Source organism: Ceratotherium simum, chromosome 17, assembly GCF_057802395.1.
Source record: "Ceratotherium simum simum isolate JZ-2026a chromosome 17, ASM5780239v1, whole genome shotgun sequence".
NCBI classification, from domain to species: Eukaryota; Metazoa; Chordata; class Mammalia; order Perissodactyla; family Rhinocerotidae; genus Ceratotherium; species Ceratotherium simum.
Window position 1 is genome coordinate 57,127,517 of NC_141916.1, and position 441,788 is coordinate 57,569,304.

General features: G+C 51.1%; 3 protein-coding genes across 13 annotated transcripts; 1 reads left to right on the plus strand and 2 right to left on the minus strand.

Moving 5' to 3' along the window:
• The first annotated feature begins 58,714 nt into the window (after positions 1-58,714).
• TSPAN11 (tetraspanin 11) lies at positions 58,715-134,931 on the plus strand. The gene is made up of 8 exons (XM_004438757.3): positions 58,715-58,824; positions 88,220-88,314; positions 102,536-102,727; positions 117,996-118,070; positions 118,963-119,067; positions 122,222-122,380; positions 122,731-122,817; positions 129,824-134,931. Exons 2-8 carry the CDS (start codon positions 88,231-88,233, stop codon positions 129,881-129,883), a joined length of 762 nt encoding a protein of 253 aa, XP_004438814.1. The 5' UTR covers positions 58,715-58,824; positions 88,220-88,230; the 3' UTR covers positions 129,884-134,931.
• A 5,461-nt stretch (positions 134,932-140,392) lies between these two features.
• On the minus strand, positions 140,393-342,526 carry TSPAN9 (tetraspanin 9). 7 transcript variants are annotated; one of them, XM_087442893.1, is made up of 10 exons: positions 341,479-341,662; positions 335,950-336,016; positions 248,323-248,365; positions 226,272-226,351; positions 148,528-148,719; positions 148,099-148,173; positions 146,753-146,854; positions 145,943-146,074; positions 145,440-145,523; positions 140,393-143,808 (listed from the first exon to the last, which is right to left on the minus strand). In XM_087442893.1, the coding sequence occupies exons 4-10, from the start codon at positions 226,332-226,334 to the stop codon at positions 143,737-143,739; spliced, it is 720 nt and encodes a 239-aa protein (XP_087299019.1). In that variant the 5' UTR covers positions 226,335-226,351; positions 248,323-248,365; positions 335,950-336,016; positions 341,479-341,662; the 3' UTR covers positions 140,393-143,736. The 7 variants fall into 7 exon arrangements, with proteins under 7 accessions (XP_087299019.1, XP_087299017.1, XP_087299021.1 ...); XM_087442891.1 differs by lacking the exon at positions 248,323-248,365 and adding an exon at positions 290,467-290,510; XM_087442895.1 differs by lacking the exons at positions 248,323-248,365; positions 341,479-341,662 and adding an exon at positions 342,433-342,526.
• A 19,811-nt stretch (positions 342,527-362,337) lies between these two features.
• TEAD4 (TEA domain transcription factor 4) lies at positions 362,338-432,944 on the minus strand. Of its 5 annotated transcripts, XM_087442897.1 has the most exons (13): positions 432,495-432,612; positions 406,291-406,545; positions 392,660-392,771; positions 392,499-392,563; positions 392,002-392,064; positions 388,162-388,290; positions 386,584-386,627; positions 386,018-386,073; positions 383,441-383,580; positions 382,145-382,318; positions 368,833-368,973; positions 367,826-367,978; positions 362,338-367,723 (listed from the first exon to the last, which is right to left on the minus strand). In XM_087442897.1, the coding sequence occupies exons 2-13, from the start codon at positions 406,405-406,407 to the stop codon at positions 367,610-367,612; spliced, it is 1,308 nt and encodes a 435-aa protein (XP_087299023.1). In that variant the 5' UTR covers positions 406,408-406,545; positions 432,495-432,612; the 3' UTR covers positions 362,338-367,609. The 5 variants fall into 5 exon arrangements, with proteins under 5 accessions (XP_087299023.1, XP_087299022.1, XP_004438817.1 ...); XM_087442896.1 differs by lacking the exon at positions 382,145-382,318 and having other exon boundaries at positions 432,495-432,944; XM_004438760.3 differs by lacking the exon at positions 392,660-392,771 and having other exon boundaries at positions 432,495-432,941.
• Between the last annotated feature and the right edge of the window lie 8,844 nt (positions 432,945-441,788).

A 441,788-nucleotide genomic window follows, 5' to 3' on the forward strand; every position in this document is an offset into this window, starting at 1 on the left:
TTGAGGGTTTCTGAGGCCTTCATTGTTGCCGTTCTCTCCACTCCCTTCCCCACTCTCTCCAGGCATGTTCTGCCCTGGTGGCCTGGTGCAGGTTTGGTTCTGGGCAGAACCCTGCTGAGTGAGCTCCACAGCTGTGGGAGTCCAGCTGGCCCTGGTGGCCACAGGGTGCTCTGTGGCAGCCTGGAGCCCTGTGGAGGGACTTTGTCCTGTTACAAATCTGCACTGTGTGTGAACTCAGGGGACACTGCAGTTTCATGGAGGAAGTACCTGACATGAGATCGGGTCTCACTCTCTGGATGTCAATGAGAGATGTGGAGTGTGCACAATACTTCGTGAGTTTCTTGATGTTAGGCAGAATTTTTCAGCTGGTGAAAGAAAGATTTTCTGTACAGGGAGACAAGAAACACACCATTAGCGGTTGGGACTAGTTCTAGTAAAATGTAAAGCTCGCATCCTGTTTCACCCTGTGATGGAAAAGGATGACGGAAAAGGAGTGCCCAATGCCCTGGACATGCCCAGCCCTGTGATCCAGTCCATCAGATGCTTCATAGCACACCAGCTGGCCCAAGAAGAACCTCAATGCTCAGACCAAGAAGAGCAGATGTCTGATACTTCCGAAAAGATCCAGGTTCTGAAAGAAGAAAGCAAATCCATTAGAATACCAGTGGAAGAAGCTAAAACGCGCTTAAAATTGTTACAGGCAATTGAAGAAAACCTCAGGAGCTCCCTAGCAATCTCTAGAACCTACTGGAAAGGCAGACTGAGCCCCCTCAGGCATGTTAGCTACAGACAAAAGAACCAGCAGCTTCCCCACCCCACCCCCGCACCCCCTACCCCACCCCTCACAGAAGAGACACAGGGATCCTCTGGAATTGGGAGGGGGGGACCACGTGGATGATCAGCCTCCTCTTCTTGGAGCCAGGAGGAAACTGGCCCATGTGGAAAGTCAAGTGCACATCTGAACACCATGGTGGAGAAAAAATCCATTCTATAGCAACGTTGCTGGAGACGAAGACAGAGAACTTGAAAGCAAGCTTCGAATAAGAGTGCAGATCAGAATTTTTTCGGGACAAAGTAAAGTGAGTGAACTTTGTCAAGGAAAAGAAATGGAGCTTCTTGGAATGTAATCTGCCAAGGCAGATCATGACTGGGAGCACACGGAGGAGCGTTCAGAAGCAAGTGACAAGACAAGCCGTGGGTGAAGAGCTGGAGACCTACAGAGAGCAATTAAAAGGCCTTGAAGAAAAGCTGGAAAGAAGCATTTCTTCTCAAAGCCAGATTATGTCCCTGGAGCTGAAAGCGCTTGATCATCGGTTGAGAGTTCGGGAGGCTCACAGAAACCACGTAGTCCCCAGACGGGAGGCTGCAGATCTGAGAGACAGAGTAACTGACACAGTGATCAAAGCCAAGCTTCTAGAAGTGGATCCTTGTGCATTTGATAACCCAGGCGGAGCATCTGACCGAGGACATTTGCTTCCCTGGGCATGGGGTGCTGCCTCCTCTGAGACAGGAAGGCCTCCCATCCCTCCCTGTAGAAGCCCCTCTTGGCTGCCAGGCTTTCCTGCTTTTCGCCTCCTCCTCCCCTCCCTTCATCCCCAAATCTTGCCTCCAGTGGATGCAAACAAGGAGCTCACGGCAAAAGGCGGTCCTGCCCTCCAGGAAGGCTGGGTGGACCCCGCCTCCGAAACCATTTTTGATTGCTTTCAGATTAATATTGGGTCCCAGAGTGTCACCTCCATCTTTGTTTCTCGTGTGAATCACTCTGAGTCAGATGGTAACAATAGGTGTTGTAGTGGGAAGTTACACCGTATTGAATTAGTGACTAATGACTAATGTAAGTTGTAGCAGCGGTGGTTGAGAATGTACTCTGTAACCGGGAACTAACAATGGAGTTCTATGCTAGGGAGTCAATCAGGAAAGACACTGGGATATAAGCTGAGAAAGGCTGAATCTAAGGCTTTAGAGAAACAAGCAAGTTATTAGAAGATAGGGCAGTTTTGGGGGTTTTTTTTAATCAATCACAGAATGATAGACAATACAGCCAGTTGTGTCAGTGATATCTCTCAAGCTTATACGAGGTGGGACAACAGGAATGAGGAGCAACATTCTACTGAGACCAGCGGCACCAGGAGAGGCAGGAGGGGAGAGAAACGACCTGGAACAATGACCGCCAAACATTGGGATTTTGTAGATAATGAAAATCCTAAAGGTTTGGGACTCTACATAGGATTGCCTATTTTTTAATCTACCCAGATAAGGACACAAAAACAAAAACGGAGGAAACCAATAAATTTAAGACATTAAAGTTCAAGTGAAGAAAGATCATACAAATTTGAGACAAAGTGTAAAATAGAGTTAGATTTGATTTCAGTGCTTTTATTTTCTAAATTGCAAACAGAATGGAAACAAATACATAAAACTGTAAACTACGCATTGAAAAGCATGAATCATAAAATTAAATGACAAGATGACAAATTGTGATATTTTTGCAAATATTTTCCTTAGAGGTTAATGTTTTTAAAATATAGAATGTCTTGCAAATCAATATGAAAAACATTAACACCTAGTAGAAATATGGGCAAAGTTCTTGAGCAGAAAAATCACGGAAATTAAAATATCATTGAAAATTAAATGCTTCCATTTGTCATAAAAGAAACGACCATCATTTTTAAAAGGACATTTTAACGCCAAAAAAGTTCTCTCTCAATCTCAAAGAGTAAGGAACAGTCCTTTAAATTGAATATGCTCAGCTTTATAAAAACTCACCACTCTGTTCTTTTCTCATTTTGCCATGAACCAGTGACTGAAACCAGTGTGTGGACCACTATTTGAACCACTGATCTGGAAAATTCTGAGTACAAAGATAAGCCTGTGCAAATTGGTGGAGGGGCCTAGTCTGCATAACCACCCAGGGATTTCTGGGATATCAAAGGAGGCTACCAGGGGCGCATTGGTCTGACGGCTCTGGAGCCTCTCTCTGGAGAGAAACAATGAGCCGACTCCAGAACTACCCGACCGGCCCCTGGAGCCTAGAGTGAAGAGGTTCTGCAAAAACACCACGTCAGCATCTTGGTTTGGGGCAGGGGTGGCAAAGGGAGCCAGCCTATGAATGCAGGTGCGGTAGGGAGAACTTTCTGCCTTGAGGCCTGATTTGTAAGATGTGAGGAGCTGACAACCAGACCCCATGTGTTCCTCTCAACAGGGGAGGCTGATGGCACAAGACTGGCTGTCTGGCATTTGCAAGCTATAATCACTGAGAATCGAGGCCATCTAGGTACATGACGACAACCCTTAAGGAGAACTGCCCGTGGATCCGGTTATTCACATAGGTGGTGGCAGTGGCCGCAGCAGCAGAAGGAGCCCACATGCCACGTGGTGGAGCTCAGGGTGTCTGGCGCTACGACTAAAGTGGAGAGGGTCCTTGCATGAGGACCTCGCATAAGAGCCCTCCACTTCTCTGAATACAACGCACCCACCAAGGGTGCCTAGGAACCCTCCAAAGTGTGCAGTTCACAGAGCAGAGGCAGGAGGCCCCCCTCCTTCCTGGAGCTGCCTTCCTCAGGCTCCACCCCTCAGAGGAGGCTGCGTCTTTATCTGCAGATATCGTAAGTTGGCATAAGCTGGCTCTGCATTTCTCCAATGACTTTCTCCTTAGAGCCCCAGAACCTGTAAGTTATAGCAATGAGAAATCTGGCAAGACAGAGGAAGACTTCCAAACACAGAGTGACCACTAATGTTTACTGCACACTCACAGGTGTCAACCCTTCTTAAGAAACACTTGGTGTGGGTCATCTCATTTGATCCTCACCACGTCACTTTGAGCTGTTTGCTGCCCCGTTTTGCAGCTGAAGACATTGAGGCTAGAGGAGCTTGGAGAACATCCCTACCATCACACAGTAAGTGGCAAAGCTGAGATTCAAACCCAGATCTGTCTGCTGCCAAAGCCCCCACTTTAGGCACACTACACTCCCAGAAAGAGCATCTGAGAGCAAAACCCAAATGTACATCAGAAGGTGAATGATTAAATGAATTGAGCAATACCCACAGTCTGTAATTGTATGCCGCTATTGAAAAGAAATGAGCTAGATTTATATGTATTAACCTAGAAACTTTCTATGCTATATGGTTATGTGGGAAAAAAAAAGAAAGTTGCAGAAAATATATATCGTATAATGCCATTTTTGTTTTGATAACATTGTCAAATAACATTGTCAACACTGTTTGATAACACATGTGAACATGCTTGTAGAAGCATAGAAAGCATATGGAGCATAGTGAAAACTCAACACTGGATATCTCAGGGAGGTGGGGTCAAAGGGGGAAGAGGGTGACCTTCCAACTTATCATTTGAATTGTTAGAACAAGAATATTTAATACTCACAATTTAAAAGAAGACCCTTGTCTGTGTGTACTTTGGGCACACAGTTGGAGTGGAGTAAATGTTTGCTGAATTGAGTCAAGCTGAACCAATTGAACCCTCCCCATCCACTGGACTCCCCACTAGCGAGGCAGGCCTCCCAGAGCAGGAATGTGGAGTCTATGCATCCAGAGATAAAGGCAAGGGCCCTGGTGGAGAAAAAGAGCAGGTTTGCCTGCTAAATTCATCTCTCCCATCATCCAGGCCTCCGTGCGCTTGGAGAGATGCTGCCATTGATGGGCTGGAAATAACTTCACCTTGATGTTTAACTGACTCATGCTTTTGCATTTCCAGCCAGCACAATCCTATTAGCAGCCCCATAACCCAATTATGGCCACACCCCCTGCTGAAACTTCTCAATGCAAAAGGGGGCAGCCAAGCCTGGTTGGCTGCATTACTGCCTCGTCTTAGAAAAATCACTTGCAGCATGAAATCTTTAGTCTATCAATAGAGATCTCCTGCACTCTGACAATAGCAGCTCATAAAAGGAGAAAATGGCTACCTGGATTCTGATGGATGAAACCGGAATTTTGTCACAGTAGCTCACCCCCTGACTTACTTGGGGCTGCTGGCACTGAAAAGGTGAAGAGTTTTTGCCTTTCAAAGGTATGAACTTGAAAGTTACCCAGTGTTCCTGTGGTGTCTGTATTAAAGGTGTTTTAAAAGCAAGTGAGTGTCAAAGATGAATGTGATGGATATGTGTGACAAGAGAAGCCAAGTATTTCTCCAGGACTTTGAGATGAACTAAGTACACAATTAGATCCTACCCATCTACACCAAGTCGTGGGGGCAACTTGACTTTTTTTATAAGTGGGTAAAGGGGGACCCAAGGGTCCCAGTAATCTTCATTCAGAGTCACAGGGCAGCCAAGGCCACACTTTCGACCAGCCTCACCACAGGTGGGACTCTTCCATCCTGGAAACGTACCATCCCCACCCCTCCTTCCAACAAACATCACTCCTCCTAAGATACAATCAACCGGATCTCGGGCCTCAGTTGCCCCACTGACATGTGGTGGTACCTGGACCTGTCCCCGGGTTTCCTACAGGTGAAATATAACAAGCTTAATCCCCCCTCTGCTGAGACTTGGAAAGGACCCACGAGTCTGTGAGGTTCTGAGAAAGTGCAGATGAAAACACGAGATGTTATCATAGGAAGGAAAAATCATTCTCTTTAGCCATAGAGCACTTTACGGTTTTGAAAGAATTTTGTGGGTTGAACCTCATGAACCTCATACTCCACGCCCCTCCCCTTGAGGGGTAGGCAGCACTGGCCTCATTACTCCTCTTCAATATATGAAGAGACTCTCCCACGGCTGGGAACAGGCAGAACCAAGACTAGGAACTCTTCTATTCCCCGGCCCAATGCTCTTTCTGCTATACTTAAAGAGCAAAGTGAAGAAAACCTCTCTAGACATGCCTCTACCTGTGACACCTGTGCCCCACCCCAGAGAGAGGAGCTCTAGCAGCCACAGCAATCCAGCACTGAATAGGGCACTTCCCCAAGGGCCTCCAGGGGGTCCCACCTCTTCATCATGGTTTCACGTAAACCCTCAGACCCTATGGGAATCTCAGCTGGAATGCGAGTTATAAAAAAAAAAAAGAAGATTCATCCATGTTCACCATCCCCTCCAACATCTACCCACACATACCAAGTCACACCTGAACACCTGCTTCTATACATCAGTGTCTGGAAACAACCCCTGCTATCAGCTAAATCTTCCGGACAGCTCCTTCTGTAACCTGATATATCAGCCATGTCCCATTGTGAGAGGGAAAAAATTGTGACACAACTGTAGAGAATCTGGAAGCAGTGCCATTTTATGATGTTATGGTGTGTGATTTTAAATAGCTTTTGCTCCCAAATTTCATGTTGCTTGGGGTTATGTTAAAATTAGTATGTCCAGGAAATAACAGTGAGAAAAGGTGGCCCAGAAACCTTTCTAGATAGCAAGAAGAACGTTGGCCTGCTTTTAATTTTGTTCATGTGGATAAACTACAAAGTCAATGGTAATTGACAAAATCTTCTTTTTCCCACTCTCTTTTCTTCTTGTGCCTAGGAGCCCTCAGCGAACAGGGTCAACGAGGGGGCTTCCCTGGGGCACCTCCGTGTCAGCCTTCTCCTTCCCAAGCTACGTTGTCCTTGGTTCCTCAACTGTCCCAAATGGGTTTTAATGGCAATGGTTTCCTTTTTAATGTCTGGACCTCAGGGTCACAGAGTTCTTCATGCTCTCTAGGTCAAGACAGATGGTTGTCATTGCTGTGTGCAAGGCCCCTCATTTTTCCTTCCATCCTCCCCTCCTCACTCCCACCTATGGGGACCCACTCAAAACTCCTTGGACACATATCCTTTCACTGAAGGATACCTAATATTTTTGGTGAATATATGTGTCTTTATTTTACAAAAGTAGCATCACGTTATGCATCTGACTTTTTCACTCAGCACTATGTTTTTACGATCTTGTCACTAATCTAGCATGTGGTTTCTGACTACCACAGAGTATTCCACTATATCTCCTGCCACATCCCAGGTCTTCCACTTACTAGCTGTGTAATCTTGGGCAAATTCCTTAACTGCTCTGTGCCTCAGGTTCCTAATACATAAAATGAGATACTAAGAGTACCTATATCACAAGATTATGAGGATTAAATGTTTTTGGTGGATCTGAAGAGCTTTGAAACATGCTTGGCACATAGTAAGTACTCAAAAAAAAAGCTAGCTAATAATATTATTATTTATTACTCCCCATTCCCCTGGTGAAGGGTGGGTTGATTAGACACTTCTCTGCTACCATAAACAATGCTTCAGTGGGCATCCTTCTCATGTTTCCTCCTAGAATTGTCCATGAATTTCTCTGGGAGCTATACCCAAGAGTGGGATTGCTGAATTATGGAGTATATAAATAATTTCACAAAGAAATGCCAGATGGCTCTCCAGGATGTCCAGTTTTACACTCCTACCAGCAGTGGGAGAGTTCTCATTCCCCACATCCTCTCCAATACTTGGTAGTATCTTACTTTCCAATGGTTGCTAATCTGATGGATGGGACGTGGTATCTTGTTTTGTTTTGTGTGTCTTTGATCACCTGTGAGGTTGGGCATCTCTTTGTATATTTGTTAGCCTCTAGAAATTCATACCCTTCACTTAATTTTCGTAAAAGTTTCCTATCTTTTCTTTCTTGATTTTGGGTAGTTCCTGGTATATTCTAGAAATGAATTCCTTGTCAGTTTTAAAAGTTGCAAATATCTTCAAGTCTATCACCATCTGTCACCTACGTCTATGGTGTCCTTTACTGAGTGGAAAATCCTAATGTGGTCACATTCATCAATGTTTTTCCCTTATGTTCTGTGTTATTTGAGTATTTCTTAAAAAATATTTTCCCACCCCTCAAGTCGCACACACACACAAAATCTCCCTCATCTTCTTAATATCGTAACTTGAACTTTCACATTTAGGTCTACAAATTATTTCCTCCCCATGGATCTATTAAGTCTACAATTCCATTGGAATTTGTTTTTGTAAATGGCAGAAGATAGAAATATGAATTATTTTTATCCATACACTAAGCCAGTTCTCCAAATGTCACCTATGTATAAGCCATCCTTTTTTTACAGATGATACTGCTGTGTATGCACCTCTCTCATATGGAGAATATGTATACATGTATTGACATGAGTTTATTTTTGTACTCTGTTCTGTTGCATGGACCTAATTCTCTGGTCTGGCACCAGAAACACACTCATTTATTACCATGGAATTTGTAGCATGTCTAAAGTAGATGGTAGGGTAAACAACCCTATTTTCTCCTTTTGATGGACCTTTATTATTTCCTACAAATTTTAAAATCAGATTTTTATTTCTCATTGGAATTGTATTGAATTTATGGATTAATTTGGGGAGAATTTACATTTTCATTATTAAGTCACAAACATGGCATATACCTCTCTATTTACCTAAGCCTTATAATAATCTTGAATAGAATTTAAATTTTTTATCTTCAAATGTCTTACCCATTCTTTGTTAGACATTTTCCTAGGTACTTCACAATTTTTATTGGTGTGAAAGTATCTTTTTTCCTATTCTATCTTCTAGTTGGTTACAAAAGGACACTATTGAGTTTTGTAAGTTGGCTTTGTATCCAATAACTTTGCTGACATCTCTTACTAGTTCTAATAGTTTGTCTCTGAATTCTGTTGGGTTTCACACATAAATTATCAGATCATCTGAAAATGACTTTTTGTCCCTTCCCTCTCTATCCTTATTCTTTTTATTCATTTTTCATGTATTATTACATTGGCCAGGACCTCTCCTAGTAAATTGAATGGTAACAACATTTTGTAGGCACCTTGTCTTGTTCCATATTTTCAAGCAATTAATAGTTTCTCTGTTAATATATATGTTTGCAATAAATTCTTGGTGTATAGCCTTTATCAAATTAAAGAAGTCCTATTCCTAGTTTTATGGCCATTTACTTGTATGGTTTTTATGATTTTTAGTGATCCTCGTATTTCTAGAGTCAATCTACTTGTCCATTATACATTTTTAAATACACTCCTGGATTCAGTGAGTTAATATTTAATTAGGAAATCCAAATGAAATAGGACTATAACTTTCTTTTATTTTACTGCCCATATCTGATCTTGGAGTCAAGGATATATACTAGCATCATAAAAATAAGTCAGGCAGAGTTCTCCCTTTTTCAGTTTTCTGAAACAACTCATATAAGGTAGAGATTCTTGGTTCTTTTAAAGTTTGGTAAAACTAGTGTAAAAAACTGCATATCAGGTCTTCTTTAAGGGTGATAGGGCATGATTTGGATTACCTTTCAATTCCTTCAGTGGCTACAGTTCTGTTCAAATTTTCTATTTCTTGTGTAAATGTATGCATATACATAGATATATATACATATATGCACATATAATTTACAACACATCCTGTTCACTTAGGTTTTCAAAATTTTGGCTTTCTAGTTCATAATATTCTTTTGATATTTTTAATCAATTACTTAAAGAGTTATTTTCCCTCTCTAAGCCTTCAATTTGTTTATATCATGTATTCTTAGTCATTTTTGACAGAGATTTGCTTTTCAGAGAACAAGTTTTAGTTTTGTTAATTACCTCTGTTGTTGCTGCTCTCTATTTCATTGATATATGTCCTCATCTTTATTATTTTATTTTATGTTACCTGCATCTTATAACTCTGTTTCTTTTTTCCTAAATGCCTGAGTTGAATGCTTGACTTATTTGTTTTCTGTCTTTTTGGTTGGGTAATAAAGCTATACGTTTTCCTCTAAATACTGCTTTAGCTATGTCAAATTTCAACTCACAGTGCTTTCATTACTGTTCACCACTATTTTGTAGTTTTTCATATGTATTCTTCTTTAAAGAGGGATTATTTCCAGATAGCTGGGAATTTTTTAAATCTACATCTTTATTAGTAATTATCAATTTTATGGCAGTATGATCAGAGGACAGAGTCCCTCCACATCCACCCAACCATGTTAGCATCCTCTACAGTTGTAGTATTGAATTACTATGGCTAGATCTCTATATTCTAAGTTCCTTTTAACACTTTGAAAATGTTACTCTGTTTTCTTCTTGAAAAGAAGAAATTCTTTTCTTCATCGTATTAAGATGGATGTCAATTTGATTCTTGTTCTTTTGTTATTTGTTTTTTCCTCTCTGAAAGTTTTTATGTTCTTAAATTTCACCATAGTTGTGTCTAGTGGTAATTTTTTAATTTTTATATTTTACCTATATTGTCCAGCGTTCTAAATAAATTGTCCAATTCTTCATGATTGCTTGTTTCTGCTTCAGGCTTACAACATCCTTTGGTGTTTCCTTGAAGAGATGTTTATTTTAAATTCTTGTTCACTTGATACATTAATTCTCCCATCCGGCATAGTGTGTTCAATTTGTTAAAACTTTTCTCTCTAATGATTATTCTCTATGGACATCCTGATAATTTTCCCTGGAAGTTAGTATTTCCTTAAGACTATCAACTATTTAGTCAAGTAATATAAACTTTGGAGAAGGAGTAGGACCCTGAGCTCTAGCTTGTGTTCCTGCTGGTGAACTGGAGGAAAGAGAGCCTTGCCTCAGGGCACAGAGCCTCAACAGGACAGTCTGGGCTCAGATTGCCCCTCCTCAATGCAGCCAGAAGACCCTGCCCCTCAAAGAGTCTCCCAGCTGGGCATTTCTTTCTCTCTCTCTTTTTTTTTTTTTTTTTCTTTTTGGTGAGGAAGGTTGGCCCTGAGCTAACACCTGTGCCAATATTCCTCTATTTTTTGTATGTAGGATGCTACCACAACATGGCTTTACAAGCAGTGTATAGGTCCAAGCCCAGGATCCGAACCCACGAACCCTGGGCCACCGCACAGAAGCAGGGTGCACAAACTTAACCACTACAGCACTGGGCCGGCCCTGGGCATTTCTCTTTTTAAGAGTTGCTTATCCCCTTGGCTGCTATTGCTCAGTCCTAGTGTTGGGGAAGGGAGGAGGCCACCCTCAGGGAGGATTTAACAATCACCTACCTGTACCTTTTACCTTCACTCCAGCCCAGCCTGGCTTACCCCTGTCCTAATGCTAACCTCCCTCCTCTGGCTGGCCCTGGGTGGGGTGGGCTGTTTTCTTGTCTTGTGGCAAAGCAGTAAGCAATGATCCAGCTAGGGCAACAACGAGGAAAGAATATGACTCGTCTGGAAAGTCTCTCCTTCCCTCAGCCCATTCCCCAGCAGCGTCTGGCTGACCTCCTTTCTAACCACCATCTCCCACCTCTCCCCAACTGAGAGCCAATTTTTTCTGTCCCCACCCCAAATCTCTTGGACCTACCACATCCCCCTGGCTTCTCCAGCATCTCCAAGTTGGTTTTGGGACAAGGGGACAACCTCTCTGCTGGTTGACCATTTCCTCTGGGAGTGGAATGGTTCCTTCCACCTGTTGATTCAGTGTTCCTGCTCCATCTTTGCTCCATCTCCATGCTTTCACCACCTTACTTCATGGCTGCATTGCTTTAAAAAAAAAAAAAGGAAGAATCCTTTCCTGGAGTTAGAGACCAATTAGAATTACACGAGCAAGCTCTAAAGATGAAAGCCTAGAATAGAAGGCCAAGTAGGCCCGAGTCCTGCAACTCTGTCAGAAGAGCCTGTCTCATCCTTTCTACTGATGCCATCCAGCTCCATCAGTCTCCTAAGCAGTCTCCCTCTCTCTAGCCCTTCCCGCCTAGGGCTGCCAGGTTTCTCTCTCAGTAATCTCAAGAGCTCTCCATTGCCTTGGGATTAGGTACAGATGCATGTCATCTCCTCTGCATTCTGACCCAATTTCTGTCTTTCCCCTGGACTGCACCATACATTGATTTGAGTGGTTATTTCAAACTCTTTCCATCCTGCACCAACAAGATGGTAAGATCCTTGAGCGCAGGTCTTAGTCTGCAGTCAGCCAATATGTTGGATGACAGAATTGCAGTCCAAAAACAAACATCTCAACAGGCTGGAGTGGTGATGGGCCAACTTTTGATTTCTTCAAAACAGAAAATGAAATCAAAGGAAAACCAGGAGCCCCATCTGGGAATAAGGCCTACCGTGAACAGCCCTGTCACCTCTACCACCACCATCATCTCCGCCACATTAGGCCTCCGCCCAAAGCTCCCTTTAACCTGGGCCTTCCACTTCAACCAAGGGCCTTCTGTGACACCCTGAGGATGTCACATCCCTTCATGACCCATGATAGGGACACTCACCCAAAGGTTACAAAGGAAGCTTCCACATTCTTTAAACTCTGCAGCCCATTCCAAACTCCTCTGTGCATATGTAAAAATCTCTGCTCCTTTAATGCCCACACTACCTGCCAAGAGCATTCTCTACCCCTCCCAGTTGCTGCCAGCCAGCAACCTCCTGCTCCATCTTATTTCTCCTAGTTGCTCCACAAGTGTATCAATACGCTCAAGCCTCCCTCCTCTGCCCCACCCCAGCTAGCTCCCCTGAGCACGGCCACAGGCCTCACTTTCTCTGGAGAAACAAGCAAATTTCTCCCTTGCTCACCTCCCATTCACTCCACAACCCTTGGCTCAGACTCTCCAGGGAAACGATTCTTGTCAATGTCACTGGTGACCTTGACTTTGATCATTTAAATAACATTTTTCAGCCCTGATCTTGCTTGACTTTTGATACTACAAACCTCTTCCTTCCAAAGGAAAGGTTGATCTTTCCTCTGTCTGTGGGACCATTTCCTAGTGGTTTTTAATCCTCTCCAGCCCATTCCCCTCTGCTAACCCTTGAATATGAGTGTTCCCCAAGTCCCAAACTTGGCTCTGCCCTCCTCTGATTCCTTCATCCTGTTCCCAGCTCCCCACCACCATGAATGACATCACCTGCCGCCCAGACTCAGACTCCTCTGCCTTCCAGAGGTCTTGGAGTCTTTGCTCTGCCCTACGCCCCACATTCAAATGCTCACCTAGAGGTAGCAATTCCACCTTCATGCCTTCTCTGAGGTTGGCCCCTCTCTCCATGCCAGCTGTCACTGCTTTGATCATCCTTTTCAAGCTGAACCACTGCTGTGACTTCCCAACTGGTCTCGCTGCCTCTAGTCTTGCTTTCTCCCAACCTGTACTCTGAAATGCAGGCAAAGGATATTTCTAGGACAAAAATCTATGTCAGTGCTCTGTTTAAGGCTACCTATTGACTTCAAAATCAAATCTTAATTTCTTAACATGGCATCCAAGGCCCTGCAGGATCTGGACATTCTTTGTCTCTAAGGCCTCAAGTCTCTAACTTATCTCACCCTTCAAGAGTCAGACGGCCCCATCCCCAGGACACTTTCCCTGTACCACCCCTGCTCCTGGCTAGGAGCTCCTCCCTCATACTCCAAGAGGCCATCTAGGCTCACCACTTTCTAGTACTTCTGATGCTGTGTTGGATTGTCTCCCTTACTAGGCTGTAAACTCCTTGTCTTCTGCTTCTGTGATTTTCAGTGCCTTTCACAGTGCCTGGGCCATAGCATTTGCTCTGGAAATGTTGGGTTGATGGATGGATGAATGTTCTACTCTCTGAGGGTCAAACCCTGCCTCAAGTATATTATATTATGGTTAGTTCTTGGTGCCAAACTGGAAAGGTCTAGATAATGTCAACCAGTGCAATGAAGTTACTTCAAACTATATCACTTGACAAATTTAAAAGAGGTGAGGAGTAGGGTAAGGGAAAGGGACCTAATGTCTATTGGATAGCTACTTATGGCTTCTTAGTGAGCATTTTTAAATGTTATCTCATTTAATCTTTATTAGAAAAGTCTGAAATCAATATTATCCTCATTTTATAGATTAATAATTGAGGCATAGAAAAATTAATTTGGAAAAGAAAAAAGAATTTTTAAAAAATGAGGACAGTTTAAGGGACCTCTGGGACAACATCAAGCTTATTAACATTCACATTATAGGGATTCCCAAAGAAGAAGACAGAGACAAAGGGGCAGAAAACTTATTTGAAGAAATAAGGGCTGAAAACTTCCCTAACCTGGGGAAGGAAACAGACATCCAAGTTCAGGAAGAACAGAGAGTCTCAAACAAGATGAACCCAAAGAGATTCACACCAAGACATGTTATAATTAAAATGACAAAAGTTAAAAAGAGAATCTTAAAGGCAGCAAGAGAAAAACAAGCCACGTACAAAGGAGTCTCCATAAGACTATCAGCTGACCTCTCAGCAAAAACTTTGCAGGCCAGAAAGGAGTGCAGGATATATTTAAAGTGCTGAATGGAAAATACTAACAACCAAGAGTACTCTCTCCAGCAAGATTATCATTCAGAATTGAAGGAGAGATAAAGAGTTTCCCAGACATGCAAAAACTAAACGAGTTAATCACCACTAAACTTGCCTTACAAGAAATGCCAAATGGTCTTCTTTAAAAGAAAAAGAAAAAGCCATAACTAGAAATAAGAAAATATATGAAAGAAAAAATCTTACTAGTAAAGGCAAATATCTAGTAAAGGCAATGGATCAGCCACTTAAAAATCTAGTGTGAAGGTTAAAAGCAAAAGTAGTAAAATCAACTATAACTAAAATAAGTAGTTAAGGGATACACAAAGTACAAAGAAGTAAAACATGACATCAAAAACATAAAATGTGGTGGGGGGAGTAAAAACGTAGTGCTTTTAGAATGCGTTCAAACTTGAGCAACTATCACCTTAAAATAAACTGCTATATCTATAGGTTGATATATATGAACCACATGGTAACCACAAACCAAAAACCTACAATAGATACACAAAAAAATAAAGAGAAAGGAACCCAAACATAACACTAAAGAAAACCATGAAACCACAAGGGAAGACACCAAGACAAGAAGAAAGGAACAGAGAAGAACTACAAAAACAACCAGAAAACAACTGACAAAATGGCAATAAGTACATATTTATCAATAATTACTTTGAATGTAAATGGACTAAATGCTCCAATCAAAAGACGTAGGGTAGCTGAATGGATTCAAAAAACAAGACCCATCTATATGCTGCCTACTAGCAACTCACTTCAGATCTAAAGACACACACACTGAAAGTGAAGGGGTGGAAAAAGATATTCCATGCAAATGGAAATGAAAAGAAAGTTGGAGTAGCAATATTCATATCAGACAAAATAGACTTTAAAACAATGACTGTAACAAAAGACAAAGAAGGGCACTACATAATGCTATAAGGGTCAACCCAAGAAGAGGATATAACACTCATAAATATTTATGCACCCAATATCGGAGCACCTAAATATATAAAGCAAATATTAACAGACATAAAGGGAGAAACTGACAGTAATGCAATAATAGTAGGGGACTTTAATAACCCATTTACATCAATGGATAAATCATCCAGACAGAAAATCAACAGGGAAACAATGGCCTTAAACGACACATTAGACCAGATGGACTTAACAGATATATACAGAACATTCCATCCAAAAACTGCAGAATACACATTATTCCAAGTGCACATAGAACATTCTCCAGGATAGATCATATATTAGGCCACAAAACAAGTCTCAATAAATTTAAGAAGATTGAAATCATATCAAGCATCTTTTCCAACTACAACAGTGTGAAACTAGAAATCAACTACAAGAAGAAAGCTGGAAAAGTCACAAATCTGTGGAGACTAAACAACATGCTACTGAACAACTATTGGATCAATGAAGAAATCAAAGGAAAAATCAAAAAATACCCAGATACAAATGAAAATGAAAGTACAATATAGCAAAATCTATGGGACACAGCGAAAGCGGTACTAAGAGGGAAGTTTATAGCAATACAAGCCTACCTTAAGAAACAAGAAAAATCTCAAATAAACAATTTAACATTATACACCTAAAGGGACTAGAAAAAGAAGAACAAAAGAAGCCCAAAGTCGGTACAAGGAAGGAAATAAAAATCAGAGAGGAAATAAATGAAATAAAGACTAAAATGACAACAAAAAGATCAATGAAACTAAGAGTTGGTTCTTTGCAAAGATAAACAAAATTGACAAACTTTTAGCTAGACTAAGAAAAGAAGAGAGAAGGGTCAAATAAATAAAATCAGAAATGAAACTAGACTTTTGGTGGTAAACGAGATGTAGTCTATACAGAAGCCGAATTATAATGATGTACACCTGAAATCTATATAATGTTATAAACCAATGTTACCTCAACTTAAAAAAAGGAAAAAAAAAATTAACTGGCCTAGGGCTACACAAGTAAGAGGCAAAGCCCAAATTTAAACACAGGTCTCTGTCTAATTCCAAAACCCACACACTTTCCACTGCATTTTGCCCAAGGACTGCCTGGGCAATGGTGAAGGTTGGAATACAGGGCAGGAAGCAGAGACCAGGGACCAAACTACTGTGATGGTCCTGGTAAGAGATACCAAAAATCTGAACTAGGACAGTGGCAGAGGGAATGCTGAGATGGACATGGGTTTTCTAGGCTCCTACGAGGGAGCATTACACAACTTGATGTCCAGTTGGATACGCAGATGAGAGCGGAAGAGTGGGTGTGAATCCTGGGCACTGGGTGGACGAAGATGTCTTTGCAAAGAGGATCTGTTTGCTGTGAACTTTAGGGGGATGTGACAGGGAGTCAGATTTCTGCTCTCTACAGGAAGGACTTTCTGGCTAGGATGAAAGGGATGGCAGAAGTGGAGGGCAACAGACACCAGCTCATTGCCCCTCAGGGATGGTGGACAGTGGGGTACGAGCATCAATAAGGTGGGTGACTGAACTGCAAGACCCCAACAGGCACGCCCTTCTCTGCAAGTCTGTGGTTCTGATTCACTCGAACAGGTGGGGAATGGGTAACAAAAACAATGCCTTTTCTTTAACTGTTCCTCAACCTGCACAAAGGTAAAAAGGAAGAGGGGTTTTTAGCGCAGTTTGAGAGGATGGATTTACAAGTTGAACTACCAGATTTCAGGCAAATATGCCATGACTTCCTTCCCCTTCACAGCCACTCTCTGTCTGCCACTAACAACATACTTTATATTGTCCGGCTTTTTGCTGGGAAGAAAACACATGAACTTTCATACTAACTTCCTTTAAATCCTATGGCACTCTGTATGTAATCAGATAAACTTATTTGGTTAAAATGGAATATTTTTGGAAGAGCTTCTAGGCTTTTTGTTTCTGCTCATTTCTTTTTTTTCTTTTTTTTAAGCAACCGAATTGCCCTCCTTGGCTGCCTTGCCCTTTGATGCTCTGATGTCTGGGATCCACAGACAGGGTAACTTGGTCCAGGTCCTCTCATTAATGTGGTCTTAGATAGTACCAGATCGCCAGTTAATTTCCAGGTAGGACAACCAGGGACCTGCTCCTCCAGCTGTCCTTGTTTATTACCAAGACAAACCCAGGCAGCCATTTCCCCTGAGGCAGTGGGACATTTGTCTAGTGATCCGTGGGGGACAGCAGCTTTTGCCCATTGTAATAGCTGATAAAGGAGAGAATGGCCGTGGCCCAAACCCCAGAACCACAGCCCAGCAGCCTGACACCTCAGAGGCTCATGGGAAATATAGACCAACCAAGGAAAAGCTCGAGTTAGAAATGAGCGTGACAATCTCTGAGTCTTTCTCCCTCCTTTTGCGGGTGAGGAAACCAAGGCCCAAAGAGCTAAACAGAGTGCTGGTGTTGGCTGCTCTGTAGCTCCAGGTGGACATGCACCACTCGCAGAGCCCCCACTCAGACCTCGTCTCCCCACAGCCCCACCCCACCCGCTGCCCCCAAAGAACCCGAAGGCTCCGTGCAGACTTTGAGAAAGCACTGAGGAGGGAAGCCACATTGCCACAAGCAAGTAGCTGGCCCACTGGCAGGCCAGCATTGGCTGCATTTCCCTGCAGAGGCAGGGAGAGATGGCGCAGACTCCCGTCAGCAGCAGCCTTGGCCTGGGTCCCCTTGGATGTTGCATTTAGTTCTTCGTGAGGTAAATGGCTCTGCTTTCACATAAATCTGCCTGACCACTTGCTCTGTCAAAACATAAAAAATAAAAAAACACTGTAATTAAGTACTGTCTTCAAAGTGCCTCTTTCCTAGAGATGGCAGTTCAGGGGGATGGGTGCTGGGGGTGGAGGCTCAATAGCACGTCCTTTCTGTCCCCAGGGGCATGTTTCAGGCTCTTGTGCCTGAATCTTTTCCAAAGTGGAGAAAACAACAGCACTTGAACACCAGGGGCACGAAACTGCAGCATCTTTTACATCCAGCCCAGACCACTTAACGTGAAAAACTGCAGAGAGCCGGGCCTCATGCTGGCCCTGGTGCCTGCTTTCTGAGGACCACGGAGCTCCACAAACAGATGTGAGTCCAGGCATCCTCCCTGCGGAGGGGGAGGCTGAGATGAAGTTAATCAGGGGGTGTCTCCAAAAGTGAAACCTTACCAGGCAGCTCAGAGCTTTCGACCCCTAGCGGAGGCCTAGACCCAGGCTGGCAGGGGTGTCTTCCAGCCCTCTGCACCTCCAGATAAAAAGGACACAAGAGGTTGCCAGAACTGGACTCTCTGTCCTGTGAGCCCTGGTGCAGAAAATAAACGTCTGCTCCCAGATGCCAACAGTCTACTGAAATGGACCTGTGCCTTTCTTCATTTTTTTTTTGAACAATTATGTTTTTAAGCTAAATTTGAGACATAGAGGAGGAGGAGGAGTGGGAGGGCTCTCTATTGGTAAGATAAGGAGAAGGTCTTACATTTTCCTTGTCCTATTCAAAGCATATTCACAATATCTCATCCCCACAGTGGAATGCCTGATATTGGATATGAGTTTGACCGTTATAATTTCAGCTTTTCCTAAAGCATGTGAACAGTACACACTATTATCCCAGACCCAGGCCCTCACTGCTCCCCCCTCCAAACTGAGATGCTCCAACTTCACTGAAGCAGCCCCTTCTAAATGTCTTGCTTTATCCCAGCCGTCCTGTGAAGCAGATGAGTTTTTGAGCTGACTCAGCTCCATCCACAGAAATTGGCCAACTGAAGAGCATGAATGAAATTCACTGGGAGAGGATCAAGCAGCTCCCAGAATTGACTAGAAGGCACAGAAGACCGGAACCAAGTTCACATCGCAAGGAGAGTCTGGTCTGGACACCCTGGAGACCACCTCCACTGTCATTGTCACTGCTACTCCACTGCCACTGCCGAAATGATTCTCAACTGTGCCTGTGTCTTTGCATTATTCTCAAGATGCAAAGACCGAGGCAGGAGCATCTCACTTCCTCACTGCCAGGGGTCAGTCACAGTGTATGGCTTTTTCAACTTCCCAGTGGGAAGCAGTACCTTCCCTCCCACAGAGGCTCACAGTAGAGGATTCCTCAAAATAGGAAGGTAGTTCATATGCTTTGCAGCCAAAAAAAAAAGACATCCATGCAGCAGGACAGCTATCATCCCCACTTCATAGATGAGGAAACCAAGGCTCACAGCCGCATTACATCAAGTGATGAGCTCAGTGTCACAGAGCCAGCAAGAAATGTCAAGCCTCTTAGGGTCACTGTGTTTTGCTCACCAAGGCAGGACATGCTGTCTGGAGAGAGAGGGCTTTGAGTCTGCAGTCTTGTTCTGATAGATCCTACTCACCTCTGAGCCTGATGACAGTGCTCTGTAGGCTGAGAATATCCCATATGCAGGGTACTTCCATGCTGGCAAATGGTTCAGTACAGCTGGGACCCTGGAGCCGGGACTCCAAGCCTTCTTCTATCTCTCCCTACCCGTTCCTGTGACATTTCTCTGTCTCCTTCTGCCCCCATCACCGAAGTACCCACAACATGATGAGCTCAGGGGACACAAGCTCATTCTGGAGAGATAGGCAGGGGCCTTGTGAAGGTGTTCAGTCTTTATCCTGAGGCAGTTGGGAGCCTTGGAAGGGTTTTTAGCAGGAGAGAAACCTGATCAAGTTTTAGGAAGGAGGGGAATGGATAGGAAAGAATAAAGAGCGGGTGTGAAGAGGCTAATTAGTAGGCTGATATGGTAGACAGGTGGTCAGAGTGGAGATGAAGAGGAGTGGAGGGATTCAAGAGATATTAAACAGATGGAACTAAAGGTCTCGGCAACTGATTAAACACAGGGTGGGTGGGGAGTGGGCAACCGGGAAAAGCCAAAGTGCTCAGGTAACTGGGTGGTCAGTGGAGTTGTTCTCCAAGAGAGAGAACACCGGCGGATGAGCAGGTATAAACAAGCCATGAGGCCCCAGGGGCTGGGGACCCAGGCAGGAGGTTTTGAAGATGAAAGGTCACATGCAGCCTCTGGGTTGGTCAATGTGGATCACGCCCCTTCCCACCTCTCTGGGCCTGTCTCTAAAGGCTATGCCCAGTCAGCGTCAGCACTCCTAGCTGGGCATTGAAAGGCAAGTTGACCAAGCAAAGTGAAAGTCACGATGCAAGGAGCCCTGGGATCTCCTGGAAGCTCTGCAGCAAACTAGTTTTCTGACCTTGAGCAAACCACTTGTCCTCCCTGGCTCTTGGTCTCTTGGCCATCACTAACACTCCAGGGGTTTATGGAGGAGGTGAAGTGCTATGTAAATGTTTACTGCTAATAAACCATCCACAAATCGTCTGCCCATCGCCTGGGCAACCCAACGGCTTTAAAAATCTTAAGTGGCTCTTGTTCTTCTGATTCATCACATTCTATGCATTTAACTTCCAGAACAAACTTAGCCCTCAAAATATCTTGGTACATTTTCTACCCACCCCTTAACATTTAAATCCTCCATCTTCCATGCCTCTTCACCATTTCTGCATCACCTGTTTCCCCAGCACACCTCACCCTTTTCCTCTTCAAGCAGGGAACCCAGCCCCACCCAGCCTCCCTCCAGAGGAGACAAAAGCCACCAGAGAAACTGCTTCGCTGGGCCTGCTCCAGCCCACTCCCAAGAGAGACACCAGCAGGGCATCAAAACAAACAGCAGCATGGCAGAGGAGGGCAGGGGAATTTAGGCCCAGTGAAGGGAGGGGCAAGGGAGTGAGATTCAAGCTTGACAATTAGAGTAATCGCCCCAAACACACACACCCCTACACACCCACACACACACCCACACCCCCACACACACCACACACACACACACACGCACAGTGAGCTTGAAGCCACAGGACCAGCGGAAGTTCTTGGCGGGATGCCAATTCAGCATCCATTTTGAGTCACTTTGGTCACTGGCTAAAAAGCTGGCATCAGCAGCAGTGGGGCTGGACCCGCCTGAGTTCCAGCCCATTCTGTTGCTCATTTGGACCAGAAGATCATTGAGAAACGACTAGAAGCAAGATTTGCACTGTTCTGTCAAAAGCATTTGCCTCAGTCACACTCAGTTCACGCCACCATTTTTTTAAGCAAATATTGCCTCTACAACACCCAGCAATGCCAAGATCTTAAACACAGGGTCGTAGAATGAGCCGCGGAGGGAGCTAGGAGAACAATGTGGTTCAACAGCCCCTCAGCTAACTGATGACCCAATCTGCTGTGCAAGATTTTGTTCCAAGGAAACTTCGCTTAAAAATACTTAGCCTGGGGGCCGGCCGGTAGCGTAGTAGTTAAGTGCACGAGCTCTGCTTCAGCGGCCCAGGGTTCACAGCTTCGGATCTCAGGCACACACCGACGCACCGCTTATCAAGCCATGCTGTAGCTGCGTCCCATATAAAATAGAGGAAGATGGGCACAGATGTTAGCCCAGGATCAGTCTTCCTCAGCAAAAAGAGGAGGATTGGCAACAGATGTTAGCTCAGAGCTAATCTTCCTCGCAAAGAAAATAATAATAATAATACTTAGCCTGGGGGCTGGCCCAGTGGCACTGTGGTTAAGTCCACATGCTCCACTTTGGCAGCCCGGGGTTCGCAGGTTTGGATCCCAGGCGTGGACCTATGCACCGTTCATCAAGCCATGCTGTGGTGGCATCCCATATACAAAACAGAGGAAGATGGGCACAGATGTTGGCTCAGGGACAATCTTCCTCACCAAAAAATAAAAAAATAAAATACTCAGCCTGGTTTCCCTTGTCCTGTGATCTATTGGTTCATTTGATTTTCCTTCCCTTTTCCGACTACTTACCCTATGTCCCCGTATTAGTTCTTCCATTACAAGGGCTGGAGGGCATTTCGAAGAGTCTGTGGCTGAGAAATGGAGAACACAGAAACATATGCCTCCTATCGCAGCCTCAGCCGCAGGTTCCTTCACACTTGGCTGGGACCTAGAAGGGAAGTTCCCTTAGAACAGCAGGTGTCACTAGGCTGAAAGCTAATAAGAATAACGATAGAAGTGTTTACTGAGCACTTACACGTGCCAGGAACCATTCTAAGTATCTTACATGCGTTAGCTCATTTGATCCTCACAACAACCCTATGAAGTAGATACTATTATCTTCATCTTACAGATGGGGAAATCAGAGCACAAAGAGGTTAAATAATGGCCCCAAGTTCCTCAGCTAGTAAGCATCAGAGCTGAGATTGGAAACCAGGCAGATGCCTTCAAATAGGGCCTCTCTGAAGACAAGGCACACCCAAGGCTACTCTCAAGGCTAAAGAAGTCAAGTAGGTGGAATTTTTATCTCCTGTTTCCACTTCTCCTCTCTCCAGGTGCTGCTCGAAGCCCCTTCAATGATGGGAAGAGGAATTCTGTAAGCCTCACTCGAGTAAAGTAGGGGTGACGAAATGGAATGAATGCCTGATGGTGAATTTCAAGCACTGTGGCTTCCGAGCGCAGGTCCTACTTTAAGCTGGGGTCAAATTATCAGCCCCCTTTAAATTATATTACACTACTTCAGCGATAGATAAAGTTCCTCCTGCCCTAGTTAGTGCCCTTCCCTCACCCTCCCCAAACAATTATATCACAAAATGAAACACTCTGGGTGCCCTCAAAAGCTACCTGCAAAACCCACAGAGACCTTATTTGTTTGTGAATAACGTGAGAACTGGATGCTCTTCTGCATTCCCAATAATCCCTTGAATTAGCTTATGTTGCATGGCTAGTTTTCTGAAAGTTAACTCCTTTGAGGCTAGCCTCTGAGAATCTATCAAAATTCCCCAGCCAAGGCAAAGACAAGATTCCCTCTCTCGCCCCATCCCTATGCTACGGTCTGACATTTGATTGTTACATCAGCTAATTCTAATATGATAGACTTCAAATCCTTTCTCCCAAATAAACCTCAGTACTGCAAAAGAAGAGACCCCAAAATGTATGAACTCCAGATCCCTCATTCAATTGTCCTTGCTTTATAAATCTCCTTGACTCCTCTTTCAATTACACGCCTCTGCTCAGGTACCTAAGGGAAGCCATCAAAAACCTGAACAGCTCTGGCTCAGATCAGTACAATAGCTCCCTTGAAAAGGCTCGCTCTGCAAAAGAACTGGAAGTACCCCTTCTCCCAAAACCCCAAACACATTGGCTTATCATTACGGCCACCAAAACTCTCACATACTGTTTGTCATCTGCCCAAACTCATATTCTAGTTCTTTGTTCCTGAGGCCAGCCCACTCTACACCTGAGAACACGTGTTCACACTGCAGGCGCCCAGTCTCGCTCCAGGCAGTTTCCCACCTCTCCAGAGCGGAATGCCCATTACCCCACTTCCTCTTTAAATTATCTTTACCTCAAACAGCACAACTCGTTCTTCTCCTTTCAATATCTAGTCCCCCCTGACTCGGGGACCTCTTACATCTTTCTGGAAGTGACATCAGAATCAAGAGAGAAAAGAAGAGCCAACAGAAAGCCTTTGACAGGCTCCAATAATGAGCTCTGTGCTGCCTGCCCCTCTCCCTGCTACTCTTCGAAATTCTTTGTCAGTTCCTTCTAGATCTGCCCCAGCCTCTCCTGAGCACATTTCTTTCAAACAGCTCACCCTTGAACCACGAGTATTTACTGCGTGCCCACCTCATGCAAGACACTGTCTTTTGTGCCAGGGAGGATGCCAGGATATGGAAGAATTGGTCCCTGCCTTCCAGGCCTTATAGTCTGAATAAGGGGACTTGACAAGTAGCAAAAAACAATGCAAGGCCTAGAGAATCCTTTCCAAGTGAGAGGCACAGACTCTACTAGCTGAAGAAGTTGAGGACTGGAGTTCAACCTGGAGAGGCAGGCAGGATCAGATTAGGAGAAGGGGAATGGAAAAGAGACTCTCGACAGTGGATCACGTGAGCAAAGACACAAACGTATTTGGAGACGGTAAGTCCACTACCGGCATGGATGACCAGAACAGGGTCGTGGGAGGTTAGAGGAGTTGTACAGAGGCCAAGAAATATGTCTTGTAGACAGTGCCATCCCCGTTGAAGCTAACCTGTCACCAATGAAATCGAAACAAAGCAAGAGGAAAGAGGACAGGGCCTCCCGCCAACAGCCATGGCCTTGTGATTCTCCTGCCTGAAGAGGGCCTGCTGAGCCTGGCTGACTTCATTGTCAGCCCAGCCCCGGGCTGTGGTCCCAGTCCTGCCGGGAGAACCACCTGTGACTCCACAGCCCACACTGACTCCACCAACTCCTCTGGAGAGAGCACTAGCCTGTCCAGGAGACCTAGCTCCTGACCAGTGTTGTCACTAACCAGGTGGCAGGCCATGTTGCTTCATGGGCCTCAGTTTCCTCGTCTGTACAATGAGGGGCTTAAATAAGATGAGCTAAATCCTTCCCAGCTTAGAAGTGCTGTTTTGCAATCTCTCTGTAGCCCCACCTTCCTTCCTCCACTATTCCATGGCTCTATTTTTCAGTCTCTGGGGTATCATCTTTTTCTCTAGATCTCTTCCTTCCTCTGCCTACTCTTGTCTGGCAATTGTCTTTCTCAAAAATAGCATTTTTTTTAATGTGAAAGAACTCATTTATTATCGAAAAATTGGAAAACACAGAAAAGCACAGAAACAATATGGAAATTATCTATAATCCAATCATCCAGAGAGAACCACCATTAACAAGTTGACCTATATCCCTCTGGTCTTTCTATACATATACATACATATTCACACGCTTTTATTTTTAACCAAGTTAGCACCATACAGCACATACTGTTTTGACATCTGCTTCTCTTTTTCACTTAAAAAAATATATCATTGAGAATTCCACTTCCAATATTGATTGACTGGATTGGGTTTGGACCAGCTCTCCCACTGGGAACTAGGAAAGCTGGACAGCAGATAACTAAATCTGTCTGAAGGCATCTGAAATATTATCAAGGCAGTGAAATTTTGTGGTGCTATAATCCAAAAGAGGAATGAAATCAAAAGAAATAAACCCAGAATTTGGGGCCTCTACCAATAGCTCGATTCCATAAGCAAAAGCAGTGACAGAGAGGCTGAGAAATCAGTGAGCTCTCAGCAGCCTTGTGGGGTCAGTGTAACCGGAATGCAGGGCAAGGTCCACTAGGCAGGAGGGGTCCTGGTAAACACTCCAGGCATTCAGATGGGACCCCAAAGGGTTATGCTCTGGTCACAAGACTAAGCTGGCTCTCACAAAAACTGAAGCCCAGTTTCAAATCATGTCAATTCCTGATGGAATCAAGTTGGCCTACCCCAGACTAGCTAACAGACAGCAGCAAGCCTACATCCTCTCTGGAGGAAGATAACATCACCCAGAACCTCAAATTATCTCTATAATTTTCAAAACACAATATATATAATATATTACAATACAATAATAAAAATATATATATGATAATGAGACCTAGAGGAGTACCGCTGCCTAATAGGGTGGAATAGCTGTGGCAGACCAATGCCCCATAGAGTGCAATTAGAAAAGTAGATAAAATGCAAATGTCTTGTTTAAAGGCATCAGAGAGCCTGTGGGCCAATGCAGACCAGACAGGACAAGATTCCAGGGAGGGGAGAACTGCAGAGAAGAAGCTAATGACCTGCAGCTTCTGCATCTCTGCGGGCCTTTGTCAATTCTGTGGACAGGAGAAAAAGCTGAGAACACTTTGCCCAGGCAGTGGGTCACTGCCAGGGGACTGAGAAACTGTCAGAGCCTCAGAAGTCTGATGGGGTGTAAGTGACAAAAACTGGAGACCTGAGGAGCCTCAAAAATATGCCATCTTTTTGCCTCAGTATATTTGCCAAATTCTGTAACTGGATAGGACAAGAGGCTAAAATTCCAAGCAGAGAATTTCTGGCAGTTTTATGGTGCCGAGGAGACAAAGATTAGAGTGTAGGACCTGCCAGGGAAAAGGGCCCCAGTGAACATTCCAGAGACTCAATTGAAAATCTTGAAGGTCTATGCCCCAGAGTCAGGAGCTAAGCAGAGGTAGACAGAGCCTCACAAACTTCTGACAGCCTTGACTCAGCCTCATCCCTGAGTGGACCAAGGTGACCAGCTCCCACGCTACCCACCTAAGAGAGGAAAGGACGAACCCTCTCTAATGTTGATAACAACTGGCGTCTCTAAAAAATCTTACACCTGATAGTCCAGAATTCAATGAAAAATTTTACGGCAAGTCAAGAAATAGGACTATAGGACCCAAAACCATGAATGAAAACAAATGAAAGAAACAGACCTACAGTTACCCAGATATTGAAGTTAACCAACAAGGACCATAAAAAAAGTATGATTAGTATCTTTAAGGAAACATAGGCAAAGATGGTGAAAATAAAAGAAAGGATAAAGAATTTCAACTGAGAACGAGAATCTATTTTTTCAAAGAATCAAATAGAAATTCCAGAACTGAAAAATACAATGTCTGTAATTATGACATGAAGAACTCAACAAACTTTAACAGCAATTTAGACACAGGAGAAGATTGAGGTAATGAACTGAAAGACACATCAATAGAAAATATCCAAACAAGATAATTTTTAAAATGGAAAATATGCAAAAGAGCATAAAAGACTGGGAGTTGTCAGAAGATTTAACATACATGAAAATGGAGTCCCACGAAGAAAAAAAGAAGAAACAATTTTTGAAAAGATAATGGCCAAGAATTTTCCAGAACTGATAAACTCACAGATTCATATATACTGCTGTGAATCCCAGCAGTATAAGTTAAATAAAATCATACCTAGGTGCACTGCAGGAAAACTACTGAAAACAAAAGAGAAAAAATCTTAAAAGCATTCAGAGAAAAGCAGACACATTACCTTCAAAGGAGCAACAACAAGACTTATATCTGACTTCCCACTGAGATGATGGAAGCCAGGAGACAATGGAACACTTGCTTTAAAGGCTAAAACAACGTAACTGCCAACCTAGAAATCTATACACACCAAACTAGTCCTCAAAAGTGAAGGCAATATAATAACATTTTCAGACAAACAAAAACAGAGAATTTGTTACCATCAAAACTGCCTTAAAAAGAAATATGACAGGAATTTATTCAGGCAAAAGAAAGATGATCCCAGGTGGAAATACAAAAATGTAAGAAGGAAAGAAGATTGACAGAAAAGGTAAAAATGTGGGAAAATATAAATGAACACTGACTTTACAAAACAAAATAACATGAACATATTATGGGGTTTAAAGCATATGCAGACTTAAAATGCATGAAAATAACACAAAAAGTAGGAAAGAGCAGATGAAGATAAAATATGCTAAGATCTAGCATTATTAGGGAAGTGGTGAAGACATGAGTTTGTATTAGACTGTAACAGTCAAGGATGCACATTTTCTAGAGAAATTGCTAAAAGAACGGTAAAAGAATGTGTAACCATCAAGTTAATACAGGAGAAAGAATGAAATAAAAATATTTACTTACTCAAAAAGATGACATGAAAGGTGAGAAAAAGGAATATAAAACAGGTAGGTCAAATAGAAAACAAACGTAGTAAATGGTAGATAAGAACCCAAATATCTCGGTAATTGCATTACACATAAATGGACAGAATATTAAATATAAATAGATTAAATGTAAATATAAATGTACTAAGGTTATAAAAATGGATTTTTAAAATCCCACTAGATGCTGCTTACAAGAAGCACCCTTTATAAGTACACAGAAAGGATGATAATACAAGAGTGGAAAAGATGTAAACACTAACCAAATGAAAGCTAGCGTAGCTATCTAATAGTAGAGAAAGTAGACTTTAAGGCAAAAGCATTACTAGACAAAGAAGGGCATTTCAAAATCATAAAGGGGTCAATTCACCAGAAAGCTATCACAATTCTAAATCTATATGCATGCAATAACATAGCCTTAAAATAGTTAAAGCAAAAATTGACAAAATTAAAAGGAGAAACAAATCCACACTCATAGTGAGAGAATTTAATACATCTCTCTCAATAGCTAACAGACAAAAAAAAATGAGTAAGAAAAGAGAAGATCTGAACAACACAATTAACAGATGAACTAATTGGCAAATATAGAACACTATGTTTCCTTTTATACAGTTCTTAAAAACAGGCAAAATGATGTTATTAGAAATCATGACAGTGGCTATTTGGGGAGAAAAAAAAGCATAGTTGTCGGAAATGGGCACGAGGGAGAGTTTCTGGGGTACTGATAATGCTATTTCTTGACCTGGGTGGTAATTAGATGTGTGTGTTCACCTAGAGATAACTCTTCAAATTGTCATAAATGAATTTAAAAAGTTTACTAAATATAGTCGTGTAGTTGGAATACTACATAAAGCAATACAAAACAATTTTATCTATATACATCTAAATGGGTAAATCTTGAAATTTGTGTTGAGGGGAAATAGCACATTATAGAAGGTTAAAATTTTTGTAAATTATAAAAAATTGCTCTATATTTTTTATGGAAATATACAGTAAAAGTATAATTTCTGGATGGGAAAAGTACATACCAATTTGAGAAAAATAGTTATCTCTGGGGAGGTAGGGAATCAAGAAGTCTAAGAGGCCTCAACAGTATCTGTAGGCTTTTATTTTGTAAAAAGTTCTTAAGTAAATATGGCAAAATGTCAACATTTGTTAAATTTGGTTGGAGGGTATATGGATATTTGTTATATTTGCTGTAATTTTCTATATAAAGTATTTCATAATTTTTTAAAGTTTTAAAAATTGTAAATATGTTCTCATGTCATCAAATATTCTGAAATAGCAATTTCTAAGGGCTATAGTTTTTTACTATTATAAACAGTACTACGATAAACATCCTTATGTTAAACACTTGTGGTATCTCCAATTTCTTTGGAGATATTCCTAGAGGTTAGACTGGTAGGTCAAAGGTCATGAGCATTTTTAAAGCCTTTAATGTTGATAGTCATCATAACACAGTCATCCATCAACCCTGACAGAAGAGTGGAAACCAAAAACATCCTTTCTGTCTGGGTCTGGAGTATAGTCAGAGATCCATTCTTGATCCAACTCACGTGCCACCTTAGGCTGTGTCCATCCCAAACCCTTTTAGCTAGTTTTCACAGTCTGAACCCATGATGAGGGTTCTACTGGTGGGCCTGCAAGGAGCAAATAAGCTAGCTAATCTCCAAAGTACACACATTGCACGTGGACAGCAAGACCCGACCCCCAGAGGACCTCCTGGGAGAAGGAGAGAGGAGATGCTATAGTGGCTGTCCCTAACGTTGGTGTGAGTGAGAGCACAATTCAAAAACTTGACTTTGACTGGACTCATCCAAGGACGTCATTTCAGGTAGAGTTCTGCTCCTCATTGGTTTTCTCTACCTGAGGTTCACGAAGTCCCTGGGGCCCAGCTCCCTTCTATCGTGGCATTTGAGTAACTACAGGCAAACCTGCTGTTTCTCAGCGGAGGACCACCGACCTTCCCTCCCTGAATGCAACTGAAAGGGACCCGGGAATTACTGGTGTAAGTTTCTCCCTCCACGCCCCCAAATTACTAGTTTCTTATTTAAACTCCCTGAACGCTTGATGCTGGGGTTGCTCTGAGCCACTCCATTCCTGCCCCTGCCCCAAGTCCCCCAGTCCCAACCTTGAAAGCTGTGTGCTCATCTGCGCGTGTGTTCTGTGGGTCCACAAAACCTAAGTATACGATCCAGGCACAGTTACAGACCATAACTCTAGGTCGAAAACACACTGGGAAGCTGTGCACAGGCCTGCTCCATAATGAAGCATCGAAAGTATGGCGGGGGAAGGCAAGGAGCTCTTCTGGTTAACCTGGAGGACTAAGTGCGAGGGAACAGGTGACAGGGTGGGACAGCCTGACAGTAGTGCAGAGTCAGGGCAGGAAGGTGGGAGCCTTGAGCTCCAGCCTGGGAACAATTCCCTCAAAGGAATGGCTGACCACTCTCAACTCCACAGGGACTTCCTTCTCCTCTTTAAAGGGCCTCCCAGAAAGCCGTCTCCGCACCACCAGCAGCACCCCTGCCACACAGTCAGAAGCCAGAAAGGCTTGATGCCTGACCTATCAGATGGCCGCCTTTGCATTCCTCCTCCTCAGGTGAGAAGAAGCCTCTGCTTCTCCCTCTAGAAGGAGCGCCTAAGCCACGTGACTAATCCCTTGCTTCAGGGCTAGATGGTAGTAGAGACAATGCAGGCCAGAGCAGGTCCTGTGGACTCTCCACCAGCCTCCTCCAGTACAGGAGAAAAAATTAAATAACCCGGGAGCCTCATGGCCAGTTGATCTTACTTAAGGGCAAGTGGGTTGGTGAGCAGCATGATCAAATCACAGCTGGTCCCGAGTAGAACACAGGCACCTACCGGAACACACCTGCGTAAACTGCTAACCCTTTCGCTGTGCAGAGTCACAGGGCTCCACGGAGGGGCTCCTTCCTTCTGTACACGACAGCTTCTCTACATAGAGAGTCTGCACAGCCTACAGTGCTGCATCGTGGCCGCGATGGGAGGCACCGCCTGCCCTTACACTATTCTCGGCACCGCCTGCTGCCTGCTTTGGCTGCAAGCCATCACTGAGTTAACAGCCAAAGCCTAATGGGCTGAATCCTGCCCCCCAAAATGGATGCACACACCTATAAAACCCTGCCATGGCTCCCCACCGCCTGCAGTACCAAATCCAAGCTCGTTAGCATGACGTGCAAGTCATTACATGACCCGGCCCCAGTCTGAATTCTGGCCCCCCATCCTGCTGCGCGCCTGCTCCCACCCTTTGCGCCTGCAACATTCGTCTCTTGGGTGTTTTCTCAATTCGCCCTCCACTTCCATGCCTCCAGACCTGTGCTCCTGCTCCTTCTCAGCCTGGGACACTTTTCCTCTCTCTCTATGGAAAGCCTTCTCATTCTTCTAGGTCTAGATTAAAAGGCACCCGCTCCATAAAACACCCCTGGCTCCTCAACTCAGAATGCGTTAGTCCTTTCTCTGGCCTCCATTGGCACAGAGCTTGTTTCCTTCGGTGTTGTATTTTTCTTGTGGTTATTCATTGGATAGGCACATACTGAAACATCTGCTATGTGCCAGGCACTGTGCTCAGCACCGGCAACACATACATGGGCCTGGCTTTGAGAACCTCACCGTCTAGAGGGGGCGATAGATATGCATGTAGCTACATTAGGGAATACCAAGGAAAGTCAGATTATGTCCCTCGTCTGCCCACATCCTCCAGTGGTTTCCCACCTCACTCAGAGTGAAAGGCAGGATCATCACTCTGACCTAAAAAACCTTACACAGCCTGACTCTAGTTACTTCTCTGAACTCTTCTCCCATCACTTGCCCCTCCCACTCCAGTGACTTCTGACCTTCCCATTGTTCCTTGAACACCCAGCATGGTTTTGGCCCAGGACATTTGCACCTGCTGTTCCCTCCGCCTGGAAAGCTCCTCCCTGTGGTATTTGCACTCCTTGCCTCCTTACTTACTTCCAATCTTCTTACTGGCCCCCTATCTAAAATTTTCACTCTCTTCCTGACACTTCATATTCCCCTTCCTAAGCATTGATTCCACTGTACATACTGTGTATTTTACCTATTTATTGTTTATCGTTTGTCTCCTCCAGTGGATCACAAGCTCCACGTGGGAAGGGATTTTTATCTGTCTTGTTCACTGCTCTGCCAGAAACAGTATCTGGCACATCATAGGTGGTTGTTAAATATCTGCTGAATCAATAAATAAATCAAAGAATAAGTGCCTGCTGTAGGAGATGAGAGTGAGGACAAAGAAAGGAACAGCTCTGGTAAATCTGCCCAGAGCCCAGGTAGCTCACCTACAGAGAAACCCAGACCCAGAGACAGGCCTGGGTCCACCGGCTTCCCCTGCTGGTATAATCAGCAAAACACAAAACATGTGACCTGATCCACAGTTATACATGGATTTATGCAGTGGTCTTTCTCACACTTAAATGGACCATTACCATATGTAATTGCACCAGTCACAGTGTGGTGCTGGCAAGCGGTCAGGGTCCTGGGCACCCTGGGATACAATCAAAGTAGAACTCCACAGTCTAGGGACCAGTGGACAAAAGCATAGTTTATTCACCACATTTAAGGTAATAGTCAGAGAAAGGTGAATTGAGAGGCATCAGACTTCAGCAAAAACAAGTGCTTAGGGAATAAAAGGAAGAGACTCAAGAGTTGAAATAAATTGTGTCTTACATGATCTAAAATACACTCTCTTGTCTTGCCTGGAGCAAAAGAGATGAGGTATCTACCTCCAGAGAGTACAGTGCGATAAGGAGTAAGAATAGAGGCAGCAGAGAAGCCAGACCGGGGTTGAAAGCCCAGCTCTGTCCCTCACTAGCAGTGGGGCCTTGAGCAAGTTCCTCTATCTCTCTAAGAGTCAGTTTCCTCGTTGTAACAATATGGGTAATAGTATCTCCCTGACACGGTTATTAGGCGAGTTTAAAAAGATAATGTACAATTCATAGCAACGAATGCTCAAACCACTGGATGAAAGACCGACGAGGGGATAGTCATACAACCTCAAAGTATTACCCTACAGATGACTTATTACTCACAAAGGAAAAGGTATCTCTGCAACAGAGAAATCAGACAAACACTACCTTAACCCAGTGACCAGGACATCCCCGATAACAGGACAAACTGACATTTGTGCCCCTGACATGATGAACTGAGTAGCACCCAGCACCACTTATGTAATTATTCTTGCCAATAATATTCACCCCGAATCTTTGCACGAAGAAACATCAAACAAATCCAAAACTGAGGGACATTTTGCAAAATAACTGGCTTGGACTCTTCAAAACTGTCAATGTCATGAAAGGAGAAAAAAGCCTGAGAAACTGTTCTAGATGAAAGGAGACTAGAGAAGTATGGCAAGTGAATGCAGTGTAATCCTGGATTAGATCCTGGATTGAAGGAAGGAGTGAAGGGAGGGAGGGAGGAAGGGAGGGAGGAAGGGAGGGAGGGAGGAGGGAGGAAGGATTATTAGGAAAGTTAGGAAAATTTGAATAATGACTGTATAATAGATAATGGAATTGTTTTAATGTTAAATTTCCTCAGTGCGAGAGTTGCATTTTAGTTATGTAGAAGAATGCTCTCATTCTGAGGATATATGCTGGAATATTTAGGAGTGAAGTGTCACAATGTCTGCATGTAACTCCCAAATGGTTGAAAAAAATAGAAAGAGAGAGAAATAAAGCAAAAATGTGAAACTAGGTATAAGAAACTAGGTGTAAGAAATAAAGCAATTAGTGAAAGGATGTTTCAATGTATATTCTTACTACATTTTGTAGGTTTGAAATTTTTTCAAAATAATGATTTTGGGGAAAGGATATTGCATATAAAGTTCTCAACACTTAAAAAGAGCTGAATAAATAGTAAATATGAGATGCTGGTGATGGTAATATCTTGATTTGATTGAAACTATTGAAATCTAAATATACCTCTTTTATCCCTACATCTCAGTTCCCGACTTGCCATGTGAGATGGCTCCAGCCACCAGGCCATTCTGGGGTTCAGTTTTCCCACCTGTAACGCAGGAAGGACCTCAGACCCGTATGTGGAACAACAAAGAGAGGAGGGATGCTGAAAGGGTGACAAAGATTGTACATATAAAGAAGGAATCAGTGCCTCTCAGGGGCTGGGACAAGTCAGTCCATGTTCCTGCCATCTTGATGGTGACTCTGATTATTTGTGTGAACTCTGTCCTGGTTTAGTTTTCTCTTTTTGCATCCTCTTTCAGACTCTGGGGAAACTATTGTCTCTCTATGCTTTTTAAATGTCCTATGAAACTTAAAAGGAGAAAAGAAATGCCTGTTTAAGAAGGCTTAAAGACAAGGCAGGCACTATTGGATGGATAATACAATTCTACAAACATTGACTGTCGTACCTCTGTGTCAGGCACTTGGCACAGAAAGAGCAATCAGACCCTTTCTTGATCCTGCTTGAAGGACTCAGCCTATCAGAGTAAAAACACACAATCAAGACACTAGATAAACCACATGAACTCTTTGTTGAACATTGTGTGGCATGTAAAACATAGTAGAGTCCTTGTCAGTAGGCATTTAATAAATCATTGCTGAATGAAAGAGTAGCTGAGTGGATGGATGGAAGGATGGATGGATGGATGGATGGATGGTTGGATGGATGGATGGATGGATGGATGGATGGATGGGTGGATAAATGAATGGATGAACAAGTAGACAAAAGAATGGAGAGGTTAGTGGTGAATAATTCTCAACATAGGCAAAGTAGAAATGCCCAAGAAATTGCCTCCTTAAGGGTATGCCTACACCAAAGCTGCTGGTGGCTGTTTTGGTTCCTGGAAGCCTTGCACAGGCAAAATAGCTTTACAAATAGCTTTTCTGGAATCACCGAAAAAATATAAGAGTAAAGAAAGCCAAAGTTTAGATAAGAAGTAATTGAAAACAGTACTTGACTGAGACAATTTATACTCATTGCCATTTTTTAATTTTGTCCTAATCATATCTTTTCTTAAAAACTGTAAACCCTAGGTTATAATTAAGACATAGCCTAATAGTTAAACTGTTGTTTTAATAAGGAGTTTTCTTTTTAGAAAAAGCAAAATAATATGGCTGAATCACGCTCTTCGTCTCTTACCCCTTCTCAGTCACACAGAACTAGAGTAAATTTATTCATCTTTCCTCTACATTTCTTCCAACTGGTAAGAAGATACTGAAATAGTGAGCACAATCTAAGAGGACTTGCCTGGCTTTTGCAGAATGTCTTGCTAATCCACCTAGAATAAATGACAGCAAAAGACAACAAAGGCTTATTTTCCTGGGGAAGTGGTATAGTGTAGCAGCTAATCATGCTGATTCTGGAATCAGACCTTGGGCAACTTCCTTAATCTTTCTAAGCCTCAATTTCCCAATCTATAAAATGGAGACAGTAAGCGTATCTATCTCATAAAGCTGTATAGAGATCAAAATGAAAAATGATATAAATCAGCACACTGTGTCTCATAGTAAGCACCCAATAAGTATTAGATATCACTGAGAGATGAGAAATAAAAGAAATTGCCTCCTTAAGGGTGTGTCTGCACCAACCAAAGCAGTAAGGGTGTGTCCACGCTCAGCTGAACCAGTCCTGGCTTGTTCACTCAGTGACTGACCTTGAGTAAATCACTTCGCCACACTGGGCTTCAGTGTCTTCATCCATAAAATGATTTTCATGATCTCCAAGGTCCCTTCCAGTCTAAGATGTTTACTATTAGAACAAGACCTCGGAGAGAAAAAGAAGTAAGCATGGTTAAGAACAAGCTGTCTCTCCCATTGCAGTCTCTCACCATATGGCCAGAGCTGGTGGGAAGTCTGGGCCATATTCCCACCTTGGAGGTACCTGATGGCAGAAAAAGTAAGTCCCACTGGATTTGGAGGCCCTGGGAGAGATGTTGGTGCCCCCCTGGACTCAATTATGTTTCTGGTTCCACTTAAAGATGCTTCTTCTCCTCCAATGGCTGACATTGTTGGCCATCTACTCAACTGGCATTTCCTCCTTCTTCTTTGAGATACTATAAGGTAAAAATGGGCCCAGCCCCTAGGAGAGAATCATGATTGATCTAAACCAATGGACGTCAATGAGAGGCGGTATTGTCCCCCAGGGGGTGTTTGAAAGAAGTTGTCACAGCGACTGGAGGGTTCCACTGGCACCTAATAAGTGAGGGCCAGAGATGCTAAATGTCCTGCAGTGAGCAGGACCGTCCTGCACAACAATAAATTGTCGTCCCAAACACCAAAAGCACCCTACTAAGAAATGCTGGATGGGGGCCGGCCCGATGGCGCAAGCGGTTAAGTGCGTGCGCTCCGCTTCAGTGGCCCGTGGTTCACTGGTTTGGATCCCGGGCGTGCACTGACGCACCACTTGGCAAGCCAGGCTGTGGCGGTGTCCCATATAAAGTGGAGGAAGATGGGCACAGATGTTAGCCCAGGGCCAATCTTCCTCAGCAAAAAAAAGAGGAGGATTGGCAGATGTTAGCTCAGGGCTGATCTTCCTCACAAAAGAAAAAAAAAAAAGAAATGCTGGATGAAACATTTCACAGGGTCCCACTCCCCTTTCCACTCCCTTTACCAGACTGGTTTACGGTTAGACATGGGCCTGTTTTGGCCACAAGACCTAAGAGCCTGTTGGTTTTCAGAGACAGATTTTCCTCATGATAAAATGAGGAGAGCATCCTCTACTTCCTACCTACCTTGTGACACTCAGAGCCTTGGTAGCCAACTTGCAACCCTGAGGGGAAAGTCAAGAGAACAGCAGAGAACACACAGAGCCCTGGTATCTCTGAGTTGCCCAACCTTGGAACCGTCAACTTTCAGGGGTCTTGTTCAGAGAAAGAATACATTTCTTTTTAACTTTATCAAATTTTGATCTGGTTTAATCTGTTATTTGCAGTCCAAAGCATCCTAAATTATACATTGTTTGGCCTAAAGAAAGTTAAAGAAGAAAAATCAGATGATCATATCAATTGATGCAGAAAAGCAATACTCATTCGTGATTTTTTTTTTTTAAAGAAACTCTCGGGAAAAAGAAGAATATAAAGAAACTTCCTCAACCTGGTGAATATCATCTACAAAAATATCTAGAGCTAACATTATACTTAGTGGTGAAAGACTGAATGCTTTCTCTCTGAGATCAGGAACAAGGCAAGGCTGTTCTCTCTCACCTCTCTTATTCACCATAATACTGAAAGTTCTACTCAGTGCAATAAGACAAGAACAGGAAATCAAAGCATGAAGTTGAACCCTTACCTAACACCATATACAAAAATTAACTCAAAATGGATGGAGGACTTAAATGTAAGACCTAAAAACATAAAACTCTTAGAAGAAAACATAAGACAAAATCTTCGCGACATTGGATTTGGCAATGATTTCCTGGATATGACACCAAAGATACAGGTAACAAAAGAAAAACTAGACAAATTATACTTCCTGAAAATATTAAAATTTTGTACATCAAAAGACACTATCCAAAGAGTAAAAAGGCAACCCACGGAATGGGAAAAAATATTTGTAAATCATGTATCTGATAAGAGATTAATATTCAGAATATAGAGAGAACTACTAAAACTCAACAACAAAAAAACAACCTGATTCAAAAATAGGCAAAGGACCTGAATAGAGATTTCCCAAGGGCCGGCCCCTTGGCTTAGCGGTTAAGCACGCGTGCTCCGCTACTGGTGGCCCAGGTTCGGATCCCGGGCATGCACCGACGCACTGCTTCTCCTGCCATGCTGAGGCCACGTCCCACATACAGCAACTAGAAGGACGTGCAACTATGACATACAACTATCTACTGGGGTTTTGGGGACAAAAAGGAGGAGGATTGGCAATAGATGTTAGCTCAGAGCTGGTCTTCCTCAGCAAAAAGAGGAGGATTAGCACGGATGTTAGCTCAGGGCTGATCTTCCTCACGAAAAAAAAAAAGAGAGAAAGAAAGGAAAGAAAGAAAAGAAAAAGAGATTTCCCGAAAGATATACAAATAGCTAATAAGAACACGGAAAGATGTTCAACATTACTAATCATCAGGGAAATGCAAATTGCAGCTATGAGATACCACCTCACACCCATGAGGATGGCTACTATCAAAAAAACAGAAAACAACAAGTGTTGGCGAGGATGTGGAGAAATTGCAACCCTCGCACACTGTTGGTGAGAATGTAAAATGGTACAGCTGCTGTGAGAAACATTATGGAGGTTCCTCAAAAAATTAAAAATAGAATTACCGAATGACACAGCAATTCCACTTCTGGGCATGTACTCAAAAGAATTGAAACCAGGGTCTGGATGAAATAGTTGTACACCCATGTTCATAGCAGCATTATTCACAATAGCTAAAATGTGAAAGCAACTCAAGGGTTCATCAACTAGATGAATGGATAAGCAAATGCAGTATATACATACAATGGAATATTATTCAGAAAGGAAATCCTGCAATATGCTACAACATGGATGAAACTTGAGGACATTATGTTAAGTGAAATAAGCCAGTCACAAAAGAACAAATACTGTATGATTCCATTTATGTGAGGTACTTAGAGTAGTCAAAATCATAGAAACAAAGTATAATGGTGGTTGCCAGGGGCTGGGGTGAGGAGGAATGGGGAATTTTTGTTTAATGGGTACAGAGTTTCAGTTTTATGAGATGAAAAGAGTTATGGGGATGGATGGTGGTGATGGCTGCACAACAATATGAATGTATTTAATACCACTGAACTGTCCACTGGTTCAGATGGTAAATCTTATGTTGTATGTATTTTAACACAATTTTAAAAAGAGGGAAAACATGCGTATAGATTGGAAAGAAGAAAATGAAACTCTCCCTATTGAATATGACATGATTTTCCATGTAGAAAATTCTAAAAAATCTACAAATGACTCCTAAAACTAGTAAATGTGTTGGGCAATGTTGCAAGACACAAAACAAACACACAAAAATCAATTATATTTCTATATACTAGCAATGAACACATAGACACCAAAATTAAAAATACACTACCATTTACAATCACTCAAAAAAACCAGAATTATTTGGGTTTAAATCTAACAAAACATGTACAGGACTTGTATGCTGAAAGCTACAAAACAGTTAAAAGAAATCAAAGATCTAAATAAATGTAGAGACATATTGTGTTCATGGTTTGGAAGACTCAACATAATAAATATGTCAATTATCCCTCAAATTTATATACAGGTTTAACACAATTCCTATCAAAATTCCAGCAAGATTTTTGTAGATATAGACAAGATTATTTTAAAATTTATATGGAAAGGCAAAGGATATAGAACAGCTAAAACAATGTTTGAAACAGAAGAATAAAGTGGAAGGAATCAGTCTACTCAATTTCAAGACATTATATCATAATACATAGCTATAGTAATCAAGACTGGATGGTACTGGTAGAGGGAGAGACACATGGATCACTGGAACAGAAGAAAGAACCCAGAAATAGACCTGCACAAACATGCCTGAGTGATTTTTGACAAAGGTACAAAAGCAACTCAATGGAGGAAAGATAGCCTTTTTAACGCTGGGCAACTGGACATTTACAGGCAAAAAAAGTACCTTGCCCTAAGTCCTACATGGCATACAAAAATCAACTCAAAATGCATCACAGACTTAGATGTAAAACTAGAAACCTTTTAGAAAAAAGCACAGGAGGAAATCTTTGGGATCTAGAATTAGGCAAAGAATTCTTAGACTTGACACAAAAAGCATGATCAATATAAGCAAAAACTGATGAACTGGACTTCATCAAAATTTAAAACTTTTGCTCTACAAAAGACCCTGTTAAGAGGATGAAAAAACAACCCACAAACAGGCAAAAAACATTTGCAAACCACGTATCCAACAAAAGACTATTATCTAAAATATATTAGAATTCTAAAACTCAACAGTAAAAGACAAACAATCCTAACTGAAATAGGCAAAAGATACAAACAAATATTTCAACTAAGAGGCTATAGAGATGGCAAACAAGCACATGAAAAGGCAGTCAACATCACTAGCAATTAGGGAAACACAAATCTAGTCACATTAAGATGTACACACCAGAACGACTACAATAAAAAGTAGTGGCAACATCAAATGCAGGTGAGGATGTAGAGAAACAATCCCTAAATACATTGCTGCTGGGCATGTAAAATGTACAATCACTCCGGAAAACAGTTTGGCAGTTTTTCAAAATACTAAATATGAAACTAACATATGACCCACAATTGCACTCCTGGGCATGTATCCCAGAGAAATGAGAACTCAGGTTCACACAAAAACCTGTACACAACTGTGCACAGCAGCTGTATTCACAGGAGCCAAAAACTGGAAGCAACCCAGACGTCCTTCAATGAACGAATGAGTCAACAAACCATGGAACATTGGTACCATGGAATACTACTCAGCAATAAAAAAGAACAATTGATACACACAACAACTTGGGTGAATCTCCAGGGAATTATGCTGAGTGAAACAAAAAAGCCAACCCCAGAAGGTTACATACTGTATGATTCCTTCTATACAGCTTTCTTGAAATGACAAAACTATGGAAATGCAGAACAGATTAGTGGTTGCCAAGGGTAAAGGAGGGGAGTCATGGGAGGGAGGGATGTGGGTGTGGCTATAAAAGCACATTAGAGATCCTTGTGAGGGAAATGTTCCATATCTTCAGTGTACCAACGTCAATATCCTGGTTGTGATATAGTACACATTGTATCCTGGTTGTGATATTGTTTTGCAAGATGTTACCATTGGGGAAACTGGGTCAAGGGTATATAGAATCTTTCTGTATTATTTCTTACAACTGCAGGTGAATCTACAATTAGCTCAAAATAAAAAGTTTAATTTTAAAAAATTGCACCAGCATGCAGGCAACAAATCTCTTGAGCCAGGAAGCCCACAGTAGTGTGGTGGGTATTTGGAAACAGAGACAAGAAAAGGCCTTGCAGATCAAGAGGAGGAAAAAGGCTGATAGCCCCACTTGGGGTCAAGATAAATGTGCACTGATATTTCACTTGCAGACAGAAGAAAGGAAAAGAATTACCATACAGGCTAACTTAGAAAAGAAACCTTTTTCAGCCTGAATCCCTCTGCAACCTGGCGCACATTCAGATAGGAAGTCCCCACCACTGGCGATGCCAAAGTCGGCCCTCCCACACAGGCCTGGGGATGGGATCCATTTATGCCGAGTCAGCAGTTTGGAAATGTGTTTGCAATCTAAGCCTTCCTGTGAAATAAGCAGACCCTGAACAACATTCCTTACGGGAACTTTTTGGTTTTGGATGCCAGGCCAGGCTGGAGTTGGACTGAAGTTGAGGTTGTGCACAAACAAGGGCTTTAAAGCAGGCTGGACTGTGTGGACCCTGGGGTGGGCGGGGGCGGGGCTGCTCTCAACCGGTTTTCTCAGGAGAAGACAGTTCTGCGTGACTCCCTCATGTTAGAGAAGAAACGCCCCGGCTGGACCTTTCCACTTCTGCACTCTTACCTCTGCTGAGAGCCAGAGGAAATGCACAAAGTGGCCGCCCCACCCCACCCCCACCCCCGCCCCCAGTTGTCCTCGTCCAGCCCTGAGAGAAATGCTAGCACGCAGGACCACACACGAAGCAAGGCTGCTGCCTCTCCTCCCCGCCGGCCCTCAGATGTCCACTGCGCCCGCGCACCCTGGCTTCTGCATGGGGTGTATTTTACATGAGCCGCTCCCAAAGGAACAATTCTCTTCCTAATGTGCTTCTTAGGCATGTCAAGTGATTCTGTACACCACACACTAAAAAATAATGTTCTAATGTGTTAGTTTGGCTGATATCCCATTTAATCTGCCCCTACTGTTCTCAGCTTATTTTACTGATCAGAGAACAGAGATCTGGAAAAGCCCATTCTTTTTCACTTTATACTGATATCCTTTCAACGATTTCTTTTCCTCATTCTGCTTCAGGAAACAAAAATCAGAGTCAGGAGGGAACGCTTCCTTAAGCTGCCATCACAAACTCTGCCTGTCTGTGACGGTTGAGGGAGACTCCTAAACCCTCGCCAGCCCTCTCCTCCGGCCCTTGGTCTCCAGGAGGCTGTCCTCAAAGGCGGGGTTCAAGAGGCAAGGAAAGGGACTGACTAATTTGCAAGAGGCTCTTGACCAGGCGTTCCTCTTCTGCAAACTTCTCACATATACTGGATGCCTGTTGGCTGATAGGAAATCAGCAGCGAGTCTGGGACAGTAGGAATGTGCAGTTCTTCCACATGTACATGGAGCTTTCTCACTTCCTATGCTTTTGTTCAGTAGAGGATGAGGAAGGGCACAGAGAAGGAAAGTGAGAAACAGTACAAGAAAATAAACTGCCCAAATGACTGAGAAACCTCCTGCCAGAATGGATGGTCGCTAAACGCCGAGGTCCTGGCTCCCAGCTCACAGGATCACATTTCGTGTCCTGGCAAGTTACAAGGCAGTGTCCTCCGCAGCATGGGGATGGGGGCAAGGGTGTGGCCTCGGAGCTGCTGATCCTCCGTCATGACTTGAAGGCCACGGATAAGGCAGGAAAAGCAATGGAAGGTCAGGTACGGGGTCAAGAACACTAGACTTGGGGTCCCTAAGCTTGGCTCGGCTCTCATTTACAACGTGTGCGTCTATATGCCCTGTAGTGCATCGCCCTTCCATGCCTCAGTTTCCTCATCAGTAAAATAGAGATATTCATACCCATCCCAGAAAGTGGTTGTGAGGGGTCAACATTAGGAGTGTGTTTTACTGAAGTAACGAAACCTGACAACTATGCCTAAAAGAATGAGGAGTTTGTTGTTGTCACATAAGTCTGGAGGTCAATATTCAGGGCTTGGACACCTGTTCAATTCTCATCTATTCTAAGACCCACCTTTTTTTTTTTTCACATTTTGACGTCGTGGGAATCTGGATGTGCCCTACAAACAAGTTGTAGTTTAACTAGCAGCATTTTGTCTTTCCTAATGGTATTTAAATAATGGTGTCTCACAGTATTGTGTGTGTCCCATGGAAGACGGAGTGTTTTCAGGGGCTGGACTCGGCCTGCTGCACTTTCATCCTCATGCCTAGTGTCGTGGTTGCAAGATGGCTGCTGCACCTTCGAGCATCACATCCATACTACAGCCTGGAGGAAGAGAGAAGTGGGAAGGAGACTAAGAGTTTTCTCTTCTTGAAACTTTGTCTTTTCAGTTGGGAAGGGATGCCTTCGCCAACATGCTTCCACTTACATATTATTGGGCAGAACAATGTCGCATGGCCATCTGTAGGGTGCTGGGAAGTTGAGTTTCAGATTTCCAGGCTCTATAAAAGAGGAAGGCAGGGGAAAAAGAAGGTAGTTGGGCACTGAGTGAACCAACCCTTTGTGTCTGCGCAGTATGTAAACACCTAGCCCAGTCTCCGGCCCGGGTGAAGGCTCCCCCAGTAGCAGCTCTTATCTCTACACACGACAGAACTGCGAGCGGTTCGTGTTGGGGAGGAGGTAAGCCAGCCCACCAAACAACTTCCTTTCTTGGAACATGCAATCAACACTCTCTAGGAATGCAAATGAGGTTTGCCCATGAAAGAGTGATAAACACACTTCTTTCCAATGCTGCAGAGCCATCTCCGTAGGCTTACATACCAGAAGTTTCTGGTGCAAAATAAATAATCAAGCTGTTTTGCTTTGCTCACAAATGAGTTTTTTTGGTTTTCCTTCACCAGGCTAAGCCCATCTCCCACTCTTGCTCTTCAGCAGTCACTGCCCTGCAGCCCCTGCTGGGCTCGGTGAGAACAAGGCTGGCCCCCGTAACCCAGGCCCTGGGCCATTCCTGTGAACGCACCCAAGATTTCTGAGTTAATGAGTGGGAAGGGAGCTGACCTCTGCTCAGTTCACATATATGAACTCCTGTAATCCTCACTGCAGATCTGCAAGCAGGGTATAGCGTTCCTATTTGCCAAAACTGCAGCTCAGAGAAATCAGGAAAATGTTTAAGGTCATCCAGCAGGTAAGCAAGGAGCTGAGACACAAACCCAGGTCTATCTAGTGCCAGTACCCTTCCCAGTACAACTCGTTGTCTCCAGAAATATTGCCTGCTGTTTCACTCTCAGTTTTAGGCCAAAAAAAGTCAGGCATCTCTTCCAACATCAGGAGCCCATGGAAAGGTTGTCACAGTGACAATGGAAAGTAGAGGTGTTGCAGCTGTGGCCACCCCAAGACCTCCACTCCTCAGGGAAGCTGGCCTCTGGCCGTGTGCTTGAAGGTGGTGCGCTGGAGTCACAGAGACTACAGAATGTGACCTCAGAGATCGCCCAGTCCGAGGCCGGCCCCATAGCTTAGCAGTTAAGTGCGCACGTTCCGCTACTGGCGGCCCGGGTTCAGATCCCGGGCACGCACCGACGCACCGCTTGTCCAGCCATGCTGAGGCCGCGTCCCATATACAGCAACTAGAAGGATGTGCAACTATGACATACAACTATCTACTGGGGCTTTGGGGAGAAAAAGGGAAAAAAAAGGAGGAGGATTGGCAATAGATGTTAGCTCAGGGCTGGTCTTCCTCAGCAAAAAGAGGAGGATTAGCACGGGTGTTAGCTCAGGGCTGATCTTCCTCACAAAAAAAAAAAAAAAGAGAGAGAGAGATCGCCCAGTCCAAGTCCCTCACAAGACAGTGAGGAAACAGAGACCCTGAGAGAGGGGCTATGGCAACAATAAGAAAGGGAACTAGGACTCAGGGCACTTAACTTCTAGGCCATCTGCTTTCTCCAGCATAACAGGCCCCTGTTGGTTTTCGAGCTCTCAGATGGACCCTCCTAGTTTATCTGCAGGCCAGGCTGGAAGCCACCACTAACAGGTCTACACTGTGGATTGCCATTCATTCATTTCTCAAACACCTCTAGAGCACTTACCACTGGCCTGGCATCATTCTAAGCAATGGAAATGCAGCAAAGAACAACAAAGATAACGACCCAGTTCTCGTGGAGCTTATATTCTAGTGGGGCAGACGGATAATAAGTAAATAAATGGAAACAAAAAAAAATCAGACAGTGATAAGTTCTGTGGAGAGACTAGACAGAGAGATGTTAGAGAGAGTGACCAGGGGGTGGACTTTAGAATTGGGGTCAGGGAAGAGCTCTCCTAGGGGGACATTTAAGCTAGGAACTTGATGATGAGAAGAAAACAGAAGATCCGGAGGAGGAAGAGTCTGGGTGGGGGACACAGCTGGTGCCAGGCGCCTGAGTGGAGGATGAGCTTGGCTACACGAGGCAGGGGAAGGAGACCACTGGGGCCTGAGTTCAGTGAGCAAGAAAGAAAGCAACGAGGTAGGAGAGGCAGGCCAAGGGCAGATCCTAGAGGGCCCTGGAGTCTCAGTACAACGAGAGTTAAGCACACGAGTGTCGTGCTCTCACTTAAGCTTTAAAAAGATCTTTCTGGCTGTCGTGGAAAGAACAGACAAGGGGCAAGAATCAGAACAGGGAGGTGAGGCGTCAAGCAATGCCAGCAGTTCTCTGGGTCACACTCCATTAAACCGGAACCCAGGGTTTTCACAAGGCTACTACTGCACACAGCTGTGCAGGCTGTGCACTGCCCAACTCCAGGGTGTCCTTTGCCTAAACTACGATATGAACGGCATCCTCTGAGGTTGTGCACAGTGGGCCTGGTTTTTTTAGTCCCTTATGATTCTCAAAGATGCTTACAACCCTCATATGCTCATGTCAAAGGAGCAAAATAAAAACCCCTGGGCCGGCCCGGTGGCTTGGTGGTTAAGTGCGCGCACTCCGCTACTGGCGGCCCGGGTTCGGATCCCGGGCGCGCACTGACGCACCGCTTCTCCAGCCATGCTGAGGCCGCGTCCCACATACAGCAACTAGAAGGATGTGCAGCTATGACATACAGCTATCTACTGGGGCTTTGGGGGCAAAAAAAAAAAAGGAGGAGGATTGGCAACAGATGTTAGCTCAGACCCAGCCTTCCTCAGCAAAAAGAGAGGAGGATTAGCATGGATGTTCACTCAGGGCTGATCTTCCTCACAAAAAAAAAAAAAAACTTTATTTTTCTACAAGAAAATAAGACAAACTATAAATCGCCATGTCTAGGACTGGATCATGAATTATGCAGTGAAGTAAATATGGGGAATAATAAAAATCTAAAATTATCTTGTACTTTTAATTAGCTCATGTCCATTGGAAAATATATTATCCCTTGGTTATCTGCCTCAGCACTTAGAAGAAGAATCATGGATGATCCACAAACTCACTTATATAATTTATTTTTGGTTTGAACATACACCTGATGAGGAATACTCACAGAGACAAGTTGCAGCTATTCGATGGTCGATGGCATGTTTGTTTATATCATTGTCCAAACTGAATCATGAATATTTAAAAAAACAAACAAATCTTCATTCACTGTCTCATCAAATACTTGTTAGGTGTGTGCTATGCACCAGGCACTGCTGGGCCCTGGAGCAAACAACCAGTGTGTGCCCTGCCTTGGTGGACCTGAACCTGTTCAGGTCTAATGGCCTAAACAGACATTAAACAAGAAAAAACAAACAAAGAAATGGGCAGTTACAAATTGTAATAGGGCTATCACAGGAAAGAACAGAGAAAATAATGGAGGGCGGGTGTCTCGTTTGGATCATGAAGGTCAGAGAAGGCCTCCCGATGAAGCCTTTAAGATGGCCAAGGGCCACCATGACCATTAATACACCTCCATTGCTCCCCCACCTCATTCTCCTTTGTCTCTCTCTCTCTCTCTTCAAATACTCGCCCAGGGACTCACTCTCTTACCCATTATCCCTCCCTCCTAACCCCCTGCCCTCCAAGCCCTGTGACCCCAAGTGCAAGCAGACAACCCTCAGAGCCAGCATCTCGGATCAAGGAAGACACGGGAGCCAGGGCACCAGACAGAGAACAGCATGGAACCCCTTGGTCTGGGTCTCACTCAGAGTCTCATTCCTTTTATGACCTTTGGACTTACTCCGTCTCTCCAGAAGTCTCAGTGTCCCCCATCTGTCAAGTAAAAGGAAGCACAAAGTCCCTGGAGTCCCCAGATGAGCCCCTAGAGATTGACCCTGCTGCCTAGACAGGGTCTGGGCCTTCCACACAGGCTGGAAGACTCCGCATGCCAGACTGGGAGCAGAGTGGCAGAGAGCATGATGAAAAGCTCTAACCCCTGCCAGATTCCCTATGGGCCCTGAGCCTGGGGCAGGGCCAGACCCCAAGCGGAGTCTGCCAGCTAGCCCCCCACAGTGCTCCTCTCAAGGCTTCAGAAACAAACATTTGAGACAGGATGAGGAATGTGGTAGGAATTATATGATTGGAGAATGTGTGTGGATTTTGTTTCTGGTGGCTGCCCTTGACCTAAAGCCAGATGTCAGTATGTCGCTCACCTACTACGCTTCTCCTTTGCCTGCCGTCCCCTCGCTCAGCGAACCTTCCCCTCACCCCCAGCCCCTATCCTGTGAGAGTCTGGCCAAAAGCACTCTATTAACACAAACCCAGCAGGGTCAACATGCTGTCTCCAGACAGAGGCCCAGGCTAGCCCTCAGCACTGCTAGAAGAGGAGAAGATGAACATGTTGCCCTTTCCTTTCCCTACCTCTCCTGGGGCTTGGCTCTGCTGCCTCTTAGAGTAGGATGAGGGAAGGCCAAGGAGAGCAGCCCAGGGAGGGGGTGGGGGAGGGACCTGCTCTGGGTCTGAACAGAAGGGGGAATAGAATGCATACGCATGACTTGCCTGGTGTCAGGTGTACAACATAATGATTTAATATTTGTATATATTGTGAAATGATCACCACAATAAGTTTAGTTAACATGCATCATTATACGTAATTACAAAAATTTTTTTCTTGTGATGAGAACTTTTAAGATCTACTCTCTTAGCAACTTTCAAATATGTAATACAGTACTATTAACCCTAGTCCCCATGCTGTACATTACATCCCCAGGATGTATTTATTTTATAACTGGAAGTTTGTACCTTTTGCCTGCCGTCACCCATTTTGCCCACCTCCCACCCCCTGCCTCTGGCAACCACCAATCTGTCCTCTGTATCTGTGAGCATTTTTTGTACGTGTGTTTTGGGAGTTTTTTGTTTGTTTTTTTTTTTAGATTCCACATATAAGTGAGATCATACAGTATTTGTCTTTCTCTGTCTGACTTATTTCACTTAGCAGAATGCTCTCAAGGTACACCCATGTTGTGGTGTATATGTATATACGCCACATTTTCTTTATCCATTCATCCATCGATGGACACTTAGGTTGTTTCCATGTCTTGGCTATTATGAATAACGCTGCAGTGAACATGGGGTGCATTATCCTTTCTAATTAGTGTTTTCATTTTCTTCAGATAAATACCCAGAAGTAGAATTGCTGGATCTATTTTTAATTTTTTGAGAAACCTCCATACTATTTTCCATAGTGGCTGCACCAGTTTATACTCCCACCAACAGGGCACAAGTGTTCCCTTTCCTCCACATCCTCTCCAATACTTATCTCTTGTCTTTTTGATAACAATCATTCTAGAGGTGTGAGGTGACATCTCACTGGGGTTTTGATTTGCATTTCCCTGATGATTAGTTATGTTAAGCATCTTTTCATATACCTGTTGGCCATCTGTATGTATTCTTTGGGAAAATGTCTATTTAGATCTTCTGCCTATTTTCAATTGAATTTTTTTTTTTTTTTTTTTTTTTTTGCTATTGAGTTGTATGAGTTCTTCATATATTTTGGACATTAACCCCTTATCAGTTATATGATTTGCAAATATTTTCTCGCACTCCATAGCTTGCCTTTTCGTTTGGTTGATGGTTTCCTTTGCTGTGCAGAGTTTTTTCATTTGATGCAGCCCTGCTTGTTTATTTTTGTTTTTGTTGCTTTGGAGGTAGTCTTGACCTGGGTTCTAGTTGCTGTTCTACCAACGCCTGACTGTGTGATATCACCTCCCTCTCTAGGTCTCTGTCTCCTGATTGCAAATGAGATTGAACTAGATGACCTCTAAACCATCTTCCAGCTCTAGGGTTTTGAAATTCTTAATGGTGCTCCTTTCTAAAGCTGTGCTCATCACATATGTGCTGTGTAGGAAGTGGGGCAGAGAGAGAGACTGCAGACTTTCCTGTTCGGTAAGAAGGAAGTGCATTGGTGCAGTAGCTCCCGGACTTCCTTTCAACGGCAGTACACTTGGAGAATGATGACTGAGAGCCTGACACACTCCCAGGGACTTTTGTGGACTTCAGCCAGATGTGAAGGATCCAGGGCTATGCACGATGCCTGGGGGCTGGGGCAGGGGCAGGGGGCAGCTGTAACTTTGCCACATCACCCCAGTGTATCCAACACATTAAAGAGCCACTGCCCCAGCAGATTTGGGAAATTTATGTTAACAATGCTTTAGACAAGGCCCAAATCATATTGCACACTATCAGCAGAGCCTCTTGATTGTTTTATAACGTATTCTACATTTATTAAGGTCTGTTATTGTCCAGTACTGTGATTAAGTGCTGGAGAAGTAAAGATGAATAGAATCCAGTTCTTGCTCTCCAGCACTTCCTGACTGATCTGCTGTAGCACCCTGGGGTATCCTGAGCCAGAGCACCCGTTAGTCCAAATGACACTTTTGCACAAATTAGGCAAAGGGACCCCTACCGGGCAGACGCAGTCTGCTGGGCACACAGTCTGGTAAGCAGATTACAGCTGGCCATTGGTCCCCCTTTGCCCTGTCAACTGAGCACCCTGGTCTAGGGAATAATCTGTGCAATTGTTCCTGGTGGTCAGGACGGGCTGCCGAATTTCAATCAGTGTCCAACATTTATTTTTGCTCTAATGGAATATGCATGTTAGCAATGTCTGTCAAATAGAACACAGGCCAGAAGTCACACGAGAGTGGAGAGTGGAGTAAACTGGCTATGAGAAGAGGTGAGAGAGATAAAATCTAGCCAACTTGGTGTTTATTGGAACATAACAAAATGTAACATGTAAAATATACAGGAGTACATATTCAGAAGAGCAAACTGGTATTGAAGGGAGACCACGTGGGAGTGTGGTAATGGTGGAAGCCTTTATAGTCGCTGTGAGACCCAGTTATACTGCAGCAGTAATTGTGTCGTAATTATTCTTGACTTGCTTAATGTGTTTTTAGTATTTTAATTCCTTCAACTGTGCCACGGACACAAAAAATTAGCAAACACACACACAAAAAGCGCCGGTCTAGTGGAAAAGAGGTGTATAATGAAAGAATTTCAGCTCCATGATTAAATTCTTAGTGGAGACATGAGATCAATAGGAGCAAGGCACTTAGTTCTACCTAGAGGAGTCAAGGAGGGCTTCCTAAAGGAGCTGATAACTAAAACAAATTTTGAAAATCGAGGACGAACTCATCAAGTAGACAGAGTGGGAGAGAGTTCCAAGTAATGGGGACTGCTTGTGCAAATGTGTGAAAGAAAGAACAAGTTTTATGTACTGAACTGCAAGCTGTGATATGGCTGGAGAGGGCAATATGAGTAAAAGAGTGTCAAGAGGTGGAGGCGGAGGTGAGGCCAGCTCACAAAAGAATACTGATGGATGTGGCCATACCGTGTTCCTGACATTCAAACCCCAACCCCACCCCTGCGGAAAAAGTAAGATTATTCTGAAGATACACAGGCTGAAGCTTTCTTTGGGGTCAGCAAAATGCCACAAGCCTTAATCTTTTAACTCGGGTGGAAAACGTATAACACTAGCTAACTATTTTGCAGAAACATCAAGGACCAGGCTTTGCTGAGTAGAAGCCTACATTCAGAATCAGTTACCTAGTTTGTGCAACCCAATGCAAAATGAAAATGTGGGGTCCTTGTTTGAAAATTATTAAGAACTTCAAGATAGCAACAGCAGAGCATTAAATGAAGTGCAAGCCCCTTTTAAGTATGGGGCCTTGTGTGACTACACAGGTTGCACATCCATAATGCCAGCCCTATAGTTGAGGGGGACCATGAGGCCTTATTAGGGCATTTTATCTGTATTGGAATTAGGTTGTTTTATTTGGGTAAGAGAGGAAGATGAGGTGGGGGCAGAGGGGGAGAGAGAGATTGAGAGGCCAATTCAAGGCAGTCAAAATCCTTCTTTTAGCTGAAGTTACAAAATTTTATCCTCAAAGTAGCCCTAATAACAAGAGGGATCTGGGGTATAGCAACCCTCCTCAACCATATAATTTGTTTGCAAGTTCCTATGTCATTGGAAAATGCATGCCTATTTTGCACTCTTCTTTGTTTATTTTAATTTAAAAAATGGTATCAGTAAGGTGACTGGTTATGAGACAAATATACAAAAAAATGACATCTGGCAATGGAATCAAGATGTCAGACAGACTGGATACCAGCTTCTACATCCCCGCCAACTCAAAGTCCCAGGAAAGAACAGAAATGATATTTTGAAAAAGAAATAGATCTATAATGTTGCTGGAAATCAAGGACAGGTGCTACCTACAGACTGGAAATACTGAGGATGACTTAAAAAATAAAAAAAGAATTGGATTGACGAAAAAACAAGAATTTAAAAAACCTCAAGCCAAATGTGAGTAGGATAAACTACTCAAGGTAAGACTAGTTCCCAGCTCAGAGTCATCAAATCCCTGAGGAGGAGAGAGCCTGGACCCTCTTCAGTGTTCTCAGCTGAAGAATCCAGAACTGCAGGGCCAGGCCCGACCCCTCCCAGTCCTCCACTAACAGGGAGCAGTATGCTGACAGGGCGCTTCTCCCCAGGGAAAAGGTGTCATCGATGATCTCTGACTCAACAAATCTTGGGAGCTGAGGGCAAAAGGCAGAGCAGGAGCTCAGGTAACTTGGGCTCTGAGAGGGATGGAGATTGCCCACCATTAGGGGCTCGCTACTCACAGACCCCGCGAGCACAGACACACCCCCACAGAGACTGGGGAGGGCAATGGCATTTGGAATAGGCAACAGGGATTTCCACTGGAGTTGTGAAAAAGCATTGTGGTTAGATATCAGCCTGTGTAAGAACTAGTTTTTAGACATTCTTCATGTGGCTACTAATTGATTAATTAGTAATTGACTAATTTACAAATCTTGAAAAGAATGTAAAATCTCTGAGAGGTCAAAATGCTCTCTTTATATATCTATCAGTCCATACTTATTAATTGTATTATTCAAATCCTCTTCAGGGCTGTCCAATAGAAATATAATTTGAGCCACATATGTTATTTTACATTTTCTAGTAGCCACGTTAAAATAAGTAAAAAGAAACTGGTGAGACTAAGTCTTTGAAATCTGATGTATGTTTTACATTTATAGCACATCTCCATTTGGACTAGCCATATTGTAGGTGTTCAATGGCCTAGTGACGACTATGTGACCAGTGGCTACCAAATTGGACAGTGCAGCTCTAAATCCTTGGTTATTTTTTGTCTACTTGAACTGCCATTTTTGCTTTATACATTTTAAAACTGTGCATGAGTGGACAAAAACAAAACAAAACAAAATCCTCTTCTTGAATCATTAATTCTTTTGGCTTTGAATTCCATTTTATCTTATGTTAATATTGGCACACCTATTTCTCAGTCTTAGCATTTTCTTGGTTAATACATCTTTTCCATTCCTTTATTTTACAACTTTTTGTGTCTTATATTTTTATGGGTCCCTTTTAAATAACATATAACTGAATTTTGTTTTGTTACCCAATTTAAGAGCTGCTATATTTAATGGAGAACCAAATCACATTAATTGTGAGCTTGGTATATTTGGACTTATTGTGACCCTATACTTTTACTTTCTATTTCCTGTGCTTTCTTGTTGTTTCTTTTCCTTTCACCATTCCTCACTTTTGTTGGATTGATCAAGGTTCTAGGTGTGCGTTTCCTCTGTTTTCCTGTGAGCACTTGATAGTTCATATATCCTATTTCTGTTCTTCCAGTATTTATTTACCTGTAATTTTTTTCGGCAGAAGAAAGCACAGTTTTATTTCCAGTGATGTGTGACTGTCGGATGATTACCTTATCTTGTCCCTTTTGTTACCTTTAATTGTAACTCATTTGAAGTTGCACAGTTATTTTCTCCTTGTGAAAAACTAAAACATTATAGATTTGGTCAAATCCCTCTTTGACTACATCCATCCCAATCCCAGTCCCCTCTAAGAGGTAATGATTATATTTAAGTTTGAAACATATTCTTCCAACTTTTTCTGTGCATTAGGTTTTTTTACAGAGATGTTATAGTACTCACTGATTCAGTAAAGCTTTAAACTTCCTCATATTTCATTTATTTTACTTTGTTTTAAAGTTCTCTCATGGTTTTTTTTTTTTTTTTGAGGAAGATTTGCCCTGTGCCAACATCTGTTGCCAATCTGCCTCTTTTTCTTTTCTTTCTCCCCAAAGCCCCAGTACATAGTTGTGTATCATAGTTGTAGAGTTGTAGCTCTTCTATGTGGGACGCCGCCTCAGCATGGCTTGATGAGCGGTGAGTAGGTCTGCACCCGGGATCTGACCCTGCACATCCCAGACCGCCGAAGCAGCGCACACGAACTTAACCACTACACCACCAGGCCGGCCCTAAGCATTATGTTATGTATATACATACATACATACATAACATACTCCTGTGTGTGTCCATCCACAAAAAAAAAAAAAAATGGTATTTTCTGCAGCTCCATTTCTAGAAATTTATCATGAAGAAACAGTTGAATAAGTAGGCAAAGACGTAAGTGAAAAAATGTTTCATAACCATATTGTAAAATTTTTTTTAATTGAAAACATCCTAAATATCCATCAATAGGGGATTAGTTAGGGGCCTGCCTGGTGGCATAGTGGTTAAATTCATGCACTCCACTTCAGCGGCCCAGGGTTCACAAGTTTGGAACCCCGGGCGCCAACCTGTGCACCGCTCATCAAGCCATGCTGTGGCAGGCATCCCGTATATAAAGTAGAGGAAGATGGGTACAGATGTTAGCCCAGGGCCAATCTTCCACAAGCAAAAAGAGGAGGATTGGCAACAGATGTTAGCTCAGGGCAAATCTTCCTCACCAAAACAAAAGCGGGGGGAGGGATTAGTTAAATAAACTGTGGTACATCCATATATTACATAAAAAACAATTAACATATTCTTAAATCCACTGACATAAAAAGATTACTAGAATATATTCTAAAATGAAATAAATCCGATTATAACCACACACACACAAGCAAACACACATGATTAAAAGGGTAGTCACCAAAATAATACACTGATTATCTCTGATAGCTAAGATTTCGGGTGATTTTACTTCTTCTTTAATCTTCTATATTGATTAAATTTTCTACAATGAGTATAGACAGATGTTATACTTTTGAAAATATTAAAAACGTTATCCCAAAAAATAAATCTTAAATAACATAGATACTCCAGGAAAATTCACTGTGTTTATCCAGAGGCTTATCTTCCTCCCTGGCATGTGACCTTGGACCCTTGGGAGAGCCTATGCAGAGTTATAGAAGCAGGCTCTAGAAAACTTCTTAGAGAAGATGAGAGAGGATTAGCAGTGTGTGCTACACACACCAAAAAATTCCAGCTGTAAATATTTGTGTCATTTTGCATGTTATTTATATATTTGCTCAGCTGTTTTATGTTTTCTGCACCCTAAATGTGTTTTTCTATGTTTTGCCTTAATGTTCTCCTGGGAAAGAACCAGACTGTAAAATCCTTCATGCAGAATGCCAAGAGAGCATGACAAGCAATTGGACATCTGAGCAATGCTTCTGACACTGTTAATGAAGATCAGTAATTTTTTCAAGCACTAATTAGTTCTTGGTGTCATTGGAAGTATGCCTCACAACAGTTGAAAAACTCCTACTGCTGGTGTAACATCTCTCTCATGGGAACTATACTGAGATTGTGGGGTTCGATGCCACCAGCATTTCTTTACCACCTCCTGTTAAGCACCAGGTATTGTTGCAAAAATGAACAGTCATTAAGTTCGTAGTGAAATGTAGGTTGAATTCCAGCCAATTTAAACTGATCAATAGTTCACACCAGGTCACTCCCAGTCCTTCCGGGACAGGGAAGGGTGCTGACCAGAGGCTATTTAGCTCTACTTTTCACGTGGATGAAGAAACCAAGGCCAGCTTCCCCTCTCTAAGAGGGTAGAACCTCAGAAGGAGTTACTCCCCATTTTAAAGATGGGGAAACAGGCTGAGTCAGACAAGCTGTGTGAGGTGTAAGCAGAGGGAATGCTTTCCACCTGGGTGTTTCTGCTTCCAAGAACATAGCTGGTTTTCTTGGGAGTGCCTCTCAGAGTCTATATAGAGTTCTTATCAGGGCAACTTAACGGAGCAGGACTGTCAGGGAGGCAGGAGTAGAGGTTGTCAAGGGAAGCTTCATTGCCTTGCAGCCCTCCTAGGTTGCGACTGGAAATTGTTTTGAAAGACAGGCTGGTGCTCCAAGTTTTACAATTCCTGACCTGTGAGGGTTTATGGTACAACGTGAATGCTAAGCTAATGTGCCATATATCCTGGAAACGCCAACACCACCAGATCATCCTCTTCAGTGTCATGGGGTGGGCGGGGGGCGGTGTAACCATCCACACATAAAAATGGTATTTTTGTGACTCCATTTCTAGGAATGAATATAGATACTATTGCTGGGAAGCAAGGATATCAGGCCCTGTGCTGGGGTGGAGGGAGTCCCACAAGATCTACCCTGTACCTCCAAGTAATAGATGTAGGCCATTTTAGAACAAAGGAAAGAAGTCGGTTACTGTTATTCTTTTTACATCTCTAAAGGCGTCTCTACAACTTGCATCACTCCAGCATCCCACGATGGATCCCTCCATCAGACGTAAGGCAGGCAGGTGGTGCCAGAGTGCGCACTGAGAGCAGAAGCTGCCGGCCCCCAGCCAGGGGCAGAAGACGTGCTACAGGCCTGGATGAGGAGCACAGGTCTGCAAATCTGGGACTAAAACTCCTTCATGGTAGCTTCATACCTGGGATTTCACCTGTCCCTCCCATTTTTTCCCCAAATAAGGGGCTATTCTCCCCATTTTGCAGATGCAGGAAATGAGGCCCGGACCTAGCAGCCACAGTCAAGTGTCTATTATTAAAGCCAGTGCTCAGGGCTCAAGGGAAACTGCCGACATGGGAGATGATCAACAAGAGCTGTCCTGTGCACTACCAGTTCAACCTCTGGAGGACCCAACTTGACAGAGAAACCCCAGCATTCCTCACGAGGACACAGAATAAGGATCAGAACGGAATACTTCCGACTCATGTCTCACTTTCCTCACTCCTCATCTAGTCCAACAGATGCTGGATTCTCACCCTTCTCCCTCATCTTCTTCAAGTGTGTCCTGTGAAATAAAATGGAACGGATCAGAATCTTGTTAGTGGAGCAGCACTTGATGGGGGGCAAGGGGTCCATTCTTTCACAGAAGGTGAGAACAAAACAAAGACCAAATCCACAAGTCTAGGAATTCTTATTCTCAACCTGTGTGGTGTGCCTCGGTAGCCACGGCCACATGTGGCTACTGAGCACCTGAGATGGGCTAAGTGCAACTGAACGACTAATTTTTTATTTCAATTAATTTTAAGGGACATAAACTTCAATTTAAAAATTGATCATTAGATTTTGTTATTGAAAAGCGTAAGTATATATGGAGCAACTTAGGTTTGTAAATCTACTTCTTCAACCATAAATGTTATGAAATCTAAATACAGATCAGGTATTTCCAATGAAAATTTAGTATCTGAACTCAGATGTGCTGTGAGTGTAAAATACACACCAGAGTTGGAAGACTTAGTAGGAAGAAAATGTAAAATATCTCAGAAATAATTTCTTATATTGATGTATGTTAAAATGATCATATTGTAGATATACTGTGTTAAATAAAATGTATCATTAAAATTAATTTCACCTTTTTCTTTTTTTACATTTTTTTTTTAAATTTGGCTACTGGGAAATTTTAGATTGCATATAATATTTCCATTGGTTTGCTACTGTAGATGTTTAATGTTACTAGAGATAGTGCTGGAGAGGGGATGTGCTGGTCCAGAGGTTCATTTATCACTTGCCCTCTCATATTGCTAGAAGGTCCCTCCAGAACATTTTCCAACCCTCTCTTTCCTAATTACTGTTTTAATATTGCTAACTTGAGTGAACAGGCACATCCCCACAACCTTACCCCACCTGGGCATTCTTCTCCCTCCTCAGGCCTGCTCTATCCTTCTCTCCTCTGCCTGTCTTTTGAAAACCCCTATTCTACTATGAATTATTCTCCTCTGGCTCCCCATTTCTCAGTCTTTTCTTTTAACACCACCTTCTCTGACTTTTTCTGACAATCTCTGTCTCTTAAAACTGCTTCATTAGAGGTCAAGGTCTTCATTAGAGGTCAAAGTCTTCATTAGACGTCTGGAAGAAGGTCAGAAGGAGAGGCCACCATATTCCGTGCTTGCGAGGCCTCTCTCCCACCATATTGCTTGGCCTTCACTCCCTAATGCTGGCCTTCTGTCTTTACCATCATCCCACATTTTCTCTGTCACTCTCCCTTTCTCATGGCCCTATGTCTAGGTGGAATTTCCAGGAATGCTCTCTGTGTGGAGACTGCATGTAGGAGGTCTGTTGGGAGGTCCTCTTGGGAACAACACCTGTGAGAGAGTGAGGCAATAGGATTGGGCAGAGAGTGAACTTGAACTGAGATGCAGTTTCCACAGAGGCCTCAGCTGATCCCTGGGGAAGCTCTGGAGCTGGGACAGCCCTCAGTGTCCTCCAGAATGGAAGCAAGGGGACGTGGCTTTGTATCTCTGCATCAACGGATTGGATCCAGATGCCCCCAAGGAGGAGCAATCTGGCTTATACTCCCCACCCCTGAAACAACTCTCCTAAGAGTCCCCAAAGATGTGCTCATTCCCAAGTCTCCCTCTGTTTTCCTGGGCACCCTCCTCTGGTGTCCCTGGAGCGTGGGCCCCTACTGAACATGCCCTCTTCTCCCTGATGCTGGCACCCTGCACTGTGCTGAGCCTCCTGGATGGTGTCAGTGTTCCCCCTTGGACCTGGGTTCTCTCCTCAGGCTGGCCCTCTGTACCTTGTCAACACTCTCCCTCCAGCTCATCTTCTCTCAGCTTCACATCCACTCCAGGTCCTCCTCCCACTTCTACACCCACAGCACCACCGTGGGCCTCTCTCTTGGGACCCCCTCTCCGCCCCTCCTTCTACAAGGCACACAGCAAGCTCTGTACATGCCCTCTGCTGCATCTTGGAGTTCACCCTCCATTTTGGGTCCTCCTCTCACAGGAACTACTGCATCACCACCTTCCGAGAGCCCCACCTTATGTGCCCTCTGCTAATTCTTTGTCAGCAGCCGCCAGGGATTTAGAAGGCTGTGCCTCCAGTGCCCTGCCTCTGTCAGCTTCCCTGCCTCCAATGGCTTCCCTGACCCAGCAGCCTGGTAAATGGGTAACCTGTCTCACCGCAGTCAAGTTTCAGAAGAACATAGTTGGACAAGCATAAGCCTGTGTTGCTTCGGGAAATAACACATAACGCATGGCCCGCAGTGAGAACACAGCCAGTTATAGGCAGCTTTGCACCTGTTCTCGGCCAGGACGTGCACAGATGGGCTCTGTCTGGGAAGAGATCTTGATTCTCCCCGGGCCCCGGAAATGTAAAGCTGATGGTCCACAGGACTCTCAGAGGGACAGGGCAGTGACGGGAGACTTCCTTGTGTACGTGGGGCGGGGACAGGGGGAGGGGAAGGAGAGGCTGTGATCACCCAGGACCCTGCGGATTTCCCCTCCACCAGGGAGGGGGCAACCTAGGGGTCAGGGAGACCGAGGGAGCGGGGAGAGGAGGCCACGGGCAGACGGGGAGGTTTGTAAGCCGCCCGGACCCCCAGTCCATCCCCCCTCCTCGCGAGGATCCCCCAGGCAACCTCACAGCTGCCCCTAACTCCCACTTAATTCGCTCTGTGTGCTCTGAATCGAAGAAAGGCAAACTCCCAGACAAAGACGCGGCCTGCACAGGCCGTCTGGGCGAGGCCGGCGCGCCAGGCTGGGAGAGCGCGGAGCCTGAGAATTGGAGGGGCGAGGAGGGAGGGTGGGCGGCCGGAGAAGGGGGCGGGGCGGAGGGCCGGGCGGCAGGAAGTGCCCGCGGGCGCGGGACTGGGTGCAGTCCAGCTTGCTCTGGCAGCCCGCACCCTGACCCCCTCCAGGTGGGAGGGCAGAGCGCGCCGTGCTGCGGGCAGTGGGCGGCCGGGCGGGCCTGCCAGCTGCCGCTCCGCCTCCCAGCCTCCGGTCCCCTCGCTGCGTCCGGAGCGCCGCGGCCCACGGCCGGGTAAGTAGGGGGGCGCGGAGAGCGCTCCAGGTCCGGGGGGCGCGGGAAGGAGGGGGTCCCAGCGAGGCGGGCTCTGTCGCGGCTTCCCCACCTCCCGTACCGCCCCCGCCCCCTCGTTTCCCTGAGCTGAGGGTGGTGGGGCCCTAGCGGACAGGGGCGAGCTGCCTCTGGATGAGGAGCGGGGCAGGAATCCTCCAGACACTCAGGATGGATGTGTGCCGGATGGAAGTCTGTATGGGGTCCGCGGCGTTTGTGTCCATAACCAGATCCCGATTTCCGCACTTGAGTGCTGGGACAGAGCTCTGGGCCTCTGAGTGTCTTGTGCAGTCCAGCGTGCTCTGTGCATGTTTGTCCCTCTCCAAAATGTCATTCTCTTTGTCCACTCTGAATTCCAGTAGCTGGCTCTTACGCATAAGCCCGAGGCGACAGGTCCAGAGCGATCCTGGCTAGAATTGTGCACTCCTTGGCTCCCTACCCCCTGCAAAACAGGGTTTGCTAAATGCTGGCAGCTGGTGTGTCTCATGCATGAATAGGACTGTTCTCAGCCGGTCTATCTGCCTGTGCAGGGTTGTCCACGAGTCCCATGGGCACATCTGTGTGTTTGTGGGAACATAGCTCTGCAGGCCCTGTCACCTGTGTTGGCCTGCCCATTCTCGCAGGTGCAGCTGGCTGGTTCAGTATGGAAAGAAGGAAGGTGTGGCAGTTTCTAAGGTGTATTGTTTTCACTGGCGATGTTTACAGTGTTCACATGCATGAATGTGCTGGAATATGAAAGGGAGGAGGGCTCAGTTGGGTTGGGCAGGAGAGCATCTCAGCTTGGGTCTGAGTTGCTGAGTGTGCAGGAACCTCTACAGAGATCTCCAGCACACGGCACACAGTGTGAGGCAGGGGTGCCGTAGAGAGAAGAGGCAGCTTCTGGACAAACTCCTAGGACACTCTTGGGCATAGGATGTGGGTGGAAGGGTGGGGGAGAGAATGAGGGTGGTATTAGGTCAGGTGGATAGTGTGTGTTTAATTTGTGGGCAGCTGGATTATGGTGGAAAGAAGCTGCAGTTGGAGTCTGGAGACCTGAGTTGGAATCGGGACTTAGTGGTTGTTGCTGTGTCAGTAGCAGTGTTCCCAGCACAGGTCACTCTGGGGCTCAGTTGCTTTGTATACAAAATGGGACTAATGATGGCTGTCCTGCCTACCTCATGAGGTGGCTGGAGGCTCAAATTGGCTAATGCCTGGGGAAGTGCTTTGACAGCAGTAAGAGCAAAGGGCAGATGCTGGGCCTGCAGTGCCCAGTCGGAGGTTTGGGGAACACTTGGGGGCCTGGAGCCGTTTTGTTTGTGGGAGTAGAGGGAGCCATTTGCATGCTGCTTCCGTGATAGTCAGCATATTAGGAGTGTCTGCCTGGAGCCCGGCTTTGGACTCCTGGTGTGTGAGATGTGTAAGGCCTGTGTGGTGCCGCAGTTTTTGTGTGAACACCTTCTGCAACATGAGAGGAAACCTGGCGTGGCTGGTCTTTAAATCGTAGCCCTGGAGCAGCTTGGCTTTCCAGAGAGCCTTCCTCCAGGTGAGCCAGGGGGCTTTATACCCGCCATCTTGCTGTCATCTTCACGCCACCAGCGGAAGCAGTAGGAGCACTTTCCACTGCTTGCGGCCAGGGAGATTGGAGAGGAGGAAGCTTTCCCAGCCGAGGTCACAGGTCACGGGTCTGGATGTCAACTCTAGGGTGCTGTCTTCTGGGTTGCAGAGCCCCCAGGCCGTGATGGCTGAGGAGGGCAAGGAGGGTGTCAAGAGTCGTGACAGCCAGCCTGAACACCAGGGCGTGGTTGGTGGTGGGTGGGCCCTTGGATGTCGCCTGTCACCGAGCCTTGTTTGCATGTAGTAAACACTGTGAAAGGAAAGAGCCCTGGCCAGGGAGCCTGGAAACCTTGGGTCAAGCATCAGCTTGGCTTCCTACCCGCTGTGTGACCTGGAAAAAGTTGTTTCACCTCTTTGGGTCTACTTTCTCATTGGTCAAAATCAGGGCATCAGGGCATCTTTCCAGATTATCGTTCTGCTCTGAGCTCATGTTTCACCTCCTCAGAGAGGCCTTTCCAGATCCCTATCTAAAGTAGCCCCTCCCGGCCACAGTCACATCTACCGCCCTGCTCTGACTCCTTCACAGCCCTCACACCGCCTGAACGTCTCCCTGCTCCGTCCGAGCACACTGGAGCTTCGGGACAGCAGGGCCTTCCCTTGTCCCGTGACCTGCTGGCTCACCAGCACCTGGGACATAGCAGGTGCTTAAGAAAGGCCGTGTTAGTGAGTGAGTGAAGAACTTCATAAGGGGGATGGCTGCCTCGTTTTCCCATCGTGCTCCCAGGAGCTTTTGAGGGAGGAGCAAGCCCATGGGCAGGGCCACAGGTCCCTCATATCAACAGCTTGGGGTTAACCTGAGTTATGGCTTGGCTTCCAGGTCAGATTTCCTTTGAAGAAAGGTCCCTCCCACTAAAATAAAACTAGAAAACCATTATGTCAGAAGACTCATAGGGGTCTTTTCAACTCCAAGTTGAAATAATAGTATGCAAGTAACTCACACTCGGCCCTCAAGAAGGACCAAAGGTAGTGATTCCAACACTCAAAGTGGTGATCCCACAAATCACTTTTGCTTGGCCATGGAATTCATCACATGCGTGTTTTTTTGCAACTGGTTTAATTTCCCGAATTTTTGGTCAAGGTTCATAAGAAACGATTTTGCACACCATACAACAACAAGGGGTATGGGGGAACTCTGAACTGTGTGTGACGAGCACCAGACCCAGGGCAGGGGTGGGGGGACGTTGAATATCTGCAAAGTGGACAGCCACATGCTGATATCTGAGAGCTGCCGCTTTAGGGCGACTGTGCCTGTCATCGTCCTCCCCCGGGGGTGTTTCCAGGCAGACTGCCCAGACGTGCCTGCTCCCTGGGAGAGGTCCACTTGGCGCCGCTGTTCTTGAGTCGGTTGTGGTGGAGAGGAGCCCATCTCTCAAGCGATTCCTGAGCCTAGAGGACGGCGACATGATGGCACATCCTGACCTCTGTTTACAGCAGCAGTGTCAGCTCCATGGAAAACATTCTTTCGTGTTGTCTCTTCCTGTAACTTCATTTGCACGTGGCATTGTGACTCCTCTGTGCCGGGGTTTTGGCGCATAATATATGTTTACCACCACCTTTACTAAACCCCATGGGAGTTTGTATACCACATGTAAGCTATAATCTATTCTATAATATACAAGATTATATATAATATACATTAATATATTAATAGTATGCCCACAATGGAGAAGGAGGGTTACTGGTTTCGCTGGGTTGTTTTAGGTGGTGGTTGAGGAGGGAGACTATGGAGAGAAGTGGAAAGAGGAGACGTGAGTACAGAACAGAACCCTCTGTTAATTCCTTTGGACCTTGGCCTTGCTTCTTGTACACGTCCCTGCTCTGGCTGACTCCTGTGGGTTCCCGAGTTGATAAGGTTTACACTTAGAAGACGGTGCACTGCAGAGCAGACAGAGTGGAGGGGAGAGTGAGGTGGGGAGGGCAGATCAATAGACACGGATTCCCCGAGTGCCTGCTGTGAGCCTGGACCCTCCAGGCCTGAGAAATATGTAGAGACCCCGCCCCTGGCTTACACACACCTAGCTGTTGAGGAGATTAAACTCGCTCCCAGGAAGAAAGGAGAAAACAGCAGAGTGCACACTGCGTGGCGTTCACCCGGGCCCCAGCTGGAGCTCAGGGAATGAAAGGGAAAAGGATGGGCCGCAGAGGGCAGAGAGCCCAGCCCTGGGGTCAGACGTCCAGCCTGGGATCTGGGATCTGCCCTGTCCTCCCCACGTGACCTCACTAAGCTTCAGTTTCCTCCTCTGTAAACCAAGGAAATGATCTCTAACTCCTAGCCTGGGTGCAGATGCCTGAATTCAGCCTGGAAAGCTCAACTTGGTAGAGGGGCACAGAGTACCCAGGCACCTGCTGACCACAGGGGAAAGGGTCTGTGGTGAGAAGGGGCCTGCCGGGTGGAGACTGCTGTGCAATTGCACAGGTCTAAACCCTGGCCTCCCTTGTCAGTGGTCGGGGCATGAGGCCTCCTGCTGGGCACGTCCTAGGCCAGCCAAGCACCCCTTTTCTCCTCTGGGTGCCTCTCCAACAGGGCCATTCCACCCCCACAGACGACTGTGGGGAGGAGGGCAGCTGTATCTCAACAGCTTCTCCTCTCGTTTGTCTTCACTGCCCCCTGTATAAGCATATGGCCCTTCTCAAGGCTTAAGGAGCTTTACTGTAAAATACCAAGAATTCAAGAACGAGGATGTTACCGAGGTTCAGGAAATGCTAAGGGAAATTGCCTGACGGTTCCCTGATCTGTTTGGAACTAGTAAACAGGCTTCCCTGACCCTCTTTGATGGTAGTGGGATAACCACAGTGGTTCCCACCTTTGTCCTGGTTTACCAAGTCTTCCTTTTTTTTTTTTAAACAGAGATTTCATGTTTTGAAAGATTTTTGTCAGCCAAACTTCAATATAGATGAATATTTGTTTCTCCATCTGAAAAAATTAATCAGAGACCATATAACTGATAGTGATTTCACCATCCGGTATCCACCTTTCTGTTTTATATCATTGACTTCTTTTTTTTTTTTTTTTGTGAGGAAGATCAGCCCTGAGCTAACATCCATACCAATCCTCTTCTTTTTGCTGAGGAAGACTGGCCCTGGGCTAACATCTATTGCAAATCTTTTTTTTTTTTTTTTTTTTTAGAGATTCAGATTCAGAGATCCAGATGGCACTCAGGAATTTGTGCTTTTTTTTTTTTTTTTGTGAGGAAGATCAGCCCTGAGCTAACATCTGCCAATCCTCCTCTTTTGCTGAGGAAGACTGGCGCTGGGCTAACATCCGGCCGATCTTCCTCCACTTTATGTGGGACGCCGCCACAGCATGGCCTGACACGCAGTGCACTGGTGCGCTCCGGGATCCGAACCCAGGCCACCAGCAGCGGAGCACGCGCACTTACCCGCTACACCACGGGGCCGGCCCTCTATTGCCAGTCTTCCTCCTTTTTTTTCCCCTTTTTCTCCCCAAAGCCCCAGTAGATAGTTGTATGTCATAGTTGCACATCCTTCTAGTTGCTGTATGTGGGACATGGCCTCAGCATGGCCCCACAAGCAGTGCCTCTGTGCGCGCCCGGGATCCGAATCCCGGACTGCCAGTAGCAGAGCGCGCACTCTTAACCACTAAGCCATGGGGCCGGCCCCCTCATTGACGTTTTTAAAAGATCAGTTTAGGTCATTTACTGACAGATTCTAGTGTGTTTAAAAGGCTCAGAAGAGAAAAGAACACAAGACAGGAGCGGGCTGGTGTTGTCAGTTTATCTGAGGTCTGGAACAGACTGCAAAGTTTTTTACAAAGCCTCACATATGCTGTGTGATCGTGCGGGTGTGGTGACATTCTGGGGCCTTTTGACAGGTAAAGATCCGAGTTTCTTGAAATATTGTAGAGATTTCTCTCTCAGAACCCCTTTTACAGACAAGTACTAGGCTTCTGACACTTGGAAAACAATGTCCTGTACCCTGGTTTCAGAATTATGTCCTCACCGTTACTTGAGGATAGAAGTCACGTTTGCTGACTTTTTATCCCTGGCAGCGCAGAGCTGAGCAAACAGCAGGAGCTTGGCGAATGTCCACTGAACAGATATTTCAGGGAGGAGCTCATCGGCCATCACCGAGACTGGCCTCAAGCAGAAGTCCCTCCACCAGGCTGGCTACATAATTTGTGGGACCCAGTGCAAAATGAAAATGTGAGCCCTGGTTCAAAAAACAGAAAAAAGTGTCATTAAAGGTACTAAATATAAAGTTTGTCCTTCCTTCCATGGTCTCTGTCTTGGCTCGTCATGATGGTTTTTGTTATTTAATGACACTCTCAGTAAAGAAAAATTAAAATTTTGAATTATTAGCATGAATTTTACCATTCATCTTTGTATTGTGCAATGCCAGTTTTAAATGGAAATAAACGAGCATTTACCTCGTGTATAGAATCCCCAGAATTATACAATTCATATTCCATAGCTCGTATTTTGGCCATACCAGAACAGAGGAAATGATGCCCAGAACTAAGTCAACTGGCTTTATCTCACTTCTTGGCACACGCACACTCTATCAACACGCTCTCCTTCGGGGTGATGGTAAAGGACGGACTGAAAGGAGAAGGAAGTGTGCACGACTCAGTCTTTTCTTCCTTCCTGTCACCATTTTCAGTGTAAGTGGTGACTAGTGCAGGAAGTAACACAAACAGGAAAGGACAAGATATTGTAGGGTTCCTTGGATACATTTCTTAGAATGCCTAGCAGCTCTCTTTCTGCATTTGAACCCAGCTCTTGTTCCCGCGGAGAGCCTGGCCTCCAGGGCTGTCAGCGCCTGCTTGCTCCCTCATAGACATAACACCTTACCTTGTACTCGCTTTGAGGCTCTCAGAGCTCCACAGGTTGAGGAGGCCCTGGAGTTCTGCGCTCGTGGGGCATCATGAACTCTAGATCAAAGGAGGCGGCGAGGAACCGTGGACACACATGCTCTGCCTATCTCCTCTGCTCACGTTCATGCCCGCCATCCCATGGGCCTTCACATACGGAACACACCTTCAAAGATAAAATTATGAAGAATTCCAAGATGCCTACAGCAGAGCATTAAACCAAATGCAGGATCCTTCTCAGCAAGGGGTGCTGTGGGACTGCACAGGTTGCTCGTCTGTGAAGCCAACCTGGGCCTCAACCCTTGACCTCCTGTTTTGGTCACATTTTTGGATAGTGGCCCAGTTAGGGCAGAACAAATCCTTTAAATGGGCGGGCCATTCAAATGCCTTTGGATTCCAATTAGTATTTATATCTTTGGAAAACGGCAGAGGCTTCCATTTCCTTATCCAGGTCTCCACCCTTCTGCATTAAATCACTTACATTTTTTAAAAGTCAGCTTAGGTAATTTACTGACAGATTGTAGAGTGTTTAAAAAGCTCCAAAGAAAAGAACAAAGGACGGGAGTGGAGGTGGGGATTGTCCATTTTGTCAGAGGTTTGGAACCCACTGAAAAGCAAAAAGCTTCTAGGAGCTCTGAGGGCTGTTCAAAGATACCCGCCAGCTGTTCTCTGCGTGATCACTTTTATACCAAAGCCAAGCAGAGAGTCTGGGATGGGGAAGGGAGTGGCTTAGTTACCAAGAGAGAGAGCACTCTTTGGGTCGGAGAGAAGAAAGGCCAAGGGAAGGGGCCTTGTGAAAGTGCCATGTGGCTCTACATTTGGTGTGCTTTTTGCACACACACAGGCTTAGGGGAGCCAGGCCTTCTAGAAGAAATGAACTCCTCTCTGTGGGGAGAGAGGGTGAGACAGGAAGTTAGGACTATAAGGACTGGGAGCGAATGAAATACTCGGAAGGCAGTTAACACTTTCTGAGAGCAATGAGCAGATAGCCAAGGGCTTTTAACTCAGCTGGAAACCCAGAGTTCCAAGCAAGTACGAGGAAGCGAGTACTACGACCTTGAACTGGAAAAGGAGGATAGAAAGAAGCCCCCTCCCTTCGTTTTAATGTAAAAAGGAGAACTGTTAGAAGAAGCAGTTATAAAAAACAGAGAAGCCACATTTGCAATGTACCTTTAATCCCTGGTCTACCTTGGTTTTAATTTATTGTATTGTAGGGGAAAGAGGGAGAATCTCCCTCCGCCCTTTCCCTTAAGGTTCTTATGGCTGGCCAAATAATTAACAAGACAGGTTAGCAGGAGAAAATAATACCAAGTTTAATAACATGTATACATGGGAGAAACTCGGAAATGAGCAACTCGTCCCTCTGTCTAAGCTGCTTGCTTAAGTATTGCAGCTAAAGGCCAGGAGCGTGTTGGGGGTGGGTAGTGGCCTGGGACTTCAGAGGGCAGGAGGACAATTCTTTTCGGGGTTATCTATAGATAATGTGGTCAGGGAGAGACAGAGTTTTTGATAAAAGAGGCTTGGTGCCTTTGCTATTGTAACCTCTATCCTACATTATCTTTACAGCCATCGTGATAGAAGATCTGTTCCAGGAAGGAGCCACCATGTCAAATTCTTTAGGCAGTTAGTGGGGGAGGTCAAATGTCCCTCAGAGAAAACAATCAAGGTAAAGAGATATATTTCAGGGTGGCCAAATCTTGATCTCCCACAGTATAAATAATGCTAATTGTGAGTAGCTATTTTCCTCATTAAATTTGATAGTTGCATGACTGGCTATTCTCCAAGGGTCTGCAAACTGGTTTTGTATGACCTGTGAGCTAAGATTGTATTTTTAAAAGGCTGAAACAAAGAAACAAACAACAAAGAAGAACGTGCAACAGAAACCATGTGGCCCGCAAAGCCTGAAATATTTACTGACTGGTCCTTTACAGAGACAGTTTGCTGAGCCCTAATCCATCAGGCATCAGCCTGTGACTATCAACACCTCGGGGACCCCACAGCACTGAACATGGGCACAGTGGCTAGAGGGAGGCTGAGCCTCTGAACCAGGGTCTCTCTGGGTGCCACCCTCTAAGATCCCGATTTAATTCACCTGGGGTGCAGCCTGGGAATCAGGATTGTTTTTAATTCCTCAGGTGGTTCTAGTGCAGCTAAGATTGAAAAGCACAGCCCTAAGGCGGTAGTTCTCAAAGTGAGGTCCAGGACCTACAGGGTCAATATTCCCCAGCGGGTTAGAAATGCAGAATCTGAGGCCCCACCCTGACCTGCTAACTTAGAAACTGGGGTGGGCCTAGCAATCTGTGTTGTAACAAGCGCTTCAGGGTTTGAGACCTCAAGGGGTTGCACCTCAAGTTTGAGAACACCGCTCCAAGGCTTGGTCTCTCAAACCTAAACCTGCTCCTTGAAGGCAAACGTCAGATGGGTTGGGTGGAGAGAGAGGAGGACAGGAGGAAGCTGGCAAGGGGAGGAGCAAGGCTTGGGGGGAGGCGGGGGGGAGGGGAACTCACTTTCCAGTCTAAGGCCAGAAATAACCGTTGTTGTTGTTTTACACACAACCTAGGCCCTGGGAGGTGAAGTGAGCTGCAGGAACCAGAACTTGGGACTAGAATCACACCACCAACAATAATGAACTCCTCCCTAATAAAAGTTGTCATTAATAATAATGTTAGCTTTGGGCTCTATTTTTCATCATTACGTATATATTTGTCTTTCAGTATATTAACTTACAGAAAGTACCCATTTGGTAAATGCAAGGATTTAAGCCCACTCTGAACTGTCTTGAAATAATTTAAATAAACATTGTATGTGCCTGGGAAGTAGGAAAGCTGTGTTGCTGACCTTCACCACATAACTGACAGGAAAATTCTATTCTCCCAGCCGCCCCCTCTAGGAACCACAGATTCCCACGGGGTACTTCACCCCTGTCGCCTGCCCTCCAACAATGTGGCATGTGGGGCATTTATAAGAATGTCATAGGATTGACGGCCTACTAGTGCCAGGCACTGTGTGAGGTTGTAACATACTTAATCTCCTACAATCATCACAGCCCTATAAAGTCAGTGCTATTATCCCCATTTTACAGTGGTGAATATTGAGGCACAGAGAGGTTAGAGAGCTTCCCAAAATCCCACAACTAACAAATAGCAGAACTGAGATTCAAACCCAGGGAGGTCAGGCCTCAAAATTGGTGGGGGTGGAGGTGGGGAAGCTTGCCCATGATCAGACATGATGTGGCATTTCAATAACTCTAAACTGGTTGAGCTTGAGAACATACGAAGCAATGATTCCCAGCTCTCCCAATTCTTGCCCTGTGTCCTGTGTGCCCTCTGTAGGGTGTGAGCCCACACTATCTGAAGGTTGGATTGCTGATGTGCCATCTTAGAAAGAATTCAAGCACCAGAGGCTCACAAGGCAACCAGAGATAAAGAGTCTATCCAAGTTGTCAAGAATGCAATTGCTACCCACAGAGCTGGCTGGGTCTTTAAATTCTTCCTTCCTCATTTTGGAAATTAGCAGACAGAGTGGTGTATAAATATTACATATTATCATCACCATCAATAACAATGAGGCATCCTTTTAGAGTCTTCACGTCTCCAAAGCACTGTAGGGTCGTTAGCTCCTGCTGTCTTGGTATTATTGGGCTCGGTTACAACCAGAGGCAGTGGGAGCTCAGAGGTCATGACCGTTGGCAGCACTGTGAGTCTGCAGTCTCCCCAAACCTGGAGCACTGGGCTGAGCACAGAGATACAGGTTTGAGTCCCAGCTCTCCTCAGACTTGCTCGGTGAGAATGGAGAAATGACATCCACCCTCGGGTCTCTGTGGCCAGCATATGGGAGTGGACTGATTTCTAATGTTCTTTCTCCATTTTCTAGTCCTGGGTCATGCTGGCAGCTTTCCAGAGCTTGGGGACAATGGGTAGTGGTGATCATGGTAATGATGTAATCAGTTAGGGAGCCAGTGTGGGCAGTGTCCAGGGAATTCTGATGCCAAGTCGCTTTCTATAACATCCTCTGTCTGCAACTCATGGAACTAAAGTTCTTTCTTTTTTGGAAAGAGTTAGGGTAACAGTGCAGGTTGTTGGTTAGTTGCCATGTGAGTGCATTATTTCTTTGCCCAGAAAAGTCAAGGATCTTTAAAAAGACAAGTATCTGTGTGCTTGGCTCTTCTGCAGGGAGAAGATTCTAATACTTTCCAAGGGGGTTTCTAAGTCCCTAGAAAATATGTTTTCACATATCTGAGATGAAGAAACATGGTTTATTTATCAGGGAGCTTAGCAGCTTCCAAACTCCCTTCAATAAATTACGTCATCTTCTGGACTTAAGACCTAACAGATTTACATCCAAGTCCCAAAGTGAAAATTAGAATTTAAATTTGGATGCATGAGTGTTCTTTCCCTTCCCTTTACACACACGTGCACAGATCTGTCAGTCGTGTGGTGGGGGGGGAGGCAAGCTGGACCTGGGTCTGGACACCCAGGATGCCTCTCCTGGCATCCCTGGGGCCCACTGGGTCTCTGAGCCTGTGCCTAAGACACACCCTTCTCTTGGGAATTGATAGTCCAGGCCCTATCTATACCTGCCTAAAAAAGGAATCCTCACCTTTTCATGGGGGGAGTCATAAACCTCTTTGGGGATCTGCTAAAACCTATGGAACCCAGCACATAAATGGTAAAACTGTTCATGCAGTGTCAGGGGCCTCCAGGTTAGAACTCCTGGAAGGAATGGTCTTTTCAGCTTATTGCTAAGCCCTGGTATCCTGCCCCCAAGACGAGACAGGTGCTGTTTTGAAAGCAAATAAACTGTACAAATCCTCCTCTCTGGGAAAGGAGATGAGTTTTCATTTCATTCAGGCACTTTTTTCCCTGCTGCCTGGAAGGGAGTGTCTATGCCTTTCTGATTCCAGTGAGCAGGTTGTGAATGTACTTAAGCACGAAGTAATGTGCACCATAATGAAGGTTTCTGCAGGAGCACCCCTCCTTCCACCCCGAGCCTCTCTCCTCCAGCCCAGCTGGTCCCTGCCAGAGCCACAGAGCATTCAAATACCCTCTTCTCCTTGATGGAGGCTGCTGCTGCTGCTGGTGTGATAGGGAGGGGGCAGGCTGCAGGGTCAACTGGTACTTACTGGCCTTCACAGTCACCCTCTCGGGGGTCCTTGCCTTTTTGTCCCCATAGGGCAGAGGAAGAAACAAGCTCATGTATGTTAGATGACCTACCCAAGGTCACACAGCTGGTAAGGGTGACATTCATTTTCCCTCCATGTGTGTGACAGCCCAAACCAGAGAACCAGGCTCATGGTTCCGTTCGCTCCCCAGCTCCCTCCTCCTAGACCAGGGATGGTAGAGGGGAGAAAGGCCCCCCTCCTCCCTGCACTCAGGATCATGCATAAGCCGCCCCACAAGGACCTCTTCCTGAAGCTTGTGGGTGTCCTGCAGGCTTAACCAGCATCCTTTCCAGCAGCTCTCAGAAGTTGTCAGGTCAAGCAAATAGTGGCTGCAGCTGTGGACCTGGAGAGGGGCTGCTCTGTGGAGTTTGCACTGAGCTGGGGAGCCACCCTGGGGAGGGGAGCAGTGTTGGTGGGGCCTCCATAGCTGAGGGCCTGGGTCCCCGGTCAAGCCCAGCGGTGAGTCCTTGTTGAGTCTGCGAGCTGGGGGCACTGTTGATTTGGGGCCCAGAGTGCCTCCCACATCCTCTAGACTCCTCTGAGGAGCCGTGTCTTACAGCCTTCCCTTCTCACATACATGGCAGTGAAGGCACACCCCGGCCCCTGAGAACAGATGCCCCGTGGGCCCCCAGCTCCAGGTGCAGGAGGTCCCCGGGGCCCTGCTCCTGCCTGGGTCACTGGGAGCCTGTGGGTGTTTGGGAGCTTTTCCCTGTGCTCTCAGGGTCGTGGTCAAGCAGCCCTCTGGCTTCCCTGGATTTCTGTAAGGCACTAGCGCCCCTGTTGGCTAGAGCACCCACGGGTGGATGGCGGGGTGACTGGGAAGCCATCCTGTAGATGCTTCCATCCCAACTCCAGACCCAGAGGAGAGGACATCACTGGCCGGCCTCCTCCCCTGGGCCTGTCTGCAGTTGGCAGCCTTGTTGCTTTGCCGTAGTCACCTGGCTCCAGACCCCGAGGACTGCGTGTAGCTTCAAAGACCCCACCCAGGCTCAGCTTCCCTGGCTGAGTATGGGATCCGGAAAGCTGTTGTAGGCAGTGTGTGTCCAAATGTGTTGGGGGCTGCCTTGGGGAGGGGAGAGGGAGCTGGGACCAGACCTCATATCCCGCTCTCTCTGGGGCCCTCGCTGAGGGCATAGAGCAGGGCTCAGCTGTGCCAGAAGCCTCCTGGGCAGAGGTGGTTCTCATCATCAGCTAGGAGCTGGACCCTAATCAGAGATGCCTGATGCAATGACAGAAACTGGAACGTGGCCCAGCCTTATGAAATGGCCTGGCAGGGACCAAACTAGGACATGTTCCTGGGAGGCAGGCACCAGGAGCCTAGGCAGGACATCTGCCAGACTGTCTTGAAGCCAGCAGAGGCTCCCCTAAAGCAGCACGGGGAGTGGAAGAGAGGGTGGCTTTGTATTTCAGACAAGGCTGCGTGTCCTGGGATAAGTTTCCTCATCTGTGAAGTGTGGCGCCTACCTCTTCATTATTGTGAGAACTACTAGAATAATTATATCATTATTATTATAATTATTCTCATCATTCGTGCAAGCTGCCAGTGAGCGAAGGCCTGGGAGACAGAAGCAGCGCTCCACGTGCTGATGTGCAGGGCCCTGCCATTCCCCAGGTGGGCTGGGGCCCACCTGCCCAGGGCAGACGCCATATTCAGAAAATGAGGTGAGGCTGTGGAAGACAGTCTGGCGGATCCTCAGCAAGTTAAACGTAGAGTTCCCATATGACCCAGCAGTTTCTAGGCATTACCCAGAGGAACTGAAAACAGGTGTCCAAACAAAATCTTGTGCATGAATGTTCATGGCAGCTCTGTTCACTAGAGCCAAAAGGTGGAAACAGCCCAGATGTCCGTCAGCAGGTGAGTGGATGAACAGAGGGTGGTACAGACTTACAGTGGACTATTATTGAGCCCTAACAGGAATGAAGTACTGAGACGTGCTAGAGTCCGAATGAACTTTGGAAAATTACGGTAAGTGAAAGATGCCAGACACAGAAAACCACATATTGTATGATTCCATTGATATGAAATATTCAGAATAGGCAAATCTGTAGAGACAGAAAGCGGATTAGTGGTTTCCAGGAGCTGAGGGGAGGGGGAGTGAGGAGTGACTGCTCAATGGGTACAGGGTTTCCATTTGGGGGGTGAAAAGTTCTGGAACTAGATAGTGGTGATGGTTGCACAACAGTGTGAATGTACTTAATGCCCCTGAATTGTACACTTTAAAATGGTTACAGTGGTAAATTTTATGTTATGTGTATTTTACCACAGTAAAAATAAGGGGAAAAAGTAAGGTGAGGTTGGGGCCAGGTGGGTGTCAGCAGAAGCCAAACCATCTATAAAATGAAGGGCTTCTCAGATGATCTTGGAGGTCATGTTCAGTTCTGAAAACATCTCGTGGGTCTGTAATCTGGTTCCAGCTCTCCCCTTGCTCATTTCAGTCATGGACAAGTGCGGGGCGACCGTGTGCAGGTGAGGAATAAGAGAGCCGATGCCTGCGTCTTGGTCTCACACAGTGCTAGAGCTGGGTTGCTCTGTGGCTCCAGCTTTAGGGTGAGTGGGGGAGGGGGAGACAGTGATCAGGTGAGGGGGCTTAGCACATCCCTTCAACTAGGGAAGCTATACTATCTGTTGTATAGGTTGAGGTTCTACATAAAAATTTACTTGAAAAAATGTACTGCTAGAACACCGACTTCCTCACTGTACATGTAAGGAAACTGAGGCCCAGAGACAGGCAGTGACTTGCCCAAGGTGCTGGCAAGTAAAGAGGGAAACCCTGAATTAGAACCCCAGACGCCGGGCCTCCGCCTGTCCCACCGTCTGCTGACACTTCTGTCAATACCTCACCCTGTCCACTGGCGGACTCCCTCAGCCTCACTTGGGCAGTTCCCCTTTCTTTGGGAATCATGGGAAGGACTGCCCTCAGTGCCTGTCCCTCTCCTGGGTTCCAGGAGCACACACTCTCCCCAACCCATTCCCCCTTATGCCGAGCACCAGCCTTCCCTGGGGTGATGACCAGGCAGCCCCCCTGGACAGGGCCTGGTGCACGTGTCTCCACGTGGTGATGAAAAGAGTAGCTCTTTCTTGGTGGAAATCATAGATCCATTCATTCAAGAAGATAGGGAAATTATAGTAGAGATCCATCTCTGAGTGTGGGAAAAATTATAGACTGTATTCTTCACTGTAATTAAGCTGGTTTTAGTGGGAGCAGTCAGTATGTTAGGCAATGCATTATTCTTTTTTAATGGTGTTTTTGAGACCCAGTGTGTCAAAATTAAAGCCCTATGCTCTTAGTTCAGAGAGGCGGGGATTTTTCTGGGTGCGTTGAGGGCTTCATCTCTCACGGTCAGCATCCTCTGCCCCCAGTTGGTGCACCCACGCATTGGGCAGCCTGGGCCAGCTGCTGTGGGCTGGCAGTGCACCAGGCTGGCCAGCCCTGGACTGTCCTAGACAACACGATTTCTGCCGTGGTCTTACAGAGCCACGGGAAATCCGTCAATCACATGCCTGGGTCTCCCTTCAGATACACAGGTTCCATGGGTGTTTTTAGAGTTCACTTAAATGAATGCTCATTCCCCACCCCCAGGCTCTGGTTTATAACCTGCTAAACCATTTGGGTTTTTTTAATTTAACCTCGTAAGTAGTGACTCTAATTCTTTCATTCCCTGGATCAGAAAGTCCAGTGGTGCTCCATTGCTTTCATAATAAAGTCCAAAATCTTGAGTGTGGCTTGTATAATCATGCACCGAACAATGACGTTTCAGTCAATGTCAGTCTACACATACAGCAGTGGTCCCATAAGATTAGTACCAGACAGCCTAGGTGTGTAGTAGGCTATACCATTAGGTTTGTGTAAGTACACGCTGTGATGTTCACACAATGTTGAAATAGCCTAACAATGCATTTCTCAGAACATGTCCTCGTCGCTAAGCGACAGATGGCTGTACCTGCTTTCTCACCTTCTTTGCCAAGTTCCCGCTCACCCTTGAACGCTCTCACCGGAAGTTCCCCTTCGGCACTACTGCATGCACTTTTCTCTGAACTTCACGCATTGTGTTGAAGTGACATTGATGTGTCTGTGTCGCCAGCTGGGAGCTCTTTGAGGTCAAGGACTGTTTCATTCCTTCTCTTCTCCTGAAACTCCAGCACATTATATGCCACAGAGTGAGACCTTGAACGTTCAGTGAATTAATAGATTTTAATTAGTTAATCTCCGAGGGGAAAACAGATACATGAACAAGCAAGCAGACCACTGCAAAAATAAATGAGGTGGGCCTACAGCAATAAGAGCAGAATGAGCGGATTCACGAGCGGTTCATTAAGGAGAGCTGCGGCAGGGGGACATCGTGGTGAAGTATTAAGTGTCGGGGTGGGAAGTAGTGACACTGAGAAAGAGGGAAGAGTTGAACATAATCCTGGAGGTTGTGCACTGGACAGCTAGATGGATGGGAGTGTCGCTGGGAACACAGCCTGGCTGGGCTGGTGGGGAAGGTTAGGGACCTGTAGCCACGTGAGTGAGCCTAGATCTCAGCAGGCCTTTGAGAGTCATCAGCTTGTTAGACGTAGACCGAGTCCAGCATGAATGAGGTTGAAAAAGGAGAGACAAGAGGCAAAGCACAAAGAATGGTCCCCACCTTACCCTGGAGGGAATGCCAGCCTTAAAGCAGTGAGCCCAGAAGAGGATCCAGTTGGTGGAATGAGAGAGAGAGGACAAAGTCTGAGACTTGGTAGCGTGATGTTCAGATCAATGCGAATTGGAGACACAGGAGAAGGATCAGGAGAGAGCTGGGCCGTGAAACCAGCTGTGGAGAGAGAGCTTCAAAAGGAAGGTGCAATCAGTGGTTTCAAATTCAGCAGAGGTGAAGCGGGATGAGGTTTGAAAAACCGCCTTATGCTTTGCCAATTAGAGATGACTTTGGATGAGAGGCATGGTGGAGGAGGCCAGACCGTGGTGGGCCACAGATGACTACACAAGGAAGTGAAGCTTCAGACCATGGTGGCGAAGAGGAGGAGGAGGATCTGGCAATAACTTGAGAGGGAGACAGGATCCGGGGAAATGTGGGGGACTTGGGAGACAGTATGCATTGCAATTAGATGGAGCTTGGGAATCTTACACCTGAGATGGTATCCTGGCTCTGTACTAGTCGGTTTAGGGACTAATTTGTTGCTTCTAGAGATGGAGCTAGAGTAGGATTTTTTTTTCTTTTTTTTTTTAAGTGAGACATTATACAGAGAAGACTCTGACTCCTGGAGATATGATTCAGTTAGAGACAAGTCTGAGCTGCGGTATTACAGATGCAACAGGACAGTGGCTAAAGAACAAAGAAGTTTCTTTTTCTCACATGTAACAGTCCAGGGTAGGCAAGTTGTTCTGCTCCAGGAAGTCGCACAGGGATCCAGTTTCCTGCCATCTTGTTTCTCTACCATCCCCAACGGCAGTGTGGTCTCAGAGTGTGGTCCCCAGACCAGCAGCATCAGTGTCCCCTGGAAACTTGTTGGAAATGCAAATTCTCAGGCACCACCCAGACCTAGTGAATCAGAATCTCTGGAGGTGGAGCCCAGCTACCTGTGTTGTAAAAGCCCTCCAGGTGATTCTAATGTGCCCCAAAGTTAGAGAACCATTGCTCTGAGGTGCCTTCCTTGTCTGCATGGGTGAAGCTAGATTTCGGGCACATCTCTGGTCCAGCTCTTGGGAAAGGGAAAGATTGTGGAGATGTGCAGGAGCAACATTTTAAGATCCAAGCCTGGAAGTGGCACTTCCACTCACACTCCATTGTCAAGAACTATTACACAGCCAGATCTAGACTCTTAGAGGGTTGGGAAGTGTAGCCACTAGTTAGGTGGCCAGGTACCCAGCTACAATTCCATTATAGTGGAAGGAGGGGAAAACAACTTTTGGTAGACCACTAGCAGTCTTGGCTGCATTATGAATCAAACTTAAGAACATTTTAGCTCACCTCTCATCCTCTAGAAGAAAGGGGAGGATATCTACCTGTAGGTCATAGTCAAGGCTCATGTGTTTACCAAGATCCATGCCGGGGGTTTCGTCAGGTGCACAGCCCCTAAAGGTCTGCCCCCCTCACTGGGCTTGGGCAGCCCAACCCTTAAACACCTGCCTTACCTGCTCACCCACTGTATGTTGTGCTGCCCAGTTCCTGCTTGGCAACTTCCAATAAAAGTCAGGATTTCACCCAGCCGGCCCCATCAGAAGGAGGGCACCCAGGGTGGGCAGGGGAGGATGGGTGATAAGGGTTCTGGTTTACTGGAAAGGAGAGAGGGAAGGAAGATAAGCAGCTTGTTCAATGAGCAGCTATGCACACCGCGTAGACTGTGCCCTGCACAATTCCAGGGGCAACCACTTACATGGACTCTGAGGTGTTCAGCTCCGCCAGGAGCTGGGTGATGTGGCCGCCTTGTATGTCTCATCCCCACATCCTGACCCTCTGCTGGACCTGACAGCCTGCTGCCGCTGCTCCTTGCCTAATCTGAATGGGCCACCTCTGGAACCTCCATCCTCACTACGAGAGGCTTCTCAGGAGGTGACTCAGTGCTCCAGGGACCAAGCCTGGACAGAGAAATCCACTCTGGTTGGAGGCGATTTTTCTCTCCTTAAAGCCTGCTAAGAGCCCAGACCTGAGAGGCCTTGACTTTGACTCAGCGACACTGCGGTTGATTCCTGCTCTGCCAGAGGAGCCCCAGCCTCCTCCTCTGTAGAGTGGAGGTGATAGCACCTGCCTCCTCAGTCACTGAGACAATTAGTTGAGACCCAGCCCAGGTGAGGGCCCACCACTCTTCACTGGCGGAAGCTGCAGGGCTGGGGTTTCAGCTGGAGAGTCTGGGGGAGGCGCTGGGGGCCAGAGGAGGTTTCTCAGGGCCCTAAAACACCTCATCTCCTTGACTAGGAAGGCATGCATTTCTGGAACAGAGGCAGAATGACCTGCCTCCGGCGTTTGTTTATTTAACGAGCCACTTTCAGGTCCAGCTCACGAACACACTTGTCTCTAGGAGCTCTGTCGCCCACGACGCTGAGCCTTCTGCAGGAGGAGGGGAAGGAAGCACTTGTGATTGTCGGCGCTGAAATCCCACTGGGGTGGCCTTCAGGGCTCTGGGCTTTCCCAGCCTCTGCTGAGCAGCCATCTTTAAGGGCTGGAGCAAAGGCAAGGAGAAGAGGTGTGGGGTTGGGAGAAGGGCTGCCTTAAGGTCCATTTCCATAGCTGTCAGAGCTGCCCCTCCTGCTGCGCGTTCTTCTGAGGGCTGCTGCCTCCGGGAAGCACCTGACTGTCCCCCGCGTGTCTCCCACCAGTGAAACTGTCCTACCCCCATTTGTGCCTCGTTTGGATCATTTCCTAAAGGATTTTCTCCTTTGACGTATCATGGATGTAGGTCTGTTCTTCTCACCTGAGGCTGGAATTGAAAGATGAGGGAGGGCCGGCCCCGTGACTTAGCGGTTAAGTGCACGCGCTCCGCTGTTGGCGGCCCAGGTTCGGATCCCGGCGTGCACCGACACACCGCTTCTCCGGCCATGCTGAGGCCGCGTCCCACATACAGCAACTAGAAGGATGTGCAGCTATGACATGACTATCTACTGGGGCTTTAGGGGAAAAAAATAAATAAAATTATAAAAAAAAAAAAAAGAAAGATGAGGGAAAAGAGGACCATGCGGAGAGGACAGAGAAAGGTCTGGGGAGAAAAAGACAAGAGAAACCCTGGGCTGGCGTGTGCAGGTCTTCCCGGGAGGCCCTGGTGGGAGAGCTGCTGACACCTGTGCTAAAACTGTCCACACAGAAATGTCCTCCACACTTACATGGGCTCAGGCTGTAGAAGGGATGGTGGGCATTTTTCTTCTCTCCTTTCCATCTTCTTTGACTTAGGTGTCCTGGGGAACTGGGTGAGAAACACCTATATAACTCTTCAAGAGTGCAGGACCTTCCACATGGCCCTTCACTGCATTTGTTCATCCGTTCATTCATTCGTTCAACACCCAGGGACACCCGTGTGTCAGGTGCCATGGTGGATGTTCAGGATACAGAACCAAGCTCAGATTTTAGCAAATAATGTAGTTAAGGGAGATGCCTACAGTACACACAGTTCTTACAAATTCTCCATCCCCTTTGATCCTCACGACCCTCCCTGCCAGGGAGACATATTAAGAGGGTTGGTGACCCTGGGTGTCAGAGCAGGAAGTGGGTTGGAGAAACCTAGAGCATGTGGAGGGGATGGGGCAGAAAGATTCCGAGGCTCGAGGAATATTGAGTATTGTTGACAGGCGATATAAGATAGTGGTGAAGAGCCAGGATTGAACATCCAAACCAGAATATTTTTTTAGTGATAAAGGGCACTACTAATGATCATGCCAAGACAATAGGTATAAACCAGGATTGTCGGCAAATTGGAACATCTGGTCCCCCTGCAAGGGGTCCACTTTGAAGCCAGGCTGCCTGACTCCTGCTAATTAACAGCGTGGCCCAGACAAGCTCTATACCCTCTGTCTCCCTTTCCTCATCCCACCCTCATAGCGTGGGGGTGATGCTCATGACTACTCATGTGGTTATTGTGAGGATTAGAAGAGGTGATACCTACAAAATGCTTATAAACACACCCGTTGCATGATACATGATCAATAAATATTAGCCATTGTTATTACTAGGCACATGATCATAATCACAGAGCCGTAGGTGATGCATAAATGGTGAAAAATGACAGGCCCACAGTAAGTCCTGGAATGGAGCCACATCTTTACCCATCCCAGTAAGGAGGATGGAGTCATTCCAGTTATAGGTGAGAGAAACTGAGGCCCAAAGTCACAGAGAAAATTATAAACAGCAGTGGGACCAGAACCCAGGTCCGGGTGCAAGCCCAGTCCCCCCTAAGTCACAGGCGGGGGGGGTGTGGCTGGTGAGAGGAGGGAATGGGTAGGGGTGGCATCGTCACCTTCTTGGCTCCACGACCTCATTAGTCCGCCCACAGGCCCCCAGCTGCAGCCCTGCCTTGAGCACTGTCTCCCTCCCACCGAGGGTGCTCCTTTTACAGCACCTTCCCTGCTGTGCTGAGAACAGAGATGAGGTGCTTAAAGTTCACGTGACCCTTGCCTTTTCCCCCTTCTTTTAAAATGAATTTCCTGTCTGAACCAATCTCCTTTGTAAGATCATGATTTTCCACAGGTCTGTTCTTCCGGGTCACCTGGGGACAGGGTCTTCTGCCTCGCCATGTAGGTGGAGCCCACTAGCGGGCGGGTGGGCTTGGGTGCAGAGGCCACAAGCCTGGACCCAGCTATCAGGTACACGGCCTCTGGCTGATGTGTTCTTAGAGTTACCCAGACGTTGTCCTTCATTCGAGACGCTCTTAGGGAGTCAGCTATAATAATTCCTTTACCCTTGTATGGCCCTTGGGCTGAAAATTACAGTACACATGGTTCTTGCAAATTCTCCACCCCATTTGATCCTCATGACCACCCTGCCAGAGAGACACAAAGCCAGACCAGCCTCAGCCCCACTTCACAGAGGAGGACACTGAGGCTTGAGATGCCACGTGGCTGCCCAGGGTCACACTGCTGTAGGTGACAGCTGGTGTTCACACCCAGGTCCTCTAACCTGCTGACTAGGACGGCTTTTGTTTGCTCATGATTCTTGTCATTAAGCACAAGGAGGTCTTCATTTCATGGGTCAGACTGCAATGAAAAATAAAAGGATTCAGGGGCCGGCCCCGTGGCATAGCGGTTAAGTTCGAGAATTCCGCTTCAGGAGCCCAGGGTTCGCTGGTTTGGATCCTGGGCGCGGACCTACTCACCACTCACGGAGCCATGCTGAGGCAGCGTCCCACGTAGAAGAGCTACAACTCTACAACTATGGTACACAATTATGTACTAGGGCTTTGGGGAGAAAAAAAAGAGGAAGATTGGCAACAGATGTTGGCAACAGATGGCATAGGGCCAATCTTCAAAAAAATGAAAGGACACGGGAAAAACACAGCAGAGGGTGATCCCCGTCTGCAAGCAGACCCTCTGAAGACTCTGTGTCTGTATAAATGTAGGGAACTGGGGAGAAGCCCAGCCGCTTGCCTAAGGTTGTGAGTGGAGCCCTGACTAATCCGTGTAGTGCACATTGGCACTTGCGATGAGGTGAAAAATAGTCATGTGCTTAGGAAAACATGTCTTTCAGGGCACAGGGACTAAGAATTCTCAGTGCTAGGATTTTAATTCACGTTCCACCCATGGCACCGTCCTCATGATGCTATGGTTAGCAAGGGAACCCTAAGGTTGGTCCAGAAGAGTTGCCTGCATTCATTTGCCTGCGCACACCCAAAATGATGATACATAGGAAAAAGCCGGTGGTCGCCACAGGCCCCAGGCCAGCGCATGTGTCACTGCAACTCTAGCAGCTGCTGGGTCCCCGGCCTCGATGGCAAGGACACAGAGAACCAGGGAGAAGAGTGTGGTCTCCCCAGAGAGTCCCCAATCAGTTGGTATCTTGGTGGTGAAGGCACCATGGTACCCTGACCCATGACCCTGCCAGGACCACAGAACACTGGCCTGGCCGCCTCCTGCAGCCCCCGACTGGGGCCTCTGCCCAGGGAAGGTGCCCTCATTCTAGGCCACCAAGCTGTAAGAAGTCCAAGAAGCCAAAACTAGAGCTGCCCAAAGAAAAGTAAGGCATGTGTACCTGCTCTGTCCGTATCTCTCCACTGTCTGGTTCTGTGCCTTGGTTTCCTCTCCTGCAAAAGGGTCATAATCCCCTCGTGGAATCATTTTAAGTATTACATGAATTACATGTACAGCCCTTAGCTCGGTGCCTAGCATGTCGTTAGTATTTAGTAAATGTTTGTTACTATTGTCATTATCATGATGTCAGCCAATCAGAATCTTATTGGTGGCCATGGAGACAAGAGACCAAGTCCCTGCCCTGCGGCTAATCTGCAGTGTGACTCTGGCCACAGTGTGGTCCCCCACCCACCCCGGGGCTAGCTTCCTCACTCTCAGAGGGACTGACTGAGCGAGCATGCCTTGGCTCCTTCCGACTGTCCCCTTAGAGGGCCTGAGGAAGCCCCACGTTTCTGACGGCTTCAGAGGGGCTGTCCACCTGCCAGGAACGGATCAGGCGAGTGGAAATGAGATAAGAGGGAGACAGGACAGAGAAGGACGAGGCTGTCTGCACAGGAAGGACACACCATGCGGGACTGCAGCGAGGTTTCGTCAGAAGCCTGCATTAAGTTATAAATTAAACCACTCAGACTGAAGTTGCCTGTCCAGCTGTTGGACCATAGTGCAGGCGTGGCCTCTTGCTGGCCCAGAACTGGGAGGTGGAAATTGGCACTTATTTCACTGAAGGAGTGGGGCTGGGTGGGGTCCCGTTTTTCCATAGCAAACGCACGCTGGTTTAGTTTTTATTTTAGGATCACCAAGCTCCCCAGGAGCCCCTCCCCCGCCCTGGTGTGGGGTGCTCTCCCCCTAGGGAATGGAGAGTCGGGGCACCCCGACCTGAGCTCTTGCTGGTGGGAGCAGACAGAGAATAAGAGGTTGGTGAGATCCCAGGAGTCGAGTGTGGGGAAGGGGAGGAGCCACAACTAAGTGCGGCCAGCCCCCAACCTGATTTTCTAGCCTTTTCTGCAGCCCAGACCACCGTGCCTGGTCTCTGCTCACACTGTCCCCTCTGCCTGAGCAGCCTTGCCTCCTTTTCTGCCTGCAGACACCCTGCCTGGCCTCAAGGACCAGATTAAATGCCCCTCTCCCCACTGTCCCAATCTAGCAGAATTAATGCCACTTTCTCTGTGCTGCTGTCAGGGTTTGGAGGTTACGTATATGCCTGGACCCCACCGCCGTGGTTATTGTGAGCTCCTTAGGGACTAACTGCAGAGGGTCTAAGTGCAGCCCCTGCACGGAGTGGGGACTCGTGCCTGTTTGTGGAGTGAGTGAAGGACGCCCCCGGGCTGACAGGGCCTCCTGTTTTGGTGCAGCTCATACAGTAGCTCCCCAGCACTCCCCCTGCTGCCCATCCCATCACATTACAGGACTCAGCTCTGCCCCCACCCCACCGCCCAGCCTGGTCTACTCTGCTCCTGGGCACCTGCCCTGGCCGAACCTCGCCCTGCTCACCGGCGGTTCCCACCTCTGGCCAGCCAGCTGGCCTTTCTACAGGTCCTTCATCTTCTCTGCACTTTGAGACTCATTCACCTAGGGGATAGCGGGCAGTAGGAGGGACAATAATCCCCCAGTCTCACGGCCCATGACTTTACATCTGGTCTGACGACAGTCCCCCAAATCCAACTTCACCATCACGGCGTTTGCGGTGGCTTTTCTGAGATGTCTTGTGGGTGGGTCCTGACCGAGCCATCAGCAGCCCCTGAATCCCAGCTTTGTCTGCAGGCAGAGCCTCGGCTGGAGGGCAGGCGCCCTCAGGCTGCATTTCCAGGCTGTCTGGGGAATCTCTGATGTCTCAACGGGCGCTGCCTCCTTGTGTGAGGGGACATGCCCACCCTGGTGCTCCCCCTGCCCCGCTCCACTCAGTTACGTCTGTTCAGGTGCAAAGGATAATTACAGTGCGGGGTCACAGACTCTCAGAACTGGAGGGGCTTTGATGAACACTGATTCAGAGTGAGCTTCCGAGGTCAGCGGGGGCAGCAGTGTCTGGGAGGAGGGTGATCAGCCATCCCAGTTCACCTGGGGCTGTCCAGCGTCAGCATTGAAAGTCTAGTGTTCTGAGAAATCCCGCAGTCCTGGGCAAATCGGGTCGTGCACCACCCTGCCAGGGAGCAAATTCTCCTGGATCCCACCCCAAACCTAATAAGTCAGAAACCTGGGGGGTGCAGCTGACAATCTGTGTTTTAACAAGCCCTCCAGATAATTCTGATGCTTGCTCAAGAGAACCACCGGCCCGCCCAATAGCTGGGGAAACAGACGCCCAGAGAAGGGGAGAACTTGCCTGAGCCCAGGCAGCAGTGAAGCAGCAGAGCCGGACCAGCGTCCTGTCTCCCCCACGCAGACGGCAGCCAGTGTGGTCAGCAGACTCAGAGCAGGTGCCCCAGAGTCGAATCAGCCAGCCTATTAGAAGGAAAAAGGTACCAAAAGGACCCAAACCAACTGCTGTCGTCAGTGGGCACCGCAGTCAGGCAGGGAAAGGGGGACAGCCACCATCGGACAGGATGGGCTCCTGTGAGCCTGGCATTTGGACCGGCAGGCAAGCTGGTACTTCAGGGTCCGGGCACAGCCCCAGCAGAGGCCCAGAGGAGGGGAGGGTGCAGCCGGTCTTTTCAGAGGCCAAGGAAGAGGTCAGCTCGGTGGAAGCGGGGGTCGAGAAGACACAGCCACCTCTTCTTTTATTCACACGCTTGTCCAAAACCCGGGAACAAATGTTGACTCCCACCCCTAGGGGAGGGGTCTCTGTCTTGTCTGCCCCCCCAACCCCTGTCTATTTGTGCCACTTGGGGACACTTCCTCCCATTGGTTCAGGAAATCCAACTCCCCATCCTCTGGACAGAAACACAACCCACTTAGGAAGGTCAGTCTGTTTCCCAGACACCAGGGCTCAGGGAAAATGGTCTCAGAAGGTTAGCGGAAGCCCTGGCTCCTCCAGTGGCTGGCAGGGGGCGATGAGACCTGTCAAGTGGCCCGTGTTTGCTTTTCTTCTCTCCAGGGGCTGCTGCGGCCCTTCCCACTCCCTCCGCCCCTCCCCTCCTATGTTACTCTAACCACAGGGAGGGCTGAGGATAACCGGGGGTGTGGGGGTTGGGGTGGGCGGCGGATGTAGACAAGTCCTGGAGAGGGAAGTACGTGAGGACAGCTGTCTGCCAGGGAACCGCCTGGGGGCATTGCTTTAAGGGGCAAGAAACAGGGCACTTCTTCCTCACCCTCCTTCACCCCACCCACCTGTCCGGTGTCACTTGGCAGTAGAGTAGGTGCCTGGGCTGTGGAATCTGTCTCAGTGAAATGAGCATGCGCAAGTCTCCCTTCTTTACAGCAAAAACGCTCCTGTGCCCCAGGCTTTCTTCAAGCTGCTTCCCTAGCCTTCTCATTTGAGAATACCTACCTCCGAGTATCCATTTCCTCCTGGATCCCTAACCCCCTGCCATCCTCCACTGATGCTCTGGCAATGGTGAGCCCTCGCTGGCCCTCCTGTGGCTGGGACCTCGGCAGCACGTGGCACTGTGGCCTGCCCCTCTCCCCTGGCTTCTGGGCATGGGCCCCAAAGTGGAGACAGACAATCTACATAGAATTCCTGTTCCTAATTATTTTTATCTTTAAAAAAAGTAATTAAGCTTTGATGGTATTTACTAAATAGGTTGACAATAGTACATGAATAAAAGTTATAAATGAATACACATATATATGGGGTGTGCTGAGAGCATGTTAGTGATGGAGTGTAAGGTTGAAAAGGCTGCATGGCCGCATCTTCACCTTCTGGTCTGACTGCCGCATCTGCAGTGCCCCTGCACACTATGCTCTCACGCACCTTTGTGCCCAGCGCTCCCTCTACCGTATCAAGGTGAAGTTAGCTGTGGGTAATAGAATATGCAAACACGCACCTTCAAGAAGCTACGAGTTTGTTGTTTTCTCATATAAACTAAGTCTGGAAGTGAGCAGCCCAGGGCTAGTATGGCAGCTGCAAAATCATCTGAGATCCAGGCTGTGTGAACTGATTGCTCTGCCCTTTTCAACCTATGATTTCTAGCTCATAGCTCAAAATGGCTGCTCGAGCTCTAGCCATTATGTCAGCATTCCAACCAACAAAAAGAAGGAAAGGGTGAAAAGAGACATGCCCCATCCTCACTTTAAGGATATTTTTGATTATTAGAGATAAAGAATGACATTTATCAATGATTTGGGATCGATCCACCAGCATGATGTTACAACTCTCAATCTGTACGTACTCCATAAAATAGTTGCAAAATATATGAAGCAAAAAATGAAAAGAATTAAAGGAAGGATAGACAAATTCATGGTCATAGTCGGAGTCTGTAATGTACCTTTTTCAATAGACAATAGAACAAGCAGACACAAAATCAGTAAGGATATAGTTGTGAAAAGTGCAGTTAACAAATTTGACCTAATTGACACATACAGAATTCTGCACCTCACAGTGACAGGATTCACAGTCTGTTCAAATGCTCGTGAAACATACACCAGACAAATGACGCCTCTGAGAAGTTGCAGACACCGCTTCTGCCTGTGGGCCGTTAGCCAGCAAGTAATGCGGGCTCCCCGCAGAGAAGTGCCAGCGGCTCCAGACGGCCAAGGACCCAGCTGAAACTGAGGCTTTCTGGCTCTAAAGCAGAAGGGGAGAAGGAGCCTTAGGGAAACCTCCCTCCCTTCCTTCCCCGGCAGCTCTGGTCCTGAGAGCCCTGCGCAGTGGTAAGAGCGTGGGCCGAGTCAGAAACTCCTCATAACATTCCGGCTTTGCCGCTTTCTTGCTCTGTGACTTTGGGCAGGTTATTGAATCTGTCTAAGCCTCAGATCGACAGTAGTACATGAATAAAATTTATATAACAACATATAAATTGCAAAATGGGAATAACCCTACTTCATAGGGCCACTGGGAAGATGGGACAAGATAATACATGTGAACCACTTAGTCCTTTGCCTGGCACACCATAAGTGCTCGATAAATGTGAGCTGCACGGAGAGGTTAAGTACTTGCCCAAGGTCACACAGCCGGTGAATGATAAGGCTAGCTTTCAGATCCAGGCATCTGGCTCCAAGCTGGTCCTGACACTTCTTTGGGACCTCTGCCACCCCCAGCACAGGGCCCCACATATGGTGGGGGCACAGTGGGGGAAGGACTGCTGAGCAGGGGGCATAGGAAACTGCTACCACTAGTTAGTCATGTGACATTAGAGAGGTCATTTAAAAACGTATGTCTTAACTCAGACGTATTAATTTCCTCCTTCCTTCTGCAGAAGGGTGAATTCAGTGAGCCCAGAGGTTCCCCTGACCCTGACGCTCTGTGGTGCTATCTTCTCTACCACTGATGTCTGAACTTTTACCATTAGGAATGTGTTTCTTTTTGTTAAATCCTGTCTTCTACCTGAACTCCTTTTTTAAAAATACGATTTTCCTTTAGAGGGTCCTGACCCCTTGGTTAGCAGGTCTAGAGGAGGTTCTGGGGCAGGGGTCCGGTGGACCCTGGTGGGGAGGGGAGGGCAGGCAGAGGGAGAAGAGAGTGAGACAGGAGAGCCTGGCCCCAGACAGTTCACAAATGGCCTGCGTGGCCCAGAGGGTCTCTCATCAGGGCCACCTGTGTGATGACCATGTAGTGGCTCCCGTTCCAGTCGCCTGGCTGACCTCATCTATCTCCAGCTTTTACACTTTTTTTACAGGCTTCCTTTTTTCTCCTTCTGTGTTTTTTTCCACCAACCTGCCTCTCAGACTAAATCGGAGAAAAATGGGTTTTGTCTTTTTTTAACAAGAAGACTAAAAGTCTTAAATTACCTTCTTCAAGGTCTGCAAATAGAAATCCCGAATAAGACAGCCCCTTCCCTTCTCTCTCTTCCTCTCTCCCTGTGTCAGGAGCCCATGGGCTCGGAATAATAGGCAGTGCAGTGGCTCGGGGAAGTCATCGGGGCTGGCCTGGCACCAGCCAGGAGACGGCGCAGCACCGAGGCGGGAGGGCCCGACCTGGGATGGGGAGTGAGGGAGAAGGAGACGGAAATGGGTAAGCCCATGCCTCATTGCTATGGTTCTGGAATAAAAGAGGCCCCTGAAAGGGGGACAGTTTCTTAAGGAGCAGCTGCTGTGAGTGAGGGAGTGTGTGCAGGTGCCTGGGACGCGGAGCCCGAGAAGAAGAGGAGCCCACAGGCTGTGGTCAGGCTCACAGAAGCGAACAGGATTACCTGGCGCAGGGGGCCTTCTCTATCTCCCTCACCCCATCCCTGTCACGGGTCCCAGAGGGCCCATCAGTGAGCATCAGGACAAGGGGAGGGAGCATGGTCCTGGGGCAAAGACCAGGAGTTTGAGGGCTGGAGTCCTGGGTTCTAGTCCCTGCTATGTGAAATAATCATAGCTAACGTTTACTGAGGACTTACTGTGTGCCAAGGACTGTGCTAAACGCTCACATAGATGATCCCATTAGTCTTCAGAACAGCCCCACGATGCAGCATCAGCCTTATCTCCATTCCAGGTGGGGACACTAAGGATGGGGGTTTACATAACCCACCCAGGTCTTCCAGATCTTGTGACACATCAGGGTTCGAACCCAGGGAGCCAGACTCCAGAGCTCTTGTACTTCTTCCGGCCAAACCATCTGGCCTGCATCCTGCCTCCTTATTTGGAAAGTCGAGGTGCAGGGACAATGGGGTGAACTGGGTTATCGTAGAGGTCGTTTCCAGCAGACCCTCTGAGTTGGGGCTCATGCCTCACCTGTGCGTGCAAAGGGCCTGTTCAGTGATGCAGAGTGCAGGATTCCAGTGCAAAGCAGGCATGCCTAGCATGTGTGTGTGTGCACACGTGTGTGGAGGACAGGTAGACTTTGTCCTGCGACCCTGATGAGACAGGAGAAGACAATAAGAACACCAGTGCAAAGTCTGTAGGAAGACTCAGAGGTTACACTTGTCAAAGGACAAAACCAGGATCCACAGGTCTAGAAAATTCTGCCCAGTTCACCTCCATTGCGAGTCCAGTAGCCTTTGCATTTCCCTGGTCTTTGCTCCTGGTTGCACACCCACGGCCTCAGACCCACCTGGCCAGACACGCACTAGTAGGTGCTTTGAAGGGAACCCTGTCGAGCAGCTCTGGCTCCGGGAGGGCAAGGTGGCTCCCGTAGACCCCAGCCCAGCACGTGTGTCTTCTTTGCAGGCCCAGCAGCCATGGCCCATTACAAGGCTGAGCAGGACGACTGGCTGATCGTCTACCTGAAGTATCTACTCTTTGTCTTTAACTTCTTCTTCTGGGTAAGTGAATTCTGCACACACCTCCCCTTCTGAGCATGGAATGAGTCAAGCCACCTTTGTTTTCTGTGAGTCACCACTCTGGGGTTGACTTCTTCCGAATCAAAGACCACCCATGGGCAAATTCTGCCTACTTTAGAGCAAATATGTACATGAGCTACTGAGGGGGAGGAACAGAATCCGGTCTGCAGGTTGGCGTGGCGTCCGTACCGCATGGGTCTGAATCGAGGAGGCAGAAACACGGCGGTGCGCTTTGTGTTCCAGCCACTGTGCGGAGGGTGCCACCTTTCTTCCTTGTTCCCTTTTTGCACCAGTGCCTTGTGGGAAATGTGGCTGCTGGAATAATTGCTTGTTTTCCACTGAAGCCCATTTGCCTTTCATGGCTACCATTCTCCGGGCCCAGGGCAGAGAAACAGAAGTCCTGGGGCCCAGGGCTGCCTTTGTGTGATGGGAATGGTCTCTGTAGTGACTCCCCTCGGAAACCGCCAGGGTGAGGTCTTCCAGGAGGGACGTCTGTCCACGTGAGGTGGTTATCAGGATAATTGGAAGCAGAATGCCATCAGTTCCCAAAAATAGACCCCGGACTGTGTGTATTTTGTATTGGAGTCTCAGTGAATTGGAGAGGCAGAAGAGTACCAGGAGTACAGGCTCTGCTGGTTACTAACGGGGTGGCCCTGGGTACATGGGCGGAGTCTGTTCCCCAGCTACAAACCGGGGGTCATCTCTATGCTCTTGGGGTTTGTTCACCATAAGACAACAGGCCCAAAATGGAGTCACATAGCCCCACGCCACCAAACTGAGACTTAATTAAATGATAGTTTCTGCTCTCCCAGAAATGGCATCTTAACCCAGTCAATCACAAATTGCCTGATGAGCACTGGTAAGTTCGTCTGCCTGCTGGACCCCTGCCATCCCTGAAGTACAGTGACCTTGTCATCACCAACCCGCTTCTTTCCTAGTATAGCTTCCTAGTTCCCACTCCTTCTCCCTATACAAGTCTTCCTTTTGTACAGCAACCAGACCTCCTTTCTGCCTGCTGGATGGGATGCTGCCGATTCGAATCAATTTTTGCTCAGATAAACTCTTAAAATTTTTAATATGCTTCAGTTTATCTGTTAACAGGTCGTTTCTCAGATGCCCTGAAATGGTATGTGTTAAGTGCCTAGCTCAGTCTCTGCATAGGAGGCGTTCGATAAATGCAACATTTTGGATGTATTAGATGTAGAAAGCCGGAGAGTACCACCAAGTCAACTGCTGCCCAGGCAGGGCCAGGCATCCTGCTGACCGTGGAGAGGGCTGGGCTCCCCTGGCAGAGTCTTAGAAGCATCTCAGAAGGGCAGACGAAGATGGGGTGTGTGTGCATTTCCAGGGTCTCTCATTAAGTTCATGAAATTCGTTAAGACTGGGAAAGTGGTAAGATGGAGAGGGATCATGATTCAGTAGTTCAGGACTGGGGACACAGCAAGGCAAGGGCTCCGAAGAGTCTTGGAGAGCAGGCAGTCATTTGATGCTATCTATTGAATAGTTGAACAATATGATGTTTGCTTAAATGTTTTTCACAAAGTTCCTGAAACGAACAATAAGCTTATTTTATTTGCAACTTTTGTCTTCCTGGGCACGAGTTTCCTGGAATGGTGAGGTTGTGTCGATGAGGACAGTGGAGTCATAAAGCCACGTCGATGTGATCAGTGAGCTGTGAATGCAGATGGTTTCGATTCGCAGAGAGAAATCCAATAGGGGGCTTAGGATTCTCGCTGAGTGAGGATTTCTTTTTAAGAATAAGTTTGTTTTTCCTGATCATAAAAGTCTTATGTATCCACTACAGATAATCTCTAAAATACTGAAAAGTATAAATAAGAAAATAAAAATTGCCCATATCTCACTGTAATAGGCTCCTGGAGTACTGTAACAAAGTACCATAAACTGGGCGGCTTTAAACAGTAGAAATTTGTTCTCTCAAGATCTGGAGGCTAGAAGTCCACAATCAGCATATCAGCGGGGCCATGCTCCCTCTAAGACTCTGGGTAGTCTTTTCCCTGCCCCTTCCAAGCCTCTGGTGGTGGCCGGCCGTTCTTGGCATGCTTTGGCTCGCAGCTGCATTATTCCAGTCTCTGCCTCTGTCATTGCACGCTGCTCTTCCCGTGTGTCTCTGTCTTCGTGGCATTTTCTTCTTCTTATAAGGACCCCACTCATATTGGATTAGAGCCGCCCCTAAAGACCTCATCGTAACTTGATTACATCCACAAAGATCCTATTTCCAAATAAGGGCACATTCATAGGTACTAGGGTAAGGACTTCGGCAAATCTTTTTGGGGACACAATTCAACCCATAATACTCACCACAGGAATGACCACTGTGGACCTTCCCTCTAGACTTTGCCCTGATCAGGACAAGAGATGGTGGTGACCTACACTATGGGAGTCACAATGGGGATGGAAATATTTGGAGAGAGTCAGGGATTTAGGAGGTAAAATTGACAAGATTAGGTTATTAATTGGATGGGGTGGAGAGGGAAGAAGTGTCTAGGATATGTAACTCTTGGGTGGATGGTGAAGCTCTTCATTGCAATGGGAGACCAGAAATTCAAGCAGTTTGGGATCGGGTGGCGAGGTCAGATGTAGACATGTAGGCATGGTGAGTCTGAGCTGCCAGGAGACGTCTGAGCAGAGACGCCCAGTAGGCAGTTAGCTCGTGGGTCTGGATCTCAGATGGGGCTCGTCCCCACGCAGAGGTGGTTGCAGCCATGGAAACAGGTGAGAAGCCCCAGGGAGAGCACAGAGACTGAGAAGAGAAGAGAGCCAAGAGTGAGAAGTGGAGCACCCCAATGGTCAGGGGTGAGTCTAGGGTCAACAGCGGCCCCCGTTTGCCCTGAACTGAGGGAGGCCTTGAGATGTGGGACTTTTAGTGCTAAAACCAGGAGGCCCCAGGCAAGCTGGGACGAGGGGTCACACTAGGGGAGTTGGAGGAGGAGCAGTCAGAGAGGGGGGAGGAAGACCAGGAGAAACAGTGTCACAGAAGCTGGAGATGGGGACAGGGGTGGGGTTGGGGTGATCGGTGGACCGTGTGAAAGGGAAGGGACACATCACGTATGTTAAGGCCTGGACAGTGGCTGCTGGGTTTGGCCACACAGTTCGTTGGCGGCTGTGGTGACAGCACTCTCAGGAGAGCAGTGGGGGCGGGGGCTGAGGAAGTGGGCACTCAGTATAGACAACACCTAGTGGGCACGAGGAGAAGGGGAAGGGCTCTTGTGAGGTGCTCGGCCCAAAATATCTGTGGAAGGGCCCTGACCTTGCCTGTCCTGCTGTGCCAGAGCCCCGGAGGAAGGAGCGGGCAGTAGACGCCGTGACACCGTCAGGGTCCCTCCCAGCCAGAGCAGCCTTGGAGTCCATCTGTTGGTGTCCGCATCCTTTTGGGAGCGGCGAGGAGAAGGGCGCGTGGGTGGCGGCGCAGGCAGATGGGCAGCAAGCATGTCACCAGAGAGCTGTCAGTGAGCGCAGCGCCCCCATAGACATCTCCCTGCTTCGAGTTAAAAATACCCCGCCTGGGGGCCTGGCTGGATGTGGACCAGCCTCCAGGGACCCATTCAGCTGAGCCTCATCCTCCTGTGGGGGATGGTCGGTTTTTGAAGGCTCAGGCCTCCGTCTCCAGTCTGGGGGTCCTGGCATCCATCCCCTAGACCTGCTGTGATCCCCTCAGAAGTAGAAATGGGGCAGACTGTGGGCCCATCTCCCCCCACGGCAGAGCACAACGTCACATATTTTGCAGAGCACAAAGTCCCTGGGAATTTACCAGAATTCCCCAGGGGGGGCCTTGTCAAAGAAGATCCCTCCCCCACAAGAGAAGGTTCCCTCCCACACGTGCACCCCAGAGTCCAGCTGCCGGTCCTCCACCTGAGCCCCTCTTATTAGACCCGGAGCAGTGCCAGTGTCTGCGCGAGTGGACGCTCCCCACCCTGCCGTGGTTCCTGCCTCCTCCGCCTTCCTCACAGAGTCCTAAAGCAGAGCGCAGGGAGGGTCCCTGGCCTGCCGCCAGTGCGGCTCCCTAGCGTCCCCTCCCCCACCGCCGCTGGGAGACACAGGATGGGAGCCTAGAGGGGAGCCTAGACGGCAGAGGCCATGCCCGGCCGGTGGGACTGGGTGGACACTCAAGCTTCCTTTCTCCCCTAGAACACTGTTCCTTCCCCAAATGTCACCTTGCCCCGTCTATCCAGGTCCACTCCAGAGACGGTAAGGAAGCCGGGTCTCCCTTGTGGTGGTGGTTATGCCTAGTATTCGTGAGGCACTGCTGGAGAAGGACCTTCCCTGGACTGTCTCCTGTGGTCCTCAGATCAATTCTGATGGTGGGTACCCCCATCATCCTCATTTTACAGGCAGGGTCAGAATCTTGCCCTAGGCCTTACAGTGGCTATGAGCAGAGCCAGCCCTGACACCAGGGATTCTGGTCGATAACAATGACAATTGAAAAATCCATCCCACAGTGTTTATTAAGCACCTACTAAGCGTCAAGCACTGTTCTGGGCGCCTGGAATGCGTCAGTGGAGAAAGTTCCCGGCGGCTGTGGTGCTTACTGGGTGGGCTTCCTCTGTGCCAGCCTCTCCACTTGCATCATCCTCTGTAATTCTCCCAGCACCGCCGAGGCTGTGAATAGCGCTGTTAGAGCCCCGGGTATGGAGTGAGGAGCCATTTGCCCAAAGTCCCAGAGCTCGAGTGCAGCTCTCTCTGACCCCCGAGCCCATGCGCTTGGCCACCAGGCTGTGTCACCTCCAGCTGTAGGTCCTGCACTTTCCCACAGTGTCTTTGGGGTGTACGGGGATTAGTGAGCCAGCAGAGCATGCGCGGAAGACTAGGGTCAAGTTTGGGCTCAGGCTCAAGTTTGGGCTCAGATACAGACCCCATTATTTATTTGCCATGGTACATTAGGTGCATTGGACTGAATTGTATCCCTTCACAATTCACGTGGTGAAGCCCTAGCCCGCAATGTGACTGTATTTGGAGATGGGGCTTTTAGGAGGTAATTAAGGTTAAATGAGGTTGTAAGGGTGGGGTCCTAATCCGATAAGATTGGTGACCTTACGAGAAGTGGAAGAGACAGAGAGCTCTCTCTCCATGAGCATGCACGGAGGGAAGGCCTTGTTCGGTCGGACACAGTGTGAAGGCCGCCTCTCTGAGCAAGGAAGAGGGTGCTCACCCACACAGAACCAGCCAGCACCTTGGTCTTGGGATTTCCTGCCTCCAGAACTGTGAGAAGTAACTTTCTGTTGTTTAGGCCCCCAGCTGTGGTATTTTATTAGGGCAGCCAGAGCAGACTGAGACATTAGGGAAATCACTTAACCTCACTGAGCCTCACTTTTTCACACATTAAATGGGAATGCCAATACCTGTAAGAATTAAAGATTAGTATTTAGAAAAACAATGGGCATGGTTTCTGGCACATACATGCTATTATGCATAGCTGTTATGATTAGACTAAGCTCTCTCTGTCCTTAGCACTGGCGTTAAGACTTTGGGGACTGTGACCCCTGTAGGAAATACATGGAAGCAGAAGAAATGCTTACGTGAAACATTCACAAAACTAAGCTCACCGTTACTGAGTGCGATGCACTCGGATGTTTTCCGTGTTGTTGTTTTAGTGCAGGTTACAGCTACCAATTTTATTTCACAGCCCTAATGTGTTACAGTCCGATGTTTGAAAGCCCCAGAGCAGCAGGATGGTGCTCGTGGTCCCCAGTGCCCCCCAACGTGGGCAGGACTCGGGTGCCTGTGATGATACACCAGGCCTGGTGGGCTTGATGAGACTTCACACCAAGTCTCTACCAGCTGCCGCTGAAGCACGATTTGAGGGTTATAAATCATCGAACACTCCAAATTGATTCTCACAACCACTCTGTTATTATCTTTGTTCTCGTTTTGTAGATGATAAAATTGAGGCCCAGATGATTAGCAGAGTTCTATGTCAATAGAACTGGGTTTTCTGACTCAAAGTCCAGTGCTCTTCTCATCTCCATAGATCACTGACTCATAATCACAGCCTTAGATCCACTCCACTGACGTAGAGTCCAGAATGTCCCCAAGGTTTAAGGTTGAAGTTGAATGAGGCTATCTGGATGGTATGGGCATCCAGACATGCAGAGGATGAAGAATACAAGCAAGCCTTAAACAGTGACACACGGACACCCACATCCTGTACCTAAGCCCACCCCACTCTGGACCCCTACCCTCAACCCTCAACCATCCCTGACCCCCATCCTTCACCATCACCCTGTCCCTGACTCCCACCCACCCACCTTGCATTTCCATTAACCCAGTGTCAATCGTGGTGACCTCTCTGAGCAGGGGAGCCTCCCTGGGATGTAGCTCTGGGTCAGGAACCAAATATGCCGACACTTTCGTGTCTCCTTCATGCCCCTAAGGAGACATTGTGACCCAGGCTTTCCTATGTGGCCACCCAGGAAGTTCTTTTCTTCCCCTCCCATTTGTTGCACGGCTCCCTATAGCTCCCATCACCCTTGCAATGTTGTTCTCTAATTTATTATTTTAATTAGCTGCTTGGCTGTGTTAATAATCAGAACTTTTCCAGCCTCCCAGAAGCTGTGCCAGGCTGTGGAAGAACTGGGGGAGCAACCGGCTCCCGTGACTGGAGCAGCTGCCTCTGTCCCAAAGCTCTGTCCTGCCCCTTGTCCTTCCCTTGGGGGCCAGTGGGGCTCAGCCTCCGGAGAATCCCTGGGGTCCCTTAAGGGGGACATGGGCCAAGGCAGGAGGCAGGGAAGACGGAGGACTCGAGCCCGGCCAGTGGAGTGAGGTGGCTTGAGAGCACGGGCAGCATCCCTCCAGGGTTCCCAGGGAGGACCTGGTGGGGAAGAGCCTCTGCTCACTCCTGCTGAGGAGAAAGCCCTTCACTTGGTACGTTATCATCCCAGTGAACTTGGCCCCTGCCCACCTCCCGGGGCATGTCATCTGAGAAAGAATGGGTGAGGGGCCTGGCAGTTGGTGTTTCTGCTGTGCCCCTTCTTGAGGTGCTGAAGTCACAGGACCCCCTATGTTTGGGGCATCTCTGCCCTATGTGCTGTCGGGTCTGCTGGGGGTCAGGCTCATACTTGAGGGGGATGCACATTTGGTCTGCCTGGGACCATGGTGGCTGAGACCAGTCAAGGATGACGCCTGCAGTGACAGCTCTGAGCTGCCCTGCTGGACTCAAGGACTCTAGGCCTGGCTGTGGCCCAGACACTGGGGGCTTGGTTCATGGACAGAGCAGCTTTGTGTGGGTCAGCAGCCCAGTTGGTAAAACGGGCACTAAACTGGACATTAGAGTGTTTGAATTCTAGTCCCCACTCTGCCCCCGGCTAGTTATGGGACCTTGGAAAAGTCACCTCTCTCTGGGCCTCAGTTTCTTCATCCAGAATATAAAAGGGGTTAGACTCGATTCCTCCATTCCTCCCTCCTTCCTTCCTTCCTCCTTCCACATGGAGTCACCGGGCATCTACCACGTGTAACTGCTGGGGATACTAAGATTAAGGAGATTTAACCAGGAGGCTAAAGGGGGGACAGACAGAGTAACGAATACAAAAATACGCCGAGATGAGTGTAACTATAGAAGCACATGCAGGGCGTGGGACAAGGAGGGAAGACAGAATGACTTGCTGGCAATGGGACAGGGACGGCACAAGGCAGGTTTCCTCCAGGTTTGAGAGATGAACAGGTGATCTGAAGCACCCTCCCGCCTCCTCTTATCATGAGGGTAGGTGGGATTGGGGGAGAGGGGGAAGTAGAGCTCTGATTTATTTTATCAAGGGCTCTTTAAAGCCCAAGAGCCAAGAAAAGAATGCCTTGAAGTGGAAACTGCCCTTTAGCATGACAAGCATATCCTTGAAGTTTCAACTCAAACAGAACCAGCAGCAGTGCCAAGGCCACAGGAACATGGGTGAGCTGGGCGAGCCAGCCTGGTGCTGGGGAGGTGTTGTCATTAATAAGGTGGAGAGCAGTCCTTGACGGAGGATCACCTGGGTCCTGCGGCAAGCTTGGAGGCCCAGGTGGGGGGTTGGTGGGGGTTGGAGTGCCGTCCATCCCGCACGCGTGTGGAGGGCTCAGCAGCGCTCCACACCGGCTGGGTTCAGCAGACTCTCCAGATTTGGGAATGGGAAGCCATTCTTTAAAAGTGACCCTGCCAGCCGCAAGGGACTGAGCCTTGCTCAGACCCTGTCTCCAGGCCTCTCCCTGAGCTCCCACCTCTCCTTCATATTGGGAATCACCCTTGTGATTACTTAGGCAGGGTCGTCCTACCCAGTCACCCGCAAGCATCCTGGGGCAGGGATGGTGTCAGGCCTGGGCCCCACCACTGGCATCGTGCCTGGTCATAGACACGCAATGGATGCCGGTTGATGGAGAGAGAGTGAGTGGTGAAGCGTTAGTCTGGCGTTAAGAACCCCTTGAGTGCTACCCCAGGCCATGCCAGGGGCTTCCTAATGACCTGGAGAAAAGTCCATTCCCTTCTAGGACTCAGACTGCCCCTCTAAAATTAAAAATTTCCAGAAAGCAGGGAAGAGAGATGCTAATGTTGCCCCGGGAATTCGGCAGACAGAGACAGCTGGAGCAGCAGGCGGCAGTGTTTTCCTGGCCCCTACGCCGGTCCCACACGCCAAGTCCCCCCCCCCACTGTGGTGGCTCCTGTGTGCCAGGCTCTGTGCTGGGCCCAGGGCTGCGGAGGGGAGTAAGGTGTGTTTCCCACTTCACACCGAGGGCCACGCCAGCGTGCAGGAGATGGAGGAAGCCCCCCCAAGGAAGGTCAGAGGTGGAAGAGGAAGGGCAGAGAAAACAGGGTGAGAAAGGCCGAGGAGCAGTGAGGGATGAGGAGTCTGAGGCCGGAGAAGCTCTGTAAGTGGTGCAGACTCACACAGCGAATGGAGGAGCCGGAGTGTGGACGCTGGCAGTGTGCCCCGAGCCCCACTCTTCACCACTGCCGTGGTTATTAGGCATCTGCAGTGTTTTCAAGAAGGCAACTACTCAGTTCATCGTGACTCAAGCCCAGGTGTGGAGGAGGGGAAGGAGGGAAGATGAAGCCAAAAGTCAGGCTAAGGCCAGAGGTTTGGGCTTGGTGCCCTGGGTGCTGGGGAGCGCGTGTGATTTTTTGGCGGGGTGCCAAGTGGGTCAGCATGTGAGTCTCAGCACGCCGGCCTCTGGGTCGAGCAAGGGCCGGGAGGCTGACCCAGGGGGCACAGGGGAGGGAAGCCAAAGCCAGGGCCGTGCGTGGGGTGGCACTGTGGAGCCGGCCTGAGAACAGACGGGCACACAGCTGTCCCTGAGATCAGGGGAAGGAGTCCACAGTGACCCCAGGGTTCTGGTCTGGTGCCGTGGTGGTGCTGCTGATGAGACAGACCAGGGGAGGAGGAGCGTAGGTGACAAGTGTGGTTCTGAATGGTGGACACATATTCAGCCCAAAACCGTTCCAGTCCAGTGTGGGGCTTGGCACCTAGGAGACCCAGCACACCCTTATGTAAGTGAACTGTGCTGCCACGTGCACGTTTCCTGCCTCCCCGGGCCATGCGCTCCCCTCCCACTGGAGGCAGAGAGAGCCTCCTGCCTGGGGGGTCCTTGTTGGGGGGTCCTGGCCCTGCTTCACCTGCCCGTCCTTCCCCCAGATCCCAGTGCAGAAACCCTTGGGTACCCTGACAAAGGAAAATCCTGCAATTACTTTTACACCCTCTGCCTGCTTTCCTTCAGGTCTGCTGCCTGAATTCTATCAGGCCTCAGGCATGTGCGGCTACTCAGGCTAATCCTTCTTCCCGTGAAGACATGAGCAACTTTTTGGCGATGTTTCTCTTCCATAAATAGGACGTTCCTAAAATTACGTGGCGTGGGTGACCTGCCCTGGCCCTCCTGGCCTGCTGTGTCCTGGTTGGAGAGAAGGCCAGCTTCACCCTCTGCAGGGTTTTCTGGCTAATCAGCTACAGGCTATCGCTTTGAAAAATGTTAATATTCCACAGAAAACCAGCCCAGTTTCTGTAAAGAGCAAATACTATTGAATCCACTCTATGCAAACGGCTGTTGGAATGGCTCACTGGGGTCAGATCTCTCCCAGCCCCAGTCAACCCTCCTCTCAGTTCCTGTCCCAGTGCTCTTCCTGCTGACCTGGGCGGTCTCCAGACAGCTTGAGTGAAAGCCGCGAGCCACTGGTCCAGAAGCATCTTGCTAGAGGTGTGTTGGCAGAAGGTTGTCTCCCTAGTACTAACAGGGATATTTTACCCACCAAGGGATAATTCTCATCCAGCACCCCCGCTTTACAGATGAAGAAACTGAGGCTTGTCCGGGGCACAGCCAGGGCTGGATCCCAGGCCTGCTGACTTCTGCTTTCCCCAGACACCCTCTGGTGACCCATTCCGACGTGTGGCAGCGTTCACTTTTCCTGTCCAGAGCAAGGATTGTTTTCTAAAGAGCTGGCGGAGTCCCAAGCAGGAGACCCCCTGAAGGACTTGAAACCCTCTTGCTCCTGACGGCACACCCCACGCAGTGTCCCCTGAGGACGCTAACTTCTCCTCCAGATGTGACACTCCAGGGAGGACTGGAGACTCCGTTGACTCAGACTCACCTCCTGATTTCTTCTGGACATCAGAATGAGTGTGGATTTGTTGTTTTCTAGACCTTCATCAGGGCAGTGTGTCCCCCTAGATCACTCCCAGACCTTCCCCTGTGGCCAGGGACTCTGCTGTCACCCTGGCTGACTTGCAGGATCTGGCTGCTTTTCAAGACTCCAGCCTTTCCGTGTGACGAGCTCTGGCAGAGAGCAGCCTCCAGGAGTGGGACCAACCCTGCTCCTCTCCTGGGGGTGTGTACCTGGTAGCCTCCACGCCTTCCCCTGGGAGGAGCATGTTTTCCTTTCTTGCATAATCTGATTTCCACCCCTTTGGACTAAAAATTCTACTCCTCATTACCCCACCTTCTACCCCAAAGCTCCTAGCAAAGCAAACACCCTCACCTAGACAGGGAAAGGACGGAGTTCAAATCCTGAACAAACGGCACGGGTGCTCCAGGCTGCCCCAGGGATGGGCCCAAACCCTCCAGGAGGTGTTCTGTGAGGTCCACACAGCGCCACCTCCTGGGGGGAGAGGGACAGGACACTTTGACCCCCATTAAACATGAAACCTACACAGTGGTTCTCACTGGAACCACCTGGGAACTTCATAAAATATTCACGCCTGGGTCCCACTCCCAGAAGCTTCTATTGGCCTGGGGTGTGGCCTGGCCTTTTCAGAGCTCCCTAGGTAACGGTGCAGCCAGGCTGAGAAGCGCTGCTGTAGAGGGCCATCAGGGTAGAGAGAGCCTCAGAGACCGCCTATACCAGGGCCCGGCACAAGGCTGGGCTTCAGCCCCAAGCCTGAAGGCATTGTCTTATGTGGATGACCATTTCTCTGGGCAAAACATCCAAAGCTTTTTATCAGATTCTCGGTAGGTTCCATGTCCCCCAACAGATTAATTGTCCCCAGTCCATCTAAACCCATCCCTTTGGAGATCCCAGATCCCACGCTCAGCCTGCACTCGGGATTGGGGAGCAGGGTTGACAGACCTAGTGGGTAATGGATGATGTGCATATTTCCTTAAAGAGACTACACCCATTACAAGCCAAGTTTCTCAGCTGTTTGCGAGTTAGATCAATGCAGTGTGGTCACAGTGACTGTTTCATGCTGCTCAGAATCTCTTATCTCTTCCTGGCACTATCATGTGCCTTTGATTAATAAAAAGTGAGAAATGAATTATTACTTAATTAATACTCTGTGTTTGCTAGGGAAAAGCCCTCAAAACATAAGGTGCATGGGAAAAAGTAATCAAAGGGGTCCGTGGTAGTTATAGGTTGGGAACCACTGGTCTAATACAACCCCCTTATTTGAGAGATGAAGAAACAGGCCCAGAGAGGTTAAGGGAGTATCTTTAAGTCACACAGCTAGTTATGCAAAGTTAGGACCCTCACCCAAGCCTTCCAGACATGCTCTAGGGGGCAGAAAGAACATGTGCAGGATATTTTGCTGGAAACCCTCACTTTACACAATTCCATTGACCCAGACTCAGGAAATTCCTCACTGGTCCTGGAGGTTGTGTGGGCCAGAGATAGCCACCACCCACGGAGATTTAGAAAACCCATTGTAGTCCAGGATTTCATAGCATCGAAGATACTATCAGTTGTCAGATCCACCATTGTTTTCTGTACCACTAAGAAAAAGTGCTGCCAAGTGTAATTGTAAGTTGCCATTAATCAGAGGATGCGTCTCAGTTTTAGAGATGTCAAAATGTGAGAAAGAGTGTGCACCGTGGGACTGAAGAAATGTGGCTCGTTAGCCTCTCCGTTCCTGTAGGAGCTGGACGGCGGGCGATGTTCTTCCACCTGGCTCTCTCACCTGCTGGAGGCGCTGAGTGGGATAAATGACACTGAAAAGAAAACAGATATATTTAAAAAGTGGAAGCGAGTAGTGGGGCAGAACCAGCCCTATCTGTGGGATCCAAGGACCAAGTCCTGGATTGGCCCTCAGAAGACTTGGGTTTGAACCTCAGTTCTGAAATTTCAGTGGTGTCATCTTGGGCACGTTCTTATTCTTTCCAAGCCTCAATTTCCTCATCCACAAAACAGAGATAATATGTGCCCTCCCACCCTGCCCCGTCCTCACAGAACTGTTGCAAAGCTCAGAAGAGAAAATGGTAAAATACATGTAAGTTGAGTGATGTAGGTGCCTAGCACGTTAATTGCTAAGCACCACCTTCCACCTGCTCTCTGTGACTGCCCATAACAGAGCACTGTGAAATGACAGAGTGGGTTATGCAGAGAGTCATTCTGGGCCAGATGGGGACAGCTTGTAGGGGCAAGTGTGCATGGATGGAGCCCAGCGGGGCTTCTCTAACTTTGTCACACTCAGGATCTCTTAAGGGAGCCTCCAGCACCCATCTGAGGAAGAGAGCTCATCCTTAAATGGGCAGAGAGACTAGGGGCCAGACAGAAGTCTGCCTTCCCAGGAGCAGGTGGCAGATGTGGTCAGAGATCCCAGGGGCCCTGCCCCTCTAAATCCTGGCCAGACACCCCTAATACTCCTCACCTGGCACCTTGAGGACACACACACATGCGTGTGCACACACACACACATCCCTACCCACCCCTACTTTTGCTGAGCCTAAGAGTCACAGAAAGGGTTATTCAGCCCCATTGCAGAAAGAACTAGGCAAGCAAGCCACCCAGCTGTATTTCCCAGGTCCCCTTTCTAAGGAGGCATCCCCCTGACCTGCCCATCAGCAGTGTCCTGTCCCTGCCCCCTTCTCAGGCCCGAAAGGGAATCAGACAGGTAGCAAAGAAGAAATTTCCTCTCCTCCTCCAGCTTGTGGAGCACACGTCCCTTCAATCGTGGAGGCAGCGGGGCTGAGCCAGCAGGCCCTGGGCTCTGAGCTCTCGTCCTGGGCCTGCCCCTAACTGCCACTAACTAGAGACAGGACCTCGGGCAATTGACCTTTCCTCTGTGGGCCTCAGTTTCTTCATCTGTAGAATGGGGATGAGCTCAGCCGTGCTTCCCCCAGGGGCACAGATGGTGATGGAACGGGCGGCTTGTGAAAGTGCCGGCCAGGGAACAGGGACAAGAGGGAAGGAGCACTGTGGGGGAGGGAGGGGGAGGGGAGGCTGGGAATCCGGAGGCAAAGGGACTTGGACGCACTGGCTGTCCCACAATTGCACTTGTCCCCTGTGCCCCCCGCCCCCGCCTCCCCCGTGTTGGGGACGCAATAGGCATCGTGGTAAGAGGCAGCACGGAATGGGGAGTCAGGCCTGGATGCAAGTCTCCTGACCTCTCCTTGGGCAAGCAAACCGTTCTCACAGGCTCTTTGAAGGGCTAAATGAGATGACGCGGTAAAAAGGGCCTCGCGGGCCGGCCCCGTGGCTTAGCGGTTAAGTGCGCGTGCTCCGCTACTGGCGGCCTGGGTTCAGATCCCGGGCGCGCACCGACGCACCGCTTGTCCGGCCATGCTGAGGCCGCGTCCCACATACAGCAACTAGAAAGATGTGCAACTCTGACATACAACTATCTACTGGGGCTTCAGGGAAAAAACGAAAAGGAGGAGGATTGGCAATAGATGTTAGCTCAGAGGCGGTCTTCCTCAGCAAAAAGAGGAGGATTAGCATGGATGTTAGCTCAGGGCTGATCTTGCTCACAAAAAAAAGGGGGGGGGGACCTCACGTGTCCTGCTCTGACCGGGTTTTCTGCAGGTGGGCGGGGCCGCCGTCATGGCGGTAGGCGTCTGGACCCTGGTGGAGAAGAGTGGCTACCTCAGCGTCCTGGCCTCCAGCACCTTCGCCACTTCCGCCTACATCCTCATCTTCGCGGGCGCTCTCGTCATGGTGACTGGCTTCCTGGGCTTCGGCGCCATCGTCCGGGAGGACAGGGGCTGCCTCTCCACGGTGAGTGCCCACCTCCCCCGCTCTGCCCGCCCTGGGGGTGGAGGGGGGGAACCTGCCCAGGGGCCTCAGAGAGCCAGGCCAGAGCCGCCTCACCACCCAGCCTGTCGCCCCAATCAGGCTCCTGTACTGAGACCCCCAGCGAGTGATAGCGCCCCAGCCCTGGAGTCTGAGGCCTCGGGACAGCTGCAGAGGGGCCAGCTGCCCGGGCCTGCTGTTTGCCCGAGTCTCTACAGGACCTCAGCCAGGAGGGCAGCCTCAGCCGTGCTGGCGCAGCTGCTCCTCCTTCCCTCCTTCTCCCACACACCCTACCTTCCACGTCCTTCCTCCTCCGCCTCCTCCTCTCCTCCCAGATTTCGTCATGGTGATTTTCAAAGATACACAGAAGTGAAAAGTGTCATAATGAAGCTCCATGTCCCATTACCCAGACTCCACAACTGTCATCTCAGAGACAGTCCTGTTCCATCTGGACCTCCAGACATCATGTCCCCTGTGGATGTCTCAGTGTGTACCTGAAAACTTAAGGATCCTTTTTAAGAAACCATAATGACACTACCTTTATCACCCCTAAAAACAGTTAACTGTCATTCCTTAATATCGTGAAATAACAAAGGAGTTTCAAATTTCCCCAAGTGACCCATAAACTGTTTTTTTTTTTAAGGTTGTTTGGATCAGAATCTAAATTAGGTCCATATGTTAAAACTGGTCCATTTGTCTCCTTAGTGTCTAAGCTACCCCATCAGTCCTTCTCCTTTCTCTTTTTCTTTGCAACTTATCTGTTGAAGGAACTGGGCCATTTGTCCTACAGTTTCTCTGGGTTTTCTGATTGCATCCCTGTGATGTTGTTTAACATGTTCTCCTGGTTGTTGGTTCTAGAAGCTTGATCAGACTCAGGGTTGATGGTTTGGCAAGAGTATTTCATGGGTGGTGGTGTGGGCAGCACAGGCTCCTTAACAGACTTCCACTTGGGGAGCTGGGGGACTTTCCATAGTGGCTTAGAGTGTCAGGAAAGGAGGCCTGGGTGGGACTGGCAGGGGGCAGAAGCCAGAGTCCTGCTCAGGACTCGCAAGACCTGACCCCCTAACTCCTGTGCACCTGTTGCCAAGGCAGGTACCCCTCCCCTTAACCTCCTCCTGAGAGCCCAGCCCGGTGTGGGCGGGGGAGGCTACAAACACCCGGACTTAGTGGGGAAGGGCTGGGGCCGGAAGTGGTCCAAGTCTCATCGAGAAATCAGGTTGAGCTGAAAGCAGTCAGGCGGGAAGAAGCCTTAACGGCTGTGCTCTCCCTGCCCTGCTTCCCCATGCCCCCGCTGACTGGGCAGCCTCGGCCCTTGCACATCCAACCAAGGGAGCAGGGGGCAGTCGAGGGGCCCCTGCAGCCTCGCTCACCAGCGGTGACCTAGGTTTTTAGCTCTGGATACAAAGCGCCTGTGTACAAGCTCAGCAGAATGGCTTTCCCCTGCCTAGAGAAATTCCTGAATTCTGCTCCCGGGGATAGCCCAGAGCCAAGGCGTGAGCTGCGTGATGGTGGCACATCCGCAGGGTGAAGTCCCCTGGGACCAGCTACCAACACGCAGGCTTTGATGTGTGCTGTCTTGCCAGTGGTGGGACAGGTGTGCCCTGAGCCAGCCCCGTCCCTGCCAGCCATCCCCCACGTGGCCTAGCATGAGTCCTTGCGAGCCTGTCGGACATCCTCGATCTGATCAGTGTTAGCTGGGTGAAGAGATGGGGGGTGACCTAGTGACTGGGCCTGTGGAGTGGCTGGGGGAGAGGTTCCAGCCTTTATGGGGCCTGAGGCTTACAGGGACCGGTGCTGCTGGGCCCAGAGAGAAAACCTGTCCCCTACATTATCAGTGACCCCACCTTTGCCCTGCTTAGCCCTAGTCCCTTAGGAAGAGGGGCCTTTGGCTTGGCCTCAGGTGTCAGGCTGAGTCCTCTGGCCCATGGAGACAGGCTGCTGAGCCGTGTGCTCGCTGGCTGCCCCTTCCTTCTACCACTACAGCCCAAGAAGGAAGGCAGAGGCCCTCACTCGGGAACCTTCCTTCTGGCTCAGAGCCATCTCTCTTGGTTCTAAAGGAACCCCCAAGACCAGTGGTCCCCTGCAGCACTGGGAAGCATCCCTGTGCTTTCCACCCAGGATGCAATTATAACACAAATGGGCACCGCTCTTTGAGAGCCCCTCCCTGTCTGCTTATAGTAGCAACCCTGCGAAGTCACAGTAATTGTGAGCTCTGGGTGCCCTGTGCTGTTCCAAACACTTGTGCTGTTAACTCCTTTAATCCTCACCCCAGCCCTGGAGGTGTTGATTCTTGTCGTGTGCATTTTACAGGTGAGGAAGCTGGGGACAGAGGGGTTAAGCAATTTCCTCAAGGTCACACTGCTAGTGAGTGGCCCTCAGTCTGGCTCCCAGGCCCATGCTCCAACCCTCCACACTGCACTGCCTCCAAAGGCATCATTCAGCCCACCACACAGATGAGAAAACTGGCCTGGAGGTGTGGAGCCAGTAAGTGCTGGAGCTGGACGTGAATTCCAGTCTGTGGGAATCCCCTGCAAGAATCCACATCGCCTGGGGAGGCCAAGCACGATGGAGGGCAGAGGGACACGCTGTTCTCCAAGTCTGTGGACATCAACGCAGAGCAGCTGCTCTCAGGTATCTGGGTGGGTGCAGAGAGGGCTCCCAGCAGGGAGCAGCCAGAACCCTAGGGCAGGAGACCAGGGCGATTGGGGCTGGACCCTAGAAGCTCCTTGCTCTCATTATAATATGGCAATAACAGGGCGCATGGTCAGAGCATGTCCAGTTTAGAAGGGAACTTGAGGATCATTGAGTCCAACACTCCATCCAAAGGTCCCAGGCTGAAGGACACTGGGTGGGTGAGAGTGTGGGTCACCCAGGCATTAATGGGGATACTCAGCATTGTTGGCCTTTTTGGAGAACAGGCTGATCATAAGAGCTCCTCCCCTTGGCAGTCTCAAAGACCAGAAGGAAAGCTTGAGGTTCGGTAACTGAGAGCACTCTGCCCTCCAGCCACTGATCACAGCCTCCCTTCTTCACTCCCTTCCTTCACGATCCATTTGGAAGACCTGTCCCACCATGCAGGCTGAGCCATTAGGAAAAGGGACGTCTCCAGCCTCCCCAGTCATAGCCTGGCTGTCACTTGGTCTGAGGCCTGCCTGGGGGGACCAAGCCCTGTGCCCAGGGCTGTGCAGGGAAGATGTGGAGACTTCTGGAACGCCAGGGCCTCGGGCCTACAGGCCTGGTGCACTCCTCTAGCCCCACCCTTCTGAGCTTCAACAGATGGAGAGGCCTGCTCATCCCTCTGGGCCTTGAGGCAGGGCGGGGGCACGGGGGCCGCTGGACAGGCTGGGGTGAGATGCCCTCCTTCTTCTCAGCTCCACTTTACCCCCCATCTACATTCACTTCCATCCCACACAGAACTGTTGATCTCTCTGGTCCAACACCACCCATCAGACGCATCAGGAGGCACCAGCTTGAAACTGAGGTCAGGAAAAAGTGCATGCACACACCACGCATGCACATACACACGCATGCGCGCACACCCACACCCACACACACACACACACACAGAGCCACCAGTCCAGGACTGGGGACTGGCATCTCCCCCCGGGGGGCTAACAAACAGCAAAGCTCAAAGCCTAGAATCTTCTTCCTTTGCTGTCCCCTGCCCCCGCTGAAGAAAACAAAGACAGCACCGGCCCAAGGACAGCCCACGAGGTGGGCAGCAGGTCCCAAGTAACCCACATCCCGGCCCCCAGCCCCAGAATTGCCGGGCACTTGATTGTTTAAACCGAGAAGGTGGCGGCGAGACCTCCCTTGGACTAACACAAGTAGGAGTTTTAAAACCCAGGCTCCCATTTGGAGGCAGTAGTGAGGCTAAGGCAGTTCAAGAGTGTTCTGTGGTTCCTGGAGGTTCCTTCCTGGTCTCATTTCATCTTTTCCCCTCCGTGTCTAACTTCCTTTTTAAATCTTTAATCAGCTGAAGGCTGAAGGAAACTCCAAAGGGGAAATGCAGTGGGTCCAGCTCTATGCAAACTGGTCCCCAAAGAGGAAAGGGAAAGATGAGAGAGCGTGCCTCTGAGTGCTGCGCATCCAGCTGAGACCTGGGGGAGGGAGAGGCCTGACATCACAGGTTCCCCGAGAACGGCCCGGAGAGGGCAGGCCACCCCGCCCAGGCCCAGCGTCTGTCTCCCTCAAGGCCTGCTCCAAGCTCATCTCAGCCCCTCAGAGTCACTTTCCCCAGGAGGAAATGTGCATCCGGGACAGGAATAGCACATTGTTGCTGGTGCTGAAATGACAGCCACTCAGCGTCGGAAGTCTGCGAGGGGGACAGGGAATGGGGCTTAAATTATTCACACCAGATCTTCTTTTTTAGCAAAGACTGCATGAGAGAGCCAGACAATTCAGGCCATCCAAGCCTAAGGCCGATGACCAGGACAGATGCCACCTTGATCAAAAGAAAGGGATATTTTTAGAGTTTTGAAGATGGGCTCTGAAAACTTTTATATCTTAAGCCAAATGAAGATTATGATGGATGGTTCAGGCTAAATTGGGCCTTTGTCAAGGGTTCTTTTATATTTAGGGGATGGATTTAAAAAGTAAGAAGTTCTAAAACCAATTTCCAAAAATGAGGGGACCCCAAATTGCAACGCTTCCACCAAACACATCCAGACTAGGTTAACCAGGGCAATGAGGCCTAGAATAAGGGCTGGGCTCAAAAGCAGGTTGTAGAGTGGCTTGCCCAACTTGCTCTGGGACCTCAGGGAAGTCACTCAGCCACTCCTGGCCACCTTGGGGTCCCCGTCTTTATATGGGGTGAGGTGTAAGAGAATGAGGAAGTATTTTAGGTCTTAGGAAACGAGTCAACACATTATATAAAGATCATAAAATGTGGCTATAATTATCATTTACATCACCATCACCATGACCAAGCTCCTCTGAGAAGGAACCTAAATAAATGGAGTTATTCTTAGGGCCATTACTCCCAAGCTGGGCCACTTCCTCTGTAGAAGGAAGGATGGAGGGTGCTGGGTGCCAGTGCCCAAGGTTTCGACTGTGTCTTCCCGTAGCTCATTTCCCACCTGCACATTCCTTTGTCAGTGTTCCACCCGCTGCCCAGCCAGGGTGGTCAGGGCCTCGTCTGTTGGGGGGCACTTTGACCTTTGAGTCAGCCACCCACATGCTTCAAAGGAGTGGATCCTGCAGTCTTTGAGAAGCCCACCTCCTCTCCATCGGAACGTGAGCCTTTCCTCAGCTGGCAGGGTTCGGTGCAGTGGAGGCAGGGAATGAACAAGATGACTCTCGCCAGGCTCTTTGGGAAGCAGGAGACAAAAATCTCCAAGAGCCGGCCTTGAGACGGCTGCACAGGGGACCATGCAGTCCCCCTGTGCTTTGCCTCTCCCAAGGAGAGGGGGCCTGGTGAGGTCATTCAGAAATGACTTGGGCTAAAATCGGCTCTGTTCCTGTGCCAGGCCAACCACACAGCTACCTGGTGGACTGTGGTCCCTCTTCCTTCCAAGAACCCCGGCACACCTTTCCCATCGGCCTCCTTCTCGTTGGCCTTACTTCATTCAGGGCCTACTCAGGAGGGACTGCTGGGTGCCTTACAGATGAACTCTCCACCCACCTCCTCAGCCACAGAGAGAAAGAGACCTGCCTAAGGTTACACAGCCAGGAGCTGGCAGAGCCTGGTCAACACCCAAGGTTTGGTTCAGGGCCTTTTCTGCTGTCCCAGGCTGGCTCTGTTCCCTCCTGCTGGAGGCCTCCAACACAGGGAATGGGCACTCCCTTTCTCGTGACTCAGGCCCCATGGTTTGCATTCTAGGTGAGAAATGAAGCACCGAGGTGAGAATTGGGGCTCGATTACCTGGCAGCCTGCCACCGGATCCTCTCAGAGGTGAAGGGCGAGCTTCAGGGTGCTGGCAGTACGGCAGAAATCAGCTCTATTAGTGCATCAGAGAAAGTGTTTTGGCCTCGTTGGAGAAAAGATCAACTCAGTTATATGTGGGTAGATGATGGCACCGTGGTGGGGGCTCTCTGTCTCCCCACCCCAAGCTGGGGCCCAGAGCAACTCGCAGAGCAGGGCTGACCAAGGAGGGTCAGAGTGTGTGTGTTGCAGGAGGGCAGGGGATGGTTGGTAAACAGCATCTGTTTGCATCCCAAATCCAAGAGTTTTGAGATTATACACTGCCTTTCCATCGTTTCCTTTCCAAAGGAAGCTTCCTGCCTCCTTTCCTTAGCAGATTCTGGCTCTGGCCACGTCACTGGCAGAGACGTGCTGCTGCCCCTCCCGCTAACCAGGCACGATCAGTGCCCTGAGAGCTGAGCCCCTTAGGGAGGGCAGCTCAGAACAGATGAGATGCACAGCAGAGAGTCCTTCAACAAGTTATTTGGAACCCCATGTGCACAGGCAGGTGTTTTTCCTTCCCAGTGACAATTTGCTCCCCTTGATGTTATAATGAATCTTCCTCCACAAGTGCCTGGAAGTGGGCTGGCAGTTGGGGAAAACTGATCTGGAATGGAGAATCTCCTCCTCCTGAGGCTCCACAGAGGGGGCTGTTGAGGTTGTTGAGAGCCGTGGGTATTACTCTTCTACATGGGTGGGGCTGTTGGAAGGAAATGGCTTATGGGGGCGTCAGGCAGTCAAAGAATCACTGCGTTTCCCCACTTTGTGTTGGCCTAGCAGAGGTGCTCTTCGCTCCTCACCAGGAGCGTGGGTTGGCTGCATCCCCTGCCAAGAGCTGTGGGCAGAGGCAGAGGGCAGGACCCGCCTTCCTTCCCCTCAGTGAGGTGCGGCGTCTGATCCAGTCATGGAGGCACTGGCACACCTCAGAGCTGCAGGCCCCCTACACCCTGGGACCGGGACGGCAGTGGTGGCTGGACAGCTGTCTGGACCTGCTCCTCACACGCCAGGTCCTGGCACTGGCTTTGGGAAGTCTGTGCCTCCATATTGACCCTCAGTGCCCTACTCCATCTCCCCATCCATCACACTGAGGCTTTAGGGGAGCTCAGAATCGATTGAAAAATAAGACCCAGGAGACAGAGAGCTGGTGGTCAAAGGTCATCTTTCCTACCAATGAAGTGACTGGAGTGTGTGGCTTTATGATTGCAGCCAGACGCCTTAGCAGCTCTTCAGCTCTGGTTGAGACAAGCTTACCTTCCTCTCCAAGAACTGCCTCACTAAACTCACTGCATGGCGGGGAACAGGGAGTGTGACCTCCTGAGCACAGGCTGGCCCTGAAGGGAGGGAGGAAGGTCCGCTTGCCAAATGGACAGGAGGAACAGTGGGTAAGGAAGGTGGGAGAAGCCGGGGTGTTCCTTCTAGATGTCCCTGCAGGGAAGTAGGAGGCCAGGACAGAGGAGGCTCGGTCCTGACACTGCACAGACCAATGGAGCTGCAGCACCAGGACATTCTTCCCGTCTAAGCCCCACATTTTGTGCAGATGGCCCAGAGAGGGTGAGTGAGTTAACCAGGATCACATAGCATTTTGTCACAGGGGCAAGCTGGGCCCAGACTCCCAGGCCAGGGCACCTCGTGTGACATCACTCTTTTCTCTGACCGGTACCATTCTGGGTTCAGGATCCCCCTTTCTCAGGCTGCAGTGGATGTAACTGATCACTGCCCACCTGTAGCAGCAAATTGTCTATATGGGGCAGTTTTTATGGCCAGTTCATTTCCACCACCTCCTCCCCTCCAATTTTCTGCAACTCATGCTCCGTGTTACATTGATGGGGCTGCCTAATTCATCGACCTCAACAAGCATTTCCAGCCTATTCCCAGAATTTCCTGCTCTGCTGGGCACAAGGTAGAGTAAGAAGAGGAGAAGACTGGGAGGGACTGAGACCCAGTTCTCAGGGTAGAGTCTGGTGAGGAATCGAGACACCTGTATGAAGAGACAGGACCGTGGGTGGATTAATTCCTGTTGGATTTGGTCAGAGCCTCTGACCCTTTGAGCCCCAGGACTCTCCCTAACCTCCGGGCTTGTGGGAATTTCTACTGCTCAGCCTTCCTGTCCCCCTGTAGCCAACCCTGTCCTAGAATTACCACCACTGGGGACCCTGTCACCAGTCCCATCCTGGGGTCCGGGGCACCACCCTTTGGCCCACCCTCGCTGGTGCAGTCCCTTCTGTTCCAGCATGCGCAGGAGTCCGCAGGCCGTGCCGCACGTCGCCCACAGCCTGTGAGGAGACGGCCAGTGGGGCTGGCAGGAGGCAGCAGACAGTTACTTCCCACTTCCACAGCCACCAGGCAGCGGCAACCCCGAGTTCCTGGGCCATGTCTCGCAGGGGAGTCTGGGCCTCATCCCTCCAGCCAGCAGGCCAGGCCCTGCTGTCCACTCTGGGTCCTGCTGTCTCGGCCCATTCCATCTGAACTCTTAGTAGTCCCGGCTTGAAATCCAGTGGACGCCTGTCTTTGCCTTGTAGTTCCGGAACTATGTTCTCCTCCCATGACCCCCCACCATGTGATCTTGGGACCCCCAACATTTTGGCTTGGACTTTGGACATCATTCTCTTGATGTGTCCCTTGAATGCCACCTCCTGCCTCCCTGTAGCCCAGTTTGCTTCCTTGCCTGCCCTCTTCCTCCCCTGCCCTCACTCAGTCGACCAGCTTTCATCACCCAGCCCTGATCCTCCTCTCTGCTCCCAGCCCCTTGGGCCAGAACTGGATATCAGCATCAGACATCAGCCAGAGCCCCCTTAGGTCCTCCTGTAGAGCGGCCCCCGGGTGGAGTGGCTGAGTCCTAGCGCCTGGCGTGGCTGTGGCTGGACGCCCCAGCTGGGAGCCCTGGGCCGGGGCCAGGATGGGTAGAGGTCACCGTCATCCTTCCAACAGTGACATCTCGTTACAGGAATGGCTTGAGGCTCCCAAGTCCACATCCTCTCTTTTCTGCAGGAACAGGCAGGCAGCTGCACCTCTGAGCCCTGATTGCCTCCAGCGGTGATTAACTGCCAGAAAATAATGTGCCCTGAGGTCGTTGCCGCTTAAACAGCTGGCTCCGTCTTTTCCTGTTTGGCCTGGTTGTTCTGAGCTCCCTGACCCTCCCACGGCCCGCCTGCAGCTGTAATCCTCTCACACGAAGCCCAGCTGGGAGCCCCGGCCAGGCTCTTCTCCCTGTGGCTCACCCTTGGCAGCATCTCGCTTCTCCTCTTCTCTTGTACTGTTGCCACGCTGCTCTGAGATAGGCTAGGACCTCTACCCCGTCCCCTCCTGCCTGGACACCGGGCCTCGATTTTCCGACTCTGTGCAGAATGGCGGAGGAGACAGAGGAGGAAAGCTTCCGCAAAGCTCCCTTCTTTGTGGCAGAATCAGTTCTCTGGAGAAATTCTGAAAGTCCGTTTGTATAAAGTTCTTCAAACTTCCTTTGAGGATGGCGCCAGTGGGTGCCGAGCTGCCCCACCTCGTGTGCACCAGTGAATCTGCCCCAGAAACTAGATCTGGGGCTCTCTTGCCCCCGCACAGTGTAAGTCCGTCTGAAGACTCAATTTCTACTTAATCACCATCATGTCACAATGAGAAATATTTCTGCAGGTTTCCTGCAGAGCCTCTCATTAAGGAAAGTATTGGTTTGGTTCAGAGAGTACTGTGCTGATCCAGCTTCATTTTGGATCTATAGTTTTAAAAAATATCCAACTTTGCTTCTAATTCAAACTGTTCCATTAAAAAATTAAAGAAAAAACAATTTGGTAGATGGGGTGGGAGGGAGACGAATGTTTGAGTCCTGTGCTGTGCTTACCAAACGGCTTCCTTCTCTGTTTTGGGTCCAGTTTGGCGTATTTGGAAATGGCACGGTTCTCACGGGGGGGATCTGGGGGCAGAAGCTACAAGAGCCTTCTTTGGAATTCCCATCACTGGTTTCTGTCACACCAAGACTCAGGTGGTCGCTTCTGGAAGGACTGGGGGCTGCCTGAGTGCAGGGGCAGGTCAGTCACAAAGGTGCGGGCTGGAGGCCTGGGAGGAGCTGGGGTGGGGTCGGGTCAGTTCACACCGAGATGCACAGGGACTGTGAAGACGGAACAAGACGCAGGTCAGAGCAGGAGGGCAAATGAGGTGCCAAGTAAACACCGGCCCCGGGATCGGGACAAGCGTGAGACCCGAGAGTCAGGTGAGGCTCAGAAAGAAGCACAGCAGTGAGGTCACGTCAGGCACTCCTGGCTCAGGGAGGGCTTTGTGGAGGCTCCGCCCGAGCCAAGACTTGATGGCTAACAGCTGCGCAACACCGCTGTGGTCGGGCAGTGACTCCTAGGCAGGGGCGCGGAGGGATCGAAGATGCGGGGCCTGAGGCTCCGCTGTGCACGCGGCACTGTGTGCACACACACGGGGAGGGTTGTGCAGACCGTTCCCGGACTCGGAGATAAGATTAGACTGAGTGAGTAAGGGGGGCGGCAGGGCAGACTAGGGGTTCACGACGCCGTGAACCAGCACAGGCATGGAGGGGCGGGGCGGAGAGGGGCAGGGTGAGCGGGCAGAAGCCACTGCTGCCCCGCTGCTAGCAGGGCCCTTACGGAGGAGGCAGCCTGCCCAGGAGAGGCCACCTGGAGCACACCTGGCCTGCCTGTTGGCACTGGGGGCTGGGGACTGAGTGGGGGCCAATAAGAGATTCTCAAGGGCCTGGAGAGGGGTTCCCTGGCTTTCTCTCTTGTCTCTCCATCAGCACCCTCTCATTCCTCTCCTGACACCCGTACCCTCCTAACCTGCTGAATCCACCCTGAGTGAGCATAGCAGGCCCATCCAGCTGCCATGGCTGTTCGGGGGGTCCATAGCGCTCGGCAGTCAGGGCAGGGCGTTCTGCAGCTGGAATCCCTGGGTTCAGTTCCGGGCTCAGCCACGTTCTTGCCATGGGACCTCGGACAAGCTGCTTAGCCTCTCCACGCACATGTGGTCATGGATACAGGGAGGACGACGCTGGCGCTCACATGGCAATGAGATGAGTAATGCTGTGCTCATCTCCAAGGGGCATGGGGGCAGTCATGGGACATGCTCACAAGAGTGGCTGGCACCGGGGGAGAGCTGACAAACATCGGCCCTTACCATCACAGACCGCCTGCTGTGTGTGCCTGGGACCTCTCAGGTGAATAAGGCACCGCCTCCCCCCAAGGGAGGGTTAATGTGTTTTTGGATGGAAGGGCTCCCTCTCCACTGCTCCCACTAGAGAAAAGCTGCATTTGCTCTGCTCTTGAGATGCCAGGCCAACACGCCTGAGGTGGGTGCTGGCCTCCTAAGCCATACACAGGAATTCTGGGGGCCCCTCCAGAGAATGGTGGGCTCTGTGGTAGAACATGCCCCAGCCCCGCATGGTTAGCCAGGAGAATCGGATAGCGTGGGGGCCAGTAAATACTGACTTATGTAGAAATATGACTCCTCAAATTACACACAGGGTATCGAAGAATTTTTACTGACTTTTGTTTAATAATTCAAAACCGACACCAAACCAAATTTAAAGAAGGCAAAAGGTAGCTCCAGAACCTTCTTCAGGCTTCCTAGAGTCCACCTGTTATACAAACAGGGAAGGCTTATGGAGGCCAGGATTAAGCTGGTGTTGGAGGACCGGCAGGCACTGGAATTCCAGGCAGGGAAACCATGAGGGCAAAGGCTGGGAGGCTGGGCCTCCATGTAGGGAGCTGTACGAGGAAAGGAAAGAACACTGCCCACATTTGCACAGCCAACGTGTCCCCCAGGAGTGCTGAGATGATTTGGCAGGACTGAGGGAGGCGAAGAAGGCTTGGCAAAGTGAAGGCAGAACGGCAGAGGTGAGGCATTTTTAGAGCTCATGGCCTCACGTGGCAATGCCCCGCTAGCCAGGCCCCGTTGCCCAGGATCCAGCCGGGCAGCTCCAGAGGCAGGGCTGCCAGGACCCTCAGTGCAGGAGGATCTCAGTGAGCATGACCTGCCTCCCAGGGCCTGTCACAGGAGCGTGACTCAGGGCCTCCCCCGCCCAGGTGAGTCACACACCTGCAGCCTTCCCTCTGCCAAAGCTGCTGCCTGGAGCCGTGCCCCGCCCCCCGCCCCCGCCGAGGACACAGCCCATCCGATCCCTGGCACCCCACCCTCGGTCCCCCCAAAGCCCCAGCCTGGCCCTGCTTCCTTCCCAGGGCATCCTTACAGCTGGAGTTCCTCGGCAGGACAGGCATCTCCACCCACTCCACGGCCTCTTCTCAGGGGTGCCTGCTTTTCCCACCCTCGAGACAACGCCATCAGGTTGGACAGCCTGTGTGATGCCTCGAACACTCTTGAGGGACTGGCATGTACTAATTTCGCCTGCCTTTAAATCAGGGGTGTGGTTCAGTTGCCCCCCCTTCCCATCATCCCTCGTCCCCAGCCCGGCTTCAGTAGCAACTGTAGCGGTGACTTCCTGGCGCAGCAGCAGGACACAGCCACGTCTTCAGGACTGCCATCTGTCCGTGCGTGACTCGCAGCTGACAGCAGTGGGAGAGCGAGAAGCTACTCCTGCCCCCACAGAAGAAAGGTGGCAAAGTCCTGCCTTCCTAGCTGGCAGTGGCCTGTGCCCTCCCATTCAGTGACAGGCACGCCTCACCTCTTCCTCCCATGCCACAGAGGGCGCACCGAGGGTTCCTGGGGAGGGAGCGGCAGTCCCTGCCCGCAGGGTCCTGTGGCAGGAGGAGAGCCGCCCTCAGAGCAGCACAGCGGGGCCGTGGCGCCAGCAAGAAGGGCAGCTGTGTCAGAGAGGAGCTGCCAGCCAGGCACATCCGCAGGGCCCTGTGGTGCATGTGTCAGGGAGGGACAGCCATGCACTGTCTGATGGCCGGGCAGCTCCCAGGAGGGCAGCCACCTGGCAGGGCGGCTGAGCCTGCCACCGGCTGACGAATCCCCTCACCCCCGTGAGCTCTGGGAGCAGGAGGCAGGCAGATGGCTAGGAGGCATGATGCTCCTCCCTTTGGGTCCTCTCAACCCCCCGGGGGGGCGGGGCAGGCGACGGTCCCTTATCCCCAGCCACTGGCTCGGCCCACAGGCGTGGCCACCGCCTTGTGTGTTGTGTCCTGCACAAGGGACAGGGAGGGCTGAAGTCCAGCTCGCCCAGCTTGCCAAGCCGCATCTTTCTTATTGGAGCGCATTTTTCTAATTCGCACCAAGGTGCCAGTGTCTGCCCATCCAGAGCCAAGAAGGGTCAGAGCCTGGCCTCGAACCAAGGTCGGCTGACGTTCCACCAGCGTTCTTCAGGTCTGAGGGCCCATCCACAGACCTCTTGTCAGCCTCCAGCCTCGGCTCACATACCGTTCAGTACCTTCCATAGACCCAGGCACCTGGGGCCTCGCCTGGGGCCCCACATGGCCCGCCTTCATCCAAACCCCTCCCCATGGCATGAAGGGTCCATGGGACCCAGGGATCTCGTGGAATCTGCAACTCCCTTCCCCACTTCTAGAGCTCATCCCAGGTGCCCAGGAGCTTGGAACGCCCTGTGCAGACAGCCCAAGCCTCCATCCAGAGCCTGCACAGCTGTCCTGAGGCTGGTGGGTGCCCCACACTCCACCACATCCAGCCCTCTTCTTGTCCAAGGGGTGAGGGGAGGAGAGAGCTTGGCCGTGCGGCTGGAGGCCTCTCCTGGTGCAGCACAGAGCCCGGGGTGGGAAGGGAAGGTGAGGAGCGGCACCTCCCTCTGTACTCTTTCTCAGGCCCCACAGTGATAGGGGCGGGCCTGCCACCATCATTCGGAGCCCGGGAAGCCTCCCTGCAGGCCTGGCAGTGTGGCCAGCTCCGATGCTGGGAGATGATAAAATGGCTGGGGAGGTGGGAGTAGGCGATTCACTCAACTTGAAAGGAAGCTTGGCTGTTGGGTGGGAAGCTCTTTCCCCATGAAAAGAACTGTCCTCTCCCCCTGTGTTTCTGAAGCTCTGCCCATGCCAGGCCCCTGCTGGGCTCCGTGAGATGATGGTCGGGCATGGCCTGCAGGCCTGGATCAGCATCGCCTCTGAACCGCCAATAGCCCCTGCCCTCCCTGCCAGCCCACTCGTCAGCCCTCCCGAGCCCCTGCCAGCTGTCTCCTTCCTGCTCACGTTCTTGCCCAGCTCGACGAGCACTGGAGAGTCTGGTTTCACCCGTAGGCTGGGCCTTCCCTGGAATCCAGAGAGCGAGTGGCATGGGCTGCTGCCCTGCTGTGGCCAGGTGGACAGTGCCTAGCGGGGAAGGAGGCTCACCCACCGGTGCTCCGAGCAGGGGCCGAGCTTCCCCAGAGGGGGCTAGTTTCAGGCAACAGCACCCCTCCTCCTTCCTCCTCTCCCTCTTTTCCCTCTTCCCTGTGAAGCCTGGAGCCTTCAGCTCCCTGGACCCTCCCAGCCACCTGGGTCTGACGTGCCTTTCTGACCTTTGGCTCCTGCAGGAGCACATGGGGTCAGCAGTGTCCTGGAGCTTCCTGACTGTAAAGCTGGAAAGATGTGGCTGGCGTGTGGGGGATGCAGGCTGCTCCTCCCTCTGGTCCCCACAGAGTGCACTGCCAGGACACCAGCCCCCAGCAGCAGGGCTGTGCGGTGTGCAGAGTGAGCCAGCAGGAGGCCAGGCAGGGGTGGGGGCGTTTAGAAGCCCCTGCAGGGCCATGAAGGGTGGAAGATGACACACCAGCTCCCTTGCCAGGTCTCCACCTTTGCTTTCTCTGAGCCTTGGTTGCCGCTGCCCAGGCGGACACCACACCCCAGCCACATGTACTCTCCCCACTCCCTGAACCCAAATGCACCGTGCTCTCTGCGCTCTCCGGTCTTCGCCTGTGCTCTCTCCTCTCCCTGGTATGCGCTTCCCTCCTTCTTCACCTGGCAAATGCCTACTCATCGTTAAGATGCCATGCAGGGGTCACCTCCTCCAGGAAGAATTCTCTGACTGCCCTCCCCCACTGGGAGCCTCCCACAGTTTATGGCGCTTGCCCTGTAGTAGCATTTATAATGCAGCACTGTAACCACTTACTTATCTGTCCACCTCCCCCTCCACTAACTTTGAGGGCAATTGCTGTCTTACTTACGATACTTGGCATGTAGTAGGTATTTCCTCAATATTGGGTGGGTGCATGGCTTAAGGAGCTGACAGCAGACCAGTGAGTGAAGGGGTAGTAGGGAACTCTGGGCCAGCAACCAGGAGACGGGGTACGCCCGGAGCAGCTGGGAAGAGGAGGAGGATGGTGTGGGTGATGAGGGTGCCTGACGGTTGCCCCCTCCCCCACCGCTTTGGGGAAACATTTGTCGTAGAGGTCCTGAAGCGCTGTCTGCCTCCCCAGGCCTGATCCCGGTGGTGACGGTCTTCTCTCCTTGCTCCTAGTATTTCTGCCTGTTGCTGGTGATCTTCCTCGTTGAGCTGGTGGCGGGGGTCCTGGCCCACATGTACTACCAGAGGGTGAGTGGAAGTGTCCTCCTTCTGCATGACCACCAGTGCCCCCAGGGGCAGCAGCATGGGGGCGGGGTAATAGTGAGGGCAGCTGAGGCAGCGACACAGGGGCAGTCCTGTCCCCCAGGCCCCAGGATCCTCGGCACATCTGGGTCCTGCTTCTTGTCCTGGGTCCCGCACTCTCTGCTCCATCTGTTGGTGCTGATGTCTTCACCGTGGGAGGCGGGGAGTGGGAGCTTCCCGTGGGAAGGGGGGTGGTCCCTCTCCCCTTCCAGGAAGAGGTGGAGGAGGAGTTTGGCTGTCCGGCCTCCCAGGAGAAAGGCTTGGGCCAGGCTACATGCCAGACCGTGAAGACAGCGCCGGGCCTTGCCTGCTGCACTGGACACGGACGAAGGCCAGTCAGTTCCCTTCCCACCGGTGCTCTGTGAATCAGGCGTTCGAGGTCATGAGCAGGCTGATATTCAGCTAGTAGAGACAGATGACCTTGAACCCCTGACCGTGCTGGTTGTTTCAAGCCAGCGCCCATACGACCAGTGTAACAATTGTAAATATTCCGAATATCACCTCATAATCAAAATGAAAATCAACAGATATTCGAAAGCCAGCCTGTGCCTGCCTCACTGTTGCCTTGCACCAGCTGTGAGCTGGCGCCCCCGCCTGTCTCTCAGCTGTGCCATCGCCTCTGCGCTGTGTCGGGCCCCAGCTTTTGCAGCATCCTCTCTGTGAACTCCGTGTCCTGTGCAGTCTCCTGCCGGCACTCCCGTTACACTGTTTGGGGGCCTCTGCCGCCACTCCACTTGCAAGTCCCTGGTGTTTGAGGGTCGCTGGTGCGGCTTGGGAGAGGCTGGGGCCGGGATCAGTAGGTGGTCTGCTGATGCCGCCTCCCTCTCACCCTCCTCAGCTGAGCGATGAACTGAAGCAGCACTTGACCCAGACTTTGTCTGAGAACTACGGGCAGCCCGGAGCTGCGGGGATCACAACTTCGGTGGACCGTCTACAGCAGGATGTAAGCCCCCGCCCTGGGGGCTTGAAGGCCACACAGACATGGGTTCAAATCCTGACTCTGTCCCTTCCTGTCTCTGTGACCCTGGGCAAGTTACTTACCTTCTCTGAGCTTCATTTGCCACATCTCTAAGGTGAAGCCTCATAGGCTGTGTGAAGCCCGCCCTCGGGGTCTAGTGGTTAAGATTCCGCACTCTCACCGCCGCAGCCTGGGCTCCTTTCCCTGTCAGGGAACCACACCACCCATCTATCAGTTGTCATACCGTGGTGGCTGCAGTGTTGCTGTGATGCTGAAAGCTATGCCACCGGTATTTGACATACCAGCAGGGTCACTCATGGTGACTCAGGTCTCCGTGGAGCTTCCACACTAAGACAGACTAGGAAGAAGGACCTGGCCACCCACTTCTGAAAAAATTAGCCATGAAAACCCTGTGAATAGCAGCAGAGCATTGTCTGATAAAGCACCGGGAGGTGAGAGGATGGTGCACAAAGACCGGGCAGGGCTCTGCTCTGCTGTTCACAGGGTCGCTAGATCAACTCTTTGGCACTAAGAGCAAGGATGTGTGAGCATTAGGTATGAGCACGTATGTATAAGGCCCCACCCACCGTGAAAAGTGCCTACTGACTCCTGGTTCTTTCCTTCCCCTCCTCTGCCCTCGCCTCCACCATGGGTCCCCCTGACTACCTCCTCCAAACCACCCCCCTGCGGCCTCCCCCCTGGGTCCCCCGTGGGCAGGCAGCTGGCTGCGCCAAGAGAAGAACTCCATCTCCTGGTGGAACCCGGGATCCGTCCATCAGCAGGGCTGCCTTCTTCCCCTTGGGGAGCTGACAGCCCAGGCCCCATGAGATGAACCCTAACAGGCAGAGGCATTTCAGTTAAGGCGCGGCAAGGACTTCCCGGTTGTGAGCCATCAGGCAGAATGCCAGGGGACAGAAAGGTGGTCTCCTTTCTAAGAGGAGAGTCAGCAGATTCCTCCAGTGAGGCCCGCAGTCCTGCAGAGGGCGGGGAGGGGCAAATGGACCTCAGACCTGCGCTATCTGATGTGGTAGCCACTAGCCACGTGTGGCTGTTTAGATCTAAACAAAACATAAAATTCCATTCCTCAGTCAGGCTAGCCACTGAAATGGCTAGTGGCCACCAAACTGGACAGCACAGCTATGGGGCATTTCCATCACTGCAGAGAGTGCTGTTGGACAGCACAGCTCCAGGATCCTGATGGTTCTCTGTCTGAAAACTTGAGGCAGCCCCACCTGCCCACTCTGGTGCCCCTTCTCCCTGCCACCACCACCCTGTGGGCTCTGCTCCATCCTGTATCTACAGAGCCCCCCGGGCCTGCGGCCTTGGTCTTGGAGTGGGAACACCAGGCAGGTAGATGGAGTAGAGGCTGGTGGGCTCTGACTTCTGGGGACAGCGCAGGTCAGCTGGGGAGACACCTTCCCCACCTCTCCAAGGCTGGCTCAGCTCCCAGTCAGCTCCGCACGGAGGGGTCTCTTGTCCTCTGATCCAGTGGCTGAGGGCACCCACGTACACGTGGTGCACACACTCACACCCACGTGCTTAGCCCACATGCACCCTGCTGGTCAGCCCTGTCCAAAGCTCAGTCCTGTCTTGTTGGGCCTCCCACGTGGGGAACTGTGCCCTCGGGCCTCACTCAGGAAGCCCGCCTCACAACAGGTGCTGCAGTCAGTGCTGGGCTGGGGGGCCCTCCGAGTGGAGAGCAGGGCTGGGGAGGCTGGACTCCCCTGGACTCCCCAGGACTGGAGGGGCCAAGGAGGAGGGTCTGGGTTTGCCTAGGTGGAGAGGATGGAAGGGGCGGGCCGGGAACAGGGAACAGCATGAGGAAGGGCACAGCTGGGAGCAAGTGCTGGGCCACTGCCACGGCCTCCATGGGCACCAGAGCACGTGGACACGGGCCCTCCCACATGCCAGGAACTGTTAGAACCAGAGGGGCATGAGGGACCTTGGGCCCAGGCCCACGTCTTAGGCATGAAGAAACCATGCCCCAGGAAGGCAGTGGCTTCAAGCCAGGCCAGCATCTGGGCTCCAGGCCACACCCCGCATACGTAAAGGACACCCATGTGCCCATGTCCACACAGTCCTGATAGCTGTAGCAGGTGTCTCTTACTAACCGCTTCCTCTGTGCTGGGCTCCCTTCTCAGTGCTTCCCGTGACTCGCCCCTCGCAATCCTCACAACAACCCGGTGTGGAGGGACTTTGTTGTCCCCATTTCACAAGTGACAAAACTGAGGCCCAGAGAGGCTAAATTACCTGTCCAGGTGACACACATGCGCAGAGACACAGACGCACAGTCCCATGTGACTCCTAGCACAGCCATGCTGTTCCCAGCTCTATGTGCTGTTCCGTTCTGCCTGACTCCCCGGGGCTGCTCCTCTTCCTTGTGGGACTCTTCCTGGCCCGGGAGCAGAGCCATCAGCCCCTTCCTTCTCTGTGCCCCATGCGAGCCCCTGTTGTCTCTACCAGATGACAGGAAATGAGAAGCTACGGAAGGGCAGGAACCACACTACTCACTTGAGCCCGGGGCCTGCCTCACTCCTGGCACAGCGCAGGTGCTCACAAACACTTGTTAACCGGACCGAGTGTACCTCTCGCACCCCTGCACCCCCGAGACAGCCTCAAAACGGCCTGTTCTGTGGCCCGGATAGGACCACAACTCAGAGGGGCAAGAAAGAACCACTCTCCTGTTGTGTTTGGCTCTCCTTAGACCTGGGCTGGCGCTTCTCTGCCCTGGAGCGGGGCCAGAGCCCCTGGGTCTGTTCAGCACTCACGCCGGCCCCTCTGGGCAACGTCGACCTGCCCGCACCATGGCCTCTGGGAGGCCACGCGAAGGACACACCCTCTGTGTCCCTGCAGGTCTGGGGCTCTGAGGGTGCCCCCAGGACACCAGCATAATCTCCCTAAAGGACTTGGGTGGATAGGAAGGGTAGCCAACAGGTGTCCTTCTGGCAACTTCTACCCCAGCCTGAAGAGAAGGGCCCCCAAGAGAGGAGCTCACTGCTCAGAACAGGGAAGGGGAGAATCACAGGGAGAAGGCAAGGGGTGGGGTGATATCTGAATAATGTGTCCTGCAGCCCGTAACCGAGGGGCTGCAGGAGCTCCGGGCACGCCCCCCACCTCCCTCCTCTGCCTCTCCCTCCAGTTCAAGTGCTGCGGAAGCAACAGCTCGGCCGACTGGCAGCACAGCGCGTACATCCTGTCGCGGGAGGCCGAGGGCCGCCGCGTGCCCGACAGCTGCTGCAAGACCGTGGTGGAGCGCTGTGGGCAGCGGGCCCACCCCTCCAACATCTACAAGGTGGAGGTGAGCGCCCGAGCTCCAGCTGGGGCATGCAGAGGGCCCAGCGGCCATCCAGGAGTCCTGTAAAGGCAGGCTCAGGCAATGGGCGGGGGATGCAGAACACACTTAACTCATTGGCCGTGAGATACCAGGATGGGGGGGGCCTTCAAAGGTCTCCACAAAGCCCTGGGACAAGCAGCTGCTATGAGGAGATTCTAGGACATCATGGCGTGTCCCCAGGTCACCCAAGAAGCCAGAGCCTTTACGTCTCTGGCCTTCCCTCAGCTAGCTGGATGCAGCCCACAGCCAGCCCGTCCCTCCCCATCCTTGCCTGCCTTCAGGCCAACGTGTGTGTGACCTGCGTTACCTTTCAGGGAGGCTGTCTCACCAAGCTGGAGCACTTCCTGGCTGACCACCTGCTGCTCATGGGGGCGGTGGGCATTGGGGTGGCCTGCCTGCAGGTGAGTTGGAGTGGGGGATTTGGGAGGGTTGTCTAGAAGAGCTCCGAACTCCTCTCCCCTTGGCTGAGATCTCAAATCACTGACCCTTTGCACACCCATGCCCGCCCCGCCCTCTCCTCCTGACTCCTCTCTCCTTCCCTTTGCAGCCAAGGGTGAGACGTGGTCCCTCTCTTCCCCAGAAAACATGAAGGAAAATGCCCGGGGGCCTGGGGGACAACTTGAACTTGTGAGAGACCTGGGAGGAGTATGGGTGTGGGCTCAGGTATGTGCATGCACCCTGTGTGTGCACGTGGGGGTGTGTGTGCACAACCTGCTGTGGTACGTGTGGGTCCATGGGTGTGTCTGCATGCATCTGGGTGTACGTGGTCAGGGTTGTGTGCATGTTTATGTGTTAGGTGTACTTGTGCATGTGTGTATACATGTGTGCACGGACGTGCACTCATTCCTCTGTGTGTATGTTGGTGTATGTGGCCTGTGGATGTGTGGTCCCCTGTTTCACCACTCCACCCCTCCCTCGGCCACCATCCAGGGAGTCTGCATTACTCTCAAGGTCGCTGTAATCAAAAGTTGAGAGGGGAGGAGGCAGGAGGGGCCCCCTCAGGGGCTGGGGCAGCTATGGTGAGTGAGGGCCCTGCGTGCCCACCTCGACCGGCACTCTGCACTCCTGCTCTGGCCCAGCAGGTTCTGCAGGCAGCTCCATCCTGCCCTGCCCTTCCCACTCCCTGTACTACAAGCACCCTCTAGGGAAGGGGTGTGAGCAGGGGCCTCAGCCTCAGAGGACCTGGGTCCAGTGCTGCCTCTACTCCTGTGCAACCTGGGGCAGTTCCTTCCCTGCCCCTCAACTACTTCATCCGCAAAATGTGCATCATTTCTCCAACCGCGTGAGGGCTACCTAAGACTAAGGTGACGCGGGTGGCATGTACGAAGGCCTCCCTGAGTGGAAGCTATCTGTAGACTTCAGGGTGGTGTCAGATGCTTTCTCATGGGGTCCCCACCACAACCCCGGCCGGGCCAGTAGTGGCGTTCTCCCCATTTTACAGATCAGGAAGCTGAGACCCAGAGACGTGACTCACTGAGGTCTCACATCTTGAACTGATGCCCAGGTGTCCCGGCCCTCGGTCCGTTGCTTTCCCAAACTCCCTCTCCCATCACAGAGTTCTGTGAAAAGAGAAGCAGGGGGCGTGGTGGCAGCTGGCTTGGGGACCCCTCCAGTGTAGGGTCCTTCCAGGTCACTGTGCTGCCCACCCACATCAGTTGTGCCCCATAGGACCCAGCTGCTGGCTGGCGCACTGGCCCTACCCTCAGGAGGGGGACTGGGCAACCTGGGGCTGGTTATTTCCTCTCCGAGGCTCAGTGCTTTGTTTGTAAAATGGGGCTAATTATACCTGGTTTGGTAACTTGTGAGGATTAGCAAGATAGATGTAAATCATTGGCTCATTGCTGAGCAGATCACAGGGGTTCAATAAACGGTGCCCGTCATTATTTTTATTTCTAGGCAGGCACATCGTCTCTCCAGAAAGCCCTAGTTGTTTCCTAGCCAGCCAGCTTGCCCCCTCCATCTGCATTCACGCACAGGCCCAGGAGCCCAGGAGCCCAGGAGGCATCGACATAGCCCCTCCCTTGCCCTTCCCCAGGGCACCTGCTGCCCGTATACTGAACCCCAGGGGAGTTGCCAGTGGGAACTGGGGAAGGGCTGCTCTGTGCTCTGGCTCCTAGCTCAACTGGGGTTTCCAGAAACCTGCCGTCTGCTTGGGGTGTTGAGGAGGCCTGCTCCGCATGGACACCGACCAGGCCTGGGCCACGTCTCCATCCATTGCCTCCTGACCTCTCTGGCCCTGAGAGCCTAAGGAAGCTGAGGACAAGGGCAGTGAGGCCAAGGGCCGGAGTGGGGCTACCAGCGCCCTGCGCCTGAGGTCCAGGTGGAACAACAAAGGCTGTAGGAGGAACGCCAAGGAGGCCAGGTCGTCAGGCGGGGCACCTGCAGGCCCCTGGACGCCTGCTCCCCGCTCACACCCACCATGGAAGTCTCAGTCCTCCGAAGCCCACTGGGGACTCGCTCCTCGTGTCCCTCAGAGAGAGCCTCACCGGCCTGGGCTGTGGACCCCAGTGCCCTGCCCAGTTTGTCCCCGCCAGTCCGTGAAGCCGGCCCTGCGGCAGCCAAGCCTCACGGTAGAGCGCCCTCTGCCGGCCAGTGCCGGAACTAATGCCCCAGTCCAGGCCGGCCGCCGGCGTTGAGGAAGAGAGGGCTCCCAGCAGGCCTGTGCCCAGGCTGGGTCGTCCTCTGACCCGGGCAGGCACCAGGCACCTCCCCCACACACGCTCAGCCTGGCGCTTCGAAGACCCCCACAGCTTAGGAGGTACAAGGCCAAGAGGGTGTCAGGTTTCCCTGGTCCCCATGAACTGCACAGAATCTTGTGCAAGTCAGAGGGCCCGGATTCTAGACACAGCCCCACATCTTCCTGTGTGATCTGAGCCTCAGTTTCCCTACCTGTAATGTGGAGGAGGTGGACATTTTCAAGCCTTTCTTTAAGCAGCAGCATTCTCTTATCAATGGAACTCTCACCCAGGAGCCCAGTATATTACCATGAAGGCCGAGCTGTTCTGACTGAAGCAGGAGTTGGGGCCTGGGACAAGCCTGGTGTGACAGGCCCCAGGAATCTTCTGGCTCTAAGGTTCTGTGGTTTTTTGGTGAGGATCTCGCCTCAGTGAGACTGATATGCTGTGAGACCCTGGAACATTAAAGCAGGTGTCCTGTGAAGACTCTGAACGCCAAGCAGAAAATGGGACAAACGTAACAAACCCTGACACCAGCCAGGTGTTTGGCAGCGTGCCCCTTGCTGCCTCGTGGACGCATGGACCAGGCACCAAGATGCTTAGGAGAGGTCGTGGTGGGCTGGATGACAAGACCTGCACAGGGCCTCCGGGGCGGTGGTCCTCAACCTTGGCCACGCGTTGGGGTCACTTGGCGAGCCTTAAAACTGCCCAAGGCCCAGGCTACCCCCCCAGCACAATTAGATGACGTGTCTGGGGCTGGCAGCACGCCTGTAAAGCTCCCGGTGGGTCCACGTGTGGCCAGGCTGAGGAACACTGGCCCCGGGAGCAAAGGAGCCACAGGGGCCTAAAAGTCAGAGGTGGGAGCGGCGAGGAGCTGGGAGAAGACTGCGCCATCGCCGTCATTGAACACCCACAGGCAGTCGTGGGGGGGGGGGACACTCCTGGGAGGAGCCAGAGGACAGACAGGAACAGCGGGTGGAATTCACAAGGAGACAGACTGGAGAACTTTTCCACAGTTGGAATTATCCCAGGTGGTCCTGGGGAGCACTGAGCTCTCTGTGGTGCAGGTGGAGCAGAGATGGGGGCTGCAGGGACGCCGAAGGGAGGAGTCCTGCGCCCCACGGCTGCAGTCCCTTCTGCCCTGCGGTCGGGCATGCTGGAGGTGCATCTGTTGCTTTCGGCAAGAGCCCTCAGGGCCCGTCCATCCCCCTTCATGTGTAACTCCCTACTCTGGAAGGGATCCCTGGGGTCTGGAGGTTCCCCCGATCATAAACTCTTAGACCTGGAGGGACCCACAGATTATCTGGGCTAGTGCTGTCGGTCCCGGCTGCCCCTTAGAGGCAGGTTTAACAAACACCGTTGCTCGGGCTCCCTCCGCATGGGCTGGCTCAGAGTATGTGGGATGAGGCCTGGGCATGGCTGTTTCTGAAAGCCCTCCAAGTGACTCAGATGTGCGCTCGGGGCTGAGAAGCACGGGGCCCACCCTGTGCACATGCGTCTGAGGACACCAGGCCCACAATGGAAAGTCACTTGCTAAAGGTCACACGGCCACGGGGCAGAGCCAGGTAGGACCCCACCTCCAGGTCTCTTTGCTCCACACCGGCATCCCTTCTTGTGGGTGGACTCTGGAGGCACTCCACTTTGGGGTAACTTTAGAAGCTAATTTCTAGACTATTCTGGCTGGGAAACTTCTATCTAAAGGATGCAGTGGCTCAGCTCCCTGTTCCTGTTGCCTTCCTCACCACAGAGTCTGGGAGCAGCCCACCAGACCTCCTGCAGAGGAGGCTGAAAGGCCAGTGCTCTGTGTCAGCTCTGTAGTGAGGGCTGCTGTGTGCCAGGCGCGGGCCGGGGGGGTGGGGGGCCACACCAGCAGGCAGGATGTGGTCCCTCCTCCCGGGAATGTTCACTCGGGGGAGGAGACACAGAACACGAGTCGTCACGTGCAGTCATAGGCACTGTGTTAGTGTGAGCCTGGGGTTGGGGAGCACATAGGAGGCCCTAACCTGTCATGGGCAGTCCAGGAAGGCTTCCTGGAGGAAGTGAGAGATAACTAAGCCTTGAAGGAGTTTGACAGGAAGAAGCAGGAGGGGGAAGAGTGCCAGGGTGAGGGAACAACACGTGCAAAGCCCTGGCTGGCCGATGGGGTGGGCTTTATCCTGAGGGCCCTGGGGAGCCACTCACGGTGCAGGAGGGGCTGTGTGCTGTAGTGTTGGCTCCTGTCATCCTAGATTTTAAGGACTCTCACCAGGGAAGGCTCTGGACCAGTGAAGACACTGGAGGTTTTCCTATTGATAGAGGAGGATCTGAGGCTCAGAGAGGGATGTAACTACAGCCAAGGTCACATAGCCCCAGGTAGAAGCTAGCCCACTCCCACCTGTCACTCCCACATTGTAGGATGGACACATGCTGCGGAGCCCAGAAAACTCACAAGACAGCCAAAATTGGATCTGCAGGTCATTGAAAGGAGAACCAAAAGATGGTTTTGAAATGGCTTCCTGGGACCTCCCTAGCCCTTCCTTGATGCTCTTGATGACAGCCAGGTGCTGGCTCAGAAACCTCAGAAGAGGGCAGCACGCTCTGTGCACCATGCCCCGTGCCCCGTGCCCCATGCAGGCTGGGCCCCAGCAGCCCTTCCCGACTCATCCTCTGCATCTCCTATTCCTGCAATCCACTTTTCCTGTGTTTGTCCTGAGGAGGGAGGAAGGGATTCTGCTTACCCTCATGCTGGCCGCTCAGAGCCATCTGTGCTGAGTTCTCCACATCCTCTGTCACAAAGGAGACGCTGGTTGTCACTCAGGGATCTGATAGCATCCATTACCCCTGTGCATGCGTCAGGTGGTGTGTGTGTGCACGTGTGTGTGCATCTGCACACACGTTGATGAGTGCATCCTTCACCCCTCTGCACCCGTCAGGTGGTGTGTGTGTGCACCTGTGTACATCTGCACGCATGTTGAGTGCGTCCTTCACCCCCTGCACATGTCAGGTGGTGTGTGTGCACGTGTGTGTACATCTGCACACACGATGAGTGCGTCCTTCACCCCTCTGCACGCATCAGGTGGTGTTTGTGGGTGTGGACACACTGATGAGATTCTGGCCCGCACACCTCCACCCTCACCGTGCCTTCCCTGGGAGGCGCCCTGGGAACCACATCTTACATGGAAGTGTGCGTGCTGGGCAGCTCAGCTCTCCCAGTCCTCCACTGGCATGAGCTGTAACTGTAGATGTGGCCACAAGTCTGTGCTGGTCCAACTGCTCGCTTCTGGCCTCCCCCTCAGCAAGGATCAGAAAGACCCAGATAACCCCACAGGATAAATCAAACCACGAGGTGGACATCTGGGTGGAATGGCTGTGATGGCCACCTGCTTCAAGCCAGTAGGAGATAAGATAACCTCTTAAGCCGCCTTTCAGTTTGTGGCTCTGAGTCCCCACGGTGGATTAGCCTGCTCTTAGCACTGAGTCTGAAAGCTGAAAGCTCTGCTCGCAGGGCCCCACTGCCCTCCCACGTGGTGACGGGGACGGAGAGGAGGGAGGAAGGGAAGAAGGGCGTCTCCCTCGCTGCCTTCTTAAGCTAGCATTGCAGAGAGACAGAGAGCCCGCCAGCTGTGCGTGCTGTGTCAGCCTGTCCTCCTCCACTGGTCAGAGCTCTGCGTGCGTGCGTATGTGCCCGGGCAAGAGCAGGTCAGCAGCGGCTACTGGAAAAGTTTGGGAAAGATGAGACATTGTTTCCTATCCTTGGGGAAACCCGCCTTCGCGGTTTGCGGGGGGACAGTCATGGGGCGGCCCACGCAGTGCCCTCTCTCCTGCGGGCGGGGGGTCGGGGTGCAACGGTGTCAGCACCATGATCGCAGTCATGGGCCTCCTTGGTCAGACACATCCTCATGTCCTTGTCTTCAGCGCGTCCTTGGGTGGGAAGATGGAGAGGAGGAGAGGAAGGATGGAGGAGGAGGGCAAATGAAGAGCAAGGGTCCTCTGCATTTAGAGAGGGGGAAGGGAGGCCCAGGGGTCAGTGGTTTCCCAGCACTGTCTGCCTGGGGCAGGAGGCTCCAGCCCCTTCTTGTCCAGCTAGTGGATGCGACCGAGGGGCTGTCAGGCAGACTCCTAGGGTCTGGTTTGGAGCACGTTCCAAGCTGATTTACAGGATGAGCTGGTGACAGCTCTGGGTGCTCCTTCCAGAGCCTCAGTTTCCCCAGTGGCCTCTGTACATCAGCCAGAGAATCCACTATGGACCTTCGTTTTGCTCTGGAGTCTGAGAGCAGCAAGATGCAGACTCTTTCCTAGAGAAGAGGACCACTTCAGACAGCAGTGAGGGAGTGGAAATATGACGGCTTGGGATCTAAGTAAATCGGGCCATCACTGGACAAGACCTAGGACCACAGACCAGCAGCGTCAACTGGGAGCCTGTTAGAAATGCAGAATCTCAGGTCCCCCCCCAGGCCTGCAGAATTGTAATCTGCTGAGTAACAAGGTCCCCGGTGATTCGTGCCCATTAAAGTGTAAGAAATACTGCTCTTGGATAGTAGTTCTCAGAGTGTGTTCCCCCTCCACCCCAGCATCACCTGGGAGCTTGTTAGAAATGCAGAGTCTCAGGCCCCACCCCAGACCGACTGAGTGGGAATCTGCCCTTTGTCGAGGTCCTGGGGGTGTCCGCAGTGTGAGAAGCCCTGCTCCAGGGCATGGCTGGGCCAGCAGCTTGATGCGCCCCTGATTTCTCTTTGCTCCTCTGCCCCTCCAGATCTGCGGGATGGCTCTCACCTGCTGCTTGCACCGGAGGCTCCAGCTGCATTTTTACTAATGGCCAGCCGTGTTCCCTCTGACTGCCGCCCACAAGGACAGGTGCCCAGATCCTACCTGCCAGGCCTGCGGCGTCAGCATCAGCTCACGTAGAAACTCCCCCTACTCTGTGCCCAGCCCCTCAGACCCACCAAGTGCCCAAGACCATGGCCCCTGTGGTTCCCAGCCACGCCAGGGACCCTGGGCCATCTCCCTCCACCCCTGGGCGCTCACTGCCGGAGTCCCAGGGCAGGGGACTGATCTGCCGGGAGACATCAGCCAGAGCCCCTTCCCAGGCCTGGGGCACCTGTGGGCTACAGGAGGGTGAGAGCTGGGCTCCCTGCTCCCTCCCAGCTCCTGAGCCTAGAAGGAAGGGCGGCCAACCTTGACCCCCTGGGACTCCTGCATTCGGCACGTGACCCCCACCGGTGCTGAGCACCCCTCCTCTCACCTCTGCCACAGGCTCTGGGTGCTCTCTCTCCCCTAGGGGAAGTGCGTCAGGGTTGGGCAGTGAGGGTTAGCTCTGCCCCTGGAAGACCCAGCCCTTTGATCGGCCCACCCCCACACCTCACCTGGAAGGGGGTGTCCTGGTGGCCTGGGTCCTTCCTGCAGGGCCTGGGAGGGAGAGAGCTAAGGTGAGGCAGCCGGGCACTGGGGTGGGCAGCGGTGGGGGGAGCTGCCAGGGCAGGGAGCAAGGCGGGGTAAATTGGCTGCACCAGGAACCTGGGACCCACCTAGTGGCCCTCCCCGGGGGGGGTCACCTGGAAGACCATGGCCCCAAGCCCCAGCCTCCAGTAATATGCCCCTCAGGGATCTCCTCGCTGTGGCCCTGTTCTCAGGAATGCCAGGTTTTTAAAACCATCTTCCGCTCTTCAAGTGTGGAGGGTGTAAAAATCCTGATTCGACCAAATCCCAGACCCTGCAGAGTCGGGGCCACTGAGAAGGTGAGGCTCTGAGTGGAGGCTGCTCGGCCTGAGCCTCGCTGTTCCTGGGCCCACGCCCCCTGACCATGTGGCCACCCCCAGGCTGCCTCCAGGGGGCCTCGCTCTGCCTCCTCTTCCATCCATCCCACAGAGAATACAGTCCCTTCCTTTCTTTGCTCCTCTCTTGCATCTCTGAATTAGGCAGGGAATTTTCAGGAAGAACTTCCCAAATACTAAGGAAGAGCAGAAAGAAAATCCTAGAAAATGCAACTGCTGGCAGTTTTCCAAAGAACAGGTATCAGCTCATAAGACAGCAGTGAGGACCCCCTCCGAATGGGGGTTATAGGTGGGCAGCTCGTAACACGAGAACCCACACCAGCTGCCACACCTCCCAGGTCCTGCATTTCCTACCCCGGGGCCTCTTATGTCCCAGCCTTGAGAGAGTGGCCCCTTGTTGTGCTAAGACCAAGGCCAGGAAAGGTTACACCTTGCCCTGACTTGTTCCAGGCCCCAGTCTCAGGACTCAGCTCTTGCTGCCTTGGGTCGGTCCTGGCTGAAGGGTGTCCTCCCTCCCCTCCACGGTCACTGCTGTTCCCATCACAGGCCCAGCTATATAGAACCTGCATGCCCTCAGAACAGGGATCACTCCCACGCACAAACGGCAGACCAGCTTCCCGGGCCAGGTTGCCTCCCTGCCTCGGGGATTCTGCAAGGGCTGTCAGAGCCCTGCTGGCTTATCTCCTCCGCCTAGAGGGCCCTGGGGTTGCCTGTGCGAATTCATTAAAAGGGGGACCAGCTTTCCAGCAATCCCAGACTGTGCCACGGCCAAAAGAAATAGCGGTATGATAATCCTTGCCGCCCTCCAACTTCCCAGGATTTCTGCAGCTAATCAAAATGACCGTGACGCCACGCTCTCTGCAGGGACAGACATCAGACTGACAAGTCTCAAGTGAGGGCTGGAAAAGAGAGCCATGGTCTTCCTGCCAAGGGGCCTGAGGGAGACAGCGATGGGCAGGGAGGTGCGGTGGCCCTATACCTGTCTGCCCCTTGGGGGGTCTCTTAATTCTTCACTGAGTTCAGCCAGGCTTGTGGAGATGGGGACAGGGCTGATGGGCAGGTGTCACTTGAGAACCTGACTTGTCTGCCCCAGCCGCGTGTCGGGTTAGGCAGGCCTGGCTGAGGGCAGCAGTAGCTGTGATTCCCGCCCTGGGCGTCCTTACACCCAGACTGCTGTTGGAGGGTGGCTGGTCCAGGCTGCAGAGAGCGAGAGAAAGGCCCAGAGCTTTTGGGAACCAAGACCTCCTGGTTCCTCCCAGTGGCCTGGAAGGTGAGACAGGGTTAGAGGAAACGGAGGTCCAGGCTACAGCAGATTCCTGCTCTGGGCACACAGGCTGGAGTGGGAGCCAGGGATGCTGTCCCCGGTGGGGTGTGCCCATCCTGCCTGCGAGGATGCAGATCTGCAGCCAGGACGGTTCCTCCCAGGTCCCTCCTTGGAGGCTGTCACGGTCCTTGGAGAGAGAAGGGCATGCCTGTTGAAAGCCGTCATCAGTTCCGTGTGGGCAAAGGGCCCCCACACACCAAGGTCCAGAAAATAAGCCGGCACTTTGCAGAGGTCTGGACACGGCTGGTGCTGGACTACCATGCAGCTCGGGTCAGCACATCCTGGGCCTGCAACCCAGCTGCCCTTCCCTCCCTCAGCTCACCAGGGCAGCCACCCAAGAGGGAATGACACGTCCCCCCACTCCCCAGGTGACATGTGTGGGGTGCACGGGAATGAAACTCGGCCTCTGGTGAGGGGATGAAGGTTTGTTTAAAATGTTTGTGGCAGTTCTTCTCTTTCTCCCAACCCCTCCCTGACTCCAGGAGCCCCTCAGGTATAGCCCTGTGGGGGTGGGGATCCAGGGCCTTGTGTTCACTGAAGGCCTACTGTGTGCTTAGAATGTGTCAGTCATGTAAATACATTATCTTGTAGTGATGGCAATAGGAGGGTATTACTCCGCCATCCTACAGGTGAAGAGATTAAGGCTCAGAGAAGTTAAGACATTTGCTGGTCATCAGTATTGGCTGTTGTGACACCACCCCAGCAGGATGGAACCAAGGGAAGCTGGGCTGGAGACCCCTCTCCTCAGCGTTGCTCAGTTTTCCATCTCTGTGATAAGCTGTCAGGCTGACCCTCAGGAACGTGTCCCTCAGGGGCATCGCTGAATAGCAGCAGCCTTGGCACCCCCTCGCTGGACAGAACCACCCATTGTGGCCCCAGCACCAGTGCCCTGCACATTTGCAGTCGGAAGAGAAGTCTGGCTTCTTCTAGGCTGACAGCCAGGCCCTCCTGGTGGAGTGGCACAGGCAGTAGGCAGAAGCCCAGGGGTCATCACTCATGGGGACGCCTGGCCTCTCACTTCAGGTGCCAACACTGACACCAAAGTGAGAGCCGCCTCCCTCAGCAATCGGAATCCATAAACAGGGCATGGAATCTCATGCCCTGGTGGAGGCCATTGTCTGGAGGCACAAGGTTTGGCAAGGGAGCCTGAAATGCCTCTCCCTGCCCCATGCTGGGGGCAGGAGGAAAAGCTCAGGTCCCCTGCACTTGCAGAGCCACCCTGGGCAGGGAGGAGGCACCCCGGGGTGGCGATGTTGACCTCTTCCTGACTTGCCCTCCCCTACACTGCCAATGCTGGGGCTCTGGGCAGGCACACCATGTCTCTGTCTCGGGGCCTGGAATCTCATCAGGCCGCTCACCCTGGGCACAGCCATAGGCGTGGCACTGAGGAGGGGTGGGGGGAGATGCCCGGGTGATGTGCCCCTAGGACCATGCTCTACAGCCTGTTTTGGTGTTGGAGTCTGCCATGCCGGGTCCATCTTCACAGTTTCGAGGACAGGAAGTGAAAAAACAGTTACTTTCATCACCGCTTATCCCAGTGCCTGCCTTGAAAACGTGCACCTACTGGCCACTTCGGACCTGGGTAGGGAAAGGGAGGTGAAGGCAGTTTGACTGGCTAAAGAAAACACCCGTCTTCTGTATCACTGCTGGGTGGCACTCACATCCACCGAGGACACCAGTGATCAGGTGTCTAAACCGGAAGTTCTTAAGCTTGAGTGTGAATCGGGATCACCTGGGGCCTTCTTAACACAGACTGCTGGGTCCCACCCCCAGGGCTTCTAATCAGTAGGGTAAGGACAAGAGTTTGCCTTTTTAGCAAGTTCCCGGGTGATGCTGATGCTGCTGGCCTTGGAATCACACTTTGAGAACCACTGCTTTAGACCACACCACAAAGGAGGATACTTTGTCACCTTCCTCTGTATGTCACAGTCCCAGAAGTCACTGTGAGGATGGGATTAAGTGTTGCCACCATGAGCAGTTCCCAGCCAGCCAGGAAGGTGCCTCTCCTGCTGTGTGTTCTGGCAGCACCTGCCCTGGCCTCTGAGCAGGACTCCGTGGAGCTCTCTGAGTGGGTCTGTGACCTCGGCTGGGAGACCCGGAGCTGGGTCCTTCTTCTGGAAGGGACAAGTTTACACCTCCAGCCCCGTTTTCCTGTCACCTCTGTGTGCCTTGGGAGAGCCCCGCTCCATGCTTGTGTCCCCAGCTCTACTTCAGCACAATGCCCAGCCCTGGGCTCCATCCCTCACCTCCCGTGTGCCCCTCCCCTCCTGCTCATGCACCGGAGACACCCCAGGAAAGTGCCACTGGTAACTCCAGTGAGGCCAGATGGCTTCCCGGAACCAGCTGGGAACCACGGGTTTCCATCCAGTCCACGGGTATGGGCCATCACAACAGTCTAGAAACAGAAGTTGCCTTAATGTACTGCATATAGAGAAATTGCTCTAGTTGTATACATGCCCCCTCCTTAGCTGGCCTCCGAGTGGGCCCAGCCTCACGTGCATGCGAGGGGGCGTGACAATAAAGGACGTATCTAGACGGCCTGCTGCTGCTGTTCTCTTCTGCAGGGAAATCCCATCAGTTCATCAAACGTGTGTGGACCTACTCTACGTGCTGGAAACGCACAGTAGTGATGGGGAGCAAGGAGGAGGCAGAGCCCTACTAGGAAACCCACTGACCGTGCTGTTTAGGGTCCTGCTGACCCTTCTTTTGGCAGCTCCGGTGTTTATTTGAACTGACCTGCCTGCCCATGAGTGTCATTAGCTCCTGGCAGTAAGCGAGAGCCAGGTTCAAACAAGTGTGCTTGAGTTGCTCCTCCTAAAGCTCTCTGCCTGTGGTCAGCCAGTGTCCCCACACCACTCACCAGGATGCACGGCCGGCCTCTGTTCACAAGCCTGCGGTTTGCTAGGCCCGCTGCGGGCATCCCCCTGTGCGGGCCGCAGCAGATGCAGAGTGCCGTGAGAGCTCAGGGGCAAGGGGCCCCTCTGGCTGACCATGAGGTTCCCAGCTGAGCATTTCAAACCAAGATACACACTCTTACTGCTACGGGGACCCCCAGACCATCTCACCCCAGAGTGACAGTTTCCTCACCTGGACCAGCTCATTGGTCCTCATTCCCAAATCCAGAGTGGGACCCTTTTTCATCTCAATGCAAAAAAGACTTCAATCTTATAATTCAGAAGAGCCAGGGGCACCAGGTTGCCCAGTGCAGAGATAAAGGAAGTAAATGCTTTGTCTTTTATGACATAAACACTCATTCTATTTCATTCACTATTCTGTCTAGAAAATGTGCTTGGGGTGGGGTGGGGTCAGTGGAGGAACGTGAAGAGACCTGGGAAAGCTGGTCTCTGGGGATCCCAAGACAGAGGGACTAGGAGTCGGGGTGAGGAGGCAGGCTGGGAGCCAGCCACTCACCTGGCAAGAACCTGAAGGGGGCCTGCGCACTTGCTGTGTAAGCAGATCCATCCACCCAAGGAAGTCCCCAGGTGGGGACCCACCTTGCAGAGGAGTCTGCAGCCCCTGGCCAGCTCTGCTGTGTCTCCTCGGCCCCTTAGGTCAAGACCATTCACTGAACGAGCACAGCGGCAGCCCTCTGATGGCTTGAATATTAGGGGAGTGGACTCAGTCCAGGGCACGTCCACGGTCATCTATCCTGTTGGCCCTCCCTGGGACACCTGCTCACCTCCATCATCACTACGAGTGTGAGTGTGTATACACGTGCACACACAAGCACACAAGCGTGCCCGAGGAGGGACGAGCACCCCTCTGGGTCCCTCTGTGTGCACACAGGCAGCGCTGTGGCTGGTGGTCACTGCTGTCTAAGCAGCCCTGGAGGCCGACGAGGGCCTGGTCAGGTGGGCGCTCAGTGGAAGTTTTGTGAAGCTGTCCCCCCCGTGGCTGCCGGCTGGCCCATCAGGTGCCACTACTTCCCAGCAGGTGCCGAAGCCTCACATCAGCCCCGAGGGCTGGGCTGTCATGTGGCCACAGGGTGGGCTGCTTCAGGCTGGGCCCCTGCTGCCCACTCCCTCTCCCCACCAGAGAAGAGAGAGGCTGCCGGTGCCAGGTGAGCGGGAGGAGACGACACAAGGGCCAAAAGCCAGGATTATGCCACTGACTTTCTTCTTAAAAACAAAGACACGAGAAACCTCTACTTCCCTTTTCCCCCTGCTTCCATCCCTGGCTGAACCTCTGTGTGGCAATGACTGAACGAAGGCAAGGGCACTGCGGGGGACCCGGTGGGACACTTTGGATCAGGCCAGGGGTGAAGAGGGCGGTGAGTAAAGCTTGAATCCAGCCCTTTCCATCAGCAAGGTGCAAATGCTGTCACTGCACTGAGGACATAAGCAGGCCAGCAGAGCCCAAGGGTCAGTGTTCCATTAGTCTGGGCACTCTTTGAAGAGGTCATGAACAATTTCCACCAACTTCTAAAATATTGAAAGTAGCTCACGAATCCTAATTGGTGTTTAGAGAACCCCAAGTTGGGGACCAGAGATCAAATTCAACATGCCGCCCCGAGTTGCCAACCAGGAAATAAGAAGGCTGAGTCGTTTCTTGAACTGGGGTCTCTTTCCAGAGAAAAGAAATGTACTGAGAATGCATTGGGATTGCCGGAATCCAGTGGGGGAGAATCGGGCAGAAGGAGGAAGGTGAAGGCCAAGGAGCTTCCTGATGCCATTAAATGTGAACACGGGCTCAGCTCGTCCACACGTGGGACCAGCGCTGCTCCAGGTGTTAGGCAAGGCTAGGCCCCAACTCTGCAGCCGCCAAAAGAAAAATCTCCGGGCAACAGGCTCTACCCACCGGACCCAGCCACAGACCACCGTGTGGCCTTGCTATTCCAGTCCCCTGCTCTCCTCCACATTTTAAACGGACACCAAGGAAAACTGGGCAGCACCCCACGCTTGCCCCGCTGGCTCTCAGCCGTCTGGCAGTCTCTAGGGCCACAAAGGCGAGATTCCAGCCAGGCAGCCTCAATCTGAGGGGCTGGCTCGAGTGTGCCCTGTGGAGTGTTCTTATCCTTTTTGTTAGCTTAAGGAGACACAATAGTCCATCTCCACAGCTGTCATTAAACTCAGCAGAAACGAGATGGCTATATCAATAGCCTCCCAGTCTTTGCTGAACGCTTTAAGAAAGGACCATTGCAATGCTAATATTTTCATGTCCAAAATGACATTCATTTAATCTGGCTTCCCTCTTGCTTCTGTGGATTATTGAATGCTGCTACTGGGCCAGCCCAGAGCAAAACCGAGCCATGCAGGAAGCTTGCCCACCGACCCCTCAACAGCTCCTTTTGACAGCTCACTCCCTGCTCCATACACAAACCCCCTTCCAGATCACTCCCCTATGTCCCCAGCTTTCAGGGGATGCTCTTCCTTGGGGACTCCTGAGGACCCAGATTTGACCACTTTCTTGCCAAGCACCCACCCTGGTCTAGGAACAAGCGAGATGTCTTAGCATACATCCTTACAGCAAATCTGTAAAATAGGTATTATCCTCATTTTGCAGAAGATGAAACCAAGACAAGTTCAAGGTGCTTGCGTGGACACCCAGCGCAGAGTGGGAAGTTACCCCAGACCCTCCAACTCTCAAACCAGCGCCCTTCCCCGCCAGACATGGCCCATCTGCCATGGAGGAGGGTCAGGCACGGTGATAGCCGATACAGTAGTTGTGGTGAGGAGAAACCTAGTAATGTAGAGGAAAGACATTTACAGGCTGTGAAGCTCAACACAAACAACAGAGGAGGTTTCCTTACACCATGCCGGTCTCTGTCCATCTCCTGCACAGGAGCACTCGCCCAGAAAACACACTCATCCTCCACTCGGTGCAAACAATGAGTCATCCACCTGTCCAGGGGAGGGACGTCCTGCCAGATGAATGGCAAGAATGCTCCTTCTCCCTCCAGTAAATCTAATTTGTTACCAAGCCTTGTCCATTCTCCTGTGTGTCTCTCAAATCTGTCATTTTTTTCTCCATCCCACTGCACTTCCCTGTGGGCTCCAACGTCTCACCTACATCACCGGAGCAGCCTCTCCCTGATGTCCCTGCATCCACCCAGTCCCCTCTAACCATTCTCCACACCGCAGCCAGTGATGGTTCTCAAGGACAGATCTGAGCCTGTCATGGTGGGCTTCAAACCTTTCAGCAGGCTCCCATTAAAGTTCAAACCCTTTAGCCTGGCTTACCAGTTGGTGATCTGGCGGCTGCCCCTTTTGCCAGACACGGCCTTCACCGTCTGTGCCAGCTCCGACATCGACAGGACACACCTCCCACTCCTTGCCAGGTTAACTCCTCCTGTCTTCAGCTCTCGGCTTCAACATCACCTCCCCTGGGGGGCCTCACCCTCCGCAAGTTGGGGTCAGTGCCTCTCCCACACTGTGAACATCACTCCCACAGCCCTGAGCTGCGATCAGTTTACCCTCTGCGGCCCCTCTGAGAGCACCAGGATTGGGTCTGGGTCCTTCACCATTGTATTCAAGCTGCTTGGCACAAGTGAGCATTCAGCAGGTCTTTGAGTGAACAATGTCCTGTCTCTGCAGGCCCCAGTGCTGGCCGTTTTGAGGGAGTTCTCGTATGGGAACCTGTTCTGCTGCTGCTTCTCGTAAACCTTCCTTTCTCGTTGCCCTTTGCTGAGCGCTGATGGGGAGACAGCTCTCCCAACACATCACACAAGAATGGGGGAGCAACGGAGGGGCCCCCAGGGTCAGCTCAGCCACCCCCTCCCATGGGCTGAAGAGGCCAGCAGCCGTCCGAGAAGGCTCTAGCCTGGTCAGCAGAAGTCCCCAGGGAAAAAGATGCCTGCCCTGTCCTGATGTGAACATCTCTCTCCTGCCCAGCCAGGGCAGCCTGCCTTTCGTGGCTTAGGTCATCTGACCAGAGACCAGTGCTAATAGAGGGGTCAGTGCATCCCACTGCCCTGTGAGCCAACAGACTTCACTCTGTCCCCAGAAGTAGACAGCACAGGGACCCTGTGGGCATCTCAACAGGTGTGTCCACAGACCAGGGGGCAGGAGTGAGAGGGAGAATGGGCAGAGAGGAAGCGGCCTCCATCCACATTCCTATGACTTGGCTGGTCCTCAGTGGATGATGGAGGGTCAACCCCCTCAGCCATGACCAACTCCTGACCCCACAGTCACAAGTTCCCCTCCGGTAAATCCTGGGGAGGCTCTCAGGGACCCCATTCTGGCTGGACCTTTGATAGAGCGTCACCTCGGACCCCTCAATCCTCAGCAAATCTCTGGAGGCTTTGGGACACAGCAGCAGCAGGACGAGGTCCCAAAGGCTGACACTCTGGGACAATTCTGAGCCCACCTGGCCACACCCTTGAGGAGGAGGGAGACAGACCTCCACAGGCAAAGGGGTTAGAGGTGCCCCTCCCGCTGCAGACCCATATGCTGCAAGTTCACTCTCCTCCTCCCCACCTTACCCAGCCCCACCCGTCAGTGGTGCAGCAACCTGCCCAGGGCGAGGAGGACGTCCGAGCTTCTCTCGCCTGCAGCTTGTCACCGGGACCGTGACAGCTGAGGAAAACCCACAAACCAGAACCCCGACCACGGGAGCTGGGAGACTTCTACTGCAACAAGGCGGCAAAACCAGTGGGCTCACGTGGTTTTAAATGCCTCCCTCCTTGCCCGCTCACCATCTGATCCTGACTTCATGTCTCTGTGCCCTCCTTGAGGCTGTCTCAGAGCCACACGAAGTGGGTGCAGCCCAGGCCAAGTTACCCTGTGAGGTCCCCTCACTCCTGGAAGAGACATCAGGCTCACGTGAACCCCAGGAACATCAGAGGAACTGGGGAGAGATTGTACCTAAAACTGACAGCCCCTGTCCCACAGGAAGCCATGGAGGACTTATTGCTTGCCCTCTCCCCCAACACTCTATGGGGCCAGCCACAAGACCGGCCGTGTGTGGTGGGTGACAGACACCCAGCTGGGAGTTGGTCTCTCATGCAGAGGGCTCAGGCCACTTGAGTGGCCCCTGACCCCAAGCTTGCGTCTGGTCACCAGGCAAAGGGAGTGTTAGGATTCCTCAGGTGCCCACCGAGAGCCCCTCCCCGCCCAGCAGATCTGTAACCTGGGCCCGAGAAGGGGAGATGGGTGCCGAGATGGGGGTGCGTCTTGGACAGAGGTTAGGACAGCTGCCTGATCCCCTCTGGGTCCCTCACACCAACCACCACGGGAAATCAGTCAGTCATGGCTGAGCGAACACAAACCACGAAGAGACAGCCTGCTCGTGCTTTTGACACATGATCAGTTTTTATTTAAAAACATGCTAAAAACATGGCGTTCAATAAAGCCAGGCCCAGGATGAAGGAAACGCAGACAGATACGGCATCACAAGCAGAAAAGTGCATTTGAAACCAACAAGCGCGCTCCCTGCTCTCCCTGCTGCACCCAGGGTGGGCAGCCCCCAAGGCCCACCCCTCAGAGGGCCCGTCAGGGCAGCAGGCCAGGACACCCTGGACGACTGCCTCATCACGAGGGAGATGGGCAGAAATGGCACACGAGAGGCCAGACGCCGAGGGACAGAGTGGACTCAAGCACCGGCCCCCAGCTCCGTCCTAAGCCAGGCCCCTGCTAGTTAGCACCTCCACCAGCGGGTGGGCAGGGGGCAGGAGAGGCGGGGACAGTCATTGCCACCCACCTGGACTGCTCTTTGGCCACCAAAGCAAGGCGGGACGGCCACCTGGTTCCAAGTCAAACCAGAACATATGCGTGAGGGTCGGGGTGGGGTCAGCCACCTTTCCAGAGCGAGCCCAAGAAGCAGGCCCAGGCTGGCAGGGGGAGGGGCTGACAGCGCTTCAGCTGGGGGTGCAGGTGAGATGCAGCCCCTCAAGGGCAGTGCTCACCCTGCTCGCCCACCTCCCCTGCGAGATGGCTGCTGAGTCCACGGCAGGCATTCCCGTGAGGTTGTCTATAGAACCTTGACCTTGTGAGTCAAGTCTGTCAACTGCATCAGACTCGACTGCACTAACTCTGACTTGGGCGAGGGAAGCCAAGAGTGCGCACTTAGTTCATTCTGCCTGAATGAGATCAGTCGGGAGAAGCTGAGAAGACCCCGGGCCACCACTGCTGACATCACAGGGCGTGGCCTGCTGTGTGGTGTGGGGACGGCTCTGCAGGGCAGGCAGGGGGCTTGGAAGAGCACCTCCATACCTGGCCCCCCATGGAGCCTTCTGCCCAGTGTAGACTTGGCCAAATGACTGAACAGCCAAGCACAGGGGGTGGCAGGAAGGCAGTTTTGGGAACGGAGGACAAGGCTCTGCAAACAGACGGACCAGGTGGGGACTGGCCAGGAGGGGGAACTGCGGCCAGGGCTCCAAGGCCAGAGGACAGCCCTGAAGCACCAGAAACATAAGATTGCCAGGGAGGGTGTACTCTCCCCAAGGTGCTAGGCTTTTGCTGTTGATTTTAACAAAAATTAAAAGTTGCATTGATAGGCATAAACAAACCCGCCCCCCCCACCCCCAGCACACACTCATTATGCACCAGGCCCCACTGTGCACTCAAATGCTTGCTTGCCAAGTGTTTCTCTGAAGTGGCATGGTGGCATGTCTGCTCCACGTCCTGCAATTTGGGGCTCTCAGGAGGCAGCCAAAGCTCCTTACCAAGAAGATGGGGCCAGAGGACCCGGGAGGGCAGTTCTCAAACGTGCGCCTGCCTCCCGCCTCATCCTACCCAAGGACCAGCCTTCCCATCAGCACCACTGTACCTGTCTCCGGGAGGTGGTCTTCACTCTGCCCAACTGGCTGAGACCACCCTATTCTCACTCCCCACCCCCAAAATTGTGAATCCTAAACACACACCAAAAGTTCTATAGTCCTGGTCCCCACCGCACTGCACTTAGGTGAGTGGAGGAGACGCTGGCTGGGTGGCCGGCACTCAGCTCTTGGAACAGACAGGTGGAGGCTGGAGAGGAGATGTGGGCCCAGCGGGAAATCAAGGCCACAAGCCAAATGGTGCAGGAAAAACCAGCCGCCCCACACTGGACCCCAGCCAGCTAGTGGGTAACCTTCACAAGTTCAGACTCATGAACTCTTGACTTTTTCTTTTAACTGCAAAATGCTGAGGTTTGTTGGGGGCGCCCTGCTGTAGCTGAATACCCCACCGCACTGTTCATCCTCCACGCCATGACTCAGGCTGCATTCTTCCTGGGGCCACGGTAACAGGATCCAGTCTGACCTCTCTCGGGTTTTCTGCACTTCTCCTTGGGGTCACAGAGGACATGATCACCACCCACCTCTCCATCAGTGAACCGTGAGGAAGGGGATGAGGGTCCTGGGACCCAGATGGACATCTTCCCTCGGGAATCTGGCTGGAATGACCAGTTCCAGTTCCACCCTCCCTCCCGATGGTCACGGGCCCTCTGCCACTGTCTGAGCAGTGAAATGTAGGGACTGCTTCCCCTCCCAGAAGCAGCGTGAGCAAGTGAGCAGCATCTGAACTAGAGAGGTACTGTCCGAGAGTCTCTACCAGGAATGTCTGTGAAAGTGACCGGGACTTGTGGAACCTGTCGCGGGAATGCCCGCATGGAGGGGAAGGGGAAGCCTCCCTGCCAGCAGAGGGCGGGAGGAAGCAAGAAGGGAAAGAAGAAAAGCTGCTCATCAGTGAAGTACAAGGACCGCTGACAGCTCCTGCCCTCTTCCTGGCAAAGCGCCTGCCCGCCCCCAGAGGACCCACACTGCCCTGGCCTCTTGGGCCTGCGTCAGCAAACGCATCACTCCTTGCAGGATGCGCCTCCACGTCACTTCCCGCTCCTCCGTCTCCCCTGCTCTTCCGGGCGCCTGGGCACGGACGCCGGGCCCGAGAGAGCAGTCCTAGCCGGGCCCTCCTCAACGCGCCCCGGGCGAAGGCCAGGCACATCTCACCCAGAGCCTCCTGCGTGGTGCACAGTGGTTTGTCCTGACTGAAACCGGACTGACGTCCACTCTCCCCACCCGTCCCCACCCTCAGAAAAAGAAACCAAACCATTACAGAAATCAGCGCAGTATAAAGTTATAAATCAGAAAGCTAACCCTAAACTTAGCTGAGATAATATTCCTGAATAATCATAATCAGAGTAAAATAAAATAAAAAAGTTACACTGTAAGGTATAAAAAGCCTGGGGAAGACGCTCCCAAGGGCCTTGCCCAGAGCGGTCAGACCCCCACCCCACCAGCTCTCCCACTCTCCCACGGGGTGGTCGTGGATGCCAGTGGCCTCTGCTGGGCAGTCTCTCCACCAGGAGGGAGCACTCTGCTCTGCACCCCACGCGGGGACTAAGTGTCACTGTGAGGAAGGGCAGGGCAGAAACGCATCAGTGCTGGGGGCCTCCTTGAGCATGCCCCCGGCCCACCCTGTCTTCTTTGGCAAATACACAGATGCAGGAATCCAGGTGCCCCAGCACCCCAAGGTCTCTGCACGCCTCCTCGTCCCTGGCCCTCCACCCACCGAGAAGGCGGAGGTGGGGTGGGCGGGGGAGGGCGGGCTGGGGGAGGGTTAGGGTCAGCAGTCTGCAAGTGCGGGCAGGCAACACAAAGCTCAACTCTTCTTCCCCGGCACATGTCCGCGTGGGGCTGGGGCGCTCCCGGCCGGCCCCTCAGGCATCATACTTCTTACCAGTCCTGTGGATGTGCTGGAAGAGGGTCATGGAGAAGGCCATGCCCAGAATCTGAAAGACACGGGGAAAAGGCCTCAGACAGAAGCCCCACGACCTGGGATCTGATCCGGGGCACCTAGAGCAAGTGGGTGCACCCACTCATGTGCTGGACAAACACTGGTGGAATGAAGACAGTGGTGGACAGAGGAGGTCACACACAATGACAGCCCCTCAGAGCCGTCTGTACAGACTGTCATCCCACCTCTCTGGGGCCCCGTAACCTGCCTACGTCACAGCGCTGTGCTGAGGACTGAATGCACAGGGCACCTGACCCTACACGGCAGCTAACAAGGAACTGAGGAGGGGAGAGAAGGGTGCCAGGAACGCGACAAGCCCGTGCTGAGTCATTTCTGTGTGGTTCTGGAATAGATGAAGCGACGTCTTAGGCTGCAGCAGATGTGCGTAGGATGACATTAATGCTCATTTGTGATTCCTCAACTCCTGAATCCTGAAGGGGGTGGTGACCCAGAGCAGTGTAGGAGGCAGGAGGAAGCCAGCCCGTGGCCTCAGGGTCACCACAGTGTGCCATGGGCACACACCATAAGCAGGTGACCAGGGGACACCGTGTGCCCCTCATGGCTCTCGCACTCAAGGCTTGGGCATAACTGGAGGGGACTGTGGCTGGTGAGCCAGGCCCAGCGTTCTAGTCCAGCCTGACCACAGGCATCCCTGAGAAGGGCCCCATTCCCGATAGAATCTGTGCCCTGGGAGCACATCTCACATCAAAGCTCTGTGAAAATGAGCGCGGGCACTTCTGCTAAGCTTGAAAGCACTTAGATAAATCACACATGGTCAGGCCCCCACGCCCAAGAGTTTAGGGCAAGAAAGATAACTTCATGCAGGATGCCGACCATCTTCCCATGGACCAACTAGTGAAGTTCAAGTGCCCCAAGAGGACTCAGGCACTGCAGACTCCTGCTCACCAGGGGTGGGAGCCGTACCTAGTGGGCAAAGGAGGGAGGCCAGGAAATGTTCTTCCTCAGAAAGGTCGGGGGTGCTTGCTCCTGCCAGCTCTGTCGGCCTCACCTTCAAGAAGGGAGGCAGCGACCCCTCCTCGTCCCTCTCCCACAGCTGTTCATTCAGTGCTCGCTAGTAACAGCTGACATCTACTGAGCACACCCTCTGTGCCTGGTCCTGCTCTGCACGCTAGGGCATATTAAACTCACTCAACGCTAAGAAGCGGCATGATGCTCATGCCCACTACACTGATGTGGAATTTCAGGCCCAGAAGCGGAGCCCTGTGCCCAGGTCACACATATCTAACAGGTGGTGAGGCCAAGACAGCCCTCACGGAGTCTGGTCCACCAGCCTGTGCTCACAATCGTCACCTGAGGCCTCAGGTTTCGTTCAGTTCGGTCACAAGGTAAATGTCCCTGTGGGGTGGGGACAGGTGTGTTCACGAGCAAACCCACACAGGGGCTTCATGCGATGCCAGAATCAGGCCCGGCTCAGACGGGAGGCCGAGGAAGCAGCACCCGACTGCCTGCAGGGTCAAGACAGGCATCAGGAAACAAGGGCCTGGGCCAGAGCAGGAAAGTGCATGGACGTCAGGCTGCCTGGGTGGGTTATCTAACTTCCAGGTGTTTGGTTTTCCTCCTCCGACCGGGTCCGGTGGGGGAGCAGGGCTCAGACGGCCCTCTTACCTGCATGATAAGGATGCACATCCCCACTGTGCCAAGCACGTGCTTGTTATCATCAAACCACATCTTCACCTTTTCATAGCAGCCCTGGGGAGCGAGGACCACACGGTTAAGGTGCTGGCACCACTGTGAGCCCCCTGCTGCCCAGCCCTCCCTCCCTGACCCTCAGCCCCTGTCCCTGCTCTCTCCTCCTGCCCCTCCCCAATCCTCAGCCCTGCTTCTCCTGCCTTTGAGCAGGCCCCACCCCACCCAGGGTTCCCCCTACAAGGCCCCACACAGCCTCAGACCCCATTTAACCCCCCACCCTCTGACTCTTCCAACTAGGGGTCAGGGCCCCCCATTTCCCACCTGCTTTTTGGCTCCAGTCCTGGGCGCCCTCCACCCCACCCCACATTAAACCAATTCCTTGGTGTCCCAGGCCACCCTCCCCCGCAGGTGTCCTCCTCCCCTCCAGCCACTACACAGGCTCCTGGGAGGAGCACCGGGGGAGGTGGATCCCACCTCACCGTTTTCCACAGCGGGGTGGTGGCGTTGCGCCCACAGCCCTGGGAGTTCTCCATGCAGCAGCGGTCGGGAACCGTGTTCTCTCCCAGCACCGGGTACCAGTCGGTGTAGTCGGTGACACCACAGCAACGCATCTGCCAGGGTGCGAAGGGTCAGACGCCCCAGCCCACCATCCTCCTCCAGGCCTTCCCCTGCCCAGGCCAACCCCGGCCCCACGAAAGCTGCCACCCTGGAGTTCAGCAGAGGAAACAAAGGCCTTCTTCTTGCCCCTTCTTTGGGCCCCAGCCAGGTCCACAGGGGAAGTGAGTGACAGCTCCTTCCTGGAGGCCGGTGGGGAGAAAGTAATGCCACCCGCCCCTCAGAGCCGGACCCCGGACACTGGGCAGGAGCGCTCAGCCCTCCGCTCAGCCACCAGCCCCTCTGGCTCTTAGCTTTGTGGATCGTCCCAAGCTGGCTGCCGGCCCCTCCCCAGGACTTAACATGGGGCATCGGGCTGTACTGACTTTTTTCCTCTTAGAATCAGAGCCTCCTTGTTTGAGCCATGATCAGGAGATGAATCTGTTGCTAAAATAAATTCTGTCATTCATGCCAGAGCTTCAGAAAAAGCTTCAGGAGAAGGACCTCCTCTGCCCAGGTCCTGCTCACCCCCTTCGCCCACCTCCTCGTCCTTCTCCAGCTGCGTCCCACTGCACGGCGTCTGACCCAGCAGCTCTCAGTTAAAACCCAGCAAGCACTGGTGCCCAACTTGGTCAGCTGGCAGAGGCTGAGCCCAGGCTGCCAGCCCGGCTCCCTGCCTGCCCGGCCTGCCCCACCTCGGCCTGGATGATGTTCCAGGCGTTCTTCAGCCCCACGTTGTTCTCTGTGTTGTACAGCAGCAGGCCCTCCTTCAGGTCCTTCCTGGCGTTCTCGTTCACCTGTCATGTTGGGGGAGACGGGCAGGGCAGTTGGGACCAGGATGCAGCTCCTCTCCCCAGCTCACCCAGGTCCACTAGGACCCTGGCCCCAGCTCTTTCAGATGGGGGCCCTGCCCCAGCTCAGGGCAGGCGCAGGGGCAGGGGAGGTTCACCCACTGCCTCACAGGGCTGTAACACCCAGAGGCAAAGAGACGGACAGAGGGCCTCGACTCCCCTGCTCCCAGGACCAGCCCCACAGGCCACTCTGCCCACAACACCTTCCCCCATGTGCCCGTCAAAATACACCCTGGGAGCCAGAGGGTGGCAGACCAGTCATTCTGATCTTAGGTCCACCCTCACTGGCAAGTAACTTACCCTCTCTCACTTCTGCTTTATCTGTAATATTGGAATAATAATATCCACCTCTGAGGGTGTTATGAGAATTAAAGGAAATGATCCTTATAAAGAGCTAAGAACAGGGCTGGCACAGAAGGATCTCTCAATATTACTATTTCTTCCCTTTCACAAGGGCAAAAGAATTATTGTTTCTAATCCTAATAATGACCCTACCTTTCAGTGTAGCCTGGGCAACTACTTCAAGAACCCAAGGAACAGACAGTTACACGATCCCAGGGTACAGCGTACTGCAAGAGCCTGCTAAGCCCCAAGGGACTGAGCGCTTGGCCGGTCATTCTTGGTAGCACCGGTAAGAAGATTCTGCAACTGGACTAGGAACTGTCCAGCCTGGTGAGGTTGCCAGGAGTCACCCCCACCATCCTCCTGAACCTCGTGGTGCAGCCTGGGAGCAGCCGCCCTGTCCTCAAAGGTCTCTGGGAAAGGAAGCATAGCTACTCTCCACTTTTAGCCCTACTCACAGTGCCACCTGGAAAGTTCTTCTGTGTTTCCAATAGGTTACCCTCAAATCACTCAGCCCAAACACCTAGTCAGGTTTGAATCCCTTCTCCAAGTGGTCAACCCAACTATGCTTGAATACTCCCAGTGACGGGGAGCTCACTAATGCCATTGCACCCTTCGGCAATTTAGAGGACGCCACTTCCTAAGACTACACAGGTAATGAACCCCTCATTCTGCCCAAACTCACCTTCCCCATGCTGCCCCCACCAGGAACTTTCATCCGGGCCCTTCTTAGTGCTCCTGGTTCCATCCTTCTTTCCTCACAGGGACTGCCTGTCAGTGCTTTTCCTCCAGCTTGCCCTGACCCAACCCAAAGGCAAGGAAATCCCCTCCCTTCCTAGAAGGCTTACCTTGTCTATGTAGACAAAGAAGAGGATCAGTAAGATCAGCTCTGCCAGGAGGATGACCAATAGGACGACGAAAAACTGGAAAGAGAAGGTCCAGGCATGGGCACGTGGTAGTGGTCACGGCTGGGGACAGGGTGCAAACCAGAAGGGCAGTGGGGAGGCAGCACCCAGACAGGGCTTCCAGGGATGGGAGTCCCAGATAGGGAGAGGAGGGAGATGAAGCAGACAGCCAACCAAGGAGTCGGAGGGACAACTAGGGCAGGGATAGCCAACCACGAGGAAGAGGGGAGTGGTCAGGCCAAGAACACTCTGGAAGCAACTTCACTGGACTCAGGTTGGGCACTCAGTTGGCTGATGTTCCCAGGCCTTGCCAGCCTCAGTGGCCCAAATGTAGGGCGAGCTCAGAGGGTGGGGATGCGGGGTCCAACTTACACTGAGGAGGAGGCACTTGTTCTCCTTGATGGCCCCCAGGCAGCCGAGGAAGCCCGTCACCATGACAATGGTGCCTATGGCGATGACTAGGTTGGCTGCAGACAGCGAGGGGAAGCTGGGGGAGAAGGTGGCAAAGTTGCCTTGGGACACGGAGAGCCAAATGCCCACTCCGAGCAGCCCACAGCCACAGAGCTGGAGAGAGAGGAAAGCCTGTTAGAGGGCCCTGCGCCTGCATCCATCTCCATGGAACTCGGAAGACGGCGGGCCCCCACCCACTACTGTGCGGCACAGAAAGGGTGACACGGCCTCCGGGTCAGACGCGCTCACGGGCCCAATCACGTCGGCTGCAGGACCTCGACACATCCCTCAGCCTCTCTGTGTCTCAGTCTCCCCGTCTGGCAAACAGGATTATATTAGCTTCATGAACCTCGTAGGGTCACTCAGGGGAGGATCAAAGTAAATCACAGGCACAAGTGTGTAACAGATATCGCAGGTCCTAGACACACATGTGTGGTCGAGGTTCTTCCACCCGGCAGAGGAGAGGCCCCGGCGTTCTGGAGGGAGTCCAGGGAGGGGCGCATGCTGGTTGGGGAGAGACCTTGTCTAAGGACTGGTCTCTGGGGTGGGAAGAGAATCTCAGAGTCCAGTTTCTCAAAGCCAGACCTTCTGGCGACCGTGCGCTGTTGTCCTGACCAGAAGGACCATTTGCCCACTGTTGTCAGGAGCCTGAGGAACGAACTTCCCACAGACAGAAACAGAAAAGAACCCACGGGGCTGGCAGCGGGGCTGGCCGACGTGCAGGACATGGGGGTCCATCGCTGCCTCCGCCATCCATCCAATTCAGCAGCCGACGCCACAGCCGAAAAGCGACTCTCCTCGACAGCACCCCTGGGACTGCGACACCACCGGCCTCCCATGGGGAAGCTGCAGTCTCGAGGGCCGCAGATGCCCACGGCTGCCTCAGTTTATGCTCCGTAGAGCAGACAGCCCCCCTCCCTCCGCAGCTCAGGGGAAGTTCGCCAAGGCTGAGGAGCTGATCAATCAGTGCACCAGGATTTATCGAGTACCCACAGCAGCAGCGTCCTGTGCCAGAAGAGCTATGGCCACTCCACAGACCTGCCTTCCCGCAGCCTCTGCTCGGGCTGGACGGGAGCAATAAAAAAGCAAAATCTACCCCAGGCAGTATACGCTGTGCCAAATAAATGGCACAGGAGTTCAGAGAAGGCAATCACTGTCCTGCTCCGAGGGGCTAGTTAGGGCAGCTGCCTGGGTCCCCACACTGTGGGGAGCGGTCCTGCACCTCCTATCCCTGCAGCAGCCCCGGGTGGAACTAGGTCAAGGCTCCCAAGGTGTGGGACACTCAGGCCCAGAGCATCCACCCAGTGGGGCGGCTACCAGGCTTTGCAGGGGGAATGGGTTCCACCATCCCCTGAAACCACTAGGTGGCGCCCCAGGCCGGGTCAGAAGCTCTGGGTTTGCCAGTGGGGCACTGAAACTTTCACCCAGTTGTCACTCTGACTTTCTTCAACCAGGTCAGTTTCTGTGCTGCCGTCTCAATTTTTCTTTCATTAATCATACCATGGAAATTCATGATCTTCATGCTGAAGATGAATGGCTCTAAAAGCCAGACCCTGGAATGAACAGGAGGAAAACCCGCTGCTGCCAGGTCACTTCCACAGGTAGAGAAGCTGCTCAACAGACCTGCCGCGGAGCCGAGGGGGCGTGATGCCCCACCCCCTGCAGCTGGAGACACCAGGGCCCCCAGGGTCCTCCCTGGGCCTGGCAAAGTTCTCAGAGCACAGCTTTCCCCAGAAGCCAGTTCTGGTGGGCCTGGTAGGGCCCCCTCTGTGCCTCCATTCCCCATTCCTTCCTGGGGGAACTGCTGTGCGGTCAAGGAGCCTCTGTCTGGGGAAACCTCAGCAGTTCAGACACCCCAGGGGCTGTCATTTCTCAGAACTGGTCCTCTGACTCCACACTCCACGTTCCCTGCTCTACAAGGTGATAGCTGTCCCCCTATCCCCAAGTCTGCCTCCCTCTCACTTCCCATCTGAGGTCCTGCCCTGTCCCAGGGTAAAGCACAGGCGGGGCGGCCTCCACAGCAGCCTGTACCCAGGTCCGGGCGAGCCTTCCTCTCAAAGCCCTCGTCCCTGTCCCCACTCCAGCAAGGCCCCTGCCTCGCACGAGGTCTACTGAGTGCACGAGGACCCCCACACCCCACTGCCACTCTTCCACATCCTCAGGGTCTCCTGCCAAGATGGAGCCTCTGTTCCCATCTCAGACGACCCAGAACCAGCAGAGCCTCCAGGCAGGCAGAAAACTCAAACATCAGCCCTAAGTTTATAGACAAGGACACTGAGAGGGGACAGGTGGCCATCACACTGAGGCTGGGCCCAGAACCTGGTTTCCTGGCTTTTGGTGCAGAGCCCTTTCCGCACCATCACTCCCCAGGAGACTGTGCGTGCCAGCTGAGCCCCAGCCACAGGTGAGAGGGATCGAGACCATGGCCTCAGCCCCTGCCTCACGCCAGACCCCAGCCACACCCCCTGCCGGCCTCTGGCCTGTTTTCAGCCCAGACTGAATACAAAGAGATGGCCGAGTCCTTTCTCTAAAATGCCTCTTTCCTCACGCTGCTCCCCTATGTGACCTTAAGAGTCTTGAGCTCTCTGAGGCCCCGTTCCCTTTAAAATGTGGAATCTGGACGAGAGAATTTCTCAGGCCCCTTCCAGCACTGGTTTAGCCAATCCTGAGACGCTGCTCTCATCCTAGCCCAGCGGTTCTCAACCAGAAGCAACTTTGCTCCACAGGAGACATCTGGCAACGTCTGGAGACATTTGGGGTGTCACAACTTGGGGAGGGGGTGCTACTGGTATCTTAGTGAGTAGAGGCCAGAAATGCTGCTAAACCTCCTACAATGCACAGGACAGCCCACAATAAAGAACTCTCTGGCCTCAAATGTCAACGGCAGTTGAGAAACCTGCCCTAGCCTCACTGCCATGCTGGCCATCCACCCTCTGGTATCAACTCGCTGAGAAGACGCCATCAGAGAGAGAATACGGTGTGTTCCCTAGGATGGGGCAGCGTCCTGGCTCTGAGAGGGATGGCACAACAGGGGAGGAGGAAAGCACCGGGAAGACTCTGCCCAGGGAGCTGGCGAGGGCTGGGCGGGGGCAGTTAGGAGGCGGACGTCTGGTGCAGGGCAATGGGCAGGAGGGAGGAGGCGACAGCAGAAAAGGTTTGCTGGGCAGCAGGGCAAGAAGACAGGAAGCCGGCCTCTGAAGCCAGAGCAGGGGCAGGGGAAGGCAAGGCAGGAATGGGAGAGGGGAGGAGAGGGAGGGGAGCCGCCCCGTGCGGAGGGTGCCAAGCACAGGAAGGAGGCAAGGCCTGCAGTGGCACAGCCAAAGCTCAGCGCCAGAGAGTTCAGCTGATGGCATTCGGGAAAATTCCCTTCCAAAACCAGAGGGTTGTCTCAGCTGAGATGACCGAGCTACAGTCAAGCCCAGGGCACCAAGAGCCTTGGGCAAGGCAGGGTGACACCAGCGACCGGGACCCCAGTGAAGGTTAGCACTGACCGACTAGAGGTCACCAGCCCCCGGGGTCGTCTGGGCCTGGTGGGCGCCCCTCTCCAAGCAGGGCAGGCCCGGGACCACCCTGATTATGCAGCCTGCCCGCCTCCCACAACCAAGGGCATTTCTAAATACTCTCAATTCAGGGCTCCAAATAAATCCACGTCCACATGTGAGGAAATGAGCTCCTACCCTGGCATCTGCCCGTGGCCTGGGTCTCTATCGGGCCAGGATTTGAGTCTGTTCTCATCACTGCTACATCCCCAAGCCTGGAAGAGTTCCTCACTTTTGGCAAGGGCTTTGGGTCCCCCTCCCACAGGGCTCTCCTGTCGGGCCCTTTGCTGACCCCACAGCGGGGAGAAGGTACAGGCCCCTGAAACTTCAGAGGGTCTCAGGATCTTCCTCTTCACCCTTGGGCCCAGCCCGAGATGCAGAGCAGGTAAACTGAGGCCCAGTCGGGCTATGGCCACATAGTGAACAAGCCCTCCAGACTCACTCCATTTATTAAGCCTATTGTAATTAGCCTAATACCCCAGGGGCATTTTTCCATCTTCAGCACATTGATTTGTGGTTTTAATATATGTCTCTGCCATGCGTCCTTATGTATTTTTCACGCAGGCAGCCCATTTCTCTGGGGTGAGGCCTATGATTTCTCCTTCCAACCCACCTCCCTCCTGAGCTCTATCCCACTTAGAGCACAGGGACAGCCACTCTCTGCATCCTCTCAGAGCTGCCAACAGTCCCTCCCTAGGGGGATGGCCCTCCTCGGGGGGCCCTCCTGTGCCAGGCTAGGCTAGAACAGCACATCAGGGACCTGCCCACCCTCATGAAAACACCAGCACCCCAAGGGCCAGGTTCATGTCTCATCAGTGTCTCTTCCACCACAGGGCCCAGAACATGCCTGAGATACAGAAATATCTGTGCAATGGATGGATGGATGGATGGGATGGACACGAGGGGTGGGGAGGGCCTGAGCAGGCCACAGCCTGGGAACAGGACCAGACCCACACACACAAACCTACCTGAAAAAGAAGCCCCCATGCACCCACTCTTCCCTACTCCTAGCACCCCCAGTAGCCCAATTACTCCCAACTCATCCCCCTAGCCCCTCATTGTCCTGTAAGTCCCCTGCTCTCCCTGCCCCAGCCCCCTCCAGAGCTCATTGCACCCTCCAGCCAGTTTCATCCACTGCCTCGCGTGTCCTGCAGAGCCCCCCAACCGGCAGCCACTCCCCACCGCCCGCCCACCACCCCTCATCCCGTCTTTGCATTGCAGGAACTTTTCAAACACCAGGTCTCAGCACTCCCCAAGGCTCTCTGTGAGTCAGGCCTAAGCGCAACGTTTAATGGCGTGTAATAAATTAGTGGACGTGGAGAGTAAAAAAGAAAGCCAAGACAACTCTAATTCACAGGCCGTCATGCCGGCCCGTGATGATCCTGTCTGGCCCGGGAGAAGCCGGCCTGCAAGAACTCCATCACAGGGAGAAGGGACAACGCCTCAGCGCCAGGAGGAGCCCTCCGCCTGGTGTTTTAGACGCCCCTCGCCTCCGAGGGCCCCTGCAGCCCACTCACTGTCACAGCCATAACGGGGGGGGGCTGACAACACTTCCGCTCTGCACGGAGGGAAAGGAAGAACAGTCACAGAGATGTCTCTGCCAGAGTCATCCCGCAGGCAGGAGGGTCAGAGCACAGAGGGGAGGCGGTCCCTCAGGGAGAGGTCTCTCCTGTGTGCTGTCCCCGGCCCCCCCATCCAGCCCCTGCTGGAGCACCCAGGGTGCCAGGACAATATACTCCATCCCATTTTTGCACAACTCTAATCAGTCAAGAAGTCTTTTCTTATTAACTCAAGAATCCACTACCCTGTAACTGACATGCCTCAGTTCTAGTTTTGCCCAAGAAGCCCACCAACAATAAGTGTGGCAGGCCTTTAAATATTTGAAAGCCTGTATCTAACATCCTTTCCCAAGTCTTCTCCTGGCTTATTAAAGGCCTTTGAGATCTTTCACCTCTGAGTCACCCTCCACTGCTCATCTCTATGAGCTCATTTCAGCCATGGAGGGGCCAGCACAGAGTACAAGCACTCTGTCCTCCTATACTCTGAGCTCTATACTTCTAGTAATCCAGCCTAAGCCCCCCTTGGCTTCGCTGGCAGCCACCGCAGAGTTTTGGCTCACATCGAGCCTGTGCATAATTTAAAGCCAAACAGCACAACTCCTCAGTCATGACCCCACACTTTGTCTCAAAGCCTCCAATTTCTTCACAGCTTCACTTCGCAGCCCTCAATGTCACCAGCTTGCATAGGCGACAGGGAGATCACACTCATATTTCTGAGCTGAAGTTTCCTCCAAATAAACATTACGTAAAGCATCTGCATATCCAAAACCCAGTTACATTTTGATTATTGCAGAACAAGGTTACTTCCTAGCTCGGATGGCTTGGGGAGGGGGGAGCATTTAAACACAGCCAAACCTCAGGGAGGTTCTGTCTGGGAGCTGCACGCCTCCAAGGTTATAAAGCTCTGAATCTACATGTTTCCAGAGTCAACTTCTCTCTGGTGAACTGTGCAGGGACACTGAGAACATGGCGCCCCCTCCCCAATTCAGCAGAGCACCAGATCAGTAGGGGGGTCCTGTTAGAGCACCTCTTGCAGTCTACAACTCTAAAAGGTACATGGGGATGGAAGAGCCTGTGAGGAGTGAGAGCCCATGAGACCTTGAGGACAGCCCCTTGCCACCCTCAAGGGTTAAGGGCCCCGGGTCGGGTAAATGCCCAGTCACCAACAGTCCTGCCCCCAGCTGGCTGCACAAATGGCCTGGTATCTTCTGACCCGCAGGGGTGGGGTGGGCGAGGAAGTCGGCTTTGCTGAAGCCCCAGGGGGCGGGGTGTCTGGCCCATTCTCAGCAGGGAGGGCAGCTGCCCTGCTCGGGGGCTCAGTTCAAACAAGGCACCTGTGGGAGTGCAGGTGACACAGCCCAGGGGCAGGGAGAATCCAGGTCTGTCCCTGGGTTTCAAAGGCCAGGGCAGGGGTGCCAAGAGCAGGCCCAGTCCCCAAGACAGCTGGCGCCGAGAAAGCAAGGGGCAAGGCCTAGAACCAGGGAGGGCAGGGGAGGGGTGTCCACCTTGTGCTCTCCCAACACGGCCCCTTTAAAGCTTGGGTCTCCACACCACTCCTCTGTCCAGGAGAAAGGCTTGCAGAGCACTTGGCCCACTTCCCCCTGCACCCCGTTCCCAGGGCATCTAGACTCCTCAGTGACAGCAGGTCCCAGATCCACTTTCTCAGGGGCCAGCCCCCATTCACCTTCTCAAACTGGGGAATGGAAAAGGAGAGGGACATGAGTACAGAGCCCCCAGGGGGCCCGAAGCAGGACTGAGGCCGCCAGAAGGAAGGGAGCCTGAGAAGCAGCCCCTAGAAGGCCCTCAGAATGATGTGTGGCCGGGATGCCAAGGAGCAGCAGATGATACACAGTCCCTGCCAGCCTTGCAAAGGGAGAGCAATCATTCACCAGTCCATAAACATCGATTCCCGCGCTGCCGCAGCCCTTCCCAAGCAGGCTGTGCGCTGGGGCAGAACCGCACTTTCTCCCCAGTCAAGTGCATTCCCGGCCAGGGTGGGGTGGGGGGAGGCGCAGGGAGAAAGGGACACACAGGGAGCACTTGGAACCTGGCGTTCCGGAGCTGGTCCCCACCCATCAGCTCCAGCTCAGTGCTGGCAGTGGGAGGATGGAGCCCCTGGACGGCGAGGTGCTGCTCAAGGGCCTGGACAGACTGCACGGGAGAGCACACAGCTGTTCCACCCCCATGCTCAGCACTGGAGGGGCCGGCAGCAGGCACGGGGAGGAAGTTCTCAAGAGACAGGCTGACAGTTCATCGTCCTGGCCTCCGCTGGAGGTTTCTGTTCCCTGAGCTGGTCGGACGACTGCCTTTTGCTGGGGGGAGGATGCTGGAAGTGTCTTTTCCCCAAACTCCAGAACTTGTCAACACTTGACAGGAAACAGCTTGGAGCCTCAGGCCACCCAAGCCCAATAACACTGGGGGCAGGTGCCAATGCGGGAAGGTTGTTCTCTATGCTTGGGGGGGGGGGGCGGGGGGGGCATACAGGTAGCTCTCATCACCTGCAGCCCAAGGGCCATGGATGCCAAAGCTCCTGGGCCTGAGGAGGAGACATGGGGAGACAGCCTGGGACCAGGGCGTGAGGCACTGTCCTAACTCCCAAGGTCACTATAAATTGGGAGGGGAGGCACCAAGGACTCAGAATAGCTTGTCCGAGTCTGGAGAAAGGATTTTCCAATCACCAGCATATTTTTCCCTTCCTGCATTTGTTTTATTTTGTGCATCTGGGGAGAAAGGCATTTATGACAGCATCAAAGCATGAAGTAATACATGAAGCCAGGGCTGTGGTGGGAGGCAGAGATGGGCTTAAGAAACCAACCTTCAAGGATCAGAGTGACACTGGCGGCCACTTGGGCTTCCCTGAGAAAGCAGAACCAAGTGAACCGTCAACAGCCCGGATCTCAGGACTTGGAGCCCCAGGGGATAGCAATGTGCTGGGCAGCTCTGGCGAGCCACTCAGCCTTTCTAAGACGTTTCTCCACTAAAAGACTGAGGGCGAAAAAGCACCTCCCAGCACTCGGGGACACGGAAAGGATGAATAGGATGATGCCTTCTGCGCACTCTGTGTTCCTTGGAATGTAAATATCATACAAGGTATTGTGCTATTATTCAAACTCCTGGAAAATGCAGGGAGAACAGGACAAAGATACCTTGAATTCACATCACATCTTTCTGGCAAAGAGCTCAAAAGATCTGGAAGACTGTAACTCATCCTACAGAATGGGGAGGGGGTGAGGACCATTCTCCCTGTTTGAAGAAAGGAAATCCCCCATGGTGAAGAACAGTCACAGAGGGGGCCAGCCCCGTGGCTTAGCGGTTAAGTGCACGAGCTTCGCTACAGGCGGCCCTAGTTCAGATCCCAGGCACACACCGACGCACCACTTCTCCGGCCATGCTGAGGCCACGTCCCACATACAGCAACTAGAAGGATGTGCAACTGTGGCATACAACTATCTACTGGGGCTTTGGGGAGAAAAACGGAAAAAAAAAGGAGGAAGATTGGCAATAGATGTTAGCTCAGAGCCGGTCTTCCTCAGCAAAAAGAGGATTGGCATGGATGTTAGCTCAGGGCTGATCTTCCTCACTTAAAAAAAAAAAGGACAGTCACAGAGTGAAAGTGTCCATTGCTGGGTGCCTCGCATTCAGCAAGGCTGCCCCCCTTCCGCCTATCACAGAATGGAGGCCCTGTTAACAACGTAATGAGGACCACCTTCTACGGCTCAAACACCACCCTATAATTACGCATAGAGATGTTGGGAAAGACCGTGGCTGACAACCAGGTCCATCTCTGGCCCCAGGACAGCCACCCACACACACTTTTGCTATACCCCTTGGACGTGGCCAACACATGATCGGTCTTCTCTCTGGGGATCCTAGGCCCACAGCCCGATTATGTATACCACCAGCCGGGAGCCATGTCCGCCCACGCTGGGATTTGGCATTTCTGACATGCTTTGTGGGGGACACGGGCTGGTTAAGTTCAGGTCCCTCTGCCAGACAAGGTCTCAGCACCAACTTAAGCAACACCCTGAGATCCCTCCCCACCCTGTTCCAAGCTCTGCCCATCTCTTCGTCCTCCTGGTAGAGCGGGAGCCCACGGCCCGCCCCTGCGAGTTGAGCTGTGCACAATTCAGGTTACTCTGCTGAAAGCCGCCTGTTCACGGCATCAGCAGACGAACCTGTCCAGGGTCACAGAGTTCATGCATAGTGGAGCCGTGCCTTGCTCCTGGGCACACCCCCCCACCCCAGCCTGACTTCCCTCTCTCAGCTCCCCGATGGTGTGCCCCTGGGGACAGAAAAGCACTAGCGCTCGTGAGCACAGACCATGTGCCCGCATGGTGCTGAGGGCTCTGCCTCTTCTGCCTCATGTAATCCTCCCAACCCAATGGTGGGGGGTGGGGGGGCGCTATTTTTGTCCTCCCCATTTTACAGATGAGAGAACAAAGGCCCAGGGAGGTTAAGTGGTGAAGGAATCCAGGAAATCTGACTCCGGAAATCATGTTCTGACCCACCATGCCCCACTGCTTACATCTAGGCCATCAAATTAAGCCAGAAAGGCTGTCCCCTGCAATGTCCCCACTTGGAGAAGGAAGGCCAGCCATGGCGTAATGTGCATGAGCAAGCCTCTGTGGCCTAGAAGCTGACTTGTAGATGAGGAGGGCAGGGACAAAAGCAGTGATGGTGATAAGAACTGTGGCAATGATGCAGTGGTGACCAGGGTGGTGGTGACGATGACAACAGTGGTAACACCGATGCGGAAGTAGCATTTATTGAGCACACAGGACACGCCAGGAACTGTGTCAGCCCCTTTCCACAAAAACCATACAAGTCGGTTACTACTATCTTCCCCCACTTTGCAAATGGGAAAACTAAGGATCAGAGGTTAAGTATCTTATCTAAGCTCACACATGGAGTTGGCAAACCTGGGATTTTAATCCAATTTGATGTGACTCCAAATCCTGTGGTTCTAACCTCTCTGTGCCTCCTACAGACCTAAGAACAATCCCAAACCTCAAACATTTTCAATAACTTTCTAGCCCAATCTGAGTCAGGGGAGGTGGGAACGCAGTGCAGAAGTGTGCAGGGACCCAGGGCCACAGTCCGGCCCGAGGGAGGGGAGCAGGCACAGGAGTGGGGCAGTGGGTAGGGCCTTGTCCTCTGGACCCTGGTGGGGCAGGGTGGCGGCAGGAATGGCAGTGCCGGGGAGCAGAGAAGGTAGTCAAGGACAGGGCCCGGGTGGAGAAGAACGTGCTGTCAAAGCGCCCAGTCTGCAGGGAAGGGCGCACGGGTTGTACGCGTGTAGGGGCGGAGGTCCAGCCACACTAGTCACCTACTTCGCTGACTTTACCAGAGTTGTGAAAATTGTTGGCTATACCTCTGCAAGCAGCAGCAGGAAGGAACAAAATAAACTATTTTGGAGCTCAACGGACCTTCTATTTTAGCCTATATCTCCACAAAACAGAGGAGCTTGTGGAAATAATTACAATCCTCTGCCGTTTTTCTAGCGAGTCTTTTCACATACACCGTCTCACACACGGCCCCAACAGCCTCGTGAGGGGTGGTCACCCCCTTCTGTAGACGAGGGTGTCGCAGCCATCTGTGCAATGCCCGCAACCTGCCTGTGCCACGAGCAGGGACTGAGGAATGTCCGTATGGACTGACCAGGAAATACGGGTTCCGAGGAACTCACAGACTTTCCACTCCCGAGAAAGGAACGACAGGAAGGCCGACTGACAGCCTGCTCAGGGGTCCTTCAGCCGTCAGCTGCTCAGTGGGGGCCTCAGAGGTCGCCACCCTGCGCCGGCACCTGCTGGCCGCGGCGGCACACAAGAGCAGGAGACGGGGTCCCCACTCCAGAACATCCAAGCCAGCCAGACCAGTGAGACGAGGGGCAAAGGCAGCCACGATGCGGAAGAGCACGTGGGCCAGTGCGGAGAGTCTGCTCAGAGACGGCCGGGGACGACTCTGGCCTCGGAACCAGGCAGGCCGAGTGCTAGTCCTCGGTTCCCTCATCGCCCAGCCGGGGGTGGGGAATCCAGTGCTTGTTTTCTAAACAAGGAATTAATGGTACCTACCACATAGAGCTGTAATCAGGATTGAATGAGATTCATGAAAATAAACTTCCCAGCCTGGCACCTTGTACATAAGGCTATAAATGGGAGTCATTAGTATTTATAGCCCACGGTCTTCGTTCACCCAGATTACTGAGACCAGGCAGAGCAGCTGTAAGCCAGGGGCCAGCGGCAGAGAGAGGCACAGAGGTCCTGCCCAGGCTGGAGCCCAGCTGTCCCCAGCCCCTAGCCCCGACTCCCGTGGCAGCCTCCTCAGCCCTCCTCCATCCAGGCCTCGCAGCAGGTCTGCCCAGACATGCTCTACTCACCGTGCCAGGCCCCCATTCCCCAGCCACCCATCTCCAGGAGGCAGCTCGCTTTCCCGATTTGCGAGCGTGCTTTCTTTTGGCAGAGAGCCGCTGCTGTCTGTGCTCTGGACCGTAAAACAAGTTTTCATCAATAAATTAAGATAAGCGGAAAGCCAGCTTGAGAGGAGGTGGGCTGAGGTGGGCAGGCAGGCGGGTGAGAAGTCACTCTGTGACCCAGAAGGGGCTAAAGTGATTGCAAAGCAGGCCTGGGGCTCAGCGCCTCCTCTCCCTAGGTCCCCAAGGCTCCATCTGACCTGGGCTTCTCAGGAGGGGGAGATGGGGAGTCGCTGCGCTCCCTCGGGTGCCAGTCCATCCTCAAGGCAGGTTAGCTGGTGTCAGTCACAGGAAAGTCAGGTCCCCAGCAATGCTCTGAGCCAAAATAATGGTCCAGTTGTGCATTAGAGGAGTTACATCTAATCAGACACCTGCCTGTCCATCACTGACACTAAGGATCCACCTCTGAAAATAACATTGTTCTCACAGGACTTACCCACTCCTCGGCGGGAACCCCCGGGTCCCCCAAATGCACCTTCCACACCTCAGCCTCCGCGCCTTGCTGACAGCGTCTCCCCTACCCAAAAAGTCTTCCTCTTCCCCTTTTCACATTTCCCAAGCCAGCCCAGGGCCTTCAGGGCCCAGCTGAGGCCCCATCTCCTCCTCCCGCCTAGCCGACTCCGCCCTGACCCCCACCTAATGCTCTGCCGTGGCTCTGACTGTCTGACCACTCACCAGCCTTAGAATCTTCTCCCCCTTCGCCAGTACTGACCTTTGCGGGGTGTTTGCTCCAGCCTACAAATGGCCGCATGGGGCAGGCGCCCCCTTCACACCTCTCTGTGCCCTCCCTGGCATCAAGGTCAGTGCTGGACACACAGAGGCCCTAGTTTATCAACAGCCATGTATTGACCACTTGAGCCCAAGTGAAGGAGGGATGTACAATATCGAGGCGAGGCAAGTGTCCAGCTCAGCAACAGGAGGGCCTCCCCGAGCCCCCTTCAGTCCCTGACCCCCTTACACAGGCCGGAGCATACGGCAGGAGAAGGGCCATCTGTCTGTCCACCACCATACACAGAGAGGCACGTGGCTCCGCATATGTTGATGAGTCGGTGGACGGGTAAGCCTGGACAAAGCAGTGTGATGAACGCCGCACGGCACGGCACACCAGCCATGTGCTGCTAAGGGCCGGTACCCACTCCTCTGCGCCTTGGCTCCCCCACCCATACAACCGAAGTTGAACCTAATATTATCCCCAACCCCCTCCAGCCGTAAGATCTAGGATTTCTCTCCTGCTCCCCTCCCCCTTGCCATGTGAGACAGGTAAGATGACCACGATTAGGCCCCTGTGACATGCCCACGAGCTGGGAGGCTGGAACCCGGCCCCCCGCCTCACCAAGAGGGGCCCCACTGCTCTCAGGGAAGGTAGCGGGAAGGGAACAGCAGGGCCCTGAGCTGGGCTGCAAAAGTGCAAGGTGATCGACCCTCACTCCATGACCCAAATCCCCCAGCGAAGGAAACGGACACTCTGACATGAGAATTGCTCAGGGTCCACGGTCCAGGGCCCGTCTGATGCTGGTTCAGCACGCGGCCTCAGGAACGGACCATTTAGACACACTCAAATAGAGGGAGGGGATGGCAAAGTGTCAGGCCACGATCACATTAAATCAACACTGCTAATTATACCCCATCCTGGATATAAATCAGAATCGAGTACTTCTGAGTTCAGGTGCTTCCATACCTGGAAGGAGCAGGCTAATGTGAGTCCTCTGATCAGGTCTAGGCTGGGGGAGGCCTTGTCCTAAAGCAGATCCCAAAGGCCCTCCCTCCCCTCCTCTCCTCTCCTCGCACTTACACACACACACAGATAAGCGCTCCCTGCACCAAGACTTGGAGGGGGAAGATGACACCATTTTATAAAGGGCAAATGGGAAAATAACCTCGATGTCAAATTGTGAGTTGGCAGGAGGAGTGGAGAACCAAGTTCAATGAATGGAACAGAAACATATTGACAATAGCGAAAAGAAACAATTACCACGTGTTTTCATATGAGATCCTGAGGAATAAATCTGCTCTTGCTTTTGCTTATTCAACAGAAAAAAAAAAAAGAGCAGGAGCCAGAGAGGGAGGAGGACACAGCAGAATGCGGACGCCTGCACTCTGAGACTCGACACTTTCCCGAAGCTCTCAGAAGAGTGTTCTTGGAGATAAAGGCTGACACGGGAGTCAGAAGAAATAGAAGAACGTCGTAAGTGGAGAGATTTAGGGTGCTGCCTCCAGGACACCCACAAAATACACACCCTCAAATGAACAGGGGGAGGTGCCACTCCCATCCACTTGGCAGTTTTGTATCTTTGGAAGTAGAAGTTCCAAAAAAAGATTTTACTTGGAGATGGAACCTATAAGGTTCATGGCACCAGCTGCTCAGGGGAGCTAGAGTCTGGCTTCATTTCAGGAAAACTCTGACCTCTTTTGCAGAAGTGAACCTCCAAGGCAGTGGGACAGACTCTGCCCCCTCTGTATAAAGTGGATCCCCAAGGTCCGGAAAAGGGTGTTCAGCCAGGGCCGGGACCACTACTGTGGGAGGGGTGTAATTCCACAGCGGAGGGTCAACGGTCTTGCAAAGCAATGTGTCCTCAGGCTGTGGCATGACGCTGTAAATGCTGGGCACGCAGGACTCGGGGGGGGATTTTGCCACCTGCACCAGGTACACCAGGACGGTGGTCACAGCTCACCATGAAGATGCCCACACTGCCTGTCAGGTCACAAAATGCCAGAGACCCTTTGCTTGCACCCAACGCCAGTATTTCTTTTCTATGCTGTCATTTGCACTCTGAAGAACATCTTCTGAATCAGCCTATCTGTCCCAGGCTCCTGAAAATGTGCTTCTCCACCCATGTCCTCTATCTGGGGGACGTGTTTCTCCACCTCTTCTTCCATCCAGGAGTTAAAACTTGGAGCTGTGGCCAGCAGTTAAGAGCACAGGCTCTGGAGTGAGAGCCTCAAGTCTGAGTCACAGCTCTACCCTCACTGAAGGGAACCTTGGGCCAAGTGACCTCTGTGAGTCTGACTCCTCATCTGTGAAATGGAGAAAATACTGCTATCTCCCCCAAAATACACGTAGGAATTACCTTACAAGGTTGTTGTGAAGAGCACATAGGATAAAACTTCTAAAGCTCTTAGAACAAGAACACGGCCTAACATCATAAATGTTTACTGTCATCATCACCGTTGTCGTTACCCTCCTGCATCTCATCCATCTCAAATCCTTCCTCCACATCCCTGCAAATCTCCTGCACCCACCTCGTCCTCTCCATTCCCACGACCCAGTTCCTGTTCTCATCCCTTTGGCCAGGACATTGGGAAGGGTCTCTGTTGGTCACCCACCTCCTGTCTGTCACCACCACAATCCAAATGCTCTGCCTGGAGTTCATCATGCCTTATCTTCCAGGCCCTGGCGGGCTCCCACAGCCCAGAGGAAGTGGCTGGAACTCCTCACAGCACAGCGTCCATTCAAGATCTTCCATAGGCTCACCTTTTCACTGTAGTGTGCCAACGTGTCCAAGGACTCGTTCGTCTCTCTGTGATATACCCCATGCCTTTGGCCTCTGTGCCTCTCCTCCAGCTCTTCCCCCACCAGCCATGCCCTTCCCTTCACCCCCCAGCACTCAGCAATGCCTATCCTTCCATGCAGGGGCCATGACTCCACCCTCCCTTCCTTCCATCTCTGTGCACTGGAAGCATCCGACACCTTCCCCATGGCACCTACACATTTTACCCTACAGATACTCATTCCTGGTTGGTTTTGCCTACATCAACCCTTATTTTGCACCTCCTACAGTAGGCCCCCAAGAGATATTGTTCAACTTGAACTATGTTTTCACAAAGGCAGCATGGGACTAAGATGGCACAACTTGCTCTGCGCAGCACCCAGCTGGCACCCTGGGGAAAAGGGCACCTCCATTTATGCCATCAAGGACCATAACGGTCAAACAAGCCCCACCTCCACGAGTACCAAGTACATCCAAACTCTTCAGTGGCGTAGAAATGCTGTCATATCAAATGTAGGGACCTCCCCACACCCACCGCGAGCCTGTGTTCACAGGGATTACCAATGCGCTGTCATGCAATCACTTTCATTTCTTTCCATCGTCATCATTAAGGACAAACTATGCCAGGAACTATGTCTGGCAGCGTGGGGCACTTCACAGGATCTCAAAGTGTTCTGAGGGACTGCTCTACCCGCCTACCCTCGGGCAGAGTGGGGCAGCCCCCTCTCTGGGCTCCAGACTCATGCATCCATTTGCCTACTTCTTATCTCCATTTGGACACCTCACAGGCATCTCCCACCTCATAGGGTCACAACAGAAATCTTGATGCTCGAGCCTTAGGGAACCCGAGAGGCACCAGTGACTCTCTGCCCTACCTCGTGCCCCATCATCCATCAGTAAGTCCTGCCAGTTCTACCTCCAATTTCTATCCCCCATCCATCCACTGCTCTCCATCCTCACTGTGATTGCCATCTCTTCTTTGAACCTCTGCAGTCATCTTCTGTTTTCCCAGCTGCCACTCTTGCCATTCTCCACAGAGAAGCCAGACTGGTCCTTGCTCAAATCTCCAATGGTTCCCCCTCACATGTAGAACAAATTCCAAATCCCTCTCCTCAGCCTGTGAGACCCTCCAAGACCTGGCCTCTGCCTTCCTCGCCTCCTCCGTGCTCTGTTCCCAATCACTGGCCTCTGTTAGCTCCCCAGGCACATCACACGATTTTGCATCTGGTGCTTCCTTTGTCCAGAATGTTCTTCCTTAGGTAGTCACATGGTTGGTTCATTTTTACCCTTCAAGTTTTCCTGGCTTCCTTCTCAACTTGTATGACAATCTGTTATTGCTTTAAGTACTTGTTTATTTATTATTGTCTGTCTTCCCTATTAGACGGTGAGCTCTTTGAGATTAGAGATCCCTGACTTGTTCCTTGTGCATCCCTGGTGTGTTGCACTGTGCCAGGTACATGGTAGAGGCTCAGTAAATGTCTGTGGAAAGGAAGGAGGAGACCAAGAGTGGGAAACCCCCTGTCCTTGAGAACTTTCCTCTAAGGTAGCAGTTAGTACATGTGGATTAAAATTCTCAGGCATCACCAAGATCCTGGGAGTGGGAGCAGGGGGTTGAGTTGCAGCACAGACAAAATGCTGCAGGATGGGAAAAGCTCTGGCAAAAAAGAACAAGAAGGAACATGGGCTATAACGTCAATGGACTCACCTGAGTGAAAAACCCCTGCCTTGTCTGTGCAACCTTAGGAAAGCAACTTAATCTCTCTAAGCCTTAATTCCTCATTTACAAAATGGAGACAACAATACCAAACTCACAAGGTTGCCTAAGCACAGTGCCTGGTACAGTGGACGCTTATGTACAATTCTTTTTCCAAGGATGCTGGGGGCTCAGACCGACACACTCTTTCTAATTACATGAAATCATCCTCCTGCTCCTGCTGGGCTGCCTAGGTGTCACCATCGCTTATGCGTCAGCCACCTGATTTCAAGATCTCACCTAAAGGACAGGAGGCAGTGAGGGGGAGGAGGTGAAGCCGCCAGAGGGCTCTGGGAGCATGCCATGCTGTCCACGAAGGTCATGAACACACTAGTGTGTGCATTCAGATTCCAGTGAATCTCTGCTGGGAGTTACCAAGGGAAGTCTGCTCCCAGACCACACCATCACTCCGGACTGTGGCTTGGGAGAAGATCCTGGGAGCAGGCACTACGGGAGGGGAGGTCATGGCATGGTGATGTTCCACACTGCTCGGGTTCCAGGCTCACCTCAAGTTCCTTGCAGCCTTGGTGGGAAAGGGAAGAAGGAGGATAAGAACCGACTCACCTGACACCCTGGTCTCAAATGCCAAACAGCAGCTCAAAACCCAGGGAAGGGGTCTAGGTCCCTCTGCCTTTAGTCACTCCCTGAAGGAGAGAACAAGCTACACTGCCCAGGCCAGAAATGCTCGCTGAGGTCTCCCTCCCTCCAGGAATCGAGGGCCTGCCTTCTCCTTCTCCATCCCAACGGGGGACATAGGGAGATCCTGAGCCCCAAAATACCTCCATGGGTGGGGAGACCATGTCCTGGGCCCACAGCACTCAGACACCAAATGAATCTCGCCAAGCCTCTCCTTTCTTGAACCCCCAAAGCCTGTGGGCTGGGACACCAGGGTGCAGATTCAGCCCAAGCCAGGGTCAAGCTGCACCTGCAGACAGCTCGACTCTCAACTAGCCCTTGAGACCCCCAATACTTGTCAACACCATCCCAGCACCCCTCTCCTCCCCACCCCCCTCAATTATTCTTTCTAAAACTGCTTTACTGTGCTATTTCCATGCTCAGGATCTTCAATGGCTCGTCACTGCCCATGTAAGGAGGCCAAATCCTCTGCCCTGACAGTCAAGGGCCTCCGTGAGCTGACCACAGGCTCATCTGCCAGTGTACCGCGTTGTGAGCATGTCACCCCAGCAAGATGGAGAGGTGAGTTTCATTATCATCCGAATATCCCCATTGGTCACGCCGAGCCTCTGTCGGAAAGGAAGATCCTCCCTCTCCTGACTCGCCCACAGGACCAGCTAAGATCCTCCTCCTTCAGAAGTATCTTTCTCTGGTGAAGAGCATAAAGAAACCAAAGGAATAAAATCCAGTCCTCTCCATTCTGGGCACCTGCAGCAAAAGGCCTCTGCCCAAAGTCTCCTGACTTGTCACACTTGGTGGTTAGCCAGAAGCCACGGCAGCAAGTAAAAAGGGCATGCGGATGGGGATGGACAGCAGGCCGGCTCCAGAAACCCTGCAGTCCCCCTGAGATGTCAGCAAGAGGGGAGACGGGAGGTAGCAGCCGAGGGGCCCGGCTCTTAACAGGAGAGCTTGTTGGGGATAATTTATTCCTAAAGTGCCTCAGCGGGTTTCAGCTAGTTGAGTTTATAATGGAACAAGCAGTCACTGTTGTTCTTGGATGCCTTGGCTCTGTGACGAGGGAGTGAGCACCACAGAGACAGCAGCCATAAAGCAGATGACGGCCCATCGGGGGCCATGATACTCCACGGGGACCAGGTTTTACAGTCCAGGAAAGAGGAGGTTCCAAGAAACATGAGCATAGCCTAGCCATCACAGCAGGAAATAGAGCAGGACCTCCGGCTCAGGGAAGGAAGGGGGTCAGACTTGGAGAAGAAATCCAGGCCAGAACCCCACGCACTTGAGGGGGAAGGAGCGAGCACCACCTACACGACTGGCAGCGGAGAACTGCCCACCCGCTGCCCCCAGAGACCCCTGGGGCGTCAGCAGGGCTAGGAACCTACCCTTACTCTGCAAAAGGGTAAAGCGTCATGCCTCCAGCAGCCTGGGGTGGGAGCAGGAAACCCCACAAGCCCAGTGAACCGCAGAGCGGAGCGCTCTGCTTTTACTTTTAAGAGTCACTGGCAGCTTGGTGGGGAGGGGTCTCCTAACTCATCAGACTGGAGGGAGTTGACGGATGGGTCTGGTAGAAGGAGACCCCAACCTCCCACGTCGCCTGCTCAGCACCTTCCACCCAACTCACTCCTGATATTCAGCAAAGCCAGGTTCCCTGGGGCCTAAGCTACTCCCCAGGGAGAAGCAGTTTCTTTGCTCATTAACTACCGGGCTGTCCCAGAACAGTCTTCCCTGTGGGATGGCTTTGTGGAGAGACGGTCACATAGCAGAGTCCATTCTGTTTCAGGAACTGGCCCTCCGTTGGACGGACCCTCTTGAAGTCCAGCTCCAGGGTGGCTTCTGTTCTGTTTTAGGCAACGTGGCACAGTCACGACTTTGGGGTTTTTCTGCAGTCCCCCTGAAAGAGTTAACCTGGCCTCCAAAGTCAAGATCAGGGGCACCGCTAGAGAGCTTATCTGACCTCCTGAAGGGATTAGCACCCAGCTCAAGAGATGCCACTCAGCCCACGGGGCTGAATTTAACCTCATCCACCCTCCCAGCCCTAGCCAGGGCCCTCTCAAAATCGACCATTACGCTAGAGGCAGCTCTCGCTGCAGCCCGTCATCAGCTATTTATAACCCGCTCCCCTTCTAGGGGGAACCAGACACCACCCGTCACAGCGAGGTGCCGAGCGCCAGGCCTGTGGCCTTGGCCTCAGGGACTCTGCCTCTGGGCTCTCCTGCCCAGGACCCCTGGGGAGGTGCATTCCCCAGCGCCAGAGTGGCCCCTGCCCTGTCATCTCTGACACACTGAGAGCCGTGTTCGGCAGCGTCTTATGCTTCCTGGCTGGCTTCTCGTGAAGACTCCAGCTCTACTCTCGGGTGTGGTTCAGCTCCTCCGGCCTCCCTCACCAGCTCACCGCTGGGCCTCGGGACCTGGTTGTCCCCACCCCCTCTAGCTGCTGGCTCCCCACTGCCCTCCTCCCTCTTTCTCATTCCTTCATCACCTCCCTGGTTCCTGACAACCCAACAAATCTGAAGAAAAGACAAAACAACAAAGGGTGGGCATGGGGACACATGTGAATGAGCCTTGAACGGGGATGGGTCTGTCCTGGAGGCAGGTCTCCCACCTTCTGTAACAGAGGTGGGTGAATGAATGAACTGAGGTCCATCCAGACAGTGGGATGGTATTCAGCACTGAATAAAAATGAGCCATCGAACCATGAAAAGACACGGAGGAACTTTAAATGCATATTACTAAGAAAGAAGCCAATCTGAAAAGGCTACATACTATATGATTCCAACTATATGACATTCTGGAAAAGGCAAAACTACAGAGACAGTAAAAAAATCTGTGGTTGCCAGGGGTTGGGGAGGGTGAGAGGATGAACAGGTAGAACACAGGGGATTTTCAGGGCAGTGAAGCTATTCTGTACGATACAATAATGACGGCTACATGTCCTTACACATTTGTCCAAACCCATGGAATGTACAACACCAAGAGTGAACTCTAAGGAAAACTATGGACTTTGGGTGATTATGATGTGTCCATGTAGGTTCATCCCTGGTAACAAATGCACCATTCTGGTGAGTGATGTTGATAATGGGGGAGGCTGTGCATGTGTGGAGGCAGGGGATATACAGGAAATCTCTGTACTTTTCTCTCAATTTTGTTATAAATCTAAAACTGCTCTACAAAAAAAAAAAAAAAACCTCTTAAAAAAGAGAAAAAGAAGTGGGTGACCAGCTAATGGCCCTGCCTGCAGGGATGTAATTGGCAAGAGAAAGACTGCCCTTCAACTCAAGAAACTAACAAGAGCATACACCCGCACCTCAGAGATACTAAGGGGCTGTCCCGCTCTGCTCCGACACGTCCGTCCCTCTGCTGAACCTCACTCCCACCTCTGGACCCGTGAGAGCACAAGACTTTCCGACACTGCCATACCCTCAAGGGTGTGTTTACGTGCCTGCACAAGGACTTCATCTAAAGCATATTTGTCTAAAAGACCCTTGCCTCATTCTGAGGGTCACCCAAAGGGAAAGGTCTATGACAAGAGTTGGGGCTAGTCATGCTGAAAGCCAGTCATTCTTCTGCCACCAAACAAGGGGAATCCCATTGGTGGTTCTATGAAACTGAAACAGGCTCCCGTGCTGTCCTCCCTATACCAGCTTACAGCAGCCACATCCCTTTGGGGTGGCACAGGGACAGTCTCACAAATATGGTGGCAAAGGGCTGAGTGGGGAGAAAGTGCTAGAGAAAAGTTTAATAATAGAGCTGGGTTGGGCACGGCCCGTTTCCTTTTTCGGTTGCCCTGACCGGCTGCTCCCATTACGCGACGTGGCTGTGGGCAGGGCGAGTCAGCTGCTGCGGAGACTCAAACCCAGGTCAGCCTGGGGCCCACGTCTCCTCAGGCCACCCCTGCAAAGGGTCCACATGCCACAGTCAGATGAGGCCCGTGCACAAACTCACTGGGCTCGCCTAACTCGGCCTCTCTATAAAAAGCCCGGAGCTGGCCGGACAGGCAGAGCCAGGCCGGAAGCCCCAAGGTTGACTGCCTGCGCCCATCAGCCCTCCAGCCCAGCCACGTGCCCTGCTCCTCATTGTCTCTCTTGAGTGTAGACTGCTATTCTGGGCTCTGGGGGACAACGGGGAGCAGACGACTGCAGCAGGAAGTCCACATGGTGGGCAGGTTGGCATCAGAGCAGCTCTCCTGGCCATGGGGCAGCTGCTGCCCTCTCTCCAGCCTCTCCCCTGTCCCCTGGAAACCAACAAATACAACTCGCTCAACAGTCAACACACGTGTGCATGGAGCATCCACCCTGTACAGTGGTTACAGACTGAAGAGAGAAATGTCCACATGAAAATACGTGGTACATGCTTGTCACCATTAATGGGCCATTAATGGAAACTGACTCAGAATCAATATTAAAAGGACAGGACTTGGGAAAGGCATGTTTGAAAACATAGCCTTTAGAAACTCACAGTTCATCTGTGACTCAGTTTCCATATCTGATAAACATGTTTACGAATAGTACCTCCTTCAGGGTTGTCACAAAGCTAAAATAAGCTAATGTACAAAAAGCACTTAACATAGTGCGGTACCTAGTAAATGTTGGCCTTGGATACTGTCATCATCATTGCCATTGTCATCATCACCATCAGGATGGACAAGGCAGAACCCAAGTCATTCACTGTGGCTCTCTTTTTGGTGGAGAAATGTGCTGAGCATTTGGCCTGGGGCCAGGGACGCAGGCACAGGCTGGTTTAGAAGGCGCCTGCAAACCTGACCCGGGGAAAGGCAAAGCCGAACACCAGTATCCAGTCCTCTGTGGACTGCAGGCAGTTCTCCCTCCTTCTCCTCACCTCTAAAATGAGAAGACCCCCTCCGCATTCAGGCCTCCAATGTGGGGACGTGGGCAGGGGAGGGGTGAGGGCAGGGAAGAGGACATCTAGGCATTGAAAAGGTATGGAAAAGAAGCTTGCATGCTGAAGGCAGTCGGCACCTGGTCCACAGAAAGCAAGGCAGGGCCTGACAGAGAAGTGGGCCCCCGCCGAGCCTGTGCTTCAAAGACCACCACCACTGCCACCCCTTAAGGAACGAGGCCCCTGCACTGGGCCCTGGGCTTAGTGTTTCAGATGCATTATTCCATTTCACCTCACAGCAGTCCAGGGAGGTGGACACGAGTATCCCAGACTGACTAGCAGGGCCAGATCAGTTCCCAGCTCTGTCTGACTCCACAGTCCTTGTCCCTCCACTCCCCTGCTGGGCGTCAGAACCACAGAGAAGCCTGTTGACACTGCAGATGCCCAGGCCCCACCCTGGGCCTGCTGCGCATCAGAATCTCCAGAGCTGTAACCACCCACGTGTGGTTTCTAAATTCCCCCGGTGATGCTGATGCCCAGCCAGGGGTGGGCTCCATTGGGCTGCGGCACAGCAGACGGAAACATCCCCAGGGACATGCTGTCAGGTCCTTGAGACCCGACATGCTGGGGCCCCTCCCCACCCTCCCCCAGAATGAACACGCTGTCACCACCACCACGGGCATCTCACCCCCAGTGACAGGGCTCCTGGGGGCAGTGACCAGATCCCAATCCCCATCTGGCACTCTGGACCTTTAATGAAGAGTGATAATTTTCGGGCCGGCCCCGTGGGGTAGCAGTTAAGCGCGCGTGCTCTGCCACTGGCGGCCCGGGGTTCAGATCCTGGGTGCACACGGATGCACCGCTTGTCAGGCCACGCTGTGGCAACATCCCATATAAAGTGGAGGAAGATGGGCACAGATGTTAGCCCAGGGCCAGTCTTCCTCAGCAAAAAAAAAAAAAAAAAAAAAGAGGATTGGCATGAATGTTGGCTCAAGGCTGATTTTCCTCACACACACAAAAAAACGAGTGACGATTTTCCACCTGAGTTGAACCTGGGCCGATCGGTGGCCTGTGCTCCCTGAGCTGCAGCATCATTGCAGGTACTACCTGTCTGTGATGACACTCTGTAAGCTCTGCATGGGCTCTGAAAGTCACAGCAGTGGCTGCTGCAGTGGCCAAGCTCACTGAGCACTTACTTGTGGCAGGCACCTGTCTGAGACTCATGATCTCATCGCATCCCCACTACAACCCACGAGGTGGGTATCATTACCATCCCCGTTTACAGATGAGAAAGTGGGGCTCCGGGAGATTAACAAACTTGCCCCAGGGAGACGCTCAGCAGGTCAAATCCAGAATCCAAGTTCTTAAGCACCAGGCTATACCAGATCCTTTTTTTTTTTTTGAGGAAGATCAGCCCTGAGCTAACATCCATGCTAATCCTCCTCTTTTTTTCGCTGAGGAAGACCGGCCCTGGGCTAACATCCGTGCCTATCTTCCTCCACTTTATGTGGGATGCTGCCACAGCATGGCCTGACAACCAGTGCATCGGTGCGCACCCGGGATCCGAACCCGGGCCGCCAGCAGCAGAGCACGCACTACGCCACGGGACTGGCCCCTATACCGGATCCTTCATGAGTGATTATTATTACTTCGTTCATTGAGACAGCAGGCAGCCTCATAAGTAACTCATCAGCCTTTACTGCCTATTTCGATTGTCTTGTTATTTGGTTTTCTCAGGAACTTGTGTCTGCTTAGAGTAGGCTTTGCCTGGTGGGGAGAGTGACTTGGGCAAATGAAGCAGGACGAGGGGCTCAGTGGGCGTCCCGGACGTGTTGATAACCATTCTCGAGGGCACAGCAGCCCTTTGACAGGCAGGGCAGCTCCACATGAGCCCCGCTTCCGGAGGGGGAGGACAAACAGGTTGGTCAAGAGCTCACTTGCACACTGCCACAGCCACACTGACAGAGACGGGACAGCGGGTCTCCAGACGCCAGGTCAGGGCTCTCCGTGTAACTGTGAGAACCCTCTTCCAGACTGCCCCGAAACAACCCTATCTCACCCCCTGTGCTCTGCCCTCAAGACGGGTGTCCATGGAGGAAAAAGTGACAAGCCCCCAGCAGCCCACTCGGCCCCACGAGGGAAGGGTCCTCGGCTTAGCCCGGGAGGCACCTCTCTCTGCTCCCTTCAGTTTAAAATAGGCCATGAGGAGGCCTGCCAAGATCCAATGCTCTTGGCAAACAGGAGGGTTATATTTCTGGCTGCGTACCGTGAAACGCTGGACCAGGGAAGGCTTCCCAAACCAACAGCTGACTCCGGCTGTGACGACAAGACGATCCTGAGAGTCGGCCCCGGGCCCAGCCAGTGCAGGCTCCCCGCATGTGTACAGTAGGGGGGCTCTGCCCCCACCCCGGAGGTCTGGGAGCGTGGGGACGGCTATATAAGGGCGTGGGCTGGGGGGAGCCCAGGGGCTGGGGTTTCTCCCTGGCCCCAGCGAGAGTTCACACCCGCACAGGCATGTGCGCACACCTGCCGCGGATGAACATTCCTGCATGCCATTCCCTGGCCCGGAATGGGCTTCCCCATCTCGCTGCCACCACCATACCCTCCAAACGCCATTCCCGTCTCACCTGCTCCAGGAAGCCTTGCCAGAGGCTCCACCTCTCTCCAACCACACCAGCACCAGAGGGTGTGAAAATCATGTTGCCCACGAGGAACGGGTGTGGGAACTAGTGCCTAAGAGGGCTTGGGGGATGTGGCAAGGAACATGGGTGCAGGTTTTAAGTACGAGAAGGACGGCCATGGTTCAGTGTTGGACTCACTCCATGAGGCTCTGGAGGGCAGAACGGGACCAAGAGTCAGAACCTACAGGGGAAAAAAAAAAAAGAACCTACGAAGTGAAAAACGATCCCTCAGCCTCACTCACCCACAGACCCAGAGCTGACAACATGGCACTGCCACTAGAAGTTTGGGCGGACGCCATGGCCACCTGCCAGGAACCTCTGCTTTGGGGCAGGGGCTGTCCCATGGGCTGTGGTGGTCCCAGCCACTTCCCGCTCTGTGCCTCCAGTTACAGAGGAACTCCCCGGAGCAGGGTCCTCTTTCCAGGTCTGCTCTCCCAACTCGGAGCCCCGTGGGTACTCAAGCCTGGTGCTGAGTGGCTGCCCGGTACGCAGGGGCATCTGGCTGGTGCTAATTGTCAATGTGGGAGCTGCAGGCGGTCCGGGGGGGCAGGGGGGCTGAGAACCCACTGTCCTCTGCGTCCCTCTTGTCTTTAATAACTAAAGGTGTCCTTTGCAACAAAAGAATCTCCTCCCATATACACACCTAGAAACCAAGCAAAAGGTGAACAGGGTTATCTGTGGACAACGGCATCGTGAGTGATTTTAATTTACGCTATTTTTTTTTCCCCTCTCTCTTTCCAATACCCTCCAACGACTACATACTAATTTCATAATCAGAGACAAGCTTTTTTTTTTAAAGAAGAACCAACTTCCTTCTCCCCTCTCTGACATGCCCATCATTAGTCAAGAGCAACCACTTAGAGACCTCCACCCTCCTCTTTCCCACACGCCCAGTACATTCGCACACACCAGGGGGAATGTCGCAATGCAAAGGGATTTCACTTCTCAGACGACTCATTGCTGGGAAAGTAACAGCACCTGCCTTCCCTGTTTTTCAGGTACTGGACGCTGTGTGACAGCATATGGCACACAGCAGGTGCACACTCAACGTTATTTTCCTTCCCGCAGTCCTGGAAGTGGTCTCTGCTGTTGCTCTTCATGCCACCAAGGCTCCCTAACCATCTCCAAAGACAGCCTTCCATCTTTAACATGCCTGCAGCCTCCTTAAGGACCCAAGATGATATGAGGCCAACCATCAAGAGATCCCTCAGAACTCTAATCTTGGGATGGGATGGTACTAAATCACACCCATCATTGTGATAACTCCCAAAACACAGAGGGGAGAGGAAAAAGAGAAAGCCGAGGAAGAAAGGGAGCTGAGGAAGGGGAGGCTGAAAGGAGATGAGAGAGTGCGTGGACCAGAGCACGGTGCCACCCCCCACATGCCGCCCTATCCCCCTCGGGCTACCTTCAATCACTCCCAGCTCCAAGCCCTTCAGGGCAGGTCGAGGTACCCATCGTGGCCATTAACCTGGCTTGTCTCTGGGCCTGGCAACCTACTACTGGCCTAGAAGTCCAAGAGCCAAGCTCTGCATATCTCCAGCACTCTGTCAGAGCACCAGGAAAGGGTTCTCACGTCATAGACACGATGCTATCAGCCAGCTAACCTGGGATGGGCCGAATCTGTGGCTGCTGAGAAGCTGACCTCAGCACAAGCAGGCTGGGCCTGGGAATGGGAGCAGACACAGGGCTTCTCGTGGTGTATCTGTGCAATGGGAGGTTTTCCTGTGTGTGCCAGCTGTGGGCAGATCTAGGGAAGGGGGTTAATGGCCTTGCCCTCAGCGTGCCCCAGCTCTAACGGGGAGACTCACTCTCACATGTCAAACACATCAGACACACAAGAGGCAAGTGAAAAAGTAAGACATGAGGGGAGACTCCTAAAAAGCTGTGAACTTCTCGTTCTGGAAAAACAAAGCTGAAGAAGATGAGATCAAAGTTTGCAAAATCATGAAGGACAACGATACAGCCAACTCAGACCTGTCCAACCGATCCCGAAATAGAGCCTCAGGCATCCCTTGAAGCTTGAAAGAAATTATCTGAGGACAAATAAAAAGCAGATCAGCTTTACACACAGGCAAAGGCAAGGGGCTCACTGCCATGAGGGTGGCAGACGATAAAAACATGGCCAAGATCAAGACAGCTCAGATGAACCCACGGACGACAGAACCACAGTGGGCCGGGAAGGGAAGCGGGGATGCTGGGCGCTCACAACCTTCACAGACAGCAGTCCATGGCAAACGTCAACAGACGGCCAGCTTACCTAGCATGGGTAGCCCCGCCCACGTGCCACGTGAGAGAGAAGGAGCAGTCAACACCCCTCATCAACAAGGGGCAGAGTGAGGGAAAGCAGGCAGGATCTGGAGTCAGACACCCTGAGTTCAAAGCCTAGCTCCATCACTCACTCGGAGGCTTTGAGTAAATTATGTAACCTCTCTAGGGCTGTTCCCTCATTTATAAATGAAGATAAGGATGTCTGCCATGTAGGGATGACCTGAGGATTAAACCAAATAACATGTGAACCCCGAGGACAGTGCCTGTTATGTGGGAGACATGCGGCAACAGCCGCTAACATTGATCCATATTCACTTCACGGATAAATCAGATGTGGACCTGCCCATAGGCACCTCAGACATGCACATAAATAATCCAGGCTGAGTGAGAAGTATTAAGGACTGTAGGAAAGAAATCAAGTGGAAAGGAGTTAGGGAAGGTTTCACGGAAGGGGCACTTGAGATGGAATCTTCAAGGAAAAGGGCATGGGCTTGTAAGGTGCACAGATAATTGGCACGGAAAGAATCGTAGGCAGGAAAGAAAGTGTGAGCCACACAGCAACACAGGACGGAAGTGGAACGGGAAATGACATCTGAGCACTTCCTGTGGGCCACCCAGGGTGCTGTGACAGATGGGAACAGGAACAGTGAGGGGCATGTGTGGTCTGCAGGGTGCCTGAAGTCATCAAGAGAGTAACTCGAGGGCCGGCCCCGTGGCTTAGCGGTTAAGTGCGTGCTCTCCGCTGCCGGCGGCCCGGGTTCGGATCCCGGGTGCGCACCGAGGCACCACTCCTCCAGCCATGCTGAGGCCGCGTCCCACATACAGCAACTAGAAGGATGTGCAGCTATGACAGACAACTATGTACTGGGGCTTTGGGGGAAAAATAAATAAATAAAATCTTAAAAAAAAAAAAAAAAAGAGAGTAACTCGAGGTTGGACGTCCAGGTGATGGAGATGCAGGAGCATGAACTCTGCTGGTATCTGAGTGACAGTGGTGGTGGTAGGACCTTGTCTGGGAGCAGGGAGAGGGCTGTTAACACGGCTGAGGCACCGGGAAGGAGAAGCCAGCACTTGTGAATCAAATGAACTAAGAGAACCTGGGGACAGTGAGATCAGGAAAGAACCTAACGAGTGGGCAAGGGGTGAGTGAGTCATCACCTAGGAAAATGGCAGCACAAGTGGACAGATGTGATGGATGGAAAGAGGCAGACAGAGGTTTCAAGCTTGGGAGCTGGGCATGTGGTGGGACCTGTTACAGAACCAAATAACAGAGGACAAAGGAGGGCTTCTGAAGCAAGAAGATGAAACCAGCTTGAGACACTGGGATGCAGCTGGAAGTGTGGAGAGGGAGGGCTGCAGACCTGGTCTCAGCAGACCCGGCTCAGCCACAGGCTGTGCAGCCTCCAAGTTGAATCCTTTTGGGAATGGGGTGGCTTAATCATTCTATGCCTGAGTTTTATCATCCAAAAAATGAATGAACTATTCCCTTTCACAGGCTTATTGTAAAGAGCAAATGTAACGTATATAAAGAAGCACCATGAACTACAAAAGCACTTTATAAATGCAGGACGTCATCAGAGATCACAGCTGAAACCAAGAGGCTGGACAAGTCTGTCAGGGAGAGAAAGAAGCACAAGAGAGGGGAAAGGACCAGGGTGGGTAATTTTCAGGGATACTAGGTCAGGACAAGAAGCAGCCCTGGAGAAAGCAGAGAAGAGGGAAAAAACCCAGGAGGGCACACGTCTCAAAAGTCAGAGCAATAGAGCAGTGTCTCCACGGAAGGGCCACCCCAGGCTTCCTCCACAGCCCGTATTCATGCACCAAGGCTGCAGCCCTGGTCAGCAACACCCCCAAGTCCCACGAGGAACCGCTCCCCTCAGTCTGTCCTGAAGAGAAGGCCAATTTCAAAGATAAGTGGAGCGTGTGCCAAGGGGAACCGCAGTTCCTCGAAGGAAGTAACTACTACAAAGTCACCACATGGGTGACCGTCCCTGCAAGGGGATCCCATCAAAATCCCAGGGGCAGACCACCAGGAAAGAGACCTTCAGGAGCCATTTGCCCCCTGATTACAAGGAAGTGGCTGCTGCTCCACGGTGCAGAGGTGGAGCAGACTGTGGGAGAGGGGCAGGAAGATGGGCAGTCTGGCATTTGATTAAGAAGCCGTCTTTTAATCTACCATCTTCCATGCTCCACTCTGCCTCCCCACCGGCACACGGGCACTGAAGGCACATACTCCTTGTTCTGGCAACAGAAGCCGACAGGCAGGTAGGGCTGGAGGAGCAGGAGGGCATTTCTGCGGGGCAGTGAAGGAGCTTCTCCTCTCGCCCTGTGGGTCGGGGCGCCCGGCAGTGGGAAACAAACAGCCCAGAGGGAGGTCCACAAGGGAAGCAGTGAGCACATCCGGTATAGTGGGGTGGAACTGAGATCAACAGAGAGGGGGCTGGGGCAGACACCAGCATGGCAGCTCACCAGGATCTGAACCTTCCAGGCCAGCCTGTCCTCAAAACCAGATAGCCAATGTAGAAGATGACAGTGGGGAGTGAAGTTGGCCTCACCTGCTCAGTGGGAGCCCCTTGGGGTGCTTCTCTGTGGACTGGAACTCCCCATCTCTCTCAAGGTCTCTTTGCCCCACCATGTCTCTCTCTGAAGAGGCTTTGAGGCCTTGCCCATCATTTTGGCATGACACACTCTCAGGCATTCCTGTGCTTTCTCCTGCTCTGAAGACTTAGAGAATCCAAAGCAGGAAGCACCTCCAGAGAGCTTCTGATCCCATCTCCTACCTCCAAGCTGGCCTACACCATCTGACATCCCAGATGGCTGGCAACCATCACTCTTTCCTATGGGGGGCAGGTGGGCCAGCAAATCTCATCAGCCATAACCAGAGTAACTGAATCTCCTCTCTCTGACTGTGCCTTTAGCAATTCCACGGGCCTTGGTCAAATCATTTATGCTACAACTTGGCCTGGTCCTGCTCATGGCCAGGTCTAGAAGAGGCTCACAGTCATCCCCAAGATGCCTTCTCCATGAACTCAACGGCATTCAACATGGCACACATTTACTGAGTACCTTCAACATTCCTCTCCTCTGCCCGGGACAAACCCACACCCATCCTTCAGCCCATTTCCCTAGGATGGCGCTCTTTTCAGATTACCCATCCCCCCAGGAGCCATAAACACAGCACAGACAACCCATCCTGGAAGCTGCCCCCACTTCGTCCAGGACTCCTCTCAGCCTCTTTGCCTGTGCCCTCAGGAGCAGAGATGTGCTTACCACCAGCCTCAGAGCATCTCTGTGAGCTGCCCTGTGGCTGGGCAGCACTCTGACAGGGGAGCTGGGGAAGACGCCAGGGTTGTTCTGAACAACCACCAACTCCAGTTTTTCTCTGCCCTGCTCCAAACAAGGCTATTATTAGGCCCAGGAATTAGAGGGTCCCAGTCAGGAAGGATGCGGGTGAACTGACGCAGATAACACAGATTTGGAAAAACGGGGCTGTTCTCTGGCAGTGAGAATCCCAAACTTCTCGAGTGGGCAAGTTTGCCAGATGCCCATCTGCCTCCTTCACTCTCCAGTGCTCGGAGCATCCTCGGCAGGTGAGTGGGGCTCAAGCCCTTCCTCCACATGCAGCAGAAATCCTCCTGCCCCGGGGCGGCTGCAATGCTCTCCTCAGAGTCCTGGGGAGGGGGGCACTGGAGCTGGGAAAAGGAGGGGAACAGGGTGGGGTGGCAGCCCCAGTCCTCCCTGGACTTCGAGGAGAATGCCAAAGTCTGCCCAGCAGAGACTTCAGTGCACGCAACTGGAGCACCTCCACCAATCACAAAGTGCACAAATAAGCCGCAGAATCGATCCTGAGGACGGCTACGCCTATGGCCCCACCTGCCGCACTAGGTGCCAGGAGCAAAGGACGTCTGAGGGCTGGAAGATGCAGCCTAGGCCTCCATCAACCCTCTTTTGACTGTTTTGGCAGCTCGATTCCACCCAACATACTGCAAGGAAGCAAAGTGGTGAGGTCAGAGGTCGGGGAACAGGCAGCCCTTTCTGTACTCAGGTGACAGGCACTGGGGCCCAGAGAGGTGGTCCAGTCACACAGGAAATCAAGGGCAAGCCTGCCCACCTCACTCCCCCTCCCTCTATCATCCCCCCCCCCACTGGGCTAGGCTTCCACCCCACTGTTTCCCTCCTTCGGAACACTGGAACGGGTCCGAGAAAAAGAAAACTCGGAAACCTTTCTCTCTCTCGGCAAGAGTCAGCTTTTGTTTCCCATTTTCCAGGTGGAAGCCCAGGAGCAGTTCTGAGGACATCCGTCTGTTCTTCCTGCGGCCCCTGGGCACCTCCCTTTGGCAGTGGCCCAAGAACCAGAAACGGGCCTGGCACCTTCCGGGGCTATTCCACCGGCTGGCAGGTGTGAGAAACGTGCCTTGGTCCAGGCATCTGCTGGTTTGGCTGCCCCAGGATGGTCCGATTAGAGCAGTGCCGAGTTCCAGAACCAGGCGCTGCCAGCAAGAGGCAGAGGAGCAGCGCCTGCCTGGGGCTGGAGGGGGCATGGATGGCACCAGGGACTCGCAGAGGTCTGTTCTCCCTTCATCCCAAGGACGCGGCACCTCGGTGAGCTGGGCTGCGGTGCACAGATGCGCCTTCCCCAGAAGCCTGGAAAGACTGGATGCCCATGGAGTTGGGACGCTGAGGCAGAGAGACAGAGGGGGGCGAGGCAGAGAGACAGAGGGGGGCTTGGCAGAAGTGGGTCCATGAAGCTCCAACAGTGTGGTGCTGGACACTGAGAGACAAAGCTAGGTCAACTGTCCTCAGGAAGGGGAGCGGAGGGAGGAGTCCGGCCACTCTCATAGGGACAAAGTTCCAGAGCCTGGCTGTGGCTGTACAAACCTGGTGGACAACACGCCCTCCCTTCTCTGCTGTCAACCTCCAGCAGCATTTGGCTCCTGCTCACCCTTTCTCCTCCATTACCCAGACTCGCACACCCATGACTAAAGAGACCATCAACCAGATGGTCCTCTCTAGGGGAGTGGCTGGGGGCTCACCATCTGGTGGGACCTGCTGCCACCGATGTTCACTGTCTGCCTGCAGCTCGGGGACCAGCAGGGCACAGGGTGAGGCAAGAGTGAGTTCTCCCAAAGTGGACATCTCCAGGCACTGCTCAGAAGCCCCAGCACCCACTGCCAGCAGCCTCTCCTGCCCCATCTATGTAGCTGGTGCCATCTGGGGAGAGCTGGGAGGACTGGGACCCAGCTCCAGGCTGTGGCTGGCAGAGAATCAGGCCTTGGCCTCCTCCCCAGCTGGGGCAGAGAGGTAGTAGGTGGGGCTTCCACACAGCTCACTTCCCGAGATATCCACAGGCTTTCTGGGAATGGTTGGGGGGCTTTGGAGGTTCAGGGAGATGAAGAGAGGCCCAGGGTGAAGATGAGACCACCTGCACTTGTTCATTCATGAGGACCAGGGTCCCTGTGACTGACATCTCACGGGGTGGGAGCAAGAGTTTGGGTCAAAAAAGTTGAGTCACAAAGATGTCTCCCTGCATTTGAGCAGAAAGTTGGGGTCAAAATTAGCACACTTAAGCATCCACTACCTTGGGGTACACTGGTTGGGGCAAAGTGCCCCAGACAGGCCCTGTTGGTAAAGCATACACCCAGCAGTGCACAATAGGCAAGCAGAGGGCACAGCCTTGCCCTAGGGCCCGGGCATGGCAAATGGAGGCCAGGGAGCTTACGACTGACAGTGGAGTCCTGGCCAGTAAGTCTTTGGTTCCCAGGAGTGTAGAAATAGAGGGTACGTGGGGACAGAGGAGCCCCAGGACAGTTGGCAGGAGGTAGCTCAATCTGAGAAGGCTTCCCAGAGGCAGTGGCCTTGAGCTCCGTCACCTCCCACTCCCCTGACATCCACTGCAGGCCACACCAGCCTGAGAGCCTGTATCAGAGGAGACAGGTAATTAACGGGGCCTTCACTTCCCTCCTCAGCCAAACCTAGGCAAGGCAGGCCCATGGAGAGGGAGCTGGAGAAGGGTGCAGAGGCAGGGCCCTGAGCCCAGCCTCTCCCCCCATCACTGATGCCCATGACGGAAGCTGCCTTGGCTGTGATCTGGTCCTGCACTAAGCAGCTTAGCCAACGGCCCTATCTCATCAGCCCAGGGCTCAGCCGTCTGGGGACGTGGGTAGAGGGCAGCCCTGTGGGAAGAGCGGGCCTCCAGCCAGACAGAGCCAGTGCCACCATGAACTACTATGAAAGCCCAGCAAGTGACTTGGCTTCTCTGAGCCCCCTGTGTGCAAAAGGAAGGACAACAGTGCCCACTTCCTGGGGCTGTCGTGGGAGCTCATGAGGTCATAGGAGTAAAGGCCCGGCGCCGAGCCTGGCCCACAGGGGATGCTCCACGAGTGGTGGCTGTGACGGCAGAGGCGGGAACATGACGGTGAGACCAGCAGACAACGGGGGTATGAACTCAACCTCGGAGTATAGCTCAGGGGAGAGAGAAGGGGAAAAGCTCGAGGAAAACTAAAGCCCCTGAGGGCAGGCCTGAGGGAGGCCTCCACACCGGGTGGTCTCTTCTCCTCTGGGTTTTAAGGCCCACCATGCACTCTCACCACCCCAGTACACCAGTTCACCTACACCCCTTTCTCAGGCTGACGGACGCTGTGCTAGGCAGCCTGGGGACTCTATGTCCTCTGACAGAGTCCCCGTTTGGAGGCCCTACCTCTAAGAACAGGCTCCCATTTCACTTCTGTGAGACGGGAATGCACGCGGGGTGGGGGGAGAGCCACCACAGAGGGACACGCAACGCCCAACAGTCAGTGTTGCTGGAAATCCTGTGAGCAAGGGGCCTTGGAGAGTACCGGATAGTCAATCAGTGACAGTCAGTGGGGGCCCAGGCCCAGGGAGAAGAACCCACCCACGACCTCATGGCACATTCAGGGTGGAGCTGGCACTGCCCCTCCGCCCAGGGCATGGGCGAGTCCAGCTGACACCAGAGCTCCTTGCTTGTCCACTGCGTTTTTTGCAGAGTCCCGTGCCATCAGCTGAGCACACAGAGAAGGGCAGGGATAGTCCCTGTCCTTGGGAGCCGGCAGGCAAGGGGAGAAGAAAACATCTGGGCATCAGGGGCTCTGCCCGGAGCCGACTGTGGGAGCCTAGCAGGCCATGTCCCACTCCTGGGAGTTGCTCGTCGCCCACAGAATGGGAGCTGCCCCAGCTGGTGGCTAAGAACGCGTGGTTCACTGCTAGAGGACAGTGGGGGAGGAAGCTGAGGGCTGAGGGGCAGGCTGGGTGCAATCCCAGGGAGCCAGGCCACCAGGCAGAAGGCACTGAGGGCCTCATCATGCCCACCCCAATCCAGGGAGGGCCAGATGGCAGATGCCCTCCCAGGCTGCCCCAAAACAGCCCATCTCCTCCCCACCTGGCTCAGGGCTTTGAATGAGCAGCTCCTCGACGCAGGGGCTGACCTCATATGCAGGCTTCTCCTTGCTCACTGAGGAGCAGTCCTGCTGGGAACAAATTAACAATAACTGCCCGCAGGGGATGGAGGAAGCCCTGAGAGGGAGACCCCTGAAGCTGGGGGGAACACCAGATGGGGCAGGGAGGCAGCAAGAGGGCGAGACAGCAAGAGGATGAGACAGCAGAACGTTCTCTCCCTTGATTAGCACCTGCTCCTTGCCCAGGAGAAGACGGAGGGGTTTTAGGCCTTTAGGAGACCTGGGGAACATCTCCCCCCACAGCGCCTGCAGCCCCCGCGTGCTGGAGCCCCTACTCTGAGCAGCTGCCTGGCAGAGACGGTGAGGAGGGGGCAGGGGAGAGGACTCTGCCCTCTACCCCCTTCAGTCAGGACACGGCCCCGGCAGGCAGCATTCCGTTCTATACTGAGCGACTGACACACCAGAGCCCCAGGCTGGCAGCGCCGCCCGCCGCCCAGCCCCACCGGGCGCATGCGCAAGGCCAGGACCTCCACAAGGCCAGGGCCCGTCACAGGCACGGAGCCCATACCCACCAGGCTGACCACGACCGGGATAGAACCCCGGTACCAGGTCGGGGCTCCGGCGCCACCCCCACAATCTGGGGGTGGAACTGAACCTTCCTTACAGGGGAGGAACTGAGGCTCAGAAGGAAAACGTGTGTTTAAAATCACGCAGCTCATTTCTCCAGGGCCGTTTCGATTGATCACCTTTTCGTGATGTCCTTCCAGTCATATGCAGTCATATACACACACATACACATATTTTTAAAATTTAGGAACTTACTGTATACACACTGTGGCAAACTATTTTTCCTCCCTTAAAATTATATTGTGTGGTGGTAGTTATGTGACTGCATGTGTTGTCAAAACTCAGAACTGTACACCAAAAAGAGTACATTTTACAGTATGTAAAATACACTAAAGCTCAGTGTCACCGTAAGCCTCAAAGGCAGCAGGAAGCTAAACGGATAATCTCCCTCCTGCTTAGGGGCTTCCAGCCCGTGTCAAGGGTTCAGTCTTAATGGAACAGAGCAGCGGAGGGAGAGATGTCTGGGGGATGGGGGTCCCCGCCTGCCCCTCCAGTGGGGAGGCTGGTGCTCTTGGTGGAGGCTGGGGCTGGCTGCAACTACCAATACGAGAGAGAAAAGTCATCACAGAAATCCCAAGACACAGCCTCAGGGCTCAGATCCCTCTCCCTTTCCCTCTCTACGGGCTGGCAGTGGGGAGTGTAGATTCCGCAATCTTGAGAGCTCACCAATGCCAGGAAGCCCAGGGCCTCCCCCGCTCTCCTCCTCCCACCAAGAAAGTGTCATCCCAGGGGCCACAAACAGAAGGGTCCAGACAGCCCAGACATAGGAGGTGGGGAAGAGACACCAGCCCACCTAGGCAGAAGAGCAGAGTCAAAGAGCCCCTTTAAGCAAGAAAACAAGCCTTTTAATGGGCAAGTGAGACCCCTCTCCCAATCAGAACCCTGGGCTACCCCAAGAGGCCAGGTAGAAAGTGCTTCTGATGCATCTGCCCATCTTAACCCCCCTGAGAGGCAGGGTAACAACAGACAGGAACACGGCTTTGGAGGCCGGTGGCCTGGATCCAAACCCTGGTTTCCTTGCTGCCCAGCTGTGTGTGCTTGCGCCCATTACCTAACCTCTCTGAGCCCCTGTTCCACATCCATAAAATGGGAATACCGACAGAATGAGCCTCATAGGATCGATGTGAAGATTAAGTGAGGTAAAGCATGTGAAGTGCCTGGAACAGTGCCTGACATAAGCACCCAATTAACAAGAGCTATTGCTGGTGCTCGCCAGTGCAGACGCGGGAGCGGGGATTACGGCAAACGCCCTCTGGGGCTGCACTCTGACTCCTCAAGGCCTCTCCACCTCTCCTCCTCCACCTAGTGGCCCCAGATGACCACTATCCTCCTGGGGCTGCTCCTCTGGGAAGAGCTGGCCTCACACTCTCCCACCACGTCCACACAGGTCCCACTCAGTGCAACCCGCAGTGGGCCTTCTGAAACCAAACACGCTCCTGCAAGGGTTCGAAAAGCAGTGACAGGTGAAATGTAGTTTAAAACACCCCAGAAGGAAAAAGGGGTGGGGGGGTGGGAGTAGATGAAATAAGGGAGCGGTCGAATGCTGAAGCTGGGTGATGATTACACAGGGGTTCATTACACTGTTCTCACTATTTTTATACATGCTTGAAAATTTCCACAATGACACATTAGAAGGAAAACAGCTCCTAAATAGTTAGGAGCTATTTCATAATGCCTGACCCCACTTTGTCAGACCTCTTCTCTGTGCCTGTGATCTCGGGGACACCCTCCCTCTTCCTATAATCAGGGTTCTTCTGCCTTTACACCATTTCAACATTTCCAAACTCAGCTCCTTCCTGCTCTCCCTCCTCAGCCCCCTCCCCATCAGATGCTGTCAGGAGCTCCCAGTGACCCTCCAAGGAGGCCAGTCCGGGGAGGCAGACTAGGATCCGGGACGCCTGGTTTCAGTCCCAGCCACGCCACTGCCTGTGCCGACCTGTGCAACTAACCTCTCTCCACTTCAGATCACAGGGAAGCCCACAGACAGACGCTTAGCAGTCGCTGCTGCTGCCACCTCTGAAACGCAAAAAGAAGACCCCCCACTCTGAGCCTGTTCACGGGCATCGACTCAGGCAGTGGAGCTGTGATAAGGTGACTCCCATGGCAGACACTCGTCACCCACAGAGGGGCTGGGGAAATGGGAATGCAGGTGTGATGACCGTCATGTTAACGAGGACAGAAGGAACACTGAGAGGGGAAAGGGCGTCTCCTCTGCACGGTGCAGGAGGGTGTGCCTTTCACAGATGGTAAGCCTGAGGCAGGAAGGCAGCATTCCCCTGCCACAGGAAGGATGTTCCCCTGCCACTCACTCCCCACCCCAGCTGCCCTCTGGGCCCGGGCTTTCTCCGTCTTTTCCCTCCCAGGAGGCTCCTGGGATCAAGGGACGAATCGGGAGCCCTTGGCCTAATTCCAGCAATGTCCTGACATGCTGGGTAACTGCCCTGACTCTCTGGGCTGAGCAGACAGCTACCCAACCCTCTCTGGGGAGTACCACGTCTTTGCAGAATCCAGAGAGAGAGCGCAGCAGGAAACACCTTGGGGATGAAGGTGCTACCCAAGCACAAGGGGTCAGGCCCACAGCTCACCAACATTCACTGTGCTCAGCCCGCACGCTCAAGGGCTAGAGCCATCAGTGGCCCAAGCTCACTGGGAGCTAAGCACCAACTGGTCTGCCTGCAGCTCTGGTCAAAATGGCCTCGGCCGACTTCTCCCAGTGTATCCACACACTGCCTCACCAGAGACTAGGGTTTGATGTGGTAATACTCTTTACCCCATCTTCTGAGTGGCGAAATGGGGGCATGCGACTTTGCCCCAGTACAGGGGATAAAGGATAGTTGGCTTTGGGGTCTAAATACAGGAGTCCCAACTCCCAGCCAGGGCTCTCCCCGTGAGACATGGAGGAGTTGACATTGTTTTCTGGGGAGGAGCACCATCTGGGGTTCAGTTCTCCTGCTAGCAAAGGAGAAGGAGCCAGCCTGATAACTCAATGACATTCACAAAGGGCACCGTGGGAGCAAACGAAAGCCGTAAACCACAATTCAGCGCAAAGCAAGCTGGCCCGGACAGCTGCAGACTGCCCAGCCCAGCATGCCCCAGGGGGGGCAGGAGGGGACTGTGAGCAATGCCCAGGGAAGGTCTGTCACGCAAGCCAGATCAGGGGAGCACAGCAGAGTGAGAACAGCAGAGGATGCAGACTCAGGACCAGGGTTCGAGGCTCAGCTCAGCTACTTCTAACCATCAGCCCTGCTGGGCAGATCCGTGGGTCTCTCCGACCCTCCATTCCCCTACCCGTAAAACAAGGATAATGCATCTTCCCTACAGGAGAAATAAAAGTGCTTTGTAAACCGTAAGCAGCAGGCAAAAGTGAGGGAATAGCCTAGTCTTCCTCTTGAGGATGAGAGGGGGTGGGGAGAGGAGGAAAGGGAGAGGGGAGAAGGTGGGAAGACAGAGGAAGTCATAGGAAGGATCCCCAATAGGCTGAGATTTTGAAACTCAACCTGCTGGCTTTAGAGCCGAGCCCTTTCACCCTCACAGGACGCCCAACCTGCAGCAAGTGTACACTGAGTCCACAGACATGATTAAAAAGGCTGTTTGCAAAATTCATATAGGGGAATGAGCAGCAGAGGGTGGCAGTAATGTCCTTCCACAGCAGGCAACAGCTGGCTGTGTGGACTCAGAGACAGCTGGAAGGAGTCATGCTAATGGCCACTTTCAGCTTTGGAAGGGGAGGGGACATGCTGACCCTGCCCTCTCTGTGACTAGGGACGGGGCGACTTCCAGAGAGTGAAACCTTAAGCCTATGGCTGCCATTCATTCCAGAGAGATCAACCAGGTTTTCAATTCCAGCCCAACCAGGAGGGCAGGCCAAGCCCAAAGAGAAGAGTGGGCTGAGACGACCAGCTCCTCCGATGGGAGCCTGCCTCAGTGGGGGCACGGCCTGGGCTCCACAGCCAGCTCTGGGGTGTCCTTGGTGAGGGAGGAGAGAGGAGCTTAGCAGAGCCACATCTGAGGTCTCTCCCTGCTGAGGCCAGGTTTCCCTGGTATGAGGAGCAGGGGTGGGAAATGCAGGGACCAGAACCTTCTCTCCTGCTCATGGCTTCGCAGAGTGCCCCATAGGACACATTTCACCCAAGTGGGCACGGCTATCTGTCTTTGATAGTGAGTCAGCAGGGGGCAGGGTCCCAGGACTATCTGTGTCTTACTAGGGCAGCCAATGCAGGATACTTTAAAAATGTGATGAAGTGACAACATTGATCAAGACAATACAATGAGCCCTTGGCCCCAATTCCAGCTGTGCCTCTTCTTTTAATACATCTCACTGCCTCGGCCCCTTCCCTCTCCTGGCCACATTCCACTCATGCCTCAGCCGGGGCCCCACCTGCTCCAGGAAGCCCTCGCTGCTGAGCCATCCACAGCAGCCGCCCCTCACACTGCACCACTCACACGCCTCAGACCTACTCCCAAGTCACTTCACTTGTGTGCCCTGTGTCTGCCAGACAACCCCGCCATGGGCAGGGCCCCATCTCGATCACATTTTTCAAATGCGCCCTGCAGTATGAGGAACCCAGAGAGCGCCTAATGATGACTTCCACGACTGGATCTCAGCTGCAGACCTTTTTACAAACTTGCAGAATGAGCTGTGTCCCTGCACGTCATTACCCACCCTCTGCCTCCTGCTGAGCTTGGAGAAGATGACAGTCATCAGCCTCCTAACAAAAATATGCCAAGGCCTGGACTCACAGATGATTCCCCTACAAAGGCTGGGGAGCACAGATGCAGGCTTACTAGTCTCTGCTCTACCCCCACCTCCACGTTTTCCGGTCCCCAGAAAGCCTCAACTAATCTCTCAGTAAATACCACGGGCTGTGTCAGATTCAGATCCAGCCAACCGCATGCCAGACGCTCTTCACATAGCATCTTATTTACTGAGAGAGCAACATGGCAGCAGTGACGAGCACACAGACCGGCTGGGTGTGAACCAGCTGAGTGTGAACTGCAACCTCCCACTGTGCGACATGGGGCAAGTCACCTAACCTCTCTGAGCTGCAGTTGCGTCGTCTGTAAAACAGGGGTCCATAGCACCTCTCTCTCAGGTTTGTTGCTGAAATAATGTTTGTAAAGTGTTTACAGAGTGTCTGTCACTCTTACAAAGCACTCAATCAATGGTAATTAATATAACATTATTGCATCAATCCCTCAGGGTATCACTGTCTTCTCTCTACCTGTCAGGAGGGTGAAAGTCAGAGACGCCAGGCAATTGGTTGAGTCATAGAACTGCTGCTAGGGAGACAGAGATGGGGATTCGACTACGGGTGCATTGTTCTTGTAACACCATGGGCTTGCCGGGGACACTAAAGAGACAGAGAGGGTAACCGGTGTGTCCTCAGCCCTGGGGCAGTTTGCAGCCTCAAGTCACAGGGACCAAGTAGCTGTGGGGCGCTGGGTCAGGTACGTCCACCCCCCGGCTTCAGCAGCTCCCTAGGAATCTGGAAGATGAGGCAGGGCCTCAGCAAGTCTTAATTTGGGGGGATTGGCTAGTCTCTCCCAAATTAAATGCCGTCATAGGCAGCTAGGCCAAACCCCGCAAAACTAATCAGATGGGCACCTGCTCTCCCCTCACAGGCAAACTGGGAAGATGCTGCCAGCTGGAGCCAGCCATCGGCCTTCAAACGTTCTGGCTCTGGGAAAGCAACAGTTTTCAACACTCTGCCCGAGGTGCAAACCCAGCTCACAGGGGCATCACCTTCCCCTCTGCAAACAGCGCGCATTCACCAGAGGGTGGGGATGGGATGTAGAACAACCACCCCCTCGATGGGGAAAATCACACACACGTACCACCACGCCCCATCTGGGCACATTACACACTCCCCATCAGAGGAGAGGAGGCACTTTCACAAACGTGATCTCCTTTGGTCTTCTGGACCACCCCGGGGAAGTAACATACTTGTTAGGCGATTTTTCCAGTGTCACGCAAATAGTAAGGAAAATGCTAGGATGCAAACCCCATGTCTTCAGGTTCCAGGCCCAGGCTCCTTCCATTACAGCATGCTGTTCCTTTGCCCTCCCATTGATTCATTCACCCTTCATTCCACTCATTCCTTCATTCGCTCACCTCTATTTTTTTTCCTCAACTGCTATAGTTCATGAGCCTCTGGGTTATTTATCTACTACTACCTTCTCCTGCTGCCTGAGAAAACCTGAGAGACCATGATGATGTTTTCCTTTCCTGCAGACCTGCTGGGATAGAGCCTTTCGCCAAGCCTTACCAGCAGAGCCAGACGCGGCAGTCGGCAGCTGGTCCTGGAGTGAGTGTCGAGAGGAGAACATACTCCATGCCTCTGCTCTGACTGCAGCCCTGGCCTAGAATTTGCCCCTCCACTGCACAATGCAGCTAAAAGCCTCGTGAAAAAGAGATCTGAACCTCCCCGAAATATGTCTCTGGGAATGTTATTTTCGGAGGGGGCAAGGGGTAAGGAACGGGGAAGACAAAGTAGTCTGTCACCCGGCTCACGGGCAGGTGCACATGGCTAGAGTGGATCATTGAGTCAATTAATGACAGTATTTATTGAATACCCACTATTGTGCCTGGTGCTGCGGGGGGGCAGTGCACAACGGAGTAGGAGACAAAGGCCCTGCCCTCAAGGGGCCGGGGGTCTGGTTGAGGGAAGGAGACACACACATCTGGACACAGAACCAGCACCACAGTCTCAACTATAGCACAGACCTAAGTGCTACCGAGAAATGCAGAGGATGGTAAGGTGCCTCCAACTGGGGACAGACAGATTTCATTCAGACCGTGGAATTTAAGGTAGACATCGAAGCATGGCCAGGATTTAAATCTGGGATGGTATAGACGGAAATTACCCAAACTACCTTCTCAACACCACGGCTAATGCAAAAGACGGCCTTGATCCTTCCTTCCCCGAACTCAGCTAAATATTTCATCTTTTTTATAGGCACTTGGCAGAGGCTCCAGGATGTGAAAGCAGAGCAGTAAATTAGATTTGAGAGAACATCTCAGCCCCAGACACACACGCGCACTCACACACCCCATTCATCCCTGCTCTGTTGTGAGGTAACCCGCTACTCTCTGCAGCCTGCTGTGGGCTCAGAGTTGGGGTTCTGGAAGGAGCCCGGCTCATGCTACGAAGCTTTGGAATCGGCCCCTGCAGAGACCTGGCTGCTCACCAGCTAGGACGCAAGCAGCCCCTCCACCCCTGACCTGGCGCAGCCAGGAGGACGGCTCTTTCTTTCTTTGAGATCTGATGTCTTTCCAAAAAGACGAACCTGTCCTGGCACCACAATTCAGCAATTCCGCTCCGAGGGACATGCGCCGGAGAAACTCTCATACACGTGCACAGAAGAAATGCACACGGTCAAGCATGCTCACAGCAGCTTTGTCCGTGACAGCCACAAACGGGTAATGAAGGACAAACTGTATAGGTTCACATAAGGAATTACAAAGTCAGGAAAATGAGTGAACCACAGCTACAAACAGAACGTGGATGTATCTTAGAAACATGATACTGATGAAAGAAATGCAAGCTACATATAGCACAATACCATCTCCTACAGCTCAGAAGCAAGTAAAACCACAGGATGTATTGCTTAGGGATATGTATGAGTGGCCACATTACAAAACGAGGCAAAAGAATGATAAAAACACAGTCAGGAGACGGGTCCCTCTGCGGGAGAGGCCAGGGTGCACAGGGACGAGCAAGTACTAGAGGCGGCATATTGGCGAAGATCTGGCATATTGGCGAAGATCTGGCCTTAGGGTGGGTGGTGGATTCACTGATGTTTCTTCTATTATCCTTTATAACTTACATGTATCTTTTGTATTTATCAAATACTACTTAATAAAATAACAATGTGCTTGCTAATTTATTAAGTTAATAATTTAACATGGCTGTGGAAGCTTAAGAACTCAATGAAGACGACCTGCTGATGGTTACCTAAAGAGACGAGAAGGAATGAGGTGATGGGTGGAGTTGGGAGACTCGATCCCGTGCCCCGACCCCATGGCTCAGCCAGTGAGTTTAGGGTTCTTAAGCACGTGGGTTCCCAGCCCCCATTCCTGGGCTCCTCCCCCTCGGTTTTCCTCCCCACATCCCTATGGCAAGGTAAAGGCATCTGAAAAGCAAGAGAAGAAGCAGGGGCATGTCGACTGGAGAGAGAAGACTGGATGGGATGGGACAGCTCTCATGTGAGAAGGCCAGCCACAGAGAGGAGGAAGGACAATCTTTCTGTGTAGCTCTGGGGAACAGACACCAGGGCCAAGCAGAAAGAATTTCCTACAGCTAAAATGTCCCGAGATGGAGTGGGCAGCCCCCGGAGGCAGTGAGCATCCACTGCAGGCAACCACTTGGCATAGCTGGAGCTGGGCTGCCTGCACCTGACAAGAGAGAGGGCCAGGCCCGCACTAAGCATAGGGTCCAAATGCCACTCCAAGGCCCAGGAAGGCAGCATCACCTGGGGCGCTTGCTAACCAAACTGATCCCCAATTCCCACTCCTGACCAACAAAAGGCATCTCCAAGGGTGGGAACTGCAAGTCAATAGCTTTGCAAGCTTCCCAGGTGATTCCAATGCACAGCTAGGCTCAAAACCACCAGATTTAACGTCCTTTAAAATTCCGTGGACCAATGGCAGGGAGCAGAGGTGGGGAAGGGAAAGCATCAGGAAAGCAGGGGGACATGCTGCCAGTTCTCAGAACCTCTGATGGCACAACCCAAATCCTTCTTGCTGAGTTCTCACTCCCATTTCCTCTTTTTTGTCTCTTGATGAAAAAAAAATTAAACTGGCTTCATATGTTCTGGTTATTGGAAGGATTTTAAAAGTAAATAAATAAATAAATCTCATTGTAAAAAGAGAAACAAGCTTATAATAGAAGCTGGAGACAAGGAGAGAAAATATTTTGAGAGCAGACTATACATATCTCCCAGGATTTATCGTTATGAGTGTGAGGACCGGGCACTTGGTTATTTGGGCACCTGGTAACTGGAAAGCCTATACCCACTTCACTTCCCAAGCTCACCATCCTCAGGCCCGTGAGAATCATACCAAAAAGAAAGGTACAGGAGTGCACCTCACGGCCAGAGAGAAGTGACTTCTGGAGAAGCTAGGACTGAGGTCCTGCAGACTCCTGGTCCCTCTCAGCGTGCACGGAATTGTGCTGTTGCATTCAAGATGCATAGGATGCTCCCAGGGAGATGGCAGAAGCTGCCCCGCCCTGAGAAAGCCCGACGGAGAGCCAGCCCCAGGCTCAGGGAGCTCACAGTGTGGGGGCGGAGCGGCCAACTTGGCTAGCTGGGCACCCATGCAACAGCGGGTGAAAAGGCAGGGGTGGGAGGAATCTTGGAGGCCAGACGGCCCCCAAAGTGAAAGGCCCTGCCCAGAGCCAACGAGAAACCCGACCCAGGAGATCATCTGAAGGCGCCGCCCGCCCACGGCCTGGAGCGAACCCCATTCAGACTCCAAAGTGAACATCTGTTGCCCTGGCACAGAGGCTGGCCAATCCCACGTGAATTTCCATTCGCCCCGCCCCTACCGGCTCTAGTCTTTGCCTCTGGAGGCTGCCCTCTTTACGGTGGGCCTGGCAGGGGTGCAAAGCTGTAATCCGTGGATCTGGCAAGCTCCGTGCAAGCCCTCGCCCACGGCATCTCTCCCTGGTGGAGTGGGACTGATGCCAGGGAGTGCGTGCCGGCCAAGGCCAGAGTGAGGCCCAGCGTGGGAGTGCCATCCTCACTGACTTCCCGTCTCAGAGCATGTTTGCTGTCTGCAGTGGTGGCGGCAGAAGCAGAATCTTCCACCTGAAGGAATCTGAAGGGTCAGCGCACTGATGGGAATCCTGAGGCGCAGACAGGGAAGGTGCCTGGCCCCAGGTCACAGAGCCAGGGAACCTGGGACTGTCCCTGCTTCCCTTCACTCCCGTCTGCTCTCTCATTTCTGCACCTGCTGTCCTGTCGCCTTCTGCAGGGATAAGAGGCTCCACAGGGCAGAGAGAGAAAGAATGTATGGCATTCCCTGGCGAGAAGTTAAAATCATTTTTAAAAACCCACAATCCTTACACATCCAGGCGCATACTCTCTTGACCAAGCACTGTCCCCGGGCTGAGGCGGCCTTTACCTCCCAGGCAGCAGGCTTATGTAGGCCATGCTGGACCCTGACGGCACACAAACCCCGGCCCCAACTTGTCTCTGCACCTCCAGGAAGGGAGGGGTGCATAGAGATCCTACTGGCTTGGGGCCTCCAGATGGGGGCCAGGGAAGCCCCATGGTGTCCTTAATGGGTCTCCAGAGTGACCAAGGAAAAGGCAGGCCTTCCAACAAATTGGTACTTCCTCAGGAACCTGAGGACCAGGAGCAGTGGCTGAACAGGGAATAGGCCAGGGGTGAGCTGGAGATGGAAGGGGGGAGTTGAGGAGCAGTTAGGACAGGCTGGAAGGGGGTTAGGACAGTTAGGACAGTCTTGCCCCTACTGGTCCCCAGAGTAGCCAGGGAAAACACTAGGGGGTGAGGCAGAGTCTCCACTGCTCCATCCTCACTTTAGAAGACTAAGCCCCAAAGTGCTGAAGAGTGTTCAGTAGGCAGAGGCAGGTGCAATGTAAGTGCCTTACTGTCCTCTAGGAACGTTCAGTCCCAGGGCATGAAGGGAAGTCCCCGGTGGGTGCTCCACTGCAACAGAAAAGACCACCTGGTTGGTGGTGGGCGAAAGGCCGAGGAGGGAAGAAAGAGATGGTGCAATACGGACGGGGGCGTCAGGCTCACAAGGGTGAGACAAGTTGGGAAACAGGACTAAGCATCAGGGAGGACACATCTGCTTTCCCAGCTGAACCCCAGGAAGAACTGGGAACTGACCTTGCCTCCTGACTTTCAAAACTGTTCCCCCTCTCGGACAATCTGTGATGCCCACCACCTCTGCCCAGGTCCCAAGCTTCTCCAACCAAACCCAAGCAGGCTCTGGGACAATCCTGGGGAGGGACAGGTGGTGGGGAGGAGGCGCATGCCTCCGTAAGGTAATGCAGGCCCTATGGGGTAGTGCTGGGAGGAGGGGATGGAGCAGGAAGGATGGAATGAGCTGAGAGAAAGGAAGGGAGCCACGCTCTGCTCACTCGGGTCCTCGTCTCCTGCTCAGGGACCACGAGAGGTAAACTCATCCAGCCCAAGGGAGCCAGGACTGGCTCTGACTTCCCACACAGCAGCAGGGTCCTGGAGTGTCTGCAATAGAAACTGGTATACCAGTGCCTGCCTGCTAGAGAGAAGGCTGCTGGGCTGGGCCCATGAGGCCGGCAAGGGGCTCCATCTGCACTCAGCCCAGGCTGTACTGGCAGGAGGGAGATGCCACCTGAAGCCTGCTTCCCCGCCCCCCTCTGAGTTCAGCAAAGCCCAGCAGGGAAACAGCGCTCAGCTCCACAAACCCACAACGCACCCCACCCGCATCCCGCCCTTGCAGAGGCCTCTCCATTGGCCATGGCCCTCAGTGCAGACAGGTCCTGGTGACAGGAATGCTGCAGAGGGCAGTTAGGCCAGAGGTAATGAGAAAGTGTCTGATCACCAGGGAGGAAAAGCAGAGGGGAGACGTAGGATTTGTTGGGAGAAGGCAAGTCAGGAGGCCAAAGGAAGAGCAAGACAACCTGTGGGTGCTTCCTCCAGTCCCAAGGTTCCGGAGTTTACAGATGGAGGGGAAGAAGGCAGAGCGAGGGCAGCATGCCCAGTGCAGGTTCAGAGTCAGACACGCGCTGGAGGGCCAAGCCACGATCCGCAGTGTGAAGAGACCCAGCACAGGGAGTCACCTTCCTGGTCTACCAGCTGCCCCTTGCTGGGAGGCTACTGCAGATCCCTGCCCCCACCTCCTAGGTCTGAAATGGGACTGCCTCCTGCCTCCTGTGCCCACAGCACCTGAGGATGCCCTGTGTAGGGGGCTGATGTATCCACATCCTCATCCCTGGAACCTGTGAATGTGACCTTATTTGGAAAAAGGGTCTTTGCATATATGATTAAGTCAAGGATCTTGAGATGAGGAGATCATCCTGGATGATCTGGGTGGGCCCTGAATGCCACTACGAGTGTCCTTATAAGACAGAGGCAGAGAGAAACTGGACAGACACACAGAGGAGGAGAATGTGCTGTGAAGGTGGAGGCAGAGATTGGAGCGCTCTAAGAAGGAGAAAGATTGGAGGGCTGCAGCCACAAGCCAAGGAATGTCAAAGCCACCAGAATCTGGAGGAGGCAAGAGAAGACTCTCCCCTAGAGCCTCTGGAGGGAGTGTGGCCCTGCCCACACCTTGATATAGGACTGTGTGAGAATAAATTTCTACTGTTGCAAGCCACCAAGTTTGTGGTAATTTGTTACAGCAGCCACTGGAAACCAATACACCCTGGAAGTGAGCTGTGGCAGGTTTCCACCAAGAAACCTGCTTGGGCATCAACTTGTGCCCGGGCTGAGAGGCTCTGCCACCTGGGAATGGGGTGCTGCTTGGCAGCCCAACAGCACCCAACAGCTCCCCTCCAGGCCTGCCTGCCAATGGGGGACTGTGGGGAAGTGAGCGGGTAAGAGCATGGCCTCCGGAACCCAGCTGCTTGGGTATTCCCTCTGTGACCTCGTCACCCAACATCCTGAGCTTTAGCTTCCTCATGGATAAAACAGGATGATACTGGTACCGCGTCCCAAGGTGGTTGTGAGGGGAGGATATGTTTTTTAAATGCATGCACAGCATTTAGTGCAGTGCCTGGCACACAATAACCGCTCAATAAACACTAGCTGCTATCGTTACATCCTTGGAAGGGGCCATGAGGAGCAAAGGAGAAACGCATGTGAAGATGTCTGCTGAGAAGGGAAGCACCACGCAAATGCCAGGTGTTGGCAGATAGTCATTGTAACTCAGCAGAAGTCATGCTTTTGCCACCCCAGCCCACATCCTTGTTTATGAAGCATTCCGCCTCCTCTTATCTTCAAGCGCCCCAAGGGCACCAGGCCCCAGCTGAGAGCGAACACCCAAGTCCCCCTGCCTCACACAAGTCTGGCTCAGGGAGGACGTGGCCCCACTGGAGCAAAGGGGTGAGTGGAGCAGCAGTGTGAGATGACATGAGAGGAGGGAGGGAGGGGGCTGGGTCTGGCCTTGTCCACACCCGTTCTCCCTGCCCACTAAAAACAGCTCTGCCCCTCCACACATCTGACCTTGGCGTCTCAAGGAGGCCAGGGTACACCAGCCATGGGAACCACACACAAGACGGGCTGCCCCAGAGCCTCTCAGGGGCCAGCCCTTGTCAGGAGGCTGAAGCAGCAGTGCACAAAGGCCCAGACTGCATATCCTTGGGGGACACATTCAGCCCCAGAAAAAACCCAGGACACGTGCGTGGCAGACAACTTCTAATGCTGCTCTGGGGCTCTTAGTCTCCCTGTGTTGGTTAAAATTACTGTTGGCTTCAGCTCTTGCACTTAATTTTTCACCACTAAATAATCATTCAGAGTTGCCCACTGTGGTGCTTCTCGTTGGTGTATGGAGGCCCACACAGAAGACAGTACAGGGCTCAGTGTATCCACAGGCAGAAGCCTGGGGACTAGGATTCAATTTCGGCCTCCGCCACTCGCCCAGGCATGCCAGGCAAGTGCTTGGTCTCCTCTCTGCATCTCAGCTTCTCACTAGTCAACAGGAGGAGGACCTGGCCCCACCTCACCCTCAAGGTCAGAGCATGGAAACCCTCCGAGTTCCTTGGAAAGGACTCAGGTCACATACTAGGAGTGACCCCTGAGGTCTGAACACTTGGGGAGGCTTGGGACTGTCCATCTCTAGGAAAAGAGCAGTCAGCGTTCTACCCAGAGGGAGGAAATAGACCAGATGACCCCTTAAGGACCCTCATGGCCAGAGGATTCAGGGGTGGGCCCTCCTAAGGCTGTGGAGATGTGAGTTTGACCTTTCAAGAGCTGATCATTCCCTAAGAAATATCCTGGCCAGTCTCCTTGAACTTGTGGACAAATTGGGAACACTCCTCCTTTCAAAGCCCAAAGACCAAGAATGGAAGGTTATCTTCTCTGGTCTTTAAGAAGTTTCTCCACCATGCACAATTCTGAGATAAAAAACAACCTTCCTTTCGGATCCTGCCAACCCCCTTCTGGTACCATCCCCTCCTCACCACATATGCATTTCCTCCCTCACACTCAGCAGAGGCCCCTCCTGTGCCCTCTTTCACCCCAGTTCCCACTCTGCCCTGGTGTCTCCCCCATACTTCAGCAGGAGACACAGCAGAACAGCAGCTCTGACCCCTCTCTGCCTTGTGTCAGGCCTGGGATTTTGCCAGGCCTCTTGTGGTTTACTGTGGTCAGAAGAAAGGAAAACCGGTGTCCGCCTGGCTCCAGCAGCTTGACCCAGCAGGTAGAGTGAGCACAAAAGAACTGTCCCTCTGGCTCCCCTGGGCACGCGCCTGTTCTCCCAGCTGCAAAAGAACTTGCCTACCTTTCCTGCAAATTTAGCTTGACGGCCGAGGACTAAGGAGTGGTCCTGGTCACAGCCCCTCTGATGAACATAACCTATTTGAGAAAAATCCCTTCTGCTTCCCCAGACTGAAGGCAATTACTCGGCCCCTGTCTTCCTGTTATTGTGGAGGGGAGGGGCTGTCTTCCCACCTTTTGAAGCTCCGGAACCCAGCATGAGTCAGACAGTGTGCAGAGATGCACTGCTCATCTTCCCAGGAGGACGAAACAACGGGCCAACAGCCCAGAGGGACCAGCCTTGCTTGCAGCTGCCTGTAAACTGCCCCCAGACCAGCGTCCTGTTCTCTTTGGAAACGCCACACCCCGTCTTGGGTGTGACATCCTTCCTACCATCTTGCCCTCGTAAGTGCTGATGGGCTCCCCGGCCCAAGACTCCCCTCACTGCTGGGCTCCCTGAACAGGCCTGCAAGCTGGGGAGGGCACAGGGACACCAGAAGACAAAGCCCTGCCTGGTCTCAAGTCACTCACCTCCGCTCGCCTTGGGTAGATGAAAGCGTTCCCTGAGTCCCCAACTTCAGGCTGGGAGCCCCTCCTGAGTGTTCCTACAGCGCCTGGGTTTACCTCCATCTCAGCTCTCAGCACACCACGTGGACAACTGACTCCTCGGCTGTCTCTCCCCACTGGAACGGGACCTCTCTGACCACAGGGGCTGTCCCCTCAGAGCACCTCTGTGCCCCACCCAGAACCAGGTAAAAAGTGACACGTTGTGCTGTGTGAGTGAACAGCTGAGTGATTTCTGAAGTCCAGACCACCACGTGGGGACGAGCACCACTCCCTGTGGCCGCCTGGTACCCTTGACCGTCACTCTGCTCCCCCAGCAGCCACCCCCGTCCCTGGGTGGGCTGATCTGTCTAAGACAGGCCTGCTTTCCCCAGACAGGAAGCACGCTGCTGCAGCAAAGCTGACAGAACTGGGGAATCTGTCAGGGGCCCGCACTGCCGTCAAACCAGACCAGACAGCTGTCACTTCTCCGGCCCATCACGCAGCCATCCTGGCGCAATTTGTGTGTCTGCGAGTAAGCAGGCACTCAGCCTCGGCTGAGATGCCAGGCTGCCTGTAGCCCTCTGCACGGATCCCGCCCCTCCAGGCACAGCCTCCCCAGACAGAGGGTCCAGGGACCACTTCTCCCCAGCTGGGCTTTCCATGGTGGGGAAAACAGGCCCGAATAGGAGCCAGGCCTAGGGTTCGCATCCTGCCTCTGCCACCAACTGGCTGTGGTGTGCTGGCCAGCTCCCTGTCCTTCTCTGGGTCCTAGCTTCCTTGCATGGAAAAAGAGAGGCCTGGACTCCTGTGCTCTCTCCCTCTGATACCTGCAGACCTCTGAGGGCTCTGAACGCCACATCTCCGGCATGTGAAGGAGCCAGCACACTGTCTAGCAGAGGCGCACAATCCTCAGGGAGGCCGCGCAGCTCCCCAACAGAAAGCCTCACTGTCCCGTTTATAAGTCAGCAAGGGTCACAGAGGAAACCAGATGCTCCCAAGGAAGACGATGCTGCCTGACACCCACCCACAGAGACATGGAGGGCCAGCCACACACATTCAGCTAAGGGAGGAGCAAGCAAGCCCGATTTGAAGCAGTAGGGATTCTCGTTAGACAGAAGAAGGAACTGCCTGCCTATCAATTAGAAAATCTTTCTTTTTATTTTTTTTAACAGAGACCTTTAACATTGATTAGTACGGGTCCCACCTAAAGAAGCACAAATCTGTCTGAAGATAAGAGAAATGGACCAGATAGCAGTTTTCAGCCTGGGCTACACATGCGAATCCCCTGGAGAGCTTTCAATATCCCAATGCCCAGGAGACACCCCAGACCAATTAAACCGGAATTTCTGAAGATGGAACCCAGTATTTTGTTTTAAATCTACTGTCAGACTAAGAAGCGTCCTGATGCCTGGCCGCCCATTAGCCCCTGGGCTAATCATTCTGCTAACAAGCCACTGCTGTCGCTGTCGCCAAAGCCACACTCCGGTGCTAAAACACTCGGATTCGCCTTCTCTCATGCACTACTTAGCCAGTGTGTGAGCAGGCGTCTCCCCGCTTCACAGGGGAGGACGCAGGAACGATGGCGGGAACTGCTGGGAAGGCAGGGCGCACAAGGAGGATCTGGCCTCAGATGTGCTTTTTATACTCTAAGGCAAGACAGACAGACACACACACTGGCGTACACACAGGCACGTACACAGGCGTGTGCACATACACAGGCACACACAGAGAGACATACACAGGCGTGCACACAGACACGTACAGGTGCACATACAGAGGCACACACAGGTGTGCACATAGGCACACTCACGCATGTGTGCACACACAGGCACACAGGTGTGCACGCTCACACAGGTGCACATACACAGGCATGCACGCGTGCACACAGGCACATACACACAGGTGCGCACACAAAGGCACATACACAGGCGTGCACACAGACACACACAGGTGCACATACACAGATGTGCACATATGCACACTCACACATGTGTGCACACAGGCACACACAGAGACATACACACCACATACTACATTAACGTTCTTAGGGCTGTCGCTCCAGCAGACCACATAGAACACGTGCCACGAAAGCCAGGGGATTTGGAGCAGGCAACGAAACAAATGAGGCCCCTGCCCCATACCTTCACAGGACTTTAACACATCATTCCCAGCCCTGCTCCTGACAAAACCACTCGTGACAAATCCGCCCAGGGCTGGGGGTGCTGGGCAAGGGACTGGCGGTGAGCTGTGTTCAAATTAGCCGGGTAAAGGGCACGGAATTTCACTGTAATTGGTCGTGTTTGTTCCAATGATGACGCTATAGCACATTTCTCACGTTAATGTCATCCAGTTACCCGTGTACTGCAATTACCCCGCATTGATTTTAAAGCCGATTTAGCACAATAGCGGCTTCTAATTTGTAAGCAAAACCGCGGTGGCATAAATCAAACTGTTAGAGGCAACGCCACTGCCGCATGCTAATGGAGAGTTAATAGACAGGGGGAGGGCAGCTGGGCACTGGGCCCAGCAGGTCCATCCCTGCCAGTGGACCAGCACTCCCCTGCCCACGATCCACCCATCTGTCTGCCTTGACCTCCATGTGCATTTCCAGTGGCGTTGGCTCGGGGTCTGGATGGCCAGGGCTGTGATTAAGGCTCCCCCGTGCTCTCAGCTATAGGACAAAACCCACAGTGAAAAGGAGAGGTCAGTTAGTTCTGCGTCCCACCATGGGGCCTGGGGGATGATTAAAGAGAGAGCTATAAATCGTGGGAGAACAAGGACCCAGAGGCCAGCACTGGTGGACCTGAGTCTCTGTTCCGCACTGCCAATTACTATTTCTCGAGGACCCACTAGAGAAAGGACCCTGGATTTGGCATACTCTTGGGAGGAATGTGGGCCTACAGAGCTAGGACACAAATGAGCCATCCATCACACGGGACCCCATAATCTGATCAGGATCATCTCTGGGCAGCATCAGGCTCAGGAGAGGGGGCCAGTTTAGGGAACAGAGATGCATGCAGCCAAGAGCCAAGACCCCTGTGACTCCATCCAGACGCAGCAACATGGAGCGCTGGGGGCAGCCTATTAGCCTGCCAAGGGGAAGGCCTCGGGCCTGGAGATGTGTGCTGGTGGATGCCAAGGAAGCACCTGTACCCATCCTTTTGCCACCATCACAGTCCCACCTGGGGGCTCCCGACACTAGAAGCACAAGTTACACCCAAGGCCAACCAGGCCTCACCTGGGATGGAGCCAGGGCCTGGCTGCAGGAAGCAGGGAGCCCCATCCATACACCCTTCTCTTCCCAGGGCAGGTATGGCCATGCCCCTCCCTTCTGCATCCTGGCAGGGCCAAGTCCAGTGCTGTGCCTTGAGCATAGTAAATGTTCAATGAACACTTACTGGAAGAATTGTCAGGAAAAGATGGTCGAGAATCCCACATGGTTCTAAGGAAATGTGTTCATAACAGAGCACCTGAGACAGCTGCTCACATTCTTTCCAACACATTCTCATGATCCAGTGTTCCTTAAACAACACATTTTATGATGTCAAAAGGAAAGCCTCGATTAGGTGCTCAGATATGTTTAATAATTCCCTTTAATACAAAATAACGTCTCAACACGTCAGGGCAGTCTAGTCATGACAAGGTGAGGACTGTGCTCCACCCCGTGTTTGTCTTTCCCAGCATGAGTAGGTATTTGAATGAATGAATGAATGAATGGGTGGAGGGCAGGAACAAGTAAAGGACAGGGTGAGAAATCTAGAGAGTGGCCCTAATAAGAGGATGTCTTCCCATCTCCCTGCAGTCAGGGGAGCCCTGGAAAGCCCTGACGGTGTGTTCATGATGGTGCACTAGTCCCACATCCCGTGGCTTCTCTCCCCTCTTCCACCCACCAAGAGCCAGCAAACTTGCAAAAGGTCAGCCTGATGCAAGTCTCCAGGGCTCTCCTGCCCCAGATAAAAGGTGACTTGAAATATCTCTCTGCATCTTTGGAAAAGAGCAACTGGTGAAGGATGGCTCCAGAATTGGGAACCATCTCACAGGAAAAGGCCAGTGTCCTCATCCAATATCTATGATGAGCAGGGCCCTATCCTTCGAAGGGCAGAACCCAGCAATGACAGCCACTCTGGGACCCGCCCCTCCCACCTGAGGCTCCTCTGCTGGCCGCCTGGTGTGCTCATCCCCAGGGGCAGGAAGCAGGTCTCACATCAAATTGAGACACCTCCCCAGCACACCAGGGCTAAGTCTCTGGGCTTGGGCCCTCCTGCCAGTCCCAGGAAAATACATCAATATCAGATTCTTCTACAGACCAGCATCCCCCACCACATGCTCCCCACTCCCCAGCAAATAACCCAGGTTTGCCCTGATCAACAAAAGTGTCACCTCTGCCTGCTCCAAAAACCACCTCAGGCAACCTTTGCTGAGCTACTCTGTACCAAAGACTGTGCACATGCCGCCGGAGGGTCAGGAGGAGGCTCAGCCCCTGGGCCAGACGCGCCCGCCACACGGGTTGCCATCTGTGGGACCTGCAGCCTACCAGCCAGATGCCACCCGCCCACCCAGACCCCCTGGAGGGCATCTGGGATGATGCCCAGGGCCTTGCCAACCCTGAGAGCTTTACTCCAAGTCACAGTCTTTGGTCCATCACCAGCCTGGGACAGTAAAAGGCAATATAGTGGTTAGGAGCATGGAAGGCTCTAGACTCAGCTGGACGAGGAACAGCACAGGTGAAGTGCTCAGACCAGGGTCCAACACACTGTAAGCTCTCAGAAATGGAAGCAGCTGTGGGTAACTAGAACTCAGGCCTCTTCCAAGAAACTTCCTAGATTTATTCCTTTCTTTAATCATCCCTTCCAGCTTCCCACTATTTCTCCGTATTCGTCTGTATTCCTAAACCCCAGAGCGAGATGCACAAACAACCCTTTATAGCCTTAAAAGCGGTCTCAGCTTAAGAGCGCTGCCTGCCTGGCTGATCTTCTGCTCCTGGCACGAGGCATGGACATCTCTCCCCCATCCTCCCAAAGGTCTGTCTTGGTCAGGTGCCCATCCAAACATAGGCAACCGAGGTTGGCACTGTGGTTGAGTAAACGTGGCTCCCTTGGGACGTGCCACTCAACAGAGACAACATAGTGATCACGACCAACGAAGCAGAGGTACCCTTCCTTGAGTGCCGTGCAGGGACCCACCCTGCACACGCCACTCAACAACCCCTGGGGTAGGCCGAGTGTCATCATCATTGTTCACAGAGAGAACAAAGTGAGCCCAGAGAGCCTGAGCAACCTCACTAGGCCACACAGTCAAACCCGAGGCTGCCTGAGTCACAGCGCAGGCTCATAGCCACCACCACAGCCACCATGCTACCTGCCCCCCGCTGGCGATGGGAGGGAAAACCACCTGTAAAGCCTTGTCTCCAGCACGTCATTCTCCATTTAGGGTCTTCGATTCACAACAACAGAACTTGGACAGCCAGCAAGGGCGGCTGTCTGGCTGGCTGAGTGGCCCTGACAGCCAACATGTCCACTCCGGCTCCCTGCACCTCCACAGCCCTCTTTTGGGGGTGCCAGCTATATGCCAGGGCATGGATTGCCAGGGGGCGAAGAAAGAAGAGAAATATCAGGTTGTTTTTCTAATGACCCAGATTCCAGCCAGATGCACTTGTTACTGGCAGCAGAGCGCAGCGGAGCCCAAAACAGGGGCACCTGGTGATGTCTTAATCACTGCGGGAGGGAGGGGGCCGGCAGGCTCAGCCCGGAGCCGGCTACCTGAGGGCTCCACCTGCGTCTGCCCGGCCCTGCCCCTCTGGCTGTGCCTGCACCTCTCCTTCCTTTTCCTCTCCTCCTCCTCCTCCCTTCTCAGGGCCTGCTGGTGTCTCTCACTCTGTCTCTGCCAAGGCCCAAGTAGGGTACTCAGTCTCCCCACAGACACACCTTAGCCCTGCCAGGTGGGGAAGTCACTGCCCATCCAGGCCCCTGCAGGTCTGGCTGATGCAGGCCCCAGGGACCCCTCCCGGCCCTCCTTTTGAGAGCTCAGTGTGGGAGATCAAACTTGGCCACCCTGAAGTATATCTCTCTACCTTGATTATTTTCTCTCACGGACATTGGACCTTCCCCAAACTGCCTAAAGAATTTAACATAGAAGACCTGTTTCAGGAAGGCGCCACTATCATATGATGGCTGTAATATAATGTAAAATAGCTGTTACAACAGGAAAGGCACCAAGCCCCTCTTACCAAAAATTCTGTCTCTCCCCGGCCACATTCTCTAGGTGGCCCTGCAAAGAGTTTCCAGACAAACATTTACATTTATAAGGGAAATCTCCATTTGTAAACATATCTCCCTCTCTGTACTGGGAAGAGGAGGGACGACCTCATCTCTAGAAACTTATCAATGTGGAAGGTGAGGCCTTAAATCTGCATAATAACCTTACTCTTGTTTTCTGTGCTTTTCTGGTAATCTCCCATAACCGACTCCCCCCATCCCCAACATTCTCCTTTGTCTTTAGCTGAAGATAGTATTTAAGATGAGAATCTCTGCCATTTTGTTGAGAAACTCAGTTTCCCTGGTTTCTCCCATGTATACATGTTATTAAACTTGGTATTATTTTCTCCTACTAACCTGTCTTTTAATTATTTGGCCAGCCATAACAACCTTAAAGGAAAGGGTGGAAGGAGATTCTCCCTCTTCCGCAACATCAGTAAGAGGCTTCACCTCTGGTGTGAACACTGAGTCCCTAGGGATCATCCTAAAAGCAGAGAACATCCCACCTTCGACTCCCCCTCATCTCCAGCTGAGATCTCAAAGCCCTCGTGGTCATGGGTCCTTCTCTCCCTTCCCTGAAGGCAGCTGAGGGAGGGGTGGGAGCTATAGGATGACTCGCCTCCTTCTGCCGAAGAGAAAGCCAAAACAAAGCCTAGAGAAAACAGGGGGCCTAGCTGAGGAAGTGGGGGCTGAGAAAAGAAACCAGACACCCACACCCTAACTCTGAACACATGTTCCCCATCCCGCCCTGCCCAGGAGCAAGGCTACGCCACCCCAGCAGGCAGCATCCGCCCATACAGACCTCGCTTGGCCCTAACACACCAGCGTGTGCCATACAACAGGCTGAACCCTCTTCACACAGTGTTTCAGCTACTCCTTGAACCAACCTAGAAAGTAGTTAGTGTTATCCCATTTTACAGACTAGGAAGTCAAGGCTCACAGAGCTGAGCACCTTGTCAGGTTCACACCAGCAGAAAGCGGCCAGCGCTCTTCCCACCGTGTGACCTTTCACTTCCAAACCAGGGAGCCAGAGAAGCTCTGGAAGAATGGAAGGGGTGGATAATCAGATGCTGGGGGGCAGGGGTGAAGGGTGGGTACAGGGATGCAGGCAGCAGGCAGCTGAAGCCAGAGGTATCTAGTCTCTGCGTGTTCCGATTTTCTTCTCTTCCAATTTCCCGGGGCAAGCAAAGGGAGAGAAATCTGTCTGCACGACAATGTGAAGTCCTCATTCCTCTCAAAGGCCATCCACCCAAACGGGCTCCTCACTGCTGCCTCAGTGACACAGACAGACATGAGAGAAATTGGGTGCTGGATGCGGTGGGGTTGCTTCCACTCCCTGCCCTCCCTCTCCCTCACCCAGAATGCACCTGAGTCCACCACCAATCCAGCCAGTGGGCCTCTCCATCAGGGCACCCACAGCTGCCTTCCTAGAAGGACTTCCAAGGTCAGCCCCCCGCATTCAAGGTCAGGGGGTGTCAGGCCAGGGGCAGTGTTGAAGACTCATCTCCTTAGTTATCTCCTAAATACAGTGAGGTGAAGAGAACCCAGAACGGGGAGAGGCATGAACAGAAGTTTGGGAACATCCAAGAGAGAAAGAAAAAGACAAGGAAAAATAACTCCAGTAAATTAGACAGCAAGGCAAGAGGCTGCCCTCTGAGAGGTGTCTCTCCCCTTCTGCCCCACTCCCTCTCCTCCCCAGCCCTTGTCTAACCATGGTTCAGAGGCCCCTTCTGGGAGCCTGGCCTCCTCCAGGACAGTAGGCCCTTGAGGTAGTGTCCTGGCCTGGAATTTCACAAGGGCCCAGAAGGATCCTCAGGCCCACTGAGGCAAGGAGCTACAGGTGTCCATGTCTAAAGGCTGGAGGTCAGGGCCTTGGCAAAGGAGGCTTACACTTCCCCAGGGTGCCCGCAATTCCATGGAGAAACCAGCCCATGGTGGCCTTTCTTGGGAAGCAGGGAAGGGCCACCAGCTAAACCCTTAGGAATCCACGTAACCTAGCAGCCAGGCCACCTCCTGACCATACCTAACACAAATGGGTTTCCATGCCCACTCAGGCACTCTGGATTCCAGTAGGTTCCACTATAGCTAAGCAGGCTTCATTTATTCCCAGTGTGACCTAGACCCTCAACACAAGACCTTCCCTCTCTACAATTCAGTCTTCCTAAAAGCAAAAGAAGGCCATTGACCCTCTGGTAAACCTCTCTGAGGAGAAGATGCTCTTTGGGTACCTCAAAGACAGTATAAAATACCGGTCACGGGGAAAGCTGAAGCTGGGACAGCCTCCAGCTCATCCCACCCAGCCCCCTGCCTCCAGACAGACCCACCTAAAGCAGTCTGAGTGCCCAGGGTGGGTTTGGACATCTCTGGGGGAAGGAAAGGGACTCCTGGTCTCCCCAGTATGGAACCACAGTGATGTGGGCAAGTGTAAGAGCTCTGCTCAGTGCTCCACCCCCAAAACCTACTTCCACCTCTCCACGGTTAGCGCAGAAACCATTCGGCTTTGTCAGAGGATGGCTGGCCTGGCGACTGTCCCCACAGGGCAGATAAACCCAAGCAAGCAAATTTGCTCAAACTCCTGTCAATCAAAGTGCCAGACTTACAGGCTTGGGGACCAGCCGTAGGCCAGGGGGGAAGGGCCTGACCTTACTCCCAGCACAGGATCTGGGAGGGAGCTGAGGCCAGAGCTACCCTGAGGAAGGGCAGGGCGATGGACAGGGAGACAGTGGGTCAAACGGACCAGCTGCTGGGAAAAGGGAGCCAGTTCTCTGTGATCCTGCGACATCTCAGTAAACCCCCTGACAGAAGGAACGAGCCTAAACAAGCCAGAGAAGTCCCAGGTGAATCTGTAGGGGCGTTTGTAGTTCTGATCAGGCCAAACCATTTTCTGACCCACCAGAGAACCTGGGAATGTTGGAAGGGGCCGCTGGAGTTAAAGAAGGGACCACCCTCCCACCACCACACTTCCAGGACAGACTGAGCGGGGTTCACTGAGGTGTCAATCCCCGTGGGGTGCTCAGCAGGTAGCCTGCAGGAACCATAATCACATTCTTAGTCACACACTTATGGTGGCTGCCTGGGTGGAGAAAGACCTGGGGGAACAAACCACTGGGTGGCCTCATGGCCCCCTGAGAAACAGGAAGGCGGAAAGGTGGCAGCAGAAACAGACAGACAGAGGACAACAGGAAATTACAGAAAGAAAAACAAGACAGTAATCCCAATTTATATCAGCACTGCCTTTTAGAGACCGCAGAGAACTTTCAAGAACACCATCTCGATGCATCCTCCTGACAATTCTCCCAAGTTGCCCAGCCAAGGACTAAGGTTTATGGCCATTTTACAGATGAGGAACTGAAGTCAAAGACCCTCACAGGGAGGTCATGGCAGAACTGTGAGAGGAACCCACACTCCCGATCAAGGCTCTTTCCTCACTCGTCATGGTCCTACCGACAGTCAGAAACAGGACAGAGGCAGGGGCCCTAAGAGAAAAGGGGAGACGCAGCCTGCAACAGCGGAGAGCCAGGAAATGAAAAACACCTGCCCTGTAAACGTGTGCGTGCTTCCAGCTGATGACCCCACCTTGAGGGGCATCCTCACAACCACATCGAGGGGCAAGGCAGGTTCCTGAATTCACAACAAAAAGACCCACTGAAGGGGGAGCCTCCCCTGCCTGGAGCCCTGAGTCTAGCGGGGTTGGGGGGGTTGTTTGTTTGTTTGTGTTCTTGAAGGCGGCAGCTGGGGGTACAAGCTAGGGGCGGGCAGAGGGAGGCAGCTGGGGCTGCCGCGACAGAATTGGGTGGTGAAGAGGGAGAGACAGAGGTGGGAGGCAAAGCAGCACAAGGGAACAGCGAAGACACTGTTGAGGGGGTGGGGGAAGCAGGAAGGAAAAAGAAAGCTCTTCCTAATGATGAATGCTGGAGGGCGGAATTGCAACAATCGCAATTAAGTCTTCTAACAATAGGAAGGGAGCCACGGCAGTTGTGCGTGTCAAACAAGGTGCTGCTCCTCTCTAGAGGGTGCTTAATAAAGCAGCCCGCCCCCTCATTACCTGCTTAGGGGGTGACAGCCCTCCCAGGAGGGGGCGGGGGCAGGTCACCAACTTATGCTGTGGCTGCATCCCCAGCCACAACCGCCATCTCTTCCTGCCCTGAAGTGGGAAATGGGCAACAAGGAAGATTCTTTCCCTGCCACTGAGCAAGGAAGCTGAGGTCCAAGGAGTCTGAGCCCACCGGGGAATGTCCAACCTGGAACCCGGGAGCTCCTGCGCCCAGACCCAGCCCCCAGCAGAGCACCTGCTGGCTCCTGGCCTGTGAGCATCCAGGCAGAGCAGAATCCGGGGCAGTTCTGTGAGGTTCAGGCAGCGAGTTCCAGCACACCAAGGACACACCCAGTCCTGCCCAGCAGGTCCTCCCTCGCTCTGGCCTCAGTTTGCCCACTTATGAGACGCAACGGAATCACCCCTGGTCCCTCACTCTACCAAGGCTACTAGGAGGAAGAGGAAGATAAAGTATCTCAAGAATCATCAGCTCTTTGAAAACAAAGGGAGCAAAAGAAATGTATAAAAGCACAGGATGTCAGAGCCCCAACGGACCTGAGAGATGAGCCCGTCCAAGTCTATCATTGTCCAGATATGGAAACTTAGGCCCAGAGAGGGGAAGTAACTTGTTCAAGGTCACACAGCCAGTTAGCAACACAGCTGGGATTAGAGCTCAGGTCTCTGTGACCCATCCCCTGCTCTTTCTCACTCTGCCACCTTGATCCCAGGCACAACTGAGATATAAACTGATGTATATCTTACATGAAAGGCGGGACTCCTGCACTTTATGAAATGGAGAGGAAATGGAGGATGCGTGGCTGGGCACAGCATGATTTCTCAGGCTGCTGGAGGGGCTGTCCAGCCCACCCTGCCCCACCGGACCACAACCAATGAGTTGTGAGGAGCCTCCATCCGAGAGCAAGAGAAAACAACTCAGGGATGCTGAGCATCTTGTCACTCTTCCTCCCCCAGATCCAGACTCAGACCCAAGGCCTCTACGGAGGGAGGGAGCGGCTTTTTGTGAAACATGCACTTTTCACACAGACTCCCCTCCTCCTGTCAGGCAGGCAGAGAAAGGGGCAGACGAGGGGGGCTCAAGGGGAGGGGAGGGATGGGGGCCTCATTGTTCTCCTTGGCTGCCATAAATGGTAACAAATCAAGCACCTCGTGTGCTCAGCTCTTCCAACTGCATCAACGTTCCTTCCCCCTGGCCCTCCTGAGGATCCCCAACCTCCTCCGCACCGGGCCCCGGGACCCCAGGCCCAGTCACGATGGGTGTCCTAAATGGCTCAGACATCACAGAGCTCTCGCCCAGAGCCCAGCTCACCAGCCTGACAAGCTGTCACTCTGATTTGGGTCTGAGCTCTGGCCCACCGGGGAAGCCTCCCTTGAGCAGGCGGGGGCACAGCAGTCAAGCCTTAGGGCACACCTGATCTTCCGAGAGACACACTAGAGGCTGCTGTTCACTGTAGAGCATAGAAGGCTCAGGACTCTTCCCACAGCAACTGCCGTTTTCTTAGAGCCCCCTACAAATGGACACCCAAGTCTGCCAGCCCAGGTCACACGCGCCACCTCCTCCAAACCTCAGGGTGCTACGCAGACCTTCACCGCACACAGCAGTCTCAACGCTCTGCCAGGTACGATGGAAAGTACCGTGGTTAAACGGGTCTTCTCCAGCCAGCACACTGCTCTTCTGAAGCATTCCTTGCCCACCACAATCTGGTTCAAGACCCTTCGCATTAGCCCCTTTCTCTGGCTTCCAACATCACCTTTTGTCCTGCCTCCACCTCCTCCACCCTCCACCCCTCTGCTTGTCCAGAACCTCTTCGCCTGACTGTCCTCCTCCCCCTTCCCTGCCTTCTCCCCAGATGAACATCCGTCCTCCTGTCCTTGAGCCCTCTCCTTTCCACCCTTCTCACCCTCCCTGAGAGCCTGCCGCCTCCATAAAGAAGGAGACAGATGGCAGGTGCTGGACAGGGCATGCCGACACTGCCCTCCAGGTCAGGAGAGCACTCGGCACCACGCCAGGGCATGGCAGGTACTCAATGCATGTTGTCCCCTTCCACGCCAGAGAGGCCCACCCCAACGTGCACCCTCCTCCACGCTCATCTCATTCCTCAGGTCTGCACACATGACAGCAGCACACGTGAGTGCGAAGCCCTGACCGCAGGCCCCCGACTTCTCACCACACCTCCCCACCTTGTTAATCGGGCCTGGAAGGCTGTCCCTCCTGCTCCTCACATGGCTAAATCCCATTCCTCTGTCAAGGATCAGCTCAAGTCCTGCCTCTTGCACAGAGCCTTCCCCACCTACCTGGCCCCACGCGTGAGCCACTGGTGGTCCCAGAGCCCACACTTCCTGGAAGCCAAGGCAGACATGCTGGATTATGTAACAATATGCCTGTTTATGAGTGTCTACTGTGTGCGAGAGGCAGTGCATAGGAACCCTGACACCAGGTACTCATCTAAGCGCCCACTGCCTTACGATGAAAGATGAGAAACTCGAGGATCAGACTTTGAGGATGTCTGTAAAATGCACTAAGCCTCGTCTGGCTGACCGCAGACATGGCTCTCTCTAGTAGGCTACACTGCCTTCCTGAACACTTTTGTGGCAGCACTTGGCTCTTCCCAACTAGACTGAAAGCTCCTTGAGAGCAGGGCCACGGGGCATTCTCATTTCTCCCAACGGGCAGCACGGGGTTAGCGAACCATGGGCACACCTCAGGACCCACTGGCGGATTACTGAGAACATCTTTTTGGGAATTCAGAGACTTAGGACTAAGGAATGTCAAGAAACTCCAGCGCTGCCCGGCACGCACACCTAAAGCATCAGGTGGCCCTGCCAGCAGACACAATGGCCATGACCCAGATAGATGTGGAGAGGGGCTGACAGACCAGGATCCACGAGCATGGCTTGCTGGCAGATGCCCCCAAGGGTGCCCTAGCTTTGGGGAACCTGGAAAACCCACCCCTGAGCCACTCAGACATACCCAGATGGCACAGCTGAGCAGTGAGCCGAACAGGGGAACCCCAGGGCTTGCAAATCTCACCCACAGAGGCAGTCAGAGCAGCTGTGCAAACACCAGAGCTGCAGGATCAGGGCAGCAGCTGCCTGATCTCCCTGGGTCTCGGCCCCCCATCTGCTCCTGACCTCCCTCTCCAGAAGGTGGGAAGGACACACCTCAGGGGATGACAAACCCCAGCAGTGGCATCTGGCATTTGGGGGCACATCTACCGTTTCTGCCCTTCCTCCTTCTTTTGGTGTCAGCGCCTCTGCTTTTCTTTGGGGAGTTCCCCTCCTCCCCAGTACACATGGCCTTGTCCTATCAATCAAGGTGCTCTGCTCACCCCTGGCCAAGGAGGGGCTTGTGACCAGCCAGACCCTCTCTCCTGGGAAGCCAACTCTTGAGCAGTGAGATCCAAGGGCCAAAACCAGCAGGAGCTGACGCATCCTGATGGAGACAATGTGACCAAGCCCCTCGTTAGCTCCCAATGCCTAGATCCCAGAGCGGCCCTGGCTCCTGTCCCTGTGTAAGGCCTGTTGCTCAGCTCTCCTTTCTAGCCTATGAGCTAACCTCATATCCTTCATAGATACTGAAAGAGCCACAGATAGAGAAACAGGGGTACAGGTACCAAGAGAAGGGAAAGAAAGCCAGGCCAGCAAAAACAAAAGATGTCCGCTCAAGTGATCTGCCCCCCAAATGCCAAATGCCACTGCTGGGATTCCTTCATAGAGAGAAATAAACAGGTAGATACATATCTGTGTTCCTAAATTAGCCACGGTGGTGTGTGGTGTCGCAAGCTAAGAGCCCTAGCTTATCCAGAATCCATCTAGGAAATGGAATGCTTAAAATGAGGATGCCAGCTTATACCCAAGGGTCACATACACTGGGAGGGAATCTAGCTAAATATACATATTCATACACACATATTTACAGTATAAAGGTGTTGCTAAATGTTTATATATTAATAAATATATACATACACATATGCACACATATTTATGTATAAATACTGTATGTATATTTGTATGTATATGTGCATACATATATATACACATGTACACGTGTGTGTGTACAGGGGGGAAGCTCTGAGAACTTACAATTTGGGTACCTAAGGGGAAGATGCAAGTGCAGAATTAGACCAGTGGAAGCTAAGGAAATTTTTTTTAAAAAGCCTTCAGGAACTTGTTCCACTCTCCGTGCCACCCACAGAACCTTCACACAGAAATGGACAACATACTGACTGTCCCCTGACCCCATCCCTTCTGGGTTTGAGTGGCAAGCATGTCCACTCTGTGACCACAGGGTCCTGTGCCCTGAGACTTCTGACAGACGCTTCCTGCCCAGGGGAGGGTGAGCGGTAGGCAGGAGAACGCACCCACCATCGTCCCACTCAGCACAGGCCACATGGAGCCCCTGGTTAGGCACGAGGGACCAAGTCTGCCACATGACCAAGCAGGGTTTGGGTTTGGGGCTTCTGCTGTGATCTGGCTAGCAGCTCCTCTCAGGCTCTGACAGAGAGAGAAATACAAGTAAACCTCTGCTCCTTCGTCTCCTTTTCTACCAGAGAACGAACCTAATCATACGTTCCCTCTTTCCCTTTTCCTTTCACAGACTCTTTCCACTTCTCCCTCACACCAGAATCATTTTTCAAGCCATCCCACTTAATTTTTAACCCCCCACAGAAAGGGAAACTGAGGCATGGAGTGACAGACAGAATTTTCCAAGGCTTCAACAGTCATCGCGGAGTGACCAAGTAATAACTACCTACAGCAAGGGCCTACCCAGAACCAGATCACAGGGCAAAATGGTCAGCTGAATGCCAGGATGCCAAATTCCACAGGTCCTCAGCACTCTGGAAATGAATGCAATGGAGGTGATGGTATTTTCCAGAGTCCTCGGGAGAGTGCTACACGTGGCTAGAAGGAAGACACTGATGAATCACTCAGGTCAGGGGACATGCACAAGGTGTTTGCTGGAATTAGACAGATGATCACAGAGCCGCCTTTCAAGGCAGTGAGCATGGGCGGCTGCAGGGGCCTGTCTGGCTGAGCAGGCTATTCCAGGTGGAGGCCGGTATGACTCTCCCATAGCATGGAGCCTTCCCTTCAGATAAACCCCAATCATTATTTAAAGAGCAGCACCTGCAAGGGGCACCCCATTATTAGCCTGCCCGAAGGCCCCTAACACTCACCCCCTCCTGCACATGGTCCTGGGTGACAACGCCACTAGCCTCAGTGTCCTCATCTACATAGAGACCACTGCCTACTCACAGCAGCCGTGAGGATTTAAAGTGCCTAGAACGTGCTCGCAGGGTGGGGAACAAGATACAAAATATAAAAGCAGGACCATATAGTTAGAACAGTAAACCTTGCCATTATGAGGTAAGTAGAATCTGAAATATTCAACCTCACAATATTCAGGGTCATGCTGTTGGGAGGCTGTGAAAAAAATAGTTTTGAGTCTGGGGTACTCATAAAAAGCACAAAAATAGCTCACGAAACTTACACTGTACACAACTGACTATCCACTGATCTGAGGAAGCCCCTGATGGTCACTGGGTGGTCACCTCCTAACCCACTTCCGTTTGTGGCTGGGATTGGAGGAAGGCAGGCACAAATGGTCAACTGAGTCATGTCCGAATGTGCATAGCTCTGGTCCTGTTCTCACAGGACTACACTGCCCTAAACTGGAAGTACAGACCCAAAAAAAACACAACCTAAGTCAGCAGCGGGGCCCGGCCCCGTGGCTTAGCAGTTGAGTGCGTGCGCTCCGCTACTGGCAGCCCGGGTTCGGATCCCGGGCATGCACCGACGCACTGCTTCTCTGGCCATGCTGAGGCCGCGACCCACATACAGCAACTAGAAGGATGTGCGACTATGACGTACAACTATCTACTGGGGCTTTGGGGGAAAAAAAAAAAAAAAGGAGGAGGATTGGCAATAGATGTTAGCTCAGAGCAGGTCTTCCTCAGCAAAAAGAGGAGGATTAGCATGGATGTTAGCTCAGGGCTGATCTTCCTCACAAAAAAAAATAAATAAATAAAGTCAGCAGGGGAAGGGGCTGGATCAGAAGGACTTCCCAGAGACAGTCATAGGAAGAATACAGGCTTTGGGGTTTGACTGTCCTGGGTTCAAATCCCAGCTCTGTCACTTTCCAGCTCAGTGATTTGGGGCAAAATCCCTAACCTCTCAGAGCTTCCACCCCTGGAATCATCACACCTATCCTTGTCAGGGGCTTGGAGAGTGGACAAGGTAACAAGGTAACCCAGGGACGTGCCCAGCACCGTGCCTGACCAACTGCTCAGATGCTCCTCAGCATCACCCCACCACGATGAGGAACAGCTGGAAGGGCTGGGGCGTCCCCCGGGCCTCCAGCCTTCTCTGCCCTTGTTGCACAGGAGTTCTGCTGAACTCTGAGGGGAGCGGGGTGGTGGCAAAGGATGGAAGATCAAAAGTCTCCACATAACAAGCTGTGTAAGACTTTTACGGAGAACATTACAAACTTCACAGACAGACGGTAAAGATGGCTGTGGAGTATACCATGTCCATGAATAGAAACACGTGACTAGAATACAACTGATATTCATGACTGGAAATACAAAGACAGCAATTCTCCCCCAGTTGATCAAAAGATTTAATGCAAGGCCAAACAGAATACCAACAGGGTTTGGCAGGGGGTCGGGGTGGGTTGATTGATTGATGGGTTGATTTTTGGTGAAACTAGACAAATTGATTCCAAAATTTATGCAAAAGCACAAAGGGTCAAGAACAGCCATAACATTCTCAAAAAAGCACAAGAGGATTTGCCCCACCAGATACTGAGATTTATTATCAAGTTGTAATTAAGACAATGTGGCATAGGGATAGACAAATAGTGCAATGGAGAAGACATGGGCAGCTTACAGGTCAGCAGGGAAAGGGGAACTAGCCAATCGACAGAGCTAGGACCATTGATGTGTACATGGGGAAAAAGAAATTGGAGCCCTACTTCACGTCACACACAAATATAACTACCAGATATACTAAGGACTTAAATGTAAAAAGAAACACTTTCCGAAATAAACATAGAAACTCATCTTTAATCATTCATCCATTCATTCAAAAATTGATGAGTGCTTATGTTGTGACAAGCACTGTCCTATTAAGAGGGATATAAAGATGTCCATGAGATAGTCTGTATTTCTTAAATAATACATAAAAAGTACAATTTAACCAAGAAAAGAGACCGATAAATTTGACTATATTAAAAAAATATATAGGGCCAGCCCTGTGGCTTAGCGGTTGAGTGCGCGCGCTCCGCTGCTGGCGGCCCAGGTTCGGATCCCGGGTACACACTGAGGTGCCGCATCTCCGGCCATGCTGAGGCTGCGTCCCACATGCAGCAACTAGAAGGAGGTGCAGCTATGACATACAACTATCTACTGGGGCTTTGGGGGAAAAAATAAATCAATAAAATCTTAAAAAAAATAAATAAATAAAAATAAAATAATATAGGGCTCTGTTTACCAAAAGACCCCATGAAGAAAGTGAAAAGACGAGCTATAAACTGGAAGCTGTCAACTGTGTTTGTGGTACACTCAATAGACAACAGATTCATATCCAAAACATAAATAAAACTCCTAAAAATTAGTAGGAAAAAGCAAACAGTGCAACAGAAAAATGGACAAAAACATAAACAGGCATTCACAGAAAAGAATGGCTAATAAACCTATAAAAAGATGTTCACGGGGCCAATTCCGTGGCCAAGCGTGCTCTGCTTCCGTGGCCTGGGTTTGCAGGTTCGGATCCCTGGCGCGGACCTACGCCACTCATCAGCCATGCTGTGGAGATGTCCCACATACAAAATAGAGGAAGAATGGCAACAGATGTTAGCTCAAGGTGAATCTTCCTCAGCAAAAAAAAAAATGTTCACTAGTAATCAAAGAAATGCAAATTTAAAACATAAGATAGCATTTTACACTCACTGTATTGAAGAATGCCCAAAACTTTCCATTTTCAATTGACATTCCACTGGTGGAAATGTGAACTGACACATCCACTTTGGAAAACAATATGGCTTTATCTAGTAAAGTTGAAGCGCACACATCCTAAAACTCAGCAATGCCACTCGTTGCTATGCACCCTAGAGCAGCTCTCCTCAAAGTGTGGTCCATGGAGATGCTATGCTTAGGAACTTCACAGCATTTGATATTGCCAGAACATTCCAGCGCATAATCAATGAACTTGTTTGGAAGTAGGTGAGTCACCTGTGGTCTGAGCTGTGTACCAGTCATGCACAGCAGGGCCATGTCTGAGAATCAGAAGAAAAAATGCTGATCCTTCACAGATCCTTTCAGAAGTGCTGTCCTAGAGAAACTCGTAGAAATGTACAGCAGAAGACTTGCACAAGAATGTTCACAGAAGCATGTTTAAAAAGCAGGAAATAACCCAGATGCTCATCACCAGAAGAATACACTGTAGCACATTCACACAATGGAATACTACACTACTATACTACTGGCCACATGTCAACATGAATGAACTGGGGCAGCCCCGGGGCTTAGCGGTCAGGTGCGCGCACTCCGCTGCTGGCGTCCCGGGGTTCGGATCCTGGGCACGCACCGACGCACCGCTTCTCCGGCCATGCTGAGGCCGCGTCCCACATGCAGCAACTAGAAGGATGTGCAACTACGACATACAACTATCTACTGGGGCTTTGGGGAAAAAGAAATAAATAAATAAAATTAAAAAAAAAAAAAACATGAACGACCTCATCAACATAATGGTGAATTAAAAAAAAATTCAGAATGATTCTATCTATCAAAAGTATAAAACAAGCCAACTCAAATGATGTGGTGTTTAAGGATGCCTATATTTGTGGAAAAACTATAAAGAAATATACTTCATGCAAAATTTAAGGATAATGGTTCTCTCTGGGGAAGACGTTGGGGATGTACTCAGGGACGGACACACACAGGCTTCATGGTATAGCTAATGTTTTATTTCTTAAGTTACATAATGGGTACATGTTCATTATATAATTTTTTAAACTATATGAATTTACATATGATATATGCCACAATTTGAAAAAACTTTAAGTAACCGTTTTGTAGCTCGTAAAGTGACCTGGACCCGGAGCCCCCCCGTGCCCCATATTTTAGTCAGCTCAGATCACAGGCCAAGCTGCCCAGCAGAGTCCAACATCATGTGTCCCAGAGGAAGTGACCTGCCCTTGGAGCACCCAGGGCAGAGGGCCCATGGGGACCCTGCAACACGACCACCACGGGGCCAGCTGGCCTGGTTCTGTCCTCATTCATTGCACCAGGAACAAAGGGAGGCAGGAAAGGGTGTGGCCGCCACCAACTGGGAAGGCCAGAGGTGCAGCTGCAGGCCCTGGGGTCTGAGACTTTGCCCCTCCTCCCACTGCCCTGCCCCTCTATCCTCCACCCTCCCTTCCAACAGACCTGCCCGCACCTCCCCGCTTCCCCGTTTCTCCCACATACCCCTAAGCCCAGAGACATGCAGAACAGTCCCCAGCCCAAAGAGACATCTGGGGCTCCTTCCAGGGCCCCAAAGCCCTGCCCAGCACTGCCACTCCAGCCCCCAGGCATCTAACTTTCTGTGAGAGGGGGGTGACCCATTCACTGCTCCCACTACAGGAAGTGCAGTAATAATAACTGCAGCACTAGTCACCAAGCCCAACGGTAGTAACAATTGCAGTACTAGTCACTGAATCCAAGAGTAATAACAACTGCAGTACTCGTCACGGAGTCCAACAGTAATAATAACTGCAGTACTCACCACCAAGTCCAATGGTAATAATAACTGCAGTACTAGTCACCGAGTCCAATAGTAATAACAACTGCAGTACTCGTCACCGAGTCCAACAGTAATAATAACTGCAGTACTCATCACCAAATCCAACGGTAATAATAACTGCAGTACTAGTCACCGAATCCAACAGTAATAACAACTGCAGCACCACTAGTCACCGAGTCCAAAAGCAATAATAACTGCAGTACTCATCACCAAGTCCAACAGTAATAATAACTACAGTACTAGTCACCGAGTCCAATGGTAATAACAACTGCAGTACTAGTCACTGAGTCCAACAGTAATAACAACTGCAGTACTCGTCACCAAGTCCAACAATAATAATAACTGCAGTACTAGTCACCGAGTCCAATAGCAATAATAACTGCAGTACTAGTCACTGAATCCAACAGTAATAACAACTGCAGTAGTCGTCACTGAGGCCAACATGTCAGGCATCCTGCTCAGCAGGATACCCACATAATGCACATATCACCTTATCTGGGCCTCGTCACAGCCCCGTAAGGTAGTTGATACTGTCATACATGTGGATACTCAGGCGCCAAGAGGTTAAGGAAAACTTCGAAACACAGTCCTCATTCCTGGAGACTGGCTCAGTAGGTTGGTGGGTGAGTGGGTGGGAGCATGGCCTCTGTTCACGTAAAAAGCTGCCCGGTTGATCTGAATCTATACCCCAGTGAAGAACCCCGGAGCAGATGGAAAGCTCTCCGAAGGCTGAAGCCATGCTGTTCTCCTTGGCCAGTCACCCCCACCAGCCACTACAACAGGGCCCCCCTGCCAGGGTACTGGTGCAGCAAGCTCCCCAAAGCAAGGGAGAAGATCTGAAACCCTGCAGTCTGCCCCTCCAAGGGCTTCTCCAGGTCTCCTGAGGGCCTGCAAAGCTTGCTGGGGCCCAAGGGAAGAGAAGGCACAGCCCATCTGAGTGGAAGCCCAGACTCACCACGCTAAAAAGACTTCAGACACCACCTGAAGCCCCTGACTGGCTAGAGAAAGGGCAGGGGGAGAAAGCCGTGTCCCTACCCCGCGCTGCTCACCCTCCCGACCAAGTGCCATTTTTAACGTCCCTGCCCCAACCCCCCACCACTTCTGCTGGCAGATTAGCTTTCAAATGTGAGCAGGGACAAAGCGGGCTCAGAAGACTTAACTCTGCCCGACAGGTTTAGCTCAGCTTCAAAGCTTCCTAACTGGAACCAAATAAGCGGGCATATCGCAGCTGGAAGGGAGAGGCCGGAAGGGGGGAGAAAACAGGGGCATCTCTGTAAGCTGGATTACCTACAGCAACAGCTTGCAGCCCGAGCGACACAGCAAGACCTGTCATGGTGGTCACTGCTGGAAAAACAAAATGTCCCTTTCCTCAGAGCCCTGGAGACAAACTGAGGAGCATCCCCAAGCACTGGTGCGTACTTCACAGCAGGCCAGGGCCACCTTGTCCTCAGAACTCACGCTAAACTCAACACTCCAGAAGCTGCTCTCAAATGGCACCATCCACACGATACCACCCTTTGTTTCTCTGTGGCCAGCCCATTTCACACGCACGGGGGCCTGCCTCTCCCACTGGGCTGCAAGCTCTCCCCCAGCACAGGCTTTGGATCAACTTGTCTCTATCTCTCTCAACCCTTCTCCTTCGCCCAGACTCCCATCCTCATCTATCCAGCAAACTCCTATTCATCCTTCAAAATCCATGTGTTGCTTATCTACTTTGTTATCTGTGTATCTTGTCTCTATTAAGCTGGATTAATTACTCTATTAAATAGCTCTACTGAGCACCTACTGCTCAGAACTGTAATTATCTGTTTATGTGTCTAACTCCTCCACGGGACTCTGAACAGCTCAAGGGCCTGGCTTATAGCAGGTCCTCAATAAATGCACGCAGTACACACTAGCCACAGAGCATCCAATCAGCCCTTTCAACAGAAGAAATAGAAAAGACACATAATTCATTAATTCTTTTTCAAACTAGGAAACTCCTAAAAGAAACACAGGCTGTTTTTTCCTCCCCTTTATATCTTTTTTAGCCAGGGAAAGTCCGAGATCCACCGTGCGGGGGTGGAGGAAGGAGGGGACAAGTCAAGTCAGGTCAGATGCCGGGCCAGGCCTGCTGCTGCCCCTCCCTAGAACACTGGGGAGGGGGAGGCAGCCCTGCTCTAACCGCTCCCTCGGCAGCCCTGTGTTCAAATGCTCGGTGGAGGACGAGCCAGATGACCTCTCCATTCCGCGACTTCCTGGCCCAAGAAAACTGATCTACCCTGTGTGAGCCAGTCAGCCGTTCTCACCAACTGGAGGCTCCTGCGCACGCAGCGGGCATTCAGTAAATAGTTGTGGCATGAGTGAATGGACTCAGTTGGGACCCCAACAGCCCAGTAAGGCCAGAGCCCGCCGCCAAGTTCAGCCAAGGGCAGCCAGGCATGGAGGCACAGCAGGGGGAGGGCGAGGCCCCCATCCTCAGAGGGGGTCTCAGGTGACGGTTTCTGTGCTCCTCATGGGGGGCCAGCAGGATGGAGGACAACCTGTGGCCCTTTGCTCAAGGTGGAGACAGCACTCACCCTGCTTCAGCAGGGACTTTCTCTTCTCTACCCTCTTCCTCCCCACCCCCTCCTGACTGACACCAAAGCTGGCTCTGACATGATTTAAAAATAGTTATTAAGACAAGGAAGTTTAATTTTTAATGCTTTGGAAAGGAAGTGAACACAGAGCAGGCATCCCCTCACGGACACATCCCAGGGTCTCGGAGCTTCTGCCAGGCCCTTCACCAGCCCACTTTCCCCCAAGCAGAGCCATGCCTGACCCACCCCACAGATCTACTTGCAGCGGCCTCTGGGGAGACAGCCTGCCGCCCCACACCTGAGCACTTCAGGAAGCCTCGCAGAGCCTCCTGCTGCCCAGCTGAGCCTGCAGCTCCTGCTCAGAGAAGCCAGGTCTGAACCCCAGCTCCCAGTTCAAAGCCCTCCGCCCATGCACCACTTCCACTGCCAGACAGAAAACCCCACAGACTCCTCAGGACACCCCAGGCCATCCAGCACTGACTGTGCACGGACCCCAGTCCTGGGCACCATGGACGAACGGGGAGCCACAGAGGCACTCGCAGCGCAGCCAAGCCAGCACCAAACATGTGGCTCAAATGTGGCTGGACAGCCTTAACCAAGCTGCCTGCACCCAGAGTGCAAGTTAGCAGCCTGAGAGCAGCCATGCTGCAAAGGCCCGACCCCACTTAGCAGGGTTAATCAGGGGCCCCACCCAGCACCCTAGTCGTGGCAGCCCCACGCCAACGTTTCCTTTGCTCCAGCAGGCACACTGGACACTGCCTCTTGGGCTAATTGGCCTTTATTAAGGGAGTGATCCACAAGAGACAGACTTTCCACCAGGGCCAGAATGTCACTGTTCTGCCAGCCATGATTTAAAGCGATGGGACAGCTCTGCTGGCAAGCATGAAAAGTGACCATTATCCTGAGTGGCCATTATGCCAGCAACCCCAGCCCCTCCATATCAGACAGGAGCTTGATCTGGGTTGGGAGGAGCTGGGCTGGGATGATGATTTGCTGTCCCGAGAAGGGGGACACAGGCCGCCAGCACTCAGAGCCCAGCCCTATACTCTCTCCCTTACTCAGAATTAAAAGCTCTGAACCTCCTTTGTCCCCCTGCAGGGGCTTAGATTCACTTACTCTCTACCTGGAGTATTCCATCCAATGGCCCTGGGAGTATTCCAGTCTCATGGCTCAGATCCCAGGACTGAGATGGGGCTGAGCAAGGGAAATGCCCCAGTGGTTTCCACTGCGGGGAAAAATATCTTGGGGTGCATTTGATCACTAGTGGACAGGCCCCTCCAGATGGGGAAACTTCTGTCCCAATTCAGGCCTCCTATTTCCTCTCCACCAAGAAGCCAGCACTCTCTTTGGCCCTGAGGATCAGGGTGAGGCACGTGGGAGAAGAGAAGAGGTGGGACTCAGTCAGGCATGACCACTGACTCCCCCACCTCTACCCCCACCATCTATATCAGGCTCTCAGAAATGCTGCCGTGGCTGCCAACATGGCCAGCACCGTCTAGTTGAAGTTGGCGGTGCCAGGAGCAGACCTGGACACCACCCCTCCCCCAGCAGGCCAGCGCCCAGCAGCCTGTAAGGCACCTGCCCTTTTCTTGGTAGGGAGCACTGACCCCATAGCCCCGCCTCCCACCCTGCCCCCGGTGACGTCACCAGGCCCTCACCAACACCAATACCCAAGAAGCTCCACCCAGCGGCAAGGAACCGGGGACTCTCCTGCCTGGGGGGTTGCAGTGTAAGACAGCTGCTCCTCTCCTCCACACTGGGGATCCTCCCAGCACTCCGGGAAGGCAGGGGCTGTGGCAGCAGCGGCGAGTTTGGAGAGCCACCAGGTAGACCCCAGGATCTATGGGAAGATCTCCATCTATTGATTGCAGGCTTGGGGTTCAACTCTAATGCCTCAGAAAAGCCTCCTTTTGGGATCTGAGCCATGAGACTGGAAAAACTGATGGCTATGTAATTCCTAACAATTGCTCTCGGTCCCCGAGGGCTCGGGCTCTGACCAGCCCTGCATACCTCCTCACCCCACCCTCTCCCCACCTCCTGCCTTTCCTCCCTGTGTGCAATGGAAAGCAGCAGAGGTCGCCCATCTGCTCATCACCTACCCTACCTGCCTTTGGCCCCAGCACCTTCACTCGCTCTCTTCTCATGTGGCTCTTTCCTCTGCTCCTCGTCAGACCTGGCTGCAGGAAGTCTTCGGCTGAGTGGAGCACAGTGCCCCCCCCATGCCCAAGTCCTGGCTAACACCCGCCTCACCTGCTCCTCCACCGCCCCATAAACACAGTGGCAGACACTCTGACACACACAGCAACTGTTCCATCTTCCCTAAGGCCTATGTCTTATTCCGTCATCTCATACACTACTAGCATAAGAGAACTGGGTCTTTGGGGCTAAATTTTTCCCAGCTCACAGCATGAGAATTCTGAAAATATCAAGTAATCAGAAAAGTCAGAGACTAGGAGAGAGCAGCTCCTTGCCTGGTGAGAGAGTAGTGGTAGATGCCTTCTAATTAGGAAGAGACAGCAAGTTCTCTCACTACAGACCATAAAGAAGACCACTCCTGACCAGCTCATTACCTCTGCCAGGCTTCCAAGGGAAGACAGAAGGAGCCGCCTGTCACTCCACAGCTAAGGTGCTAGGACAGCCTTCACCACAGGCAAGTTTGAGAACTCACTTCTTTTCTCCATCAAGTGGGACTTGGAATCCCTACCACATAGTAACCTGTGGATTTACCACTCTGGCTCTCCATCACTCACTCACAATACATAACGAGTGCCTACTACCTGCAGGGCACAGACCACTATGCTAGCCTGTGAGGAGGTCCCCAAACTAAGTTGGGACGGTCCTGGAGAAGAAAGGAGCCGCAAGCAGTTATACCTCCTCTGGCCAGCAGGTGGCGGGGTGGGGGTGGGGAGGAGCACTGCTGAGTTGGAGGTACTGGCTAAGGCACTGAGCATCCCCAGGAGGGTCTTTCTAGCAAGTGTAAAGATGTGCAGAGTGGGGCAAGCAGAAAGGTAGGTTGAGACTATGACCACGGGCAGAGAGGGAGGCTGTGCACAACGCAAGGACAGCACTAGTATAAACCCGCAGGTACCAGGGAAATACACACCAGCACTTGGCTGACGCGGAGTCATGCTGGTAAATGAGTCAGAGGACCAGGAGCACTTGCCTAAAGGTGGCCACAAAGTCATTCTTGATATGCCAATGGTTCTGCCCCAGTTTCCACAAAACCCTCACCACGGGACAGGTAACAACCTGACAGCAGTGGCTGGAGGGCCCCAGACCGTGGAAACACCTGAGGAAACCCAACTCAAACATCTCAGACCAGGCTCCCAGGCAGAGAGGCAGTGGCCTGTGCCCCCTGGCGGGGAAGGGATTGCCTCCCCAGAGAGAAGGCGAACATGCAGGACGTCCCATAACCAACGAGGTGAGGACACGAGGCAGACCATCACACAACCCCCTCACTGGACTAGAAAGGAGACCCAGTCCTGAAGGGATAAAGCGATCTGCCCAAGGTCACACATGAAGCTAATGCAGAACAGAGATAAACACCCAGTCTTCTTCCCACCTGCCCCTGAGCTCTCTCCTCTGTGCGAAAAGCTGTCTCCTCCCACACACAGACCCAAAAAAGTTTTTCAGTTAAAGCAGATCACTTCACACAGTGTTGAACACCCAAGCTCAATGGCTTCTACCAACTGCACTGCGAATGACCCGCCTGCCCCAGTGCACCTCCTGGAGCAGGGCGGCTGACAGCCTCCAGCAGGCCGGAGGCCAGGCCCTGGGGCAGAGCCAAACATCTGTGCAGACTACATCTGGGCTCTGGTGAACAAAGGCGGAGAAAGCAGTTGGGGTGAAGGAACAATTAGATACGAATTCAAGAAGTTTTCAAATTTGCCTAAGTAGTATTTCTCATGCATGTGCGGGCGCGCACACACATGGCCTCCAGAATCACAGAGGACCGAGAACAATTCCAAGCTGCCCCACCTGACACCTTCTCTAGAAAATAATCTCTCACCAAGGATGGGGGCACTCCTGACTGTCTCCCTTTGTCCCTTCCAGTCTCTGGGGCTCCCAGAGCCTGGAGGGCTGGCGTTCCACGCAGGAGCACATGGCCAGCCTGCTCCCTGCCCAGTCCACTGCAATCCCTCAAAAGCAGCTGCCTGCCACCCGATGGCAGCATCCCTCCCACACCCTCCTTTTCCACACAAGCCCTAACTCAGAGGCATATCTGCAGGCTAGCCAGCCAGTCCCTCTGCTTGGGACAGGGGCTCCTCCTCCTTTTCCTGGGATTCACTGGAAGGAGGAGGAGGAGGTGACCTCTACCAGTACCCCATCTCATGTCCATAAAATGCTGCAGATTGTATTCTTGTGTATTCAGGGGAAATACAAGAAGAAACTCAGAAAACCGTCCACACTTGTGCCTGTCTTCAACTCAGGGACACAGCTGTTAAAAATTCTGCCCCACACCTAGTTCTGCAAGGTACCCAGGCTGTAGGTACTTCCAGCATCGGTTTGTTATGGGGAAGGAGGCGGTGGCAAACTTCGCCAGCCTCCTAGGAGTAGAGGAAGTCTCTCCTGGAAGACCGGCAAGTTGGAGCCTCCAGTCAGCCACAGAAGAGAGAGAAAAAAAGAGAAAGATGCGGGAGGGACACGACGATTTTTTTAAAAACCCACTTACCGTTGTGCAGAGAGGAGCAATGCAGCACGGAAGAGGAAGAGGGTATCACGCTATGACCATAGCAGAGAAGAGAGGAGGCAAAGGGAGAGAAAAACGGAAGGACTTACCCAGAATATCAAATTGAAGAGGAACATCATGTACTTCAAGCAGCAGAGGCAGCCCCTGGCCATGTTGCACTTCTTAAATTCTAGGAGGAAAACAAAGGACAGGTCCAGGTAAAACACCACGTACTTGCTGCCCTTGGGTGCATTGTACTTGTCAGTCTTAACGCCGGCCTCGGCGCGGCTCTGGCCCCGGGAGCCCGCGGTGCCGTAGAAGGCGCCGGCCGTGAAGCCGCGGCCGAACGGGCGGCCCGAGGTGGACGGCTTGGCAAAGTCCGAGTCCTTGCTGTCCAAAGATGGACTCCGGTGGATCGAAGAATCCTCGCTACTCGACTTCTCCATGCTCGCGTCGTTCCCGGGGGGCGCGAGGGGCGGGGGGCATCGCTCCCGGAGTGGGACCGAGGGGCGCCTAAGCCGGGCGCGGGCTGCGGGCGGGCCGGCGGAGCCTTGCACGCCCCCCTCTGTACCGGGGCGCACTCCGGACTGGACCCGCTGCTCAGGAGCCGCTGCCTGTCGGATGGCGCCCCGCTCTCAGCCGGCTGGCCCGGGAGGGCTCTGCGGCGCGGCTCGGCTATAAGCGCGCTAGCGAACGTTCTCCGGGAACCGGCTCGCCTGCGTAACTTAGCGTCTTTGAGGAGGCTGCAATTTGATTTCTCTTTCCGGAGCGTTAGCTCGCCTCCCGGGTGCACCGGCCGCTCCACGCGAGGCGCAAGGACGCCGGGATCCAGGCTCCCTGGGCACACCCCTCCCAACCCAGCCCCAGCGCTGAGCCCGACCACTTTGCGGGCGCTCCGCCTCCCCTCGCTCCACGACTTTGCAGAGCTGCTCGCCGGCCCTAGGCGGCCCGGGCACGCGGCGGGCAGAGCCGAGGGATCCGCCGCAGCTGCAACCGCTGGGCTTTCCCGGCGAAATCCCAGCACAGCCTCGCGACTCCGAAATCGCCCGGAGCCCCCTCCCCGGGGCCTCGGCCCCGCCCCCTGCTTTGCATTCGACCAATGAGCGCAAGGCCTGCCCAAGGGGACGCAGCCTCCCCCCTCCCCAATGACACAATATCTTTAATAGGATTAGCGTTCTGCTCTGTGCCTATACCAGTGCACTGCGAACCCTCGCTAAATGTCAAGGGCTCTGGAGCTGGGGGTGAACCACAGCCGTCATCGGAAGGCGCTGGTCTCTTCTACCGGAGAAAAGGGGGCAGTGAGCGGAGGGGGAATGGCTGGAGGGACCAACGACCCAAGGAAGCCAGAGGAAAGGTCTGGGGAGGACTGGAGGGGGAGAGAAGTGCGGCCTCTGTCGAGCTGGCCGCTGCCCCCTGTGCACACGGGGGCCTGTCTGACCCGAGGCACACCGTCTCCCAGCTACACCCACACACGCACACCACGCTTTTGCACACGTGGGTCTGGCTACAGCGCGCAGGGAGAAGGAACTGCAGGAGGCGCGAGATGTGGGAAAGGCGCCCGGGGCCTCCGCGGTGCACGCACCGCCCTCCCCGCCCCCTCCGCGCGCACGCGGCTCCGCGAGGCTCCTGCAGCTGCGCAAGCCCCTTACCCCCGCCCTCGCGTTCCCGGGTAGGTCGCTCCCTGGCTGAGAAGAGTAGATCGCCGAAGTGGGGTCCTTCCTTGCCCCTCCGCTTCCTGCACAGGCAAAGGGTGATGTCAGGAGTGCTCTTGGACACAGGCTTGGGTCCTATGTCCTCCCCCTTGAGGAGTGCACGGAAGGGGCTGGTCAGGGAAGCAGCATGAAGAAGGCTCTTGCTAGGGGCTTGGGAACATCCAGGAGGAGCCCTTCATCCTACCATAAAACACTGCACCTGGGGCCGCGGCCCCCGGGCTTGTCCAGAAGTCGGCACCGCCGACCTGGGGCTACCACAGTCGGCAAACAAAGACCAGAAGACTTGAGAGGCGAGGAGCCCAGCTCTCTTTTCCACCACCAGCAAGAGAGGGCTGAGAGTCCCCGAGAGCAGGGCCTAGGCTGTGTATCCACAGCACCTCACACCGGGCCTGGCCTGCGGGGGGCGCTCGACAGGGATGGCTGGAGAGAACTCGTGCCCTCCCTTGGGGTGTGTGTGCAATGCCCTCCCTGGATCCCATCAGACACTTATTGCACACCTGCTGTGTGCTGAGGGCCAGGCCTTGAGGAAACAGATAGATGGTGTGCTGCTCCCTGCCCTGCAGACACACACAATCTAGTCAGGAAGACAGAAGGACATCATCACCAAGGCGATGGGTGGGAACAGAGCTACCACAACTGGCTATAGCCGTGGGGGAAGGCGACATTTATTCCGACCAGAGGGACTTCAAGACCCTATCACAGGTCTGCTGCGGCAGCCCCGCACTGCTGAGTCTGCACCCTCACTGGCTCCGAGGCAGGCCTGCATCCTAGGGGTGCAAGGGCTCAGACTCTGAGGGCAGGTCAGCTGCTTCAAGGGGACCTGTGAGGTATTACTGTTCTGAGCCCCTTTCCCAGGCAGACGGGCAGCCCAGAATTGAAACCTGGTGTGTCACAGCCACAGCACCCTACTCTCTCCTGGTTGGGCACAGCAGTCCTGTGGATGCCGTCTACAGATGAGGAGCAGATGTCTGGCTGACAGCACCACGCCTTCTGACTGGATGGCTAACGCCTTTTACCCTCTTCAGCCTCCGCCGGCTCCTGAGGGCTCACAGAGACCACTTCATTCTCAAGACATTACTTCTTTGATGCAGGAGAGATCGTTTACCAGCTGGACTGGGGGTCAGGAGACCTGTTTTTCACTCTTAGCTCAGTTTTTAGCTGTGTGATCAAGGAGAAGGTAGTTTGCCTTTCTGAGCTCCCCTTTCCTCCTCTCAAAAATGGGGATTAATAGAGCCTACCCCCTAGAGGTGTTGTGAGAAGAGAGTGAGCTGGGGAATGTGAGAACAGTCTGAGCACTGTGAGCACTAAACAAATGTAAGGGGCTGTTACTACTAGTCTCAATGAGGACTTGGTGTCAGCAAGGGCCCTCCCAGGTTGGCCCCTCTACCTTCTAATTTTTTTCATCTCTCTTCTCCCTATCACATCTTTTTCAGTGAGAATAGCCTTCCCTGTTGTCCCTGGATCATTCTACCTTCATTTCTGACCACAAATGGATTTGTGCCAGTGACTACTTCCTCAGCAAGTGAGGGACCCCCTTGGGGGGCCAGGGGTGAAGGACCACAGGCAGGTAAGAGAAGCAGAGGAGGCTGTCCCAGGTAACAGTTCTGCTCCCCAACCACCACCACCCCGCCCAGTCATATTTGTCCCAAGGGCACTGAAGTCCCACTCTTCAGTCCATTAACAAAGCTTCAGTGAGGTCCCATCAGGGCACCCAGCTTTGTCAACATCAAAATAACAAGAGCAACTCAGATTTATAAGTTCTTATTATCTCCCAGGCACCAAGCTTCACTCACAGTAACTCACTGAATCCTCATGACAACCCTACGAGACAGGCATGGTTGTTACCCCCATTTTACAGATGAGCAAACTGTGCTTACCAAGCCCATGTTCTTTACTCTCTTGGGCTCTAAACCTAGTTCCTGCCCTTCGGAGTCTTCCAGTCTAACAGACAGAATCTAAAAGCATAACAGGGAACCTGAAATCACACATCCTGATGAGAAGTCATTACAGAAAAGACCCTGAGTAAGGGGCAAAAGGGAGAGGTGTGGCCATGGCGGTGCCACTGGACTGATGACCAGCAAAGTGAGTCCCCAAGGAGGTGGCCCTGAATTACCTTACAGAGGGTTGTACAAAGGAAGCGAGTGCAGGGAGAATGCAGTCTGCAAGACAGGAAGCTAGTCCATGAAAGGAGACAGCTTGGACAAAGCTGGGAGAGGGGCCATAGGAAGGCAAGATTAGCCAGACAGCATCCGTCCTCCTCCCTCCCACAGAGAACAAACCATGCATTCGTAATAGAGCATTCATCACAGGCAGGAGACTGGGCAAGGATCCTGGAATATACAAAGATGAGTGAGCAGTGGCTGTGGGCCTCAAGGAGCTCACAGTCTAGCTGAAGAGACCAGCCTTCTACTCCCGCTCAAGACTATACCTAGGGCCGGCCCCGTGGCTTAGCGGTGAAGTGCATGTGCTCTGCTGCTGGTGGCCTGGGTTCGGATCCCGGGCGCGCACTGACGCACCGCTTCTCCGGCCATGCTGAGGCCGCGTCCCACATAGAGCAACTAAAAGGATGTGCAGCTATGACGTACAACTATCTACTGGGGCTTTGGGGGGAAAAAATAAAGAAAGAAAGAAAATTATAAAAAAAAAAAAAAAAAAAAAGACTATACCTAGAGAAGCCCAAAGCAGTGAGACAGAGCACATAAGACAACAGGACCAGCAAAGAGCTGTCCCTTGGGGAAGGGCTCTCTGGAGTGGGTGTGGACAGGGAGAGAGGAGGAGAGAGGGCATTCTAGAAAGGCATGAGTATGGTACATTCAGGGGGCAGTGAGGAGACAGCCTGACTGAAGCAGGAGAAGGTACCTGGGGGTCAAAGTGAGCTACTCTGCGAGGCCTTGCATGACACATGGACAGTCTGAGCGTACGAAGCAGTGGAGGCACATAACCAAATTGGGGTCCTAGGAGGCTGGGCCTGGCAGCAGGGTGGAGGAGAAGCAAGAAGACCAGCTGCTGTGGTTGCCTCAATTTCTTGGCTTTTGGATGCAGAAGGAACCACCAGAGAGAAAAGGTGAGAGACACCATCCCTCCTGCCCCCTCCTGATCCTCAACCACTTGCCATGCTCAGGAGAGCCAGAAGGTACACACTGCCCTTGAGGATCTCTGAGCATGTGAACAAGGCAGAGCTGCCTTTTCTTTCCCTTTTTTTTAAAACAAAAAAAAAAAAAGTGAAGCAAGTATAGAACTCCCAGAGGGGAGGAAGAGAAGTGAATACGTGAAATCAACATGCAACATCTCTGCTGACTGGCAACTGGGGAGATGTGGCCTTCAGAGTAAATACCAGGCTCTCTCTGCCTCTCCCTGAATCTCTCAGGCCTGCGGTGTGAGACAGCTCACTCCTTGGTGGCTCACTCACCCACACACAATCAGAGCTGATGGGCCAACACTGCCAGCCCTTTCTGACCCGCACCGGTATTTCTGTGTTTGACAGTGTGTGCAGCTCCTGACGTATCCTGTACCTAGAGCCTCAAACAAGGCAGCCTCACCCAGAATTTAGGTTAGACACTAAATAGCTCTTGCTATCCAAAGGAACGTGTGAGACAGCCTGCCACTGCAGGAGAAGGGAAACTCACCCCAGTTTTTAAATTCCAAACCTGGGATCATCTTTGGCAATATAGAAAATGCTTCAACGGCTAAGCAAACCATTTGCCGATGGTGCCAAAAGAGAAGAAGGCTGGAGAGGTCCCTAGCACGGGGCCCACATCCTGAGACATTTGCATGATGATTTACTGGGCAGGGGATGGTGAGGAGGGCCTAAAGGCTGGGGAGTCTCCTCTTTGCTATGGAAATTAAACAGCTAGAACAGCATGTGGTACCACACTTGGCCAGGACTCCAGAAGGACCTAACAATGATGGTGAAGGGGTCAGAGTAGAAAAGAACTACTACGGGTAGTTTTGTTTGTTTTTTATTTGTTTAGTTTCTGAGCGCAGTAAGGAAAACAAACGAACAGGGTTTGGCTGCAGTAGGAGGGGTCACAGATGAACTGAGACATGAGTTGCTCAGGACAGTCTACCAGGGGTGGCCGGGGTACTGCCTTCTCTGTGGACAAGCTTGCTCCTCCCTCCTCAGGCCCCCAGCTTTGTTCAGACTGCAGTTACAGTTCACCCACCTGCCTCTGCTCTGGCCCCTGGGCTTCTCAAAGGAGTATCTTCTCAAAGGCTGTGTCTTAATCGTTTCATCACACACGTGCACGCGCGCACACACACACACCCCCTGTGCCTGTCACAGTGACCACCACAGGGCAGGGACTCAGAAAGTGTTGCTACGTAGAAGGAAAAGGAAGACCACCGTGCCTAATCCCTGAGTTCTCTCCAAGGACAGTCTGAGAGCCCCAAGTTCATTAACCAGAGGATGGGACCCAAGCCAGAAATCTATGGAATTGTTCCTGGAAAGCAGGCTATCTCAGGGCATCAGAATCTGACGAGAAAGCTCAGGAAATTTAAATGCCCAGCTATAGATAACAGAGCGTAAAGGCCATGAGGTCACCTGTTTTGTTCTCAGCCACCTCCCCAGCACATGGCACAGCTTAGAATGGAAGATAAATGGACAGGTGGATAAACAAACTTATGGATCAGAGAGCCATTGTGGAGGAAGAGTCAGGAAAGATAGGAGGTAGAAAAAAGAGAACACTGAGACAGAAGCAAGACAGAGGACAAGCTGCTCTGGGACCCCTCCCCATCCTGGGGGGCCACGCCTTTTGGACGAGCGCTAAGGACTGTGCAGGTCTGCCTCCAGCTGAGTCACTGGTGAACCATGCACACTCCTAGTGCTGTGGTCATGTCTCAAAGCTCAAGAGCTGGCTGTGCTCAGCTCTTGTCAGAGGGCACCCTAGCTACTGAGAAGACATGACTGTGAAGAGACCCTCAGCTGTGTGTCCACACTCCACGAGTGACAGGTGAGTACAGTGGTCAGAGAGCATGCACTGGTGATACTGTGGACAGTTTGCTTAGCTCCGAGGAAACAGGGTCACAGCTACAGACCAGCCATACTACTCCTGATTGAGCCAGGAGTACTAACAATGAGGCTTCTAGATCATGAGGAGCCAGGTGAGAGGTGTGGATGGATCATCACAAAGCCAGCACCTCCCAGCACATACCACCTGCCCTAGGAACTGTGGGTCAGCAGGGCCTGGTCTGTGAGAAAGGATGGCATCTGCTCAGATGCCTTCAATAACCTCTGCCCATACCCACCACTTGAGCCAACCACAGAGAGCAAAGCTCCGGCAGATAATGGAAACACTTTGGGACTAGACAGATCTGTGTCCAAATCCTATCTGGAGTGAGTTACCCAACTGCTGGGGAACCTAGAACAACCCCTTACCTGCTCTCTGTTTCCCCAACCATAAAATGGAGATAATAATATACACCTGCCCAAGCAGCATGTAAGAAGATAGAGATGAAAGGTTATGAATGTAATGTACAATGTCTGACACAGAAAATGTTCAGTGAACTGAGGCACTATTATCATTATCAACAGTAATTATTATTATAGTAAATATGGTCCCGGTCCCCATCTAATTATAACGTAATTGAACAGAGAAAAATACAAGAAACACATAATCCATACAAATGTTCTGCGGCTCAAATTCTAGTGTAAGCGCTCACAGCTCCTCCTCCTCAGCTCCTTCCTCAGGGAGGCCCTCAGTTCTGGGCCCTCTTCATCTCTGCCCCACACTCCTGCATTTGGCCATCCCATCCGTTCCAGGGCCATCCACAAGCTGAGGACACCTAGTTTACCTAGGCCTGACCTGTCTTTTGAGCCCCAAGGCACGCACACCTGGCTCCTACTTGGCACCCCCACTTGGCTGTCTCACAGGCAGCTCTGATTTCACAGGCCCGAGAGGGACTGACCCTCCCCAGCCTGCTGCCCTGGTGTTACCCTTCCCTTCTCAATAAACGACCTAAACAGCCATCCCATTGCTTAAGCCAGAAGCCCAGGATTCATTCTTGACTCCGCGTTGTCACTTGTCCCCACCTCCAATCAAACACAAGTCCCACCCAATGAGCCACCATCTACTTCTCGCTCCCTCCCCAGGCGCTGCCCTAGCCCACCCGCCATCACCTCTCACCAGCTCCTGCAGCAGCCTGGACAGAGCTCCTGCCCACCCGCCATCACCTCTCACCAGTTCCTGCAGCAGCCTGGACAGAGCTCCTGCCCACCCGCCATCACCTCTCACCAGCTCCTGCAGCAGCCTGGACAGAGCTCCTGCCCACCCGCCATCACCTCTCACCAGCTCCTGCAGCAGCCTGGACAGAGCTCCTGCCCACCTGCCATCACCTCTCACCAGCTCCTGCAGCAGCCTGGACAGAGCTCCTCCCACCCCACCCAAGCCCACTTCACAGAGAGGCAACACTATCCTCTCATTCATACTGCTCTCCCACTTTAATCCCTCCAGTGGCTTCCCATTTTACTGAGATGATGATGCTGCACACGCATGGGTGTGTGTGTTCGCTATTCTACTCTTCCATTACAATCCAAAGTCCTAAAACAGTCTTGACAGTCAGGCAGAGGAGGCCCCTGCCGAGCTCTCCAGCCCCATTTCCAGCCATTCTCCTCTCACTCATTATGCTCCACCCAGTGAACTCGCCAGGCTCTCCTCATGGCCTCTGCCCATGCTGTTTCTTCTACCTAGGATGCTCTTCCCAGCCCACTGCCTAACTTAGTTCCACTCATCCCTGAGCTCTTGTGAATTCTTCAAAAAAGTCTCTTCTGGTTTTCTAGCTGCCCTGCTCCCCATCAATATACAGTCTCATTGCACCATTTGCCTCTTTCTCTCATGGCACTCAGCACAATTTGAAAGTACATGTTGACTTGAGTGACAGTTTGCTGTCTGATTCTCCTACTAGACCAGAAACCCCAGGGCAGCAGAGACTGGGCCTGGTTTTCTCACTACTGTGTACCCAGTACCTTGCCTGACCAGCAGCAGGGGCCCAATAAATCCTTGATGACCAAGTGAAGAGGAGCTCAAAGGAGAGTGAGCAAGGGGCAGGCCAGCGCCATTAGGAAGGGCTTCACGGGCCTTCCAGTTGCATGGTCACCTGCGGCTACCCTCAGGACACCAAGTCCCTGTGTGATGTCTAGTTCCTCAACTATTTTTTTTAATAACAGTTTTATTTATTTATTTATTTATTTATTTATTTATTTATTTATTTATTTGTGAGGGAGATCAGCCCTGAGCTAACATGCATGCTAATCCTCTTCTTTTTGCTGAGGAAGACAGGCTCTGAGCTAACATCTATTGCCAATCCTCCTCCTTTTTTTTTTTTCCCCCCAAAGCCCCAGTAGATAGTTGTATGTCATAGTTGCACATCCTTCTAGTTGCTGTATGTGGGACGCGGCCTCAGCATGGCTGGAGAAGCGGTACGTTGGTGCACGCCCGGGATCCGAACCTGGGTCTCCAGTAGCGGAGCGCGCACACTTAACCGCTAAGCCACGGGGCCGGCCTCTAGTTCCTCAACTATAAAACAAGGAGTTTGGACTAGCTGGTTCTCCAAGGCTCCTTCCAGCCCTGAAATTCCCACCCTGTGAAATGGGGTTTCTTGGCTCTTGGAACATGGGCTGGACTAGACAGGCAGAGGGCAGGAGGAAAAGCGTCCTGCTAGGGGATGGCTAGGCAAAGCCAGAGGGTGGAAAAATGCCCAGGACATCTGGGGAGGACATGTCCACATGCCTAGCCGACATGAAAGTTCACAGAAAGCGAACTTGAAAGGGAGGTGGGGCTGGAGCAGAGATGACCCTGGATGCCAGTTAAAAATCTGCACAAGTGCCTCCCCACCCCTATCCTCTCATCAGCTCCATCCCCGACACCTTACTTGGCCTACGCTCCCACCAACATGAACCCACATCAAGGTCGTCTTGCCTCCTGGCCTTTGCATGTGCTGCTCCCTCTGCCTGGAGCGCCCTTTCCCCACACACTCTGACTGGCTAACTTCCACAGTCCAGGAGGCAGCAGTGTTGCTCTCGCCTCTTCTGTGAAGTCTGGGGAGGCAGGCTGGGGCCTCTCCTTGGAGCACCAATGCACCCTGAGCCCATCCCACCACGGTGCTAAGGGTGTTCACTCACCTCCCCACCCCCAGACTGTGAGCTCCTTGAGGGCAAGGGCCGTGTCTACCAGCTCTGTATTCCAGCCCTTGGCACAGTGCCCAGCACATAGGAGCTGGTAAATCACCACGAATGCATGAGTGAAGCAGTAAGGCCTTTGTGGGGGTCTTGAGCAAGGTGACAGCCGCTTGCTGGAAAAATAAGCCTTGGCTTAGAACAGGGGAGGCGTTATGCAAAGAGCAAGAACTGCCACTCCCTTAGAACAACAGTCTCCTCTTTGAGCAGGTGTGCAGGCTGGGAGGGAGCAGCAGAGGCTGAGCCCCAGAAGCACAGGTTCGTGGCCCACCCTGGGATTTGCCCACCCTGGGCTCTCAGGCCCTTTTTTCCAGGACAGTCCCAAACCAGCTGCACCTTTCATCCCAAGCCCAATCAGCATCACTGTCAGATCCCCCAAAAAGGCCTAGTGTGCGAGGCATTGTGCTGGACAGACAGACGTACCCACACCCACAGGCATGCACACACTGAGCCATTCACTCCTGGGAGACAGAGGAGAAAGAAAGAATTTGTCATTAGTGCTTATCAAAGAGGGCAGGTGGCTTCAGGAGGGCGAGATAAGGCCAGACCTCCAGCACAGGGAAGTGTGATGAAGCCTGAGGTTTATTGCCATGCACCAGTGGAAATTTACTGACCCAGCAAATCCAATATTCCTAAACCACTCCATGGAGGGCACTGACTTGCCGGCTGGGACAGCGTTCTCTGAGCCACCTTCCAGCCTGCCTGGAAAGCCGGCCCGTGCAGCTGGGACCCTTTAGCTGATTCAGGAGCTGCTGCCTCGGCTCTTCCCTCTCTCCCTCCACTGAGCCTGGATCTACCGCAGGGAAGAGCAGCACGTGCACGGCACTTGGGGATGCTCCAAAGAAGATGGGGAAGGAAGAGTGCCCCGGATTCCACCTGCTCTGAAGCCGTCAGGGTAAGGGAGACTGCACATCTTCCACCTTAGCTAAAGAGAATGAGAGGTGAGGGGGTGGGGGAACAGGTATTGGGCATCCCTACTGGGTAGAACTTGGCTGTCTAAGGATTCCCAAGTCTCATAGTGTGTGAAGTCACTTGTGGTCTCTGAACCTTCACTGGCCACTCTATAAAGTGAGGCAGCAGCAACTGGCCATCATCCCATTCAGCCTCTCTTCCCTCCGCCCACCTCAGGCTGACCCACTTCCATGCAGCTAAGTCATTCAAGGGGCCTCCAGCTGAGGGGCCTCAGAGAAGCATCTGGTTCGTCTCAAACCTGGAGGCATCTTCCTCATCTCAAAGTACTCAAGGAGAAGATGGTCACAAACCACACCCTTTAGTCTTCTACTCAGGCTACCAAAACTCTTACAGTCCTGGAAAGTCCTTTACAAAGTCTCTCTTAGGTTGCTCTGGCCGAGATTCATTCCTCATGTAACCCAGTCATACGTGATATGTACCCAACCACGTTTCACTGACCCAGACTTGCTCAACACACGCCCAGAACGCAGACGGCATGCACACACACAACCCTGAAAGCAGGGGCACACGCACTCATCCTGTCACAGCCTCCCCTCCTCAAGACTGCCAGCCCAGCTCTGCTTCCCACCTGCAACAGGCTCCTTACTGAGGTCCCTGCCTCCAGTCCTCCTCCCAGTTCACCGTGCCACATGCTGCCACCATTAATGTCCTGAGACAGAGCTCTGGAGGTGCCACACTGTCCCTCTCGCCAGCTCAAAATGTTCCCTGACTCCCTAGAGATTTAACACAAATACTCAAGCTTGGCGTTCAAGACCTTCTACATCATACTTTGTTGGCCTTATTTCCCACAAGACCCTGACCTATGCTCTATGCTCCCAACAATTAGAGCTCCTCACTGCTCTCCAGACATGCCCCCACTTCCCCGCCTCCACACTCTGGCTCATGCACTGCTCTCCAGCCACAAGGGCTCCACCACCCGTCTCTGTCTTTAGTGGATGGTTCAAGGCTTGTCTCAAATGCCACATCCTCCATGAAGGATCCCCTGATCCTAAGGATTCCCCCAAACTAAGAGGCCCTCTTCCTGCTCTTAACTTCCCTTTGGGGCACTGATTTCACTCTGCCTTGTGTCATAGTTGTTTGTATAAATGTCTTCCTACAGGACTATAGGAAGCTCCTGAGGGGACGAACTCACCCATGTTCCTCTTGCAGCAACCAGCCTAGCTTGATACGTTGTGGACACTTAAGAAATCGGGAGAGAAATTAACCGAATCCCTCAAGCTATGCACACAGCCCCCAAGCCTCCCCCCACCATCACCTTATGCACTCACCTCAGCCTATATATTGGACACCCCCAACACTGCCCTCATCTATCTGGTAGGAGCTCACCTTGCTAGATACCACCATTTGTCCTCCCCTCTGAAGGCCCTCTCTGGGGTCACCCACCAGATTCAGCCATCTCCTGAACCACCGGGGAGCTCAGATGTCCAGCCTGGAGCTCAGAGAATGTGGCTGGGCTCCGTGAGGCCCAATGTCTGTGTAACTGCATGTCACTCATCCCCCAAGCTCCGGCCCCAAGAGGCGCTTCCATATCCCAGTAGGGCTGGGCGCCAGGGCACACCTGCTCTTCCCCTCCCCCACACTGCTGCCAGAGGAAATGCCAGCCCGCAGCCTCGGCCGGAGGGACACAGCAGGGACAGGCACTGAGAACTGGCGCTGCCCCTCTCTCCCTCCACCCTGCAGGCCTGAGCCCTACCAGCACCATGGCGTATCCCGCATCCTTCCACAAATGCACGCTCTACCCTGCTGCCCTGTGTGCCTCCTAAGGAGACTGCACAAGGCAGACACATACTGCAGGGAATTAGGCAGAATGAAGAACTGGAGCCCCAGTCTCACCTCTCACACTTACTCTCCGTGTGACCTGGACCAGAGACTTACAGCTCTCTAAGCATAGTACACGTTTTTTGAATGAACAAATGAATGAATGAGTACACCTCCACTTTCTCATCTGTAAAATGGGGTTAGGTATGATTGTGAGGGACAGACGAGACATTGTCTGGGAAACTGCTTTATCAAACGGACAGTACTACACGTCAGAACCTTCCATCCACAGATACACTGCCGCCATCCATCACATTTCTACTGAGCTTGACATACAGACAAAGGATACTGACACTGACTACTAGCCACTGCAGACTTCCTGAGCACCCCCTACGTGCCCGTCCTGGGCTCACCACTGTAAATGTTACTGAGGAGCATTAGCCCTTAGGAGCTAACGGTCCATCTGGGGAGGAGAGCAACAAAATGAAAAGGCAGCAGGGGACAGAAGCACATGAGCACGTGCCAGACTGGGCGGTACAAACTGAGTGTGCAGAGGACTTACCCAGGGAGGCTGGCCTATCTGGGAAGGCTTCCTGGAGAAGGGGGGATGCGAGCTGGGCTGTCATCCTGACTGAAGGAGGGCAGAGGAGAGGGCTCCCAGATGCCTGAACACCGTGAGCAAAGGTGTGTTTGTTGGGACTCAGCTTGTTTCATGCTTACAAGCACACATGACCCTCACCACACTCCTGCATGACACGTAAGCAGGGAAGTCATCCCAGTGTATAGATGAGGAAACTACGGACCAAAGAGAAGAGAGGGCTTGTCTAAGCCAGTTAGTGGCAGAGCTGGGCCTGGAACCTAAGTCTCCTGATGTCCAAACCAGAGATCTTTCCTTATGCCAAGTGCTGGCCCCTGCTCGTGTGTACAAAGCTGACCCCTACTGAGGCATGCACACAGCCATCCTATATGCACAGAGGGAGGCAAAGAAAGGAAAGTGAGGTGAGAGAGCGCTCATGCATCAGGATTACCCAGGCAGGAACAAGAGAAGCCCCACGTCACAGCACCATGAGACAAGCCCTGTCACTCCTGGGGAACACACCACATCTCTCAGTACCAGCCTGCATCACTCCATCAACCCACACAGCTCATGCTCTCACTGACTTCATATAGCATGAACACCAGTGCTTTGCCAAATGAAAGCAAGCAGAGGCCCTGCCCTCTGAAACCACAGCCCAGGCACAGTGGAGATAACACAGCAGCGGCGGGCTGGTAAATGTTTAACAACCAGCTTTCCAGGGGGAAAAGCCATGATCTGTAGTGCTTGCCAATTTTCATGGTGTAAATACTCCCACCATGGCCAATTTCAAGCTACCAATGGCTTAACAACCAGCTGGCAAATTTTCTCATTATTTACTAATAGCCTCTTGAGAGCCAGTACAAGTAGGCTCCAGCAAACCACTGAAACAACCCAGCTCCCTTCCCTTCAGAAGCAAGAAGAAATACAGCACCATCCCACCCCTCCTCCCCAGGAGAAAAAGTCTCATGGTTAGGGTGTAGGAATAGGACTGGAGGCTGGACAAGTCATCGGGAAGGGATGGCAGCCCTCTGTCGGCTCTCCTGGGGTCCCCCACAGGTGGCCTAATAACCAGAGAAAGACAAGGGAAATTAGCTCCTACACTACAGTGACCCTATAATGTAAGTCAGACTACGTTTCTGCTCTGCTCAAAACCCTCTAATGGCTTCCCATCTCTCTAAGAGTAACAAACAGTTCTCATAAGTATGTTCACAATTTACACACACACCCCCCCAACCCACTCATTCTCTCCACTCCGGCCATACTACCTTCTTGCTATTTCTTACAGAAGAGACTTTACGCTGGCTGTTCCCTCTAATGGAACATTCTTCCCCTAGATCTCTGCATTGCCAACTTCTCATCTCCTTTACACCTTCACTCAAATGCCACCTTTGCAATGAGACCTTCCCTGACCACCCCACTTAGAACTGTACCTCCCCCAGCACATTCAGTCTCTCTTACCCTGTTCAAATTTTCCACAGCACTTATGCCCAACATACGACATAATTTACTTTTCTACTGACTGACTGTTTATGATCTCTCTCTCTCCCCATCAGAAGCTTCCTGAGGGCAGGAATTTGGGTCTGTTTCATTCATTGCTGTATCTCTACAGCCCAGAACAGAGCTTTACATGTGGTAGGTCCTCAGCAAATACTTGTTGACTGGATGAATGCCTGGGGGAGGTCTCTGCCAAATCCTCTAGGCGCCATCTTGGCTTCCCAAGAGGAGGCAGCTGGGGAGTGAGGGAGCCCAGCAGTTCGTGCCCACCCAGCTGGGACTCAGGAGGACTATGTTCTCACCCTGGCCCTGCCACCCGTGACCTGGCACAACTGCACCCACCACCTCACCTCTGCACCTCATTTTCTCTCTTCATTTAGGCTGGAACGAGACCCTACATGGCTAACGCTGGGCAGTACCAAGGGCCAGGACTAGGGCCAAACAGGATGCCAAGTCTGAAGGCCTCTGAACTCTGCAGTGGGAGGGTCTGAGGTCAGATTTGAGACATTCCCTTAAAAGGTCTTAGGACAGACAAGCTCTTGCTTCCCCTCTGCACCAGCCACACCTGAGCCCCCAACCACACCACTCCCTGTCCCCCAGCACTGAGCCTAGAAGAAACCCCCAAAGAATGCTGTCCACCTCAGTGGTTAGAGCCAGTGGAGCCCCAACTCCAGGCAGCTGCCCCATCACGCCTCCAGTGGGCTCCCCACATGCAAAGCGGCCAGCTCATACTGCTATTTTAAGCTCTGCGGGCCCAGCTGTAGCACGTAGCCACAGCGGGCTGGCGGCCCGGGTTGGAGGTGGGAGAAGCTAACTGACTAAGTTGACCTGGGGAGCCCCGAAAGGGAGAGCTGGTCATCCTCTGAAACTCCAGCCCTTCCCTGGAGAGACCAGACACTCCCAGTCCACTCCCGTGAACCCAGCAGCCATGGGGAAAGTGAGTCAAGAGCTGCACTGGACACGCCCAGATTCCACTTCTGAAAGTGACCCCCGAGTTTCCACATGAAAACGACTCCCAGCCCCACCCTGCCAACCCCCAGAAATTCCAGCAAAGCTAGAGCTAGCACAGTACCCATCTTCAAGGACCTGACGATGTAAGACAGACAACAAAAATGCAGACTGAAGAAAGACGGTAACCCTCTATTATAGAATGCCTTATCCACTGAGTCCCTCTCCACTCCTCTCTCCCACCCCAGTCTCCCCTCAGTGACTTTGCACAGTGCCAGGCACAGAGCCACGCTCAACAATCTTGTTGATTAAATGATTGTTTCTACATGTCTTCTAAAACCGCAGATGATGAAAAACCCAGTCTTGATTACTTATCAGTGTGAGCATTACTACGTACACTTCTGCTGACCTCATTGGGCACCAAAACAGAACAAAGAACACAGAACCAAGGAACCAAGAGAGTTTAGTAACAGAATAGGGATGCCCCAAGCTGCAGCCCTTCCAGGGAGGGCTGCCACTACCCAACTCCAAGGGGACAGTTACACTGTGTTCTCTGGGAAGCATGTCCCCTGAAGCCGTACAATGTGGAGGCCCTGCCCCAACCCGTCCTCCTCCACAGGACATCCAGCAACCAGGAGCTGGCTTGAGAAGGGTAAACTCTGGGTGTAAGCCATTCCCACCCCCAGGCTCATGCTGTAGGACATCAGCAAACCCACCCAGGGCAGGACAGGTCACACATGCCTGAGGCTCCCAGCAGCATCGTATGGCTCTACTTGGTCAGTTTAAGCAACATCAGCACCAGGAAAAGAGGAAAGGAGATCCAGAAGGTGCTGTAATCAGGGAGCTCTGGGACCTCTCTCCTTGCTACCCATCTGTCTCAAGACTGAACCAGCCACCCACACCTTAAAGAAATAGATTCACTGCCTAGATTGGGGGCAGGGGGTAAATTCCTTGAATTTTCTTGTTGGAGGAAGATCCTGGAAGCTATGGGTCTTCAGAGAGCATTTGGTCTGCTTCTCTCCTCCCTTCCCCCTTCCCTGGCTTCAATCAATCCAGACAGACTTTTCTGAACATTTCTAGTATACCTGTAACAGCAATGGCAACAGCCTGCATTTACAGAACAACGCATACTGTTCAAAGAGATTTCACATAAGTGACCCTCACCAAAGTCCTCGACAGTCATTGCAGCAGACCTCACTGTATGGAAAGTGAAGTGACCTGCACCAAGGCCAGTCCCCCATTGGGCCAGAACCAGGACTTCAGACCCTAGTCCAGGGCTCTTTCCAAATGCTGACTTCCTTCCAAAACAGCATTTCTCTCAGTGTAGTTCCCAGGCCCCCTACTTCCGAATCCTTGGGTATTTGGTACCAAATGCAAATTCCTGGGCCTACTAATTGCTGGAGGCAGGACCATGATAACCTCCTCGTTAATAAACTCTCCAAGGGATTCTCCAAAGTGCTAAAATTTGGGAGCCCCTGCTGAGAGGGGTGCTGACTGGATCTAACTGGCTGCCTTTCACTACCCAAGCAGCAATTCAAGTCCTACCACCTCTAGCAAATCTTCCAGAACTAGAGGCTTTGGGGGTGTAAGACCCCCCACTGCTCCCTCTGGTTCACCTCCTGAACATACATCTGCACATAATCACCAAAATGACCCTGAGACGCTTCTGTCAGTAATCTGAAGTCACACCAGCTGGGGAGACAATCCAGGCCAAAATCTCCCCTCTCGAGCAGGGACATATCTGCCAAAATCACTCTGTCAGCCCAAGCCCATACTCACAGATGTGCCTGATGAAGAGGGGGAGTGAGGGAAGGAGGAACCAAATGAGAGGATTAGGTCACTCAGGGCTGCTTTTCTCTCCCCCTCGCATGTATCATCAACCATACAGACTTCCGCCTTTGACTGTTCACTCTCAGAAATGCCCTCACCCCAGCAACGCCGATGAAGTAGATACCCACCCAGTGTTCCCTGCGTCAGCCCGCCAGACGGCTTTCAACCCATTCTCCATCATCTGCCCTGACCCTGTATTCACCATTCTGTTTTGTGCTCCGCCCCCGTCTGGCTGTTCCAGCCTAGGGGGTGCTGCACGGCCTGGCTCAGCTCCCCATCAGCCTGCCCCAATTCTAGGCTTCAATTAGCATCCCCTCCCTTGGCATGGAGGCTCCTCAGACTGATGGCCCAGTTACAGATCCCCCCTCCTCATGGCCCCAACACACACCTTCCCTCTCGCCCTCCCCTCGCCACCCCGATCACGTGGCCTCACTGACTCAGCCTGGGCAGCCTGAGTGGGCAAGTCTTATGTTTGCAAATGGACTGTCAGCTGCAAGAGAGCACAGCACAAGTCGGACTCCCGCTGCGTCCCCTCGGGATCTACCACCCCCTAGTCATGTGCCTGTGACTCAGTAAGCCTTGATGAATGAAGGAACTAAGTATGAAAATCTAGCCCAGCCAACTCTTCTGGCGGTATCTAGTGTGAACAAAAAAAGGGAAAGGAGAGGAAGAAAAGCACAGGGAGAGAGAGACAAGAGGAAGAGAGCAGAGCTCACTCCCATCAGGCCAGAACAAGGCAATCAGCTAAGAGGGCCACAGCCCAGGGAGCCTGGTGGAGTGCGCCACAGCTTCCCCACCCCCAACCCCTGTCGGTAACCCAAACGGGCAAATTCAGCTTCCTCATTCCATCAGCAGAGCATCTCCCAGGCAGAAAGCCTATCTGATCTGGGGGAATTAACTGAGTAATTAACCTCCCTCATCCACTCCCTCCAGCCCACCTTTCAGAAAGGGATGGCAGTACCCCAGGGAGGGGGTGCAGGGGCAGGGGGAGAGACCCTTGTCCCTCAGGATGCTGCAGCCTTCTCCACCAGCCCCAAGTTGCCAGAAATTTCCGCCTATCCCACATCACACACAGCCCCCCCCCAAAGACTTCAAAGCCCCCTCATGACCCTCCAAGACACACAGACCTCTGACACACACAGGCACCCAAGCACACTGACTGTGTTCCCACCTCTCAATCAGCTTGGACACTGAGGGTGGCTCCCGTTTTGAGCTCAGGCGCCCCCAGGACACCGCAGGCAGTCTGTCACACATAGCAAAGGAGCAGGGAGGAGCGGGCGAAAGGAAGCCGAGCAAAAGACTACTGCGAATCATAGAAGGTCTGGCTGCTGTAAAGGGCTGGCCGGCAGGGTGGGACAGTAGGAAGGGCACATGGAATGGGGTCACAAGACTCAGGTTTGAGCCCTAATTCTGTCTCTTAGGGACTGGGCAACTTTGGGCAAGCCACTTAACGCCTGTGAGCTGCAGTTTCCCCATCTGCAAAATGGGCATAAAGCCTCCCTCCCTCCAGGGTTGTCCTAGGATCCAGGGCTGCCCTAGGATCCAACGAGCCCAGTAAGAGTTACTCGCTTATGTCCAATCTCCTCCCCTCTGCAGAAATCTGCCGAGGAAGATCCTGCACGGGCAGCTATCTACACTCTGCTTGAACACTACCCGGGCCAGGGAGCTCGCCAGGCAGCCTTGTCACTATTTCACAGCTCTAACTACCATAAAGCTGTTCCTTAATCTGAGCCCCCACCTGCCTGCCTCTACTTTCTACCTGAGAGACAGGGCGGGGTGGGGGGAGGTGTTGGGGAAACACGGGCCATGAAATCAGTCATATCAGTATCAAATCCCAGCTCTGCCCCTTGACAAGTTACTTAACTGCCCTACAATAAATGCCTGACAATGCAGAGTTGATGATCTATGCACAGTGCCTGGCACACACACACTTCATAAATAGTAGATAGTATTTCCTCTAATTATCATCCTCATCATTATGCTGGCTAATAGAATTAGTGCTTCCCTCCGGAGCAGTAAAGTAGAGGCTTAATTCCTCTCCCAGGTGCCAGCCTTCCACACGTAAGAAGACAGTATCATGTGCCCCAAGCCTTCTCTTCCCAAGCAAAACATCCCCAACTTCTTTCCACTGTTACTCAGCAGCAACCTACAGATCCTTTGCAGCCCTGCCCTCCTCCCTGCCTTTCCTGACCTGCCAATGCCCTCCCTGGACTCCAACATCTGAACAGTGCAGTACCTCCTGTACCTGCCTCAGCACCTGGCACACAGTAGATGCACAGAAACATTTGGTGACGGAGTCTTCAATGAATGAACTCAACTCTCTACTCCGTGGAATCTGAAAACTGCAAAGAGCAAGAGGCTGGGATGGCCCTTGATCTGGACACTTTATTTCCATCAAGGCAGCCTGACACTAAAGCTCCCTCACACTGTGCATCAGACCAGGTTCGCATATGCACAGCCCTGAGCAGCGCCAGGGCCTGCCTGGGTCTCTCACCATTTTACGCCAGAGCTCCCCTTCAATATTCCTGCAGTTTTCTAAATCTAAGTATAGGACTTCAGTAAAAGGGGCAACTGTAAACATTTGCCCATTGCCTGTCATCCTGTTAGTTTTGTTTCATTATTACAGCACATTTGTGATTTAAAGTCCCGATTCTATCATCCAGTGTATTGAATTATTCTCTCAACTTTCAGCAGATCACAGAATATTCGCACTAGAATGGATGTTAGATTATCAAATTCAATGCCTTCCATATCCAAATGAGGAAACTGAGCCCAGAGCAGTGAAGTAACTTGCCCAAGGACACCAGTAATTTTGTGGCAAAACTGAGATGTAGGCCCCAGGTCCTTCCTCTCAGCCAGATTACTAATAGTAATGCTACAAAACTTTTACTGAGTACTTACCTTGTGCTAGGATTTTAATATCTATTTTCCCAAATCCTCATAACAATCCTGCAAGATAAACATTGTGTTCCCCATTTGACAAATGAGAAAGCTTAGGTAACTCATCCTGGACCACAGCCCAGGAGCACATGGCCCAAGCCAGGAACAGAACCTGCTCTGTCTTACTCCAGAACACCTGCCCGAGGCTGCTAAGCATCGGAACATCTCCAACCGGATGTCCAAGAGGTCTGAATCTAAATTCGTCATCTTTCCTGCCCTATCCCTACCTGTTCCTTGTGCAGTATTTTTTCCACTGTTAATAGCATCACCACCAACTTAGTGACTTAAACTAGAAACCTAGAGAGATCCCTCAAACTCTTTCTGTTAGTTTCCCTCTTTACCCCGCAGATTCAAGCAAGCCCCCCTCCTCTCCTTCATGCTGTTCCCTTGGCAGAGCTCCTCAACCTCTCTCCCCCTTACCAAACCTACCAAAGACTATTGCAGAAACCTCCTGCCTGGTTTCTCCTTCCCCAGCCCCCTCTCCACTTCCTCAACACCTTTTCCATTTGCTCTCACAATCACCTTTCTAAAATAAATTGATCTTACGTTGCCCCAACTTAAAAACTTTGTTGGTCTATTCCAAATTTCTTTGAAGAGCGTACCAGTTCCTTCGCCACAGCTGGCAGGCCCTTCCACTTGAACTCCTGTGCCTCCTGCAAGACCCAACCCAAACCTCTTCTCCTCCTCGTCTGGTTCCTGCCCTCCTGACTTTCCTAGGTCAGTTTTTCTCATTCAGCCTTTGCAAGTGCCTCTGCTGCCGCACTTCTCATACTGCATTTCCTTTGCAAGTCTTTTACTCCCTTTTCGAGGTGAGCTCCTTGAGGGCAGGAAGGTGGCATTTCTGAATCCCCAGCTCCAATTAATGAATTTGCTAATTTATTCAATTTGCTAATTTACTTAACCTTGAAAATACTCAATGAAAGTTGTTGAGTAAATTAGCAAATTCATAAATCAGGGCCCTGTTTATAATTTTATTATAAAAAATAATCTCCTGTTAAGTAAAAATCTGTGTCTTGAGTTAAGATCAAATTTATTTATTTATTTATTTATTTTTTTTTAAAGATTTTATTTATTTTTTGCCCCCAAAGCCCCAGTAGATAGTTGTATGTCACAGCTGCACATCCTTCTAGTTGCTGTATGTGGGACTCGGCCTCAGGCTGGACAGAGAAGTGGTGCCTCGATGCGCACCCGGGATCCGAACCCGGGCCGCCAGCATCGCAGAGCGCGCACTTAACCACCAAGCCACAGGGCCGGCCCAGATCAAATTTATTTAAAAAGATGATGATAAAGTTCTGACTGATAGGGTCTTGGTTAAAAGACGCATGAAATCCAAGCCTTCTGGTTGAAAGGCATTGACTTTGGAAGCATCAGTGTTAATAAAGAAGGAAAAATCCAATCTCAAGAAATAAAAAATCTGGGCCGGCCCCGTGGCTCAGTGGTTAAGTGTGCGCGCTCCGCTGCTGGCAGCCCAGGTTGGGATCCCAGGCGCGCACCGAAGCACCGCCTCTCCGGCCATGCTGAGGCCGCGTCCCACATACAGCAACTAGAAGGATGTGCAGCTATGACATACAACTATCTACTGGGGCTTTGGGGGGAAAAATAAATAAATAAATAAAATTTAAAAAAAAGAAATAAAAAATCTGAGCTATAATAGATGTGTGACTGTGACCCAAATGAATTAATCTGCTAATTGTTTCCATTTGCTTTAATCTGTAGCAACTCCCAGATTAGTGCTTTTCAAACTGCAGGTCATTACTCACCTAGTAGGTTATGAAATCAGTTTAGTGGGTCAGGAAGAGTATTCTAAAAAATTAAAACAAAACAGAAAACACCAGAATGTATCTCACACAGTAATTTCATGAAACATTTTTTCAAGTGTAGCAAACGCACACACACACGCACACGTGCTTTAATGGTGACATGTACAGCCCACAAGAGTCTCAGAACATGGGTTGACTGCCCATGAGAGTATGTACTTTCTAGGCATGAAATTCAGAGCTAGTTACTGGCTGCACGGGGCCATACCTGGTCAGGAAGGTTTACCCAGCTGTAGGAAATACACTTGGATTCACACTCCAAGATGGAAATGTGCTCAAAGGATGCCAGAAAGTTACATGTACCGGCAGAAGAGACAGAGCAAATCTTGTCATTGTGAAAATTTGTCCTTGAGTCATTGATCCAGCAACATCATCTGCAGGGCAGAACTCTGGCTGGGAATGTGGACTCAAGGTGCTTGCCTGCAAAATGGGGAGACTAGCGCCCACCTCACAGGGAAGCAATACCTCAAATGGACAATATGTAATATAGACTCCTTATTCATGTATTCTTGATTGCTGAAATAAATCAAAGTTGGTTTAAAAAAATGCATGAAGTTAGCTCAGCACAGAACTATACCTTCCTAGCCCATTAAACTAGAGAAAACCAGTTCTGAATTGAGCCAATATTTTATTCGTTACAGATTCTACTCGGCTGTCTGCCTCGTGTGTCTAAAGTAGACACCACTTCCCACTGGTTCTCCAAAACAGAAGGAAAACATCGAGCCCTCATGTGTTTAAAGGCTCTGCGCAGGCAGGACGATGGCCTTGTGTCCTGTCTCATTTAGGGCAGAACAAGAGGAATGGGCTTAAAATGCAAGGGCAGCCCACAGCAGTGAGCTGTTAAAGACAGGAGCAGGTGACCTAAGCAGGTGCTAGCTACCACCCTGGGCCGGCTGGACCCCACCCCACCTGGAGCCCGAGCTGGGCTGAGTGTCGGGTGTGATGCGCTCAGCATGGAAGTAGCACCGTCCCTTCCTTCCTAGATGACTTTGGGAGGTGCCTTCCTGTCTGTGGCATCCCTGGTTCCAGGATGAGGCAGGATGGTGACTGTGGGGTTGCCACAAACAATCGGCCCTCCCCCTGGGCCCCACAGCCTATTTCCAGCCCCTGATAGTTCCTGTATAATGCCAACGTCAACTGAGGAATTCGGGGCATCCTGGCCCAGCACTGTTCAAATCACACATTCCTCTTCATAAAAAGCTACCGAATAACTCCCATTCCTCCACCCTCCCTGCAGAAACCACATCAGAGGACAAGCAACCAGATCCCTGCATATGACGGGAACAAAGGGGGACAGGCGGCGGGAGCCACGGGGTGTCTCCACCTCTGTGCATCAGGCCCAGCAATGGAGACACAGATCAGCCCAGAAAGCTCGCCTGCCCCTTTCCATGGGCTTAACCCACCTCACACCAGGGCAGCCGAGAGCAGGTGTGAGCGGCCAGAGCCCTACCTGTCCCCTCGGCCTGGACGCGCTGCTTTTGAAGTATCCTTGTTGCTACACCACCTATTTCCCTGACTTTTTGTGAAAACTGCAACTAAACTCTCAGGGAAGGGAAGAGAGCTGATCTTTACTGAGAGCCTAAGTGTCAGCCATCGGGTAAGCACTCGGGGTCAGACACCTCTTGATCTCTAGGGGTCACCAGCCACACTGAAGACAGAAATGCAAGTGGAGAAAACACGCATACAACAAAGATTATGCTGTGTTCTTCAGGAAGAAGTGAGGAAAAGAGTCCAGGAAGAAGGGGTTAAAGGTTGGAAAAAAGATAAGAAAGAAGGAGGGAAAGAAGTCTACAGTGGGGAGAGGCTGAACTGCACGCCCTGACCAATAGCACTAAATGACAATGCCACCGTCCAGTGTCCCACGGCACTATGCCACCTGCTGAAAGAAGTAAAGCAAAACGTGAGACTGGCTTTTGGCCCATGAGGAGACCAATCAGCAGGCAAGACCCCTTCCCAAGGCAGAGCTCACAGACCCCACGCTCCTGGCGGCACCCAGCCCTCCTGTCCTTCTCACCGACCACATCTCCAACCAGTGACGTGGCTCTGTGTGAATAACTGCTGTGATAAGGAACTTCACTACTCTGTTTCTCAGGTGTTAAAAATTGGGGAACACTAGAAGTCATGGAAATATGAATTAAAATAGCTAGGCTATCACTATTTACCTATCAGGTTAGTAAAGAAAAAAAAAAAAATATATATATATACACAGAAGCAAAGCCACTCAATGCTGGCAAGAGTGTGGTGCATCCCCTGGGGGTCTCCAACACCCCGGCCACCTCCCATGTCCCTCACTCACTGACTCCTCCTCGGCCTCCAGCCTCGTCACACCCTCCTCTCCAGGGCTCTCTTCCAGAGACCTCCAGGCATCTTCCTAACACTTAGTCCAGCTCATTTCGCTCCCCTGTGCAAACACTTCAATGGCTCCAGCTTTTATGGCGTGTCAGAAGCAAAGCTCTGGTGGGTAATTCAGGGAAGGCTGGACAGGACTTGGTAGGGCCTAAAAGATGCACAATTCTTGGCCAAGTTGGGGAAGGGGGCTGGGACAGGGAGTATGATGTAAAGATGGGAGACCTGGTGAAAGTTTTCCTTGGGATTTTCTCTAACACTGACCTGATACCTTCTCCCCTGTTACTAGGTCCTGGAATGGAGTCCAAGTCACCAAATGAAAAGGAGAGAAGTCTTGGTAGTGGTAAAGCTATTCAACATTTAGTATTCTTTTAACTAACTTTTCGATTCTGATTGGACCAAGAGACAAAATACTTTAATCAATCAACAGACACTGAGCATCCTCTAATACCATGGGAGGCTAACAGGAGGGAGCAGGCATCTCATGTGGACATTACAATCCACTGGATACGCGGAACTCAGGTAATAGCGATGAGATGCCGGCTATGTGCCAGCTGCTTGCACACGCAGGAAGGGCAAGCTTCCCGGAGCCTTCACACATACTGTTCCCTGCGGGAATGCACTCCCCTCTTGGCCACTCTCAGTTTTCTCTGTGAAGCCTCTTCTTTCCCCACCCCAGGAAGACCCCCTGTATTAATACTCTCGCTCTGCACACTGCTCTGTGAATCTTGATGCTGAGATCGGGGGTTGGGGGGGAGCAGGAGGCGGTTCTTGTGCATCTCTGAATCCCAGAGCCTAGCACAGTGCCTGGCTCATAACATGTGACGATGAATGAATGAACGAGCCAACAAACAGATGCATGCCGGGCAGAGGGTGCCCAAAGAGGAGAGGGGAAACAGCTCCCAAACCCGTGGCTCTCCAGGCCCTCTGAGGGCTCAAATGGGCAGTGAGTGCTCCGGAGAGGGGAGAGGAGCAGGGCACAGGGCTGAGCAGAGTGCCGAGAGCCAGCACAAGTCTGTTTAATATGCAGTGTGCAGATTCCCAGAAATCAATGCTCATTTTTAAAACACTGCTGCCCAGAGCCACCCTCCCTGCTTGATTCCAGAGTCGGTGTTCAGTATCCTTCTATTTATAAAGCAACTCGCACTGCAGTGGTGCAATGCCAGCCCCACACCCCGGCACAGAGGCGGGGCAGAGTGGGACAGAAGGAGAAACTGAGGCCTAGACACAAGACGCCAGAAATGCCACGCAGGTTTCTATGCCAGAAAGAGACTCTCTTCTCTGCCCTGGGCCCCCCTCACTAGACAGCCTCCTGACCAGCAGGAAGGTGCCGCTCTTCCTCTTGGCTCCCCTGACCACCGCCAGGTGGTCTTTCAGAGCCATTCTACTAGGTACTAAGGGAGATGAGCCCAGAGGCACAGCAAGCACGAGGACCCGCCTCTCTGAGGCCAGGCTTCTGACCTTCCCGGCATCCGCCGGCTCCCCACCTCACGCCTGCTCCAGGGCAGGCATGCTCCAGCTGGTGCGGCTGCCACAGCTCAGCAGGCCCTTCGCCCAGGTGCCCACCTCTCGCTTCCTTCTCTGTCTCTCCATCTCCCCATCCACCTCCAGGAGCCTGGACAGCCTGATGCCTTCATGGTCAAGGCCAAGGAAGACCGATTCCTCTCACATCCCTCTCTTGGATGTCTCCCTCCCAGTTCCGGTTTCAGGCTGAGGACTGTCCTCTCCCCGGGTCTCACCCGGCTCCAGCACATTACACACAACAGCTTCACTTGGCAGGGCTCACAGCCACAGAACAGATAAGAATCAGGAGCTCGTCCCCAACATTTCACATCACATGGGGCACAAAGCTGGTGACGAAAGCCTTACGAGTGCTCCCAGCCACCTCCTCAGAAAATAAGGAAGCAAAGATGAGAGATGGGGCAGTGGGGAGGCTCAAGACCCAAGCAGCCTTCTTACACCACCAAATCAGGAGGCTCCCGAGGCCCTGGCCATGTCGATTAACACCACAGCTGAACAGTACCTCGTAATTCAGGGAAGGCTGGGCAGGACTCAGCTGGGCCAGTAACTAGACAGCCTAAGGCAGGCCCTGTCCCCAGGCACAGCAGGACACACATGCTCATGAAAATGGACACACAAACATCTCTCCTTTTTCTAACACACACAATCACAGGGTGTTAGAATTGGAAGGCAACCTGGAAATCATTCAGGTGCAAACCCGCTTTACAACTGAAGAAAAAATGAGGCTCCAGAGGGAAGAAAGAACTTACCGAGGGTCATCTAGCAAGGTGGTTAACAGAACTAATAAAAAAACTCAAGTTTCTTGACTCTGTGATTAATGTCTTTTCCACTATACTCATTTATTCAGCAAACATTTATTAGGCAGAGATGCTGTACTTGGCATATGGGGTCGATTTAAGACACAGTCAGTCCCTGTTTTCAGGATGCTTAAAATGTAAGAAGAAACAGGGAGAAATATATCCAACAAACAAAAACTTAAAAACAAAAACTCTTTAAACAGCACAAGAATGTGACAAGTGGTACAATACCTGTCAGGGCACAGATAAGGAGGTGACTACTTCCACCGAGGGGCACCTGTGCTGGGCCCACTGGGTGAGTAGGAGTCTGCCTGCCTAGCAGAGAGAGGAGAAAGGGCCGCCCCGTCCCAGGGAGAGCAAACTGCCTAGGTGACACAGAGACTGGAAGTACGGGGGAGAATCAAGTCAGGGCAAGAACAGCAGGGTGGCTGGTGCATGCAACCTGAGAGAGCCCTGGAGGCAGGACCGCAGCCCCGTGCAGAAAGCCTAGAGGGCCACACAGAGTCTGGGCCTTCCCCCAGGACAGCAGAAAACCAGTGAAATGAATCCACTCGGGCAGGGTGAGCGTCCTCCACACACGAGGCACAGGGAACCAGGTCAGTGGGCACGGCCACGCTGTGGACTGGCAAAGGACAGCTTGGAGGGGGCTGGTCAGGAAGCTATTGTAACGTTCAGGTAAGACACCTTGAGCATCTGAACTGGGAAAGTGGGATCAGGAGACAGAGAGAAGGCGGAGATGACAGAACCTGCATGTGGGGGTCGAGAGAAAAAACTGAGGATGACTCCTAAGTTTCTGGAAGGGGAGTGCCAGGGTCGGTGGTCATGGCCTTCCCCGAGACCATCCTCCTCATTTAATAGACTCGCCTGCCTTGTGCAGTTAGCTATCTTCCATGCCCACATGCCTTAGACAGCTCTGTATTCCCCACGGGCTTAATCAATACTTGCAGGTGATGCTGATTACAAAGCAAGCATGATTCCAAAGCTGAAGGCAGCCTCATGAAGTGACAGTGCTGATGGATCAAGTACAAGAGTGGGTCACACGAACCAGCCCAGCTCACTCTCCACTTGTACAAGAACAGGGTGTATTGTCTGTGGTCCCTAACCAGGAGTGGGCATAGCACCGCTGCTGGCAGGGGCCAGAGGAAGGTGAGTGGAAACACCCAAGGCTAGATCCCCTCCCGTGACGCTGATTCTGTGCACTAGGCGGGACTCAGTAAGCTGCTTTTAAATTCCCAGGGGGACTCAAACACCCACTCCAGACTAGGAACCACCAATTATTAAACCCTCATTTTAAAGACCAACAGGCCTGCGAAGCTAAGCAGTGGTCCATAGCTTTGAATGGAGAATGACCACAGAGGGGAGACCAGAGCCAGTCCGTGCTGGCTCCCCAGGGCTACCTACAGAGCTGGGCAGGAAGGCAGAGGGCACCTGCATCCAAGGACCAATCTGCATCCCTCATTCCACACAGTGTGCCGAGAGCAGGCCGGGACTGGAGGGGCGGTGATGGATGGATCCTGCTGTGCCAGCTGCTGCCAGAGGGCCAGGGAGGAAGAGGAGAAATGAAAAGCCTGGGAGATATCTTTCCTGTGATTTGTGCTGTTCGAGATGCCCTGTAGCAATATTTATCCTGCAGCTCTGTCCCACTTTCGTTTATTATCCAGCTTAGCCTGAGTTGTCACAACCAGGACGGGACACATAAACTAGCTACCTGACACCATCAGGACCGTGCAGTGTATTTTAAAATCTCAAGAAGCAGCTTCTACTCTCCATGGAAATTTAAAGAAATAGGTGCATTCCTCATCCTCTGGGGATGGTGGCCATTCTTGAAGCAGACACAAGAACTTGTCACTAGCTGCCTCACTCTCAGAGATGCACCCTGGAGCTTGCACCATCCAGGCCCTTCCACATCCACCTACCAATGCAGACTACTAGCTGGTCACTGCCCCTTGTGCAGTCCTGCAAGACACAGCTTCCAGAGAGGCCCAGATCATTTCTAGGGTTGAATTTTAATCTGTCAACGCAATTCATTAAAACATTTGCCAGTAAGGAGTGAATAATGAATTTATTGAGCACGTCCTATTATGTACTAGGTCTATACTGGGCAAAAGGGGTTAGACGTATAGACCAAGTCGTCAATGATTATCTTATCCGCCAGACCTATTCCCAGGACACATGGGCTGGATAACTAACAGCAAATGAAGGACAGGAGTCTGGTGGGGGCAGGGAGGGGACAGTAGGGCCATCACGATGTTCAGGGCCGAGGGATGCTCGGGGTTGGGCCTGGCATCACAGAAAATTCGAAAACAAGGTGGACGGTAATTCCCAGACGATGGCAAACAGTCTCCAAAGAGCACAGGTTAGTTATGTGATCCAGTTACTGCGTTTATGGAAGTGCCCGAAACTGGAGGAAAAAAAGACACAAAAACCCCTGCCCTTATGTGGCTTACATTCTGATTTGAGGACACGGGGGCAAAAATAAAGACAACTAAGAAAGAAGTACAAAATATATGTCTGTTGTGCTACGTAGAAAATAAGAGGGATAAGGGAGACTAGGAATATGTGGGGTGGGGGAAGGGCAGCTATTTTAAACAAAACAGTCAGGGAAGGTCTCAGTGGTACGTCTGAACAAGGGCAGCGATAGGGAAGCTGTTATAATAATGTAAGCAAGAGATGACGGACGTGGCTCGGATCAGGGCAGCAGCAGTGGAAGTAGTAAGAAGAGGATGGATCCTGGTTGTTCTGTGAAGGAAACGGGGTGGGGAGACCACAAGTGTGATTTCAATACCTTCAGATGTCTATTAGTCATCCAAGTGGAGATGTGAACCTATGATTTTATGAGTCAAAGAATTTTAGAAACACAACAGACTTTAGAGAGTATAATCCACAGTCCTCGCCCAGCAGGCAATGACATGATGGCGGACCACGAGTCTTACCTGGTAGCTCTCCCAGCAGGTGCCACCGCCAATGCTGGTCCTTCTGCTCAACTCAGGGTCCATGTCATCACCCCCAACACTCCCGCTTGGCTCAGCTGGGGAAGCCTGATCTATGCATCCGTCTCCTTCACTAGGTGAGGTGCTCTGAGGCCAGGGGAGCCAAGTGACTTGCTCAAAGCCACCCCCACTCCTTGATCAGAACCAGGCTCAGTGATCTCTTCTCCATGCCAAACAGACCCACAAATTAGGTTTTGTTTCCAGGAATGTAATTTTGATGACAGGGAGGGAAAGATCTCTGCTTCTAGAAGTTTTTTCATAAAATTTGCTTTTGAATTCTGAGTTTTTCCCCAAGAATATACACTACATGCAAAATTCATGCTATATGATATCTGAATGCAAACTGGACATAGATAGGTATGTCTGGCACAAGAATATAGGTTACAAGTATGAAACTGGAGTAACTGCAAAGTCTGTCTCCACAGAAAGGAAGGAAAATACTGAGCCCTGGCATGGACCAATATGGATGTGTCAAAGGCTCTGGAATATTCCCGGCAAACACCATAAACGAGATGGATGGAAGAAAAATTCAGATTCAAGTGACATTTATTGAGCACCTTCTATTTCCAGGCTGTTCTTTCACTTACTCAATCCTCACAGCAACCCTGTGAGACAGGTATTATGATTCCCAGATGAAGGACGTGGAACTGACAAAGGTAGAAGAACCTGTTCAAGGTCACAGCAGCTAGAAAACGACCGCGAAGGGAGTCAGGACACCTCGCCCCCCTCCCCCAAGACATTCTGACTCCCAAATCAGAGCTCTTCCATTGCCATGCTGCCTCCCACAAATGAGGATAGAAGGGGCCCCACAATCAGGTTCAGGGGAGAGATTAGTCGCACTCAGGAAACAGCATATCGCAGACTCCCCTGCATCCTTCATCTCCTCCCTTCAGGACTGGCACCTTCCCAGACAATTACTTCTGGCCAACAGGAAGTCACCTGCCCACCATGATGCCTCACACAGTCTTCTTCCCTCCTTCAAATACTGTTCAAAACTGACTCCTTTATCAATCCTCCAAACTCACCGCCAGGGCTCCACCTCCTCCAATGAGCTACCGGGCCTGGAGGTACCTCGCAAATGCCAGGCTCTGCGCTGCCTGACCCCAACTCTTGGATCTACAGCCCTTTCCAGCTGTAATTACTCACATCCTTACCGATACCTATAGCTCTGAGTGTTTATAGTATTTACTATGAATAATAACATCATATTAGGTTTGAATAGCACTTTTCACTTTTCCTAGGCTGTCATATTGTTAACTCACCTGGTCCTTATCCCTCCTCTGGTGGTAGGGAGGCAGGTGCGCCTCTTGCCTCTTGACATGTGAGGAAACTGAGATATGGGAGATAGAGACTTTTCCACCAGAACTTAGACACCAAACTTATTTATATCCTAACCAGAACTAGAAGTCAGAGCTTCTCATTTCTAGGTCAAAGCTCTTTTCACGAGACCGTATGAACTCCCTCTCTCTGCCCCAACTTCCTGGAGCAGGGTCTGCTCCCACCTCTCCTCTCAGACCTGAAGCCAACCTGTCCCTAGACACCCGAAACAGAGTGAGCGCCTTCTGCTCACTAAGAAGGAAGGCAGAGCAATTCACAGAGAGAGGGGCACCCCACATGTTGAGGGCCTTCGCCCCTCTCCAACGCCCCAAGTCTAGAAGCCGGGATGGTCAATGAAAACGCATGAGCAGGTGAAAATGGAGCCAGTGTTCTCCTCGCTGACTACACTCCATAGAGAGGCCCGGCCAGGCAGACTGCTGCCAGAGGGTGTGGAATAAGGGGAGAAACGACAAGAAGATAAGTGTGCACACGCTTCATATTCCCAGCTCCATTTAATGCCACATGAGATCACCACCTTATATTTCTCCACTACCTTCCTCCTGAGTCTCATCCAAACCTGAGCTCATCCATCTGCACGCCAGCGCCAGCCAGGAGAGGAGGCGGCCCAGCGACGCACCGCATCTTACTCACTCATTTCCTCAACAAGCTCTTTACCGATGGAGACACACATGGCAGGGCACAGAGCCACCCTGGCTTCCTGAGGGATAGGGCCTGGCCTGGGAAGAGGGTTGAGATTTACCAAATCCCTCCCCCAAGACCCCAGTGCTTCCCCAATCCCTATAACCCTCTTGAGTCATCCATCAGGAAAGAGATGGGATGCAGCACGTCACGAGTAAGCAGTAATGACTCCCAGACAGAGGGAGGCAGGGGAACCGGCAGGGTGGGGAAAGAGACAGAAAGCAATATGCTCTCCCCCACTTTGGCGCCTCTCCTCTGAGCCCTCATAGACTCTCGTACCCTGTCCTGGACTCATTCCTTGTGTACATGCACTCTGTTCTGTGTGCTGGATGCTGAGCACCTCCGGGCAGTGTCCATCCAGTGCCCCTGCAGGCCCCGGCACGTACAAACTGGGAACGCCTACATGCTGTCTCTTGGTTTTGAACTGAAGGAGGCATAAAGAAGAGGGCCAGAGGGAAAATTTTATGAAGACCTTATCAACTGAACAGGTCTGAAGCATCTGGAAGGAGTTGGTATAGCATAGAGGGATGAGATTTTTCTGATGATAAAGAAAAACGTGAACGGTTCTTTGCCAAGCAAGGTTGATGCCAGCCCTGCCTTGCAGAGGGCTGAGCTAAACGGAGGTGTGGAGGCTCCCAACCCTGGGCTTCTGTAGCACTTTCTGGTGCATTATGTGCAACATGACGGCTGCCTCCTGCTGCTGCTGCTGCTGCTCTTCTGTGCTCCCTGGGGCTCCCTAGGGCCATACAGGGGAAATCACCCCAGGCCTTTAGCCTGCAACCCCTGCTGACTTCTCTCCCTCCAAGGGTACATGCCTATGACCTGACTCTTCCGAGTCAGGCCCAAAGCTCCCAAAGGAACCAATGGGATGGGCCCAGTGGGTGGTGAGTGCAATCGAGCACACTGCCTCAGATGAGGACTCTGTAGGTCCAGGGTAAGGTACCCCCCCCAGCCCCCACCCACATGATGCCGGCCAAGGCCCCTGGAGGAAACTCACTCAGCCTTGGCCTCTGCATTCCACATCCCCGGGCAGCTCCCAGCTCCTGGCATCCCAGGCTTGCAGAGGAGACCAAAGAAGGCCATGCTCACAGCACTTAGGCAGCAGCTACCTTGACTTGGAGCCACATTTGAGGGACCTGAGCACACCCCAAATCCAGCCCATCATGGTCTCCAGGCCCCCAAATCCACCCCAGCCCATCTCCATCAACTCTCTCTAGCTGAACCTTGGGTCCATCTCACCACCTGTCTTCCCTGAGCACCCAAGTGCCTAACATTGTCGTACCCATGAAAGGGGAAGGAAGGCGCAAAAGTATACAAGCTCTAACCCCAACCTCAAGGATTTTGCAGCTCTTTCCGTTCTAAGCTGACCAATACTACACTGAAGTGATAGGTTTACTTATCATCCCTGAAATACATCCTAGTCTCTCTGTGTCCTCATTGGCTAGCATAGAGTAACTTCCTTGATGGAAAGCTAAAAATCCCAGTCTGTGCTCAAAATCCCATTTCTAGTGCTCAATTTCACTGGTCATCAGCAAAATCAAATGAAAAACCAGAATGGCTAAGACAACAGAAAAAAAAACAACAGAAAATACCGAGTGCTTGGATAAACATGGACATCCAGAACTCTCCTCCACTGCTGCTGGGAGTATAGATAGCTTTCCAACCACTTTGGAAAGCTGGTAATATCGACGAAAGTGGAATATATCCATATTCTATGTCTCAGCAATTCCACTCTTCACTATAAACCAATAGAAACGGGTTTTGCTGAAAAAGGTATACCAGAATACTCATAGAAGTACTACTTAAAACTAACGAAAATCTGGAAACTACCAAAATGCCCATCAACAGTAGAAAGGCTAAACCAATTGTGGTATAGTCCCACGGTGGAATACTACGCAACAGTGAAAATTAATGAACTATAGTCACTTGCAACAACATAGACGAATCTCAGGGAAAAAAAAAAGCTGAAGAAAAGAAGCCAGACACAAAAGAGCATATAGTATCTGATTCCACTGATGTGAAGTTCAAAAACGATTCTATGCTATCAGATGTCAGGATAGTGGGTACCCTTGACTGGGCGTAGTGGTTGGAAGGGGACATGAGTGTGACTTCTGGGGTGCTCGGAACGTTCAGTTTCTGAATCTGGGCACTAGTCCCACAGATGTGTTCACGTTATAAAAGTTCATTGAACGCTGCATTTTTATGTATGTATGTTATACTTCAATAAAAGGTTGGAAAAATTTTCCCTTTCTGTCCCATTTATTCATCCCGGTGGCCCTTTCATATTAAGGGACAAAGCTGTTCATGTAAAATAAATCACTGAGCATCTGTGAGTATGTGTAATAACAGTGTTTTTTTCATCTCTAAAATGAAGAATATGAGATAATCTCTATCTAGCTCTAGACAGTATGATGCTTTGATCCTATTCTTAGTAAAATCTCATTAATCAGTAATAAGAAATCCTTCCCAAATTAGTGAAAAGTTAAAAATATGGCACATTTGTTTAAAGAAGGCAATGTGACTGCTTTCAGGAACTAAACACATTACAAATTAAAATATAAATGCCCACTAAATTGAAGTTAATGAAAAAAATCACAAAACACATTAGGCTTACACTACTTAATACTGCGTGAATGTTATTAAAATCCTGTGTCTTGTCCATGTTAGATTCTTATTTCAACCACTTTAATCAAGGGGAGTCACAAATGCCAAATGACTACATCTGCTCTATTACAAGGGACCAAATTAGAGTGTTTTGATGGTAACATGGACTCAGACATCTCTAACTGCCAAGCCGGGGCCACTTCCCCTCCCAACCCTGTTAGACTGAAGCTTCCGTACCACACCTTGGGAGAAGCCAAACCAGGTTTGAGCCCCGGGCTGATCCCACTCCTTGAGGAGTGTCCTCTGCATGAGGCTGCCTTCGAACATGGCTGACACACAGATTACTTAGGAGACTTAAGACACCCCGGGGAGCTCGGCAACACCAATGATGGCAGCAGATTTTAGCAGGCAGCAGAACGGGAATTCTAGGCGCCATCATAAATAAAACCTCTGCTCAGTGGCTAATCTCACGGGCGCCTCACAAATACACAAACAGATTGACTAAGGCTCACTCGCAGCCTTGAGAGCTTACGAGAGGCACCGCCCTGCCCGGCCGCCTGCGGAACCACAGCTTTCCGGCACTCTCTCCGGGCTTCAGCATCCCCTTCTGTACAATGGGGAGAAACACTCCAGGACCCTCACCCTGCTGTGCAGTGGTGACAAAGGAACTGGTTCACTAACGCTTTAAGTATTTCTGGACTCCCTCACCAAACAAGAGAGCATGGGGGAATAATGGTTCAAGAGAAGTAATTTCCCGGAGGCCATGCATGATGCAAGTCCAAAGAGCAGCATCTGCCCAAGGAATGGGCATCTCCCAAAAGTTTACTGAAAAATGAGTGAGTGAACCTTCACTCCCAGCAACTCGCCACTGACGGCTCTCCCTTCCCCCTACTGAGAGGGGGGCTGAGCGATGGGGTCAGGGGCCAAGTACTTGACTTAGGAGAGTTACCTCACAGAGTCCAGCTTCTTCCCTAAGATCTAAATGCACTGGGGACTTGTCCCTCAGAAAAAAGGGCAGCTGAGTGAGGCCTCCCTTCCCCCAGCCCTGGGGCTGAGTGAACTTCCCCTCCTCCAGGCTCCACCACCTGTCTCTGGACCAAATAGGGATCACAGAGAGGCATTTCCTGAGCTCTGCAAGCTTGCTGACCCTGGAGGTTAATCCTACCCCTCCGTGGCCAGGCCACACGGCGATGAGCCTCTCTCCCTCCCAACTGAGGGAACCACAGAGTCCTGGAATTTCAAGGCTATAAGAGACCTGAGAAACCATTAAGTTCACAGTTCCAAAAGGTCTAGGGATTATCCCAACATCACAAAGCAGAATGGAGAGGCCGGGGCTCAAAGCTAGGTGCTCTGAATCTCAGCCGAACGCCCTTTTTACTACACCCAAGATAAAGCCTACCTGACATCCTACATGCTATCCTCGCCATTTGGTGGTGGCGACCTGGAGTGCTGTATTGAGGAGGATTGAGTCGGGGGCAGGGGAAAGAGTGCCGTGATCAATTAGCAATAACCTCGAGTGAAGGAGGAGGGTTTTGTAGTTAAGCATCTCCCGACCTGCCACTAGGCCACATTGACTCCCAGGACAAACACTCTGCATCTCCTTATCCAGCAATCTCTGGGTATCTTTCTCCAGGCTGGGACATGGGCAAGGGCCAGGGAGAGTGGTATCCCTATGCAGAAGAGAAGAAACTGAGTCGAAGAGTGAAGGAGACCAGAGTGAGTTGGGAGCAAAATCCAGAAAATTCTGCTTTTGTCTCAAATCAACTATTATTTATTGAGTGCCCACTATCCATTTACCATACAAACACGCATCAGATGTCCACTGTGTGCAAGGTACACTGGGCCTCTTGACCAACACTGCATCCCACAGAGTGTGAGCCTTCTCCTGTCCCTGCTATGGACTTCAGAACAAGTCAGCTGCCCTTCTGTTCCACAGATCCTACATCTGAAAACAGAGGTAAGAACATCTCCCAGGATGGTTGTGACACTCAAAAGTGAAAATCCATATAAAAGTGCATGAGAAAACAGAATGCCCCATGTAAGAACAGAGGCTCCCATCATTTCCTCCTTCCCCTCTTCTCTCATCAGGGACGGGGTACCCACCGAGCGCCAGAGCCTCTGCCAGCCGGTCTTCCCTAAAGGCCCTCTGTGGCTGGGCATTCTAAGTGGCCCCCTCCCTCCCTGCAGCCTCTTACCCCACTCAGCCCCACCTTCTAGGTCAGGACAGGGGTGGTGGGAGGTCTGCAAAGAGGAGAGCAGAGAAGAGCAGCCCACTCAGCTGGGGGGAGAAACCTGTGGCTACATTAACAATAGCAGGTGAGTCTATATCCACAGGCAGCAACTCACACTAGAGATTTTCTGTATCCTCCAAGGCAGAGCAAGGGATTACCACTGATGTGTTATCTGTTCCAATTCTTCCTGCCAGGAGTCAAGTATAATACCTTAGTAACGCGGCCGCGTTGATGTTCCCCACACAGAGATATGTAAATTATACACAATGGATAGAGAACACCATACACTGACATCTGTCTCTCACCGATACTTCCTACTCCAGGATATGAAACCCAGGAAAATCCTCTGGGCAGCGTAAAGCTGTAGGCAGAACACTAACCTGGGAGGCAGAGACCCAGCACCAACAATCTGTGACCTAGGCACCGTAATTAAGCAGACTTTGTTGAGTGACAAATGTCTGTAAAACACCATGGTAGGTGTGGTGGAGGGGAAGGGAGGAGAAACACAGCAATGTACACAATGAGAAAGCACGGTTCCTATCCCAAGCCCTGTGTTTCAATTCTGGGGTTAAGACACATACACAAATATTTTACCACGGGGCAGATGTGAAAAGTGGCAAAACGGAGGTAGAAACATAATGAAGAGGAGATTAAAAAGAGATCATCAGGGACGGCCCCGCGGCTTAGCGGTTAAGTGCGCGCGCTCCGCTACTGGTGGCCCGGGTTCGGATCCCGGGCGTGCACCGACGCACCGCTTCTCTGGCCATGCTGAGGCCGCGTCCCACATACAGCAACTAGAAGGATGTGCAACTATGACGTACAACTATTTACTGGGGCTTTGGGGAAAAAAAGAAAAAGGAGGAGGATTGGCAATAGATGTTAGCTCAGAGCCGGTCTTCCTCAGCAAAAAGAGGAGGATTAGCATGGATGTTAGCTCAGGGCTGATCTTCCTCACAAAAAAAAAATAAATAAATAAAATTAAATTAAAAAAAGAGAGATCATCATATGCAATTGGGGGGGTAGGAAGGGGTGGCAAAGCTTTATGAACAAGATATTTAAGCTGGACCTTGAACAGTTGACAGCCTTTGGAAGACAGTCAAAGAATAATGGGGAATGAGGTGAAAGCAACAGCTTGAGCTCAAGGTAGAGAAGCATTCATTCATTCAACAACTATTTATAGAGCCAGGCAGTTTCTACATGCGGGAGGTGAAGAGGTGAACAGCACGAACAGGCATGGGAGTGGTCTGTGCTGACTGGAGCCAGGGACCATGGAAGAGGATGGGAATAAGCCTGGAAAAGAAAGTCGGGGGCCCTACTGGAAAGATCTGCCAATGACTAGCAAGACCCTCCCTTTTCATACTGTCAACAGTGGGAGGAAGGAGGAGGCCTGTGCCCTCCGAGGTCCCCACTGCCCTCCCACTAGAACTCTGCCCAGCAGGCTGCCCAGTGCCTCCACATCTGCCTCAGCTCTCATGGTGGGGAAGACGGTCCTTTGAGCCTCAGCCCAGGAAACCTGGGGAGAAAAGGGGGACATGTAGCCTAGAATCTGCTATAACCATAACTTGTCTCACTACTTCCCTTAAATCCACCCAGGGGACCTATTAGCTCTGCTGAAAAAGTGCTGTGGGGAAAGAAAATGGTCCTCCTCTGGCATGAAAGTAGAGTTGGATTAAAGGAGCCAAAAAGCTGAAATGTCCTCTTTTCCTTTTTTTCCCAAACACCCATCACCTCTAGTTTCAGTTGTCACTACCGTCCTCTCCCCAACTCGATCAAAGGCCTGCAAGCACCCATCACCTGGACTCTGGGGGCCTCAAATACCTCTCCAGGTAGAAAGAGAGCTGATAACTTCCATGCTGCTGGTTCCACCAGGTCTCACGAGCCAGGGACACCCTGGCTATGACGAAAGCATCCTCTAGTTCTGACCTTCACCATCACCAGTAACAATTATTTAGCATCCAGCTGCACACAACACCATTCTGGAAGTCGTAAGAGCAAGTTAAACAAACACAGAATTATGAAATATCAACAAAAAAGATTGTCAAGCAGGGGCTGAGGCCTGCATGTTGGTGCTATTGCAAAAGTAAAGAGAAAGGCAACCAATAGCTTTTCCCTGAGCCAGGCTCCACATTACTTGTTCTCCATGCTTCCTCCTCAGAGGGCGGGTTGCTCCAAGTGACCTTTACGATCCCACCCATTTCAACAAATGGTGCTGGATATCCACATATCTACACTCAAAAAATGAAGCTGGACCCCTACCTCACACCAAACACAAAAATTAACTCAAAATGGATCATGGACTTAAATGTAAGAGCTAAAACTATAAAAACTCTTAGAAGAAAACATAGGAGTAAATCTTTATGACATTGGGTTAGGCAATGGTTTCTTAGATACAATGCCAAAAGCATAAGTAATATAAGAAAAATTAGATAAATTGGACTTTACCAAAATTAAAAACTTTTATGCTACAAATAATACCACCAAGAAAATAAAAAGACAATCCACAGAATATGAGATAATATTTGCAGATCATATATCTGATAAGGGGCTTATATCCAGGATATATAAAGAACTCTTACAACTCAATAATTAAAAGACAATAACTCAATTTAAAAATAGGCAAAGTAGAGGCCGGCCTGGTGGTGTAGTGGTTAAGTTCATGCGCTCCACTTCAGCGGCCCGGGGTTTGTAGGTTTGGATCTTGGGCGCAGACCTAGCACCGCTTGTCAAACCATGCTGTGGCAGGCATCCCACATATAAAGTAGAGGAAGATGGGCACGAATGTTAGCCCAGGGCCAATCTTCCTCAGCAAAAAGAAGAGGATTGGAAACAGATGTTAGCTCAAGGCTAATCTTCCTCACCAAAAAAAAAAAAAAAAAAAAATAGGCAAAGTATATTAACAGATATTTCTCCAAAGAAGATACACAAATGGCAAATAAGTACATGAACAGATGCTCAACATTATTCATCATCAGAGAAATGCAAATCAAAACCACAATGAGATACCATTTCATACCCACTACAATGGCTACAAAAAGACAGACAATAACAAGTGTTGGCAAGGGTGTGGAAAAATTGGAATCCTCTATATACTGCTGGTGGGAATGTAAAACAGTGCAGCCACTTTGGAAAACAGTTTGGTGGTTCCTCAAAAAGTTAAAAGTAGAGTTATTATATGACCCAGCAATTCCTCTCCTAGGTATATACCCAAGAGAAATGATAACGTGTCCACACAAAAACTTGTACACAAATGTTCACTGCAGCATTATTCTTAAGAGACAAAAAACTGAAACAACCCAAATGTCCATCGAGTGATGGCTGCAGGTGGGGACATCTAGGAGTCAAACCGGCTGCCAGGGTCTGTCCAGCTCCAGAACAGAGTTGATAATGCCTCTGAAGGCAGATCTCGCAGGATCTCAAAAGCCATTCCAGGCCTGATCAGGAATACAGGGCATGAGAGACACCTGGGCCTCACTGTCAGACAGGCACCTGGACCCAGAAGGAGAAAAGAGCCATATGGTGTCCGACAGTATCCACCATTCAAACCTCCTCATCGATGGTACCTTGATGGAAACTGCTGGCACCAAGAAGATGGCCTGATGGGCAAGGTCAGGCTCTATCCAACAAGCCAGGTGGGCTTGATGCCTGAGGGCAGGTACGCAGGAGCAAACTGTGCAGGTGCAGCCCCCAAGAGTCAAAATCCAGGCTCCCTGAGATGGGTCCCAAAGTCCTAGCCATGTTGGAATAGACTGGGCCACAAGTGGGGACTTCTGGGGGACACACTTGGGCTGCCAAGGACAAGCCCACCTAAAACCGAGATGCCTGTTCCCCTGAAGCCAGATCTCACAGGAACTCCTCTGCCTTTTGCCATCTTGGGCAGTGCTGGGTAGTCCGCTGATGAGAGTCACCTGGAAGATCTGATGCCCCACAGGACTGTGTGTGTCTTCCAGGCACAGGGCCATAAGGGGTGTTGCCTATACAATGAAATATTATTCAGCAATAAAAAAGAACGAAGTCCTGTTATACGTTACAACATGGATGAACTCTGAAAACATAATGCTAAGCAAAAGAAGCCAGACACATAAGACCCCTTATGATTCCACTTACAAGAAAGGTCCAGAACAGACAAGTCCATACAGACAGAACATAGACTAGTGGTTGCCCAGGGCTGGAGGTGGCGTGAGGGAAATGAGCAGTGAGTAACTGCTAACGGGTATGGGGTTTCTTTTAGGGCTGATAACATGTTAAAAAAATAGATTGTGATGATGGTTATGCAACCCCATGAACAGCTAAACCACCGAGTTGTACATTAAATGGGTGTATTAGTTTGCTAGCTCTGCCATAACAAAGTACCACAGACTGGGTGGCTTAAACAACAGAAATTTATTTTCTCACAATCCTGGAGGCTAGAAGCCCAAGGTCAAGGTGTCAGCGGGATTAGTTTCATCCTGAGGCCTCTCTCCTTGTTTTGTAGTTGGCCATCTTCTCCCTGTGTCTCCACATGATCCTTCCTCTGTCGTGACTGTGTCCTCATCTCCCCTTCTTAAAGGACACCAGTCATATTGGATTAGGGCCCATGCCAATGACCTCATCTAACCTTAATTACCTTTTTAAAGACTCTATTTCCAAATACAGTCACATTTTGAAGTACAAGGAGTCAGGACTTCAACATATGATTTTGCGGGGGACACAACTCAGTCCATAACAATTGGAGAAGTTTATGGTACGTGAATTATATCTCAACACAACTGTTTTCAAAAATCCCATCCACAAGTCCTAGAGATTAGCTAGTCCAACCTCTTGTTTTACAGATGGGAAACTGAGGCCCAGAGAAAGGGAGCTACCTGCCCAAAGTCACAGTTGGTCAGAGGCAGAGCTGGGAGGAGAACTCACGGCTCCAACTCCAAGTCTAGTGCTCTGTCTACTCCGGCCTCCTGGCACCTCAGCCTCGACGGCTCAGAAACTAAACAGACAATGGTGGGAAAAGTAAGAGAACGTTAGACTTAAAAAGAAAAATGCCTCAGAACTTAGATCATGTGCAATTAAGGAGTAAATACGCTCCACAGCTTGTGGGAAAAGCGGGGCAGCCAGCAAAGCTCTGAGGAGGCCCTGGAAGAGACCTGCCTGGTGACAAGCAGAGAGTCCGTGAGCGAATTCTATATTAATTCCATATCTGTTTTGTGCCAGGCAAAATAGGAGCATGTTCCTGAGCAAAACGTGGTATACAGAAGAGTTGGCACTTCAGCTAATCCCTGAAGAATGGGCCTAATTCCACCAGGGTGAGGGCTATCCAAGCAAAAGGAACCGCGTGACCAAAGGCAGGTAACTTCCAGACCTGTTCAGGAAAAAGCAAGTTGGCTGGTGCAGCAGAAGCATACACTTTATACAAGGAGCAGTGGGGATAACAAAGCAGAAGTAGGCTGAGGCCCATCTGGAGAGCCCTGCACGCTACACTTAGGAGCGCGGACTTGAGATAAGTAACAGGGAGCCACTGAGGGTTCTGGGGCAGGAGTGTGATATCACCTGATGAGTGCTAGGGAAAGGTGGCTCCACCCACAGCCAGCAGATGGACTGGGCGGCCACTTCAGTAGCTCTTGTCTGAGGCATTCATAGGACAGGGGGAGGTGGTAATGCAGAGCTGAAGGGAAAGAGCCAACGGGAGACAGGGAAGCGGGAAGCTCCCGGCCTCTAGCAGTACTCTCAGACCTATCTTAATCAGACCGAGAGAAGCGTGAAGTTGAGGACAGCAAGAAGAGGAGGGAACTCTCCGCAGGCACTGGAAAGCCGCCAAATCCTGGAGCCGATGTGTGATCCAGTGCTGACAGCCCTTCATCTTTCCCATTTCTTTCTTTTTTTTCTTTCAGGAGATAAAAGGAGGGGTGGGGAAGGAGAGAGACACAGTGCGGTTGTTTGGTGCACAAGAGCCCGGGTACGTTTTTATCCGGTGTGCTGCTCTGTCAGCACCCTATAATCAGCTCTGATGCAGGGACACAGCCGTTAACTCACACGTCGGGCGTAAACGCACCCTGGGCGGCAGCATGCCTGCCCGCCAATGCCCGCCAAGCGTCCACCTGAGCAGGGAGGGGCAGGAAGGGCCCAGGTACACATAGAGAATGGAGAACATAGCATGAGAGGTTGGAGACCTGGGTTCAAGTCCTCGCCGTTTCCCTGACCTTGAGGAAGACACTCACCCTCTCCGTTTCCTGTCTGCACTGACAATCACAGCCACTATTAATTATTCAGTGTCTACTATGTGTCCAGGACCATTTCAGGTTTTTATCCCTTACAAAACACCCTGTGATGTAAGTGTCAGTCTCCCCATTTTACAGATGGAGAAACTGGGGTCAAGAGGTTAAATAGGTTAGTCAAGGTCAGAAGGCTATGCTTAAACCCAGATTCGTCTGGCTTCAAGACCCAGGTTCCCAAACTGTACCACACTTAAGTGAATTAAGTGGAAATAATAAAATCTGCTCTCCCCTCCCTCACCTGCCTGCCATGTGGCTCAGTGGGGAGAATTCACCCTCAATACTGCAAGGGTATTGTCCTTTTCAATATTGCAGTTACTCAAGGCCAAAATGTGGTGGCCCTCAAGTCAGCTGGACCTCACCTCAACTGGGGCCCTCACCCCAGGCCCTTCTCCTCCAGAAAGCCCTCCCAACTAGCCCAGCCTATCCTCCCATCCCTTCCCCCACTGCTGACCCACTCTCACTTCCTCCATGACGCTCTCGGTCCCTGGATTCCATTTGATTCTTAGAAGCAAAGCCCAAGTTTCACTTTGATTCCAAACTCTAAGAGTCCGTCCTATCAGGAGACGGTGGGTATCTCCATCAGGACCTTCACTCCTGACCACTGGACTCCCCACTGGCTGGCCCTCACACCCCCCAATCCTGAAGGGGATGACATGAGAGGATGCAGATCAAGTCTCTAGCACAGGACCTAGCACCCAGAAGGCAGCTCTTCTTTACTCCTGTTCAGAACCAGACCTGGGCCCAGGCAGTGCAGAACCTTCCCATTCTTGAACACCATGTTCCCTTCCTCTTGGGAAGTCATCACACGCCAAAGGTGCAGGCAGACAAGCATGGCGATGCTCCTGACACGAGCTGGGAAGGATACCGACTGATCTGTTATTAATAGAGGAAAATGAGACCTGACATTGTCGGTGATCTGAAACCTCCCAGCTGAGGAAAGCTTTGTTTTTTAATAAATAATAAATAACACAGGGTGTTTATTTCTCTCACAAGCCATATTTCTTAAGGAGCACTTGGCTCGTACGTAATGGCTGTCATCTGGGGACACCGTGGAGCGATGCTGGCATCTTCAAATCCCTTCTCCTTCCTGAGGAGTTCAAAGCACCTCAGACAGACCCCCTTTATCTCCTCTATGCTCTCGGAGGAGAGCGGAGAGGGGGCCCCTGGCAACTCTGCCTCCAGCGTGCCTCCAATAAATACTTGCTAACAGCCCAAGGGGGACGACTCGCCTCACTACACAGACAGGAACACGGAGGAAAGGCAATCCACTCAGCACCCACCTGATCCAATTTTCCAAGTTCCAACCCTGTGCTTCAAGCTCCCCGCAATGAGGCCACGCTCCTCTCAAAGGCCTTGCCAGAAGGACTAGAAAATGGAGACATGGTCTCTTGCTGGAGACAGACAGATAGACAGACACAGACCTTCCCCCATCTCATCGCCGACCTGAATGGTGTACAGAGAATAAGTACTTCACAATGTCTCGGTTAGTTCTAACTATGGGAGCAGCCTCCTCGTGATGACCTCCTAAACCCTCAGAACAGAATCAGCTGTCCCTGCCGAGGCATTTCCAGAGCGGCTGGTCTTCTGTCTCACTCGTGTCACCCATCATGTAATGCTTCGCATTGAAACTCTGTGTGCCAGTCACTCCCCTCCCCATGATTTCTATTAATTTTATAACTTTATGCTCCCGTAAACCCCAAAGTGCCCAGGATAACAACTGACCTGTAATACATAAAGCAAGGGTCACAAACTGGTACCCTAAACCACAGATATGTTTTGTTTGAACTATACCATGTTTTAAATTTTTTAAAATTGTCAACAGTTAAAAAATCTGGAGATTTTACCCAAAAATCAGAAGTTCAAGCTTCCTTTGAAAAATGGAAGATGTGGCACTCCCAGTCTCACATTTTGGCGCAACAACAATCAGCTGGACCTGAACAGGGGGTAGGTCCTCAGGTGGGGTACATGGTCTTCAAATCATCACAGACCCTGGCCCATTTCTCTCATCTGAGTTTGCAGCTTTGCATCAAGTTTGGCTGAATGTAATTAAATGGGTGACCGGTGGTCATTTCAGACCACAAGATCCCAGAGGGTGAGAGCTAGATCTATTTCTCTTGCTTTGAATGGGGTCAGATGGTGGAGTGCACTTAGGAATTACTGAATGAGATAAACATACATCGCTGAAATCTATATGCGCAGGCCACAGGCTTCAGAGCCAGAGCTGCAGCAAAAACGTAGAGTTACCAGCCTTGAAACCAGGCACTCTGCTACCTAACTCACTTCCCAAGGGTAGTTGGTAAGGCCAGACTGAGACCAAGATCTGAGCTAAATCCTGTGGCTGCTCTCAGCATCTGACTGCTAGCTGGTTATGAACAACCCAGAACAAGATCTCCCATTACTCTAGGGAAGAATCCCTGGCTTCTGAACTCATCCTGAGAAAATACCAGAAAAGGAGGAGAAAGAAAGAGAGAAGAAAAGAAAGAGAGGGAGAAACAAAGACACACACACACACACACACACATATATTACTATACCGCTGTATATGCAGTTTCCTGCATTATTATTAGATAAATTTAAAAAGTGCACAAACCAAATGGTCAACAAGGGAAAATTGATAAATACTCAATGGTTACTATGTAGACATTTACAAGTCTAACTGTGATGATTATGTAGTTTGTAGCAGAATATTAAATAAAGCAAATAGAATGCAAAATTCTGGGCCGGCCCCGTGGCTTAGCGGTTAAGTGCGTGCCCTCCACTGCTGCGGCCCGGGTTCGGATCCCTGGCACACACCGACGCACTGCTTCTCCAGCCATGCTGAGGCCGTGTCCCACGTACAGCAACTAGAAGGATATGCAGCTATGACATACAACTATCTACTGGGGCTTTGGGGGGAAAATAAATAAATAAATAAAATTAAAAAAAAAAAAAAGAATGCAAAATTCTGTCTACATTATGACTATAACCATGTGAAAATTATGTTTGCAAGTAAATACAGACTGAAGGCATCATAGAAAATGGAAAGTTGACTTGTTGCGGTGGCAGGTCTGAGAGGCTTTTTTCTCCCTATTCCTTTGATTTGTACTATTATACAGCATTATTTATGTAAATATTTTCTTAAATGCCCAGCCTGCTCCTGACCCTAAAATAAGCTAGCACAACCCGAAACCAGAGGATGAGGAAGGTTAGGGAGAAAACGTCTCCTGTACTCAGGGCCTTCTAGGAGTCCCAGGGGGTCAGACGTGAGGTAAAGGTTGGTGACAATCACTCCGCAGAGCTGGGGGCTCCAGAGAAGGCACTGCCTGCCCCCGCCACCACCTCGTGCACAGACACACGCTGTGGGGGCAGACATCCCCAAGGCCCCTGCCCTCCACGTGTGTGTAGCCCTCTGCCGCTGTGTCACTGGGCGGTGCTTCCAGAGTCCCTGTCTTCTGATGCTGTGTGAGGAAAGGAGGCTCTGAGGGCCTCCAGGCAGGAAGCAGCCACACTAGCAGTCTCTCTCCCACCTGTTCTTTTCTCTTCAATATCCGTTTAATCAGATATTGCTGGAGACTTAGGAACCAGGTATAGGGAAGAGGCTGCTTGCTGAGGAAGGCAGGAATGTCAGAAGGACAGGAGGACACCGAAGCCCCTTCTGAAAGGAGGGGCCCACCATGGCATCAGGCAGAGCTCAGGCAGGTGAGGAAGGGATGAGCGTCCAGGCCATGTGGACGACCAGAAGACCCGACCGTGCAGTGGCCTCCCAGTGCCCAGGTGCTAAGGGCTGTAAGGTGGCAGCCGCCTTCTTGTAAACTGACAGAGAACTGGTGCCTCAGAAAACAGAAAGAGAAACTTTCCAATCTCATCAGACTCCCCAGGGAGAGATTTCCTGCTATGAATTCCCCATGGGCCTGAAAGCTGGAGAAGGAAAACCCTCCTCTGAGAGTCTGAGCCACGCAGCTCAATGGCACCCCAAATCCAGCAGGGCATCCATTTGCAGGGAAATTCACTTATACTCAATGGTTGGGCTTTTACTTTCAATTCAAAAGACTGGCTTCATTTAAAAAAAAAAAAAAAAAGGAAAGGAGGGAAGGAGGGAGGCAGGAAGGGAGACTTCATTCACTGCTGCCCTATTCTGTTCAATGTCTGGGGTTTACAGAGGAATTCCCCAGGAATGGGGCTACAGTCCTGACCAGCAAGGGTGGGAAGAGGGCAGCCCAGCTGGTCAGGTCATTAAACCCACTGAGGGGCATCTGCAACCCCAGTGTATGCCCAGCTGGTGGCATCTGCCTGGAGGGGAGGAGGTGGGGGAGTGGAGAGGGCCAAGAGGGACCAAATGTGAAGGCCGGTGGCAGGCAGCAGGCCCCTCCTTCTGTAAGCAATCCCCACCACAGGGTTATTTCCAGGCACTTTTTCCTGTGAGAAAAGAATGGGAGGAATGCAGCCCAGCCATTACCCAAATCCACCCCACAACGGCTCCGTGCCCAATTACATACAGTGAGGGGGAGCCCTCCAGAGCCTGTAATCAGCAAATCCGTTTAAGAAATTCAAACTGGCAGCCAGAAACTAGTGACATAGGTAATGCAATATGAGGGCCTCCCTTGCAGCCGAGTCCACGCATGCGCGTGCTCACCAGCTCTGCGGGTGCGTGAGAGCTACGCGGCCACACCAGCCTCTGCAAACCACATGCAAAGGTGGCCAGAAACACTCCTGGACTTTTATAGCTCTTCAGGGACCTGATCTCCAGGAAGTGCTAGCAACTGCAATCCAATTGTGTCCCTGGCTGGAGAAGCCGGCTGGAGACTGGGGACCATGCAGGGGGAGGAAGAACTTCATTGGGAAAAAATGTTGACAGAGTTTAATGTCAAGCGGAAGGACAAATGCTTGGATGAGGGAGCCTTCCTGAGAAATGAGGCATTCTGAGTGCTCCAGCAATTTGCATGGGGCTGTGCAGGGTGTACTGAGCTAAAAGGCACAGGATGGGGCTGGACTCCCCGTGGCCAGGCCAGGCGCAGGGTGAGGAAGGGGTAGGGCGCAGTCTCCTGCAGCGCCTGGAACTTGGCACCCTGAAATCAGCCCTAAGTGGGAATTGGCTGACAGCAACCTCCAGCTAGAAGGAGGGCTCAGAAAACTGGGGCCAAAAAGACATGCTGTCCTCACTTAAGAGACCAAATATAATGGTGGAGAAGAAAAACGAGCATATATGGAGCAGCAGGCATGGACGATGCATCTATCTCTAATACTAAGAACCTACAGCAAAGTGCATATATTACCCTAATATCGCCGACAAGAAACCTGGGAATCTAAGAGATTCACCCACGGGCACGTGGCTGGAACCAAGATCAGGCCTCGTCTGTGTGCACCTCCAGACTCCAGATACACCACTGGAGTTGCACGATGTGCCTGTTCCAAAAGTAAACCCTCCTCACCCCGGGCCCTTCCCTCAACAACAGCAACAAAACCGAGCTCACTGGGTGGGCTTAGTCAAGTCCCTTAGTCTCTCTGGGCACTGGCTGCCCCCTGTGTAAGAATAAGGGGGTGACTGAGGTACTTGCTAAGGTCCCTTCCTGTTCAAATACACAGAGAAAGGGTAAGTAAGCCCCTAACTCTGGCAGAGGAACTGAAACAGATGACGGGAGACTTCAACATGGTTCTCTGACCCCTAGCCAGAGGTAGCAGCCCCAGATGAGGATCTCTAACACTCCACCCTTCACACTGTATTATAACTGTAGGGTCTTGTCTGTCTGCCCCACAGACTGTGCCTTCCCTCAGGGAAGAACACCCCACCTAAGTCTGCCCCCACTCCTCCGCCTAGAGCTGCACCTGGCACAGTATGGACACTCTCCCACTGTCAGCTGGCTGAATGAATGAATCCAGGAATAAATGCGTGAGCCAATGCTCCTCAAAGTCAGGCATGCTTCAGAAGAAAGCACGTGTGAATATCTGTTCACCAGATTTCTCCCCAAAGGTAGAAGAGTTGGACCTTCCCAAACCTAACTTTGCATTGAAATCATCTGGAAAGCTTTTCAAAATACAGATTCCTGCTCCACTCCCAGAGTTTCAGATTCAGAAGATCTGGGCTGGGGGCCCGGGAGTCTGAATTATTCACAAGCTCCCCAGATGTCTCTAACTCAAAGCCAGGTCTGGAATCACTGATGTATATTACTTGGCTAACGCCCATCACAGTCCCGCACTGGGACCGGATGAAGCTAAGAAATAAAAACAAAATAAGTGACTCCCTTCTAGAGCCTTTTTTCCAAAGAGCTCCATCAACTTCTTGTGCTGTGATGCTGTTACCTGTTGGATTGAAACAGAGTGGCAATGCTTCTCCTCATTCTCTAGGTTGGCAAACTGAGGTCTGGCCAAGAAAGAGTACTAATTCCTCTTCCTACCTCTTGCTGTAGCTCCTGAAGAATGCAGGGTATTAGTGCTCTCAAGGACTCAGCTCAATTTCAACAAAAGAAAGAACACAGCCAGGCACACGTCTGCTGCAGGTGATGCTGATGCCAGGACTGACATCTCTCTGCCTCCTGCCTAGACTTGGAAGACAAAACACATTTGTCCTCTGATGGCCCGCACACCCCAAGCCTGACCCCCAAACACAGAGTCTCAACAATGTCAAACCATCAGGCCAGAAGAAACAGAGACCCCATCCCCTTCCTCTCAGGCCTGTGCCCATCTCCCTGTCCTGGAGGTAGGTGAGAGGCCATTCATTTATCCATTCATGAAAATTACAGCAAAGCTAAGAAGTGCCAAGCAAAGGAGGAGAGTTAGGAGGGCCCTGGGCCCAAGCAGAGATGAAGGAAGAATTTAACTATTCCTATTCTTTTCAATAAAAGAGTGACCTTCCTGGAGGGACAAATGCTGAGAGGCTGAAAGCCGAGCCACTCACACCCCAAAAGTTACCCAGGAGCTGGGGGCAGACAGTGTCCTGAGCCCCTTCCCTCGGCTACTGGAGACACCTCCTAGAGGCAGGAGCGAAAGTCACCTCGGCCAGACACGCCTGAGAGACCCCCTCTTCCCTCATCCCCCTCTTTCCACCCAGCTCTGGATGAGACTGATGGAGCCAGAACAGCTGCAGCAGTGCCGGTAGGGCAAGGGGGTGGACAACAGCTGGACAGAGGAGGGCCCTTCCCCCACCTGGGCAGAATCCCAGCCAGAGCTGGAGAGGAAGGAGACAGGTCTCCTCTGTGCATTTCTCTTTCAGGAGTGGAATGTGAGCCTTCAGCTCCCCTCTGACCTTGCTCTCTGCCCTCCTGGTCATCAGGCAGGCAGGTGTCTCTGGATTCCACAAATAGCAGGGCCACTCAGCCATGTGGTTGCACGCTCTAGGCCCTGGAGCAGGCAGCCCCATAGTGCCATGGGCCATGCTCCCTGCAAACATTCCACACCCCTCCACTCATGTGGGACCTGAGCCCCCATCACCACTGGCCATCCCACAGGCCACGGGTACTGGAGGAAGAAGCCCAGAAACCTGACCCCCAGTCCAACATGGTGGAAGGCAGTGCAATGACTTGCAGTGTGAACTACTGGCTTGGCAGTCGGCGGACATGGGTTCTGTCACAAATTAAGCTTGTGACTCTTGGCAGACTTGGGATCAATCTTGGCTTCACTAAAAAGCTTCATGACTTTGATTTCTGGTTGCCTTGACTGCAAAATGAAGATGACAGTATCTGCTTTATAGGGTAATTCTTAGAAGTAGAGGAACCATATCCTGGTCCATGATAGGTACCTGATGTATGCTGGGCCTCAGTTTCTTCCTCTGTAAAATGAGCAGGCTAGACTAGATGGTCTCTCAGCTCTCCTCTAGCTCCTATAAAATCGATTCAGCCTTTTGGCCAATAAGCCTGGGATGTATCCCCTTCATCCCTTTCCCCTACAGAGAATCGCCAATCAAAATACCTTCCCTGGTTCTGCAGTGTCTCCCTGAGAAATGAGGCCCTCGAGACTTCTCCCCTCCTACTCTCCTTTCCAGACCCTACACTCCATCTCCAAACGTGCCCCAATCAGACTCCCAAGGGCCAGCCCTTTAACTGCCAAGCTTTGCCACCCTACATGTATGGAAACCATTCGTACAGTTCAGTAATTTCTTACTAAGAACAAATTACTCATTCATAACACACCTCACACCAAAGGTGACCCACCAGCATGTGGCAACATTGTGAGTGAAAACTGTTGGTGTGGAACAGTACTGTCCAATATGGCAGCCACTTAAATTTATGTGCACTTAAATTTAAATTTTAATTCATTAAAACTAAATACAATTAAAAATTCATTTCCTCAGCTGCACTAGCCACTTTTCAAATGCTCAATGGCAACATGTAACTAGTGACTATGGTACTGGACAATGCAAAACAGAACATCTCCATCATCGCAGCCCTGGTCTAGCAGATGCTCTCTTCAGGGGCAGAACAGGCCCCAGGTGGCTCAGATTGAATCTGGAAGGGGACAGGGAGTAAGGGGCAGGGCAACTCTGGAGGAGGGAGGGGCCACTTCCCATTGCTTCAGTGGAGACACTACCAGGACAGTGGCTCCAGCAGGCCCCCCCAACTCAGGCTGTGCCCCTCTGTGAGGGTCTCCCTGGCCCCAACACCCGGCAGGATGCAGCAGGCAGCTGTCACACCATGCTTCATTTTTGGGATGCATGGGACGCTTGTCATTCTTTCCAGCCCCTGGTGGACTCCTGGCCTCTCCTGGTTCAAGGTCTGCACCTTGCCCCAGAGCAGGAAGCGCTGCCGCCCTCCTGCCACCCAGCTTCACTGAAGTATGGCCTGCAGAGGGCCAGGGCTCCTCTGCCTCCACCTCACACTCCAGAACATCTGGGCCACAAACCTGAATGGAGGGGAAGGAAGTGAGGAAGCTAGTTTTAATCAAGCACCTACTATATTCAAGTTACCACCACGGCACCGCCACTTAATTTTCCCGTTTGATCCTCCCCCAAAATGCTTCAAGGTAAAAGTAGTTAAACCCATTTTCCAGATGAGGAAACTAAGGCTCAGAGAAGGTAAGTCACTTGTGTAAGCTAGGAAGGGTCACAGTCTGAACACAAACCCAGAAATGTCTGATTCCAAAGCTTGCAATCCATCACCCCCCAGAGGCCACGGAGTCCACCCACAATAGATGAAGGAAGAGCAGGCACAGCTACTCTCCTCCCCAGGGAATTCTCCAGGCACATAAGCACAAAGGTCAGGACACAGGGCTTTTCGAGTTTCTGGCCCGACAGAGCCCAGAATCTCAAGAAGGTCTTGGCATTAGAAAGGTGAGGCAGGGGGCCGGCCCGAGGGTGCAAGCGGTTAAGTGCGTGCGCTCCACCACGGCGGCCCAGGGTTCGGATCCCGGGTGCGCACCAACGCACCGCTTGTCAAGCCATGCTGTGGCGGCGTCCCATATAAAGTAGAGGAAGATGGGCACAGATGTTAGCCCAGGGCCAGTCTTCCTCGGCAAAAAGAAGAGGATTGGCAAATGTTACCTCAGGGCTGATCTTCCTCACAAAAAAAAAAACAAAAGAAAGGTGAGGCAGGGCCGTAGAGACAAAGCAGTGGAGAAGAAGCAGCAAGGGAGAAAGAGGAAGACAGTGGAGGGAACAGAAAAGCAAAATCAAGGAAGAGGGGCAGAGCACACAGAGGTGCCTGAAACCACTCTGAGGGTAATTAAATGCTTGTGCGAAGGTTCATCTAATGCCCGTCTTCCTCAATTAGACCTCAGCTCCATGGAGGCTATGACCTCCTCTTGTTCACAGCACTAGCACAGTCCTTGGTACACAGTAGGTGCTCAATAAATCCCTGTAGGAAAGACGGATGGGTGGATGGAATGACAAACAGAATGTCAAGGGACTATTGACAAAGGAAAGTCCTCTCTTCTGCCTTTTCAGAGACCACGGTCCCCAAGAGGTCTTCCTGACCCCAGTGCCAGCTCAGCTCCCAAGGGCTCTGGGGGAAGACATCCTTCTCCAATGGGCTGGCATCCTGGGCCCTGTCTGCCCCTTTGCCGTCAGCCACAACCCCATCACCACTCTCCTTGCAACCAGAGGTCATAAATCCAAGCTATGTCAGGGTTGAGAGAGACCTCAAGACCATCTGGTCCAATCTTCTCATTTTACGATGAGAAGACTGAGACCTAAGAGGGGCAGTGGCTTGCCCACGGTACAATGTCCAAGTGGAGAAAGTTTCTCGTGACAGGGCCAGCAGGAGCTTGAGAACGGGAGCTCAGCGCCAAGCCCCAGTGCCCTGGAGCTCACTCACAGGGCCAGGCCCAGTGCCTGCAGCCCATCTGTCTCTCCAGCCTGCCAAGAGGCCTTCCTTCCCCTGTGCCGTGCTGACGAACCACCCGCAGGTGATTTCAGAACACTGCACCAGGGGGAGGTGTGGCTGGCCACTGGGCCAGGCCTTTAATTTCCGATTTCCCAGCCTGACACCCCTAATGGTCTGAGCTCTCTCTGCTCTGAGCTCCATGTGGTCATACATCACATTGGCTGATGCCAGCCATGCCTTCCTCAGCCATCTGGACAGAAAGATGAGGAAAGAGCAGGACAGGATGATCTTGGCAGAGACACCCGAGGGGAAGCGAAGGACACCTGGTCCCTACTCTTCCTGCCCTCGCTATATATGTGCGACCGGGATGCTGGGGGAGGGGCACGCTTCTATCTTCCTGGGATTCAGGTTCCCCATAAGAAGCTGAGAATATTCAGCCTCAAACTCAGCAAGATGTGTTGAGATGGGACTTCCTCTGCACCCAGGTATAAGGAAGGAGAAAATCCATAACAAACCCGAGTCAGGCACCCTCTAGGTGCAACAGGGTCACTGCCCTGACTGGAGGAGCTCTCAGTCAAGTCAGTGAGTCAAAACAAATACACGTAAAAAGGTGATTTCCAGGGCCAGCCCAGTGACACAGTGGTTAGGTTCCCACGTTCCACTTCGGCAACCCGGCGTTTGCAGGTTTGGATCCTGGGCACAGACCCACGCACCGCTCATCAAGCCATGCTGTGGCGGCATCCCACATGCAAAACAGAGGAAGATGGGCACAGATGTTAGCTCAGGGCAAATCTCCCTCAGCAAAAAGCAGATGATTGTCAATGGATCTTAGCTCAGGGCTAATCTTCCACACCAAAAAAAAAAAAAAAAAGAAGGAAAGGAAAGGAAAAGAAAAGGTGATTTCCCATGTGAGAGCACTGGCAAAGGAAGGACGCAGGGCAAGGGCTCTGCGGACCAGCACAGTTAGGGAAGACAGGACAGGAGAGAGCCTTGAACCGGCATGACAGACAGTGTGATCTCAAGAGTCCAGAGGCGTGGGCCGGCCCCGTGGCCTAGCGGTTAAGTGCGCGCGCTCTGCTACTGGCGGCCCGGGTTCAGATCCCCGGCGTGCACCGACGCAACGCTTCTCTGGCCATGCTGAGGCCACTTCCCACATACAGCAACTAGAAGGATGTGCAACTATGACATACAGCTATCTACTGGGGCTTTGGGGAAGAAAAAAAAAAAAAAAAGGAGGAGGATTGGCAATAGATGTTAGCTCAGAGCCGGTCTTCCTCAGCAAAAAGAGGAGAATTAGCACGGATGTTAGCTCAGGGCTGATCTCCCTCACAAAAAAAAAAAGAGTCCAGAGACGAATACAAGAGATTGTGGGTGCTGAGCACGGGGCAATGTGCTCCCTCCTGGAGGGCCTCACTGTCCAGAGAACAAACGCCATCCACCAAGGACGCCCAGGGCTGCTGGACGTGCACTGTGCCCACAGGGCAGGTGGGGGGAGTGGAGGAGCCTTCAGGATGAACTTGATGTGTAAAAACAAGGAGGAGCATTTCCTAGGAGGTGACCTTGAGCTACACCAGGAAGCAGAGGAAGACAGACAGACTTGAAGTTGAATTAAATGCGAAGAAACACAATTTGATGATCAGATTATCCTTGTAACACAGCGATTCTGGGGAACAGGGGAAAGGGACAAGTATCATCACTGGATATTGTTCAACATCCAAGCCCTCTGGTCTTCATTTGGCACAAACACATGCTAATGAAACCTCTGCTTTTATCTCCCATGGGGACAGCCCCCTCCAGGGGCCACCCAGCAGTGAGAGAGGGAGATCTCTAAGGAGCAGCCTGGGAGGAGCTGTCCGTGTCTGTGCAGAGGATGGAAAGCAACAGCCACTAGAAACTCCACTGCATGAGTTTCCAGGGTTGTCAGAACCAAGTACCACAAATTGGGTGGCTTAAAACCACAGAAGCGGGCCGGCCCCGTGGCTTAGCGGTTAAGTGCGCGCGCTCCACTGCTGGCGGCCCGGGTTTGGATCCCGGGCGCGCACCGATGCACCACTTCTCCGGCCATGCTGAGGCCGCGTCCCACATACAACAACTAGAAGGATGTGCAGCTGTGACATACAACTACCTACTGGGGCCTTGGGGGAAAAAAATAAATAAATAAAATTTAAAAAAATAAAATAAATAAATAAAACCACAGAAGCTTATTGTCTCACAGTTCTGGAGGCCACAAGTCTGAAATCAAGGCATTAGCAGGGCCCTGATCCCTCTGAGGGCTCTAGGGAAGGATCCTTCCTTGCCTCTTCCAGTTTCTGCTGGTTGCTGGCAACCCTGGTGATCCCTGGCTTCTAGCAGCGTCACTCCAATCTCTGCCTCCACCATCACATGCTGTTCTCTCTCTCTGTTTCTGTGTCCACATTTCCCTCTTCTTATAAGGACATCAGGCAACAGATTAGGGCCCACTCTAATCCAATGTGACCTCATCTTAACTTGATGTATAGTGTCTGCAAAGACCCTATTTCCAAATAAGGTCACATTCACAGGTTCTGGGTAGACATGAATTTTGGAGGGGATGCTATTCAACCCAGTACATCCACCTACTGCCAAAAGATGCTTCTGGAGTCAGAGATCCCTGTCACAGTGGGCAGACATGATTCCCAGGTATCCTAAGTCTCGAGTTGTAGCCCCAAATCCATCGCTGACTGGTCAAGTCACCTCAGCCAGAAGGCCAATCCTCTCAGCGACTCTGTCCTCTGTGAGGGGAGAATTTGATGTGATTTCCCAGCTTCCTTCCCACCCCCAAGCTGCCAAATTAAAAGCAAATGAAAATCAGTAAAAGCTCATGATTTTTAAAATATAAACATAGATAAACAGAAACAGAAATAGAGATAGGTATGTGTGTACGCATGAGTTGGCATATATATACATATATTTCCTAATTTTGTTCTCTCAAAGGACCTAGAAGCAACGACACCCCAGTGGCAATGAACACATCAGCACCTAGATCTTGGTTTCTAAACACCATTCTCCAGCAATGGAAGCAGGGCTCCTTAGAGAAGTGATTGATTCCAGGCCTGGGGCAGGAAAACTATAACATGAGCCTGTGGTAGCTCATGGGGCCAGAAAGTAAGGAAGTGCTCACAAAAACTTGAGGGCACGTCAAAGGGCACAGGAGCCAACCTGAAAGAGCTTCCAGGGGTCAAAGGCGGAGCAATTTGAGCAACAAATCAACTAGGGGATTGAATTGTACCTATAACCCAAAGAATGAAGTAAATATCCATACATTTATTATATAATATGTATTTTATAAAACAAATAGTCATGAGTCTTTAATGATAAAAATAACTAAGTGAGGGCCGGCCCCGTGGCTTAGCGGTTAAGTGTGCGCGCTCCGCTGCTGGCGGCCCGGGTTCAGATCCCAGGCGCGCAACGACGCAGCGCTTCTCTGGCCATGCTGAGGCCGCGTCCCACATACAGCAACTAGAAGGATGTGCAGCTGTGACACACAACTATCTACTGGGCCTTTGGGGGAAAAAAATAAATAAATAAAAATTAAAAAAAAATAATCATCATAACTAAGTGAATAAATAAATGCAGGAGAAGGGCCAGCTCTTCCTTCTAGGAGAATTCCAACTAATGAAGAAATAAAGGAAATAGAAAATTACCATTAGGCAAACACCACAATAATAATTATTACAGGCAAGAACCACTGATGGATGCTAAAGTTAGTGGGCAAAAGTTTGAGGAAAAACAGGATATTTGTATAGTCTCAAAGTATGTCCCCACAAGACATTTGTTAATTACAAAGAGAAAAACAGTAACTTTGTGAGGAGATATCTGGCCAACATCACCTCCTCCAGCAATCGAGGTTAACACCACCAGTAATAAGGCATCCTGACATCATGTACCTCTTGATACAATGCACTGAGAAGGACACAGCATCACATCTGTGGTATTCTGGCCAAAAATGCATAACCTCGATCTAATCACAAGAAAACCCTGGACAAAGCCAAAGCCAGGGAAGTTCTACAAAGTGATGTATTAGTATTCAATACTGTCAAGGCCATAAAAAACTAAGTAACTGTCACACACCGCAGGAGCCTAAGGAGACGTGATAACTAACTGCAGTGTAGGATCCTGGAGTAGAAAAAGGACATTAGCGGGAAAATCCAAATAAGGTCTATGGTTTAGTTAATAACATTACACCAATGTTAATTTCTTGGTTTTGAGCATTGTACTAGGGTTATGTAAGATGTTAACAACAACCCAAAAAGGCAAAAGAGAGATGGTGTGTGTGTATGTGTCCGCCACACGTACGCCACAGGGCACATGAGCGCAGGAATGCCAGGAAGTGTGTCAGAGAGCGTGGTGGGGTGAGGGGCAGGGAAGAGGAGGGAGGGAGAACGGCCTTTTGCTGTTTTAGGCAGCATGCTGAGCCTTGGATCCGATTTTCACAAAAGGATTACTAGATTACATTCTTTACCACAGGCAGCTGTCCCTGTCAAATAAATAATCATCGCCTTACATTTATATATCACCTTTCATCCCACAGCCCTCTTCCTACAGCTAGGGCCAGGCTGAGAATGGTCTTGGCCCTCTCAGGGAAGGGAGGAAGGAAAGGAGAAGGGGGGAGCCCACCCCAACTGAACCCCATTCAGTTCCCAAGAAAGAGAGCGCTGGGCCCCCCAGCTGAAAAGAAGGGGAAACTCAGCTGCCAAGAGCAGAGAGTAGTGTGGGTGGGTGGGTGGCTCTAAGATAAAATAAAGGCCGGGGCAAAGGAGAGAGCAACAGGCAGCAGGCTCCCTGGAGGGGCAGCCAGGCAAGCAGTGTCAACCCAGAAGCAGCAGGGCAGAGCAGCTACCAGTTCTCAGCCTCCAAAGTGGGTGTGATGTTGGGTAGTTCCTCATACATAAAACGAACCTATCACACAGGATTCCTATGTGCAGTGATCCATGGTAAGCTCCTAGCACCATATCTGACACCAGATCTTTCCATTCATGTGCTGGCCACACAGGAAAGGACCAGGGCAAAGGCCAGACAGAGAAAGCGGGTACCAGGACATGGTGGGAAATACACAGACATCTCCTGGTCCCAAGGAGAGAAGCCCTGAGTCTTCCCAAGAGGCTGATTGTCATGAGTCCACTGCTGAGGGGTGTGGAATGGGGTCCTTGTGTCCAAGCCATAGGCAGCTGCCCAGAGGAGGTGACTTGTTCTGATGTGGGGCTGTCCCTGCAAGAGGGAAAGGCCAGAGCTGCCCTGAAAGGTCCACAGCACAAGGCTGGGCCAAGCTGGCAAAGGACGAGGGGCAATGCTAAGGATGGGCACCCGAACCCAGAGAACAACCTTTAGACCAGGGGCCTTGTGTTTCCCAAGCAACTCAGGCCCTGCTTCTGGGGTGCTTACAGTCTAGTTGGACAGACAGGTGCCCACTGAAGAGTCAGGTCAGAACACAAGAGCTGTCACCACCCATAATGCAAGCCAAGGTCAAGTGAGAGGACCAGAGGACACACCACAGGCACCAGAGGAGGGAGAGGCCACTCCTGGTAACAGGGTCACACAAGGCTTCCTGGAAGAATCAGGGCTCCTGCTAGACCTTGAAAGACGTGTGGGGCTCTGAGGAGCAGAAACAGGGGCGGGAGGAAGGGGGAAGCTGGCACAGACACCAGAACCATCACAGCATGCTCCAGAGGCAGGCGGGACATCTGTCACGGCCCTGATGGGGGACCAGGGGAGTGGACTGGAAAAGCCATTTGGAGTCAGACTGAGAAGGGCCGGGGCTTCAGGCTCTGAGTTAAGACAACCCCAGGTGCTGCCGCAGCACAGGCACAGCCGATCTTGTGTTGAGAGAGCTGGAGAAGCTGGAGGAGAGAGATTTGGGCATCAAGGAGCAAGTTTTCAGTGGACAGGTTGAGAGATTTTTTTTAACTTTCTCATGACACATGATATTTGAGAGCTGATAGAGACTGTGGAAGCTCAGGCCACCTTGTGTAACACAAAACCCAAACTTCCCCTTTGGCAAGGACCCCAAAGCCCCTTGGTCCTCATCAACTAAATCTGATGGCTCTCCTCTGGCCTCCTACGCAGAGTCTCAAACTCTCCTTTGGCCTCTACTATGAACCCCAACCCTTCCCATGGCCCTCTCCCACTAAGGCCCAATGCTTCCTTTTGGCCTTCTCCACTACACCCTAAACTCCCTTGGTCCTTACCCAATACACGTCTAATTTCCTTCTGATTTCCCACATAAAACTCGAAATTTCTCTTTGGCGTTCTAGCACAAACCTCCAAACTTCCATTGGTCCACACTACTGAGCCCCTTCTTCCCTTCGTCCTGTCCCAGGAACCCAATATTTCCCTGTGTCCTCACCCATGGAACGTCACAGCAGTCATTTGCCCTCCCACACTTAACCCCAAAACATCTCCACATCCTCGCACCGCAAACTCCAAACCACCTTTTAACTTCCCGTGCCAGACAACAAAGCTTCCCCATTCAGACTCCCCCAGGAAATCCTGCACTCTCCTCGGACCATCACCATCAGACCCCCAACCCTCCTCAACTTCCCATACCAAATCTAAACCTTCAGCTTCTCCTAAGAAACCCTCCACAAGCTTCCTTTCAGGGCCTCGTGAGCAGGGGGATGCCCAGGGCCGTACTTCTCAACCAATTGGTGGCAAGTGCCAGGTTCTTTATTTCCAGTCCATCCCGGCCCATAGGTGGTCCTGCTGTGCATGACTATCGCATGCTCCACGCCATGTGTGCATCTCCCGGAGATTTTAACAACATCCACGTTGGCCTACACCCTGTTTGACGAGACAAGTCCTTCAGCTTCGACCAGAAATCCCTAAGGGTTTCCTTGGTTCCAACAACCAAATTCCAAGACTTCTGTCCGGCTCCCCTGGGAAACACCACACTATCCTAAAATGTCACAGCCGTGTCGATCGCTAGAAATATTTCTAAATGCCTACTTTCCATTTCCATACCTACTTCTTCACATCAGCCCTGGTCCACGCCTGCACCTGAAGCAGCACTCACCCACATAATTACTCCCTCTTAGACAGTCTTGCAGGTGCCCTGAGATGCCCTTTCATGGCCCACACAAAAGGCTTCCCTAGGGGTGTGGAGAACCAAGAGCCAAGGGGGCACAGAGCAAGTCCCCACGTTCCAGCTGGAATCCACTGTTCCCACGCTTCTGGGGGCGGTGATGTGGGCGCAATGGTCTGCACCCTTGGTGGGTCAGCTGCAGGGGCTGAGATCCCCCCCTGAGAGGGAAGAGAAAATCCATCTGAGGCCTCGGAATTGAAGGAAGTCCTGAGGAAGGATGCCCACGGCCCCCAAGGCTGCAAACTCTGTCAAGGAGGGTGAGGCAGGCAGGTGGAGAGAATCCCACTGTCCCCAGCTGTCCCACTACAAAAGCCAAGCCCCAGGAGAAAGCCCCTCCCACTGCACAGTAAGGGGGCACCTGGGGCAGGCTGGCCTCTGACGGGTGAGGTGAGGAGGGGAAGGTGTCAACAGAAAAGGTCCAGTTAAAGCTGGACTCTGCTCAGCCACCTGCTGAAAACCACAGCTCACTCAAGACCTGGACGGAGGGATCACTGACAATGCTGCCAAAGATTGCTCCCCAAGGCTGCAGTCAGACAAAGGGACTAGCCAGGCCGCCATCCTTCCCTTGACCCCCCCCAAAGAAAAAGACTCCTGAAGCTGAAACCTGAGAAGATGCCAAGGGGCAGTGGGAGGCAATTTACAGCCAAGAAAACTGAGTACTCGGGCCAGATGTGGGCCCTGGAGAGGGGGCCGGGGCTGAAACCATGTGTGCACGGAGGGGTGGGGTGGCAGAGGCCCGAAAGCTCCTTCCCCAGGACGCCCCCAGCCTGTGGCCCTGGGATCCGAGCTGGCAAGCAGGACGCAGCTCCTGCCTTCCCAGAGAACAGGGAAGGGGGCGGGGGGCGGTGCTGAGGGGCCTGCAGGGCTGGTGAGCCCGGGTCATGATGAGGGGTCCAGAGAGAAGTGAAGCAAAGGCAAGTAGGCAGACGGAGGAAGACAAAGAAGAAACCGAGAGGGGCAAGCCCAGAGAAGAGGTCCACAACAGGGGTCTCTGCCCGCTGACCGATTCGGCCTGGACCAGCTCCTTCCTCTAACGTTCCCACACTGCAGGAGGTGGTGAGTGGGAACAGCAAGGAGACAAAGCTGACTTTCCTTCTCCGCTCGGCCTGCACGTCACGGCCCCCGGGCAGGGATCTGCTCTTCCTCAGCACTGACGAGCTTCCTCCTCCCTAACAGGTGTGCAGCCTCCCAGCCTCCCGCCACACCTGCCAAAGCCCACCCCAGGCAGAGGGGACACTAGTAAGCCCGTGTCGGAGTCCTCCACTCCAGAGTGGGAACCGCTGGGCACTGCTCCCTCACTACTGTGGACGACATGTGCAGTCTTAGGTGCACGAGGGGAAGCTGAGGCCCAGAGAGGGGAAGGGCCAACCCAGGTCACACAGCAACAAGGGGAAGCCAGGACCCAGACACCTGACTCCCAGCTCCAGGCTCTCCCCCTCCCCACACTGCCTTCCTCTGAACCCCAGAGCCAGCAGCAGCCCCAGTATAGGAAACAGAGCTGCCCCCTCTCTTGAGCATCTAGGGGGCTGGGACAGGATGAGGGGAGGAAGTCAAGCTCCCTAAAGAGCTGAATGCAGAAATCCATGTGACAAGAGGTGGAATTATTTCCCCTGGAAAAAAAATTAATAAAAATCTCTCCCTCACCAGACCCCAGGGGTATTTGGCTGGAAGCAGACGTAATACAGAGAAGAGAGGCCAAGGGGAAAGGAGCCCCCAGCCCCCAGCAAACCCACTGCCACGAGCACAACAGGAGGCTGCAGCTGGAACTGGGGGGCGGGGGAGAGAGGACACGCCAAGCAGGATGCTGGAGCCTGAGACGCAGTCCTCAGCGTCTGGCTGGAAAGCAGAAGCCTTTGAACTGGCAACCCAGGTGTAAAGCTCCCTTGGGGCCCAAATCTAGGCTGGTGTGGGCGCGGGGTGCCCAGAGCAGGGGGTGTCAGAGTCACCAAGGGGGCTGTCCACCGGCAGAGCCCACTGGATGTGGAGCCAGGGGGCAGGTGGGAAGCAGGAGGCAGGGTTCTGGGAGAGCAGGGAGTCAAGACAGCACACAGGCCTCCAGTGGGGAGGGGTGGGGGCCTGGGGCGGCCAGGAGCACGTGGCCCGGGGGAGGTAGGCGGGGCCAGCACCCACCTCCCCACTGACTCCTGTCACTCAACTGCTGGAGTGCTAACAAAGCTGAGTCGGCCATAATGGGCCCTGTGCAGGTGCCCAGACAGGGTGGGGATAGGGGTGGAGGACCAGGACCTCAGAAGACCCATCTTGGAGAGGGAAAAAGACAAGGAGGAGGGCAGGAGCCGTCCCCACTGCTGCCCTAAGTTTGGAAAGTGCTGCGCCAGAGAGGGCCCAACCGGAAAGGGGATCCCAGCAAAAGCCCCCATGCTTCTGAGAAGCCCAGAGCAGTGCTGACAGCTGGAAAGGACAAGAGGAACTCAGTTCCCAGCATAGGAACACCCCCCACACCTGGCCCTTCCACAGCCCATGCCTTCATGGCATGACGGCTGGTGGAAGCCTCCAGCTGTGACCACCTGGCAGCTCCACAGTACAAAGTGTGAGTCGGGGCTGGAGCCCAGGCTGACCCGCCCTCCACCCTGCTCCTGCTCAGGGTACAGGACGGTGGGGTGCTCGGAGGAGGCAGGAGGTGGGGGTGGCCAAGTTGCCACCTCCCTGATCCCATCTGCTGTCTCCCTCCTCCAGTCCCCAGTCACCTACAGGCTGGGCTCCTCGGCTTTCCGGAGGGCGCCTGCAACACCCGTTCCTGGTACAGAGGTGTTGGCTGTGACTGTAGATCTTCTGACAGTCATTCTGAGCCTGAGATTGAGTGAGGTCTTTCCCCACTTCCACCAACCCCCAACATACAAACCTGCTTCGCTACAAAAAGAGAGGTGACACGGGATGGGCAAAAACAAAAATGCCCTTGGACTTGGACTGTGATGACCGGAGTCAGCATCCCGTCTTTGAGGTGTTGGACACGTCCTTACCTTCTCTGAGTCTCAGTCTCCTCATCTGTAAAGAGGCCATACCCCAGTCCCTGACACAGGGCCGTTGGTGAGACCATGGAGATGAGGACGAACCGCATCAACTGGATGCAAACTGTTGAGTAAAGTGAAAAGTGCTTACGAATGACCACCATCAGTGGTGGTGACTTCCTCCCGGGAGCCAGCCTGCCTGGATTCAAAGTCCGCGCACCACCAGCTGTGTGGGAGGAGTAAGAGTGAATAGACAGAGGGGCAGAGCCTTCCCGGGCTCAAGTGAGTGCTTTGTAATGTCTGCTACTATTACGTATCACTACTGGCGTGGCGCGTCCTTGGCCTCATGCTGTCGTCTCTCCACCACTGCCTGTCAATATGTGCACAGGCTGCCGAGCTGGGGACTCCCCAGGGAGCAACTGGGTGTTCCTCAGTGACACTGGGTCTCAGCTTCCGGTCCTTTAAGGCACTAAAACCCAGTCTGGGACATACAATAAGACTTTCCCAATAGTGGGAGCTCTGCTAAGAGTCTGGGTCAGATTGAGGGCTCCTGAAAAGCCACCTCCCAACACTGGGGCTGTCTGAGCTGAGACAGCCACTTCTCAAGAATGCCATGGAAGAGTCGGACGTTAGGCTACCTCGGCTTCATCCCAGCCTCTCCTCGTACCCTCGCAGAACCAGCGACACGAGGAATTTGAGAGTCCCTGTGCCATCCAAGACATGATCGCTAATCCGCTAGAGCAAAGGGTCTAACCTGGATAAAATCAACATGGAAGAGAAATTGATAAGTTTCCTGCTGCCATCTAGTGGCCAACACAAATAAGAGCAGGCAGGGAGCCAGAAGGCCACCAGCAGGTCTCAGTGACCAGTAGTCAGCCCTGCATGCCTGGACCAGTGGTGAGCGACCAGCTATGTAAGGCAGAACCTGACAGAAAGCAGAGAGTGCAAGAAAAATTAAAAAGTGCAAAAAAAAAAAAAAGAAAGAAAAAAAGCCTGCTGGCTATCCTCCAGGGATTGAAGAAGCAAGAGGAGTATGGTTCACTCACCCATGTAAGAAATAAAAATGGTGCTCCGACTCCAGGGCGAGGCGCTGCAAAGGCACAGAGAAGGAGCAGGTAAATAAGACACTGACCCTGACTACGAGAACCTCCTGTGTGGCCTCTCCTCCACTCCTGTCACACACGTCTATCCAGCCCCTGGCTTTGCCATGCCTGTGGCCGTGCTGCCCCTCCTCTCCCTTCTATACCTGGACCACCTGCCTGTGCAAACGTGGCCACCTCTTCCACAACACGTCAACCCCCTCTCCCCGTGCTCCCACACCGGACTCTCATTACTGCATTAAACATCCACCTCCCCCACTGGATCCAGCCTCCTGCTCTCAGCTGGCTGTCACTTTCACAAAGCTGTGCGGTTGGCTCTGCAGGCCCGACCAAACTGGGTCTAGAGCCCCAAATGCTTCTCACCTCCTATCTCGGAAGATGCAGGGCCCTAAAGTTGCCATGCCAAGCCCCAGCGCCACTGTCCCCAGACCTCCCTCCATCCCTCCAAAAGGCCCATCGGTCTGCTGGCCTGTCTGTGAGCCTCCTGCCGCAAGCGACCTTCCGCCTGGAAGCAGCAGCCCTGAGCAGAAGCGAGCAGGCCCTCACAGATACTGGGCTGCGTGCTCCCGCCAGACCAGCAGAGCACCAGACAGAGGCAGGAGACTGGGCTCCAGCCTCGACTGGCCCCTAATGGGCTGCACGACACTCCCGGCAAGTTTCTTCCTTCCTAGAGCCTTAAAATTTCCCCATTTTTAGAATGAAAGATCATTTCTTGGGTCCCTTTCAGGTCAAAATATCTATGACACTAATTTATACAAATGTGTCAATGACCAGTAACAGCTGATTGTGTAACTGTTCCCACAATACTCCCATCTTGAGAGGGGGGAGCCTCCCCCACTACCATTCACTCATACAGTAAAAACACACTGACCACCCAGGTGTTGGTGGTGGGATTGCTACTTTTAGCAGTGCGACTTGCTTAGCTCTGCTCTAGCCACAGGGAGAAAGGCCGACGAGGAAGGCCAAGGTGGATGCAGAGCTGACACAGGCAAAGCAGAAGGAAGGGAAGCACTAGCCCTGCACCCGACACGCAGCAGGACAGGGCGCCTGCCCGACACTGCACGTCCTGCAGGCACCGTTCCATGTGCGACCCTCACGACAATCTGAGGAGCTAGCTCTTCCTATAAGTGAGAAACAGAGCCCCAGGGAGGTTCAGTAACCTGCCCTCGCCCAAAGTGACACGGCCAGCAAGTGTCAAGCCCAGAACCGCGCCTGGGCGGCACCTGGCTTACTCTCGTGTGACGGGGGTGATCATCAATGGCGGTCCCCTCTCCTGCTCTTCGTCAATCCGTTGCCATGGAATCTGATTCTGGGGTCCTCCGCCCTCCCCACGCAGGTGCCTTCCCAGGTACCCCTCATTCAAGTCTGCACAGCAGAGTCAGCTAGAGCCACCTGAGGAGCAAGAACCCCAACTGTTTGTCCAGCCTTTAAGCAGCGCTGCCCTAGGACACATCTAACTTGTTCTGTTTGATACACTCAGCCTGACGGTGTTATTTATTTTGGAGCTGCCCTTGGATGAGAGTGAAAAAATGAAAGGCCAGGAATGAAAAGCCCGAAAGGATCCAGAACCACACCAAGTCTTATCTGTGATTTTCCCTGGGAGGGGCACTAGGGTGGGTGTAGGAACATTTTACTTTATTACTTTTCAGTTATTTTATTTTTTGCAGCAACCAAATTTTCATATAATAATTGAGTCATTATTTTAAAGTAAACACTTCATGCAGATAGATTGATGGCGGACGACCACACCCTGTACTTGTAAGGGAACTGCTGGTGAGGCAGGCAGGTCTCCCGACAGGGCCCCAGAGTAGGAAAGGAGCCCACAGCCTCTTCCAGCACAGGTGGGGCCTCTTGCACAGAGGCAGATGGTGGAGTGGTTTCTGGAGCACAGAGACAAACTCTCTGCCCCCCAAAATACCGCATCCATCTGCTCATTCATGCCTGAAATTCCTTCCCTGAGGGGCAGTCTTTGATTCTTCAGTCAGAAATAGTCCTGAAACCATAAACCCACCCAAGAGATGCAAAACGATGCCTTCAAGAACAAGGTTACTGGTGTCAGGGGAAGCAAGGCTCTTACAGAGCTCTCAGACTAATCCTGTGGACAAGACAGGGACGCTCAGGCTGGAGGCAGTAATAACCTGGCAGACTAATAACCACCCAAAGGTGAGGAAGAGGAGGCTAGCGCCATCCTGCAGGGAGGCGTCTGTCCCCACCCTGACTTAGGTGGAAAGAGAGAGCCGGCTGACCAGGAGTAGGCGGGTCAAGGCTGAAACAATGGTGACCACCTGGGATGAAAGGATCACTCTGAGGAGCTCCACCAGGGAGGAAGGGATGAGGCCATCGGGAGGAGACTGGATAGAGAAAGGAGCATATCCAGAACTGTGACGTGGGAGTCTGCCACATCAGACTGGTCCCAACCTAGCCGCACGCCTGCCCTGGGATCTAAGCATTTTAAACAGGATCTAGACAAATACAGCCACATTTTGAAAAGTAAATATAGAATGGTGGAAGATCTGACAACTGGGTCAAGAGAAAGTGACCTGAAGGAGAATGCTCAATGTCATTAGTCATCAGGGAAATGTACAAGAGATACCACTTCACACCCACTAGGATGGTCATAATTGTTTTTAATGGAAACTAACGAGCGTTGCCAAGGATGTGGAGAAACTGGAACACCCATACATTGCTGGTGGGCACGTAAAATGGTACAGCCACAATCCAATACACTATGGCAGTTCCTCAAAATGTTAAACGTAGAACTACCATAGGATCTAGCAATTCCACGCATAGGCATATACCCAAAAGAAATGAAAAGAGGTACTCGAACACTTGTACACCGATGTTCACAGCAGCTCTATTCACAACAGCCAAAAGGTAGAAACAACCCAAATGTCCATCAACAGATGAACAGATAAACAAAATTTGGTATATACGTACATGGAACATTATTTAAGCCATAAAAAGGAAAGAAGTACTGATACACGCTACAACGTGGATGAACCTTGAAAATATGCGAAGTATTGAAATAAGCCAGACACAAAAGGCCGCATACCGTTATGATTTTATTCATATAAAATGAAAAGGCAAGTCCATAGACAGAAATCAGATAGTGGTTGTCAGGGGATGGGACGGGGGGAACTGGGGGATGATGTCTAAGCGGTGCAGGGTTTCTGTTTGGGGCAGTGAAAAAGTTGTGGAACTAGGTAGTGGTGATGGTTTCACAACACAGTGAATGTACTTAATGCCAATGAATTATACATTTTTTTTTTAATTTTTTCCCCCAAAGCCCCCGTAGACAGTTGTATGTCATAGCTGCACATCCTTCTAGTTGCTGTATGTGGGACACGGCCTCAGCATGGCCGGAGAAGCGGTGCGTCGGTGCGCGACTGGGATCCAAACCCGGGCCGCCAGCAGCGGAGTGCACGCACTTAACCGCCAAGCCACGGGGCCGGCCCAGAATTATACACTTTAAAGTGGTTAAAATAGTAAATTTTATGTTACGTGTGTTTTATCACAATAAAAAAAAATGTTTTAAAAAATGGAGAGGATTGGGGCTGGCCCAGTGACGTAGTGGTTAAGTTCGGCACGCTCTGCTTCAGTGGCCCGGGGTTCACGGGTTTAGATCCCAGGCACAGACCTACACACTGCTCATCAAGCCATGCTGTGGCGGCAACCCACATACAAAGTAGAGGAAGGCTGGCACAGATATTGGTTCAGGGGCAATCTTCTTCACCAAAAAAAAAAAAGTGGAGACGACTTTGGGAGGGACATGACACTTAATGCCCAATACCCAAGGGCCTATCCAGAAGTGGTCAGAGGATAGGGCTTGTTCTGTGAGTTCCCAGGGTAAGGAATCTCCTGGATGTCAAACTCTGACAGTGCAGTGTGCATGATGGCTAACGTGGCCTGCACATCGCCACATGTCAGGCACTGTGCCAACAGCTTTAACAGCATTAGATGCTACCATTATCCCCATTTTCAGGTGGACAAACTGAGGCTCAGAGAAAGTAGGTAACTGGCCCACGGTCACCCAGTAAGTGGAGCTGAGCTCCCATGCTATTAGCCACCATGCTCTATACCATCATCAATGCAGAGAACACGCCTGTAGCTCCAGAAAGTCCAGGCTCAATCAAGTCCCACCATCACCCGCTAGAGTGTGACCTTCGGCTATTTACGCAGCCTTGCTGTACCTCAGTTTCCTCCTCTGTAAAAAGTGGAATAACATTACCAACAGGCTCCAAGGCCTGTTGAGACAATGAAGCGAGATAATGAATGTGCCCACCAGCCCCTGGCACATAAGGAGGCTCCATAAACATTCAGATCCATTTTTTTTGTCCAAAAGTAGAGAAAATTACAAAGATAGAGTAGACTACTTCAGCAGGTAGAGAGCTCCCCATCAAAGGAGGTGAGGAGAATCAAGGGTGCCACTCAGTAAGGACAAATATCAGATGGGGACTGGCCCAGATGACCTTGAAGCTTCTACCCTGGAAATCTGACGTGGCTGCAATATGAAACCCTTTCCTAAGAGTGGGCTTCGCTAGAGGAGAGAAGGAAGCAATTCAAGGACACTGGGATCCTACAGGAATCAGGGTTGCGACAAAAAAGAGAAAAGGTGTAGAGAAATGAATGGCTGGGAACAGCAAAAATAAAGTTTGCCAATAAAAATAGAAGTAACTTACGTTTTTAGAGCATCCCCAAGTGTGCCAGACACTATGCTAAGCATTTTGTGTAGATTATCTCACTGAATCCTCACATCTCTGCAGGCAGGTACTATTATTACCCTCATCTCACTGATGAGGGAGCTGAAGCTGAAAGAGACAGAGCAGCTGCTCAGGGTCACACAGGCAGCAGGTGCCCACTCTGCACCATGCCACAGGCCAACCCTAAGTCTCACCTGACAGGAGGGACGGCTGCCATGGACTTCATCTGCCTAGCTCCTCCTTCTGCTTCCAAGCGGAAGTCCCTCCAGAGCAGAAAATTAGTCCCAGGAAGCAGAACCCTCTCCCTGCCTCCCTATGGCCAGAAAGCTGAAAGTAGAAGCTGACGCTAAGAAGAAAATATAAGAGGATACAGTAAACATTTGGGGAAATTTTGTTAAGCAGAGAAAAAAAAAAGGAGGAACTTCTGTTTTTGCCAGCTCAATCAGCTTTAGGAAGAAACCACAGGCCGCTTCAAGCGCCTGCCAAACACTCAGCCAGATCCTGCTGGTGCGCTGGCTCTGCCGGGCGAGAGGGCTTCAAGTTTCCCAAGCCCTGGGTGGGGGCAGGACCAGCCACAGGCACACGGCGGATGGGGCTCTGCTGCAGCCTGGGGAAGCAAAGCAGCCGGGAAGTGACCCACTGGCCATCCCAACAGCACTGTCCTGAAGGAGCCAAAGAGTTGGTGTGGTGCCCAAGTCCTCCCCTCATCGCCGAGTCCATCGAACTGATCAGCAGCCCATGCAGGAAAGAGGCAGCAGGTAAGGCATCAAAGAAGTCCCAAGTGCCTGGGGCCAGCTCAGGGCCGGCGTACCACCCAGATGGGGGATGAGGTGGAGGGCAGTGGGGTAGGGGGACAGTTACAGACTAGCAGTAAGCAGAGCTCTAACTTCCAGGGTCTGCATTGCTTCCCCTCTGACCCTGGGACTCTAAGCCAACCAGTGGGATCCATTCATCTTACTCTTTAGCCCTCTCTCGAGGAAACCAGGAGGACAGAAAAGAGGCAAAATCTGAAAGGGATGTTGAGATCTTAATTTTTTCTTACGCTAACATTTAAAAGCTTATATGCTAAGCCCCATACATGAATTCTCTCGTTTAATTTTCATAACAGCCCTGCGGGGTGGTGACCACCATCATTACCATTTCAAAAGTGGACAAACTAAGCGTCAAATTGTTAAGTGACTTGTGCAATGACAAGTTAGTATGTGGTGGAATTAGGATGCACACTCATGTGGTGTGACCTCAGAACCCACACTCTTAACCAAGATTCTTTACCACTTCCTAAAACAGACTCTCAGGAGCTGGTAAAAGGACTTATTAAGCATAGTTCCTGGCCTCGGAGCACTTACGGCCTGCTAATGGAAACAGACAAATGAGTCCAATGCACAGGAAAACCACCTATAAACATTACACGCATTATTCCTAAAGGTGTGCAGCCATCGTTGCAATTATACGAAGTCGTGTGAGAGTGTGTGTGTGTGTGTGTGTGTGCATACACATGCGCTAGGGAATCACTGGAATGACTGGGAAGGAAGACGGTGGGAATTTAATTTTAAAATATGATGATGCACAATAGCCAAAAGGTGGAAACACCCCAAATGTCCATCAACAGATGAATGGAGAAACAAAACGTGATCTATACATACAACGGAGTATATTATTCAGCCTTAAAAAAGAACGAAGTTCTGGCACGTGCTACAACACGGATAAACCTTGAGGACATCATGCTAAGTGAAATAAGCCAGACTCAAAGGACAAATGCTGTCTGATTGCATTTCTATGAGGTACCTAGAACAGTCAAAATCACAGAGACAGCAAGTAGAAGGCTGGTGTCAGGCTGGGAGGAGGGGGAATGGGGAGTTCGTGTCTAAGGGGTGCAGAGGCTCAGTTTGGAAGATGAGAGAGTTCTGGGGATGGACAGTGGTGATGTGAATGTTCTCAGCACCACCGGTAACAGTAAATTTTATGTGTCAACTTGCCTGGCCACAGGGTGCCCAGACTCAGCGTTATTTCTGGGTGTGCCTGGGAGGGCGTTTGGATGAGATCAGCACTTGAACTGGGGGACTCGGTAGAGCAGAGGGCCCTCCCCAGTGCAGGCGGGCATCATCCAATCAGTTGAGGCCCTGGATAGAACAAAAGGCGGAGGAAGGAGGGATCTGCCCCTTTTTTCTGCCTCACTGTCTCAGCGGGGACATCTCGTCTCATCTTCTCCTGTCCTCAGACTGGGATTTACACCATCGACTCCCCTGGTCCTCAGGCCTTTGGACTCAGACTGAATTACACCACCTGGGTCTCCAGCTTGCAGATGGCAGATGGTGGGACTTCTCAGCCCCCATAATCACGTGAGCCAATTCCTCATAATAAATCTCCCCCCTCACTCTCCCTCTCTCACTCTCTTTCTATATATATACATATATACACACACACAGATAGATAGATAAAATACATGTGCGTGTGTGTGTCTCCTATTGGTTGTGTTTCACTACAGAACCCTAGTGAACTGTACACTTAAAAATGGTTAAAATGGTAAATTTTACGTTATGTATAATTTGCCACAATAAAAAAAATTTTAAAGAAAAAAAATATGCTGGTGGCGATGGCGATGGCGATGGCCCGCTGAACCTTAAAGGTTTTGTCTTGCTCTAACCGGTGAGGAACAGAGGACGGCCACCCAAGCTGCCCTGTTGGGGTGTGCAAGGAGCTGACTGTCATAAAGCCGGGAAGGTACTCCTTGGGGGGATGTGGAAATTGAGCCTTTGTGTTTAAGGCCCCTTGAAGATGATCTGAAAACAGGCCTTCTGTGTTTTGAAAGTTTATTCCCCACTGAATGCAAATAGCCAAGGAAGGCAGTGATCAGCCCTCTTGTGTTCACAGGTCCAAAAGGAGGAGTGGTGGGGTCCTGAGGTGGAACTGGGGAAGCGAATGTGGTCAGGTTCCGGATCCATAAGATAACAGACCAGTGAACCCACGCCCCTGGCTCAGCGTGCCACCCCACTCAGGTTGAGAACTAAAACCAGGATGGGGGAAGCTCTCCTCCAAAAATAAAATTATTACTGTTTTAATAGTCATATATTTATTGATCCTTTATTAAGCATTTTACACGCATTATCTAAATTAATCCTTTTAACATCCCTATGAGGTTTCAACATTATACCCACTTTACAGAGGAGGAAAGTGAGGCTCTAAGAAGTTAAGAGAAAGGTTCACAATCACTGTACTAGTGAGCCAGGATCTGAACCTCTCTGATCAAAAACGTATTTTCTTAACCACTATAGGATACAATTTTTTTTTTGGGGGGGGGGAGGAAAATCAGCCCTGAGCTAACATCTGTGCTAACCCTCCTCTTTTTGCTGAGGAAGACCAGCTCTGAGCTAACATCTATTGCCAATCTTCCTCCTTTTTGTTTTTTTTCCCCCAAAGCCCCAGTAGATAGTTGTATGTCATAGTTGCACATCCTTCCAGTTGCTGTATGTGGGACGCGGCCTCAGCATGGCTGGAGAAGCGGTGTGTCGGTGCGCGCCCAGGATCCGAACCCAGGCCGCCAGTAGCGGAGTGCGCGCACTTAACCACTAAGCCACGGAGCCGGCCCAGGATACAATGTTCTTTGTACACTGAATACAACAAACTCAAAGGAAGTCTCATTGTTGGGAGTGGAATTGCACAGAGGCCGTATTTATCCAAACAACATGGGTAGGGGCCTTACATGCCTGATCAATATCAACAAAACACAACAAAAAGGCTGTTTTTGAGTTAGGATTACAAGTGTTCTCTGTGGCCACAGGGGTCGCTTTCAAACTTATGGTCAGCCACAAAACTTTGTGAAGCAGCAAGCCCTCCTCTCTCCCGACTTCTGTGGTGTTACCTAATAGGCCATGGCAACGAGGTATCATTTTAAATTGGGCTTTCAGAGGCCTTTGAAGGCAGGAGCAGAAAATTCTTCTATCTGACAAAGACCATCTGAGCTACAAAGAGAAAAAATCAATTGGAATCGCATGAGTGGGAAGCAACTTGAATTAGGGTTTTCTTTTAGAGCAAGAAATATAAAATGTCTCTCTTGTCACAGTATTCAGGAAACACAACCAATAAAACAATACATGTTTTTAAAAATCATTCTTCAGTTATAAATTTACAGCCAATTAAGGGAGAAAACAGGAGGGGTAGAGATTATAGAGAAGGAAAGGAAGAGGGAACTTAAAGGCAGAGGAAGCGCCTCCATGAACAAATGTAACACCACGCTCTGGAAAGTTCTGGAGACCTCGTCTACAGGGAAAGGGGGAGTTATGTCCACGCAATAAACACCTGGCGGTCCTGGACATTTTTGTTGTTGTTGTTATCGTTCACTAAAGAAATTTTGAGGGGGCCGGCCCCGTGGCGTAGCGGTCAAGTGTGTGCACTCTGCTGCTGGCAGTCCGGGTTCAGATCCCGGGCATGCACCGACACACCGCTTGTCAGGCCATGCTGTGGCAGCATCCCATATAAAGTGGAAGAAGATAGGCACAGATGTTAGCCCAGGGCCAGTCTTCCTCAGCAAAAAAGAGGAGGATTGGCAGATGTTAGCTCAGGGCTGATCTTCCTCACAAAAAAAAAAAAAAAATTTTAGAAACTACAGAAGAACATTAAGAGAAAACAAAAACCATTAATAATCACTATCATCATTAGCATTTTGGGTATACTTTCTTCACATCTAAAAAAAAGGGTTTATAGTATATACAGTTTTATATCTTACAGTATTTGCTTGACACTTTTTCATAAGCATTATCTTGAGTCATCATATACAACTTTTGAAGACATGATTTTTTTAGAGGCTGTACAGTAGGCCATCACATGAATGTCTCAAAATTTACATGACTCTTCTATGGTTGGACATTTGGTATGTTTCCAATTTTTAACTACTATAAATAATGCTACAATGAAGATATATATGTATAGAGGTGTACATATATACATGTATATACATATATATGATTACTTCCTTAGTACACATTCCAAGGAACAGAATTACTGAGTCAGAGAGAATGAATATTTCTCAGGCTCTTGACACAAATTTCCAAATAACTGTACTAAAAATAATTCTAAGCAATGTTGCATTTTTGCAACTCTGGACGTAAATGGCACTATATCTCAGTATTTTCTACATGAACCAGTTTCAATCATGCTGACAGTGGAATCAGTTCTGTGGGCCAGGAATTTCCCACTTCTCTCCTGAGGTGTCTCTTCAGCTAGCTGCTCATGCAGCAGACGACAACGTGGTTCCCCACTCTGGCAGCCCCACTGTCAGCACCAGGCCCCCCGTGTCTCGCATCAGTTAGCTGATAAATGCCTGTCTCCTCTGCTCTGCTGTGAACTCCAGGAGGGCAGGGACCCGGCCCCACTCACCTTTGCATCCACCCTGCACAGCTTCTTTCAAACCACTCATCTTCCATCAATAGTTCTCAAACTGTTTTTCAAACTCTTCCACGCACCCCACGTCCCGCCCTGGGAAGTCATTTGTCATAGGACTTTGACATGAGAAGGATCTGAGATCTTGGGCAGGCTCCTTACCCTCTGGTGCCTCATTTGTAAAGTGGGGGTGATGACACCTCCCTCAGAGAGTTACTGGAAGGATTAAGTTAGATATCTCATGCAAAGTGCTTAAGGAGCATGACAGGACCTAGAAAATACTCAATAAACAATAGCTTTTGTTAAAAAAAAATCATAATACATAATAACAAACCCACCAAAAAATTGCTTAATCCTCTATCCACTGGAGAAGATTAAAGAATCACACAGCTGTCATTCTCATCTGAAGCTCATCCAGGTCCTGGATGCCTGGGTAGAGACTCAGAACCTTCAGGGACTGCGCCAAACCCACTGAACCTCAAACCAAGAGCAAGGGAGGTCTGGCCAAGCTTGATTTGGATGGCAGGCGGGCAGCTGGTCAGCAGGGAGCCACAGAAGGTCTGGATCAGCTGTGCACAGAGAGGGGGTGAGGATGAGCTACAGGGAAACCAAAAAGCAACAGCCTGAAATCAACCCAACCAGGAGAGGACTGTGGGGCACCAAGAGCAAGCAGGGAAATGGTTCAAGGTATCACCGGCTCCTCCCAACTGGGAGCCTGGAAGCAGGTGACCAGTTCAGCCGTCACTCCCTAGCTGACCCTGGACAAACCTGCTATTGTTCCTCGACGATGCTGGGAGTTGAGTCACTGTGGCATTGTCCAACTGCTCTATCAGGAGGAAACAGCTGGACAGACCAACCCCAGTGCAGGAAACCTCAACCTCCACCAGGGCTCCCCTCGGGGCCCCCGCCCTGTTTGGGAGGACCAGCATCCTGCCTGCCTGTCCCTTGGGGACCCCTGACCAACCCCAAGGCATCCACAGTCTGAAGAGACATCCCTATTTCCTGCCTCCCTTTGCCTGGGGCAAAATACAAGTTCTTTGTGTGGCATTTTGGCAACTTTCCTAGGGGCAGGGAGGTGGGGTCTCCTGGGCTCAACCTGCCAGTACATAGAACCCAAGGTTCAAGAAAACAGGCAGCAGACAAAAAACAGTTTTTTTTGTCTGAATTAATTTGAAAAGGACATACCACACGGCAAGGAGACAGTTGTCTCTGGACTACAACACGAGCAGGTAGATACCCCCTCACTGCAACAGCACATGCGGACAGGGCTGGAGGCTAAAGAGGGATTCTTGCAAACTCCTTATCTAGGGAATTGACCGGGGTCTTCTATGTGCCAACAGAGGAGCCAAACGTCCCTGCTGGGATTTAGAAATAACTCAGAAAAGCAGCAGGGTGGTTCATGGTTCAAGTCAGAGAAAGCTGCATTTGACTCCTACCGCCAACACCGAGCAGCTGTGTGACCCATTCGGTAAGTTACATCGCATCCTTAAATCGAAGTTTGCAAACTCAAGTGTCTACAGGAGCCAGGTAGGAAATGTAGCATTAGTGATGCCCCCTGGGTATACAGGCACGTTCCCACTCTGTGCCAAGACAGAGGAAAGCATAGGCCCCACCTCCAGGTGGTGGTCAGACTCAGATCCAGCCAATGCTGCCACTGGGCAGTGTGGGCTCATTATAACTAGACCTTTCAACTTTATAAGCCGGAAATCTCTATTTTTGTGAAATCTCATGGTTTTTTTTTTTTTTCTTTTTTTTGGTGAGGAAGATTGTCCCTGAGCTAACATCTGTACCAATCTTCTGTGGGACACCGCCACAGCACGGCTTGACGAGTGGTGTGTAGGGCTGAGCCCAGGATCTGAATTCGCGAACTCCAGGCCACCAAAGCGAAGCACGCGAACTTAACCACTATGCCACTGGGCTGGCCCCTCTTCAGTGTTTAAATGTTGGTTCTAATAAACAGTAACATCAATTGGGCCCCAACAAAATACATCTGTGGCTTGGATCTGACAGGGGGCCACTAGACTGCAACCTCAGCTCTCAACCCTCATCTGTAAAATGAGGACAAATAAAAGAGCCTGGCGAACCCTTATATACAGCTGGTGGGAATGCAAACTGGTGCAGCCTCTATGGAAAACGGTATGGAGATTCCTCAAAGAATTAAAAATAGAGATGCCCTATGACCCAGCCATCCCACTACTGGGAATCTATCCAACGAACCTGATATCAACAATCCAAAGAGGCTTATGCACCCCTATGTTCATTGCAGCATTATTCACCATAGCCAAGAAGTGGAAGCAACCTAAGTGTCCCTCGTCTGACGATTGGATTAAGAAAATGTGGCTTATATATACAATGGAATACTACCCAGCCATAAAAAAAGACAAAATCATCCCATTTGCAACAACGTGGATGGGCCTGGAACGTATTATGTTAAGTGAAATAAGCCAGAAAGAGAAAGACAAACACTGTATGATCTCACTCATATGTGGAATATAAACCAACACATGGACAGAGAAAACTGTACTGTGGTTACCAGGGGCAATGGGGGTGGGGGATGGGCACAAGGGGTGAAGGGAGTCATGTATATGGTGATGGACAAACAAAAATGCACAACCCAAAATTTCACAATGTTAAAAACCATTAAAACATCAATAAAAAAAAAAAATAAGGTTCATACACTATTAAAAAAAAAAAAAAAAGAGCCTGGCATTGGGAGGATTAGATGGGATTAGGCCTGCCGGGCGCGTCACACTGCCTGACACACACAGAAAGCTCTGGATAATGCGGGATGTTAACAAGCAGAGCTGGGACTCCAGGAGATCCACCTAGCCTTCTCTCCTACTAATGACAAACCTCAGAGAGGGCCTGTGACTGACCCAAGATCTGCAATGAGCCAGCGGCGAGAATCCGGCTGGACCCAGACCCTCGGAGTCGCGCCGAGGTTCCGTAGACCCCAGCAGCCTCTCGCAGTTACAGACTCACTTTATCACAGACAGCTCTGCCACTGGCCCTCATGAGTGCTGGTCTTGACAACTGTGACGGGCAGCTCCCTCAAATGAGTGTGGTGTGCACACCTCTGTTTCACCCACAGAACTCGGCCTCACACCAGGCAGGGGCCAGGGCCCACTCACCGCGAGCCCACCCACCCCACACCAGGCAGGGGCCGGGGCCCACTCACTGCAAGCCCACCCACCCCACACCAGGCAGGGGCCAGGGCCCACTCAGTGTGAACTGACCCACTGGTCTGTGGCAGTGCTCCTCCTCCCCCCACCCCCTTGCATCTCAGTTTATACTGAGTATGCCCCATGGACGGGGCCCGGTGCCAAGCTCAGTCCCCTGACCTATCCCAGCCCGGGCTGGGTGGTAAGGGAAGACTGGGCACAAAAGGATGGAGGTGATATCAACAGGTAGAGAGAACGAGAGGGGACAGGAAAGGCCTGAGCAGAAGCCAGGCCAGAAGGCAAGGGAGTGTACTTGGGGCCGTGTGGGCTGGTGTAGTTGGAGGAGAGAGGATGGTTGGGTGGCAGGTGAGGTGGGAGAGTGGGCTGGGAAGGAAGGTTGTGGCCACCCCTGGGACAAGGGTCCCCAGGCTGAGGGGGCCCAGTTCCAGCTGGCCTGCTGGGTTTCTGCCACACAAGCGCACTAATTAGCCAGTGCTAGGCAGGTTCTGCCAGGTTTAACCAGCTGGGTCCAAAGCACTGAGCTGTTCCCCGAGGTGAAGGAGCCGCCAAGGTTGTATCCTGTCCCCAGGCCCCAGGGGCATCCTGTTTGAACTTGTCCCAGGAGTTCTGGCCCTGGAATTTCTCCTGGCTCCTTCCATAGCATGCATTAAAGCTTTCCAATTAACACGAGCTGAAAAGTAAACCTTAGCCTTAAAGAAGCAACAGGAAAAGAATAGAGGAGCTTGGGCTCTGTATTTCCTGATGGAGGCATCTGAAGTGGGAGAGCTTGAGGGCTGAAAGGAGCTGAGTACAAACCCCTCGTCTGGTACAAACCCCTCATTTTACTGTAAGGCCCAGAATGTGGAGTGATGTGCCCAAGGTCACACGGCCAGTTGCAGACAAACCCGGGGGCCACCGGCTGCCAGGCCCACGCGCTTTCAATGACAGGACACTGCAGTCTCTCCCATTCCCCAGTCACCACATTCTATCTTCTCACCTAGGAACACCTCCAGAGCCACAGCAAACTGCCACAATCTCTCACCTCCCCACGGGGTCTCAGAAAATCCACACTTCTAACAAAAGCCCAAGGTCATCCACACCTTTTAGCACAGGTTTCTCTCACCAGCTGATAGCTCCCTCTCCTCCCCAAATTGCAGGGGGTAAACTGAAAGAAGGGAGAGGAGGAAGGCATGGAAGTTCTGGGGCAGAGAGGCGGGAGGGGCGCCTTCATCAGTGGGGTGGTTCTCAGGTTGAACACCAGCTCTGCAGGCATGGGTGAGATGAAGGGGGAAGGGAGACGAGGCTCAGACTTGGCAGAAAAAAAAGCACACAAACATCACGTGGCTGAGAAGAGGATTTCACAACAACGCTCCTGAAAGTCAGAAGAGAGATTTGGGAACTCCAATAGGCCTCAGGGGGCTCAGAATCAGGTTTTCCCACCTGGGAAGAACAAAAGACTTTGGAATTCCCCAAATCTGAGTTTAAATTCCTTCTCTGGCATATCCCACTGTATGACCTGGGGTAGGGGGAGTCAATGAGCCTCTCTGAGCCTTGTTTTCCTCATCTCATAAAAAGATGGCCGGCACAGAACCCGAGGCGTAAAAGGGAAGTGATGACCCCTGGTTATTGCTGGAGCTGAGGCTTTCTTCCTGATATTAACTTTCCCCCTTTGTAAGCACCCTGAGGGCAAAAAGCAGAGCCTCTTGTCCAGTCTGGGGTCAGAGAACAAGCCTGGAGAATATTCATTTGTGACTGACTCTCTAAATAAAATCCCACCTCCGTTCATGGAGGGCGGTGCACCCCAAGGGGCGCGCATCTGCTCACAGTACTCCAAATCACGCCCCCAGGTTCCTGAAGACAAGATGACCAGTTCCCGGAGCCCTCGGCTATGACCCCAGCTGTCCCATACCATCCACCAGAGTTCTGTCTTTGTGACCTGTTTGCCACGCTTCATAGATGGCACTTGACCCCATTCACGTCTCTGGAGGGCGCTGGCAGCAAGACAGGGAGGGGCAGATGTTTTCCCACAGGTCACAGGTGAGAAAACTGAGGCAGGAAACTAGACTGTCTGCTGCTACCGGGCAGTTGGCCCAAGGCTGCCCTCACTCGGTGGCTGGGAGCAGTGGAGACGTGCTGGTCAGGAGGGGTAGTGAGTGAAGGCCAAGGAATCCAGGGGCAAATGCAGTTGGGCTGAGCTGAGACCATAGTTTTCCCACATTGTCAATAACCAGAGACTACGTATCCTTGCTCCGTTAAAGAGCAGGGATCAGGTAATCCAATAGGAAAGACAGGAACTCCTCCTCCTCACCCTCCTCACCACCACAAACAGCTAGAGTGCTTTCTATAAGCCAGGCAGGGTCTAGACGCTTTACCTATATTAACTCACTCAATATTCACAATTACCCTGTGAAAACAGGTCCTTCATTATCCTTGTTTTACAAATGAGAAAAGGGTCTTCTAGAACTTGCCCAGAGTCACATGACCGGGGAGTGGTGGGGCTGGGATCTGAGGGAGTGGCCTTGGCCATTTCCTAGCTGCCTCTCCCCACACCAGCTCCTCCACCTCCAGGCCCCCCTTCACCTCCCGAGCCACGAGAGGACAGGCGGGCTGGCAGACTCTCAGGCCCCGAGGCTCCAGGACCTGCAGCAGCCACCTCTCAGGTGCTCTTTCCAAGTGGAAGAGCCGAGGACTCAGATCTGCTCCATGAGCTCAACCGATGTTCTGGTCCTCAGTCTTCTGCCTCCACCTCCAGGCCGGGATGAGACAGAGGAGGCGGCAGGGGCCGGATACTCAGACCACAATACTCTGTTCCCAAGACTCAGAATCCCAGAACAGATGGACAGGGGAATTTCTGAATGAGTAACTAACCACAGAAGAAAAAAGTTATGTAAATCAGCCTGGAACACAGTTAGAAAGAAATCAGGCACGAGCTTTCAAAATAACCAGGCTAAGGAAATGGGAAATGCCCAAAATGTGTGCTCCTGCACCATTCCTGCCTTGGGGCAGAGCTGGGCCTGTGGTGCGTTTCTAGGCTACTCCTGATTACAAAATTACAAGGTTTTTACCCCATGGGCAGCAGCAGAGGGATTGCTAAACACATTTGGATTTCTCCCACCAGCAGAAGAGAGGCCCTAGGATACAGAAATCAGACAGACAAATGACGGCACTCTGATTCCTCTCCCTCCCCTGTGTTCTGTTTTTGCTGAAGTGCTTTTATTAACGGGCTGCTTGTCACCATCTCCCTCCAGCAGCTTATAAACCTGAGCCCAAGAAATATATCAACAGCTCTGCCTCATCAGGACAGGAGGTGACAGTGGGGAAAACTCAAAGTCAATCTCAAACCCTTTCGGAGAGCGAGGTGCCCTTGCAACGCCCCTCAGGGAGCCAGACGACGAAGGCGGGCTGTGCGGCCTTCCTAGACTGAGCTTGGAAAGCGGGAAGGGGAACCGGACAGGCTTTAGCTGGAATTTTATTTTTTCCATAATTTAGAATGAAGTTATCTTTCCTGCTTGAGCACTTTCTTCCATAAAACTGTCCTGCTGGTAAAGGTGAAGATTTGTCACCCTCAAAGGCTTACAACTCATTCTGGCACTCAGTTTGTGTATATCTCCAGCAGGGAAGGCTCAGGCTGAGTCCAGGAAACAACAAACAACAAGCTGGAGGGTGTCTAGGAGCGGCAGCAGGGGCAGCGGGGTTCTAGAAATGAAGTTATCTGAGAGACAGCTGGTGGAACTGGAGAAGAGAGGAAGGGGAGCTGTTGTCAAATACTCGCGGGTTGTCATGCAGACGAGGGAGCAGGCTCGCACTCTCGGGCTCTGCCGGCAGCGGCATGGCCAAAGGATGGCTCAGGAAAGGCAGATCTGAAAGCCAGAGCTGTCCAGCAGTGCAGAGGGATGCTTGTCACTGGCAATGTCCAGGCAGAGGCTGGCCCCTGGGCTGGAATCCAGGGCGAGGCACAAGTGGGGAGGATAGCCTGGGCAGACCCTCCCTCCTGTGAAAGTCTGTGTCCTTACCTTATAACAATCACAGGCCCTGAGGAGCTGTGAGCCTCAGAAGGGAAGGTTCTGTTTATTGGTTTTTTATTATTATCATTTATTAAGTGCCCACATTATGCTCAATGCTTCACATGCATTACCTTGTTGAATCTTCACCATAGCCTGTAAGAGAGGTGCTGTGCCTGCCACATGGCAGGTGCCAAAAAATGTCTGCTGACTGAATGAACGAATCCCTTTTACCAACGAGGAAATTGAAGCTTAGAGAGGATAAGCATCTTGCCAAGGTCAAGCAGCTGGGTGGCAGCAGAGCTGGTCTATGAAGCCCCGTCTGAGCCCCAGGACCTGCATCCTGGTGCGCTGCACTGCTCGCTGTGGCAACTGCCTTGGTCTTCAGAGACCTGTTACAGAGTTAGCTGGCTGTGACCAAAAGCAACAAGGACATTCCTGACAGGCATCAGGTTGCTTTCCAAATATATTCTAATAAGCATGCATTGATCTTACAAAAGAAAATAACAAACTTATCGAGATGTTCAAGTTCAGCCCACCACCTCCCAACCAAAGGTGTGTCCACTTAAGAACTAGCTGGCCAATCAAAAAGACAGACAGTGAAAGAGCTGTTCAAAAATAAAAATAAAGAGACGTCTGGAAAGACATGGAGAAACTGGAACCCTCAGACACTGCTAGTGGGAATGTAAGATGGTGTAGCTGCTCTGCAGGCTTAAGGAACAGCCTGCAGTTCCTTAAGAGGCTCTACACGCAGTCACCAGACGACCCAGCAATTCCACTCCTACGTATTTGCCCAAGAGAACTGAAAACACACGTTCACACAAAAAAATTGTACATGAATGTTCATAGCAGCATTATTCATAACAATCAAAAGATGGAAACAACCCAAATGCCTGTCAACCGATGAATGGACAAACAAATGTGGTACCTCCATACACTGGAATGTTATTCAGCCCTAAAAAGGAATGAAATTCTGACACATGCTACAACATGAATGGACCTTGAAAATATTATGCTAAGTGAAAGAAGTCAGACACAAAAGACCACATATTGTATGATTCCATTTATATGACATGTCCAGAATAGGCAACTCTATAGAAACAGAAAGTAGATTAATAGCGTCTAGGGCTGGGGACAGGGGAGAAATTGGGGGGGGGGGGGTGACAGGGAGCGCTAATGGGTACAGGGGTTTTTGGAGGGGTGATAAAAATGTTCTAAAATTGATAGTGATGATGCTCACGCAACTGAGAAGATGCTAAAAACCACTGACTTGTACACTTTAAATGGATGAATTTTATGGTATGTGAATCACATCTCGGTAAAGCTGTTTTGAAAAAAAAAACAGTTGGCTATCTTCCTTAATTTTAACAGACTTCAGGGAATCTGATAAGGGATGGAGATTATGAAGTTAAGCGAGGGAAGGCAGCAGCTCCCAAACTCACTACCTCTTGCCCATGTCCAAGATGTCATCCACTTATTCAACCAACACTTACCAAGAACCCACTATAAGCCATGCACTGCACTGCATCAGAGGTCAGGAAGCTAGAGCCCACAGGCCACACCCAGCCCACCACCTGTTGTGGTACAGCCTGCAAACTAAAAATGGTGTTTACAATTTTATAAGGTTGGAAAAAATAAAAAGCAGAATAATATTTCACGATGTGGAAATTACATGAAATTCAAATTTTAGTGTCCATAAATAAATTTAATTGGAACACAGCCACACTCATTCATACACATACTGTCTATGGCTAATCTGTGCCACAGGGGCAGAGCTGAGTAGCTGCAACAGAGACCAGAAGGTCTGCAAAGCCTAAAATATTTATAATTAGGACCTTTCCAGGCAAAATTCGCAAACCCCTGTGCTATGCTGGGGATGTAGGGGAGGGAAAGGGATGAGCAATAACAGTCAGGGCCTCTGTCCCCTGGAGTTTATTGCCCAGTGAGGAAGACAATCAGGGTCGGAGAACCACATCATAAATGGAGAGAAATGCTGGGAAGGAAAGAAGCTGCAGCCCTATGCGAGCACAGAACAAAGGACCGACAGGGCCAGGGCTCAAGGACGGCTTCCCTGAGACAGACTCAACCTGAGGCCTGTGGGAGCACAAGGGAGCAGGAGGGAACCACATCCGCAAAGGCCCTGCAGTGGGGGCACGAGGCCTGGTGAAGGACTGAGGGAAGGCCACCAAGGCTGCAGCGCGGAGCGGAGGGCAGGGCCTGCCGGGCAGCCCGCACTCCCGAGTCTCTGATCCCCGCCGTCTCCCAGCCCACACAGACCCAGGTCGCATCAGTGGAGACTGGGGGAAGGGGGCTGAGAACCACCCCAGAGTGTGGACAGTTTACAAACTCTCTGCCGGATGATCTAAGAAGACAGAAGGAGAGAGAGTTTATCAACTCAAAAATATTTCTTCATCACCTAACAAAGTGCCCATCATTTTCTCTGGCCAATGTCATACAGGACACAAAATAAGAAAAAGATGCAATCTCTGACTTCAGAGGAGAAACAGGAAGTTGAGGAAACAAACCCAAGTCCTCAGCTCTGCTACTCAAACATAACAGCACCCGCTGTTCCCAACGCCTGGAATGTGCTTCCCCAGGTACCCAGGAGGACTGCTCCCTTGATTCCTTGAGGTCTCCATCAAATGTAACAAGTTAGAGAAGCTTTCCCTACCCACCCCACATGAAATAACTCACTCTCCCTCTCTCCCCAATTTCCTCTCCCCCCTCCCCCTCTCCCAGGCCCCAGGTGTCCCCGGTGCCCACACTGCGCTTAGTTTTCTGCATCACACTGAACTCCGCCCGTGATGCATACCTTTGCTGCCCCACTGACCAGCTTGTACACCAGAATATAAGCCTCATGAGGGCAAGAACTTTGTTTTTTCACTGCTGTATACCCAGCACCAAGATCTGACTTGGAGCCAGCTCTCAAATAAATATATGTGGGATAGATGCAAACACAAAACACTTACAAAAAATTTAAAGGTAAATGTTCTTCATCTGTGACCTTGGGCAAGTTATTTCTTTAAGGCTCAGTCTCCTCACTTGTAAAATAAAAATAATAAAAGTACCTACTTCATGAGTAAATAAGGTAATGCACATAAATGTTGATTATTATCATCATCATTTTGTGTTAAGGGTCCATTTTGTGTCACGTGTTAAAGGAGGAGTTTTAAATACATATCACATTTAATTCTCATATAAACCCCACAAGATCACTCTTATTACAAACTCCCTCTGGACAGATGAGGAAACTAAAGCTGAGAGGTACTAGGTAAGCTGTCCAGCATCACAACGGAAGTAAATTCAAATTCAAAAACAGAATCAAATTCAATCCAGCACTATCAGGCTTCAACGTCCATGCTCCTTCCTCTCACCAACTGAAAACTGGAAATGCCAGAGGAGGCTGGAGAGAGGGAGACCGGCGTACCCTGGAGCAGCTGAGGACTGTTCATGAAGGATTCAGATGAGCAAAAGAGAGGACGAAAGTCATTCTAGGTCAAAAAAACAAAAAAGCAGGTGGAAGCAGTTCTTTTCCACAAGAGACTTACACTATCGTAACACAAACAAGAGAGGACAATGGCGGAATCACAGGACTGGCACCCGGATGAAACCTGAGATGCACCTGGTCCAACCGCTTGTGTTGCAGAGCAAGAAGCTAAGGTCTGAGGCAGACGAGTGACTGAGAAGAGTAGTGAAGGCAGTGGATTGTGCCTATGTTGACGCTTCCATTCTAAACTAGCCGCATTCTTATTCTTAATCATTTAATTCCTCTTAAAAAGTCATACAAGTAACACGTGCTCACTACAGCCAGAGAAAGTAAGCCAAAACGAGGAGAAAGTTAAGTGTCCCCACCACCAGCCATAAACTGTTAAACAGTTTTATATTTAACAGGTTCAGAGTAACATTAAGTGGCCTGCATATCAGAACAGAGTTTGAACCTAGGCGAACTCTGCTTCCATTTTTGTTTCCAAGTCTGTTTGCAATTCATTCATTTATTCATTCATTCATTCAGCCAGCGATTACGGAAGATCTTGTATGTCACTGGCACGGTTCTATGTACTGAGATTCTGCAATGAACATACACAATAAAATGATCTTCCGTTCCTCTCCCACAAAGGCTGGAGACACACCAATTGATCTGTTAAAACAGCAAATGAGGGCAACGAAATACACCAGCTCCGTCCCGACTGGTGCTCTCAGAGGGAGCGCACATCTACCTCTGCTGCCTGACACCTCACCAAACAAGGGTAAAGAGACTCTGGAAGGTACAAACCCACAATTTTGAACAGGGCAGAGGGAAGACAGATGATAGCAACACAATTTTAGAGACTGGAGGGTAGAAGGACAAGTGTTAATTGACTTAAGACACCTAAGAAAGTTGCATCCTAAAGCATTAGCGCCCCAAATCCCCCAGAAGGCTAGCAGTTGGCAGCACCAGGAGGGGCCGCAAGCAGTACGCCTGATGCAAGTCTGCTTCCATGTCTTGGCTATTGTGAACGATGCTGCGAGGAGAGAGAGTGCAGAGATCTCTTTGAATTACTGATTTCATGTTCTTTGGATAAACATCCAGAAGTGGGATAGCTGGATCATATGGTATTTCTATTTGTAATTTTTTGAGGAATCTCCACGTGCTCTGTTTTCCATAATGGCTGCACCACTTTGCATTCCCACCAGCAGTGTATGAGGGTTCCCTTCTCTCCACATCCTCTCCAACATTTATTTCCTGTCTTGGTAATTAAAGCCATTCTAACAAGTGTAAGGTAATATCTCCTTGTAGTTTTGATTTGCATTTCCCTGATGATTAGTGACGTTGAAAATCTTTTCATGTGCCTGTTGGCCATCTGTATATCTTTTTTGGAAAAATGTCTGTTCAGATCCTCTGCCCATTTTTTGATTGGGTTGTTCAATTTTTGTTGTTGAGTTGTATGAGTTCTTTATGTACTTTGGAAATTAATCCCTTGTCAGATATATGATTTGCAAATATTTTCTCCCAGTTGGTGGGTTGTCCTTTTGTTTTGTTGATGGTTTCCTTTGCAGTGTAGAAGCTTCTTAGTCTGATGTAGTCCCAACTATTTATTTTTTTCTTTTGTTTTCCTTGTCTGAGTAGACATGGTATAGCCAAGACACAGAAGCAACTCAAGTGCCCATCAACAGATGAATGGATAAAGAAGATGTGGTGTATGTATACAATGGAATACTACTCAGCCATAAAAAAGACAAAATAGTGCCATTTGCAACAACATGGATGGACCCTGAGGATATTATGCTAAGTGAAATAAGTCAGACAGAGAAAGACAAATACCATATGACTTCACTCATACGTGGAAGATAAACAAACAAACAAACAAACACATGGATAAGGAGAACAGATTGGTGGTTCCTAGAGGGTAAGGGGCTAGGGGGAGAGTGAAAGAGGTAAAGGGGCACATGTGTATGGTGACAGATAAAAACTAGACTATCAGTGGTGAACATGATGCAGTCTATACAGAAACTGAAATATAATAATGTACTCCTGAAATTTATATAATGTTATAAGCCAATATGTCCTCAATACAATAATTTTTTTTAAAAAGTCTGCTTTAGGAAGAGATCTCCCACCCATCCTCCCCCACCTCCCTCAGGCAGGTGAACGTCCCTCCCCCACCCCAAGGGTTTATTCTTGGAGAGGGTAAAGCAGAAGGTCTGTGGACTGGGGAACAGCACAGGGAAATGCAGGGGCACCACACTGAAAACAAGGGATTAAGTTCAAGTACAGAAGGCCGAGACCCCTCCCTCTTCCTCATTAGGTTCTTGAGCACAGGGGGTCAGCCTTAGGACCTCTAGGTAGATTAGAAGACTCTTCTCTAGGGATCTTAACAGCTCAAGAGAAAATACCTAAGATACTAACTTATCAGGTTCCTAAATGAAACAGGCCAGCCAGGTCACCCTACATGAGGCCCAGAGTCCACAAGAGCCTCCCCACCCCCTGCCCCCAACACACACACACAGCCGAATGGCTCATGCAAATGGGAGCAGACTACCAAGGATCACTAGACTTCTGGAGAAAGTCTGTCACAGGAAAGACAGAGGAAAAGCACACATACACACACACACTTTACAGGACACAGTGAGGAAGAATCCTTCCTTCCAAACATAAAGCTATCATTAATAGCCTCAGAGAAGTAAGAGGTGACATTGCATCTATGAAACCAAAACAGGATGCTATTTAAAAAAAAAAAAGGTGCATTTAGAAAACATAAGAACTCTTAGAAATTTAAAATATGCTAATTAACATGAAAACCTGAATGGAAGGCTGAAAAACAAAGCTGAAGAAATCTCCCAGAAAGGCGGAAGAGTGAGAGAAAGGGAAAGATAATAAAGTTATAGGACCAATCCAGGAGATTCAATATCCAAATTCTAGGAGTTCCAGAAGGAAGAAGAGAAAAACTGGTAGGAGCAAATCATCAATGAAGTAATTCAAGAAAATTTCCCCAAACTAAATAACATGTGTTTCAAGACTGAAAGTTTCCAGAGTGCACTGGATAAAGTGTATCCCCACTAAGGCATGGCATTGTGAAATCCCAGAACACCAGACCAAGAGAAGACTTTTACACTGGACCCTGGAGACTCCAGAGAGAAAAATCATGGTACCTACAAGGGATTAAAATTGGAATGGCATTAGACTTCTTGACAGTAACCCTGGAATGTAAAAGAAAATTAAGCAATGCTTTTCCACAAAAAAAGATCCCTAACCTAGAATCCTACACCCAGCCAAATATTGATAAAGTATGAGTGGAGAATGAACACTTTTTCAGATGTGTAAGGCCACAGAGATTACAGAGCCCTCCTAGGTGGTACACTGCATTACCTGTGTGGGGCATTCATCACACTGAGTTGTAGATGCCACACCGCTCACTGTGGATCCTACTAGACTCTAGGATAGGGACTGTGTCTTATTCTCCCTGACAGCTTCAGCACAGGGTGCTATGGGGTGACATAAGAAAGGCACCCAGCTCAGCAAGGGGGAGGCACGGACTGCTGAGTGGAGGGAAGTGACATCTAAACTGAACCCTCAAGGAAAAGTACAAGATGCACATCACAGTGTTGTTCCAGGCAGCAGGACACGTGCACAGGCTTGGGGACCTATCACAAGGCATCAATTTGCTGACCACAGACAAGAGCCCTAGCTGACAGGTGACACCCAAGTCAGGAACAAAAGAATCCATGCTGTCGGGGAAGAGGGAGAATCCCCCTCTGCCCCTTCCCTTAAGGTTCTTATGGCTGGCCAAATAATTAAAAGACAGGTTAGCAGGAGAAAATAATACCAAGTTTAATAACATGTATACATGGGAGAAACCAGGGAAACTGAGTTTCTCAACACAATGGCAGCAATTCTCGTCTTAAACACTATCTTCAGCTAAAGACAAAGGAGGATGTTGGGGGTGGGTAGGGAGACAGGAATTACTGTAATCAAGAGTATGCAGATTTAAGGCCTCATCCTCCACACTGATAAGTTTCTAGAGAGGCCATCTCCCCTTCCCCCCCACCACAGAGGGAGATACCTTTACAAATGGAGATTTCCCTTATAAATGTAAATGCTTGTCTGGCAACTCTTTTCAGGGCCACCGAGAGAATGTGGCCTGGGAGAGACAGAATTTTTGATAAGATGGGCTTGTTGGTGCCTTTCCTATTGTAACATCTATTTTACATTTTATTACAGCCATCATATGATAGTAACTCCTTCCTGAAACAGGCCTCCTATGTTAAATTATTTAGGCAGTTTGGGGGAGGTCAAATGTCCATCAGAGAAAATAATCAAGGTAAAGAGAAATATTTCAAGGTGGCCAATTTTGATCTCCCACAATGTCCAATAACTAGAAATACTAGTGATATTACCAGGTATTGGGGTTTGTTTTATTTTATTTTTTATTTATCTATTTATTTATTTTTTGTGAGGAAGATCAGGCCTGAGCTAATAGCCATGCTAATCCTCCTCTTTTTGCTGAGGGAAGACCAGCTCTGAGCTAACATCTATTGCCAATCCTCCTCCTTTTTCTTCCCCCAAAGCCCCAGTAGATAGTTGTATGTCATAGTTGCACATCCTTCTAGTTGCTGTATGTGGGACGCGGCCTCAGCATGGCTGGACAAGCAGTGCGTCGGTGCATGCCTGGGATCCAAACCAGGGCCGCCAGTAGCGGAGTGTACGCACTTAACCGCTAAGCCAGGGGTCCGGCCCTGGGGTTTGTTTTAATCATCTTTTCTAGAACAAGGTGATATACAAATCAATAAAATGTAATCAATCTGAGCATGAAGAATGGGGACACTGAGGCAGAAGGCTGGCTCTGGGTGTGACCTAAGGGTCCCTGGAGCAGTCTGGAAGCCCCAGAGGGCACAGGCCACCATGAAGCCAGTGCTCTAAACAGACGGGGGAAGCCAGACCTGACAACGAGCCTGCAGAGGCCACCAGATGAAGGGCACTGGGATCTGGGGGCCAGGCAGGGGCAGGGAGGGTCTCTGTACATGGGCCCTCTCTCCTCACTCCCACCTGTGAAAGCCAGAGCTTTAAGGCTCAGAAAGATCGGAGGCCCAGAGACTGGGAAGGAAGGCCCTGGTCACCTGACTGGCCAGCCAAACCAGCTGGGAATACAATCCATGTCTCCAGGGCACCTCCCACCCCTTACAGGCCTGCCCTGACCTCAGGTTCTCTCAATTTTCACTTGCTAGAGTTTGAGGTCAGAAGAAACAGCCAAGGATGCATAACAGTCTGGCCCCTCCACCACTCCAACTCAAATTTATGGAGACAGCTTTCTAGAAAGAGCCTCCGCTCCGCCCGGCGCCTCCCTCCCGCACTGCGTGGAAGGAGGCGGCTGGCGCTGAAGTCTAATTGGATTCCCGCAGCCCCGTGATGATTCCGTGCTAGGCAGCAGCAGTGAGGTTTCTGAAATAGAAACCAAGTCAGGGGCCTGCGTGCTTTGCTTCCGTGGCTGGTTACCCGCTGGGATCTGAGCAGCCAAGAAGGAGACTTTCCTTCCCAAAATGGTCCTTTTCCACCCTGCAGCACAACCTGCCCTCCTCCCTGGGGCCCGCCAAGGTCTGGCCCTGGTGACGGTGTAGATTCAAGGTCGGGGAGTGCACTCGGCTCCAACTCCGAGAACCAGGGCCAGGTGGGCGCTGCAGCCCAGGAGCCAGCAGAAGTGCTGCCTTCTCTCTTTTAAGAATCTCCCCCCTTCCCACCGCCAGTCCCTTCTTTGCTCATTTTACAGGACATCTTACACTTCACAGATATAACACCTCCCCGTCTGAGGCTCTTGAACTTGAACCCCCTGTGCCTCTCTTGTATCCACAGTCTCTCCAAGTTCTCGCTCTTCTTTATTACCTGAGGGGTAAACTGGGGTGGAGTAGGCTAAAGGCTGGTGCTGTGGGGACTCCACTGCTGTCACAAACTCTCATGCCAGCCAGTGATGGTGCCTGTCTCTGACATGTGCACCCCAGACACCACGCTGTGAGTGTGGGAGGGTGTGTGCAGGGTGAAGTGGGCAAGCAGGTGAGCAAGCATGCAGGCATGTGTGAGAACATGAGTGTAAACAAGCATGCGAGTGAGCCCATGTGCAAGAGTGAGCCTGCATGCCATGTGTGAATGTTCATGTGTGTGGGTGAGGGTGGAGGCGAGTGTGTGTGAGCGTGTGTGAGAACGTGAGAGTGTGAACAAGCATTTATGTGTGTGAGCATGTATTGTGTATGTGCATGTGTGTGAGGGTGGAGGTGAGTATGTGTGTGCGTGTGAGAACGTAAGAATGTGAACAAGCATTTGCGTGTGCGAAAGTGAGTGTGCATTGTGCACATGTGTGGGTGAGGGTGGAGGTGACTGTGTGTGTGAGAACATGAGTATGAACAAGTATTTGTGTGTGCAAAAGTGAGTATGCATTGTGTATGTGCATGTGTGTGTGTGAGGGTGGAGGCGAGTGTGTGTGAGCAAGCATGTGTGAGAACGTGAGAGTGTGAACATGAAGTGTGTGTGTGTGTGTGTATAAGTGTACACAGAGCAGGCCCTGGGCCACCAGGGCCATATTAGCTCCTTGGGACAGTGACTAGGTCTGGGCAGGCAGTCCCACCCAGCCCACCTCCCACAGATTCAGACCCCCGAGCGCACAGTTAACATAAAGGAACAAACACAGAAGCCCGTGTCCTACCTCAGCTCACCCCTGCCTCCCTGCCCCACACAAGGCAAGCTGCGCCCAGCCCTGGGCCCCTGGGTGCCCTCCCTCGCTCCACCCCAGCCTCACTCTCTGACCCCAAGTCTCCACCCTGCAGCATTTTTTTAAAAAATAAGTAAAAATCCTCCTTACTTCCTTAGGGAGCGATAAATATGAGGATTATGGAAGTGACATTCTGAAAGTAATCTAAACTATTTGGAAGAAAAGGAGTAGATAAAACACAGGGCACTTTGGCCCAGACTTCACCCAGAAGGAGAGGCAGTTCTGCCTCGGGGAAGGGAAGGCCATCCGCAGTGGTCGCCCACTGCCTGCCTGGCGCAGAGCCCTGGCCGGCCGGTAGCAGAAAGCCCACGTCTCTGAGTAACAGGGCTTGTCCAACACACCAAACACAAAGACACGGGGTCCTGGAGGGCCTGAGAGGCTGCTGTCTGGCGCCGGGGCACAAACTCCACTCTGCAGGCTGCCTTCCCTCATCTGGAAGCAATCTGCCCTGCCTTCCACCAAACAGGCATGTAAAGGAGAGCCGCCCCCTCACCCCTCTGCTGGGGGGCCAGCCGAGCCTGGGGAGGAGCCACAGAACGGGCACAGGTCAGCCCAACCACCACGCCCAGACGTTTGTTTGCTGTCATCCTGAACAACCTGTCCCTTTGCCCCTGAGAACTGGACAACCGTCAAGAGCACAAACCGGAATCAGACTGACCTAAGCTGACAGCCGGCTCCACCAGCTGCGTCTCGCGTCCTTCTAAAATGGAGATGAAGCTGTCGGGGGGATTAAGGGACCATGCTCACGAGGAGACCGCGCCATGCCTGGCACACTCGACAGAGAACAGTTATTGTTATTGTTGCTGTCCCTGCTGCATACTCTCAGTCGACTCTCTACACGGCAGCCACAGTGAGCCTTCTGAAAAGTAAGGCAGGTCTGTCTCTGCTGGATCAAATTCCTCCAATGCCTCCCGCCTTGCCAACCACAAAAGGTGAAACCCTCAAAATGGCCTCAGGGCCCTATGTGATCTGAGGGCCTGCCCTTGCTCACTTCACTGCAGCTGTACTTGGCTTGAACAAGCCTCACATGCTCCTACATCAGGGCCTTTGGACATCCTGCTCCCTCTGCCATAGCAGGCACCTCCCCCAGATATCCACAGAGCTTGCCCCATCACCTTCCTCCATCTCTGCTGAAATGTCACCTCCTCAGTGAGGCCTTCCCCAAGTCCCCTGTTTAAACCAGAATCCCTGACGCCTGCCCCATCCTCCCATGCCTTCCCTATTTTACTCTTCTCCGTAGCATTTGTCACCACCGATAGACCACAGATTTTAATTGTTTATTGTCTGTCTCCCCCTCCAAAATATAAGCTCTTGAGGACAGGGATTTTTCTTCACTCCTGCATCCCCAGAGCCTGAAGAGCTCCTGGCCCAGAAGGGCCCCTCAAACATCTGTGGGATGAACGAGTCTCGGGACACCTAGGTGAACCCAGCTGTGGCCAGGACTGGACACGTGAGTCCTAATCCCCCTCACAAATTGTCTTTCAGGCTCAGTGACCTCCTCTGAAAAACACGATCCTCATTCTAGCGGCTTCTCAGAGGGGGAACGACAGCAAGATGACGCCTGGGAATATGATTTGGTGCTTTCAGAGTGGGAAGCCCTACAAAAATGGAAGACCCCAAAACTACTTCTCCAGCAGCATCCCCCAGGCCAACTTTCAGGGCAGGGGCCCTGAGTGCTGACACCACATAGAGGGATGTACATAGACATAGCTCCCCCCTCGAGGAACCCACCAAGTCAGGTCTGAGGTCCTTGGACAGCAGGCACAGCCAGTGCTGTTCCCCACAGAAGCCCTGGTACCTGACCTGCATGCACACAGCAGGTGCTCAATAAAGGTCTGGCAAAAGCATAAACGAGCAAGTCCCATGCCAATAACCACAAAGAGAACAGAAAGATCGCCAGTATAAAAATCCTGAATAAAATACTAGTTGACCTAAAACAGCATGCCGACAACAGCTACCATGGATAAGACCGAGAAAAACACTGAGTACATTTTCACTGCCGTCTGATCCAGGGCAAATGTGTTCTAAGGCAGATGCTAAGGGTTTGGTGAAGAAGGCCACCGGGAATGGAGAACAAGGAAACCTCTTTCCAGCGAGTACATTTCAAGAATTAGGCCAAAGTACTGGAGATCATGACAGAATGCACTCCGTCAATTCTAGCTATAATTAAATCATTGTTTTTTACTATTGTTTTGGCACCTCTCCAATGGAACAAGCAGGAGAGTGGGAGACAAAACACTTAGGTTTCCCATCTAACAGTGAGTGGCCTGGGCACACTGCTTCCTGCTGAAACATCTTCCTCCCCTGTAAACCGCACAGGACAGGTTGAGTGGTACCCAGTCCCGGCCACGAGGATGCTGGGACGCTCTCATTCAGTCATCAAATATCTGCTGAGGGCCTACTTTGTGCCCGACACCCTCTCGATGCTGGACCCATAGAGAGCAATGCCCCTCTCTCCCGCAGCTCCCTGTCCAGGGTGCGCTGGCTTTATGGGCCCTGATGCAGGCGCGCTCCAGCCCTCCAGGCACATCAGTTTCCAAATAACACTCCCTGTCCTCCTAGGGGAGAAAGGACTCTCATTTGTAAAGGGCTCAGAGCTTTTGCTGAGGCAGACGCTAAGACCACAATGTTGAGGACAGGGACAGCTACTCTGGGAAGTCAGCAGCCTCAAACACTAAAGGAAGGCCTGCGAATAAGCCCATCCTCCAGCTCCCCAGTGGAGCCATTATTCTTCCCATTTTTTTTTTTTTTGTGAGGAAGATCGGCCCTGTGCTAACATCTACCAATCCTCCTCTTTTTGCTGAGGAAGACTGGCCCTGGGCTAACATCCATGCCCATCTCCCTCCACTTTATATGGGACGCTGCCACAGCTTGGCTCGACAAGCGGTGCGTCGGTGCGCGCCCGGGATCCAAACCGGCGAACCCCTGGCCGCCACAGCGGAGCGCGCACTCAACCGCTTGCGCCACCGGGCCGGTCCCTATTCTTCCCATTTTGCAGAGGAAGAAACTGAGGCTTCGCTCATGACACACTTGCAGACAAGGTTCAGGTGACCAAGGCTAAGAGGACCAGAGAACCCCAAGTCCCCAGTGCAAGAGCGCTCCTCACATCCACGATGATGCTTGGCTCAGTGAGCTGAAGTTTCAAAAAGAAGAGCATCACACCCGGAGAGAGACACCAGGAGAGCCATTCTCGGGAGCTCAGGGCCCCTCGGGGTGAAGCCAGGGCACTCGGCTGCCAGCAAGCTCTCTCACCTCAAGGCCTGCTTTCTGCAAAGCCCTTGCCCCAGAGCCCACCCAGCTGTGACTTAGCCGCCGGGCCCAGCCGACTGCCACAGAAACAATGAGGGGGTCAGGGAGGCACCGTGGATTTCCCCAACAGGCATCCAGATTTATAAGCTACCTGACAAAGGCTCCTTCCACAGAGAGGTTGGGCAACAGCTTTAGGGAAGCAGAAGACGGGGCCCTTGGCATCTGACCCCTTCTGAGTCAGCCCCTCCACTCTCCTCCAGCCACTGAGCTGCAGACCCACCCCTCCTTCCTGGGGTGGGATCTTATTTGGAGCTCCCTAGAGGCCACCTTAAATGTGGGAAAAGGCAGGTGCTTGAAGATTCTCTTGAGAAATCTGCCAGGACCACTACTAAATGGGCCTCCACAGTGTGCAACATATTGTCCTAGACCCAGTGGGTGACATCTCCTTGAGAGCTTCCAGTCCAGGAGGAGAGAGACCCCACAGAGGAAGAGACACGAGACCCAGAACAACAAGCCAGGGAACAGGTCAAGAGTGGCAGTGTGTTCGAGCGACGTTCACGGGCACTGAGAATAGCTGCAGCAAGGCTGCCAGACTGCTGTGTTGGCAGGCGGGAGACAAGAGGCCACCCAGAGCCCTCCGCTGTCTCCAAAGCACTGTGCATCCAGGCACAGGACACAACGGGACAAGGCGCTGACACCAGGGCCAGCCCACATCGGTGGGGGCCAGTCAGGCTGAAATCAGGGTGACAGAGACAAACACAGACACTGGAGGGGGGCGTGGAGGCGGGCAGCAGCTAGTCTGCAAGGCCCAGGGAAGAAATCACTTTAGGCAAGGAGGAAGGGCTGCAAGGAGTGTCACAAAATAGTAGTAAGGAGCACCTTCCAGGTGTGTTTTCTGTGAGTGTGTGTGTGTGTGTGTGTGTGTAGGGGGGATGAATCATGGGGCTCAAAGGGAGGAGTAAGATTTAGAATCATTGAGTACAAAGGTATCTTGGAGATTACCTCATGCAACATCATATCTAATCCTACAATCCCAAACACAAAATCCCTGATCAATAAATATCAGTTTTTGCTTAAACTCCAGCAGTGATGGGGAGCTCAATCCCTCTCAAGGTAGCCTATTCCTCTGCTGGATGGCTCTAGCTTTAGATAGTTCTTCCTGGAACTGGACCCAGATCTGATCTCCTGGAATTCCTTTGCCCCTGGGTCCTAGGTTTGGCTCTCCGGAGCCATAGGATACATTTAGCCCTCCTCTTCCACATCAATCCTGCACATGCTGGAAGACCATTATTGTGCCCCCCCTCCCCAAAACACACCATAAAACTAATTTCCAGACAAAATGAACATCCTCAAACCCTTCATCCAATTCCCATGTGGTGTCGTTTCTCCCATTTTAGTCCCCCTCCTCTGGATGAATCCAGATTACAGAATTAATGAAACCCAATGCTGCAGATGTGGTGTGAGCCGCGTAGGGCACAAAGAGTCTAAACTCCTGTGAGCTGAGCTCTATACCCGGATGCTATGGTTCTTCTTAGAAACCACACAGCATGGTTAGCTTACATTTTCTTCCATTTATTTTCATTTATTCATTCAATCAACAAACGTGAGCTGCCTACTATATGCCAGGCACCGGGCTAGGTACAAGGGATACTAAGAAGGATGACATATCATCTCTGTGCTCAGAGAGACAGCCTACTTGGAGGGAGAAAAAACAAACCAGATAAAACTATGGGGAAAAGAACATGCTGCTTGTGGGGTCTTGCACGAGTGATGACTAGAGGCACCTGCCCCGGTGGGGAAGGATGGAGCCTCAGGTGAGGCTTCCAACAATGTAGAACTTCCATTCACAGCCACGGGGAAGTAACAGGGACTGGCTTTACCCTCCCCCTTTAAACAATAAAAAGCCGGACAGATGCATGAAACAACTCCTTCAGACCCTGGACCATAGGCAGTGCAGCCCTGTACTTCCTGAGAGAGGGGAAAGAAGAGTGAGTCCTCTGACTGCCCAGCTTACTGCCTGGAGGCAGCTCCACCCAGCGGCACAGGAGGAGGAATCCTAATGGAGTCCAGTGGTCTCACCAAGTAGAGGAGACAAAATTTAAGTTCATGGAGCTAGAATTTTTAGGGCAGCATACTGGAGAGGGGGGCACTGCACCCAGAGAGCTCCAGAGATCTGCAGAGGAGTCCCCTTGAATCTCTGGCTGATCCACACATGTGTAGGGTGAAGCTCCCAAGACTGGGAAAAGAGTCAGTGGAAAGCAATAGGCCAAACAATTTGGGGAGCGCACACAGGGCCAGGAAGAGGTCACGTTCCCACCAGCGAGAGTGGAGAGACCTCACAGTGCACAAGGCACTGTGTAGGGTCCTCAGAAGGGTGGTGCCTTGGTCGTGAAACTTAATTAGCCCTAGACTAAAGGCTGCACTGGGTCCACCCTGACAAAGCTTACAGCAAGTCTCAAAGGTATTAAACTGATCCCAAGCAATTTCAATGCATGCCAGAATAAAGTCCAATACTATTTAAAGAAATATAACAAAATCCAGCAACATTAAATTCACAATGTTTGGTATCCAATCAAAAATTGGCAGGCATTCAAAGAAGCAGAAAAATATGACCCATAACCATGACAAAAATCAGTCAATAGAACAGATCCCAAAATGACAAAGACGACGAAACTAGTAAGCCAGGATGAAAAACAGCTATTACAAGTATGTTCCACATGTGCAAGAACACAGAGGAAAACATAAACGTGATGCAGAGACAAATCAAAGATGTAAAAAAAGACTCAAATGGAAATTCTAGAGATGAAAAATACAATATCTGAAATGAAAAATACACTGGATGGGATTAATTAACATCAGATTAGACACTGCAGAGGAAAAGATCATTGTACTTGCAGACGTAACAATAGAAACTATCCAAAATGAAGCACAGAAAGAAAAAGGACTGAAAAAAATTAATGGAGCATCAGCAACCTATAGGATATTATCAAACAGTTTAATATACACGTAATTAGAGTTCTGGAAAGAGAGGAGAGAGAAGGGAGAAAAGAAAAATACTTGAAAAAATAACAGCTGAACAAATTTTCTTTTTTTTTTTTTTTTTTTTTGTGAGGAAGATCAGCCCTGAGCTAACATCCATGCCAATCCTCCTCTTTTTTTGCTGAGGCAGACCGGCTCTGAGCTAACATCTATTGCTAATCCTCCTCCTTTTTTTACCCCCAAAGCCCCAGTAGATAGTTGTATGTCATAGTTGCACATCCTTCTAATTGCTGTATGTGGGACGCGGCCTCAGCATGGCCGGAGAAGCGGTGTGTCAGTGCGCGCCCTGGATCCGAACCCGGGCCGCCAGTAGCGGAGCGCGCGCACTTAACCGCTAAGCCACAGGAATTTTCAAATTTGCTAAAACAATGTAGGTAAGAGAGAAAGCTGGGAGGATGGGAGGGGCACTTCAAGCAACTAGACATGGTGGGGAAGGGAGCAGGGCCTACAGGTAACGGGCATCACAGAAACAAAAGGGACAAAGCAGCTCTAAGTGGAGAGCAAGGAGGCTGGGCAGGGACAGGTGCTAGTTCACAGCGGGCTCCGCAGTCCTCGCGCAGTCATTTGGACCTCATCTTGTAGGCCAAGGGGTAACCACATCGTCCTGGACAAGGGTAACTGATTTTTTGAACGTCAAGTTAGACTTTGCAGTTTTCTTAAGCAGGAGCGTCCAGAGAAGAGAAGAGAGGTTTGAGGCCCAGCTGTGTCATCGGAGCCCTCAGCCTGATCCCCCATGGGGATGACCCAGCTGAGATGTCCACCCTTGGACCCTGTTGGGAACAAAGAACAGAGGCAACAAAAATGTCCTACCCATCTGAGACAGTTCTTCCTCCCTGTGACTCCTGGAATCAGATAACTGTTAAACCAGAAACAACCTCAGGGATCAGACTCCTCACTTTACAGATGAAAAAAACTCAGGCCCAGAGAAGTGCCATGACTGGCCAGGCCAGTGAGGCATCCTGACTCCCAGTGGACTGCTCTTTCCACGGACCCATTCTGCCGGCTACAGCACTATGAACTCTGCTCTGGATGACGTCAGCGAGTCTGAGAATGTCTACACGTGCTTGTCTCTACACGTCCACTCGAGCTCCTGGAGGGCAACGGCAGGTTTCCGGTGTCACTGAGCTCCTGACCTTCTGCAGGGTAGGTGCTGGTACGCATCTCCTCACGTGCACTGAGCAAAAGTGACTCTGGGCCTGACTCTGGGGAAGGAGGAAGAGAGAATGCTCCCTGAGGATGGAGGCCAGAGCTGTCCTGAGTCTGCCTAGGTCTGAAAGGGACAGAGAAAAAGAAAGAGACAGTCAGAGAGATCCAGAGCCGGACCCACTGAACCATTCAGTGGGAATTACCGGGCGACCCCCAGGAGGCAGGAATGGGCTGGTGGAGGCGGGGGACATGCCACCGGCCTCTAAATCCGGCTCTCTTATCAGATTGGCCCTGAGCCACACACTGTGCTTGCCACCCCCCCTCCCAGGGGAGGAAGAGGAAACTGCCTGGAACTCTCCTTCTCTCCCCCTCTCCATACCAGCACCTCCCTCAGCCCCATCTTCATCTTGGGCTGTGAGTGGGGCGGCACCTCTTTACAGGGGTTAAGAATGACAAATTCTTCAGCTATTCCTGGAGTCTCAGTTTTTATCATCCTTCCATTCTGGTCAATTCTGAGAGGCCAGCGGCCGGGAATGCCAGAGAGATCTGAGCCCGGCCCATCAAACCCAAAATAACCCCACACGTGCCTCTCTCAAGTCCTCACAGATTTGGCCATTTTGGGTGCATGTTTTCCTACAAAGCTGCCCCCGGGGCCCTGCGAGGTCACCTCACACACAGGGCGCTAGGAACTCTGAGGTACCCCTGGGTGAGCTGAACAAAGTGGGAGCAGGCATGGGTGTAGGGGAGACAGAAGAAACAGAATTCAGGGTCGGGATCTAGACAGTCTGGCTCCAGCCTCCTCCGCTCAACCACCTGGAGACCCTGGGAAGACCAGCCTCAGTTTCTCAGCTATGAAACTTGCCAGCAGTGGCCTCCTCTCCTAAAACTTCCTCTCACCTCCCAGGGAAAGGCAGCGTGAGTCTCCCTCCCAGAGCTGTGGGCCTTTAGCAAGGAGTGCCTGACTGAAGGGGGGCGCGGGGGTCCTGCCTCCTCCCTGGAGACATCTCAAACCCCTGAGATTATGGAGATGGACAGGCTTTAAATCAAGCAAGTCCTCTAAGTGTCCTGGAGAAATGGGCCAGATTAGGGACACATTTCTTTTTACATCACAAATGCCATCTTCATTCATTCAAACAATATCTGGTGCCTACCAAGTGCTAGGCAATGAGGACACAGGAAAAGCCTCAAGGTCAAGATCAAGGCCTGTGCCCTTCAGAAGGAATCAGGAGGCAGCGGTGGAGGGGAGCCATCAGAAGTGTCCCTGCCTATCAGAGAACGCCCACAGAGGCTGCAGAGGTCCTGAGTCTGTCAGTCAGTTCTGGGGCAGCATGAGCGAACCTGCCTGGAATCCTGGCACGTGGGGAGGGCGGGGTGGCTTCAGGGTCTCGGGAACAGCAGGGTCTGGGGGGACCAGTCCCGTACACCACGGGTTTAGGGTGCAGCAGCATCTAATGCTTCAGTTCCTGACATGAATCAAGAACGTGTTCAAGACATCTGATTTAAAACAACTACCACAGGGCCGGCCCCGTGGCTTGGCGGTTAAGTGCACGTGCTCCGCTACTGGCGGCCCGGGTTCGGATCCCAGGTGCGCACCGATGCACCGCTTCTCCAGCCATGCTGAGGCCGCGTCCCACATACAGCAACTAGAAGGATATGCAACTATGTCATACAACTATCTACTGGGGCTTTGGGGAAAAAAAAAAAGGCGGAGGATTGGCAATAGATGTCAGCTCAGAGCCAGTCTTGCTCAGCAAAAAGAGGAGGATTAGCATGGATGTTAGCTCAGGGCTGATCTTCCTCACAAATAAATAAATAAATAAAATAAAACAACTATCACAGCGGCCAGCCCAGTGACGCATCAGTTAAGTACGCACGCTCCACTTTGGTGGCCCAGGGTTCGCAGCCTCGGATCCCGGGCACGCACTGACACACCACTTGTTAGGCCACGCTGTGGTGGCATCCCATATAAAGTGGAGGAAGATAGGCACGGATGTTAGCCTAGGGTCAATCTTTCTCAGCAAAAAGAGGAGGATTGGCATCAGATGTTAGCTCAGGGCTGATCTTCCTCACCAAAAAATAAAATAAAATAAAACCACCACCACCACCACAAAATAGACAGCACCTTCCTAGGTGTTTCTTTCACCTGCACCATCCTTCCCATGAATGCCTGTGAGGATTTTCTGGCAATAACAGGCTAGCACATGGAGGGGGGGGGTGGTCCAAAGGAGAATGGCCCTGCAGTCTAAAGAACCACCTTCTGTCCCAGAGTCAGGGTGGGGCTCACCCTCATGAGCCCACCCCATCCCCGCACACACTGGCCCCCAAAGAGAGGGTCAGGTCCCCCCACCCAGCTGATGGGCACAGCGCCACAGAACCAGCTGCGATGACGACCCAGGAAACGGGCTGCCAGCCGTCTCCCAGGCCTGGGGACAACTCTGAGGCTTCCCCTCTTGGCATAAGCACCCCAACGTCCAGCGGCCCCAAAAGTATTCCCAGAAGAGAAGAAAATCCGTCTGATGCAGGTGCTCCGACTCCAGGACTCAGACTGCTTTCCCACGTGCGTCGGGCTCAACCCAAACGTCAGCACATGAGCTCTGTGGAAGGAGGCCCACCTTGCCTGAGCTTCTCCAGCCTGCAGCGTCCTGGCCAAGGGCTGGCTCAAACATCTCCCAGTTCACCCAGCCCTGGGCAGGCGACAGTGAGGCGTGACCACCCATCTCTAACTTCGCCATCAGCCAGCAGGGTGTGGCCCTCTGGGGAAGTCACACACATGTTCCAGAGATGCAGCTGCTGCTGTTTTCTTGCAGAACAGCCCTCAGAGCCCAAGGCACAGTCTACTGAGCATCCCCAGGGGAGGGCCATCCTTACCCTACAGGGACACCTAAACTTGTTAAACAAGCAAGAGTCATTTGGATGAGCGGTGAGGAAGGTGGATGATAAACAGAGGTGACGCCATTTTTACGTCCAACTAGGTGTGACTATGAAGCAGTGAGACTTCCCAGCTGGGTCAAGGCAGGCGTCTCTTTTGAGTCCTCCACAGATGGCTCTGCTGCATCTACCAGCAATCTCGTCCCTTCCTATTTGGCCTTCAGAGCCCACTCCTCGGGGCCTGGGATGCTCCGGGACCAAGCCCTGGGGGGCATGGGAGAACCAGATAAAACTGAGAAGACAGTTGGTAGCCAGGAACAGAAAGGGCAGGACTCTGAACTCTACATTGGCTGACGCTCTCTCATCACACAGAGCTCCTGGGCTGAAGATGCCTCAGACCTTAAAGAATTGAAGTGCCCGATAATTACCCATTGATGTTATGACTCTTGGGCATGCCATTCTCACAGCCTAAAGAACCAGCAACCGGGTGGAAGCATGGGCAGAGAAGTTAGGAACCAGAGAGGGGCCTCTTGGGTCTCTGCCCAGGGGGACTCTACCTACCATATGCCTCAAACCAGCCAACCCTCAGTTGGCACAGGCTGAGATCCTCCATCCAGTTTTCCAATTCCGTGGCCAAAAGGAGTTGCTGGGTTTCTGTTCTGGCTTGTGAAGCCAGACTTCTCAAGGTTTGCAGAGTCAGCCTTGCACGTTTTCACCAACACTAAGCACTGGTACACACTAAGCCCATAACCTGGTCAGATACCACTAACGCAACCACGGTAGCACAATGCCGGCACCCGATGCCACCCAGATGCCTCAGGGTGGCTCCCAAGTGTCCCCACCCCACAGCGCTCGCCAAGTCCTCTCGCTGCACTGGGTCAACTCTCCCGCAGCACAGTCAAGGAGGAGGAGACCAGCCCAGAGGCTGAGCGTGCGGTGTGGACTGTACTGTTTCACCAACAGTGAACCTTTCAGCCACAAAACACTTCTTTTCCAAGAGATGCTAAGACGCAGCAGGGAGAAAATAAAACACCAAGGGGTTTTCAAATGCAAAAGCCCACTCAGCCTTTGTTCTTTTTTGATGGACGCACAAACCACTAGGCAGGTGACAGGCAAAAGGAGATCGCTGCACTAAGAAAGTGTATTTCAGGGGCCGGCCCCGTGGCTTAGCGGTTAAGTGCGTGCGCTCCACTGCTGGCGGCCCGGGTTCGGATCCCGGGTGCACATCAAGGCACCACTTCTCCGGCCATGCTGAGGCCGAGTCCCACATACAGCAACTAGAAGGATATGCAACTATGACATACAACTATCTACTGGGGCTTTGGGGGGAAAAATAAATAAATAAAATTATAAAAAAAAAAAAAAAAAAGAAAAAGAAAGTGTATTTCATCAAGTCCAGACCAGGCTCTCCAGGGAGAGGTAAGTCTGATGAACAAAGAGCACTGGGCAGCACTTCTCCACCAGCAGCTCCAGGCAGCGTCCTCAAAACCGGGATGGGGGACTCATTAATGATGCCGAGCTGGCTCCTCCCCTGTTTCCTTCTGCCTCCCTGCCATGTGTGACATTTCACAGGAGAGAAGAGCTACCAAGGCAGGTGATAAGAAGAGAAAACTATAAAAATGAATACATTGTGGGAGGTCAAAATATTAAGTCCTTTGCGAGTTGCCTGAGAAGGATAAGTGAAGTCTGTGAATCACACAGACCTGGGTCTTCTTAGTTCACATCTAAGGCTGTGAGGGGTGGGGAGAGAGTCTGGAGCACAGTAGGTGCAGTATTTGCTGGGGGAATGAATGAAAGAGTTCCCAGCAGAGGCCTGGATCTGGGGTGACCAGCTGGCCTTCTTACAGACTTGTCACTCACTGACACATATTCTTCAGAGATGCCATGAAAATCAGCAGGGGCTGCTGAGCAGCCAAGCTCCTGGCAGCTTCCAGCGGACAGAAGGCTCCAGCCCGACTTCCACAGCACCTAGAGCCCTAGGGCAGGGGCAGTCGTCTATTACAAACCCCGATTCTAGACTACCCCAAACCCCTGCTAGCACAAGCCCCGCACACCACACACCCACAGAACCCACCTCCAAGAACAGGAAGATGAACTGTCCTGCCCTCGCCAGTTTCCCTGGTTGACCCATCTGTGGCAAAGAGTGGGCTGAGAAGGAAGGGGCCTGTGCTGTCTTTCAAAGATCTGTGGGGTCTATTCCCAAATATTCCAATTCTCTTCTGTCTGGGCACATGGAGGGACTGCAGACCATGCCCTCCCACCCCTGAACACACAGACCACTGATGTGACTTTCCCAGCCTCCCACCAAGGGGTGGAGACTTCCCCCCACCCCTGGAGTTCCAGCTGGGCCTGTGACTTGCTCTGACCAAGCAGGAGATGGCTCTTACATCGTGAGACATCAGAGCCTGGATCTCAAGAGGTCTCAGAGATTCCGTTTTCACCTAAAAAGCTAGTTTCTTTGAGAATGAGAAATCACGTGGGGGAAGAGAGGCCCAGCTAAGAGCCAGCACCAATCACCAGACGTGAGAGAGAGGCTCTCTGGGACCACCCAGGCCCTGCAGAGCCACCAGCTGACCCGGTGCTAACCAGAGCCACCGCGTTAATAAGCTCAGGTACGGAGACCAGCCGAGCCTGGCCCAAATGGCTAACCCACAGAACTGTGAGCAAATAAAATGGTTGTTGCATTAATCTACTAAATTTGGAGAGGTCTGTTATGCACCAATAGATAACTGATACAAAACTCATCCAGCACGTCTATGCAGCTATTATTCCAAAGAATGAGGTCTACACACACTGATGTGGGAAGACGGCTCAAGAAGCGGCCGAACAGTAACTATAACACAATTCTACTCATGGAAGACGGCAAGACGATAGGTGGACAGCTGGATGCTAGTCTATCATAAAAATACCTGGAAAGAATATAAGCCAAAGTATTAACAGCGATTATCTCCAAAGGGCAGGATTATAGGAGATTTTCCTTTTCTACAATTTATGTAATGTTTGAATAGTATGATGAATTTGCATTATTTTTGCAACAACAAAAAAAAGGTACTTTAAAAAAAATTCACCTTGAATTCTGCTACAAATTAATTTTTCCTACAAATCTCTTTTCATCCTGTCATTCCCCTGTTAGGGGCCAACACTGGCTCCCCGTTGCTAACCTCCTAAAACTGGAACGTCCTCTGGGTGAGTCAAGGTGCCCCATAGTGAAGAGCCCACCCTCTCTTGCCAGCTACGCCCCGTCTCCCTTAGGTCATCTCCAGGCCACGCCCATCTCTACCACAGCCTCCAGCTCACCATCCACCACTGCAACAACCACTCAGAGAGCCCCTTCTTTGCCTCTCTAAATCCCCCCTTCCCTCCAGGACCAGCCCCATCTCCCCTGGGTTCCTCCACGTGTCCTCAGAGAAAGTTCCGCCCAGCCCTGCCTTGATTGGATGGTGTCCTGTATTATTCCCCCTGCATTGTGGGCACTGACTACCCCTCAAAGGAGGCCTTCACAGACACAGGCCGACTGGCCACCACCATTTCCAGCTTCTCTGTCTACCAGTGGGAGAGGGGCAGAGCCCAGACAGGCAGTTCCAGCCCGCTTCCCTCGCTGCTGCCCACAGCCTGCGGTGTGGGTGACGACCCTGGATTGGAGCTGCCTCCCCCGCTGCCCACCTCCAGCAGCAAGCAAGTGGGAGCCAATTTGCACCAGTGGCTAACGTGGAGTGACTCATGCCTTCGGGATGCTCCAAGAGCTCCCCCTCCCACCCTCCAGGTCCCACGGGCTGCATAGAGATCCAAACTCTGGCTTCAAACCTAACTGCCTTCCTGGGGGACCCAACGGCTCTTCCTCACTTAGGTCTCTGCAATCTGCATGTCCAGTTTTTAAACAAAGCTGTTTAGAATCTCCCACGAGTAAGAGAAGGGGAAAATTGCAAGCCCAGACCTCTACTTCACTTTCTCTAAAACAAAACATGTCATTCTACATGTTCACACACCCAAAAACACACACCCCCACTCAAAACTAGCTCAACACCCTGCCCCTCTGAGCCCTTCTATAAGGCTTGGCCCAAGCAGCGGCTGGGGATTTGCTGAGGCAGAATCTACTCCCTCTGTCCCTGGGACCACCATCCCCAAGGCTTGTTGGAGTCTCCATACTGTGACAGGTGGCCAGATGAGAGGGCTCAGGCAGGGCTGCCAGGTGCTGTGTTCCAGTTTACACTGCCCTCTAAGGAGGGGGCATCCATGTCACAGGTATATACTGACCTGTCGTAAGGGCTCAGGTGGGCCTCTCAGCTGAGTCCCAGAACAATGCAGGAGAACTTCCCATACAAACCCACGCAGGCACACCCAGCCACACGCAGGCTAGGGCAAGCACACACACACTCACTGACACAGAGACACACGTGTATGGCCACCTCCTGTTCCAACCTTGCTCTGAGCAACCCCAAGATCACTTCCCTTACCTGTCCACTGTTCTCAGAGGCCTGTTCCCACCCCCTGGCCCTCTCCTGACTCTGAACCTGACACACTTCCCTCACTGGGACTGGGAGGAGAATGTGTGTGCTGCCAGCAACACATGCACCCCACGATGGTGGGGGCGTGGTGAGCACAGGCATACATACAGCCGGGCTGCTGCCCACGAGGGCTCTAGAAGGCTGTCTCAGGCAGAGGTGGACACTGCTCAGGTTTTACAATAGTATACTTGTTCTAATTTTTCTTTTTAACCTGAAGAAAGTCAATTTTTCAAATTTGCACAAAGGTGCTGTAAGGATTAGTAGCAGCCCTAAGCTGCTAAGGCCAAGGCCGAGAACTCACCAAGATCCTGCACCCAAGGCCACGCGACCCTCAGCGTTCCTGCAGTGATAGCCAAGCCCCCCCAGTGAATGGGGGGATTCCAGGGGATCTACCGAGCTGCCTGCTCTTCAGACACCCGGGCTGTTCTCCATCCCCATCTTTTCCTGTTCCCATCACATGGTCAGGTATTTTAACAAATGCTGACAGTTGAGTGTAGAAACAGTCACGAGACTCTCGGGAAGAAAGCAAGCATTCAAAGTACAATTAATTTCCAACTACTCTAAGGGGCGTGGGAAGGAAGAAAGAGGGCAGAAGGGTGTGGTAAATGCAAAAGCAGAGATAATATTAAACGGATCATCAAAAACTAATCGGCTCCGGAGTGTCCACTGAAGCACACAGGCTGTGACACTCAGAGGCGCTCCTTCGGGCTCCGCCCACTCTCAAGAGCCCAGCCTGGTTCAGGATGAGTTTTTCCCTGTGTTTTGGGTTCAAGGGAAGGGAAAGGGTTTGGAAGCTGGACTTTACCTGGGCAGATCTTCTCATTCCATTAGGCTGTGGCTATAACTAAAGTTGAAATTATTAACTTGTCAGCTGGAGTCCACCAATGGAACCTACTAACTCCTCAATGCACCAGGCAGGGGCAGGAGCCGGTTAAAATGAAAGAAGCGGCACTGCACAGAAGTCAGGCCGCAGGACGCTGCCACTGACAGACAGGCGACCATCTCTGTAAACAGCCTCCGCCCCCAGTCCAGCGTCTATCAGGAATCAGTGCCTCTGGTTTACTCATTAACTTCCTTCTTTCCTCCTCCATCCACCTCCAAGCCAGCAGCAGAGAAGGCACTTGTGAGAGGAAGAGGTATTTGGGAAGCCCCAGGACTGGAAGCCAAACCCACGCATGCACCCTGGTCCCACCCCGGAAACCATCTTTATCAGAGCCAAGAGGAAGCATGGCAACTGATCACCCAGACTCCCCTTTGGCAGGTGAGGAAACCAGCCAGAGCAAAGCAATTAACTTGCACAGGTCACACAGCCACTTGGAGGCGGAGGCAGAGGCAGGAGCCAGACGAGAACCCCACCCAGGAGCTGGTCATCACTCCAGAGGCTCATGGCAGGGCAAAAAATGGCAAAACCAAAGCCTGCTGAGGCCACAGCCTTAGGAGATGACACACTTTCTGTCTGGAAAGTTCTTCACTCAGGTCTCCTCACATTGGCTTCCACACAGATGCACAGAAGGAGCACGGTCATCCGGCTAGAAACGACTGGTGATGTCAGGGGCCGCCTGTCTCCCCAAGGCCACACAGGCTTCCTGGGAAGCTCCCCACCAGTTCTGCCTGGCAGAGCCCACCAGAAGCAGACTCTCTGTAATGGGGCAGGACGTACTGCGAGGAGCCAGGACGTGCTGAGCAGCAAGGATGCTCATCCACTCATCCTCAAATCCTTCCCTCCCCGCCACCTGATCTTTACCAGACTGATTCCCTAGCTCGGGCACATGTGCCTGACTCCACTGCACAGTCCGTCCACAGGCCGGGCCCAAATCCCAGAGCAGGGAGAATGAAAGCAGACACCCACCCAGGCCCTGGGGAAGAGGGAGGAAGACTTAATGGGAGCTCCCACACTCCTGTGGCAGCAGGCTCAGGTGGGGCCTGGAAAGGATTCCTAGCACCTGGTAAGAATGGCCGCAGGACTGTAGTAGGAAGGGCAGGCACGGAGGGGTGGGAGTAAGACCATGAGGCTCTCGCTAACACTAAAGATGTGGTCTCAGGCAAGCCTCAGACCCTCTCCACCTTAGCTGCTGCCACTGTAAAATAGGGGCAAACGACAGCCACCTCACAGGACTCTTGTGAAAATTAAATGAGACTAAGATTTAATACGATTTAAATTAAATTAGTTGTAGACATATGTAAAGAGTCTAAAACTGCGGCCTATGATGATAATGACAAATAGGAATACTGGCATCCTGAGTGTAATGTGCAAAGCATGGCAGGACAATAAGAGGTTCATGGCCACTCCTGGGACATCAGATAATCTGCAGGGACTCAAAGAGAAGGGGATCTTTTGGCAAGATAAGCTACCAGCCAGCACCATCCTTCCCAATACCACCACCCCCACCACCACACTGCCGGGTTCTCAGAAGGTAAGAGATTTACAAATCACCCAGCAGGAAGAAGCCAAAGGATAAAACACACATAAATTAAAACAAAAAAAGGCCCAGGTCTGTAAGCAGCACTCCCACGGAACCTGAATCAGCACCATCCACACAGGCTGCCTAAGTAGCTTCTGCCTCCAGCTCCACAGGGGCCTGGATGCACAAGTGCTGGGAACAAAGATGCTATCAGCCAGACCCCAGGAGCCTGGAGGAGCAGAGGGGAGGACCCTGGGGAGGGTCCTAGCAGAGCGGAGGGTAGGGGGCATTCCTGCAGCGCAAGTATAGAGGAACAGAGACAGGTAGGATTGGTCAGATTCCCACAGATTTTCTTCTGGCTGGCTGGTGGGAGGTCCTCCACCCTGGCTCCCAAGCCTGCTGGGAGGAGACAGGAAGCAGGAAGTTACAGGCCTCTCCTGCTTCCCTAGGCTTTCTCCCGTAAGATCAGGGTGGCTGAGAAAGAAATTAAGAATACTGCCAGCCGCCAATCAGAAACAGTGGCGGGGGTGGGTAACTCTCTCCTAGCCCCCAAAGCCCAATTTAAGGAGCTTATCAATTCAAAGTCAACAGCTAAGGCACAGAGACATCTAGAAAATCTCAGCATCCCATTCCATCATCCTTCCCCAGCCCACAGTTAAAGGCCAAGAGAGACTTTGACTTCAGACAATTTACCACACACAGACTTTCAGAGTCCCCACCACACAATGGACCCAGACCAACACTGACCTGTTTTCTTTGAATCTCCTGCAAACACCTTGGCTGCTGACAGACAAGAGACGATCTCAGGATATTCCTGCAGGAAAACAAAAAATTAGGTCATCACTTCGCTGTGAAGCCACTCTAGGGTGAATTCTGTCCAGTAAAGGCCACACCTTGGGGTAGCAGGCTCCCATCTAGAACCCATTCACTCAACAGATGGAGAAGGTCAGAAATGGCAGACTGGTTCCAGCTGCTATGCCAATTCAATTCAGCTGGTGGTGGGTACCTAATGCATTATGAGCAGAACCCAAGCCCTGGTTTAGCAGGAAAGGCAGCTATAATCGATTAGTGATATCTGCTATGGGCAGTTACAGAAGTAACAGTATCTGGGCCACATAGTTGCCAGCCCTGGGGTAGACCCCTGGCATCTAGGAATTAACATTTGTAATTCTGACCACTCACAAGTGACCCGAAGTTTCAAGATATGTAAAAGTATGTAACTTGACTGAGACTTGAATTTGATTCATACACCCTATGAGGGTGATGTAAAGGAAAAGGCCAATTTGTTGTTTTCATCTCTACCACATCCAAAGTTATTCTGTGGAGCAATAAAAACTTGGTGGAAAACGGCCATCCAGTGAGAGATAAAATTGTAGCAGAAGTTGAAAGGGTTGTTAACTTGGGGTGTGAAGATATATACAGGAAACATTTAGCTATCTGCGGAAACATGACTCCGGAGAAAGCCAGGCCCGTGTACAAATATTGCTGTGGATGCAAATTAGGGATTCTAGAAGGTTCACGATTCATTTCCATTTTTTTGGATGGCAAAATGGACCCATATTTTTTTATTGAGGGGCCAGCCCGGTGGCATAGTGGTTAAGTTCATGCATTCCGCTTCAGCAGCCTGGGGTTTGCCAGTTCAGATCCTGGGTGCAGACCTACTCACCACTCATCAAGGCATGCTGAGGCGGTGTCCCACATAGAAGAGCTACAACTCTACAACTGTGATACACAACTATGTACTGGGGCTTTGGGGAGAAAAAAGAAAAAAAGAGGAAGATTGGCAACAGATGCTAGCACAGGGCCAATCTTCCTGAAAAAAAAAAAGAGGTATAATTGACATAACATTATATTAATTTCAGGTGTACAACATAATGATTGGATATTTCTAAATATTGCAAAATGATTACCACAACACGTCTAGTGAACATCCATCAACATATATAGTTACAAAATTTTTTTCTTGTGATGAGAACTTTTAAGGTCTAGTCTCAGCAACTTTCAAACATACCGCACAGTATTATTAACCATAGTCACTATGCTGTACATTACATCCCTGGGTCAAGATTCATTTCTGGAAAACATCAGGGGTCCACTCTGTGCCTCTCAGCAGTGAGGACTGGGCCAAGGAGAACACAGAGGCAGTAAGAACCCAGGCTCTGGGCCGGCCCGGTGGCTTAGCGGTTAAGTGCGCGCGCTCCGCTGCTGGCGGCCCGGGGTTCAGATCCCGGGCGCGCACCGATGCACCACTTCTTTGGCCATGCTGAGGCCACGTCCCACATACAGCAACTAGAAGGATGTGCAACTATGACATACAACTATCTACTGGGGCTTTGGGGGAAAAAATAAATGAATAAATAAAAAATTTAAAAAAAAAAAAGAATCCAGGCCCTGAAGGGGCTTACAGTCTAATTGGAGAAAAGATGATACCCACCGGAAACAGCGAATGGCACCGCATCTTCACAGTCACCCAGCTCAGAATCAGCTTCAATTCCCCTCACCCCTTCCTCACCACCTCCAGCCAATCAATTCACAAATGGTCTCAATCCTATTTCCACACTGTCTCAGGTTCATCCCCTCTTCAATTCTCACGGCTGCCCAGCCACTCTCCCCACCATGATTTCTCCTCCGCACAGACCTCCAACTCACCCTCCTTAAGCCTAGCCCTGCCTCTGCTACTCGTCCTACTCAAAACCTACCAAGTCCCCAGGGCCTCCCAAGGTCAACCGTGTCTCCCTCGCACCAGCTCAGAGCCTACACGTGGTGGGCACTCAACTTCTCTTGAATGAACGAATGGGTGGATGAAATTCCTTGGCTGGACATTTGAAGCCCCCACAATATGGCCACTGTCTACCTGTCTAGCCTTTTCCCTCCACACAACCTACTCATTGGCCCAACTGAGCTCTCCACACACCCCAGCACTTTCTCAGTGCCTTTCCTTCCTCCCTTCTGCCAAAATACAAGCCACCCTTCAAAGTTCACATCAAACACCGTCTGCTGCATGAGGTGTTCCTCCAGAATCAGGGTGATTATCCCTGTCTGAGCTCACATAACACTCCACTCTCACAGGCAGCTTACCTTATACTCTGAATTGTCATTCTGTGACCCCCTTTCTTAACCCTTTACTGCATTATAAGCCCCATGAAGACAAGGCCCTTCATCTTTTTCGTTTCTGCATCATCAAAACTCAGCACAGACTCTTGTACTATGACACATACACTAAGTGTTCATGGAATTCACTGAAGAATCACCCCAGGCAGTGTGTAAAAGCCAGGAGAGATGAAGACAGAAAATGCCAAAGGAGTTCCAAGGAAAAAGAGGATCTTTGGGGATGGTTGGCCAGGGAAGGGGAAGGCTCCATGAAGGAGCTCAGACATGAGCAGGGTCTTGAAACAGAGGCAGGAGGGAGTGGGGAAAAGCATTCTAGGAAGGTGGAACAGTATGAACTAAGGTACAAAGAAGGAATGAGCAAAGCATGCTTGGGAGATCAGTCTGGCTGGAACCAAGGGTTCCTGGGGGAGAGGAGTGAGAGATAAGGCTAGACAGGCAGGCTGGGAATAGAGAGGAAGGATGTCGAGTGCCTGGCTAAGGCACCCAGATCAGATCCATTCCCTCTTAGTCAGTGGGAACAACCACAGCAGGCCTGAGCCTCAATGGGAGAAGAAAAGAAGTCTTGTCCTCTCTTGTTCCCAGCATATTACTCTAGTCTCCTCAGCTAGGTTATAAATAACAGCCACCATTTACCGCACACCTGCTGTGTAAGAGGCCCTAAGCTGCGTGCTTCACATACATTATCTCACTGCTCCTTCCCACAGCCTTGAGAGCTCGGTACTGTTATCCGCACTTGCAAGCAGAAAGCTAAAGCCAAGAGGAGAAGGCACGTGCCCAAGGCCTCACCCACTCACCCATTCACTTAGCAGTACCGTCTGGAGTTAGCAGACTCAGGGACGAGACCGCACTCCAGGCCCCACGGCTCCTGCTTAAGCTGGGCTGCTTCTCCACAACTCTCTTATTAGTTCCTCAAGGGCAACAATATTAACCACAGAGGAGGAGCTTAATAAAGCACACTAAACAGAAAGCAGAAGAGTGGTTGCCAGGGGCTGGGGGGAGGGAGAAATGGGGAGTTGTCAATGGGTACACATTTTCAGTTTTGCAAGATGAAAAAGTTCTGGAGACCCCTTGCCCATCAATGTGACTAAATTTAACTGAACTGTATATTTAAAGATGATTAAGATGGTAAATTTTGTTATGTGTTTTTTACCACAATTACAAAATAAAGCACACGTTAACTGACTGATTGGCTGCCAATATCACCTTAAACTACTAATTTTCTGAGGCTGGAAGAGACTCGAGAAACATTTTAGACCAATAACTCTCCAAAACAGAGCTGGAAAGAGGACACTTGCTCAAGGTTGCACAAATACACATGAAAAGATGTTCAACATCACCAATTATTAGGGAAATGCAAGTCAAAACAATGAGACATCACCTTACACCCATCAGAATGGCTATAATTAACAAGACAAGAAACAAGTGTTGGAGAGGATGTGCAGAAAAGAGAACCCTCACACACTGCTGGTGGGAGTGCAGACTGGTGCAGCCACTATGGAGAACAGTATGGAGATTCCTCAGAAAATTAAGAATACAACTACCATACAATCCAGCTATCGCACTGCTGGGTATTTATCCAAAGGACATGAAAACACGAATGCATAAAGATACATGCACCCCTATGTTCACTGCGGCATTATTCACAATAGCCAAGACTTGAAAGCAACCTAGGTGCTCATCAATGGACGAATGGATAAAGAAGACGTGGTATATATACACAATGGAATAATACTCAGCCATAAAAAAAGATGACATCTTGCCATTTGCGACAACATGGATGGACCTTGAGGGTATTATGCTAAGCAAAATAAGTCAGAGGGAGAAAGTCAAATACCATATGATCTCACTCATAAGTAGAAGATAAAAACAACAACAAACAAACACACAGAGACAGAGACTGGATTGGTGGTTACCAGAGGGAAAGGGAGAGGGAGGAGAGCGAAAAGGGTGATTCACACATGTGTATGGTGAGGGACGGTAATTAGTCTTTGGGTGGTGAACATGATGTAATCTACACAGAAATCAAAATATAATGATGTACACCTGAAATTTATATAATGTTATAAACCAACGTTACCTTAATTAAAAAAAGGGAAAGGAAAAAAAAGGTTGCACAAATAGGTGGTGTTAAGGCCAAGACCCTCAGGCTCAAAAGAGAAGAATGACAGAAGCAGCGTGGCATAATAGAAAGCACATGGATGAGGGGTCACAGCCATGGGTTCAAGTTTTGCTTCTTCCACTTAATGAGTTCTGTGACCTCAGAGAAATCATTTATTTTCTCTGAGCCTCATTTTCCCAACCTCTAAGAAAGCAATTAAAAATAACATATACTTTACAAGATTATGTGTGAATCAAATAAAATTATATACAGCTAATGTGCAGAGAAAGCACTTGGCCAACTACAAACTACTTTATAAACACCAGTTATTGTCATTAATATTAAATATCTGTTCATAGATTTAAAAATCTAGGACCGGCCCCGTGGCTTAGCGGTTAAGTGCGCGTGCTCCACTGCTGGCGGCCCGGGTTCGGATCCCGGGCGCGCACCGACGCACCACTTGCACCACTTCTCTGGCCATGCTGAGGCCGCGTCCCACATACAGCAACTAGAAGGATGTGCAGCTATGACATACAACTACCTACTGAGGCTTTGGGGTGAAAAAAAATAAATAAATAAAATCTATAAAGATTAAAATCTGATTAAGTCAGACAAAAAAAATCCCACTCCAGTCTAGTCCCCTCTCAGCTGTTCAGGGCCTTACATACAGCAGGTCCTCAACGAGCGAGTGAAGAACCGGAGTACCCTTCAAGTTTTATCCACCTCAATCCTCTTCCCTCCCTCACCCCCAACCCGCGGCCCCCAGCTGCATCGGCCATGCCAGCACCAGGAGGGGGGTAGGAAACGGTGTGAATGTCTGCCTCCTTGGCTGCATTCCTTAGCTAAATACAAATGATTTGTCCAGTCCATTGTTTGAAATTATCCATAATACCTCTCCTCCCTTCCCCATAAGCTGACTGCACATCTTTATAGCAGAACATACATACAAAACATTCTCTAAGGCTATTTTTAGTGGAGAGAAGGAAGCTGGCTGGTATACGAGGATCAGAGCATGAGTCCTCAGTTTTCTGCACTAGTCCAAGAAAGCTTCCTGGAGGAGGAAATACCTGAGTCACCCCAGAGATGGGGCCAGCTGCAGGTCAGAAGGGCGCCCTCCCATAATGAGTTTGGTTCTCCAGACCAGAGGGCGGTGAGCGCTGCCTTCTTATCTCTGTTTTGGGGATGGGATGGAAAGGTCGACACAGCCCAGGGTATCCCATACTACTCCAATGCTTCTAACTTCCCCAGAAACGACAGGCATCTGGGGGAGAAGTAGAGAAGAGACCAGTATCTTTCTCAAAGAGAGCGATCCAAGACTCCAGTTTCCAGATACACAAGGACAAAAACTGCTCTCTAAACAAGCCAGTTTCTTGTTTGGATTTTTTTTTTTTTTTTTTTTTTTTACCACAAGCAAGTTTTTTAAAGTCCCAAACCTGGATGCACAGATGGACTACATCTAGGACCTCTGGGTGTGCCAAAGCCCTGTCACTCTGCGAGCCGATCTGCCAGCGGTGGCCCAAGGAGTGGTCAGGGGTGCCCGGAGGACTGCAGGCAGCACCCCAGCTGTGCCCAAGCCCCCCGGCCCTCCCTGGGGGCGTTGTATGGACGACCCCAAGCCGGGCCACTGGGCCACACAGTTCGAAACCCTTGACAGCTCCGGGGCTCTCCCTTTCTGCTGCATCCTACAGACCTCCCATCCCTTCGCCCGGGATTCCGCCGTCCACTCTCCCCCAGCCCCACTTCCGAAAGCTCTTCCTCCGAGCCTCTCCCCTTGCAGACCCCTCTCTGCCCGGTTACCGGGCCCCGCACACACTGGCCCCTTCCCGGGCCGCTTCCCGCCCCTCACAGGGCACCTACGCCCCCCCACCCCCACTGCCGTCCTCCCGACACCCTCCCCGGGGCGCCCCTGAGCCGCTCCCCGCTCTGGGCACCGGGTCGGGGGCTTGCCCGGCCCGCCGCCCGCCGGTCGAGCCCCGCCACCTCGCGCGCCCCGGCGCCCCGGCCGCCCGGGCCGCACTCACCGCGCCGCCAGGATCGCGGGGTCCCCGCTGGCTCTCGCTCCGCACCGCCGCCGCCACGGCCGCCGCCAGCGGAAACGGGGGGCGGGGCGGGGGCTCGAGGCGGGGCGGGGCCTGCGCGGGAACGGCGGCGCGGGGCGGGGCTGGACGAGGGGGTCGCAGCGCGCCGGGCGGGAGCGGAGGGCGGGGACGGGTCCCGAGGGCTTCCGCGCCCGCGGCCGGGTCCCCGCCGTTAGAGCCGGAGCAGCCCAGGAGGGAGGCCGGGGCGTGCCCGGCTGGGCGTCCCGGGCCAGGCGTGCCCGCCCTCGGGGCTGCCGGAAGCCTTCCTCCCCTCCCGCCGCCTGGATTCTCGGATCGGCCGCCGTCCCCCCGGCCCCTCCCCCCCGGCCTGGCCGCAGCCCTGCCCGAGCCGGGGAGGGGGAGGTCAGGGCCTGGGAGCGCGCGCTGCTGGGCCCGGCGCCCTCACGCCCCAGGGCCGTGCTGGCCGGGGTCCCGGCTTTCCCCGCGTGCCAGGCTGTCGGGCCCCGCCACCCGCACCCCCACTCCCACCCCTCAGAAATCCTCCCCTGGTATTTCGGGCGGGCGGACTATGTGAGATGTTGACGCGGGTGTGTGTTAGATACTGGCCGGAGATACTCTGTGGAGGAGCAGCTCGCTATCTGTCTCCCGGGAGCCAGAGGCCTCCACGTGCTGCTCAAGGGCACCGTGTGCCGGGAGGAACGGACCTGAAGCAGGAAAAACTCAAGTTAGACATCTCCGGCCGAGGGCTGCCTACAGGCCCTTCAGGGCCTGCGTTCTTGAAGCCAGATCTGGACTCTTCCGAAGTGAGAACCAACAGCCGTCTCTCCTCCTCACCGTCGTTGTCATCGAAATGTGCTCTGTGCTTCGCGCGTGCACGATTCTGTGCTAAGTATGATTTGAAACAAATTTTTAAACCTGACTATGATCACCAGGGTCCTCCTGGTCTCTCCTCATTAGACCGGCAGTTTCTGCTCATCTCCTGGACCCCCTCCCCTCATACACACAATCTTGTTTTTGTGTATTAGACAACCCAGTAATCCAAGTCTTTCAGACTCCCCTTTCCCTTCCTTCAAAACCTTGTTCAATGCCCCCCATAAGTCTTCCCTGGCTAGCCCCCACCAGCCCCCATCTCTCCAGTCACTGTGGCAGCCCTTTAGCACATGGTACTTACTAACTCTGCCCAGCTTCCAGAAGGGGAAATTGAGACTCAGAGAGGGAAAGGGACTTGCTTGTGAGGTCTGCTGGGTGCATGATCTTACTGTAAAACTACTGGAGGCAGCCTGGTGTGGGAGCAACCACAGGGCTTTAGAGCCAGACAGACCAGGGATTGACGCCCGGCTCTGCCTCTTGTGGGCTGTGACCTCTCTAGGCCTCAGTTTCCTCACCTGTGAAATGGGACTGAATAATACCAACCCCACAGTGTAGATGGGATGACCAAGATGACGGAGGCAGAAGCACAACATTTGATGCATGGTGGGTGGTCAACAAATGTTAGCTTCCTCTTGCCCTCTAAAGGAAGATAAGCAAACCTGAACTGATAGGATTATGGAGCCTTAGGGATGGAAGCAATCCCCTCAGCACCAATCCCGAAAGTAGCCATGCTGCTCACCCTCCTTCAAACAACACATCCAGAGACGGAGGACTCAGGGCCTCCAAAGTGCTTTACAGCTGGAAGAGAAACCTGTGGAGAAAAGCTGTAGAGGATGTGGAACACTCTACATAAAGGAGGCCAAGGTGACTCTCCATCTGTGAGGCAGACATGCCGCGTCATGTCCCCTGAGCACAGAACTCAAAGAAATAACTGACAGGGAGGCAAGACGCTCTGAGGGCAGGAACTCCCAAAAGCATGAGGTCACAGTTGACTGTAGGAGGCTCTTGAGGAATGTCAGTGAGTTTCTGTTCTGGAGATTCTGAAAAAGCTGAGGACAAACCACCCTATAGATAAGGTGACCATGTCCAGGTTCTCGGAGCACATGCCGTTTACTCCTCTTGTCCTGACACGGTCATTAATAGTCCCCCCTTCATTCTCAAAATATCTTGCTTTAGACAATAAATTATGTCACATTAACTGTGAACAAAAGCAGTACTCCAAACAGCTCCTTTCAGCCCTGGATGTCAGCAATTCTGCTGGAATTTCTGGATCCCCGGAGACTTCAAAAGACAGTATTTTAGTTTATCCCCTTGAAATCACCAAATCAAATCAAAAATGATAATAAGCAAAAATTAAGTTTCCAGCCAGCCACCCTGAGTCAAGCTAAGGGACAGACAGTGCCTGCTGAATTGTGACACCTAGTGGAGAGAGTCCACACTGCTGGAGGCTGACACTTCACATTCAGCCAGAGGTTTCTTTAAGCCAGCTTGTAACGCAAAGAACAGCTAAAATTTACCACGTGCTTATGTGCCAGGCACAGTTCTAAGTACTTTACATGTTTTAAGTTGTTTGATCCTCACAAGAACTCCCTGAGGTAGGTACTATCTTCGTCCCTCCATTTTACGGATGAGGAAATGGAGGCTCAGAAGGGGTAGGTAATTTCCTCCAGGTCATTTAGCCCGTAAATGACCGAGCCAGGATAGAACCCCAGGTTGTCTGGCTGCAGGGCCTGGGTACTTAACTGCTACTCCATCCAGCCCTTATCAGCCACATACACGAAGTTACTTTAGAGGTATCTTCCATCAAAGTGACTTCGACCAGCCCTCTGACATGGAGATAATATGAAGGGAGAGTGAGAAGGAGAGTGTACTGGGAGGTTACTCCACATCCACCAGTAAACAGTGGTAGTTTCTGTGTCCACCAGGGATTAAAATCATGGCATTAAACCAGACCATGAGAAGACTCATAAACCATCAGTTAAATGCGCAGGGGAGCTGCTAGTTTAAAGAAGCACTTTCCTTGGGCCGGCCCCGTGGCTTAGCGGTTAAGTGCACGCGCACTGCTGCTGGCGGCCCGGGTTCGGATCCCGGGAGTGCACCAATGCACTGCTTCCCCGGCCATGCTGAGGCCGAGTCCCACATACAGCAACTAGAAGGATGTGCAACTATGACATACAACTATCTACTGGGGCTTTGGGGGGAAAAAATAAATAAATAAAAAATTTAAAAAATAAAGAAGCACTTTCCAGCGTGAAGAACAAAACAGTTCCTTTCCTACCCTACCCCCTTCAACGGCATTTACTCCTGCAATTTCAAGAGTGGTTACTGGTCACTGAAGCCTACCAGCTGCACCAGGAGGACCCAAACCCAGAGTTCCCACCGTTCTCACGGGGAGGAAGGTGACAGGTCCCTCCTTCCTTCCACTGCTTTCTCTTCCAAAGCTCAAAGTGAGGCAGGTATAGCAGGATTGAGGGCATGATAGGCAGGCGTCTTGTACAAGCCTTTGTTATAAGGTTGCCATGCGATATTTGGGACATGCTTATTCTAAAAAAGGTGTTCATTGTTGATCTGAAATTCATTGTGTATCTGAGTGTCCTGTATTTTTAATTGCTAAATCTGGCAACTCTATTTTGTTATTGATTTTTAAACTTAACAGTTGGAAAACATAGACTAAATGAGAGGTCTGCAAACTTGTTCTGTAAAGGGCCAGATACTAAATATTTTAGGCTTCGCAGGCCACACGGTCTCTGTCACAACTACTCACTTCTGCCACTGGAGCATGAAAGCAGCCGTAAACAATACACAAGTGAATGAGCGTGACTGTGTTCCAATAAAACTTTATTTACAAAAACAGGCCATAGTTTGCCAACCCCTGGACCAAATTAGGGCCTTCAGACTCCTGGCTATCTTCAGATGTGTTGTAGGGTGCCAGTGGATTGGATCCAAGTTCTCAAGTATGAAAAACCGAAAGAGATTGATCAAAATCATTGAACATAATGAATACCAGTAATTCTGGGTAGGTGAACATGAACGCGTGTAATCCGAGGTGGGTCAGTGCCTGCAGAAAGCATGCACTTCTAGAGGAGGGTTGGTTTGGAGCCACCTAGATTGTACAAAGTCTTGGTCAGAGCCTGTCTGAAGAAGTGTGGATTCTGTCTGGAATTCCTGGTGGTCAGCATGTACTCTGTAAAGACAGAAATGCACAGGCAGCATCGTGAAATCAGACAGAAAGTACAGAGGCCAAGAAAAGCAGGACACCCCTGTGGAGGGCCTTCAGGTGAAGCTAGAGCTGTTGGCATTTGTGTGCCTGATGCAGAGTACTCAGAAACACACGGTAGGGCCGGCCCCTGTGGCTTAGTGGTTAAGTGCGCGCGCTCCACTACCGGCAGCTGGGCTTCGGATCCTGGGCGCGCACTGACGCACCGCTTCTCCGGCCATGCTGAGGCCGCCTCCCACATACGGCAACTAGAAGGATGCGCAGCTATGACATACAACTATCTACCGGGGCTTTGGGGGGAAAAATAAATAAATAAAATTATAAAAAAAAAAGAAACACGGTAGCTCTCTGTGAGTGTCTGTGTGTGTGTGTGTGTGTGTGTGTGTGTGCGCGTGCCACATGTACACCATCTATCTGAACATATGGGTAGCAACTGGTTGGTTGGAATCAATAAATGTTAACAGTAATAGCCATATCAGCTACAGATGCATCAACTTTCTTAATGATCTTAGAATAGTCCTATATGCTTGTCAAGGGCAATTACACAGCTGAAAATCACGCCTTAAATTCTGCCCTACAAACCAAAACGACATATAAAAGGACTGACCAATTAAAAGCATTAAACCCAAACATGAATTTGCCACAGCACAGGAACTGTTAACGTATCTGGAACAAGGCATTGTGGGGAGCATGGTGCAAGATAAATGCAAAGAATCACACATAGGCAGCAGACTGTGCTGCGCCATGTTAAGGATTTTGACATGTACATATGTCCTAAGATAAGTAAGTCATCATTAAAGTGTTTTAAATAAGAGAGTGACAGGATCAGATTTGCATTTTGAGACCATCACTCTGGCCGTGGTATAAAGAAGAAATTGGAGGGGAGCAGGGGCCAAAATGGATACAGGAGGCTTTAGCAGTGGTCTAGGTACAAGATGAAATTAACTTGGTCTAGGTTGGTGGTAGTGATGAAGGAGGGATATGCATGGACTGGAGAGCGATTCAGAAAGTGAAATGTACAGATTGGCAATGGATATGGTTTAGGGGAGAAAAGGTGTCAAAAAGATGACTCATTGGGTTTCTGGCCAGCCTAGGAGGATGGTTGGTGAAGCCATTCACTGAGCTAGGCAAGGGGGGAAGAGGACTAGAGTTAAGGGAAACGTTGTGAGTTCAAGAAAGATGAGGGCTAATAAGTATCCATTAGATTTAGTGAGTTGAAGGTCACTGGGGATCTTGGCAAGAGCCGTTTCTTTGCATTGCTGAGGCAGAAGCTGTGCTGGGGAGAGTTGAGAAAGGAGCAGGAGCTGAGAAATGGACATAGTAAGACAATTCTTTCAAGAAAATAGGCTGTAGATGGGAAGACACATAGGGTAGATAGTTGAAGGAGATTGTAGATCAAGAGAGCGTTTGGGGAATTTAATGGGGAGAATTCAACCTATTTAAACCTTTGTGGAAAGAGTCCTATTACTAGTATGGAAGAATCAGCTCCTAACTGACTGACCTTCCCACAGATAATATCTATACTCTCTGGACAACATACAAAAAAAAACAACCAACAAGACAAAACAAAAACAAAAAAACAAAAAAAGCAACTGAGGGCTCTGGAGAATGAACCCAAGCAGGTAGATTTGGGAGGGGATTCAGAATGTGGAAGAAGCAACTGTCATGAGATGAGTTCCCATTTTTTGTGGATTTTCCCTGTGTTGGCCACAGTGACAGCACAGCATAGGATGGTTAAAGTTCCAATAGAAAACCCACTGTCTTTCTGGCAGGAGGAACCAGAGGATGGAGCCCAGAGCAATCAAAGTCACTGAAGAGTGAAGGGTGAATCCTGGAAAGGAGAGAGCCAGAGGAGGGGAACCCAGAATTCTTTATATAAACTCTGCCCAAGTCTCTGACTCATGCCTGAACCACACATGAGCAGGGTAAACTGCAGATACCCCAGCTAAAGATAAAAGAACCAAACTGAACCCTGAACAATTTCCTGCTGCAGGTAAGACAGATTTTGTAGCTTGAGTATAACCAAGTTAATCGCCTCCTAAAAGAAAAATATCAACACTTTTCTGAGGAATAAAATAGAATCCAGAATCTCCTCAACACACCCTTTGAAATATTCAGAATATGAACCAAAATTACTCAGCATACAAAGCAGCAGGAAAAAGTGACCCGTTCTTGAGGGAAAAGCAAACAACAGAGGCCAATCCCAAGATAATGCAGATGTTGGGATCATCAGACAAGGATATCAAAGCAGCTATATCAAACTACTGTGCTCAAAGATATAAATAAAAATACATTTATAATAAATGAACAGATAGGAAATCACAGCAGAAAATAGAAAATATAACAAAGAACCAAATGGAAATTTTAGAACTAAGTATCTGGAATAAAAAAAAAATCTCTGGGCCGGCTCCGTGGCTTAGCGGTTAAGTGCACGCGCTCTGATGCTAGCGGCCCCGGTTCGGATCCCGGGAGCGCCCCGAAGCACCACTTCTCCGTCCAACGTGAGGCCGAGTCCCACGTACAGCAACTAGAAGGATGTGAACCTATGATATACAACTATCTACTGGGGCTTTGGGGGGAAAAAACTGAATAAATAAAATCTTAAAAAAAAAAAAAAAATCTCTGGAAGGGCTTAATGGCTAAATAAAGATCTCAGCCAAAAGAGAAAATAAACTTGAAGATAGATCAATAGAAAGTAACTAATCTGAAAAAAAGGAAAAAGGTTGGAAAGAAAAATAGATAACAGAGCCACAGGGACCTGGGGGAAAATATCAAAATATTGTCTAGTATATGGGTAATTGGAGTCCCAGAAGGAGAAGAAAGAAAAAATGGGACAGAAAAAAAATATATTTAAAAGCTTATGGTGAGGATCCAGTTGAGAGGAAGAGGTTGAACATATGGGAAAGATACATGATCACAAATAGTAGATATTTTTATAGAAGGAGGGAAGGGACAGAATCCAAAGTGTAAGTGTAGAGATTTGGCTAAGGCAGAAAAGATGATAGCACTGGTATTGCAACAGGAGGGAAAACAGTACAGGATGGGAGCAAACAGGTGGATTTATGTCCTAGATGGAACTTTCATTGGAGAGCTTCATTTTCCCTGTTAGAGCAAGAGCTGGAGAGACAGAGAGACAGAAGGTCATCTGCTGCAAGTGGAGTTGTAAAGGAGGCCAGAGGTTTGAAACAGTCACTGTGGGAGAGTGAGTTCATCGTAGACACTTAACAGGGTTCCCTGGGTATACTGGGGGCCCATGTGAACATAGTAACCGTGAATTTATGTAGAACAAATATACCCTGCTGTGTGACTTCCCCAGAGGCTGCTTGAGTGCAAGCACAGTGATTTTGAATAGTTGGGTCCATCCATAGTTGGGATTTTGCCCGATGGGGGTGACAACATGACAAAGGATAAAGGTTAGAGTATTACCAAGACTGTTACAGACATGGACTCTAAGTCTGAGAAGGAGGGCAGAAAAGAAGTGAGAGGGCTGATGGTGTGGGGATAATTAGAGAGAACAACAGAGCAGGGAAAACAGTCGCAGTGGGAGATGTTGAACAAGCCAGTTGAAAGGGAGGGAGGCAGAAGTCAGAGAGGGACAGACTGACTCAATGATTTTGGAGTGGAACAGTTTCCAGTGGTGCCAGATCCCCAACTGTGACTGTGGAAGTGGGTGGCTTAGAGAGAATAGAGATGGAGTCTTCAGAGAGAAGGAAGTCAATAAACTGAGAGTCCAGGTGGACTGTTGAAAATTTCACCCAAACCAACACTGAATTTACCTAGGACGAGAGAAAGATATGAGACAGATGCTGAGATCTTTGGAGAATGGGGGAACAGGAGGTCAGTAAACGACAGAGGCCCTCAGGAGGGGAAAAGGATGGCATAGCTGTATGGCTCAGACTCAGGAAATGGTCTAAGGGAAGTGTGAAGTAAGGAAGAGGAAGACAATCAGTCCCCCTACCTCCCAGCTTCTACCTTGTGGTTTGGAAGAACATAACCAGCTACCACATGGGAGGGATACAGAAGAAGCAGTGTCTATAGGGGTATTTCTCACCTATTGCTGCACAATAAATTACCACAAACTTAGTAGCTTAAGACTACACCCTTTTATCATGCTGTGGTTTCTGTGGGTCAGTCCCACGTGGCTTAGCTGGTCCTCTGCTATGTGTGTTGGGCAGATTGCCATCTGGAGGCTCTACTGGGGAAGAATCCGTGTCCACCCTCACCCAGGTTGTTGTACCTCATGCCTGTATGATTGAGAGCCCTGGTTTCTTGCTGGCTTCTGCTGGAGGCTGTGCTCAGCTCTTAGAGGCTACCCTCAGTGCTTAAGCCATGTGGGCTTTCCCAACACGACCACTTATTTTGTCAAGTTAGCAAATAGAGCCTCTAGAATGAATCTGTTAGCAAGACAGAGTCTTATATAACATGACTTAATCATGGGTGTGACACCAATCACCTTGCCACATCCTATTCATTAAAAGCAAGTCACAGGTGCACACACGCTCCAGGGGAGGGCATCACACAAAGATGTGAACACCAGGAGTCAGGGATCATGGGAGCACCTCAGGATCTGTTCTCCACAGCAAGGGAGGGGATATGGGGCATTTGCTGGTCACTACAGGGCAGCACAGTGCATGGAGGTGGGAAGCGGGGAGGTGGGAGCTGGATAGGACAACGGAATGCTGAGCACTTGAGGATGAGGGTTTGGCAGAGGATGGATGAGGTGACAGGCAGAGAGGCTTAGACTTTGGGTACAAGCTGATGGAAATTAGGTTCTCTGCCTTTGTACTATGCAAAAGAAATCTGCTTACCTAGAAAAATATGTTGTGTCAAATAGGTTAACTTTGCTAAATATATATTGATTCTATTTCCTCCAAAAGCCTGGCCTCTTTAAAGAGCAGATGGTTGAGGTACATACACCGAGACAGCCAGAGGAGTCTTGAAGATAATAGGGAGAAACAAAACAACAACTCCATTTCCAGTATAAAAGGCACAGAAGAGCCAGAGGCAGAGATTGCTCCAGGAGAAAGGAGAGAGCCTAGGCTGATGCTTTGAAATGGGAATGAAGCCTAGTGAAGTCAGTAGAATTGGGTGAAATGAAATTGTGTGACTGTCAATAAAATGACCAAAGGATGATGGTTGACAAGACACACAAGGATTGTAAAAGTAACAAGGGACAGCCCTGGCCAGGGCGTCTGGGCTCTAAGTCGACATATATCCGTTTATGACATAGAAAGTTTCATTAATATTATGATTAAAATATATGTAGCATGACATAAAAGTTGTTTTTAGAAAAGCAGCAGCAGCTGGTAGCTAAAAGCTGGTAGTTAAAAAGGAGAGAATAAAATGAAAAGCTTTTCCAGTAGAATATGCATTTTTAAAGGATGTAGTCCGATTGGAGTTACACATCAGTGCGAACTCGTTTTCTGGCTCTCTCACCAGAGTGGACTACAAGTGGAGACTCCGCCCCACCTTCCGTGCTCATGGGGAAAATCTGATTCGCACCACAAGTGCTCAGATATTGGTCCCTAACAACATTCACCACTTAAAGAAACCAGGGCTCCCTGGGGAGTAGCTGCTTCTGTACCTCAGTGCAAGAAAGACAGAGCAGCCCTCAGTCTGCCAGAAGAATGTTGGTTTCAAAAAAAAAGTGTCAAGTAGTGTTAAAAGGAAAAGAGACACAGCAAAAAAAGGCAAAGCTGTGACAATCTGAGTATCAGAAAGGAAACAAAAATCTTGTGAGAGGCCTGAGTCCATAATGATATTGAATATGGGTTATACTAAAAAAGGTACAGTATATGTGAGTTCCCAAAAATGTCAACCATTCAAATTCAAATGTGCATACCATAGCCAAGTTTTGCTTAATAGTTAAGCTGTGAATTTCTTGTCCTTATATCAAGCAGTGTGACTTAAGGGACACCTAGGGATGAAAGATGTGGTTGTAGTAAAAAAAAAAAAAAGTGAGGGTTTTTATGAATTTTGTTATTGTGGTAATTTGTATTTTATCTGGTATTTTTTAATTTTTAAAATTTATTTTTTAAATGTTTAAATGCTTTTTAAAAAAATTACATAACATAAAATTAACCATTAACCATTTTAAAGTGTACAATTTTTACCTGCTTTTTAAGGTGTTGGAAAAGTACAAAAGCATGTGACATATTAGACTTGTGATGTTAATTTAATACTTAGGTGGATTAAGTTTGATGTTAAATGCTTAAATAAGTCTGATTAGATCTAGAAGTTGAGACTTACCATGTTTTGTGAACAATGTTTAAGTTCTTAGTGGTAAATGCTTAGTGTCTAAGATTTTGTTAGAGCTGTAAATCCGCTTTATTAGATGTTTGAAGTGCTTAATTATAAACAGGCTAAACTAATTTAATTAATCAAGTTTGTAAGTGATATTAAATGTTTAGAGAATTTATAAGCTAATTGAGCATTAACCAAAAAACAAGTAAAAATCTGAAACCATAAAATTCCTAGAAGAAAACATAAGAGGTAAGCTTCTTGACGTTGGTCTTCGTGATGTTTCTGTGGATCTGACTCCACAGGCAAGCGGAACAAAAGCAAAAATCAGCAAGTGGGACTACATCAAACTAAAAAGCTTCTGCACAGCAAAGGAATCTGTCATCAAAACAAAAGACAACCTACTGAATGGGAGAAGATATTTACAAATCATATATCAGACAAGGGGTTAATATCCAAAATATACAAAGAACTCATACAACTTAACAACAAAAACACAAATGACCTGGGGCTGGCCTGGTAGTGTAGTGCTTAAGGGTGTGTGTTCCGCTTCGGCGGCCCTGAGTTCACAGGTTCGGATCCCAGGCGTGCACCGATGCACCTCTTGTCAAGCCATGCTGTGGTGGCATCCCACATAAAGTAGAGAAAGATGGGCACAGATGTTAGCCCAGGGCCAATCTTTCTCGGCAAAAAAAAAAAAAAAGAGGAGGATTGGCATCGGATGTTAGCTCAGGGCTGAACTTCCTCACACACACACACACACAAAAAAAACAAATGACTTGATTGAAAAATGGGAAGAGGATCTGAATAGACATTTTTGCAAAGAACACATACAGATGGCCAACAGGCACATGAAAAGATGTTCAACATCACTAATTATTAGGGAAATGCAAATCAAAACCACAATGAGATATCACCTCACACCTGTTAGAATGGCTGTTATCAAAAAGACAAGAAATCACAAGTGTTGGAGAGGATGTGGAGAAAAGAGAACTCTCACACACTGTCAGTGGGAATGTAAATCGGCGCAGCCACTATGGAAAACAGCATGGAGATTCCTCAAAAAATTAAGAATACAACTACCATATGATCCAGCTATCCCACTTCTGGGTATTTATCTGAAGAATATGAAAACACTAATTTGAAAAGATATATGCACTCCCATGTTCATAGCAGCATTATTTACAATAGCCAAGACATGGAAGCAACCCAAGTGCCCACTGATAGATGAACAGATAAAGAAGATGTGGTGTGTATATATACAATGGAATATTACTCAGCCATAAACAAGAATGAAATCTTGCCATTTGTGACAACACGGAGGGACCTTGAGACTATTATGCTAAGTGAAATAAGTCAACTGGATTTACTCATATGATTTTACTCATATGCAGAATCTAAAAAAAAAAACAAAGACAAATGAACAAACCAAACAAACTCATAGATGCAGAGAACAGATTGGTGGTTACCAGGAGAAGGAGGTTGGGGGGTGGGTGAAATGGGTGAAGGGGGTCAATACACCATTCCTGCGTGGTGATGGATGGTAACTAGATTTTTGGTGGTGATCACTTTGTAGTGTATACAGATGTCGAATTATAATACAGTACACCTGAAACTTATATAAGGTTATACACCAATTTTACCTCAAAAAAAAAAGACAAGTAAAAGAAATTTAACATAAAAATACTAGCTTTATGAACAAAATAGCAAGATTCGTAAGTTGAACTTGTTATTAGGCTTTAAAATTTATAACTTTAATCAATTGAAAAAATAATTAAAATACACAAATAACTTTAAGTATTCTTTTCCATGCAAAAAAGCTCCCCTCAGGGCTGGCCCCATGGCTTAGCGGTTAAGTGTGTGCGCTCCGCTGCTGGCGGCCCGGGTTCGGATCCTGGGCGTGCACCGACACACCGCTTCTCCGGCCATGCTGAGGCCGCGTCCCACATACAGCAACTAGAAGGATGTGCAACTATGACATACAACTATCTACTGGGGCTTTGGGGGAAAAAATAAATAAATAAATAAAATTATATTAAAAAAAGCTCCCCTCAGACATTAAAAACTCAGTTGATAGTGACTTAGTGGTTTAGAAACTAACACAAGAGTATAGAATAATATTTACTTGTTGAAATTTTGACAGTTGAAAATATTACAAATCAAATTAAAAGGAAGCACGCTTTTTTTTTTTTTTTTTTTTGTGAGGAGATCAGCCCTGTGCTAACATCCGCCAATCCTCCTCTTTTTTTGCTGAGGAAGACGGCCCTGGGCTAACATCTGTGCCCATCTTCCTCCACTTTATATGGGACGCCGCCACAGCATGGCTTGCCAAGCAGTGCGTCGGTGCGCGTCCAGGATCCGAACCAGCAAACCCCGGGCCGTCGCAGCGGAGCGCGCGCACTTAACCGCTTGCGCCACCGGGCCGGCCCCTGGAAGCACCCTTTTTTGAATTTAAGTTAAACTTCTTTTATTCCATTTTTATTGATATTTCATTTTATTTATAGTAACTAATTTTTACAAACACTGATGAACATGTTGCTCAAATGCATAGCTTTCTCAGGGGAGGAAGCCCTCTATATGCGACCCCACACTCCATCTCCCACTCCACCCCCAAGAGGGAGCGATCATTATGGATTGCTCACAGTCTGGAGGTGAGCTTTTCTCTGCATCTAGTCAAAGAGTCTAGCCTGTCACTTCTCAAACTTCAGTGCGCATAGGAATCACCTGCAGATTTTTATTCTGAAGGACGGTGGTGGGTGTATGAGAGTCTGCGCTTCCACTGAACTCCCGATGAGGCACTGTCGGCCACTGGTCCGAGAACCACACTCTGAAGCATGGAGTGCATGCTCTGCACACGGATGCACACGTGGGTGTAACTCTGTCCCGTGGTCCCAGTTACCAAGGCCTGGAGTTGCTCCCTCCGCCAGGTCAGAGCTCGCTCGCTCTCCCTCACTCTCCTGCGTTTTCTCTGTGGATGGAACACACTGTTTTGCTCTCAGACAATAGCTGGGTCTGGGGAGGGGGTGCTGCTGTCGTAATCTAAGGAGGCAGAAGCAACTGCCCCCCCTTGCTCTTGAGTCTTACACGCCCTCTGCTGATCTCTAGTGTGAGCGTGGCCTTTACTCCATCACAGAGATCAGATCCAAGACTGTTGGGGTATGGCCTGGGGCAGGGGAGGGAGGAGGGTAAATAGAATGGGAGGCCTGATGTAATTTTGTCTACAATTTGATTGTTACAGCAATAAAGCTTTCTCATCTTTTCAGGAAAATTCTTACATTTCTATAGGGATGATGTGGGGTACGAGAGATTGTGGAAGATAGAGGGAGTAAAAATTAGTGGATTCCCCCCACTAGAATGTGAGCTCTTCGAGGGCCCAGACTTCGATTTATTCACTGCTGCATCCCCAAGAGCTAGAACAGTGTTGGACACATCTGGGTGCTCAGAAAATGCTTATGGGATGATGAGGCCTATTTCGGCTCTGGGCATTCAAGCCAACACTTCTAGAATTCGTTGTAGGTAAAGACAGGGGGGAGTGCCTTGCTTAGCCTCTTTTGTGCATGTATTTCCCTCGGGGGAGGGGTAACTGTGGCCCAGGGCAGGATTTGGGTCTTACGCACCTTGTTACAATGCCATCTCAATGCCACTTCCACCTGTGGCCCAGCCGCAGGGTTCTGCAGAGCCCAGGCCAGAGCGAAAGAACTGCTCGGCAAGGCCATGGGAGGACACAAAATCAGAGGGAGGAGCAGAGCAGAGGGATGACGGAAAACTCCTGAGGCCCAACACGCTGCAAGGGGAATGTGACGAGTTGCCAAATCCTTGAGAGGAGAAGCAGATATCAAAGACAAAGATCACAGCCAGGAATCTGGGGGCCAGCGAGATGAAGAGAAAGCGCAAGTGGGCCGATTGTCGCTGGGGAGGGGCCGAGGCCTTTCCCGGGGGCAGGCATGTAAGGCTTGCTTTAATGTGCCTCCAGGAGCCCTGCAAGGGTGGATCAGTCAAGATTAAAGGGGGCCATGGGTGGGATGGACAGAATGGTATTTCCCAGGGGCTCTTAGTTTTCTAGGGCTACAGCTGGGGGGACAGCATGTGGTCTGAGGTCACAAGGCTGGCTTCAAACCCCAGCTTCCACCTCCTGACTGCATAACCTGGAACAAGCTACTTAAAAGTGATCTCATCTTCGCTTGCTGTTAGGAAGGTGCAGACCCTTAATCAGCTTAAGATCTGTATATCCCCAACAATCTCAAAATGATATCTGGCATATACGCACCACAAAGTGTCTACATCAGGATCAGTGGGGATTTAGAGAAAGAAATTGGAAAGAAGTCAGCAAAGTAGTTACTGAAGAGGAAAAGCAGAAGGGGAGATTTATGCCAAACTTCAAAAGCTCTCAGCTTGGCCTCTGAGGAGGGGAGACTGCAGAGAGAAGCAGATCCCTTTGATACCAAGAAAGCATTTATATGGTCACAGGATGCTCAGCAGACTCTTGGCCTGAACATCTGATTGCTACCCAATTACTTCCAAGATGGTATTGCTAGCATGCCAGCTGGCAAACACATTTTCCCTGCAATGTTGGCAGTTGTCTAATTTTTACTCCCTCTATCTTCCACAATCTCTCGTACCCCACATCATCCCTATAGAAATATAAGCATTTTCCTGAAAAGATGAGAAAGCTTTGATTGCTGTACCAAAACATGCTTTCTCCTTAATGCCAGTACTCTCCAGGAATTTGGGGGCCAGCTTCCGACTATCTCACCCAGCATCGGGCAAACTCCGGGAAACCTCCTGCACAGTCATCACCTCCATCCAAGAGCACTGGGAGAGGAGCCAGTTGAAGTATAAGAGCTGCAACTTAGTAACGGGTGACATGAGTCAGTGATTTCTCTGAGCCTCAGTTTGTTCATCTATGAAGAGAATGTCTACAGTATCACAGTGTAGCTGCAAATATCAAGCAAGACTGTATTTGAACGTGCTTTGTAAACTGAAAAGTGCTATAAAGAGTCAGGGATGGTAGTATTATTATTGTTGTTATAGCTGTTCATGCTTCAACCACTACGCTTTGATGTTTGTTTCCAGATCCAATGATACATCAGTTAGAATTGTTTGGCTGCTAATTACAAAATAACACAAAATAAAAGTGACTTAAAAAAGATAGTTTATTTCTCTCTCATATAAAATCTGTCCAGAGCTGTTATGGTGCTCCATGGTATCAAAGACCCAAAGTCCTTGTATCTTGTTGCTTTACCATGGGTAACTTCCATTCCTAAGGTCATCTCATGGTCCTAAGATCTTCCATTCCTAAGGTTATCTCAAGGTTGACAATGGCTGTAGAAAATCCAGCCATTACATCACAGTCCAGTCAACTAAAAAGAAAAGGCGAAGAAGAGCATGCCTCTTCCCCTTTAGGACACTTCTGGAAATTGTAGTTCTGCTTACCTCCACTGGCCATACTTAATCACATAGCCACATCTAGCTGCAAGGGAGACTACGAAATATGGTTTTTATTCTGAGTGACCACGTGCCCAGGGGTGGGGTCCTATTACTTAGGAAGAAGAGGAAGCTAGGGAGTCTCCACCACAAATGGTTATTTCTCCATCCTTATCTTAATCCACCTGCTAGTAGCATTTCACCACTCCCCATGGAAACTTTCTTCTCTTTACTATTGAGAAGAAAACCACACTCTCCTGGTTTTCCTCCTCCTCTCTTCTACCCTTAAATGTTGGAATGACTCAGGGCAGTCCTGGGGACACCTCTCTCTTCTCCATTCATACTCTCCTCCTAAGTAATCTCATCTAGTCCCAAGGATCTAAACGCCAATCCAGGTGCCAATGAATCCTCAATCCAGCCCTCACCGCTCCCCCTCATTCCAGAATCATATAGCAGCTGCTACTCAACACCGCCACTTGGATGTCTAATAGGTACCTCAACCTTAACTCTTGATTTCCACCCACAAACTTGCTCCTCCCCAAGTTTTTCCCATCATAATAAATTGCACCAATGACTTAAGCCAGGAAATTTGGAGTTCATCGTAATTCCTCACTTTCCCACACACTCTACATCCAAGCCATCAGGAAGTCATAGTGACTATCATCAAAACATATCTCATGGTCACCCACTTTCTTTCTTCTCCACCACGGCACTCATCCAGAGCACCATCATCTCTCACCTACGCCTTTTCTGTAGCCTCCTAACTGGCTCTCCTTGCTTCCACTCCTGCCCTCCTATTATCTATCTTCACACAACTGTGAGAGCAATATTTTAAATAAGTAAATCAGGACAAAGGTGGTGGATGCAACATATACATCTACTTTGTCCCCTCTAGAACGCCTCAAAGATGGCCATAGAGGGATTTTTTTTTTAAGGTGTAAATCCTAAAAGACAAAGACAACAGGAGAGGACATAACAGTAAGAAAAATTCAGAAGCTGGAAAACAGGAGGATGAGTGCCAACTGACTTAGCAGACCCAAGAAAGCTGAACCCGAACCCAGAGAAAGTCCAAAAGGAACACGATTTCTACTATCGAACTCCCCCAAAGTCAGGAATTGACGGCACAGATATCTCTGGAAATGGAGGTAGACAGGAGGACTGCTAGAATTCAATCCAAGAAGAGACAGATCCCCAAATCCTCTCCTTGACTCCCTGCAGCGGGGGACTGCCCCTCCCCACTCAGGCAGAAGCTGGGAGTTCTTCCCCGGGAGAGGGTAACATGGTGTTTCTGGGCTGGGGGCACCAGGTCGAGGTGAACACAAGAGTACTGTGCAGAACACAGGGGGATTGATGGAAGCATCCATACTAAATGTTGAGACGCCCCAGCACTCTTCTCCCACTTGGTTCCCAGAGTGCTGGTTCCCAGAATGCCAGACAATTCTCCCCAGCAAGAAACTGGAGGAATCCTTTCCATGGAATCTGATTGGGCCAGGAAGAAATACCCTACAGAAATCCACTTCCTAAAATAAGAGCCCTGCCAGACGGCCACAGAGTGTAGCCGGGCCTCCAACACTTGCCAGCGTGGTCAGAGCCTCCCATGGGCTTTCAGCGCCCCTCTTAAGCAGAAGCAGACAGCCGAGGACCACCGAGCTTCTTAGGAAGTGCTCTAACAGGAGTGTCAAAGACCAAAACAAACCAAGAGAAAAGCAACCGGAGAAAACAGATCAGGTCAGGTCGGGAGGGGACTCTCATCCCTGAAATCATCACTATCAACAGGTAGATCTACGAAGATACGGCCCCCAGGAGATAAGGACAGGATGTTACTCCAGCTGCTCTCAGTCCCTCCTCCATGTGACCATGCTGAGTTCTCTCCCACCTCAGCATCCTCAAAATAGGGCTTCCCTTCCCTGGATCGTCACGTGGTTGGCTCCTAGTGTCGCCTCAGAGAGGCCTTCGATGACCATCCACTCGGAAGAAGCCCCTCTCCAGTCACTCCCAAACACAGGAGTTGGCAAACTTCCTGGAAAGGACCAGAGAGTAAGTATTTCAGCATTGAGAGCCATGTATGGTCTCTGTCGCCACCACTCCGCTCTACGCTGGAGCACGGAAGCAGCCGGAGACAATATGTAAACGAGTGAGTGCAGCTATGTTCCAACAAAAGCCTATTTATGGACACTGAGACTTGAATTGACAGGTCACAAGTGTTATTCTCTTTTCCATTTTTTTTTTCAACCATTTAAAACATGAAAACCATTTGTAGCTCCCGGGCTATCCAAAAACAGGCAGTGGGCCGTATACGGCCAAACCCTGTTCTAATACATCACCCTGTTTTATTTTTGTCAAAGCGCCAATCACTTCCTGATATTTTCTCGTTTATTTACCTTTCCTTGTTGCTTGTTTGTTACCAGTATCCCTACTAGGATGGAAGTTCCATGAGGGCAAGGACCTTTCATTCTCTTCTGGCACCCTCAGCACCTACAAAAGTGCTTGGCATGTAGTACATGCTCAATAAATGTTTGCTGTGCACCAGAATGCCTGCTGTGCCACACCAGCCGCCTGGCACCCCAACAGCCGCTGGCCGTGCCTGAAAGGACAGCCTGGGGGACTGTCACGGCACTCCAACCTGCTCTTCCCTCACCCTTTCTCTCATTTTCCGGCTCCTTTTCCCCTTCCTTCCTCTCCTCCATCCCAAGCTGTGAGCCCGTCTGTGATGCCCAGGGCTACCCACACACCTGAGAGCCAAGGAAAACTCAGTCTGAGGCCGCCTGTCCTCGCTGCTCCCAGACCTAAGGTGAGGACATACATCAGGGGGCTGGTCCTTCTCACAGGCAGAGGCTGTGACCGGCAGGCCCTGTCATTGGCGCAAGGCTTCTGCTCACCACTCAGAGGGAGAGAAGTGGGGGCGGAATTCGCTCCAGATAAACGGGGCTTCAGAATTATTCCCCTCTGAAACCAAACCGAGTAAGAATGAGTGTAGCCCAGCACCTACAGTTGCTCAGTCATGTTTAAGGAATGCTGGCCAATCAAATACTATACCCTGTTCAGAAGCATTATAACTTTTCAGCATGATGTCATGAGACTTGTGGTGACAAAAAAGGAGCCATCTCTAACCGGTGTCCAGGAAAAAGTATTCCTTGATTCTCAGATGGGAGAATTCAGGTCCCAAAGTGGGGACGGGGGCAGCAGGCTCTCAACATTGCTGGCACACAGCGCCTCCAGCTTGCCCAACTCCCTCCTTCAACACACGCACAAGCCACCACACGCAGTGATCTGGGTCCCCTGCGCAGGAAAGAACGTGCTGCCAAGCAGACCAAGTGTTCCTGTGTCCTGGGAGGGTCCTGCTCCACATGAATGGGTGAAGGCGCACCTGGGCTTATCAATCATGCTGTTTTGTCCCCCCACCCCGCCACAAAGCCCCAGTAGGTAGTTGTATGTCATAGTTGCACATCCTTCTAGTTGCTGTATGTGGGACACGGCCTCAGCATGGCCGGAGAAGCGGTGCGTCGGTGCGCGCCCGGGATCCGAACCCCAGGCCGCCAGCAGTGGAGCACGCGCACTTAACCGCTAAGCCACGGGGCCGGCCCCATGCTGTTCTGATTACGGTTAGCAAGCCAGTCCCGTGGGCCTGCTCACTCCTGGGTAAAGGGCTAAAATCAAGTTCTCATGACGCCAGGCTGGGGACCAGGTCCTCCCAGCCCCTGCCTCAACCTCTCGCTTGGACCACCCTTCAAATCCAATGGTTTTGGGCCCATTGTTGTTTATTGGTACCTAATGCTATGCTTCTAGAACTGCAGTGCTCACGGAACCTGGTGCCAGAACCTCCCCACTGAGGAGGTGGTAAGGAATTTACATAACCCGGATGGCAGCCAAGGCACTGTTCTCTGACAGTCCAATGACCCTGGCTTGCTCTTTACCCCGTGTGTGCAGGCACCCCTAAGTGCTTTCCATTCTCCTTGGTGGGGGGACTTGGGCTTGCAGGGTGGACCACTCACGTTGGCTCTGCGTCCTGCTTCCAGTGGCTTGTTCAGTTTACAATGCCTCCGTGGCTCCACTCTGCTGCTGCTGCTGGTTTGTGCTCTACTGATAGATGTGGGACTCGTTCATTTTCATATAAAGAAATCACTCACACAAAGGCCTCTGTGTGTGGCAGACTTTACTGAAGATCGGGAGAGACAAAGGGGGTTTTACACAGCAAAAATACAAAATACTTAAAGTTGAATATTAGACATCCAGGAGCTTAAAAAGACCCTTAGCCATTTCCACCAAATGGCTCCAGGCTCCTACGAAGGTACCTGAGCACCTGCCCCCATCCTTTCTCAGGAAGTAAACAAAACACGAATTCTGCACAGCTCCTGATTCAGAGCGGCCTAGCCCTCTATTTGTTCTGTCCTCCCTTTTGAGACCCTTCTTTGGGGCCTCTTTCTCACCCCAATGGGCCACAAAGTTATTTTCCCAATTCAGAACACTTCCTCCCTGTTTCTGGTAGCACTGTGAGGGTGGAAGTCTACAAGCACGGTCTCTGCACTCAGCGGTTCTTGCTGAACTAAGAGCCTGCAGGCCTCCTTGCCGGCTTTCGCGACGTTAGGGTAGAGCTTTTCCTCCTCTAAAACAAGTGTGTGTGTGTGTGTGTGTTTGCACACGCGTTTTAGGGGTGGGGAGAGCAGTCAGGGAAGCTGTTATACATGTAATATTAACTGAGTGCTCACGTGGGTGAGGCATGGTGCTCCTTCATGCAGACATACACAGCATCTTTCTTCCTCCCAACAGCAACCTGAAGTCAACGCCACTTTATTCTCATTTCACAAATGAGGTTACAAAGGTTCCACAAGGGTAACTCATTTGCCCAAGATCACACAACTTGTAAGAAGCCAATCCGGCCCTAGATCAGCGTGGCTCTAGGGTTTAAGTTCTTAAGAACTTATATAGATTGAACTCTTTGAGGAAAAGCTTCTTGTTGTCATTCTTGATGCTGACATAATGGATAATGTAAGAAGGGGTCACACACAGTGACCCCTGGGTATACCTGCCCCTGAGGCGAAATCAAACACATTACTGCTCTCCCTCACATTCCTCCTCTGAGCAGGAGTGGCACAGGTGACACTGGTGGTCCAACAGAGCCCCGCACCAGGCACAGCCTTGCGGGTTGTCAGGAACTCCCTGCTGTCACCACCCCTGCTTGCAAGGGACGCTTGCCCTCCTATCTCCAGGCCCTTCACCACCCTGCCCACTGTTCTCTCGGCCCCCAGCTGGGGAGAGTGGGTGGGTGTGGAACAAGCACACACAGTGCCCAGGGCAGCCCCTGGCTTCAGGCCTGAAAGGGCAGAGCTCGTGTCTACACACACGTATACATGAATGCACACCCCAAAGTCCTTCTGTGTGTGTTTCTCTCCTGTTAGGAAGAACACACCCCTCATGGAAGTACATTGGTGGCCACTGGGGCACAGTCTGCTGGGTCATCATCAGACCCCATGAGACAGGTAGTCTGTCTCCATGTCCCTGTCTCAATGATGCCGCCTGCTCACTCTTGATTGGGTCAGGAGGGGAGGGCTCCATCCTGGAGGGCTCAGGACCCTTCCTCACCTCCCAGGCCCGAACAGCAGGGGTCACACTGCCTTGTACACGTGCACTCATTCACCAGAGGTTTACCCAGCACCGGCTCTGTTCCCGACGTGGTGTTTGGTTTCCAGAAAGTAACAGACCAGGAAATCTAGTCTCCACCCACAGAAGCTGAGTCTAGGAGGAGAGGCAGACTCAGAAGCAATTACATGTGCTTCTCTGTGGTCCACGGCAGCCCCAGTATTGTCTTCTGAAAACCAGATCAGAAAGACTGACTCCGCTACTCAGAACACTTCCAGGACCTCCCTTCACATGAGTAACATCCCAGGCCCCCCACCAGCGTGGTGAGGCCTGGGCAGGACCCAGCCCATCTGCTCCACACCTCAGGCCGTGCTCCTCCCCTCGCATTCCTGACACACCCTCCTCTCTGGACCTGGGACACACAGTCACCTTCCTGCCTCTACTCAGGCCTTTCCTCCCTCCTGGGGCCTCAACCTCAGTGCTGAGCTCCTTCCTCACAGCTCTCATCCCAGGCTGTACGTCCTGTTGACTTGCTAATTTGTCTTTCTTCCTCAGTAAAACGTAAGCTCTCCAAGGACCTCATCTGCTGGGTCACCAACACACTCCCAGTGCCTGGCACAAAGCAGAAATTAAATAAATGTGTGTGAAGTGAACGAATAAATGCATTAATACTGCAAGCTAGTTAGCTGACCTCTCCGTGCCCCACTTTCCTCATCTTTAAAATGGACACAGCACAGTACCTACGAGGTGAGGACTGGAAGAGATGGTGGAGGCACCTGTGTTCCGGGACCAGTAACAGGGGCTGCAATGGGTGATGAGCAGAATGGTTTTGCCACGAAAGGGCAGGAGTGACTAATCCTTCTGCACGAGACGAGATGATTCCACACTGGCTCCTAAAGAGTGACAGTTCTCAGTGGAGAAATGGGAAGGGTACTCCTGGCTGGGGAACATGTAGTGCCAGGGCTGGAAGGCAGGGAGGACGTGCTGGGCAGGGTAAGTGACTCAGAGGGCACAGGGGGTGTTGGATGAGGCTGCAGGAGAGGTGCGGCCAGGTCAGGTCTCCCACTTGCCCTAAGGTTGTGGTCTGCACGACACCAGGCGGAGAGGCACCTACAGCTGCGTTCTCCATGGCTGCCTGGTTTGGAATTTACAGCTATAAGTGGGTGACTCTCCAGGAGGCCACTGAGGTCAGTTCAGAAAGAGAAGGGCAAACTCACAGACACCGGCCCCAACAACATCTGCACTGCCTCCTTCCCACTCACGACACAAAAAGATCATGTCCTCAACTTGTGCATTTGTCCCACGGCCAAGAGGCTGCTCACCCGTCCTTCCTGAGCATCTGTCTAGGTTCCTAGTCGAGTGGGAAGGGCAGGCATCATGAGCTCCCCTTATCCAAACAGCTCCAGGAATGGCGGGGGGGGGGCGGGGGAGGGCAAAGGGCTGTGAGAGTGACTGCGGGTGGGGGGCGCGGGAGGGCCTCGCACGAGGACACCTGCTCAGGGGCCCCACGCCCCACCACCACCTCACGTCGCCTTTGGCGGAGCCGGCCCCACACAGTAGTCACGCGTCCTGGCATGAGGTCTAGCAGCGGTCCAGAGGTGTTTGCTCAAGTTGCTTTCTAATGAAGAAAGGCTGGCCTGGGAGGACAGAGGGAGACTGGAGAGCCGGCCTCTCTTCCCATCTGGACGCTGGCCAGCCTTCCTCCTCCTGCCTGCTTTTATCTAAGCAGTGCCCATCCTCTAAGGGGCAGCCCTCTCAATTGTGACCTCTTCCCTGAATCTTCCTCACCCTGCTCTCTCCCATCTCTGAACTCCAGCTGCTCTGAGGATCAGCCCACCCCACCCCACTCAAGAATTTTCCAGGGGCCGGCCCAGTGGCGCAAGCGGTTAAGTATGCGCGCTCTGCTGCGGTGGCCCGGGGTTCGCCGGTTTGGATCCCGGGCGTGCACCGAGGCACCGCTTGGCAAGCCATGCTGTGGTGGCGTCCCATATAAAGTGGAAGAAGATGGGCACAGATGTTAGCCCAGGGCCAGTCTTCCTCAGCAAAAAGAGGAGGATTGGCAGATGTTAGCTCAGGGCCAATCTTCCTCACAAAAAAAAAAAAAAAGAATTTTCCAATCTGACTCAGAATGCACGCTCCTACTAATAATAACATATATTTATCAAACACACTTATGTGCTCGGCACTATGCTAGGCACTCTACATATACGAGGTAGGTACTATTATTATACCCATTTTACAGATGGGGAAACTGAGGCACAGTGAAATTAAGTAACTTGCCCCAAGGTCAAGGGTAGGCAGTAGCTGAGCACCAGAACTCCAGTCCTAGCTGTCTGACTGCAGAGCCCCTACTCCTAGCCTCTCCGTAACCCCTCCGGGATGCTGTCTCACTCATTTTTATATTCCCACACGTCTCCCTGTATGCAGGGAGATAGAAAACACCCATAGGTTGAATCTTTGCTCCCCTTCTGCTCCCAGCTCCTGGAACTGGGGTTCCCTATCAGGGAAGATGACACCAAAGAGCCACTAGATGGCAGCAAAGAGCAGATCCAGGCCTCCTGGAGGGAGGCGAGTGATAAGCTAAATTAACGTTTATTTAGTGCATCTGGCACCAGGCACTTTACAGATGTTCTCTCTCCTCCTCACTCAGGCCTTATAAGGTAGATGCTGTTGCCTTCCCCCTTTACAGACAGGAAAGAGTACTCAGGCTCGAGACAGGTGGAGAACTTGGCCCAAGGTCAGGCAGCTAGGAATATTAGGACTGAAGCTAGGACTGCCGAACCCAAAGCCCATGCCAGTTCTCAGGAGAAATAAATAAACCCGGGAACCCCTAGGCCCAGAGTGGGTGCCACTCCTCTCCTCCTCCATCCCCGGGGAGCACAGAAACCACTGTTTGGGGTGGAAGCGGACAGCCTGTCTCTGAGGCGGTCGCCACCCAACTGGCATCCTGGCTGGGGAGGAGTTAGAGGCAAGATTCCCAGAACGTCAGAACCGGATGGTCTCAGAGACCACCACTCCACCACAGACCTCTGACCAGCCTTCACCACCAAAAAGCATGCTGCGTGACCCTGGCCTCACCACCTAAACTCCGCAGGCTGGCTCCAGCACCACTCCTGCCCTCCCTGTCTTGGGCTCCTGATCTGGGACCAGACTCCCCAAGCAGCCAGCGTGGCCACGGAATCCACGTCCACCAGAGATGGATGGAAACTATCTAAAGAGCTCTGACTGTCCCCTCCCAACCCTTCCAACAACCCAGTCACCTCCACACCTAAAATCCAACCCTGGGCTGGTCTGGGCCTCCCTGTCACTGTCCTGGGCAGTGGCAGCAGAGGTGGCAGGGAGTGCAGATGTGTCATGCACACGTGGTTGCGGGTGCACGCACAGGCATGCACAGAACCGAGAACCCACATGCCTATCCGCAGGCCTCCCAGTGTGGCCAGCAGCAGAGTGCAGGGGCTTGAGTGGCAGCAGAGGGACAATCCCATCTCGAGCTTCAGCGTCTGGCAACCTTCCTGGCTGAGTGCACTGGGGCGTTGGCTCCAGAACCGCCCGAGATGCATCCCTGGGGCTGCTTCCGGCCTGCTTCCCAGACTGCCCCCCTTCTCTCACAGTCCCCCGCAAGGCTTATACAGCCAGAGTAGGTCCTCTGAAAATACACAACATCTGGGGTTTATTTGGGGTTGCATTGCAGGTTCAGGCACAGTTTGTTCCCGGGTAGGAACAGTCATGACCTCTCAGCTCTCTTGGCACTTCAGGGGGCTGCCCCTGCAGGTCCCCTCCCCACGTCCCTGCACAGACGATCTCTTCCCCCCTCCCTGCTCCCCGAGTCTCTTATTCTTTCACCAGCCGGTAGATATGGTGCTGAGCCCCGTGCTCGCTGGCTGACACCTCAAAGACATATGCAATGCACAGCAAAGTCTCCTGCGTGTCTCTGTTGGTGACCACCTGCAGGTGAGAGACAGATGAAGGTCAAGGCCCCAGAAGAGGGCATGCCATTTGCTCTACCCACCGTTCCACTCCTGCCCCAGACCCGCAGCACCCCCACACCTGCAGGATGGTGAAGTTCTCCAGCACACTGTTCATCATGTACTTCTCGGGCAGGTGCTTCAGCTTGTGGATGAAGTTGATCATGTACTCACAGAGCGGGGACCGGTGGATGCGGTACGAGTAGTGGCCATTCTCATAGCGGGCGTACTCTGTCTGCAGGACCCAGGGGACAGCAGGGCTTAGAATCTCTTTGGACCACCTCCAGCCCAGGCCCAATTCCATGAGGAAGCTCCACGACCCACTCACTCTTAAGAGGGAAGAAAAGACAGGAGGCCTGGAGGCCCTTGAGAACAGAACCTCCCTCCTCCCTCAGTGACAGGCAGAAGCTGGGCATCGGAGGAAGGAGCTTAGACACAGGAGTAGTGGCAATAGGTGAGACGGGACAGAGTGACAACTCGATCCTGGCTACACGCTCAAGTAACATGGGGGAATAACACTGTGTCAGGGAACTGTCCTGTATTTGTATCTACACACACATACACGTGCACGTAAAGCGATGGAATCTGAATCAGACTGGTGGGTTGCATCAATGTCAACTTCCTGGTTGCCAACGTTATACTCTAGATATGCAAGACGTTGCCACTGGGGGAAGTGGGTGAAGGGGACATGGGGTTACACTTGCACGTGGAGCTACAATTATCTCAAAATAAGAATCACTTAACAGTACATAACTGGAGGAGCTTTCCAAACACGCTGCTGCCCCGCTTCACCCCCCGAGGCTCTGGGTTCTGTGCTGCGGAGCAGGCTCAGGCACTGGGGTGCTTTAAAGCTCTGCAGGTGAGCTACGGTGCAGCCAGGCTTGAGAGCCGCAGGGGTGGGGAATGCCTACGCCCTGCTCCTAGCCTGGCATCCGCTTGTTTGACATGAGGTGGGTTATCATTAACTGAGAGACCATGAGAGACTTAGTTAATTCAGACAAATTTGGGGAAAGAGCTGAGGATAGGGACGAAGACCAGCCTGAAATAGTGAAAAGGTCTGTTTAACAAGAGTGCAGGGTGGCCTCCTACCTCAACCTTCTCTACCACCTGCTTGCCGAAAGAGCAGACCTTGGTGGAGCACGTGATTATCATGTTCTCGGGACTCTCGTACTGGCTGGAGACCCCGTAGAAGGAGCTGCCTTCATCCTCGATGTTGGTGTTGAGGTCTGCCTGGAGGGAGACATGGGGAAGCCAAGAAGCGGACAGGTAAGTCAGCGGGGGCCCTATCGGAGGTAGAGTCATGGAGTCCTCTGGGGCCACAGCCCAGGTTCTAGGGCCTGGAAGCAATCAGGAGGGCTTAAAAAGAACTTGGGCAGTAGGATCTCGGAAAGCTTCCACGTTTCTCCACATCCAGGCCGGGTGTACAGTCAGGCTGTTGCCTAAACAATGGAAAAAGAGAACACTGCGACCTGCGTTAGTTTCAGGCCACTGCTGCCCACTCAGGTACCGACACACCAGCAGGTGGGACCCCAAATCTGTCTTTAGGACTTCAAGACCCTGCCAATGCTCTTTCAGAAATGGCTCTGGGGGCTGGCCTCCCACCCATCTCTATGGCATCACTGAGTCCAGCCACCCTTGACCTTTCTGCATCTGGTTCAGCATCCAGACCACTCTCCCCAGTGCTAGTCTTCTTCCCCTTGGTTCATTCTCTAGCTGCTCTGCGAGTTCTCTTCAAAATAGGAGTCTGACTGCATCACCCTGGTTAAAACCCTCTCACAGAGCCCCTCTGCCACAGGAAGCAGGGTCTCACTCCCAGGCCGGCTGACGAGGCCCTGCTCCTCTGTACCAGCTTCTCGCCATTCCTCACACTGGCCTCTCATCCCTCCCCTGCAGAAAGCAGAGCCTAAGGCGTCTTCTGCTGGAAGCTGTGTTGATTTGAGACTTTCCTCTTAGAAAAGGTGGAGGGAGCCTCAGTCTCATACAGGTTCCCTGTGGAGGAACAGGCAGGATCACAGTCTCAGTTTGATCAGTGAGGCTCGGGGGCGGGGGCGGGGAGGGGGTCAGCCCGGTGGCGCAAGCGGTTAAGTATGCGCGCTCCACTGCGGCGGCCCAGGGTTCGCCGGTTCGGATCCCGGGCACCACCAATGCACCGCTTGGCAAGCCATGCTGTGGCAGCGTCCCATATAAAGTGGAGGAACATGGGCACGGATGTTAGCCCAGGGCCAGTCTTCCTCAGCAAAAACAGAGGAGGATTGGCAGATGTTAGCACAGGGTTGATCTTCCTCACAAAAAAAAAAAAAAAAAAAAATGAGGCTCGGGGACCATAGGCCTTGCCCCAGGCCACACAGCTGATAAGTGACAAGCCGCAAGCCTGTGGGCTCCAACTCCAGTGCTTATCCCAACCCAGCAAAGAGCTACAGGTGGGCGGGAGACGCTGGATGAGACAATTCCATGTGTTCACGACTGTGAGGCAGGAACTGTATTTCTGAAGCCCTAAGCCACTTAGGGGTCCCCATCCCCAGAACAGAGGCCCCACATCGAATCACCCCATCTGAGCCAGGGGTGCTAACTCAGAAGAAATGCACAGACAGATTACAAAAGGCTTATTCTTAAGGCAAAGCCTTTCCTCCCACGCACACAACTAGTCCAGAACCACTGCCAAGCTGGACCCAGAGTGCGGACCTATCAATGCAGTGGGAGCTCCAGGCTTCCAGAAAGATTCGGACACCAGGCTTCTGACATCTTCTGCACAATGACAGGGGGATCCCCTGAACCCCAGGAACATTCTGGCATGATTCAGGGCCAGACACAGGCAGTTCTGTTACTGGCCATTAGGGGATGCTCAGTCATTATTTCTCTCTCCTCTGGGGAAAGAAGTCTTCCAAGAGCAAGGCCATTTCCTAGACTGGCAGGGGGTGTTAAACGTCTTAAGGCACAACAGAAATACTATGTAGCCACAAGAAATGTTGAGAAGGACCTATAGTAACCATTGTGAACTGACTACAACATATTATTGAGTGGAAAAAAGAAAGCAAGTTATGGAACAGAATGAGTACGTGTTACTTTCACGATGAGGAAAAAAAGGCTGTTTTCATGTTGAAACAGAATGGCATATGTTTTAGTGTGCCCTGTGATGCTTTAGTGAGGGCATTAGGAAAAAAGAAAAAAGAAGAATTACAGCTGCATTCAAGACAACGTTCAGTCTCTGAAATAAACAGTGGTACTGTAAACGCCTCTACTCCCACCCCCGGCTGGCCCGTCTCCCCACTCTGGTGGGAGTGGAGCCAGGTGGGCAGGGCGCCCAGGATCCCGGCACAGGTGGATCAGCCTTTGGTGGGCTGGAAACTAACTGCAGCTGAGACGGGCCCGAGGCCTTACAGTTCAATATAAGGTGAACTAGGACCCAAACCTGGCTCCCGTCTCCTATTTTCTCTACCCAGCAAGTCACACGCTCCTCCTCGGAGACCAAGCTTGTTGGACTTCCCTAAAAGGGGCTGAGGGATAGTTTGTGTGCTCTAGACACACTGCAGCTAGAAGAACAGAGAAGAACCGTGGACCACGCCTGAAAAAAGGCTAGCAGGAAGGCCAGCTGCTGGGAAGGGCAGTCACCTGAACATGGGGGGACATGGGGCTTCCAGGAGGTGGCCAAGGGGCCAAGGGCATAAAATGATATCTCTGACTTTAGCCACTGCCGGCCTCCTCTGATTAATGCCACATTCATGTACCACCTTCCACAAGTCCTACTATGCCCCTACTGGTTTCTTTTCTTTTTTTTTTTTTTTTGTGAGGAAGATCAGCCCTGAGCTAACATCCATGCTAATCCTCTTTTTGCTGAGGAAGACCGGCTCTGAGCTAACATCTATTGCCAATCCTCCTCCTTTTTTTTTCCCCAAAGCCCCAGTAGATAGTTGTATGTCATAGTTGCACATCCTTCTAGTTGCTGTATGTGGGACGCGGCCTCAGCATGGCCGGAGAAGCGGTGCGTCGGTGCGCGCCCGGGATCCGAACCCGGGCCGCCAGTAGCGGAGCGTGCGCACTTAACGGCTAAGCCATGGGGCCGCCCCTACTGGTTTCTTTTAAATCAACTCAGTCTTATTCCTTAACTCCATGAAATCAGGGATTCTATTTTTTGAACACAGAGGAAAATAATTACATAACTATTAAAGAAATGTTTATTCATGCAACACCTAAAAGAACGCTGTGCACCAGCCCCAGTCCCTCCCAGGCTCTTCCTACCACACGAGGCAGCAGCTGCCTCAGCCCCAGCCCCCCCCAGCGATCTGGACGTGCCCTTCATCACCCTGTGCTGGCAGGATCTGTTCAGATGCCTTGCCCCTTCCAGATGGTAAGCACCCTGCAGGCAAGAACTAAGCTCTCCCCATGGCTTGGACAGAGCCCAAGGTACAGGGTGGGCTTTCAATAAAGGTCGCATGTGGCTGTTCAACCTCTCACCTCCGGGGGGCAATGGGTGAGAAGAGAGGTCCCTTGGTCACAAGGAGGGACCTACAGTCTCCTGCTTACCAGGGAGTCCTCTGAGCCCAGCTCCGCTCCCATCTCAAACACACTCCAGGGTCTTCTGTCATCACCTCCCTCTTACGGGCCCTTCCAGTCACTCAGGCACCATTTATCCCGCCCCAGCCCAGCACAGCTAGGGGCAGTGGGAGCCCAAAGAGGCTGAAACACTGTCTCTGCTCAAGGAATTTATAACTTGAGGGAGAGCAAGTAGAATAAGTGAGCTGGTGGTTGAGCAGGAGAGAGCAAGAGAGAAGGGGGTGGGGAGACAGATACTCCGAAGTGACGATCCACAGTCTCCCCAGAACCTGCCCTGTGGTTACGCTGCACAGACCCAGATTGATGCAGGCCAGTAACAGAGACAGAACACCCCAGAATGCTTCCCCTTATCCTCGGTGCCCCATCCTTCTAATTACAACCCCACCCTTCTCCTGCAGCTACACTTCAGGCATTTCCTGTCCTCCCTATACCCCCACTTTAAGCATCTCCCCAAAACAAGCTTGCTTCTCTACTTTCTCAGCCCAAGAGGACAGCTGTCCCCATATTTCCCTGTGAGGTGCCCCCACCACTCGCCCTCCTGCCCTCTGCATGCCCCTTTGCTCCCTCCCTCCACCCTATTCATAGCTGTGGTGCGGGTGGGCAGCGCACAGGCTGTGCCTGGAACAGGTGTGGAGGATCGGGTGACTGACAGATGAGCAGGACAGCCGCAGCCCGGGTGTGGGGGCCAGAGGGGGCCAGAGGGGCCCAGACTCATTGTCATGTGCTGGTATGTGCCTGGGAGAAATGTCAGGGCCCAGAAGGGAACAGCAGGCTGGGACGGGAGGACAGTCTGGGCAACTCTCTGCCCTCCACGGTCTCAGCTCAGTGCTGCCCAGCAGTTTCCATTGGCAGACTGGTGTTAACAGCCACCAATGTTCGAGTTCCCTCTCCCCACCTGTCCCCCGGCCCCAAGGACAGAGGTGGCTTCTGCTGGCCTCATGTTCTGGGGAAGATGGGGGCTTCAGCTTCTCAGTCCCTGCCCCAGACCTTGCAATACGCATCCACATCTGAGGGAGCACAGCCTCACACGTCAACGCTGCGCCAGAAGCCATTTCCAGCTGCAAACGATTTGACCTGGCCGTCTAGGAGCCTATCAACTACTGCAATCCCACCGATAAGGAGAGCAATCTTCAGTGGGAGGGGCTGGGAGGCTGGGCCGGGGACATCAAAGTCCTCCTCCCACTCCATGTGGGCCCTGATCAACGCCCCAGCCTGTGTGCTCAAGGCCTGGCGGCCAGACTGAGGAACCTGCCTAGCAGGAAAAGAAAGGAAGGCTTTCGGGCAGGCGGCATTGTTTCCTGGCCTGAGCAGCTTGGCTTCCTAACTATGTGTGGCCAGTCTCACACTAGCTGAAGGCAGCGGAGGGAGTGGCCAGGGCAGGACGCAGGAGAAGAGGGTTCCAGATGGCTGAGGACGCCAGAGCTGCCAGTGAGGACACCATGGACGCCCAAAAGTCTCCTGGTTAGCAAACAGGAGCTTTTCTTCTCCCCACCTCACAGATTTGTACTTCCCTGGTGTCTGCCCTCCCCACACAGGAGGAGGAGGGACCAGACAACTGCCAATGTGGCCTGGCTGCCGCCATGCCCTGTCTCTGATTTCACCCGTCCTCAGTCTGCCTGAGCCTCTGGCCTTCAGAGAGGGCCCGGCTCTTGGGGCTCAGGCAAGTGGCAGGGAGGAGGCAGAAACACAGCCTCCCTCCACTGCCAGCTGACCCCACACACATCAGGTTCTCAGAGACACAGCCCTCTGCAGGCCCTCAAGAACAAACTGCTGATTTTTCAGACAGAGAAACAGGCCCAGAGAGGCTGAGACTTGCTCAGGACACAGCTCTCGAGCGGCAGAACCAAGACTAGAGCCTCTACGTCCCAGCTGGGGCCCACTGCTGCCCACCTTGCTCTCCCCTGATGCGCTGGAGGGCCTCGCTTGTGGCCCACCAGGCTCCCCTGCATATGGTAACTGCCCCAGGGCCCCGAGATCCGTTCTGGATTCTCCCACTAGGAACGTGAGCTCCTGGAAGACAAGGGCCACGTTGGGTCCACACAGCACAGGCTGTGGCCACAGCCCACGGCCGGAGCACAAAGGCCACACAGGGAACCTGCCTAATCATGTTTCCTTGGCACCAACTGATCCCTACCTGCTCCTCTTTTCCCATCAAGCCCCACCTCCACCCTCCCCAAGGAGTCAGCAGGAAGGAGAGGACATGGGCGACGAGCAAGGCTGGAGAAGGATGTTCTAGTTTCTCCTCTCTACCTGCCAACTTCAACCTCCAGGCAGGACAACCTCGTCGTTTTCTGGAAGGGAACCCTGGGCTCTACCAAACCCAAGAAGCCCCACTGCCCAGCTCCCAGTGCCGGCACAGCGTCGGCTCTCTCCACGCTCCCACTATCCACCGTTCCTCGGGGTCCTGGGGTCCTCAGTTAGGAAACCCAGACCCTCCCCTAACAGGAGCAGGGAGGCACCAGGACCCTGCACGGAGCGCGCCCCAAGTACCGTGCAAAGAAGGACCGTCTGTGTCAAGGTTCCAAGCACTCAGCCGGGAGCCGGACCGCCTGGTCTGAATCCTGGTTCTGCCACTGTGACCTGGGTGACTCTGGCACCTCTCTCTGGGGACGTGGCAGGGACGAAACCTGCTAATACATGTAAAGTGATGAACAGGGCCTGGTACCCTCCGCCGCCTGCCCCGACCCACCTCACAGCACGTGTGCAACAAGCACGACCACAGGAAAGAGGCTCAGGCGGCTGGGTGTCTCAAAGCCAGGCCCTTACTTACTCCATGCCCCAGTTTCCCCCCAGTCTGTGAAATGGGGGGCAGCCTAGGATGGTCCTCACCTGGATGGTGGCTGGAAGAATACAGAATATCATCTCCAACTAAAAGAAGGCAGGAGGTGGTGAAGAGGGCCCCAAAGACGCCATCTCCCCCCTCCAGGGCAGTGTTCCCACACATGCCTCCTGCCACCCAGCCTCCCTTCTGGCCCTAAACTGCACCTTCAGGGAAGCTGAGTCAGTGCGGGGAGAGCCACAGATCACCTCACCCAAGCTCCTTCTCCCGAGTCAAGGAGAAGCCTGGACAGGTGTGGGGGCCGCAGGGAAGGAGCACTCGAGAGGGTGTAGGCTTCCCCAAAGGAAAGGCCCGGAGCCTCCCTAGACACACAGCAGGAAATGGGAGTTGCCACTGCTGGCTGTGCAGTGACAATGCTAACTGGCTGCCCACAGCAAAGCCTCTTGGTTCCAATTCCCACGTGCAGGGCTGGAAGGGAGAGTAGGAAGAAGAAAAAGGGAAGTGAGATGGTTTAAGCCCTTCCCCAAAAATAGGAGAACAGCATCCTGCCATACATCACGCTCTAAAGCCAGCCTTTCTGGCCCAGGTCCTAAAGAGGCAGACGTCTGTCTCTTGCTTGGCCTGCATTATAGCAGTCTCCTACTGGCTTCCAGTCTGGATGGCCGATTTATCCAACTAAGCACAACTCTGGCCATGTCATGCCCTGTTCAAAAAACTTTAGTGGTTCCTCATTACCTAAAGGGAAGGGATGGTAAATATGTAGTAAATGTGCCATTATCGCCCCCTGCTACACCTGTGGCAGACATTACCAGTCAATCCAGCACTTTCTCCCCCTAGATCCTTCTCAACCCAGCATTCCAAACAATGACTACCAGTCCTTTGGAGGTGACACTCAGATGAAAATCTATGTTCTTGGACATCTGGTTAAAATGGGAGACTGACCATACAAGCTCATTTTTACCCCTTCCAGAAAGCCAACTAGAATGATAGCAAAGAACTTTTTAAAATGTGCTGCACCACAAAGGCGAAGACAACGGAGAAGAGACCAAAATGACAAGAGAGTTCAACAAACTCGAGAAGACTGAAGGCGGAACAGAACTAGAAGGGATTCTGTGGGGAAAGGAAGCAAAAGGAATTACAACCTAAAAGTGCCTTCGGAGGGGCTGCAGACAAGATGTGGGCTGATGTAAACGAGACGCCCTCTGCAGCTCGGGACTGGAGAGACCAGGACAGTGGGCCGGGGAGGCACAGGATACGACACAAGGAACTGACTGAAAGTCTGTACATAGTGGTCAGGCCTCCAGGCCGACCTCTCCCACCCATCGGAAGAACACGGGATAATCTTCTCCAGAAATTAAACAGGAGGGCTTCAGTTTTCAGGGATACTTGGCATGTTAGAAGAGGGCTGAGACAGGGATGAAAACAGGGGAAGTCAGTGAAGCTCACATAAGAAATGGCTGAATCCCCTAGCCCTCTCTCTGCCCCACTCCTTGAATGCTAGTGACCAGGTACATACCTTCCAGGGGGGAAACTAAAGGAGTCTTCTCTAGAGAAACTGAACCACCTCAGGAAAAAAAGGTCTAGTAAACACCATGACATTTATTGGTTTTCCTCATAAAACAGCTGGTTCCCAACCCTAATCACCTGAGAGTGAAGCCACCAGGCGATGAGTTCTCCTTGCACACAGAGCTCCCTGTCACTGTTAAATATGGACAAATGGCACAAACAACAAAGGAAAGAACAGATTGGACTTCATCAAAATGAAAAACTTTTGTGCTTCAAAGGACACTATCAATAATGTGAAAAGAGAGCTGACAGAATGGGAGACAATATTAGCAAATCATATATCTGATAAAGGACTTCTATTCATAATATACAAAGAACTCATAAGTCAGTAAAAAGACAGGCTAATAAATAACCCAATTTAAAAATGGGCAAGGGAGCTGAACAGACATTTCTCCAAAGAAGATACACAAATGACCAATAAGCACATGAAAAGATGCTCAAGATCGTTAATCATCATGGAAAAGCAAAGCACAATGAGATATCACCTCACACCCATGAGGATGGCTATAATCACAGAGAATATCAAGCGTTGGTGAGGATGTGGAGAAACTCGGACCCTCGTATGCTGCTGGTGAAAACATAAAACGGTGCAGCCACTTTGGAAGACAGTCTGGCAGTTCCTCAAAAACGTAAACAAAGAGTTATCATGTTTCCCAGCAATTCCACACCTAAGTATAAACACAAGAGAAATGAAAACATATGTCCACACAAAAATTTGTACAGGAAGGTTCATAGCTGCATTATTCATCATAGCCAAAGGTGGAAACAACCCAAATGCCCATCAACTGATGAATGGATAAACAAAATGTGGTATATCCATACAGTGGAATATTATTCAGCCATAAAAAGGAATGAAGTCCTGATACATGCTACAATATGACTGAACCTTGAAAACACCATGTTAAGTGAAAGAAGCCAGAGACAAAAGACCACGTGTCTTTTAATTATAATTAAAATTCCTTTTATATGCAATATCCAGAAAAGGCAAATATATAGAGACAGAAAGTAGATTAGTGATTGCCTATGGCTAGGGGAGTAGACGTGGGGAGTGAGAGCTAAAGGGTTTATTTGGGGGTGATAAAAATGCTCTAAAATTGACTGGTTGCACAACTCTATGAACATACTAAAAAACACTGAATTTTACACTTTAAGTAGGTGAATTATATGTAAGTGAATTATATAGCAATAAAGCTGTTAAAAAAACATGGACCAAAAAATATGGCCAAGGATTATAGACATTTGAGAAAACCCTCCAACTTGAAAGACCGAGACCAAAACAGACAGAAAAAAAGGATTAAAAGGAAATAAAGGCAAAGAAGGGAGAAGAAAACTTAAAAAAATAACTTTTACTCCATATCCACAGAAAGGCAAGAGAAAAACTGCAGTCATGAAACAAGATCAGGATGCAATCAAAGAACAAGGAGCTCTTAAAAATTAAAAATTTCATGGTCAAAATTAAATATTCGATAGAAGGTGAGGCAGAGAGTGCCACATGTTCCATTAATCTAATTCACCATTAACTGTACAATGTACCATGGTTTTATGAACCACTAACAAAGAAAAATGCCATCAACTGAACTATGACGACCAGCAACTGAAAGTCTCATCCATCTGCTATTCTATTACTAAATAGAACCCTGATTTTATTCAGAATGGCAATTTAGTTAACTAAAAGAGCACATTTTCCTGGCCCCTGTCCGCTAGGTACAACTAGTGAAGTGTTGTGTGGGACTTCCAGGAAGGCTCCTTACAGGGAACTAAGTTGGTTTCCTCCTTCCTGATGCCTGGAATACATATATGATGGCTGGAACTCTAGCAGCCATGACCTTGAGGACAAAAGCCACGCACTGAGGATGGCAAATAGTCAGAGAGGGGTCAGGTCCCTGGTGATTTCATGGAGCTGCTGGACTAGCCCTGGACAGTTTATCTCCAGACTTACTACAGATGAAATAAAAACAAACTATTTATTTATGCCACTATTACTTTAGATTTTATGTAATATGCACTCTGATATACTCTTAACTATTTCAAAAAAATTAGACAATAAAGTTAAGGAAATCGCCAAGAAAATGAATTGGGAAATAAATAAGGAAATGGTAAAAATCATAGAGGATAAGTCCCGGAGATCCAACATCAGACTAATAGGGGTTCCTGGAAAAGAACACAGAGAAAACAGAGGGAAAGAAATTATCAAAGAAATAATACAAGTCAATTTCCCCAAATTAAGAATTACTAATCTCATGATTAAAAGTGCCTACCAAGTGCCCGGCTCAATAATAGGAAGTAAAAAAACACAGATCCCAAAGCTCGTTGGTGTGAAACTTAAGAACATACTGGACAGAGAGGAAATGCAAAACTTCCAGAGATCAAAACAAAAACAAAAACAGAAACAAAAAACCAGTTTACATAACAAAGGACGGGCAATTGGAATGCCATCAGACTACTGGTGTTAGCAGACAATGGAGAGGGCCGGCCCCGTGGCTTGGTGGTTAAGTGAGCGCGCTCCACTGCTGGCGACCGGGGTTCGGATCCCGGGCTCGCACTGACGCGCTGCTTCTCCGGCCATGCTGAGGCCACGTCCCACATGCAGCAACTAGAAGGATGTGCAGCTATGACACACAACTATCTACTGGGGCTTTGGGGAAAAATAAATAAATAAAATCTTTAAAATAAATAAATAAATAAATAAATAAATAAATAAATAAAAAGAAGACAATGGAGCAAGGCATTAAAACGTGATTCTTGAAAATCATTTCTAGGGAAAATCATTTGTGATCTAGATTCTATACCCAGTTAAACTGTCAATCAAGTACAAAAAAAATGACATTTCAAAGAGGCAAAGACTTGCTACCATGCATCTTTTCTTAGGAAGATACTAGAGAAGGTATTCCAGCAAAATGAGGGGGACACCAAAACAGAGAAACATGAGATCCGGGGAACTGTAGACTGAACTCAGGAGAGCAGTAAAAGGGGGTCTCCCAAGGACAACAGAGAACAGGCCGGGAGGAAAACCAGTTCAAACTGGAGCAGAACAGGGCATCCAGGAGGAAGAGCTCCAGGAGAAAGGCCGATTGATAAATTATTTGATAGGTTTGAGCATTTGGAGAAAAACAATTTTTAAAAATTTTGTATGGTGGTTATGATGGAGTAATTTGTAAAATTTTAATAACATGCAAGTGAGGTTTATTTAGAAATATGCAAATGAAAAAGCCATTTTTTTGGTAGGAAGAACAAAAAGTTGTACAAGAAATGAAATGTAGGGGCCAGCCCCGTGGCTTAGTGGTTAAGTGCGCGAGCTCTGCTGCTGGCGGCCTGGGGTTTGGATCCCGGGCGCGCACCGACACACCCCTTGGCTGGCCATGCTGAGGCCTCGTCCCACATACAGCAACTAGAAGAATGTGCAGCTATGACACAACTATCTACTGGGGCTTTGGGGGAAAAAATAAATAAATAAAATTATTAAAAAAAAAAAAAAAGAAATGAAATGTAATCATAATACACTTCTAGGCTCCTTGGTGGTCAATTTACATTGTCAAAAAACGTAAAAATTTTATTGCTTTGACTAAATTATATAACTTATTGGATATGATAATAATGGGATGATGAAGAGAAAAGTGGTATAACATACCTAATTTTTTTCTACCATAATGTCTTAGGCGTGATCTCAAGGTATAGCAGTATAAGCATATTATTTAGAACTAAGGAGATAAAACCCAGAATAAACAGTGAAAAGTTACAGCGATGGCCTCTGGGGATGAGGATTGGGGATGGGAGTAGTGGGACAAGACTCTGATGCTTTTCATTATAAACCTCTTGGTATTAATTAATAATTAACTATGAGCATGCACTGATTTAAAAATAAGATAAAGTATGGGCCAGCCCAGTGGCGTAGCAGTTAAGTTCGCATGCTCTGCTTTGGTGGCCCAGGGTTCACGGGTTCGGATCCCAGGTGCAGACATATGCACCGCTCATCAAGCCATGCTGTGGCGGCATCCCACACACAAAATGGAGGAAGACTGGCACAGATGTTAGCTCAGGGACAATCTTCCTCAAGCAAAAAGAGGAAGATTGGCAACAGATGTTAGCTCAGGGCCAATCTTCCTCACCAAAAAATAAAAACATTAAAAAAAAATAAAAATAAGATAAAGTAAAAGAAACTATTACCTATTTTTCATCCCAGCATAGATTAAAAACCCAGACTTTCGTATGATCAAGACCTAACTGACTTTTTCCATTTTATTTTCTATTATTCCCTATCATACGCCTTTACCCATGACTTTCCCTCTGGAGCCCACTTCCTTATGCCTCCCCCACGCTGTAACTGACTTTCTCCGTCTCTGCCTAATAGTGCTTGCCCACCCCTAAAGCCCAGGTCCAACTTCCACCCTGCCCACACAACCAGCTTTCTTGCAGAGAGCAGACACTAAGCATCTTCAAGATCAGGGCCCTGAGTTTCAGTTCCAGCTCTTGCCTCTTCAGGAGAGAGCTGGCCCCATGGGTTTGGTTGTGGATGAGAGCAAGGCTAGGAGTTCCTAGCTGGGGGCCTGTAAGCCACCTGGAATTATATACAAACTTTTGGGTGAATATGCCTATTTCAAGGAAAAGTAAAGCTTCCAGATAATCAAAGTGGTCTGGAACCAAATAAAGGGTAAGAATCTCTGAGCCGTCTCCTGGGCATTAACAGAACTGCAAGGCACTGGGAAGAGGAATGTGGGCAGAGCCACCCCGGCCCAGTGTCAATGCTCTGAAACTATTCAAAGGCTCCCACTACCCAGCCAGAAGGATTTCCTGCATGTCCTCGCCCTTCTGACTCTCTTCCCTGCATCCCTTTCCTGTGTGTACTGGGCCCCGGGAAGGTAAGCTCCCAGAGAGGAATGGTGCCTCCTGGTCCTCAAGGAGATGTTTTGAAAGGAGGGGGCTCTAGCCACACAGCACCCGTCCAGGGGTCAGGGGAGGAGGGCAGCCAAAGCCAAGTCTATGGGCCGAGCTATTGGAGAAGCTGGGCAGGTGTTTCTTTCGGGGAGACCTATCCTAACCCTATAGTCCACTTCTCCAAGCCCTGTCCTTGGAAATGAGCTTTTCAGGACCGGCTTCTCTGGCTCCAGACCCGGCAACCAATTCAGGACTTGCCATTCAAAGACTCAAGAGCATACGGGGTCCATGTTAGACCATCCCCTACCCCTCAGTGTCTCCTGTAGGTCCTTTTCCAGTAGTACTACAGCCCCCGTAGGGCTGTACTTCTCACCCAGATGTGGGTGCCACTACCACCTGTCAGAAGAGGGCCTCCTTCTATTAGCCCAGCTCTCCGGCCCCACTGGCCCCACTCCTCATCTCAGCTCCCAACACTATTTGGCCATCTTGTGCTCGCTCCTCCCCTTCGTGCTGGTCCTGCCCTCCCCGGGTTCCCATCCATGGCTCAGGCACCCTACGCCCACTCCTCCTCTTCTCTCCTCACTGACACCGATGTACTAGGTGGAGGAAGGGAGAGTTCATCAAAGGGCTTACCCAGAACTTCACCAGAAAAAAGGCATTGGAAGGTCCCCGTTCAAAGAGCTCCTTGAGTCCGCCCTTTTTCTCTGGGAATTTGTCATAGATCTGGCGGATGTCCACGGCTTCGAGGTAGGGGTCACTGTAGCTTGGGCTTGACTGGCCGATGTGCACAAACAAGTGTTTGTTGTACTGTGGAGAGAAGGGCTGGTCTGACGGAGGCGGGAAGCAGCGAGGCAGACAGACAGACAGAACGACCACAGCGCAGATCCCAGCCTCGTGACCTGGAGCAAGTAACTTCACCTAGCTCTGGGCCTCAGTTTCCCCACTGGTAAAATGGAGACAGTGCAAGGATGGAATGTGAAGCAAAGTGAACGGGTATAAAGCCTCTGGTCAGGGCATGGCACCCAGCAGGTGCCCACCAAATCACAGGTGTCATCTGTGTCATTCTCAGTCCTGGCCGTGTCAGTGAACATCCTTCGGGAAGTCACGTTCTGTCTCTGGGCCGCTGTTATCTCAAGTGTGATGGGAGACCACTGACCTCGATGTCTTCACACTGTGCTCCACCCTTGCAGACGGGGGCTCGGGTGCCTCTGTGCCTCTCACATGCGCCTTGCTACAACCAAAGAAAGTCTGCTTCTGCGGTTGTGCACTGGGCTTCTGAGTAAGAGCCTGTCTGATTCATGTGTTCCTCAGCCAAAACTCCAGTTTGAAAATGTCAAAGCGAAACGCTCTGTGAAGTCCTCCGGCTCCGGCATCCTGTTAGCTCAGCCTCCTCAGGCGCTACTCTGACCTTTGCAGGTGATGCTGGTCACTCAGGACACGGAACACTAAAGGGGTCAGGGTGGGTGGAGCTGCGGCTCCCTCTGGTGACCCAGAGGATGTGGGTCAGACACAGGAGGCTCCTCAGAGCCACAGGGGAAGGACGGAACAGCCGGGGTGGGGCTGGGAGGAAAGGGAACATGGAGGGAGAATGCAGGTCAGGGAGGGAGCAGGGAAGGAGAGGTCTTGATAGCTGGGATGGGAGAAATAAACTGCACAAGGGAGAGAGGGAAGGTAAAGAGGGGAGAGAAGAGGGAGGTAGAGGGGAGAGAAGAGGGAGGTAGAGGGGGGAAGGAAAGGAAGAGCCGAGGAAGGGTCAATGGAAGGGAAGAGTGGGAACGTGGAAACTAAATTAAGCCCCAAAGTGGAGTGGGGCAGAGAGCAGGGCGAGAAAGCCAGAAGCAGGGAGCGAAGGGCTGGAGAAGGTGCGAGAGCTAGAGCCTCCAGGAATGAGAGGGCGGGCAAGCCGGCCAGGCGGAGGCCAGGACCTACCGTATCAGGATCTTGCTGCTGCTCCAGGAAGGCAGAGAACTCCAACATCCAGAGCTTGGAGCTGGCCACGCTGCGGCCCTGCCACGGGGGTGCCGGTGGTGCTGAGGGCGATGGGGCAGGTCCTGCAGGAGACTCAAACCCTGCACGCAGCAGCGAGAGAGGCACATGGGAACCTGTCCACACACAGCTGCCCTGCCGATACCCTCTGCGAGGACCCCAGGCCCACCAGTGAGACCCCGTGCTGGCTAGGGGACCTCCTGTCTTCCCTAAACCGGCCTCCCAGCAGGGCTTGTGGAGGGCAGTGCAAAGCACTGGTGTGTCCAGGCGCCCCCGGGTGAGGGCTTAGCAGGTACGACTCAGTCCCCTTGGGCCCCTGCTCAGAACCATACTCCAGAGAGACTGGATGTCTGCTGGATGCTGGATTGGGGCCGGGATGCCTTGCTGGCCTGAGGGCTCCCAGAGCAGGCACTGCTAGGTTCTTGCCCTCAAGAAGCTTCTGGTCCAGCAGGGAGATGACCAGACAAATCAACTGCTACAATGACAGAAGCCCAGTGAGAATCTGAAGTGCCCTGCTGGGTTCCCTGCTGCCTCTCCAGACCCAGAACAGGCACTCAGTACAGGTTCGCTAGTAGATGACGCAGTGAACGTGATACAAATGGATAAGGTAGCACTCAGCTCTGAAGAGGAGCTCCTGGAGCACCTCAGGGGTGGTCAGGAAAGGTCTCCCCAAGAAGGGGACGCTTCAGAGCAGTTATGACATTCAGGCAGGTGGCAGCAGGTGAGGACAGGGAAAGGGCACTCCGAGCAGAGGGCACAGCAGAGGCAAAGGCACTGTGAGAAGCACAGTGGGTTTGCAATCTCATTCTTTGGTGGAACTGGAGAGAAGGGCGGGTCTGTGCCAGTGCAGGACCAGGACTCAAGAGACGGGCCTGGGCGCTCGCTAACAAGGACGAATTTCAGCCTGAGAGTTCAGAGAGACTAGAGGATTCTCAGCAGGCAGGGAAATGATCTCATCTCCGTTTCTGAAAGCTCCTGTTCCGTCGTGCAGCAGGGACTGGGCGGGAGTGGGGTGGACTAGAAGCCACTAGGAGGGTTCCCTGGCGGAAAAATGAAGAAGGCCTGACCTAAAGCAGTGCAGTGGAGTGAAGAGGGGACACAGGAGGGACAGGAGGGGAGACTGGGGGATGTGAGAGGGCAGTGAGGCGGAACTGCAGACCACGCCAGGTTTTCCAGGCCGGGAGTCTGGGGAACGGGGGCCCCCAGTGCTGAGGCAGGTAACTCAGCAGCACGCGGAGGAAGGAGACGGAGGAGAAACAGTCAGAGGGGTGGGCGGAGGACCACGCTGGACACATCAGCTGGTGCTGAACGCATCAGGTGAATTGTTCACTGGTGCGTCCAGCACTGCGCACTGAGGAAGCGCGGCAGAGCGGACACGATCCGATACACGGAAAACACAGACGCGTCAGTCGGACACTGCCCCAACACAGACAAGGACACCAGGGCCAAGCGCCAGGCGGAGGTGCCCAGAGCGCTGGGCGGGGTGGAGGACGGAGGGAGGGAACTGGGAGGAGAGAAAGCTGAGGTAACAGGAGGAACCACGTGAGTCCTACTACAGAGCTGAGACTGCATCCTGCAGGCACCAGGGAGCCCATAAAGGATTTTAGAAGCAGCACAGTGAGACTGTTGCTTTCAAAAGACCACATGGGGGAATTACAGGGCGAGAATGAAGGAAACCAGACTGGAGACAGGCTGGTTAAGAGGCTGCTGTCGTCACCCAGGCAAGAACCTGGAGGGCGAAGACAGTGGAGCCAGTGAGAGGAGAGGACAGACGAGGGGGTACTGCACGGGGCCGGGAGAAAGCAGCAATCAGGAACCCAGGAGGGGAGCAGGGCTGCTCTCGGAGCAGGAAAAGCCAGTCCAGGACGTAGGCAGGGAGTCAGTCTCAAGCCAGAAAGGTGGTTGAGGCTGAGGATCCTGTCTTGCCCTGCAGAGTGGAAGGTGGTGAGGGACCCTAATGAGAAAGAAGCAAGGACAGAGCTGGTCACCTGAGCAGTGAGAGGCAGGGGCTCCCGTGCTGGCCCAGCCGGCTGAACCTTGTCTGGCCCCACCACGCTCCGGGCCTCTTCCCGGGAGGGTTCCCCTGCTAGTGAGGGGACCCAGGCTAGAAAGCTGTGCTGTCCTCAGACCTCCCATCTTGAAGGAGAGGATTAGAACATCACTAAGAAGGAGGCGCCCCAGCAGCCCACGTGTACAGGGCACACACGCAGCACACAAGGGTGGCTAGGCAGAGCAGCCGCCCGGGCACAGGCACTGCCCTCTGACCTCTGTGCACCCCTGCCAGCCCTGAGTCGAAGCTGGGGAGGAGAAGCAGCAGCCCCAGGGGCGTGAGGGGCTTGGCTCACAGGAGAGGTGTGCACGCTGCGGGGAGGAAAGAGGTGGGGCCAGCAGACTGGGATGTCCATCTGAGCACATGACAGGGCGGCATCTAAGAGGGTCATGAAGTGTCCAGCTTTCGGAGGCCTGGGATCTGGGGGTAGGAGCTGGGACGTGCAAAGGAGCCACACACTACTGACCTACCTGGCAGAGGCAGCGAAGGCTGGACAGTATAGTTTTGTTGACAGAAAGGTTTCACACTGCAGGAGACAGGAGAGAGGAGGTGTAAGCCTTGGGGCAGGTCACAGCCCTGGAACCTCAAGTTACATCCAACGCTCTCTGTGGGGGGCCCTGGAGGTCTGGCCATCAGTGGCCTTAGTGGCCTTTGGCTTCTCACTCCCTTCCCCTGACAATTTCTTCAGGTTTTGTGACAGATCCACAGAAGCAGCATATGTTGGGAAAATCCACCCCTCCCTCCCCAGCCAGCCAGAGGCCTGGTTCCCAGCCTACTTCCCTTGAGGTCCCAAGCTCTGGTCCTGCTATATCCTGGATGGACTGGAGGTTCAGCAAATGTGACCCCAGGGTGCCCCCACTGCAGACGGAGCTGACGTCTGAGAGCAGGAGAGCCCGATTGCCCAGCTCAAGGCCATCCTGGAAAGCTGACCCCAGACTGGCCCCATCCCACCTGGGGGGCCAGGCTCTATTGCATGGTTTATGGGCTCAAGTTCAGTTCAGGGAGCATCGGGTAGCAGAAACCAGGCCATACTCACTCATGGGATGTTCCGGCTTGGCCTGGCAAAGCTCCTTGCCAAAACTGAGGAGGCAAAAAGCGCAGAGTCAGCGTAGCCTGTGTGCACGTGGGCCCATGGTGCGGGGAAAGACAGAGCAGGGGCCTCAGCTGGAAGGAGAGGCTGAGAGCCTGGACCCAGCAGGTGGTGGGAGAAAGGTAACACTACCATCTGAACTAGGCCAGAGCAGCATCCCAAAGTCTGTTTCAAGGAACTCTAGTCTCTGGAATGCTCTGTCGATAATGTGCTCCATGGAAGAAACGCCGGGTTTGGTAAACACGGCTCACCTTGTTCCTCCCTTAGAGATTCACAGGGCACCGTAAGCTCCGAACAGTCCTCGAGTCAGAAACTCATTCAGTTCTAAGGGTCTCAAACTTGCCTATACACAGAATCATTTTGTGTCACATCTATTCAACATCCTGATGGGCTAGTGGTCTCAGGAACACACTTTGAAAAATGCTGGACGAGAGGCTCACCGAGCACAGGGCCTGTCACTGCCCCTTCCCCATGTGTCCAGGGGGGTGCAGGAGGAACATCTTCAAGACCCCTTCAGTCTCTACAGCCAAGAACACCCTGTGAGGACACAGCCCTGCAGAGGAGGAGCCTTTCTAGACCACTGTGAAAGAGTGACCAACCTGGCCACACACGGCCCAAAGACCAGTTCTCAGGTGGAGAAATTTAAAATTGGAACAAGAGGGGCCGGCCCCGTGGCTTAGCGGTTAAGTGCGCGCGCTCTGCTACTGGCGGCCTGGGTTTGGATCCCGGGCGCGCACTGACGCACCGCTTCTCTGCCATGCTGAGGCCGCGTCCCACATACAGCAACTAGAAGGATATGCAGCTATGACATACAACTATCTACTGGGGCTTTGGGGAGAAAAGGAGGAGGATTGGCAATAGATGTTAGCTCAGAGCCGGTCTTCCTCAGCAAAAAGAGGAGGATTGGCATGGATGTTAGCTCAGGGCTGATCTTCCTCACAAAAAAATAAATAAATAAATAAATAAAATAAAATTGGAACAAGAATGTTATAAACCAATGTTACCACAATCAAAATAAATAAATAAATAAATAAATAAAAATAAAATAAAAATAAACCTGGAACAAGGGTTTGTTCTCGGACGTCAGGCCTCACCTTGGAAGGAGAGCAGTGCTGAGCACCTGAGGGGAGTGGGGATGAGGCCGGGGGGGTGGAGGGCAACTCAGGGACGTGCTGGGGCTGCACCAACGCCCCAGCTTCAGCCCCCACCCCCAGGACTTCAGCTTCTTCATCTGTATGGGCCCCCTCTGTGGAGCTACTCGGTCAATCAGCTGATGGGGGCAGCTTTGCCCCTTGTTAAAGGTCTGCTGCCTTACTGCCAAGGCCCCCAAGAAGGTGCTTCCAATACCAGCAGCGCCGTGACTCAGCATGGCCCCTGGGTCCTTGGTCCCTCCTTCCCCCTGGCTCTCTTGGCCTGAGAGCACCCAAGTGAGAGAAATTTGGTGTGGCCAGTGCTTCTGGCTCTTCGGAAGGGGGAGGAGTGAGAAGGAGAGGGCTGGTGTGGCCTCTGGCTCCAGGCACTTACCCCTGAGACTGCTGGGTAGCCTGGGCCCCGGGCAAGGGCCATTTTACTGTGGAAGGCTGTGGCGGAGATGATCTGGGCGGACGACATGGTAGCCATGCTCTGCAGGGCCTTGTCCTTAGCTGCCTGATCCTGGGGGAAGACATTGGAAGGGAGGACCTCAGCAGTGGTCACTACAGCATGCTTAGGCAAGGCGGGGTCTATGCTTGTGGTCAGGGAAGCTGTCCCACTGCCAGTGGCCAGAGCCCTGGACTAGGCCCCAGGAGACCAGGCTTCCGTCCCTACAGTGCTATTAACCTGCTTTGTGATTTTGAGCAAGTCACTTGGTTTCTCTGATCAGTTTCCTCATTTGTCATAGGGCATAACACTCGCCCTGCCTATTTTATTAGAGTTTAAAGACAGTTTGGAGACCACCTGCCAGGCCCTATCTCGATTCACTAACCACAGGGACACCGTGGGAACAGGGACCCTTCAGTCTTTGCTCACCTCCACACCACTGGTGGCTGCCACAGCACCTGGCTCACGGTAGATGATGCATAAATATCTGTTGGACCCCTCCTCGAGTGGACGGGAGGGGTCATCCTCGGAAGCACGGGGGCTGTTTGGAGGCATGGACCATCTCCTGCAGCCCCCCGTCTCAATCCTGCCCTCTGGGTCACCTCTCGAACCGTGGGCACCCAGGACACTCTGCTACCCTCTGTGGGTCCAAAGACCCCAAAGAATGGGTTCACCCTGCACAGCTCTGAACAAATAAGCACCTAGGACACAGATAATAATAATTTTCTATATTTGTATAAGCCAGTGGTTTCCATCCTGAGCTCCCCAATCCCAAAGGTCTTCAAAACTGATGAGACACCATTTCTATATTCCAAAAAGCCTCATGGGAATTATATCTTTGTCCAAAATAAGACACATACACAGACTGGAACAGCAAGTATTAGTCTGTGTGTGTAGCTTTATTGGGGCTAAAAGGTTGGATTATGTCAACCAGGAGCCCTGATTAGAAAATCTCATATCTTTACGAAGAATATTTTTTAATGAATATTTCTAAATGGAAAAGTAAACTAACCACTATTTAGTAATTAACTTGGTAGACCAGACCTGTCCTGAGGGGTAAGCGGGCTGAGAACTGACGGAGGTCCCTGCAGCTCCCAGGCGCTTCTGCACAGTGATTTCACTTGGCACCACCGCAGCCCCATGAGGAAGCATCACCATGGTGTTAGGCTCTGAAGGGTCCAGGTGTCCACCAGCGTCCGGTGCTGCATGGTTGTGGAGCCTGGACCCAACAGGCCCTTCCACTGGGCCTCTCAGGGACCATTTACGCTCACGAGGCACGAGACGGCCCACAGAAGGTAAAGAACGCTATCTCAATTTGATTCTGAATATCACAGCACTCTGTGAGGCTGGCAGGACTGGTAGGATCCCCATTTTAAGATGAAGAAACCAAGGCTCAGAGAATTTGGGTGACTAGGGTGCCAACAGCGGTGATGGTTGGCCCTTCAAGCTTGGTCCAGGTTGGCACATCAACTCACTGCGGGGCCTCTGCAGGCCTAGGGGGGCAGAGCAAACCAGGGAGTGGGGGTTCATTGGGATCTGACAGCACCCAGTGTACACCACAGAGGGCATGGGAGGCCATCCTGAGCGGTGGGGTCATCCTCAACCTGCTGTCCTTTGGGGGCCAAACCTGGGCCTTGCTCTCAAAGGCTCTCTGATAAGGAGAGGGAGCTCACCAGCATTAGGCATGCCTCTCCCCAAGGACACCTGCAGTTTCAGGAGGGAAAAGCCAAACATGCCCAGGCCGCCCTCCTGGGCCCTCTCCCTCAGGGAGGACAGGAATGAGGCGGTAGGCTGTACCCTCAACAAGCCTGCAGACCCCTGGATTAACAGCTGCATGAGGAGGCGGGAGAGCTCCATCTGCTCAGTGTCAGCAACGTGCGTCCTTCCTGGATAACCGATCTAAACAAAGCCCCAGGGCTCAGGAAACCACGTCCTCAGCGGGGTGGGACAGGAATCAGGGGGAGTGGGAAGGACATTATGGGGAGTGACATCAGTGCCAGGCTACAGAGCCAGGGAGTCACTGAATTCTGGAGCTGGGGAGACCTCGAATACCACCTCGCCTAACCCTCTCATTTCACAAATGAGGAAACACAACGGAGCTCAAGGGGGGTCAGTGACTGGCCCAAGCTCCCACAGCACAAGGGCAGACCAGGCTAGACCAAGCCCCAAGACCCGGAGGACTGCTCGCCGTCCTGCTCTCGCCATCCACCAGGGAGCTTAATTACACTGGGCCCCAGCCCCCTCTGAGAATATGACAAAACCCTCAGGCCAATCTCCCCAGGAAACTGCACAGACATGGAAATGTGCACATTATTTACAGCATTCATGGTTTCCTTGATGTCTGTCCAGCGGTTCACTGACGGCTGTCCCCATGCCCCAAGTTACAGCCTGTGGACAGGGACAGGTCCAATTCCATGAAGCAAATGTGGGCTGTACAGCTGGGCCCCAAGGGAATTAAAAGTTCCCCTTGGTGGTTCTAAACAGAACGCTGGAAAGTCTGTTCTCTACTCCAGTCCCCTGCTGGGGTCCCAGTGAGTCAGAGGCAGACCAGAGAGGGAAACGAGGAGTAAGCTGGGCTCCAGGACCCAGGGGTGTCCAGGGGTAGATGTGCCAACCTGAGAGGGAGGGATCAACAGCTGAGGTCCAGCCAGCTGTCATGGGGACAAAGGAGCAAGGTGCTGGGCCACAGCTGTGCAGGCGGGGGACAGCTGGGCTGATGGCAAGAGGAATGGGGCTGAGTGGGCAGTGGGGCGTGGCTTCCTCGAAGTTTCTACCCACTCATTCGGAGTCTCCAGTGTCAGGGTCATGGACTACTGGAGCCAGACAGGGCCTTGGAGGTCATCTAGTCCAGGGGCTTTTCAACTGGGTTCTGGGGTACTTTTGGGTTCCAGAGCCACGGGGCCTGAGAGGTGAATGGGAGGAGAGGATCTCTGGCCTGTTCCTCACCAACCTAGATTTGCCCAGAGTAGCTCCTTTGATAACATATTTGGATGACGTTTTGTTTGGGAAAAAACAAAAGGAGTTTCTGCTGCCTTAAAAAAAACATTTGTAAATTGCTGGTTTTAGTCTAATGTCCCCAAATGTTAGTTCTTCCTACCAAGTAATGGGGCAGGCTCTGCTGTGAACACCTCTGAGACGGGGCGCTTGCTCTCTCCTAGGTTTCACCAAGAGGGTCCCCTAGTGCCAGGGTCCAAAAGGCCTGAGTGCTGTGGGGAGCAGGGCCACCCCGAGGGGAATCCCGTCAGCAGACAGCCCCGTACGGTGGGGCGGATCCAGGGAGGGGAAGGAACTGCCAGTCCCAGAGAGCAAGGTGTAGGAAAGAATCCCACCAGCTCCAGCAATAGCATCAAACCCCACCCCACAGCAGGGCCTCCCATGCCTGGCGACCCCACAGGTGCTGGCTAATGGCACTAAGGGGCTGGGGGGGCTCTAGAGAGGGCCAGCGGTTCAAGGAGGTCCTTAAGGAATGGGGTCTGAAGGGCGATCCCGCTGTGATCTGGGAAGGGCACTGCCCCTGGGGGAGGAGGGCACAGCAGGAGACTGGCCTGTGGCCTCCAGGATGCTGAGGAGCCTGGCAGTCACACACACATGCTCTGAGGTCAAGTGTTCTTCCCTGTGCGGACACAAGAGGTTATAGGCTGAACTCGTTTCCTTAACACCAAGAAGCATGCTGGCCCCTAAACCAAAAGGGAAGACTTTTCCTGCTGGAAAAAGAGCCCAAACTTCTGGGAAGCTCATCCCACCGGGACCCTAGGTCCTCCCTCCCACAGCCGCTGTCACCCTTACCTTTAGCTTGGCCTGGATCTCACGGGCTTTGCGACGAGCCAGCACCTGGATGTGGCTGGAGACCTGTGGTAGGAAGAGAGGGCTCCTGTCCCTACCTCCCAGACAGCCTGTGCTCCCCCTCCTGGCCCCGGACCCCCAGCCCTCCAAGTCCTCAGTCCACATCTGTGGACTGACTGAATGAATGACTGAATGAATGAGAAGGTCAGTAATGATGGGCCCTCAGTGCTGCCTTCTCCAGCTAATCCAGAGTTGGGTAATAAAGCAAGTGCAGTGTCTGGGCTCTGCTCTCTCCCAGTAGGGCGAGGGGTTTCCTCCCAGGTGGTGGCAGCAGGGACCACAGGGAAACTGAACTGTTGGTGGCACACCAAAGAGACAACCATCCCAACTGGCCCCAGCGAGTGCCCACGCTTGGTCCCGCAGAGGGCCTGGCCCACCTCGGGAGCAGACTGGTGCAGGGTCCCTGCCCCTAGGACCCAGGCCAGTCTCCCAAGGCCCACCTGCTTCCGGGTGCGGGTCTTCCCTGTCCGGAGCTTGATGTAGCGGGCGATCAGCTCATTCCGACCTGCAGAGACACGGACAGCCTCTCAGCGGGCGGAGAGAGACAAAAGGCAGAAAAATGGGAGGGTCTGTGGGGTCCCTTCCCTCACCCTCTGCCCACCTTGAGTGGGTACTTTGGGGTGAGGATTCTGCAGGTTCCCTCCTGCCCTCCTTGGATCCCAGGCATCTCCCAGCAGCATGAGAAGCTGAGGCCTCACGGGGGGACTGGTAACCTGAGAACGAGGAGGTGACAGGGCCATGGGTCTCCTGCCGTGCACAGCTCCGGGAGCCTTCCCAGAGCCTCCCTCTTCACTCCATGCTGGCCACCTCACCTGCCCCTACAGCAACCTGACAATGGCCTCTCTGCTCCCGCCTGGACTTTGACCCTTCCCCTGTGCAGCTCCCACAGTTCCCACCACCTCCACAAATGAGCAAGACCTGACAAGATATCTTGTCCTGTCTGTAGGCAGCAGGGGGCACAGGGGATGTAAGTGCCAAGACACTGAGGGTCCCCAGAGAGGAGTCCCAAGGTCCTTGACTTAGATACAGAAAACCCAGGCGACCACATCTCCAGCTCCATGGCTCTGACTAGACTGTCAACAGATAACACTGAGTGCTCACCGTGCCCAGCCTCCTAGAGGCTGATGCTGCATCTGAAAGATCCTGGAAAACTGTCAAGAGCCACCCATGTCCCCTCTTATTATAAAGGAGATTATGAAAAGAGGTTCCCTGTTTTCAAAGAGCTCACCAGCTAGGTGAGGAGAGGCGTGTGCCCACACAACGACTCCAGTGCCTGCTATGGACAGGGAACATGCAGTGTGTTCAGAGGACAAAGGGTCAGTTCAGGCCGGGTGGTCAGGGGAGCCTTCAGCCGGACCGTGACCACCAGGTAGGATTAGATCATAAAGAAGGGCGTTGCGGGGGGGAGAGGGAGGGCGAGAGGGTTTGAGCAGGAGTTGTCACTTCCTTGATCCACCTCTGGGGCCACAGGGCACAGCCACCAGCCTGCCCTGTCCGGCTGGGCCCTGCTGAGCCAGGAGGGCTGTGGCTATGAGTGAGGAAGCTGCTGACGCATGGGGGAGGCGAGACGAGTGGGCTGTCCACCACCTGAATTGTAACCAGAGAGCACAGGCAAACCCAAGCTGGCCCCCCAGCTGACCTTTCCCCACTGCCAAGACTGAATTAAAGAGGCCACCCTCAGGAGGTCTCGTCTGCCAGAAAGACTTGCTGGCCTGGGAGCACTGGCCTGTCTGTGTCAGGGGAAGGAGGGAGGGAGGATCCGACCCTGGGGACACTGTCTGTGGGCTGGTCTGCACCTAAAACCACAAACCAGCAAGATGTCCCTTCTCAAAGCTTTCCAGGGAAAGGCATCCCACAGACCCCTTTGGCAGTCCAAAGAATTTCCAATAGTCCTACTCTCTGTCTAACCAGAGGCACTTAACGCTGCAACTATGAAATGCTGTTTGCACTGTCAGGAGAGTCAAAGTCCTCACCAGTGGTGACTGAAAACGGGTCACAGAACTGAGAACTGGGGAGCCAGGCTCCAGCCCAGCAGCTCCACAAACGAGCTACAGGACCTCGGCAAGTCACTTTCCTCTGTGGAGCCTCACTCAACCTTCTCTTCTTCTTCTTTTTTTTTTTGTGAGGAAGATCAGCCCTGAGCTAACATCCATGCTAATCCTCTTTTTTTTTTTTTTTTTTTCCTGAGGAAAACCAGCTCTGAGCTAACATCTATTGCCAATCCTCCTCCTTGGGGCCGGCCCCGTGGCTTAGCAGTTAAGTGCGTGTGCTCCGCTGCCGGTGGCCCAGGTTCAGATCCTGGGCGCGCACCGACACACCGCTTCTCCGGCCATGCTGAGGCCGCGTCCCACATACAGCAACTAGAAGGTGTGTCCTGTTTTCTGCCCCAGAGACCTGCGCAGCCCACTCCCTCACCTTCATGCCCCTGATGGCATCTTGGCTCAGATGCCATTGTTTTGGGGTTTTCCCTGAGCACCCCACTGAAAGCTGAGGTCACCCTACCCACCCTGCACTGCCAGCACCTCTACCCTCCACAGCAGCGTCTAACATACCACGCGATCTACTCCCTCAGTTCTAGCACCGTCCATCCCCCACTTCCATCGGGAGGAAAGCTCCTGAGAACACGACTGTCATCTGATTACTCACTTATTTACACCTAACACCTAGAAAACTGCCTGCACATAGCAGCCTCCCAATAAAGACCTGTTAAAAGAACAACAAAGGAATGGCGATGAGAAGTTGTCAGCTGTCCTATTCAGTGTTCTCACCTTCTAAGGGAAGGCGCAAGTTAAATAAAGGCAAACAACCTTCTACTTTTGATTAGTCCAACCTAATTTTCAAAGTGCTTCTTTCCCTGGTCTCATTTGAGCCCCTCTACACAGGAGCAAATCCAGATTTTTGTGGAGCCCAAAGCATCTAAAAATTGAGAAGTTTTCTTTGAGAAAAAGAATTAAAAACACAAACACAAAATTAGGATAAGATCATTTTACGTTAAGATGGATATGTTCACTCTCCTGAAGGTGGTGATGGCTTTGCATCTGTATACATCTGTCAGAACTCACCAAACTGTCCACTTCAAATCTGTACAGTTCGTTGTATGGTGACTGAACTTCAATAAAACTGCTTTACAAATTTAAATTAGAAATAAAATTTAGGGACTTGGAAGGGGCCCATGCGAGTGAGGGGTCTTGACGCGTAAGCCTCATTGCCTTCCCAGTAAATCCACCCCCTCCCCGCAGAAAGGCAGGCAGTTATACCTATCCTCCAGGTGAGGAGCTGAGGTCAGAAAAGCTCACCCAGGTTGTCCACCAGCAGATCTAGGACTAACTGTCCGGGTTTGAGTCCTGGCTCAGCCACTTGCAAGTGGCATAGTGCCTGGCACAGAGAAGATGCTCAGCTTACGGGAACTCCACTCCCAGACTGGACAGCCTCTCGGGACCCAACACAGCGGTGCTTCCTCTGCAGCACATGTTAAGCAGCAGCTGGGAGGCCCCTGCCCACCACGGGCTGAGACCCTTCCTCCAGACATCACGGATGACCTGCCTCCATGCAAGGAGCCCCAGGTCATGAAGACAGAGCCCCTGCCCAGCCCCACAACTACCACTGCCCTCCACTACAGGGTCCGGGAGCTCTGCTACCAAACAGGCCATCTTGGCCCGGGGCAAGAAGCCAGCAGTGGGGGCCACAGGAGCCAAACCAAGGGCTCTAAGGCTGGCTCAGCTGTCTATATTTTTCCAAGTTGTGCATCTTCCCCTCTCTTTCTCTGGAGCTGCGTCCTCCTCTCCCTTGCTGGCTCATCTCAGCCCATTATTCCATCAGCCTCATTCTGCTTGTCAGAGGTGATGTCAGGAGTTGAGCATTCCCCCCTGGGTGGCAGTGAAGTGCAGGGTTTCTGTGGGTGTGCTGAGCCAAGAGGGATCAAAGAGCTTCCTTCCTGCCACCAGAGGTCCTCCAGAGGTCAACCTGGCCATCCCACTGCCTCCAGGCCAGCTGGTATCTAATCCAGGCTTTATTTTTATTTTTTTCGTGTGAGGAAGATCAGCCCTGAGCTAACATCCATGCCAATCCTCTTTTTTTTTTTTTTTTTTTTGCTGAGGAAGACCGGCCCTGAGCTAACATCTATTGCCAATCCTCCTCCTTTTTTTTTTTCCCTTTTTCTCCCCAAAGCCCCAGTAGATAGTTGTATGTCGTAGTTGCACATCCTTCTTAGTTGCTGTATGTGGGATGCCACCTCAACATGGCCGGACAAGTGGTGCGTTGGTGTGCGCCCAGGATCCGAACTCGGGCTGCCAGTGGCAGAGCACGCGCACTTAACCGCTAAGCCATGGGGCCGGCCCCTAATCCAGGCTTTATATACACAGATAACTGTTGCAGTTCCTGTCACTCTTGTAATAACGGGAACAATAATAAACATTTATTGAGCACTTTTACATGCCAGGTACCTGTACAAATAGAGAATGAATACTGTGACAGCTTTATTTGCATTCATCAATCCTCACAACAGCTCTTTGCAGCTGGCACTATCATCTCCATTCTAGACAGGGAAATCGAGGGGAAGAGAGGTTTAGAAACTTGTTCAGCGGGCTGGCCCAGTGGCGCAACAGTTAAGTGCGTGCGCTCTGCTTCGGTGGCCTGGGATTCGCTGGTTCGGATCCCGGGCGTGCACCGACGCACTGCTTGTCAAGCCATGCTGTGCCGGCGTCCCATATAAAGTGGAGGAAGATGGGCACGGTTGTTAGCCCAGGGCCAGTCTTCCTCAGCAAAAAGAGGAGGATTGGCTTCAGATGTTAGCTCAGGGCTGATCTTCCTCACACACACACAAAAAAGAAACTTGTTCAGACTCACAGGCCAGCAAGTGGTTGGGATCCAAACCCACGTGGCCTGGTTCTAGAGCCTATCCCTTTACTATTGCACGGCATTACTTCTGTTTAACATGGGATTGAGGGCCATCTCTCTCAGAAGCAGAAGCTGGACCAGAGGACCCCGGAGGGCCTGTCTAGCCTAAGGAAGAAGAAACTGAGGCCCAGAGAGAAGTGATTTACTCAAAGTCACAGTCTGTTAGTGTCCAGGTGCCATGAGAACACACGTTTCCAAGGCTTCACAACTTACACAGGGGCTGCTTTTTCCCATGGACGCCCTCCCCTGGCTGGGCTGGGAGTTTCCTCTGCAAGACACCACTCTGCTCCTCGCCTCTGAATCAGTCCCCCTGATTCTCTGGGTCTCTGCACGAAGTAAGTCCTTCGTGATGTCTGACTGCCCCTTGCCCTTACCCAGGTTCTGGAGGGAGAGCTGACCATTTGGACCCAAGAGCCTGCCCACCAGTTTTCACTTTCTCATGCACAGTGGTACCCAAAGCCGTGGAAGCCAATGTGCCCTGGGTGATATAGACATCAGAAGGCCCACCGACTCAGGGGCAGAAGCAGAGAGACATAGGGAGTATGTACTCAGAGATAGAGCCCTGAAACCACACTGAAGGCCAGCAAAGAAGAGCAGTGGCCGTAAGAAGGTAGCAGACGGGGCCGGCCCAGTGATGTAGTGCTTAAGTTCCTGCACTCCGCTTCGGTGGCCCCGCGTTCAGGGTTTGCAGGTTCGGATTCCGGGCACAGACCTATACACTGCTCGTTAAGCTATGCTGTGGCGGCATCCCACATACAAAAAAAAAATAGAGGAAGCATGGCATGGATGTCAGCTCAGGGACAATCTTACTCAAGCAAAGAGGAAGACTCGCAACAGATGTTAGCTGAGGGCCGCTCTTCCTCACCAAAAAAAAGAAAGAAAGTAGCAGAAAATCCAGATGATTTAGTGGGAGGGAAGAGAGCTGTATCCTTGTCCAGCTCTGCCACCAGCTGCATAACCCCACCCAGGCCTTCTCCCCTCCGTGGCTGAGATCACATGCTGGGGAAGCAGGAGGCCAGCCTGGACCTCGGTGGAGGCCAGACGGGCAGCTGGGCATTGCAGTGCAGCAGGTGGCCTTGGCCAACCCCAGAGAGGGCCTGGGTGGGGCTGGAAAGGACGCCCCCACCAGACCGTGGCCCATCTGTCAGGGGACATGTGTCCAACCGCCCCCAGCTCACACAGCTCACAGCCACGGCCCCACCCCACCATGGCGAAGACTGACGAGGGAGAAAGGGGGGCCTTGGATACCCACAGGCTGAGGGGGAGCATTCCCGATGCAGGCTCCACACAGGGTCACCACTGGTTTCTCCTACCCACACCCAGCGTCACTCACCCTGCCAGCCACCCCAGGTTTTCCTCAGTCACACATGACTACTAACACTGTTAGCCCATCTGCAAACTCCCGTCTGGGACAGGTCATTTCTGTACCTCCTCTCCTCTGGACTGACTCCCGTGTCTGCGCCAGCCCCCTCTGGGCCATAAACATACCTAATGGCATAAAGTCAGTAAAGCACACGCCATTTAGCAGAAGGTCAGTAAAGTCAGCTTTATTTTAATATCATTTAATATCATTTATCATATATGGTAACTAACACTATTAGTTTTCAAAATTGGAAAGGGCTGAGAACCGGAGGGCGCAAGCCTCCCTACCCAAGAGGAAGCGGATCTGCACATGTGGATCTTTGGTTCACCAGAGGCCTCTCCAGGAGCGAGCCCTTGCTGTGAGCTCTCCATTTCACCCTGCAGGTTGGGGCCTGGGGGGAGGCCGCCATCCTCCACAGCCAGCCCTAGTCCTGATGGCCTGGGGGCCTCTCTGTGCAGGGATCATGAAGCTATAAACACCTGCAGCTGGAGGAGGCGGCTATTTGTGGAGAAGAAATTTCTGCCTGAAGCCCAAGAAGGCAGTGATTAGGCCTGACATCTGAGCTATCACCACTGTTGTCCCTGGAGGGCTCTGAGGCTTCTGGTGAAATCCTACCCAGTCTTCAAGGCCACTGCCCACCCCAAGAAGTGTTCCCTGATCCCCACCCAGTGGGTGTGGCCTCTCCTGCCTCCAGGCCATGGTGCACAGGGTCTGTGACTTTCTCATGGTCCTTGGCTAAAGTCATTTGAGCCCTTGTCTTACTCCCTCACTAAAATGTGAGCTTACTCCCTCACTAAAATGAGAGCAGGGAACACGTCTCATTCCCCTCTACACTCCAGCGCTGTTCACTGGGCACCTCTTCTGTGCTGAAATCCCTGTAGCAACACTGAAAGGCAATATCTCCTTCCAATGAGCACATGGAAAGATGCTCAACATCATTAGAGAAATGCAAATCAAAACCATGAGATAGCACTTCACACCCACAAGGATGACTGTTAAATCAACCCGATCAAAAAACGGGCAGAGGATCTGAACATTTTTCCAAAGAAGACATACAGATGGCCAGCAGGCACATGAAAAGATGTTCAACATCACTAATTATTAGGGAAATGCAAATCAAAACTACAATGAGATATCACCTTACACTGTCAGAACAGCTATAATCACCAAGACAAAAAACAGCAAATGTTGGAGAGGCTGTGGAGAAATGGGAACCCTAATTCACTGCTGGTGGGAATGCAAACTGGTGCAGCCACTACGGAAAACAGTATGGAGATTCCTCAAAAAATTAAGAATAGAAATACCATACGATCCAGCTATCCCACTACTGGGTATTTATTGGAAGAACTTGAAATCAACAATTCAAAGAGATTTATGCACCCCTATGTTCACTGCAGCATTAGTCACAATAGCCAAGACGTGGAAGCAGCCCAAGTGCCCGTCTACCGATGAGTGGATAAAGAAGATGTGGTAGACATCTATGTACACAATGGAACACTACTCAGCCACAAAATCGTCCCATTTGCAACAACATGGATGGACCTTGAGGTTAAGTGAAATAAGACAGACAAAGACAAATACTATGTGATTTCACTCATATGTGGAAGATAAACAAACACATGGATAAAGAGAACAGATTAGTGGTTACCAGAGGGGAAGGGGATGGAGGGGGTGGGTGAAAGGGGTAAAGGGGCACATATGTGTGGTGATGGATAAAAATTAGACTACTGGTCGTAAACACAATGCAGTCTACACAGAAACAGATATATAATAATGTACACCTGACATTACACAATATTACAAACCAATACCACCTCTATAAAATAATTGAAAAAAAGAAAAACGTGAGAACACTGAAAAAATAAAATAAAATAAAATAATGAAAAATAACAAGTGTTGGCAAGGATGTGAAGAAATTGGAACCCTTGTGCATTGCTGGTAGAATGTAAAATGGTGCAGCCACAGTGGAAGATAGTTTGATTGTTCCTCAAAAAGTTAAATACCGAATTACCATATGATCCAGCAAATCCATCTCTAGGTATATACCCAAAAGAAGTGAAAGTAGGGACTAAGATACCTGTACACCCATGTTCATAGCAGCATTATTCACAACAGCCAAAAAGTGGAAACACACGAGTGCCCACCAATAGATAAAGGGAGAAACAAAATGTGGTGTATCCATACAATGGACTATTATTCAGCTATAAAAAGGAATGGAGTTCTGACACATGCTACAACATGGATGAACCTTGAAGACACTGTGGTAAGTGAAATAAGCCAGGCACAAAAGGACAACTATTGTATGATTCCACTTATATGAAGTACCTAAAACAGGCAACTTAAGAGACAGAAAATAGAATAGAGGTTACCAGGGCCTGAGGGGAGGAGGGAATGGGGAGTTCGTGTTTAATGGGTATGGAGTTTCTGTTGGGGAGGATGAAAAAGTTCTTGGAGGAGACAGATAGTGATGGCAGCACAACAATGTAACTGTATGTAATGCAACTGAACTGTACACTTAAAAACAGTTAAAACGGTAAATTTTATGTAATGTATATTTTACCACAATAAAATAAATATAACCAAAACCAAAAAAAGGTATTATTATAATTATCATCCCCATTTTACCAAAGAAGAAAGGGAAGCTGACAAAAGTTAAACAACTCACCCAAGGTCACACTGTACTGGGACAGAGAGTGGATTGGAGCCTAGGCTCACATCAGGCCTTGGGAAGCACAAAGTCAGGGTTCCAGGCCATGAGGGAGAGCATGGTAGGAGCTGGAAACCACAGGGTGACAAATCAAAGGGCAGAAATGGATCCAGGGAAGACGGCAAGGAGGGAGGGGGCGGAAGAAGCTCTGTCCCATCACCTCAGTGACAAGAGCCCCAAGCCGGGTCCAGTCCCTGCTCTGCCACCCACTAGCTGTGTGACTCAGCCAACACGAGGATCCTTTCACCCCTGACAGTCCGTTGTTGCAGTGCCTTGCCCAGATCCCCACTGGGGTACCCCAAACCACCATGCAGAGTCTTGCCTCTGGGCCAATGCTCACTCTCTTTCTCCTTGACCAAGCACTCCCTCCTCCACTCAGCTCAAATACCACCTCCTCCAGAAAACTTCCAAGAGAACCTAGCCCTCTGGTTTACTGGCTGCATACAACATAAGTGCCATTAGTGTACTTTCCCAAGCTGTTTCTCTGGCCTCTCCCCTTAGACCATGACATGGTAGAGAACAGAGACCACAGCCCTCAGCCCGGGCCTGGTTCACAGTGGTGGGCACTTGATCAGACCGGCCGACGAATAACAGGAACGGGACGCCTAGGCACCCAGTGAGACAAAGGAGAAAGCAAGGAGAAGAGAGGCAGAGAGACACAGCGGGAGAAGAGAGGCAGAGAGACACAGCGGGAGAAGAGAGGCAGAGGGACACAGCGGGAGAAGAGAGGCAGAGAGACACAGCGGGAGAAGAGAGGCAGAGAGACACAGCGGGAGAAGAGAGGCAGACCGACTGGGAGATTCAGGAGCAACCTCCAGAGGGCGACAGGCATGGCGGGCGGAAAGGAACGAAGGCACAGAGGAAGGCAGAGCCACCAGGCCATCTGGCAAGCAGGAGGGAGAAAGAAGACAGCCAGGGCGGAGCTGAGCCGTGAGGAGGACAGGCAGAGAGTGCGGGCAGACGAGGGAGAGAAGCTGCCCCACGCTCACCTCCCCACTACCTGCCCACAGGGCCAGAGCCCAGGCTGGCCAAAGCAGGTCACAGTGACCAGCACAGCAGTGCCAGGGCGAGGGTCACACAGTGACAGGGCAAAAATGAAAGCGGCTGAGAGCAGCAGAGGGCCTGGCCCGGGAGCTGGTCCACAAGCAACGCAGGCTCACTCAGAAGTAACAGGCGCTAATCTGTCCTGCAGCTCTGCATGTCACCTGCGTGAATGCCTGCCCCTCGTCGCGTCCTGCTCTGAGTGGGCCGAGACAGGGGCCGGGGCTGGGAGCAGGCCTAATCCCTGTCCTCAGAGTCTCCAGGGTGAGACTCCTCCTCTGGGCACCCTGGAATCAATTTGCTCTTCCTCCTGCCCGAGGCCTGCTACCCACCTGCTTGTTCTCAGCTCCCACCCTGTGCCCCACCAGGCTGGCCCGCCTGGAAAACAAGTGACGGCCTCTGGACATGGGGAAGTGGGGGAGCGCAAAGACCTCGGCTCTGGGGTGTTCAGGATGGGGCTGGAGCCCAGGAGGATGGCAAGAGTGGGTCCCCCAAGGGAAGATGAGAAGACAGAGGAGAGCAGCCAGAGTGAGACGAGGTCTGAGTCAGCTTGGCAGCTTGTCCCTTTTCCTCTGCCTCCCTAGGGGCCCATCCCACACACTGGGGCTGAGCTCAGAGCTATATATACCTCCCAGCTGGGCGGGTCAGCTCTGCTGAGAGCCCCTCCATCAACTCCCGGCATGGTCCTGCCTTGGCTCAGAGCCCATGCCTGGTAAGAAGAGATGGGGATAAGCCAGTGTCTGGACCCCAGCAGGATCTGTACTCACAGAGGACAGGTGCTGTGGGGGCTGGGTGAGTCACCAGACACTGCAGAGCAGCCTCTAGTCCCCCTGCCCAGAGCCTGACCCACCTGGAGCCCAGGCCAAGCAGAAGGCGGGGGCAGGGGGAAGGCAAGGAGGAGGCAGGGCCGGCTTCACAGAGCTCACAAAGGCCATTCAGGGTGATGGGGGAGCACTGTGTTTGGAAGCCAGAGACCTGGGTTCTAGCCCCAGCTGCCCCACTTACCACCTGAGAGACTCTGGGAGAAACTCTTGGCTTCTCTGAGCTTCTATCTCTGCATCTGCAAGCAGAGGCTGTAATTCCTCCCTCCCCTCCCCTGAAAAGACTGATGAGATAATGGATGTCAAAGACCACGGGGAGCCCATAATTAAGAGGATCCTGGCCTCAGGGCCCTCTCCTCTCTCTTCCTCCCAGGTCCTCCTCAGTGTGATCCCTCCACCCTCCACAGCTCCCAGTCTCTCTGCATAGGGGAAGGAGAGCCACAAACGGACCCCAACAGGCCAGAACAGTTTGCCAAACACCATTTTCATCCTACTCTCCCCTGCTCCCCCCCCCCAACAGCTCTCCTCCTGCCAAAAAGAATTCCAACCCAAGGCCTGCTGGAAATCCACAGCCTTGCATTTCCCAAACTCTTTGGTCACAATCATCTGGTGACCAAAGGTAAAGTCTCTTAACCCCAACACCTTTACACGTGAAATGGGGATAGAAATATTCACCCATAACAACTAAATGAAGCTAAGCCTCCACCCAAATGTCCATCGACAGATAAATGGATAAGCAAAATGTGGTCCATCCATACAACGGAACATTATCCAGTCTTAAAAAGGAAGGGGATTCTGACACACGCTACAACATGGAGGAACCTACAGGACATTAGGCTAAGTGACATAAGCCAGTCACAAAAAGACAAATACTGTGTGCTCCACTTATGTAAGGCACTAAGAGCGGTCATATCCATAGAGATGGAAAGGAGAATGGTGGTTGTCAGGGGTTTGGGGGAGGAGGAAATAGGGAGTTATTGTCTAATGGGTACAGAGTTTCAGTTTAGGAAGATGAAAAAGTTCTGGGGATGGATGGTGGCACAACAATGTGAATGTACTTTATGCCACCAAACCGTACATTTAAAAAATGGTTAAAATCATAAATTTTATGTTATATATTTTACCACTCACACAAAAAGAAACAACTCAGCATCAGAGCCTGGTCCACAGTGGCACTCAATAAATGTCTGCTGAGTCTGCCACCTCCTGCCGTCCCCAAAGGCGTTCCCAGACACTGGCAGCACCTTAGCTCTCCCCCTTGCTGAGTGCCTCTTGCACACAGACGTATCCTGTCATGTGCTGGGCAGATATCACGGCTTCCCAGCCAGGGACCCTGAAGGCTCTCCAGCTAAACTACACCAGTAAACTAGCCATCTCCTGCACACCTCAGCTCACGATCAATACCCATCCCACACTCCACCAAAGTAGTGGACAGGGCCGAGGATCCCAGAGGCAGTGTGTCCTCACCAGCTCCATGGGGATGACCTCTCTAAAGCACCCAGTCCCACCCTGGCACCCAACAGATGCTCCATACACATCAGCTGTCTCCTCCATGAAGCTTCCCTAGGAGCCAAAAGTAAGAAGCAACCATTCGAGCAGGAAGTGGTCAGAGCAGGGGTGGTATGAGGGGCCAAGTCAGGGCATGGATGCCCATAGAAGCAAGAGAGACTCTGTGGGAACCAAGCAAAACCACAGAGGTGGGACTGGAAAGGAGAGGTGAGCAGTTTTAACTGGTGAGTGAGGAGGAGACCCAGGGTCTGCCTTGAAAGGACCTTGCTTCCCCAACAAGCAAAAGAAAGGGAAGGAATCATTTTGGCCTTGTAGGGAAGGTTGTAGGTAAAGGAGGAAGTAGAAGGAGGGGCTGTGAATGCTCTACTACTCCCTGGACCAGGGATAAACTGGGTTTAAGTTGATTCAGTTGAAGTGAGTTGAATCCCCCCAAAATTCACGTCGACCCAGAACCTCAGAACGTGACCTTATTTGGAAACAGGGTCTTTACAGATGTAATTCATTAAGATGAGGTCATACTGGATTAACGTGGGCCATAAGCCCAAAGACTAGTGTCCTTCTGAGAAGAAGACACACAGAGACACACAGGGAAGAAGGCCATGTGTGACAACAGTCAGAGACTGCAGTTATGCAGCCACAAGCCACAGAACATCAAGCACCGCCAGTAACCACGAGCACTGGGAGACAGGAATGGAACAGATCCTCCCTCAGAGCCTCCCGAAGGAACCAACCCTGTCGACACCTTGATTTCGGACTTCTAGCCTTCTGAACTGTGAGAAAATATATTTCTGCTGTTTGAAGCCACCCTGTTTAGGGTAATTTGTTAGAGCAGCCTAGGAAATGAATACAGTCAGCCCCTACAAGCCCCTCACACAGTGTCCTTTAAACAGCTGACAAAGCATCTGTGCTGGTGGGAGGGACACCAGTGCTGGACGGGGGAGAGAGAACCGGAGTGGAAACCCCTGCGGGTGGGCAACTGGCCTAGAGCATCTTGTTGGGAGCCAGGGCGGGGCACTCTGGTGTCAGCAACTCCAGCCAGTTAGAGACCCTCTCAGCACCTGCCCAAGACCAGTGTTTCAAGCTGGGGATCCCAGGGGGATTTTCATGGGAGTGGAAGCCTGACCTGGGCTTCCAACAGCTGTTCAGTTTTCGGTTTAGTTTTATTTTTCCAGATACTTCCTCTTCTATCCAAAAGTCAACCAGCTCCATGCAGACTGCTCGGTCCTTCCCACATGGCTGTTGGACATAGTGTTTCTATGATGTTCTGCATCCTCGGCTACTCATGAAGATCAGCCTTTCCTGATCACTGTCACGGAAGGGGACTTCTCTTGAGTGAAAGGTCTAACTGCATCTCTGCTTGAGTCTCTCCCCAGGACGCCCTCCAGTCTGCCTTGTGGTACAGTGAGATGTGTGTTCACTCCTCCTGCCCCCCGCTCCCACCGTACTGTGAGCAGGGACTGGATGTGCCCCATCCACATCTGGTTCACAGAAGGCAAATGAATGAGGGAATGAGTCCAGTGACTACCTCCTAACCACCCTTCATAGCCAAGATGGAAGCCAGGAGAAGATCAGGCATTTGCCTGGGGGATGGCTTGTGGGATTTTCCCAGTCTGCTCTGGGGGGATGTTCTACCCCCTTCCCAAGTCTTCCACTACCCCAGCTTCTCACCATCCTCTACACCCACTAAAAGGTTTCCCCTCAGATGCCCTCCCATCCCTTGGGAACCCAGGACAGAAGAAAGCAGTGTCCACCTGGTAGAAGCCCCAAGAGGTCATTCCTCTTCCGTTACTTGGAGGGAACCCCAAGGTTACTGCACCTAGCCCCTCGTCTAGGCTCTATTTCTAGAGCTGGACCATGGGTTCAGGGGCCTGCTGTCCAGCCCCGAGACTCCTTACCGTACATCTTGCCCTCGTCCGACAAGATAATCTTGCGCCGGCCACAAGGTGGGTAGATGGCCAGGGCCTCCTGGAAGCTCTGCTCAATGTCCGGGCTCCACACGCCCTCCGCGTCATTGTCGATGGGCTTGTCCAAGGCCTGACTGCCCCCAGAGACGTTGCTCCCCTCAGGGGAGTTAGGAGAGCTCCACTCGTTGGAGGTAATGGTGCCGGCCTTGCCCTCCAAGGCTCCGCTTGGAGGAGCGCCCGTTGGACCTGTTTGGGCAGAAACCATGTCACTAGTGGAAGAACTGTGTGGACAGTGGAACGCAGGCACCCCAGGGAGTACAAAGCCCCGGAAGCAGTTGCTCCCCGCCCCCTGGCCACTCACAGCACAGGGGCTTGGAGGGAAAAGGCCAGGGATTCCAGGGGATAAAGAGGGAATTGAAAGGTCGAGGAGGATCAGGAGGCCCTGGATCTAGGGCAGCTCACCTCCCCTCTGCAGACCTCAGCTTCCCACCCTGTCAAATAAGCACATGACCTAGGCACTCTCTGACTGTAGCTCTAAGAACCCAGACAGAGCTGAGACACAGGAGATAAGGACCAAGTACCAGCGGATGTTCAGACATTAATCAACAATGGGCAAAAAGGATGCAAAATATTGTGCACTGTTGGCAGGAATATAAAATGGTATAACCACCGTGGAAAACAGTATGGAGGTTCCTCAAAAAATTAAACACAGAACTACTATATGATCCAGCAATTCCACCTCCACCTTGGATATATATCCAAGAGAACTGAAAGCAGGGTCCCAAAGAGATATTTGTACACCATGTTCATAGCAGTCCTGTTCACAATAGCCAAGAGGTGGAAGCAACCCAAGTGTCCGTGGATGGAGGAATGGATAAACCAAATGTGGTATATACCTAGAATGGAATATTATTTAGCCTTAAAAATGAAGAAAATTCTGTCACATGCTACAATGCAGATAAACCTTGAGGACATTATGCTAAGTGAAACAAGCCAGACACAAAAAGACAAATACTGTATGATTTCACTTATATGAAGTGTCTAAAGTGTCAAAGTCATAGAGACAGAAAGCAGAATGGTGGTCACCAGGGGCTGGTGGGAGGAGGAAACAGGGAGTTGTTTAATCATGTATAGAGTTTCAGTTTTACAAGGTGAAAAAGTTGTGGAGCTCTGTTGCACAACGATGTGAAAATACTTTTAACAGTACTGAACTATACACTTAAAAATGGCTGATGATAAATTTTGTATTTTTTACCACAATCAAAAATTTAAATTAAAAAAAATGCAAAATAAAATGCAGGTTACCATTCTCCTTTTCCACCCCCAGCCTTGGCTCTTTTTTTTTTTTTGTGAGGAAGATCAGCCCTGAGCTAACATTCATGCTAATCCTCCTCTTTTTGCTGAGGAAGACCAGCTCTGAGCTAACATCTATTGCCAATCCTCCTCCTTTTTTATCCCCCCAAAGCCCCAGTAGATAGTTGTACGTCATAGTTGCACATCCTTCTAGTTGCTGTATGTGGGACGCGGCCTCAGCATGGCCGGAGAAGCGGTGCGTCGGTGCGCGCCCGGGATCCGAACCTGGGCCGCCAGTGGCGGAGCACGCGCACCTAACCGCTAAGCCACGGGGCCGGCCTAGCCTTGGCTCTTTTTAAAGGAAGATTTTAGCCCTGGCAGATTCTCAAATGTTGGGGCTATGGCGGGGTTGACTTGCTGGTGCCCCCAGAAGCTGACAACACAACCCTGCCCTTGCCATTAGCATGAGACAAATCCAGTGACCTCTTAGCCACAGCTGTCCAAGCTGTAAACTTCTGGACACAATTCTCAGGGTTTGGGGCAGGAGCAGGACATACCAGTAATCTTAAGGCAGTTTTCGGATTATGAGTACCAGGCGGGTGCCATTTACCTATGGCCCTCCCCATGCCCCCAGCTCCCCCTTCCCAGCCACCGAGCACATCCGCAAAGGAGAACCTCTCCCCATCACACATATCACCTCCCTCCTTCTACCCTATTAGCTGTGAGGAATAGTGTAGTCCAGCAGCCCAAACCCAGGGCTAGGAGTCTAACCACCTCAGTTCCCACCCACTTCCATCCAGGACCCTCTGAGATAAGATCTTCTCTCCCTTACCCATGCCTGAAGCCTCTCATCCCCCACCCAGGCCTACTGGAGGGACAGAGTTCTTCAGAGAGGTGGGTATGAAGATAAGTGTGGTCAACGTCCACAGTGAAGGAAAGGGAGGAGCTGAATGTGGGGCTGCACGTACTGGGAGGGAGTGGAGGTTCTAAGGAGCTTGGCCAGGCAGCTGGCAAAGACAAGCAGTTGGAAGAAGGTTACAACGGTTGAAATTTAAAGCAGGAACCCTACAGGAAAACTAACCCCATGCCCTCAGCTTGCTGATGAGGACACTGAGGCCCAGAGAGGGTGAAGGACTTGCCCAAGGTCATATAGCAAGTCCACAGTGCAGCTGGGTCTATCTCTGCCTTCCAGTGGCCCAGGCCTTTTAGCATAACAAATGGTGGCTTCTTCTCTGTGGCTGTTAAAGTAAGTTTTCCTCAAAGTGTGTCTGAGGTCACTGGATCTGGAACAAACTAGCTTATTCTCCACCAGAAATTCTGGTCTTGATTCTACCATGAATGTTGAAACATTCTTCTGTACCTTCCAAAACAAACTTCTTAAAAGAGTTGTTAACTTTTATTTCTAGCAATATTCTAAAACTCTCATTCTTTAAAAGAAATTTTAGAAATGATAAATAAAATATAACAAATACACTTTAAACGCACAGCTGACTTAGAAGAAAGTAAACCGCTGGAGGCCCAAAATGAGAGAATTCAGCTATAGCAATGAGCAAATGAGCTGTTACTGGAAGGCAGGGGGTAAAATCTGATCATGGTAATGAAGTGACTGGGTTTTAATGGCCACTCAGAGATCAGACCTTAGGCCTGAGAGATACAGGGAGGTTGGAACTGGGAACTATACCTCAATCCTCAGAGAAAAGGTAGAATACTGACAAAATATGACAAGGAAGATTGTCTGGGCCCAAGCCCAGGGTATAAAAAAGAATTGTCTGTCTTAAGAATTTGTGATCAAGGGCCTGCCCTTAAGTGGATGAGATTTGAATTTTATATTACTCAGGAACTCCCAGCCAATTCATAAAAATAAACAGTGGTCCCAAGCTCAAAAAATCTCTGAAAAGACAATCTTAACCCAGACTGCAGAGAATTCTCAACAGTAACACTAGAAGACCCAAGATAACATCTCCAAATAAAACCCAACCAAAATATCATTCAAGAGTAAACATTAGGGCGGGCCCCGTGGCGTAGCGGTTGGGTGTGTGCACTGCGCTGCTGGTGGCCCGGGTTCAGATCCCGGGCACGCACCGAGGTACTGCTTGTCAGGCCTTGCTGTGGTGGAGTCCCAGGTAAAGTGGAGGAAGATGGGCACGGATGTTAGCTCAAGGCCAGTCTTCCTCAGCAAAAAAAGGAGGACTGTCATGGTCTTCCTCCCGTTTCTGGCAGAGAGCTCCTAAAAACTCTTGTAATTTCCTAAGTGAAGAGAGTGATCAAGGTGGCTTTGTTATAGGAATGAGATGACATTTGGAAGTCACCTAAGGTGGGGGCTGGTGGAGAGAAGAACCAACCAAGTGATTCGAGGGGTGGAACTTTCAGTCCCATACCCATCCAGGGAGGGGAGAGGGGCTGGAGGTGGAATTTGATCACCAAGGGCCAATGATTTAATCAAGCATGTCTATGTAACCAAGCCTCCATAAAAACCCAAAGGAGTGGGTTCGGTGAGCTTCCGGGTTGGTGAACACGTGGAGATTTGGGGAAAGGGCATAGATAATCTGTGCCCTTTCCCCATAACTTGCCCTATGCATTTCTTCCATCTGGCTGTTCCTGAGTTATATCCTTTTATAATTGACCAGTAATCTAGTAAGTAAAATGTTTCTCTGAGTTCTGTGAGCCACTCTAGAAAATTAATTGAACCCAAGGAGGAGGTTGCTGGAACCTCCAATCTACAGCTGGGGATAACCTGGGCTTGCGACTAGTGTCTGAAGTGGGGCATGGTGGGGGCGGGGCTTGTGAGGGGGTGTAGTCTTGTGGGACTGAGCCCTTAACCTGTGAGATCTCCAGGTAGATAGTGTCAGAATTGAGTTGAATTGTAAGATACCCGGCTGGTATTGGAGACATGCTGGTTGGCATGGGGGGAAAAACTCCACCCACACACACTGGATCTGGTGACCAGAACTTTCATCTACACAACACTTATGGATTAAACACTAGAAGTATTACTTTTAAAGTCAGGAATAAGATAAAAAATGCTCACTTTCAACACTTATACTGTAATAGAAGTCCTAGCCAACACAGTAGGACAAGAAAAAGAGATCTGAAGATTGGAAAGGAAGAAGTAAAACTGTCATTATTCTAAGGAATTATGATAGAAGATTGAAAAGATTCTACAAATTATAAATAACTTCTAAGAGAGGTCAATAAGGTCAATATTTCAAAATCAATTACATTCTTTTATGTCAGAAATAAGGTATGAGGGCCGGCCCGGTGGCTTAGGGGTTAAGTGCGTGTGCTCCACTGCTGGCGGCCTGGGTTCGGATCCCGGGCGGGCACCGACGTACCACTTCTCCGGCCATGCTGAGGCCGCATCCCACATACAGCAACTAGAAGGATGTGCAGCTATGACATACAACTATCTACTGGGGCTTTGAGGGAAAAAATAAATAAATAAATAAAATTATAAAAAAAAAAAAAAAAGAAAGAAGGTATGAGACAATGTAATTTTTTAAAATAATCCATTTAGAAACCAAAACCATAATTTATCTAGCGATAAATCTAACAAAAGATGTAATCTTTAGAGAGAATTGTAATTGTTTTGAAAGACATAAAATACCTAAATAAATGGAGAGGAAATTGTGTGTTCATGGATGGGAAAACAATATCATAAAAATGTTGAATGTCTCCAAATAAATCATAAATTCAAGGAAATTACGATTAAAAATTCCACAAGGTTTTCTACACAACATAACAAGTTGATCCTGAAAATATATGGAACAACCAAGACCATTCTCAAGTTGTCTAACTCATTGTCTTCACTCTTCCTTTCTTCCCCTTGGTTTTATATTTTGCCAGACCCAGTCCTTAAATGTTTTCCTCAGGGTTCTGACCTGACCTCTCCTTCTTTTTTTTTTTTAATGTGTCTTTTTGGCTTGATTTTTTTTTTTTTTTTTTTTTGGTGAGGAAGATTCGCCCTGAGCTAACATCCGTTGCCAATCTTCCTCTTTTTTGCTTGAGGAAGATTAGCCCTGAGCTAACATCTGTGCCAATCTTCCTCTATTTTGCATGTGGGTCACTGCCTCAGCATGGCTGACGAGTGGTGTAAGTCTGTGGCCAGGATCTGAACCGGAGAACCCGAGCCGCCGAAGTGAACTTAACCACTACACTGCGGGGCCAACCCTGACCTCTCCTTTTTAAACCCTATACATACCCGCTATGTATGTATGGGGACCCGAAAGGTCCCCACCTATGGCTTACACTTGCACTATATAAAACATATACAGATTCCCAAATCTGTATATCTTTCCTGAGTTCAGGCCTACACAGCAAGGGCCTACTAATCATCTCCAATCAGGCGTCACCAAAGCTCCTCAAACTCAACATGTCCAAAATCAGGTTTTCGTCATGGTGCTGAGTCCTGCTCCTCCTCCTCTGGTCTCTGTCAGCAAATGACACCACCACCACCCCAGAACCCCTAGCAGTGTATTTTGACTTTTCCCTCTTAGCTCCCAGAAATAATTAATGACCACAACCCGTCTTTCTATCCCCTAAACATCTCCTTAAACCACACTTCTCTTTCTAGCCCAGAGCCCTAATCCAAAGCTTCCGCCAGTGCTCACCTGGATGACTGTGCCAACCCCCACCCAGACTCCATAATCTTTTGGCTGCAGCTGGAGTGATTTTCCTACAATACAAATCTCATCACGTGATTCCTCTACTTAAAATCTTTCAATGGCTTTCCCATGCTCTTAGATAAAACAACATACTCCACAATGGGATTTATAGGGCCCTTCAGCAGCTGATTTTTGCTCTTGCCATACCTTCCATCCACCTGCACCATCCTCTATACTCCCTTCTTTGCACTCACTCCCAATCGCCAAACTCAGTTATCCAAACGACACGCCCAACATGCTAAGCTCTTGCTCCACACTTGGAAGTGCCTGCCTGTAACTTTCCTCCCCATCCCTCTTTCATCTGACCAACTCCTACTCATCGTTAATGTCCAGCCAATATGTTACTTCCTCTAGGAGGATGACCCCAACCTTAAATCTGGATTAGGCACCCTCCTATGCGCTCCGACAGATCCCGGTGCTGTGCGTAGCCTAGTCCCCACCTCCCAGGAATGGGTGGTCTCCCTCACCACACTTTAGACACCACGAGGGCAGGGATGGCTATCTTTCTCTATTAAGTCCTCCCCACATAGCACAATGCTGGGGAACTAAAGAATGAATGGATATTTGGTAAGTGTTCTTTGTGAAATAACAGTTTCTCTGTGGGAGGGATGAACCGTCCTGTGTTTAGTGTCAGGAAACAAAAGAAAATCTTGGTAAATGTCTGGACTTTGGCACACCAGAGGGAGAGCCCGAGTTGCATGTAAATCCCTTTGGGACTGATTTTGGAGGCTTGTAAAATGAAAGAGTGATGTCTGGTAATCATCAGACTGGTTCTGGTTGCAGTTCTACAAGCCACTGTGTGACCATGGTCAAATCCTCCATTTCTCCGGGCCTCAGTTTGCTTATCTGTAAACTAAGGCGAGTGGTTGCTCCCGTTGGGATCTAAGGTCCCTTCTGTCCTAGCAGTGTCTGCGGCTCCCACTCCCCACCCAGACCCTCCACTTCCTCGGGGAGCTCTCCTAGTGGCCTCTGGACATACCCTGCAGACTTTCACCTGTGGCTTTGCTCAGCAAAGGCTGGGGAACTGATCTGCCTCAGAGAGATGTCCCACATGATGGTCAATGAGATGAGATGTTAACTAGTACGGGGCCTGACACAGAATCAGTGCTCAGTAAGAGCTATTTATTGTCACCATCATCATTACAACTAACACCTCAAGTGGAAGGTCTAAAGCCCTAAATGGACCTGGTAGATACAGATACCTTAAGCCCTAATACCAAATATTAATTAATGTTAATTAATTAATAATATTAATACCTAAGGCCTCATATGTCCTGGCCTTAAACCTAGATTTTCTTCTGAGACCTGACACTAAACACAGATGGATACTATGAGCCAGGCGGAGCAGGCTATGGAGGCCAGAAAGTTAGGAGAAAAGGAAAGGAGGGAGGCCCAACTTCCCCGACCTGCTCTGAGAGCCAGAGGCTGTGGTCTCTGTGCCCTTCCTTCACCCGAGTGCCTTCAGTCCCTGCAGAAGTCGGGTCCAAGGTAGCCCAGCAGAACACCAGACCTGGGTAGAACCAGAGACTCATGCCAGATGCTGCCCCATGAGTGAGGCTTTCTGAGGACCTGCACTGCGTGTCCCCAAGATTGGGTCTGTCCCAGGGAAAGGAGGGCAGCGGGTCACCCAGGGCCCTGGGCCATGGGATTCGTTACCGAAATGGAGTTGCTCTCAGCCACATGTGGCCCTGCTGCCCCCAGTCCACAACTCTCACTGGCTAGCCTCTTCCACCCTCACAGCCAGTGGGCCCAGGCCTGGCAGCTGCCTCCTCTCGCCAGGCAAACCTCCCATGTGACCCCTGGACCACGGCTGTAGAATGGGGGTACACCAACACTAGCCCACAGAAGGAGCCCCACTCCTCCTCCTCCTTCCCCAAGTGCTCCACAATGACCCCCGTGGGCCTGCCAGGATGAGAGCCGGAGGGAGAACAGACAGCATTGTTAAGCCTGGGCCATGTGCCATGAACAGAAGAATAAAAATAATCCCTGACTTGGCTCCCAGGGCCTGACCTGGAGGCCTCCTGCTCTGCCCCCAGCCCCACCCAAAAGCCCACCATATGGCCCACCCAGTGCAAACTCCAGGCCCAAACAACACTCAGCTCCATTTATGGACCACAGATGCCGGGTACTCAGGAATTTTCAGAAGAATCAGCAACTTATGGGCTTTTATTAAGATCTTTCTGGGGCCGGCACCGTGGCGTAGCGGTTAAGTGTGCGTGCTCCGCTGCTGGTGCCCTGGGTTTGGATCCCGGGCACGCACTGATGCACCGCTTGTCAGGTCATGCTGTGGCGGCGTCCCATATAAAGTGGAGGAAGATAGGCACAGATGTTAGCTCAGGGCAAGTCTTCCTCAGCAAAAAGAGGAGGATTGGTATGGATGTTAGCTCAGGGCTGATCTTCCTCACAAAAAAAAGAAAAAAATCTTTCTAATAATGAGAACAATAATCTCCTCAAAAACACTCTCAGGACAGCAAGGGAGTCATGACCCCCAGGCTATAAGTGGAGAAACCAAGGCTCAGGGAGAGCAAATAACTTGCCCTCAGAAAGTGGCAAAACCACCTCAGACCCTGAAATCCTGTCCCCTGCCTGGTCCAGGGCTATGTCCTCAGGACTTCCATCTCCTGCTCTCAAAGCCCACCCCCTGCAGTAGCCTCCACGGCCATCAGTGATCTCTAAGCCCTGCCTAACGCCCCCTAGCCTAAACAGCCCCAACATGCAATTCAACATGTGACAATGCCTGGTCCTGTAAAAGTGATCACACCTGTGTTTACCTGTCCTCCCAACTGGACTGTGAGCTATTGAGAACACGATTATTTCTCATACGTTAGCATCCCCCACCACTCCTGGCTCAATGTTGAGAAAGTAGGTAGTAGATGTTATCCTTAAGGAGCTGATCCTCTCACTGATTCCCTCTTCTCGGTCAAGAACAAATCTACCACTCATTTCCTTTTATTACAATATCTCTAACTCGTTGGGGGTCAACACATGTTATAACCTCCCCATGCTCCCCAACCCCAACCTGGAAGTGTTGGAGACTGAAACTCAGAAAATTTCTGAGACTGGCCTGGTGTCATCCAGAAAGTTAGGGAGAGACCATCAGGAAAGGGCCTGAGTCTCCCTCCTGATTACGAGGATAGATAGTTTTCTCTGCCCCTCTTCTCCCCACTCAGATTCCAAGAACTCTGGGATCTAGGCTAAAGGTTCCAGCGATATCAGGATCTTCATGATATGTGGGCTCTGACATCCTGCCCACAGACACCTCAGCTCTTACTCTGCTGCTTCTCTCCTGGGACCCTTTGAAAGAACTACTTCCTTCATCCCAAAGACTCCTGTAACTGAGAAGCTGGGAGGAAAAAGAAAACTTGGGGCTTCCTTCCAGGAGACCCATCCTAATCTTCCAGATACATGAGTCCCAGAGGTATAAAGGTGTAGCAGGCAGGTGGAGTGACTAAAGTGATTCAGGGTGGGAGTGGCTCCCCTTCTGCCTCAATCCCAGAACAGGAATCCTTCCTTCTTCAGGCTGGTGGACTTATCTGCAAGGCTTGGTTACCAAGGCCAGTGGAGGCATGTCTCTGAATCTCGGGTGCTTTGCCCAATCTAACACAGCTGTGGTTACAGAACATCTACACTGGATGGAATGTGGATCTTCCCCATCCAAAACACTTCAGAGCAGAGACAAAAATGGTCCCTCCCATCATTACCCTGGTTACTCCCACCCGACTAGACTCGGGAGATGGGGCCCAACTGTACAAGTGCCAAAAGGTGCTGCACATACTGAAGCAGAAATACAAGGCACAGACAACTGTGCAAACTCCTTTATTTTTTGGGTTGGGGGGTCGTCTCTGAGCCTTCACTGCCCTGACCTCATTTCTTAAATGAGAACAGGAGGGGAAATCAGGAACAGTGGACTTCAGCCTTTTTTCAGACTCATTCCCACCCTTCCCTCCAGTCCCCCTGGTCTCCTGAACTCCAAGTTTACTCACATTGTTTTCCTGCTTAGGGTGGGCCTCTGTACTTAATTCCTGACACCAGTCCATCAACAAACATCTATTGAGGGGTGGGGGAAATAGGGAGAGGTCGGTAAAAGGGTACACACCTTCAGTTATGAGAGGAATATGGTCTGAGGATCTAATGTAAAACATGGTGACTATAGGGGATAACATTGTATTGTGTAATTGAAGCTAGCTAAGAGAGTAGAACTTAAAAAGTCCTCACCAAAAAGAGATCAATAAGTTAAGTGACAGATGTTTTAACTAACTAGAGGGAGGGAATCCTTTCACAACGTCTACATATAACAAATCACCAGATGTCCACTTTACATATCTTACAATTTTTTATGTCAGTTATACCTCAATAAAGCTGAAATTCAAAAAAATAGCAAAAAATATTTTTTTAAAAGACACGTCTAGTGAGTACCTATTCTTGGACTAAACTCTGGAGAAACGGGTTTGTGCCCTCAGAGGGCTGAGACTTTAGATGGGGGATGGGAGGCTGGTACAGACACATAAATACATAAGTGCTGTGAAGCGGGAGTGGCTTCGGTGGAAGCAGGTACCCGGCCCACAGCTCAAGCCAGGGCCCGCCTCTGCCCTGGAGAATTCCAGGCCGGCCCACAGAGGCCTCAGGTCTGTAACGCTTGCTGCCTGAACCACTCATCTGGCCTGGTCAGTTGTCTTCTGTCTTCCATTCTAGGTCGATGTCTTTCTTACCAACTACAGCCAGGGATGTCTGAGGACCAGGGCAAATTTCCATCCCCAAGGTGCCTAGAAGATTGGTTGCTTAGCTGTCACTCAGGAGGCTGGGGGAGGGAAGGAGGAGGAAGAGAGGAGAACGCGTCCTCCAGGCAGAGCCGGGTCAGAGTGGGGAGGCCCACCCCGGCAACACCACAGTGCTGCCTCCTCCCGAACGCATGGTCCCCGTGCCCTGGGCAGCTGACCCTGCAGCACAGATTTAGGCGGCCCACTACTCGTGGGAGGGAGGCCTAGCTGTCAAGGAAGTACCAGGACACTGAGGGACACAGACATTCTGCTCACCCGAGAGAAAACTATTTTAAGATGAAGACTAGGAGGTATCATTTTTGAATTCCCACTTTGTGGCTGGCACCAGCTAAGCACTGGACCACATCTCCTCTAATCCTCCCAACATCCCCTTGAGGTAGCCAGTACCACCCCATTTCAGATGACGACGCTGGGGCTCCTCAGGGCAAAGTGCTGTGCCCAAACTCCAAAGCTCTAAGTGGCGAGGCTCATCCCTTCCCCACAGCAATTGCCTCTTGCCCACCACAAAGCTACTCTGACCTCTTTGCCAACAGTTCTGTGGACAATAAGAGGAGGAAGTGGTCTGATTCTACAGCACGAGGGGTTTAAGTTAGATGTGAAGAGTAAGAAGGAGGGGTACCAGACCCTGGATTGACCAGCTAAGAGGAGCTAAAGGCATCTCTCTCTGTGGCTCTGAAAGCCTTCCTGATCCCTTTCTTAGCACAAGACCCCTCTGCCCCACAGCCTCTGGTGAAGGTCCAGCTGGGGAGGTGGGGTTCCCAAGGTGTACGTGAGTAAGGCAAAACCCCAGAGGAGAAGCTGCCCTCCAACTTACGGCGAAGGGACTAAGGCCCTGAGAGATGAAGGGACTTGCCAAAAGGCCCCACAGCTAGTTAAAACGGGGAGGAAGGGGCCGCCTGGTGGCGCAGGTGGTTAAGTGCTCACGCTCCGCTGCGGCGGCCCGGGGTTTGCCGGTTCGGATCCTGGGCGCGCACCGACGCACCGCTTGGCAAGGCGTGCTGTGACGGTGTCCCATATAAAGTGGAGGGAGATGGGCATGGATGTTAGCCCAGGGCCAGTCTTCCTCAGCAAAAAAATACAGGAGGATTGGCAGATGTTAGCTCAGGGCTGATCTTCCTCACAAAAAGAAAAAAAAAAATGGGAGGAGAACTAAACCTCAGCCCTGCGTTTCTCTGTGACACAAGGACCACTACCGTGACCATCATCGGGATGCCTCTGGATGAGGAGAAGGGAGAGTTGGTTCCTAGGAAGGAGAGGAGCAGGTGACCCACATATGTGGATAAGCAGGTTCCTCAGCCAAAAATATCCCTCCCTGCTTATCTACATGCCTAACCCCTCACCATCAGTGCGTTAGCCCTTTGAGTCTTGCATTCGTTCATTCAAAATTGTGCATTGAGCACCCGCAAAATGCCAGGCATTAGATACAAAGTCACAAATGACATGGTCCTGCCCTCAACGTCCTCCAATCTAGTGGGGGCCAGGGGGCCAGAGTTCCCCCTGAAGATGCAAGTACCATCGATCCTTATGATTCAGAGAATATTCACCGATTCCACATTTGCAAATTTGCCTACTCACTAAAATTTGTAACCCAAAGTCAATACTTGTGGTGCTTTCCTGGTCATCTGCAGACATGTACACGCTCTGAGCAGCCAAAAATGTGAGTTGCCCATCGCACACAGTCCCAGCCGAGGTGGAACGACGCGGCACTCTGCCTTCTGGTTTCAGCTCTCACACCGTAAACAAGTGTCCTTTCCGCAGGCTATTTAGAGACCCATGTTTTGCATTTTTTGCTTTTTGTTATTGATTTCGCTGTTGAAAATGGTCCCCAAGTGTAGTGCTTAAGTGCTGTCTAGTGTTCCTAAGTGCAAGAAGACTGGGATGTGCCTCACAGGGAATACATCTGTGTTAGATAAGCCTGTTCATGGGGCCATCCCTGTGGCTTAGCGGTTAAGTGTGCACGCTCCGCTGCTGGCGGCCCGGGTTCGGATCCCGGGCGCGCACCGACGCACTGCTTCTCCAGCCATGCTGAGGCCGCGTCCCACATACAGCAACTAGAAGGAGGTGCGGCTATGACATACAACTATCTACTGGGGCTTTGGGGGAAAAAAAAAAAAAAGATAAGCCTGTTCAGGCATGAGTTATAGTGCTGCTGGCTGTGAGTTCAATGGTAATGAATCAACACTATATATTAAATAAACTGCCTGTGAACAGAAACACACATAAAACACAGGCTGTGAATTAATCAATTGACAGAAACATTGTGCCAGAGGCTGGCAGGAACCTAACCCTGTATCTCCCCTAGAAGCAATGGCTCAGTATCTGCTAATTCAGTGTTCTTGGTGACTGCATAGAACATAATTACCATGAATAACAAGAATCGAGTGTACCCAGGAGGGTAACATGTTACACCATTATAGGTAAACATCTTGGGGTGAGAGGGGAAGACTTTAATAGACACTGAACCCAAGGCCCTGGGAATACCATATCTGATGGAGACAGAAATATCAAAAGGCACCAAGACAAACAAAAGGTAGAATCAACCCAAATGTCCACCAACAGATAAATGGATAAGCAAAATGTGGTATACCTGTACAATGGAATATTATTCAGCCTTTACAAAGGAATGAAATTCTGATTCTTGCTACACCATGGATGAACCTGGAAAACATTATGCTAAGTGAAATAAGCCAGACACAAAAGGACAAATATTGTACGATTCCACTTATAGGAAGTACCTAAAACACGCAAATTCAGAAACAGAAAGTAAAATATGGGTTACCAGCAGCTTGGGGAAGAGGAAATGGGGAGTTATTGTTTAATGGGTACCGAACTTCTGTTTGGGATGATGAAAAAGTTCTAAAGATGGATGGTGATGGTAGCACAACATTGTCAATGTACTTAATGCTGCTGAACTGTACACTTAAAAATGGCTAAAACGGTAAATTTTATGTTATGTATATTTTACCACATTTTTTTTAAAAGAGCACCAGGAGATAGAAGGGAAAAAGATGTGGGCAGAGAAGGGGAGAAGGAGGCACTTCAGGGGAACTGGGCTCAAAATACAGGAGACACAGGAAAATGGCCTACTTATAGGTAGACATGAAAAGAGACAAGTCAGGAGAGTTCCCAGGTTACTGGTGGGCAAGTCTCTAGGGATGAAAAGAAGGAGAGGGAGTGGAGGAGAAGAAAGCAACCCAGCAGAGAAATGGATTGGATCGGGCTGGGCTGGGCCATGTACTCAGCTGGAAAAAACTGACCCTAATGTGACTTTGGAAGGCTGGCCAGGGCTTGCTGGAGGTCAGAAAAGGGCCATTCTCAAAAAATAATAAAACCACACAAAACCTAGGTGTCACAAAGCCTGAACTCCCACCACCAGAGCACCCTCCCTTTGCAATAAACAGCGTTGCTTCCTCTGCTAACACGCATCAAGCTCCACGGGAAAGCACGGCTAAGTCTGATCCACTGTCAGGAAGCGTCAGAGTCCTACGACGTGAATTAAAATCTGCCTCACAGCTATGTGGCTGATCAGCAATTTACTTAAGCTCCCTAAAGCTTCTGTTTCCTCATCTGTCAAACAGAGATGAGAAGCCTTGCCTTGCAGAGAGACTAAGGATTAAGTGAAATAAAACAGGTGAAGAACCTGGAACGTGGTGCAAAGCGTCTGTACCACCCACCACCCCTCACCAATGTTTCAACGCGAAGATGTTTATCACATCTTATTTCTTGACAGGATAGGAATGGGGAGGAGGTAAAAGAAAAGAAAGCAAAAAGAGGACCCCACAATCCTACCGGGTGTGTGTATGTGTCAGAACCAAAGTCATAGAGAGCCGACCGCCCAGGCCTCACCTGGCCAGGAGAGAGGGGCACTATGGGGCAGAGATCCACGCCTGGGCTCTGCAGGCAGCAGCCTGGGCTCAGAGCCTGGCTGGGCCTCATACTGGCCTGGTATCCCGGGGCAAGCTACTGGACCTCTCTGAGCCTGTGTCCTCCCAAATTCACTCCAGAGGTGATAATGTCATCTCACGGGACTGTTCTGAGGATTAAGTTCAATCGTGTCCATAAGACTGACACAGAGACTGGCTCTCGAAGGGCTCCTCGAATGTTCGTGGTTACTGGAGGGATGACGGGAGCGGGCAAGACCCAGTGAGGAGTGATTCCCTCTGGGCCACCGTGGAGAGGAGAGGAGCAGGAGGAATGAGGGGCAACAAGAGGAGAGAGAAGCAAAGAAGTGCAGAGGGAAGCAGGCCAGCGGGAGGAGGCTCAATGGAGAGGGGCAGGGGGTGGCTCAGAGACGAAGAGAAAAGGAAGGAGAGAAGATTTCTGAGTGGGTATAGGCCTCAAGCTCCCGGCCTGCTGGGGCAGCAGAGAGTGTCGCTCATTCCCCAGACCCCGACCCCCTGGAGGCAGCAGGGTAAATGAGGACAGGGATCCAGCACCCCAGCCGCTCCGCTCGCCAGGAGCTGGGACCTGGGACGCTGCCCCAGCCACCCCTTCCAAGCAGCCAAGGACATGGTGTCTGTGGGCCCAGCCCTAACACATCCAGGAAGTGGGTCACAGCAAGTGGGTGTCCCCGGCGCTCCACTCCCCACCCCAGCCTGTGGCCTGCCCTGGAGGCACTAATGGGGCTGATGAAGCTGTGAGGAAACAGGCTTTAGGCCCCAGCACAGGGTCTGGCACAGAAGCCCCTCCGAACAGGTTGATTCCCGGAAGGAAGCCGAACTAAGCAACAAGCTCAGCCCAGCCACGGATTCATGGTGCCTCCTAAGCCAGCACTTGCCCTCTCCAGACCTCAGTGTCCCGCTTACAAAAAGAAAAGCGGGGGGGAAGCGGAATATCATTCAGTGGTACAAAGAAATGAGCTATCAGGCCGGCCCCCTGGCTTAGCGGTTAAGTGCACGTGCTCCGCTACTGGCGGCCCGGGTTCGGATCCCAGGCGCGCACCGACGCACCGCTTCTCCGGCCATGCTGAGGCCGCGTCCCACATACAGCAACTAGAAGGATGTGCAACTATGACATACAACTATCTACTGGGGCTTTGGGGAAAAAAAGGAGGAGGATTGGCAATAGACGTTAGCTCAGAGCCGGTCTTCCTCAGCAAAAAGAGGAGGATCAGCACGGATGTTAGCTCAGGGCTGATCTTCCTCACAATAAAAAAAAAAGACATTTCAGTATTTAATAAAGCTATTCTTAAAAAAAAAAAAAAAAAGAAATGAGCTATCAAGTCATGAAAAGACATGGAGGAAACTTAAAGGCATATTCCTCAGTGAAAACCAATCTGAAAAGGTTACACGCTATGTGACTGCAACCATATGACATTCTGGAAAAGGTGACAGGAAAAAGGGCTCATCCCAGTAGAGGGATGAACAGGTGGAGCCCAGGGGATTTTTACAGCAGGGCAACAGTTCTGTATGATACTATAATGGCGGATACATGTCAATATACATTTGTCAAAACCCACAGAATGTAACACACACAGCGTGGACCCTACTGTAAACTATGGACTTTAGTTAACAATAACATATCAATACTGGCTCATGGATGCAACCACTATGCCACACTAGTGCAAGACGCTCATCACAGGAGGAGTAGGGGGGAAGGGAGGGAATTCTCTATTCTTTCTGCTCAGTTTTTCTGTAAACCCAAAACTGCTCGAAAGAATAAATAAATAAAGGCTATTAAAAAAAAAAGGTGGGGAGAGTAAGCCTTGCACATTTTTCTCCTGAGGGCCTTTCTTCAGGACTCTAAAATAAAGTAAAAATCATGCAAGTACTAAAGAGGCAAAAGTACTGACCTGAACTAGCTGGCACGCTTTAAGCAGGCCGGTCCCATGAAAATTCAGGTCTAAAGCAGGTAAGAGAGCCAAGGAGTCTGCGCCTGACACGGCTTGCCATTGAGTCCTGTCAAACAGCAAGCCCCCCAGGGAAACGACAGAACCCGAGTTCACAGACACGAGCCCAGGGTGCTGCTCACCAGTGCTTGTTTCCCCAGCCCTGGAGTGGGGTTTGCCCCAATTAGCTGCTGTCCCAGAGAGACATGACCAAGCCCCACCCTGCCAGGACCAGAGGGTGTGCCCACACCAGGCGCCCGGGCAGCACAAACCACCCTGGGTGGGGTCTCTGTGTGCAGGCCCTGCCCAGGGAGGAGGTGCCAGGCAGGAGATCTCAGCACTGGGGAGAGCATAAGGGAGCCTTGGGGAGCCCACAGGGCCCTACAGGCAGCCACCATCAGCAGCTCCAGGAAAGCAGGAGTCGAGACCCATCTTCAGCTCTGCCCCCCTCTCCAGCTCTAGGCCTTTATCATCTCTGGAAAAGCCCTGTCCCTGGGAAGAATGAAGTCTCCAGCATCTGGACAGTGCCACAGCTCCCAGGACATAGGAGTAAGGCAGGCTAGACTGAGCTTAGAAGGAGGTAGGAGGCAGCACCTATCCTACCCTTGGTCATTTTTCATAGAAAAGTTCTTCTGTCTCAGAGCCACCCTGCCTGGACAGGGAGAGAGATATGGATTAAGATGCTCTAGAAATTCTAATGGCCCAAAGCCCTCAGGCCCTAGGCTGAGGTCACCATCACAGAGGACCCACTCTGACCCAGAAAACTCACCCCACTGATGCTTTCTTACACCAGCCACACATCCACCCAATAGCTTACCTCTGCAGGCTTGACAATCACCCCACCTTCCATTCCAGAATGCGCGGTCATCCAGTTTGGAAACAAGGCCATGTAAGTGGTTGATACCCAGGCTGGGCACAAGCATTTGTTGTTCTGGATGGGGCTGGCCCAGCCTGACACAGCGGCCATGAGGAGTAGACCAGGCGCAGCCGGCCGGTCAGGGAAGACGCCCAGCAAACCAAGACACCGCCTGTGCCTCGTATTCTGAGCATGCTCTACAGCAGGCGCTAAGCCGGGAGCAGCACTTCACAGAGGCCCTGTTCCCTCCTGATCTTTTCCCAGGTCATTGTCTACGTGTTCCCTGGCCCCCGCCTCACCCTGGTCCCACCTTTGCCCCTGAAAAAAGGCCAAGGGTCAGGACACCAAACTCTTACCTTGCTCTCAGAGTCCTTCACACCCACCAACTTCTTTTGGAGGTTTTTCTCCTTAAATGAGTTGTCTCCAAAAATTTGTAAATCACACATCTGACAAAGGACTTTTACCCAGAATATTAAAGAACTCTCAAAACAAAACAATAAAAAAAAATGGGCAAAATGGGCCGGCCCTGTGGCTTGGCGGTTAAGTGCACGCACTCCGCTGCTGGTGGCCCCAGGTTCGGATCCTGGGCGCACACCGATGCACCGCTTCTCTGGCCATGCTGAGGCTGCGTCCCACATACAGCAACTAGAAGGATGTGCAGCTATGACATACAGCTATCTACTGGGGCTTTGGGGGAAAAAATAAATAAATAAAAATTATTTTAAAAAAATGGGCAAAAGATTTGGACATTTCATCAAAGAAGTTGTATGAATGGCAAATAAGCACACAAAAAGATGTTCATCATCAGTCATTAAGGAAATGCAAATTAAAACTACAATGAGATTCCACTACACACCTATTAGAAAGGCAAAAACAAAAACAAAAAGAAACTTGACAACACCAAGTGCTGTTGAAGATATGAAGCAATGAACTTGCACGCTTTGCTGGTATGAATGCAAAATGGTATACTTTGGAAAATAGTTTGGCAGTTTCTTAAACATTAAACACACACATACCATATGACCAAGCAATCCCATTCCTAGGTATTTACCCACGAGAAATGAAAGCCTGTGCTCACACAAAAACCTGTACACAAATGTTGACAGCACCTTTGTCCATAATCAACAAAGGCTGGAAACATCCCACAAGTCTTTCAACCAGTGAATGGATAAATACACTGTGGTACATCCATAGAAGGGAATACTACTCAGCAATAAAAAGGAATAAACTATTGACACACACAACTTGGCTGGATCTCAAGGCATTATGCTGAGTGAAAGAAGCAGACCCAAAAGCTTCATACTCTCTGATTCCATCTGACAGGGGTGGGGAACAGATCAGTGTTGTCAGGGATGCGCATGGGGCTAAGGGGGAGGGACAGACCACAAGGGGCAGCAGCATGAGGGAACTGCTGGGGGAGCTGGAACTGTTCTGTATCTGGAGTGCGATGGTGAATACCCAACTCTGTGCATTTGTCAAAACCCACAGAACTGTACACCATAAAGAGCAAATTTTGCTGTATGTAAATTAAAAAATAAATTTTAAAAAGTCCTTCTGAATCTGCCCAAAGGGCCCAGCTCAAATCTGCCTCATTCATAAAGCCCAGTTTTAATCTCCCCTCCTCTAATTATTTCATGACTGTAGACTTGAAATCACTTCCTGCCTTCCCACAGATATTTCTCCGTCTCTTCCTCTCTCTTCTTTCTTCCTTCTCTCCCTCTGCCCTTCTCACACACACACACACACACACACACACACGTGCACACAGAGGTATCAAAACGCTACCCATCCTTCAAAGCCAGCTCGAGTGCCTCCTCCTCTGTGAAGCCTCCCCTAACCCTCCCAGCTCCATCAGAATGAAGCACCTTTATCAGGAACCCCCTTGGCACTTGTTTGTGCCTCTAATTAGCCCTTCTTTCATCTTGCAGGTCACTGGTGTTTGCTATTCAGTCTGTCTCTCCTGCTGGATCGTAAGCTCCTTGAGGACAGGGACCAGGTCTTCCACTCCACATTCCCCCCCTGCACTGGGCACCGTGCCAGGCACACAGTGGGTGCCCTGTGACCACTGTGGACTGGTGAGGGCAGGTGCAGGTGGGGGCGGCTGATGTTAGGAGAGGAGAGCTGGCAGGGCTGGGCTGGCAGAGCGCTGAGGAGGGGATCGGAAGCCACTGATACGGCTTTACTTCTTCTCTTGCATAAGCAGCACAACTATTGCTTAAACCTCCAAGTGCTGCAAGTGACCTCACCTCCCATTCCAACACGCGGTCATGCAATTTACGATGGAAATTTCTGAGGATGCTTTTGCTTCCTCCCTGCCACCCAGCACAGTTCCAAGCCCTAAGCAGACAGATGCTCAGGACACACCTGTTGAAGGATTGGAACCTGCCCCGTCATCAGAGTGCTGTCATTTCTCACTTCCAGAAGGCGGGTCCTCTTCACAGCAATAGCAGAGTAGGTCCACCTGATCTGAAGTTAGTTTCATTACATAGAACTACCAGGTATGACATGGCCTAGTAACACCACAGGGCCACTCTATGACTGGGTTTTTCCAGGCACATCACCAGCTTCTCCCTCTTACAAACTCTAGCTGTCCAAGGTTTAAGGACCAGTTATACATCATTTATTTGATAAACACTTATACAGTGTTTAGTATGTGCCAGGCAAAAACTAAGCACTTTACAAATATTAACTAATTTAATCTTCACATCAACCATACGAAGTTGGTTCTATTAGTATTATCTTCTCCATCTTGCAGAGGGATTCAGATCAGACGGACATGATCTGCTATTGCTGCAAAGAGGGCCTGACTTCCGCAAGTGAGAAATGATAGCAGCCTGATAGCGGGCCCGGTTCCCACCCCTCACCAAGCCTCTGCTAAGACGCTCACAATATCGACAAGCTCAATACTGAATAGGTCAGGGTGTACCCACCCTCCAGAACCAGTGCGGCTGGACCGTCATAGAGCTTAGCAGACTAAGGTTTTCCTTGACGCCACCAGGCTCAGGGTTTAATGGGGCGGTGGGAAGGGTCAGATCAACCTGGGTTCAGGCTCCAAGCCCCTATTAATCTCCGTGTAACTTTTTTCCTCTTCTGTAAATAGAGGTTAAAAAACAAAACAAAAACAAACAAGCAAACCTTATCTCCCAGGGCTGCTATGGGGATTAAACGAGATGATGGAGGCAGAAACATCTCAAGTACACTGGGCTCTTGTAGGCACTTAATAAATGCTCGTTTCTCTTCTCCTTCCTTTGTCAACCAAAAGCCCCAGTTTTTGTCTCATGAGAATTGATGGTAAGTTTCTATTCTGTACTTACATAATTGACGTTAAGAACTTAAATGCAGGATCTTACATTTAAATCTATTAGATTTCATCTTGAGATAAGTATACATCTTTAACATTGTTCGGTGTCAAGTAATTTTTAATGACTAAAAATTGAAAGCAATTTTTAAAAGTCCAATAGAGTGCAGTTAAATATATTAAGGTGTATTCACATAAGCTAACATTATTCAGATCCTTACAATTATGGTTTTAAATCATTTTTTTTTGACATGAGATATTACTCACTATATAGTATTCAGTAGGGAAAAAAACAGGATAGAGTATACTTGCAATTATGTTAAAATATATAGATTTGCACAAAGACAAATTTGGAGGGACATATACCAAAATATTAACTGTGCTCATCCCTGAGTTGTAGTATTATGTACCATTCTGTTTTCTCCTTTAATTTATAAAGGTTTTCTACAATGAGTATGTATTAATTTTAACAGAAAAAAATGTTTTTTTATTTCATATTTCTGCTTAATCTCAGTCAATTAAGATGATTCTGAATCCTGGTTCTGTCATCCAATATGCTTGCTATCCTAAACGCCCACAGAACTGATACAGGACAAAGCCAAAAAGAGAGCTCTGTGGCGTATCACTAGAGACCTCCCCGCCAGGGGGACTTGAGCTCAGTACCAGTACCAGGGTAGTCTTTCAACCAGCTACAAGTCCATCTTACTGCTGTATCAGCCAGATCATATTTATTTCTCTTGAACCCAAGAAAATCTTTAGACTCAAAGTCCTTACTGAACATTCCTCAACCCAAATTAGGTTATTTTCCCAAGACTTGGTAGTGACCATGATGGCTGCTAGTTATCTCAATTTCATTTCTTTTTTTTTTTTTTTAATTTTTTATTTATTTATTTTTCCCCCAAAGCCCCAGTAGATAGTTGTATGTCATAGCTGCACATCCTTCTAGTTGCTGTGTGTGGGACGCGGCCTCAGCATGGCCGGAGAAGCAGTGCGTCTGTGCGCGCCCGGGATCCGAACCCAGGCCGCCTGCATCGGAGCGCACACACTTAACCGCTAAGCTACGGGGCCGGCCCTCAATTTCATTTCTGAAGTCCTACAGATTGTTTGTTCAAATATCTGACCTGGAATTTGGCAAGGGATCAATAAGAAGCTTACCAGCCTGCCATTTCCAGGATCCCCACCTTGCCACATTGAAGAAACAAATCAGGACAGCATTTGTGATTTTGCCACCCTTCCCTTCCTCCTCCTGAACCCTAGAAGGATACTGTAGTCATCCTGAAGCTTCTCTCAGGACTCCAGAACCTGATCTGTAAGAATCTGGCAAACTGAACTCAGGAGAAGCACCTCCATGTAGTCTGACTCTCACTTCCCCCAATGCCCGCCTTGGCCCTCTCACCAAGTCTGCTCTACCCTTACAAAGATCAAGGTAAGATAAGAGTGCGCTGCCTCCCAGAACATTCCACCCCCTGCTTCAAGCAGGAATCTCCTCCTGCCTGTCCTGGTCATCTTCTTGCTCTGACTGTGGCTAAAAAACTCCCTTCACGTTGTCTAGTTGACCCAAGCCGGCTGCCTCCCCACCCAGAGCTCTGCCCACCACACAAACTGCCTCCCTGGTCAACTACTACTCAAGGCTCAACGCCAAGATGGAGATCAGCCAGGAAGAAACAAAACCAGCCTTTTATCTCTGCCAGGACAGTTCACGCAGACATCGCAGGGGCTCAAAGGAAGGGGAAGACATGGTTCTGGCAAGGGTGAGCTGGGCATGAGCCGAGACTGGCAGACACCACAATACCTTTGCTAGTAAGACACAAAGCAGAACCCTCAGCCAAATAATGGGCTCTAGGCAGCTCAGGTTTCACTCTGAGTCAACAGCCCCCTTCAGAGGAGGCCCACCCTATGTGTCATCAGCCCCTCCCCAGTGCCCTTTGCACTGCCCCAACACCCTGCCTTTCCTTTAGGCCGGATATGCAATCCCATCCCCCAGGAGGGTCACCCTGCCTTAGCACAGCTCCCATTTCCTGCCCCTGGTGACTCCTCTGAAGTCTATTGTTCCCATGAAGTTTGGGTCAAAGGAAGCTGAGTCCCCACCCATGAGGGCCCGCCTACCCTCAGCACCGCCAGGGAGCTGGCCCACACTGCAGGGAGCCAGGCCCATCCTCTGGCCTTTCCAGGAGCCAGCCGGTATTCAAAGCAGGAGGATGTGGGCAGGGATCTTAGGGACTGGAGCTCTAGTGGAAACGTTTCCAAAGATTCAATCGCTACGAGCAGAAGGCTCCAGGACCATATCACCACAGGAGGTGATTAGACTCTCCCTAATATCTAAATGGAAAAACCAAAAGCAAGGGAGAAATTGTCATTTCAGAAGAGGTGAAGGCAAAGCTGGAATAAGAACATAGGAGTTGGAGACTCCGCACTGCCCAGTGACAAAGCCCTGCCCCCACCTCCACCTGGGCCACTGAGCTGGTTAAACCCCCAGGGGAGGGGGGGGCTGGAGAGCAGCTGTTCAGCTCCAATTTCAGAGCTTTAAAGGGAGCTGTCGTCCCAACCCCTGCCAGCAAAGGGTCATGGGGGGCAAAGGAAGACAGACGAGGTAAAGCCACTCGCACAGCCCTGAATTTCCCACTGCCCCAGGCCTGACCCCAACTACAGGAAAGCAGCTGGGAAGGAGAGCTTCAGGTTAGGCAACAGGTATTGCTCTGTGACAGTCACCAGCGCAAGACTACAGAACGGAAGCCAAAGCAGGCTGCGACATTTGTATCCCAGGAATCTAGAAAGATAGGGAGACGCTTCTCTACCTGGCCAAGTAACATTACAGACCAGCAAGAAGAAAGGAGGGTGCATTTAAAGACCTCTTGAGCGCCCCTTCCAGAGATGGCATTCTCCGATTCTACAGTTCTGTGCTTTCTGCTGGGAGGGAAGGGAGTATTTCCGCCTCCTAACAATCTTATCTGAGCCATGAGATGGGCGACATCGCCCAAGCCGGACTGTTCCAGCCTCCAAGCCTGTTAGATGACGGTGACTAGGGGGTCTGAGCACTGGGATCCACCGAGCAGAAGACAGAAGGCAAAGTGAAAACAGAGTGGACTGGAGTCCCAGCTTTGTGGCTCACTGGTTGTGCAATCTTAAGCAAGTGACTGTCCCTCTAAGGGCCTCAGTTTCCCCATCTTTAAAACGAGGGAGCTAGATGCTGACATCAGAGTGTCCAATAACGTTCAAAAAGTTCACCTTGGGGTCAAGGAAAAACTGGGATTAGAACATATGAGTTGGAGACCATGTGCTTCCCGGTGACAAAGCCCTGCCCCCAACTCCACCTGGGCCACTAGCTACCCTGGTTCCTAAGGATAAAGAACATGGTGCAGGGCCTGGCCTACAGCAAACGCTTAATGCATGTTTGCTACATAAACATGAATGAACAGAGCAGGGTTTATCAAAGGATGTTCAGAGAAGTTCCTAGGAAAAAAGCAGTCCCGGGCTGAGAGAACCTCAGGAAACACTGGTGACTGAGTCTCCAGGATGGGCCACGCACTGTGCAAACATCGAATCTTCACAACAAACCTTTTGGATAGATATTAATTAACCCCTCTCCCATATTACTCATCAGGAAACTGAACTTGAGAACCTTAAAAGTAGCGAGTGACTGTCAGGATTTGTACCCATGTATGTCTGACCCCAAACCTGCACCCTTTCTACTCCATCAATGCTGTCTTTAGACCGAATGCCCTCAAAGCCCCAACCACACCCCTGGTGGCTCCCACCAGAACTCTGCATCCTCGGGGTGCACGGAGAAGCAGGGACAAGGCCCCAACCCTCTGAGAGACTCTTGTTCCTTCCTTCCAAGAAGTCCTAAACATTATGCCTACATCATCATGTTGTTGGAACAAAGTAACAACTCTGAAGCCAGGGCTACATGTGTCCTCCCACCCCGGCCCCCACACGCTATGTCACTTCTGCCAATCTCATGGACAGTGTGGCTCCCTCCCTACCCAGTCCACTCCTCTAAAATGTTCTGAATGGTAAAACCCCAAATAGAAAACAGAAAGCAAAGCAGAAAGAAAGAGATGGGGAAACTGAGACATCCAGAAGGGTCCCCCCACATGTCAACTAGCAAATCAGAGGCAGCCTTTCCCTCCCAGGCTGGCACTAAAGCATCCATGCAAAGAGCTCCTCAGGCCCTTCTCACGGGAAAGTGTCAAGTGCTCTAGCAGGTTGTAAAGAATGAAGGAGTCTTCCATTTGATTGCCTGGCAGCATTAAGGAGAGCTGGACCAGTAGAAAGTTCAGGCTGGTACACATCGATGCCTCTCTGTCCTTGAGGCCAACTTTAAAAGCACTGTCTACACAAGTCTCAAGACTCAAAATGATCTCTTTCTGGGGGGTCCGCCCCCACAAACATTCCCAACTCTCACTATCAACAACCTGTCCCACCAACAAAGGACAAAGATCTCAACTACAGTTAGACACTACCAGCTGGTTCTCAACACTGCTCCAGGCAAGACTAGAACCCACTCTCCCTCAGGAAGACAGCTGTTGGAAAGGGCAGGTGTAGACAGCTTCCTTTCAGCTCTGCCCCGTCCAGGGCTAATGGAGCCTTGGGGCCACTGACTCCAACACCCACAGTCACACTCTCCCTGCACACATACAACCAGAGACTGTCTCTTGCCCAGGGTTACGCAGGAAGGAAAAACAGTCATGTCTAGAACCAACATCCTCATGGAGAAACACACACTTAAGAGATGTAGCATGGCACAAGTACTCAGAGGCTTTCAGACAGACGGTACTCTTCTCCAATGGAAACACACTCACGTTCAACACAAACATACGCCTACTGGAAGCCAAGGTGAGTCATATGCGGACAATATCACCCTCCATATACCCAGAGCTAATGAGACGGGACAGTCAGACGGTCACATGAACTCATCAGATACCCACTTGGTCTGACCGGATACCCTTTACACACATGTGCGCCGACGCTGTGTTCCTGGGAAATGTGCACTTTGGGGTTTGGGAGTTCTGCTCCCTATATCCACTAGTCCATAAATATCCACTAGTCCCCATCATGAAACACAACAGGCTTCTCAACCCCTAAGGAGCAGGGACCTTACGGTAGGGGTCCCCTCCACTTCTGCAGAGCCTGAGCACTTAAAACAGCCAACACACCTACCACCAGGGCTCTCTTCCAAGCCAGAAAAGAGTCCACCAGAAAAGAGGCATGAGTGCTGGGTCTCTTCGATCTCCGGGGTTCTCGATTCTGCTCTGGTCCCTTGCGCTCCCCGGACTCCCTTTGCCCCCAAGCCCTTCGGATCCCACCCCCGACCCTGTGGTTCGCATCGCCTCTACCATTCTCTATCATCCGCTGCGCCTCCACGTGCCCCGCTCTCTTCCTAGCCTCGTCTACGGTGAGAGCTCTTCACGCACCACCCCAGGTGCCTGCCCTCTGGCGAGGTCCTACACGCTCCCCGCGTCTCCTCGCGCCGCAGCCTTACCGGTCCCAGGGTGCGGGGAGGTGCGGCGGGCGCGCTACGCCAGTTCCACGGAGTCCGCCGCGCGCGCCAACTCTTCGAGCCGCAGCTCCACAGAGGGCCCGGGAGGCCGGCGATTGCACTGCAGGGACGACAGGGGGTCAGCGAGCAGAGCCCCCGGCTCCGGGCCGAGCAGCTGGGCGGGGAGGAAGGCGGGGCCGCGGGACGGAGCGGAGCCCGCGCCCCCCGGAACCCAGAGAACCAAGTTCGCCGCCGCAGGGTCCGCGGGGCGCGGAGCGGCGCGCGCGGAGGGAGGAGTTTTCCCAGAATGGGACTGACGGGAAGCCACAGGAGAGCCCTATTCCTGGAGGCGTGAGTCAACGGGAGAGGAAGGGAGCCCGGGGAGAGCGCACCGGGCGCGGGAGAGGGCGGAAGGGAGGGGAGCGGGAGAGGGTCGGAGAGGCGCGCCGGAGGCAGAGGGGAAGAAAGGGGAGGAGGACGGAGCGTGCCAGGAGCGGCGCGGTCCAGGGCGGGAAAGGCGAGAGGCGGGGAGAGGAGGGCGCCGGAGCACGCGGCCGGGGGCGCGGCGGCGGGAGGGGCGCGGGGCAGCGCGGGGGACCGGCGCCACTCACCTGCGGGGACGCGGCCGTGGGCGGCGGGAGCCGGGGCGCTGGGGGCCCTACCCGCCCCCTGGCCTGGAGTTTGAAAGGAGGACGCCTGGAATGCGCGGAATGAGGGCTGGAATGAGATGCGCGCAGCTGAGGGAGGGCGCGGGCGGGAGTGGCGGCCCTGCCACCGGCCCCTCGGGAAGGAGAGACTGCGCCGCGGACGGGGGGGGGGGCCGGCGGGCGGGGCGGGGCCGCGCGGGCGGGAGCCGGAGGGGGCGGGGGGCGCGGACCCCTCAACTTTGACTTCGGTTTCTGGCGGGGCCTCAGCCGCTCCCCGCACTCAGACCTTCCCTTTGACCCTAGGCCCCGACTCTTCTCCTCCCCTACCCCGGTTCCTTCTCTCTCCGGAGCTGGAAACCTTCCTCTTCGCGGGGCGGGGGTGTCCCGTGGGCGGACCGGGCTCTGGCCGCGCGCCCGCCACCTTCGGCGTCCCGGCTGCCGGCCGGCGGCCCTCTTCACTGGTCCGAGGACAGCCGGGGAAGGGGCGGCGCCGACACGCAGGAAGGGCCGCTCCTTCCCCGGCTCCCACCGCGGGGCTCCGGCTCCGGGAACCAGGAAGCAGGAACTCTGGGCTCTCTCCCGACCCGCTGCCGGGGCCCCCCGCGTGCCCTCCCAGCAGCGGTCCTTTCAGTCGCTCCCTCTGTCCCTCGCGGATCTGCGGAGCTGTCACTACACGCGTAAAGCACATGGGGAAAAGGACACATGTGAAGTCCGCGTGGCACGGCGTGAGACACCTTTCGGGCTCAGTAACTCAGTGAATATTTATCCAACATATATCACGGTCCCACCAAATGCTGCCGAAAACAATCATGAAGGGTAGGACCTCAGCACCTGCCCTCAAAGAGCCTAGAAATTGGCTGGGAAGACTCGGGGTATAGAAGAGCATTGCCATCAAGTGGGAGTCCGGGTTTTAAACAAACATGCCAGGTGAGTTCGGTCTCTTGTGGGGGAGGGGGAAACGCATCGGGCTCGGTTTGCAAGTCTTCAGAAAGCAGGGTATCATCACACTCCTCTGTCAACCACCTTGTTGGGAGGTTGAAACCGAAGGACTCCTTCCAACCTCTGGAGCATTACCACTTACCCTTGGATTGCACTGCTTGTCCAGATCTCTCCTTTAGCAAACAGCAACTTCCTAGAGGACAGAGTAAATGTCTCATATATTTGGTCTGTCACCCAGCACCAGCTTGGTGCCTGGGATGGAAAAGTACATAATAAACGTTGAATAAATGAAAAGATTGCCCCTACAAAGGATATTGAAAAGAAAGTGCTATAAATGCCAAAGTTGTTTCCAAAGAGAGGTGTTCCAAAGGTGTTGAGCAACGAGAGCATCGCTGGACCAGCTATCCAGTCTCGTAAGGTAAGACTTGAAGGAAGCAGCTCTCATTTGGATATATAATTTCTGGTATGCTGGTTAAATAGTGACTCACATCAGGGCTTGGTCACACTTCACACACGAAAAGTCTACAGTCTGTAGGCACCGAATGAAGCGCAAGCTGTCAGCACTGTCTGTTGAAGGTAACGATCATTGTTGAGTGTCTGTTGACTTTGAGCACCTTGCTGAGTGCAGGAATAGGTCCCTGCCCTCAAGAAGTTCACAATCTACATGGGAAGACAGAGAAGTATAAAAAGTTCAGTGGGACCCTAAGGGAAGGAACAATGAAATCCAAGGTACCGAGGTGACATTTGATCTAGCTCTTGAAGGATAAGTGCAAGTTTGCCAAATTGAGACTGGAAGACCCACAGAGATATGGTAGCCTGAACACAGGGGTGTTTAGGAAAAGTCTTTTGAAAACTGTTGTTGCTAGAGAAGAGGAGATGGGGAGAATAGATTACAATAAGTGGGTGCCAGGGTGTGAAGATCGTTGTTTCCCATGCTGAAAAGTCTGGGCATCAGAAAGGCCCTTTAGACACAGGTGTGAAATAACCAGTACACCATCAGAAAGACCCCTCTAGTAATAGTATTGAGACTGGATTGGAGAGTCAGGGTGCCCTAAACTCGGGCAGTGGTCCTGAGGTCAAGGATAAGGGGAAGAGCTAGGCAATAGTCCAGAGGCAAAATGAACACGAGTTGGTGACTAGGGTGGCTGTGAGGGTGACAGAGGAAACAAAAATCAGTAAACATTGCCAGCTGAGCAATTGGTGGTGCCATTAACCGAGATAGGAATTCCAACAAACAGAGGAATTGATTGAGTTAGAAGGTGAGTCCAGCCGTGTTCAGAGGATTGAGAGAAAGGCAGGACAGAGTCCACAGTGGAGACAGGAAAGCAACCTTTGAGTGTCACATTCAGCACAGACTGCTGAGAAGAAATTTGGAGACCAGACTGGCTTATTCCCTCCGGATCTTAACTATCCAGGCAATAAATGATCCAAGCTGGAATGGTGTGCCTCAGGACTTCAGCCTCCTCGCCCACACCCTTCCAGGCTTCTGGAGAGCTCTGTGCCTTCAGGAATCTCACGTTCCCAAGTTGTTGAGGTCCTTCTGGGTAAAGGGAAGTTCTTAGACGTAGAAATTCTGAAGGGTTAAAAACTGACAGCAATTTTACACCCATGCCCTGCCCTTACCAGGGGTATTGACGTTTCTTAAGGGACAGGACTCTCGTTCATTGACCCTCAGGAAGGAATCTGTTGGTGGAAATATTTCATGTGTCTAGATCAAGCTAGAAGAGATGCGTGTGGCTCTGCTCAGATGACACCATACGATCCACAGCTCACTTCACTTCCAGGGACCCAGACGTCTGTACCTAGTCCGACCAAGGGACCCTCACCCAAGCTTGATGATGAGTGGTACAGAGAGGAGGGCAGGGGTGGTCAGAGCCAGTTTTGGTGTGGGGAGGGTATTTGTGTTGTCTATACTCCAAAATCACAGTCAAAAATCATTTTAATTATTTTTATTATATGTTGTTTGGTGTTATTTCCATTCCTTTAATAAATTTTGTTTTTCCAACCCACATAGTCATAGTTAAACAAATTATCCATATAATACTGTGTTAAACAAATTCAACCACATCTATGTGGTGGAATTCTTTATAGCTATTAATAACAAGATGTTTTTTAATAAACCAGACAAATGTTCATGATATAGTAAGTGGAAAAGCAGATTCTAAAAACAGTATATATAGGATGATCCTGTTTTTGAAAAATAAACTGAAAAGTATTTTGAAGTGATTATCTCTGACAGGTTGAAGATTAAGGGGATTTCTTTATTTTCTCATTTTTATTCTTTATTTTCCATAACAACTTTGTGCTTCTTTTATAATCAAAGGAGAAAAATGTGACTAGAACCTTCCACTGACTTCTCCACATTTTCTTTAAAAAAACACACACAACTGGATTTAATAGCCTAATAAGAAGTTGACAAGGGCAGAGTCAAGGAAAGATTGTTTCCTAGCCCTTAAGGAGAAGGCACATACAACCATGCATCGCTTACAGGATATGTTCTGAGAAATGCATTGTTAGGCGATTTTGTAGTTGTGCGTACATCATAGAGTGTACTTACACAAACCTAGAGCGTATAGCTAATCTTATAGGACCGCTGTTGTATATGTGGTCTGTCGTTGACCAAAATGTTGTTATGCTTATGTATATTGCTTTTGAGACATCCCTAAAGTGTGCCCCTGCCCCACCTTCAAAAGTATTATGTAGCTGACTCCTACTGTGGTTGTGGTCAACTGTGACTCAGTTTCTTTTTTAACCTCCCCATACTATATTGCTATTTGCTTTTCGGTAAGAAGACTCTCTGTGCCATACCAACTGAATTGCATCTTGTGTTTTGAAGGAAAAACAGACCTTTATCAAAGTTGTTTGGAATCTTTATTCCTCTATAGAATAAAAGCAGTCCATAATTTGATAAGCATAATATTAGTTCTGTTATCTCTTCATCAAAGAGAAACGTGAAAGAGGATAGACTCCAGGTCTACTACCTAGGGAACAGTGTATGCTATGGGTTGAATTGTGCCCCCCCCTAAATTCATAGGTTGAAGTCCTAGTCCCCAGTACCTCAGAATATGACTGGATTTGGAGATAATGTCTTTAAAGAGATGATTAAGTTAGAATGAGGTCTTTAGTGTGGGTCCTAATCCAATCTGACTGGTGCCCCTATAAGAGGAGGAGATTAGGACACAGACAATGCACAGAGGAAGGACCATGTAAGGACCCAGTGAGAAGGCGGCCATCTACAAGCCAAGGAGAGAGGCCTCAGAAGAAACCAACCCTGCTGACACCTTGATGGTGGACTTCTAGCCTCCAGAACTGTAAGAAATAAATTTCTGTTTAAGCCACCCTGTCTATTTTGTTATGGCAGCCCTAGCAAACTAATACAGTCTATTTCCAGACTGAAAAAAAAACACTGGCTTCCGGAGCCCAGAGGTTGGCGCCATGTCCATACGATTCTCAAGTGAGAGTTTCTCTGAGGTTCACAGGGGATCTTTAGGATCAGATATCCAGGATCTTCCTGAAAAAAATCAAAAGGGAGGAAAGACTTCCTCCAGCCTTATTCAGTTAAAATTTTCATTTTCAGTAACTGACACAGTATTTTGAAAATGAAAGTTAAAATAAGTCATGTATTATGACCTTACTGGGGAGTTTAGCGATCTGGGTTCAAATAGCAGCTTAGCCACATCCTAGTTGTGACCTTGGGCACACTTGTATTAGGAGCCTCAGTTTCCTCATCACTCATTTTCATTCCACAGTTATTGAACATGTATGACATCCTTGGCACTGTGCTGGGTGGCACCAGGGATAAACAGAAAAGTCACAGTCCCAGCCTCTTGAGATACTAACAGTCTAATGGGTGAGCCAGACAAGGAACAGCCTCCACATGGGAGAAGGGTCTGTAAGAAGATAGACAGTTAAGTTTTGGAAAACTGGAGTTGAGATTTCTGTGGACCAACACTCTCCAACGGAATTTTCTGCAATGACGAAAGGTTCTTGATCTGCACTGTCCAATATGGTAGTCACTAGCCACATGTGGCTATTGAGAAATTGAAATGCAGCTAGTCTGACTGAAGAACTGAATTTTATTTTGATTAATTTAAATTTAAATAGCTACTTGTGACTAGTGGCTATGGTGTTGGAGAGCACAACTGTGGACCATCCAACATTTGCAGAGCTGATGAAAGAATTCAGGACTGTGGGAGACATCAAGAGTAAAGGTGTAGGGCCGGCCCCGTGGCTTGGCGGTTAAGTGTGTGCGCTCAGTTGCTGGCGGCCGGGGCTCGGATCCCGGGCGTGCACCGACGCACCGCTTCTCTGGCCATGCTGGGGCTGCGTCCCACATACAGCAACTAGAAGGATGTGCAACTGTGACATACAACTGTCTACTATGGCTTTGGGGGAAAATAAATAAAATCTTTAAAAAAAAAAAAAAAGAGTAAAGGTGTAGCATTGTGGGAGTTACTGAGCATGAAGAGTGAAAAGTAAGAGGATTAAAATACGTGACATAGGTCCCTGGAATGCTGGATATACTCAAGACACGTTGATAAAATTTCTTAATATGCAAATTGTCCGTGTGTAGGGGACTAGTTAAAAACCTTATTGAACTTCCCACAATGATATACTATGGAGCATAAGCAAGTGTGTGAGGAAGGACTGTATTTACTGGATTTAGGAGAATATCTGCGGGATATATTAAGTGAAAAAAGCAAGCGTCTGAACTGAGTAAAAAGTGTGCTACCTTTTGTGCACACATGGTGGGAAATTAAAAACACATTTTTATTTTTGCATAAAGAAACAGTGAAAAGATACACTGAAAAAAAACTAAAAGTGGTTAACTGTGAAGGACAGGGCAAGGGAAACATAAGAGGGGACAGATGTGGGAGTAGGCTTTAATTGTCTAGTTTAAAAAACTTTTTAAAAACCCTACCACCAGGGGCTGGCCTGGTGGCACAGCAGTTAAGTGCGCATGCCCCACTTCAGCGGCCTGAGGGTTCACAGGGTCGGATCCCAGCGCGCACCGACTCACTGCGTGGCAAGCCACGCTGTGGCGGCGTCCCATATAAAGTGGAGGAAGATGGGCACGGATGTTAGCCCAGGGCCAGTCTTCCTCAGCGAAAAGAGGAGATTGGCATCGATGTTAGCTCAGGGCTGATCTTTCTCACAAAAAAATAAAATAAAAAATGAAAACCATATGAAATTATTACTATTTTAAAAATTTATATTTCTCTATATATCTGATACAGAACAACATAAAACTGTCCAAAGGCAAAATCAGGACGTATTTTTTAAGGTTGTATTCCTATTTTATACAGATGTAATTTGTTCTGAGCATACATTAGTACTGTAAAAATTGCATTTAGATCCCACTTTTAAAATCTTGATCTAATTCCTAGCCCTCCTCTGTCACCTTCCTTTCCTCTCAAACCATTCTTCCTTCCTAACCTTCCTGACCTCAGACTACAAAAGAAAGAGAACTACTGGATTATTACTCTTGGAATCCTTGAAAATCATAATAAGGGACAGAATCTGGGTAGATAGTACTTAACTAGATGTTACAACTCTGAGGCTTGAGAACCACTATATTAAACCAAAATGTGTAATAAAATGTGGTTAGCAGACCAGGCAAGCTCCCACTCCCGCCCTGGCCCCGCCAGCTTTACCCTCTGTGTGGCTTCCCTCTTCTCCTGCACTCCTAGCCCACAGCCCTGGAAGGCAGCGTGCAAAGGCGCTGCCGCCTGACGGACCAAAAGACTAGGAAGAAACGAAAAAAATCATGGAGGCTCATTTCATATTTTAAATGTTTCAAAAATTTTCATTAACATCAGGGCTATCTTTTTGCCTAGGCTGTTCTTTCAAGTAGAAATGGAGAGATGGGTACAAAGTAAGGACTGTGAGGCAGGAGCAGCACTGAGACCAGAACCTGGATGTTTAGTTACCCAGCTCAGCCATGCTGTTTTTCTTTCCTCTCGTCGCAGTCCCTGGAAAACCATCTAAAATTTCTTCATGAGCCTTTACAAACCATTCTGTGTAACTGCATGGCTAAAAAAGTCAACTGAAATGCATCGTTCCATTTTAAAAGGCCATTAATAAAAATGATAATATTGATATTTGCCACTATCCTATACCCAGTGCTTATCTTCGTCAGATCCCGGGCATTTTACCTGGAATACCTCAACGAGTTTCTAAACTCCAGAAATATTACTGTTCTCAGACATTCAGAAGAGAGTCATGCCATGGCATAAGGGTGTTTACTAACATGATGCAGGTGTTGAAGTCACTCTGAGCCCCTGTGACCTTCTGGAATACAGAATCTGTGCTTTCATTTTAATGCATTTTTTGCGTGTGTGAGAGGAAGATCAACCCTGAGCTAACATCTGTCGCCAATCCTCCTCTTTTTTTGCTGAGGAAGACTGGCCCTGGGCTAACATCCGTGCCCATCTTCCTCCACTTTATATGGGACGCCGCCACAGCATGGCTTGCCAAGCAGTGCGTTGGTGCGCGCCCAGGATCCAAACCGGCGAACCCCGGGCCGCGCAGCAGAGCGCGCACACTTAACCGCTTGCGCCACCGGGCCGGCCCCCTCATTTTAATGCAGTGTGCATCCTTGGTCAGTAGGTGGTGCCATGAAACCATCTGTGGTTTAATTAGGGCTTGCCTGAAGTTCCGACAGCACCAACAGCAAACCCTTCATTTATTGTGGCATCTCTAGGTTTTTGCGGAGGGAAGAGTCTGTGTTGGTTAATAAAGAAGACTGTGATACTTGTAAAGAATATACATTGACTGATAACTAAGAAACCAAAGCAGGAGAGAAGGCAAAGGAATCCAATGTGCAGTTGGTCAAGAAACGTGTCTGAGGGGTGGGACAGAATGTGGCCAGTCCTTGGCAAGCCCCTAGCTAGGGTCCACACGGGGAAGTTTAAAAGAGGACTATGGACTGGAGAGAAGCAGCTATTAGACGTATGTCATGGGTACACAGGCAGGAGCCATTCTATCTAGAGGGGGAGCTAGAGGCTGAGGAGACAGGCAGCTTGCAACATCTCAAGGTTTTCTCCAGGAACAACATGTCTCCAGTGGTTGGGGAAAGCAGCCTTGAGGTCCTGCGCTTCCTCAGCACAAGATCATTTCTCCCACACCATGCACTCCTGCCATTCCAGAATCTCCCCTCTCTAGTTCCACTTCTCCCAGCGGTACCTTCAGCATGAAGCTGTCCAGGAGGTAATCAGAGAGCTCAATTCACACTGAGGAGAATTCCAGTTTGTTGCCAGCATGATTGAAGAGAATCATGTAATCCAAAAATTGAAGATCATGTAGTTCTAAACCTTCTCAATCTATAGATGAGGAAAGAGGCCCATGGCAAATCACTGGCAGAAAAAGGGCCAAAATCCAGGGATTTTGCCTCAAACCGCTGCTTTATTTCTGCACCTTTAATGCTGTCTAAAGGAAATGAATAGTTCATTTCTTTTATGACCTATTAAACTTCTGATCAAAAAGAGCCTTTTTCAGCCTTGTTTTAGATTTTTAAATAACATTTGCTGATTATCTTTCATGTCAATGACCATTGATATTATTCCTGGTCACTGAAAAGTGTATAAAACTGTCATAGGGGCCGGCCCCGTGGCATAGCGGTTAAGTGTGTGCACTCTGCTGCTGGCGGCCCAGGTTCGGATCCTGGGCGCGCACGGAGGCACCGCTTATCAGGTCATGCTGTGGCAGCGTC

Excerpts from the sequence above, each read along its gene's own strand:
- TSPAN9 (XM_004438758.3), bottom strand. The coding sequence starts at position 226,607 with ATGGAGAAGTCGAGTAGCGAGGATTCTTCGATCCACCGGAGTCCATCT. Across the intron at positions 148,720-226,271 it reads TCTTCAATTTGATATTCTGG|CTCTGTGGCTGTGGGCTGCT; the intron begins GTAAGTCCTTCC and ends CTCTCTCTCCAG. Across the intron at positions 146,855-148,098 it reads TCTTTGTCTACATAGACAAG|GTGAACGAGAACGCCAGGAA; the intron begins GTAAGCCTTCTA and ends CCAACATGACAG.
- TSPAN11 (XM_004438757.3), top strand. The coding sequence starts at position 88,231 with ATGGCCCATTACAAGGCTGAGCAGGACGACTGGCTGATCGTCTACCTG. Across the intron at positions 102,728-117,995 it reads ACAGGGGCTGCCTCTCCACG|TATTTCTGCCTGTTGCTGGT; the intron begins GTGAGTGCCCAC and ends CCTTGCTCCTAG. Across the intron at positions 122,381-122,730 it reads CCAACATCTACAAGGTGGAG|GGAGGCTGTCTCACCAAGCT; the intron begins GTGAGCGCCCGA and ends GTTACCTTTCAG.
- TEAD4 (XM_087442897.1), bottom strand. The coding sequence starts at position 406,407 with ATGACGCGGAGGGCGTGTGGAGCCCGGACATTGAGCAGAGCTTCCAGG. Across the intron at positions 392,564-392,659 it reads CCCCAAAGTACCCACTCAAG|GTCGGAATGAGCTGATCGCC; the intron begins GTGGGCAGAGGG and ends GTGTCTCTGCAG. Across the intron at positions 367,724-367,825 it reads AGAACTTCACCATCCTGCAG|GTGGTCACCAACAGAGACAC; the intron begins GTGTGGGGGTGC and ends TCTCACCTGCAG.